This window comes from Strix aluco, chromosome 3 (genome assembly GCF_031877795.1).
Source record: "Strix aluco isolate bStrAlu1 chromosome 3, bStrAlu1.hap1, whole genome shotgun sequence".
In the NCBI taxonomy this organism is placed as follows: domain Eukaryota; kingdom Metazoa; phylum Chordata; class Aves; order Strigiformes; family Strigidae; genus Strix; species Strix aluco.
In genome coordinates this window covers 85,718,610-86,295,325 of record NC_133933.1, presented here as the reverse complement: position 1 = coordinate 86,295,325, position 576,716 = coordinate 85,718,610, and the positions used below count along the sequence as shown (strand labels likewise).

Sequence of the window (576,716 nt, the reverse complement as noted above, 5' to 3'; positions counted from 1 at the left end):
CTGTTCTGACTTACTCATGGACAGTATGGTACATGAAGTCTGGACAGAGTCCTGTGAACACATCACATTCTTACTATAGAGGAAATAAAATAATCTATAGATTTGGAAGGTCACCTCTGTCAATACAATGATTCTGTCAAGTGGTTCTATGCTAGCACCTATTCTCTGTGAAGGCTAAAATACTGTTACGGAAGTCAAGTGCTTGTGTTTGAATATGTTGTTGAAGGAAGAATATGACCGTGCACTGAAGTCATGCACAATGGCCAACATGTTACATGATACCCCTCTTCTTCACTCTTATTCTTAAAAAAAATAAAAATAAAAAAGAAAATGGGACAATGTGGAAATATTTTTCCTCTAATAAAACGAGCATAGCATGATTCTCTCAAATGAAAACAAGATGATTTTGCAAAAAATAAAGAGGCTATTTGTTATTCATAGATTGTTCCAAATTAATGTCTTCCGCATACTGTATAGTTTTGAGTTTCGTCATTGTGTGAATACCACTGATCATGTGGGCTGGATTATTTCTACCAAAGAAATTCTGAAATTTTGCCAAAATTGCCTCTACATTCTTATGAAGCTGACAAGATTTGGTTTGTGTTTATTCACACAAAGTTTATTCATTAAGGTCCAATCCATTAATGACAGCTGTGCTACTGGTTGTGCTTCAAGGAACAACAACTTTTCCTCAGAGATAATATACCTTCATTTCTGGAGTGCTATCAACAATTTCTTGTAGTCCATAACAAGTTGTTAGGAAAGAAGAAATACAAAAGTAAAATTAATTTTTGGTTGGGTAAAGGATTTAGATGTTCATCGTATAACCATCATTCAGCTCTCTGAAAATACAGTTTTGTCAGTCTTTCATTTGTTAATATTAAAGGGAATGAAGATAAGAGAGTGACAAACCTACAGTTTCCAAGGATTTCACTGACAAATATTATGTTTTCCTGGGTTACAACTACTGTTTATTAATAAAACAGATTAATGATATGATATGATCTTGGGAAAAAATAGTAGCCTTTGGTGTCAAAATAAGAACAATAAAAGAAGGCATATTGGATTTCCTCTATGCACTGTTAAATTGAGTACTAATTATAAAGAAGCAGCACATATTCCTCCTGGGTTTGGTCAATTATTAAAGACTTAATTGAAAACATGGAACCTCTTGGTAGCAGAAATTACATGCAAAAGTTACTTTCATTACATAGGCGCAGCAAAGGATTACAGTTGTTGATGTCATATCTGACCTTTACTATGGAGGTTCCTGGATGCTTGCTTGTTTTGATGGCAAAGTATCAGTGACTTAGCTTTTGCTCTTAGTCTGGGAAAATGCCTTTGCCACAGGCAAAGACAATACGTTTAAGCAGAGATTGTACAATATGATGGAATATTTTTTTTTAAGAGGAAAATATTTAACAAATATACTCTAGATGAAAATGAACACATTACATGCTGCATTTCACTTTATTTAGAGAAGAAATAAATCTCTGATATCTCCCTCTGTTCTTACTCTAGTCTCCTAGTGTTTTTATTATTTAGTGTCATTTATTACTTTCTTTGATGGCACAGTTAAAAGCATATTTTTTTATCCAAAAGAAAAATTAATTTCTGCATGTCCTGGGTTACATGCATTTACCATAGTCCATTATCACATTCACACCCCACAACATTGTAGACAATCAATCACCAAATATTACCAACTCTTCAAGTAGAAGAATCTCAGCTACATGTGAGGGATATCTTCTCGTCAAGGCACTGGTCTCAGTAATGAAAACATTACATGCAATGGAAAGGAGTGGGAATGGAAAGACAGATGCTGATGGGGAGCTTTTGCCACACACTCGGTCATCTTATAATTCTAACCATTCAGTATAAAACAGACAACAGGGATGATTGCTATTGTTTTAGTGATTAGCCATTCTCTCCCTTTTTTCCCAAAAGGCACCCTGGTCAAGTCTACTTAGTAAATATTGACACCTGTAAACCAAGCTGGCTGATGCCTTTGGCACTTCAGCTTTCTTCCCATCTGTTGCCTGGGAATTTTAAGTGAAGTATTTTGGGACACTTGCTCTCTTTTCATAGAAAATTGTAAAAAAAAAAATCACTACCCCAAAGCTAATCCTAGAGCCACATGGCTCTAGAGAGGCCTGTAGTAACTAAAGGGAAAACACAGCATATGTAAAATGCATATCCCACTGGCCTCTTCTGACTACTCTTCTTTAGTTAACAGCATGCCAGGGTAATCTGCTTAGTTACCAAGTGGAGCTTTCTTCCCTTTTCCCCATGAGATCACCCTGACCACGATCAAAGTCCAAACACATTCTCGGCTAACTCTATTGTTCCCAAGAGTGGGATTAATGACTAATTATGTCAGGTCACTCATCCAGATGGCCTCTCAGATGTTCCTTTGTCATTGCCTGACCTTCCATATGCCCCTTTGACCTTGAGGTTTATTTCCATGACAACATGAAGCCTCAGTTTCCTTGCTGAGATTGCCAAGAAGTGGCCAAAAGGGAGGATATGGGATAATCTACCCACACTTTGTATTCTGCTTCCATCTCATGCCTTGTTAAATCCAATGAATAGATAAAAAATGCTATCTGATCCCAGCTGAGTGATGACCATGGTCATGATTCTACGTTACATGCTATGTTTTTTAAATTAGCAGACAGCTTTGTACATGGAAACGTGCATTTAATTTGAAGAACATCAATCGCCATAATGTGATCTTTTTATCTCATTAATGTTAAGCAAGGGTAATAGAATGGAATTACAAAATATCACTGTGAAAGGAATACAATTCAGAGAATTATAGATATCCCCCATTAAAGCCCTAGAGATGTTTAGATAAGTCTACTTGTTCAGTTTCATAAATTAAAGATTCTTTTACCTTTCCTGAGGTTTAAATTTAGCCTTGGATGTTGATCTTATTCTGAAGAAGGATTTTAATGTGGTTAATGCAATGAAGAATTTTTCTAAAACAACAAAATAAGTAAATAAAAATATAAAAGGCCAATGACTGATGAACTAAATTTAAAATGTTGAATGGTATTTCCATGAGTTGAACTGTATTTTAGCATTTAAAAATGAATATTGGACAAGATCTGAATGTACTACTATGTGCTGTCAACTGTCGCAAAACTGGTTAACCCTCTTGCAACCTGGCCATAAAATGAAATTATAATCTGCTCCTTTTTTCAAATTTCTTTAAATGTTATTCATTAAAAATGGTTTAAAAACAATTATATGCTCGAGAGTCAACATCAGGTTTACTGCTCACCATCCTAAAACAGCATCTTAATGGAGCAGTATCACTACTTATGCCACATCCTTAATTTTCGTCACAGATTCTGTTTTTTTTTTAAAGGAGCCACTTATGTGAATTAAATAGGACATGGAATTTACCAGCCAGTTTGGAGGGTTATACCAGCCATATTTTTTCCAAGTTTTGAAGGATGTCAATGCATACTTTTTATAAATTGCTTTGCAAATGCATTCTAAAGATTCTACTTGGTCTTAGTACAAATTCTTGTTAGACTCAGAAGCATCTACAAAGCAAAACAGAACATAATGCAGTGCCCTTAAACTGCTTATTTGCCCTTCGTTCTTAGTCTTTTGCAATGGGCACTGAAAGTTCAGAAATAAAGGTGATATTTTCACACTTCTAGCTCTGCCCTCTGTATATATGTGCTATCAGCCAGTCTTCATCAGATTATAATTTCAGTTTTATAGTGGTATAGCTCCAATGTAGGGTCACCGTGTTTAACTGAATGAGATAGACATTATTTACGTAAAACAGTGCACGTGATTTCTGCCTCATGCCCTCCCAGTCTGGAAGAAGAGGGATGAAACAGTAATGCATCCTAATTTTTTCATTGTTCCATTCAAGAAATCTCTCATATTTTGTCCCCTGCACACAACTGGCCACTGAAGGAGGGAAGCAGAGGATCTCTGAGCTGCCACATTCTTTCATAATTTCCCCCGAATCTGTGAGCGGGATGAAACCAGGAGCCTGAACAGAGGTTGATACATCATCATAGCTTCAAAGTCTTTACAATGATATTTGTGTACAGAGGATAATGTTAAGATTGCATTCACTACATCCAGCTTGGTCCTTCCAAATTTTAATTTCTTCACTTTCCAACCATAACACTCTAACAGTTTTTAACTGAGTCTAAAAATTTCTAAGGAGAAAGATGAAAAATTAAAGGAAATTTTGTTACATGGTACAATTTTCTAAGTATCAGTAGCATTCCCTGTTCAGAAACAATCTTAGTGAAGCATAGACTGGATGTATAGTTCATTCAGTAGGCAAGAAGCTCATTCTCATAATTTGTAATACTGTGAATATTCTTTTACCTTGGGGTAATGTTCCACAAATACAAATTAGAAATTAAACACTACTTGATCATTGTATTTACAAATGCACAGACCCTCTACAATCACTAAAGTTTGTTCATTGACATACTTATGCATGAATAATGCAGGTAGTACAATGGCAATGTACAATACAAAGAACAAGTTAAAGTTTTCAGAAAGAACATTTTTAAATACTACAGCACTACCAAATCAACACGTGTATTTGCACACATTGAAAGGCATTGGATAAACAAATAAATAAATACATACTTACATTGTAAAAAGAGAGTAACATGGAATAATGTGATGCTTTTGGAGGCATTTCATAGTCCTGCCTAGGTGTTCTCAGAAGCCAAGTTTGACTTGAGAAGGAAAAAAAAACCCCATGTTTTCCAAAATGGCCTCTCATCATGGGTGTGAAAGCTATTTTCACATTTAAATGAGGTTTGATGTGTGCAAATTCTGTTGATTTTGCACAAAAGTGACAGGGTGCTGAAAGACCCATAAAAATGATTTGTGTATAAAACTTGCATTTGTACAAATGCACGCCTCACCAAAGACCAATGGAAAGTTTGCAGGATGACTGATAAGATCAGAATAAATTGTTTAATCAATTCATCTACTGGGAATAACAAGAATAGTTCAATGATTTACCATATTAAGCCAATATATACTAGTATTCAATTTTTTAAAACAAAAAGTTAGCATGAATGACATGCCTGAAAGATAGCAACTAGTTGTTTAGTGTTCAGAATATCAAATTCTTTGGAAGTGGCATGCACATAGAAATGCCTTAGCAAAGAAATTCAGGCATGATACATAGAGAAATCCATATAACATATGGGAGGGATAATTCCTTCTTTATAACATAATTAATTACTTATAAAGTAATGGTAATGGTCAATCATTAATATTTTTAAAGTGTCTATTTCATCAAAGTTTATTGGTGAGTGTTTTATCACGCTCCAAGAAGTGATTAAGTAGAACTCAATATGTCTTTTTAGGTCTGGCAGGATTGTCATGTGGTTAAGGATAGATCTGGATGTTCTTCATTGCTTTCCCGTTTAGCTGAGGTAAGTCTTTGAACAAATTGCACAGATGTTCAATGTCTGTTTTCCTGCATAAGAAATAGAGCTAATAATAACTGCTGACATTATAGATGTGCAGTGAGATTACATTAACTAGCAACAGTAAGGCACAGTGGAAAATAATGGCTCATATTGTAATATTCATAGGAATTAAAGACAGTTTGGGGTGTGCAAGGACTGTAGGACTTGGCTTCCCACTATTAAGTAACTACTTCCTTCACAATCATAACTAGTTTTTTTAGGATACTCCACACCATGTAGAGAGTAAGAAATAGATGTCTGAATGAAAGGCTTATATATGCAGTTGTACATCTAAGTTCATCAAGAAAACCTTGATGCAATGCTGACCACAATAACGAGCAACATAATTTCTAAATGTTAAATGTGAAAACGTTTCCTACAAATTTGCAAAGCAACTGAACTTTTGCCTTAGTACAATTCAATGGCAATGGAAAAAACAGAGGAAAGTTGTTTTATCTCAAAAAACCTGTATGTGATTTTGAATGTTAACTTTGCATTAGAATGAACAAAGCATGATTATTCCAGACTGTCAATGCATTAAGGCATATTTTCCAGGTATTTGATCAAAGGAATGGGGGATTTTAAGTGAGTTGTTTTGAAGTGTATAGAGTTGGTAAATCTCTGCAATGATTTTTCTTCAGTTAACAACATTGAAAAGTTGTTTGGTAAGTTGATATATGTGCAAGGATATTCTGCACGCTTTGATGTTTACTAATTCCATCAAATTCATTTTTTAATGAAGTACTAATAAGAGTAAGAAATGCCACTGACCCTCAGAAATACCCATGCTATAGCATTTTTGCAGATGTGCATCCTTCAAACTATGTATATAGAACCATAGAATCATTTAGGTTAGAAAAGACCTTTAAGATCATCGAGACCAACTGTAAACCTAACACTGCCAAGTCCACCACTAAACCATGTCCCTAAGTGCTACATCTCCACATCTTTTAAATACCTCCAGGGATGGTGACTCAACCACTTCCCTGGGCAGCCTGTTCCAAAGCTTGACAGCCCTTTTGGTGAAGAAATTTTTCCTAATATCCAATCTAAACATCCCCTGATGCAACTGGAGGCTGTTTCTTCTCATCCTATCACTTGTTACTTGGGAGAAGAGACTTACACCCAGCTCTCTGCAACCTCCTTTCAGGTGGTTGTAGAGGGCAATGAGGTCTTCCCGCAGCCTCCTCTTCTCCAGACTAAACAACCCCAGTTCTCTCAAGTGCTGCTCATAAGACTTGTTCTCTAGACCCTTCACCAGCTTTGTTGCCCTTCTTTGGACATGCTGCAGCACCTCAATGTGTTTCTTGCAATGAGGGGCCCAAAACTGAACACAGTATTCAAGGTGTGTCCTCACCAGTGCCGAGTACAGGGAGACAATCACTTCCCTAATCTTGCTGGCCACACTATTTCTGATACAAGCCAGGATACCATTGGCCTTCTTGGCCACTTGGGCACACTGCTGGCTCATGTTCAGCCAGCTGTCAACCAACACCCCCGGTCCTTTTCTGCCAGGCAGCTTTCCAACCACTCTTCCCCAAGCCTGTAGTGTTGCGTGGGGTTGTTGTGGCCCAAGCGCGGGGCCTGGCACTGAGCCTTACTGAAATTCATACAGTTGGCCTTAGCCCATCTATCCAGCCTGTCCAGATCCCTCTGTGGAGCCTTGCTACCCTCAAGCAGATCAACACTCCCACCCAACTTGGTGTTGCCTGCAAACTTACTGAGAGTGCACTCAATCCCCTCATCCAGATCATTGATAAAGATATTAACCAGAACTGGCCCCAGTACTGAGCCCTGGGGAACACCACTTGTGACCAGCCACCAACTGGATTTAACTCCGTTCACCACATCTCTTTGGGCCCGGCCATCTAGCCAGTTTTTTACCCAGTAAAGAATACACCTGTCCCAGCCATGAGCAGCCAGTTTATCCAGGAGAATGCTGTGGAAAACTGTGTCAAAGGCTTTACTAAAGTCTAGGTAGGCAACATCCACAGCCTTTCCCTTTTTCACTAAGCAGGTCACCTTGTCATAGAAGGAGATGAAGTTAGTCAAGCCAGACCTGCCTTTCATAAACACATGCTGACCGGGCACAGATACCTTGTATTGAATAGTTTTGTGATGACCAAGGGAGAAAAGAAAACAAAAAGTGCCAGGTCATCACTGTCACACACAGAATACCTGTTTTTCTACCTTTGGATATGTATAGAGTCAGTTTTACAAGTATTTTTGGAAGTTGCACACATCATGTTCCAGGCAGTAAAGAAAAAGAATAAAACCTGTTCTATGCTAACAGCTATTTATTTTTCCCTTTTTCCTACCCACAACATATGCAAAATATTTTTATAGAAATGTTTTTAATATTGTATAGTTACAACTCATTATTTGGACAATATAACAGCAATACAATCGATATCATCATTGCTTTACAACTCAGAGGTCCTGATCCAAAAAGATGTTGTAGTGTAGGAGAAGGTTGAAAACTAGGGAAAATTAGGGATATGGTGTAGTTGGGAACTGTCAGTGCTAGGTTAATGGTTGGACTAGATGATCTTCAAGGTCCTTTCCAACCTAGATGATTCTGTGATTCTGTGAAAACCATTTCACTTGGAAACACTGAAAAAAATATCAGAAGGACCTATGCTGTGAACTGGGACTGAGCAGAACAGTGTTCCAGATCCTGCACTAGTGAAATTGTATTTTTAATTAAAATGAATGGAGAGAGACCGTATCTGGACAACAATAGCACCCAGAGACTCATCTGGGCCATGGTTCATGCCTGTGAGCTGGATCACCGCATGTTAGAAATCCCTGGACAAGGGCTCTAACAAGAGCTACAAGAAAGGGAATACAATAAAAGACTGTTTTAGCAACTCAAAGGATTGACAAGGGAGTCAATCACATGGAGAAGATATTTGGGTTTGTTACCAAAATGCATTTGGGTTTGTTGCTAAAAAAAAGAAAAAAGAAGAGCACACAGAGAACTCTGATCCCATGTCTGTGTTGGTAAAGATTTTCTATAATCCTCACCTACGTACTCTTTGGATTCAGCCTGCAGCACCTCCTCCTTCCTTATCAATTTCCAAACCACTGGGAGAGTCAACCAAGGAAGAAAGAAGGGTCACTTCCCTACCATAATGTTGTGTCTCAGAGCTGCGCTGCTCACGTAAATCCCTTAGCCTGGTTAACTTGATCCCCTTTGGTTGTAGAGGGGTTTCCTTTTCTCTGATGGTCCTCTGCAGTAAAGGACCCAAGCAGCAGGGGTGCTCACTCCGCAGCAGGGGTGCTCACTCCTCCCTTTATGTACTTGGACAGGGAAAACTGGATGCCAGTGTTGCCGCTGTTCCTGTAAACCTGCCTGTCTGAGCCGTGCTGCTGAGTAAGGAAGGGTTGCAGGTAGAGCACACCTCTCAAAGCAGCAGAGTTACCATGCTGCCAGATGGTCAAACTGCCTTGTCTTTGGAGAAACCATTATTGCTTTCATGTGGGAAGAAAAGGGTATGGAAATGTTGAGTCTGTCCTCTCCCCTTTTCAGGAGGCCAAGCTATCAACCACATGAACAATCTACCAGCATGTGTAAATGAACTATCCATTCTTGTTCAGTCACAGCATTTCTGATTCTCAGTGCCAATGGTTAACTTCTCTAAGTGTAAATCAACACTTAATGTGAATGAAATGCTGAAATAGTCTCATGAAAGAACTAGGATGAAATGATCATAAAATGGGCTTAGGGATAGGCCTGATTAAAGCATAGGTACTTTATGCCTAGCCTACAGTCTAAATTCCTGGCTTTATATGGTTATGTCTCAATCTCAGTTTTCATTTCAAAAGAAATTTCATCTTCTCACTCCTGGCATTTTTTAAAGAAGGGTTGAAATTTGAGCCAACTATAACCAACTCAGAGATGCCTGTCTGGGTTTTGAAGCAATCCTAGAAAGAAACTCTATGAGAAGAAAGCTATCTCTTGCAGCTCACTAAGATTTTACTCTCAAGACCATTTTCTTCTGTAGCCCAGAAAGTAATACCATTGCAGCGAGAAATGACATGGTGTCAGGGGAGAAAGGAAGAAGGCTCTGAATGTTATCATCTAAGGTGTTCAGATAAACATGATATGAATCTTTTCCTTTCCCATCAGAAAAGGACAGAACTGCTTCCACAGTTTCCCAAGGCACAGTGGCTGTTTCTGCTCTTAGAAGAAAGAAGATATGCCCATCTTGAGACACACAGTTATTATAACCCTAGACACAGATGGCCATGATGCTAGAGTGGAGTTATGGATTTGAAAAGTATGTGCCTGGAACTCTACTGTTTTATCTAGCCAGTCGTCTGAAGCATAATAGATCGTGCTTCAAAGGCTGTCACTGTGTAAGTAAGTGTATAAACCAGTCAGAAGGTTCCAATTCAATTTCTCTTTTAACTTATCCGTTTAGTAGCATCACTGAAATGGCCTAGCAGTATATTATTAATCTTCCCAGCCTCTCATACAGTACTCCCAACCTGGCCTACAGTTAAGAAACTATCAAATTATTTTTTTTCTCTCCCTCCCTCTCTTTCTTATATGCAGCTGCCCACTCTTCTCTCTCTCTACTCAGACCCACCAACCAGCCATCACAAGGCACAGAGTAGGGGCAATAATTTTTCATTAAAAATTTCATCAGGTGGCCCTCACTGGAGAAGACTGGGTTCTTCTGGGAAGAAACATCTCTAGCAGTTATTTCTAGAAGTACAATTAACCACATACAGTGTGTAATGGAGGGGAGTATTAACTTACAGCTTCACAAGAAGAGCTAATAGCTTTATGGAACTTTGCTAAGATGTAGGATTTTCTTTAACGGCTCATTTTAAGCATTTGATAAACCTGTGGATGAGTTACGGAAGCTTAAGAATTAAATGGGATTTTACTGTTTAGTAAAGAAGCATTATTCTCCACTGAAGACATAATGATTAACTCCACTTTGTGGCTTTGTTTTATACTGCAGGTTTTGACATAACAGTATTGTTGGCAATGATTTATAAATTGATGTTAAAAATGCTCTCGATCCAATCTTGGCAAACCTTATCTTAGTCAGGAGCTACAATTTTCCTTATCACTGTTATTATTGGAAGGGAACCTGTTGCCTGTGAAGACTGGGAGAGAGAATTTTCTAGAGGGAAAAAAGTTAATATTTATTTTAAGCTGCTAGGATATGTTCAAGCTGCATAAAGTGAATAGCATTCCCAAATATCAGACTTCTTAGTCTATAATAACCTGTGGAAAACTTGAAATCTGAGAAGTAATTGATTTTATTAAGTGTAGTAATCAGAATGACTTTGAGAAAATACCCAGAAATGTTAATTTAAAGTGCATATAGCTATTTCCTAACAAAAAATTTCCCAAGAAGTTTTAGAGCCTAAGTTTAGGATGGATAGGGACTGGCTAAACTGCAAGCTAAATGTGATCACTTCCTTTCCCTCATAGTGCAGGTCATAAGAGTGTGTGTATCTTTTTGACTTATAGAGCAACGACCAATTAAAAGTGATAGCTAGTTCAGTGTCTCAACACTATTTTGAAATTGTGCCATTCTTTAACTTCATTGCTACCCTTGCTTCAAACTGGGGTCCAAAATTCCAAAGCAAGTTTTTAGATATACTTGGTTAGGGGAGTGGATGACAAAATATTTCTTTGAGTAATTTCCTCATGAAGGCATAATGTATAATGCATGTGCTGAAATGATGCTAAGTGACCTGATGACTCAAAGCCCCATTTGGCTGAGCTGGTCTGTCACAGACAATTAATTTTATTGTATTGTCTGGGGCCTATACATTTTTAAAACCTGTAGCTGAAATAAGAAGGTATATATAATTTTTAATTCCTCCAAGCCTGATTTAAAATAATGACTACAGATATTTTTTTCAAGTCCTAACATGTAGCTTTGAAAAGGAAATGGATTACTTTGAAGTAATTTGTAAAGGTGTTGGTTGCTGTGAAAACATTCACTTTCAGATAGTCACTCTGGAATTCTAAAACCAGAAAGAAAGGAGAAGTCAAATGAATCGCACATGGTTTGAAGTCATCATCATCAGAGAGCCCTGTTTCATCATCCGACATCTGTGGGAAGCTCCTTCCGTAAAATTAAAAGAAAAAGATACAGAGTGAAGTAAAATGGACAAGCACATTCCTTTTATCTGTGTGCGCACACGGACAGCCAGCCCACACTGATGCTGCAGGTAACTCGCGCGGCCATGCCTGCTCGCCTGAGAAGTCAGAAACAACTGACAAGCACCCATCAAAACCCAAAGTGGCTCCATCGGCGATCATGTTCCCTGCTGTACGTGTGTGTGCGTTGATTGACAGTACTTCCTCTTCTGCTGAGCGGGACCCCGAGGGTAGCAGCCTGGCAGCTTGTTTTGTCAGCTGCAGCCAGCCGCTGTCAACCCGTGGAGGGACCCTGCACACCGCGGGGAGCCTGGCCCAGGCCTTGCCCCTCGCTGGCGGCCACAGCCGCTGCGCCCCTCGGCCCCTGCACCACGGCAGAGCCCCCCGCTCGCCCCCAAATAACATCTCACTGCCATCATTTCAGCCTCCCCTCGGAAGGGAAGAAAGGCAGAGGGGAGGGAGAGGGCAATGGCAAAGCCTTGGAAATATGAATTTTCAGCTAAAATGTCTGTCCAAATGAATATGAAGTCTAGGACTTCATGACTGCTTATTTTTTTGAACACTTGTGTGCTTACGTGGCTTGTTCCTGCTGTATATCAACAATAATAATGCCTATAAAGAACAGAAATTAAACTAGCTGACATTTTGTACTATAAAATGGAAAGAGAATTAACTAGAAAGTGAATAGAAATGTTTGTGGTTTTTACAATTATTTTTCTTAAGTGTCCATTTAACTGTGACAACCAAATTCAGAAGACAATATTGTCCCCTTGTCTCAAGACCCACAGTGGTCTTGCTTTTAAACATGCTTATCTGCTCTTTATGGAAACCTAAAAGTTACAGTTCATGTGTTAAGAACCCAGGCAATGTAACTTCAAGCAACACATGCCTTATTCTTGTCTCATGTCAAATGAATCAACGACAAATGAAATCAACGTAGACTCTTTAAAAAGTGTGAAATTTCTGTTTTTACAATACCTTGGGTATTACCTCTAAATTTCATACAGAATTTTCAGATTTAAATTTAATTATTTGCACAGCCCTACTGCAAGCTTAGATGCCTTTAAACAATACCTTCAGCTGCTTGGCAGTCTTCTCACTCAGTCCCCCGGTGCTGCTTCATAATGCTCTCCTGCCCCCCCGGAGCCACCTCCTTCCCCACTGTCCTCTCCAGTTATTTCCCAACTCCTGTTGGAAGTGTTGCCACCTTCAACTGTCCACTGAAATAGTCACTCATTGACCCCCTTCCATCTCAGCAGTAGGGGTAAAACTGGTCTGAAAATTTTGGAAGAATGCAAATTACACATGCCTATTTTAACCACATGATTGAATGCTAGCTAATTGAAGGAAAGATTTTTTTCTGAAATAATGCAGCATCACTCAAAGTACTTTTAGGCCTTTGACTGTATAAATAACCTTTTGCACTTCAAGGGTCATTAGATCACGATAGTTTGTAATACAATTATAGTCAGCACTCTGCTCTTATGGGCTGCCTGGTAATTTGCTTGTTAATATATTAGCACAAAGCATTGATCAAGTAGATAATCCAATCACACGCTTGTTATTGATCTCTTATTGAGCATCCTGCCAGTGATCACTTTTCGCTCAGGCCAGGTCAATAGCAAATGCCAGATAGGCTCTCCCTCACCTAATGAGCTTACGAAATAAACCAAACATTTTCCTTTGCCCTCAAGGCTAGGATCAATTGAGAGCTTTTAGAGCAGAATTCAGATGATTTTTTCATCAGCTTTTCCCCTTTCTTTCTGCAAGCACACAGGTTTGCATTAGGAATTCTATCTAAGACTTTCGTTCTAATTTGAGGACATCTGAAAAGCAGCTGCCATGTCTGAAATACTCAAACAGCTGTAAACAATAAATCATGCGGGTGAGGAATTCTGGGCTGCACATTGGCATGTGGTCTGTCAAGCCAAAAAAATAGAGACATACAAAAGATCAAGAAGTCAGGGGTACCTGAAGTCTACAAAAAAATGAACTTGTCCCATATTTCATCCCAGTGAGCTGTATTCTGGAGGAAGGCCTACGCAACAGTCTTTTACAGGAGGATCGGGCCTTCATGCATCAGGGTGGGGGGAGGCTTGGGGGTGCTGCAATGAATTAGACATGAGCCTTTTCATACTGCTGCTATTGCACTAAGGCGATTCCAGTATCACCTAATGGAATTTCACACTACAGACACAGATTCTTACTGATGAAAAGCACACCCGAATTATGCAGGAAGAAACAGTATTTCAGTTACATGCATAAGTGCCAAGTACTATTTCTTTAACTTATAACAGTTCCCAGTTGTTTACCATGCAGTACGCGAATGTGACCATAATGGATTTACAGTTACTCAGGAAAGAAAAGAGTGAAAGAGGAGGGAGGAGTGAGATTTTCAGAAGACGTAACTTTTACTTATAGCAAGAATTTTGTAACTTTTATCAGATGTCTTTTCAGCTAAAACAGCTTATTAAGTCTCTGAAGAAAGTTCTTTGGAAAGAACATTTTTCCATTTAGTCAGAGGCCTTATAGCAAAACAATAGTGCTGTAATAGTAGCTTCTATTAGATCATAAAAAAAGAATGCAAGATCCTTAGATCTTAAATGTCCTTGCTTCAGCTATTACTATTAGCACTATTTTATATAGCTAGGTTGCATTTTCACTTTAATCACTTTTATTCCATGATCTTGTTTTGATTATTGTGCTTACTACTTTCCCCATTACCATACCAGATTTAAATTACAGAGAGAGACACAATCTGAATATAAACCAGGTACAGATTTAAAATCTTTAAAAGCGTTTGTAACATGTAAGCATTCAATTTAAAAGCATTACCAAAATCTGATTACTTGCCTGGGGAAAAAAACAGTTCAGTGAGAAACATTGACGATACTTTTTCAGAATTTTTCTTTTGAATTACTCACAATTATGCATTACAAAAATATTTGTTTGACAGACTTTTTTGATGTCAAATGAAAATGAGTGCATCTTGTGACTCTGTATTTTGCAAGTTTCCACAATGTATTTCTGTGCAATCCTCTTAATAACCAGCTGTACAAATCTTTACTGATGAGGCTGGACTTTATGCAACAGGACTTCCATTTGCATAACAAGACCTTGCTCTTGCCATTAGTAAGCCTTATGGGGTCAGTCTCCACTCTCAAATACTTTACCTCTGTGATTTGCCTTTATGTTTCACCCTCTTATTGTCTGTACTTATTCTCAGGCTTCTTCTTGGAGTGATCCAGACAATTCTTTCAGGATCAAGCTGCACATGCTTCCCGGGGTGGTTTAACCCTGACATCATTCCTGAAAAGACTGTGAGAAGACTGAACTGAGTATGGGCAGCATCCACCTTCAACCTGGACAGGGCTCACAGTCTCAAACACATACTTGTGACTTCATGCTGCAAAAACCACTGGTCTGGTGGCTGTGGCACACCTCATATTGTTTAAGACATATTTACTGGAAAAGACACACGTGTCAAAAATAGCATCTGAATCCATGGGAGTACCACAGTGGGCTGTGACGATAGTATATGCCATGTGCTCAGTATGTTATTCACTGTGCTCAAAACTAGCTGTGCACAGTTAGGAGTCACCTAACACCTTTTAGTTTGGAGGCAAGGGTTTGGCTCCCTGGGTAGGATGTCCCTGGCTACACAGGCAGCACCATCCAGCTGATTTGCATCTTTCCCATGCAACGTTAAACCAGGAGACACTCCACTAAGTCAATTGACTTAGAACACTACACATGCTGTTTGAGCTCACCCCAAGTGTGTAAGGACTGCTCAGATGAGTTGTCAAGAGTCAAGCCAGTAGCCTGCAAAATTGAGCATTTAAGTCTTTATGACAACAGTCATAACAATGAAAACAGTAATCTAGTGCTGCAGGTCTGTTTTCAGCTAAATCACTTAATGATCAGCTGACTGCATAACCGATTATGTTTATACAAATACTCTAATTTTGCAGGCAGCTAAAGGTAGCTGGCAAAGTTAGAGAGATACGACACAAAATGTGAGTGCACATCCTATCAAGGTACTCAAATGCATCCAGAGGAGGACAACAAAGCTGGTGACAGGGCTGGAAGGAATGTCCTATGAGGAGCTGCTAAGAACTTTGTGCTTGTCTAGTTTGGAGAAAAGGAGGCTGAGGAGTGACCTCATTGCTCTCTACAGCTTCCTGAGGAGGGCAAGTGGAGAGGAAGGTGCTGAGCTCTTCTCCCTGGTATCCAGTGACAGGATGGTGGGAATAGTTCGAAGATGTGTCAGGGGAGGTTCAGACTGGACATTAGGAAGCATTTCTTTGCCAAGAGGGTGGTCAAGCAGTGGAACAGACTTGGTAGTGTTTAAGAGGCATTTGGACAATGCCCTTAACAACATGCTTTAACTTGGTCAGCCCTGAAGTGGTCAGGCAGTTGGACTTCATTGATCGTTGTAGGTCCCTTCCAACTGAAATATTCTATTCTATTCTATTCTATTCTATTCTATTCTATTCTATTCTATTCTATTCTATTCTATTCTATTCTATTCTATTCTATTCACAATTTAATTGAAAACTTGGTCTCTAATATATAATTGGACTACTCAACTTGGATTGCTGTTTAAATGATTATTTAAACTTTTTTTGGAAATGTAAACTTTTTCTTCTTTTTAAAAATATTTTCTAACAGACACCTCTCAAAGAAAGAAAACAATACTGAAATTCTGTATCACATCGTGTCATTGCATTATTGAACCCTCAAGTCAGTAACTATTTAGGTTTTCAGAACTCCATATATATCCTTTATTTAACTCTAGAGGTGTAATCAGGCCCTTCAGACTAACTGCAAAAAAGACTCCACATTCCTTGTACATATAAGATTTATTTTGTAACATGCAGAACATCATTTACATAGTGGGGGCAAATATGGGAGGGATTTAGTAGTCTGGAGAGAGGAGAGTTTCTAAGTCCTAATTCCACATCTTTCTCAAAATCTAAAAAGAAAGACTTCTAAGGGTTTTTTTCCCACTACGTTCCTCATTAACCACCAGAATATCTTGATCAACAACTAACCAACTTGTTACACTTTTTGTTAACCACATTTTCCTGCTGTACAGCCCTCTGAAACAAGGATCAAAAAGTGGGAAGTGACCATTAATATTTTTCAATTTGAGATGAAACCCTGTAGGCATCTGGCAAAAATACTGTGAATTAACCATAAGAGTGTGCTTATGGCAGTAGTAGCTCTCAATCTTTTTCTTCTTACTCAGCCAGTCACGTCCTAAAGAGTTATTGGAATTAGTCATAGGAAATCATTGTTAAGGCATTGGGAAAGAAAGGTTTCATTGTTGTTGTTTTTTTGCAAGTTATGGCTTGTACCCCCATTCTTAGCAGCTTAATTTGAACAGCATTTTATGCTCTTATGAGCCTTTCTGTGCCTCTTGGGAAAATAATTTTTTAAAAGCATACATTTCATATTGCATCTCTTTATGAAAACTATACAGGCATGTATAACAAATAATAGCCAGTTTCCTGCAACTGGGGAAAGAAACATAAATCAGTTTGGTTTTCTCTTCTTGTGACCTGTTGTGAACAGTTGCTTTGTTCTCTAGCTGGTCTGTACTTCTAGGTGCGTGTCACTAGGCTATAGACTATATATAATCAGACGTTTTAAATTAGAGATGAAAATCAAATATTAGAAATGTGGCCTTTTACCATAATAATTTCCAAGAAAGAGACTGAATAGAAGAAATAACGATCCAACATCTAAAGGTGATGCTGTTCATATGGATTCACCCAATGCACTCCTTTAACCATGCTTGTCAGGGAGAGTTTTTTCTTGGCTTCCTGGCAAGTACCTGGTGCTACCTTCTTCGAAATACTGAAAGCTTTTTGATGAAAATTAGAGCCATTCTAAGATAGCTGGAATAAGATTTTAGCATAATATATTTAGCCATATATTTTATCATTACTTGAATTTGCATTGTTCTTGGTTATTTCCTCAGCATTGATGCAAGCTATTCTGAAGTTCTATAGTGGCAATACAGTAGCTTATGTCTATGAATACAAAGGCTAATTGGATACATATTGGAAGGCGAAGGATTGTGTAAAAATGCAGAAGAAAGAAAATCAGTATGTTAGCATTTTCATGGTGGAATGACACTGATAATGAAACTGGAATGACAAATTTAATTAAATAATATAAATATTATGTTAGACGCATAAGCATAACCATAAGTGGAAATATTTATTTTTCTCATTCACCTATGAAAACTGACAACAATGTTAAGCTTGATCAAATACAACAAGGCATGCATGTATAGCAAGAAGCTGTGAAAATGCCCTTTTTCCCGAAACCATTTAGATGAGTGTTTTTCTAATGCTGTGGATAAGAAAGCAATTCCCTGCTTTGATCTGAGTAGCCATCACCGTTTGGTATGGAACGCTGCATGTGATCATTATCTATTTCTTTATAGTGTTTCAAGAACAAAAAATCACAAAGCCATGCTCAGCTCAGTTCCCTTGTGAAACAAAGGCATTAGACAGACTATCAGAGACGTACTCCAGGGGAGGCTGATGTCTCTAGAATGTCAAAGAGGTTCAGAGAAATGATTCCAAACACAAAGCCTTCCCTTCATGTGATCTGATAGAAGTAAAAATTAAAGATGTGGAAATGTTAATATGAAGCACTGTAATTTTTTTTACATGTGCTGCTTTTGAAATGCATAGTTGAAAACACTTTGTGTAAGAAAGAACTTCCTAAAAAGAAATCTGTGCTTTAACAGCTAAAAATAGCCATTTAAATAGCTATGAAAATCCCTATCTTTTCAACATTTTGAAAGAAATCAGTAAAATGTGTAGAATTACTGCCTATTGTGTTTCTTATCCACAATATTTTAAAAGCATTAATGTCCTTTAAATAACTTTTAAATATTCTTTTGTAATTTTAGGTAATAGTTAATTTGCAAAATAACATGTTGTTTTAAAGCTATCATCCAAACACATTAAATCAACTACCAGAATTCTCTAATTAATAGATTTAGCAGACTGAAGGGAATGAGTGGGATACCTTCAGAAAACAGATTAACTAAATGTCACTGACAAATCCAAAAAGTCTACATTAGACACTTAATTTAGATTTTAAGACATCAAAAAAGACAGGCTTCAGACTTGCTAGACTCAGCTGCTACTGTGGTGCCTAGTCCAAGAAAAACAGCTCAAGAATGCCTGAAGTATATAAAACAATTTCACTGCCTTCTTAATAGCTATAACACAAAAAACATCTTTGAAAACTTCTGATGTGCCTTCCTTCACCTGTGCTTCTGGACCTGTGCAAAAGTACTCTGCCTCTCAAAAATATAAACCTGTATTTTCTATATGGAACTAATCTGAACTTAAGTGGAATTTGTATTTTAATCAATTATTCCCTACAGAAACAGTGCTCAGAATGCAAGTCAGGACTAAGACATCTGGCTAGTCTGAATATCCTAACCATCACACCACCACCAGTTACAAGTCTTGTCCCTCCTGGCTCATTCTTCTTCTGACTCCATGACTGATGCACACTGTGTGGTGGCCAGTGTCAATCACTGAACCACTGTCTGGATTCAGTGCAGTACATACTTGTCAAGTGGAGGATGTGAGAAATCTTTATTTTCTCAGGCTATGAAGGGAACTAACACCCAGTTTCTGACTTCATAGACAGTTGCTCAAACCACTAGGTCATTATATAAAAACAGATCCACTTTAACCCTTTCCTTTTCCCCTTCAGTAATATTCCCTTTGTTGTTAGTCTTTTGTAATCAAAATGTGGTTTGTGCTCTCTGTGCTAGACTCAGTGTTACCAGTGTAGAATCTAGCATTTCTCAGGGCCAAGGTATTCATGTGATTTTCTGCTTTCCAGATGGATCATGATGAAATTGAGGGGGAATTTGGTCACCCAGTTGCTCAAGTCAAAACATGTATGCATATGTACAAGATGTGAACTTAAGATATCTAGCAAAATTTCAAGACCACCAGCAAGACATCTAGAAAGCTGTAGGTGCCTCTAGAGGTATATAATGCTGGGGATAATCTCTCTAAATCACTTCCATGGTTTAGGTGTCAGCATTATACAAAAGCCCCAATCTAAGTTGATTTTGAAAGTTTTATCTCACCTTTTAAGTGTTTAAAGCCTGATCTGCAGGTTTTAATTTGGATCAGAAGATACTGTCTTTTCTTCATATTCTCATCAGTGGAGTAAGCCTTGAAGGAAGCTGACACCTGTCGTCCATTAAAAGGATGAACAGCTGGCTCTATCCAAAAGGTTTTGTTCACTCCTAATCACACAAACTCCCACAAAAGTCAATGGGAGCAACAAAGCCAAAATTTTAGAATTCATTCTGTACTGAACTTCAATGTCTGGAGTGGGGTTTTATGGGTTTTTTGTTTGTTTGTTTTTTTATTTAAAAAAGAAGAAGAAAACAAGCATGGATCTTTAATGTGGTCTCAAACTTTCCTGTGAACTCTTAAAAAGCATTTTCTTATTTCTACTCATAGATTCATCTGATGTAAGAACCATTAGATTATTGCGGTAGCAAGGGCTAAGTACATTTCAAGTTGTTGCTTCTCTTTAAGTGAAATGTATAAACATATATGTCTTCTTGAAGACTTTAAGTTCTAACTTGAAAGATGTCAGACTTGTGGTAAAGCATTAAAAAGCTATCTGAAAAACTAATTTCAGAATTATAAGTCTTCATGTTCCTTGTCCATAATATAGATCTACTATATAGTAATTTTAAACTATGTATTTTCTAAGTTAAAACCATTTGTGATTACATACACAAGGGAGGTTGTAGTCACATACTAATGCACAAATTTATGCCTCTATGTCATTGAGATTAATAACAACTTAAGAATTCGAAGGAACATCAAAAAGTCCCTGTCAGTCATTGACACAGGAGAGCTATTATGCTTCTTTGGGTATCTACTATTATTCTAAAATTAGGGTGCAGATACAGAAGCTAGCCAGCTGAGGTACCAGCAGTCATTTCACTGCAGTACCATACAGCTCTCTCTGGATCTAATATCACTACATTTTCCATGTCTCAACTTCATGGACACCTTATGCAGTGCAGTCCCATGGGTTTACTTCCTCTTAAATATGTCCACATTTGCTCTGCCTTGGGAGCATATGCAGTATATCATATAAATCACAGTTACACTGAAAAATAGATCTCTCTCCACCCAACATGGCATCAAAACAATAACTCCTGCACAAAAAGAGCAGGCAGGAGGAATCCTCAAACAGTCTCTTTGGTCATTAACCCTACTTAAGAATGACTAATCAGAAAACCCAGAGACCTTGGACCATGTCCATTTTACGCACTGAACCAAGCAGAAATGGAAATTCCAGAGTCAAACCTTTCACTGAAACTACCTTGCACTAAAATTCCCTGTTGAGCTCTACCAACGTGTCATCATCTGAAGAAAAATCTGTCAGAACCTAGAAATACAGAGAGCAAAATGCATATTTTCCAAACTAAATTCATGGCTGATAAAGGCTACAAATCGCTGTGCTAATGCGCTCACTGAAAGAAGTTCTGTTTAGTGAATTCTCACCACAGTCTGCACCACTTGAATGTCTAGTCGTCCATGAAGCAGAAACCCCAGAAATGCGCATTAGTGTAGTCTTGTCTCACAGGGTTCTCTGTAGGAAGATTAATATCTAATATTTTCAAATATGTCTTGGCAAGAACAGATGTGCATTAAGATTCCAGCAACATTTTCTGACTATGGCTCCAGACGGCAGAAAAGCAGAACTCCTTCTGCACACTGATACGTTAGCAGCTCCACAGATAGCATCCACAGTATTGATTGCCTTTGACACAGTCACAGTGAATCTTTTATTTAAGAAGGAGATATTCTTCAGTGAATCTCTGCAATAAGCAATAACAAATACTGCATGTTCTTGGTTTCCTGTTGGAGTGGTAATGGGCAGAAACTCAGAGCGTTATTGTTGCCATATGTCTCGACAGTCATATTGATTTAATTGGTTGTCATAAAAAATCCGACAAGAGGGAAGCCAGTTCATAGCTGGGTATGGGCCAGAGAGTACTGGTGAATGGACTACTTAGATCTCTCAAGAGCCTCTTTGTCTTCTACCAGTGTCATTGAACCAGTTGTCTTGTCTGTAATCTAGAAACAATCCATTTTATGGATGGAAATGCAGGCCGTTTACTTTTGGATCCAATTTGTCTTACAGAATGACAGAAAATCTTATACTGCATGGAAACTATCTGTATTAAAATATAAATTCCCTGAAACAGAAAATGTTTTCACTGAGGGCAGCAGATGGACTGCCTCATCATTTGTCTCCATATCACCCATCCATAAATCTGTGCTGTATTTAAACTACTTCAGTCTTTCCTTAACATCAAAAGACAACCACATGCAAGAACATTCATATTACATAACAGAATATTTAGCACTTGCATGAGAACTGTCATACAAGAAGCTTAATACACTCTTACATATCTGTGGTTTACTGTAGGGTAGTGTTGCTACCCACATTTTATGGAAAGGGAAGGAAAACACAGAAATTATGCGACTTGGCTACAGTGTGAGGTAAAACCAGGAGTGGAGCATGGGGGCTCCACTTTCAGGCTATGGGTTTTACTAACAGAACAGTCCTATTACTTTTTTTCAGCCACCCTGGCTGTGGAGTGATATGAAAATATTCACCCTGTTTGGAAGAAAAAAACAAAATTACAGTTGCCTTCCCTCCATGTTGCAAATACATCAGCCGATGGATACTTTTGCCTGTGTGTTCATTCTATAGCATGTATTTCGTATCAGTTAGGTTCCTTCATGAGGAAGTTAGGTGCCCAGTCTGTGTGAACCACCTGGGCTGCCTCTGTGTTCAGTGTCTTCTCTGGCAGCTCTTTCCACTGTAAGATAAATATGTCTAATAAGCAGAGAGAATCATCCTTATGCATTGAGAACATATAAGTATCACCTAAGAAAGGATTTTAAACAATTTTGAAGCAGACTGGTGTATCAACTTAATATACTACAGCTTTAGGAACGTTTTCAGATGCACCAGAACTACTGTAAATTCCATGCAGACTTGTTTTAGTGAAAATACAACTTTAAAGGTTCAATAGATTATATTATATTCAATATATTACATGAATCTATGAAAAAGAGAGGCTTGAACTTAAAGACAAAGTTCAGCTTAATTTTTTATTATCAGAGGTTTGTAATGATACTTATTTTGAAACTGAACTAAAAATGAATGTAAAAGTGATGTAAAAATGTTACACTAAAGAGTATGCTGTTGTGTTTGTTTTTGAGTTCAGTAAAAGATTCACCAGACTATATCCTTCAAGGCTGACTATCCAAAGCATTTACTGAATTTTTTTTGGCTCAGAAGTCTATCAGTATAGGTAATTTGTAAATGTAGACATTTATGCCCATAAAATTCTACTATACAATAAACACACTTGACAAGTTAATGTGAAAAAAAAATTAAATTCTAGATTTTCATGCCCTAGTAAATAGTTAGCTAGTTATGAATGAATTTAAATATATAAATTAGCATCAATCTACTCCTGAGAGATGATTACTGAAAACAGCATACCGCCATGGCAAGAACTGTACAGCAGAGGAACATTTCCATGCAGCAATTAAGTTGATACCCATTAGCTAAGGACAATGTATCCAAGCCATGAAATTGATTGAACAGATTCTGCACAGTAACTGACTTCAGGTTCAAAATACCTCAAGTGAACAATCATCTGTCCAAAACCAACATTATTTAATTGAAGAGACTGTAGCTGATTTTGGCTACCATGGCATAAACCTTGAGAAGAATCCGTGCTACTAATAAATTTAGTCAGTTTTCACCACTAAACTTGAGATTAAGTAATTTGCCCTAAGGAGTGTATTTGATGTGATAGGAAAAGAAAACCAGTTAGATCACACTCTTTGTTGAATAACACTTGTGCAATCCTACTTACTTTAGTTGGTTTATTTCAGATGAAAGCTGGTACAAGGCTGAGTGTTGAACATTTGTATGTTGAACACCTGATTCTTAAATTCTTAAGAGCTTACCACGCTCTAACACAAAACTCAGTTGCATTAAAGCAATACTAAGCAGTTTATTGAAGACCCTGTTTTTCCCTTGTGAAAGGTTTTTCTGAAATTGTTTTAGATTGTGGCAACAAATTATTTTCCATGAATCCAGATAAAGAACTTCAGATCACAACTATTTTATCCAATAATCAAGGTAGTTTATACACATTTTGCTAACCTATGTAGAAACAGAAATATCTTTAAATTTGCTAAAACTAAAAGAAAAGTTTGAGATATTTAAGCAGGAAAAATCAATGTTGTTTCACCTTGAAGATATTGCGTGAAATGCTGGGTTTGGACACACCAATTCAGAGCACCTCCAAAGAAGCAGATGAAGTTATTTACTTTCAACCAAATGCATGACAGCAGATTTTGGCCTTTCCTCTTCTAAGCTTACATCTCTACTTTTCTGATTTATGTGCTATTAGATTAAACACATGAATCTGAGGACCTACATGAAACTTTAGGGATTCAAGTCCATTACTAAATAACAGTGAGATGATCAAGACCAGCAAATGTAAGTTTAAAAATTGGAGCTGGTCAGAATTTTCCTTTTGAAACGCAATAAGCATTTCAACATCCACAAGCACTTTGGGGATTTAGGCTCATTTAGCCCACAGGTATTACAAGAGGCTGATTCAAACCTGGCTGCACCCAGTGCTTAGTGCTAGAGGGTAGTACAAGAATATGGTCCTAAACTTAGTGGGAGCTAGGAAACCTTGTGGGTGACCACTAGTTACAACACATCCAAGGCAGCGGCTGCCAGTGCCTGCTAACCTCAAGAATAAAGATTCATGTCAGCTATTCCCAGACTCACAAGCTCTCTCAGTTTCTGCTGAGCTCCTCTAAGCCATGTGATATCCCATGCAAGGCAGAAGCTGTCCCATTAGAGAATTTTCTGTGTTTTTTCCCTGTATGACTCAGTTCCTTGCAGTTACGTCCACTGCTGAGCTGAGGAGCTATGAAGTTCAGAGCTGGCCAGTTGCAGTTAACAGCTATTTCATATTCAAAAAAAGGCTAGTCAAACTGTTTCATGAACCCAGCTGGAAGATGAACCAAAGCTAATTATTAAACCAGCTATGACCAAATAAAATATTACCTTTTCACTTGTTTTGCTTCTTGCATTTTATCCTTTCTATAAACAGAGGCAAGTCATGTGACCATTAAAAAAAAAAAAAAAAGGCATTATCAATCAGAGTAGCCTTACAGATAACAGCAATTAGCCTTCTGCAGAACTTAACTTCCTCCAGTGGAGTAACCTTTCAGTTATGTTCTCTCTACTTGTCCTTCTCAGCAGTGCTGCTTTGTGCTGTCCAGGCTGACAGTATTGCTCAGCCACACTGCCTTTTGCATTGCTGTTCTGCAAAATGAAATCAGAAACTGTGTTCAGTCAAAACAATATATGAATATTTAAATTCTTAATATGTTTTATCTCTTCTAGATTTTACTCCTGTCCCTATATTTTCCTTTACTTTGATATTTTAAAAAGGGATAAATCAAGCCAGCAATCAAATAAAACCCCCCAAAAGTCATATTTTGCATTGTTGAGGCAAATCCAAAAGGACACAATAAATTTTGTGGTGTCTGGATTGGTTTCAAACCAATCTTTTTAAAAGGGAAAAAAATAACTGAAAAATGTCAAGTGCCTTTACAATTTACCAGGACTCATGATTTGATTTTGATTAATGCTCAACTTAACAATTCCACCAGCATTTAAAATCAGTTCATCAGCATTAAATCTTAGAAAAGTAGGTAAGTGCTACATTCAGCTGCAAAGTGCATATACTAATTAATAGTTCACAGCAAGAAAGCATACCACTCTAAGAGAAGAAGCTAAGCAGGGCGTCATCACTCTACATCAGAAACAGCCATCATTATCACTCTTCATAGTCTCATACCAGTGCACTCATAATACTACCAGCAGCCACACAGATTGGAGAGCTAAGTAAAAGAAAGTTTTGGAAAGTGGTACACAGGCAAAAGACCACAGTTGCTCTCCAAAGATTTCACTGTTTCTCTGCCTAGAGGAGGTCAGGGTGAGCCAGAGCAGGGCAAGGCAGAAACCTCCACAGGCATGTTTACCCACATAACTGGGAGTCCGGAGAATGTGGCTTCCTTCCTCCATTTTACAAGTAGCATGCAGTCTGGAAGCTTCAATAGAGGGAGATCTACATCTAACTAAAAGCCACAAACAGGTCATTCCTGCTTCATATAGAATAACCATTTGGAGAATTTAATTTTGAAAATTACAATTACTTGCATGGCACAATGGTCAACATCATTAGATTAACACACAAAGTGCTACAGGCCCTTTAGTTAACATTAGTGGTTAGTTCTGTACTTCAGCTGGAAGATGGCACCTCCAACAGTGAAGGGCCCACTAACTTTACAAGGAACCATTGATTCAGTGAGATACGTAAGCTTAAGTGCCACCTACCAAATGATCAGAATCGTTTCCTGCTCCTCCTACATCCTTCCCTCAGGTCCAGCATCCAGGCATTGATCCTGTTTGCTGCTAATTTGGAATCAAAATCAAGAGCCATAAAATACAGCAGTCCAGAGAGGTAGCCTTAAAGAACCTTAGAATTAAGTTGAAGAAACTAAAATTTGTTTGATTGGTTTTGTTTTTCAAAATTCAAGTAGTTCTTTCTTCTAAATATCACAAATACATATTTTAAATCCTTCCACAGTAAAGAAATTATATTTTTAGCACACAAAAAAGATTTTTATTTTAACTCTTTGTTACAATGTTAGTCTGCAGGTAGAGCAAAGTTTAGATGTCTTGTCTGCATTTGTCAAATTCAGAAGTAATTAGCAAATATCTCTAGTACATTGAAAAATGAGTCAGTCATGTAAGTAATGGGCAACACCGGACAAAGAAAATAGGAATTGTGCTTGTCAGCATGAGGGATTTCACTGCAGGAGAGTTGCTGTGGCTTTCATTATTTCAACGGTCAATGGATGTTGCTATAGAAACTACATAGTTAGCAAGCCATGTAAGCAAAAGAAATATGATAAAAACAAAACTCAAACAATTAAAGGATAAAAACCCAAGGATCTGTCCAACAACTTAAATTCATTTGTTGGTTTTATTTTTCAATCATATCAGCAATTGATGAGATTCCTAGTAACAATATCATATATTCACATATCACTTTTATAGTCCCATCATGTATTATAACACATAATAATCAAAATCAGCATCAAACCAAAACCCTTTCAATATCAATTTAAAAATGAAATAACATTGAATTATTTGAATATGTAAAAATATTACTTGGCTTCATAACAATATATTCAACCTCCATAAATACTAATGAATAATGATAACATCTCTTGTATGATGCACTTTCTTTGCTCATAGGAAAAATAATATTTTAATATTTGAACTAGTTTTTATATGTGCCAGAACGTACTTTCAAATACAGTTACCTGCTTGAAGTGTGCATGCGCTGATGATCACCTGCATAACAGGTTGGCTGCTACTCAGTGCATGTCACATATTATGTTGATTTGAATATTTGCACTTAATGAATATAGTCTGAGACTCTTCTTCCATTTTGAGTAATCAAGTAAATAGCGAAACTGAGATTTTAAAACAAGTGGGATTAAAGAGATTTAAAGATCTTATCATGCTAGAAAGAAGGATGTATGTGACAGCTGATCATATATCATTCTGAGTTTATTCGGAATCCATGGGCTGTATTCTGTGAATATATTTTTTGTTGATTTTTCCATAATCGCATTGTTCTCTAAATTGATTTCTGTTGTATACCCTTTCAGTAACAAGACAACATTATTTTTTTCCTTTTAGAGATGAATGCAATAATTATATACAGAAAAAGAGGTACACACCAGAACCTGCAAATCCTGTTATTTCTTTTCCTAGTCCTGTGATCAGGGTTGAGTGGCAGAGCCCTGAGCTTTTCATTCCAACTGCTGCCTGGTTGGAGGGTATTTTGATAGTGGAGTCCACAGCATTAATCACCCAAAGAGATACATTAAATAGGCAAAAGCCAAAAGAATGAGAAAATCTGATATATCAAGATGAGAACAGAGTCAAGTAACCAAAAATAATACAAGCATTAATGTATTCAGACAAAGAAAAGCAACTTGAGGAACAGAGCGAAACCACACAACATTTGCCCTCTATTCAACTGCAACTTGTTCATCTAGCCATCACAAATAAACCTTTCATTATCACATTGCTTTCCAGGTCTATGGATAAAAAAATGCCAACATATAGAAATGATTGCTTGCATTTCCACTGAAAGCCTTGGCGCTTTTAACTCCAAAGTCTCTTGGGAAATGTTGATAAGCTCTTGCCACTAGGTCACATTAAAAGAAAGAATACTAAGTGTTCCATAAATGTTTGCACGGGCACTATACAAAAACATGCAAGGATGATTAAACTGAAAGAGAGCATTCAAAAACTTTTTTTTTAATAGAGAAGAAAACAAGAAATAACAATTTAAATAGGACACTTCTGGTTTGCACTGGTTCATGATTTGGTCAGTTTGGTCATTTTAGCTGGACTATTAAAAGTAATTCTCAGAAAAGACACTGAGTCTTCAAGGGTCTCATTCCCTTATCATCCCAGAGGGCTGAGATTAATGTCTGCTATGGGACTGTGCCAGGAACATGGTCTTTTCTTGTTAATGCTGCTCCTGGAAAAAAGAGAACTATTGTAAACCTCTTAACGTACTTTCCCCTTGCCGTGTCTCTCAACCCTGTCACACAATTTGGAAGGATATTAGAACAGACAGAGAGTGCAGAGTTGAAATCAAGCATAAGTCCTTATTCCATGAAAGCTTTGCATATCACAGGGTCTGTGTTATGAAATGGTCAACCATTTGCCCCTGAGTCCTCATCCATTACATCCACATAAAAAAGACCATCTTGCAGTCGGAGCTGTGCAAACTGTTGGATGGTGCCTCAATCTGGCAGGAGGGAGGAAGTTCACTGCCCAAGCCCACTAGCTCAATATACCTGGGGGACTGAAGCTGAGCCAAGGCATCTGAAGCACAGACATAAAACCGATTTGTTTATTTGCAGAAGAAAACATCTGAGGCTGTTATTGGTGTGCCTAACCTTTGGATTAGGGGGTCTCTCAGGTAGAGACAGCTGAGAGTTATACTAGTGATTGGGGCAGAGCATACTACTGTGGCTGGTGAGGAAGATCACTTGCCAAGACAGAAATTCCTTAGGAATAGAGTAGAACTGACAGGATTTCTGTAAAAGGAAATTATCTGTATATGGCTTAAGCATCTTTGCTTGGTGTTAAAACTGCCTATACTTTATTAAGTATATTCATTTCATCAGAAAATAATTTGAATAGTTGACTGAAATCTAATACAAAATTGGTCTGCTGCAAAACCAGAAAGCACACTATCTAGCAAAGAAGACACATTCAGCTGCTGTACAAGATTTGTTCATAGAAAATCCTCTAAAACTGGAAAACAGTAATTAATTTTTCTCATCACCTCAGGAAGGTCACTCAGTGTCTTTTTTATGGATAAACAACCTACAGCACAAAGGTCTGGATCCATCCTACTCAGTTCACATCCTTCAGTGAGGAACCTCACCCAGGTTTGCTGTTTAGCCACTAGAGGAGCAGGATCATCCTGGGGAGAGCTATCACACTTCACGTCTAAATCAGGTAGGGAGAATCTGGTGAAACAGCTTAATTCAGTATTCCAAAGCCATGCACCAAGTTAATGACAAATCTCAGAGCAGAACACCATCCTTAACAATTTTGGTGGTGGTGTCAGTCAGCCATGAGGACAAGTGGGTTCTAAGTATAGGACAATCAATAATGAACACAGAAAAAAATTAAAGGAGAAGGGAGGCTAATTTTATGTGCCTGCATTGACTACCTCTGTCCCAGTAAACTTACCCAGGGTAGGACTTTTCCATGCTGTTTGTTATTGTGCTTCTTGGCACAGCTTTAGTCAGTGCTTCATAGGTTCAGGCAGTGCCCTAGCACATTCAGGAGAGGACACAAGCTGTGATCTGCTCCTGGTAGGCTTAACAGGGATTTATGGGCAGGGTGGTGTAGATGAGGTTAGCTTTATGGACATATCTGTCCTGTGCTACTTGTTGTTGGGGTCAGGGATTAGTCCTGGCCATGTTTGATCTCCAGGTAAAATTCTATTTGTCACTATTTCAAAGACAACATTTCAAGTCCTGTTAATGTATTTTCAGCTTTGTTGTGTTTGGGGGAATGTGAGATATCAAAAAAAAATGTGCCAAATTAAATAGCTGTCCAATCTCAGAATGTCTTCCTCTGGAAACTGATTATATTTTATTTATCCAAGGCCTAACCATAACCTGCATATTTCCAATGTTTCAGACTTCCAATAATTCTGGTGACTTTTCTAAGATTCTGTAGTTTTCCAGTTTGCTTTTTGTACAGTAGATTATACAACTTTAAATGGTGCTGCCCGTTGTGGTGTCTTCTAACCCTGAGCTGATATTCCTCATTCATACCTACACTCATTCATTACTGTGGCTCTGGATTCTTTTCCATGTCACCTAAATCCAGATCAATGCTACCCACCTGGTATGCATGACCTACTTTGTAGTCCTACATTAGCAGGACTAACTGGAGAAAAACTGATGGACTCATATTCCATCTTAATATGCATTTCTGTCAGAGTCATAAAGGTTTTCCTGGAGTTACATTCTGGAAAAAAGATGCTAGAGGCAATGATGAGATTTACAGTTTGAGAGCAAGATACTTGCTCTTCTGATTTGAAGGAGCGGTTTGAGTTGAACAAGCAACTAATATTAAAATGAGATATTAAATTAAAGCAAATATAGTAAAATACTTTTAAATTTTGTTTTTCTTTAATGCAGAATGTATATGTTCATAGTTAATAGTATAAGCTCATGAAGGCAAGTTCTGAGATCTTAGTTTGTTCCACACTCCATGCAAAGGAAGTTCATTGTTAGCAAATCTTTTCCTCGAAGTTTTATTGTCATTCAATTTTTTTTTTTAATCATCATCATCATTTCCTAAGACATTATTTTATACTTTCTTCTAGATCACAACAGAAAATGGGCATATATCGTTCATGAACAGGACCTGGCAGGACCTAACTAGACTTTTTGCCCCTTTTTGGACATAGATTTTTCATTTGAAATTAGTGTTTGCAGATCAGTTTAATTTCTTTCATATGGGCTACATGATATTTTTTATTAAGCTATTTTTAACCAGAACATAGTGTGGTACTGAGTCCTTATATTGTATATGATGTCAATACAGTTAACTTCATCAGCTGGCATTGATTATGTAAACGTGGTTTAATTTGTTACTTGACTGCGTGATATGAACTTTTCCACAGCTTTGATCAGAAGACCAGCCAGCTTGAATACTCAAAATACACTGTTTATCTTTTTTCATATCTGGACAGTATATCTATGTTCCTTACAAATCAAGAATAGTGACCAAGGAATTCATAAGCCAAATCTGATGTATGGTGGATGTAGGTTTTCCAGTCATGTTGATTCAAATTGTCACCTTATACTAGACTTGGTTTAACATTCTTGAGAGTTGACAGTAGCTTTTGCACTGTATTTGTTCTACCCTTATCACTTACTGGAACTATATGAACAGTAGGATTTTCCTTTTTTTTTCTCTTAGTTTGTAAGCATTAATTCTTAAATATCCGATAGCTTCCCTTGTCTATTATCAGCCACCAATGACATTTGTTGTTAATGGCATATATTGTTGATGATATCTACATATTCATGAACATGTTTCTATGGCTTGTCAACATACACATTATGCACGACATTCCCATGTCTTTTTCTAACTGGGATGACTTTCTAATGACAGAAGATATTTTTGTTTGTTTCGGAATTGCTACTCATTCCTCCAGAAAACATTGTTCAACAATTCTGAGCTAAACGTTTAAGCTAGTCCTGCTATAATGGATATGTAAACCAAAATACTGAAAACATTTATGAGAGCAGAGAATTAGGATTTTGCAGACCATCAGTGTTCAGTGCTTAGCTTGCAACACCTAGGGCCTGCATTTCAGAGATACTGCTGTCAATTTACAGTGACTTCAAGAGCAGTAGTAGTGCTGCACTTTTTTTTCCTTATTAAATATTAACACATTCATACATGAGAAACCACAAGGGTAGTCTAATATGTTGTATATTTATCAAATATTAAACATTCATTGTTTGGATTTTAAGAAATGGAACCAGAAAAGTATGTTTAACTTATTTCCACTTCTAGCAAGGCAGGCGCAAAATAGTGCAGACTAATGTTTAGGTTACTAGCAGTTTAGTAACACCGTGCTGTGGTTCCTAGATGAAAAACAGGATGTTAACAGAATGAACAAATCTTAAAGGAGAAAAATCTCTTCAGACATCACCCACTTAAACAGTTGCCGTTAAAGGAAGCTCTATTAAGCACAGATGTTAAGTGTCGGCAGGAGCTGCTGTGTGAAAACATCAGGGTCTTTCCAAGGCTCAGTGCCTAAACCCTACCTGCCAGTCAGACTGAACATCCCCTGTGAAAGGGACATTTGCATGGAGTTCTGACTCTGTCAATACATTACACACTCAGATCTTATTATTTTAACGAGGCTTCTTACTGTGCCAGTTCCAAATGGGCATTAAGGCTGAACACCAGAGTAAACAGTGGGGGCAATGAACTTCATCACCGCAAACACCTGATGACTATTTCTACCAGCCCTCTCTTTTCTCTTTCTCTTGCAGGCTGTCCATTATTTTGGTCCTCCTGGCAGCAATTAGCTGTCATCAGGCTCTCTCTCTCAGGCACCCTTTCTGCTAGAGACTAATCCCCCTCAACACAGTCCATTCTCTGTATGTTGCCATTCTTTGTTTGTTACACTGTGTGTGCAAATTAATTAGAGCTCGATTTAAGGGCTGATTCAACTGGTTCATAGCACAAATGAGCGCAGCTGTTTTTCTGCATAAGGTTTTCAGCTTTTTTTTGGCTTATTTTTCCTCTTGGTTTAGAAATATACTCTGTGTGTGTGTGTGTGCGTGCAAATTAAACATGAGATTTTTGGCAGATGCAACTGGCTAGGGAAGTTGACAACATGGATCTGTTTAGCCCATCTGCCCCTGAGGATCCAACTGAATTTCTTGCAGAGCTATCGGGTTAGGACTACTGAGTTTCCAGTGTCAAAGGGTGGCTTCTCTACCTAAGACATGCTGGCATTCTGATCCTGGGAGGTCCCCTGCCCCAAAAAACCCAGAAACATCTGGAATCACATGGGCAGCTTGTCTGCTGAGCTCAGCAACAAGGATTCCTGTAGCTACAGCTCCACCCCACTGTTAGGGGACCTAGAAGGCACTTAACAATTACTGTCTTTACTATAGGATTACAAGTGCATTTGATATCATATGTATAGTACAATCCTTCAGATTTTAGACAAAAATATTATTGGGGTATAGTTCACACTGAAATATATCCTCAGAGAGATAAGCATCATGATGTTTTAATTTAATTTAGTGAATATTCCTGAAATAAAAGGATATTTTATTTAAGTAACCATGTTATGTTTATATCCTCTTACATATGCTTGAATTTTAAAATTCTGAGCCATGATTCAACACCAGAGCTAATAAAGCACCTCAAGTGATTGGGAAAAGTACATTCTGAACATGCAGATATTATTCTTCACTCTTCATTTCAACTGAAGGAATTTAGACTTTGATCATGAAACTGGAGTGTTTGATTCTGTTCTCACTAAAGTCAAATGAGAGTGTTGCTGTTAACTTCTACAGATGCCTGTAAAATATTAGGATATATGTGTTTATGAGACTACACCAAACCATTTACGACTTTGGGCTTAGTTTCACTACCACTGAGCCTTAAAGATGGCAACAGTATACAAATGTTGCTCTAATTACCTGGTTCTTGAACAAAAGATACTCTCATTGACTTCATGGAGCTTTGCATTCCCTGCAGTCAATGAGGTTTTATTTTATTGGGATATATCATTATTTTAGAGTCTAATTGTGTAAATATTGCTGAAAAACAATCAAGTACAGGTATAAGCCTCAGATCCTCCAGAATTTTCCACAAGCTAGAACAATTAGGTTATATATTTGATCTCTACATGTATGTATATATGCATATATATACACACCTCTTCTTTTTTCCTTTCAGAAGATTTATATATCCATTGGGGTAAGCATTGTCCCTGACTAAAGTGTACATGCCATTCAACAGGGACTTAAGGATGGGCTCAGGGCCTCCATACCACCACAGTCCAAATAATGGCAAAGGCAACTTGGCATTTGGAATCAGAGGACTGCTTATATACTTACAATTAAACAGCTGCTGAAGTGCTTTATTAGGCTGGGTTAATCAGGTCCTCCCCAGAACATACTTTCATTTCAACAAATGAAGCTCTGTACTCATATTTACTGAAGCAAAAGTCTTCAGTTTCTTCCTATTTTAAACAGGAATGAAATAAATATATATTATTAAGTCTGTTCTATCTTCCTTTTTGTAAAAAAGTAGATACTGAGTTGTTGTCAGTTCAGATATGAACTACTACCTTGAATGTCGAATACAAATATTGCATAAATTATATGTTTGAATCACTCATGGAATAGATATGGAATTATTAGACATACAGTATGTAAACACTAGGGCAAAAGTCTCTGAATTGACCTTTGAAGGAAAGTTGTTTAAATCAGTAGAGTGAAAACAAGAGGTAAAAAAGGTGCAGTCCAGAAGAGAAACCTGGTTCATAATTTCCTAGAACAAACATGCAAATTTAAATTCAGCTGTGCTAAAAAAAAATAAATAAGAAAGGCAAATATTTATGTGAGCAGAATCTCACCCAGTCCAGTTCCAACACTTGTACACATGAATAACTTTACACACTTTAGCAGTAAGATTGTCTCGAATGGCATTCCTCAGGTAAGAAATGTCCTGTATTTGCAGTCTGTCCATCACCACATAATTGTTATGCACCATAAGAAAAGCTTGCCAGTCTAAAGAAAATACTTTGACAATCCAAAATAAACATTTTTTTTTAATATAAAAGAAGAATTACATTTACTGTTAGACTTTGCTATTAGCAGCCACTGATTTTTAGGCCAAACCTCATTAAGAGGTTCTGTACCAATGAAACCTCTTTCTAGATTGACAGGTGGCTGATTTAACAAAAAAAAAAATCTTATTTTGAAGGTTTTTATCATGAAAAACCCTCTCAAACGGCCCAGTGCATTGTGATTTCCGTGGTTCTTTTTCTTCTGAGCTGTTCAATTAGTTGGAAATCTCTCTCTGATGGACTGAAGCAGCTTGAGTGAACGCCTGAGCGCACAACCAATTAGGCTCATTTGAAGTTGCAGAATTGCCTTCTTTGGTGTTAAAACCCCATGTCAAACACTGGGTCTAAGATCATTTGTACTACAAAATGAGATTGACAGAGCAGCTGCAACAGGGGGCATGCCTGCTGGACGACTTAATTGTGGAGACTGAAGGGCCATCATGAACTGGCGTGTGGAGATTGTATCACCACTGCTGCATTACAAATGCTCTTTATTAACAGTGATCTGTAATCAATGAGCTCAGGCTTTTTGCCAGAGCTCCAAAATCAGATAGGCAGCTCTCCTCACAAGGAATAGGAGGAGCCACCGGAGCAGGGTGTTGTGCTGAGAAAGGGAGCAGGGATGCGCTTCCTGGCACCTCCTTGGGGTCGTGAAGCTGCAGAGAGGGAAAGAGCCATCCAATGACACACAGCTTTCCTCATTTAGTAGAATATGCATTAGCTGGGTTGAGCATATGGCAATGCACAGGAAATTGTGCTTATATTGGTATGAATGAAATATGGTTACTTTAACAAAGTGATATTTTATTAGTCACAGAGACTACACAAACTCACACTGGTCTGAACAAATAGATTTGATGGTGGGATAAGGTATATAGCTTAATGGTAATCTCATGATACAAATGAAGTAAATCTAATAGGCTTAGTTTCAGCAAATTAATGAAAAAAAACAGTATATTTTAATCTTTTGGGTAGAAAACCTTTAGCTTTTGTTAATAAGACATACTACTTTTGAAAAGAGTAGTTGCTTTTCACTGATGCTTTCAAGACAACGATTTTGTTTATTCCTTCATTATTAAAAAACAATGTCCTCTTACTGTAACCAACTGGGTCAGTTTCCTGGAAAGAAATCAATATATCTGCACAAGTATTCAAAGATTACTTTATGATGAGACAGATGTAAAACCAATGTTGAAGTCAACCTTAAAGTTAGCCAAAATCAGCAACAGCTGATTATAATTACCTACTCAATGCCTTTGCTACAAGAATAACTTCACTGCGTTTTTTTCAAAGGCATTTTTACTCTTGCCTACTTCCCTCTCTGAAAGAATCCCAGAGAAGGAAATAAGAAACTTGAGTGAACAGTACAGGAACAGCTCAACTAGTATGGCAAATCATATGCAGATGAGCTCTAGTATCATAAAATAGTGCCTCAAGTTTGTGCTCCTCAGTTATATGAGCAGTTCATGTTTAGATGCATAGTCTAAACTTCTGGCTCCTCATATGAGTGAGAGTGACAGGATTTACCTTTAATTACAGCTCATTTTCTTTTTTTTTTGGTTGTGTTCTTTAGTTTGTTTTTTTAATTTATACCACAAAGTATGATTATCTGTTCAGGTCTTCATTAAAGATTATTTTTTTTCTGGAAGATTCATTTTGCTAATACCAGTAATTCCCTCATGTTTGTAAAGTCTGTTCAAATTAAACAGATTTGCATTATGTCATTCTGCATCAATTGCAACATCAGCAGCAGGCAGCTGAAATCAAACCATTTTAGGAAAAGCTTCTGAAGTAAATACCTGCACACGCAATCATGTTTAAAATTATCTTTAGGAACTCTCTTTTATCACAATACATACAGGAAACTCAACTTGACATTGTTTAGACTGCAGATTGTCTCCCTGCTACCTTGTAGTCCCTGTATGACTCTTATCCATCTGCTGTCTCTTTCCTTACAACTAGAGAGTGAAGTCTGAGGGTGGGAATTGTGCTTCTGCTCTTTGTCTGTACAGTGTCTAGATCAAGATCATTGCCTATGACTAGTCCCCCAGGAAGCTACAGTGAATTCACTCACTGCTACCGTTACCAAAAATGATAAGAAAAATCCAAGTATCCTGCTAGTTTAGTGTTGGAAACAAAATGTCATTGTATTTCATTGTTTATCTGCTCCCAGGTTTTGTGAAATGTTTCTCATATGTCAGCAATTCCTGACAGTAGGATGGTGAAAGGTGAAGAAGGTGGATAGAGAGGTATGGAAGAGTTTTACCATAATCAAGATATTAAAAAAAAAAAAAAAAAGCAGAATCCTTTTTTAAGTGAAAGAGTTCTTATTCAGTGTATCCATCAGCTACACTTGACCATCCCATTCCATATTTGCTATAGTATTTTTGCAGTGGTGTTTAGACCAGTTCACTCCAACAAAAACAAGTGTCTAAACTGATATGCTACCTTAGTGTAAGGAAATCACTAATCAGTCAATATGTGACTGAAATTAAATGGCTGTTTGCTCATACGAATGCTGTTGCAACTAAACTTATACCTCACCCAGTCAATAAAAATATGAAATGTCAGTTCCTTTTTCCCTCACACTTACAGTTTCTGCATATTCACTTAACATAATCTTTTCCACATATCTCAGAGTATGGCCTTACATAAACTGACTGTTGGGCTGCTGAAATCTGGATGAATTGTCTTGCTGTTACTTTTTCTGTTCCACAATCTCCGATTCTTGTCTTGTTCACTAATTCTTACAAAACTTTACTACCAGCAAGGATCTGAAATTTAACACACTTTGGCTGTGGAAAAGACTGGATGGTTCAACCCAGGCACAATTATTCTGTAAATTTGCAAGCTATGAGCAGCCTGTGAAAGTTTCCTCCAGCTATGCTGGTGAATAGGTCTGTATCATGCTGTCAACATTGAGCAAAACTCTGTGGTTTCAAATATCAATGTATGGAGATTTCACAATGCTGAAATAAGACCACAGCCTTCCTGGATAGATGGTTGCCCTACCTCTGGAAGGATGATCTAATAATAAAGAAAGATTATGCTTCCTTTCTATTTCCCAGTTATTCTGGGAAACCAGAGAGAGACAGTATGGTGGAAAGACGTGTGTGTGTATATACACTAAAACTCATTGCTACATTTTGAAATTAGGAACTAGAATTTCACCAAAACCTTACATGGAAACTGTTTTTTTGTCACGTGTTGTTGAAATCACAGCACTTTCCCCTTCTCCCACTTACTTCTGTGAGAGATGTGACAATGAACTTATTATCAACCCATTGTTGTTTTGTTAAACACAGTAATGTTCCATGCATACATGACACAGCAACAAATTCAGTATGCATATAACAGATTAGTTTTGAATTATAAAATAAATGGAATATGATAAAATTAGAGGAACAAAATAAACAAAAATGCTCACATTTGAATCTGGAAAGCTATTGTGACTTCTAATATAATTCATTTTTATTTAAATGATCTATATGAAAAGCCACAAAAGCAAAAGTACAGAAGAAAAAATTGTATGATCACCATACAGTTCTTAAAAATAAAAAGAGGTAACCACTAGATTTATTTATAAAAACTTAAAGCAACTCACAGTTAGTTGTACAGGGCTGAATAATTACAATTTATCAAGATCCAAAGGTACAGCAGGACGTATTCTGCACTCAGAGAGTCAATACCATAATTTCTGACTGTCTGCAGTAAGAAGTGTCAAGGCCCAGCTCTTCAACCTTTTTCTTTTATTTGAACTAGTTTCATCTAAAGATACTATTGGGATTTATTTTCTTAAAAAAGTTACCTTGTTTCCTAAGAAGCTATCCCGTAAACTCAGATTATCCTTAAAATGTTATCCAAGCAATGCAGTCAACAAATAACAGGGTCTAAAATAAATCATGCTATTAGAACATGCTTTGAAAATATACCCCTTACATTCCACCTTCTGAAGACAACAGCTGCATCCTTTGTAATCTAGAGTGAACAGGGAAAAACCTGGCACTGTACAAACACTTTTTAAAAAATACATCTTGCTTCTTTAAATCTCTGCAAATTCTTCAACGATTATTGTCTTTAAATAATGTCACAGATATAAAAGGAATTAGTGTTGATGCTTTTAGATTTTCATGCTCATTTGTATGCTGTAGATTTTCATACAGAGAAATCAAATTGCTCACATCTGTGGAAATACCACATACTATATCTATTTGGACTTCCATTTAGTGAAGTCAAAGCTTTTTCTGCAAGCCACAGGTTTTTTTAAAACAGAAAGAAAATTAAAATACAATATACAAAATGTATTGGCATTGCTAATCAATAATCTGTGACTTTACACCTGGTTGTCAAAAGGAAGTTTCATGAAACCAGGAATTAAAGGATAGAATACTGTCACTGCTATTCTCAAGAAGAATCTTTTAAAGAGGAGCCAAATATCACAAGATAACAAGAATATCTAGCACCACACTACCAACAATTGTAGCTGGCACATACAAATGTATCTCAGATTTTAAAACCATCGCTAAAGATTAGGTCAATACAAGACTTCCTAGAAGAGGAATTATTATTTATCTAACAGGGATGGGTATTTTGTACCTTTCTCTCTAGCAGCCCTGTTAACTAAGCTTTAAATAAACAGACTGTGTTTAATTCTATCATTCAGAGAACAACAATAACTGATATTCAAAGACTAATAACAAGCTTCAATCTAGTTTTGAAATATTTATTGCATTTCTTTTCTCTGCCATCTTTTGTTATTTATCAGAATAAGGAATGTTTTAAATAAAAATATTCTGCTTCTGCAGTTATATAGAAAAATTCTAAACATGCAATATAAAACCAATATAATATTATCTTTTAATTCTGTTGCAAAGCTCTCTTTTTCCTCCCACCAAAATAGGGAAATAAAGCTGACAGACTGAAATACCAGTTGATTTGTAGCAATATACCCAGATAGTGATTCATCTCCAGTAATATAAGATTCCTCATTTTAGCAGTCCAAGTCACTCTGGTCTCCTTTATGGTCAATACAAGAAATCATGTAACTTCAGAAAACAATTCGTGTTGCCTATCTTAATACAACCAGTTTAAGATGAAATGAATTGCTTGTTTCTCTCTTTGACAATACATGGTCCCTAGGGAGACCAACCTGAATTTAAACAACTAATTTTTAACACCTAAATTAGGGAAGATGAATCTTCTCCCAGCCTCTAAAATTGCTTCATTTACAAGTAAGCCAGAAAATCAGCCATTATAGCAGGATTATACCCAGACTGCTGTGGTGTCCCTGAAAGTTTTTACCCTTTTAGTTTTGCTCCAGTCATTCTGTCATTAATATCTCCTTGATTTTCAATGATTGATTTCCTTTCTCATTGATTACCCTTTTCCATGGGTAAGGAAATGTTGACCGGCTTCTCTGAATAACATTTAACATTAGCAACAACTATTGTCTCTCTTTATGACCAAGCAGGATTTAAAACTTAAAGAAATCCTTCCTCATTTATGGTTTAGCAACTCTTTTTTCAGAAGCCAAGCTGCTAATCATATAAAAAAAGTTATAAAATGAAGAATGCAACCCAGGAATAAATAACATCCTAAAAGCAGTAGAATCTCTACAAAGAAGAGATGCAGAATCTGAACAGGCTACAGATGACCTTCAAAGTACCATTATCTGAGACTGTTTTGTGCATTTTATAGTTCTGTTATGGAGCCTATTTATAGACATTTGCAATGATAAAAAGGCCAAAAATAATTAGGAAGTCAGACTGTGACTTCATGAAAGAACATGAAAGAATTGTAATAGTACATATATTTTATGAGCAGTCTAAATTAGGTTGTCCTCAACTTTGGTGTGGTTACTTGCAAATCATTGTCCATTTGGGTTAAAAGTGAAGGTGATTTGGCATTGTTACTTGAATGAAAACTAGTCAGCTGACAAAGATTTTGTTGCTTACATAAAGATAGAACCTTTCCTCCAAGAGGAAAAATATCTAAGTAACTGATGATTCAGTTTATTGCCCCTATCAGGTGATTTACTTGCTGTTTGATCATTTAATCTGTTAAAAAATCAATTTTATTTTATTTGTCCAAGTGGAAACCTGATCTGTGTATATTATGCATCACTCACCTATGTCTTGTCACACATTAGAATCAAAACCTCTATGATATTTTTGTTGTATGCACTGGTCTTCTGTTTCTTGCTAAACTTGTAGTCATGAATAAATGCTCTGTATCAAACTCCAAATGCTTCTGAATAGATTTTTCAATGTCACTACACAAATTATCATAGGATATAATGGGCTGATATGGTAGCACATAAACTGCTGCTATAGTCTGGGAGCATCCAATTATCACTCCACAGTGCCAATGAGTCCTACCTCGTTTCTATCAGTGGATGTTTCCAGAGACTGTTCTTCACCACAGTCTTGGGTGATAATGCACTTAATGATACACAGATGGAGCTGCATACTTACAGGCTCTTCTTCATAGACCTTTTCCTGATAAATATAATGGAAAAGTCAGCTGCCAGGGAATGCATCTGGGTCTTTTCAGAGCCTGAAACTGTAGACTTCTGAGCTTAATATGCAGAGATATCAGCTAGGTTGTTTCCTCTTTTGTTTTTCATGTGACTAAGGATTAAATTTTTTCATATGTTCTACATCATTTATAATCTCTTACACTTCTTTCTCCTGGTTTATTCTTCTTTTTTTTCCCCTATCACCTTCCTTCACATTACCTTCTTTTCAGTTCCTTCATTTTTTTTCCTATCTTTTCAATACCCCTCTTCCTTTCAAATTTTGCTCATCCTAGTGAGTGGATTCATCTCATCTAACTACAGTCACAGAAATGTTAGGTATTTTGTCTAAGGCAGTTATCTCAACTCCCTTTATAGTCAACAGAGAATAAGTATATTGACCAGAGTTATTTATACCATGCACTTCATACATCAGCTTCAGATAGGGTCATGCAAGGCCTCCTGGCAACCTCCACAGGTGGAGACTGGACAACTAGTTTCGACAGGATGATGAACGTTAAGATAGTTATAGGCTGGCAGCATAAGTGCCGTCTAACTATCTTATCATCTTCTTCTGTCATAAGCTTTAAACTCTTTAGTTTCACTTCACTGACTCCAGCTATTGGTTCTTGCCCACTGAAGCCTCCCTTTGTCTTCTGCCCCTTCTGAAACTTCAAGAAAAAAAATGGTGACTAAGGGTCTCAAATCTTATTACTATTACTTTCCTTTATCCTTTATTTTTTTCCCCCTTCTACACGAATGCTCTCTGTGTGTGAGATGAGACTGTGAATGCTACAAGTATTTAGGGACCATATGTTTATTTTTCTGCAAGTCAGGTAGTACACTTTAGATACTCTCTCTCTTTAATATGCATCCTCCCAGGTTGCATGGAATGTGGACTAGAGACACAGATTTTCACGTGTAACATAAGACAGCCAACTTTTCCTGGGATGGCTGAGGAACAATCCATGGGTTGCTGGCCAAGTTCTGTAGGTGTTCATTCTGATTATGGAAACATGGGATAGCCTTCTAAGGGAATGCAAAGGACATTTCTTCTCCCCATGATTCTTTCACAGTTGTTCTTTTTTCCCCCAAAGAGAAAAGGAATCAGTTTGATCAAACATGCTGTGTTTAACTGGGAAAAAGCAAGGAAAAAAATCTCTGACAGCTTTACTTTACACCTGTTTTAATAAATTTCCTACACAGACAAGTAGTAAGTTAAATTCATTTTAGTCAACCACAAAATTATCAATTATTAAAAGAAATGATTTATTTAGAATTAACATAAATATTTCTGACAAGTCATACAGCTTTTCTAAGAATTTAAATCTGACATGCAACCTTGCTTATCTTTTAAATCACTTAAAATATAGCCTAAATGCATCCAAGAAATTTATAATTGCTTTTTTGAGGATGAAATAGAAAAATATTCATGCATATTAAACACCTTTATTTCAGTATTTCCCCAACACTTCAAGACACCGAGGTTCCAAAAGCCTAGTCAGGTGAGACACTTCAATATTAAATACCTCAGATATGGCTGTTAGACATCACATAGTCACACATTAAACAATCAGTTTTCAATTAGGTCTTCTTTCCTTGCCTAAATCAGAGCAAGAATCCAAAACTAGGTTGAGAAGTTCAAGAATTGTATCACATGCAGAGGCTGATGAAAGGAAAAGCAGAACATGCTGGCTAGGAGAGATGAGGGGGGAGAGCAGGTAAGCAGAAAACCCTCCTCATTCAAAATAGTTGGTACACCCTAACTTAAACCCTTGCAGCTGTGAAAAGTCTCGTTGGGGCTTTACTGATCTTAAGAGCTCAGTCTCAGTTTTGAAGGAGAGATAGATTTCCTATGTTTTCTGTCCTGAATTATACTGTCACAGCTGCACTGACAGTTCCACAGTATATTTTCTTCTAAAAATAAAATCATAACAAAAGAGATCTTGTTCATTATGTTTGAAACGCTTTCCTCTGAATGTTCTTCCAGCCAGGCAAAAGTTATTTCAGAATTTTATATCATCTTACAATGCAAGTATTAAAAAGTACGAAAGCACCCCTCCTGACTTTTCTATACTGCTCCACTTCCTCAAAAAAAATGAAACCAGATGACATTTCAGTTTATTTGTTATTAGGAGGAGTGGGAGGAATCTAATGTTGTGTACATCCTTAGTCCATTATTTGTGTGCCAGCTTGAGTTTCATAATTTAATTCAATTCCAGTAGGGCAGAGCACAGCAATACATTTCATAAAACAGTAAACTATGCAAACATGACATCGAAGTTATAATGCAGTATTCATATGCATGCTGAGTTGTCATTTTTATAACACAGCATTTTCACCAGAGGGACACTTAATTAAAACCAGATTCTTTGTATCTGGTATCGAACTAGTACCAACAATTAATTCATTCTAATGTTATTTTTCTACCAGGAGCTAGTCTTTAACTGTGCTGAAAAATGCAGCATGCACATTTGATTTGAATTAAAGAAACCATACTAAGGCTCAGCAAGAAGCAAAAAGTGGATAACCATTTTTTAACAGGGAAAAAAAAACTCCTACCATGTACAAACTACAGGAGACCACTGTTTTTTGAAGAGAAAGGACTGTCATCGTTATACAATATAAAAGATGGACAGGTGTAAAAGTGATCTCTTAACATTATTTCCTGTATGTTATTTAATAATAACAGTATCCTTACCTAATACAATACCCAAATAAAGATGTTCCCTGCCTTTGCTCTGTGACTCAGATACATGGGGTATTGTAGAATCCCTAAGTAAAAAACACTAAGGCTAGCAATGTTGGGTTTGAGGTTTTTCTTTTCTCACTCTTAAATTCACTTCTGTGTGTTTAAAGAGAAGAGGTGTTTTAGAAAGGATTTGAATGAGGACAAGGTGATGGGTTTGTAAATAAAGGTGCTAAAAATTACCTATGCATTGCAGGAAACCTGAAAATACACAGGGAACTATATGTGGCTGCTACTGGTGACAAAACTTGGATGAGTTAAGGTAGAAAGTGGATGTTTTTAGGCAAGAAGTTAAGTTCAGAAAAACTTTCACTGGCCTCAGTAAGCTTTGGACAAACACTTTCTTGTAGATTTCTGTGAACATGTGCTGCCAGATATAATTTGGGATTCCACAAGCAGATGGCTCCAAACAGGAGCCAGAGCTTTTTATCTGAGAAAGAGTCTCCCTTAGTGCTGATGCCTCCTGTCTCAGTGCTCTATGTCACATCCCTGGGGCAAGACACTGAGCAGAAAATGTTGGCCCCAGACTCAGGGAATTGCTCTTCCAGAACCTGAGCGTGGGCAGACCTATTCCATCTCACCTGCCTTATATTTCATTATGAAGGTTCTTAAGATGTTTAAATCATCTTGATTTTGCCTCCTTTGTCTGTACATAGCTCTTGTTTGAGTCAAAGGAAGACTAACAACTAAGTTGGCCTCATTAGCATTTCCCACAATCAATGTTATGGTCATTTCTCAACAGTCTGTGGCATGGTGTATATTCTCTCTCTTTCCAGCTCTCTTCTGCAAACTGTTACTTTCTTCCACAGTTTCATGTTTAAGACTTACTTGCTTTATGACCTGTTATTGTTACTGTTTTCCAAATATGTTGTCTTTGTGTTCCTACTTTGAGCTAATTGGAAATATTTTTCTGCCAAAAGCAGAGTAAGTTCATGGGTCCAGCATTTTTGCTACATCTAACATCTCAAATCGTGCTTTCAGCAAACCTGTGCTTTTGACAAACACCACAAAAAATATCAGGCTGAGTCAGGCTACACAGCCTATGTATCACTGTTCATACAATGATGTCTATCATTGTTCATATTATGTGGCCCTTGTTCAGTAAATGACCCATTCTTCATCTCGAGTTGGAAGTAATGCAATCAGGTTAAAACCCATAGTGCTATTTTAGCAAGAGGAACCTCAGTGTAAACCTGTTTATGTGCCAATAAACCTAAGCTTGAGTTTTTGTTTCTAAAGTCTCTTCTGAGCGTGCGTAAAATAAAAAGGGTTGAGTTCAGCAGGAAGGATAGGAGCTCATGGTGCTACCACACTCTTTAGTCAGCAGTTCTTTGAATACTACAGACGGTTGCAGTAAGATCTGTCTACCTAAATGTGAAAATTACCAAATATATAAATTTTGTCCTGGTTTGAGTGAGTGGCAGGGGTTTTTCTGATAGCAGTTGAGGGGGCTACAACCATGGCCCCTGTGAGAAGCTTCTTGAAACTCCCCTGGCTCCGAATTGGTCCCGCTTTTGCACTAAGGCTTGACCAATTAACTGTGTCTCTGCGATAACATGTTTAAGAAGGGGAACCTGAGAGAAGGGGCTGGAGTTTTGAGGAGGAGTTGCGAGGAGAACATCTGTGTGGACACCGAGGTTAGTGGAAGAAAGGAGGAGAAGGTGGAGAGCAGCGCCAGAGCAGAGACTCCCCTATATGCTGTGGTGAGACAGCAGAGCTGCCCCCCCCCGACACCCATGGGGGTCTATGGTGAAGCAGGTAATGATTTGAGGCATGTGGGGGGCCCCACACTGACCCAGGTGACTGTGCCCAAAGAAGGCCGGGACCCTGTGGGAAGAAGGCCCCACTGTTGTAGTTCGGCACTGGGAGGATTGCAACACGTGGGGGGGACCCACACACCCGTGGGAGTGACTCATGGTGGAGTTGGTTTGTGGAGGACTGTCTGCTGTGAGAGGGGGACCATGCTGGAACAGGGGAGGAATGACAGAAGTTCCCCCTCCCCAAGGTGGAAGAAGCAGGAGGACTGACTGCACCCCCCATTCCCTGACCCCTGCGCCAATTGGGAGAGGAGGTTGAGATATCGGGAGCAAAACTGAGCCTGGGAAGAAGGGAGGGATGGGGGAAGGTGTTTTCAAGATGTGGTAATGCTTCTCATGGTCCTACTCTGTCTGTTAAGTGTTGTTGTTGTTAGTGTCTGTATTAAATTTATGTTCTTTTTTTTCTTCCCCTAACAAGCCTGTCTTTTGCCTGTGCCAGTAACAGATGAGATCATCCTTCCTTGTCCTTATCTCAATTTTCTGGGCCTTTTGCTTCCCCCCTTTCCAGTGCTGTGGAGGAAGGGGGAAGTGAGCAGCGTCTGCTTATTTTCCTCTTCTCGGTGCTAGGGGGAAAAGGGGGGAGTGAGCGGCTGTGTGGTGCTCAGTTGCCCTCTGAGCTCAAACCACAACAATGTACATCTAAGAAAATAAAATATTATTTTCTTTAAGCCAGAAAATAAATTAGTCATTTTCTGACACTGATTCCAAGACTTCTAATTTGATATCTCAATTTTTATTTTATCTGTTTTATTAAAGACAGCAATAAATGGTCACAACCTATCTCCCTTCACTGATTATAAAGGGATCCTGGGGTTCATGTGTCCAGTCTCTTGTAAAGATAGACAAAATGAATGTAACTCGATTTCTGAAACTTAGGCATAGCACTACTAATAGTTGCCCCATGCAAATTCTGGCTATTAATTGGAACTTGTTAGAAAATTATAAGAAAATATTTTTCTGGACTAATGAAGAAAATAAAAGTAGAGCTACACCAATGTTTTTTTATCATCAAAAACTTTTTTGACAACCCACCTTCAAATCACTTTTGTAGGTTAAATGTGAAGAAGATATATAAGGCAAATAAGGGTTTTTCTATAGACGTGTTACACTTGAGCAGTTCTTTTAATTTATTTTTGGTTTCATTTTCATATATTTTCATTTTCAAGTTGCCCATAGCATTTTATTTATGCCCATGTTAAGTTCTGACCAATGCATTTGGACAGAAAGACATCTCAGAATAAGATTTCCAAATCTGCTATAGGTTGAACAGTAAACAAAAATATTTAGTTTCTCGCAGTGCTCTGGTAAACACTGGTGACTCACCAACTGGGAAACAGCTCTGCAGAGGACCTGGGAATCTAGTTCTGGGCTCTTTGGTACAAGACAACCATGAACTTACTGGAGGGCAACATAGACGATGAAGAGATGGAGCATATGTCATATGAGAAAAGGCTGAGATGGGGTTGTTCAGCCTGGAGAATGGAAGGCTCAGGGGTATCTGATCAATGTGTGCAAATATCTGACTGGAAATGGGAGATGAGAAAGACAGAGTTGGACTCTTCCCAGTGTAGCCCAGTGGCAGAGAGACAATGAGCACAAACTGAAATTCCATGTAAACATGAATAAGCTTTTCTATAGTGAAGGTGACCAAGCACTGGCCCAAAGAGGTTGTGGAGTCTCCATCCTTGGAAATATTCAAAACCCAACTGGACACAGCTCCTGACAATCTCCTGTAATTGACTCTGCTTTGAACAGGGGCTTGGACTAGAGATCTCCAGACGTACCTTCCAACCTCAGCCCTTCTGCGATTCTATGATTCTGTAATTTATTTTTTCAATTAAAAAGAAACATTTCTATAAATGCCAAACTTTTCAGTAAAAATTATAATAAAAATGACCAACTTCGCATAAAAGTTCAGATAGAAATTTCCAGTGCCTGGTTTTCAAGAAGACAGTACTTTTCGGAATTTTTGCGTTGCTTTGTAGAGGGAATAGATATAAATCTAATCTATTTTTGTTACCCAGAGAACTTAATACAACAAGGGTGAATTTATTATAAGGGAAGGCAGAGTAAATTTACTGTCTGTGTAGGCAAACATGCACAAAAGAGCATAAGAAAGTAATTATGTAATGCTCTGATTTGACATGCAAGTAAGTATAAACTAATACTGACTTGAGCCTCCTAATCATGTTCACACTGATTCAAATGAAAATGTGTGTTTTCTATTACAATGATTTTACCACTGATTTAATGGAATTTCTCTCCAGCTAAGAGTGATTATTAGTCACAGAAGTGCCGTAATGCTGTGACCCTTTCAAACTTTTGCTATGAAACAGTTGTTATTGCATTTCTAATGTCCAAATAGTTGCAGTTGGATTCACATAATTTGACAATTATCTTGCAACAGAATGTCTATATTCAATTTAGAGTTTTCTCATGATGTCCGTTTTCAGAAGTACAACAAATAGTACCTAGTCAATGGATTAGAGTAAGCAGTTAACTGGTTTAGAAGCATTCCTCTCCACAGATTTGACAGGATCATTTACAATAATATTCATGAAGACAAAACAAGCAAAGCTAAATCATTTAAAGACTGACTGCTATTCTTAAACATTTTTATACCTTTCATCCAACTGTAATGCTGATAATATGTATAACTGTTTCTTGACATTGCATTCCTAGCAAGTGGTTAAAGTGTTTCCTGTTCTCTTATTTTAAATTAATCTTGTTGGTTTAGGTTGTTTTGTATACTATGCTTTTTACACAGGTAAAGCTCTAAGGAAAACCCATGCTAGCAGACCTATGTATGATCTCTACTATTATGTATCTTTTCTATAAATGTCAGTGATAAAGGTCAGGTGCAAACAGATAATATGTAGTCTATTATTATGTCTGAAATAAATTGGGACAGATTATTAAGTATGCTAATAAATTTGCCTGAATGATCTTCCTTATATTCACAATGAAATATTATATATAGAAGAAACAAGAGATGTTTTCAAGGATGGCAATAGATAGGCCTAACTGATCTTCCTATTCCTGCTGCTTGAAAACACACTATTGCACATATTTAGATGTGCAGGGCTACAAAAATGCTGTAGATACTATTTCACTCACAAGGCTTTGCTTTACTGTAATTTTCTTCATCTTACTGTGTCAGACTCATCCTGGACAGCATAAATTCTAAGGACAGGTAAGTAGAGACAAATGTGCATTAAATATACAGCATTTTTGCTTATGTGAGCATTCACTGATGACTGAAACTAGGGGCAATGAGTACTAAGTGGATTAGAGACACTGGCCCATGAGTTATTTATTGGGTTGCTTTGCACACAGTGGACACAGAATAGCAGTAGTGAAGAAACTGCAGTCAAAGATTTGCCACAGCATATCCCTGTGTTTTCGGTGAGAAGAGATTTTCCACATTCCTGTAGACTTATACTGTGCTGTTAGCAAAGTGTGCATGATTAGCTTTGCCACATTCGGCACAGTGATGAAATGTGGAGGTAGAGTTGTACTCTGAAGTGACATAAGTGCTTTAATATTGTATGTCCAGTAGCAGCTGCTCTGGCACAAGGGTTGTTAATAGATCTTTGGGTTTTTTAGTACTTAGCAAATGATAATATTTAAATTCCTTGGACATAATGAAGATAAGTCTTCTTTTTCTTTTGGGTTGTTGGTTTGTTTTTTTTTTTGGTAGAAAGACACATTTAGGGAAGTTGGTCAGCTGCCAATTCAAGAGAAATACTAAATGTGAGAAGTACTTTAGACATACATTAGCTAGATAAATTAGATAGCTTGAAAGCTCCTTTCCTCACTGTAAGATAATCAAGGAACTTGGTCAACCTCCAATTCAAGATATTTATTTGACTTGCTGCAAGCTGCAAAGGGATATAAAATACTCCATAGCATTTGGGAATATAGAACTAAAGCAACCAAGCCTGAATCAAAAATAGACTTGTGAATACAAGCAGTCAGGAGCCATCCGTCACTGATGCAGAACACCAGAATCCTGACAGATGGTATTGATTTGGTTTGATATTTGTAGTCAGATCTTGCTCCCAAAAGCAGTGAAACAGTCCTCTGTGACGCTACAGTTGTGATAACAGACCAAATGACTTCATCTTCCAGAGGCAAGACTCTAACAGACTTGCCCAAACCTGGAAATACCCTTAAAAATGTATTTCTTTAAACCATGAAAAGGGTTTAAAATTCACTTAACCAAATATATGCAGGACTATACTTCCTGAATTCTGCATCCTTCATCATAAAGTTTCCCATAGTCATTGTTGTTTTAATTCTACACTGAGGCATTTGAGAGTAGACTGCTAAAGGACTGCAAGTGACCTGGCTATTATCCACACACAGGGCTGTAAAAAACATGACCATGAAATAGTAGTTGGTGCTAGTCTTTTGTTTTCTCATTTGTGTTTTGTGCCTGTTGTCTGTGCCAAACTTTATTTTCTGTGTCACAACACATATAATGCTTAGAAAGCCTTTTAAATCTTAAGTCATGTTGGTTCACGGATTTTATTAACTTGGTTCTAGATTAAATTTTATAAGCTATAATGAAAGACACACATCTAGTTGTAGGTTCACCAAACTATATTTTGTCTCTTTCAGTATCCTGACATGGTCTCAGAGAGTCAGGAGAATGTCCCAGTCTTTGTTCTCAACATATTTCCTCTTATTGAGAGGGAGACCTAGAAACACATCTCTCCCTATTCCCTAGGGAGGACCCACAAGGTAAACTACCACCTTCTTAGAGCTGAACATCTAGGGAACCAGGAGGGCACTCTGCACCACTGAATGCACCTGCTCCACAGTCTAGACATCCAGCCAGTCTTCCACTGAAAACATCTTTGGCTTAAGGGGAAACCCTCAGTAGGAGACTGAACTCAGGCCAAGTGTTATAGGACTTGATATGTAATGTTTAATTTTGGCTTCTTGGTCAGACAGAGTCAGAATATTTCACGGGACCTTCATAACAACTTTCTGTGGTTTCTCAACAGATATTTTCTGCTTTAAACCTCGGCTGAATTATGTAGTTGTAGGTTTTGTAACTCAAAAGGGCCTGACATGTAGGTGATTAAGGAGGCTAATCGTTTTGCTGTAAAGAAGAAAAATATATATATTTTCTCGTGCTTAGTAGAGTGTAATAGATACCCTAGACGATAGAGGCTCACAATCGTAGAGTAGTTAAACCAGGGCTGGTCAGTTTAAATGAATTAAAACCCCTTTAATTCCTCTGAGGCCTCTTGATTTCTGTTCAGATTTAAACTGTAGTCACAGCCTCTTGTTAACTAATACGCATGCTGTGGATTTTCCGTCCTATTCATCACAAATTCCTGCAGTAATGGGAATGGGGGAGGAAGGACTTCAGCTTGGTTATAAATTGCCAAGAAATGACTGACAAATACCAATGCAGACCTTTGCACAGCACTGTGCTGGAGATGGCATGTTGCCAGGCAGGCTGCAGATACACATGGTGTTATCTCTGAGCAATTTTAGGGAAATGATATGTTTATTTGAAAGTAAGGGGAGGATTATAATGGATCTCTTGCAGTTTCAGTTGTAAGACAACGGAAAAATTATTTGAATTGCCTTTTCCTGTTTTGTTTCATATGCAAATAAGGAAAGGGAATGGAAAAAAAACACACCAGGAAAATTCAATATCATACACTGTGAAAAATAAAAAAAGGTAATGAAATTTACTTAGTTTATTCTAAACATGTTGTGCATTTAGTGTTCCTTCTCCAGGCTTCGGTCATATTTTGAAATTTTTGTATGTAACACATTTGAATTCCAGAGTATTTTATATTTCTGACTCAAGCATTTTTGCTTGAAGTAAAAAAGTAATTTCCAAACCAATTCCATCTAATTCATTATATATGTTGTATATTCATTTAATAAGGTCTCTGTAAATTTGGTCATTTATCTGATTTATGTACACAGCTGTCTAATCACAGTTTGGTACTTTCTATATAGCTACAACTATACAACATGAAACTTAAATTATAATTCTTCAGGTCTGTGTCATTTTTGGTTGATATTTACAAGAGGACAGGATGATCATACTTTAGCATAGACACTAATATATATAGCCAGTGTGTGTACTTTGTGTTGATTTACTTAATTGGCAACAGTAATATATAAAATCTGAATACAGGAGGGAACAATTCAAGAAAAATTTAAGAAGAAGCAGAGTCTTGTTCTGCACACTGCTCTCCTAAGATACACGTGTAATATTATGGCACATAGGATATGCAGCTCACATTTTTACAGTCAAAATATCACACTTATTACACTTTTATGAAAATATTCATCTTGTTTTTTCCTGTCAATTGCTGTCAATTTTTTTTTAAATCACTAAAACAGTGATTGTTTTTTTGAAAGACAATTGCCATTTTTTGCAATCAGTTTTATTTATGCTGATAGCAGAAAAATGAATGAATGAAAACGAATACAGAACTATTTCCAGGGTTCAAAAAAATATAGAAAGGAAGCATTCAAGTCACAATCCCTTTCATCTCTCACAGCTTACTGATCACAGACAGAAGGGAAAAATGTGGAACATATTCCAGATTTCCTACTTAACTCTGTTGTTTCAGTGCCAAGAGGAAAATGAGTAAAATATTATGTAAAATATTAAACATTATGAGCCAAATATTCTTCAGGGGGGCTGGAGGAAAGACAGCCAAAAGAAAATGCTTTTCAACAGAGGTAATGATATTAACTTCCTTTCCAAAACACTTTGGAATACATAGCTCAAAAGTGACAAGTATCTTTAACAATAAAATTAAAAAAATCCACTCAACATTCCTACAAAACTGACTATTCAGCACAAATTACAAACATAAAGGGAGCCAATTGCAGTCAAATTTCCAAAGAATTAAAACCACTGAGTTTCAGAGGTGATGAAAGTGAAGTGTTACCAGATTGCTTAGTGTTCCTTCTCTTCATATCACAAATACAGCTCTTGGAGTTACACAAGCAGACACTTGCTCTCACTAGCGTTCAGAATAAGTCAAGCACTGGGATCTTGGTGGCAAGTTTAGTTTGTATGATGCCAATGCCATCATATAAATTTTCCTTGTCCCTGTGAACAGGCATCAGACAAGGATAGATAACTATTATTGGGATGAAAACATCTTGCATTTCAACAGTCAATAACAAATTTAAGAACTGAAGTATAAAAAGTCAGCAGGCAAAGTAAACCACAACTTAATATTTATTTTATTTATACGGTTGGTAAAGGTGATTTTTTGGGGGTTTATATCATAGAAATCAAATTCAAAATAGGCATTGTGAGGCCATTTTACTTGATGTCAGGAACACCTACAGGTTCAAGAAAAGAGAGGGAGGGTGCATCAGGTTATTTGTCTTCAAAAGGAAATGAAAAATTCACAACTGCAATTCTGCCTGTCTGTCATCCCTGGCTGATTACTTCTAGCATCCAGCACAGATCATCAGAAAGGGATTTGGATGAAAACAGGTTAGCAGCTTTGCAGATTTATTTATGGAGGAAAACTTGTGTGATCAGCACCATGATAGCAGCTGTGGAGATGATCAAGAGCGGAAGAGGATAAATTGATCTTCTATATTAGGAAGACTCATAGACAGATACTTAAACCCCAACATTGAGTAAGTTGCTTTGAAGAGGGATACAGAAAGTTTGGACTTGATACTATGGAAGCCTTTAGAAAGTTTATAAGACAGGCATGATCTCCTCAATGGAAAGGACAAGGAAAATCACTTAACATGCTCAGATTTACATGGATTATTTGGATCTGAGAGGAAGAGTGGCAGAAGAAAAGACTGACATCTCTACAACACAGGTCAGGTGAAGGCAATGTTCAAGGAACTAAATACCAGCCTCCAACGTCATTCAAGAGAAAGTGACTTTGCCACCTCCGTGAATATCCAGACAGACCCTTTTTTGTTTATTCCTTTTAGTCATGAACAGAGATGTGCAGATGCATCAGTCTTGGAAACTGGGGTGTGGTTTAAACCATACATATTGTTCAACACACATATATCACACAGACCTGCTGAAGAGTTTAACACAGTGTAGAAGGAGTCAAAGTTTTAATACACATTACCATAAATCATGCTTAATCTTGACAAGCAAAGTCCACTCTTTCCAAGGACTATCAAATTCTTTGAATATTTTTACTGTGTTTATTCAAATCAACAACTTAGAAAAATGACAGTAGTGTAGCTGTAGCCATTACATGGCAGAGCCAGGCGTAAGGCATGCAGGCAACACGAGAGCTCCCCATGTGTCTCTACCAATGTCTCTGCAAGGAGATTCTGTTAACTGGAAAATCCTTTGGCATTCAAGATCAGGTCAGCAAATGTATTGTCACTTATGACAAACAATGAGCCCTGATTTTGAGTCAGATCTCTTGAAACTGAAGTCTATGCAACACGACATGTTTATTCACTAAGGCTAACCCATAAAACATAGCCTTAAATATTTATTTCACTTTATGTTTAATTTACATTCGACAAAATGTATCACAGATGGTTGCTACTTGTCTTTGCATCAGTGCAGAGACCTAAATCAGCAGAATTTTATTCATATGTTACTATTATTTAAGCTTGTTTGGAAACAGAGGCAACTGTATCTTAATAATTTGTCAAGAGGACAATTTCCACTTAGGTTAATAAATGTTTCCGAAGTGACCTGATTGTCCCTGTGGTCTATTGACTACTTTTAAGACATGTGAGAAAAGAAATTAGGAAGACTGACTAACATCAGTCAGCTTCATTTTGCACATTGAAAAAAGGTGAATTCAGACACATCGTTTTCTAAAGGTGTCTCCAGATGAAAAATGTTTGAAAACTACCACTCTGTAGCAACATTCTTTCCAGAATAAATGATAAAATCTCACACATTTAACACTGGGTAACTGAAAAGACTAATCACTTTATAGAAGTATCATTCTCCATTGCTTGGATTTCTAAAAATGGCATTATAATTCAGCATATCAAGAATGTTTGCATGTGAAAATTAAAAATTGGACAAAGGAATAGGAGGTAGTACTTTTTATTTTATTTCTTCATTTTTTTCTGAAACAAATGTGGATTTTTAAGTGGTATTTAAAAAGATGTATTCTTCCATGAACACAATGAAGACCTAAATCAATGAAGAGAGATTTCAGGGCCTTGGGGAAACGGGTTAAGGAGTTGGGGGCACAAATAGTGTTCTCCTCCATCCCTTCAGTTGCAGAGATGGATGAGGAAGATTACAGGAGTAGTCAACAGATGAACATGTGGCTCAAGACTGGTGTTACCGGCAGGGCTTTGGATTTTTCAGTCACAGGTTAGTATACAGGACGCCAGACCTTTTGGCAACAGATAGGATGCACTTGTCCCAGAGGGGGAAAAGGATCTTGGGGCGGGAGTTAGCTGGGCTCATCGAGAGAGCTTTAAACTAGATTTGAAGGGGGAAGAGGGCAAAACTGGAAATCCCAGATATAAGCACCAGGGAAGATTACCAGAGTTTGTGGGCTGTTGTGCCAGCGATGACCCTCACCCTGCCATCTCAGTGGAGGCGAGGGATGGAGACATGCAGCACAACAAAGATGCAAGGGATGCTGATGGATCAGTAACACCTGTGAAAGGTCTGTCTGGAATTAGGACCTCTAAATGCAAAAAGGTGCTGGGGACATCAGCCCATCTGAAGTGCATCTATACCAATGCACACAGCATGGGTAACAAACAGAAGGAGCTTGAAGCCATGATGCAACAGGAAAATTATGATGTAGTGGCTATAACAGAAACATGGTAGGATGTCTCCCATGACTGGAGTGCATCATTTGATGGCTACAAGCTCTTTAGAAGGGATAGACAAGGAAGGAGAGGCGGTGGGGTGGCGCTGTATGTTAGGGACTGTTATGATTGCTTCAAGCACAAGTACAGTGAAGACAGGTTGGAGTGTCTTTGCATTAGAATTAGGGGGAAGGCCAACAGGGCAGATGTTGTAGTAGGAGTCTACTATAGGCCACCCACCCAGGACAGAGAGGTGGATTCTATAGGCACCTAGAAGAAATCTCACGATCGCTTGCCCTTGTTCTTGTGGGAGACTTTAACTTCCCAGACATCTGCTGGAAATACAACACAGCAGAGCGGGACCAGTCCCAGAGATTCCTGGAACGTGTGGCAGATAACTTCCTGACAGCTGGTGAGTGAACCGACCAGAGAAGTTGCCCTGTTGGATCTCCTCTTTGTGTACAGAGAAGGACTGGTGGATGATGTGGTGGTTGGAGGATGACTAGGGCACAGCGATCATGAAATAATAGAGTTCTCTATTCTTAGAGAGGCCAGGAGAGGGGGCAGCAAAACTGCCATCCTGGACTTCCAAAGAGCTGACTTTGACTTGTTTAGGCAACTGCTTGACAGAATTCCTTGGGAGATGGTCCTGAAGGGTATAGGGGTCCAGGAAGGCTGGGCACTCTTTAAGAAGGAAGTCTTAATGGCTCAGGAGCAGGCTGTCCCCAGGTGCTGTAAGAGAAGCCGGTGACAGAGAAAACCACCCTGGCTGAACAGGGAGCTTTGGCTGCAACTCAGGGAGAAAAGGAGAGTTTACGGCCTTTGGAGGAAGGGGCTAGCCACTCACAGTGATTACAAAGATACTGTGAGGCTATGCAGGGCAGAAATTAGAAGGTCTAAAGCCCAGCTAAAAATTAATCTGGCTTCAGCAGTCAAAGATAACAAGAAATGTTTCTATAAGTACGCCAACAGCAAAAGAAAGACCAGGGAGAGCCTCCATCCCCTGCTAGACACAGGAGGAAACATGGTAACAAGTGATGAGGAAAAGGCTGAGGTGCTTAATGCCTCCTCCGCGTCAGTCTTTAATAACAAGACTAGTTGTACTGAGGGAATCCAGCCTCCTCAGCCAGAAGACAGAGACTGGGAAAACGACTCCCCCACAATCCAGGAGGAGATAGTCAGTGACCTACTGCATCACACAGATATACACAAGTCTATGGGACCTGATGGGATACACCCGAGGGTGCTGAAGGAGCTGGCTGGGGTGCTTGCCAAGCCTCTTTCCATCATTTACCAGCAATCCTGGCTGACCGGGGAGGTCCCGACAGATTGGAAATCAGCCAATGTGACGCCCGTATATAAGAAGGGTCGGAAGGATGATCCTGGAAATTACAGGCCTGTCAGCTTGAATTCGGTGCCCAGGAAGCTGATATAGCAGCTCATCCTGAGTACCATCATACAACACATGTGGGACAACCAGATGATCAGGCCCAGTCAGCATGGGTTTATGAAAGGCAGGTCCTGCCTGACAAACCTGATCTCCTTCTACGACAGGGCGACCTGCTTATTGGATGAGGGAAAGGCTGTGGATGTTGTCTACCTTGACTTTAGTAAGGCCTTTGACACAGTTTCCCACAGCATCTGCCTGTTGAAACTGGCTGCTTGTGGCTTGGATGGGCATATGCTTTGCTGGGTAAAAAACTGGCTGGATGGCCGGGCCCAAAGAGTGGTGGTGAACAGAGTTAAATCTGGTTGGCGTCCGGTCATGAGTGGTGTCCCCCAGGGCTCGGTTTTGGGGCCACTCCTGTTTAACATCTTTATTGATGATCCAGACGAGGGGATCGAGTGCACCCTCAGTAAGTTTGCAGACGACACCAAGCTAGGTGGGAGTGTTGATCTGCTCGAGGGTAGGGAGGCTCTGCAGAGAGATCTGGACAGGCTGGAGCGATGGGCTAAGGCCAGCTGGATAAGTTTCAATAAGGCCAAATGCCAGGTGCTGCACTTTGGCCACAACAACCCCCAGAAGTGCTACAGGCTTGGGGAGGAGTGGCTGGAGAGCTGCCAGTCAGAGAGGGACCTGGGGGTGTTGATTGACAGCCAGATGAACATGAGCCAGCAGTGTGCCCAGGTGGCCAAGAAGGACAATGGTATCCTGGCTTGTATCAGAAATAGCGTGGCCAGCAGGGACAGGGAAGTGATCTTACCCCTGTACTCAGCACTGGTGAGGCCGCACCTCAATTACTGTGTTCAGTTTTGGGCCCCTCACTACAAAAAGGACATTGAATTACTCAAGCATGTCCAAAGAAGGGCAACAAAGCTGGTGTGGGGTCTGGAGCACATGTCGTACGAGGAGCGGCTGAGGGAACTGGGGTTGTTTAGTCTGGAGAAGAGGAGGCTGAGGGGAGACCTCATCGCCCTCTACAACTACCTGAAAGGAGGTTGCAGAGAGATGGGGATGAGTCTCTTTAATGAAGTAACAAGTGATAGAACAAGAGGGAATGGCCTCAAGTTGCACCAGGGAAGGTTTAAACTGGATATCAGGAAGTATTTCTTCACAGAATGGGTTGTTAGGCGTTAGAATGGGCTGCCCAGGGAGGTGGTGGAGTCCCCATCCCTGGAGGTGTTTTAAGAGTTGGACTGACATAGTGCTGAGGGATATGGTGTAGTTGGGAACTGTCAGCGTTAGGTTAATTGTTGGACTAGATGATCTTCAAGGTCTTTTCCAACCTAGTTGATTCTGTGATTCTATGATTCTATATTTTTGTATAAGGTAGTGAATATGACAGTGTTTCTGTATGTTTAAATACACTCAAGGCAAGACTACTTTCTCCTCATCAATGTTGTATGGTACGTAGATAGGTGAGAGAGAGAATGAGATGTATTCTGCTTGTAAGTGACTACATCATTTTCCAAAGAACTGCAAAAAAATATCCAGGTGAAAGACATTTTATGTGTTTTAGCAAAGGAAGGACAATCAGGAGGTATACAAAAACATTATAAACTAGCAAAGGAGGGTATCATTACTCATTTCCTTCAGAGTGCCTACAGCATACATATGTAATTTTATCTTGTTCATCTTTAGGTTTTGCGGTTCTAATCTGTGCTTTTTAACTTCAGAAGTGTTGTCTGGTTGCATCACAGCATGTTTGCTAATATACCAGTTCATCCTAGTTTAATGAGATAAGCAGTGTGATTTCATGTACCATATCTTCTTAGGATGCTCCACAACCCAGCCAACTTTTCTGATGGGCAGGGAAGAAATTCTTTTCTCTCTGTTGTGCCACTTGTTCATTTGAACCATAATTGCACTCTCAAAAACCTCAAAACTGCCCATACAAATTAAAAAAAAAAAAAAAAAAAAGGTGTCGACAATAATTTTTGATTCAACTACATGGAACTAAACACAACACCAGAAATGTAGCAACAAGCTTTATCAAAGAGACTGGAAACACCTGGAGACTTGTAAAGAAAATTAATAAATAGTGAACAGCAACAAAATGGGCCATCATGACCCCACATCCTAACTGCACTTGAGGCGATGCTCAGAAAGCATTACACAGTTGTATGTTTCCTACTGGCTCAACCAAGAATTCAGTCTTGTTCAGGTAAGTGGTTGATAAAGGTTCCATAATATGGAAAGCGTTATAAAAGTCCAGCCTTGGTGATACAACAAAACTGACCATGCCAGCTAATAGCCACCCATTTACTTCTCACTACAGCAGCACAAAACAGCTAAAGAGGAGCAGTGTGGGAAAGGGGTGTTTCTGGACTACATATGATGATTTATTTGCCATCAATAGCAAGCATCCCTCCAAAAGTGTTGACAGTCTCTGGAACTTCTTACCAATTTTGGAGTGACACAGTGGACAGTCTTTATATGAAGTCCTATTACAGAATTTAACAATATAAATGTATGCAAAATCAGTAGATATTCCCAGTGTCTTTACTTCCTTTCTTTAATTTAATGTTGCCTTGGTGAAACATGGAATATATTCTTAGAAAATCTCATAAATATGAAGACCAAAAAAAAAAAACGTGCAGGTAACTCTATGGAGTTACTGGTTGCTTTTCTTGCCTCCTAGTCATGTATTGGAAGCTAAATATGTAACTAATATTTCTATCCTCTATTTGCACTAAAATTACAGCACTGGGACAATTAAGGTTGGGGGTTTTTTTCCCTTCAACAAATCAAAACCTTTTGTTTTAATCACAAGAAATGGCAATGTGTCACACAGCAGGTAATAATTTAACTTGAGGGAAAATCAGATATTTAAAATGATGTGGGCAGCATTAAATATTTGCTCTAAATTAAGAGTGGAATTTAAAAAAAAAATTACCCCTGTTTTTCATTAGTTTTGTTCTCATCTTCTGTTGAACTTCTAGTCAAAAAAAGCCAAAAGAGACTGGCGCACAGAAGAAGGGCCAATAGCTCACTCTGGCTTCTTGCTCCTAGACTTCATGTAGAAATTTGAGAGAACTTTGGAGCCAGCTTTGTTCAAATGATGGGAAGACTGACAGCAGCTCCTTTCCCTTGTACAAACCCTCAGTCAGCATGAAGCCTACTTAGTACAATAAACAACACAGTGTGAACTATTTTTGCAGGTGAGATATCCTGCTGGTGGCCCACCCATAAATCAAGGACACTGCCTAACAGCAAGGGAAACAACCAGAGCTAAAAGAAGGGGAAATGAAGTGTTGCACATAACCCCCTACTGATTGAAGGTCACAGACCCGTTGAGACTGACAATTTATTATAATTTATTAGTGTTGCATTTCTTCTTTAAACCAGCAGGAGCATCAGAATCCAAGCATATGAATTCTGTAAACCAGAGGAAGAATATAAGGTCTTTAGATGATGTGCAGTGTGTGTATGAAGCAAAGGGAAAAAAGGTAAAGGTAGCTGATTCAGCCAATTTGTTTTTGACAAAAGTAAAGTTTGAATGATGGGTGAAAAGCAGAATTTGTAAACATCTTGAGATGGACATAAAATATGCCAGAAATTATTAATCATGCAGTCATTGATAGAAATGTGCCAAATTTTACTTTCCCCAGTGCCTGGTACTTAATATTTAGACCTGATATGAAAGATCTCCTGAAATTGTTACTGTAAACAGTAATTAAATGAACCCAATCTTTGGTTGTTACTAGGCAGAGATTAGCTCCATGTGAAGTCAGTAGCAACCTACATTTTTGAAAGACTCTTTGGACCCAATTTTGAAGTCTGTCAGCTGGAAAGGACTTAAAGTTCAGAAATGACTGAACTTCTCTGATCACATATTAGAAGATTTTAGCTGAATCCAGCTTGCATAGTTCCACAGAAACTGTTCATGTGTCATGTAAAGAGACAGCCCACGAGCTACAGAACATCAGCATTGTTTCTTTAACAAATGAGTGGGGGAAAACACACTAGCTTTTACATATTCCAAAAAAAAAAAAAGTTCCTAACAAAGGGAAAACTATTTTCCTACCTTTCTCAGATTTTTCCCACATTTAGGTATTACATTAGCTAGTAAGTACTGGTGCTCATGAAGTGTTTAAAAGTAGGAATCTCCACATTTCTGACCCCAAAATTGTGATTTTTGGAGTTAAGGTAGACTCTGTGTAGTCACAGAATTATTCAAAATAAAGTAACAAAACTAGCCAAGTGAAAATTCACTAGCTTCACACGGCTGGACTGATAAATCCTAAAGATTTCCTGGGAATTAAATATGAATATCAAAGTCATGTGTTGGGGAACATTTTTTTAATCAGTCATACCATTTTAAAAACTCCTAAACCAGAACAATACAGTACCCCTCAGGAAAAGGAATGATCAAAAGAACAAACCCCTCTGGCAGATATAAATCACCCCACTTAATGCATTACTGGAGGGTTCTTATATTCGGGTGATGAGGGCAGTTTAAAAATACAGTTTGACCATATGGTAAAACATCTAATAATTTGGATAGTAAGATGCCAGCCTTGCCTCTTTGCCTGCAGATCCCAAATTCAGCTTGTTCCCACTTCCACCAAGGTTCAAATGACCTTTTGTTGTAACTTAAATTACTTTGATAGTGAACTACCACTTTCTGTCTCTGTTCTGTCTTACTGAAATTTGGACGTTAACAGTTATTTCCCTGCTACATTCTTACTTATCAAGTGCTCTCTTACCCTACTTTTTTCCCACTTGAAGTGATCAGTTCTGAACTTGGAAATGCCATTTCTTACAGCACATGTGTGAAAGCATGTTCCTTTAAGAAGCAGGTACAGATGGCAAGTCCATCAGCTAAGTTCAAACCGGAGGTCAAGAGAGGAAAAGGAAATTACCCCTAGTACTCATCTCAGACTCTGCCCTCTTCCACTGTCTTCTCTGACTGCTGGTAAATTTAGCTCATCATTTCCCCAACCAGCACCCAACTTAGCCAGTGACAGTGGGAAATCAATATATCCACCACATTTGACCTTATCACCTTTAAACCAGTATCTTACAAATCACTCAGGATAAACAGTCATGATCACAGAGTTAGTAGGGAGGTCAACTAGTCTAAGGGTGGAATCAACTATACCTAAACCATTCCTGGCAGATGTTTGTCTGATCTTTTCTTAAAAACTTCCAGCAATTGAGACTCCTTAGCTCTCCTCAGAAATCTCTTCCACTGTGTAATTATCCTTACTGATAGAAAATCTTGTCTCATGTCTAACTTAAATCTTCCTAGCCGCATTCTAGCATGCTATTTCTCACCCTAAAGATCAATGGATCAATGTCCTAAACAATACCTGAAGAACATTTTGTAAATCTCACCTTTGCAGCAGCTTTTTACATATTTGAAGACTTACATCTACCCCTCAGTTTTCTGTTCCTTGTAATCCACCATCCCAATTCTTTCTTTAAAGTCACATTTTTTAGGTTTCTGATCAATCCTTTTGCTCTGCTTTGCCCTTCTTTTGGTCCACAAACTTCTGGAAATATGGTGCCTCTAATTGGATGCAGTAGTGCTCCAGCTGAGGCCAGTATTCAGCAGAGCAGCTGGTTTACATATAATACTCATGTTTATACATCCTGATACAGTGTTTGCTTTTTTAAAAATATTTTTGGCAGAAGTTTAACATTGAAAATACATGCTCGGTTTGGGGTGCCTTCTAGTTCCTCGGCTCTTTTCTGCAGAACTCCCAACCAGGTGGAGATCCATCTTCTGAAACAACACAGAACAAGGGGAGCCCTCGCTTCTACATCAGAGGACTCTGGTATGAGGAAATACTGGGCTGGTTTGACAATTATTTATGTTAGTTGTTACTTAACAGGCTATTATCTTCAAGGTGCTACACGCAATGTGTTTATTTGTTCCCTTGTTTCTCTGGGACTCTGGTTATACCAGCTCTTCAGTAACTCCTTCTTCTAGCAAAACAAAGACAGAATTATCTTCCTCGCCAGCCTTAGGCCATGACTGATGTGTGCCTTATATGGGCATGTCTCTTCAGAAAAGAAGATACCTTATGGATAAATGATGATTACCTCTCTCTCATAACTAAAGACAAAGGAAGATCTTTTCTAAAAGAGGTCTAGGTGTCCTAGGAACTCAGGTCCTACTAATTATATCTCAGGGTTCAGCAGTAAGTCCTTGTTCAAGTAACCCCACTGATTTAAACCAGTTGTAGTGTAGAACTGAAGGAAGAGGCCCAGAGACGTTTTATGTGCAAATAATAGTCTGCAGTAGCAGTCCAAAAACAAAAGAATTTACTCAGATATGTTCCCAAACAGAAATATATAAAGCTGTTTCTGAAGAATCAAGAAAAGTTTTAACTTTCAGATATTCCAGAGAATGCTGTTTGATTGCTTTTATTTTTTAGACTATGTTACCTTGTAGCAGTAGTCAGCACACAAGGAACAATAACAAACCCTACACACAGCATGCAGAGTACAGAAAACAAAGAAAAATTGTTTCAGAGCTCCCCTAAGAAGCACCTGCAGTTACAGAGCACACTGCTTTCAAAGGCTTTTCTACTTCATATTCTGCGTATTTGGATCCACATTCATCCTGCTCAGCTTTAATTAATTTGAACTGGTATGTTCAGGCGAGGCATGTGTACTCCTAACTTTCTTCTGAGGTCAATTAAGAAAGGGCAAAAAATTATTAAAATTCTCTAAGATCTGAATCGTGGCCTGGAGGTATTAATCTTTATTAATTATGCATCTGCCTTATAAATTAGTAGTCTTTGTGTTCTAAATCCCCCTTGTCTGATAATACTGTTTTCCTACTTTTTAGGCACCTCAGCTGTAGAGAAATTGGTGAACAACAAAATGATGCAAAAAGTGGGGGAAAAAAACTTACTGTGAACGAAAAAGCAAAGGACAACTTTTTTTTTTTCCCAAAAAATTCGACCCTATCAGCTAAATTTCTATCTCCACCAGAGCTGTGCTTCATAGCAGAAAACAAAATCTTGTCATCTAGCTACGTGGTTCTAATAACCGCTGTATTCTCCATGTGATGCACACCTACTAACTTGCGACACCGAGCTGTGCCCATAGAGCTGGTGGCTTATAGATCTCATGCTAGAGTGACTAGCAGAGTTAAAGACCTTTGCTCCAAGTCATCCTCTGTCCAAATACTTCTGTGTCACCTGGTCAATATTTGGGGGGATTAAAAATCATTAATCAAACTATTCTGATCAGAGGGGTAATTTTTTTGAACATGTTAGCTTGCAAAAAAGATGAGTTCAGAGTTGCCTAAAAGTTTCGTTTTATGAATATCATCAAAACAAGTTTTGTTTTTCACATGAAAACCCCTCCCATCTCAAAGTGCCAAGGTATTTTTAAAGGATTAAAATAATTACATTGATTGTATTTGATTTGTCTTTTTCTAATCAGTTCACAGAATTTTTACAGGTTAATATTTCATCAAGAGTCAGTCAGGAAGGTTTCACTGTTGCTGTAAGGATTAGAAAAATTCCCCAGACCTGCTTTTAAGCACTTCTGAATATTTTGTATTCTTTTGTCCATATGTATTTTTTTCCTGATGTGAACTTTTTTTTACAGAATTTATTTCCATTATTTATGTGCATTCATCATTTGAACATCTATAAGTATCTTCACTCCCCTCATCCTTAACTACTGCTTTGAAGTTACCATTAAATCATAGATGTGGCTTAATTCGGAATTGGAGAGATAATTCGTAGTGCAGTTAAACAGTCATCAGTGTTTAACACCTAAGGAACTCTTAGAATAAGCTTTTGAAGTATTATGGATTGGTCTGCTTTTTCTACCACTAATTCAAGGATGAGCATAGTCAGCACAGTACTGAGTGATTTTGAGAATTACTTTCACCAATATTTATTTTTCCAGTAAAATACATCAAACTTAAAGTCTTGCACAGCCACTGGAAATAGAAATGTGTTCATTTTTGCCTGGCCTCTGCTCAGGGAAGGGCAGTTATGATTAAATTACCCATATTCACTAGTGTATTGGTGAAGATATAAACTTACAAACCCACAAATATGGAGATACTTCCAAGCAAAATCAACCTCCCTGAAAATGTCACTCAGAAATATGAACAAGCCTGTTCAACTCTGTGTGTGAAAATCCAACCACCAAACATTCTGCACTGTAAACTTAGTTTTCATTCATACAACAGCAAACAAAGCATGTATTGTAATGACTTTTGATCCTATAATCCACACCAGAGCTCAAAGGTGAGCTAGCAATTTGCAGAGCTTTCTCCCTGAGCCTTGCTGGCACTTTTCTGCTATTCAAGTACACATTGTCCTGGTGGCTAATCCAAATTACAGATATGGTAGAAAGCAAGGGATCTTACAGACCATACTCTGAAAACGTCAACTGACAACATTTTTTACCAACTTTGTTAATTTTTTTTTTCTCCTAAGGAAAATTTCTCATCTTACTCTTAAAATTGCCATGTGATTCAGCATAACATTATGCCTGCCAACAAGTCAGCATAAAAGTGGAACAGTAATGAAAAAGCATCTTTTCCACATGCCTTTTTACTTTAATTCACAACAAATAGTTTCTTTTCTTCTGTTAGAATTTCCAGTTCCCAAAATCCCAGCATCTGCATTATAACACAAGACAAAACAAACTCTTAAGCTGCAGTAGATTTGAACTTGTGATCTACTGAGCAAATCTATTTTCAGGCATTTCACTGCAATATTCATTAAAAACTTGAGTAATGTTTGATTTTCGTATTTTACTGAGATTAAGGTAACTACAATGAGAAAGCATCTCTTATGGGAACTTTGGTTATCAAAGATGGCATTTTGCTCTGGTTGATTTTCTGGCTGTATTACCAAAGAAATCCCTAAAAAGTAAATTCAGATTTGGAAAAAGAAGAATATCCTGTCAAAAATGTGCTAAATGCCAGAGGGAAAGCTTGACCAGTCAGAAAGGATTAGAAAAACTTCTTATTAGGATTACCCAGAACTACCGAAAATAAAAATAAAAACTACTCGGAATAAGAAAAAGCAGAACAAAACAAAATAAAAAGGCTGAAATCATCCAGATTAATTAGCAATCAATTATGTTACATTAAAAGGCCAAACCAGAGCTACCTGCAGACCAGGCTAAACTTGTCCAGGACAGGGCAGCAGAGGAGAACACAGATGTCTGCTCAGTCACAGGGTTCCCACATAAAACAAGTAATTTTTCTGCTTTTGATCTCAGATCCTCATTAGTGAGAGAGAGAACAGCCACTGCTGTCTGTGCAATTTATGCTCATGCATTTTTCTTCTGTGCTGCATGTGTTTTATTTTCCATAAGAAGTTAGTCACAAATCAGGCATACATGGAAACTCCTCAAGGAGTATCAAAGTTTTACAATAACCTGTTGGGCAACACTATTAGAAGTATAATCCTCATTTAGAAATGTAGAAATTCTGACCAGGTTAAGTGGGAGGTCCTGTATCCTGATCCAACTGTGGTCAGTGCCAGATATTCCATGAAAGGGCACAAGATCCTCTGAAGTGTGCAAAAAAGGGTTAATAATGGGAGAAAATACCTCTTAACTTTTTAGGAAGTAATTGACTTTCATTCTGATGCAGAATCCTCAGGCTTGATCTTAGCCTCTTTTGTTTAATTCTATTTCTTATCATCCAAATAAATATAAACCTTTTAAAATTATGGTGGGATTTTGCAAGCAACAGTATTTTGTAGCAATTAATTCCAGAAAGAGATTATATATTGTACAATGTTTTTCTTTTCTTTTGAAATTTTTCATCTTTTAAATGATTTAAACAATCCCTTCTCTCATAATCAGAAGCATGTTAGCTTATGTTGTCTTTACTTTCTCATTCTTGTGTTCACCAACCTCTTCAAAGTCTCACCATTCCTTCAATAATTTTATTTTTCCAGCTGCAAAATTTCTGATATATGCATCAAAAATATTTTCTATATATCAGAAGTATTTGTAATAGGATCTCATTTTCAAAATGAAACACAAATGAAAGCATACTGCCAGTTATTACTGGCACTACAATAACATTATGGGTTTTCCCCTCTTTTTTGTAGCATTTTCTTCACTGGTTTCACTGTAGCCACAGACTGAGATGAGAGTGACACTGAGGCAAACTCAAGGATGCCAAGGTTTACTTTGCCTAATGCCAGCACTGAATTTAAAGTTGTCAGAATTCATTCAGATTGTTCCATCTCAGCATTTAGGAGCAGTTAAACTTGTATTGTGCTTACTCTTTCCTATGCTTTTTATGATTCTTATCAAATATTGATTAGTCTAAATACTGCTAGTCTAATTCAACTTTTGGTATTTGCCACTTCTCTAATTGTGCCTTTTTTCTATATTGTTAATAAATAAAAAACAATAGCTTTGGATATTCTACTCACAGAAGTGGTTACACAAATGTGGTACCATTTTTAGTCTCACAAGAGCAAAGATTGTGAGTAAACAATATAGCTGCTTATTTGGTGCCTTCTGTCACATGCGTCCTGATGTCACCTTCATGAAGGAAGAACTTATCAAAGATACATATCAAAACAGTGTACCTGAACCAAGAGCTTGCTTGCTTCTGGAGTCTGTGCCTGTGTCAGAAACAGAGAGCAGTGTTCAGCCAGTTTCATATATATGTGAACACTTTGCCCTTCAGTGAATTAATTACATTAATAATCCTACAGCAGAGCTTTAAAAATCAAGTGTTTTCAGGTATTTATTAGAACAAAGACTCCTCCAGCAAGCTGTCCTAACCACTAACCACAAGACAGGAGGGATCTGACAATCAGGGGTTATTTCTGCCACCACTGAGAAGGAGACAAGACACCATGAACCCCTTTATCTTTTCTCTTATTCTCTTATTCTCATCCATAAATGACACGGGAAAAGAACAGGCAAAATTCCTATGATGCAAAAGTGCTACAATCCTCTAGCAGCTACAGAAGGTGTTGGAAAAGAGGGATACTCTCTCCTGATCTTGAATATATGCACCAAAACAGCAACCAGCTCGACATGGTTAGGGCTCAGAGATGTGCAAAACAGATTGCACTGAGGTGAGCATCTTGAGGAATAGTTCTCCAGTTATCTATATCCCCTCACCAACAGTTTTGCCCTGAACCAACAATGAATCTCCAAGAAGTACACAATCCACTCTGTCCTTTCAGCCTGGCTAAAGGAGTCTGCTCAGAACAACTCACCCTCTAGTGGGAAAAATGTAGAGAAAAAAACATTCACCCAAATCTTTTCATAACCTGGGCTTCCACTTTTACCCACCAATCTTGTAGCTCATCTAGGGATGAGTCCATCTAAGAGCTGGCTTTGTAAATGGTCTTGGGCTGTACAAAGGGTCTTTTCTAAGACAAACATCGGCATCAAATACAAAAGATTAACCAGTTAAATTGTTCATGAGCACTTCAGGCAGAAGGAAGATACCATAAAACACCTTCAAGTACCAGTCCAAACCCAAATGATTACACCTGAAACCCTCATAGCATCTTAGTTATGTCCTGGATATAACAGTGTAATATGCAATATACAATGTCCCCAGGAGGGATTTGCACCTTTCAAGGTTCCCTGTGGACCCCTTTTTCCTGTGCTACCCCAACAGCCTCATCCCTCCTCGATCTCGACCCCAGTGAGCTGTGCTACGTGCAAAAGCCACAAGTGGGAGAAAATAACATGGAAAGAAACAAATACTTCAGCACAGTGGGGGCCACCAAAGTAAGTCACCAGGGAAAGACAGATTGATGAGTTTCCTGTCAGGTTTCTATCCCTAAGAAACAGCAATGGCTAGCTAGAATAACCCCCACTGCCCTGAACTGGTTCAAGGTGTGCGTTTCCAGACTAAACTATGTGAGCCCTGGATATCTCTGATATCAAGGTAGTTTTCCCCTCTGCCTCATGCTTGCATTACAACTGCAGAGCATGGGATGGGGAAATGGGCAAGCTGATATAGATTCTTGCAGCAAATGCTTTTTTCTTGTTTGTTTTTTTAAAAAAAGCCCAACATGCAAATAAAATTTATATCAGTTTTCCTGCCTGACTGCACAAATTGGAGATATGAGATGCTGGGACCTGCTGAAAATGGCTTTCCCAGGGGTGACAATCAAACAGTGACTAGGACTGTGTACAATAAGTGGTCAAGGCATATAGTCATCATTAAGTTGTGATTAGCTCATGTCATACAGATGTGATTAGCTCATGTCATCCAGATACATGATGCAGTAGGCAGATTTGGAAGATAAAAACTGTACAGACCAACTTTCCAGGCAGGGAGACTACCTGAGCAATGAAGGTTTTCAGGAGACCTGATAGTGTGTGGATTCCTGTGTGTGCTCAGTGGGGAGCCCAGATTTCTCATTCCTCAAATGGAAAATCTGGAGGAGAGGGGGATTTCCTCAGACAACATGAAGCTGGGTGTAGGAGGGTGCTGCAAGGCCAGATCTGAGGTTCCCACCTCCGCAGAGTTCCCAGCGCCACTTGTAATACACATGGGTCAAGGCCACAACAGAAAGCCAGGGAACCTACCCCCAAGGGAACCATGTGGGGCTCATTAATAGACAATGTAGATGCCGTCTAGAAGAAAAGAGCAAGAGGCATCACCGTTGCAATACTTTTGAGTGTTGGGGGGAGCACACACAACATATTGATCCCTTATGGATGGTTTGGGAATGCTTAGCTGACGAAGGCACTCAGGAATGAATCTTGTGAATCACCGAGGGGTTTGGCTAGGAACTAGGCTCCAAGCTGCTCAGTGCTATTAAGACTAAGACACTCCCAGGTCCACAGAGAAACAAAACTTGCTGGCCTATAAAACTCCAAAAGAATGGTCTCCTCTCGTTTTTACATTGCCTCCCACATCAGGCAGTGGTTGAATAGGATGTTTGCAGCTTTCCACAGTTGCAAGTAAGCAGCTAAACCTTACATCCTTTTGTAAGATTTTTTAATGCCATTTGGATAATATAATCTGATTCTGGTAATTTGCATGCATCCATGAAGCATGCAAATGTTCTAACACCTTTTTTATGTTTCAGCCTATGAAAAAGTTTCTACCTCTCTTTAATTATTCTTAAAAGAGTCATCTGATGTTCTTTGCACTCCTATACAATGAAAAGAAAAAAGGACCTGTGAGTGTCCTCTTGGTGGTTATGAGTTATGTCTATTCTTGTCCTCAATGGGAATGACCAATAATCAGATGAACCTGCAAGAAAGAAAGAGCCTTAAACAAGTTGCTGAAGAAACCAGTAACTCTCTGAAGCCAGTTTTAATTCTGAGCACTAAACATTTTCTCATGCTACACTCACATCCTTAAAACTAGAGCAAGAATTTTGCCAACTCTACAAGCATACTCTATGAAGCCAACCTTCTTACCCCAAATGTTGAAACATTTTATTTGGATTAAACACTGTTCTGTTAGCTAGAAGAAGTGATTTTGCTCAGACATACTGCTGCCTCATCAGTAATTGCCATGCTTATTTTGCCAGAGATCATCAGAAAGGTAAATGAGGGTTGTTAAACAAAATGTATTTTCATCTGAATTTCTGGACTTTGAATGTTCTCTCTTACTATTGTGTTTTGTATTGCTGGCCTGTGCTGTTAGATGGATGACATCATTCCTAATCTTAATTACTTATTACTTTATTTGAAGTATAATTTGCAACACCCTTTCTGAGTTTTGAATCAAACTGTCCTGGTACTTTCATTGTGTTTGGGATTTAGTTGAAATTCCCCTAACCTTTAGTTTAATCTACTACACTAACAGTTCATAAACTAAGTTTTTCTCTTTTAAAACTAAGTTTTTTCTCTTTTATTGAGAGCACACGATAAGTAGTGGTTTTAGTCCCTAGAGGATTTATATGTTGTGTATGCATCATATTTCCTATCTTAGGAATGCCAGATGAAATATTATAAAACTGATCCTGGTAACTGACATTTTGTTAATCTTATGTTGCTTTTAAAACAAAAATAAAGTAATACTATAAATGCTCTGTAATCAATGAATAAAGTATAAAAATATGTAACTAAATTTGCAGGCTGGATTTGCACTATTACAAATGGCAACAGCATGCTCCAATAATTTGTTATTCCAGTCAGGTCTTTTGTAATATTAATTGGTTACTTTTGTATAACTTTGAATCAATAAACTGATTAAAGTCAGCTGCATTAGCTTTCAAACTTTTATTCAGCCATTAACTTCTACTCCACAATATCACAGCTGACAGTATCAGTAAAGCTTTTAATAGAGACAAGCCCCAATTACAGAATGCTAAAGAAGTTTGGATATGAATACCACAATTGGACTCTCTTAAACCATAACCAGCCTTAGGATAATTATCATAATTTTTAACCTAAATTGCAGGCAATTCTTTTTCTTCAGACCTTGAAGTACATCAAGCTAATTCTCACTTAATGCTGGAGCAGTATAAAAATTTTTGAGCAGGAACAAGAGTCAGGTCCTTAGCTATTTCTGGTTGCTGTCTTATAGCTATACTTTCCTTAAAATAAGGTGAAATACAAAATCAAATTGCTGGTTTGGACTGTGGGGTTTTTTCCCATAACAAAGTGTTTATATGCCTACCATAAAAATCATTAACTCAGAGCATTAGTCCAGTTATAGTTCTAGCTAAACTTTGCAAGGAAATACATCTTTAATATTTTCTCAGGAAAAAAAAATCATATTCTCTTAACATACCACTGCTAGAATGAGTAATACATATTTTTATGTATTAAAGCTATCTTATCTTAATCCTTATGTATTAAGAGTATTTTATGTACTAAAAGTATCTCTATTGAAAAAAATCAGTCCTTTGTGTAGTATTAAACCAGTAAGAATCATATTGATTTTCATATTTTTCCTATGCTGTCAATATGCCATTCCCATTGTTCCTTGCAGTATTCTTATAATAGAAAATATCCAAGAGTTGCATAGCTGCGCTGAATCCATTTGTCTCAAGTACACTGGCAACTGCTGGTATTGCTCTTGTGTTTCTTTGCTAAAGCTCCCCTATCTATCACTACTTATATTAGAGCCAACATTCACTTAAGACAGCAGGAGAGGAAGTGGCAAATCTCTACCACAAACTAGATCTGTGCTCTAAATGTTTAAAAAGATAAGCAGTGTCATTCTGAAATGGGCATTACTTATAGGTTAGAGCCTTTTTTCCATTTAAATACTTTGCAAACTTTACCATTTAACCTAAGAGAGCCAGTTCATCGAATGGAGATCGGGTTTGTGTCTGACCCCCACTAATACACATTAGAAGACTTCTTGATGTGTCAAAATATATGGAGGTCAAACAGCAGTTGCACAACCTTCAATTTATTGTCCGCCTTTGCATACTTACCCACATCCTAAAGGAGCTCACAAGTTACAGCATGAGGTGAAATAAGCTTTGCTGCTTGCAATTCTACAGCCATTGAATTATTAATGCTTGAGCTGCTGCTCAGAAAGGTTCATTTCCACAGTTCACAAGATCACTGCCTGGTGAAATTGCTCTTTGCTGTGCTATACCAATAGCTCATACACTGGCCCTGATGGGGCAAAGTTAAAAAGTCATACAAGGCTTCCCCTTGTAAACACTTGTGCATGGGTACGTGAGTATGTGTAGGGAAGCGAGGGAGGGAGTGAGGGACGGAGAGTCATTCTGATTTTTATATACCCACATCTGTCTGCAAGGTGTGCAATTCCTCAGAGCGGAAGACCTGAGCCTGGCAATTGGTAAAAACTAAAGAAGCCACCCTAACTGCTAGGAAAAAATAGCTAGCAAGAAAACAGATGGTTATACATGTGGGGTTTCTCCCAGAATTTCTACTTAAGGCCTTTTTGTTTTGTTTTCACAGCAAAATGGAAAAATATGAATGCAGAAAAAGCCACAGATTTATTTTCTGATTTTGATCACAGTATTCTTATAAAAATGAAAAACTTACAGATCTGGAAACAATCTTACTGTCACATAGCTAATTTCAAAAAGAGTGTAGACTGTAAAATGAGTGTGCAATTCCCCACAAATGCTTCTATGTGCAAAAGCAGTAAGATTATATAGGAACTTTATTTACACATGTGAAATTATGTGGTTACCTAGAGATGCAAATTTGCTGGTATAAAATAAAATCACAACTCCTACACATAGAGAGCATTCACAGAATACTCCATGTAGATTGAAGCTACAGCATTCAGTTTCTAAAGCAGCTCAGGAATAAAAATAATTGTAATATTAATTTTTGTTTCAATCAAGTTAGTGCAAAAAATGGCTCAGTGCTCATTCACTGATATGTAACAGTTTGACTTACTGACCCTGAGTCATACAGGGTGTGTGGTTCAGGTGAATTACTTAAGTAATACATTAGTTCTGTATTGGTTTGTCTGTCTTCATTCCAATATCCTGTGCTGACATAAGACAAACACAGCACATGACAACTAGACTGAACGGGGGGAAGGGAGCAAGAAGAGAGCATAAAGCTGACATGATTAATAGGGCCGCCACAATTTGTTTACCAGAATGACTTTGATGAACATGTACTTTTTTCAAGACTGTTAGTTCACTGCCATTTGTCTGTTGATTCACATTAAGGGTAAAATCAGGCCATCAAACTGTCTGGAAAAAAAAAATCCCACCCTAGCAAGCTGGCTGAAGAAGCTGAAGGTATTACAGGAATGTTCAAATGCTCAGTGATCACTTCATGGTGCATTTGAGTCATCACTGTATGCATGAATGTAGATTAAAGACAATGTGGGACACTTTCTCTAAATTTAAATTTAGAAAAATCTAAATCTAAAAAGGGACACGTTCTCTAAAATTCCCTGTACATTCACAAATAATATTCCTCATTCATAAAAATGACATGGAATGAAATGAGTTGTTCAAATAAAGCAGAAACTGTCCTGTTCCAGCAAATAAAAAGGTTAACAGTAAAGTAAGTTTGAACCAAGCATTTGAGTCTGGGTACTCTAATTTTATTTACAGATTAGAAAAAGTCTAAATTAAGTTGCTTTTTCACTTATAGCCATACTGTTGCCTTTCTTTGATGTGAGTGATTAGCCAGATTTAACAGATATGCAACTTGCTGTGATAGAAGGAAACACTGATTCTATCAAGGTGTTTCTTAGACAAACATGGTTTACTTACAGAGCATATCTGAAGTCCCAGAACTCAGATAGGACACAGCTGATTTGCCTGCAGATACAAGCTTGTTTTCAGGCAACACTTGACCCAAAAATTACATCTCAGATTTTCTCAAGGTCATACTCTCAGAGCATCTCTGCTCCTTCCCTGTGTATGGTCATCTTGATTCTACCACTTCTCTGCAATCCCTGATCCGTCCATAACCTCTCTAGCCACTCAATTTATCTTACTGAGGAGTTTTACAGATAGGTCAGGTTTCAGATGAAACTACAGACCAACCAGCTAGCTCCACAGAGAGATTTGTTTCTTCCACCTGAATAAAAGAAATTAATATTCTTCCAGAATATTTCTCCCATTCCTATGCATAACAATGCATCACATGCCTTTTTTACTCATTTAAAACCTCCCATGTAACTAAAGTTACACCAAGTCCTCAGGTTTACAAAAAGGGGGAGAAGGATTGTTAGAGTTAACTGCTCAGTAAACCGAGTTTGTAACTCCCACTGTCTCCCAGGTGACAGATGCTTGGGTTTTTCATTAAATCATTGACTAGGAGAAATGCAGCTAAGTGACAAAGATTTTTCTCTTGTTGGCTTTTCTTCAACATCTCTCATCAAATCTGTGAACTTCATGGTGATCAAAATGGCCCTTGTGTGGCCCACAGATGTTGTCTCTCAAACTATGATTTTAAGTGCCCGGAATAAGGCATCTCAACTGGGAAAGTTCTCATCACACTTCTGAAATATTTGGCTTCTGTTTCTCTTGATAACATTGTTGACCACATTCTCCACACCTGCAAAAGTGCAAGTGAAGAAAAAATAAAGCGAAACCCCATAAACTGTTAAAATAGAAAAGATACAGAAAATCTGAATCACTTATGTTAAAGATCAAAGTGGTCAGTGCCTCTTAAAATGTTTAGAGACCAAAATTTTCAATTTATGGCTTCAGTCTTACAGCTTTCTCAGGTCTTGTATGCACCTGGACTTGTGGAGCCTTACTGACTCTTGCAGTCCCTGGGTGCTGTCACCCAGACAAGACAGACATATAAGCAGTTCAGCAGATTAATTTTTTGTAAGCGATTCTCTGAGAGTGAATCTTCATGCTAGCTACTAAAATATGGCTCACTGAATATTTTTAATTTATCACAGTCATTCAGTTACTACAATTAGATTCCAAACTCACATTGTATTTGAAAGGTTTTTTTCAAATCTAGTATTCCATTTTTTAGGAGGCAATTTATTCACAGGTGGACATGCTGCACTCTTAAATAAAATAAAGCTTTAAGAAATGTAAGGGCAAAACTCAAACCACTGCATAAATAGTAGAAATAGTACAATAATCAAACAAACTGGGTTTGTTCATAAAAAGTTATTTCAACAAATTTGTCCTGTGTGGTGGGATTTTTCTGGTGTAGTTGTGATCGCTACTGAGGATGGACTCCATACTGGTCGCTGGTTGGTGAGCCACTACCTGTTTTGGGTTTATTATTGTTACTGTTGGTTTTGTTACTAATTTTTTTTTATTCAACCTACGAATTTCTTCTTTTGTCCCTCCCCTATTTCACTGGGGGGGGGGGGAAGTATACAACTGGCCACGTGGCAATTGGCTACCTGCTGAGTTCAAACCACAACAAAGTTTCATTCAATTCACAACATAATAAAGTTGACAGAGATTATAGTCTGTAACATGCTACTCCTTCTCACAGGGGTCATTTTCGAATGTTTAATGTTTCATTTCTGGTAGCAAATAGGAAAATTGTTCATAACTTCATAGATAATTATTTTAAAAACCCTTGCTTGATATCAGAGTTCATCAAGCTAGAATCTTTCTCCCTTCACAAGCCTTGAAATGTAATTAACATTAAAATGTTTTCTTTAAAATACAGTTGAACTGAAGTGGCACTTCACCTCCTTTTACATACTCAAAATTAACATGGATGAACACAAAACTAAGTACTCCAGTTCAAAATTTTACAGAGCATCATTTTCATTAGACAGATGTGAAGGTTAGTTGTGGGGGTGGACATTTGTTTTTCTCCTTCAAGAAAAAGGAATTTTGATGTGATGCTGATTTGCCCTGTTTTAGCTGAGTGCTATTTGTCACAGGAATATACAGGTACATCTGAAAACAGAAAAGAAGTATAAGTCTTCTCTCAAACTGTAGTGTCAGAATGCCAGATCACCATATCACAGTGATATCAGTAGTTAGCTATATTTTTCTACTGTGCAATAGGCAGTATTCTTCTACAGAATCTTCACAAAAAGTTTATGTCAGTGAATATTTGGGATAAAAGAACAATCTGATAGCCACAGAAGAAATCTCACACTACAAACACATATTTTGTAGTGAGAAACCTATGCACAAAATACCATTTCAGAGAAAATTCAAAGTGCTCAAGGACCATCACACTTTCAGGAGCAACTGCAAACCTGAAATGAATAAACTGGCTTTTTCCAGTATGGATTTGAAGAGAAGAAAATGAGTCATCAGTCTCTCTTCATCTGGCTCTTTCTTGTCTTCATAGTACGAAATATAATCCTTACAAACAACCAGAGTATTTCATATGCACAGAAGCAGAACAAACCGTGCATTAGATACAGCAATATGAAAATCCATCAGAGCAATACATGAAATCCACTATTTTAAAATCCAGTCCAACCCAATCCATATTTTAAAACAGGATAGCTGAAGAAAAGTAAGCCATCAAAATATAATTTAAGTGAAAGTAAATAATATATAATATTAAAACTAAAAATAATTGTATATGAACACTTTACAAAGTACTGTCTAAAAAATATTGCCAGGGTCTATTAAGAGAATTGCTTTCAATTCTTTCTCTGCTTTTTAAAGTAAGTCATAATAAGCCTCTAAAAATAAGTTTAAAAGACACATGTAATGACCCTACAGATATATCACAGGGCTCTTTGCCAATATAGCATTTGGACTCCCTTCTTCTCAACCCCTTTATGAAATGCAGTACCTTCCATCACTTCTCCAGATAAAGACATATTTTCTTACTGTACATGGTAATATATATTATATCATCTTCACTCTAGATCTGAAAGATCTCCTTATAATTTTGTACTTATGAATTTTAATAAGAATTAATATGACAACTAGGTTAAAGTCAGAGACGATACTAGTGTAGTCACTGGTGGTATGTCATTTGGGATTGTCATACTGAGACCTTCCTATGTTATTTAGTTGGGACGGCATGGGTTAAGATACATTTTGTGGCACTGTATGTTGATCCCACATGGAATAAAGATCTGTTACTAGAGAAGTATGAATAAATCAGGCATTCTGTTAAATGTTTTTTTAAAAAACCCTGTTTCTACCTTTCAGTAATGCAATCTGTAAAAGATGCCGTAAATAACTAGATGATATAAAACTGGGGAGGGGGGGAAAGCAAGCAAGCTCTTTATTGTAGCTAATGATCTAATTGTTCTAATATTCTATGTCTCTCAAAAACTCTTGTAGCCAATGGTAAAGAAGCCCAAATGAAACACATCTGCAGAACAGACAGTGTTACCCACATCCTTCTTCTCTATGCAGCAGAACTTTAGTAGTTTTATTGCTTACAAAGTCTTTCAGAAACAGTAAGTCTGAATTACTTTTCCATTTTAATGTTTTGTTTCAGAGCAGAGGGCTGAGGGTCAAGTTAGGAACCATTTTCAAGCCATAGTACTTAAAAATCTTAGAGGTGGGTAAGAAACACAACAGAACTCTTACAAATTTATTCAAACTAGTCATGCTGGTTTTATTTTAATTTTCACGTCTTCAACACATGTCTCAAGAAAAATTCTATTTTAAAGAATGTTCACAAAAATAATTTCAGGCAAGAGGAGGAAAATTATTCAATAGACTTTTGGACTTTTTTTGTGACAAAAAGAGGAAAAAAAATGGTATTATGCCACTGAGAAATCAGTCATACAGACCAAGGTGTGACTAACTCAATTCTGTGTATCAAATAACTAAAGTAATGCTCAATTTTTACCTAGACAATACAATGAAATTTATACAAATAAAGTAGTATTCCACCAAATTATGATTAAACTATTTGTATTTTTTCCTGCATTGGAGAGCACTTCACCCAGAAATAGCCAGAGTTAATCAAGGAAGACGTTCACACTGAAAAGATAAATTGCCCCACACTGTATTAATTAGCAGGGCATTGTCTTTGAACTGACTTTCCTACACCTGAATAAAAACATGAATAACCCAGACTTTTTCTGAAAAACTCTAGGCTAAAAACAATGTAAGTGCCAAGATGTAGATGTGTGTTATAAGATCTTACGCATGCAATTTTATGCATGCAGTCCTATGCGTGCAATGGTATTGCAGAAAATGTCTAAGAGAAATTAGAAATATTTTGTTCTAAATATTTATGAACAGTATCTTTAACTCAGAGCGTATGAGACCAATACCACAAGATCATTTTTCCCTTCCTGAAATTACCGCAGCAAGTTTCTTCTGTTGCAAGATGAGTTATCAAAAACTGTTTATGTTAAATTTAATGGAGTAGTAAATTGGAAAACAGAACAATACTCTTTTCTCAAATCTACCTTTAGTTGAGTTCAGCTAGAGCTTCAGTTGCTCAACATAATTTTATTCCAAAAGAAACAAAAACAAACAAAACACACCTATCTGCCTGATGATGAGACCTAAGTATGGTTGCAGCAGTTTCCTTGGTAAGCTCCTCATCAACAGCTTTTCACAAACCTCTTTTTCTCTCTCTGGTCAGCTACCAGTACTATGTTCAGTTTATTTCTTCTCAGAGTTTTTTCTGTCTTTGTATCCAATTTACATTGCTTCTGCAATGTCACACCCTAAAAACTTCAATTTTCATTTGTTAGTGTCACTGCTTTCCCCAAATTTGCACCTATCCAATTTTACCCTCAATAAATCACAGGTCTTTAAAAAACAGCACAAAGAAAAGCTTGTGAATCTATGGAAAATGAAATAGAAAACATTTTTTCCTTATGAATCAACTTTTGTATTTGTATATTTTTTTAATTTTTTGAAGTTACAGAAGCTGTTGTGCAAGTTAGCATTGTAGCACACAGTGTCTCTGCTTCTTGCTCATTTATTCTCTATTTCTATTTTTAAAGTTTCAGATGCAATATTCAAGTTAGCAAAGGATTTTGTATTCATCTTCACGTTAATACTATGCTGTATCCAAATTGTAAGTAGTGTTGCTTTTAAGAATTCTAATAACATGATGCATACTTCATACATTACCTCTATTTTCCTCTTGCCCTTTCAACCTTGTTTATAGTTTTGCATAATTTGTAATCTACTCAGGAGGGTGAGATAATTGCCTGGTTAAAGTGGAGAATATTGAGGCAGGGCTTGAGCTTGAAAATCTTTTCTTGAGTAAGCAGTCCTTACTCAAATAGGTATTAGCCAATGAATTCAAGAGAGTTTACATAAATGCAGTTTGTAAGTGTCTAGTCTAGGAGGATATTGAACGCCGTGTCTGTAGTTTCCCTACAGAAATGGATATCAGCTATGCTTTCATTTTCAGCACAACCAGAAAAAAATTAGTTCATTAGACCATGATGGATCATCCTGCACTTAGCTTTCTAAGTTACTATAAATTTTAAGGCCAGATAAAATCAGTACATCTCCAGAGACTTCAGCAGAATTGTACTGTTACTCATGAACAAACTCCCACTCCCATTTTACAATAAATCTTATTATAATTTCCAAGTGATATTGTATTCCACAGAAAAGATGGGAACAGAAGGAAGCATAATACAGCTTTATAAATCACTGCAAAGACCCAAGAGTTCAAAAAGAAGGTACTGATTACTGTCATACAGTCTTAAAAATGGAAGCAAGCAAGAAGAGGATGTCTAGCAATTTACAATGTGAATAAGATAAATCAGCCACTTATTTTTCTTTGAGTCAATGGAAAATGTTTCCATTTCATTTCCAAAGGGAAAAGGGTAAAGAGGCTTTAATTAGTATTCCATAAACAACTCCAATACATTCATTAGAGGACAATAAACAAATGACAAAGAATGTAGACCTTCAAAAGTGGCAAAGTGTTTGGAGAAAATCGGTGGAAGCAGTGGGAACAAAAATAAAAAAGAACCTAATAGATGAGTTATAATCTCTGTAAGAAAGACAAGATGCACAGAGGATCAGCAAGAACATAGGTTAGTTGGGGTTGTTGGAACTGACACATCTAATCCTAAAAGTAAACTAAACACAGAACCTTTGTATTTCAAAACCATCTTAGGTAGCAGACTTTTGTGTGCCTTCTACCTTTTTAGTTTAGAAAGGAAAGTTAAAAAAACCCACAAACCTTTTGATGGAGAGTAAATGGCATACTTTAGAATCTCACTAAATCACAATTCCTTTGCTGTTTGATTAGGAATGCATCTGAGAGTCCGGGCATTTTCTTTGAAACTTGTTTGCTTTTCTTCCTCCCTGCTTCTCTTTACTCGACATTGTCTGTCTGTGGTGCCGAGATTTTAGAACGCTCTTTACCCTTTAAACAGTTGCTGTCAAAGACTACAATAAAAAGGAGATTCATAATAAGAAGCGCATTCTGCCAAGACGCTTCTCCAATATATATTACCATTATGTATCTCGACAGACCCTTGTGATTAATATTGCCATTCTAAGCCAGTGAAATTGATCCTGTCATCGCCTTTAGAAAAGTAGACAACCAAAAGAAAAAGTTTATTTCTAGGGTTTACACAGGAGATTAAAAAAACTTTTAAATGGTCATTATGCAAAAGGCAAATTCATTCCTTGTATGTGTTCACCACCGACAGCTGCCAACCATGCCATACACAACAAAACACCTTGGACTTTATCACTATCTAAATCTAGTGTCCCTGATACACTTTCATTAGCTGCATTCTCCAGCAGCACAGAGAGTATTTTTCACACAACATTGAATGGACCATGTGTTGTTAGCAATTTATCATCCTTGTCTTAAATTCTTCTGCTCCTATAGACACACAGTAAAATTCTCAGGCCAAATAAAATGTGTCAGGGAACAGCACAAATCAATCTTACAAACAGGTAATAGAACAATGTCATTGATCAAAAAGCATTTACAATAAAAGCGATAAAGACATAAACATTGTACTTTTATCAAATTCTTTTCTCTTTCTCTAGCTCACCTTTTTTTTTTCCCTTCCTTCTGCTGACAGTACATAAATGTCCAGAGAAACTATATCTTCTTTGGGTATGGGCGATCTTTCCAATAATAACTTGCTGCTTCCTTCCTTTTCCTTTTCACTGCTTGAATGAAAAATTCCTCTGCAAAACTGCATTTTTGACTGAATTGATTGCATGAACCTTTAATTCTAATGTTTCAATACATTGACTCCTAAAGATTATATATGTGTCTTGTATTTCATAGACTTTTAGTTGTGATAATTTAGACTTAGATTGTTGATAATGTTAGACCATTAGAGAATATATAGTCTGACAGCAGTCATAAAACAGGCATTTGTTACTGCATTGTGTTTTATGTTGGTTAATGGTGTGTCCACAAATGTTTGCAAAACATAAAAGATACCAATATTTTAATGATGCAATAAGACTGAATCAAATAAAAAGCCGTATCTTTGTGACAAGAAAATTTATTCCAAAACAATGGCACCAGAATTTAAATGAAAAGTTTTATAGTAAAGAATAGTATGCTTGTCAGAGGTTTATATATGTATGTATTTATTGGTGTGCTAAATTGATTATATACAGTAAATGGCATTGCTGCTATTACACCATATTCTGATCATTTCCATATGCTCTAGGCTTTTATTTTGACTTTGCAATTATGAATGTATAATCACAGTTATTTGAGTAGGTTATATTCTGCAGGGAGAAAAAGTGATTGACTGAGTAACAAAATAACACATGAACACAAGAAGGTTTAGTCACCATACTGGTCAGAGAGAAAACCAAAGTGCTGACCTCTTGCAGGCTTCAAAATATAGGCTACAAGGTTGCTAACTTGAATTTTACCAGGACTCAAGACCAGATAAACAGCCTACAGTAAGAAATGTGAAGCTGCTCAGATTTGAAAGTAGCATACATATACTGACAGCAACTTTTTTTTGTTATATCAGCATTTTACACATAAGAAACCGAGACAGGCAAGGGATTAAGCCACTTGAGCAGAGCAGAATTTTATACTTAAATTCTGCCTACGTCAAATGGTCTTCGCAATGAGAGGAGTATTGCTCTTCTTTTCTGTCCTAAACTGATGTAGAGGAGCAAAGAGCTGCTGAGTGCTGCCATAATAGCATTTGCCAGTCTGTGCTGAATAAAGTTATATCCTTCATCTCTTTGTGGTTTTTCTCCTTACGTGAGCCCTGAGGCTGTAGCTCTGGAGCAGGGACCTCATTACCCTGACCACAAGGTGCCTCCAGGCAGCAGAGCAGCTCAGTGGGGCGATTCAGAGCCCCAAACCAAGTATGAAGATGGAGATATGGAGCATGCAAGCAAGGGAAATTACTCTTATATTATGCAACAGCTGGACAGCATGCCGTTGAAACTGCAACTGCACTGCCACACAGGGTAATGGGATCCCCCACAAGGCAGAAGTGCCTGAAGTGAAGCACTACTCTCACCAGTTTTTACATCTGTTTCAAGCTCAGGCATAAGCCAAGAGGCAATATCATGGGGAGGCGAAGTGTTGAAGAGAGACAGAAAAATGGCTCCTGTTTCACAGAAAGATACTGTCCAAAATAACCCTCATCCTGCTCCAAAGACATGGGCAGCAGAGAAGCCAACCACATGGGTGACAAACTCCAGGGAAGCCTCCTCTCTTTTCATTCAGCCTGGTGTGGGAGAGACATCAGTTTCCCTTCCTCACTTTCTAGGAGGACTGAAGTTAGATAATTTGAGCCAGTGAAGGCTCATATGCAGCATCCCATGGGAGTTAGCATGAATATTCTGCAAGCAGAGGAGGGACCTGAAGGACTATGTCTGTTCCCTCTGCTGCGTGGCAGTAACTTCTTGCTGAAGAAGTCAGTGGGGTGAGACACAGGTGGTACCAGGGCTGTACCACAGGATCAAAGAAGAAAGATTGATGGAGATGCACAAGGCATATCAATGAAAAAGACAGCATAAGATAAAATGATGTAAGAGATAGGGCTGTTTGTTTTCTACCTAAATCCCATTCTCCAGACGCTTTTTCCTACATCAGCCTACTCTTTTGTCCCCTTTGTGGTAAATGCCTCCACAGAACACTGGTTACCATTTATGACAGTACTTTAGTCAGTGGTAAATTTGGCTTAGCAGTTTATAGAAAAATTGCAAGACTTTTAGAACAATAATTCCCCTGATATTTGACTATCCTTTGAAAACATTTTGTTGTATTATCAGCTTCAACAGCTCCTCAGAGAATCTTAATTTGTTATGAATAATTTCTTGAGGAAAGAGGCTGAGAAGACGTACAAGCACATTTTGATTTTCAGATTAAAGAGTGAATAACATATAAATGTATACAGCTTTCAAAGAGTGGAACCATTTCTGGTGAGCTTGATGGACAGTTGTCACTTTTTTTATTTAGTGATCATTTCAATGGCAAAACTGGCAATTTCCCAAGCAAGTTTTCTTTATTTTGTAGTTTATTTTCCCCAAAATACAATTGGTTTCTGTACACATTGTATCCTGGTTATAGCAGGTCAGCAAGGTCACAAAGAGGAGTTTCATTGGTGAGAAAATCTTTCAGACAGTATAGTTCATCTGCAGGGATGTGGACAGACTTTGAACATTTTGGTCACTGGTATTTCCCTGAGTCCAAACTATGTAACTCAAGAGGAATGCACGCGGTATGTAGAAATTAAGCCCTGTTGAGGGCTATTAGGTGCATTAAAATACTAAGCAACCAACTGCATACTTTAGGTTGTATATCCATAAAGCTGAAAACCATTCCTCTGTTTCTAACTAGAATTGCCTGCAGGGTGATAGTATTTGGCATTATGAAAAAGTAAAAACACTTTAGAAATTCATACATAAATTAGCACACAGAATTCTGGTTGTAACAGTAAATGTTATTTCAATTTTTGTAAAGGAACCTGAATAAAATGGCAAATGTTTCTAAATATTCATTCTAAAGGCAGCAATAGTATTCATATTTCATGGGGAGGATAAAGCACATCCTTTGTTCACAGACCAGTCCCAGTAACTTCCTGACAGTAGAGAGAGAAAAAGTTCTGAGACTCTGTTTTATGCTATGTGCCTCATAACTACTGGAAGTCAGACAGAGCACTGCAAGGAATTCACAGGCTGTATTTTGTATTACAAGTATGATCCTACGATTTTTAAAGAAATTGAAATTTTGATGAGACTGGGCCCTGAGAGACGTATGGTGAGTTCAGAAATTGATATGGTCTACATCAGTCTTTGAGAAAAGTTTTGAGAGGAACAGAGACCTACTTTGCCTAATTCAGAGATCCAGGAAGCTAACAGAAAATTACCTTTGCTTTTAATACTACTATCCCTCACAGGATAACAATGAGTGTGGCATAAATATTTCAAGATTAAAAAATTGTAGATTAAAATGTTTTAAATAGAAGAGATACCACAAAACTGTACTTATATGTTACTGCCAATAGAACAAACCAGATCTGCCTACAGCCAAATTAATAATAAAAAAAAATCATATGTTTTCATTCAAGAATCTACAGTCTTCATTCACGTAGGGTTGTTACAGATACCTGCAGCTTGTTTTCTAGTCTGTGGTTGTCAAGAGTAACGTGTTGGTAAATACATATTTAAAGCATGTTATCCAGTAAAGGAGGCATATTTTTTCCACTGAATTTGCATTAAATTTAACTTTATGTTGGGAAACAGCACACTATAAAGTAGGGGCCTCAGGTTCAGCAAAGCAGCTGCATAGGTCTACTAAAACAGCATCCATCAGACACCTCACTCATGCTGTAAGACTGCTACACGGGTAGTCGACTTGGCTGTAGACAGCAACACCATTGAGGACAATAACCCCCCAAAAGCACAGCTACAGCTCCGCGACTACTTGCAAAAATGTACAGTTCAATTTTAACGTCATCTTCTCTATTCAACAGCAGTTCTCCCCTCCCCAGTTTGAAAAAGCAGCTGTGGTGTCAACAGGCACATTATGTAAAAATAAACCATTTGATAAGTGGATAGAGAAGAACGCTCTTTGATCAGCAGAATATACAGACGTCCATGAGTGCAAGGGGCACTGGAGGAATGCCTAAGAAGTAAGTTCCAGCAAGGGTGAATTTGCTGGAAGGGTAATTGTGTGAGAATCTGTCAGGCAGCAAGAAAGAACTGCAAATTTCCAAACCATATGATACAAACTAAAGGAAAAAAAAAAGAAAAAAAAGCACTTTTGCTTTCAGAAGTCTCTCAAAAGCCTAAAAATAGATCATGGGGAGATGAATCAAATAATAATTTATTCAGAAAACTAACTCGCAGACAGAATACACAATCCTTTGATGTTTAAAAAGTATTGAAGAAGGTCAGTCTATTTCAAAATAGTGCTGCTTGAAAGTTTTCTTTCTTCCCTCTTATTTCAATGAAGTTTGCAATGTGGGTAAACTTTGCTGCTGCTGCTGCTACTGTATTTTCAGGCACCAAAAAAAATGGAAGAGTAGCCCATGGTTCTGGGTAGATAATAGATTTCTGTCTGCTGCAAAACCAACAGTAAGTCTTGCTTCAGCAGAATACACTCACGTTTAAACTATCACCCCTAGGATTCTCCAAGACTACATTTTGTTCAACCTCTAGATAAAGGTCAGCTCTGTAAGTGACTAATTTTTACTTTTTCTTTGGGTCATCAACTTACAAGTTTCCATGTACACTTCAGAAAAACAAGCACACAAGGGTTTATTTTGTAAGATGTCCTAACTGTAATGAAAAGTGAAGGCTTTAAAATGCTTTCCCCTGTATAAACTCTTCATGTTGAGGAGTCAGACTATGCTTAAAGTGATGAAATTTGATGATCCATATTTTTACGGTAACTTGAAGATAGAACCTTGGTCAGATGAATTTTACTCACTGGCAAAAACCTGGCAACTGACAACATATTTAAATCTCAAGGTGCTATATTGATTATTTCTTTTTGCATTTTAGGATTTGAAATGTGCAGTTGATTTAGCCAATCAAGCAGCAAAAAATTTAGTGAGCTATTTTTCCCCTCTTACTTTTTGGATATATTTTAATTCTGTAACAAGAATCCAGTTTATGAGGAGGTAAACTTTCTGGGAAAATCCCAGATTGCTGGTTTTAAAGACTATCAGCAATTACTGAGGATACCAAACTTTACTGAGACTGGCAAATCCAACACCTGCAGAAAGATAACAGAGGAACCGCGTGCCATTTCAGAAACACCAGCAGTATCACAGTCACAGCTAGATAAATATCACATGACAAGAAGCGATAACAAACATACTGCCATAACCTCAGGAAGATCTAAGTTTACAAAGCTTAAGGGGGAAAACACGAGGAAATGCAGTTAAACAAAGAGCCTAAAAGATACTTCTATTTCACATCAGTTGTGGAAAAATCAATAGAAAAATACAAAGAATGAACTCGGTGTGTTGAGATCCTTATAAAAATAACTCAGAGCAAATGCAAGCAAGCTGGAAAATCAGACCCACGCTGGCAGTTGTTAAAGTGCTACCAGGAGGATTTAAGCCCTGCTGCATTGGCTTTCAGATGCACGCAGTTTGCTTTACAAAGGCGGCGGGGAAGGGGGTCGGGGGGGGGGGGGGGGGGGGGGGGGGGGGAGGAATGGGAGGGATGTTGCAACTGAATGTGTCAGCTTCTATTACCTGGTGACAAAACGCGAGGCACACAAGGAGCTGCTCAGGTTAACCTGAAGGACTCCATCTCATACGACAGAAAGTGACATCACCTACCCCCTGCCCCTTATTCCTAACCAGTGCTGAGGTAAATGATGTTTCCTTTGCTGAATCGTGATGCCTTGGCTGTTCAGGAACCTTACCAGACTCTGCATTAATATTGACATGACCACTTCCCCCCAAACTGTATGCAATATATATTTAGAGAAAGAATTGATGGGGAAAAGTGTCATATATTTTTCAGTGACTTGACCCATGTTTTATGTCCTCAGTATATTAACTTCATACTATTCTGTTGGTGCCTATGTGAAAGAAATGAGACTAAACCATCCTTCTTAATTTGTTGGGATTATGACTAGAAGAACTTAATAACAGTAAAACTTTTGAAGTCTTTGAAGCAATGAATATAATTTACTTCACATTTTTATACAGACGTTCTATCTGAGTTGGGTTTTTACAATATGTCTTAGACTTAGATATATTTTTTCCCCCATGAAAAGCAATTCCAGTTTAGATGTCATAGTCATTGCTATCATTACTGGATGAAAAAGTTCTCAGTTATTTATTACACATGATGAAAAAGTTGTAGGGATGGGCCATCCTTCTGAAAATAATGGCATTTTATTTTAGACTGTATACAACAAAGGTGGGGAAAAAATAAAGTAATAGCCACTGTTTTATTTTGCTTAATAAATATGAGCCTGTAAAGCACTGACCATGTAAACCCACATTCATTTATCTGAGACAACAGGATGCTTTGCAGATCCTGACAAGTATGAACATGTAAGCAACCTGATAGCTCTTTAAGGTTTTTCCTGATTTCCTTCCAAACAAATAAAACAAAATCAGACTTTTGAATGAAAACTCTTTCACTGCTACTTGCAGTCATGGGCATATCGCACAGCAGAGGCAGGAGTGCAAATTTTTCCTTCTCACCTATGGTTGACAGAGTGGGCTTGGGACTTCCTACCTGACTCTACCCCAAGAGGAAAGTGTTGTGCCCTTTAGTACTACTGGCTGGACCTCAGCCTTAACATAAAGCTGAATACTACATGTCCTCAGCATTTCTTGCTCTCCCTCTTCAGACCGAGGATGTCTATTACAGGCCAAAGAAAGGCTGTTATGGACGTGTTCTAGCAGATTCAAAGGGCTACTGAATATGGTCTCATGTCTTGTACACAGCATTTCCCTTTCTCTTGTGTTTCAAAGGCCAGCCAAGAAGTAAAAAGGTGTTTTACTAACATTTTTCAAGATAGCTGTAGTTTCTAGGTATCAGCCATAACCTCTGGGACCATTTACTGCCAAACAGGGTTAGTGAAAGAGTTTTAAAGGTTTCTCTTAACAATGTTTTCAGTTGTGTGAATTAACTGACAAGCGATAAACATCTGCCCACAATCCTGATCAAGACAGGGAAGACATTGTGTACTACCCTACTAGAGTGATGTTTGGTTTATATGGTATCGGCTTCTGAAGATTACTGTTAACACAGACTCGGATGTCACTGAGACTGCAACCCAGTTAACAGTGCTAGGAACTGCTGGGATAAACAGCGTATGCAAGTACTTTTATTGTCTTATTGATGAAGCTGTTTTGAACACTACTCTTCTGCCTCCACATAGAATGTACCTCCTAATGCTCAGTGGTCCATTGCCCCCAAAGTCATTGAAGTACTCAGAAGTTTTATGACCAGTCTTCCGGCAGGAAGCTACACACTAACTGAACTTCAGGCATGTGAACCATCCCATTGAAGTTAGCTGCAGATTTCAAGTTCATATCCATGTGTCTGTAGGATGACAGTACCTCAGCATCTTCATGCCTCTTGATTAAAGGCTGGTAATTGGAGTCAGCTTCTGGTAGTACGGGCAACATTTCCTTCTGCAGCTCTGAGGACTCAGGATAAGGCTGCTCCTGTAATAAAAAGTGGAAAAAGGACAGACCTGGGAAGCCAGACTTGCTGTTTCTGGAAGGGACTAACTCCTGCACTTCGAATCACAGTGGTTTCTCCAGGACTCCAGCTCAGGCAAAGTGATGGCTATGGGCTCTTTGCTGTCCACATCTTGTCTTGCTGCTGCAGCAACTGCTAACATTTTGTGTGCCTGGAGATGGCTGCAATCACTGTCATTCTCAGCATTGTCATAGGGATGTTGTGAACCCAGAGGTGCAACTAAGAAGACAAAAGATAACTTGACAGCCTGCACAATAAAAGGAACCCAGATATATGGAGCCTCCCGCTGAAGAAGACATTTCTCTCTTTTGTTCTGGAGCCAAAGGTTGTTTAACATCTTTGAGGCCTCTTGAGAGTCCACTCTTTGGGGCCTCTTCCACACGTCTGTAGATGAGCCATAACTTCTAGCATATTTTTCTCTCAGTTCACACACAGAAAAACTAACAGAAGAGAACACCAAGGGAGAAAAAGATAATGGAAACACCTGACTACTTGGAAGACAAAATTAGAGAAGGTCCAGGTATTTGTCATAAATGAGCTTTGGGACCACAGGTTACCTCTATGAAGAGAAATGTCTTTGCTCCATTCTCAGTAGTGAAGACATTTGGACTGCATTAAACTGCAGAGTGGGAGGGGATTTAAAACAAAATTTCCCCTACCAAAGATTTTGTATAAAGAAAAGAGCATGATTGTCATAAAGCTTAATGTTACAATGTTTTCAATTAGTTTAAAAGCTTTTTTTATTGATAATTTTTATTATGGTTCTTCAGTTATTTTGTAACTTTTATTTGGAATAAGTCTGTTTATTTGAAACATTTTTTAAAACTACATTGCTTTTTCAAGTGTTATCAAGTATGAGAACTTTACAAGGCTGGGTTAGTGTATGTACTTTCAACTTTTAGAGACTATTTCTGATTTAATGTTTCAAAAAGTTCATGTTGTGTTTGTTTTTCATCTATTGATCTGATTTTTCAAGGCTTTTTGTGAGGCTTAGTTTTGGTTCATTTGAGGTGCTAAGCACCTTGCAGAATTTTAGCTATTGTTTTCTAATTGAGATTCAACAAATTCAGCTACTGATGATTTGTGTACAAGTCAGATCTGACCTGGAGATTTCTTTCATGAACAGATTAGTTTACATTACTATATTCTTGCTTTTCAAACTTATGCAATGCATTCTTTTTATTTCTATTTAACCGTTTCGGTTTTGGTTAAGTGGTTTTGTTCTGCATTGAGTTGTTCTGCACATTTTGTAACTTCCTTGTTAAAGGTTTTAAAATTCTGAAACCAACTGATATGTCAAGAAGCTCAGCAATACTTGGATGATATCCATGCTACATACACTTTTAATACACAAGCACTACAGATAAGTTCTAATACAAGACCTATGTTGAAGATTTGCTACAACTTAAAATTTAGTATTAACTGGATACAAATTGATATAACAGAATTATCCTAAGTACTTTCATCTATTAAATATAAGTAACTTGATCTATTTCTAAACTGATTAGAAGCTGCAGGGAGTTTGGGAGAGGGAGGAGATGTTGAAGGATAACTGGAGAAGGAGAGAGGAAATGGAGAAAAGGATGAATTGGACATGAGCAGATGGTTTGCATGAAGGGAAATGTATCTATAATGTTACCTATAAGACCTAAAGACCACATGACAGCCTACCTGCTATTTTTATAATGATTTATAGACTTAAGATTACTTGTAAATTTTGCCATACTGTACATGCAAGAACAGTGTAAGCAACACTTAAGAAGTTGCTTCAGTGATTCTGAATATCTGTGCTTCACAAAAAGAGTTGGGAAGAGGTAATAATGGGTATTAACGGGTTATTTCATTCCTAAAGCTGATACCATGGTTATTTTTTTGCCTTCTGCCACAACAATCATTCCCCTGCATAATCAACCCCAAACACTAACTGACATCTCTGACAGCTATAAACAAGGACCACACCATAGTAGAACTACATCACAGAGCAACTTCATAACACAGCTGGTGTTATTAGGTTGTTCTTAATCAATCTAGCAGAGAGAAGACACCATGAAGCTGAGATTAGTTTATGCAGGTGTTCAATAATTTGGCACTTATTTGGGTGTATGATTTTTCCTCTATAAAGGCTTTTTAATTTTATTTTCTTCTTTTTTTCCCACTTATTCTCTAACCCTATCTGGTGTTGGCTTCTTAATGTTATTCTTGTTCAGAATGTTTGGACAGATGGCAAGCCAGGGGCATATTTCCTTTTCCACACAAAATTCAGGAGAAAAAAGTAAAGGAAAAGGAAAAGGAAAAGGAAAAGGAAAAGGAAAGGAAAGGAAAGGAAAGGAAAGGAAAGGAAAGGAAAGGAAAGGAAAGGAAAGGAAAGGAAAGGAAAGGAAAGGAAAGGAAAGGAAAGGAAAGGAAAGGAAAGGAAAGGAAAGGAAAGGAAAGGAAAGGAAAGGAAAGGAAAGGAAAGAAAAGAAAAGAAAAGAAAAGAAAAGAAAAGAAAAGAAAAGAAAAGAAAAGAAAAGAAAAGAAAAGAAAAGAAAAGAAAAGAAAAGAAAAGAAAAGAAAAGAAAAGAAAAGAAAAGAAAAGAAAAGAGAAAAAGGTTGTCAATATTTTGGATAGCCTTTCTGAACAAATGGACTCATCTCAAATCACCAGAAAAGTAGAAGAGGAGAAACAGGACTGTTACAGGAAGTGAGGGTCAAATATTTGTGCAAAAGTGGCAGGTTTACTCTGAACCTGTTGCCAGAATCCAGCATAGAAGCAGGAGAAGGAGAAGGAGGCTGGAGTGAGAAAAGGTAAATTTCCTATGCCCATTTTTTGGCACCATTCTGTTATTATGGAAAATTTCTCACTACACAAAATGTTTGAAGACCTACATATGCAAGAGACATATTTAAAACTTTTGCAAGATGTTTCCCACAACTCAGTGTTTCTTTGTATGTAGGATAAAAAGGTGGAAAAACAATTCCACAAGTAGGATTGGTTTAAAAATACAAGTCTGTCAAATCTGAAAGGTAAAGATTTCAGCAGCACTCAATTTGAAGCAAGAAAGCTAAGCTTTTAACTTCAGAGAGTCCCCATTTCTGATTAAATTCTTTAGGACTCTGATTTCCTTTCCCAGAATATGAAATCAGATCACAGAAAGGCAAAAAAAAAGATCCCAGAGAGGAGACCATTACTGACGGAAGCCATGTGTCATTAATTCAGTTATAAATTATTAGCTGAAAGCAGCCTCTCAGCATTTGTATTTGATGAACAAAAATTGATTGCTTCAAGGGCATTTCAATCCTTTTGATGTTACCATCTTTTAGTCCACCACAAATCTGAATCCTTAACAGAATGATTATAGCATTATAGTAATCCTAAGAGCCAATACTAAAGGATTTGGAAGAGCAACAGAGATCAATAGTTTGAAAAAAGCACGTCTTTTTGAGTTGACAGAGCTGTCTAGCCTGATAGTGAACCTGAAAAAAATAAGTGGGGACTAAGTAAACAAGCAATCATGCAGACTGAGCTAAACTGAGATGATGAGCCATTTTCCTGAATTGTTGAATAAACCAGGAAGCTCTGAATATTTCCATGGGATTTAGGCAAAACTAATGGCAACCAAGGGATATTTTGCTCACAATAAAAAAAAAAAAAAAAAAAAGAAAAAAGTAGTTTCAGAAATATATTTGCAAGTGTTTTCAGAGCTTTGTGAACGATTCCGGAGGTTGGGAAGTTCTGTGAGGTCAACATTTGTGTTTTGCATAGACTTTGAGATTATTTGAACTGGGATTTGAGGGAACACTGTCTTAATGATTGTCTTCCTTTTAGCTGCTTTGAAATCCAAAATCTGGGCCGTATTCCAACATAGAAATGAAAGTTCAGTCCTCTCAGCAATTGGCTTGTGAGATACATAGTAGACAGAAGGACCATGCATCCTTATCATGTAATCTCTACCAAATTAAAAAAAAATGTTTAAACTATGGAAGCAATTGGTAATGTTTGTGGAAAATCCAGGTTGTGCCAGGTTGTAAGTAACAAAGTTTCCCTAGCACAACAAAACAGAAAATAAGCTGAAAGCTAATGCCCTCTTCAACAGATCGAGGATTAGCATAAAATTATACTTTTAAGGAGGAAAAAGAACAGCATTGCAACAGTGGGGTATTGTTAAAGATCACTGGAATGAGGAGAGAGAAGAAAGAGAAGAAAAAAAACCTTACACCAGAACACTGCAAACTGGTATAATGTTTAGCAGATATTTAACGATTCTTTTGGTGTGCTAAACAACAGATTAACTTCATAGTAGTCAAGTGAAAATTCAGAGAAATTCAGATGCAACACATCTGGAGAGCATCCCGTGGCAAATGGTGAATGGCTAAGTAATCTATTTCAATAGCAAGACATGTAGTGATAATTTATTGTTTGTAACAAGGGCTGTGAGCCTACCACTAATTCTAATTCAAAAACTTCAAAAATTATTTGAGGGATAAATGCAGGACTTCCAACAATCACATTTCTTTAGTGAGACATATGTCACTGATACATACTATTATTAAAAGATAAAGTCGTAAAAGTCATTTGAAAAAGGGTGTGTTTTTCAATTCTGTATGATCTTGCATATGAAGACTAGCGAAAAAAGTGGCGTGTACCTTTTACGCTACTGCAAATGATTTTCTTTATGGGCCATAGCTTTTTAGCTTGGTTCATGTTTTCACATTTCTTACAGCTGAAAGAGTGGCACAAATTAAATGCACATTAAAGACATGATTTCGGAACATTGTGCTGAAGCAGGTTTAACCCATTATTTTGAAGTTGTGCATGATAACATGTGATCTTTAAGCTTAACCTTTATCTCAAGCTGTTTAAAATATTTTGTAGCTGTTCTTGTCTAAATGAATAAAAAGGATGGTAAGCAGGGACTGGCATAAATAATAGCTGCTTTAAAATGGGCAAAGATATTGATAGCTCTGCAAATGGTAGCCACCTGTATCGGGAAACTAAAGAGTGAGTATTCAGTGAAGAAGAATGACTGGAAACTTGACAGCAAAAGATAGAAATGGCAAGGGGAGAGAAGTCTCTTTAAAATGCTCTGTTCTCTAATAGTGCAGTGCCAACTTCAAGCCATGAAAAAATGTTATAATATCACTGATTGCTGACTTTATCCAGCCACTCCTAACTTCAGTGAGTTACAAGATTTCATCAGTGTTGGAAGCTGGCTTATCTAATGAATGCACCAACCTTCAATTTTTGTTTTTATGGAAATGTTGTTTGGACCATGGTCTGTATTCCTTCCACTACATCACACACTCTCTTAGGCACAACTGGAGATTACGAGCATGAATGAGGACAAGACTGCCTATATCACGATAAGATCTCACGGAAAGCCTGCAAGCATTGATGACTTTCCACAGAGGTTCACAGAAGCAGAGATGATTAGCAAAGTACAGCTGGTTGACAAAAGACAAGGACATGATTTGTGAACAACAGCAGATGAGCAAACAAAAGGAGACAGCAGCATAACTGCTGTAAATCACAGGATGCTCTGACATGCAGGTAGTTTGGCAGGGGGAAAAAAGATGAATTTGTGAGGTCTGAGACAAAAGTTGAACCAGTGCTTCCAATAGTGAGCCATGTTACACTTTCTGGAAGACCATAATATTCTGTTCGGAAGGCTAAGTCCTTGACAATCATTACTTCTTTTTCCTTTTGAGACCCACATTCACACAAACACAAGTAAGCTTCTGCAACAGGACAGGGGTTTCAGCTCTCCTGAGAAGCCACAACATCTCTGTTTCTGGCTGCACAACATAAACCCCATACTTAGCTCCCAGGAAGGAAAAATTTTTATCTTCCTCAATAAAGCTCTTCTTTGTCTTGGCCCATAAAATTTTCTGCTTTTCTACAATGTAGAAAGAGTAGTAGTTCTTTGAACGTGAAGCTACTGTAGAACTGCTTACTAGTAATCAGCTGTTTTTGCATTTCCACCCCACATCAAGCTGGACAGGCGGAAAACATAAGTTACTAACTTTACGCTAATCTTTAGGGAAAAAAATAACACAGAACCATTGCAGAAAATTATCTGTACTTCCCCTTGTTAAGGTCTGACACATTTATCTCACCCTACACTTCTATAAGAAACTTGTGGAGATATTCCTAAAGATTATTGATGGTGTGGATTTGAAATTTGCATGTATGCTCCTCAAATTATTGATATAATTCTTGGCAGTTAGGTTGTCAAATTTATATGTTCGACAAGATTGGCATTCCAGCCAAAGTAGCTTCATTCCTTAAAAAACCATAATTATATTTTTTCTATCTACCTACACAATATTCCCCACAAATGTAAATCACTAAACAGAATGAAATTTATAAGGGTCCCACTGACATCTGTGGCAGTTTATACATATACAATTTGCTCTACATGTGAGCGAAAATTAACTAGAAATAAGAAAATTTTATTGCAAATATCAAAAGTTTTTGTAAAATTAAAAAAAAAGAAAATAATTGAGAAAATACTTAGACCTTACACAGGTACATATATCATATAGACAGATAGTGTATTATTAGTCAGTCATAGACTCTTAAAAAAATTTCAGCTGGAAAGGACCTCAGGAGGTGATCTGGTCCAAACCTGTCTATCCTTACCCAAGGCAATGCTACCTTTCATCAAGACCAACTTGATACTACCATGCTTACCAATAAATGACTCATTCAAGTTAATGTTCTTCACCTGTGATAAGAGAAGGCTCATAAACTATGTGAACTGTAAAAGGTATTGCTTCTTGAAGTGTCTGAAGAATTAACCTCCTCAGGATTACTCTCCTTGAAGTTGACCCATCACCTTCTCCATCCTTTATAACTCGCTATATCTCTCTTCCTAAGTTACAAGCCTTTACTAGTTGCCTATTTGTACACAAAGTCTTATTCAAAGTATATAACTTGCTCCATGTTCATACAACCAGATAACCAGTCTCCTACAGATGAAGATTGCTCTGTAATACTCACATCTACTTTTCACAGGTATTTTAGAGTTGTTATGTACACATTAATTTATTTATTAATGATGAGTATTGCTAGACAAAAGAGGTCAAAATTCATGTGGAAAAGTGTTAAACATTATTTTTAAATTTTCATTACACGGAAATTAAAGTTGCATAACATGGACTCCAAAAAGAGTATCTCATTTTAAGAACTATACATCAGGTCTCCTGAGGGCTTCCCATGTGGTTTTGGTGAATTGAAAGGTAATCACAAATATATATTTAGGGTTAGAAGGATGTTTAGCCGTTAAATTTATGATTAATAGGGGTGAAAAATATCCATTAAAATATCAACTAAAAGTATAGGGCCTGATCCACCAACAAACCAACCAAATGCTTTCAGGAAGATGGGAAAAGTTTTGAAGTCTGGAAAGGAAACAAATCATCACTATGAAAAATAAAATATTTCAGCTGTGTGATACTGAGAAACCATAGGGAGATGACTCATGATTCCTAAATCAAGGCTTAAAAATAAAACAGAATAATTCTATGTCATTTCCTTTTTTGTAATTTTGACAGGTTTTGAACGATTTTGGAGAATCTGTTCTGGCGTTGTTTTATTGTTTCAAATAAAGGTAAAATTCTGATCATAAAAGGTTGATCAATTGTTGTATATGTCTATCAATGTTTCTATTTTACCACTGCTGCAGCCCTTGCATCTGTTATTCAAGAAAAACTGAATCAATACCATAAGTATTTCATGACTATGTGTTGTGTATACAAACTACATTAAGAGGAGTATAGGTTGGGAAAATAGTTCAATCACTCAGCCTACTCAGCTGCAATTGCAGGCAATCATACTCACAAGCTGCCACATCTTTCAAATTTTTTTGTCTTAGTTTTTTTTGTTCTAGAACATTGCTGTGTTCTACACTCAAAAGTGTCCTTAGTTTTCACCCATTTTTTCAAGAGCATCTTCTACCCATTTATTCTTGGATCAAGATTGTCTTTTAGTTTAAATAATTCTTTTCCCGCCTTAGGGCTTGTTTCCATCATACATTTTGAGGCAGCAGTAAAATTTCTCCCAGATCTTGTTTTGCTATGCTACACAAAGCCTGCTCCTCTAGTCCGTTCTCACATGTTCGCTCTGCATCTTTTGATCACCCCATTCTCCTCACTTTGAATTTTTAGTTGAATTGTAGATGTCTAGAACATGGATAACCAGATGCATGCACAATATTCTGGAACAGTACCCTGGATAAGGGTAAAATTAATTCCTCACCTCTATTGGAAAAGCTTTGCATAATAAATCCAGTGGCTGAACTTGCCTTTCCCAGGGTTATATCCCACCTGAGGATTACAGCCATTTTACAATTAACTAATGCAAAATCTTTCTCCTCCTCTACTGATGACCTTTGAATTTTGTTATTAACCCCCAAAGGCATGAATTTGCAATTCTCTCTGTTCAGTGTCATTTCACTGCAATTATAATCCAGGTTGATTATGTAGTTATTTATATTTTAATGTATTTAGTTCATATCTTCAGAACTAGCACTAGCATCTTCCTTACACCCCAGCACCTCTCTTTCAGTACTCACTCAACATAGTCTCTGCTCAAACCAGTTCTTCTGCCTACACTAACCAGTAATTTCTCACAGAGCACAGGTTGAGATATAAAAAGCTACTGCATACATTCTTCAAACTTTTTAAAAATCACGGAGTATCTTTTATTCTTTATAAAAATACCTCTTACATTTGTTATTCTACAGTCATAGGGTAACAGTGGCTAAATTTATTTTTAAATATCTTGTCACCAATCTTGCGATTTCATATGCTAGTCTTCTCAGAACTCTGGAAAGGACATGAAATTCAGGGTTTATTCCTTCATAAACATAGTAACTTCAATCTTTTTAGTCCCTGTAGCTAGCTATCTTGCCCCTTTTCACCTGTATTTCATATCACATGTTACAAATTGAAGCAAAATATTATTTTAATGGTGGGACATCCTTCCATCCATTCCTACCCCTTCCAAATGCAGAGTAGCCTCCCTTCTTCCCTCACCCTCATTTTATTTGTAAGGCTAGATAACCTTTTGTTCTTTGTTTTGAAGCCTTTGTGATGTCTAACTTGGCTCAGCTTCTGCTATCTTACAAGGTTTAATTGCTCTCACTATACTTCATGTAGTCTAAAACGTCATTTTCTTTCCTTAAAAATCCTTATTTCCACCCATATTCTCTTACCTAAACGTTAAATCCAAAACCTTTTCTCACATTTTGCTCTTATTTTGAAGAAGGTTATTTTCAGCCAGGGTGAGAGTGTAGCTCTCAACTTTCGATAGAGTTCCAACGATTTTGCTCCTTTGATTTAAAGTAAATCCAAGTCTTGTCTACATTCTGTCCTTCTAGTTCCTTAGTCCAAACACAACTGCCTGAATTCACTTAGTTTAGCAAGCACGTTAAGGTTTCTAAGTTAAGCAATTAGAATTCAGTATACACACAGTATAAGAGAGTCTTTATCAACTACATTATTACTTTGTTCAGCCTCATGCATCATACAATATGGACAGTATTTATTGCGTACATAATCATTCACAGTCTTTTTTTTTAACCAATTTTTCATTGGGTTGTTTCCATCATCACTTGGTGTTCATCATCCAAATCCTTCACAGAATACAGACACATTTACTTGCATCTCTGCTTTTCTGCTGTGCTCATCACCTGATTTAGTGGAAATATCCACTGCCTTAATTTTTCATTTTCAGTAATAAGTGACAGATACTTTAGTAAATCAAATTCCAAGAGCTTCAGTGGCAATTGTCAAAAAAAAAAAAAATTTAAAAAAAGTTATTTATACTCAAATATGCTAAATGGGTTTAACTGATTGCCTAAGAAATTGCTCACGGGAATTGTCTCATAAGAGCATGGATAAGAAAGAGTTTTCTAAGACATCATTTAGCTCATGTAATTGCAGAACACTACATGCCTGTCTACATCTTTTTCCTTGTTCTGTCCACAAGAAATCTGGCTTCTGTGGCCGGTTCCAGGAGGAAGCTGGGTGTATTGGGGAGTAAATCCCAGATAGAAGAAAAAAGGTTAATTGCTAGAAATTATTTTAAATTAATGATTTGGCCTTTCTATTATGGAATGAGAAGATTCCCTCTTAGTTCACCAGGTCCTGTTCCCAGGTACCTGATTTCAGGTTTCCACTGGATCACAGAGTACCCAGCAGTTAGATGTAGCTGTGCTGAAGTGGAAGGCCCCATGTGGCTCTATTTCCCACTTTTTTTAAGCAAAGAACATCAGCTCATTCTAATACAAAAGAAGCAGAAATGTGGATTTAGTTGTCCAAAATTTAGTCTGATTTACACAGAGTTGTCAGTTATGCAGGAATCTACAGCAAGCCCGATCTTACTTACTTTTAAGTGGTAAAATCTGCAAGTTCCCAATTGCAACGTTTGCAACACATCATGCTATTGTGAGGACTAAGTTAACAGGACCCACCAACAGTTTAGAAGGACAAAACAATGTGATCAAATATTCCCAGAGGGAGCATAAGAAATCTATAGAATATATGGAGGCATAATATAGCCCTACAACTCCTCAGGCAGCTGGGGACTGACACCTATGCAAATACTGTCTAGCTTTGCAGACAGTGTGACAGCAGTTGGCACTATAGAGACTGAAGCTATAGAGCAACAGAAACATGGAAGGCCCAGGAATCTGCAAAAAAGTTAAGCTGGCATTTTTTAATGATTTACGCTAAAAAGCTGCAGGCAAAACTGCACAGAAGAAAGACACCGTGTCCCATTTGCTCTTTGTTGCCATTCAGCTACCCCTTAACTAATTTTGATGTGGAAGGGACTGTAATACAACACAGGTTTCCTGCTCTGACCAGGACATATCTTTATACCTGAAATCAAAACCAAGAAAGAATTACTTCTTGACAAGACAAATAAAACATTAGCAGACATCTCAATGAAACATTACAAAACTGAGAGCAAAATTGTATGTCCACTGAGCTTCTATGTTAACTGATGGACTTATTATTCTCTTCACAGGACTAAAAAGAGATACCCTTTCTTGAGTTTTCTTATTGGTGTTTCCCTTTCCTTCAGGGGAGTGGGACTAGTATTATGTAAGTCAAGCTAGTTATCATGGAAAAGAGGATCCACATGGAGCAGCTTTTTGGTATGTTTCAGATCACTCATTACTGACTTATACAATGTAGTCACCAGCTTTTTTTTTTTTTTTTTTTTTTTACATTAGTTGATCCAACCTTATTTCTATTTTGAAGACTTACTATCTCACTAGAAAAATATGAAGATCTGATAAGAATTGAGCACAGTATAGCCAGACAATTCCATGTAACACTAGGGCAGTATGCCATACATTTTTTTCATCAGAAACTGGCTTAGTCCCACAAATGGGAGGCAGGTCAGGGGAAAGATGCCAATACAGAAATGTAAGATCTTAGAAATACTGCCCATGGACTATGACTAAAAATGTTGTATAAAACAATAATGTTTCAGGGGACACTTTTAAAAAACAGTTTAAATGCAGTAGAGCAGCTACAGTAGGAACAATAAAGAAAGGACCACCTTAGACTTTCAATATCTTCTCTATTACTTGGTACACCCCATGGGATATTGGCCTTTTTCCACACCATTCATGAGGTTAAAATCCACTTTATGCTTACCCCTCAGGGGAAGCATCCTAACAAGTTGCCCATAGGGAACATTCATGTGAACCTCTCCCCTTTCTTGTTTTACATAGAGTAAACAGTTCCCAAGATAGAACAATTTGCTCTCCAGGCTGGTGGTTAAGACAATTCTTTCAGAGCCCTACAGCCTGCTGATTTCAGTATTCCCTTTGTTCATTGGGGTTCCCAGAGAGATGAGGGAATGAAAACATGAAGTCTGAATCTGGGTCTCCTGCCCTTTTTTGAGTGCTCTCTTAACCCATATATATGTGCTAAGAACTAATAGAGCTCAAGGAACTAAGTCCAGTTAAAGAAAGAAGGTTTTTAAAGCACTTTACTAAAAATAATTACAGAATTTTGCAAATAAGATTGTGTCATACAAAAATGTTATGAAAATATGCATACTAAGCTTAAAAAAAAAAAAAAAGACAATTCAGAAGTTATTATAAATTTTAAGATGTTAGAAAACACTAACAGGTGGCCAGTCTGTTAAGGATAAATCTTGCCTAAGTCTTAGATGTTAAGCTGCAAAGAAATGGAGTTCTCATTGCATTTGCAGATGGGAACTTTGGCAAGAATATGAGTTTAATGCCAGATGAAGGCTGCCTCGGGAAGAGTCTTCTTTTATTACCTAATCACCAACATTAAGCTGCACTAGTACAGATATGGCAAATTAATATACTTAATGTCCTTGGGTGGAGTAGAACTGACTTTTGTCCTAATGCATATACTTCATTGTTACCTAAATGAGTCTGATACTATTCTGTGGTCACTTTTGGTTCTGTGAATGTGAAAAATTCATTCAGTGACCAGATCAGATCATTCTTTTGATTCTTGCTCCCTGAAAATCTATTTTTGACACAAAGGCCAGAGTCTGACTAGAGGTCTTAACTTATAAACCTTAGACCTTTATTATTCTAGGTGTACTCTTGTTGCTTATTCCTGGAAGCAATCTTTCTACTCTATTTGCAACACCCTCACCCTTGGTCCTAGAACTCTTAAAAGGTTAGAGCTGAAAAATATTCCTAGAAGAGAATCTGAATCTAGTCCCCTGTTTTTTTACTCTAAGTACCCAAAGTTATCTTTTATTTGTTTTATGCCAAAGGACAGTAATTTCAAACAGTTCACTTTGGCAAGAAAATATTTTTTTTTCGTGGTGTTTTGTTTTACCCGCTCCACTGAAAAGAGAAGAAACGTTAACATTCAACTCTGAGAATTCATGTCATGACTTATACACACAGAAACCCTGTATACCAGGTGCTTCAAAACACAAAATATTAGCAAAGTTCCCTAGAGTTTCTGACTTTAGGTGGGCAATCAGAGGAAGTCAACAGAGTTTGGGAACTGTTGTCTCCATCAAAGAATGTGAAGAAACGAATACACAAACCTGTGGGGTCACAGGAAGTATTTGCTAAAAATCATCTGAGAGAGCACACACTGATGACGTATTCCCTAGGTGGTATTACTGTTCCCATATGAGAAATTATTTTTTTTAAATGGCATTTAAAAATTGTAACTTGTGCTTTCAAAGCTCATATTCTCTTGGACCACTCGAGGTCAGAATTCGTTGTGGATGAAATACTGACTTTTCTTTTTCCATATTTCTGATTCCAAAGAGATTGCATTAGGTGTAGTAACATCTTTATTATCTGCCACTAATTTAAGCCACTAGGAAGTTAAATTTCTTGCAGGATCATCCCACCCCATTATATTCCTAGTAGATGTGTGCACTCTACTATCCAGTGAAAAAAAGTAATTTTCATGGATACCATTATTTTAGAACCATATTTCAATAAAATTCTCTGGCACCAGTTCCCAGAATTTATCCTTAAAAGAACTGGTCTGCTCAGAAATTGCCTGTGCAAAAATTATTTTATACTTCACAAAGTGTTCCCTGTGTATGTCTAATCTGAAACTCATTCTTCACTCTACTACAAAACTCAGTGGTTAGCTCAACAGAACTAAGAGATGAAAGAAAGGACAATCTGTCCTTTCTCAAATGTACTGAAAGGACCATTTAAGTTATAGATATAAAATCATTACTGCTGAACATAGAAGATTTACAAAAAAATCCCACAACAAACCAACCTGCCTTAATGTCAAGAGTTTTAGATAAGTATGCAAAGTTAAATGTTTGGGAAACCCAAATCATCTAGATAAAATAGAACCCTGTAAATAGTATTTTAGACAATGATAAGACTGTCATTGTCATTTTAGTTATGGCCAGCTCGTACTAAATTATCTTATTACACTTTTCAGAAAAAACATTAGTGATGTTCTGATTTAATAAGAAACTATTCCTTTGTAGTAACATACTTTTAGGAATTTTACCACAGAAAAGAACTTAACTTTTCATCAGTTCTTGATGGCTGGAAACTATTTGACTTCTTCAAATCATCTTTATGGTTTCTTCAAAGGAATTATCTGGACAACAAATTCATTGAAATTGAAGGCTCTGCTGGCTGAGTCAGTTCATCCCAAACCCATTATCCCCACAAATATTTCTTTTGTCTCATACAAAGTCTAGAAGCACCTGCAGGCATCACAGTTTTGGTACAAGGGCAGCCATCAGTTTGCGGGTGTATGAAGAGGTTTTGTCCTGAAGCTGTGATTCATAAAGTGATTTATACAGAAACATACACTTCTTTAACAGCATTATTTCTCTAATAGCACTGCAAATTGTGGCAATCTCTGTCCAAGGTGCTTGCTCCTTGCACCACCATCCTCTCTCCCCGCCAGCAGCTGCACAGTGAACCAGACCAAGGAACTGATCCAGCAGAAATACAACTTTCTCACTCAGGTAATTTTCCAGCCATATCACAACTCTGACTCATGGTTTTCCAGCAGAGGGGTATCTATCAAATGATGGGAGCCGCTTACGCTGTTTTAAGCATTGCTGCTGCCAAATGCTAGCTTGAATATTTTTTTTACTAATTTCTTATCAGGGAAGATAAAGCATTTTCTTTCAGTATAGGTTGATGCTACTCTAAAAGCTTAGCCAAATAAATGTAGTACAAGTGTAGTAAGCTGTTTATCCTCTGGAGAGGTGACAACTGCATGAGGTTACTCTTAGGGACATCAACATTATGACTGGTTGAGTATGAAAAAGGTCAGGAAACAAAGGGAAAAGCCCCTTTCTTGTTAACCCAACTACTGAAATTTGAGGTGGGAGGAAGAGGAAAGGGAAAAATGGAGAGTTGGCTTAAATGTTTTTCCAAGGGAAGCTTGGACTATGAAAGCAGGGCTCCAGACTAGATCTTTCTTCATAAGTGCAAGATAAAAATAGAAGGAGGGGCTGTCATTAAAGAGGTTGTGATTGTCTAACATTTTGTCTGCAAGTGCATGAAGGGTGAAAGGAACCTTTGGTGATACGCTGCCAACTAGATCTACCAATGGATTTCCTTTCACATTTATTCACCTGTTTCCATGAAGTTTTCAAAATCACTAAAGGAATGAGTGATAGAGAGGATGAAAAGAACTTCTGTATTTGTTTTATGGAAATATTCTGCTCCTTACTACCAATGTGTTCAGTGAACTCAATAATGAGTCACTGAAACAAAGCAAAGCAAGCTTCAAGGAAAATGTGCAATTCCCACTTAGAGATTCCAGCTCCTTCTGTGTGAAGACCTTCTTGAACTGAAGTTAAAGATCTATAGCACAAGGGAATATAAGTGTTGAAGGCATGCATGAACAAATTGTCAACATTTTTAAACATTGAGTATAGGCAGAATATATAAAGTATTATCTTGAGATGTAAAAGAATAATTGATCTACATAAGGACACTATGAAAAGAAGCAGTATTCAATCAGTGAAACAGTATTGAAACATTCTGCACAAAAATATACTGTCAAGAGAAACATACATTTAAATCTTTGTTTTCCTCTAAGATCTAAGGGCTCTGAAATATTTGTCACACAAAGTTATTTCAGCTTTTTACAGAAAAGTTTACATGCAGTTATGAAAGGCATCTGCTAATTGCAGGCCCACCAAAAGGACCAGTTTTTAGACTTCTTAGAGTTTTTCTCACCATTATTTTTCAGAAGAGCTTTATCAGATTCTTCATTGTTTAGTATTTACACTGTACTTAGAGAGTACACAGTGAAAAGAAACTGTGGAACCATGGTGAGGTTTATGGCCTTATACAGAAGGCTGTACTAGATCACTACATGGTCCCTGGTCTTACAAGAGAAAAAAAAAACAACTGTTAGAATCTCATCCAAGCTGTTGGAATTCCCTTTTACACAGATGAGTTCAATACCCATGCACTGGTTCTCAAAACTATTATCCCTTACTTCAAGGAGGCAGGGAAATTTAAAACAAATGCGGAAACAGTAATTACAAAATATATATACTAGCCAGCTGGAAAGGAAATATGAAGCACGCTTATATACAGAACATGTTACTACTACTTCTTTCTCAGAATTAAACACAAAGCAAACAGAAAGAAGCATATTAGCAAAGTCAAATCTGTATTATCGAGCCCATGGGTGACAAAGGAAAACAGATCCTTGAAAGGGGGCTGAAAAAAGGCCATTTTGAGGATTACTACCCAGGATGTTTAATGAGTTCCTCTTTCAACCCTGCCAAATGGTCTCTATCACTTTCTGAACACAAATCTGTGCGCTACCTCAGTTCTAGATTGTGTCTCAGTTACTCAAATTGTGTTTTCCACAGAGGCACACAAGTCTCCCTGAAAGACTTAGATCTCCTTGCCAAAGACATGCAGAATTTTGCACAGCTATTTGAAAGTATGTGATATTTATCTCACGTATCTACTAATATATTTCATCATGGCTTGATAGGAAAGCCATGGGGGAGTTCTTCACTGGATATAAGTCAGAGTTAACTAATTTAGGAACGTGAACAAAGTACTCCAAGGCAGCTGCAAACTTACAGTACTCTCAGCCTACAGAAAATGCTCATCAAGAGCTCATTCAAAGCAGCTCATCCATTGCTGACCTCAAGTTAAGACCATTCCCACAGACAGTAAGTCCTGGCCTAAACACAGCTTGGCTAACCCAGGCAGCTGGTTCAAGGATCCAGTCTCATGAGGACCCCTGCACAACTGCAATAGTTTATCACAGCCAAAGGATCAGCTCTCAAGGTGGATTTTTTTCTTTAGAAAAGGAAAAATAAATATTGCACTCTGCAAATTGAGAGAATACAATGCTCAAAGAGTTTTGAGAGGAAAGTGTTGTGTTTTAAAACATGAAGAAAGGATGCCAGTTCAAAAACAGGAAACATACATTTTATTCTGGGCTTAAGCCTGAGGTCCACAAGTGCTAAGAACATTTTACAGTGAGAGCTGTCAAGAGAGGATGCTCTAGCTGCTAGCCAGCTTTTGGGGAACGTCAAACCAGTACTGTCCTAAATTTTCCTTATGTAGTCAGCTTTAAAAAGGGGGTTTCCTTCTCCTGCTTTTAGCCAGTGAGAATTTTCTTTTTCATAAGGGACATCAGGCCTGTTGGTGTGGAGAATCAGTTTGGGTAGTGTGAATGCTGCTCTTGCCAGAAGTCCATGGTGCTGATGGAGAGATTTATATTTGAATATGGTCAGTGTCCTCAGCCTGCAGCTGGAACGGATTATATCCAACATTTTTTGAAAGGTCAGTTGGTGCGTTTCTGTGTCAGTGTTGTCAAGGATTTATGGACAGCAAGAAAAGGTCAATAATGCACACAAAATGGCCTGCCAAAATGAGTTGTGATCTACTAGTGGGTTGTTGCCCTACAAAGTTCCGCTAAACTGGAGATAACATACAGAAAACCCACTTGTTAGTTTACCATGGTGTTTGGCAATTGCTCAGCATAGCTCAGGTCTCCTGCTGAGCTATGAAAAAAAGTGGTACTAAAAGTCACAATAGGAAAAATTTTAGTATATATCATCTTCATGGTCCATTTTTCTTTCATGTGCTTCCCCATAATAATGTAGTGTTCACTGGATTTTCATGGGTATCTAGGGTATGCATGTTAAAAAGAACTGATCATATTCAGCTATATATTTGCCATTTTATATTATTGTGCTATGGGATCCTTAACTGTGCAATATTTTCATTAAAAAGATGCTGCTGACTATCTTTTATTAAATTAAGAAAGGAAGAAATGTGGTGAGTTGATATTATGAGATTTTTTTTTTAATGACTAATGAAAAGGCTGGAGTATGTTGTCACGTTTTACAACAGTAACCAGCAATGGCTGCACATGAGAAACACAGCACACAGATAAACTTCTCCCCATCCCCACCATCCAGATTGCGTCCAGAACATCACATGTATTAGCAACTGACTGACCTATCCTTCATCAGTTTGGACCCATTTAGCTTTTGGCTCATAGTCAAAATCTATAGCTCTAGCAAATACAGAAGAGGAGGACTGTCTAAGCCTCCTGTCAACTCCCACAGTAACCCACTGAGCTCAGACCCAGCACAGCAGCCTTTGTCACACAATGCTCATTCTGCCATGGTAGTGATAGCACCATTCTCATGAGTACTGTTAAAATACATCAGCCCCCAAAGCAAAGATGTGTGATGAGCACCGAGTTACTCCCAGGACAGGGGCTCAACAAGTCTCAGCACAATTGTCTCCTCTCGAGTTGTCACTTCCCCTCATACAGAGAGACAAAACCCAGACTCCTCTTCTGTAACCCAGCCAAAAGATCCTGTGGAAAACAACAGAGTATTGTTCCTCCTAAAATCCTTCACTATTTCTGCAGGCATTTGATTGTCTTCCCCTTCAGATTTTTCCTGCCTCTCTCTGAGCCACCACAAAGGGCACCCTGCTCTGACACCTCATTTTGACCTTGGCTGAGATGGCTGAGCAGCTGCTTCTGCTTGGTGACTTGGTCACAGCTGCAAAAAGACACAGGCCACCAGCTAGAAAATCCTTTTGGGACACACTGAGTTGGGTGTCTGTACTCTCTCCCCCAGACAAACATGCAGAACTCAGCATAGCTATGATGTTTTGCATCAGACGAAGGTCCCTCCCTCAACCTGCTTCTATTTTATTGCTATTACTAAATAAATTGTGGAATTACATCAAAGAAGAAATGAAAACACAAAAGGCTTTTTTTCTTCTATATCAACTATTTACTATTACTCATTTCTGTGTCCTATAGCTTTTTCAAGGAAGTCAGACAAACTTTGGATAAGCAATCAGAAATCTCCTGTTATGGTTTCATACTTCAGCTATTGTTCATACTGTCCTTCTAGCATGCCCTAGTGTGACAAACCACTGTCCAATAACTAGTGTGTTCTACCTCATGTTAGAAATGTAGCAAGCAGGCTCACTGTGGTGTTCTCGCCATGGGCTCACATCAGGCAGCAGCAAAATGGAGAGAATAAACATGGAGAGAAGCTACTTTAAAATCTCAAAACAGTACTTCTTTTTGAGTTTTGTTCATTGCTGGGATTCATTCCAATTTTAATGAAACAGAATTTCTTGGTCATATTTCCACATTACGTTTCCATCTTTCATTAAAGTAGAGCCAGAAAAGCACTTAAGCACATGCTTAAAACTTCAAAATGCATTCTGAATGTATTGCCTAATTCCTGTGATATTTTTGTTCACTGGGGGTCTTCACAAGTTCAGACTAATACTAGAAATTGGCTTTGATTTAGATAAAAGCATTCTTGTCCTAAATGAGGTCAAATACAACAAGGCCAAAACCTGAAACCTTCACATATGCTGGGAAAGACAGACACTATCATTCTTCCCTACACTCGTGCAGTTAAAACATTGGCCAGTTGGACGCAATATCAAGAGAAATAACTAACTTCTCTAACTTCCTCACTGCAGACAGCTGTCCCACTTGCTGACCCGTGGGCTAGGTTGGCTCAGATGTTAGCACCAAGAGCAATGACTACTTTGAGCAGAGTGACTTGCTGAGTACAGTACTATCCAAAATGAACTTTAAAAGACTGTAAAAGTGGCAGCGTAGCAGTTGTCCTACCCAGTTTTTTAGGACATCCCTGAGACTTTGTTGTTATTACTGGCTTCCCTTTGCCAAAGAAAGGGCATTTTGTACTGGAAGATGTTCTCTCAGTCCTTTCCCCCCTTAGGGACCCTGTGTCTTCACATAAAAGTGCAGGATTTCCTAAGTGATTCACGAACAACAGGCCAAATTCTTAATCCAGTTTGAAAATAGTATTTTCTTCAGTAGGCTTCATGAGGAAGGTTTAGTTCCCAGAGAGCAGGAGCAGGCTATTTTAATACAAAGGAACTCAGACCTTTAAAGGGATTCAAGCTGCTCTTTATATCTTCCAGAAAGCCTTGCTCTGAATCACATGCTCCCAGCGTCTGCTCCATATTCTCACCTATTCTCCTTCTTTCACCTGGGGAGTTAGGTAATGTCTGGCCCAAGTACAAGAAGGGCCCCACCCCCTTTAAAGGCCATCTTATTCTAGAACAACATTGTTTATGGATTCCATATGCTCTATCATTAGTGTTATCCTTGATTCTCTGTCTCTCACTTTCCTCTTGTGCAGTAAAAGAGATGAAGTAACACATTGTAAAAGAATGTGTTTGCAAGATAGAATAGACATCTGCCTCTGTCCTTTGGAGGCTGTTGCAAGAATACAGTTACTACCTATTTTGCCAATTTGACCCCAACATGTCTAGGGCCTCTCAGAGCAATTGTGCGTGAACACATCAATCTGTTCATGAGCAATAGCTCTGTGTCTGAGATGGCCATCAATTTTTTTTTTTTGCACTGTTACTGACACTTTGTCCAAAAACTGCACAAGTTATTGTTGGTATTGTTACAAAAGATGTTAAGGATCATTCAGGGAAGATGTGACCTGATCTTTCTGGAAAATTTAAAAACCAATGTTGTCTTTCTTTTTTTAAAGCAAATATCATTCTTCCTTTTCTTCCTTTGAGCCAGCAAGCCCTGAATGCCCAGGCAAGGCCAGGAAGAAGACATGTTTCCACTTTCAGAATTGAAGAGAGAATCCTTTTTACATTTCTAAGAAAAAACTATCCACTCCCAACTCAACCACATAACTTGCCTTAGATCTATCTGTGACAGCTTAAAAATTAGTAAGGACAATTTCATCAATTAAAACCACCTGCTGCTTGATTTATGATGACTGTAAAACATCTAAGAATCAGTGAACACAGTGGATATTTTTGTCAAAAAGGCTCATTTTGCCCTGTCTTTCTCTTTTACACCATCTTAAGTCAGGAATACCTTTGGTCAATTTGCTGCAATTAGTCTGCTGTAAAACTGTACAAAGGTGGACAGTTTCTGACTGCATTGGAGGCAGCCCCCCCACCTTACACTGATGTGGCTGAGATGGAAATCAGGCAAAGGGGGCAAAACTGGTCTTTAACCACACACTTGGTGCCCTGTCAAGCTTAACAGCATTTGGAAATCTGTTTGTATGTCTCAATTAATTGTCTGCTAGCCATAAAGCCATTGTATTAAAAAAAAAAAAAAATGACAGTGTCTTCTCTTATCATCACATGGAAAAGGATATAAAAATATAAATAACCCAAAGGCATCTGTCTTTCTAGATTATTTGAGGATAACCCCATCTTAATGAAGATATAAATTATATGCTTTAACAGAACCTGCAATATAGATTCTGATTGAAAGAGAAATTATTATTTCTCTATTTCCTAAGTAATCAGACTTGAAGGCTTGTGTTAATTCCCAGACATAAGACAAAGACTATTCTAAAAACACTGAATCTATTCTTTCCTCTTCACTGAAGACCTGGTGTTTCACTGGTTACTCAGGGAAAACTATTACTGGAGTTGGTGAAACATTTTTGGGGAGAGGTATGTAGAGGTGGGCATACTTGTTATAGTGCTAAAACTCTTTTTCTCATGGAAAAGATAACCAATCAACCAATACAAATAAACAAAAGCATACTAGTTGACAGCAAGTCTGCTGAATCTTTTAAGTTAAAGAAAGTTTAAGTATCTGTCTTCCTGCCAACTTCATTTCATGGTCTTGTGTCTATCCTCCTTCTACACACATCCATCAATTTCCATCCAGAATTATAATTATTCTGTAGTTCTGTGTGCCACCTTTTTTCCTTGAAAGCACCTGAATGACTCTTGCCTTAGTAATTTTTTTCTCTGCCTTCTGAAATATCTACAATCTGATTTTACCTACAAAGTCAGAACCAAAGTAAATTCAAATCTGTGAAATCTATGGGAGAACTAAGAAGTCTCCTCAAATTGTCTTGTGATTTTGGGAGTAAGACTGGCCAAGACAGTGACTAGATCCTTCACAACTGCAGCAGCCAAGCAATAGACACCCACTTTCCAGGGAATGGAGGTGTAAAACTGGCAAAGCATTCTCCATTCACCAGAACAGGAAGCCCTTAAGAAGGACAAAAGACTGCATGTGGAATATGGTATAGTGGGAGAGACACTAAAGATCTTAACCTAGATGCACTCATATAAACATTGCAAAACCTCAGGTCACCTCAGGTGCTTGTTGTTTTAATATTATTGCCTCTGACTGACAGTAAAAGTGAATTGGAAGAGTGTGTGTGAAAACCCATATGTATAATGTACTTACATCAAAATGTAGTTGAGCCTCTATACTTGTAAGGGTCTGCTCATCATTAGTCTGGGACTGATTTTTGGACACTGCTTTTTACACTGCTTCATTTGAACTAGACACTGGTAAACTCTTCTTTTCTCTAGCATACTCAGTGCAGTGTAATTTATAGTGTTATGCAGATGCTGGATTATTTGAATCTCCATTCTGGTGCACATAATTTATATTGTCTGCGGCAAATAAAAAGATAAGTGCAATCCATATTGCAAATGCATCATACCATTGTGAATCTGCATGCTTCCTCCTGGTTCTTCTTCACCCCATGGAATTTATGTGGTCGTTGCAGCAATGTCTGATATCACAGTGAATATCCTCTTATCAGTTATGTTTAGATTTTAAAACTAGCTGTTTCTATATACATCATTATAGCAGTCTTTGCTATCACCCTAAATATTTCCCAAGCTATGGTAAAAAAAAATTGCTGAACTGAAATATTACAGTAAAAGTAAGGACGCTCCTTGAAAATACACATATAATGTTTTCTCTTATTTAATTCATATTCGAGCAAGCAGTTGTAAATCAGATATTTTTTTTTTTTTTTTTTGTAAATGAAATCACTTTACAGATTTAAATCCATTTGTTTTGGGACATTTTTTATCTCAGTGACACTTTTATGTGGACCATAGAGCTCTTTTGAAATAGTTTTCACTTGAGCATCGGTGTTTCACCATGTCAACAAATGTTTCCCCGACGCAGGAGACTATCTAGCCTTTTCAAGAATCAGACACAAAGTGATCTTCCAACTAGATTTGAATGAATAGTATCAAAGTAACTTTAAATACAATAAAACACACAGTTCTGTGAGAAGATAACCCACTGAACTTCACTCCCTAAGGTCTGGTGTCTTGTGTCTGAGTTTCCATGTTCTGATGTTGTGTAGGAGGAAAGCTTGTGTTTCATTTTACTTGAACTGCAGCACAGAAGGTCTCTTGCCTCTTTGTAGCATCTTATTTTTACAAAAATTGTGAGAATTTAGACTGACATCTCTTTTGAAAAATTAGTTCAATTAGGCTGAAGAGTTGTAAAGATATTAGGGATGAAGTAACTGACAGATGGACAAAGAGACAACGTAGTTGCATGAGCTTCATTCTCATAGGAAACCATGACAACTAGAAAGAGATTTGGAGCTCTTTAGCTGGAACAAGTTGGTACAGATTCACTTACCTCAGTGAGCTGGATGACCTGCTGCTAAAAATAGTAATTAAAATGGAAACACTGGGCTGGGCAAACTCTACCTGACTGCTCTCTCTCCTCTGCACCTCCTTGTAATACAAATACAGTACAACTGAATTTGAATGAATTCTTCATATATTCATAAAGTATCATGATTTTAAGTGAGCATCAAAAACAACACTTTAAAATAGCCATTGTAAAAGTACCCTCTAATCAAAATACAGTACATACTTTTTGGCATAAATGAAAAGTTCAATTCTTACTCTTGACTTCTTGATATTATTTTTATATGGTGCATGAAAAACAATGGCATGTAAAAAATGGAAATGCAGTTTCTCTGTTTATTTATTTTCTATTCACTCTTCCATCTCCTGATAAACTACCAGGAAACATCTACAGTAATTTCTAATGCTATAAAGTGTCTGTATTTTGCCCCTCCCTGTGAAGCCATTCCCTAATCAAGTGTTGCATAACAAAACAAATAAACAAGTACCAAAATATGATCCATCACTACTGTGTGAAAAATGAAAATATTAACCAAGGTCTGTTTAAGAAAGCCTCATGTGATAAATCACAACTTGTTAAAAAGTCAAATGAGTGAATTTTTTTAAAGAATAAAAGCAGTAAACAGAGAACTGCAATCCCTTTTAAATTCTCTCCGGAAAAAATAGCCTCTTTGATTCATTTGATGCAGTAGCTTAATCAAACATTATTGATTAATATACAGAATCTGTGACATACTGATGTGGGAGGTGAGGGAGTTGTTTAAACTACAGAAGTCTTTAAAAACTTCCCTTCCCCAGCAGAGCGATCTCAGGTGGGATGTTAAATGTATGCTCAGCCACCAGCTGCAAGAAGTCACTAAAGTAAACACTGAAGCACCTTGGTGAAGGCAATTGTAGCCTCAATACTATCAACCAACGCTTCTGCTCAGTGACCCTCTCAGGTCTTAGAAATGGACTTTTCGGATTCTGGGTCTTGCTGTATTGATTTCAATCAGCAGCTTTTCCTAAGAGCCCCCCTTTGAAATCGCCCTGCTAGAATTTCTACTCTCTAGCCCAACTTTTATCTCAGGGTTTTTATTCACATTTGACATCGTTCAGCTAAATGACAAGAGAGGATCTTGTGCGTGTACTTATTTCCTTACCCACATTTTTCTTTAATTATGTTTGTTTCAAACACAAGTAAATCTGTTTACTTAGTTTTCACTCGCTCTATTGAGGGAGGTACACTGAGCTGCCTCAAGTGCTGTTTTCAAAATGTTTTTACATTTTTGGCCACGCTTCAGTGGGACCAAAGTATTTCTGTCAACGACTTCATTAATGCCAGGATTTTACCCCTAGCTTTTGAATGGTGGAGGCACCCCGCAGGAGGCTCTCTCACCGCTCAAATCCCCATGCTTCCCTCTTACCCCTACCCAAGCAGCAGAGGTTTTGAGAGCCCACACACACCTGTGGCACAAGCTCGTGAGGGACCGGGCAGCCACTGCTCTGCACCAGGGCCCAGGAGCTGGGGCAGAAATGCAAAGAGTGGGCAGCAGCTGTGGCCCCCATCACGCTTCTTACTCGCGAGAGGCTGCACCCGCTGTACCACATCGCTGAAGGCACAGAGCAAAGCAAGCTGGGGGGAGGTAAAGTCGCTTAAGCCATACATGCACCTCCTAACTTCTATATCTCTTGGCATAAATTAGAGCAGCCTAAAGGGCTTTTTGATAGTTAAGATTCAGAAAGGGGGGAAAGGGATTTCAGGCAGTAAAAAAGTTTCAAAGTTTTTCTCTTTTTCTGTTGTTTTTTTGTTTCTTTTTTTAAATGAAGAAAGCTATCAGGAAATCCTCAGCAGAAACTGAGAATGGGTTCCTGATGGCTGGATGGATTTTGCCAAAATCCATTTTAAGGTTTACTTTGAGTAAGCTCAAATCAGGTTGCCATATGGAATTACTCCATGCAGCAGCCTGACTTAGAGCAAAACTGAACAAAGCTGAGATTATTTACTAAACTCCTAAAACGCTGGCTGTTTTGCATCTCTCCCACACTGGATCTAATTCTTTAAGTAAATAAGCACATATTAAGTTAAAAACCCAAGTTAATGAATAGGCCAAATACTTGTACACAAGGTAGGCTATTTGATGACACACAAAACACAACCATGGGTTAACATTCATGCTGCAGACTGTCTCAAAGCTTGCTGGCACCTGCAGTTTAGCATATTTACTGCTGTAGCCAAGAAGATTGATCACAGGAAGCCAAAGCTGTTCAGTTAAAAAAAAAAAAAAAAAAAAAAAAAAAAAAGAATCAGCTGTTTTCTATGAGCAGTCTGTCAGATAACCAGCCTAATGAAACTGTGGACATTTCTCTTGAGCTCAAGAAACATTCATGCTGGAGAGGATACTAGAGTCATTCTAATACTTTGCAGTTGTTTTGGAGGTTAAATAGAAAGCAGCACAGAAGAAAGGCTCTGCCTTTGTGATTAAAGAAAAGGCAGAAACATAACATCAAAATGCACAGTTTTGCCTGGACTAAAACAGACATAACACTAACACTGTATTTTTCACCTCACTGGTGCACTCCAAATTGAAAACACAAAAAATGCCTTTCACTAGTACTCTTAAAAAAAAAAAAAATTACAAAACTGTCCCACAGAGAAACTAGACAGACAAAACATGGTCCTGCTTTTGTAAAAATAATTCGTAACTTGATGAAATGTCTTGTGTCAGAATCAAAACCAAGAAGCTTCACATGGAAAATGGATCTGAGTCCTGTTAGAACTGTGTAAGCTACTCTGCAGTCTCAGTGCTCCCCATCCTGGGCTCTAAATGGATGCAAAGGTAAAAGGAAAGTAGTGAAAGGCTCAGCACACAGTGATCCTAGTGTTCTTTGACAGCACACATCACCAACATGGAAAACACTGTCATTCACACACGGGCTTTTAGCTAGCTTTACGTACAAACATGGTTTCACCAGCTGCCCCAGTCAGCACAAAAGGGCATTCCCACATAAGTTACCTTACTGGTTGCATACAGGCAGGACTCCACCAGGCAAGCATTTATTCTGCCATGATGAGAATAGTCTTCTGGGTGTTCACTCAGTTTTGCTCGACAGCATGGGAGAAAAGGCATAGCTTCACATCTTCTGATACCTTCTTCCTTTCATTTCTTAACTTTTGTGAAGTTAATAGCACAGGAGAAAGGTGGCAGCCTAACCTGCTTTACCTCACAAAACAGACGATACTGATGTAAAAAAGTGTTTTTAAATGGTGGTGAGATGCTTAAAGGTATTTCAGCCCTCTTGCACTTGTAAACTCTCTACAAGCCAGAGGGCCATTGTTTTTCGTATGTGACGGACATACAGACAATCATGGTAGGTGGCACAAATCAGTGTAGTCTCAAGGCTGCTCTAGCTGATCCTAAGAGGCTGACCAGTTCAGAACTACCTCAAGCTTCAAAGGAGATAGAAGGAGTCATAGAAAGATTTCAGTCTGCCCTTTGAAAGTGAATCAAATGATCTCTGGCACTACAACTTGAGGGGAAATTGAAAGCATCCAACTTAAAAAAGAACCTTAAGTTTTCTTCACCATTTTGTCATGCTTCTCCTTATTAAAAAAAAAAATCAGGTAAATATAGCACATTTGGTAATGTATAAGTTTATCTGTTTGCAACACAGCTTTGGTGTAATTTCCAAATACATCAATCATAATAACAATTCCTAGGAATATCATTGGAAGTGAAGGATGACTCCCATATGACATTTACCACCTGATACATTGGGTACCAAATAGTGGAGCTTATGGTCAGCTGAAAGCTTTGAATATGCGGATACTTTCTGGTTTTTATTTTCCAGGCTTTGGTTTATGGTCTGCCTTTTATATTAATATTATTTTTGCTATATAATATTTTTATTTATAGATGAAAAATAGTATAGATAACAGGTGACAAATATAGATAACATGATAAAAAGGACAAAGCTGATGACAGCTCAAGATAATAATGAACAAATGAATAATAATAATGAGAGGAACAGTAATAATGAACATTTAATTATTTGCATGTAATTTAATGCATGCTTAGACAAAGACAATTTTTAAGTTTCCTTCTCAGGTGCATCTGATAGTAGCTTTTGTTGTTATTTTCCGATACAGGCATATGTCCTCTGGTTTCAGTTTTCATCTTTATGTTCTGTTTGCAGGCCAAGACTGATGACATTTTGCAATGCAGCTATAGTATGTGTATTTGGTATGCTGTAGGCATCTATCGTCTTTTGTCTGTAGCTTTTCTGAAAAGTTCATCACCTCCATTCCCTCAACCAATAGCTTTCTTGTAGCAGAACTAATGCCTGTGAGAAAAAGGCTGCAGGGTCCTCAGTATGGCATTTACACCAGCTGTATACAGAAGGAAAAGGACAAGGGGAGTACAAGTGATAGAAACTGTTGCCAGATACACATTTTCCTCATGAAAAGGAAAACATGATTTTCAGGATCAACAGAGCACACTTGCTGGGCAAGCTAGATCACAGGATTTGCTAAATCACAGGCCAGGGCTTGGAGCAGAAGGAAAGAAAGGGAAATGGAAAGGGTAAGGCTTGAGGAAGCCGAAAATTAGAGGACTCTGGGAGGAAGGCAACGACAGAGTGTGAGCAGAGAGAGATGTCTGCAAGGATGAGCAGGCTTGATGATGGTGAGGCCCAGCTGTTTTGGTGTATACATAGCCTTGCACCTGGCCTCTGGACCATAATCCAGAGCGTTGTGTGCATGTTTAGTGAACCTCCTGTTAACATCCATGAAGAAACCATGTAGTCTGTCAGGCTTTGTGATATGGTGGATAACCCTTTTTATTCGCACAGGCACACCAGGCTGCATAGCAGCAGGCTATTTGTGACCTTCTGACAGTCAGAGAAGCTGTATCAGATGAAATTGCTGATGCTGAAGCCTCTGATGGCCACCATATGGGAATAGAGGAAGTTCCTGATGGTATCACACAATTTTATTACAATGGCAATGACAGCAGATTTCCTCAGTGCAGAGCAATTTGCCAATGAGTGCAGGAGCCAAGAGTGAATAAGACCAGTGGGCAATGGGTACTCTTTATGCACTAGAAGAGAGACTGAAGAGCAGGCATGGATGTGGCAGGACTTTCAGCACACAGCATCGAGAATGATACTCAGTTTTGTTACAGAGCTGAGCATGGAGAAACTAGGACTACTGCTGTCCTATGGAGGACAGTATGGTCCCATGAGTGCCTATTGATCTCAGTGTCTCTTTTTCAGCATGGGCTTCAAAGGTAAATAGGTAGGTCAATAACGAGCATTTCTGAAACCCCTCACCCATGCGTTAAAAAAAAAAAAAAGAAAGAAACCCAACACATGTTTTGCACATCTAAACAGCATTGTTTGGAGAAAAGATGACACCATTTCCTGCCTGCGTGGAGAACCAGGACCAAATTCAGGCCAAGGAGAGGGGAACTGCCTAAACTACCCCATAGGAAATGTTAAAATCATGAATGTAGTTTAAACATCTAACTCAATGTTGCAGAATATTCCCTAATCCCAGGAATGTCTTCAAGAACTAAGTGCCTATGTCCATGCAGGAGTGAAGAGCCAGTGACACAATTGCATCTGCATCTTGTGCAATTAACTTGACACTCAAAACTGACTCTTCTGCACATCTCACCCCCATACTGCTACTTATGCATTTTGCTCATGAATTTTGCTCATGAGTCTCGTGAATGGAAAATATATGAGAAGCCACTTTCTCTCATGAGAAAGCTGCTTTCTCACCCAACCATAGCATCAAGCTTCCACTACTCTCTGACACAATCAGTCTCACATTTGTTCATCTGCAGGGAAGAGCCTCAGTGAGAATGACTGTGAGAATGGGGTTGCTGGCTCAGAAACTGGACTAGAAAGTGAGAGCTGTGACCCTGAACCCTTGAGCTCAGAAAGACTTAAAGCCCAGACCAGGTACTGGTTGCAGTGGCTCAGCTGCTGCACGATGGCTCGTGTTATTATGAGTCTATTGAACTGTACAAGCACACAAGCCCAAGTCATAGCAAGCTCCCAGGTCTGAATGCAGCTTAGCATCAGTTCTGTCCTATTCCTTTGTGATAACACTACTTTTGTACACTCTGAGTATATTATTTTAAGCACCTAAAGGGCATCATGCTCCAAGTCAGCAAGCTGATTTAGCTGAGGCACAGGGGTGGTGGATGGCTTCAAGAAACATGGCAGACTATTCACAAAGTAGACAATAAATCTTAATTAAACCCCTGTGAGTCAGCACTTTCTGACAGAATACTATTTGAGCAGATTCAAACATCTTTCTTAAATGGGGTAGCAGTACATTATCAGTGTCCCTTCATACTTTGATAAACTTCATTCAAGATTCAGAGAGCACTTAAGATTCACAGGAATCAAAATAAATTACTTTTACCATGTCCCCTCCCAATTCTGATAAATATTCTCATTAATTAAAATGACTCCCTGAAAATGTCTCCTATATAGGACAATCCTTAATTTAAAAATGTAGAAAAACAGACAAAAATTGCATATTGGTAGCTATATTTTAAACAAAAAAAATCTTCACATAATAAATACATCTTATGCACATTAACTTCAAATTTACTTCAGAAAGCTATTTACAATATAAATAATTATAAATGGGAACACTTTGCAAGATATTGTTGACATAGCTAAACTGTGTTTCCTACATTACATTCCAAAGGAAAACTTCAAATTACAGATGTTATGCTACAATGTCACTAGACCCTATACATTGCAAGGCATGGTATTTGAAACGCTGGCGATCTCTGTCTTTTTTTCCATAAATATAACCCATTAGTTTAAAACAAACATGAAATGCTTCATTATGACTCAAGTGCTTTTTTTGCTAGATTAGTGTATTTTATGCATTGAAATATTTACCTTGGGAAAAAGATGCAGTGCCTTAAAACTACTTTTCCTAATAGACTTTAATTCCTTAGAAATGTAAAGGTGCCAATGTTTTATAATGTGTGAGCAAGATTATTTCTTGCATTTCTAAACTTCCTGTTGTATTGGTAGCTGAAAAGAAAAAGATGCATGCAGTCCAAATTGCAATAAATAAAAATGTTTTTAAATTGTATTTTGAATCCTAGAACAATAGTAAATCTTGAGAACTCTGAGAGGACAGTTAAATAGTGAATACAACCAGATAAAAAGCTTTTTTTCTTCCTGTATTTGATCTTTCCTTTCAGATACAGCTTCATAGATGGAGTCATAAATTACGTCTTTTCAGAAAGAGATGTATTCCTAACAACTTAGAGCCAGATTTATCCACAGAACTCTTGCATACATAAACTAAATGCCACAGTGAAGGTCAACCTCACATCATTTTTTTTTTTTTATTAATAAATGCTCTAAGGAAGTGTGAAATGGAGTCACACTACTGCTGTCATCATACCAAAGAGAAGACTATTTAATTTTTTGGTCTTCAGGATAACAGCTAAACCCTCAGCTACACCTCTAGCAGGGTTTACTAACACAAACTGAAGGATTACAGAAAAAATGTGTAGGGTTTTCCTGTTTTGTTTTTTCTGGTGTTGGTTTTGGTGGGTTTTTTACTTCTCAGTGCATACAACTGAAATATTTATCTGTCAATACTAACTGCAAATAAAATAAAATAAAATAGGTTCTCCTACACACTGTGGAGGTGTCTGGAGTTAATCCAGTATACCTACCGGAAAGCATGTTCATCCACCATTTTTCCTAATAACAAAGCCTGTATTGCCTTTAACCCTTAGGTGTTTTAAGTAAACTTGCAATTCATAGAAAGTCCAGAGCCTGAATCCATTTGCTGCCAGACATTAACTATAGCCACCTTAAAATAGACATAGCTAGGTCTAATCCTGGGACTGTGTGCTATAATCCCCATTATATACAACTTTGTATGCAGAAGGTCTGAAACCAATGCATATGCCACAGCTTTGTTCCTTGGCTGAAAGGTTAACTGACATTTGGAACAGCCAGCCTGATCTTCTGGGGTGGCTGTGCCTTTTCCAGAAATACTATGCGACCTTTTATTTTTTTTCCAACTCACTCAGGATGTTCACATAAATGAACATATGGTGGTTAACATATTTAGGGACATTAATGAATAAATGCTGCATGTCGGGAGATAAAAACAAAATTTAGATAGGAGTGATTAAAAGAGTTTAAAAGAGCAGAATTTCACTGTGTAACCTGTGGCAGTATTGCAGACACATCAACAAAAGTCGTTTAAAGCTTAAGAAATACTTCTGGGGCCCTTCAGTACAGAGAGATGCACTCATTTTTTCAAAGCATGTGTAAATAGAAACACAGCCATTACAGCTATTACCCTCCATATTTTCCATACATCTTGAGATTAAAAAAAAAAATCACAAAAAAACCCCAAACTTATTGCCACTTCACAAGTCAGCTTTTTTGCCCTTATACATACTAAGTAGTACCTTACTCCACAAATATTCCCATTTGAGTCAATGGGACAAATTGCTGAGTAAGGTTCTTCTTCTAATTTAAGAATTGCTTTGTGAATTCGTCCAAAATTACAAACTCCATGCCCCTGGGGAGCAATTTTTTATAAAGAAGAGAGGAGGTCTTTGCTTCTTTAAACAAAAGAGATATATCAAAATCATAATGCACAAAAAATCATAATGCACCATCCACTGATATCAATAAGAAATTGTTTGAAAGAACTGTGGTCACTTTGTATTTGGAGTAGCTACAAAATATTAATTTGGTGTTAATAGCAAAACAGTATTATGTTAGAGAAATGATGCAACACAACAATTTATATTGTTCCTGTTCCAAAACACAACCTCTACACCTTATTTAAAGTGATAACCCCTAGCTAATGTGATACATTTGAAATGTATTTGGTACAAATGCCTTGCATTTTTCAATTTTGCAGAATACCTCATCTCATCTGATTTAAAAAAGGAAGCAACCAACAAAGAGAAGATGATATTCTTGAAGGACACTAAATAAAAATTTGAATTAAATAAATATGCAGTGGAAAAAATAAGCTTTATACCATATTGAAAAGTACCTGTAATATGAGCTGCAGTGATATTATATGCTATAATTAATATTGCAAACTTGCTTGTATGTAGCATGTAGCATGCGGAGTCTATGTTTACAACATTCAATGCTTTCTGTCAATTAAGAAGAAATTCCTGGCTATCTGAAGAAGCAGGGTGGCAAGTTAGCTGACAAAAGACATCTGTCTCCGGCTGACTGTACTGAAGTGCTAAGGAGTGCCAGTTGCTGGCATCCCATGAGGGGAGTGAGCATCAGCCTCTGCTTGCAGCACAACATGGCTGCACGTACAGACCTCTCTACTGATATATTCCGTTCATTACAGTGCATTTTGCTGCATTTGTCATTGAAGTGGACTGGAACTATTGAAAACAGGATAAATAACTACAGTTTGGGAAGTTTTATTCTGGGATCACAGTAAATAAGATTGGGGAATTTTTATTGCATATCACACTGGCTTTTTTCCTAGGTGAAATCATATAGAGTACAAGCATCTTATATTGTGCCTGTTTGTTTTATAAGACTTCTATTTTTCAAAAGTGCCTGTCAGAATGCAAATACAGCAGTGCCCAAACTGTGATTTCCTTACTACTTGTGGTCATTAGACCATGGACATTAGACCATAGCCAGGGAACTGCCACTGGTCTGCAGAACTCTATTGTCTTCTGATTAAAAGCTTGATATCAAGAGTGCTTGGTGATCTCAAGAAACTTGGGTGCTGACAAAATCCCATTCACCCAAACAGTTTAGGAAACTCTTCTGTAATATGAAATAATATTGATGCTTAGACTTATTTTTATATGTACTAGTAGGGATAATACGATACCAGGTACCTCTACTCTAATTCGCTTTGCAAATTGTATTTTAATACTGTACAATGAGACTCCAAATACAAGTTTATCCATATTATTCATAGGAATAAGTGAAATAAATATGTATCCAGAACTAGATTTATCAAAAATACTTTCTCATTCCTATGCTTTAGGAATATATACAATTATTGGGCTGAAAGAAGTCCATTTTGGTCCATTCCTTCCTCTGAGTTAACAGTTGTCAGTGTTTTTCTTCCCCTCAATTATTTGCCTTGTTTTTATCTTAAAACAAACAAACAAACAAACAAAAATCTCTAGCTGCTTCTCTTTATGACCTTTGTTATTCATTTGGCAGTTAGTCAAATAAACTTCTTGCCAAATCATTTTGTTCTCATTTTGCCTTGGCTAACATTCAATGCCCTGTCTCTCATTTCTGCCGCTAGTTCAAATAGTTTTAGACAATTATTTATCTCTCCTCTGTGCAGAGCTCAGTGCACACCAGTGACATTCCCCCTTATTCTTTTCTGTTACAAAGATGACAGACCCAGTTTATTTAAAGTTTTATTAGATCTTTCAGTCTCTTTATCTTTTGCTGAGCTCTGCTCCACCTTTTCTATTATGAGGTTCAGATAATAAAGACCAGACTGTGTTGCTCTTCCTTGTGTTCAATGTACTTTTCACCAGGAGTGATCACACTGCAGTCAACAAAGATTGCTTATGGAGTAAGGTACTGCTCAATTCAAGATTCACAATCTGCCTTGGAGTGATCAGGACTATACACAATATTCCAAGTTCAGAGAGGTAATTTCCTCTGCTTTCAAGTACATCTCTACTTACGTGGCTTATAATGTTATTATTTAGCTTTTGCTTCTGATTAGTTTTATTTGAAAATAGATATTTTTAACCCACCCATAGCATGCTGGTTTATATTTAGTCCCATTGATGACTCAGTCCCATATGTCAAGCTTCTTAATGTTACAAATAAAGGTAGACTTAGTGCTAATCTCATTTTAGTAATCACCTAAAGTCACCTTACCTTCATATTGGTATGATAGGGAGCAGTCAACTTTGAGACTTCATATAAATGCCATACAAAGAAGGACAGGTCTAGAAATTGTGCCTACAAATGCCCTATTTTACTTTTTTTAGCATATGTTTTTGATTTACTCTTTTCCAATCAATTAGTATCTCTTTGTTCATGAGATTATTAAAAATTGCAGAAAGTTTCTCTGCTTCTTTTGATGTCTTCTATAACTCTAGGACAGGCCCTGATAATATCAGCATTCTTAATACAATTTAATTTCTTGGAACCCTGATTTCCCACAGTATTTTTTAATGTACATATGACTGATTTTGATATTCTTAATATTTTCTGATATCATTAGATTTTCTGCTGCAAGCAAGAAAAGAATGTATATATCTTTTTCAAAGTCATACCTATTACTTTACTGTATGTCAGACAGAGTAGTTACAATTTTCTATACTTTCTTAATTTACTCCAAAACTTTATCAGAAGTAGGTCCATACAGTTTTTGCCTATTCTCGCCTCTCATATTTTTACACTTATGCAATTGATTTTGTATTTTACAGCAAAATTTCTGTGATTCTACTGAGTTTCTTCTGTGTTTCAAATTAATTATTAATTATTCAGCAACTTAGAACCACTTTTCCTTATTTCAAAATTATTACTAAATGGCATACATAGCCATAGAGTTAAATGTGTTTATCTTGGACCACTCCTAATTCCAGCCTATTCTCCCTGTTTCTCCTGACATTTTTCTTCCATTTCACTCCACTACTCACCTTGTGCAACCTTTCAAAAATATGAGGACAATCTCCCATCTCTACATGAAGACAACCAAGCCCTATGTATTTCTCAAAACTACACTGAGAAAGGCCTCTTTCTTTTAAATACAGTAGAAGTAAATATTTGATCTTACTAATCATAAGGATACTGCTCATTTGACTCCTTTCAAATCAAGCGTATGTAAATAGCTATGCATATGAGTACACAAGGAAATAATAATTCGAGTTCTCTCTTCTTTCTCCCCTTTTTGATTTTGTATTGGTTAGCCATGGATGCTTTATACCATGGAGCAGCATAACACATCTGGCCATTAGGGAATAAACAGATCACCAGAGGTACCCATTTTGATGTGTATTTCAGAGGAACACATTCCAACTCTCTGCATAAAGAGCGCATAGCAGTTTTGCTGGCTGGGAACTGTGGGGCACATGCAATTCAGAAGGTCTGCCCTTGGCTGTATTTCCGAACAACCACCTCTTAACACAATGTGTGTAAATTGCTCTACTAGCCTGCCCCAAGCACTCCCTGCCTAGACCTCTTCCATCCTTCTTCACCTTGCATGGCACCAGCATTGAGTTTAGCCCCATTCACTCTAACCCTGCATGCCAGTGCATTTTTATTTTTTAAAAGTAATATGTTTTAACTAACTTATCCCCCCAAACCTTAGGTTATTCTTTCTAGTGCACTGTGGTATATCAAATGCTGGTAACGACAAGGGCATGAAAACATATAATATCTTCCAATTAGATCTCAAAGGTTATTTTTTAAAGCACAAAATTTTTTAGAAAAAAAGTGTCAGCTTCCATTGGTTATTATAACAGATGTTCCCTTGTGTCCTTGTGCTGGATCTTGCTGCATCCTTAAGTGAGAAGTCACATCAAAGTGTGATCCATTACAGCCTAGTGAATAGTTTCTAATGTTTTCAGTGTCATATAGATGCTCCAGGGCATATCCAGTTAATGTGTAAGCATGCTTATCAAAGTACTGCCTGTGGGAGCTGTAATAATTTGGAGAGGCTGCTGGGTGGTCCCCTGGGGTTTGATGTGGGGACATGTCTGAATGCAGGTAGTCTTTAGCTAGTACTAAACTAGATTTTGATATTCGGTCAGAATTGGGGCTGCTTATCCTAGACAGTGTTGTGGGGCTGTTGTCATAGTCATTTTCATGTGGGCTCATAATCTTTCCATCTCGTTGCTGGATGTGTTCACATGGAGGAGTGCTGGCAACTGTTGGGACACGGCAGACATCCCCTGCCAACTGCTGCTGTGGGTAGTTTGAAAAACAGAGAGCATGCTTCTTCCCTGTGCCATTAATGGAGACCAGCGGATCAGGGGTTGTTTTCCTCAGCTGTAGTCTGTTTTCTTCCTCTTTAATCATTTGCTGGGTGGCTCTTATTAGAGTTTCAATTTTGCTGGGCTCATGTGGACTGCTCTGATATTGCTCAGTACGGTATCGGTCGCCTGATTCACTGGCAGAGCCAGGATCAGGTGAACTAACGACACTGTCCTCATCCCAGTGTCCTCTCCCTAGGAAAGAGAGAAAGAGGACAAGCATTGAGGATGAAAGAGGCAAGCCATCTTGAAGAACAAGTACTCTGAACCTTATTTTACAGACAGAAAACCAAGACAGAGGCAAGTGACACAACAAAGTCACCAAAAATTACCATGGTAGACCCCTTGCTTTTCAGTGAGAGCCTCTGGTTTCCAGTGTCTGTGCACAGAACAAGTAACGCAACTGAAAATATAAAAAGAAGAGATCTAAGCACCTCAACACAGACATCCAGTGCCACCTGAGATGCTCTAGGGTAACCAAGAATCTGCATAGGCCCAGCAGATATGGTACCAACTCTACAGGAACAATGTGTCATCTCAAGCAGCTAGAGGCCAGGCAAGGTACCCTAGGGCATGTCAAAGTGCCCTCAATGCTGATGTTCAGGCCCCTGACCCCTCACTACCTATTTGCATCAATGAGTGACTTGGGACTCTGGTGAAAAAACTCAAGGAACTACAAATGTACATCATTCCAGCATGTCTTCTTAGACCTTTGCAGGAGCTAAAACATAGAGACAGCATTGTGGAATAGTTTGTGGCCCTGTAGTGACTCTACACAGGTTACACAACAATAAACACAAGTAATGAAGCCCTTCTTCTTTAGAAGCATAAGAATCCTTAGCTGTTAGACAGGGTTACTGTAAAAATGTGTCATATCCCAACGCATAAATATTTGCTGTATAAAACTTTTAGAATGGGAAAATACAACTATATTCTTACCTCTCTTTAAAAAATAAGGCCCATAGACATATCAGAGAAGGTGTTCAGCTTGCATGTAGCTGAAAGGACAGAATCAGACCTGTCAATCCTCACTAGGAAGAAAGTGAGCGACCCCCAAACCTGAACAGCCAACTAAGGTCACACTATAATAAAGGGCTTGATAAAGGATTCGCTGAGACACATGCTTGCAGGAGGGCACACGCTGGACTTGCACAAATTACTTAAAAATACCTTTGCCTCAGCACATACAAAGTCCTCTTGGGGATGAGGCCTGTTGGTTGGTTGACAGGAGTCCACAAAGGAAACCCATTTTCAGACTAGCACAAGTAGTTCCTTCTGCTCCGTGTTGGGTCAAGGTATACAGATCTGTTTGGGTGGCAGACCACTACCGCTGTGTGGCAGAGTTCATGACAAAAATCAGTGATGGGCTTTTATAATAAACATATCCTGCTATTCATTGGTGAAAATACTGCACTGTGGAGTACCTCATAGGCATAAATTTATCCTTCACATCCTCTTAAGATCTGGACCCAAAATGCCAGGACCTGGAGTTGGAAGGGAGCTCCAGCCACCAGAGCACACGGTATGTCCTGCACACCACAACACACTGGGGAGATGGTTGGCTGCAGCTCTAAACCACGTGCTCAGTTTGTCTCACTGCACAGACCATATCTGCAGTGTCATCAGAAATGCATGGGCTCACATGCAATATCCAGGGCCTGCCATACTGATCAGATAATTGTCATTATTGTAAGGTGACTCCAAGCCAGAACTACCAGAAGATACATTAAAACAACCAAAAAGGAAGAAAATATTTTCTGCCCAAAGAGACTTCTGACAGTAATGTTCACGTAGTATTGTCAAAAAGAGTTTCTTTTGTGAAAGGCCAAAGTTTGAAACTGCCTGAATCTAAATGAAAATGGCATATTTGCAAGGGAAGCTGAGATGTTTCTCTCCTCAGCTAAGACCAACATGTCAGGTTTTACCTCCAAAGCTACATACAGACTGAAGGCCTACTGAAACATGTAAGACTTGATACAATAAACAGAATAGCTGCAGCACCTGGAACTACATCAAGAGCAAGGAACAAACTAAAATCAAATTATATTCTCCATTTGCATTGATTATCCTTGATAAAGGTATGGAATAATATTTAACACTTTTGTATTTGTACTTCTGTATGATATTTCTACATTACTATCTTTTTATTCTCAGCAAGAATTATGCATAAAATTTGCCAGAAAAATTATCATACTTTGTTCAATTCTCTTTTCTGGAGAAGAAAAAGCTAGAGAAACACAAGTATGACAGAAGTACAAAACACACACAAGGAAGGAATTCTATACTTACAGGAAAAGTAGAGAACAGTCCTCATTAGCAAAATTTAGGGCTCCTTTTCTTTCCTCATTTTTCCTCTGACTGTATTTCCTAGAACTTGTTATTTAATCATCTTTCTAATCTCAACATAATTTCCCTCAGATTGGAGTAAAATAGTACAGTTTTTTATTTCCAAAGCCTCATTCTGCAAGAATGGTACTAATGTAATTAGCTTTTATGAGTTCTTTAGATACAACCTATGTTTTGACAGATTATTTTAGTAGAAAAGCATTGTCTTTTATGCTGTATCTATCCTTACAACCTTGAACTCTGACTTTTGGGTCAGTTGCAGTCTTTCAACTCTCAGCCTGCCCTTTTAAACCCAAGGACCTTCGGATTTTTCCAAACCCAAGATCAGCCTTTCACCGTGATTTTTTTATTAGCTTCAGCCTCTGAAGATGTGCTAATGCACTGAGTTTGCAACCTGCCACACACCAAGCAACACTTCAGGCTTGATGCTGAAAGGGTGGAGAGACTCAGACTGGCTAAAAATTATAGCTGGGGATAAATGTCTGGAACCAAAAGCAAATGTTAATTTGACTTGCCAATTTTAAATAAAAATAAACAGCAAATCTTACAGAATCTAGTAATAACCAGTGCAGAGAAAAAAGTCATTTGGAGAACAATCTTGGATTTAGCTCTAATTTTTTGCTAAATATATTCCATCAAAGTAGTTTGATCTTAAGTCAAATAAAGAATTCATTTCTATCAAGTGTATAATTTTGTTTTGATCATCCTTAAAATCTCACCAGTCAGATATTTTCACCTTAATTTCACAGATTAAAAAATATACAATAAAATTACATTTTGCCGCATATAAGCCAGACTGTCAAATTTAGCTTGAATTTTAAGCATTCCTCATCTCCATAGATGCAAGCTCTGAGACAAGGACATACATCAAGAGCCTCTCTCATTTTCTGTCTCTCACATAAACAGCTGCATGTTTATGTCGTGTTGCTTTATCTGAGATGGTGCCACTTCTGCAAACCCTGTTATCTCTTACCATGAATCCTGTGCACTGACGTTATGTGGGGCATACTGTTTTCATATGCTTCTCTGCTCTCGGGGGATGACTTGGTCAGAGGCAATGCTGGACGAGAACCCCACCAGCTCTCCCTTCCCGGCTGCGGTGTGCCAAGGAAATAACGGCCAGCTTCACATCTGCCTCCTTCACAGGCCTGAGTATGGAAGTGTCTGTCATCAGTCAGCCTGGAGTGGTCGAGTGCAAAACCATAGCAGAGAGCACTGCGGTCTGAGTACTGTCTGTAGGCACAGGAGACATCGTGGTGCTGGGAGCTCGGTCTGTCCGCGGGCTCCAGTAGCTGGGGAGAAGCTGTATCAGTCAGGGGACTCCCGCCCCACTGGCTTTCGTGGTCAGACTCGGATCTCTCAGTGTGAAATCCAGAATACTGCAAAACAGGAGAAGCAGTGGGGAAATTACTATGCCTAGGTGAAATCTGTAAGTAACTGAAAAAGACAGAGTATGTATATGATAGAGTGGTTTTTGTGAGCGTGCCCACATGTCTGCACCTTCTGATTGGACTCCTACTCCTTTCCTGTACAACACTCTGTAATGAGCTCACAGATGACAGAACAGACCTCATGAAAGTCTAAAACATCCCATGTCGACCTTTAATAGCCATCTCCTTTATGATGTGTAATATTAGGCTCAGCAACATCAATGTTGCAATTCAATATTTTTTTAATATGTCCAGGTTTTTCTTATTGCTTTGAAAGCTAGTGCTTATGCTCAGCAATGGTGCTCCAACGCTCCTCAGCAAAGTGCTTTCTAAAGGGACCGAAATAACACTGCTTCTGGAGCGTTCTCACATGTCAAATTGAAACTGAATGTATTTCAAGTTCTTTTTCTAAGGGTTTCCTCACTTTTCCTCAGATTTTGCTTGTTGGATTTTTTTTCTTACCTGGAGTGGTATCTTTGAACTTCTTTCCTCTTATTAATAGGGAAAAGAAAGCCTCCTGCAGATCCTGGAACCACCAACACTACTACAGAGTAAAGCTCTGAAGTCATGGCAGTTCGGTTTGAAGCTAAAAATCACAGGTCTGTTGCAATGTGGGAACAAGGAAAATACAGAAACTGTTTGCCAGAAAAGGTGATTGCTAGACAAAGCAGGCAGAGTGGGCATTTGACACCCTTGCTTAAGCAGGGCCCTCTCAACACAGAAACAGCAATTAGCAGGCAGTTGGAAAAGCAGACAAAAATAGGACTATGGGCATTTGTTTAGAGAGAAGTAAGGGTTAAGTTAAATGTCACAGATTTCTGGATATTCATAATGAATGTTTCAAACTTTTAGATACTTTTGGGGAAATAAAGGGAAAAAAAAAAAGAATCCTTATTAAACCTCCCAGGATTTAGTTATCTCATTTTAAAATCTTTTTATTTATTGGAACTGTCGAACTCCATGGAATATCTTTAAATCAATTCCACCCATGATTATGGATTGGGATGAGACTAAAGCTGTACATGCTCACCTCCTCAGTACTGCACACTCATGTCACAAATCAATGTATTACAACATGAAGCCTTGGAATTCTCCCATTCCATCACTCACCTTCCAGATGCCCACTCTGCCTTTTTTTTTTTAATAGGTATTAGGCCTCTCTCCTGAAAACATAAGCTTACTTTCCTTTTCATTAGATTGAGTTGCTATGAAACTCCTCATTATCAGCCAGGATCAAGGTTTTATGCACTTACCAATCGAAAGTACTGACCAGATGTTTGACTTACAGAAACTTAAACCATCTGTGCAACATCAGTAGTGCTTTTGGCATTTAATCGGGTATTTCTTCAGTATTCCAGTTTATATTTGTGAATACTGTTTGTTAACAGAATAGGTTATTTAAAGGAAAGAAAGAAAGGGTTGTGGCTTTGAGGAGCTCAATTATATTTTATTATTAGTTGTCAAAAGAATACCCGTAGGCAAAAAGCCTACCAGTAGATATGGAGGAGGTCAGCAGGTCAATACCACCATATTCATCGCAAGGTTTAGAGATGAAGGGATAAATTTGATTTTGCACAGAGGTAAGATAGTTACAGAGCCACAAAAGAATTCTTTTAAATGCCAGTAACTTGGCATACATTAACTAGGAACATTTTTCAGCCATCACAGTGTTACGTGGCCAGCTGGAATGTCTAATTCCTCTATTATCCTTTCAGATCTAATGTCTTCAAACTGCATTGTCACAAAGACATCTTCATAAATACTGACTAAATTATTGTAAACTTTTTGACAAAAATACATAGATAAACATAAGTTTCCAGTGAAAAAATTAGACATTATTAACAAGATTTTGACTATTAAATTTTAGTTAAAATGGAAATTCACAAAAGGAAAACTACTTTTGTACTTGTTCTTAATTTTAGAATTAATCTTAGGGCTCTTTTTGGATTTGACTTTTATAAACTAGTTTTTTTTAATTTAAAAAGTTAAGCTGAAATATAAGATAATGTAAGCATAAATCTAAGCATAAAAAAGTTTAAAATTCATTTATTTTTTTATTAAAACAAACCTCATAGTAGGTATTTCTTTCATGAAGAGGACAAGGAAAATTAATTTCTAATAATATTATAATGGACTATTTATGATGATAATAAATGCCAGACATTCTTTCAGACTGAACGTTCTTAATTTCATTTAGCCCTAATAGATATGCTTCTATTAGTTCTCTGTTTCTACGGACACCTCAGGGTCCAGCATAGCTTCTCTTCAAAGGAGTTTCTCCATTTAACTGAAAACTTGCTTTTTTTTTTAATCTTGAACCTAACCACAAAGGATTCAATTGCACAGCCCTTCGCGCACTTTTCTTAAAAGAAAGGGAAACCATTTCAAAGGGTACGTGTTCAGTATATCAGAAATGTACCATGTAATGTCATATAACCATGTAGTCAAGACCAACAATACTTCATGCATATTCTTTGTACTTGATGTAAATGATGATTATTTGAGATCTGACCCATAGCAGCTGCTAGGCCACAGACAGAATTAAATTAACACAGTGAATTGCTTGTGGCCCACATTGTCTACCAAGGTTTGATATGACTGCTTACTCTTAAGGTACAACGTAAGCCGACATAGGCCAAAAATATGTCTCATTCCTTTTAAAGCTAATCACATCTCTATTTGGCATCTACCGCTGCAGTCCTACCACTGTCTCTTCTGGGAATCTGATGTTGACAGGTGGAGACTCCAAATACAGGCATGTGTGACATGTTGACGGGGGCAGAAATGACAGGATGATCAAAGATACTGCTTTACTGAAATGGGAGTGGAAACACTATCTCTCAAGTCAGAATTAGGCTCCCATATGTCAAGTGATGAAAGACCATAAAAAATGGAATCAGATTTAATGAATATTATGGCCAATTAAAATCAGTGATTTTTTTTTTTCAGTCCCAGTCCTGCCTCACCAGAAATGTTTTCCTTTCTGCTAATTTTTGCCTTCTGACTCCTATCAGGCAGATTTTTTTTTTTATTATTTTTTGACAGAAGTTAACCAGCAGACAGAAGTTACACATGATAAAGAACTTCAGACAGGCAACAGGTGAAATCCCTTCAGGTGATTTCTGAATTGCCTTCTGGCATAAACAACAACAATAAATAAACCAAATGGTCCTCCAGCTGGTTCTTAGAAACTGAATTGCCACCTCTGGGTACTAGAAATGTCTTCCAGAGTGCTAATCCAGTGTACCATTTCAGTGAGAGCACACCAGAGGGATTAGCACTGACATAGAAAGGGGCTATAGGCCATCACTGATGCTATTTTCACTCCAAGAAAAACTTCAGGAGGGCTGAAGAGGGAAGGAAATAAAAAAATATAAATTCCATGTCTAAGAAAAGCTTACTTTATGAGAGCCCATGGAAGTGTATTAGGCCATTAGACGATATGTCTCGGGTGATTTTCTTTTGCCTGACCTTCCACTCCTACAGGTGTCTCATTGGACTGAGCACTCATCCTGTCATACGCAACAACATCGGCCTGCTCCACACACCGAGTCAGATGTTCAAACAATAGATGTTATAGATATCTAATTTTCTGGCAGCCTACTCAGGTTTTCATCATTATAAACATTAAATATATAGTGAAACCCTCTCAGAGTCCTCTTTTCCATGAAAAACTTTCACTACAACATTAGCAGCTTTCCTCTTGATTTGTGTCTTAACCATGAGAAAAAAACATCACAGATGCAGGCTGCATTGTACTAAGAACATATGCATGCTTTTAAATCACTTTTATCTTGCTTTTTACTAATGTAATCCTGAAATGTAAAATATGTTCTTTTTGCATTCACTATTATAGGCAGAACAGATGGTGAAAGGCTTAGATTAAAGTAATACAGCATGTCCATTAAAATAACCCCCACTGCTGGTGACTCTTCACCAGATCAGGAGTTATGTTTACTATAAAAAGAGGGTTTTGCTTTGCTTTTGAATACACTGGAAGTTGCCAAAGCTTTAGGCTACAGGAAGAAATGAATAAAACAACAACAAAAAAAGGCTGACTAGAATTCAGCCTGATTCTGTTATCTTTACCCATGGGGCAATATGCCCAAATAGAGGTGGATTGCAAAATTAATCCAGATTATCTGTTTAAAGAGCTATAAAATCAATTTACCTCCAAAATCAGGTGTATTAACATACACCTACTAGAGAAGACTTCTACTTCCAAAAATTCGTGCGTGCTGTAACACACACCAAAGCCTCCATCCAACAGCTCTTGGGTACATCCTTACATATATGCTTGTGTTCGTTCTACATATATGTATATAAAAAAAAAATCTTTATCCAAGAACTAACATGAGACATGAAGGAATAAACATTTATCCAGATCTGACCATAAAACATTTCCATTAGAGGCAGTCAACAGACAATTTAAAATATTTTCTTTAAACAATCATCATTAATGGGAGATTAAACTCCAGAGCAGTTGTTCAGATGATCATAATTAAAATGTTTTTCCAGTATCCTTGCTATTTCCTGTGTACAGAATAAATGAGGTCCAGGGCTAGATTTTGGGAACCACTCACAACGATTATTATTATGGGGGAAGACTACAGACATCTTTTAACCAACTCATGATTTCCTTTTCCTGCAAATCTCTATCAAGTCTTCATCTCTCCTGTTCTTTTCACCTCTTCGTTCAGCTCTCCAGCTCTCTGTTAGGACAGGACTAGAAGAGCACTGTTCAAAGTGTCTGGGAAAATCCTACAGCTGTGTTGAATTTTGGGTTACTCTCCTCTCTACTTGCCTTTCACCTGCCTGGGACTGGTTTCACAGAACCCACTAGCCCATGCTGCTAAAGTCAGTCAGTGTTAATCAGATTCTGACCAATGCTTCTAATTTGATGAACTCACTTTTTGCTTAAAGACTCTACCACCATCATATTACACTATGCCTGCTTTTGCATAAGATTTGAGGAAAAAAACATTAACACTGCCTTAGGTGACCACAACATCCACCTTTTGCCCTAGTAGTAAATATTCAGCTGAAATTTATTAACATAGTTTTCATACAGTTTACATCTCATGTAGCTATCCTAGGGACACACAGCTGGCAAGGGAGAGGATTCTCAGTTGTCACCCAGTAAAGCATATGATTCCCTTTTCCCTTCAAGAGTGAAACAAAGTAAGTGGTAAGAGGAAAAAAAAAAAAAAAAGAAAAGAAAAGGAAAGAAAGTATGTACATTTAAAATCTCCTAGGTGCCCTTAACTTTAAGAAATATTTTGCTCACTGACATTATTTTACTAATAAACTTCCTTCTTCCTTCCTCCACCAAAACCCAGGCTCCTGTGTAAGCCAAACCATGACCTCACTTTTCAGCCGTGGCTTTTGAGTTGCACTCTAATTCTTCACAACTGACTGGCAAATTACGTGGGCTGGAGACTGAGGGACACAGGCCATACCACCTGCTGCATGTTCTTCACAACAGCTTTTCTTAGTCTTTCAACAGTTTATTCAGTGATGGAGAAGGATGAGAGGGATACAAAGCCAAGCTGCCAGCATTGCTTGTGGTGATGTGCTACAATGAATGGTATGACCATTTTTCAAGATATTGGCAACTAGCACGGCTGCTTCTTTTTGAATTATGAAATCTGTGACTTTACTACCAGGCAACTAGTAATGAGGATGCAAAACAAAACTGCAGACTAAATATCCTGAGCTTTCAGACAACAATCCCCGATAAACCAACAGTCTCAATGCTGCACTGCTAGTTCAGGATTTTTTCTGGTGGCAGAGAGAGTAAGGAGGTGCTCATGAAAGTCACACTTTCAGAAAGTGAATTGATGTGGGAGGATAACACGTCTTCAGTTGGGATTGTCCTGCTAGCAGATGAGGACTTCTGAAAGGACTGTGTAAGGGAAGATGAAGAGCAATTTCAGTAAATCAAAGATGGTCAACTTAAAAATCTAATTTAGAACTAATTGTAGGTCTTTCCTGATTCTTTAAAACAGTTTTATTACAATTGTTTGGTGTAGCGCATTCAAGAGAAAGACTCTTCTTTAACAACCCACAGAAATGCACATGAACAAATGATTAAATGGCAAGAGCCATAACAACCTCTGGCATATTCTTAAAATGAAGAATCTGAGTTCATATCTAAGTGCTTGGTTAAACATTCCCTGTGTCAAAAGAAGATTTCATTTAACTGAAATTCTCACCCTTGGTACTTTTGAAGGGAAAAAGAAAGAAAACAACTGATGTAGACACTTGGGCTCACATTCTACACTCTTAGAGGTCAGTTTAGAAACCATTGTGCCTGCAGAGAAACTGTAGTTATCAAGGTCATTATCAGTTAAATATTGAGCTGGACTCTTTAAAAATATATAGCTCTTCAAAGTTACATCATAAATACATACATTTATACCCACTGTGTGGTGGCATAAGGGTAGTAAGATTTACAACACTATTTAGTAAACATAATGGTTATTTTGACAAACTATTTATTTGATCTAAATGGTTGACAATATGCAAGTGCTGTGGCGTTGTCTGCAGAAATCGGTTGCATAAATGTATTAGATAAACTCCAGTTCAGAGACCAAATCAAGTCTGGTCCATTCTCCAAGCAGGGCTATGTTCCTCACACATTAGGCCTGAAAATAAAAGCTGGGAAATTAAAGACTATCGACGTCAATGGCCACTTTCTAGTGCTTTGTCCCTTTCAAAGCTTTGTATATAGAAAAGCTTTCTTCTTCCAGTTCAGCAAGTTAGCTTGTTGCTTTCCCTCACCAAAACTCACTCCTTCTGACTAAAATAATTGCCGTCAAACATCTGGCAGCTTTCTAGATATGTTGGCATTATTAAAGAGTAAGTAAGAAAAAGCAAGCTTTCTCAAATGGCAAAACTCACAATCCTCTCAAACCAAGTATTTCAAAACCAACGTTTTCACTTGTCCTTCTGTCCGCTCCTCATTAACTCTGAGCCCTGCGCTGTTATTGTTGTTGATGATGATTTATTATGCATGCTGAGACATAAATGTTTCCAGCTTTTTAGAAACAGTTTAAAGAAACATATTCCTTTCTCAAGATCTTATAACCTGTTGTCCTTTATTCCCTTTGAGCTCTTTGACCCCTTCTAATTACTTTGGTAAAATAGCAGTCGAAATCAAGATATTAAAAAAGATTTAATTTTGTTTTTCAAAGACAGCTACCTGTGGGTATGGTGATGTCCTTGATTTTGACTTTGTGCTTGAGAGGCGAGATTTGCTTCCCTTTCTATTATCCGTTATGGTCGGAGTTGAATTTGCATATGAGAATGCCGGCTTGGTAGCAGTGACCTGATCCAGGGAGAGCTGTAGTCCTTTATATTCAGTGTCCCTATATAAAAGAAAAAAGTGGAAAACAAACTCCCTTCATATCTTAATAAGAAACATTCCTTTCTTCTTAGTGGGGGGTGGAAACAAAAGATATTTTTAAGGAAAAAGAATAAAACCATCCGGGGCAAGTCAGTACATCCCCCTAATATGTTTATGTAGCATAGCTTACTAAACAATGACACTATTTTTATACTGAAAATATGATTGCTTTTTGCATCCAACTGTTATCATCCTGATCTACTTTCTTCCGTAATAAAAAACAATGGGATGGAAATTTCTGAGATTAATATTAAAGTCCTGCATTGGTCACATAGCTAAGCAGTAAATAGAATACATTTACCTCAAAATTCTTTTAACTGTACTACAAACTTACCACTCATGTATGTGTGTGTGTTCATGCATGTGTAGGGTTGCACATAACAGCCTACATAGATGACTAAATAAATTGAACAAATTTTTTTTTTTCATGGAAAACACTTCATCTTTAAAGTTACATTTTTCATTGTTTACAAGGTTTCAGGCAAGTGATGCAAATTTTTGAATTTTTCTTCTTCTATGAGTCTTGTGAGTGTTTATTCCTTTGTTTGAAGTTTCTTATACTGAAAGAGTTTACCTGTCATAGAAAACAGCTAAATAAATACAAATCTTGTGATTTAAATGGTCTGTCCCCCACTCACAAAATACTAGAGGTTTTCTATGGAGAGCTAGATGTAATGGCAGTTTGTGAAGTTCAGTATTAGTTTCTTCAAACTTTCTAATGAATACATAAAAGTAAGGAAAACTGGCATTATTCACAATGTCTCACTAAGCATAACGAGGGCATATGCATTGGACTGCACCCCTCTGCACACATCTGCACGTCTGCTGATACCCGGGGGAGTAAGAAATGAGCTCTCCAGCTTTCATGTAGTCATACGGAACCTATTCTGACAATGATTTATTAAAAGAGAGCAAAGCAAGAGTTTCTTCCTGTCCTACCTACCTGGAGGAAAAGAGGGAGGATTCATGGCTTTTCTCTTCCTTTGTGTTAATCAGCAGAGAAGTGGGAGAACAAGGGAAGAATAATGCTTCTCTTATGCAGTCAAGGAGGCAACATACTCATTCACACATTACCCCATACTCCATCTAAACCTAAAGACTCATCCTTAATGAATTATATTAATAATAAATTGTTCACCCAGCTTTAGCAACAATATCTTGCTCTATAATCACACATATATCAATGTAAGCTGTGACAGTCTAACATCTTTTTAGAAAGGAACTGCACCACCTGAGCATATCACAGCTTAGTACACTGAGATGCTTTCAGATAAAAGTCAGGAGCAGAAGGATAAATGATAAATCACAAATATAAGTGAAATAATAGGATAAATCTTTGAACAGCCGCAGGTAAACCTGCAAAACAGACAAATTAATTCATGCCAGTTCTACACTAAACTTTTTTGGTACCTGATAACAAACTTGTTGGTTGAAAAGGCTTAGTTTTTTTGGCAATGCAGAGCATGTGTATGTATCCATGTATATATAACACACGAGAATGAATCATTGACATTAGAACTGTGCTGACTACACTCTCCAGTCCATAGCAGACAGAGAGTGGCCAAGTTTAATTAATGTTTTCTAACGCAAAATTACTTCTTAATGAGGTAATTTCTTCAAATTTTGGCTTTAATAAACATAGGCCTCTGCTATAATATTTGCATTTCAAATATCCTGCCTGCAGTGAAAGCATCTGAGTATAAGGATTTGCTTTGGCCTATTTGACAGGTAAGGCTCATCCACATATTTTGAAACCATTAATCTTACCCATGGTTACCCTCAGAATTTCCATCCAGACACCTTGTCTTGACATGCAAAACATCTGCCTCCATAATTAAGCCCTAACAAATTATCTTTATGTTATGTAAAACATTAGAAACAAAGGATGTCAATTAATCTTCATATTTAACTACTACAGTAGCATGAGATATTATCAATAGTACTGAAAAAACTATCAGTCTCACCCTGATATACACAGTCCCCCTGACTATTTGATTATAAGAAAAGGAAGGGTCCTGTGCTCTCAGTGTCAAATGCAGAAAGATTTGCCTCCAGAAATTAAAATTAATCAAAACTAAGTAGGTAAGTTGTTCACAGCCTCAGGAACATGAGGAGGTTCTGTTTCCTTTTTGAACCTACCAACCCTTTAGCCTCCCTTTTTGCTGGAGAACCCATAGCTCTGCACTCCTGCCATTACCTCCCCATCTCTGGTGTATGCCACCCTGTAACAGTCAACTGTTTTCTTATGTCAGTGGAAGATTTTTTTAAAAATTGGACAAAACACCACCCCAGTATTCAGACCACAGACTGTCACTCCAACACTACTTGCCTGCTGTTATGATCTCTATAAGGGCCAAGCATTCAAATCATAGAGACTACACTGTACAATGCTTCTAGGTCATGGGAACCTAAAAAAACCCAGGCAAACCAGGCTGCCCAAATCATGCATGTGTTACTTTTCTAAGTCCTTGGAATCGTTATGGTGAGGATTCATCTTCCCAGAATACCACACATTAGAATAAACACCACAAGCTGGTATTTGCAGCCAATTGTTTAGACAGTAACATCATTAAACAAATGATAAGAAGAAAACTATCTGAAGTTCTTGCTGCCAAAGTTTCCCCTTAGAAAAAGAACATATCTGCGCTGTCCTTCCAGATGAAACACCTGGACGTTTTTGCATCGCTGAGGTATGATTCAATATCATCTCAACCCTATCCTAGCACAACTACCCTTCAGAAGATCCAAGATAGGCACCACAACACCAATAGTAACAGGCCAAAACAAATACCAGAAGTTAAAAAAAAAAAAAAAAAAGGCAAAGAAAATATGGAGAAAGGGTCCTGTGGTCTCAATGTCAGATGCAGAAGATGTTCCACCAAGAAATGAAAACATGTGAGTATATCCATATGCACTGTGAGGCAAAGGACTAGAGGAACCAGGGCTCCTAGTGGTACACAAGCTACAGATGGAAATTCTGACAACTTCCTGGAGGAATTTATAAAACTTTCGCCAACTGTGGAACTGTAATCTCCAGATTCCTGTTTTCAGACACCTGAATCCTCTATTACACAGTCCCAGCAATACAGTAGTACTGCATCTTGTGTTCTACATGTAAATTTAAAAAAAAAAAGTGGTGGATATGAGCTTCTTCCTCCAAGGTCCTCACCTTCAGGATCCCACAGGGATCCATACAATCTACATCTATCTACATGAGACTGCTGAGAGAGAGAGTGATATGGCATGTGTTCAATTGCTAACAGTATGTTGCTGACAATCTACTATTTATCTCATTTTCTGATGCAACTATCATCACTATAAAACATCAGAATAACTACAGGAAATTAGCTCTTAAATGAAGAACAGATGGACCAAACTGAATCCAGACAAGACCAAAGTGATGCTTCTTTGCAAAGGGAAACATATTGAAGACCTCCACCTTTTCTTGATGGGAAACAGCCATTCTTTCCACAGTTGGATGGAAATTCTAGGTCCTCTTTGACTCCTCAAAAAACTTGGATGCATATGCTTTTGGTAGCATATGCTTCCAAAAAATGTATTATTTCTCTATCTTGTCCCTCCCCCCCATATGAGAATCTGGCCAGTATGGTCAATGTATCAGGCACCTACAGACTGCATTACCATGCTTCACCGTAAGCAAAGAGAAATCAGAAGACAAAGCATAAAATCTTCTTTCTACAATATGCTGCTTCCCATTTTCTTCTCATATCTAACTCCTAGAAGCATTTCCACTCTGTGCCATGTGTCTGGCTGTTCCAATGTCCATTATAAAGCTTGAGCCTAGTTTTGAAAGCACTTACTGATGTACTAGAGCTAGCATCATGAAAAAACAAGGATTGATAGCTGTACCAACTGCACTTCTCTGCAATAAAGCATCTGAAAGTTGAGTACAAAGCATTCTTTACTAAAGAGATCTAGCTATAGAAAGCTGCATAGATGGAGCAGAGGCTAAAGCAGAGAAGTGTTTGGAAGAGGAAGCCAACCTGTTTGCACATGACTTGGATGTCAGCTGGATTGTAACACTTCTGTGAAGAGTTCTCACCATTTAGCTTTAGAAGACACTTTCTGCCTACTACTCTTGCCAAAATGTAAGCCCTGAAAAATACTGTCAAATAGAAAGAGGAGCTCAACAGGATGTATCTAGAAGAAGGAATAAAATAATTACATCCATTAGTGAAGAATAAATATCCAGATTCAACCAAAACAACTAAAGAAGGACAGACTCAAGAATAGAGATCTTATATATCTACAGTCATAAGCAGCGTAACCTTCAAAACAAGAAGAAAACCTGCAAAAAAGAAGAAAAAATGCTCAGCCCATAGAAAACTCTGCAAAAGCCATAAGAAAGAGCATCTTTTTACATTAATGACACAACATGCCAGAAAGGAAGAATAAGTCATACATGCAGTGACTGAGAATACACAGACAACCAACAAAGAGGCAGATATTTACGCTGTACTTAATTCCATCAAAAGACACTTAATGAAGATTCACAGAAATTCAGTTTCCATATGTGGAGCTACAGCTTTGGATTAGAAATGCATTTCAGTTCATTTTCTCCAGCAGCAATCAAAATATCAGTATACAACTGGAAACAGGTATTACTCTTAATCTTAGGTATCTTTCAATTGATAGTCTGAACAATATGCAATAATCATACTGTGACTGGAAATCACAGCAAATTAAGAATAAAAAGGTGCCATGTGACCACCTAAACCTGACAAACAGTGGATAACCTACGTCCATGTCATTCCTTACATATATTAATCAATGAATTACAAGCTGAAAGTAAAAACATTAGATGATGTTAATGCAGCAGATTTCTACATCATGGGTACAATCATTCACATAACTGAAGCAAAGTGGAAGGCATTGTTCATGCAAAAGAAAACAAGGTGCAATTTTCATTGGCTGCACTATCATTTCTGTTGAATGCATAATATATGTTCATCATTTCCTCTAGTTTTACATGAAAAATCTATGAGAAGGGTCATATACACTCTGCATTTCTTTTAGTTAAAAATCAGAAAAGTTATATTTTCTGCCAGTCTAACAGAACACAGAATAGAAATTGTGAGATTAAACTAAAGGTGTTATTGTCATTAATGTTTGCTGTATTTTGCTGAGTTGTCACAATTCAGTTAAAATCAACCATGAAGGTGGTAAAAGTCTGGCACTTCCTCATGCATGTCTGACCACAATACTGTAATATATCGTTCTTCTACTTTTAAACAATGCCTGCAACTTTTAACATTTCCACACTCCAGCTCATGCAATGCTAACAGAGCACCATTCAGCAGATGAGTGAAAAGAGAACAGATTCTGGTTGTTTGTCATCTTCATGGCTTTCTAAATCAGCAGATGGTACAACAAAACAGACAATTTCCTCATCTGTTGTGTCCTCTGTTCATATACAATGTGTCTCAGAAATGTTTACAAAGGCCTCAGTCTGCTCACGTGACTTGTCAGGAGGAGCATATGCAATCCCTTTAGCATCTTCCAGAACCAGTCAAAATAAGGAGGTTTCACTTAGCTCATACAGGAAGCCAAATTTCGGGACAAAGTGGGAAAAAAGCTGTTGAACCTCACTGCCTGTTATGAAACTACACTGACATTCCGTTGTGCAATCTCAGAGATACTCCCTGCCTCAGTTTTTCCATCAGTTATTGGGATGATGTTAGCAATCCTCCTTTCTAAAACTTCAAGTGAAAAGTCCCATATAGGCCTGACCTACTGCTCACAAAAGTAATTGGAAAGACCCTCCAGAAATCTTGCAAGTGGTTGTTTATCACTAGTATGCTTAACAGTTAAGCAATGCATCTAGTTGAAGGAGCATGAGATTTGTATATTGGATCCCTTTATTAAGTTCCAGGCACCCATTTATCTCAATAAATAGCATAAGCAATGGTAGCTCTTTACATCTCATTGAGCCAAAGTTTACAGCTTCTCCAGCCATGAGATTCACATGCACAATATCATGTTTCTGTATGTGCTTTTAAAGATAGAGCAATCCAAACCAGGAAGTTTAATTAAATGATTTGATACATTCAGGAAAATTGAAGCACGAAGTTTCCTATACGGATCATTTAACACAAATGTCTGAGGATATCCTCTAGATAACTACTGGCAGAGAAATTTTATATATTCCCTGATTGGTTTCTCATCTCAGAATGCAGTCATTTAACTGTCATTTGGAGTTAAATAAAACATCCTGGCCTCTAGATAATCATGGTGTTGCAGAGTTTTCAGCAGTCTGAAGGTACAGTTTGTCATTCCCAACCACATGTCTAGCCATCTCTGCCTCCAAAAAGAGCCCTTTGTACACTGTATTTGCCTTTATTTACTAGATTTGCTAGATGAAAATATGCACCACAGATTTATTATTGTTTGTGAATAAAATGCTGAAGATATCTTAGGCTAATTATATATAAATATAATTACCATTTTTAGTTATAGATAACACTGAAAAATTATGCTTTAAATAAATAAAATATGATGACCTGAGTTTAATTCTGTAACATTTATTTATCCTGGGAATGCTTTCTTTCAAATGTGAGGTGCCTAGGAGCACAACTGGCTAAAAGTCATGTTTGATGTATATTTAGTGCTTGCCAAGTTAAATGGAGAAATATATTTGACAGCAGTTTATAAATGTTTGTATATGTTAGAATCTGCCTGCTAATGAGAAATTTGGATTAGAGGGACATAGCCTGCAATGCTTCTCTCTTTTTTTGGATGGTCACCAAATAGTTAAGAATACTTTATCTGAAGGCATGTTAAACCTTGCAGAACTCCATGACACGTCCACACTGTCAGCCTTTATTAAATTACTGTGGTGACTTCTTTGTAATCATTTGAGGTTTTCCATTACTTTAAATTCACCTGCACATTCAAAATAGTATTTCTGAATAAACAAAAGGCCCATTACATAAGACTTTAAAAAGTCTAATTTTTTTTCTTCCAACTACTCCCTTTCAACTACTCCATAAAAGCCAATGTCACCTCAGTGCATTGGCAAGTGCACATACGCAGAACCCCTTTAGGAATTAATGCCACATAAACTTAAGTTCTCACACATCCCTGTAAGACGGCTTCTTATGCCAGACTGACAACAGTGCAACAGACTGCTTTTATACAGGGTACATTTTCCCATCTCAGACTTATTAATATTTTTATGTGTTAAAAAATATACCTTGAATACCTCTGACACCTTTGAGACAGCAATCTAGTAGCCAAGTGATCTGGATTCAATTCTCAATCCTCACAGAGACTACTGGTGCCACACTGGACAAACCATGTATCATGGGATTTCAGCAAGCACTTGGCATTTGCCTGAACTTCCCTTCAAGGCAGCCAGTGGGGCTTTTAGTTTTAGTAGGGTCAAATTTAGTCCAGCACTGATCGCTTCTGAGAATCCCTACCTTAACTTTGCTGAATATTCACTCTGAAAGGGCGGATAACAATATATTCTTGTAGGAAACACTTCTTTTGTGGAATATCTTTGTCTGACTCACCTATTAAGCTTTTTCTTGGAAGGAACAAACTCCCACTATCAATGCATGATAGCTAATGTTACTAAGTTAACTCTCAGCTGCAGCCCCAGGCTGCATGTCTACCACAGATAACAAAAAATACATTCCTTGAGACCAGTACTCATGTCACTATTAATGCAAAGCATGTTTTTGTTATTTCAGAATCTCCATATATTCAATGCAAATGTTCTTAACTATGTCCTATACCGCTTGTCCTTGATTAAACCTCTTCTAGATAGTTAATCATTAATGATTTCTTTACAGTTGCTGTGCAAACAGTTCATTCATGCCTATGACATATCAAATTTCACAGATGTGTTCTTTAATTGGATTCATTTATTTCTAATCTACCTAAGCCCTCACTACTGTAATGCTTGACTAAATATACATTAAACTCACTTATTTAAACTGCTAAAATAAATTTGAGATGTATTCTATGAATAAAAATACTTGATTGAATACATGTAATACCATTGTTATTGTGTACCTAACTGAGCAGAAATTATTGGAAATAGCACTCTATATAGCTATACGATATGCTTGGACAAAAGGATTTGAAAGGATGCTGAAGGTTTTTTAGCAGAGATTATAAGTTAACAGGTTTCTAAATCCTAAGGATTCCTATAGCACATTAAGATATATGCTAAAGAGAAACAAAAGAAGCTCCTCATGTTTTTCATGACTGAGGTTGAGTGTTTTCATTTTAAAATCCAGCCACTTTTTTTAGAGATAAGAGCTTCATACAAGTTCTGTCCCCTCATGGCAAGGGAAAGGGCTAAAACAACTGAGATACTTTCAATAGATCTGACTATTCTATGTTTTGTAAGTATCAGTAACTGAAAAGTTGGCACAAAATTGGTTAAAAGTCCTGTTTCTGAGTGTTTAGAAGCCACAAAAGACAATTATGTAGCTATGGACTCCAAGTTATCAGGGGTATTACCATGCTCTCCTCTATGGGGCTTAAATATGGTGTTTGAAACCTAGTTTCAGATTTTGGTGAAGACTCCTCTAATTGATATGCTTCACAACTTACACTGAGAAGTTTCACAAAAGAAAAATGCATCACATTGTAGAGAGGTCACCGATAACACAGACTGCCTTGTGTGTAAGAAAATGCACATCATTGTATAATTATACAGTAAATGAAGATTATAAAAATTAGGATTACACCTCATACCATGCACAAATCCCTCATGCACTGACACCTCAAATATTGTATACTCTGACCTTTCCATCTGACAACCTGAAAAAGCTCAGAGTGGGTCAGCAAGGGTGGTGGGCTTGGAAGAGCCTCACTATGAGGAACAATTAAGGAGACTCCTCAGGCTGAAAAAGAGATGGCTGGGACAACAAAATAAAATCTGTAAATTATGAGCAACATAGAGAAAATGAGTAGGAAGCAGTTTTTCGCTTTTTATTCTAACACAAGAAGTATGAGCTATGAAAGGAATGAAAAGGTAACACTTTCACAACAAAAGGAGGCCTTTCTTACCACATTTACTTGAACTTGGCAAAAGTTCACATGGTTTAAAAAAGTAAACAGATAAATTTGTGGAGGAAAAAAACCACTAACACACTCAAACATCTCACTTCTTAGGAAGTCATCTGAACTTCTTGAAGACTGGGAAAAAATGTTAGGGAAGCATTACTGCATGTTTGTCCTATTTTTAAACTCTTTCCAAAGCATTTGCCGCAGTCACTATCAGTATGTGTCTGATCCTGTATAGCTGTTCTTATGTTACACTCTATACTACAGTAGTTAAGCAATTTCATACTTCAGCTCCTTTGAAACTGTGCAGTGAAGAGTGGTCCTGACAATTTGTTGTTATTACTTTTAATAATTTACTGTAAAAGTTAATTTATTCATATTTCAGATTTTATCAACTCCTCTACGTTCCCCATAATTAAAGCCTCTGTTGTGACAACCTTCCTAAGATCCTTAAAATCAGTTAGTTTTTCTGTGATGACTTTCTGGACAAGCTTCTGTGATCTGAGAATAGTTTATTCGAGAAAAATTTTGTTCTTGAAAAATTGTTTACTGATTATTCTCTTTGTTCCTCCTTGGAAAATTTCCTATCTGCACACCTCATAACATACTTGTCCATCATTCCAGCCTGCTTTTTCTGATCAGCTGTGCCCCATAATGAAGAGGTATGTTGAGTCCAAAGGGATTCATGAAGTCCATGTGGTGAGGAGTTCCCATTTACAGTAGGTCACTTTCTCTTTCATCAGATTAGTCCTTTCCTGTCCTAAAACTTTCACCTTCCTCAGAAGCAGCAAGATTTTTCTACAATGAAAGCCTTTTCAATTCACTTGCCCAGAGTTCCTTAGCTTTGACCAAGGGACAGCACTTTGCCACTGAGGGCTGTTGTGTGCCATTATCTGCCCACAAAGCAAGAAACCATGATATGATACTCAATAAATGTTTTTCAACTGTACCTTGTTGCACTTAAATTTTAGAGGAGCTAAGGGAAGGAACACAGGCAAGGACTTGCATGTGTTTTTTGGCATTTGGGGAGAATGGTTTTTTGGTTTTTTTACAAATTAATGTACTTGTTTTCTCGTTTCATTATTTGTACCTGATTTAGACTGCCTTTTGTCTCCTTCCCACGCACAACCAAATCTCTACTGCAGCCAAATCCCACTCACCGTACTTGCCGCTTGAGTCTAAGGCTCTGTTTATATATGGCTCAGCCTTGGTCATCCAGCTTCGATAGACATACAACGTATAAAGCATTTATGTTGACAAACAGCAAGAAAAGCCAATAGCACAATGCTTTATATAACACATAATTCTCCATTTTATTTGACACTTTCCTGGTAATCACTGCTTCTAGCTCCTCAAAGTATACATTATACGTGGTTATATTTGTTAAGTGGGTTCATTATATGTAAAAATTGATACAAGATAACCTGCCTGACTATCTAGGCCCTCTGGGCCACAGAGTAAGTTAAACTACCATACATTGAACCACCATACTACTGCTGACTGCTCATCTTCTATCAAATTCAGAAAAGAGACTTTTTTAATGGTAGTTAATGATTTTCAACAATAGTCCTTACAACAAGCCATGATTAACATACACAGTTCCAGAAATGCATGCCAATGTCAAAATCCAGCTTCTGAAACTGAAGAATAAGTTTCCAGTGGGTTGAATGGTTATAGGTAGTGAAATACTTACTAGGCATATATAAAATTTCTCAACAAATACATAAATAAAAAAATCATTTAATAAAACACAAGAACATCTAGCTACAATCTTCTTAGAAATTTAAATCTATCATCTGACTAATACCTTTTCTCTCTTGGTCCTTGCTTTGACTAGGACAGTCAGGGGCCTTATCTGGCTTCAGCCACTCTGTTGTCACTGCTTCACATGCACATTTATTAAGGGTTTCTGGATGCCTGGAAGTGTCTCTGTCCAGGCCACTGCATGTTCCCATAAAAATGTCCAGAGCATACATGCAGACTGACTCCACTGCCATCCTACAACTGTCCTTGGACCAACACTACAGCTAATCTGCAACTGGAATAAATGAACATTTGATTTGGGTTTGTACAACAACTCCAATATATCATAATGGATATACTGGATTTACCATACATATGGATTTACCATATTTCTGGTGACCACTTCTGTAGCACATATGCAACAACTCCAGAGTATCACACCTGTGCAAATGCTGCTGTGCACCTTGTCTCTTACTGCTTTCTTGAACTCACTAGATATCACCATGGAAGCCTTAATTGCGTATTCCCATGTTAAGTTACACGGTTGTAGTCACACAGATATGAAGTTTTCTTTGGACTGAAGCCACATCCCCACTCACATTACTGGTTTTCACAGACTAGGAAGCACTAAGGAGGCTGATCATCTTTCAGAAGATTACACTTTTGCTTTAACTCTCTTACTCACAGCTTAAGATCAACAGAGTTATGTTGGGGAACATTGTTCAGTAGTTTGGCTGCAAATGGGAGGATACTATCAGGCTATTTATCCCCAAAATCTAGCCTTTATTTGAGCAAATACTCTACTGGGATATGCTTCGTGAAGCAGTCATTAAAGGTTATTATTTTGTTCTGGTACAAAATAGTCTTTGGAAACAGCAAGAGAAAAATAGTGCGCAATGCCTTTGCGTGGATTTCAGTTAACCAGGACCTAAGTCAGAGGGAGAGAGTTTTCTATAGCAACAGCCCAGGCTACCAGCTGCCAAACATAGTACAGAGATGATCGAAAGCCACAGGGTACTTGGGAACAGGCTGCCTTTAGGGCAGACTGTGCATGTTCACTTCCTAACCGACAGCACAGATGTAAGAACGTTGAATATTGGATGAGTTTAAAGATCTTCTATGTCAAAATATCCACACAATGCTAGGGATATAGCCAAACTTTAGTTAGCCAGGCATTTGAGTTTCCATAGCTGCACTGAAACTTCAGCAGATAATAGCTGTTATTTTCAACATTGCTGCCCCCAAGATTTATACACAGTGGTTTGTAGCTGAAAAACTACGTCTGTTCTTTATTAGATTCCAATTCAACACAGTAACAAATGCGTCCTTCAAGCCATCTCTCTTTGGCAAAGCCAAGGAATATTCTTATTTCTAAGCGTGTGCCTAAGGGTTTTTTTTATTTCAAAACTGAATTCACTAGTATATAATCATGTACTGAAAGTTATGTCTAAGCACTTTTAGAGCCTACCATGTGCTCAAGTGTTTTAGTAAATCAGGACTTCTGCGATTTAATTGCACTAAGTGGATGATAACAAAAGACAACAACAGGAATAAATTGTCTAACTGTGTTAAAGATCATGTGATTGACTCCAGACTTCAGTCGTCCCAAGCCTTCAGAAGGGTCAGATGCTGTACCCTTGTTCACACAGAGTGATGCCTGCCTCCATAAATAGTGTCATCAAAGTGAAAGGGGCTGCCTCTGAAGCAACCTACTGAGTACGAACATGTGTGCTGGAGCCTGGCCCATGCTGTAAAGTACAAAAGAGAGGTGAGAGAAGGAGAATTAGATTTTAAACAGATACTTGCCACTGTTGAACGGACAAAGGAGATTTATTTGTTAACACTTAATTTAGGCCATGTCGAAATGCCACGTTTGTGTGTGTACATATAAAAACTAGCAAGAACACCATAACATAGAGGGAAGAGCTTACTTCAGAAGCAGTTTAGTAACTTATCACACCTGTCGTATCTCATTATAATTACAGTGAAACAACATGGGAATCCCAGCAGTACTGAGATGCAGCACAGAACAATGAGAGCAAGCATGCAACAGATTAAGGAAACAGAAGCAGAGCTAGTAAAATTGTAAGCCTGCTTAAGGAACACACTGTTGCTGTTATGAAAGCAGGAGCCCGTTCTGCATCCAGTTTTGTGCAGAGTATTGAGATGGTGATAGTGTGGTGGGGAATCCTTTGGTAGCAGTTCAACTGCCTGGCCTGCCTCTTCTGCACAGCCACTAACACAATTCATAGATGAGATATAACTGTCATGTGGTAAAACTAGCAGATGCTCTTCCAACTGCCTCACTTGTCTTCAGATCTCTCAACTATTACAGAGCAGTAAACATAATCCTAAACTCCATGGCCTGTGGTCTCCCCCTCCTCTGCCATGTAGGAGGACCACTGGAGTTAATCCCCAAAGGGCCTGAAGCACCCAGCTGCTGTAGTAGTGTTCACAAGCCTCGTTTATGCCATTCAGAGTGCGGAAGGGCAGAGTAAGGATAAAGTGTGAACAACCTCTCTAGCAGGAACAGCTGTGCTACAGTGTACAGTCCAATGCTTCCATGTAATGTGAAATCTGTGGCAGTTTACCTTAAACCATAAACTGTGGCATTTTAGGAGTAAGAGTCCCTGGAGCGGGCCCTGTACCTTTCATCAGTGGAGTGAGGCAGACAGCTGGAGATAGTAATTACTTCAGCCATTGCCCCTGCTGAATGTGTCTCAACCCCAGACAATCATTTTACAAGATCTGTAACTCAGTGTTTGGGAGGAGGGGGTTTCCAAAGGCCTGGAACAGTTGACACACCGAATGGGAAAAGGATGAAGCATTTGAGGTCACTTTTCTTTCCTGGAATAGAGACACTTATTTGCAATCCTGATTTCATGCCGTGTGAGACTATCAGTATGTATGCATTTAAACTAACGACTGTTTTCTCTTCCTGTGGATCTGAGCTGCAGTCCTTTAATCCTTACGCTAGCAAATAAAACTTTCTTCATACGAGCAGTGACTGTAGACTCTGGCCCACAGTTTTAGTGCCTTGGCCATTACAGTCACCTGGTTTAAATACAAGCATAGAAATTTGGAGTGAATTAAACAAATGGTAGCTAGGAAAGCCCCTACATGAACAAAGAAGAACTGCAGAAACGTATTGTGGACACCTGGAAAAGCCTGTCTCCTATTTGCAAGAAATATATAAACAATGTTCCAGGGAGACAAGTCTGTAATAAAAACTAATGGTGAACAAACAGAATACCGCACTGAGTAGTTCAAGAGGAATCCTTTTATACTTTTTTCTTTGAGGCATATGCTTCCCAAGCATTTTGATTTATTAAAACAATTCCTCTATATATTTACATTGCTAATCAAATCATGTGAATGATGGTAGGTTTTTCAGTCTTAGGAAAAAGTATTGTAGATTGAACAGATAAACTGTGCACAATTAAGTGGCAAAATTCCCATTAATACAGAGAAATATAAAGGGAAAGCAGCAAGTCAAATTTGTTTCTACAAACAGTAGAACTACTTAACTACTTAAGAAAAAATATGTTATCCAGTTAAAGTCACTAAGCCTTATATCAAGTATTAAAGTTAGATGGCTAAGCTTACTCATACAACTAGTTCCACTAATGATATGAGAAAGGGTGTGCAGGATTACTTCTGCAAGTAATAACTTTCCCAGTGTATTCACTATCCTACACACTCCATCACACACTTGAGAGATACAAGAGAACATGTATCCACCTTTGACTGAGGAAAAGACTCCATGGCAATTCCAAATAGGTCAATTTTAAAGAAGCACTTAAGAAAGGTAGGCCTGTAGGTATGGAAATATAGTTTGTGGATTCTCCCATTGACTAGGAAGAGAAGGTGAGACCTGATGTCCCAGAGACAGGCCAAAAAGAGGATTCTTATGAAAAGCTATGAAAATATTTCATTGTAACTGTTCAAAATATGGGGAGAGCTTTGTTTCCACCTGAATCACAAATTTCCCTAAAGCCTGCTTAATATGCCAGGGAGGATCGTTTTCAAAGTCTGAGCCATCATGTGTAATGATACCACATTGCTTATACAATCATTTTAAATCTGGTAGTACCCAAAGCTATAAACAGCAATAACAACTTAAAGATTAAGTGTGTAGATACAATTAATAGTTAATTTATTCTAAATTGCATTTACCACATCATTAAGTAAAACATTCATCAATAGGGCAGTTATTTGTGAAACAATTTTTCAAACGAATTGCATTCAATTTGTGCTTCTAATTGGCCAGTTACATAATGCAATGTGAAGAGGTCAGCTGGAACTATATCATATATGTACTATATCATCAGAACAGAGATTAGTCACAATTAGGTACCTAATCCATGTCATCCGTATATGTTATGGCTATTGCTATTCTTTTCAATGCTAAAGGACAATGAAATGTATACAGGAAAGCTTCCTTAGCTTTCTCTGGGGACAAATTATTATAATATTTGCTCGTGCTCAAAAAGTCAAAGGATTTGCACTTTGCATTATCCATTTGTTTGAAGGGAGGTTGTTTGCGATCTAAATATAAACTTAACTTCAGCATTTGCGTTCTCTATTAATTGACTCATACTCGAGTCCCTTTATGTGATAAACATGCACAGCTAATAATCAATGATATAGCAACTGTGTGTACAGAACAAATAAGAAAAGAAACAAATATTCTGTGTCTGTAGGCACATATGTCAAGCAGAATACAAAGAAGAGCAGATACGTGTGCTTTAAAGCTGGAATCCTTAAAGGTCATTTATATTAGGTTTTGACACACTGCTATTACACCAAAAAATAACCTTTCTTCTTGTTGCTAAAATGCCCTTGCCACCGTACCTGTTTAGTTCAGCATATATACTTGCAAACACTCGTTCACAAGCTTACAATTCACTTTCTTGGGATTTATAGAAGATGGAAATGACCCCTTTATTTTCTTAACTGGGGAGTCCCTTTTGCACAAACCCTTTCTCATTCTTGCTGTTTTCATCATCTATGTCGCCCGGGGGAGTTGGGAAGGCACAAGGTAAGAGAGTCTCTCTCTGCCTGCTCAGCCTGCACTGAAACTGGTCCTCCAGACCAGTTTGGCACTTATGCCACTCAGTACTTGCTTCTTTCCAAAACGTCAGAGCACTCCGGTTCCTCTCAAGAGTAAGAAAAATCTCCTTACCCCACGAGCAAACCGAAAAAACTCCTGGGGCTTTCCCTGAGTGAAGAAGTACTGTGCGAGGAGACCAGGGATCTAGCAGGTCAAAACCCTGCACCTTATCTTCCAAAACTTATGATCCCTTTTGCTATTTTCACGCCAATTCAGTGAAAAAGACCGACATTTCCTATTTTCAAAGGCGAGAGGCTTCCCACCTTTCAAGCTCCACCCTGCAGTCCCAAAGGCGACTCTCTGTTATTTCAAAACACAAACCCGTTAGTTCGCACCTCTTCTGCTTTCTCCTCGGCTTCCACACAGGAGGTGTCGATATGCAAAGGTTTGTCTTTCTCTTTTGGAAGCACGTTTTGCCTCGCTGGGTTTATAACACGACTAGGCTGCAGCGGACAAACCTGTGCCTCTGCCAGGAGCCTGCATCGGCACAAGTGGCTCTGCCACGCACCCGATGCCGGGTGGGTGAAGCGCGGGAGGGACCCACGGCATACACACATGCATCCGAGCTGTTCCTGCTTTACTGGAATAATCCAATGTCAGCCGTAAGGAACTGCAGTAGCTATAGGATTTATACCGGAACAAAGTATATCAAACACTTGCAAATTCTGAGTGCTGCGGAACCTTTACTCGGCCCTCCTGGAGTGGATCCTACCTCATACCAGGGAAAAACGTCAAGTACCCGTAACCTCTCATTTTCCCCTGTACTTTCACCACCTACCATCCTCGTTTGAGGGATAACATGTTGACTCTGAATAGCTCGTTAAGACAATTAAACCGACTCTAGGTACGAGGAGCTCAGCATCCTCCCGCCCGACTATCCCGCCATGAACCTTTCCCCAGCAGCTCTCCTCCACCCCAGGGTACCCATTTCAGAGGCTGGCGACATCTCAGTTTTTTAAAAAACAGCCCTTTCACTGCTTGCAGGCACACGGCAGGGCCCGTTCTTCTCATTTGTTTTTCTGAACGGCAGGCTAGCCGTAGGAGGATGATGATGATAATAATAATAGTAGTAGCAGTAATAATAATAATAATGATGATGATGATGCAGTGGAAGCTAAGCCTGTCCCCTGGGCCCAGGGCAGCGATTTCAGCAGCGGCAGCCCTGCTGCAGGGGCAAGCAGAACGCGATTTCTACTTCTGCAGTGCCCTAATGAAAAGCCAGGCAGGCTTGATGAGACCTCAAGGACCTGAGCACACCAAAACTAGATTTTAATGCAGTCGCGCTGCCTGCATTGCAGCCCCCGGCGGCACATGAGGGTTGCCGCAGCCAGTGATGGACCTCCCGGCATTTAGCACCCTCATTTTAGCTAGCCTGGTTCCCCCGCTGTCCTCTCGCCGTCCTCCGCACTCGAGGCAATTAAGCAGAGAGCGCAAGGGGAGCCTTACACCGAGGGGCAACGAAGTTGTGCTGCAGTGTAACCTCATTCTCCAAGGGAAATCTTGAATGAACAACTGTAGTCCTCCTACATGTCAGCCTGGCTGAAAACAGGTCAGCATATAACCTTGTTCTTAAAATCCATATACATGCACGAAAATATACAAGACGCTGCCTCCAGCGAAAAACCAGCTGAGGCGGAGGAATGGGACGGCTCCCGAGGGGAAAGCCGGCTCCCCTGCAGCGCCGTTGGGGGGAGGGGGGACGGTGCGAACCGGGGCTCCCCAAGCCCAGCTTCCAGGCGGGGAAATCCTGCCGGGGCGCGGAGCCCGGGGCGCGCAGGGGCTGGTCGCCCGCCGCCGCCGCGGAAGGGCGCGGAGGGCGGATCGAGGCGCACCCGAGCAGCCGGCTTTGGAGCTGCAAACGGACTGCGAACAAGCTGGCCGCGGAGCCCCCCGCCCCCCCCCGGCCGCCGGTAGCCACCCTGGGCTGGGTTGCACTGGTGGTGCCGGCGGCACTGGTGCACAGGCGAGGGGGGACAGGGCGGCACTGGGTATAACCGGTCCCGCTGCTGAAAAACAGCTCCGAGGGATTTGTCCGACCGGCCCCCGCGGGACCAGGGTACTCCCTGCTCGCTTTGCTGTGCCGGCCTGAAATGCTGGTGCCGTGGTGGTGGCCACCCCGGCAAGCAGGGGACAGATCGAGCCGGATCCCCAGCTGACTTTAAGCAGATCCGCTGGGATCTTTCATTTCCACTCGGGTCATTTGAGGTAGAGTCCCGTGATTGATGTTCACGCTTTTGGGATTAAAGGAAAGGGAAACGACCGATAACTTCAGGTGCTCATAGAAAAACATGTCGCGTTTCTGGTGCAAAACCACTCTAGCATGCTGGTTGCCTTCGGGTCCCTCGTTTCTTGGCGTTACCAGACAGTGACTTCTGTCTCTGCAGTTCCCCCTGCACGTAAGGCAAGCGCTTGGCCTTAACCGAGAAGCATAAAACGCGAAAAATACAGAGAGGGGCTGGTGTGGGGGAAATGAACATACAAATGGGCGTACAAATGTAGGGAACAGCTAGAACAGAGGCGATGATGCCTCTGCTGATCCGCATCCTTGCTGGGTGAATGCCAGCCTAGTACGCCGCCGCGCTCCGCATCCCCTTTTAAAGCGAATGAAAGGGATTTTCTTTAAAGGGGAACCGCAGTTTACTCCCTACACCAGAGTGCTGACCCAGACGCACGCTTCCTCATGCAGGCGCCTGAACCCCTGCCTGCCCAGCTAGGAGCACGATGCCCGTTATCACTTCACGTACCAAAGCGATTCCGTCCGAGCAGTGCAGGAGCCGTGGTCCGCGGCCCCTCCCCCCCCCGCCGCGCCTTGCACGCGTGACCAGAGCCCTCGCTCCCTGCCGAGCCACTTCGTTTTGGGGAGCGCGTCTTAAACTCGGCTACCAAACCGCTCGCCACCTGCGCACTCACGAAACCCGCCACGGCAAGATCGTGATGCTGCCGTCGCCGCCGTTTTAGGAGAGGGGATGGTTGTGCCTCTCAGACGTTTCCAGCACTTACATTTGCCTCCATAGCAATGACAACTGAGCAGCGGAGCGGAGGAACACGCAGCCCATAGGATCAGGGAGGTACCGCCGACCTGTCCGGCCCTACGAGCCTAACGGAGCGTCAGTGCTGCCGCCAGCAGCTACTGCCGTGTCCGGAGGCGACGCTAACAATCGCAGTGATAAACACTTCAAAACAGTCCCACCGAGCTTCTCCTCCCTCACGGGGCCCCTGTGTTTCAGGTTAAGCAGCACAGCTAGAGCACAACCCAGCAATCCCCAAATACAAGGAGATGCGTTGAGACATACGGTGTCTCAGCAGTCACTTTGATTTTATTTATTTTTTAAATTCTATTTTATTTTACTTTTTTAAAAGTTTAACTGACCCTTCTGGTCACCAACTTTCTTTGTGGTTCACTGTAAGGATCGCTCTCCAAGAACAAAAAAGAAATCTCAGAGCTTTGATAGAGACTCTGGATGAAATTAAGAACTTCAAACCCCAGATTTTTGAAAAGAAAAACAGATGTCCTGTTTGTTGAGTATAAATAACTCCGTACGTGGAAACCTTTTTTTTACGCTGCATTAAATTTTATTTAATGCTGGGTGCATTTAAACTGTAAAAAAAAAAAAAAGAAAAAAAAAAAAAGGAGGGGGGGAGCCAAATATGTGGGTGACAAACCTCTAAATCTTTTCCCCTCTCGAAAGAAAAAGAAACAGGCAGACGGGAAACCCTTCATCTAGATGAAAGTGTTCAATGTGTTTCCTTGCAGACCTGGCGAGCCTGCCCTGGTCAGTGCGGCAGCGCGGGGGCTCAGCAGCCGTGATGGGGGGAAGCGGGGAGAGGAGGGAGGGAGGGAGGGAGGAGCGGCCGCCAGGCCCGGCCGCAGCGCGGCCCTTGCGCGGGGCCCGCGGGCAGGTGCCCGCCGCGGGCCCTCGGCCCCTCTCAGCCCCTCTCAGCCCCGCTCGGCCCCGCGCAACTCGTAGCGGCCCCAGGCTGACTTACGTGAGGACGTAGTTGACGCTGACGATGCAGTGCGGGCGGGAGGAGCGGCTGTTGTGCACGATGGTGGCGTAGCTCTGTACCCACACCCAGCCGCCGTGCTTGGCCAGGAAGCGGTAGTACTTGGTGGTCACTTGCCCTTTCACCAGCACTGCGGGGACAAAGCGGGGAGAGCCTCAGCGCGGATCCCGCCTCTGTTTTGCTCGGCCCTGGGAAAGGGGGTGTACCACCATCACCACCACCCCCCAGGGCCCCGTGGGCGAGGAGAGGGGCTGGGAACCCCTTAGCATCACATGGGGAAACGGCGTGGACCGAAACCCCCGTGGGCAAGAGTGACGGAGAGCCCCCGGGGTGTCCCCAAACCAGAGCTGATCTCTCCCACTCAAAACACGCAAAGCCTGGTTGGGGAGGTTGGTGGGACAGGGTGAGTACACCGGGGGGTTGAACCCGCACCCCGACATATCGTCATCGAGAATTAATTCTATATATCTGACTTTGGGTTTTATCTCTTCGTGTTACGTTCTCTGTAAGGAAACTTACCGGAAATTCATATCCTTTTTATTCATCTATCCATGTATTAATGTCATCATGATATCAAAATAGAATAAAGAACAGCTCTCCGAATCGGGCTCACTACCGCAGTCAAAATTACATACACAGATAAGATTTGTGTGACTTGGTGGAAGTGGAACGAAAGTATTTGAATTTCACTGGCATGACTTTTTGGAGCAAGAAAAAAGGGTTTTTCCTAACCGGAATTTGAAGCGAACTGAGCGCCTGAGGTTTGTGCAGGGGAGTTCTTGTCCTACAACCGGGAGCTGAGGAGGGAAAAACAGCCTTTCATTGCCGATCCCCTCCGTCTTCCTCCTGCCTCCTGCTCGGAGCTCAGTCTCTGACGACTTGTTTCATTAAAACCTGCTGCAGATTTTCCTTATTCTCCCCTCCCGTGAACTGGCTTCCCCCGTTCAGACCTAGACGTAAATCCTAGCTAACCCAAAGTCCATTTGCAGAGGGAGGGGGGCAGGGTCTCTACAAGGACATCGTCTCCTTACACAAGTGATGGGCGCATCGCAGGTGGAAGGTGTCACAGCCATGGACGTGGTGGTAAAGAGTCTTCTCTATCAAGTCCTGGGGCTCGTAACCTGTTAGCTCAGCTACCCTGCAAGAGACACAAGCAGCAAATACCGGTGGGTGAGAGGACAGGAGAGGAGGCCAGGGGGAGAAGAAAGGAGGGGCTAGGGGAATAGATTTGGAAATAACCCCAGCTCTACCTGGAATCTAAGAATATGAGCTTCATGTCTAGGCTGGCTCGGAACATGAACATATTGCTGTGGAGCTTGATCTCCGTCACGGCGCTGGGCGGCAGCGAGTGGCCCACGGCGACCAAGCCAACGTTTTGGTAGCAGCCGTCGAAGGGGGACATGTCCAGGCTGTACTGGCGGATCTTCAGGTACCCGCTGCAATGAATGACCTGCCGGAGACACAGGAGAGCTCGGGGGCTGCCTAGCAGGGGAGAGGGTGTGCTGTGACAGGCGTCCCTCCCCGCCGAGGGGACCGGAACAGACCCGCCCGCCGGCCCGGCTGGTGCCGATGCGGCCGCCGGGTGCCCGGGAGCCGCCGCCCCGGCAAAGCGGCACCGTCTGCGGGTTTTCTGCTTTTCTGTTTGGGTTTGGGTTGTTTTAGGAGTTGTGGGGTTTTTTTGTTTTGTTTTGGTGTTTGGGGTTGGTTTTTTTTTTTTTTCCCGTACGAGAGTTCAGCACTGATCTGAAGCCCATTAAAGTCAACGAGATTTTTTTTTTTTTTCCACTGACTTAAGTGGTTTTTGGACCACCTCCTAACTACGCTTTTTATTATTCTTCTAAAAAGGAAAGACGCGGAAGTGCCAAGCCAGTTACAACTTTGTAATGAAGAGTGTATGCGTGTGAGAGAAAGAGTTTACATGTGTGCATATGTCACATGTGTAAGATATGTCTATTATACAGATAGAGCAGGCGCAATCCGTAGCCAGAATGTGTCTTTGGATGTAACTTTAGGTACGTCTCCTAAACGTATCCTTGCACGCGACTGCTGTGTGCTTCAGTCTTACTTGTCTATTTTTAGGGTGTTTCTTCCTGGAGTAATTTCAAGGGATGTTTTTGTCCTACGGCCCGTCGTGGCACAACATCTCCTTACGTTACAGGTACCCACCGCTCTTTGGCGTTGTGCAGCTGACACGAAAGCGGGGAGAAGGTCGGAGAGTGGGGGCTGTCCTCACCGAGGAGCAGAAACCGGGCAAAACCCTGGACTTGGAGAGCTGCCCCTGAAGCTGACGAGTTACCCAATAAAGAAAGAAATTAACCCAGGGCTCTCATTGTGTCACCTGACAGCTTCCACAGACACATCGGGAACGTGGTTGTGTGACGTTCAGTTTAAAAAGAAAAATAAAACAAAAAGTACCCACGGGGAGCTCGATTACTTGGTTTTGTGGTTTGAGCTCTTTAACCTGCAACTCCGAGAGAAATTCTGGCTCTGAACCACATGAAAGAGTACCGGGCTGGGACAGCCCCCGCGGGCAGCGGGCTCGTCTCCACTCCTGTCTTCTCTTTCACCGCCCGCCCTGCGTGCTCGGCGCTGCCGGAGCAGGGGTGCGGGAAGGCGGGGGGGGTGGGTGGGGGGCGGGTCCTGGCCTTGGGCACTCACCTTGTAGCCCCCACAGGTCAGACCCGCGTTCCTCTTGGCCAGGACGCACTTCATCCTCAGGAAAAAGGACCTCTCGATCTCGTATTCTGAGAGGGGGGAAAGAAAGGCAGAGGTGGGGTGAGCCGCGAGCTCCGCCCCCCCTGCGCGGTCCCCTCCGCGGTCCCCTCCGCGGTCCCCTCCGCGGCCGCGCAGGCCAAGCGGGGGCGCAGGGCTGTGTGCTTTACCCTGCACAAAGTGCGAGTGGTAGGGCTGGTGGGCCGTGAGCACCGCCGTCATCTCATCGTGGTCGGCTGGGTGGATGTACTCGTAAATGCTATTGCCGGTCAGCTCTACCTGTGAGAGAGGAGGAGGAGGAGGGGAAGGAAGGGGTTCATCGCCGGCACCGCTCACCCTCCCCGTACGCACCTCCCCTGTCAGCTGGGGGGCACAGGCAGGCCCGGGGGCTAGCGCCCCCCCCCCCCCCAGCGTACCTGCGACAAGCCCAGGTGCACCGAGGCGGTCTCCGAGATGTACATGATCTTGCCATCAGGAGCCACTACAAATATGAAACCGTCCAACGTCTGCAAAAAAGGGTTGAGGGGTGAGAAGTATAAATATATCAATAGATAGACAGATCCACCCATGACGGCAGATAGATCCATGAAGTACCTGTCTCTCGGATTTATTTTAGCAAACAAGCAACCCTGTTTATGCTGTGGTTATCCAAAAAGTTGGGAGGAAATGGGCAAGTCCCCGACAGGAATCCCTCTAAAGCTCCTGGACCCCCGAGATACAACCCGCTTCTCAGAGGGGCCGAGCTCAGAAGTAATACAAAGTGCCGGGGCAGTATCTAAGAACAGGTCCTGGCTAGTCGGGGATTAATATGTCGGTCCCAGAAACCCTGAATACTTCTATCCCATATCAAATGTCACTGGGGATTTAGTGCTTGGATATTTGCTAAGGAGACTTTAAGCGAGCGAGGAGGACCTGAAACTCTCCGCAATGTAAATAAGGGACGAGACAATTTGTCAGGCACGTTTCAGCAGACATAGATGGGACTTGTGGGTGTGACGAGGGCTGAATAGGCCCCCAAAAGGCCACACAACCCCACCAAAAATGCGTGGTGATGGTAACCGCTAATATTCCTTAATATTTCAGAACGCAGTGAGTTCTCAAATGATCATCACCTGATTTTGTGTCTCTGCTAATTTCTGTGCCTGATGAGCCCTTCCATCCAGGACAGCCTCCACCAACCTGTCTCCAGAGCCTCTCCCTGTCTCTACACCACCCTGAGCTTCAGCACGTTGGCGGGACTTGTCACCTTGTTCATAATTTGGGGAAAAATCATCACGCTCCTGGCACACCGGGATACACTGTGAATCCCTCGCTGCGGACCCTGCGTTGGACGATACTGGGGCAAAGGACCCGGGGGGACCAAACCACAGCCCCGTTAAAACGCGCGACATTCAACTGCGACGGTTCGTATTTCTGAAGTTGTTCCCCTCCCCGCCTCCCTTTTTATTAAACACGTGAACAGTTAAAAATTAGTCAAGGTGGCAATTAAAAGCTCAGAAGAGGGAATGATTTCTTTAATCATTAATACCACATGGCTGTCGTTTCCAGACCAGTACCTGCAAAAGATGGGATCCCAGTTCCCGTCCAACATTATCCAGCGGGCTGGTTCGGCTAGAGTGGCCCCAGGCTTCTCCAAGTCCTGTTTATTTAAGAAACACAAAAAAAGGCGAGGAGATGAAAAATTGACTCGTGATGGCCTGCTGGAGAGGAACTTTTTTTTTCTTTGTTTTTTTTTTTTGCTTGTATTCGCTCTAAAACACGCATACATATATTTGGGAAACTAGACACTATTTCGTGGCACAGAGAAGCCTCTTTTGTGGATTTTTTTTTTTTAAAGACAACTCCCGTGAGAGAAAAATACCAAAATACCTATTTTGAGTTAACGGTGAAGTTCATTCCTAAAACCTAAGTGAATTAGCGTGCCGGATAAAAGGGCTTTTTAGTGCTGCCCTCGACTACTGGCAACTGGCTCCTTGAACTTCAGGGAAAGCGGTTTCCTCCTGACGTCACGGAAGGGATCCTGGACAACACCGGGAGCGATTTAAAATGAAAGGAAGAGGTGTGCTGGGGGAAGCCTTTGATGTGGAGAGAAGGATGCGGTTAACATGGCACGACGGTGTCTGGGAAGAGAAACCTCTTGGCGGCAGCCAGGCCCGCGCTGCGGATCGGTCCTGCCAGCGCCCGAGCGCTGCCCGCGGGGGGTCCCCCCCCACAGAGGGCAGAGCTCGGCCGGGTCCCCCCCCTGCAGAAGGCAGAGCTCGGCCACAACCTGCCGGGTAATTAGCCAGCAGGCTTTGGACGGGGAGGGGTAAGGATGGGCTTAGACCCCCTGCTCGCCAGAGATCACTTTTCAGTTTGATCTGTGACCTTCTGCCTCTTTCTCTCTTCGGGGCTACCGCCCCCTCACCTGGAAGGTTTGCAATTACATATTTGGGGAGGGAAAGAGGAGCGACGGGATGCGACTCATCCAGCTCTCCCCGAGCCCCCTGTGAAAACGCTTCCCCTTTCAGCGATCCCCACTCAAGCCCACGAAAAACAAACTACCTGCCGCTCAGCCGAGCGCAGTTTTACGGCTGCGGCAAGGCACCTCGGGGCGGCCCAGCCTAGTCACTGTCCGACGGCAGGGCCCGTCCTCTCTCCTGCCCCACGAAGCCGGGTCCCGGGGTTCACCCCCTTCCCACCATCCCTCCTCCCCGCTGCTCGGGCGGGCGGGATGGGTCTCGCTGCAGGGAGGGATGATCTGCCTCCAAACAGCCCCCTCCAGAAATGAATCTCTTCCGACCTGTCTAATGTTTCAGATGCCGCTTGTTTTCTACTATGCAAAGTGAGGAGGAATAAAAGCCAGATGGAAAGTACTCCACCGGAGTAGAACTATTTATGGGCGATGCCTTTGCACAGCGTTGTTGCTGAAATAATTTAAACGGGGCAGTTAAAACCTTTTACGCTTATGCCATGAAACAAGGCTCAGCCTGACACGCACAGCCACTAAGATAGAGTAAAAAGGAGAATAAAAGTACAAATCCTGATTGATGGCTGGGGTGCGGATCGCCCGGGGGAGGCGAGAGCCGAGCCGGAGAGGTCTCCGTCCCGCAGGGCGGGCTCGGGGAAGGCAAGACCCCGTTTTCCGGCTATTTCGAGGCAAACAGGCGAGGTGGCGACAGCAGGCAGCCGCGGGCATCCCTCGCTATTGACCGGCTTCACCTGCGTGTTTGCCGGTCTAAACAAAGCTAACGATTTCCTCCGCGCTGTTTGAACGGGGCATCCCACGGCGGACCTCGCCCGCCCCCGCCGGAGCGACGCGCCCCTCTCGTCCCCGCCTTTCCCTCTCCTCTCCCCCCTTCCTCGTCCACCTCTTCACGCCGACTTGTTTCTTCACCGCTCCTACACTCCTCTCCTTCCTCCTTAACGTCACAGCCCTACAAAGGCGGGGGGGACGGACCTCTCTGGCCTGGCCCCCGTCCCGCAGCCCCAGCGTGTACCGGGGTGCCAGCCAGGAACAGGCTCATTCCCATTAATTCCTCCACGCCAATTAACGGGGACCCAGTGACTTTTTCCTGAGTCCTTGAGTTTCACTCCTCCCTGTGCCCTCCGGAGCGGGTGGACTCGCGGGGAGTGCACCGGCGGCTCCGCAGGCACCTCTGCCTTCCCCCCTTCCCAGTTCCCCGGGGACCCAGCCGCCCGGACGGAGGGTCACCTCCGTCCCCCGAAATCAGCAAGGAGCTGGCAAATCTTGCACAGCTTCCAGGGAGAGAGAGAAAAATAGCGCTGTATATTAATTTTTCCCGAGCTCCCCCGAGGTTTCTCTGTCGAGGAGCAAGGGACGGCCCGTTAGAGCAGAGGCGGACAAGGCGGCTCCTTGCGACACCCCCCCTCCCCCCCCCCCCCCGAAGGAAATCTGAATGGCACGTTTCTGTATTCAGGACTAAATCTGCTCTCCCCGCCTATGATTTAAGTTGCTTATTAATCGAAGTTTACGGCTCTAATTATTCTTCTTCTAAAAGGGAAAATAACGCGACGCCGGCGGGTTAATGAACAGCTCATGGGCATTCCAGGTTAACCTCCCCCCGGGAAGGCGGCTGTTCACGGGGCGCTGAGCTCCTCGCTGTGTTTCAGGTGGAAACCCCGCGCTGCTGGGCTGTGTCTGTTAATGGTTTATAATTAAACGTTTTCACTTGTCTACCTGAACCGGCTTTTTGAAATCCTATCACATGAGACCATTCTTTGTACTTCCCAGATGTTTCAGAACTTTCAAGTTGGAGGCTATTTCTATTCATTGCCAAACCGAGCCTATCCCAAATCGACGGGCTCTCCTGATGTCTTTTAAATACTGTTTTAAAGATTATACGAGAAAACCTCTCCGTTAATATTCCCTTTTATTCCTGCCCCCCCCCCCCCCCCCATCTATTCGCTTTAACATCCAATTTCCTTTTATCGAGGGGGCAAACTGTGATTTCTTGCACTTGACCTACCGCAGAAAATTCTGCAAATCCTTTGATTGTCTATTTAAAACAAAACAAGGAAATCAGCTCTCCCTTTTGCTTCAGGATTACGCTTGGAAACAAGATCTAAAGATTCTCTTGTAATTTGGAGAGGCAACAGCATAATAGGTTTGGAATAGAAACAAGCAGCTTTGTGAGGGGAAGGATAACTAAATCGTTTTTAGGCAAAGGATTTTCCCAGCTAAAGTGGCCGAAGACAAAGCAAAACATAATCTATTTTGGAAGATTTCCAAGATATGCCACATTAACCTCAGTAGGTAAAATTTGCTTTCTTCCCTGCGTCCCCTCCCCCACCAAGGTCTGGTTTATCATATTTACATAAGTAGCCTTAGAAGGGATGTATCTATTATGGATCTAAGGAGCTAGCGAGCTCACATTTCATTTGGAAATAGAGGCGAAGTTTTACTGTTGCTTAATACTTGATGCATTGTAGAACCATTTCCATTTAAATACCCCCGACCCGCGGATTACCTCAATGGACTGGCTGCATGGGTTTTGTAATTTCCTGAAAATGAGATTTCGATTTATAAAACAAGAAACCAATTAGTAACCAAATGAGGCGAAGTAGATCCACTAAAATTGACCTAATCCCACAGGCACCATTTAGGCCAGTTCTTGGCGAATGAATGATGAACAACCGTCTAGCGTGAGCTCAAGGCATCATCCAGCTGTGTTATTCAAGCAGCAAAAATAAACGGATCGAGCTTTTCTTTCGGAATGAATTTGATTTTTGTCAAAATATAGATTATAGGCTCCTACCTAACAATCTCCTCCACTCGAGGATTTTTTTTTTTTTTTTTTCCTAGGAAGATAGACAATTTGGACCACAAGAAAGGGTCCACTGTCAGGAGGAAAAAAAAAGAATAAAAAGGGCATTTTAGCCAGGCTCTTGCTTAGTTTGGGAACAACAGCCTCGTTACCTAACAGCGTGCGCCGAGACTGCGCGGATCCTGCTCGGAGCGAGCGTGCTGACTCATCGTTTGTCCCAGCATTTCCCAATGGGAAACCCCTGCGCTTCCCACACCAAAAAGTATCTCCGTCGGTTTCATGGGGTAGCCACACCGGCGCGTCCATGTGGAATGCCTTGTCCCCAGCCGTGCCCACCCCCGGCACTCGGCAAGCCGGTCCCCACCGGCAGCCTGCCCCCCAGGTCAGGCGCATGGCCAGCGCTCAGCTGCGGTGGCCCTGTCCTTCCCCTCATCTTTTTATTGATGCAAGCCTTGATGCCGGCAGCCAATGGAGGGGTTGGGTGGATATCGTCCCTACCCAGTGGCGATATTGTCGCAAGAAGCTCCTCTGTCCCACGGAAGGGGGAAGAGATTCCTCAATCATTTCTAATTTGATCTGGGCAAAGACGGAGGAAGGCAGGCGCAGGGAAATGAGACTCCGGGGGGCCCGGGCAGCTCCTTGGCCCTGGTTGATCTCCGGGTTACTTGTCCCTCCGTGAGCATCTGCAGCGCAGAACCCACCCCGACCCCCTCCTTTGTCTGGCACTAGCAAAGGGGGGCGGGGGTGGAAGGTGGGGGTGGGGTGGCCAGAAGATGCAAGCCCTTATCTACTTTGTGTTGATTTGCCGGCTTTTAAAAGCGGTTACTACGATTTCTCCAACGGACTATCCGTCTTGAAATCTCAGCACAATCCGGATTCACGTTGACGAAAACAACGGCAGAGCGGGTGGTTTGACGTCCCCGTTTAAAACTCACTTAGGGGAGAGCCCAGCCTGAGCTCCAGATCCGCTTCTTTGGGGAGCTACCTTCGGGGGGTGGGAAGCCTCTGGGGACCCCCCCGGGGACTTACCCCCGCGCTCTGCCTGGCCGCACTGCCCCGCACGGCCCACGGGAGACGGCAGGGGTGCGAGGCCCACGGAAGCCGTGCACGCCTGCAGATGCTGGCTTAGAGGCGGCCCCGTAGGCAGAGAGTTCCCTCCTGTTGCTGACCGTGGGAAGAGGGAGAGGCGCAGGGGGCTCGTCCGGGGGCAGCCCCGCTTCTGCGGGGCCGCGCTGGGCGCCGGCCCGCCGGGGCGGCAGCGGGGACTCTTGCTTAAGCCGAGTCCAAGGAGCTCCACCGCGCGTCTCGCTTCCAGGCGCTCCTTAAAACTCCCTCTTCGGGCAGCGGCCCCCGCCGCCCCGCTCACGGGCTCTCCCCGCCGCCTCCCGGGGGCCGCGGCCGGGCCACGTCTCCGCTCGCTTTTGTTTCGCTGCCTTTCTTTTGCCCTTTTAACGCCCGCTCTCGGCTTGGTGAAGATGGAGGGGAGGTAGCTCGCCCGCCGCCCGCGCCGCTGGTGATGCCGGCCCCGCCGGAGGCCGAGGGACCCGGGACCCCCACCCGCTCTGGGCTCGACCCGTCCCGGCGGCACCGAGGCAGGCCGGGTCCCGCCAGCCTCCCCCCGCGGCGCTGGGGAGGCCGAGGAGGGGCGGCCCGGGCCCCGCTCCCCTCCCGTCTCCGCACGGCGGCTTCGTGCAACCTGCCGGCTTCTCCGGCGGGCGGGGGCCCTGCCCCTCCCCGGGTCAAACAGCAGCTCCCCGACCCCCCCCTCCCCGCGGCTGCTCCGGGGAGAAGCGGGGCACGGGCGATTGTTTGGGGGGAAGGAGGCAGGACAGCTCGGTCCCCATCTTCGGGCCGGTGGTTTTCCCTCGCTGCCCGGGGAAAATGACAAATAACAGCGCCGGGAGCCGCGGGGACAGAAGCGGTACGTCCTAGTCACCGCTAAGCGAAAAGGCAACTGGATGTTGTATCGAGGAATTAGCTTGATTCGATTAACCATTTAATTAAGTAGTCTACCTCCCGCGCTCCGTTTTGCCATCGCCTAACGCCCGACAGGGCTGATTTCTCAGTTAATTTAACAGGCAGTGGTTAATGATAACTCAAAATCTGGCCAAATGAGGCTTCTGTGAAGGAATGGGTCACTGTCGGAGAGTTCAGATGAAATGGAATAAGCTATGTTAAAAAAAAAAAAAAAAAATGCTGCTCATTTCCAACTGCCTGCGGAGGCCATTAGCAAGGTTTTGTAAAGATTTATTATCTCGGTAAATCACATGTGTTCATTTGAAGCAGAGATAAGTTAGCATCCCGCTTTCTTTATAAAAATAATAATAAGAGGGAGGAAAAGTCCTGTTGACTAAACAAACAACCCTATTAAGAAAACAGTAGTGGAAATAATGCCGAGACTGATTCACTCTAGAAAGAAATACCAGCATTTTGGCACACCCAGAGTAACGGAATTGCGCTCTGAAATGCAAACAAACGGAACCATGCCCGAATTGGAGAGAGGGGGAAAAAAAATCAGGGACATTTTCGAGGGCCAACTATTTATTCGCTTCTGCAGATGATGCAAATTCAAATAGCCCTTATTCCGAAGAAACTGGGGAGGGAAGGGTTTGCACCAATGCACTTGCGGACACACGCTATTTATATGCAAGTTGAAAAATACCCTCCAACATTAAAACGGTCGTATGTTACTAAGAAGTGAGAGGATGTTTCTAAAAAAACATTTTTTCCACTCATCTCACTTAGTATTCTTACTAACACATAAAGCTGCTTTTTTTTTTCAACCATCATGCTAGTAGTTTAGTTCTGCACTTCACGTTTTAAGTTCACATCAAAACTGGAATTAAACAGAGAAGCAGCGTGGAGAGTAAACTGCAGCTTAAATGAGAAAAACTTCTGTAAGAAAATAAACACTGAAACCTAATGCTCAATCATTTCCCTTAGCAGTAAGAAAAACAGCATTAAATCACCTATCCACGTGGGAAACGGATTTTTTTTTTTTTTTCTGCTGATCTCTTCCCCCTTTAAAATAAAACAAGGTTAAGGGTTTCAATATTGAAATGTTAACCATCCTGATTCGGCGAAAGTTTATGTAAACGGAGCCTCTGCTTTTGTCTCGAAAATCAAACGCCTCTCCGCGCAGAAACGATCCATCCTCACTAGGACAGAGACTACGAACCCTCCTTTTTCCTCCGTGTTCGCATAAGGCGAATAGGACCCTTAAAATATTCCTAACTGAAAAGCAAAAAACCCAAACAAAACCAACCAACCAAAAACCTATTTATTGCGCCACTTTTGTTTGTGTGGTTTGTTTGGGTTGGTTTTTTTTTTTTTTTCCTTCCTTCACTTTTCGATACTGGCGAGGGTCAGTGAAGAATTACCCCACTAGTTATAGCGACCGGATCTTTTTCGAAGGAAAACTCTTTTAGTCCTTCGACATCCGGGAGATTTTTTTCCAGACATTTTTTGAGGCTACGTTAGTTGCCAATAACTGTTTAATGCTAAATTTCAATTTTAGGACTTTTTTTTTTTTTTTTTAAAAAATGAACGTCAATTCACGAGTGAATTTATTAGGAAATTCTGCTTTTAGAAAGTCTTCCTTGCTGTCCTCAGCGATTTAGCAGGTCTCTTCAGCCCTTCCGAAAGCTGTCTGATCACCGAAAACTACTATATGTCTTATAGGCTTTCTCTTCCTGAGACAGAAAAATTTAAGCACTGAAACGATGGAAGCTTCCTAAGCCGCTGAACACTTTCCGCCCTTGACAGTTTTAATCTGCTGGAGACCTAGTAAAGTGAAATCAGGGGTAGAGAGAACAACCCAGGCGTTTTAATAGCTTGGGAGAATTACACAGCCATTACGAGAAGGAGCTCGCTGGGAAATCTCTGCTGGGTTTATCAAGTTTATTCGGTGCCACCGACTTGTGTTCAGATTTCTGGAGGTGAGACGGAAACGGTACCGCGATTACTCTGCGTGTGACCCTCCTGGCATTTTGCTCCCAGAAAACTCTCTCGTTTCCAAACTGACCCCCAAATCGACCCACCTTCTCTCTCTCTAGGAACCTTTCAGACGTAAAAATATGCAGACAAATGCACACCGGTTGTTTCTGCCCGTGCCCCTGTCCGCAGCCCCGCGTGTGCGCGGCGATGAGGAGCGTATATCTTTCTGTACGTGACTATTTACAACCAGCCCCTATGCAAGCACTCTCCGGGCAGATGGAAATTCGCTCTCGTACCGGGGAGAGGGGGTGGGAGTCACACTGGAAGCGAAGCTCACTCCTACGGAGACGACGCTTCTCTCTCCTGACTCCTCCAAGATCTCTTGAAGTGTATGACACGACGCTTTCCCGTGCTCCCGAGCCTCCTGCTACCCATCTCCAGCCCTTTCGCCAGCTCATCGGGACTGTCCCGATGCTCGTATCGCTTTCCTCCCCGGGGACAAACAAGCAAACGGACCCCCCTTTAACTCCATCCCCACCCTGCCTCCTTCTCTTGGAAAGGCTTTTCCTTTGGGTGCGTCATTTCCCTGGCTGCTACTACCTGTCCTCCCTTCCCGGCGAAGCAGTGACTCCTTTTTCTGGCTGGGGACACCGGGAGACCGGGATCGCCCCCCTCTTCCTCGCCTCTCCCCCCTCTGCAGCCGGACGAGCCCAAAGCGCCGGTGCACGGGCCCACCCGCACCGGCAGCCCCAGCGCCCGCTCCGGCCGCTCCCGCCTCGTTTCCCGGGGAAAAATCAGCCGGCCCCGGGCTCGGCTCCCGCACGGCCACACACGGGCGCAGCGCCGGCAGGCCGCTCGTGGGCGAGTCACGCGTGATTAATCGCGGTACCGGCGAGTGCGAGGAAACCCGCCGCTTCGGTGCCGGGCCGGAGTGAGCTCCCCGCTCCCCCTCCACCCGCCTCCTCGGAAGTACGTGGGAGGCAGAGGGAGCCCGCGTGGGGCCGCGGAGAAACAGCCCGGCTCCGCGCCACGCCGCAGCCCCCGCTCTGGGGCCTTTGTGCCCAGCCCGCCGTGTCCCCCTGCCCGCGGCCCTGCGCGGGGATGCGCGGCTTCGCGGGGAGGTGGGCTTGGCGGTCCCGCGTGGATCTGCCGCCGGCTCGGCGCCGGGCCTCCCACGGCAGCGCGCCCCGGAGGGGCGAGCCCTTTCGTGCCTGCTCGCTGCCTTTCGTTTTAATTTGCAGCTTGCCTTTAATTAGGCGGCGAAGGTTCCGCTGCCTCCAAAGCCCCGCTCAGCCGCCCCCTCTGGCTCCGCGCTCGGATTAGCATCTGCCGCCGCCCGCCCCGGCCCCGGCCCCGGCGCACTTCGCCGCACGGTTCCCCAGGGCATTCAAACATCCTGCGCTGCCACCGAGGGACGGGGATCAGCTATTCTTCCCGTCCCGTGATTACTCACAGCCTACAAGCAACACCATATGCTTCTTCTGATCAAACAACCCGCTACATAGGCACCAGTAATTGACGAGACCTGCTCGGAATCACGCAGAAAGGTGGCCTACTGAGACCGCGGGAGTTGACAGATCATTGCTAATAATCCTTTTAGGAACATCATGGGCATCGGAGTTCGCAAGAGCTTTATTTTCATAAAGTATGCGCTGACAGTATAAAGGACGACTCGGTCTCCTTTGAAACAGAGGACTGCCCCGCATAATGATCTTCAAGGTGCCAGATCACATGGAAGAGGAAAGTGGCTTGATGAAGCCTTAAAATTTTTTTTTATTATTTTTTTTTTAAAGGCTTCAGGCATTACAGCTTTCGTTTATCCCTTGTTTCACTCCGAGTGACTCGGAGATATGGCACGTTGTTTAAAGAAACTACTACAAGATGCACTGGATTGCAAATTAGTGCCGTGGACTTTAGGTATACGCGTTCATACATAACTGTGTTCATACGTCCCCCAGTCCAAAGGACTTCCCGACTGCATATTTACTTTTTAAAAGTAGAATTAGGACCCGTAGTTCACAGACTTAATCAGGTTAAAAAAAACCCCAAACCCACCACCCAAAACAAAGCAAAACAAAGCCAGGCCGTATACCCATTCTTGGTTTGTAAAACACAGTAGACAGACAGACCGACTCGAGGCACAGCTAGAGAAAACCAGAGGGACATATCCATATTACCTTGTTTCTTATGTACACAAACACCTTTTCAACGAAAAAATGCAGCAAATTTTGTTATTACATCGGGGAAAACAAAAAAACCTCTTAATACTTTTTCTTTCATGCAGACTATCTCTGAATCGAGTTGATCTAAATAAAAGATTTGTAAAGTATTTTTGATTTTTTCCTCCATCTTATAAAAGCAATAGTGAGAACACAGGATAACTTTATTCCAACTCTCTTAACTTTCTGTGCTGTTTGTTTTTCTTGGCAGCCGATCTAGAAGCCCCAAGACGGTCACTTTAAATCCTAATTCTACTCAAAAGGAAGACATACTTTAGGACGCTGAAGTCTGCTTTTGCTAGACTGGCAGGACTGTTGCTGCTGCCGTGGAAGTCAACGTGAAGTTCACCGTTGCCTGACCGTGGAGGAGAGTCAGGCCCAGACCCGGAGGCTGGGCGGGCAGGGGGACTGAATATGTCTGAGTACAAAACGCCTGTTAAAAATTTCCGAAGTCCATTAACGCCCTCAAACTGCCCCAATGATCCTCAGAGCGAGACACATCACAGTCGTGATGCGATTCGGTGTGCTTGGCTTATTTATTTAGGCTGCGTGCGTGTGTGCAAGCACGCCTGTACGCGGGTGCTGTACCTGTAAACCGCACCTTTGCTCGATACTTGAACCAAGGCTTTAGGACTTTGCATAGACTTATGTAAATATTTACCCATATATTAACTCCCCCCATGGCATAGCTATAAATAGGGGTGAATCGTCCCCTCTTTCGCCACGCACGTGCTTGGCGGGAGATGCACATCTTACTGGGAGACTGGGAGAAAAGAAAACCCGTGTTTGCTTTAGCAGGACACGCAGCAGCGCTCAGTGCCTTCAAGTGTTGACAAAAGCACCGTAAGTCCCCAACCAAACCTGTCATAGGAACTGAAGGGAAAGTACGACAAAGTGACAGCGGAGAGCACCCTGCCTCCGAGCACACCACCCCACGCGAATTACTTAAAAAAAAAAAAAAAAAAGTAAAAGCGACAAGCGATACCTGGATCGGAATGGAAATTGAGGCGAATAGGCTTTCCCACCTACCTTCTGGAAAAACCACCCTCATTTTTAAATAGCTGGTGGTGAGCCTGATTATGGATGCTTTGTCCAGCTGAGAGGTGATAGCGGAGGGCAGGGGTAGTAATTTCGCCAGTTCATAAAATTCACTGTTTTCTTTCTCCCGTCTAGTCCGGGCAGCATTTTTGGACTTCTCTTTCATCGTGTTTTTTTCCCCCTTCCTTCCTACAATTTAAACTCCAGAGATTCATCCAAAGGTGGAAGGGAAACTTTCAGCTGCAATTCATCTCTCCGGAGCATCAGGCAGTGATACTGAGCGCGGCCATTACTCTGAGAAACCGTTCAGTTGCGTAAAATGCAAACAAGTATTGAAGACCAGAGTTGCTCTTAAAAAAAAAAAAAAATTATCTGAAAAGCAGAGTCAGTCGGATGGGAAAGGCATTTATCCAATGCAGCTCAGAAACTCCAAGCAACTGGAGGAAAAATAAAATAAGAAAGCTAGAAGCTTGCAGCACTACACAGCAACCAAATGAGGTATTTCTGGCCTTTTTTTCTACTCGTGGCGGGCAGCATAGCTCCTCGGAAGAGGGTCATAATAATCCCGTTTCTTCCCGTGATCCGCTGTCAATCCGAGGCCCGAAACGCCCGGCCGTGGGCTGCCTCCCAGGGCGCTGGGTGACTTCCCGGGAGTCTCTGTGAAGACAACAGCAGTCCTGGGGTGAGAGAGCCGGTACACAACGCCGCAGCGGAGCCGCGAGAAATAATAATCAACAACCAGCCTCCGGTGGGTGTAGTATTTTCTCCCACCAGAGGGGAAAGAAAGAAAGAAAGAAAAATAAAAGTATATTTTCGCATCTAGCGCGCCCGTAGAGGAGCCTGCCCCGCACTCTCCTCCCACAGCCCTCGCACTCCCCAGCCCAGGTGTGCACTGCATGGCCAGAACGAAACCAAGGCAGGAACCGGCCCCCGGCAAAGGCGGAGGAGTTACCGGCTGGTTTCGGTGCACGCAGTGCTGCGCCGTCCCCTCCGCGCTCCCCCGGGCTGGCACCGCGGCGGCGGCCGGACCTCCCCGCGCACCGCGCTGCCAGCCCCGCAGCGGGGCAAGCGTTTCCAGTCCCCGAGGATTTCTGCCTTTCCCCCCCCCTTTTTTTTTTTTTTTCAATTTTCTCCACGTCTCGGCTGCTCTCCTCATTCCCCGGATAGAATCGGGGTTGGGGGGGGCGGGGGGGGGGGGGCTGGTGTCTATCCCAGCTGCACCCCAGCCAGGGGAGACACGCTCTGCCCAACCTTAGCCCGAGACGGACCCCCCCCCCAAACATCACATTTTTTCAAACAAGTTTTTTTTTTTTCCTCATTTTCCACCGAGGGGAAGCGACCCACAGCCTAGCCCCGCACATCCCTGCGGCTCCGCGCTGAGGCTGGTTGGTGGGTTGTGATTTTCTTTTTACCTACCTGGAGTCCCTGAGCCCGGCAGCCTGCAGAGAGCTCTCCCGGGGTGAGGAGCCCAACTCTTTAATTGGTTCATTAATGGCACGGGGAAAAGTTTGCGCCTGTCACTGCTCCTCACACCGATGGGCAGACAGACATTGCCGCCTCCCCATCCCCTTTATCGGCTCCCAGGCTCTCCCTCTCACATAACGGCGGGGGGGGGTAGGGTAGGGTGGGGTGGGGTGGGGTGGGGGGCGAGGTTGGTATTAATGAAGAATCCCTAATTTGCGGCTGAGAAATGCCTAATAACTTCTTGATGGCTAAAAGCCTTTTAGCACAACTTCATTTCTCTCACAGACACCCCCCAACCAACCTCTTCCCCCCCTCCCGTCCACCAAGGCCGAACCCTCCCTTAATGCCACTCACGGACCCACCTCGCTTCCCATTGGCCGCCGCCACCCCGTGCCCGGCCTCCCAATGGTGGAGGGGCGGTGACGTCACCGCGCCCCGGGCACCCCCCCCTCCCTCTCCCTGCGCCCGCCCTCTGACCTGGCGGCGCCGCGGTGGGGGGGAATGGGGGGGGGGGGCGGCGCGCGTGGACGCGCGCGGAGGGGGGCCTCCTTCCGCGCGCGTCCACGCGCGCCGCCCCCCCCCCCCCCCCCCCCCCCTCCCGCCTACCTGCCCGCTTCTCTCTGTTGGGGTTTATTTTTGTTTCTTTGAGGGGTGTTAAGTGGGTTGTGGGTCGGTTTTTTTTTTTTTTTTTGCGATCGCGATCCAGGCGACGCTCCGGTCTCCTCGCTGGGCACCAGAGAGGAGCGTCCGAGGTCTCTCGGGACTGTGGGTTGTGAGGATCCGCCGTTTTAGCTCCCCCCCCCCCCCCGCAAATGGTCGTGCTTGGGAGAAATAAGCTGCAGCCACATCCCCTGTCTGTCCGTCCATCCGTCCGTCCGTCCGTCCCTTTTACGGGATACGGTTCAGCCCCAGGCTGATGCGCTGTGGGACAGCGTGAACCGAGTCGCGGTGGGGAGGAGGATGGAGAATGATTTTAACAAATCTTCTTGATACACGCTGGAAAAAAACCCAAACAATCCCACAAGCAGACCAAAAAAAGAGCAGAAAAAAACCCAGACCCCCAATCCTCTTACATCAGGAGACAGAGGCACTTAAAAACCGCCCGCAAAGTGGATGTGGAGCGACGGGGTTTATTTCTTTCCCAGGGAGCGGGACTATTCCTAATCTCGCTAGTTCCCTGAAAAAAAAAAAAAAAAAGAAAAAAGAAAAAACAAAACAAAACAAAACAGACGCGGCTCCTAAAACTGCTGGCTCCTAAAAAGAGTAGATATAGCAGAGAGCGCCTGGCGGGGGGCGAGAAGGGTTGTAGAGTCTTTCCTAAAACCATAAGGGACGCTCAAAAGCCTGAAATAATTGCCAAACCAGTCGGTGCGAGAGTTCGGCTACAATAGTTGTTTAAAATGAGATTGCACTGGCAAGGCAACCGTCGGAATATTTCGAGGAAGAAGAAACGGTCTCGGTTTTCGAAAAAAGAAAAATGTCAACAATAACAACAACAACCCAAAAAAGCGCCTTTGAAACACCCCATCCCTTTTGCTCCACGGAGGGCTGCAGCTCGAAGCGCAGCTTCGCTGCTTATCACCTTAAATCTCCCTTCGGTTAAAAGCTTTCCCTGTGTTCATTTGAGTAAATAAAGGAAGGATGGAAGGAGAGGCATTCAACAACTCCTCTGGGTGTCCAGGCGTCTACAAGCAGCAGAGAAATGGATCCACGTAGTCTCAAATGTTCTTTTGATTGTCTTGTTTACCGAAGCGACCCGTTGTTAAACAAACACGAACGCAAGTCATTTAGTGAAGGTATGGATTAAAAAAAAAAAAAGGAAAAAAATTAAAAAGCACGGCTCCCCGCCCCCCGTCATGTTGTAAAGCGATCGCTGGTATGGGGGAAGGTGATACTGAATTTTCAAAAATCTTCCCTGCGCGTTACTGCCATCAGGTGTAAAGTGGGTTTGGGGGGAGAAGAAAAAAACCCAACATCTTCCTTCTGGTTTTCATTTGAGGTAATTCTCTTGTTAAATGGCACTGACGTCTCTTGGAGGGTATTTAGACATATGGGCAACAACTGGACTAACACTGTCAGGTAGCTCACGAGTTATTTGTCAACATGAGCCGCAGAGAATGTCTTTTATAACACCCTTGGTTTGGGAAAAACAAATAAACCAGTAGGATACACTTCTGCTAATTTATACCAGGGAACACGAGCATCCACCTTACCAACCCCAGGCGAAGCGGCGAGGACAGCCGCTCACCAAGGATCCGCTGTCCCGGTGTACCGGGACGGGGTTTCTTCCCCGCGGCGGCAGCCCGGGCGGGTGTCAGCAGCCGCCCCCGTTCCCCTCGGGGCCGGAGCCCGGGGGCTTGGACTCGACGAGCCCTTACGTAGATTTTTAATGTATAAATGCGACGGTAGATAAAGTACAAGACGGGGAAGGACCAGCGTACGAAAGGCAGTTATTCAGCTTTCGAAGTCACGCCAACAGTGGGCAAAGTCACGGCGTTACAGAGTCACTCGCGCGGGGTCAGCACGCTAGGGACATTGCCCGGCGGATTTCAGGAGGCAGTTCCCGAATCATGGGAGAATTTGGCCGTTTCAGAGTCATTAGCCTTGTTTTCCATCGCCCAAAATACGCGACTTCTGAAAGCGGCAATCGGGGCTGGCACTGCCCTGCTCAGGTACACGGAGCCAGGCAGCCCACGGTAGCTGAATTCGCAGTCTTCGTTCCCAGCCAGGAGCCCCATGTCCCTCGTGGGGGGCTCGGCGGGGCCACGGCCGCGCCCCGCTGAGGCTCCTCTGTCCCGGAGGGGAGTACGTGATGCGGCTCAGCCAACAGCGGGAATGGACCGCCACGGGATGACGGTGCCGCCGCCGCTCCTCGGCGAACCCGCCGTCGGAGCGGAGTTTACAACAGCGAGCGCGCTGACGGCGCGGAGGGGACACCTGCGAGCGGCGGAGCTGAGCCCCGGGGGGGGGCACAGAGGCTCCGGCCCCCCGCCGCCCCGTGTCCCCTCCCGTCCCCCCTCCCCGCCGCCCCCGGAGCGGGGACGGGAGCGGCTCGGCGGCGGCGTCCCGCTGCCCGCACCACGGGTCCGGGGTACCGGGCAGGGGGCCGAGAGAGCCCCTCCGGCTGCCCGGAGCCCGCAGGGAGCTGCTCTCGGTTCAGAGGCGTTCATTCTCGGGTGGGAATGCTCTGGAAAACGGATAATATTGGAAAATTGAATAAACAGGTACTGCAGCGCAATTTGATTTAAAAAGACACCTAATGAAATGGGATGTCCGAAGAAAGGCTGGGTGAAAACGGAGCGTTTCCCAGACAGGTTTTCAACTATATGTAGTGCAGAACTTGTGTAGCCAGGCGCAATATGCAGCGTATACTGCAGCATGTGTTCGTACGTGTGTGCGGAGACAGACTGGGGGGAGAGAGAACTGTGCAAAGCAAAGCGGGGAGAAAAAAAAAAAAAAAGAAAAACCCTACTGGGTCACTTCCCTACAGGACACGTCTAATGCAGTTTCTTCTCCAGCACATTCTGGCATACTCCGATATATTTATTGGTTTATGAATCTGGATGCGTTTACTAATCCCCCCCTAAAGAATAAGGTGGCCATTTCTTACGCAGAGAAAAATGTTTTCAAGCATAAGACATCGCTTACACACTGCTTTCCCGATAGCGTTTGAAAAAGGTAAGGATTAGCGAATTAATCATGCGGGTCGCTCTCCCGATTGCCTAAAAAACCAGCCTTTCGGCCTGGCAGCGGTAAGGGACAGCTTCCGACAGCCCCAAACCTCCCTCCGCTCCGCAGGGCCGAGCGGGCGGGATCCGGCCCCGCCCGGCCCCAGGGAGAGAGCGGCGGGGCGCCTGCCCCCCGCCCCGGGGGTGCCACCGCCGTGCGGGCGCCGGCAGAGCCGGGGAGGGGGCTGGGGGGGGGGGGGGGGGGCGGGGGTGGCTTTTTAAGAGACCGGTAACTTCAGACACACGCACTTGGGTACCCTGGTGAATTGGAGTGTGATGTGAATTTCCATCCGTGCCCTAATCAAGGCTTTATTGACATAAATATACACGGTAAATGCTCTTTGAGACCATTCAGAAGCAATTAATATGTTTTAACTGATCTAGATCTTAACCTCCAAGATTCAAGCCATGCTCTAGGTACTTTACTCCTGCTCTTTCGCTAATGTTATTACGATGTTCAGGGGAGCAGGACAACGAGAAAGCCGATTCTCTGACGAAACACAGGAAATAGTGAACAGACCCTCGGATACCAGCTCTCAGATATAAGCGGTTCCGAATGCATCTCTTAGAAATAATTACAGAAACATTCCAAAATTAGAGTACCCGACCACCAGCATGACTGTTAGCTTATTTCGGCAATTCTTTTAAACAATTTTGGCGATACATCCGCGGATTTTTTAAGGGATGCTTTGGAGGCCACTTCTCTTGACCACGCACTCCTTTCAATTTTATTGTTTTTGGCATAAATGTAACGAGATGATTTATATTAATTTTCCCAGTGGAGTCAAAGGTCAGCAACTTCTAGCCCTTATCTTATTGAATACACTCTTGCTAATGATCGGAAGTCAAGCTGCCTTACCGTTACGCGAAGCAGCGAGTGAAAACAAAAACTAAATATAAAGAAACGTTTAAAAATCTACTTTACTGTGAGCAACAACCACCCCCAGGCACATTTTTCTTGCCTTCTGTACTTCCAAGGGAGCCTGGTACACTGAACATCCCAGCCGAGCTGAAACGCCCTCGTAAGGGATGAGGGGTTCGGGAAGGATACGGGACTGGAAACTAACTCTGAAGAAAATACAAACTTTAAAAAGTGTTTCCTGCCCTCCCTATGTCTTCCCAGACATCTTGCTGAGCTCCCCTATTCCCTTCTCTGCACGACTGGTTGTTTTCTCCCTCCCGCCCCCGGACGGTACCAGCGGCCCCGGCCCCCTGGGCGGTGGTGAGGCGGCTCCGAGACCCGCCCCCGGCGCCCTCGCTGCCTCCCGCGGGGCCTGCCGCGCCCTCCCCGCGCCGTGTGGAGCCTACCCCCACGCAGGACGCGCCCCCCCTCGTTTCGGTCGCGAGTGACCCCTCTCCCCTGGGGGTGGCCGCGCCGCTGTTTCTCTCCCTCCTCCCGGCGGAGGCGGCGGGCGCCCCCGGGGTCTACCGCCTCTCCCTCACGGCTCTCCTTCGCGGGAGGGCAGAGCCGGGCTGCCGGTGCGCTCCCGCCCCGCCGAGCTCCTGGAGCGTTTCAGGGGAGGCTTCCCCGCGGCTCGAGGCTTTGTTCGGCTGTTCCCGCCGGGCTCTGGGGTGACTTCGGCAGCGGCCCGCGCAGCCCCGCGCCGCCTCCCGCCCCGTCCCGTCCTTCTCCGCGCCGCCGCCAACGGCCGCGGGACCCGCAGCGCCCCACGCGCCGCGCCGGCCCCTGGCACGAGCGCGCCTGTGCGCGCCAGCGCGGGAAACGGCGCCTCACCACAGCGCGCCCCGCCCCCACCCCATCCCCGCGGCGCCGCCGCCCCGGACGGACGGACACGGGCGGACACACGTCGCGCCGTGTTGGTCCTGCTCTCCCAATTAGCGTCCCCTCACCTGCAGTGCGGCCCCGGGGGGGCTAACGAGGCAGGGAGGGGTGCCCGAACGACGCGGGCCGCCGGTGCTCGCCCCTCCTCTCCTCCCCCCACTCCATCTTGTGCGTTCATCTGCCTGGGGCCGGACCTGCTCTCCTCACCCCTAAACGAGAGCGGGTCTGAGCAGTGCGAGGGGCGATGGCGAGGAAACGTCCCTTTTACGTTATTTTATTCGCCTCGGGTTGCTAGGTTGGATTTCGCTCTCCCTGTCTCAAGCCGAGAGCGGCCTTGCGGGGGCTGCGCCCTGGTACAGGCCGGCTGCAGGCCGAGGGGCAGCCTCCTCGGGAGGGGGGTCTGCGCCAGGCCGCAGGTACAGCCTGAGCGCCGCCGTGCTCACGGGTGCTAGTGGAGCTGGAGCTGCGTCAGGCTTCCCCCAGCCCCTCACTATCGCTGAAATCTCCTTTCCCAAGGCCTGGCTTTCATTAGCAAAGAAGTTATTTCATTAGTCGGGAGAAAATCTGTCAGCAGAAGCCTGTTTAAATTTCAGCACCCCAAAGAATAATGCTTAAAATAGTGGGATCTGTTCCACAGTCTGTTCTTACTATCAACCTGATAATTAAGAGGTCATAAATAGACTTGTATCACTGCTTTGTTTCAGTGCAGGAAAGCAGCTTAACCTGTGTCGAGGACACATTTCCCTTCAAAATAACACATGCCATTTCAGATGTAATCAATAGCAAGAGGAACCGTCCCCTCTGTTGCTCTGAAACTCTGCCTTCGGCCTCCCATCACCTCAGAGAATAGGCTTGATCAGACCAAAAAGGAGGAACATAAGGTGTGAGGCTGCCTGACAGCTCTGGAGCTGGTGCCCCTTGCACTTGGTGTGTGTATCATAATCAGCAGGATGCTTATAGTTTCGTTGTAAGGCAAGGTGAGAAGTGTTCCCTGCATGGATTTTAATAGGAGCTTTACTTGTTTTAGTCTCATACCTGTTTGTGGTTACAAGTCTAATTATGTTTATGAGTGTTTTGCGCTAAGCTAGGAGCAACCCCTCTGTTGCTTAACAGCTTCTAGGTGCTCTGCAAGCCCCTCATTACTCTCCTCTGTATTCCCCATGTGGTGAATAGATGCCTTATTGCAACTGCAGTATGAACTGAATTTGTAACTTTTTCTACAGAAGTGATGTGGAGCAGATAATGTCTCTGAGGAAAACGCTGTGGGATCAGTTGCTTACTCTGGAATGAAACACAGGAAAACAGCACCAGATTTGTAAGCTTGAATCCAGTTTTAACCTATTTCAGATTATGCTAAATCTGTCGCTGAGGTGTGAGGGTGTTTCCTAAAGCTTGGCATATGCCCGCAATTAATATTTTTTTATTTAGGTTTTGCCTCACTGTTGAACTATGTTGTCTAAACCCAGAATTCTGACTATTATTCTTTGATGGTGGGATGCTATTTACATAATGCGATGGCTGGATGTAACTAGCTGAAGCTGGAGCCTATTAAGAGGACAGTTTCCCCACAGTGCCTTTCCTGAGGAGTGTCCACTACTTGCAGCTGGAGGGAGGAAGCTCCGGGGCTTGCTTGCTCTGTGTAATTCCTGTCAGATTTAGCTGGTAAATGAACAAGGAATTGTAATTTCTTTAGTCTGGCAATAGCTTGGTGATGTTAATGCCACATTTTTGAAATGTGCCAAATACCTTAGGATGTATTGGCATCTGGTTTTAATTTTGGCTTCAGCACAAAATGCTTCTGGTGTATGGCTCAATGCAACCACTTGTCAGAGCAGCCATACCGGGGAGAGAGAAGACTGTGGGTGTTGGGTCCCTGAGTGCCCTAATAAGCCTTAGTTACCCTGAGCAGCCTCACCTGGCAGCTTCAGCCACACCCTCTGCCCTCAGTGCTTGCCTGAGCCAGAGCCACAGGCTCCACCGGTGCTGTAGCTGTGCCTGTACCTCACTAGGGGCCCTATTGATCTGGACCCTGACCCATGGACTGGCTTCCCAGCTTGACCTTGGACTCACCTTGCCACTATGGACTTGCCTGATGACCTGAGCCTAGTTGCCATCCCTGTGCCAGCCCTGCTCTCCTTGCTCATGTAGTGTAGGTTGGCCCCTGGCTAGCGAGGCCCCTGCCTTAATGTCCTGGCCGTCACGCTTGGCTTGTGGCTTCCTGTCCTGTCCCCACAGCCCAGCCCTCATTCTTTACTGACTCTGGGCTGCTTCTGTTCATTGTAGGGCTCTGGTGACCCTTCTGCTTTCCCTCCAGGGCAAGGATTGTCTGCCTCTAGCCTGCTTGTCTATGCTCTTTTGATTTTTCAAGAGCAATGCCTGTCCCAGAAGCTGTCGCACTTTTGGGAGCTTCCTGAGAGGCACCACAGACCTCTCCATGGGTGCAGGAGTCTACCTGCGGTTACAGGATTTAGGAAACACAGGGCTGGAGAGGGAAGGGTGTTGCATAGCACAGAGCTTCCTCCGATTTCCTGGCAGGAGCAAAACTTTTGAGCTGGAGAGATGTAAATAAGGTCAGAAGTTTGGTAAAATGGTGCACTCAGCTAAGATAGGGCATGGTTCAACTGCTAGAGGGTGGGAGAGGAATGGGTTAGAAAGGCCTAGGCTCCCTGCACCCGAAGCTTGCTTGCCACTTCTCCACATAGGAGGGTTACGCAGGAAGCTTTGACCGCCTTGGAGGGCTGGGGGACTCCACAGGGGCACAAGAATCTCTCTACCCGGATCAGTTTACAAGGCTAGGACCATACAATACAAGCTCTTGGAGGCAAGGGCTGTGTTTATCTCCATACAGTGTTGATCACAATAGGATCCTATTTTTGTTTAGGGCTTCCAGATGCAATGCTAGTCAATGTCTATAATAAACAATAATATTAATAATAAGTATTAACATGCCAAGCTGCAAATCACTGACATAGTTTTCTAATATTGCTGGTTACTTTCCAGTATTGTCCTCCAGTCTTACTGCAGTACATTGTATACAAAAGAATTGAAACCCAATAATTGGCGTGTCAAGAGTTTGAAGGCATGATCGCATTTTTTCTTCTAAAATCCATCTGTTGAAACTGACATCACAACAAGTGAGTTCATTGGCCTAATAAAGCCAGCATCCAGCATGCACACACTGTTCTGTATACCAGAACGCTAGTAATTAGGCTGGTAACGAGTCTGATGCTGCATAGAATAACTAGTATGAAAATGTTAAAAGTTAAGCATAATGGGAGAATAATGTAGCGAAAATGTAAACAGTAGACATCAGATATGACATTTTCACTCATTGGAAGACAGCTGAAAGGAAGACTTTAGCTGTAATTTGTTTTCTCTGCTTTACTGAATCTATAAAAAGTCTACAATGATTTCCTTCTTCTGACCACAGTAATGTAGCTTTACATTTGAGCAGAAATATAGCTTTAAATTTAGATTTTAATTTCATGTCTGATTGCAGACATAGTAGAAACTTTACCCTAAAATAACATTTCTTCTATAGCCAGCTCCTTTTGTGCTACTGAAAGAAATAATAATGAGAAAGTATTCCAGCAGGAGGAGCTGGTTTAGAAGCAAATGGATTCCATGGCAACTCCTGACTCTACATGACACCTAATAACTAGCATTTATGTTGGAAATTGTCTGTGTTATCTTGTACCCCAGATCTGATCTTCTTATAGGGTTTTCCCCTCATTTTAAAGCAAAAAAAACATAGGGTGGGTGTATTTTTTTTTTTTTTTTATAAATATAGATCCCAGAATTAGCATGAAGTGAAATAAGTTTGTCTGCCTCAAACATGTGCTTAGGCAAGCTGTTTTCAAGTGAATGTAATTATTTTTTAAAAAATTATTTCAGAAATAAAATTTTCTGAGAAATGTATTGTCTGTCAAGGGGAGAGTTGTATAGGATCAGAACACTGGAACTGCATGTTTTTTTTAACATCATGAAGTATCCATATTCAACAGGTTGAAACATAACACAAGAAGACCCAACCCAGTCAGACCAGTATCTTCGTTCTCACGGTGCTGAATGCACCAGTGGAATCTCGTCATGGGCAGCTGGAGAATAACCCAGTCCTATGGGCATCCTCTCTGCAGTCAGTCAGGCAGTTTGACTGATTTATGATCTGAAGAATGTGGATCCTTCTGTGTGGATCCAATCTAGTGCATGTATGAGGCCTGACAACTGTTGCTGTTTGAGTGTGGAATATTTGAACTTGCTATTTTATACCTAAATTGAAAGGAATCTTCTTCAACTGTTATGTGATAAGCAACTTTTGCCTATGACAGTTTTGGTAGTGCTTTGTGACAAAGAGAGCATTAGCTGAAATCAACCCTGGAGATGATGTTTTCTGTAGACACTTTGTGGCCTCGCTGGTTTCTCAGTCAACTGTTGTTCAACTGGGTGCTTGAGGGCCTCAGATGGTAGGAGAGCATAGTCTAGGCTTGGAAAAAAATATATATCTCCAGTGGTCAAATGACAGCTGATTCAGGTTTGTGTTGCTCATCCTTCTTCAATATGAGTGAAAGAACGAAGAGAGTGTGGCTGAAAAAAACCTCCTGCTTTTGTGATTGTTTGGCCAGGGACAAATGCAATCACAGACGGTGTTCTAAGGTACAAATGAAGGGTGGCCAAAATGGGAAAGATGGAAGACTCTGGGGCACTCTAATCTTATTGCCAGGTGTTACTGATAGCATCGGTATTTACATGCTGATACCTCTTGAAGATGCCAAACACCATTTAACTTTTCACCCAAGGGAAGAAGTGCTTTTTTTCCTCTTCCTGTCCATACAGACAAGATAGGCCTTGTTTATTACCTATCACTCAAACTGTGGAACATGTGGAATGAGTGGTGGAAAATATGAAAATGAGTCTTGGTTTAGCTCATCTTTTACTGTAGCTCACAATTAGGTGCTGACATGGAGTTCCTTCAGTGGAGAGCCTGATCTGCCACAAAGATATTTGTGACTAGTGCTTGGGATCAAAACCAAGCTACTTTAAGAAGGGTTATAACAGATCACGTAACAAAGGTGATAGGATAAAAAAAAAAAAAAAGGGCAAGGCCGCAATCGGACTTCGGAGCACAGTTTGAACATAGAGGCATAGAAATGGAAAAGGCAATGGAAAATACAGAAGGCCCAGAGAAAGGTACTCTGGGTAGCAGCAGCAGTAAGAAAATAATCTTTTAACTTCTTTAGGTGAATGTGTTTATTTTTATCTATAAGAGGAAAGAAGGTACACTACAGAAAAGAGAAAGAAGGGTATAAATAAAATAGAAGCATTGCTAGACAGATTGGGAAATTGAAATGGAGATGAGGTGAGGGCTGAAATGGAAGAGTGAGTGAAGTTATGGAAAAGGAAGAAGAACTAGGAAAACCAGAAATTTCAAACAGGGAATTGCTTGATTTATCCTTATTCCTGCATCTTGTTACATTGCTATTTCTCATAGCCTGAAGTTTTGTGCTTTAGAGAAGAGATGGCAGAATGGTGTTGCACTGGTGATCTGAACTGGGATTCTTACATGGAAAGATAAGTGGCAGATAAAAGAATGAAATTATGGTTGTGGACAAATTTTTTTCTTTTTTTTTTTTTTTTAAAATCCTCTTTTGTAATTGCAGGAGAATAAAGGGGCGTAAGTAAAGAAATGGAGCAGTGGAAGTTAATTTTAAAGGAGATTGTCTTCTCCAGTTACGCATAAACCTAACGCATAGACAAGGATCTGATTCCAGTCACTAATCTCTTCCCTCTTCCAAAAGATCAAAGTGACATTTCTCTTCTGAATGTTAGTTTTGGTGGGATCTTGCCTTCCTTCAGTAGTAGTGGCAACAGTAACTGCTAACTTCAATGGCTTGTTATGTTCATGTAATAAATAACATGTTCATGTTACTATAATATTTATGTATATGATTATATATATATACACACATATAACATTCTAACATGAATCTACTTATCCTTCTTTCCCTGAGAAATGCTGACATAGACTATATTTTATTAATGTCACATACTGTACTTCCAAATGTAAGGACATGGACCAATTTTTAATGCAGACTACTTATTCTTAACATCAAGTCACATCTCATGTAATGGGAGAGCTACAAGCATAGGTGTGTAAAATGGAAAGAAGAGCATATGAAGTTTATAAAATGAAGAGTAGCAACTTCTTTAGGGATATAGCTAAGAAGAGATTTTTAAATAGCAGGAATGTCAGCCCTAAATGCACTCAGAGTGGAATTCATGATGTGAGGTGCTGAAATTCCTCTATCTGGTGAATATGGAAAATTAGGTATCTCAGATGAGACTGGATAACTGCATATGAAGAGGGAAGCCTGGCACAAAGATGGAACACAGAAATGTAACTTACATTTGGTACCCTGCCTAAGACTACAGGAGAAGTGCTTGTTCATTTAGGATACATTACTTGGAACCTTTCTCTGAAAATAGAGACTTTCAGAATCAGAGATAGGACTTGTGCTTTCTTACTTAAAAATTAACTGCATTCCACTACCCCATCTGCTGCCATATAAAATTCCCTCCTTCAGTTCTTTCTTCCCTTTTCTGACCACGTCTTCCCCTAATGTGTCCTAATTACCAGGTAGATGGTAGAGGTATGCTTTTGTGGAAGCTGTGCCATTATGCCAAAATAACTTGATGTAATGAAAGCGGATGAGATTGTATAATAAAACCAATAATAAACCTTGCAGTAGCCCTGTCTCCATGACTCAAAGCTCTTTCCCTCCTTGGAGATGGGAATCTTATCCTGTTTTTCTCATTAGGGGTATTTTTTTCACCTAATTTCATCCAATTAGCAATTTTTCATGGTCATGAGTTCTTAGTCTGTTCTTGTGAAGCCAACGGTTCCTAAGAATTAAATAACAGTAGGACATTACCTACCCATCCAATTCAAGAAAATACAATTTATCCCTGAACTAGGAATGTTACAAAATCTGCAGCTGTTAATCTTTGAGTCCTAGGTCTGAGTGAAGGATTAGATAATACTAATGCTACTGTCTATTCACCAAATCCTTTGAAAGTAATAGCAGAAACTAAATTTATCTGCTGATAATATATGTTGGGAATGCATTTCATCCTCTAGTCTCTGAAGCAAAAGGGCAGTGCATCTACAGAAAAGAAACTTCAGCGTATTTTTTTGTCACTTAATGTTGGGATTTCTTTCCAGGTTCTGTTCGTTTCCTTAGCAGCATCCATATTTCCCAAAAGATTTTCACTGATTCTATTAAAATAATCCAGCTCTTCCCCAAGACTTTCAGACAAATAGGTAGCTACTAGATGTTTTTAAAATGAGGAAACAAAGTGTTTCGCCTTCCTGTCAATATCCTTTTGGTGAGTTTTTTTTCCTTTTTTATTTCACGTTTACAAAGAATAGAATACCCTAGCAATCCATCTGGACCATTTATTTCTAAAATAACCCCTATTTCTTAAAGATTTTGGTCCTTTAAGGTCAGTATTCCCTGAGGACCCTGGTCCTGGGAAAATTTTGGACAATCTTCAGTTTAGTTGAGGTGCATTTAAGTTTGGAATAGAAATTCAGTCTCCTGTTGCCAAAACAGTGCATCAGGGCACCTCTCTGAGCACACTCTCTTGCCAGTGAAGGAAGCTGAAGCATGACCTCGAAGGCTGACATGCTCATCCCCTACTATAGGATGTGTAGGGCAGAGGAGTGGGTGTAAACTTTCACATCCTCTAGTGAAGCAGGGGTGCCTCTGTCTACTTAGGAGCCACAGCACAATAACTGAGAGCTGACACCTGACAGCACCACCTACAAACCAGACAGAAAATGAACTAAATGTCTAGTGTCAATCTTTCTTGGAGTGATCCTGGTCTCAGAGTACAGAGTAACACTGACACAGGTATTTTGGTTTCGGCAACAAAAAGGAAGAGCTGTTATTGCACTTTCTGTGACAATTTTCCAGGGAGGTCCAGATCGTATCTATGTGCCAAAGATGATGCACAACAACCTGCTTTTCTGTTCCAAAAAAGCTAAACAGAAAAAAAAAATCATCACTTTCCACACATCAACAAAATGAAAGTAATGAGATAATGTTTTTTATATTGCAACAGTATGATCATGCTTCATTCAGCTTGCATAACCCAAATGTCAATTTCCTACTCTTAAGCACCTAAGGAGTTTGAATGTCATTCCTTTATGTCTCACGGCTTTATGAGTGGACATAATTCTAGGAGCCTGGTAGCATTTCTTGGGTCTATAGACCTGGACTAAATTAATTAATTGATTAAGTCAATTCCTTTTACCATTACAACTACTTTCATTCATAACTTCATTATGTTTTTTAAAAAAATGATTTAGCAGTCTTTTACCCAACTACCACTTTAAAAAAACCACAACAAATTTGTGTATTCATTTAGAATTATGTGATATGGATAGTTTAGAGCTTAGATGATTAATTTTAAATCTAGATATGCTTAGAACAGGTAAAATCAAATAATTTCATCTAGACAGGATGATGATTTTACTCTGAGCTACTTTCTCCCAAAGGATACACAGTCCTTATCCTTAGAAAGACTTTGTTTCAGCTTAAACTCTTATCTTGGAGTACAAGCCAGAGTATTTCATTCTCATTTTTTTTCCCTGACTTTCATTATGTTTTTGGTTTTTTTTTCCCCCCGACTTTACCAATTCCCTCCGTTGGCAGTCATTTTCCAGTGAAACTCACTGAAAAATTAAGTGTTCTGCAAATTTGATGTCTAAGTCAAGTCTTCAGGGTTACAGTGGTATTTCCTCTTTTTTTGTGCTTCCAGCTTGAAGTGTCAAACAGTTTTAGGACTAAAAAAGTATTGTTGAGTCAGCTGTTACCAGTTCTCGTAGGTCTTGTAGGTTTATGGGATGAGAATGCAGTAATCGGATGATGAATATAGCTGCAAGGAAAAAAACACCTGTTGAGCATGTTTGTTTCTGTTTTCTCCAAATTTTAAGTTCGTGGCCAGACTGTTGATAAGACTGAACAGGATGAAAAAGCTATTGCAGCACTCCTTGGGTATGTTTAAATAGTCAATTCCATGTATGTCACATGCTGTGAAGCTGTGGACCATCAGCTGTGTTAGGGCAAAAGTCCTCTACTGTTACAGTCTAGCTCTAAGATACTGACATGGACCAAAAAAAAAAAGTTTTATGTAAGATAATTATTTGTAGGTGTCCATGTCTGTGTTTGGTTTATCAACAGGAGGCAAAAATTTTTAGCAAAAGTTTCAGAAACTTTACCAAGCTGAGTTACTGGGTAGCATTGCAGAAGATGGCACTGTAACATATATAACTGGGTGAAAGCAGTCTTAATCCTTTGTGAATGTGTTTTGCAATTTCTAACCCTTTTGCTTGTGAAGTTGCGGAAAGCATTTGCCTTCTGATGCACAAGCTATTGTATGTAAATTGTGGAGGCTTTGTGCTCTTGAGAAGAGCAGAGCATGTATTTTCCTAATATCTGCAAGGATGAGGCTGAAAGATGGTGTCAGTGTTCGCACATAGGAGTCAAGTAAAAATGTGTGAGATGCACAAAGGCAGAACTCGTACTCGAATGGATGAGTGTCATAGTGTGGATATGGCCTGTAACTAGTTCACTTTGGTCGGTCCTGAGCATTTCATTACCAAGGAGAACCGAGAAATCTCCACATCCCTCTTTTCCCAGATTAGCTCATTCCCTCTTTGAATCAAGTCACTTAGAATTAAAATCTAAAATTAAACTGGCATTTGCCTTAATCATACAGTTAACTGTGCTGCATATTTTGCACCTGTCTTATTTGCTTAATATATTCTTGGAGTAACATTGCATCATATTTTGAGTTTAGCACAGTAGGGCCTTATGAGGTTATTTGTAGATCTCAACTTGCAGGAACCTAATCATGGACCAGGACTTCCTCTGTGCTACGTGTCCTATAAACAGAGAATGAAATTCCCCTAAAGGCCCTATCCAAGAAAGTTTAGTCCAAGTATAACATGAGACTCAGTGGGAGTGGCATGGGGAGTGGCATGGGATGGGACAGGGCAGAACTGTGCCAAAGAAACAGCAAGATTCTGTAACTGGGGTAAACTGCTAAATAGTCATGTAGCCTCTCTTGGTACGAGTTGAACTATTTTATGTTGTATTTTAGATAGGGCAAAATAGCAAAAAAAAAAAAAAAAATTAGGATAAATCTTGCATTGGCGAGGGTGAATGAAGGGACCTTTTTATGGAGATGGCAGAATCCTCTTGGTGTTTTTTCCAGTTCTCCCTTTAGTCAGTGCAATTGTTTGAGAAAAGTAAGTCTTAATTGCAGAATCTTCACAGCTACAAAGATGACAGTTTATCAGAACCTGATATTACTGTGCTACTACGATGAGTAATTAGTGCCTAATTAGTTGGATTTGCTGACAAATAGATGATGGGAACTCACCATGTGTTATTGGCATCTGAAACAATTTTATCCTGTTAGCTAGAAGAAACTACTGCTGTCAAGTACGTAAGCCTAATTTTCCCACATTAGCACTACACAGTAGAAACTGAGTTATTTCCATTCCAAGGTGCAAATTTGCTACTGTGTGAAGAATGCTGTTTATCACATTTATGTAGAGATTTAGAGGGTGGTTAGAAAAAGACGGTGATATATATTCTCGACTCCCTTTTCTACTGTTCTTGCCAGTAATTAATAGCATAGCCCTATAACTATTCGTACATGTATCACGTTATCAGGAGCGTGATTTTTCAAAAATGTCCCGTTCGCCTCTGCTGTTGTTACCGTTAGTGGGAATCTTATTATTGGGAATGATAATATTCAGCAGAGAACATTTTTCATTCTTTATTCCATTGGTTTTCTAGCACACGAACAATAGCCAATATCTTTATTTACTTTCTTTTCCCTGCACCATGTTCTCATTTCTAGTCTAAAACCTAGATGTAGACACCCCCCCTTCCCCCCCCCCCGCCCGCCAGCCCCCACAGTGGTCACTTACGATATTTTCAATGAGATCTCCATCTTGTCCTCTCACCCGTGTGATCTTTGTCATTGTGCAATGAGATGTCACCAATTCTGCTGTGTACGGATCTTCTGCAAGGAGAGATAGAAGCATTCTATCTTGGGTGCATGTTTTTATTGAGAGCCTTGGTAGGACAAGACTAAGTGGGAGGAAAAAAGCAGCAGTGAAGCCTAATGCGTAGGCTTAGTGAAGCTTTTATGTTCTTTATTTCTGAGGAGAGATTTGAGCGGAGAAGGTGGTTGTGATTTTCTAAGAACAGAGATGCAGAAGAAAGGCTTACTACTGGCTTGGAGAGTCCCGGATTCAAATCACATTATGCAGTATGGAGCTCATTAGAAGATCTGAGTACAAGACATATTGTAAACATATTTAATTGCAGGATGGCGTAATCACTGTGGAGAATCCTTTTCTACAGAGCTTGTTTCTTCTGTCTAGATTGAACCCTGTGTAGGAATTATTTACACAGAGACTCATTTAGTACAAGCAGTATAATTGCTTTCCAGAGAAGTTCCTTTAATATAGAAGTGTTAATTCCCAAGCTTTTGCAAATCACTTCAGAAAAATGTGCGTCAAAATTTCTGCGGATTTAAGTCTTGGCATGGCTGCCTGAAGAGCAGCGTGCTCTGAGAAGACGTCATTTAACAAGGTATGTCTTTAAAAAGACAGGTGGGAATCAAACATAGCAGGTAGAATAGGCATGGTGTGTAAGTAGAAATGGAGTGACCATTCTCAGCAGCAGCCCTGCTCACCTTTTTGTAGCTCTCATATCTGTCTGGGCATCCTGTGGCATCCGAACCTTTTGTCAGAAAATATTTATTCTCGTGAAGCAGGAGAATTCTCCCTTCTCATAAAAAGATTGGAAGAGAGAATTTGGAACACTTATGGTTCTTCTGACTTACAAAATAGCATGGGCTTGATTAGCTAATTAAGCTTGAATATGTAAGTACCCACCCCATGGTACTGGCATACCTGCATGGGCATAGCAGAAGTGACACAGGACCTATGGAAGACTTGCTGTCTTCTGCAGTGGCAACTGAAATATCTTTGGTGATTTTAAAGTGCATTAGATGCAGTTAAGCAACTGAATTGATTACCTATGGCTAAACAAGTAATAAGGGCTCAATTTCGTTACCTGAATGTAGATACCTAGTGCTGTTTCAGATGCCTCAGGTTACTTGAGGCATCCACAGAGAGTGACAGATACAAGAACAACATGTTTCTCATCTTGTAGCCCTCTGCAGATGGCCCACGTTCTTCTGGAGCTGAATGCAGAGGCCAGGTGAGATATTGCATATTAAATGCCACTAGATACCTGCATGTAAGCAACTACAAGGCCAAAGTTGTGCAATTTAGTTGGAAGAAAGGATACCTAAAACTAAAAGTTTATATAGCAATCACACAAGCTTAACATTTCATATGGGGTGTAAAGCACACTTGGATGGATGGGTGGCTTCTTTTTACACCCGTGGCTTGGCTTTCTGGTTACAGAATTATCATACGGATTTTTTTTCTACTCTCAGCATTAGTTCAGACTTTTTTATGGAGACCTTTAGGATGTGGAAAAAATATATATGGCTGCTTCAGTACATACTACTTAGGCTTAGAATAGTGTCCACATCACAGAGAGATGAGCTTAAAAAATTCCTTCTGTGGTAATTTACTGCCACTAATATGGATAACTGTCTCTGAACAAGGGTGACTGTAGGGTTTACGGAAGGAACTAAAGGGAAGTCTACCTTAAATGGGAGGGGTGGAGATAAGACAATAGAGTGAAGATTTAAGAACCGTCTGCAGTAAATAAGCATAGAGAAGCAATGCCTGTTGGACTAGTTCATCAAACTGTCTTAAAGATATCACAGCCTCTTTTTCTTGAGTGGGGCAGGAACATAGGAATTTGGATTCAGCCTGTGATGTGCAAGAGCAGATGCACAGGGGATACCTTCCCTTTTTAAGTACCCCCAGAACTAGAAAATTGGAATTACAGAATTTACCTTTCTTTAAATGCAGCCTGTTCAGTGAATGTTCAAGTCTTACACTAGGCTCTAGGATGGAGGTTGATGAGGGACTTCCTGAAGCTTCCTTCAGGATGACCATCTAGAGATGGTCTCTAGAAGCAAAGTAACGATGAAGAAGAGGAATTTTGGGTCAGCAGCATAAGCGCCTGAATTAATCTGGGTGAAGTGAGGGCCTCCAAATATTCAATTTACAACAAAAGAAAGACCTGCAGTAGTGAAGATTGCTTCATGGTCCCACTGTGATACATTCAGTACTTGGACTAGAACTGAAATCTTAAGTTCTAAACAGCAGATTGTATTGTAAGACCCTCTTAAGAAGAGATGGGGGATGGTTGTACATACCCAAAACTCCTCTAGCTCCTGCTAAGTACTGCTGTGATGCCAGTATCAGATTAGGACAGGGTAAAATAGAAAGGGCAAAGTCACATAGGCAGACTTAGATATGTGTGTGTTTTATTGCTCTTTCCAAGTTTTGGAAGAAGTATCATACCTGAGCAGGCAGGCACGAACTGTAGCTGCTCCCAGAAGGGGCAGGGGGAAGAAAAATAAAAACCTGCTTGCGAACTGGAATGAGAAACTTCACATTAAAAATTTCTGTATGTGTTGTTAATTTGCTTATTTATCCATAATGGTGATAATTTCAATGCCAAAGTATTTATCTCTATTTTTTTTTTTTTTTAAATTCTGTGATCTGATTTTCATACTTTCGTTAGACAGCTATTCTCAGTTTCCACCATTAGATATCACTGGATTGAACATACTGACTGTTCCTTCTAAGCACTGATTCAAATGCATCAGAATTCCTTCTCTTGGATTTTTCAGATAAATACTGATTCTAATCAATCTGCTTAAATTCATTCTATACTACCTCAGACTTTGTCTTAATGAATCCAGTATTTTTTTTTTAAAAAAATTTCAAATATGTTATTTAGAAATTTCACCTATTTCTAAAAACAATTAACATGCTAGGAAATGAAATAAAATCTTTCCAAACCAAAATACAGATGGTACAAATGACATTACAGAAACTCTTTAATTGATTAATACAGAATACTGAAGCTATTGTCTGCTACTCTGCAGTTAGACTATTTGGTGATGTGCATTTACAAAGCAACAAGAGCTAGCGTCACTATGTTGGTATGTTGTTTGACTGTGGCATAGCTCTTTTTCCTAATTAGTTAAAATTGTTGAGGGACAATATATTGCTTTAGCCAAGAATTTTCCCAAAGAAAGGACTTTTTTTCTATTTTTTTTTTCTATTTTCTATTTTTTCTGTGAAAATTTACTTGCAGATTAAAGAAAATGATTCTCTTTAAAATGGATGTAGGACTAAGTAAACATGTGTATAACCAAACTTTTGCCTATCAATTTGAAAAAATAACGTTTCCTGTGTGACACACCATATTGTATTGATGTAGTCTAAATGGCAAAGGTGGTAGTTGTATCATCTAGCAGGCTGTAAATATAGCGACAACTTTTTCTACTATTATTCCATTTTCTTAGGCAATAAAGTCAAAATATAATAATGAAATATAAAATTTGTAACATCAGGGGATGTGAAAATCTCTGAAAACTCTTAACTACAGAATAGATTATTTTTAAAACTTTTCTCACAATTTAGAGGTGCCAGATATATATGAAATAAATTAAAGTTTAACTATTGACCCTTTGAAATCAGCCAGCCTTCTCTTTACTGCAGTGGAGTGTTGCCAGCAGGTCAAGGGAGGCGATCAGCACTGGTGAGGCCACACCTGGAGTACTGTGTCCAGTTTGGGGCTTCCCAGTACAAGAGAGACATGGACATACTGGAGAGAGTCCAGTGAAGGGCCACAAAGGAGATGAAGGGACTGGAGCATCTCTCACATGAGGAAACACTTTTTTGCTGCGAGGGTGACCAAATGCTGGCACAGGCTGCCCAGGGAGGGTGTGGAGTCTCTGTCCTTTGGAGATACTCAAAAACCATCTGGACATGGCCCTGGGCAGCTGGCTGTAGCTGCTTGAGGAGGGGGCTTTGACCAGATGAGCTCCAGAGGCCCCTTCCAACCTCAACCATTCTGTGATTCTATGTGGGTGCAGCACCACCAGTGTCATTTTTTTAATGGGAAGCTTCCAGGCAACAACTCTGTTGTATTCTTTCGCCTGGTGAAACACGATGGAAATGACAACAAAAGGAACCCTCGGAGCAGTAATGCTTATCAGCTAAACGCAAAGCTGAACAAGTTCAAATATTAATATTCAGCTTAAGGTGCATGATGTTTTTGCAGTATGTTGCCTCCAAGTACTTGCTCAGCATCTTGAATCCCCTTAAGGCTGAGAAGAGGACTGACCTCAGGACGTGTAGCACTAGGTAAGCACTCTCATCACTGTATCATGCAGAAGGATGCTGCTACAGATTTATGTCTTGCAGGTGGAAATGCCTCCATGGCACTGTCACTGAGCTGGGCGTCTCTTAGACACACCCTGTCACCTGGCAGAACTCTTCCTCGCTCATCAAGCTGTCTGCTGTAAACCCCATTTTTGGAGCCTCACTCTCCCTTATTTATGGAATGTAGTTGCCCACTTCAGCACTGAACAGGACACCTGATTTTATTTGCTTTAGTCCTTCAAAATTCAGGAAAAAACACTAAAGAAAGTGTAAATATGTAATCTTATGTATGGGGGGTGTGTGTGTACATGTATGTACATACATGTAAAGGGTAAACTTTAATTATGATCTATATAAATTGTGTCATTGCTATACTGGAAATATATTATACTATTTAGTATGCCTTTATAACCAGATTTACTGCATATATAATTAATACAAATTTGTGAATTTTTTTCTTTAGATTATCACCTTCAAAATGTAGTATGCATAAGAGAGGGATTTTGTTACTATATATCTCATTTTACACTGAAAAATCTAATCCAAAACAGTCTTATGGACATATTTTTATTAAACATGAAATATAACACATCCATCAATATTTGCAGCAGTTTTCAAGATCAAATTTTGTATTTTTCCCTATAAATTAAAAAAGTTGACTATTTAAACTACATTAATACATAGGCTACAGAACACTTTTCAAAATGAGGACTATAGCCCTAAATTTGCGCAAATCTTTTAGTCTTTTATTTTGATGTGTCAAAATTCAATTAACAATATGACTTCTGAAAGAAGAAAGATGCAACAAGAAAAGACAAATCTTCATAAAGGAGTAAGGCCACTGTGGCTAACTCTGTGTTACCAGAGTCAATACAGTAGTCACTTTCAATTTCCTGGTTGTCTTGAGGTTTGAAGTTGGTTCCACTAAGGCAAATGCATTTTTGGATGTCCAGAATGACCAGATGTCTTAGCTGCAAGACCAGTTCTTTTGAGTGGACTTTTCAGATCACCTTATTTCAGAGCCAGGTGACTCATAGCATCAGAGACCTCTGTTGTGACTTGTGCTGAAGTACTAGCGGGTATAATGTTCAGGTAAATATCGTACTGTTGGTCCATGCCAAGGTAACTGTCACTCATGAGATACAAGGTGTAGATACACCTAAAATGTAAAAAGCAGAATCATTAGTTTGGAAATTAGGTCTTGACTACTTGGAAATGATCATCATTAAGAGAACCGAATTTGTAAATTTGTCATACTTTCCAGGAGTTTCTGGAGTATAAAAAGCAACAGAAACAGTATTTCGATTTCTGACATATCCAGTTCTTTTCAGGGCGATGAGTTCTTTTTTATCGACTTCTCCCAATATCAAAAACCATCCTTCATCTTTGACTTTGGGGAATCGAGGAGCCACTGCTTTACTGTCTTGCTTTCCCTGTTGGGGAAAAGAAACAGCTTAGTAAAACTAGAAATTACCTTTCCAAAATGCCATTCTTCCTTGAATGAAAAACACCTCAAAACCACATTGTCGTGAGTTGTTATGTAAGACTATAATTTAGCCAGACTAAAATATTTTTGTTATTTCTTTCCAGAGGAAGGGTTTTTAAAAAAAATAAAATCACAGTCCACAGAGAAAAACCCAGGATACGAGATACTATTCCACTTACTTTGTAAGTTATTAAAACTCGAATGGAAATACTGTTCCCTTTTTGTAATTTCATCTAATATATTCCAAATGCTACTCTCTGCAGAAGTGTTAATTGTAAACCTAGTGTCTTTAAATAAAGCTAAACAATATTGTTCAAGATTAATATAAAGACAAAACAGCACTTGAAGTCTTTATTTGAGGTTGATATAGCAAAAGGAAAGATTATTTCAGTGATTCTTTAAGACAGTGACTTTACTGCTGAAAGCTGAAGATATAATGATGCACACTCCATCAGCATTCATTTCGTGTTCTGTAGATGGAAAGGTTTTACTGAAGATTTATACAGAAGAAAAAAGCACTACCACAGCCATGAAGCTTCAGAAACAGTTTGATCCAGCTGTTTCTTACAAAGGAGGGATCAAATTCTAGGAGAGGTTTATAAAACAGCGATCACTGCATGAAATGCTCCTGCTCCCTCCTCTTCCATGGCTTCTGGTTAGGAACAGCCTCTGTCAGTAACTGGCACAGCAAACGACTTATGGAGGAGCTTTGACCCTTTTTCCTTCCTACAAATGAGACAGTCTCCCCTTGAAGCTACGATGAACCTGCTGCTGTAGTCAGGACAAGAAGTCTTTTGGGAAAAAATACTTTTCAAATAGAATTCTTTAACTAATGTAAGTTAACTTCAGGATTTACAACAGAACATATGTATCTCCATTGTTATTTTTATCAAAATGAAGTTGTCTTAAGAGTCTCAGAACTAATGTCTAAAACTGTTCTCTGCTCATATCTTGAATTCTTCTTCATATCTTAACAAAAATGCTGGTAATTATCATTCTTAGTTGTTTGAAATGTTAGAGAAATTCATTATCAAAATTATAATCATGGTGGTCCAAATGCCACTCATGGTATGCAAATGACAAAAAATGCCTCTACAAGTAAGTGATAGCTACAGTGTCAGCAGTGCCTGATTGGAATGCAGGAGGCAGGGTCTTAACTCTTCCAAGAGCCGACAAGCAGCTACAGTGAGTTACTGCTGCTACGGGCAGAGCAGCTGGAAACCTGTGCAGCTCCTGGTGTTTCCGGCTTGGCACACGAAGACTTGCTGAGGGCCCAGTGAGGTGACCAGCCCAAGAGGAAATGGGATGGGTTTTAACTGGGCAAAGGGGTGGCACTGAAATTTAGGTAGGGAAAGGACTTGTATGTAGAAATTGTTCTAGGAGCTGCTTAAAAAAGCATCACATGTAAAATACTAGGAGGGTATCCTCAGTGAAGGCCTGAGGATGTGTTACGAGTAGAAATATATTTATGGGTATGGGTCTGGTATGCACTTTGGAGGTACATAGGAATATAATAGGGAAGCTTATAAACTTGTTTGGGGAAGCACAATATGCAAGTGTATGAGTGGTATGAGTTTGGGGCTGGCAAGTACTTAAATATTGCCTGGGAAGTTATCATCTCTACTGTCACTGCTTATAGTACCCAAACAAATGAACTTTATGAGTTTCTGGTTTGTAAAAAAGAATGAGAGAATGTTTTCACTGACTTGAATTGGTCTAGAATTTTACCTTAAGAGTCTATTTACTATCCTATTGCAACCTGAAAAACCATTTGCTTCATTACTAACACAGAAAAGGCTTTGGAAGTGTTTATAATTTACATAATACTTAAACCATAAAAACCCCTGTTACGCTGTATAACATGCATTATTGATAGCATAAATGGATTATTGGAAACTTGTGCACCTGGGAAGGAAATGATAAATTAATCTACCTGATACCCCATCTGGGTTCTCTGCAGATTTATTTGGAGCACATACTCTTGATCAGCATGTAATTTGATCCATCTTTTGTCATCTCGTATGTCTGTTGTCAAAGAAGGAACAGGCACTTCGTTCTGTGGCTGAACTGGGTCATCCCAACAGCCCTTAATGCTCAGGCTGACATTTAGAATTGGCAAACGGCACAAGAAATTCCAAGCCTGTAGAAAAAAACAGATCCCTGTGGATTACAAGACAATCTATACAATCATTGTCACTGTAACAATAACAATTCAATGTGCAGTCTACATATTTATTCGATATTTTATTATGTATTAGAATATCATATATAATTGTATGACTCTCAATCATAAGCACAAAATACTTTTCATTAACCTCTTACTCTACTTTCTTCTAAGCAAATAAAACAAATGTGAAACTCCTCAAGCATGTTACACATGCCTCACTAAGATTACTGATGTCTGAACACAGGAAAAATTCCTTACCACTCCCGATTAAAGTATTTTTTCCCTGTAAGCCACTTAAAAACTAGTATAATTAAGTTTTAAATTAAACTTCCTTAGCATAATCCATAAAGAACAAGTCACTGCAGTGCTAATTAGCAATGGGCAAACCTCAGAGAGTTCAGAGGATCAGTTCAGATAATTAACCAAAAGTTCAACTGCATATCCAAAGTTATCCCTAGTTTTTTTTTTAAGGTTTTCTTGCATCGATCTTCACAGACCCTCCTTCTTACAGTCCTCCTGAGGAATCTTAAGTCTCTGTGGTTTCTCATGAACTGCAACAGGCCCTCAGTTTTCTCTCATCCTCGTACAGAGACCTGTTGTTAGAGGCATACAATTTGTGCAGCTGAACACGGCACTCTCTTCAACCTTAAAGAGGCATCCTGGAAATGCAGCCCTATCTATCTCTCATTTTAGTCTCTATCAGACAAGGAAAAGAAGATCTGAGAAGCTATGACAAAAATGGAAGGGAAGTAATGCAGACTTTCATCTACTCAAAAGAAAATCAGCGTGTTCAACGCAATGAAATTTGTTAGGAAGAAGAAGTGGAAAAACGGCCTGTGGAATGGAGGCAGTCATTTGTGGCCTCACTATGGCTGAAAAAGATAGACAAGGCATGACAGCCTTTGTCTTTTCTCAGCAGAAAAAATCAAAAGACCAAGAACCACCTTCTGCCCTGCCCTCCCTTCCCTCCACCCCCAAAACAAAACAGGAATCACCACTTCACCCATGTTTTCAAACAACACGTGAAAAGCTAGAGGGTGGGAAGGAGAAGAAGGAAAGAAGAATACTGATCTTGGTAAAGAGCCAGCAGATGTCAAAATGGGAACTTGTGGGAATGAAGAGGGTAGGCATAGTCACATGGGCAATACTGGTATGGAACAGAAATGTTTTATCTGAAAAAAGACTATATTTTATTTTTCATGTATTGGTTTGACCATCTTGTGTTTCAGCAAAATCTATTTTGACTTAGATTGTGCTTGATGTGCCTCTGATTACTTTATCTGTGCTAGAAGATCTAGAGCCCTAATTAAAGCTCAGTTTGCTTTTTGGAGACATCATTGCCATGATTCACGCTGCCAATGGCGTATGTTAATATGTAACCAGGGATTCAGCAGCCAGGGTCAGCAGACCTAAGATCGCACTGCCGTAGGAAGAGGTGGTGCTGTCCCTCTCTCCAAGATCCTCTCCACCAGGTAGCTGTCTCCCTTGGCATCCCCGACATGCTGGCACTGCCATGCTGTGACTGTGCAGCTGATAGATCAGCTCACTAATCATTTTGGGGACAGCACGAACTTAGATCAGATTAAAGCTGATTGTGGAAGCATATTCTCTAATCCTGCGAGTATTCTGAATAAGCATAAACCTTCAGTGCCACTGAAAGCAGTGGCCCAGCCTCCTCCCCTGCTGGCACAAGCATTTATGTAGTCACTTGGCTACAGGCCCTTTTGACTGCCAGTGAGAGGGTTGATATGATCCCTCCTCCCCTGGTCCCCAGATGCTTGTTCCCACCTCCTCACCCAAACCAGCCTCGGCGTTTGTGCAGCTGTGCAGTGAGCCAGGTCAGGAGAGGTGAAAATGGCACGGGGAGGGCAGGACTGCCCATTTTGGCTGCAGTGCAGACTTATGTCGGATTAAAATGGCTGCATTACCAGAGCCTGGCTGAACTGAATGAGAAAACTGATTTAGGCTAAAACCTAATCTCTCTCTCTCTTCCCTCTTCTGTGTGCTGCATGAACAGCTGTGTCTGTTCAATGGAGAAGGTGGGGAGGGCCAGCTGTGAGCGCTCAGAAACTGCAGTGTAAAAGCAGGGGACACCGATGAATTGCACTGATGTTCTTAATATGCCTTAGCTAAGAAAGGACAGGAAAATTGTAACAGAAAATAAACAGCTAGAACCTTAAGGGAAAAGATATCCCTCTTTGTCCCAGCTCTGAAAGGGAAGAGGGCGAAAAAAAGGCAGCACCTTGAAGAAGGAGAAAAAACACCACAGACATTCTTAATTCATGTGCTGCCAGGATTTTACTACATTTTACACAGAAGACCCTATAAAATCATCTCCAACAGATCCCATTGGATGAGACAACTTGAGTAGTAACACCTTAACTGGCAAATGATTTTGTTTGTTGTAAAGGTTTTTAAGATGAAGCTTACTGTAGGAACTGTACAGACCTACTGTGTGAGACTGTCTGTGCACCAAAGCAGTGTACTTCTGCTGTGTTCAGTAGAGGCACCCTAATATGTACCAACCCAGTGATCACCCCTTCGGTTATACTTTAAGACATCATTTACCTGGAAAACTTTTATCTGTACCATCTCAGAGGACAAGACCTGTTACAATTATGTTAGAATAAGTTTAGTTTCAGCAGAGATCACAACGTATTAACTCCTTTAGTGGTGTTACCTGTTGCTCTGTTGAAGACTATGATTTGGTCTGGTTTATACCATACAACCCCAACATATTCTATTCGTCAAAGGCTATCATGTTCTCATCTAGCTTTTACAGTGCAAACAAACCAAAGTAACTCCAAGTAACTTTCTAATTAGATAAGAAAGTAGTTATAATATGTCATTCTCCAGGCCTTGTGTATTTCAAAATTAAAGGCAAAGTTAGTACTGGTTGATCACTGATACAATATGGACAGCGAGCTGCCTTTTTATCATCCATGCAACATGGAGAAAATGAAGAAATGTTTTTCTAACTGAGGAAAAAAAGGCAAGCAGTAGCAGCTGAAAATGAAGAAGAAGATTACAGGAACACAGATACTTCCAGAGTAAAAGCAGCTAATACTACAGCAGGGATATTTTTTTCAATCTTGAAGTTTATTTTTTCTCTTTCAATAATATAAATATCAGCTTAGTATTTTAAAAGGTGCCTACTGCCTAAGTGACTTAGTGAAAAAGATTTGTTAAAGAAATATGATTCAGAATGAATCACTGAAACAAACATAAAGCTTAGGCTAAAGATCAGAGTTACAGTCTAAATAGTTTTGAATTTAGGCTGTCAACTTTTAAAGCCCTGCTGACTTTCAGTATTTAGGATTATAACTAACTTTTTGAAAATTAAACTCAGACTCCCATGTCACTTTGGTATTTCTTGACAATTTACTTTTTTGCTGTATAGGATGACAAAAGCACATATTATCTCCTTTCAAATATATCAACATGCCCAATGTGTGCATGTACATATATACACTATATATATATTTACCTACCAAACCCATAGCTTCAAATCATAATCACATGAGAAATTCTTCATGAACCTTTGATAACATCATTAGCATTTTTGCCAATAATCTGTCTCCCCAGGACTTAGCCTAATATTGCAAATCCATGAACAGCTTCAAGAGCTGCTATTTAAAAATTAATTACCAATCTGCTTAAAAGACATTTTCTTCTTTTTAGATGTGAAATTTCTTTCTTTTCCTGTGTGCCTCAAATTTATGTAAAGCTCAAGCTGTTTTTACCAGTTTCATGCTAGTAACAGGTTTAAGATATAGGTTCAATATCCTGTGAGGGAGAAGTAAAAGGTTTGTTAGGAAAATAATGCTTTTGGCATTTTAGTGGTGTACTTACCACTTCATTTGACTTTGTTTGGGTCTGGTACCAGAATGTTAGGCTTAAACTCTGTAATCTTATATTCTTTCTTTATAGAAAATTTATTGAAGAATTTTACTTTTGGTTGGCCCCTAAGTGTCCACTGAAAGACTACATATGAAGACACTCAACAGGCAGTCTCAATATGAATTTTAATTCTGTGCAAGGCACTACAATAGTTTTGTTTTCTGAAAAAAATGCTGTAAAGAATATAAAATGTTGGTATAAAGGTTTCACTTTTGCAGTGACCTGGCTAATACAGTCATGGCTTTGCTATATCCAGTACAGCCCTTCCCAACTCATGCAAATGAAACTTTCTCCTTATACCATGCTAAGACACTATGTTTTTTCCTCATATACATCTGTATTTACAAACATAGATATATAGAGGCATAGAGTCATTCACAGCGTGAACATACACACCACATACACACAAGCTATTTTTGAAGAAACTGCTAAGACATTTCAATACCAGCCAAACATATTTATCTGAGGATTAATCTTCATCTATTGAATCAGACGAGAACACTGCCATGCATACAATTATTTAATTAGCAGCCAAATCCTCTGCCAGTCAGCAGCCGTTCCAGGCATACTGATGGGGCAGTAGATGCAAATCTCACAGTAGTACTGCTTTTTCTCATTACTACTGCAATTAGCACTTAAATTGATGCTTTAAACATACTAATTTCTGGAATAATTCAGGATTTGTATGTTACCTGGGATCGCCTCACTGCAGAGACGACACCAGATTGCTACGCAAATTGAAGCACTTTTGAGCCAAATAACCATCATCATATCAGACAGAGCCAATTTGCATTTGCTTTTAAAGATAACAGAATGGCAATTTATGCAAATAAATTAAGTAAGTTTACTTCTGAGTTCTCCCTGAACTAATTATAACAATGTTCTAATTTTTTATCACATCTAAAAGTTGGACTGAAATCAATGTGTATTATGTTAGAAATCTGTTGTTAAAGGAAGCCTTGTTTTGATGTCAATACATTTTCTTAATTCAAAATTCTGATGTTAATTTAGTTAGAAATGCAGATGTCTGTTATAGACATTTAAGTACTTTTCTTCTTGTTTGCGTACCAGTAAAAGGTTTAACTGGAGCTGAACAGTCAAACACAGGACATATTGCTGTCCTTTTAAATATTCAAATAAAAAACATTTGAAGTATAGCTTTTGAAGTTTTCATCTTTCGTACATTTATTTGAAATCAATAGGCTTAGCATGAGATGAATACTATGGAATTTATCTGTCCTTTGCTGGGAATGGCTTGAAAATCAAACTGAAAATAAGACTCTAGCAGCCTCAACATTTTGGAATGGTATTTTTTTCTTCCCCCTTGGAAGTGTGAAATTTCCATCTGCTTTTTTTGTTTCAAATATAAAATGAGTGCTGGATCTTTTACTAAGGGTATTCTCAGAAAAAATGGTGTTTGACAGACCACTTCAGGAACCAGCTACGATGACATTTGCAATGCATGTATTCCTAGTGCATAGCTGGCTATGAAAAGGTGGATAACACTCAGCAGATTGAATGACCTAGAGAAGCATCTTTAGAGCAGAGAGATGTGGTAATATCAGCCATAAACTAGACTCTGTTACTGGTTAGCCAGGAATAAGTGAAAATAATATTAAGAAAACAGGCAGAGAAGAACCTTTGTAAAGCTAGCAGTACCTTGAAATTAGAGCAATGAATGTGTTGCACTTTATACAGAACATTACATGATATTTGCTGAAGGGAAGTGAAGAGAGTATTTCTTTTCCCAGCTACTCTTCCTTTCCAATCACATAGATAATGACCATGGATAGAAAGTATTACCTGTGAAATGTGTGCTGTTTGCAATTCACTGTCCACAATGGAAGCAAAAACGTTCTCTTTTCCTTCGCAGGCAGCCATCAGTTCGGGAAGACACTCGATAGGTCCTTGGTAACCTCCATGCACACTCTTCCTTTTGCCTTGGCTCCACTTCCTGATACAGACAGCAAAACATATGCCCAGGGAGGGAAAGCAAACATTTGTTTTCAGTTGTTTTGGTGGTAAAACTTGATACTGGTTTCTGTTACTAAATGCTGGTTATTTATCTCTGGGTAGCATTAATTATTGCATCATCTAGGCATCTATAGAGCTTAGCATTATCTATGATATTAAGATGGATACTAATGTATTTTTATAATGGATTAAAATAAAGAGATAATTAATATAGAGAGTTAGATTTGTTAGGACTTGGAACCGTTGCAGTGATCTCTTGTTAATTTGTCTGGAATCATAGTTCTCAAAATAACCTGTGGGGGTTAATTAATCAATGAATATTGAAAACAGGAACAGAAACTCCATTTGGGAAAGCATCACTGTGAAAGGAGTTCTGCTTCTGATGCATTAATGAACATTCTCGGGCACAACAATGACATTCAAACAGAATAAGCAGTCAGAAGTGGAATGAAATTGCAAACCTGCCGATGCTTAGAAGAATCACATACCGAAAAAGGTAAAGGTGTTGTGGCTCTATATTGGGCAAAGTAAGCAGGGAAGAGTCATGTATCCATCTACCCTGAACCACCATCTGCACCAGACTGGTTATATTCAGAGCAGTCACCAGCCAGCCGTGATGTGCTGCAACATCCAGCATTGCCTAATCAAAGGAGACACATATAAAAAAAAGAGAATGCAAGTATAATTGTGTACCTGGTTCATACAAGTAAGAGCATTTATTTAATGTTTAATGTACAGGAATTTCTAGGCCTTCAACAGAGGAATTTACTTCAACCTCTACTGATGGCAGCAGGCACCTTTTGAATTGACCTTGAAAAAAGATGGATTAAATCCTGCATCATGATCATCATCAACTCTCACCCTTGAAAAGGTAATTTCTATCATGTTTTTGGGGGTGAGAGCAGAAGGTGGGATCTTTTCCTTACAAATAACCTCTCTTTTACATAATCCAACTCAGAATGAAAGGAATAAATCTCAAAGTTTACTCTAGTAAACTGAAGTATTGGTTTATAATTTGACATGAGAGGTTTGCCGGAATGACACAATTATTAAAAAAATCTTTAAACTATTTAAGAACAACAACATATTCACGTTTGTTCAATTATCAAGTTATTACTCCTATTTTAACCTAAGGACTTAAAAAATCTCTTGAACTGGACTAGATAAAACCACTAAAATTTAGTTTAATGAGCATTTTTGAAGGTTTGTGCACTGACACCTAACCTGAAATCTTGAAGAAAGATTACAGAATAGCTAATAGTTTACCTAGGGTGAGTAAGAGCAGTCAGAAATAACATGAATTTCACCCTTTGCATTGTAAATGACTGCCTTGAGAATGAGGGATGCTTGGCTGTTTCTCCTTTGGCATCTTTATCCTGAATCTGAAAAGCTTTCCCAAAGTACATAAAACTCCCAAGCAAATAAAAATCCCTATCCAGCTACACATCACACTTTAAAGTGTTAATCATCATCCTGCCTTCCATGTCTCATGAGTTTCTGTTCTGTTTCTACTTACTGTGTTTTTGACAATACAAGTAGAAGGTATACTATAAGTACCACCAGCATAAGGATCTAAATTGTCAAAATTCATTATGGATTGTGCATTGCGAGTGGCCCTATTGACATGAAAAAATTGCTTTTTTCCTGACTGGACTTAAATTCTGTTTGGTTAGTCTGAAAGAGAATTTAAAGAGTTCTTCCAAAGGAGAAAGGACCAAACATGAGCTTTTGTTTCCAACATAAACTTTTTTTATTAGTAAATGCAGTTATTTGAATATATAGTATACTTTTCACCCTGTCTAGAGTACATTAAAACAATTATTATGATTTATAGAAACATTTCAGCTGGTGAAGAAAATGATGCTATAATATATTAGTTGTCTTGCTTATTTTGTTGTTTAATACCATTATGATCACAATAAAGTGTGGGTCCTCATATTACAACACTCTAATTCAGTAGGAAGCCATGTATTTAAAAGTGGTTTGCCATGTAGGAAATCTGGAGTTTGATTAAAATACTAGAAAATGTTTTTTAGGAAAGCAAGAAAAGAGTCTGGTATACTGAACAGTTTCAACACTTCTTTAAATACCATCTTCTTCATATTAGGAGAGTTGTAGTTTGATTTTAGGACTAGGCTTAAGATGTTTCCATGGGTTTTTCTTTTAAAGACAAATGATATTGTTTGATACTTCCTTAGACAGCAGATACCTGCATCATTTTAACTTATTTTCCAGCCACTAGTGTAATGAGGAGAAGCTGTCTATGTAAGTCTTTACATTTAATCAAATGTTTTACAGACAAACAAAAGGCAGCATTTACTTAAGGCAAACTAAACAGTGAAATCTTCTTTAAACAAAGGAGTTGTTTACACATGCAGAGCTATTTCAATTAAATTACACTGAATCTGGAGAAATACTGAGTTTAAAGACAGAAGTTAGTTTCAGTCCTGGCCAGTCACACAGTTTATTTTAGCAGTTTACAATGCAATTTCAACAGGTTTTATTCCAGATCGGGGTGATAAGATCAGTGACACTTAAAAAAATATTTAAAGTGTTACCTTGTATTACACAAATGCTGTCTCATTTCTCATAAATTGTGGATAAAGTGCCTTTCAGCTAATAAAGACCTAGATTTAACATTTGACTTGCCTTTTTTAAAGGAAGAGCAATACCACCCTGAAACACACTAATAACATTCCTAGTGACCCTAGAAATAGTACCTCACAGCACAACATTAATGGTTTTCTTCTTCTGTCTTTTCACTTGGCTTGACAGGGTGATTTCCAGATATGATTATTTTTAGCGAATAGAAAATAAAATTATGTTAGAAATCACATTTGAAAGGAGCAGCTTTATGGCCTGTAGATTTATGTGCTGATTCACATGATTTTATTCAGATAAAAAGAGAATTGTTCTCAGCATGTATCAGAGTGAGGTCTGTTCTTTAAACTTAGAGGATGAGTCGCTCTTTACCCACTTCCACATTTTTTAATATATTGAAGCCTACACATACGGTACAGTTCGTGTCTCTGAGCATGTTGCTGAGACAGGATGGTATCTCTCTGCTATTCTCCACTACCTGATTCTTCTTTCCTTTCTGCTGTTCTGACATAGCCTGAAACAGCATGTTTCTCAGTGATGAAACTGCTGTATATATGTGAAGAATAATGGGTGCAAAGATATCCTGTCCTTTCCATGAGCAGCAAGAAGAATACAGTAAGTTGTATTTTTAGTCAGCATGAAGCAGTGGTATTTTCATAAAATGCTTCTGAGGATACATGCATAACACTGTTTTCATTGTTTTCTTTTTTCTCCTTAAAATCTATTCCCCTACCCCCATTCCTTTTAACAGAGGTTTGAAAGAGGAAAGGAAGAGAGAAGACGTAAGAGAAAGATAAATCTAAACCAAGCTATACACTGAAATTAACTGGAGGATCCTTTCACATAGAAAATCTCCTAGAAATTGATAGAGGCCTACAGATAGATATCCCGTAGGGAGTAAGGAAAGCCTGTGTGTGTGAGACTCTGTGTTCCACATTGTTATAATGAATCCACATGGCAAATCCTCTTTTCCTCCTTATTTTCTGCTTCTTCACCCATAGAATTTATTCACAGCATCTCTATCTGGATGTGAAATCCAAGACAGTGACATTGTGAAAAAGTCAGAACAATGGTAAAGTTGGCTTGTTTCATCTGCTGCCTTGGAAACCCGCGCATGTTTCATTTTCCACTAGGTGTAAAACACACAGATGCTTGATACTTAAATGCTTATTGAAATTCCTATAAATACTCATGATAACCAATTGAGTCATTCCCCTATCTCCATATTAGTTATATATAATGTAGCAACTAAGTAAAGAAAATAATATAAAAGACAAAAGAAAAATTATAAATATTTAATACTTATGTTAGCTGATGAGTATTTAGTCTCTCCATTTTCTCCAGTTGCTACTTGTTTAGTTTGTTGCTGTTGTTTTTAAGTACAAACCAGTATAACTTTCTAGAAATTTGTGGCTTCTTAACTTTAACTCTTATTTGGCAACTAAGTAAGTAATTTCAAGTATCTTACAGTTGATAAGATTGCAACAGATTAAGAATAGTATTCTAAAACTGAGAAATGGCACAAATTGGTTATCTGCCTTTCTAGCCTCAGAATTTCATGCCAACACAGGATAATTTCATCATAGAGAAAAAATTAAGAGGACAGTGAGTGCAAAAAGTGAAACAACAAAACTATAAAGATGCTTTTACTTATAGAAAAAACATAAAAGTATTTTTTGGTTTGCCAACAAGTTAAAAAAACAACCACCCTAAGCCCACCACTTTTTAATCTGAAGTGGAAAAGATGGGGTAAATAGTGGAGTCAAGGGAAATATTGCTTGTTATAATGAAAAATACGTTTACCATCATCTTATTTGGGTCTCTTCCTACACTTAGGAGAACAAAAGCCTATACTGAGATGGGTTTTAATGAAAGAATCAGGTGTTAGCTTTTAAGCCTTTTAAGTGTCATACTTGGACAACCACAAAGTAATAATAGCAATTAGTGACACATCCTTTAACATTCTGTCTGTCATTATCAAAAATATACTTGCTTGTACCAACAAGACAAGCAACAAGCTATAAACCATGGCAAGGGTAGGACAAAAAGGCTGATGCTCAATAACTGATTGATGTAGCTATACCTGTTAGGTACAGCAAATATTTTCATTTTGATGATCTTTAGAACTGAATGTCAAAATGTTTGGATCAAAATCTTGCTATTTCTTTCTTCATTCCAGGAGTGCATTAATACAAAACCCTCATCAGCATCTATTACCAGGTTTCAATCATCTTATTTTCAGGAGCAGTGGTTGATTGTCCTTAAGTACTGAATTATTTAAACTGATCAAATTGTACCCTTCTGGTCTAAAATGAAGTTGAGATTTATCAGTCTGTCTCTTTTTAGCCAAAGTTACTACTGATGCTTTGAATTTATGGTTTATAATTCCCTAGCTTGAGGGGAAGCAAAGATGGAGGCAGGATGTGGGAAGAGGTGAGTGTGTAGCACACTCACTGATAGCAAAACATTGATAGCAAAACACACTGATAGCAAAACATTGCTTTTCTCTGGTGTTTTTAAGAACTCTGAATATGTACTCAAAATAACAGATACTAAATTGTTCCATAATGAACATATCCACCCCTCTCACCACCTACCCATTTAGGAGATTTCTCGAGCAACTGAAATATCCTGATTGCAAAATCTTTTATTTTAGAAATTTTTTCAAAGTTTTAACACTGTTTTTGGTATTACTTTCACATCCTTCATTTGAAAGCCAAAATATTCTTGATCACTCTTGTACAACTGGGTAGGTGCCAGGGGAACAGAGACTGCACAACTAGCAGGATTTCTGATCTACTCAAGTGACTTAAATAGTTTTTTTCTTTAAGATAAGTTATTGAAGTGTTAAAACGAAACAGCTTGCATCTCATTAACAGAGATGGCATACTGCTTGGAGTAATTTCTTCTTCTGTTTGAAGCCACCTGTCAAATAACTCTGAATATACTGAATATTTCTACTTAAATACTGTAAATATAAATGTAATTGTAAACATTGTAAATATAAATGTCAATATTTTGTGGCTAATTTATATTTAAGAAAAATGGCAATGAAGTTAAATGAACAATGATAACTGCTCTGGATGCAGAGGCTAGCTAAGGAGGCTAAGGTAATGTAAGAAGTGCCATTCCAGCTGTTTCACATCTGTGATTACTCAGCTAAGAGTCGACTGCATACAGTAATGCCATTGGTGGTAATGACTTGGTGGATGGGGGTGAAACTTCAGGAGTACTCAGGGTGAGTTACATGGCTCAACTTTATCCACTCTTAAAAGATTTATTTTTTGTATCAGTGCTTCACAGACTATGATGCTTCCTTGAGCGCCTTCATTCGGGAAATTGAATGTTGGTACACTAATGTATACAGCCCTCTATGCAGAATGACATTCACCTTAGACTCGAAAATTTATGTAATGTAAATCCAACACATTCCCAGCCAAATAAATAGAAGTCTTATTCTGCAGTGCTGCTTTGAGGAAGGAAACAGGTATTTAAAAGAAATAAACTGTGTAAGACTAAAACACTTCAAACTGTTATTGCATAGTTACATCAAAAAGCTTGGTTAAGGCTGGTTGAGTTTTGTACCTGAATTTATTGTGTATAGTATTCCAGTATGAAATAATCAAAATATCCTCACTCTTGTCTTCGCTATGTGCTAATATAAGTTCTGTTGTCTGAGACTAGACTTCAGTTAGAAATATGAGTTTAAATCCATAGATCTATTAAAATAATTAGAATGGTGCCTAATTACAGCTGTTTAGGACTACAGAGTTTATATGACAAATATTTATAGACAATAGTATGCAAAAGTGTATGCATTTTACCCATTTTCCTGAAAACTACGAATTCAGAATAATAATAAATCTTTTTTGCACATGCTTCAAATGTAGGACGCCTTCCAATATGTAATATTATATTATGATCCACATGTGACTTGAGATCATTCTAATACAAGGAAAATATTTTTCCAGATGTTAAAGCATGCCATGTACTGTAAGTTTCATGTTTTTCTATAAATCATGATTATGATGCTTCAATTATATACCCCAGAAAAAACGACTGGCTTGAAAAGTTGGAATTTATTTGAAGAAGTCTTACAGAGGGTTTTAAGGTTACTACATTTTGTGTGTTATATATTGGTAAAACAGGTATCTACAGAACCTTTGCACTTCAGAGATCTAGTCCAAGATTACTTTTTAGAAATGTATTAATCTGGGGAGAGGAGTTCTTTCAGATCAATTAAATCAGACTCATACAGCTGTATAGTTTCAGCCTACAAATCACCCCCGCCCCTTGTACTTTATCAGAGATATAGTGAATAAGATATAATTAATCCTATTCAGGAGGCACTCCTTTTATACTGCCCTCTGCATCCCCTTCCCTTCACTTTTTTTTACAAGCATATTCAGCTCCCTCCTCCATATGCTCTGCTACCCCCTACGAGAGACTGACTCTTCATTCTCCCATCATCATAAAGGTCTCACTGATGTATGCAAATTACGACCTTCCTAGCTGCTTTGTAAGATTCCTATCCTTGTATTCATCCTTTAGCCTCCATAGTAACATTATTAGTACAATCAGAACCAGGGAAAGGACAAATCACTTACTGTCTACATTTAGTGGAGTGCAACCCTTGGATTCTTACTGACTTATTTTTTGGATAGTATTTCAGAGATAAAAGCAGTTGTGGAATGTGATACCAGCAATGTAAACTTGGTAGGGCATAACCCAACATGTTCAAAACTTGTTGAGCCCCAATATCCAATGTATTTTTAAATTATTAATTAATAAAATGATATTTTCTACTATGCTGTGAACTGTAAATAGAATAAAATGTTTTTGATAAAAACCTCTTGCAAGAAATCCCAGTTTCCTAACATAAACAATGTCTTAAAGATGGCACTTGTTCCAAATCTTACACAAATCTACCAAACCCATGAAAAATATACAGCATCTTTCTCATAATAAATCTGCCCTCTTTAGAGTTTAAAGTCAGTTTCAAAGTAGCAATGTAATGTTTTGTCAATAATTAAAAATTTTTGAGTGCATTCACAAGAATCCTTTTCAACAGCAACAGTTATTCCCAGTAACTTTCTCCTGAACTTTTAGCCCCATAAGGTTAGCATTCAGGAAGCTCAGCTGCTGTCTAACAAACTTAATTAATCAAAAAGTCATTTCCGAGCTGTAACTATGAGTAAAAGTGCTTCAAGTGTGCTAGCAAGCCTACAAGTTAATCAAAATGCTAATGCAGTACAAATTAAAGTTGTGATTAACATTTCACAGTAGCTGCTTAAGTGAATTGATCACACAAATGGGTTAAGCATTACTCATTTCCTCCAGCCCCAACTGGGAAAAGGTTTGTTATGGGTGGGGGAGGGATTATACATAAGCAGCACCAAATCATCATTAAACTGTCACCAAGATGCTTCCATACGCCAGTTCACCAATTATCCATAGCAAGCAAAAACCCCAACACCACTGCCACAAAGGTACCCCTCCCTTCTCCCACATATATACCTATAAACTGCAAACAGGCAGCAAGTAATTGCACCCCAACATGTCCAGGTACTCTCACTACAAAGCTACCCACTGCTGGTTAGGATCTATAAATGAGCATTACTGTTCAGTACATGCGCTACAGGTTTTTTGATTATTCTATTGTTTCCACCCTCCTAATGAGGAATGATAGCCATCCAACCATGAAAGCAGCCAGTGTTTAAGTAAAATTGCAAACGTGGTGCTGTCGCTGGAATATTACCGCATGCACAAAGAATATGTGTAGTAGCTAAAGAGATATGGCCTCTGCTCTTCACTCGTTTCTGAATAATCCTCTGCATTCTCAAGTTAATTTGATTCTCTTCCCTTCCTTCAATAAAGCTGCACATTTATTTATAGTGGCCAATGCACCCATTAAACAAAGCAATTATCTCTTTCCCTGGGCACTTCTGGACAAATCTTACATACACAACTGTAAAACAGGCCATTCCTGTAACTCCTGCCACCTTGCAGCCAGTAATCTGCACACCTGCACTAACAGCAGACAACATCTGAGCTCAAACCACACTTAGGGTCTGTAAGAACTTCTCCATTTCGTCATAGTCAGGAAAACAAATGATCCAAGGGATACAGCTCCCCAAGTCAATAGTTTAGTGGCTGTTACGAACTGAGGAGGTATGGGGAAGATGGGAAGTCCAGAGCTGAGGGACATTCATTCTTTTAGTCCAGGAACTGCAGCTCGGGCACCTCTGCTGTTTGCAGCTCTGCTGATATGGTCAGAAAGTACCTTTTGTGTGAGAAGCAGTAGATACAGCTCCCACCATCAGCCAGAACAGTCTGCAGTTTAGTAGCGAAAGCATTTCGTACGTAAGCTAGCTCTTAAAAGACAGCTGAATTGGGCAGCATATTTGTGCAATATTTGATGACTCTGAACATGTACCACAAAGATGATTCTCATAAGCAGAACTGTAGCAAAAGCTTCTATTTAAATGACTAGAAACAACTTATTTACTTTAACTATTTTAGAATGGGTAAAGTGGTGATACGCACATCACCGTCCAGCTAAGGAAAGACTTTTTTCTTTCCTGTCAAAATTAGATTCTCTGGAACATGATGGGGAAAGGCAGGCCATCAGTGATAGCATTACAAGGTCCTTGTTTCAGGGATGTGCATGTTTCCCATGCAAACTAGTCTTTATTCTGCAGTTTGGAATCTGACTTCATGTCCATCTTCTCTCAGTGCACAGCTACCCTACTGAGATGAGTTTAACACATCCATAGGTAAACACTTCTCAAAGGTTAAGGCTGAGCTCCATGACAGTTCTACTCCTGGCAATATTAAAATATTTTATCAACGATTATACTACAAGTGGAGGCTTGTGGCCAATCCCAATTCAAAGCCAGCAACTGTCACATTATTTCCAAGAAGAGACTGCCCTGCTGAATCTGAGACCAACAGTATTACTGCCTCAATTATCCATTTCTATTAATGCAAATATAGGCGATAGTCTTAGAACAGCAGAGTAAGAACTGATCGCTGAATACACAGTCACAAAATATAAGGCTTGACAGAAGAAGTAAAAAAGAGATTAGATTTAGTCTGTTTCACATATTTTTAAATCAGAGATGTGAAAAAAGGTAGGGTATTGTCTTTACAGTAATATATTCTATAAAAATATTAGACAAATAATTAAATTAATTTTTATTCTTCGATGTTCTTCTGCAAGAAGTGAAGAAGTGTTTGATTTTTGAGCAGCTACTGGAGTGCTCAGCACCATCTCTGTCTTCTCAGTAAAAATAATGCAGAGTGCTAGGCTTGAAGAGAATATGCAGTCTACTGTAGTTGTATTAAACGTAACAAAGGCAAATAAAAACTAAATGACTTGGCCAAGGTCACATAGGAAGTCATGGCAGATTTTCTGAGCCATGGGAACCTTCTGTGCTTTATCTATGAGAGCCTGTCACTGATAACAAACTTGTTAGTTTTTGACTTGAGCTTTTCAATGTAGAGCAGGGACATTCTTTCAGTCTAGTCAATGCCTCAGTGGCCATTCATTACAGAGATGGGTGTGGGAGCAGATAGGCACTCACCTTCCAGAAGGTTACATATTGCTATTCCCCGTATTTCTGCAGTAAAAGGGAAAGAATTCTGTATTTCATCCTGGGTATATAGATACTATATCTTGCTGTAATGAACTCCATCTAGAGTTAACAAATGCTAACTATTGGAAAACAGTAACAGTATATATTTCTTCCATTTTCTGTGTTAACAATTACATTCCTCTATTAAACCAGCACCACGACTCCTCAAATTCTGTTAAATGCTTATGACTTCTATCTTTCATCATGAGTATGAATGAACAGAATTCTAACATTAAACCAAAACTTCTAAGACATCTCCGGAAAATTAATTTAAGAGCGGTTGCATGATTTTTTTTTATCAGAAGAGAGTAGAATCTTACCTGAAATCCATCAGCTACATTTACCTATCTGATGCTGTTAACACAGTTTTCTGACTGACCATTAACACTACTCAGCCTAAAGCCACTAGCGATGAAAAAGGCCCAGAGGACATTGGAGGAATGGAAGGGAAGACACAGTGGGTGGGATGTGAAAGGAACCATGGGAGAGAAGGCTGATTCAGGTGAAAAACAGCACAGAAAAGAGGAGAAGTTTTAATAGTCTGCAATGGAAAGAGGTTGCTTACATATCATGGTTAGAGGTAGCAAATCTGCTCTGCAGGGGACCTGGGATGGAGGCCTGCTGTACACACTGAGATACAACCACTTGCAAAAGCTCTTTGAAAGATCTTGCTTTCTTGTAACAGAAAAGCAGTGCTGAAATGGAAAGTGTCATTCACATACCCGCCAGCAAAAATATGTTTATGTTTAGGTCACAATTTGAAGATTAGCTATACAACCTTAACAGCTAAAGTACTTTGTAAATAAATAAACAAAACTTAAGATAACTCAAAACCCAATTCCTATCTCACTGCTGAATTTTACATTTGGTGGTGCGTGAGCACATCTTCACACATCTTCACACACACAGAGAACATCACCCACTGAATATGTTTATCAATGGATCCTTCTATGGTTCAGTTCCTTTTCTCACAACTAACATCTCTTTTTCCACCTCTGTTGACCCAGAGTTCATCAGCAGGTCAGTGCTAAGGAAAAAGGTAACAACCAGTATTGAAAGTGTAACCCTGTCTATTGCTTAGATTCTGAGAACTTTAACCTCCGTTTGGAAGGCGTGACTAATAAGATGGAACAAACATTCTCCCAAGAGATGTAAACCATGCGCCAACTTCAAAATACAAAAATGCCTGCATGTTTTTTCTTCTTTTTTTCTTTTTTTTTTTTTTTTAAAGAGGAACTTTGTTTTTTAAGATGACTGTATATGTAACATTATGTAGTAGTTAACTGAAGGCTGGAGTGCCAAGGCACAGTACAGAATGGTATTTTTCTGAACTTTACTTCAGTTTAAAGAAACTGCTGAGTATTTTAGGGTTTTTTCTTCTGAGTAATTACTGTTTCTGAAATACCTATTATGCAGTAACTGGATTAAAAAAAATACATTTCTTAGCAAAGCAGGATAAATATTGAGCAAAATAATTACTGAAAAGAATCTTTATTTTATATTTTTTTCCAAATATGTAATCACCCCCCTAAACGCTAATTCCACAAATGTCTAAATGAACTTTAAGTATGTGATTTCTTTGAAACAAAGGCAAACTTTCTCACCTGAGTAAGTGATGTTTTCTCTTAATAACTGAGTATTACGAATAATAACTGTTCATACATGGAAGCTTTCAGCACCATGATTTTATTGATTTGAAATATTTGGAGTAGACTTGCATTCAAGAACTGCTGGTTGCCAAGTTTAAGACTGCACAGCAATAACATCTGTGATGTTATTTGCTTCTTACTTTCCTTTTCTTAATTTTAGTTTTGCTTGGTTTGTTATTAGTATTACAAGCTTGCAGTTTTTGCTAGTGTAAGGTTGAGACTCACCCAAATCACCGGACACTGAATTGCTCATGGTATTTTGTCTGTCTAGAGTATGGATTAATAATTTCTCATAGAGTGGTTTTACAAACTGGTAGGCTTGACACAATGATGTTTGCAGTTACCATATTGCCAACGGGCTCCAAACAAGAGCAAAGCCTCATTCTGATAGTTGACATGTAGATCACTGAGGATATTAAAATCTGAGCAAACAAAAACTGTAGGAAGAAAGAATTACTGTCCCTATTTCACAGATACTGAACCAAGGAAGATAAAAAGAATAGTTTGTTGAAGGCTACATGATTTTCAAGAACCTGTGATTGAGTACTTGTCCAGTTTGGCTAAAGAGAATATTATTCCTTTCCAGCAGAATCAGAGGGGATGCTGCTCTCTGTGTCATCTAGAGCTCACCCTTCCTGCTGTAACTGTACTTTTCAGATATGGCAGCACTCTATTCCAAACTCAAATTGCTGCTTTAAAATTCTTTTGAGGTGTGCAGCTGTGCATGTGATCACTTGTTACCAGTACTCTCCATGGTCAGTTTAGTTTCTGTGGGTTGCAGCTGCAGTACAACTGCAAAAGTCGCAAGCCTCCAGATTGAGCTTAAAATCTGTGTTTTAAAGTGTATTCTTTGACTCTGTGATAACTGGGAAATAGAAGACCTATCTTTTCACAAGCTAGAGAAAAACCTCTATCTTCTCCTGAATCACATTTCAAAACATGTTTTATTTATGCTTGGCAGTGACTACAGCACTTTTGGGTGCTATAAAAATAAAAGTACCCACGGGAGACAGGTTCTTGGGGGTCAGCATAACAATCTGCAGGGAGCACACCCATGCAGGAATGACTTATGTACAACATTCCACGATACAGAGATAGAAAGCTGTTGCATGTGAAAGAAGAGGTGAGCCCTATGGCAACAGATGTCTCCAACCAGAGTACTACAGTCTTTTTTCGTAAGTTTGTTTACCTCCAGTTCTCTAAAGTGGGCATCTTTATGGACATCTAGTTCCTCCCTATACCAAATGGTATCATACTGTGTGGTACCAGTTCTCCACAAGATTGCAAGAAATCTTCAGATTTTTCCATATTCAAAATATCACAACACACTAACAATAAATAGTAAACCAACAAGATTTAAATATTGAATTACTATACCTGACATATTCTAATTGCTTGGTCCAGCACTGTCTTTGTATCAGTTGCATAGTCTGGACAAGGCAGCATGGCATGACTGAAGTGGGCTTGCAGTAGGAGGTGTGTTTTTGTGTGTGAACTGTCAAATGAATGGGGATTGACTTCAATTGGAAGATGTTTTGCCAGTTCACTGTTCATCTGATCTTCATTGTGTCTCACAGGCAGATCTGTGTACTCATCAGCATTCTTTAAAAAAAAAAAAAAGAAAATTAACCATTGTAATTAACTGCAGAATAATTATTATTCCTTACTGAGACATTTAAGTTACTACAGTTAGGTTTCATTGTTAAAATAGCAGCGTTTTAGTGTTTAGAAAGCATACTTATTTATCAAAATCACATGTGTGGGAAAACAATAGCTAGTAAAATATTCACAAAAATTCACACAATTATAGGTTTTAAAATTTTTTCACATAGCTGATTTTAACATTAGAGAAGAAAATAAAACCAGTGATGTAAATACATTAATTGGATGGACTCAGTATTTGAGATGACCTGCTACAGATATCCTACCCTGGTTGGCTCACAAAAACATTGTAAGGCCAACTATAAAGAAGTCAATAAATCACATTTTCAGTTTTCAGGGTTTCTACTTTTCTCTTTGTATTCACAATGCAGTGGGTTTGAAATAGCTCTGGCAAGGTTCTTTTAAAATATATTTTCAATATTTTGAGCAGTCAGTGTCTAAGCAACAGATGATCAGTGATCAAAGCAAAGAACAAAATTTTAAGTAGGTGCTGAAAAGTATCCTCTGTGCTCCAGGCTGGGAGGAATACCATTCATGTCAAAATGAAAACTGTCTAAGGACTTTCTCACTGTTGCAAAGAGCTGCTGCACACTAACAGGTAATCTAAATGTAGTTATGAGTAGCCACATCCTTGGGGCTGAGAGGAACAAGTATGACTGTAGTAGCCAGAGCAGAGATGTCTGTTCTCCTGCTAGGGAAATCCACTGTCTCTGAAAGAAAAAAAATTCAACAGAAGCATCCTAAGAACTATAATTCAGGCTGAAGAGTCAGTTCTGTGACTTAATTGGTAATTTTTTTTTCTCCATAAAATCATCTTCTGTGTGTATGTGTACATATTATTTAGAATGAGAATGATCTTTCTAAAGTATACAACTTGTAAGTGAAGTAAGAGTTTTACAATATGTGATATCTTTTCCATCTGTAATTTAAGAGAGTGTATTTCTTTTGTCATAAAATAAAAAGTCATTTGGGTAGCCTGAAGGGCAATGTCTTCTGAGCTATGGGCTTAACAGAGACCATTAAATTAAAGTGTTCAGGGTTTTATATTCCTCTTAAACTATAGATTCGGTATTATGCATTTTAGTCTTCAATCTCCAGTCAGACTTCCTGAAAATCCATATTAATGAAATATTCACAACAGTAACCAGTGCAGAGTGAGGTAAAGAAAAATGGCAATTTTAGAACACCTAATAGAACTACCTAATTGACTTGCAAAGTACCATATCCACTCATTAATATCCTAACACATAGAACCTTTTTTGACAATTCCTAAAACCAGTTATACAGCTGTTTTTCACCTACTTGAAAACTGACAGCACAAAATTTTCTATTTTCTTTAATGGCGCAATGAAATGACACCTAAACTGTGATATGAATGTAAAAGGAAAGGCAAGTATTAGACAATTTAAGATTTGGAAAGAAAATCAGAATGTCATTAATTTATTTAATATCTTGACTGCAGATTAGAAGTGAAGACTGACTAAAGACAACTGCTGCTTAATCCTGGATGTCTCTGCTAGATCTCTTGTGAAAACTGTGGTCATTTATTCTCTGAACCTAAGGTCACAATCTTTTTAAGCCCTATAGAAGGCTGCATGTTTGCTTCACTCTTTTTATTTAACTGGCTTCTCCTTCAAAGATATTTTAAAGAATATTTACCAAGGAGATTTTTTACTTAGTTTTGCTTTGCAGTTTAAAGTAGCAGAAAGAAGAAGGATCAGTCAAGTCACTCCAGACCAATTGGTACTCCTGAAAATGCATTTTCCCTAATTCTTCCCCAGCACATGTTTTATTTACCTCCAAAACACTCCTCTTATTTTAAACAACTTGCCTACTTAATTTCCTGTTTGTGATCATTCACTGTAAGTAAGTGAGGTTCATTTTCTTATCTGCATCATGTAGGTAATTAAAGGAAATTGAGAATGGGTAGTGAAGCTTTTATACAACTGAGAATGAAGCTGAATGGAGGGCACTGAGGTCAGCAGAGTCCATTATATTTTTATGTGAGAGGCCAGTATGTCTGCCCTGTCCTTGTTTGCTTAGTGTAGGCTGGACAGACTACTAACTGCAAATCTGTTTCTCTGATTTGCCCAGCTGTCCTTGAATAAAGACATCTTCCATTGCAAAATGTTAAATGACAGTGATTGACAACTCTGTGATGAACTCTGCTTGTAACCCCCTGCTACTGTTTTCAGGTTGCACAAGAAAAGACAGAATAAAGAAACATCCTTTGTAATCACCTCAAATGGGCCCTGCTGTTCACTCAATATTTCTTCATCTTAGTTTTACTTTTCAATGTGAATCTCAATCTGTTCTGCAAAGGCTATAGCTTCAACTATTCCACACAATATATAATATATATTATTTTAGTACATTGTATCTGAATACCGTTCTTCCATGGGTGAGGAAACAGATTAAATTACGTATCAATCATTAATCTTTATTCTGAAGTCAAGAAACTTAATACAAACTTTATTTGCTAAACCACAAAGCACTGCTGTGCATTTCTCACTTTCCATTTTTCTTCTGTTAAATCAGGAATATTGCAGCCCATGTGCATATAATATACTTACAAGCACCTACAGAGTTAAGCATAACTCGGAGTATACCAAGAGATAACTAGGAATTTTAGCGATGGGTTCTGCGATCATGCATTTGGTAGTCATGTCACATCTCTCTTTTCTATAGGTCTGTGATGGACTTTCCCAGTAATGTCTTCTTTTGGGCATTAGAGACTGCTGCATCATTTCGAGGCTGTAAAAGTCCTCTCAGACCTACATTTCAACCTGTATGCGATGCAGGGTCATACAGGAGACAGTAACCTGCTTTGCCAGTAAGAAATGTCACACATAGACCTGCATAAACTCGATAGTTACATTTTACAAGGCCAAAGGGCTATTCTGATAATTGAATTCTGTTTCCTCCATAACACCAGCCAGGGAATCATCTTAAGAGTCCGGTCTGCAACATCATGTTCCAGATATGCAGCTTATCATCACCCTTTATTTAAATTGTTAGAACTGTTCTAAAAGTAAACAATTCATCCCATTTTAAAATACATCATTTGCATTTTTCTGGTACTATGAGGCATTTGAGGAGTCAGACTGAACTAAAATTTAAATAAGGCATCCAACATGGTGAGTACTATGCTTTGCTGTGTCCATAGGGTTAAGGAAAAAAAATCAGATTTTCTTTCTACCCACAAAATGTGTAAGTTTGGCTGAAATTACTGATTTATAGTGAGAGTTGAACTATAAACTTATACCACATGTAAACCTTTTGAGATATTTTAAATCTCAAGTAACTACATCTTGCCATCTGTCTACAAGAGAGAAGAGGGCACTTGTGGTCCATAGACAGAAATGGAATCAAGGTGAGCAAGTAAACTTGAATATTTTAAGTTAAGTTCAGTCATGGGAACAGTAAAACTTATAAAGTTAATGAGTTCTAGACTTTAAAGAGCAGTTGATTAATTTGTAACAATGAGGGTCTAAAACAAACCAAAAATAGTTTCGTACATTCCAGAGTTGAACCAGTAGTCTTTTCTTTAGCAATGCTGTTATAGAAACTACCTTAGAACTGTCTGACTGCCTGCATGTTCCTTTTCTTTATATAGATACAGTGAACCCAAACACACCATATTTTCAACTTTAGTAACCTTGCAACACGTTTTGCTCTCTTTCAAGTTTTTGAGGTAGAAAGAAACAAGGGAAAAGCATTCCTAGAAAATTTGATACCAAAAGTAACAGTTGTTAAGCTAAAGTATTAAGAAGTCTTGCAGTAAACTACTACTAAAAGTAACTACCAGAATAATAAAAAAGGAGAAAAGATGAGGATCATTTCTAGCTAATACAGTAATCACCTCCTCCTCACCTGAACCTTGGTTTAAATTAGAACTTCTGGTAGTCTGACTACATACTGAAGGACTGCAAAAATCATTCATTTGTGCATAGAATGAAAATAAAGAATAAGCTGCAATAAATAAATGAGGGGTTTTTTTTACAGCTGTTCTGCAATTAACACTAATATGTCATGAAGTACATTTTAGTTCTCTGCTATCAGAAGTTCAAAGGTATGCCAATATGCAATTTATTTTTCCAAGTGAAAACAGCGTATTTTGATCTTTAAGTAACTGGATAGGAAAATATAAGCTCAACAATAATATTATGATATAATTGGCTTTTGTCTTTTGTTCCACTGTACAAAGCACTACAGAGTATTTTAGTGCAACATCCTGACCTGTCACTTGCACACAGTGCTACAGTGTATTATAGGAAGTAGCTGGACTCCAGTCTTTAAAGCAGTCTCTAACTGTCCTCACTTGGGTGATACCTATGGGACACCCTTAGTAGAGGACAGAGAAAAGTAGCATGGTCAAAACAGAGAAATAACAAGCACTGATAGTTTGTGAGTAGCTAGGTAACTGGATAATAATGTCTGGTAATAGATTCACAAATTCTAAATTTTTCTTTGAGGACAACTTCTGTACTTAAAAACATTTGAAATGATTTCTCTTTTTATATATACATAAATATATCTCCATTCATGTGCTCACAAAAGTCTCATTTGACCCTGTTAACTCTATTATTAGGGAAATAAAAAAATTGCTTAACTAAAGATCCCAAGTTAATCTTTCTTTGCCCATGGTCTTCCCAAGAAGACCATATTATGTGACACAATAATGACACAAGTATATATTATGAAAATTATTTAAAATAACCAACATATTTATACTATATTTTATTGTCAAATTTTCAAGTGTGAGTTTGATTTATAACAAAAGACATTAAAATTACACAGATGTATCCTGGCAGGCAGCTGGAACACAAGCTTACATTTATATTCAGAAAATGAATAAATGTGAGAAAACATGTGCTTAAAACAAAAAAAGGAAAAAAGAAAAAAGGCCAAACTGACCACATACTTAAAAATTGTTTTTCAGCTCATACCAGAAAGTAAAGTAGATCGAAAAAAATGGAACTGGAGAAGTACTTGCTAGATTACTGCTTGAAAATTGTATCTGTGATAGTGATTCCATTATAAACTCCTACTTTAAGGAGTTTATTGGTAGCCTATAAATATATATGCTTTGGTTTCAGTTTTATGGAACATAATTCAAACTTTCAAAGTTTAAAATGTCTGGGTGGTTTTTTACTCTTAGATATAAAAGGTCTAGGAAAATATCCCAGTTAAAGACAGTTATAAACATAAATTAGTAGTTACAAGTTTTAAGAACAAAAATGATCCATGTTTTCAAGATTCATATTATAGACAAAAAGAAAATAAAAGTAATTTCTACTAGCTTATTGAAGCTGCTACATAACACAGGGATATTTAGATGGGAAGCCCACTTTTAGACAGCAGACCCTCACACAAAGAGCTTCGTCACTCTGTTTGACACATGTAAAAATATACTTTTAAGACAAACTTTGCAGAAGTGACATTCCAGATTTTTAGGGCAGCCTGTCAGGCTCTGCTAAGCAACAGAGCAGGCTGAAGTTCTGTACAGATTTTGAAGAGTGGCTAACATGATACAAAAGAAGTAAACAAAAATTATCAGGCAATACTGGAATATATGTACTACATGATACTGTAATTCATCACAGAGACCATTTCTAAGTAAGCTTCTTGCCTTCATATACCACATAACATCTTTTCCTGTCAACTGCACGTGTGTGCGTCAGTGCAATCAAATGGCATCCAGCATGTTAGAGCCAACCCTGCAGTTCCTTTCCCATGGAGGCTTTCTCATCTCTTCCTTCCAAGGTCGGTGGCTGGCAGGGAGGAGAGGCGGAAAGCAAAGTCCTGTTCCAGCCCCTGCACCACAGGGCACAGAGGAGCCTGAGCCACGGCCCCTGGGCCACAGCTGGCCTTGGCTGTGGAAAGGGGACTCTCTCTCTGGCATTGGTGCCTCCCACTGGGGACTCTGCCTACCCTCACTCTCCACTCCAGCTTGGGAACGGGAAAATGATCTTGCCACTTCTCTGGTACTCCGTTGGAGTACTCTCTCTGCTTTTGGAAAAATGACAGGAGGAAAACAGATACGCGTAGGATTGAGAGCAACATCCAAGGGATAAGGGCTGCTCAGTATCTTTTTGAAACAAATACTAACTTTTTTATTTATTATGTAATTAGTGGTTAATGCATGTTTACAGATAAAACATATGTGTCAAAAAAAAAAAAAAAAAAAAGAATCCAAATTGTAAAATTAACCCAATTACCTAGGTAGGAGCAAAATAGTAAGGCTGGGCTACCCTGGGCTCTGTCTCTAGATTTAAGACTTAACCAGAGTGGGCACTGGAAATTTCCAGTTGAGCATGCGAAGTTGAAGAGATGAAGTTGTAAAACCCATCAACATGCAATTACGTAAATCTATTACTTTAAAAAAATTAATTTATAACTGTCTTTCAGGATTAAAATGGGCACATTTCAGTAATGGGAACAACAAACATAGTGTATAAGCACATAAAAGTTCTCACAATTATAACAAAGTTCTCATGTTAGTGATCAAAGAAATCATACATAATTCTATTCTCAGACTTCTTACTTTAAACAGACAAGTGTTTGATTTTTGCTTTTAAATAGCTGCATATGATAAACACCACAAATTTTACAATCACAGACATCATAAAAAGTACAAGCTAGGGTAATGAAACAGTTGAGTGATCACTTAAAAACACCCTGAAGGGTTTAGATTTCACAAGTTCACCTCTTACTTAAAACATCCAAACTACAAACTACTGATGACATTCCTGATGGCCAGAGGTCAGGAGTCTGAAAGACCTTTGCCACTGCGCACAGAGCAATAGGAGGTCAGCAATATTAGCTACCAGTAGCAGAGAGTGACCTGGCAAATCTGGGAACTTCTGAAGTACAAAGTTAAATTACAGACCTCTGCTTCAGTATGGAGTTGCTAAAAGAAAATGGAAGCATGTAGCACATGTGAGAGGGAGGATTATATAAAATAACAATAATTTGACATGGGAAAAAAGTTCTTAGGACTTCTATACTAACATGAAAGTTGGTTTCCCTTTTTTTTCTAAAGTTTCCTAAGCATATCAGAGAAGCTAGGTTTCAGTGTACAGGAAGATACAGTAATAGATAATACAATCATTGGTTTACCAAATGGTAAAAAACATAGAAACATTCTGTTTCAGAATTTCCTTTTTAAATTGCATACTTTACTAAAACATATTAAAATGAGATATGAATTCATGATTTTAAGTCTTAAGTGTCACAATCCATATTTCATAACGTTTAAGATCACAATCATAATTCAGTGCTACTTTTTTGGCCAGTCCTAATAAAAAGCCTGTACAACTTTCACAGAGGTGGCTTTAGTTCACTCTCAGGTTTTTAAGCTAAATTATTGATTGTAAGTAAGCCTGTAACACTTGCACAGTTTAAAGAAAAGAAATCCAAAAGAAGACTAAAGTAGGACAAAAATAAGAGCAAACATCTGAAACTGGTATTGCATGCACATTATTCACCTAGAAAAAGTTACTTTGACCATAGCAAATAAATATAAATGGAATGGCATAAATTCCATTTATAAAGTGAATTATAGTGATGTGAGAGAATTATTACATTTTATCACTGGTAATGGTATATTTGAGATTTTCACCTCTCCAAGATGCCTGACTTTTCCTATTACTTTTCATGAGAATGCTTTGAACCTGCACATTCTGAATGCATTATCATCACCCCATTTTTAAGAATCTTAATACCTAGATGGGGCAGTGACCCACAACTTTCTTCCCCAGTAATCTCAAGTCACATTGTAGGAAAGATTTCAAACCAACTGGTTTTGGCTGTACTGAAATTAATTGTATTGCACTAATACAGAAAAGCTTTTCAGTGCATGAACTCAGTAATGTGCTAACACAAAACTGGGAAAATTTCTCTGAGTATACATTCAAAAGCTGACTGTCATGAGAAATCTACATCAGTTCCATTTGGACCTTTGTCCACATTTTGAAGTTGAGCTTGGCTGAATCAGCTGGCTCAACTACTGATTGAGATGATGATAGCAATAAAAATTGTAACAGCAAATCTTGGCACACAGCTTTCCCTGGGAAAATGATCAGTCATTTTCCATCTTTGGCTTTGATCCTCCATTGGGATCTTCCAGTGCAGAGCCCAGATCCAGGGAAAAAGTTAATAGATCTCTGCATTAAGTTAATGCTACCCTGCATGGAGACTGGCGTAAGCACTACTAATTCTTTATGTGAAATGGGGCCCGTACGTACTGTATATGTTAATGGCAAGCTGTAAAAGCTCTGAGTGTTGAAAACCGAATTTCAGATCTGCTGACCTGTGGCAGCTCCCCTAGTGGGAAGCCACAAATGCACACTGCCGCATTTTTGTACTGGATTAAATTCTGGATCTAGACTACTATGTGACCAGAGACAAAAGGGAATAAAAAGTTCACAGGCGTGAATACCTGTCATCATGTGGTGAAATGACTAGCAGCCTCTGTTCAAGAGAGGCTCAAGCCCAGAATAATAGAAGAACAATATGAATTGGCAGAAATGTATGGGAAACTTGGAAGGTGCCTACACGCACAATGTCTTTTCAGCAAGCCAATGCTACTGGTCTCACTCTGAGCACTTTTAAATGAAAATACTTTATATAATAATAAACAAACACAACTGTAAGAGGAAGTGACAGCTGCTACAAGTAAATTTCAGTAAGGGTAGTTCCCTGCTGATAAAAACTGACACATCTCCCCTCATTTCTGCATAACTATGTAGATGTAACTATGTATCTGACCCAAAGTTTCAAAGAACTCAAGAGCTACAAGGTAGTGCAGAGATGGAAGATGCTGATAATTACAAGGGTGGGGAAGAGGGATAATCACTGAGGAAACCAAAAAGTCAGTAAAAAGTCTGTTAAACAAATAGACAATCTGTCAGTATTTTGGTATGCTTGATTTGAAGAAGTTCTGTCAACACTTCTGTCATGAATGACCAGAGGTCTGATACAGTGACTGACATGGCAAAAATGCCCTTGTACCACACTTGATAACAAAACAGCCTATTACCTGAATAGGACATACCATACATTACTAGGGCAGATCTAACCCTTTTTGGATGGCAAGTGATAATTTTCCTTGGTGATGTTCATTGCACACAAATTTGTAAGAATACTGTAAACTCAGTGTTCCTACACAGATTTACACCATGTCTTTTTCTACCTGTAAATAAAGGCATTCATTAACAAAAACAAAACTAAAATGGAAAGATAACTGATGATTAAGGGAGTTGCAGATATTTTGCCTCTCGTGTAAAGTTTTAAGAACTTCTTTTAACAGACAAAGAAAACAGAGATTTTCAGTACCAGATGTCTAGGAAGATCCCATTTGGATTTGAGCTACTTAAATTTGCAATCATGTATTTATACATCTAACAGAGCTTCTGTTTCCCCTAGAATCTGAAAATTAACTAGCTTTGTAGCATCTTCCTTGATCTGCCACCCGTGCCCTGAGGATTAGAGACTCCACCTGAGCTTGTTTTACAAGCATAACAGAAAAAATTAATCTCTGCTGGCAGCGATCCCACTGGGATACTGATGAATAATGATATCCCTCTCTTGCTGCCCTCTCAGTCCACTAGAAAAGCCACTCTAACCCAGCAACGTGGAAACCGCTGAAACCATTCCAGCTGTGGATTAGCAGGCAGTCAAGCATCCATCTGTTCTGTGTGAATCAAGAGACAGCAAACACGCATTCTTATAGCTAAAGAAGTATTAAAAATTAGCATCTTATATGACTGCATATAGTAAATATTAAGACAATCATATAAAAAAAAATTTATTATTTACACCTCATGTTCACATTTGCTTGCTGCCTTAGGTAAATGATAAAATAGTTGGAATTCATCTCATTAACCTACAGAATATTGTGCATTCAATTATTTAATGTTTAAGATAAAATTTCTTAATATTGTATGCATCAGCTGTACCTAGAAATATTTTGTAAGTAGACATGCATACACACACTAAATAAATATAAGCAAACATAGTACCATGCCTTCACCTTGACAGGAGAAGGATTTAAGAGACCTGTTGTGAGAGGGATTTTACTCCCTTTCTCACCCTCTGAGGTGAGAGGAATAGACTTGAGATATTTCATCTTTCTGAAAACTAGTAGTTTGAATAATCTCTGCTGGCTTGCTAGTCTTTTCCACTGGAAGACAGAAAGGAAAGGCAGTGGGAAGTAGGCATGTGGGCAACCCAATCAAATTGGTGATGTCTGATTTGACCCTTCCACAGAAATATGGTGATCTACTATAAATTAAGGAAAGCTGTATTCGAGCATCATCCCACATAAAATTACTTAGAAAAGTGCATAATTTGACAGTTTCCACATACCACAATTCCAACATTTTGCCAGATGCCTAGCCCACATTCATTAAGCTGCAGAGGTGAAGAAAATTTGCAACTGTTTGTTCTCTAAAAGCAAGTTTACTATGCTATACCAAATTTACAAATATATATATTAACTTTTTCAAATGCTGAGAAAAGTTTTGGCCTTTTGGTAGTAAAAATCATTCTGTAATTTCTTTTAACATTATAGGTAGCATGAGCTACTACCTATGTAACTGTGAAATAAAGCACCTTGTAAATACTAGGCAAATAATAGGAGAGGCTGATTTCTTAAAAGTTAATCTGTGATAATACATAACATCAACATTTAAAATAAAATTCAACCTTCTGAAGCTAGCCAGGTTCCATCAGGAAAAAAAAAAAAAAGAATGAGACAAAGAAAGAATCTAAATGTAAATAGGAAAATACAAGTGTCAGATACTTCATTAAGGATTGATCAGTAATCCTCTTATGTCCTTTTTTTTTTAAAAACTACTATGCTAAAGGAACAATATATGCTGGATACCAATCCTGTATGATGCAATTATTTCAGCCAAACCAATCCTTATCCTAAAATTTGTGTTCCAATCAGAGAACAAGCTACAAAATGCCATCTTCTTTCTTAACAGTTTTACAAGTCTGAGCAATAACTTTTTTGCTGACAGAGAAAAACATTTGTGTGCCTTTAAACAGCAGTCAGTAAGGCTGAGTTGGTGTCACTAAGTGAACTGAATTCTGTGAAAACAAATTCATCAGCAATATAATTGTAACTGCTATAATTCATAGTACAATAGGATAATTCTATAAAAAGCAAAGGCAATAACTAGAAATCAGTGAAGACAAAAGAACTGCAGGCTGCAGAGGGCCTAAATTTGCCTGTTGATCTTTAATTGCATATTGGGAGGCACAAAGTAGGTTGAACTTCTACTGACTTGCTAAAGGCACATGGAGCTTGTAAGACTGCCTCCTGGAGTACCTGGGGCATGAGAACCCACAGCCATTTAGCACAGCAGCATTGCCTATTACAAAATGTTCTGCTTTACCTTAATAAAGATGCCATTTAGAACTTTAGTTTCGTTTCAACAGACACAAACATTATTTCAACAAATATATTGTATATTTGAAAACAGATCCATATGACATGACCGCTGAAAAAAAGACATTTCATTTTCAATATGAATACTTTGCAAAGTACTGGCTGCACGTACACGACTATGCATAGCTTGAAAACTTGCATAATGATGATTCTAACTGTCAAGTGGTAAGTAAAAGACTTTTGTGCTTAAATAAAAAATAAATAAATGGTGTGTGGTTGAATTGCCTGCAGCTTTAAGCAGTCAGCTAAACCAAGCTTGCTATCGCTGAACTTGCTTCTAGCATATATACCAAGGACAAGCACTGATTTGCCACAGATGGCAGCCAATGTTCACATTTGGAAGTACAAGACCAGGACAGTACTCCTATCGACCCTAGCAGATACAAGTGTAATAGCTTTCTGGCTCATCAGAATAGTTTCATCGGTATACATGAGTGTTTTGCTGCTATAACTGCATCTATAGCTCCTGTTAAAGGACTTTATTTCTTCATTTTTCTGACAGAAACAGTTACTAAAGCAGCTGTTTGAAATGGGGATATAGCCTGAGGCTACTGGATTCCACTTCCACAGCTATATACACTTTCACAGGTTTTTCCATTGGATGCTGCACTGCAATCAAAACAAATTAAAAAAGAAAAAGAAAAAAGAAAGAAATTAAAGATAATGTATTATTTCCAAGATAACAGTTCTTGTCTTACGGTCTACCTCATGGTAGTATGTCAGAAACCTTTAACTTCAACTTTAAAGTAGGTTTTATTTTCAATTTCCTGAGTATTGATTCCGTTTTTTATAAACTGGCAAGTAATGACAGAAGTTGAGTAAGAAGGTTGGAGGGAAAAAAAAGAAGATCTGTTAATTGGAGATTAGAAAGTCATGTGTATTGGAGATGGGAAGGTTTTGTATTTTCTGGTTTTGAATGTAATTCTTTCTTTTTGATGCCATAAAAATGAAAGGCTTATGCCATGTTCAGTTAGCTGTCAGTAGCGGGCATTGTCATCTGATTTACCAACTGATTGTGCTTTTTTGGAAAGGCAGGCAACATATGATGCTTTCAAACTAAAAATCAAACAATCATTTGGAAAAAGAAAAATAAGAAACTATTGTGTCATGATGTTAGAAAAAAAATCACTATATGCAAGTACTACAGCAACGTTCAAAACTGCTCCCTCTACTGGGACTAGAGAAAAATCAAGACAAATTTAATGTGTGAGTATTCATGTGTGTAAGTACTCTTTCTGCTAAGTACAAGATATTTTGAATATACTGGATATAAATGATGAAATATGGATGCTATTAAAATTCAGTGTAGCATTTTGCTTTATTTTCATGAAGACAAATACAATTTTCAAATTTAAACTATTTTATTAAACACACTGTGATACTATCTAGATGTTCCAAGTGGGAACTGAAGCACAAATGTCTTAAAATATTAAAATCCAGAGAATATAAACTGTATAAAAGTTAAGTAAATGATCCTGGAAAGGCCCGTGTTTAGGATGAAATTTATGCATTGAACAGTCCTAGGTATGGATTTATTGTGAAGAAAAGATTTAATGGTAAGAGGTAACAGTTTTCTCCTATTATAAAGGGTCACTAAAACGTGCATAAAACGTGTTTCTATTTGTAGAGTGGCCACAGCAGTCACGTTCACATTGTTGAGAATGCAAAGACAATATATGTGAAATGAAATATGTAAATTCTTTAAAGGTTAGCATGTAACATAATTGCTTTTCATTTGATATAAAGTTTATGTAATAAAGTATTTCTATTCTTGACACTGAAATGCCATATGTAAAAAGAATAACAGAATTAATACAGTCTTGCTGTACTTTTATGCCTTGAAGAAAACCACAGTAGCACCTTTATTTCCTTCTAAATTAAATGTAAATTTCATAGAATGGTTTGGGTTGGAAGGAATCTTAAAAATCATCTAGTTCCAACCCCCCTGCCATGGGCAGGGACACCTTCCACTAGACCAGGTTGCTCAAAGCCTCATCCAACCTGGCCTTGAACACTTCCATGGAGGGGGAATCCCCAGCTTCTCTGGGCAACCTGTTCCAGTGTCTCACCACCCTCACAGTAAAGAATTTCTTCCTTCTATCTAATTTAAATCTACCCTCTTTCAGTTTAAAACCATTACCCTCATCCTATCCCTACACCCCCTGAAAAAGAGTCCCTTCCCATCTTTCCTGTAGGCCCCCTTTATGCACTGAAAGGCCACTATAAGGTCTCCCCAGAGCCTTCTCTTCTCCAGGCTCAACAGCCCCAACTCTCTCAGCCTGTCCTCATAAGGGAGGTGCTCCAGCCCCCGATCATCTTTGTGGCCTCCTCTGGACCCACTCAAGCAGGTCCATGTCTTTCTTACATTGGGGGCCCCAGAGCTGGACACAGGACTCCAGGCGGGGTCTCACCAGAGCAGAGTAGAGGGGGAGAATCACCTCCCTTGACCTGCTGGCCACACTTTTCTTGATGCAGCCCAGGATATGGTTGGCTTTCTGGACTGTGAGTGCACATTGCTGGCTCGTAGTTGGTTTTCCGTCCACTAGTACTCCCAAGTCCTTCTCTGCAGGGCTGCTCTCAATCCACTCATTGCCCAGCCTGTATTTGTGCTTGGGATTGCCTCAACCCATGTGCAGGACCTTGCACTTGGCCTTGTTGGACTTCATGAGGTTTGCACGGGCCCACCTCTCCAGCCTGTCCAGGTCCCTCTGGATGGCACCCCTTCCCTCCAGTGTGTCGACAGCACCACACAGCTTGGTGTCATCAGCAAATTTACTGAGGGTGCACTCAATCCCACTGTCCATGTCACCAACAAAGATGTTAAACAGCGCCGGTCCCAATACCAACTCCTGAGGAACGCCACTCATCACTGGTCTCCACTTGGACATTGAGCCCTTGACCACAACTCTTTGAGTGTGACCATTGAGCTAATTCCTTATCCACCAAGTGGTCCATCTGTCAAATCCATGTCTCTCCAATTTAGAGACGAGGATGTTGTGTGGGACAGTGTCAAAACTAGAAAATTACTTACTTAGAAAGAGTGATCTGATTTTTTTCTGAAATGTCTGACAGAAAACTACTTTAATATAATACATTTATAAAAACAAAAGCAATGTTTCTGCTATGGCTTGCAGAGAAAATATTAAAGAAAACAGCTCACATAAGCTTTTTCTTGGTAAATATTTTTGTAACTTATTAATTCCTCCTTCCCTGGCATCTAACGAGATCAGTGGAAAAGATGGTTTATCACTGAGTCAAAAACCTTTGTGGCCCTTTCATGGGAGACTGAACAAACAGCTTTAAGATAGAATCCTGCTAAGGAAATAAAATTATTTTAGATTGAGAGTGTAAATATTCACAGACTCGCATATTTCCCTGGTTAGAATAGGATGTGCCAATGATGATGAACAGAAAATAAAGCTATAGGTTAACTGAGTTACCTAGAATCTCATAGTACAGATACCTGACAGGTAATGAAGCACAGATAAGGTGTTAATAACTTTACTCTTTTGTTATCTATATATTTGGAATGGAGAGCTCCTGTTTCATGAACCTTCTCCTTCTGCCTTCCAAATCTGCTACTCCAGTAACGCCAGATTTTTGTTGAGTTCCAAAATACTTAATCTAATACAAGCCAGTGTAAAAAAACCATGTCAATTATCAGACAGAAATATAGGGAAGAGGTATGTGGATACTAAACTTAGAAGTCCACGTTTATATCACAGAAAGATGGATGTGTATGCCCCAGTGTAACACAGATACCATGCTGTTCTGTCCCTAAGCTCCCCAGTTAGAAAGAAACACATCTCTCATAACCAGTTTACATGAAAGACAGCAGTAGGCACAAGAAAACCAACTAGTTCTCTCTTGTAGGTAGAATTCAAAGAAATGAGGGACAACATGCAGATAAAAAAGGGCTGAAAACCCTTCACTCTCTGGTATGAGCAGATATAATGAACGCTCTGTAAATAATAATATTAAATAGATAGGTGTAGTAACAAATCACCAAAAGTCAATAAGCTAGTGGATCTAGTCATCACAGTCCTGATCCATCATCAAGACAGACCTCCTTTCCTCAAGGTACAACAAACCTACATTTGTTTTTAAAAATATTTGTGGTGACTGCTGATTTAGTACAGAAAATGACAAAAATTACCCCAAAGTATCTCTCACTGTTTTTTAACCAGACCTCTGTTCTAATCTCTGCACCTAACTTTCAGAATAAAAGGAAACCGTCTTTAGGTACCTCAGGGAAAGCCAGCCTGTCAGTAATAATTCATGAACACCTTTTCATCAATAATATTTAATGCAAGAAGCACCATAACTCAACAGTGATTAAGCTCATTTGGATTACTGCTGTCTGAAGCACGGTTAGGAAGGTTTTAAAGAAAGCTCTACGGAAAAGCATCAAACATTTTTTCTCAGAAAAATTATAGGTCCACTAGCACAAGTCAGTTACAAAAGTAACTGAATCTGAACTTTGCCTGCTAACTGCAAACCCAAGACAGATTAAACATCTCGAGTACAGATTTACTGAAATGAGAAGGGAAAGCATGAGGGGATTGTACCCCACCTATTTGTATCACTTATTACTTTATACTTCCAACATGACTGCAGGGCTGTTCCCACGTGCCGTGTTTCTTTTCATGTTATGGATACTTCAATCCCCAAACGATACTGAAAAAAAATCATGTGGTCTTGCACAATGCTAGCAGATGATCAAATGAAAAGATAAAAACAGAGAAAAGAAGATACTGGAGAAGACTATGAATGGTCTTGACTACTAAATGGAAACAAATCTTGCTGTCAAGTGACTTTTTTGAGAGACCCATCAGCAGTAAAAACAGGATGACTCCAATTACTTTTTCATGTGAGTTGCAAAGATTCATTGATAATTAATTGGCAAATAAACCTGAATCCTGAACACAGCATGGCAAAATATCAATCTGGAACACAAAATCCCTTACCTTTAATACTATAATAAATTTCTGAATTCTTGAATGCAATTTTGCTTTTTTCCTGGTTTTGTTTTAAACACACTTTTGCTCCTTTTGAAGTTACACATTGACAATTTGGTAAAAACCTGTATATATCCCATTTCAAACCCACAACATCAGTATTTTCTTTGTTACAGTTGTATACTTCTGCCTTCCTTATATACATCAGACAACTTCTAAATGTCTAACAGTTTGCAAGATTATAAACAATGCAAATGCAAAAAAGACCCACATGTCACATCTACAAAATCCTGCAACTGCACTGAGAAATGTTTTGGACAGTTATTCTTAAATAACACGTTCCAAAATGAAAAACTTTAAAAATGAGTGATCAGCAGAATAATCACCATTATAATTATGTTTTGTAATGATAACAGGCCTTTTTGTACTATAGCTACAGCTTTCAGTTCCAGCATCATTAAGAGATTCTTCAAATTACTTTTTAAATATCCTTTTCCCTCAGGATTTTCACTTATACCTAATTAGACTACTTACCCCATGCCATGTAATTCCCCATTGCCAAAACTGCTAAATGCTTCAATAAGAAGGAGGAGGGCACCAGTGGAGCAAGGCAGATGTAATGTCATTGGTTAACAATAGAGGTGTGAAGCAACTGCCGTAATTATAAAACTCATTAATTCACAGTGTTTAGGGGAAAAAAAATCCTTGGCAATAACTCTGTTGAAACGGCAATTCTTTTCAACACTACATCAGATTGAAAAAAAACTTTCAATTTACACCTTCAGCAAGACAGAACAGTAATTCCACTAGTAATTATGAAAATCAACATCTGCATAAAAAGGAAAAATTGTCAGCTATAATGGCATCCAGCATTCATATGTCTTTTCATCTTTCAAATTGACTCGTGGCATATTTTGACCACTAAGCAATTTTAGTTTTAGTCTCATTCTTCTTAAGACTGTAAATGGATAACTTCCAAGACTATATTTCCAGAAAAAAATTCAGAAAGATTTAAAGCAAGATTAATGAATTTTAAATTTTACAATCTCTGCCCAACAGTAGAGTCCTAGGTTTTGTCTACAACATAAATATTTGCCATTTACCTTTGTGCTTCATGGATGCAAGCTGTTTAAATGGATTAGGAGCCCTGACATGAGAGACAGTACTGGGTTCTGCTTCCATCATTCATCTTCCGTATGCTGATCACTAGTTTAGGCAGTGTCATGCAATGTCCCCCATCTCTGCTAATGCTATTCTCAAACTTTCCCTGTCCAAATTTTCTGAAAAAAATTTCTGAAGTTTCTAGGTGGAGAAAATTTTCTTTAGAGAGAAGAGATTTTAAAGAGACAGTAGCTGGAGTAAAGCTTTCACCTTGAATACTCAACATTATATTATTTAACTTCTGTTCACTAGTGGGTATTTATTTTTAAAATTTCAGTTATTTTACACACATCATATATAGGAATTGTGGTTGATTACTGTTTTGAATTCATATATTGAATTTAATTTCCTATAATTTTCAATGTTTTCTGACAACAGAACAACAGATATTGCAGGGTCAGTGATAGCAATTCTCACATTTAGGCTGTCTAACACTTTCCATTATAAAAAAATACTGTGGCCTTTATTTCTGAGCTGTAACTCTCTGAATGTTTGCAGTAGGTGATTTAAATTTAGCAGAATGAAAGTCTCTGTACTAGAAAAGTGGCTTTCCTAGTGTCATAAAATGCTGATCAGGTTTTGCTGAGATGCAAACTGTTGAATAGCACTATTTTTATTTTTCTTCTTGTGTTTCTCCTCAGAGAAGTTTTGGCAGCATGTCAGAATCACAGAATCATTCAGGTTGGAAAAGACCCTTGGGGTCATTGAGTCCAACCATCAGCTCTACTCTACAAAGTTCTCCCCTACACCATATCCCCCATCATCTCATCTAAACGACCCTTAAACACATCCAGTGATGGTGACTCCACCACCTCCCTGGGCAGCCTATTCCACTGTCTGACCACTCTTTCTGGGAAAAATTTTTTCCTTATGTCCAGTCTGAACCTCCCCTGTTGCAGTTTAAAGCCATTCCCTCTTGTTCTATCGCTAATTACCTGTGAGAAGAGACCAGCACCAACCTCTCTACAATGTCCTTTCAGGTAGCTCTAGAGAGTGATGAGGTCTTCCCTCAGCCTTCTACTTCTCAAACTAAACAGTCCCAGCTCCTTCCATCGCTCCTCACAGGATTTATTCTCCAGGTCCTTCACCAGCTTTGTTGCCCTCCTCTGCACTCGCTCCAGCACCTCGATATCTCTCTTATATTGAGGTGCCCAAAACTGGACACAATACTCCAGGTGTGGCCTCACCAGTGCAGAGTACAGGGGGACTATCACCTCCCTACTTCTGCTGGTCACACTATTTCTAATACAAGCCAGGATGCCGTTGGCTTTCTTGGCCACCTGGGCACACTGCTGATTCATGTTCAGTTGCTTGTCAGAACCCCCAGATCCTTTTCTTCCACACAGCTCTCCAGCCACACCTCCCCAAGCCTGTAGCGATGCATGGGGTTGTTGTGGCCCAAGTGCAGGACCTGGCACTTGGCCTTGTTGAAGCTCATCCCGTTAACATTGGCCCACTGATCCAATCTATCCAAATCTATGTTAAAACAATAATGAATATAAAGTATCATAGCTAAATGTTATAAGATGGGACTCTAGATCTTGAAGTTAACACTTGGAAATCAGAATATTAAAGAATTTGGGCCACTTGAATAACAGAGACTATAATCATAATTGGGCAGAACTAAGTCTTCCTGGATAATATTCAGGCACTTCTTTTCAAATATGTGTGTGTGTGTACAAGTGGAGTTATACCATTATGAAAAAGATTTTGTGGATATAGCTACTTAAGAACTCAAAAAGGAAAATGGAGTAAAACCGGATTCTTTTATGATGAGAATGTAATACTATCATGCTGGATTGTACACTGTGTCCCCAGATTTGTACCCTAAAATCTTTTGCCTTGCATTGCACTTCTCTACTAGACTAACTATATGGTCTGGCATTATTGCAGGTTATGACCTCAGGGACTATAAGGTGGTTGGGAGAAGGAAAAAAAGGCATTTTAGGAAACAGGTCTTCCCCATATGTCTCCCCCACTTCTTAAAGCTGCTGTATCTTCCAGATTGTCCCAGTGCAAAGTTATGGCCCTGGTACAGATTTAGGATGTTGATGCAGTTAGTATTCTGGCATTTTAGTATTATATCTAACATACTTATTAAAAACCAAGTATCAGATTTGTATAGATCCTGAACATTATAAAGGGACATAAGAAGAGAAACAGGTGTATACAGTAATTTTGATGTACTGATTAGATGAAACACTTAAAATAACAAAAATGATTCAGGTACATTACTCAAAACAACAAAAAATTAAATTACAGATCAGGGAAGAAAGACTTCTTAATTTGGGGGTGGTTTTTCATATACTTGTGTCTTTAAGAGTGTCGAGTTACCTATGTTTAAGTTAAGAAAATATCAACACTTACTGTCAGAATTAAGAGCAATTCTTCAACGTTGCTTTCAGGTTTCAACTGATCTTTGAACATTCCAATAGTTGGATGCTTCAAATAGTAATAGGAAGCAATGCGGCCGTATGTCAGAGGTTCAATGCTACGATTATCCTGTTAGAAGAGGAATCAAATATACGTGGTTCCTACAAAACTGTAAAGTATTTTAAGACTACTTTATAAGAGAGAACAGCAAAAATGATTTAGCATCATAATTCAGTTGCAACCCCAATTAAGCTCACTTTTCAACCTAAGTCTTACAAATAGCTCCCTAGTAATATCTCAAATCAGGAGCATGTATGTATCTTGCTGTTTCCAACTTTTAGGAGCATGTATCTTACTGAATCTTGTAAGGCACAGATTAGTCTTACCTCCCCAATTTCAATACAGTAGGAGCATTCCAAATCAAAGAGAGATTTCTCAACAAGGCTTGAGAGGTACTTATTCATAGTGTCATGGCTCACATCATCCAAGTTATAGTAACTAGATAAATTGAAAACAGATGCATTGCATGAATACTTTTTACACTGAAGATTTTTAACAATAACATCTCGTAGGAAAACTTACAAGGCTGCTATAATACACACACATACTTGGAACAGCAAACATCCACATTAAACAATTAAACACAGAAATTTTCCCTTATATAGTCTAACAAGAAATTAATGATTCTTAAATGGTTTGTGGGAGTAACCAACATAATACAAGCATGTACATATGGAAAGATGGTAATTTATCTGTCTATTAATAGAAAATTTGATACAAACAGAACTGGACTGGCTGCATTTTGTTAGTGGGAAAATTTTCCCAATTGCATAAGTATATTTTCCTGATCACATAAGTATGAAAGTGAACAAGCAATATTAACACAAGTAACAGTATTTTAATCTCAACAGAAAGGAAGAAAACCCACCAAGGATAGCAACTGTTCTTAAATCCTGGAACTCTGAAAATAAAAACTAGGCATATAGTGACATCTCTTGAAAAAGTAACCTTATACCAACCCAAATGTTGGTGCTTGTTGTTATATTTCCCTGTAATGTTATTCTCAAAGTTAAAATTGCTAAAAAAAGGAATAGGGTATTTGTCAATGTAGTTGCTTCACATGTTCATTTTCAGACAAAATTGTTTAGGTAAACTATATCTAGTAACAATGATTCTTAGTTATCTGTTTAAAGGAAAAATGTTTATAAAGTGTGCCAAAACATAGTTATGCCAGCATATGAAAAAGACTCAGTGACTGAAGTTTGTGCTCCTTAACTGTAGAAGTCACTTAAGCTGTATTGTAAGACCCTTATTCACACAGACTAACATAATTTTAGAGAGAGTTTTTACTTAGAAAACTCTCTATAAAAATGTATTAAAAACTTGTGTCCTAGATTCAACAAAGGTCTCAATTCAGAAAGTAACGATTAAGTTCAATGAGCAATAAAGAAAAACTGAGCATGTCAGAAAGTTTTAAAATTCTGAATTTAAGCAGAGCAATTAAATCATACAATTTCAACGTGGAATTCAAACAAACAAAAAATTTGATCATTTATTGAAATGTTAAAAAGCACAGTAAAAAAGGTTGTCCCTGCTCATTTAATTCTGTAAAATGCTGTTGCACAAATAACTACTGAGGTTACTGCAAGGATGAAAGATGCTCCTTTGTTCATACCAGCTGTTTTACTACAATTTCCTACTGTTACGATGTACTTGGCATCTCCACTGGAAACCATACCGCACGCTGTAATGAAGAGTAGGTTCTTTCAGTGTTATTTTGTGCGGTGAACATCAGGCTGAAAAACAGTGTGCTGAGATTCATTTTAGCTGATTTTACATAGCTACAGCTACACCCGAGTTACTCTTTTTAACTCCCTTTACTGCCAATGGAGAGAAACCTGTGCTTGTAGAATGCTGAAGTATTTTATGTATCTGCTTTAGGATGAGGTGAAATGTAATCACTGACTAAAAAAAAGAACTTTAGACAATCACTTCAGTTGTTGAAGCTATATTTGGTCATATGAATCCGATTCTCATTTAAGCTCTATTTTGTTTACTGTAATGCTGCTGTTAGTGAATTTCAAAAGATGGAATTGCATTTTTATATACTAAAAGCATCCTTCCATGACTGTTTTCTTAACAGAATCTGATTTTCATTATTATTTTCTTAAACAGAGTTTTTAACATTTATCTTTTTGAATAGCAACAGTGTAACTGAAGAAAGCCTCCACGCTAAATAGCAGTACAGTCATTTCTACATTTTTTCCCTTGTTATTAATCCCAAATCATGGAGTTAAGTCTCTAATGCTTTGAATGTTCACTTATAATTGGGTAAAGTTGGAGTATAGCACTACTACCAAAAGAAAAAGATTTAAAAAAATCTGTTCTGATAGCAGGAAACAGCTACATTACACAACAACAAAGTGTATATATATGGCAGTGGCGTATTCAACTCCGTGATATATGGGTTTATGATGAGATGATCTTAAATATTTAAAACACAGGTAGTGTCCAAAAACAAAACAGAAGAAATATTTATATTGACTAAAAAGTTTTATATTGTAGACAGCCATACATTATCACTTATGCAAAGAAAACTTATTTGCAGCAAAAGTACTCTAACATTGTTTTCAATGCAACTTAATTTTCATGGGTCCCCTTTTAAATTTACGGAAGTAATACAGTAATGATAAAAAATGGTCAATATTTCCATCTGCACCTTTCATCTGCCTGACATCTTATCACCAAACACATTTTGATTCTGTTTATTAGCAGAAATTACTTTGTAACACTATGTTTACCTTCTGAAAATAATTGAGCAAATTAACTACATAAGTTGTTTAAGGATGTGAAAAGATTTTCTGTTTTATACATCTAACCCACTAATGATTCATTACTATTTTTCTCTAAATTGAATATAACAATACCGAAATGATTATAATTAAGGCACTTTGCTGTCATGGTATTCAGACTTTCACCAGATCATTTCAGCACTGTTATTTGCAGGACCACAACACTGATGATGAATACTGATAAAATAACGGAAGAAATACGGGCGATACTCTGAAATTATTTTTTGAGACTGTAATATAAGACACTAATTCAAACAGATTTTATCTTGTGCTCTGTCCAATTCGCAGTATTTCACACTGAAATTAGAGTCATAAAAGGCATTACAATGCCTTTTAAAAATTATGGGAATTTGAAAATTTCTGATTTTGGTATTTTTTTGTCGTATGAGTAAATATCTAGCTGCCTAGTGCAAATAAAACAACATAAAGAAAAATCTTAAATGGTTTGTAATCTTGAGTGAAGTGGTACCAGTGTGTTTTAACTACTATCTATAATGGGGTAAATATAATTTTGAGGACACCCTCAGGAGCTTCTTGGTCACTCAGCACATTTTCCCCTAATAAAAAGCAAAGCCATTCATCTAGAAAGACTATGTTAAAATCATTAGCAAAAACAGAGGTATCATGACATTAGACAGTATTTTGAATGCGTAGGCATAAATGCAAGTTGAATTTTGCATGTTGATATGCTCCAAGTATAAAAACTGCATCATATGTGAGTTCTTCTATGAAGCTATATTACCTAACTATTTAATTACAGATAAAGAATAAAAACAGTGCAGTTTCATGCTCACTGCATTGAATCATCTAGTCATTATTTTCCCTTTGCTATAAACAGACAGCCTACCTTTTTATCAGCACACCATTTCATTTATTTCACAGTGAAGCCCAGTTTCACAATAATTGACTTGTCAGAAGCTCTAATTTATGAGTCTGGGCTCTGTAAGCCTTCTCCTATATTGGACTCAACCTGCACACAAGCAGGGTTGAATATTTACAATGCTGTTAACAGGTGCTGAGTTGTTTAATGATTCTAATAGCCAGAAGCGTACTGAGAAAGCCAGCGGGATCACAATTACAGGCTGTTTGAACACAACAATTACTCGTCCCCTGAGAGGTGTGAAAGTCAAAGGCAGTTTTATCCTAACAGCATCTAGCACATGGGCTAGACAGGCTAACTTCCATTAGTAGTCCGTTGGGAAAAAGCAATAACAAACCCCTAGGTATCATAAAAATTTACAAAGTATGTAAAATTTAAACAATCAAAAACTGAAGGAACTTTTTATTGTCTTTTAAATAATATATTTAAAATCCCAAACCTTGTAGAGCTTAGCAAGAACAACAAAACATGAAACATGAACTTATTTCTCTAATCTAAGGAAGTGTGGAATTTCATCAGCTGAGAAAGACAGAGAGACGTGCAGGAACATAAAATGTAGATGAAGTTACACAAAACATTTAGGATTTAATGTGAATGGTGGCAATCATTTCCTGTTTAGCTTATGTAAACCTGACCTGAGATCTCTCTGGGAAATTTTTCATCAGCCTTGAAATGATCCTGCTATAACTGTCAATGCTGTGAAGTCATTTGTTACAGCACCATGTTTTTTATGTTCAGATTATGCGGTAGTAATAGTGACACACATAATGAAAATCGGTGGCAGAGTCAGCCAAAAATATTAAAAGAGAAAACTTGCTAGTCAGAAGGCCTTTTGAAACAAATGCACAAAAAAGACGAATCTACAGCATTCACTTGATAGCAAGAAAGTGTATTTTCTGAGATTTTACAGTCCTGAAAGCAGAATTTTGTTATGAACAAGTATGGGGGAGGCACAGATAGTAATTTTTGTAAATCACTTTACTGCAGTCATCAACTGTGTTTACTTTCATCAGCTTGTGGCCTTCAGCAGCTGCCATCTTCAAAAGATACCATGGAAATGGTACTGAGTATATGGCACAACTGATGGACCTTCACAGCCAGAGAGCTATGAACCAATGTACCAACTCACTTCTGTAGTTAAGGCATCACTGACTGACTCTGGAGTCTGTGACTGGCTTGCTAAAATGCATTATGGCATGCACAAATGCAGCGGACAGTAATCTCTATCTGTTTTTTACTTGTGTCGTATTTCCTTTCATTCGTATATTTGCTTATGCCAGGTATGAGAGAGATACATTGCTATCTCTAATCAGTTTTTAGTATATTATACACTGTGGTTATTGAAGATCAAAAAAGAGTCCAGTTTCTCTGACACCAACGAGGAATTTGCCTCCACATCAGTGCTTCTAATTAAAATATTTACAAGAAAGTTTGCCTCCTAAGATGCATGCGCAAGATGAGAAATCAGAGGTAATAGGCACATGTAAATTTGCTTACATATCAATTGGACATTTCTTTTTGCTGTGATATAGTCCAACAGATAATTTGTACAGGTAAATCATACCCAAGAGTAGGACGACAATAATGTGAATTGGCTTTCTGAATGGAGAGATGCAGGGTCTTCAGCTTTGCATTCTCACTTAAGACTGCAGCAGACTGGGGAACAGGCGGTGGTTCAAAGACTCGGCAGCCTGGGGCTTCCCAGTCTGGGAGAATCAGAAAAACTTCATCCATGTGACTAGTTTGGTAAAAGCATGCCATGAACTACATTCCTGTACTTTTCACATCACTGTGACCCTAATAATTTAAAAGGTCAAGCTCTTGTTATGAAATTCATAAGAATACCTATAGCTATTATTTGTGAATATATATATACATGCATGCAGATCTAAGTGTGACTGTAAAAGAAAGAATCCCCCCTCAGAAATATCTGTTTACCAACTCAAAATATGGATATTGGTAATTACTGCAGTGTAATATACCTGCACTTTCTTAGCTTCTGTTTTTAGTAGCTACTGCCAAACTTTTCAGTTTTATTAATTAACAATTTTTTCAGGTATTCGCAAGGAATTTACACAGAAAACTGATTTTGTAAGTGTACATACACACACACACACTCTCTCAAATATATTTATAAATACATAAAACCACACACATTTCAACAGTGATGTGATGTGTGCTTTCAGAATATCTAAAAATTAACTTTCCAAATGAAAGCTGATTCTGCTTAACTTTTACATATGTTGCAATTTTCTATTTATCTTTTACTGCACATGTATTTGGAAAATGTCATAAGGATTTACAGAAAGTGTTTCCCATAGCCCTTTCTCTTTTGTAGAAAGTTGCGGATTATACCTTTTATAAGGGTAAAAGAATGAAATAGTCAAGGAATTTCAGCCAAGGAAAGAAGATAGATGAGCCTTTCAAAATAGCCCCTGTCAATGAACTGGGCACTTTGCTGATCTGTCTTGTATGATCTTGACTAAGTAAAGAACATATCAACTAAAGTTGTATGTGGAAAGAAGAACATGTTGTAGTACTTGATTGAAGTAGCACAGAAACTTTGACTTAACGTGCAAATTCAAATCCTCTACATTTAGGAATGATTGCTTTGGTGGAGGGAAAGAACAGGGAAGAAACTCTGGTTATTAAGGCTGATACACTGATAAACATTTTTATTTGGACCACTCTTCTCATTTGCACATCACCTCTTGAACAGCATGCACATGACTAGTCAGTATGCCTCTGAACGAAACTAGCGCTTAGCTGCTTCACTCCTCCAAATCAACAGCTCAATTACTTCTCTTAATTAGACAGTTAAACCCCATTTCACAGATTTCAAGATACAGGGGTTCATCAAACAAGTAAATTAAAATGGTTTGATGAAAAGAATGACTGTAAAATGCTGTGCTGATTTTGGCTGGGAGAGAGTTAATTTTCTTCATAGTAACTACTATGGGACTATGTTTTGGATTTGTGCTGAAAACAGTGTTGATAAGACAGGGATGTTTTCGTTATAGCTGAGCAGTACTTGCACAGAGTCAAGGTCTTTGCTGCTTCTCACACCACCCCACCAGCGAGTGGGCTGGGGGTGCACTAGAATTTGTGAGGGGACACAGCTGGGACAGCTGACCACAACTGACCAAAGGGATATTCCATACCATGTGACATCATGCTCAGCATATAAAGCTGGGAGAAGAAGAAGGAAGGGGGGGATGTTCAGAGAGATGGTGTTTGTCTTCACAAGTAACTGTTATGTGTGATGGAGCCCTGCTTTCCTGGAGATGGCTGAACACCTGCCTGCAATGGGAAGTACTGAATGAATTCCTTGTCTTGCTTTGCTTGCGTGCGTGGCTTTTCCTTTACCTATTAAACTGTCTTTATCTCAACTCATGAGTTTTCTCTTTTACTCTTCAGATTCTTTCCCCCATCCCTCCAGGGGGGAGTGATTGGCTGTGTGGTGCTTAGTTGCCAGCTGGGGTTAAACCATGATGCAAAGATTTTCAGCACCAGCATTAGAAAAGACATTATTACAAGTCTAAGAAATTATCTCAAGTGTGCCAGAAAAAACTTTTGTAATGACTGCATGTTTAGAAGAAATATGGATACTTAGAGCAAAAGGATACTTTGATCTCTATCTCACAACAAAGGTAGATTAACATTACTTAAATAGTACAAATTGTAGGCAATCAGTAAGGTATTTTATGATACTGTATTGGAATAGAACGATCCTAGATTTGTTTATGCAGCTTTAATATACAAGTAGCTAAAACTGGCAATAAATGAGAATATAAATCTTCTGCATATTATCTAAGCCCATTATTTTGGGGATTTACAGCATCACATGCAATGACTTTTATGCCAATGAATCCCAAGGCGATTTACCAATCATGCATATGGGAATTACTTATTCACCACTAAGGTACAATCACCTGCTGGCTGGAAAACAGCTCTTGTTTCACAGTGGAGAGAAAGTCAACAAAATTGCTTCGGAGCAGGACATGATAAAGAACACTGTATCAAGTGACAATGAGCGGGTATTGTGTAACTACCCAAATCAAAATTCAGCCATTGTGTTACTACTCTTTTGAAAAAAAAAAAACCCCAACCCTAAAACCTTTGGATTATTAAGGGCCACAAATAGTTCTTGTTTGGTAGTATCAACCACTTGATATGATCATCTATGGCACAGTAAACTGCATTACCATATTGCAATTTATTCAAAGTTATCTCAACTATCAGACTTCTGTTCATAAAACTCTTCAGTTTTCCTTTGATGTATCTCATTCAAACACTGACCATGCTGGAACTGCTTGGCTTGTAGGTCTGAAAATACCACAGAACGTAGGTCCAGGAACTCTACTAACTGCCTAGTTTAGTAACTTAATAGAATTATTATAATGTCAAAGAATGGAAAGCGTGCACATCCACTGCATTTGTACTTGGTATCTAGAAGTAACCTCTCTAACACAGTCAATAATATCCTTCATTTTTTTCCCTGCATGACTGAGTACAGAAGGAATGCTGAGTACCTCTGTGTGGATGAGACAGGGGGTAAAGCAGCACAACTTGTGAACCGTTCCAACCTGCATGTGTGGCATTCCAGTGAAAGAGTCCAATTTCTTTAGAAACTTTAATATGCATTCCTATCCTGCTGTTATGGGCATGACTAGTTAAGATCTGTTCATCTTGTTTCTCACTACAAAGGCTCTGCATCTCACTATGAAATATAGTGGGGTTTTTTTCTTCCCCCCCCCCCCCCCCCACTTTCTTCCTACAATCCTCTCAGAATAGCAGAACATTTGCTTAAAAGTTGATATTGTGATAACTTCAGATTAAGCTTTCCATGACACAGCACAGTAAAGAAACTGCTGAGAAAAAAGGACTATGAGTCAACATGCCAACCTCATACTCTAGTGGGAACCTTCTTTTATATTGGGAAGAGCTTGCCTATTAAATCAAATGACTACATTTCTATATTCTACACTTACCTTTGAGCTATATGTTGTGTTTTAAAGATCTACCTACCACAGATAGCACGTGACCAGAGCTTGCCAAAGACAAATCAACAAAATCAATTTAACACAGCAATTCAAGAGGAAGATGTTTAAAAATAACATTACTTATTCTTTATACTAAAAAAGAATAGTGTCTTCGGTGGCATAGTTTTAACATTAGTTGTAGTATGGATCATGTCTAAATTCCAAAGTCATACAAATAAACACAGCCTTACCCACATGTAAGCTACAGAAAACCAGAATTTAGCTGTCACTCTCAGGGGAGAAATACCTTCCACATAAACGTATTCATTTTGTTATGAAGTGAGAGAATTTAATATGTTTTCCTTTGTTTACAGTTCTAACACTGCATTTTTTATTTCCAAAGATTAGATGGAAATTCTCTTTTGTGGGAGATTCTCAGCATAGGACTAGATGCAGAATTCAAAACTAATGAAGAGTAAAAAAGAATTAAAGAAAATTATTTTATCACCTGCAGGCTCCCACCTGCCGCTGCCCATAAAGAACCCAGCTGAAAATTTGGTCAAATGTTATGGACATTAACATGATTTCAGAAATACTACACTCTAGAGTATATAAAGAAATATTTAGTGCTATAAATGCCTAATTCTTTATTTGCCACATTATTTTGTTGGGTGAATGATCACATCATAGGTAACATACCCTTTACCCAAAACAGTGCTGTGGCAAAGGCAGGCTACATTGCTGGAACAGCTCAGAATGATCTGCATACCAGCTGGAGCTAGGCAGGATGATAACAATCATTCAAAATATTGCACACATGGTTTCACCAGGCTACCCTAATGAAAGTAAACTTTATCACAGAGAAACAGCTGATAGCTATTCTCTCATTTATTAGGAAAATCCAGGTCTTAATAGATTTTCTTTATAAAACTGGGCAGAACATACCAATGTGGTAGTTAAAAAAAAAGTAACACATAGATACAATATCTAAAGGAATGTGATAATCTGGAGTTTTATTTTAGGGATGCTGACGTAGCCCTCTCAATAAGGCTATTTTATAGTTGTCGCTAAATTGTAAAGTTATCTGCCAAGCAATGCATTTATATTTAGAAAAAAAATTATTAAAAAAATGTGCATGCAAGTTTTATTCCATGTGTGGGCCAATAATACTCCTACATTGGAGACTGCTAAGTATTCTAGGCTCCAACAGCAGCAGGACCACCTTTGGATCAACTCTGCCCTCAAGTTACCTTTAGATTAAATTGCATTTGTATTTTATACGCACGTTGGGTTCATTATAAGTCGACGGAAGAAATAAGTCCAGGTGATGTAATCCATTGCATCCTGCTTAGAAGTAATAGTTCCAGCAGCAATTTCAGCATTCAAGTGGTCAGCCAGCACTTCTAACAAGCTGAAGAACAGGAAACAAGAGGACTTAGCTGACTTTACAGTCTCAAAGACGGGTAATAGATTTTGTAGAGTTGTGCATTAAAAGGTTTATTACTTTTAATCTGAAAATATTATATGTTTATCTTCTGGTAAAAGAGAAGAAGAGAAGAAGGGGGAATGTAATTGCAAAGTCAGTCACCTTCTTTACATGATAGTGGAATGAAGCTCAAATTATTTTTTGATTGGACCAAGAATGCACAAGTTTAAGTCATTCATGGGATGTATTCAGATGGAGCTACTCAGTGGTAACTTCTGAATACTGTATGTTGACCATATGATCATGCTGGTTTAATCCAACAGAGAATCAAATGGAAAGACAAACAGGAAATGAAACAGTGGCAATAGTTTAGCTAATACTTGACAAATATTTGAGAGCTATTAAAATTACATCAAAATTGCTTCCCCCAGATTTTGCCTCATCTTCATCGAATGTAAAAAAGAAAAAAAGAGCAGCTATTTTACCCAGAAAAATTTAAACCCAGAGAAGAACAAAAGCAGTTAAAAATGATTCTTACAAAGTAAAATACTGTTACATGTCATTTAATGGAACAAAGATCTGCATTAGGGTATGTAATGAGATCATGCCTGGCTAGAGTTCAATCAGGGAAGGGCAAATATCCTTAAGGATCAACCTAATTTTTCTTGTATTATAATCCCTTTTCTCTTCCTACTGTTCTTTCCCTATTGCTAAAAGTAAAGAATAATGTGGTATGAGTAGCTGTTTTACTGATATATACCACTGAATGCATCTTCTGAAGGTAAGAACTGCAGATGTTCTACCCAGATTGTCCAACAGAAACTGGACAGATGATTCAATAGCTGTTCCATAATAAAGAGTGCTTTCTCTTTTGCTTCTGATGTGCTATATTTCAGACCCACGATCAGTGAGTGCACAAGGCCTGTCATATGAGTTGTGTACTCAAGTCCTACAACTAACACATAGACAATGGCTTTTAGAAAAAACTTTAATTAAAAAAATATGAAGTTTAATTGTACAAAATTGGAAATACTACACGAAGCTGATAAATCTGCTCCTTGGTAGAACAGATGGGAAAGCATTCTAAAACTAAACATCCTGCAAAAAACCCCCAAAGTTTCTCTTTGAAGCTATAAAGCCTCTTACCTCAAATACTTGATCATAAAAGAGACCAAGACAACTCTAAGTTAATCAGCTCACAACCTACATAGAACTTAAAGAGATTGCTATTAATATGTGAGTCTTCGTCTGAAAATTTATCAAATATTCCTTGTTTATAGTAAAAGATGGAATATATCAAACTACAAAGTAAATATATACACACAAAATGAGCTACTAGAAACACAGAATATTTATAGTATTCCAAACAGAATCAAGGTGTCATTACTACTGTTATATTAAAGATACGATTTCTTTATTTAGAAACACCACTTACCAATGAATAGAGAGATTTCCTAGTTTATGCTAGTGCCATACAGTCTGGATATATCATCACCATTTTAATCACACTCCTTTTTTGACATATTAGCTATCATTTTGAAGAAGTTCAACTCCTAGCCTTTTGTGCTAAGTGCACTTTATATGTTAAAAAAAGAAAAGTGTGGTTTCCTAAGGAAATGAAGCTCATGTCTCCACATTCTTTCTTTGCAAAAATTATATGTCTGTCTGTGCACCGCAGAAATTAACCTTCAAATACACCAGCCCATTTCAACTACATTTCGCAGGTGGATAGCACTCTCAAGCTCCTACAAATTTCCTGACCAGATAGAGGTCCCATTATCACTTATGTTGAGCGATGAAGTTTCCTTAGGAGAACAGTACTGTGAATTCTTCATCACTGAGAAAAGCTTTCAGTAATGCTCATGCTTTATTAGATGTCTGAGAATTCCTCCATGAAACATGCACCTATAGGAGACCGATGTAACTAGTTCTGCTTCTCGCTGAACAACTAACTATATTATAAATATCAAAACCAAGGCACAAGTTACACTATGCTAGACAGCAAACTTTGTATCAACTAAATTCAGAGAGGCTGCAAAAAGGTGGATTTTCTACATTTCTGATAAAAACATCGCAATTTTGAAGTGAAAGATGTGTTGAAAGTGTATTAGTTTACACCATGAAGATTTCGTTTTGAACTTCTGAGATTTTGAAGAATGTGATTTCTATAATGGAACAAGTGTTCTAGGTAGAAAGCACTAGAAAGTCACCTATTTTTTTCCTAATAAGAATTTGTTACAGAATTTCAGAGAGGATTCTGAGGATCATGTATAGTTGTCCTGCACACTGGCCTTGAAGAACAGTTTGTGCTCTCATTCAAATGTCTGAGACAACACTCAGAACCAGACAAACATCTGCAGTATTATCTGGGAATGGACTAAAGAGCTGAACAGTGCTTCAAAACTCATGGAAGAGAGGATTTTTCTGCATAAAGATGGATAATATTTTCTGGAAAGTGAATTTTCCTCTAGGACCCCAATATTTAGGAAATACTTGGCACAGGAATTTTGTTTCACTTTTCTATATCTCCCATTTGTAGTACTGTTTATAGTTTATTCAGCTTTTCTGATTGCTTTATCTTTACCTTGATTCCACTGGGAAAGGTTCATAAAGGAATTTTTTGTAGAAGTCTTTCTTAATATCATGAACTAGAATTACAGCTTTTCCTTGGTCATCAAATTGTGGTCTGCCAGCACGTCCCATCATCTGAAGTACATCTGCCAAAGAGACAATAATGTATAAACCAAATGTATTTATTTGAATGTATAAATACATGTATTTATGTCTGTATAATGTGCAATACAGGATTTTTTGATTTCTGGCCTCATATGCCCTATTGGTTTTGACACATCTAATTTCTTTTTCCATCTCAGATAAATTTACGATGAGCTTCTTTCTGGCAGAGACTATCGTCCTGCATACTTGAAGACCACCCACTGCAATTGAATCCAAGCTTACATCTAATATAAATTTCCTCTACTCTCCCCTTCCATTCCACATCCATCCCTCGTTTGATCATATGCAATTAAAGATGACGAGTAAGAGAACTCATGAAGGCTACAAGGGCAACTATCTAATTTCCTAGTTTTCAAGTATTTGACTTCACAATAATAAAATTCCCTTGTATAAGCTTTTTTGCTGTATATGATTTCCTAGGTTTTGAATATTTTAGAGATAAAATGGCAAAGGAAAATTCTAATTACTGACAGCTATGATCTTTACCACTGAAACTTCAGGACAAATTATATTAGTTATTAGCGCTGGAGATGGTTTTGTATCATATGTTGTCCCTATATCAGATCACGATATACAAATTTAAAAGCAGATACAGTTAAAGCTTACCTCTACTACTCTGCCATACACTATTACATGCAAATACACGTTAATGATGTCTATAAACACAGAAAATACTAGTTTACACAAAACATGCTCAACTTGCTATCTGGCCACCAAGATAAGTATGCTTATCATCTATTTGTTTGTGTCTTCTCATAAGCCGAGAAGTGCATCTGTATAGGTTGTTTTGCGTCTCGTTCAACAGAGCTCTGATTCCTTTTTGGTACCTCCAACTGCTATTTAACTTTGAAGAAACAATGGAAAGCAATTCATAAGTAAGTTTTACATCTTAATTTTAAAACTTTTTATGTCTTCTTTATTCTCTATGAGCTCTATCATACCTGCACAACATGTGGCTTGCAGTACCTGGCATTTTGAAAAGTGATTTCTTGGCTTCAGAATCAATAAACGTTTGGCCCAATGGTCAATTGGGCAAGGAAATGCCAGAGGGTATAGAATGGGATACAGCAATGGACCATGACAGGAGGAGCAGCTCGATGACAATAAACAGCTTTTAGTAACACATTTTCACTTGCATACCCATGTGCTATATAGACAACTATGTTTTTTATCAGTTTGTTCCTTTTGTTAATTTAGGGGTGACATGAAAAAATGTAAAATGAAGCTAGTTTGAAAAGGATGTTTCTGAATGGGTACCTCTACAGGAGATCACCTGCACAGGAGGGTGATGAAACAACTTCTTGCTATTCTTATGTGGTGAATTAAATTGTGCTTAATACCATATAGGAATGGATTTACCAAAAAGTGTCAGGAAATTAGTTTTGCCAATATCCACTATGTAATAATCCAAACCCAATATTTTCTTTACTGACTATATGTTGCTTGGCTGCTTTTGACTTAACTCCTGAAATGTTAAATATGATCCAACTGGCTGACTAAATGTCTGGTAACTGAGAAAAGGCCTTCCCCAAAACCTCTGACTTCACTCAAAGAAACATTTTTACTTATTTTGAAATTACTAAACACTCCAGAATGATTTATTCTGCCCTCAGCTGCTTCCTTGGAGCCAAATGCATCCCTGATACAGAAAGGTAACTTCAGCAGAGAGAAACCAAGTTATACCATGATGGAACAGTTAAGGCATAACTTGAGGGCAGCATTAAAGACAGTATTGTGAAATTTTGGAAGTATTTCAGAAAGAAATTAATTACATCTTCATTTTATTGCTGCTGCAAAACTGTATTACCTATCCACAGAAATTCCAGATGCATAAATATTCTCTAGAAAGTTAAAAATAAAAATGCTCTAAGCAAACCACACCACATGTTTCTTCATAAAGTAAGGAATCTGCATTTTCTGTTGCAGTGCAGACAACAAAATCTAAATGCTTCCATCACAGATGGTGGTATTCAATCCCCACTCCCCCACTCCCCATCCCCTTTATTGAAAATTTGAGAATTGAACAACCCCCAATGTCCAAATCACCTGAATTCAAAATGTCAATAAACAGTATGAGCATTACCTAAAGTCTTTGTGAGTACTTGTACAACAGATTTCTAAAATGGCATAGTTAGTCTTCAATGCTTATTGAATTTCTGATTTTGTTTGAATATATTATTTTCTCTATTACTGATCTTTGAGAGTCCCACAGGTTCAACGTAAAATTTAAAACTTCATCTGATTTGTTTCCTCATCACTTTTCCCCATTCAGTAATGAAGTCAGTTGTCACTATTCTTCCAGTCGGGATGAGCGAGATACTACTCTGCAGAGACTGTTTGTACTAAGTTTACATCAGCCAAAGTCTGTCACAAAATGCAAGTGTGCACGGCTAAGATCCCAGGTCATACCAGAATCTTTGAACAAGAGAGTTGGTCTGGAAATTGATCCCAAGTTTCCTGCAGAGCACTAACCACTAAATTAAACTCTATTATGGGTTACTTGGAGAAGTAACCCCTGTAGTATTTTCAGTTTGAACTTTTTTTCATTAGTAAGCTTCTCTTTTTGAAAAGACAGTGCGTGGTTAAAAAGATGCAAGCTCTATATTTACATTACAAATAACATTTAGATTGTCCTTAGGTTTACATATCTCTGGTGTAGTATAGCATTATTTAATAATAAACTTTCTCTTTCGAAAAGAGAATTGGAAAACAGAACAGGAAACCTGGAATAAATTTAGCTTGTCCTCATTCTTCAAGCTTAGTACCATCCAGACAAATATTCTCCCTGTCTAAACTCTGAAAGAAGTTGTTCCATGGTTCACTTTCCTAAGCTTGTTGAAAACAGTGCAGAACATTTTATGAGAAGTGGAGTTTACTGGAGCCAGAAAGCAATAAAAGTCTATACCAAACCAGAAATTCAAATATTTAATTTAGCTACTTATTTCTGAAGTATCACTTACTTGAAGTATCTCTTATATTACTGAAGATACTAGACTAGTTAAGGTTTTTCATTTACTGTCAAGTGACTACGTATAAATTTTATGTTCTCATACACGTGCGATTCAACTGCTGCATTTCAAACCATGGCTAAGTTTACTGTTAAAAATCTGTTTCTGCTTAAAAAATGAAAAAAACCTATTTGCATGCATGAAAAACTCCTTTTATACAATTAACTAGGTAGCTAAATATGACTTTATATTGTCCCTTTAATTGTTTAATGTCTATTTTGGATGATAGACGTTAAGGGAATTTAGCATAAAAAAAAAGATTGCAAAACAGAAACATTTTCATTATTACCTAAATTTTTAAGGGTTCTCTTACAACTTGTATTAAACAAAGAAATCCTTTCCTCAGCACTTCTAGTCTCTACCTAGATTAGGTATTTTCAGTGACAAGTTACTAAATAATTCAGATCATTTGCATATGCTTGAAATACATTTCAGCATACGAGTATTTTGATAATTTATGTGAGTACCTGTAATGGGATAATCCACGTAACGCCTTGTTTTTCCATCATAGTATTCTGTTCCTTTAACAATTACTAAATGAGCTGGAAAATTTACACCCCAAGCTAATGTGCTTGTGGCAATAAGAACCTGAAACAGAAAGAAGGATTAATGAGGTATATGTAACAAAAAGCCAACTTTTAAAATTCCACATAAAACTCATTACAGCAGGATTCAAAGAACAAATGTACCTGGATTTTGCAGTTCACAAATAATTCTTCCACAGTTTTCCTGTCTCTTTCATGGAGACCTGCATGGTGCATGCCTATTCCAAAAGCAAGTGTCAGCTTCAGATTTGACTCTCTAACTGTCACTATAATGTCATTCATCTGTAACAGAAAGTATAGTTGCATGTTTTAAAACAGATTACTCAGAAATTTTAAACTTTGAGGCTTGTTACCTTTTTTTTTTTTTTATAGCAAGAATAATTTGCTTAACACTGTTTAAACAAACAGGAAAATACAGTCTTCAGTCTCTGAACAGTCTGGTTTTAGTCTAAAAATAATCAAATATTATATTTATGATGGAGGAAAATACAAAATGTACATGACTTTATTGACACACTAAGTAGTGCAGATAAGGAAATGAAAATGCTGAAAATATCTTGACAGGTCTGGCAAATGCTATGCATTCTGCTCTGTGTTTGTTTAATGCAATCCCTAGTATCAAAGGAGTTAGAACTGGTATAAAAACATAGCAAATCCCTGCAACCAGTAACATAATAACAGTCATGAAAAATAAATTTGGCGCTCTCTAACGTCTATGAAAAACAGACACAGTTTTTCAGTTTGATAATTCTGCAATTATTCATCAAAAAAGTTTCCTATTCACATGATGAAATGCAAATTAATTTGAAATTTTTTTTGAGTGAGTTTGTAATTCATAGACTCAAACCCTGTAGTGAATCCCAACATACAATAAGTGTCTTCATTTAAAACTTTTAGAAGTCCAGATGAAAAGTTATTTTTTATTACTATTACTATTTTTTTCAAATATCATGTCAACGACTACTTGGAATCATTTTAATTATTATAATTTTAACTATATTTCTTGCCTATGTTTTCAAGTAGTAAATTCCATAGGCTTATTTATGTAGATGACCTCTGTGAAAAGCCCCTCACTAATTATGAACAAGAGCTTTGTAACTTCTGTCTTGTTTAGTGATTTTACCCCTCTATATTCCTTCTGTTTTATTTCTAAGACCATTTATTGTTTTATGTGATTTTAATATAATTATAGCCAGGAACTTTCAAACCTCATCTCTTATTAGTGGTTTCCTGGTGCCACCAGCAGTGGCATGATGATACTGCATACTTATGGGCAGCAACATTCACAGTTAACCCAGGAGGTATAGCCAAGGTTAGAGAAAAAAACAGTAGTGCAGAACAAATTACTCAGGGTAACTGAAGAATCTGGACTGAGTATTCAGTCTCATCTCAGACTGAGTATCTCGATGTACTGAGATATGATACCTGCCCGACTGAACTGATATCTTCATTTCCACTTAGGACTCTGAGGTGTTGCACTTCTGATGTTCAGCATTGTAACCTTCTCTGAATGTTTCCTGGGTTTTATAATTAATTTTTATAAAATTATTCACATATCTAAACCCAAGTAACATATGTCACTACTATTACCAAAAAAATCCTTAAAAGGTACAAAAAAGCCCGAGAATATAATAGTCCATATTCAGGATATAAAAACCAAACAAACAATATAGATTTTGTAAATCAATCAATTTTGTCATGAAGCTCAAATTACAAAGCATTTTAAAAAGTCTATTTGTTGAAGTAGTATTGACTAACAGAGCCAGAACCGGTGGAAGTAACAGACAACCCAATTTAAAAAAAAATATTGTTCAAATTTTGGCTTGGTCCAATCAATTTGATCTGTCAATGGAAGCTCCTAAACTATTTTCCCTCACAATGCAGCTACCTGAATGTTCCTGAGAGTTCCCTATATTATAAGACATGGAAGATTTGTTGTACAAACTGAGCTGGCATGTATAGAAGAAAAGGATGCTTACTGAAGAAAAGAGTGAAAGGGACTATAAAACACTGAAAGGAAAGGAAGCAGAAAGAAAAAAGCAGTGAATTGAGAAGCGAAGCGGGGATAAGTCTATTTAGGAAAGGGAAACAAGAAGAGGGGTAGATAAGTCGAAGAGTAAAGAACTGAATGAAAGGAGGATATGTTAAAGGATAAAGTTTATCTATCTAGATACAATCAGCAAACCTTTGATTTCTCTAGTCAACATGTAGACATGTGACTGCAGTGTAGACAACATGAATTATGACCCATCTTAAAGATTTTTTCTTAGACAAAAAAATAGCTTGATAAAATGAGAACCTGTATACTGTTTTCACTACAATTATGACCATCAACATACATTACTAAATATATTTTTGAACCTATTAATGCTTTTTGTGCTATGAATGTATGAAGTGGTACTAGCACTGCACAGGCTCCTTATGCTTAGATGGACACTTTGAGAAATAATAGTTATATGTATACATTTCACGGGGAATGAAGATGAAAAAGTAGAAAATGACACTGGCAAATGTCAGAAAAATAAATGAAAAAATGAATGCATTTACATTTTACTCAATTTCTGCATTCAAAAATTGACAAAATATATTATATTGCTGAATTAATTTTTCTCCTCCCCACCAAGAACCATCACCTTATGACAGTTATGTCTTTAATGTAAGGGAAGAAGCCAGTTTCAATGAGATTTATTTCATTATTCACATGAGCAGAATTTGGTATTGGGAAAATAATGAACCTAAATTCCCTTTTCCTCCAGAAGAGTACAAGGATCAAATTAGCTGATTTGGATTAGTCTATAGCGATTAGACTGCTCCTTCAGCACATGCAGTTTTACAATGTTAGTTATTTTCAGTATAGAACCTGAGCTAAACCTTTTGCCATGTACTTGCCAGCATAAAACATCCTAAATTCACACTGCTGGGAATTTATTCAAAGATGTTCTTCTTGCTTTTACAATCAGTGGTGGTTATTTTTTTTTTCCCCCTCTGACTTGTATTACAGCGGTGGCCTGTGGTGCTGTTAGTCATACCTGCAAAGCAGTGTAATTTACCACAGGAAAACTAAAGAACCCTTAGCAGGAGAGCTGGCGCATGTACTACTATCCTGTCATTTTAGCAGCAGGGAATCCTAGTCATTTTTAGCTGACCCCTTACTTTCACATAAATCGATGTAATAAACATAACTATTTTACCCATAGGCACAATCCAGGGCTTAAAATTCTCATGACAATTTATTTAAAAATATAACTGTCTTATGTCGGTGTAGTGTTAAGAATATTATCACTTTCTATTAAGAAATAACGGCACAATTAATAGGTTCATTAACCATAAACAGATGCAGCATCGTGACTATAAAACAAATCTAACATTTCTGCATAGTTATAACTTCATTACTATTTATCTTTCTGAAAACAACTGTAATGTTAACTCATAAAAGGATAAAGAAAATATATTTTATCTGAAGAATAGTAAAAGTATATTAAAAATAATACAAGGAAATATACATGACATACTGACATAAAAAAACGCTTGTACAACACCGATGCAGGGAACTTAATGCAGGGAGGGATTTCTCCCTGGACTCCAAGACAGGCAGGATTGGGCTCTTGTGGAAAAGGTTTTGCTATCCTTCACAGATTTTTTTGATGAAGAAACAAAAATATCTCCGGTGCTTTCCTAATATTAGGTTGATTAGGAATCCACTTTTTAGTAAAAAACTTTTGAAAACCAATTTGGGACTCTCGTACCATTGCAAAATATTTATTATAAAAAATAAAGTTTATTTCTACCTTTTATATTCTAATGTCTGAACAAGCTAGATTTTTCTCAAACTAGTAAGTAGTCATTTTCTTTGTTCCTGCACATATGTAAACTGTTGAACCATTTACTTTAAGCTAATAGAACTTTTTTATATTTTAAATTTATTATACTTAAAAAGCTTTTGTAGAAAGATAGGATTCCATTTAAGTAGATACATTACCCTGTGCCTGAAATACATTCCAGTCAGAGTATAATTCAGCAAGTTGATGACAATGCTGGCTCCAAAAGAAAGGAGGAGACCAGATTGGACAAGAATGAGCTAACAGATTGTGCAGCCCAATTCTGTCCCTTTGAGTGTGATATATTGTTTCAAGATGCTAAAAACCCATACTTTCTCAAAGCATATCTGTTGTGCTGGTTTTCCCATTTTCACAGAATCCTCATTATTAGTACTCTCTACTCTTTTCAAAGCACGTCAGACTCAGACCATATGCCACTGAATAATGCTTATCAATTGTCTAAAATGCCCAATAGAAGAAAGATGTGCCAAACAAAAGAATCGTGAAAGTTATGAAGTCTTTTACAAAAATAATTACATATTTCACATCTGCTACAGATGTTAAGTGAAATAAAAACATCTCCTTGTTATAACTAAATGTTAATTTTTTATGACACACTTCTGTGTCATAAAAACAACATCTTGTAGAAGGAAGTTGAAATTCTATAATGAGTGAAACACTTAGAAATCATTCTTGGGTACCCTCCTGATCTTTAAAGGCAGAAAAAAAAGTAATATTATAAAATTATTTTTGATGAAGAGTTGACTTATACTCCAGAACTCTCTTACACAAAACAAGATGCCTAAAACACCTCAAATAAGATTATTCAAGAAACCTTTTAAAATATGGTTTAAACAGTTGAGAGATATTATTAAAACATATACATTTAACACTAAAACTCTCATCTAAAAGACAGCAATATACCTATCATGACACAGACCAGATTCTTCTATTCCTGTTTTATAGCATAGCATTACCTCAGAACATTAACATGGAGATAATATGTTATTTGATTTAAAGGTTAGAGAAGGAAAGTCCTCTTTTGTTTTTCCAACAATTTTGGGGATTTTTTTTTTTTGGGGGGGGGAGGTTTGTTTGGGTTTTTTTTAGCAATGCAAAACACATCTATATGGTAAAATTTAATTCACTTTCATGCATATGTCTATGCATATTTCCACATAGTGTATGAACACATATACAAATATACAAATTAGTGCACACATGTTCATACACTCACATCTCTAAAACTGCAAAATCAGTATGGGCCTGATTCATTCTTTTGGAGTCAATGAATGTCCTTCTGTCAAGTGCCCTTGAATTCAGTGGAAGCTGGCTATTGTCTGGTATGGATGCGATTGAATATTACAGTAGGTATGTTTGTGCTAAAGGATTTTAGTTATTTCTAGAGGTTTCATAAAGAACGGTCTTAACAAGATGCAGATGGTAAAATGATGCACAAAGCAGAATGCAAAAACCATTGTGGTTTAACATTGTAAGTTAAAACTGTACATGGGTACATTTCTTCTCTGTCCTTGCACTGTAAATAAATAAAAAAAAATTCCTTCTCTAACCTTTAGAGAAGTATCTGGCCAGGGAATAAATTTCTTAAAAATACCCAACAAAACAAATAAGAAAACACTCCGCTTGTTTGCTGGTGAGAACTGCATTCTAACTTCAAACAATAAAAAATAAATACTGCTTTGTACTTTTGTTTTAGGTTAAAAACAAAAAGCAGTAAAAACATTAGAGAAAAATAAATAAACTGAAAACTTGATTCTAATAAATTATGTTGTAAAAAGATTGCAACATCTGCTGCCACCACAGATGTAGATGCAATTTCTGAAAAAATAACTTGTTCCTCTTTAGTCAGCTCCTAATGTAGAACAGTATAACTGATCTTACCCAAGCTTACCATCACAAACTGGTGGCACTGTCTGTTTCTAAAAGGATAATCTGAGCTGTCGTCCCTTTTAACAAGATAAGTAATGAGTCACAAGCTTCAAGGTGACAGTCCTGGCTGACAGATCCAAATTAGAATTTTGGCTAGAAAGCATATATTTTAAAATCATTTCATGATTATACTAAAAAGCAGGGTAAGCATAAGGTTTTCTTTTTTCATTGGCACGTTGGCATCAATGAACAACAAAAAGAAATGAAGAATTACTCAATTTAGAGGGGCAGTCCTCTCTTTGAGATGCACTGCCTATTCACATTTCTGTCATGATGCACCTGTGCCTCGTAAGTATAAATATGATGATCTTTACAAAGTGATGTCTACTGAAGAGTCCTTGCAACTACTGCAAATGGCAAGGAAGGCAGTTTTAGCTGCTCCTTCACTCTTTGGTGAAAAATGAACCCTGTGTTGGGACTGCAAATTATAAGAGGGATAGAGAGCTAATTTTGGAATGTTTATGGACAATGCACCCTACAGAAAAAGAAAAAAACCCAGCTCTAAGGCTCTAAGATAGGTAACTATTCTTTCTTTGTCAAGAGACTGTCCACTCATACTCTACTTTGTGCAAACTGTGGCAGTCCTGCTTAAATCCTGAAGAATGTCTGCATGTGCTATGCATAGCAACTGGCAAATGTAGGGATGAGCTTTGAAGTATCAGCTACAAATCTCAGTAAGTAGGGTATTTCAACATCACTGGAGGGTTCCTTGCCCAGACTAAACTAGACAGTGGACATTTTTTCATAAAAAGCATGCACATAGCCTGAAAGTTAGTTGGATAGAATCTATTAAACAGATCTAACTATTTTTGTGCAACAACAGGTCCAGTAGAACTGGAAAACTTATCACTACTAGAAACCGCAATTTTCATCAAGTACTGTTCAGTCTTATGAAGACTGACTGCTGTCTCAACTTTCTGAATACCTTTCAACTTTCTGAATACTGTAGGAACCTGGTTATGAGCAGGAAACTGTACATCAGACATGAAATTCAAGGAAATCATCCAGGAAGAACCACCTCCAAAACTGAATGGAGCCACCTGTAATATATATTTTCAGTAGACAGATGTAGAACAAAATTCCTGCTTGACTATAATTCAGTTGCACCTGTTAGACTACTGACTCCTTTGAGGGAAAGAACATCTTGTATGATTCCTCCATGATCCAGGTATGCTGTTGTCTACTTTGGTGGCAACAGTTGAAGGATTGTTTCTGTACATCATTTATACATACAAATATGTATTCCAGAAGCTTCATACAAGTTCATGTCCTTTGAAATATAACTGATTGAAATATTGTCTGAATTTGATATTGGAGCTGGGTGGCAGAGATGGGGGTGGATTTGCCTGTTATCTGAGAGCACTGTGAAGAGCAGCAGTCCGGAGTTTTGTGAACAGAACTCTTCACATGCTGCAAATCAGAGCCTGATTTGGCACTACCACTACAGGGAGAATATCTACAGACAAGATGAAGGAAGCTAAGATGATGGCATAGCTGATAAACAGGTAACAAAGATCCAGTATTGGTCTCTCCCCCACTCCAATCCCTCTCCCCTAAGGCCTGAATCTCTCTGTTACTGTCACAGAAAAGCTGCCATGCAGGGTAATAGAGAAAAATCACTTTTAATGGCTGTAAGAATCTGTGTCTACCTCAATATCAGTCTTCCAGACGTTACTATAGATCGCATTGTTTACAGCATTTTAAGAAGCCTTATGAAGTCTACCCACTGGGAAGCTAACATAACATAGGCTAACATTTGGCCATCGTGTAGCAAAACCAATTACACCATTGAATAAAACTAACCAATGAGTTCTCAAAGGGATCTTATGTCATCCAGAATTAGTATCATACAAATAAAGCTGAATGAAGAAAAATGCCAAGGCCTGTTGTAAAAAGCTTGTAAACTTTGTATACATCCATTTATGAAAAATCTCTTATATCTCAACATACTTCACAATTAACAGTTACAAATATTTTGAAAATAAAGTCATTTGCCTGTAAATTCCCCTAAATGAACACTGGTTGGCAAAAAAAACAAATGTGAAAAACTGACAGGCAACAAAAAAGGTTGTTTAAAGACAACAATAATTTATTTCTTCTAATTGGTCCATTTTTATCCCATATGAAATTGAGAAACACTTGAAATATTAGGGCAAGTGTTTAAGACAGGGAATTCCTACTATAAAGCAGGAAATACCTACTATAAAGTAAGTATTCACTAGCACTACTTTTAATACTTAAAAGTGCTATAGCGATATGGAGAGAATTTTGTCTATTTCACCTAGTCCAAGCCTGACTTCAATATAACTTGAAGTTAGAATTTTTAAACAAAAAAAAATATGGATAAAGAATTAAGCAATACATACACTATGTATATAGCACTACTATAGCTTTGTCCTTTGCTTCAATGTCAAATGAAACTCAGGCTAATCATGCTCATTTAAAACACAAACCTACAAACTGGTCTCATAATTACCTAAAGAAATGTCCACTTGAAATTGTGGGTAGTTCAAACACAATTGTGTTCTGCATAATAGTGGCAAGATATAACAATTTAGGATTTAATCATCAGTCTTTTACACTTACGTAATCAGAACTGAGTAACTCGGTAGGTATCTTATGCTCCAAACATTCAGCCTATTAATTCTAACACAAATCATATGCAAATGTCATTAAACTAATAAATGCAAAGTCTGTTTGTCCTTGTTGGCTCCTCTTTCAAAACCTTCAGAGGTTTATTCTGAAACATACAAAATTCAAAGACTCCTAATAGAAAACTCTTTTCCAGCAAGTGAAGAAGCTTCAGTTACAGTTCTTTTCAGGATAGTAGTGGCTCACAGGACATGAGGAAGCTATTCATATTAATGCAAGTCATTTAGGGCAAGTTGCATGTTGCACATTCTAATTGTAGGTGAGATTACTGCAGTAAACCAGCACAAGGTACTAGAGTACTATGCAGTAATAATTTTGATATGAAATGTTTCTGTTACGCTCAAGGAAACGTTAAATAGAGGTTACACACTTCGAAAAGCAGCACTGAATTGAGACGTGCTTTAGTACTAGTAGTTTATCAGCCAAGACATCCATTTTCTCTTTTAAAATCCATCCAAAAGAGCAAAGATACAGATGTTATGCTTTATCTCAGAAAAATCACACTTTATTTTTTTTTCAAAGAGCAAACAAAATCAAATAACCTTATCTAGAAACCTATACTTTTTGGCACATAATTTTTGGTATACAATTGTATAACTATTCACATAACTGTTGATATATAAATATTCATACAATATTCAGTTTGGATCTTGTATTTGTAAGTCATGCATTTTGCTGTGTTTTGGCCCTATATTGTCACAGAAATTCCTATGCAGGTCTGCATCCATTAGAAAAACTAACTTCTAAAGTCTAGGAAATCTGAATATTAACCAAAAAATTGTTTTGAAGCAATGATATATTATAATCAGGACCATTAGTCCAGAAGGAAATAAATAATTCTGTATTCAGAGCAGGTGCCAAACAAAGCGCAGTAAATAAAATCTAGTACACATTTTGAAGAATGCAGATAAAAAGGAATATTGAATGGTTGTTTATTATTTGACCATCATTCATGTTTTGCAATAAATGAAAGAGGATTTTTTTGAGAAACAATACAAGAAACTGTAACTAAAGATTATATTGCTTGAAAAAGTATAAAAAATTAAACCTTTACTCCAGCATTGCTTAACACCTGAATGTTTCACTTTATGTTCTTTTAACAAAGACATCAGCAGAAGCTGTCATTTTTTTGGATAACATTCATTTATTTCATTGATATGCAAGACTGAACCATTCCTAAACAGTTGGTTCTGCAGTATATCTATATACCTATATATGTATGAATATAGATGAATATATATGTATGAATATAGATGAATATACATATATACACACAGATACATATGCATATACATAACCCTCTACACGTAAGAGTTATCTTATGAGATGGATGATTTTTCTCCTAAAACACTGAAAGAGATTTGGTTTAAATTCCAGCTCAACATCTATATGTCACAGATTTCAAGCTGTAAACTTTGGAGAACACTATTACTCTTTCTTTTACTCTTTGTATTATTTTTGTATCAAAGACTTGTACCATGTGATGTATGTTATCTGGGACAATGGATCTAGCATTAATAATAGATATGCAGAAAAAACAAATCTAAAAGATTTTGCATTCTAAAGTTCAGATCTTGCAAATATGCTTATAAAGTCTTAATGCTGACACTATTTTTAATACATATTGAAATGTAGCATATGCATAGCTGTTTCAAGATCTACCCTCAAATGACTTTCTTCTTTCTTTTCAAGCAAACATCAATAAAATAGAAGCAAAGCACAAGTAATGCAGGTAAAATGATTCTACCTCTCTTTCATCCATCTTCAGCCATTGTTTGGGATCATCCTCGGTGGCTAGGAAAGCTATCAGATCTAAGGCAGTAAGCCTTGTCTGACGTCTGGATGACACAAAAATAAGAACAGGCTTGGCTGGAGAATGACTGCGGATTGCTGTTGAGGAAAACAGAACTTGAGAATTAGGCCCGTTAATGACAAAAATTAGTTTCTCTTTGCAATACCTAGACAGCTGATATACCTCTCTGCAGATGATATACAGGTATGTATACTTAGTCTCTATTCTGCCAGATAGGTACAACTGAGGTGAGCATATACCATCTCTGAATCAAAGATCATATAACTATGCTTAGCTGAGTTTGGGTTAATTTGCCGTGCTACTTCAGTGATCACTGTGGGCTAATTAAGAGAAGCGGTTTAGGAAAAAAAACCCACCAAACCTGGACAAGCTTTCTAGACTTCAAAGCCTGTGAATTTCTCTATCTCAGCCTAATAAGTATGTTATGTTTTTTCTGCCCTATTGGGATATGTTGTCTTAGGCTACGTGCCATCAAGGTCCAAAACTTGCTTTCTGCCTGACCCAGAGCTCAGACTGCATGAACTCACGTCTGCCTGCAAAGGATCACTTCTATCTACCCAAACCAGAAAAGGTAAAAAAAGGTAGAAAGTGACTTTTCAATAGCTGCTGTGAAAGTGGGCGTTATGGTACAAAAGAACTTTGTTTCTGTTGTTTACTAAGTAGTCTGACATATTTAAACCAGTTATGTTTTAAGACTTTTTAAAAAAGCATTTCTTGCTCAGCCCATGTTTGAAAAGTTTCAGGTTGCAGTGAGATTTTTATGGTCTCAGGAATAAGTATTGCCATGGAAATGCTAAAATAACCTTGACCATATCATGTCAAACAAGTGGGGAAAAAAGCCCTCAACAAATCATACATCTACAGATTTTGTAACATCAACAAGCACTAGAAGGATAAACAGGTGTATGTAGAATTTCAAATACTCTCTCTCAATCTCTTATAAATCCATTTGTGTGTTTTCTCATGTAATTCTCATTCTAGAAATTAAACTTATGTATTGTTAATTTCTGAGAACTATTTCATACTATCCACCATCACATATTGTTTCCCAGTTCACGAATACTACCCAGCATGTGTTCCTGCACATACACACACTATATAGTTGTGAAATTACTGAAATAGGATAATTCATGTGTATTTATACCTTACAACTATATATGCCAATATATCTATATATTTTAAAGGCCCAGCATCTAATGGATTTTTGTTGCTTCAGGAACAGGTGTGGCAGAGCAGCCCAAGACAGATTTATTGTTCATTAGTGTTTTTGTACAATGCTCTTGTGGAGGTGTAAATAATCTGAGCTGTCAAGATTGGTCTCTAGTCCACAATCAATACTTTGCTTCTGTCATAAGGCTAATTAAAGCAGCTAAAAAGTCACCTCACAAATGTCACCTCACAATCAACAGCAGTTCACATTACAAAATTTATTTTGGAGGTTATTTTTAATTGATATAATAAATATTCCTTATGTAACCAAAACAAAACATGTTCAAATAAAATACGAGAGTTTTTCTTAAGTCTATCCTGCTTGCCAGCTTTGTTAAGAATAAAAAATTGAAAACAGAAGCATATCTGGATGCACTACAAATTTTGAATTTTATGGTTATTGCTTTGAAACTAGAATTATAGGAGGTTAGCCTGACTTGCAACTTCTGTTCACAATTTTTTTAATGCTTACTACAGTGGTCCATATGAAAATACCTCAGCAGATTAATATGAATAGTTTTATTGCTTTCTAAATTTCAAATATTTTTTACACAAATGTTTCTTTATGGTGTCAAACACTAAGAGAAAACACATTTTATTTCCCCTTCATTAGCACTAATTTTATTCTTCTGTTCTAAATACATTACATTCCTCTGTTATATGTTGCATTTGCAGCACACTTTATGTTTCAGACAAATAGCTTTGGGCCATTAGCAGAGCAGATTCCCCCTATACATGCCAAGAGTACATACAATAACACATGCTGTAAATGTGCTGCAAATGAACTGTGTAAAATGCTCAAAGTCTTTTTTCTTTTGCAGAAAGAAGGAAAAGGTCTAGGACTTCTTGCTTACCCTGAAATGCAGGTTTGTTCATGCTAGCCATGCGAGGACAGTAATGCTGGCCTGGGAAGCCCTGAATGTGCACCTCCAGAGGAACTGGGCGTACTGATGGTCGGAAGTTGAACAGACCCATCTACAAGAAAACATTTTTTTCAAGTTTAATCTTGAATTATCTTATAAATTGCTATTTTGTTTTTCTGCAGCACAAATACATACACATCTTCTGAAACATTTTTCATACCTGATTAATATTTAGCCAGTCAGCAAGGTCTCTGGCATTTGCTAAAGCAGTGGATAAACCAACTACTCTTACAGGCTTCTCTGTGTAAGATGAGATGAAGTTTGTTCGAGACACAATGACTTCCAATACTGGGCCTCTCTCATCCCCTAGAAAATGAAAAGCCCATTGAAAAACAGAAAAAATAAAAGGTTCAAATGTCAAAAGGCATATTCACATCATAAGTACCAGCACACTTCTGCAAGTTTAGCAATGATTCTGATTAAAAACAATAAAACGTACTCACCTAGCAGATGGATCTCATCTATGATAAGAATGGAAACTTTCTGAACATAGCTTCTGTTCTGCCAGCTTCTGCTGACACCATCCCACTTCTCTGGGGTAGTAACAATCAGGTCAGCTTGGGCAATGGCTCTCATATCAGGAGTCACATCTCCTGTCAACTCTACAACCCTGTAATCAAGGAAGACAGTGGCTTGGCTTTACAAAGCTTTAGAGCATCTTAATGTTCAAGCATTAACTCTTAAAAGTCAAATACTTCTAACAGGATTTCCACAATTCTTTTAAGTAAACAAACCTGTCTGTTTTCCTAGCAAATACCATTCCTTAGCAAAACCATATAAAATGAAGAGGGTGAATAATAGTCCCAAACCATCTATGGTTATTTTTTTCAAAATGGAGATAATTTGAGAACATTAGTATGATATAATGTGAATCATAACATCCTGTCACAGCCAGGATGAAAGCTTCCTAGAAAGCTGCCAAGTTGCTACCTGCTGTTCTGTATAGATCTCTGGTTTGAATAACGAGGCAAGATTGCAGTTTATCTGCTTTTGTTGGTGAAGTTCCATTAAGACTAGAAGATAAATTATCCTGAGGTCATTTTTTGGGAAGATTAGCAGAATTTTTCCAGTTTGCCACTTTATCCTTCCAAGTTCTACAAACAGCATTTGAGATGATCGAATCATTTTAGACTGATTATGAAGAATTTTTGACATTTTTGTGACACATTCTACATCCAGTTGAACATCTAATAAAAATTCCTTGAAATAACGTTATCTTCTGATCAAAATTTCAGTCACAAGGAATTTCAAAAAGGAAATATTACTTGAAAATAAAATTATGAGGCAAGTAATTTCTCCTCACAGGCCATTAAAATAGCAAAAAAAAATATTGCCAATTAATAAGTCACTGCTATGATAATAGCGGGAATCTTACTGGTAATTTCATGTACACAGAGTAGCACCTCTTTCTGTTGAAACCTGTGATGTGCTTGAGCTTTAACTTACAAAAAAGCTACATATAGGAAAGGAAAAGGCCCTAATGCATCCTACGGATATAATTTTTAATTCAAGAAAGGATAATTTTGGAAAGCATCAACATGATTGATATAACTTATATGTTATAAAGTAATGGCTGAACTCCAACACCTGAGAAGATCCACAAGAAATTAATGTTACCAAGGAATAAAATTATATCTAATTTATATATGAAGGACAATATATGAATACTACTATACAGTTCATGCAACTCCTATGAGTTCCTTCTACCTTTCTAAAGAAATCTTATTTTGGATTGCAATTTCAATTATCAAGGATACTGCAGAGAGAAACCTGAGCTTCACATCTGGCAAGCAATGAGAATGAAAATAGCTGGGTATCAAAGTGTATCCCTTTTTTAGTTTTGATTTTGCTATCACTACAATGACTATTGATAGCATTTTTTATTTAAGTACTAGAAATGTGAAGGATAGCATACAATCAAAACCTATTTTGAAATACTCAAAAGCATTCTGTAGATTTTATTCATACTTGATGGACTGTTCTTTTGCTTCTCATTTCTCTGATTAGGTAAGGAGAAACATACTTTTTACCAAGTTTTTCTTCAATCCTAACTTTCCAGTCCTCAATTCTTTCACGAACGAGTGCTTTTAAGGGCGCAATATACACTGCCTGCAAAAGAAAAGTCACAAAAGCAGAAGTGAAACAAGAAACCTTAAAGTGTACCTACAAGGAAAAAAATTATTTAATACTTGTGAGATTTGAACATACTCATTATCTATAAAATGATTAAGGCCTGAGTTCCTTAAATGACCTACCACAGGATTATATTTTAAAATGACTTAACACTTGAAAATACTGCTGTGTCTCCTGAGCCATTAACAAGAAAATAAATTACGAAAGAGAAAGAATAATTCTTGAAATAGAAGTATTTATCACACTATTTAATATCAAAACCCACTTATATGAATAATGCCATTTTTTGCCAGGACTATAAAATCTGCAAGCTAGCATTCTAGAACAGAAATAATCAGAATTTTCAGCAAGTAATATCCTACCTGATTTCTAGTTATGTTGTTAAATTATTAAGACATTAACAATTAAATTAAAAAGCTAATTATTTTAAGCAAAATGTCACAATATTTGCCTCAGAGAAGCCTGCTGTGCAGGGGGGAATACTCTGACATGTAGAAACAGTATTTATTTACAGATTTACGGTTAAATATTCCGAAGCTTTTGAACATGAAGAAACCGCTACATGAAGAATTCACATACAGTCTAAAATCTTTAGCCAGGTGTTCAGATTTATTAAAACCTAAAAGATATATTCGTTAGAGAATTGGCTGTTTTGTAAGTCTAACAGATAAGCTGAAAATGTATGAGTGTTTTTTACCCCGCTTGGACTAACAAATTACATGAAGATATTGAAATTTCAGAGATGAATAAGGGATTTATGTACCTGATTTCTGTTAATTTCTTTGGTTAAATCTCACAGTCAGATACAAATACATTTTCCAAAGACTTTAAAGCTAAAATGTGGTTAACTAAGACAAGATGGCTAAGTCAAGATACAGATATATATTCACTTTGAAAACACAACCCCAAAAGCTGAGTTGCTCAGCTTTTAGGCTATTTAAGAAATAAAACACAGGGGCAAGTTGGAACAGAAAATTGGTTTGTAGTAATTAGTTGCAACTTATTTGTTTAAATAAGAGAGAGACAGGGCTAGTTGTATTCATGTGGAGGGGAACTAATAGCTATAAAACAGTACTGCTGCTAGCAGAAGGAGATTAAAGCAGGAAATGCAGGTAAGTACAGAAAAGAAAATCCAGCAAGCCTGTCATGTTTTTAGATTTAACTCTAGTTGTACACTGATTAATATATAAAGTTGAAATAAAAGCATAATGTACACAATGCAGTACCATTTTGTATCCAGACAGGTATAAATTGGAGAAAGCAAAATTCAGTTTGCCTGAATTCAGGCTTTTGTATTGCTGAAAACATGCCTACACAAAATGATTCTAGTAAACCTATTTTACAAACCTTTGATGTGGGATACTTGTTAAAAACTCTAAAGATGGCTAATTCAGCTGCAACAGTTTTCCCAGAACCTGTAGGTGCTCCAAGAAGAACATTACAGTCTGTGTGATAAAGTGTATGGAATATCTGGGTCTGGATAGGGTTGAAGTGTGTGAATTTGTACAGGACTTCATATTCCCGATGTCCCAAGGCTGTGATAGGCAAAGGCTGAAGATCTAGAAGCTCTAAAAACACAAAATAATCATAAGTGCATGACAAGGTATGCCATGAAACAACATAGTTTATTATGAAGATAAAGTTATTAACCAGTACTTTAGTGGAAAACAACTTACATTGGAAATTGTTTTGCTTAATATCTCATATGACACAGAGTTCACATTTGGGTCATTGTTAACTTCTGTGAGGAATAATGAAAAGTTGCTTTTATAGCTCTGAAGTATTTCTGCAAGTACTGTTGTTAGTACATAAATTAATTTTTCTTAAAGTTGTCTTATAGCTGTTTGCTTTTCGCCCAGTTGTAGTAAATTCACAACTCACTGTATTAGATTATAGGTACGTCCAGCTTCTTATAACAGAATGTGGAGCTGGAGGACGGCATAATCTGTGTATTTCAGATTCAAGGACAAAATCTATTTAAGAAGGAAGGATTCTCTGGAGATTCTAAGTTGATGGAGTAATACAAATCAGATGAGTACAACTAAATTTTGCATCTAATCCTTTAAACATGTAATTAAAGACATGATCTTAATAAATAAACAAACAGCCTTTCAATATATGATTCTCAATATATCTTGAGGGCATCTGCTATCCAAACAAATAGAGATTGTGGAATTTGGAAGATGACATATATAACCAGATTGGATTTGGAATCCTACCAAATTAAGGAGACTGCAGTGATTCTGCTATGCAGATGCTTGCTTTGAAGTTTGGTTGTTTTTTTTTTTTTGTGGCTGGAGGTCTCATTGTCTTTTCAGGGTGCTTCACATTAAGGTATGATATGGGAATCATAAAATCTACTGAGGCAATGATGCCTAATATTCTTCACATGCTTTTCACTGATACCTTATGGCTGTTTTATCATTCCCACTGAAACTGTGATTTCTTGGGCTCTGTTGAGGAGAAAGAAGGTTTTTTGCCTAGCAGGGCCTCTATGTACTTCATTGTTGAGTGGGAACCAGATGGGAATTGAAATCAATTACCATAAATCCTAGAGGCTCCATAACTGGTGATGTGTAAATATCTTTCTGTTTCTTCTGAATAGTAGTCAGTGATCAGTCAATTAGATAAAAAGGTTACACATGCTTTTCCAGACAGCGTAGGTACAGTATAACAATAGCTAAACACTTCACAAACACATGTGAATTTATGCATGCCAAAGGACAACACCGTATGAGAACTGAGTATTTCTGAAAGCACTCACTTCACAGACTGCTAGATGAGCCAAATGCAATTACAGTGGAAAGGTTTTACAATGACATCAGGCACAATGAATGTATAAAGCAATTTATATATCCAGAAAAAAGAAGCAAAACACAAACATATGCTTCTGTGCCAAGTGTTAAAAAAGGAGGGGGAGGGGAAAGCCGTGGCTTGATCAGCAGTGCTGAGTTGAAATGCGATGTTTGGTACCGTAACAGTGCTTGCTATGATGAATTTATTTTAGTAAAAATAGTAAAATGTTTCCTATTTTCAAAATTTTAATTGTGTTTGTTTTTTTCTTTGCTGAATGCCATTTATAATACAACCATGCAATCTAAGATTATTTTTAACCAGTCCAGAAGAAATGTAACACTTACAAGCACTAAGATAAGACGTAGTGTAACACAGAGATTTGCTTAGTTTTATATGAGTTTCAATTTTCCTATGTTTATAGAGAACTTGGGGTAACTAAAAGGCTGGTATTATGTTGAGGTGAGATGAGCTGCTTTTTATTCGGAATTTAAAATTTTAAAGAGCTTTAAAGTTAGTAAAGAAATGGTCTCAATAATACAAATATATCACAAAATGAAATTCCATATACTTTTCTATGATGAAGCAGAAGTTAAAAGATTTATTGCACTATCATAAGGAAAATCAATATCAGCAAGATGAATTGAAACAAAATGATCAAATTTGAAGTTACCTGTGTGGGGTGGATGTCTCTCTGGAAGAATCAAATGTTGAAAATTTATGATACATACAGCCTCTGCTCCTAACCATCTATCGGACACAGCTCGAATGTAATATTGAGAAGGAAGAGGTTCAAAAATTGGGATTGTGAACACCAGCAGTTGAGGTTCTTTAGTAATGACCTAATGCAAATGTGTAGAGAATAATTACTGCACACACAAATCAGTAACTTGAAAAATCAGTTTGCCTCACTTCCGTAAGTATTACCAACACAAAGCAATAAAGTATGTGTGCAACTCCATGTGCAAAATGTTCACATCTTTATAAAATATTTCACCACTAGGAATGGATTGTGTTTCCATGGACTTCAAAAGACAAAAATAAGGCTGGCACTTCATCTTTTTCTTTAAAAGACAAAACCATTATTGTCTGTCTTTCTTCACCTGGAAATAAGTGTCCCACCAAAGGAGGAGGAGAAAAAGGGGCAGATGAGATTTGAAAACATCTTTGTGGAAGTGCAAGCTTATCATGTACATTTGAAACTGAAAGCTGTGCTACTGATTTGAAAATCTGCTTAGGTCAAAATACTGTTTTCTCTTACAAATCTGCATCTGACTAACTTTATTTTTGTCTTGCTATAAGATTCTGAATAAAATCCATTACCTGTTTTTTTTGAATGATGAAGTACTCTGAATGATAAATGTGATCATTAGTAGGGTCTTCTACCCAAATCCACCAGGGCTCTCCAACAGTGCCATGTACCTTTAACAGTGGGAAAAGTAGCTTTGTTATAGTTGTAATGAGGTTCTCTAGATTCGCTGGGTATATTGGATATATTTCTAAATGATGTAGACTTACAAAGGAATAGAGGAATACAGAAATCAGACATAAGAGCAATATAACACTTAAAATTATATCAGTCCGCTTAAAGATTATGTTTCAATAAGAGTTTGCTTAAGGTACATATAATATAAATGGACATGACATAAATGCAACTGAAGCTTGTGCCTCAGTTGTTATAAATAGACTGAACTCCCAGGGTTTCCTCTAGGCTCCTAAAAAAAGACTCCTTCTCCTTTTTCCTCCTTGTACTTCTGTCTTTGGATTCTGTATAGAGGATTGTCTTTTGATATCCACTGTTCATTTTTCAGTCAAAAACATTCTCTCAGGAAAAACTAGACACTGAATTGTGACATTCCTCTCTTCTCCTCTCCCTCTTCCCCTCTCCTCTAGAAAGCTAGAGTAAGTGGATTCAGAAGGCTGTAGATTTAGTCATTGCTACAGGTGAAGTGAGAAGAACATAAATAGAGCTGTTTCTTGATGCCATCTGGCAACACTTTATTCCATCCTAGATTTTTGTTTGCTTTGTTGTGTACCTTATTTTGCAACACCAGCCACAAATCATAGCTAGGTGAGATGCTCAGTTAAGAATTTTTGTTTCTTTGTCAGAATAAATGACTTGTGCCAATGTGCAAGTATTTTACTTAAATACCTAGGAAAAGAAAAAAAAGGCATAGTACAGGAGTATGGAAGACATACTATTAAATGAACATAGACTTCTGATGTTTCTGATGAGGACTGTGATAAGGTACAAAACCAGTATGAATATGAAAAAAAAGTTGGAATTATTTCTAAACTTTAGTTAACAGGAAAAAACAAGTGCATAGTTGCTTCTAATGGCAATTTTAATGCTACAGGAATCTGGTATTGATTCACACAGCACTCATTATTTTCAGTATAATTGATTATTGTGTGTGTGTTGGAAAATAGTCTGTACTGATGACAAAAATGTGTACTAAGAATAGAACTAAGATGCTTTTGTTTCTTTTTTAACATGGTTCCACAATAGATAAGTAGATGGACAGTAAAGACACTGTCATTAATTTTCATTACATTTGAATTTCACTACCAGCTTCACTGGGAACTGAAGCAGTGAAACTGAAAGCACACAGGTCACTGCAGGTGACATTTTGAAAAATTACAGTGAGACTATTACTTCATCACAGTTTAGGAGAATTTAAGAGAGGAAAGAAGAATTAAGGAAGGTGATAAAGTTCAAAGCTTAGAAATATTATTATCAACTGTAACAGCATCTTAGTGTGACAAAGCTGCACAGGGAAATAAGGGCAATGTGGGAACAGGCAATGCAACACACTCTCCAGTAACAATTCTCAAGAACACTGGGGAGCTCCTAAGAACTGTATTTTGGGCAACCACTGCCCTAAAACTGCATGTCTGATATATGACTTGACTAATTAATACTAGTTGCATTATTCTATATTTCTGCTGGACTCCTCCTGTCTGCAGTAAGGCTTACTTGCTCTGTCTGGGTATGTTTATAGTCATTTGCTTCTAACAATATAATGAGAATTTTCCACTGGGGTATGGCTTGCATGTTTTTTACTGAACTTGAGCGCTCCCAGCACTGAAAAATGCAACCATTAAAGATCATGACATCATCGTATCTCATGACTACCAAAACTTGTCTTTTTTCTCTTGTAAAGGCAAGTGCAAAACTTGTGATGGGATCATCCTAGAATTACGTATCCAGGTAGAGGAACAGGATTAAAACCATGAAATGTTAGCCGTGCAAGGTATTTCAGTTAAGTACGGTATTTAAATTTTTAATATTCTGATTTTATTTGACCACTCTCATTCTTTGAATGGAATTTTTTGGCAGCTATTTTTTGTATCAATTACAGCTATACCTATAAGTTTATATAGTCTTGTTCTGAATAGCTTGCTAAAATACTGTGTGATGATGGAGAAGCAGTTTCAGAGTGTCAATGGTTGAATTTCAAAGACAGTTATTAATTTTTAGAGACTATTACAATTTAACAGTATTTTCTTTATTTACAGTTGTAGAAGTTTCATTTACTGAAGAAACAAGAAAATTAACAGCTACCTTACAAAAATAAAAGAACAAAGAAGTTTTCCAAGTTTTCATGAGTAGCAATATAGAAATTGACACAAAAAGAGCTCCATAAACTGAATTGATAAAATGTTCATAATATTTCCAAAGCAACCATTAGGAAAACTGTGTCAAGGGGTCATAGCAGAAAATAAATTTTTGCTGCAGTTTTGCTACAACTTTAGAAGTTCAGAATCAAAGCAAGAGAGTATAATTCTGTGGGGACCCATTTTCAATTTGTAAAAATATAGAAGAACCTAGATTTTGTAGAAAAATCTAAAAATGGATTGAGAAACGGCTTAGTATTAAGATACAGTTTAAGATGAAGAACAGTTGTGGGGTTTTTTGTCTTTAAGTTTACAGGTAAAGCGGATGGAAGGCTGAATAATAAAAACTTGTTTCAATCTTAAAAAGTAATGCTTGTTTGCCTTCTGAAGTACTGCACATAAATAAGGCAGTAAAAAATAATTCATGTAATTCATGTTAGGAATCCATTCAAATATTTCAGTAATGAATCCAGGTAGCAAATAAAATCTAATTTTCTATATTTTGATCATTAATCTCCAATTCATAAACTAACTTGGTGAAAATTCCAGAAGAAAAAAAAAGCCTTTAGGCAGGGAAAATAAATTCTAAAATCATCTAAATGTTTGTGGAATAAAACTCTAATTTACTTGTGATTAAGGTAAATTTGTAATTTAAGGCATTTAAAAATTATTTTTAAAGAAAAGAACAGATAGTTATTATCCACCTTTCAGAATAATTTATCTTAAGCACAAATCTCCTAAGTGTAAAAAAAAGAAAAATATGCTTGCCCACTGAGGTATCTGCCTTGTTTCTGTAGAAAGTTTCAGAAGTACCAGCAACAATACAATGCCCCCATGTGGGCATTTGTATTTCATTTAGATTTATCTTAAATCTATTTCTAATGAACAGATTCTGAATCAAAGGATGTGGGTATATATAAATGTGCAACTAGTACAAGTCCTTTCATATAAATTTGCACCATAAAGTATAGATGAATATAATTCCAAACATATCTCAGTTTTAATGTTCAGACAAGTCCCAACAGAAAAGGCGGCACTGGTGTTGTGAATGTACGTTTGTAAAGCCATAAAGAGCAGCAGAACCTGGCATACATGAACTGTATTTCAATGCTTTATTTTCTGTATTTGACATTCATTCACAGTTCAGAGAGCCATCCATGTCTCCCTTTTTCTTGCCTCTCCTTGTTGGGCATATAACTCAAATCTGTGTGTGACTACTATTAATATTCAGTATAAGCACTTGCTTCAACATGTTATAAACAGCACAAACCTGTTAACAATTAATGGAAATAAAACGATGATCTTTGGGTGCCGCCTTCTACAAAAGTCTTAAAGGTCATTCCATTCCTGTTATCAAATTTGCTTTTTAGCTAATTTTTTTTTTTCCTTATCTAAACAGCTATGGATTCCCTGTGATCATCTCCCTTACTGAAGAACCTCATTTTTTTTACCTGATCATTCCATGTGAAGTCAGGAGCGATGTTCAGCCGAACTCGGAGCACTGTGCGGGTAATTGGCTGAATTGTTGCTTCCATTATGATGGAGGGGATTTGATGGACACACTGTTTTACCTTTAACCCAATCTTCACATGATGCAGCATATGACCTGCCAAGAAAACATTAGGTGTAACTACTTTGCATTTCCAGGAAAAGAATAAAACTCCGACTTTCAAATAGGCTTTTACAGAGAAGTATTATTGCTTGCTTGTTTTGCTCTTAGGTGCATAAATGTCTGACTCTCTTGACCTGGCATGTCAGAATATTTTGTAATACTTAACTTGAATTAGCAATTTACAGCCTAGAAAAACCAGTATTAACCCTCCTGTTGGCTATAACTAAGGGGTTAAAATAACTATTAAGAATTCAAACTGAAAACATTTTATGTCAAGCTAGTTCCCTTTCCTTTACTGACTTTTTGACCAGGCTCTTGCCAAGCCATACAGTTCTTTTTTAAAGCATGAATACTGACCTTTTACTTCATGAAGGGCACACATTTGACTACAATTCGTGTAGTGATTCAAAGCAGACAAAATGCTTTTCATAAAACTGAATAAAAGTGGTTAATAGCTTAAAAATGCAAGCAACTAGTAAACATCTCACAGCAGCTCTGATCTTTCAGAATACACCAGTGTGTAACTGAAACAAAGGAAAAACTAAATGTTGCAATGCTTTTTATCTTCTATCACAGTCATGGTAACTAAGGCAATAAAGCGATTATATTAATTAAAAAAAATTCCTACTTGTATTTTACAGCTGAATTCCCTGTTCCCTTGCTCTTCATTTTAAAGTACATAGAAGGGATTTCTTTTTTTCTGCAAAAATATTGCAACTTCTAACTTATTTAGGAAAAGGTTGATGTATCACATTTTCAGTGAAATTGCTTATATAATTATGTGATGTGTCTTTTAGATTTTAATTGCAATGATCATAAGTACACACTGTTAAAAGCTACCTTACAAATGGCTACTGATATTTCCTGATACTGTTATGTAGTTTCTGTGACTTTCCCATTGAAAAAAAAAAGAAAAAAAGAGACGAAATCCGATTATTTGCATTATGCATGAAGTGAAAAGGTGATACATGAAATTTAGGAGCATAGTATATTGCAATTGTTATTTTTTTTATACTTATCCTGGCTTTCCCTCTTCTGTTTTTCTTATCTAACAAACTGGCACATTTTGCCTCACACAGGTGTTTATCTGTATTCTGAAGTAATGAATGGTGATCTTGCTTGCGAAGCAAATCCCTAATGCAAAAGTTTTAACACATCTTTAACACATATTTAATCAGTTTAATTTGCGGTGCACCTCCTGCAAGTGGATAATTAAAAACCAAAACAATTATATTGGTACAACTTGGTGATATATGCTGTATTACCGCATACTTGCACAGTGACTAGCTTTTGCAATTAAGAGGTAAAACCAGAAATTATGTTAAGTAAAGGTGGATGCCAAATATTCAAAGATGTGACTTGATAAGCAGGCAAGTACACTTTTTCGTGCCAAAAATCACTTTCTGTATCATGATATGTGAGGTGAACTTCTGTGTTTGTACAGGACAGCACTGAGGTTTTGTACACTTATCTACTAGGGGAAAATAAGGCTTCTCTCCCAACTTCTATAAGCTGTTATAAAATTCTTTCTCTCTCCCCCCCCCCTTTGCTTTTTTAAATAGTCACATTATGAGAAACTATCAATGGCATTTAAGAAATACTAAAACCTTCTGAACAAAAGCTGACTATTCGAGAAAGTAGGTATGTTTAACAAAAGAAGACTAAATTTTGCTTACTCCACAATTGTCATCTGTATTCTGAAAAACCAGGACTGTTTATCTCAGATAACACAGTGATGTCCTGGCTTTCTGGAAACTCCATGGTTACATTGCAATAGGGCATAGATTGGTGTTGACCAATTTGTGGTACACTGGAATCCAGGATCTGTGCACACAACACGCTCTTCATTCACTGGGAGAGCTGGCACACATCTGATGCTTTTATCTTTCCCTAGGCCATGGGCTGAGTTAGCCAGATAGCTCCTGTCTTTTTTATTCTATCTCCAAGGCCACAATAACATTTAAAGAGGAAGAAACGCTAAGACTGACACTAGTCCTATGGAAACAGAGAACAAGGCAGCACCTGGAAGCTGTGCCTTTTCTTATTTCAAGACGGCTTTGAATTCAAATAATAATAAGGTGGCTGCCAGGCAAGTGTTTCCTTCACATCCTTGGTGTCAGAAAGAGAGGCTAGACAGGAAGAAGTATGCCACGTAACAGTATTTCACAGAGATGCACAGATCAACTTGCGTTGATGTTTATAAGGCTGAAGAACATGAAATATCATAACATATAGTCAGCAATGACCTATTTTCATAGTCAAATCCCAAGTCTCATCTACTTTCCAACTAAGTTAATCTAAACCAAAACTAGACATTTTATAGGTATATATTGATACATTCCATCTTGTCAATACTACTTCCACTACGTTGAAGGAAGCAAAACTGGTTTTATATTTTAACACAAAATTTCTTGTTGCTTCAAGGGCAGGTATGGGGAGAAAGAAGCATAAAAATAGAAAAGAAAAAAAGCACTAATATGATTAATGGAAAAGAGTAAGTACTAAAAAGACTGCACAAATACAACAAAAAATTAACTGAATAAAAAAGTGCTATAAAGCTTCTGAATAGAAAAGCACATTAATGCTAGCACTTTGAATAAAATGTTATATTTTTAATACATTTAAAATTACTATATATTATAATGCACAGTTAAAGTAAGCTTCTAAAAGTTTCTCATAGTCCTTTGGCTTAACTTATTAAATAACAATATGGCCTCCAATTCTGCAAACTTTTACATATTTATTCAATCTTTTCCAACCTGAATTAGGCATGTAAGGAAGCTTCATAAGTTAGGAATGTAGTTCTCTTGTCAAGTGAGAGAAATATCAAGTCAGAGATCATAACTTCTAAAAAGCAGTGACTATGAATTGTATTTTCATTGTAAATTTAATTTTCTAAAAAACAGGCAGTTTGTTTTTCAACAACTTGGCAATATCAGGTGCAAAGAAACCCAAGTAAGAAAAAATATACTAAGATAGGAAAACAAAATACATTACAAGCAAATTTTTCTTTCAACTTCAACCAGCTGGTGGACAGTTTATGCACAACAGTTTATACACACATACTAGAAATTTCATTATGTCTATCAGTAGGCTTGTGGATTTTCTCATTATCAAAGTGTCAAACCCTTTAAAAAATTCCATTAAGGTTTTGCTGCAGTGACACCAGTGACAATGAATTCTCCATGTTCAATGAAAATTAATGCAGTGTTTCAGAAGCAGGCCATTTACTGATAGTATACCAGGACATAATAATCTGCTTTTATTCTTTTTCACGTTAATAGTATTTCAATAAAAAAAAAAGGCCACATTTTTCAACTGGCAAAAATATACAGGTGCCTTTTATAGCAGTAGAGTACATTACGTGAGTAAGAAAGGAAGCACGGCTCAACATAAATATGTATATATACACATATACGCAAATACATATCAACATACATCTCCATTCCACATGTTCTGGGGTTGGCAGGACATGGGCTAGCCTTACCCTCAAAGCTGTGCCATATTCCAAGCTGTGGAGACTGAATAAACCTTCCTTATTGGACAGACCATAATACCATATTAATGTGTCAACATGGCTTCCAGACCAGAGTGAGTATATTGATGAATGGCTTAGTTTTAGTTCTAACTTGCCCATTGATTATTAACAGTTTAAGCAGATCAGCATTGCTGATTTCTCACCTATTTCATCTTTTCTCATGTCCTTCATCTTGTCTATAGTGAGATTCTTCTCCTCCAACTTTGATAGGACTGATGGTGGTAACACTGAGAACTGTCTCAAAGGGCTAACCCAGCCCCACAGCCGCTTGTCAATGACTTTGCTGAGATTCAGTAGTCGATATGTCATTGCAGGCCAACGTTTCCTAAGGGCAATCTCAAAAAGAGCTCGAACAATACGAGCTGCATTCTGGGGAGTGAAAAAAAAGAAAAAAATGTTGTAATTCTCTCAAGTATTCTTTATAAAATGAAAAGGATCCCATAGGCTCATCTTTGACAAACCATAACAATAGATTTTCCTTTTCAAGCTTATTTCAAACATTCTTGAAAACTATTTTTTCCATCACTGTCTAGTGGCAGAGCTACCTCATGATTGCCTATGGAAATTATGAAAAGAAACATGTGCAGCTAATTAAAGTTGTAGTGGCAGGTCTGCCATAGAATTCTGATCACAGTTATGCTAACATTAGGGAGTTCTAAATTTATTGCATCTCCATGACTTCTGAAACAAATTCACTTACCATACTTAATATCTTCTTCTTACTCCCCCCCATATAGTATACACCTGCAATCTCAGTTTATGGAAATTCAAGTCTTAATTTTTCACCACAGTTGTGCTTCCATAATAGCATCCCATTTCACACTGAATTTCACAACATTTGCACAGAAGTTTAACAATAGTGACTTTCTTTTAACATGTTACTATCTTCTGAGACTACTGTATAAGCAAACTGTATAAATGTGCTTTGGACTTGGAAAATTAATTATTAACATAAGCTTGAATGAAGTCAGTTTTATCCTGAAAACGTAACTTATGATATTCCTTTCATAAACTTATCAAGCTGTATTATGAAGTTGTGGGTTTTTTTGGCGTATTTTATTTTTTTTTACTATGCCTGGATTAGCAATTCTGTTCTTGATTCATTGAATAGAATAGAATCATTCTCTACTGGCTCTGTAATGCCAACAGGACTAAAAAATAGAAAATTATTTGGTCATGATAGGAAGCATATGTTACTAAAGAGGCACATTTCTTTTACTTAGAAAGGATGAATTATTTTCTTAATAGCCCAGTTAAAAAAAATCACAGTTTGTAGCACTGGTTCCACATGTACAATTTATGAAGATCTGAGAAGACCATGTTGCCTCACTAAAAACACTATAATTGAGACAGACGAATAAAAGCAATTGTCTTGAAAGCAAAGATTAAAAGAATCATACTGAAAATGATCTTGCTGTGCAAGTACCACAATTTTTATGATGTGCATAATGATTTCAGAATTTCCTCATTTATACCCTTACATGCTATGAAATGTAAACACTTCTGAAGAAGGTAATGTTAGTATGAAGATCTTGATGAAGAATATTTAACTCTCATCTCTAGCACCAACTAAATGCAATTTTACAATCAATTCTTTCCAAAAAGGATTTTTGGAATTAAGTATGAGACAAAAGTAATTCAATACCACATGTTGCTAACCGTTTAAAAAAAACAAAAAAAAAAAAAAAGGAAAAAAAAAAAGACATAGGACAGGCTAAAAGGTAGAATTTTATAATCTGTTTTATACATTCGTTACTGTTGCACACCTGGGATTGTCTATGAACACTTTGTCATTTTGAGTTCTTTGGGATCCATAATTCTAAACTTTTAAGCAAACATCCCTTTCTTTCTAAGATGGGCTCTAGTTTTGTAAGCAAGCAGTTCTGAGTCACAGATTCGCAGTTCTCTTATTATTCTTTGTAATAACTAAGCATCCTTTATAACTATCAACCATTCAGGTGCCGCATCCAGCCCACAAACAAATATATAGACTGATATGCAAATCTGCACGATTACATCTAGCAATAAAATGGTAATAGCATATCTTGTATAAACCAAGGTATGTGAATAAAACACAAATTATGTTTTGCAGAACAAAGTATAAAAGTACACAAAACATAAAAATAGAGTGCAATGGTTTTCCAGATTTAGAAGAAAACCCAGTAAGTTAAAAATAACATTTCTGTGCAATCACAGTTAGAACTACTAAATGTAATAAGACCACAGGGATAATACGAACAAAAAGGACATCCATAATTAACAAAAAATGCAATAGTCTCCCAAGGTAGGCTTTTGCAAATCTTTTCCACTTAAATATTATACCACACATGCGCATACACACAAGGTTCTGATTTTCAAATCAATTTGCATAAAAATGTACCCAAAAGTTGCAGATCAAGGCCTACTTACATAACTGTAAACATCTGGGAGAATGAAAACAGCAGAAGACAGAAAAAGATACGTAAAAAATACTATTTTTACCTGTGCAACATATGCAGAATCTGAAATAAGGGAGAAACTGTCCATCTCCCCTCTGCTAATATATGTTTGAAGGAGGATATTAATTTTTCCATAATTGTTTTCCACACCTCCTGGAGCAGGAAGTTCACAGAAATCATTCAGTAAGGTATCCAGCTCTTCTATTTCTTCTTCTCTTACCTAAAATGCAATTATACATTATGAAGAGGCTAGAGCAATTTGATAAAAATTTTTACACTGAAATCAAATTTTCCTTATAACATAGTTACATTATTTTTAAACGAAGTCTCTAGTTTTAAGAAAAAAAAAACCCAAACAAAAAAAAAGCAGCAAACCCACATCTTCCACAATGTAGCTAATAGACCATAATTGAAACTATCTTAATAGTGACACAATTACATTTTATTATTCATCACCATCTATTAAGGTTGCCATTGACATACAAAAATTTGATATGCCACAAAAATTGAATCTTCTGACCCTACCATCCTTCAGCTGATGAGATTTCATTTTTTATTTGACCAGAGTAAAACCTCTGTCCATCTGGATTAGGGCAATCTTGAATTAACATTAAATGTTCTCATTATAGTTACATAGTTTGCATGTGGCATAATACATTTTTAACTCAAAACTGTGAAGTACTATGATTCATGATATTAAAATTTTAACTGTTAATAAGATTAAGTCTTAATATGAGTAAAGAAATATTCATATCTATGGTTTGAATAATGCATAACATTTCACATTCTAACTGATGACCCTTACATGGCAAAACCAGCATAAATCTACATATTCTTTGATTTACTGATAGTCTGTTGGTGTAAAACTTATTTAAAGAGAGTAAATGTTTGGTCCCTGCAGGGAACCAGCTGAAAGTAATTTTCATTTGGACCTGACTAGCTGACATACAAAAGACTGTAAAACAATTGGGTTAAAATCCCCAACCATCCAGCCACTGGTCCTACAGGAAAGAAAAAGATGAAGGACACAACCATCACAGATAACTCCAGTGTCAGGGGGATATTATGCTTTTCTTACAACACCATTTTTGATAATTTTTTCTGCTTTTGCACAGCACAGTACAGGTCAAATCCAGATCTATATTTCAGCTACTGGTGACTTACTGATATCAAAATACAGAATTTTTAAAGGTATTATGGAGACATGATTAATATTAACAAAAGTCACAATTTGTATCACACAGAGGGGCAAATCCTGAGTTATTCTTGTGAAAATCAGTTACTAGTTTTAACATTCAGAGCTGCACAGCAAACAAAGCACGAAAAAATGGAAATGCCATACCATACAAATCTGAGAAAGCAAACTAGAATAACTATGCTTTAGTCAAGAGGCATCACTACTAACTTTATTGTAAATATAGAACATATCACATCATATTTTCCATATGCTTTCCATTTAAATATTCAATTATGCTAAATTTAGACCTAGCAAAGCAATACCACTATCATAAAAAATCCCTTCTAGCTTGGAAAATGTTGTGTGTATCCCTGTGAAACCTCACTGCTTATTATCTTCTATAATAGAAGAGATTACAGCAAAACAGAATTTCTCCATTAGATAAAGAGATGGTAATACTCAGACAATGTGTGCAAATATGTAAGTATGTAGACGGTGAGGGATTCACACTGCCAGTTTGCAGAGCCAGGTGAATTAGAGCCAACTCTGACTTGAAAGTTATGTAATTGTGGTAAAATGGCAAACAGCCCAAGCTAATAAACCCTGTGGAGTCTGGCGTGCACCTCTGTGAGATGGAAGCATGGGCAAACAAACTCATGCTGGCTTGCAATGTATTGTCTTGTGTCCTACCCACACAGGAGGCAAAAAGAGAGGTTGAGGTTAAACCGAGTATGACAGTACAGTAATCTAGTTTATTTTATAGTATCTTCTATTTATGAAAATGGCTGAAGATATACCTTGCCTGGGTATGTGACATGAGGATGGCTTTAATTGTTTCCCAAATAGAACAAGCTTCAAATCTGTTACAACTTTCTAGATTCAAATACGAAAATAATTTATCAGAATTTATCAATCTGCTAATCTAATATTGTTTCCTGCATGAAGTATATCACAGAGCTAACTTCAGTGAGTGCCGTCTCATTTCTGATAAAGCACATTCTTCAGGGAGACATCTAATAATAGTTTAAACTTCAAACAGAAAAACTACCTCATCCCTGGGATGTTCAATGGACACTTATCTTCACCTGTTAATAACTGAGGAGCTGAAAAGTTCTTAAAAGCATTTAAAAGGAATTTTCAGAGATCCATAACTAGTTATTAAATGTGCACTATAGTTCAAGCTGTACTACATATAAATATGAGTGAGAGCATACATAGTTCTTGGCAACTGTCCCTACTCAGAAAACATTTTATAATGGTGCTTAATATTTTACAAAACTTGCATCTGTAGACACCTACTAATTATGGAGTGAGTACTACAGAAGTGTCTAGTTCTAAGACATATTCTTTTTATGAAAGGATACAACTTTACCTTTATCTGTTCAAATTCTTCAGCTTTTGATACTATAGCAAGAATATCACCTTCTGTTTTATGAGCATCAAACAATTCATTGAAAGTCTATTAAAAATAAAATGAATTAACACTGAAAATAAAAATACACATGTAGCACAAAAGAAAGAAACATTAACCAAGATTTTAAAAGGCATGTAAGATTAAAATGTAAGTTACTGGAAGACCAGAGTGATGCAATTTAAACAGGAACAATTTCCAGGATGACTTCTCAGCACTTTCAGAAAAACAGTCCCTTGAAACTTGGGACACCCCAAAAATCGAGAGACATGCCATCTATGGCAATTTAAAAAAAGTCTAGGACATATTTGAGTGAATAAACTAATTATACATAGTCATAGTAAACAGTTAAAAATTATTAATGACAAGTCTTCAGCTTTTATTCAAGAAAAAGACTTATTTCCTACAGAAGAAAGGTTTTAAGATTAATGTGTACATCAAATCAACCTTCCAATACTACAAAGTTTTGCACAAATGCATCTAATGTTTACAACACAATCTGATTACAGTGACAAAAGTTGTTTAAGATTGGCAACCTGATAGGATTTTCATGCAGAAAAACTTTGCTGTTATCAGACTCTATACTTGAATCTGCTATCACGTACCAATGGTTGCACACACTGTTGATATCAAAATATTATAATGTGCCTAAAAGAACGCAGAGACTATAGAAATTGCAAATCTCACTTCACACCAAGTCTAAGTTTTCAGTATTGCTTTACACTTAGTTTCTTTCTTTTTCCTCTCTACTTCCTCGCTCCCCATTTCAGTAAATACGATTTGAAAATATATTGAACAAATCAGCTACATATTCTGTAATATCTTACAACCCCAGAAATAGAACATCATATTTTACCTCTATAGTATTGTATTTAATATAGTAGTGGCTGGCAGTTCTGCCTAGATCTGTTGAAGAAAAAAAGCCAGTTCGTTCTTCAAAGCGGATCATGCGGGCTTTGTCCAGTTTTCTGCTGACTTCAATTACCAATTGTTCTCTGTGCTTTTCTAGACCTGGATCCATCTAGACATGAAACACACACATTTATTTGTATAAAAGAAAAAAAAAAGTGTTAAATAAATAATTTTATTGAAATAGTCCAGTCACACAAAGCCAGAAATCAAATAAAAGGAAGGTACAGTTATTAAATTAAGATATTCTTGAGATCTCACTAACAACTGTTACAGTAACATTAATGACCAAAAACTGTCTGTTCAGGACAAAATAACCAGAATAATATTTCTTTTATAATGCTTCGAGACTATCAATACAATGTAGACTAATATTACTTATGAAACAGTAGCATGATTATGAAATAAATTTACATTGATGTTTACATGATTTTACATGATTTACAAAGAAGTTTGAATGCTAAGATTTTTAAATGAAATTATCATTACTGTATCACTTCATGAAAACATGTTATCTTATAGTATCTTCTATTTATGGAAATGGCTGAAGATATACCTTGCCTGGGTATCTGAGATGAGGATGGCTTTAATTGTATCCCAAATAGAACAAGCTTCAAATTGGATGGCTGAAGTGTTTACTAGCAAAAAAACTCTAACATCCCCAAAAGCTTTGGCTATATCAGCTGGGATATTGTACCGTCTATAGCAAGGAGCTTGCTGCGCCCAACACCACTTCTATTCATATCAAAGTTCAGAAACCTGGAGAGTTTGTCCAAGTAATAATGCACATTATCTCATTAGTACATACAAGGCTGGGCAGAACTCCCATCTGAGTGGGACTGCTGTATAATTGTGTGTTTCCCCATCACGCATCTGGGATACCCAGACTGACAGGGTTGGGTGAAAAGGGATTCATAGTCAAGTTAACCCTCTGGTATATATGCACCTGAGATATGGCTCTAATTACACAAGCAATGATTAGTCACCAAATTTGAAAAGACTGAAGCTCTGTTCTAGTTCACAGGCAGCATTCTCACTTCAGGGCTGGTATAATTCAGATTTCCTACACAGTAAGTCATACCAGCCCTTCTGGTAAATCTGCAACAGAGCTATTTGACCAAGACTGAAGAAAGGAGCAGGCTTTAAGAATTGCTATGCCTTGGTTTGCTCTGGTTTCCCCTGGGCCAGGATTCAGTTTCATCTTTGTGCTGAAGTGCTTCATCTCACGTTCAGTGAAGCTGCAGACGAACAAAGCATCTCCACAAAGCAGCTGCTAGACTAGTTCCTAATATTCCCTGTCTTTGCGAGTTACTCTGAAGCTGTTTCTCCTTAGTTATGGCTTGCCTTAGTTTCGAGTGAAAACCTAAGATGGCAAAGGTCTAGAGTGCTTTTCTCAATAGTAAGTCATGCATTGAGGTCAGATTTCAGAGCAGAGGTGGTCAAAAAGAAAAAAAATTATCAGAATGCCAGATGTTTAACATCTCTTATAACTAAAGAGAAGGAAAAAAAAAGAAGTAAAAAATATCAAAACACTTTCCTACTCCTTTGGCAGTCCAAATTACCTGCCAATCTTTTGCTTTACATATAAAAAAGTTAAAGCTGTAACAGTAGACCAACATTTTTCACAAATACAAAGGTTTTCACTTTAAAGGAAAGGTCAACAACTTGAAAAGGCTGTGAAACAATATTCCAGTCTAGAGAATCCACGGTTAACACCCTTCTTGTTGAACTTGCTTAATTAGAAATCCCACAGAATAAAAGATCCAGCCTAGAACAGCTTCAAGCCGTACTCTTAAAAACAAGGCTTGGCATGTCCACAGCAAGAAACTGAGCAGGTCTGGAGTGGAAATTTAAGAATGTATGGTAAAGTACATTATTACTCACATTACTTTCTCTAGCTAACTAAGAGAAGTGTTGGGGACAAGTTCCTCTAACTCTTACAGATGTTCTAAACATAAACATACAATTTATGGGGATAAAAAGCTTTGCTTAACTATGGGAACACCAAAGAGTGGAACCAAAAAGAGGAGAAAACAAAGGGGTTACCTTAAAAAAAACCACCAGCAACCTTTCCTTTGGAACCCTAAAAGGATGAGAAAATGCCTGTAATTCATACCACAGGCTTCACTAATACAACACATTTGCTCCACTTTTTCCTTCCACTCTTTGTCTCTTCTTGCCGCTCATCATAAATTTTGTCCATTTTCCCAACTCAATAATAGGCATTACTGGCACTTCTGGCAAACAACTTGAAAAGTCACAAATCAAAGCAGTGGGCCTGGAGTAGCCTACTCCTGGGCACAGCCCAGAAACGGGCTAGGTGGGGAACAGTAATATCCTGGAGGCAACATGTGGGGTGCAGAATGTGCTGGTGCACGGCAGGCGCACAGTTGCCCTGGTCTCCCTGTGCAGTACAACACAACCCTTTTGTGTGGACAGGCTGGACCTATTGTGCCCTAAAATAATTACTGGATGTGGTGAGCACCTGTGGAAAAGGAAAGGAGAACGAGTTTGCATCTTCTCAGCCCCACCGAACAGCTGGCAAGCATGACCCATGATGCTTATGCAGATATATGGATTCTGAATGGGTAACATTGACTGTCAGCCAAAACAGAGATAGAAATTGGCACACTGCGACATTACTAAGAAACAATAAGATACTAATTATGAAAATTGGATACCTATAACCAGAACAGAAGGAATAGAATGGTCTAAGTGAACAAATCTGTGGTTATGCCCACATCTGGCACTATAGCATCCGTATACTTTCTATAACACATTAGCTTTGAAATTTAAAACTGGTTTATTTAGAAAATAAGGGGATTGGCATTGGTTTTGCTCCTACGTGAATGGATAACACTTCAAATTGATATAATTTGTTACTGTCTTAACACAAAAATAGGAATGTCTATTATTAGCACATCAAATCAGAAGGGGTAGAAAGGAGGTTAGTGGCAGGAAAAGACAAGTGCTGGCAACCTCCACTTTCTCAGCAGTGGAATAAAACCACAAAAGCAAGGGGAGGGAGAGCAACTTTTGTTCATTATTTTTGAAATTTATAAAAAATATTCCTGTTAGTGTTTTATTACTTTTTTTCACCAGTTGTTACCACCACAGTTGCATTTCTTTTAATCTAACTGGTCAAAAATACCTGATTTAAAAAAAAAAAAAAAAGTAATTTATAGGAATGGGACAACAACATTCTTCTCACTAGCAAAGTAATTTTTGTTATATTATCACGTGGTAATGTATTGTAAGGTTTTTTTATAGAAAACAGATTTGAGATGACCAGAGATCTAAAGGTGTCTGCAGAAGCTTGCTTAAACAATAGCCTACCTACTTCTACTGCAGATTCCACCATCAGACACAAAAGCTATCAAAAACATAACTCCCGACATACATCTCTACACGTTGCAATGCTGAATCAATTGCTGCTCACAATATCATGACAAATTATGAAGTCACGAAACAGATTTAGGACATGTGAAATAGACTGCAGTTACCATACACTTGTGAGAGTTTCACCTGCATTAGGCTCAATTACCTGTGTCCAAACTATGTTAACATTAAATGCTCATAAACAGCTGTACAGAAAAAAAAGTAACAATATTTAGATAATCTGTAAACTATTAAAACTTCCTAAAAATTACAGATAATAAAAAAAAACTTGGAAAAAACCTCATGTAACTGTTCTCTGGTTTATATCACTGCATGGAGCACTTCTAAATGAACAAAAAAAATCAAAATAAATGAATTAAAAAATCTTATAATTACTAAACTACAAGGAAGAAAAAAATAACCAAAATAAAACCATCATTTTATTATTTATAAGATGTCATGGGATGAAACATTATAAACCAAAAGCTGACGGGGGCAGGGGTGAAACCAAACAACTCAAGAATGCCTCGTTTTATCATTTATATCTAGCCTACAAAACTGAAACACTGACAATAAGCTTAGTTACAGTATCTGTCTGGTAAGAATGAATGTTGTCCTTTGGAGCATAACTTGGCCAGTTAAAATGTATTTTTATGTGAACAGAAGGGGCCTCTTAATTTAGTGTTAAAAATACTCTGCTACAGAAAATATCTTCCTTTTTCTAAGCACTTTAAAAGAATTGCTGATGTCAGGTTAAGTAGAAATAGCAAATATTTATCCTCACATCAGGGAAGGATTAGAGACCCAGAACAGGTTACAGATTTTTTTAAAATGCATTTTATACCTGATAAGCTTTGTGACTGATGCCATATACTAATGGATTTGCTCTCATCCGTACATAAAGATAAGTGTAACTTATCCACTTTACTGCTTCTTCCACATTAGTTACTGTTCCAAGAGCAATCTGGAAATAGGAAAAGAGACAAAATTAAATGTATATGTTACAGCTGAACATAAGTATTTGGCTGAAAACATATGGAATTCAGAGCATTAGCACTAGATTAAAGAAAGTGTCAGTATGTTTCTAACTTAAATTATTTTAACATAATCATAGAGCAGTAACTTGAACCATTTACACATCTTCAACTTATAAACATCTAGTAACATGGTATGTTCTGTGACATAATATTATACAGTGACCCACATGATCTTTCCTATACCACTTATGATTTTTACAATTAAAAGATGATACTGAGCAAACTTGTTATAAAAAAAAGACAAACAAAACAACGTAATTCTTTAGTAAATATGCTCAGGATAATTTAAAGAAGATTACCCTTAAAAAAAAAAATCTCTAATTTTCCTTACCAATATAAAAGCACTTTCTGGTTCAGGTCCTAAACCAAATGATACCAACAATCTTAATGATTTTCTTCATCATGCCCTCATATTTGGCAATCTGTTTATACACAGTTTTTACAAATAGTTTTCTCCTTTTGTATGTGGCACAGGTACCTGCTACATTTTTGTTATACCAAAATGTAACAAAACTGAACAGGTAATACACACATATATACATATATTTATTTATTTTCCAAGGCTAAATCAGGTATACCAAAACAATTTTCTTACTAAGTGACTTTTTTTGCTAATTCAGCAGTTTTATCACCAGATTATTTACCACACACACATTTTTACTCGATAACTTCAGCTCTATTTTGTATTCATTACATTCATGAGAAGCATTTTACCATTTAATTGCAGTTAACCTGATTTTACCAGGAGAATTTAGTATTTCCTACATGTCCCATGAACAAACATTTTTTGCTTGTTGCTGGTTGTTTAGAAGAAGCAAAAGGCCCTCTCACTGAATTTTTGTGATCCATTACTACATTTTTAAGTTATTTTTGTTTTACTGGTGTTTGGATTTCATATAAACATTCCACATGACTTGGCAAAAATTAAAAAAAATTCTCTACAACTGTAAGTGATTTCATATGCACGTTCAGATCTAATAATAATATTCTTTTTGAAATAACATAAATATCTAGTCAAAAATAATAATGCAAGCCGTATCTGCCTTGAGTTAAAATAACTTAAATCTGGCAAAACCTTGTTGATAGCAATGACTAATAGCATGGAGTAACTCTGAGCTTTGTCTCACACGTTTTTCAAGTGATATTTTGTTCTTCAACAGCATAAGGAGGTTGGGGGAAGCCCCATTGTGTTGTTTTTCAAAGTATGTATCTACATAATGCAGTGAAGTAGCTACAAAAACATTCAGTTCTTCATAGACTACTACAGGGTAAACATCTAAAACAGCCCTAAGGTTATTAGTACTCAATTTGCTACTCAGCTTAATTTCAGCATTTGGTTTCCATGATTCAAATATCTTTCAGTACACAACTTGAAGTAGCATAACAACACAGTTCAATAGTAACATTTTCCCCCAAACAACTACTTTCACAGTCACGAAAAGGTAAAATTCTCATTACCAAGCACAGTGAAATCTGATAATTAAAAGAAAAAAACACCCACATTTTTTTTGCATTTGTTCAAATATCTGATTTTATTACTTACAAATTAATTATTTTTGTAAGTTAAAAGTAAAACTGAGGGGGAAAAAAGTGATTATGAAATACAGTTGGGCTTCAGATATGGTTGTGAAATCTAATACTGTGCTTTTCTTCCTCCCCCAACTTCAATGAATATTCACTGAATAATATGCAGAGACAAAAAAAAAAAAAGGCAACTTCTAAATATTTGCTGCCATCTAGTGTTCAAGTAAAGTTCTTATGGACCGTTTGAAAATTTATACCTCTGTTAAAACAAAATGAATGATGAAAGTTATCTTATTAATACAAGATTAATTATGGAATAAATTATTTACAAAGTTAGAAAAGGACCTCTGTTAAGACCTAGGATATGTAGTAGTCATAAATCAACAAATAGACAAGATGATACTTTATTAAAATAAAACTTCTAAATTTTCCAGCATTTCCTCAACCACGTATTAGATATTTAGTTGCAGAAGGAATAATCAATGAGTAGTAATATTTACTATGCTGACATTGTATTGTCTGATTGCACCAGTCGTCACAAAACACCTTTTTTTTTCTTAACTGTTGAAATACAAATAATTGTGCTGCACTCACAAAATGAAAACTTGAGTACTATATTAATCCAACTCACTGTGTCATTTTAAATGAGAAAAATAATGAGCATCAGAAATTTTCAACTAATTGTTCAATGGCTGATGTCACCATCACCAAGTGATGTGCTTAGTAATATTCTGCATTTTCATTAAATATTTTTTTATTACAGAATCACAGAATTGTCTAGGTTGGAAAAGACCTTGAAGATCATCTAGTCCAACTATTAATCTAACACTGCCAGTTCCCAACTACACCATGTCCCTAAGCGCTATGTCAACCCGACTCTTGAACACCTCCAGGGATGGGGAATCCACCACCTCCCTGGGCAGCCCATTCCAACGCCTAACAACCTGTTCTGTAAAGAAATACTTCCTAATATCTAGTCTAAACCTTCCCTGGCGCAACTTGAGGCCATTACCTCTTGTCCTATCACTTATTACTTGGTTAAAGAGACTCATCCCCAGCTCTCTGCAACCTCCTTTCAGGTAGTTGTAGAGGGCGATGAGGTCTCCCCTCAGCCTCCTCTTCTCCAGACTAAACAACCCCAGTTCCCTCAGCCACTCCTCGTACGACATGTGCTCCAGACCCTTCACCAGCTTTGTTGCCCTTCTTTGGACACGCTCGAGTCATTCAATGTCCTTTTTGTAGTGAGGGGCCCAAAACTGAACACAGCAATCCAGGTGTGGCCTCACCAGTGCCGAGTACAGGGGTAAGATCACTTCCCTGTCCCTGCTGGCCACGCTATTTCTGATACAGGCCAGGATGTCATTGGCCTTCTTGGCCACCTGGGCACACTGCTGGCTCATGTTCAGCCGGCTGTCAATCAACACCCCCAGGTCCCTCTCTGACTGGCAGCTCTCCAGCCACTCCTCCCCAAGCCTGTAGCCCTGCTGGGGGTTGTTGTGGCCAAAGTGCAGCACCCAGCATTTGGCCTTATTGAAACTCATCCAGTTGGCCTTAGCCCATCGCTCCAGCCTGTCCAGATCTCTCTGCAGAGCCCCCCTACCCTCGAGCAGATCAACACTCCCACCCAACTTGGTGTCATCTGCAAACTTACTGAGGGTGCACTCAATCCCCTCGTCTAGATCATTAATAAAGATGTTAAACAGGAGTGGCCCCAAAACCAAGCCCTGGGGGACACCACTCGTGACCGGCCGCCTGGATTTAACTCTGTTCACCATCACTCTTTGGGCCCAGCCATCCAGGCAGTTTTTTACCCAGCAAAGCGTGTGCCCATCCAAGCCTCGAGCAGCCAGTTTCGTCAGGAGAATGCTGTGGGAAACTGTGTCAAAGGCCTTACTGAAGTTAAGGTAAACAACATCCACAGCATGCTATCCCACAGACTTTATCAAGTTGCACAGTATTTCAGAGGAGGTGTTTTTGGTTTTCAAAGATGTGTAAACAGATATAAGTAGCATGGCTTTTCGGGGGTAGTTTTTGAAAAATTAAGTTTTTTTTCTCTGATATTTCTATACATATTAGAAAAGGGCATAAAAATATTACTGTTAATATACAATGTATGCATTATATAACATATAACATAATATACTGTATTTTTTCACAAGAATGTTTAATTGCAAATATATTTGTATAATTGAGTCAGATTACATGGATGAAAAATTTCTATATATGAATCAAATATTTGTTGTTAAGGTTAAGAGACCAAGGTATCTTTTTAACAAACTGTTTGCTTTGGAAACTAGGGTACTTTGAATTACCATTTCAGCATCTGAAGTGATTATGGTGTTAGTCCTGTATGGGTTTTGAAATAATTTCTTAATGCTACTAGAATTGTCCCAAGTGGGACAGAATCTCCTCCAGTCACACATGACCAAAGGACTATTTACACGTACAACTGAACTACATTGTCATTCTCTGTTAACGCCAAATAACTTGTCTACTATCTGGACACAGCACAAAAAAGTGAGGGGAGAACGGATGAGGTTGCTGGTCTCATGCAGGTCAGGGCCCTGGACACCCAGGGAGAAAACTTCCACTTCCTCCCAGCCTGCGCTTTGCCCCATACCCAGATAAGCTGTTCAGTCACCCAGCTCTTGAGTAATTTTTTCGGAAAGGCGTTGAAGGAATTCTGTATCTCTTCTGAGAACCGCAATAGTTGCCACTCTTTCAAGGCAAAAACTAGATCAAGAGATTTGTCCAAGCTAAACAAGTCCCCACCTTTTACATTCCTTGCTTCACCACAAAATCAAAAGTAAATGCAAGGAAAGGCACATCCCTTGGGGAACATATACCTACCGTCCAGCACTGCAAATTCTCTCAGTTTTTAAGCACTCTGGGGAAAGAAGTCATCCCAGCAACAAGCTGGGGTCCAGCTGTGGATGTCAGGGAGGGCTCTATCAGGTGGAAACAATTAGGGAAGGAATGGTGACCTGCATTGTATGAGCTATTGATGATAGTTCCCAGATAAGTTAAAGTTTATAGTCTAATTAAACCACATCCCCTGCATCTTATCTTTCTTCCTGTATTTCCAGAAAATACAGCCACAGGTATTTTCTGTTTGCCAGCTGGTCAACTGACCCAGGACTTGCTCCTCTCAACTAAGCACCCTAACCAGCTGTTTATTTTATTCCTTTTACATTCCAATATGCCCAGTGGCACATCTTCAGCAGAAAAGGAAAAGGGCATCTCCATGCCTATGTTGATCATCACTGACCATTTACTCTTCTTCTGCTCATTTTTAATAAAAAAAAAACAACCCACCCAAAACTAAATGAAAACTCAAACCAAATCTGCAGGAGAGAATTCTCAGTGGACTGAGGTGCTGAAATACATGTTTAAAGTCTTAATTTGGTGTTAGCTCAATGAAGTTGGGTGTATTTCAGCTTTTCCCACTCTGTAGCTTTCCTAAGAATGAATGTGGTAGGACATCAAGGCCAGCATGCTGTTTCTGTCATTAGATAACAGCAAATGCTGAAGGGCAGAAGGTGGCAATGAGAAGCAAGCACCATAAAAATTTCTCGCAAATTCTTAAACTATTGCATCTCAAGGTCTTTAGTTAAAGGTATTGCCTTTGCATTTGGTATCTTTCAATGGATTTTTATTCCATTTTTGTATGGTTTTTGAACTACTCTACCTTTTAGATACAACTCCATGCAGCAGAGGTCCATAGTCTAATCACCCAGCTGGCATCCCTTTGTGTTTTCTGAACGTGCTACTGACTCATCTCAGCCAGTATTTCCTGGTTCTTCTCCCAGGAGAGAGGCAATCTTTTGCCATGTCACCCATTAGTTCATAAAACTATGTCATATAATCTCACATTTGTCTTTTTTCTTGTCTGAAGCATGCAGGTAAACTACTGGGCTCCTTTCACAGAAGCTCATCTATTCCTTTGCCCATCCTCTCTGAAAATTTTCTGCTTCTAGAAAGTTAATTTTGAAATGGGAATTAGAAATACCCTATTTTTTTTGCATCATTGCTCAAATTTTCCCTCCTGTATCACATAAGCCTAGGTACAAAATTCAAGGCTCTGGTCTCCACTCAGTGATTGTATGGCTAGGATTACATATGGTATTACTCCAAATATTTGAATCATTGCCTCATTCTTACCACCTACCTATTTCTGCCAAGAGACTCTGTCTAGATAAAAGCAACTTCATATTCTTGTGGAAACATGGAGTTTTCCCATATTTCCAACTGCTGCCTTCCTTTTACTAGTTCTTCTTTCAGCTACTGATCTGCCTATAATAAATTAATAATTCAAACAATTCAGAAGTGCTTCTGGCCTTTAATTGGTTTCTCTTTACAACTACAGCATAAGCATTTGGATTTCCTGAATGACTTGTAACAAAAGCAGACTCTGTTCCTAAAATACATCATTTTATTATATATCAGTGCAGATTTCCCAGTGCTAACAACAGGCTCTGTTATGACAAATATGATAGTGGTCATCAGCATACTGTCTAGATTTCTGTAACAAACCAGTCAATAAACAAGTATTTTGTGTCCATATTGTGCTATTGTTACTGTCAAAGGGAGTTTCTATAAAAGATGACCAAAACTAAATATGCTTCCTAAGACTATCTACTGATCAGTATGATGGCCTCTAATTTGAAATGTATTTAGTTTTTTCAGAATGCTCCAGTCTATGAAATAGTCATCTCCAGAAAAACATAATTTCTGAAACACCTGTATCCTTCTCAGAGGATTCCACTAATTTAGATCAAATCAGCATATATAGAAGTTTAGACTGACTCCAATTATAAAGAAATTACGAAGTTACTTTCTAGAAAAACCTAACACATTAGCTCCTTGTAACTGCTCAGTATTGATTTCCTGTAATCTGGTAGGCACTAATTTTTCATGCATGTCATGACAGAAGGATAAGTAACATCACAAATATCAGATAACAAAAAAATGGTGGTTTCATGCCCTTGTTATTCTGTTGCTTTTCAGCATTTTCCATTGCTATTTCTACTAACAACCATTTATCACAATGATTAACAAAATTCTGACTGCATCTTCAGCTGCTGTAACTGTACTGCAGCCACAGAATCTTCAGTAATTTAAAGCCTGTTCTTTCAGATAACACTACCATTACATAAAATCTGAAAAGAAACAGTTGTCTAAACTAGTTTGCCAGTTTTCTGCACTCTTCCCCAAACCCCAAGTCCTGCAGTAGAAGTGCTGAACTTAGAAGTAGTTTTTATTATACTGCACATCACATACTTCCTATGTATCTTTGATTAGATAAGTTTAGATGACTACCTCCTATGAAACAGAATTCTTGTTCTATTTCATTATTTTTTTCTTCTTTAGTTATACTATTTTAACAGGGCAGAAGGATTAACTTCTTAGTTTTACACCTTCAATGTAGCCAGTGTCTACTAGCAATATTTTTCAAAGAACTACTTGGATACTCAATTACTGTTAAAAATTACTAAATTTCTATTGAAATTTCCTCTACTTCTGGAAAGAATTTCAGTAATGTGTACACATCTGAAAAGAAACTACTTAGCAAAAATACATACTTCCCTGGACAAACAAATCTTTTTAGGTAAAAAACTAAATAAAGCTTAATGAGTAGGATTGTTTTTATTGTTGTCAGCCTTATCTAAAATTGCTGCAACTCACTCTTTTTCTTTTGGATAATTTTTAGTGTTTCATAATTACTGTAGATATTATTCTAAGCTCACAGAGCCCCGTCTCCCTTGAATGTCTCGCTTTTTGATACTTTTTTTTCCCCTCTGTTAAGTATCTATTTGGATACTCAATTGGTGCTAGACAATGGTATTTACCTTTCCAAGTCTTCAGTGAATTTTTTTTTTAACAGCTTTTACTCTAGGAGAGTGCTTACTGTTAAATGCAGGGAAAAGGGTGAAAAAAAAAAAAAAAAAAAGAGAAAATATTACTACCTTTAAAAACTGCTGTTAAAATCACGGGCCTGGGAGAAATTAAAATTGCTTTGTATTTTAACAGTCAACTTCAATGTTTTGCTTTGGTGCTAACTGCACCAAAGTCAATGCTAGCAGCAGTTTGGTACCTTAATTTACTATCTAGTACAGTAACATACGGAAACATAAAAGCAGACATTTGCTACACTATAAATAACTTGTTAAGCCATTCCAAACACTTCCTGTGAGATAAATACCTATGAATTTGTAACCTGTACAGTGAAAAAGAAGGAAGGGGAGAAGAATCCTAAAGTGTAACTATAACCAAATACATCTTTTCTTTTGATACTGAAAATAGAATTACTTTTGAATTTTTGAAAATATTTTTCCTCTGCATAAAAAGTTCAGTGAATGTAAATTCACTTGTCCCCTCAGAAAAAACCCACAAAGAAACAAAACCGAAAAAAGCTTCCTTTAAGCTTGCATATAACAATCACCTCTGCTTTCTGGACTTGCTGGAAAATTTGTGCATTTTGGAACTACAGCTCAGATCTGAGGAACAACACACTGCCTACTAAAACCTCTCTGTCTCTGCAGAATATTACACTTTGAAAATTAATAGCTTACATCTCATACTTTCTAAACTAAGCATTCGCAGCCAAGGTGAAAGATAAAGGACTGGAACTCCTGTTTCATCAAGTCAAATCTTCTATTCCTCATATGCAACCACATCTTCCATACAAATACTATCTCTTATTACAAAACCTTCACCATAGAAAAAAATAGACTTCTTTTATCTCCGCTACTGCTAAAAGACAGACTGTTACAGATCTTATATTTCAGGCAACCTTATTTATGAGCAGGGTGATTAATTCTTGTACTGGCATTGGTCAAAATTATTTTTTCTTTTTCTTATTCACTTCTAGTTCCAGCTAGTTACAGAGAGCTGTTTTACCTCCTTTGAATCTTTCTTTAGCCAAGTTAACCAACAAGACTTTTTAGGGTATGTCGGTACCCCACAAAAGCTAAGATTTTCTGCTGGAGCTCGGTGGAAGGAATACTTAAGATTCCTGGTATAAATCAGGTGAGCACATCAGCACATCCAGACACCTTCTAAACAATCTGGAGCAATACAGACCAAGCCTGAAAAAACAGTAGCATATAGCCATGCCACTTGTTTTTCCCAGTACATCAATCATAAAGATCTTCTTTGACCCGATTCACAACAGGTGCTTATTATTCCACTGTCTTTGTAATTCTTCCCTGACCTGAGGGCCTTCTGCGAGATGGGAGGACTAGATTTCTAATATTAAAATAATAAAAGGAGAAAAACAAATCCTTTGCTGTGAAGGAAAGAATATCTAACTCTTTTCTCCTTGTCTACTTCATGTATCTCAAGAAAAAGAACAGAGCTTTTCTATGAAATCTGTCTGGAATCTTTCCTAGGCAAAAGGTACACAGTATCCCAGGACCAGATCTCTCTTTTCTAACTTCTTGGGGTGCTGAACAATAGCTACAGTTAACCTTGGCCTTCACAACCAACTTTAGGATTTAAATTATTACTACTAATGTGTAAGCTGCTACAATCCAATTTTAAAGAACTGAATATCCACCCAGTTCCACTTAGAGAACATTCACAGGTGTCTACCTCCAGGAATATAAGTGTGTTGTCAAAAGGAAATGGTTGAGGGCTCTACACCTGCCCACTTCAAGCATGTCTTCTGTTTATTTTTTCTCTCTTTGTGGTAGAAAGAGGGATAGAAAAATTGAAAATGGCTCCTTTTCCTCACATTTGTCTCTCACGTTCTGGGGGAGTCCAATTTCTCTCTCCCTCCTTGTTCTCGGACCACTCCAGAGGCTAGAGGTAAAGAGGAATAGCTGTGTGTGCAGACAGGTATTAATATCTTCATTCCCCCACATCTGTGTGTGGAAATACTTAGAATACAGTTCAACCTTATTCTGCTTTTGATGTGTGACTGCACTTGGGCAGAGATTTTTCCTGTTAACAGGAACCAAAGAAATAACTTATGAAACCCCTTTAAAAGAAAAAAACCCCAAACAACCAAAATCGTGAATGATCAAACTCAGTCATTTGTAAAGAATCAAGGAATAAATCTTAACATTTTAAAAGGTGACTGTATCAATTTCTTCTCCTTCCCAGAATCTCCTTTTAAAATTATTATTTAGGATTGAATAATGCAAAGACTTTAAAGTGATGAAAAGGTAAAAAATAAACAGAAATATGTAGAGAATTATATAGCACCTATGTAACAAGCACCTTAAAAAACCAAGACTATTCCTAATAGACCAAGTAAATCACAACTTTCAAAGGAATAATGAGTTTTAAGATGTCACTGGAAATTTCAGTTTAGATGAGCTTCTGTACTTATATTGAAAAAATGTCCAGTGCCTTTGAAAAACAGCTTCATTTAAGCATGTTTAAATTTCTGAGGTTTCCTTGTACAAAGTGTCTGTGTGTGCATATAAATATTTTTAATTGGTTACTACAATAGATAGCTTTTGAATCGTTATATTTCAATATGACAGAGGTCAGTACTTTCAATATAACCACAGCATTTTAAGATTTAAACTGAAGCAAACGGGGAACTTTATAATAAACCAGTTCTGATTATCACTGTAAAAGAGAACAAAGAGAAGTACATTATTCTTCCTGTATTGCAGTCAACCATGTGAAGTAAGCTTGTTTATATACAGACAGACATGCTTTAATTTTTTTTGTGGATTTTAATTTGCAGTTATGCAGAACATTTACTAAATTCTAATAAAGCACTTCTGATTAAAAGGTAAATGCTGTGTTTCTACATTTTTATCTTAACGGTATTTTGATCCTCTGTACTACTTCTAATACCTACTACCTTTTGTAAAAGGCCCCCAACATTTTCACGTGTAACAGTTCACTCTTCTTAAACATACACACCTACAGAGAGTAGTCTACAGTAATAATAAAATTTCTGTTTTAGATATTTTAAGTGTGACAATATTGCATTTTTGTTTCAAATAATATTAATCATTTAAAGTTTGCTTGGTTCTCTAAATGAATCAAACGTTACCTCTGCATTTAGGTTATCTGCAAGGCTTTCAAGAAACTGACTTTCAATTGGATTCTGCTGAGTAAGAAGAGTCAGGTAATGACTGAGTTTATCATGAGTTGTAATAATGACGCCTTCTCCGAATTTGTCAAACTGAGGCCGTCCAGCTCGTCCAAATATCTGCATGACATCTAAAATTCCAAGGTCAACAAAGGACCCTCTTTTTGCAGCATATATTTGTGTTCCCTGGTTGAGGAAAAGTTAATAAAAATTAACATAAATACACATGAATATAATCCTGATGAGCTGAATACTGAAATTAGGCAAATATAGCATGATTTCAGAAGTGTACTTTAACTAATCCTTTCATAATCTTTGATATATTTAAATCTTTACTATCCAAACTAGACTCCCAGAGGAGAGAATCAGTTTAATGAGATATAAATAACATTTCAAGTCAACCAGACATTTCCCCTCCAGGCCCAAAACCCACAATAAAGATCTTTCTATCTATGCTTCTTCCAGGTTTCTTTTAAGACAGAATACTCATGTGCAGAGTAATGGAAGCTCTTACCTTAATAACAACAGCATGAGCAGGAAGATTGACACCCCAGGCGAGCGTAGCTGTACAAACTAGGACTTTGATATGTCCATTAGAAAACAAGTTCTCCACCAAACTTCTGTCTTGCCGCAACATTCCTGCATGATGAATACTAAATCCATCTGGAAACAGCTCACGTACCTGCTTATTTCTGGATCTCTGTACCTAGAATGGACAAGCATAAAAATTGAATTCATTTCTAATTATAGTACAAGAAGCACTGTGTTAAAAAAAATTAGGGGAAAAAAATTGAGTATTATTATGAATATATATATGAAGAAGTATTTCTATTAACATCAAACTTTTTATCAACCCCAATGTCATGATTTTCTATAAATGAATTTGACTTCTAGTCTTACTTTCCAAAGAATACAGTTAATTGTTTAAAAGAATACTTTTATAAAAATATTCCTTCACTTAAACAGAGATCCAAATTTACTGATAACCAACATGAACGCTGAAACCAAGAACTCACATATTGCTTTGACTTAAAAGCAACTCTCTCAGGCTATGCAGGCAGCTAGAACAGGCTTAAGGCAGCAGGCCACACACTATACTTAACATTAAGGAGGGGATACCTTTTTCCCACCACCAGCCATTAACATTAAGGAGGGGATACCCTTTCTCACCACCATCAGCTCAGCACAGGTGGATTAATAAATTCACAGTACGGAATCAAATTGTTCATCTACCTCTCATTTTGACCTTCCCCATGTGTATGAGGCTGGGATCTCAGTTTGCAAAACCTCAGGTTCTCCAGCCTCCCACTGTGTACTAGGTCCATAAGTATGTCTAAAGCTAGTGGGTACTAGCTTTACCATGCCTCACCTAAACTGAATATCGACTCAAAGTTAAGAAAAACTAATGAATTTCCCTTCCAAACACTAAACTCTGAAACTCCAATTGCTTTGGAGTGTGTCTTCCAGAAGCAACAGGAAAGGAAAAAAGAAACCCAACCACTTAAAGAGGAAACCCAAACCACCAGAGTTCATGCCATTTTAGCCCAATGGGAACAGTTGTCTTTGTGTTCAGAAACAAGGCTTTGGGCTAAAGCTCAAGTATCACAAAAAGTACAGCTCTTTCATTACAGTTAAGATGACAGGAGGAAAGGCACAGTAACCCTGTTGTAAACTGGAATAAAGGACCTTCAACTAAGCTTATATGAGCTTAAATATAAGGTCAGAAAGCATGCCATATACAATCTCTTTACCCTTGCCCCTGGCTACTGGTTTCTCAGATCTTCATGTTTCAATGTCCCTGATTTGCCACGAACACCTCTGATTTTCCTCTCATCTCTTCTATATTCCTAACTGCTGCACTCACTGCCTTCCAAAATCGATTGCTGCGGAATATGACACCAGGAGGGTTGTGGTAATGACTCTAATCTTTCCCTAAAACAGATTTCTTTATTATCTTTGTCAGCAGAGAATCTATATTTTTCCATAGACCACAAGAGAGTTAAGTATTTTTTTACTATCACTGTATTTTCAGCCCTGTATATTATAATGAACTAATTCTACATCAAATTATTATTTTTTAAAATCTTCACATTTACTAGTATCTGACACACAGCCACTGCAAGTTGACTTAAGGGATACAGAGTGGGTAAAGCAAAGCAGAATGTGGTTCACAGTACTGGCATACTGCCAAACATTAACAATAAATCTCTGCAAACACAGAAATAAATAGGAAGATGGGAATGCAATTATAAAGGAGAACATCAAAAGAAAAATATTGTAGGAAAAACACATTTCTCAGCTTCACAATTATCCAGCTTCTCAGTGTCTGATCTTTCCTGCTTTAGCAGTAATTATTTACTATTCATTTAAAGGGAATCAAACTCAGCTTTTAACTACACATGATTTTTTTGGCAAATTTAATTAACTGCTGTGGTGCTTAAAAATGAATAAGTAAGAAATTGAGAAAGTGGCAGTGCAGTTCATAAAGCTTATTCTTTATGAGCTAGCAAATGGAAACAAGTATTTCATAAAGAACACAAATGCACCAAGGTTTGCATTTATAGTTTATCAACAACAAATCTCACAGAAGACAGGCATAGGGAAAATTCACTTCAGCTGCAAATCTGAGAATAATTGTGACACAGAAATTTGGATTGATCTTGATTACATTCAGAACATGGTGTAAGCATTTAACAGTGTAATTAGCTTTTGTCTTAAAGCAAATCTTCCCATGTGATAAGACAACCACCAGAAATGTCACTCTTTTAGTAGAGCTTGTTGTATTGGTGTTACATGACTATTTTACAGGTATTAACTACTTTTCAAAAAGCACAATTATTCAATATCAAAAAATATACTTTAAATATTATAATCTGTAGGTGGAAAAGCCAAATCTTGTTCTCAAATCTCCACAGTTTAAGAATTACATACCTTCGCTTGTAGCCTGCTTATGTCGTCTAATATGATTGGAAGACAGGGCAACTTACTAATTGGAAACTCAGAAGAGTAAAATCTTGTACTACATATGGAAGGAAACTGTATTTGTTCACAGTTTTAGGAACTACAGTTTCACCCATTAGAGAAAGGAACTTGTGAATATAGGAAAAAGGAGGAGGAAGGGGAACAGTTTGTGACAGAAAACACATTAAGATATGGCAGTGCTAGTCTGACTATAATTAATCTTAAACTTACAAGTTTAAGATTAATCAACCGTTTAAAAATACATAGGTAAACCTAAATGTATCCATATAGTTGCATTTAGAAAGAATATCCACACACTTCTAAAATCTACCACACTCTAAAAATCTTTGAAATATTTAATATTCACAGGTTTTGTCTGTTCTTTTACTGAATCCCTGAAGTGCTAGACTTTCAGGTTACACAGTAACAAGTTTAGAGACGCATTAAATACATTTTTTCCAACACAGAAGATGATGAACTTTTAAAATGAAAAACTCACAGCCCACTTTGACATAGGAAAAAAGCAAATGCTAAGCAAATCAAATCACTAACTATCCTGGATGATTCCATTAACTGCACAGAAATTGAATTAATTTTCTTTCCATAAATTTGTGGGCATTTTAAATTACAAAGATACATGTCAAGTTAGTTCAAGAACAATGAAGTAACCCAATTTTATAAAGTTACACTTGAGACGATAAAATAAAAAAATAAATCCCATATCTCAGTGATGGCTTGGAAGACTGCTCACACAGCATATCCTTTAATGGCAACATATTTGCAAGCAAACGCTCTAAGCTGTTGTGCCAATGAATTGCATGGTTATTCTATTAAATCTGGATTTTAATGGTTGCAAAGACAAAACCAACAACTACTAAATAAGGGAAGAGAAACTATAAAAAGTTATACTACTCCCATCTTGTTCTATTACAGACTAAAAGGTTTTGCTTAAAATTTATACGAAATGTTACTAAGTGCCTCAGGTGTACGGAGAAGTTGTTATTATGAGGTCTGGCACTGGTCTCCTGATTAGAATTGATTTTCTTTCCCCTCCCTTATTGCTCAAGAGGGCTGTAGATTTATGACCTTTGCTTAAATGTGTGTGTGCATCTAAACCAGTATGTATTAAATAAATTCCTAGTTTAGCTTGCTGCCACCTGTATTTCTCCTTTAAATGTCTTGAATTTCATGCAGTTCTTGATTAAGACACATTAAAAACATCACAGACATAGAAAAATGTCCTGCTTAATTTTAATGAGAAGTGAGGCATACATAGCAGAAAAAAAGTTTTAATCAAGCTTTAGGGTATTTCAGCTAAATCCTTAAAAAAGGTAATGCCCTTCCTTACCCTTTTCTTGTATCTGCTATCACAAAGGTATCATCATTCATAAAGACCATAAGCTTCATGCTTTTTGTCTGAACTACCAATACTATGTGAATCAAAGCATGAAATTTTTAATAGGCTTTTAGATACTTTTTTCTTATTTTATCTAAAAACAAAGTAAAAAAGAGTAATAAAGCTCGATTATGAGAAGCAGCTGTCAATAAATTACTTCTTTATAAGTGAAACACCAATTTATGTCTTTTCTTTAATCTCCAATTGCTATACTCATCTAGGACAGACTAAGTAGATGACCACTACTTGGTAAGATCAGACTTTTTTTTCTTTCTGTAAATCACTTATTTTTCCTTTCTGCTTTCTCATTTTGAAGATAGTTTGCAACTTTGAATTTTGGTGTTTTTTCCCGCTAATAACACAGTTTTTACTACAGTGCATTTCCTTCCAGAAATGGCACAGGCTATTCTAGTATTTTTCTCACTATCACCTTACTATAGCAAAACTTCATGCTTGTGACCATAAGACTCAATCATTGTAATTTCCTTTCTGTGGAGTTCACAACAGGGCAGCACTTGCAGTTTGTTCAGAATGGACCATCATATTTGTTCACTGGTTTGAGCAATTCTGAGCAATTTATTCCCATCCTTCATTCTCTGCACTGTCCTGACACCCTGCAAAGTACTGGTTCTTAATTCTGAGGCTTCATTAGCTTCACTTGATAAGTGTCAGTGCTCAGATAGCACAGATATCACAGACACCTAAACCAAGCAAAGGTATCTTTTGCTGCAGCCTTCAATGAAGGGCAGTTTTAATTAGTACTGCTACTGTGTGATGAACACAATTCAATTATTTTAAAATTTTTAACTTTCCTGAAGACATCCAAAAGTGTAATTCTTAGGTTGACCTTCTGAATTGTTTTAAGTTCCAACAAGACAAAAGCCTCCCCTGCCTCATTCATATTAATGATACTGCTGAATCTGCTCTGCTGGCTCATTTAAAGAATACTGATTGTCTTTCAAAACTTATGAGATCAAGGTAAGATGGGAGAAGTCTTCATCCATTCAGGAAGTAAAGGGCAGCTGAGAATGCAGAATGAAAAAAAGGAAGTTGAAGAGTCCATCAGTGGGCTTATTCCTGCTCCTTAAATACAAAAAATTAACATGATTTCAGTATGTATGAGGACCAAGAGAAATAGAAAGAAATGATCAAAAGATTTCACGATCATTCACCATTTTTTCTCTTCAGAATTTACTACATACATATTGCATATTAATTAATCTATAACATAAGTTTTATTCTTTTATTCACAACTGCTGTTTACAAGGAGAGATCAAAACTTAGATAGTGCCAATAAAACCATGAGAAGGGATTTTTAAATATGAAGTCAAAATATAGTAATCTCTTGTTACAGAAAAAAAACCTCATGAGACTCCTTAATATGCACAGTTAGAGCAAACATATGAAATCTGGAGAAAATATTAAACCATGAAGATGAGCAGTAACACTACCTGACAGTTTAGGAAAGTGAACATGAAGAAATACAGATTGGAGTCTAAAGGGAGAAAAAAGGAATGCATTTGAGCTACATTGATTTTACCTGAGAACTCTCCTTTTATGAATTAGAACTTTTATTTGTATTATTCAGCTTGTACTGTCTGCATAATAACAAAGGTATCAGCAGCTGTTTCTAGGACAAGGATGAAGTGGCATGTTACGTGGTAACAGTAAGATTAAATTATTATTTTATTATAGAAGCAAAGAATTAGAAAGAAATTTTCCCTGAAGGGTTTAAAAGTTGACTACATTTCTGTGATAAATATATATTAAACACTTGGTCCTTATCTTGTATTGCCTTTCATGCTGCTTGAGAAACATCATGAAATGGAAAATTATTAGTATTTACTAAACACGTAATAATACACTAAATCATATATAAACAACTTGTCATGAAGCTCTTCTGTAAAGTTATAAATCAGTCACTTTCTAAAAGATACTCAGCAGTTCAATACATTGGATTCAGGTAGTGCTTCTGTGTTGATATGCACTCACATTACTACCCTCGCTCCTTCCTGGGAACAGTAGCATTAGCTTCACTGTCTGTTCACCCTACAGCTGGTTCCTGCGAAGAACCCAAAGACTACCAAGAGCTCTCCTCAACCAAGATGCATGACCTAGCAGATTATTTCTGTATGGATGCAGGCTGACCAATATGCTATTTTACTTAATAAGTATGCATGCTCATTCTCTACCTCTTCACTTTTTTAAGGTATCTAGCTATTAACTTTGTATAGCTATCCTGAAGTAATATCTCTGTCCAACACTTATTCTTTTACTGGGTTATAATTAGTGGGTACCTGGCAAGACAGTATTTGAAGAAGGTAATTCTAGCAAACAAATGTGAATCAGTTTGAATTTCTCCTGGAAGAGTCAATAACCTAATTGTCTCCCTCTGGAGATTTAAGTTCACTGTATTAAAGTTAGAATTGTTTAAACCTATGAGTTACTGATCTGATCAATTTACTGAAATCACCTCAGTAAGTTCTGTAAAGTGCTCCAAAAATACCTCTGAAGGAGAAAGAAAGGAGACTAGTGTGCTTTGCTTAAATGTCTTCCTGTATCAGTGTAAAGATAACAATTCTTTGAGTGCAATCACATCAGGAGCACATAATTAAAGACTAAATTTCTGTACTACAGTATTATAACTGTTTTTCTTCCTCTGTGTGTGTATGCAGACTTCTATTGATTTAGAGTTGTTTCCTGTTAATTTGTAATTTAGAAATACTCATTTAGAATAGGAATCTATCTGTCCTTAGTCCTCAGTAGTCCACAGACAATTTTTTCAGTTGTTGCACTAAAAGCAATTCTCTTTACATGCACACATAATTTTCTGCAGGGCAGAGCTAGCTTCAGTGAAAGTTTAAAAAATATTTCAGGTCTATATAACATACTGGGTTTCTGTAGTTGCTAAAACACAGAGTCACTGCAGAGTGAAATATCAGAGAATACAGTTTTAATGTATTTAAACCACAATTATAAAAACTGTATGAAAAGAAGGGAGGAGAATTTTAGACAATTAGGAACAACTACCAAGCAGCCTATCCAAGTTATGACTGTCTTGTTCTAACATAGTTGTACTTTTTTATTCAAGTGAAATAATGGCCTCTTCAAAGCCATACAATTTTCTTTGTGTATGACTAGCAGTCTTGAGATACGGTTAGATGATTCTTATATTTTAGTACATTCTTTTACTTATCTTTATTATTTAGACTTAGTCGTTTACTTTTCAGCCCAGGTTGCTAACTATTCTACTTTTTATAGGATCAGTGCTTGTAGATGTTCTTTGAAGAAAAAACTTGGGAAGCTGTTGCTCCCTTTAAAGGAAAATGAATTCTGTAAATATGGACCAAAAAGACTTGTCTGCTCTCAAAAGTGAAGAGTGAAAACTTTTAATTTTTCTGCTAATAAAGAAAATACGAATTATTGCTGGAACACTGCTTACACAGTAGTGGTAACTGTTGGGAATTTGAAATCTGGCAATTCAATGATACCCTGATGTACTCTGCATATGACAGATAATACTGTGATTTTTCAAAATAATGCAGGTTTAAAACGTACTTTGCAATTGTGCAAACAGGAACATTATTCCTTATGTCTTTGTGCTCCAATCAGAGAATAGTTTTAAAAAAAATTCTACGAATTATCCTTTTCTTCTCTTTTTGATTCACAGGGAAAGGAGGTGTAAGGCAGAATTTCTGGCACATGTTTCTATTGCCCTGGCCTTACCACACATCATAACCTATTTATTGCACAAGACTGTGTTTCATCCAGTTGGCACATTAGGGAGTGATGACTACCAGTTAAAGAATGGATTGGTATGGTGTCCAGAAATGTCTTGCCTTATTCAGTGTGCTCTTTTTACAGTACACTATGTTACATCATAACAGTCCCATTTTTTTTTTACCTGGAAAGTTACATGGTACATAGAGAATGAAATAGATTCTATGTGAGGAGGAAGAATAGTAATCAGATTAAAAACCTTGAGCAATAGGTAAACATTTAATTTAATCTTTGATTCCTCGGTTCTATAGTCTATAATGCAAAAGATAAAAGTGTTTAGACCTCACTAATGATAGAAACGAAGAAAATTTAGTATTGCTAAAATGTTACATTTTTGAGCCAGCCAGGTAAGCCAAGAATGAAAGAATCACGAATGAAAGTCTGACCATGCACAAATGATGGATTTGCAACAAGTCACTATGGATTTAGCCATAGTTTCAAATTACCTCACTTAATGCCTAGCTGTTATAAAGCGAAAAAAGGAACTATTTGTATAGATAATACACTACCTCAACTTGAGCCAGAATTTTATAACATGGGCCAAAGTAACCTAACATTTCACTTCAAGACAGACTGCGGTGCCTGTCTTACAACTTGAATGAATTACTGATTCTCAGATAAAAGAGTTTAAGAACTTTGAAAAATATTTCTTCTGCGAAAACACACATGGAAAACAGCACTAGGTTTAGACAGAAAGGAAGCGTTTGCTCTAATGACCCAGTTTAAGCTGCACCACTGAGTGAAAACGCAGTAAAAATAATAATTTTCATATATTGTACAATGATAAGCATCTTTCTATTGTTTATAACAAATGCAGTAAAAATTATATATAGAGACATTTTTGTACTGCTTCACTATGATGAAAATCTGGACTTCACAGTGAACAGAAATCTGTGCCTAAATAATCTCAAATCTTAATAAAAGAAGTGTCAAAGCATTTAAGTTTAGCAATAACATGAAAATGCACATCAATTAAGATTGAATTAATTGCATAACATCACAATTTTCAAATGCATGCAAAATCATGTAAAGCTCTTTTTCTTTCTCATCAATTTAAACCATTCTCTCTCTGGGAACAGATATATGAAACATGTAAAGTACAGCAAGGTATCTGTTCTTCTCCAGCGCTTCAGACAGGAAGTCCTGTCATCATATTTGTTAACCACTTGGAGTACACAGATGAAAAAGTCATCAATCTCAGTCTGTTTTGCTGACAGCAGAAGTTTTCAGTATGCTGTTAGAAAACTAGCCAGTAGGGAAGATATACAGCACAAAAAGAAATTGAAGGAGACAGTTTGATGATATGCGAGGGTAGCACTGCAACAGCAAGGATGAATTTGTCACCTGGGATATGGAGAAGGCTGAGGTACTCAAAGACTTTTTTATCTCAGTCTTCACCAGCAAGGGAACCAGCCGCTCTGCCCAAGACGCAGAAGGCAAAGGTGGGGACCGGGAAAATGAAGAACTGCCCACTGTAGTAGATCAGGTTTGAGAACATCTAAGGAACCTGAAGGTGCACAAGTCCATGGGACTTGATGAGATGTATCCGTGGGTCCTGAGGGAACTGGCGGCTGAAGTGGCCACTATCTATCGTATTTGGGAAGTCATGGCAATCCAATGCAGTTCCTGCTAAACTGGAAAAGGGAAACATAACCTCAATTTTTTAAAAGGGAAATAAGGAGGACCTGGGGAAGTACAGGCCAGTCAGTCTCACCTCTGGGCCCAGCAAGATCATGGAGTGGATCCTCCTGGAAAATATACTAGGACACATGGAAAATAAGGAGGTGACTGGTGACAGCCAACATGTCTTTGCTAAGGGCAAATCATGCCCGATGAATCTGATGGCTGTCTATGACTGGGTTAAAGTGCTGGTAGATAAGGGAAGAGCAACTGACGTCATCTACCTGGACTTGTGCAAAGCATCTGACGTGGTCCCACATGACATCCTTGTCTCTAAACTGGAGAGACATGGATTTGATGAATGGACCACTCAGTGGATAAGGAATTGGCTGGATGGTCGCACTCAAACAGCTGTGGTCAATGGCTTGATATCCAAGGGGAGAGCGGTGACGAGTAACGTTCCTCTGGGGTCGGTGTTGGGACCAGTGCTGTTTAACATCTTTGTTGGTGACATGGACAGTGGGATTGAGTGCACCCTCTACAAGTTTGCCAACAACACCAAGCTGTGTGGTGCGGTCGACACACTGGAGGGAAGGGATGTCATCCAGAGGGACCTGGACAGGCTTCAGAGCTGGGCCCATGCAAACTTCATGAAGTTCAACTAAGCCAAGTGCAAGGTCCTGCACATGGGTTGAGGCAATCCCAAGCACAAATACAGGCTGGGCAATGAGTGGATTGAGAGCAGCCCTGCCAAAAAGGACTTGGGGGTACTAGTGGATGGAAAACCATGAGCCAGCAATCTGCGCTCACAGTCCAGAAAGCCAACCATATCCTGGGCTGCATCAAGAGAAGTGTGACCAGCAGGTCAAGGGAGGTGATTCTCCCCCTCTACTCTGCTCTGGTGAGACCCCGCCTGGAGTCCTGTGTCCAGCTCTGGGGCCCCCAATGTAAGAAAGACATGGACCTGCTTGAGTGGGTCCAGAGGAGGCCACAAAGATGATCGGGGGCTGGAGCACCTCCCTTATGAAGACTGGCTGAGAGAGTTGGGGTTGTTGAGCCTGGAGAAGAGAAGGCTCCGGGGAGACCTTATAGCAGCCTTTCAGTGCATAAAGGGGGCCTACAGGAAAGATGGGAAGGGACTCTTTATCAGGGGTTGTAGTGATAGGATGAGGGGTAACGGTTTTAAACTGAAAGAGGGTAGATTTAAATTAGATAGAAGGAAGAAATTCTTTACTGTGAGGGTGGTGAGACACTGGAACAGGTTGCCCAGAGAAGTGGTGCACGCCCCCTCCCTGAAAGTGTTCAAGACCAAGTTGCATGGGGCGCTGAGCAACCTGATCTAGCAAAGGTGTCCCTGCCCATGGCAGGAGGGTTGGAACTAGACGATCTTTAAGATCCCTTCCAAACCAAACCATTCCATGATTCTATGATAATTTGTACTGGTTTCAGTTTGAATACTGACATCCTCTGGAGACCTGTTGCTGTGATTAACTGTGCAAAGATTTCACTATTTCTGCTTCAACGGGAAACTGGTTTCTATAAAACCATTTGTTATATTTGAGAACTCCTCCTTTGCTTTGCAATTCTCAAAACTGCCACTCTGCTGAGCTGTGACAACACTGGAAGCCTTTTTACTCCTAGACAATGAAAGCAGAAAGTGTTTTCAAGATATTTTGAATACAGCTGCACCTTACTATACACATATCACCATGATTTTTAGTGCAACATCGCCTCAAATGCTATGCTGAGACATTAACCCTGTAAGAAAAAAATTCACTTGTGAATATTAGACGTATTTCTCATTTGATAATTAACCCATAACAGTCCACTACAACTGCACAACTATGCAAAGTGACAGACTGAGGATTCTTCAGAAGAATGGAATTTCTCTTACAAGTTTTATAGGTAATTGGAAATGTGTAGTATGAATTAAGTTTATAGGGTTTTTCAAACAGTTTTAGACTGGCATCAGTATGTAGGACCATGAAAAGCTGAAACTTATCTTAAAACAGGAAAATAATTAGGTATTAAATGTCTTTTGATTTTGTATTGTGGCTTCATTTCTTCACTTTGCTAGCTTCTGCCCTATAGCATGGAAGAAATAAACAACAATACTAAGCAGACATGATAAAACAAATTGCAAGTGACTAAAAGCGGTACAAATTCCTATACTAAAACCCATCAAAATTATACTCACCACTCAATAAGTAACTTGAACTATGTAACCCAAACTTTAACAAGAAAAAAAGATACCCAAACTAGAACATCAGACCATGTGCAGCACCATAAAAATCAGTTCTTTCACTCATACCGGTGTAATACAAAGACCCAGAAGAAAATTCATGATGTAATTAGGGTCACATAAAGTTTTCTTTAATTTGTATGCTAATAATATTAAATAAATCTCAGAACTAAAGACATTGTATTTCTCCTGTGTCTGCTATTTTAAAAGAATTTCAAGGATTTCTTAGTAACACTTTGTAGTTCAGTGTCACCAAATGTTAAACTTTACAAGACAAGCACTTAGAGAAATCTCCAAAGGATATGAAAAATTATAGATGTTTATATACTTTCATATTGCAATGTTCATATAGGATCATACGATTCATTATAATAAGTGATAATTATTTACTTTATCTGATAAAGTAATAACACAAAAAAACCTCTTAAGAAACCAATAGACCTTTAAGTGGTGGGACAAGTGAAACCTGGTTTCCTATGAATTTTATATTCCTTGTGCCCCTGTCCCAACTGAAATGCATGCCCCGTCAGATTTCCATAACCTCATCTCTCCCAGAATTATCTCCTTGCCTTACTGTTTCATAAATTTTTCTACTGTACCCTCAGAACAAAAAAAGAAATCTTAGAAATTACATCTGTAAGACGCTGATTATTAGCACTGCCATCTGATTATTACCAACACCTTTGACAACTGTGTTGTCTTTTTTGTTAGTCTTATCCTAAATTACTAGCAGGTTGCTCTCAAGTTCTGCAACCTCAGTGCAGAACTGTGAAGCCTGTGGACTATTAAACATCGTTCAAAGTCAGTGTCAAAGGTAGAATGATGTCTTCACACACGTAAAAGGGCACAAAAGTAGCAACTAATAAGTGATGAAACAAGAAGGTTTATATTACTATGCTCTTTTGGCCAGTAGGCCTGGGAATTTAGAGATGATTGTCAGTTAAACTCAGGCAACTATTAGGCTTGCTGCCAGTGGAAACCACCTGATGCAAGAAAGCAGCATGGTGCAGTCACCTCCATAAAGCTCAATTTTACAGCCAGATCCTGTTCAAATGTAGGGTATTTTCCCACAGATCTCTCCTAAATTATGAGATCCCTTCTAGTTTTAAACTCTATCTACTGAAAAAAAAAAGTTTTATTACTCCCCTCTCTTCCAAAAAAAAAAAAAAATCCCCTCAAATCCGGCTTTTATAATCCCAATATTTTATGTCACTTACTAACATTATGTTTTGTACTTCATGGAGCCTGCAAGATAATTGCTTTATAAAGTTGAAAAATCACATAGAGATGAAGACAATTATGTATAATTAAATTTGGCTTTGAAAGACTGTTTTCTACATCTACAGTTCTTTAAGCACATACCTAGCACATATACCTTTTCTCCAAGGCTGGTATTTTGAGCAAAGGATGACTTCTTTTCTTGTGCAAGTAGTTTTTATAATACATTTACAGAGATTTGAGAAAAAAAATATTGCATTGATGTTAATTCATCAATCTGCTTTGTCTGGGGTTTGTAAACTAGATTAGAAAACCTCTGACAAAACTGAGGAGCTTGCTATTAAGATATTGTAATTCATATACCGGTATTTTAAAGCAGGCTAAACAGTTTCTTCAGCAGTCTAACTTTAAATGTCTTAGTCACATAGCAGATATATCTCAGAAAAAATTTAAAAAAATATCTCACATATCAAAGATGCCACGGAGACTAAATTACCTTGGTACAGGAAGAAGTAAGGAGATTGTTACTTTCTCACCCAATGCAGCACATAGCAGCACAAAACAGTGAGAGATGCTGTGCTGCTTCCACAGTCCCTCTCCAACCCTGATTAATTTCCATTTTTCATAGTCTGTTTACTTATCATGCATACATTAGTGCTAATGACTGTTCAAAAATGTTAGATGCCGTACTGTGAGCTTCATTTTCTTTAATCTTTTAATTATAATAACAGTCTTTCTTCTGTACAATTAACAGTCATATCTGTTCAAATCGTTACATTCTTCATGCCTTTCCTCTCCATAAAAATGTTTTTAATCTCACAACTCTGCCTTCTTTTAAGAGCAGCCTAATCTCAAAAGGCTTTGCAAAATTCTTTACTTAAAAGCTGAACCTATATCTGTAATGCTGCACTTGTTGGGGTGTTAGGACTCTAGGAGGAAAGCAAATAGTAAACAATGCCAACACTTGCCTTAAAATTAGTATGTCTATATAATTCACCACTTGAAGTAATAGCATTTTAAAACCAAGGAGCTTTATACTGTTTTAAATGACAAAAATAACTGTAGTTGAAGTAAAAACATATAAAAATAAAAAAAGCTTTTTCTCTAAGACTGAAAGCTAATACTATCTATGTAAAATAGTTTTATAACTAACACCGCAATCACTTTCAAGACATATTAATAGCTCTTCTATATAAAGCGAAACTTCATGTGACTGTACAGAACTGAACCACATACCATGGTTCAGTGCTAAGGCAAGTATCCTGGTTGGGGAGTTTTGTAACATCCACATATTACAGTGTTATCACCAGGGTATCAGTTTTCAGTTGTTTCAAGATGGTAATACTGAATTATGAATTAAAATCAGAATAAAAGGAGTCTTTGACTCTCGCAATCTGTACAAACTTTAAATTAGATTCAGTGTGACAGATATTTTAATAACTTTTACTGTTTTGCTTGATTTTCTCACTATGCACTTTGAAAGCTAACATCAGATATATTGTATATAAAAGTAATGTAAACAACATAATGTATAAATAATAAATAATATAAAATATATTGCAAAGCAAACTTGATCATATCATCACTCATCTTCAGAAACTGGTTTACACTTCTAAGAATATTTTACTTTGCAAATTCCAATCTAAACATCTGAAGGTATTCAACAAAAATATTTCCTTCTGTTAATTTTGTATTTGGATTTCAGCTAATTTTTAAATTGATTTTTTGAGCTCCAAATATGGAATTGCCAATTATCTTGTCACAGAAATTTTGCACAGAATGGAAACACAGAGGCTATGCTTACCTATAACACTGGTGTTATCTCTACTTATCCCCAGTGACCACTCACTACAGGAAAACCTACTGAGCCTATTTTCTGTGATAATATCAGACAGCCTTTCTGATCAGATTTCTGGAAACAGACTGATGACTTATAATTCTTGGCATAGCCTTTTCAATCTTGAGATCAACCTAGAAGAGATTTTCTTTTATATTTCTTTTTTGAGAAGGCATCACTTCAGATAACTAGATAGTTCCATCACACTTGTTTAATCTGCACACTGCTAAAACTGGTAAGAGGGCCAGCTAATGCTGTCTGATGCACCAAAATATCCCTAGAAAGCAAAGTAACTACCTGACCATTTGAGACTGGCCATTTTGCCAGCAGCTTGATATGGCTGCATTTGGTTTGAGATTAAAACACTGCAGATGTCTACGTGCAGATCTGCACAACTGCAGTAGGAGTCTGAGCATCCTTCCCAGTCAATGGGCACCAGGCATCAGGGCTTCTGCAGCGTTCCTGCACCTTGACCGCCCCATGTCTGCTCATGGTTGAGCTCGGGCATCCTCTTGGCTCCATTGCCTGAAATGCACTGAACTCCACAAACTACAACAGGAGCTCAGACACATCATGCATTTGTAGTTACGATGTGCAGTCTTCTCAAATCTGTGTGCTATAATCTCAGCCTGAAAAGTATTCCACTGGCAATTTTCAGAGTTAGACTAATGAACAAGAATTATCCTGGAAAGAATTAAAGACAAAACAGACCCTCAAATACTTTCCGTTGCAACAGATTTCTATTGTAACTGACTCAGGTGGCATTGTCTCATCACTCCCAGATGGTACATATCAATAATAACTCTTAATTATCACTCACTATTCCTAGTAAATTGGAATTTGCATTATCTGTCTTCACACTAATCCCTACTTATTCTGACACTGAATACCTCCTATCACAGAGAAACTGAAGAAACAATTGAAAAGTTAATGGCCCTATAAAGGAAAATTAATCAGATCATCCAATGGTTTTAAATGCCTGAACATAACAGAACTAAAGAACATCATAGTAAAAATAGGAATGGAGACTTTACATCCTTTCTATTGGTGACAATGACAATCAGGGGACATTACTTATCATAAATTCATTCTGTAGTTATTAGAAACCCTAAATGTAATTATGCACCTTTCTGTAAAATATTCCATTCCCTTAGCCCTTTCTTTGCCACGGTCATCACCACACTTAGTACAGGTCATAGTGCTGCAAGTATGACAAGAAACAGTTTTCTCCAATGTGACAAAGTTGATAAGAACATACTATAACTGAAGTGTTCCCGAATTTGTTGTCAGACAAAGAATGGGATTAAATACGTAGTTAATCGCAATTTTCCCCTAACAAGAAAAAGGATAGCAGATGTTAACTGATTTTTTTTTATTTGTGCAAATTTCTACAGTTATTGGTTTATTTTTCAGTTTGAGAGTAAAATTCAAGAATTTTGTTTGATGGAATGAGTTGCTTGTGAAACCCCGAAGTTGTCTGAGAGTCCTCACTACAAATTCAGCCATAGAGAAAAAAACTTTTCCACTAATATCAGATGCAAGTATGAACTTTATGGGAACTCCCACCCCTACCCCCTCAAAATCCCAAAAGAAAATGCTTGTTAGAGTACTGGTACTGCTTAAACCTCCGTCTTTACACACAGCATATACTTTTGTGGTGGTTTGACCCTGGCTAAACGCCAGGTACCCACCAAGCCGCTCTATCACTTCCCCCCCCTTCTCTTTTTTTCTCCACAGGGCAAAGAGGGGAAAGAAAATAAAATAGGAAAAAAATAAAAACAACCCTTGTGGGTAAAACAAAAGCAGTTTTGATATAAGCAAAGCGAAGCAAAAGTCCGCGCGCGGAAGTAAAAAAAAGAAAACAGATTTATTCTCCACTTCCCATGAACAGGCGATGTCGGGCCTTCTCAGGAAGCAGGGCTCCAATACACGTAGTGGTTGCCTCGGAGGACCAAGGGTGACCCCACCCCCTTCCTCCTTTCTCCCAGCTTTATACTGAGCAGACGTCATATGGTATGGAATATCCCTTTGGTCAGTTTGGGTCAGCTGTCCTGGTTGTGTCCCCTCCTAAGATCTTGCCCACCCCGTCCCACTGAGGGGGGGGAAATGTCAGAAAGAGCCTTGGTGCTGTGTAAGCACTACTCAGCAGTAGCCACAACACCAGTGTGCTATCAACACCCTGCCAGCTCCCAACATAAAACACAGCACCATGAGGGCTGCTATAGGGGAAAACCAATTCCGGCGCAGCCAGACCCGGTACAACTTTATATTACAGAGCTGAAAATTGAATTCAGGAAAATCTAGATTGCTACTTTAATTGATGACTTCCTGTATTTACATCAGCCCTTTTATAGTCACAATAAATTTTGACGTCTCTCCTCCATAAAAAGACAGACATTCATAAAGCTATTTTGCGAAGCTGTGTTCAAGAGTAATCAATTCATCCTCATGCATTTTCTCCAACTAATTCCAGTTCTGACGCCCAAAACTAATTTCATACACGTATTTCATAAGAGTAAATACAAACTTGAAAAATATAAATATTAACTGTTATTCCAGTAATCAAAACAATTATTGACATAGAAAAATATGTGCTTTAAACTGTCAAATTTTGTTAGCTTCCTAAAACATGCACTGTTCAAAAATTTATATTTTTTTTAGCAACAGTGAACTTAGTCCATATTGTATTACAATACATGTACTTTGTACATATATATAGTTATACATTATAATTATTATACACGTCACTTACCTATCTTATGTTTTATACTATTACATTAATGTATGTAGGAAGAGAAAAGGAAAGGAAGAAACGGAATAAGAAAAAAGTATCTCTGAAATTTCGTATGAATGTAAAGAACCCATCTTTCAGGTCAAGCAGAGAGACGCACTTCAGGCTAGACGCCTGGAAGTAGAATGTATTTATGTATTTATTTTTAATTCCGAATCTTCAAAATGCTCTGAAGTGAAACAATGAACAAGGGCCTTTCACCTACCATAAAATCAGCATCACAGATGTGCATTAAAAAGTATGGCCACAAGGTGGCACTCAATACTCAGCAGTGAAAACTATAAATCTGAAAATGAAGTAAAAAAGAATCTCGATTAGCCTTGTTTTCTTAAAATTGTAAGTGATATGTTTTACCTCGCTTATTCTTAGAAACATTTGTTTCCACACCAGGCAAATACTTTGAAGATATTTTAAAATTACTTTGTTCCTCAACATCATGAACCCTTATATAAAGAATTCCAATGAGAGATTTCCAGACTCAATCTGTAACAGCATCATTTCCTGCAGTCACATACTTCCCCAAAATTCTGAGCCCTTTTGGTAGTGGAATTCATACATACATAACTGAAATAATTTATTCACTGTTTTTTGATTAAGTTAGTTTTCAACTATTTACCAGTACTAGTTCTGTTTCGTGATGAAAACCGTATGAAACTTTTATATAGAACATGAATTTGTATGTGGATAGCATCTTATACATCTTGCTTTTTTCCAATATGCTCTAGGTATATTCTTTATATTCTTAATTACCACTTTATTTTTCCTTTTGCAGGTTTATTATTATTGTGGGTTTTGTTGGCAACCTTCCACCCATTTCTGTAGTCATTTTAGTTTCAAAAATATCTCAGTTTTCATTTAATGTTTATTTTTCCCTACAAGTGTGGAAATCTGAAATTTAAAGTAACTGGAACAGGTAGGAAAAACTAATAAATAGGCCTATGATTATCAAAACAGTAAAGAATTATTACTTGATTCTGAACCAATGAATTGTAGACCTGTACAGTACTCCAAAAGGATAGAAGTCTATTAGAACCATCATCTTTGATGTATTCCTTAGACAAGAGATCTTGGTGATTACTTCAAGGAATATGCTCCCTCACAGGAACAAAATGTAAGAGAATACCTGAAAATAACTGTTACAGCTGTGTTGAAATGACAGGCCCATGAGCAAGAAACCGGGTATGTTTTCAATGTTACACTGCAGTACAAACACTTTTTTACTATGCTATAACTACTAAATGAAGAGCCCAGAAAATAATTTCTGGGTGTAAGGGATCATTAAAAGCATTATAAATAATACTGGTGAACTTATATGAGTGTTTTTAACCCATGAATCACTGGGACAAATTCACATTTTCTTATTCCTTTCAGTTCCAGAAGATTGCAGAAAATCCACATCTGCAAAAAGTTAAACACTGTGCTGTGTTTCCTCTATGAAACACTATTTTGTGCTGTATTAAGTTGTGTCCTTAGGGCTTACTCTAAAGCCAACAGTCTCTTTCCCATTAGCTTCAATATGTTTTTCAATGAGATACTTCAACTGCAAACCAACTAGGTCTCTGTTCAATTATTCAGCAATACTACAGTTTAAATGAAAACATGGCAATACGATACTAAAGGTTTCAAACTCTTCAGATTGCTGATTGTTGTCCTTGATAAACACACATAGCACAATGCTTGGAAAAAATGGTCTCTAGAATACAAGACTTTGCACTGAAATTCTACATTTGATTACAAAGTTCATGTATATCAAAGCCAGACACACCCTCACAGACAGAAAATGTGCAGGATTTTTCATCCTTGATGGAACGGCTTTTGATTCCTGAGCCTACAGCTTTTATTATTACAAAGAGTCTAGAACAGCTTTTGAAAAGCTTTTGGTACTCTGAATTCTAGAACCTAAGGGCTTGCCATCCACTACTAGGGTTTTAGCATTCTGTCAACAGTTCTCAATATTTTAGAACTTCCAAATTTATAAAGCCAATGTTGAACTACTTTCCCAGTTTTTGACTATCTTAAAAAAAAAAAGAAAAGACAGAGAAGAATCCCTAGGACACCAATTACTAAACCAGAGGTCATAACCCTAAACACAGAAATAATGACAGTTTTGCACAAGGCAAATTCAAATTTCATCTCATAGTGTTAATATTAAAAATCAAAATTAATCATACAGTGTCACCTACAGAAAATGACAGATCCTCATATTAGTTAGCAGAAAGCAACACGGCTTCTTCAAAAATGCCACTCAAGGTCATTATTCAAGTAGATAACATTTTTTTAGAAAAGCTCTTACAAGCCCTTATTTGGAAACAAAAATTTAATTCAAAAGAAAACCACATCAGAAACCTTGATGCTTTCAAGGTTGATGAATAAGATTTCCAAAGCAGAGGTCGAATCTGCCAGTGAACTGGGCGGCAACCAGTAAATACTGTCTCTCAAAGAACTAAGATGCTGCAAACTTCTTTGGACACAAGTACTTTGTTGGTGTGCAGCGTAGACTATCTCAGGTCTTGCTGAGTTCAGGTGATCAGTAGCTGTACACATAACATTTTTCCCCAGGTAACAACAACTACATTACACAGTTATATAACAAATAACCCTATTTATTTTTCTTATCTGAAGATATTTTTTGATTGTTAGGAAAAAGTAACTTAATATACATGTTTTTACTTATCTTTACCTACATTAACTTCATTTTTGTCTTAGTTCTCTCGTATCTATTGGGAAACATAGACAATTGGCTAATTTTTTTAGAACCTTTGCTAAGCTTCATCAAAATCTTCCAGTATTTAGGGAAGTTGCTGGCCTATGTTCACATCTGTTTCAGCAATTCACATTTTCACAATTTCTACCTTCTGTCACTGAAAAGATTCACCAGAGAAGCTGTGCATACACTTTTGAAATCACATACGTCGTTTTCTTACAGAGGTGATAAACAATCACAACACAGCAAAATTTATGTACAGAAATATTTTCAGTAAAGCTTCAAATATGTTTCATTAGACATTTTAAAATGGCTGGGCAGACGAGATACCTGAAGGTGGGATACATGAAAGCTATATTAGCATTTTGATTTCTGTTGCAACAGGCACAAAACATAAATGTAAGAAACTTACTCGTGAGGCACTGGGCAGGATAGAGGTATGGGGTACCCTGGCTGCACAAGCACCGTCAGAAACATGACAATTCCACTATATGATGACACTATTCTTTATTAAAGAGGTAACAAAGAACTATATATTTTATTAGAATTAAAATGGACCAATAGCTGATTAACTGATTGTCAATAGATAAAACAAGATACCATAATGCTTATAATCACATACTAGTTTTAATATATATATGATCTATAATATATAAAAGTAATCACAGTTTAAGTTCCACTGCTTTTGACTTAAGAAAATTAAATATTCAAAATCTTTGCTAAGATCCCCTAACCATTACTGATTATCAAAAGAACAAAATATTCTTTCACAAAGCAGGATGATGCTGAAAAGTTTTACTTGTCTAATTAGAACTGTTTTAAATGTGAACTGTACCAAGAAATATACATTCTAAGCCAACAAACTTTCAGATCTGAAAGTCTTGTATAAATTTTTTGGAAAGGTTTTCAGGCCATATGCACATCATCTGCAAATATGTCAAAACAGGATCTGTCCTGCTTGTCTATTGTTGTTTTTCTAGTTTTCCTTACAGGTTAGGAAAGATTTTACCCAACAAAAGTCTGAAGCTGAATAAACCACTCCCTGAAATGCATTCCAATACATCCCACACATTTGGTGTCCAAATGCTCTAGAAATACCACCCTAGTTTTTAATATTCTCTTAATAACCCATTCTAGAGAATGCATTAGAGGTGTTGACAGTATTCATCTCAAATGGCTTTTTCATTTGGAGTACAGCAAATACTAGGACATGGCACTTCTGGGTTTTTATAATTTCTTAAAATATTTAGTGTATATATTATATATAACTGTTGCTTGGAGAAGAAACAGATTCTACTGGTTCCACAGCAGCTGGCAACATAATAGTCATGCTGGAGATTATTAATCAAATCACACTTCTTAGTAAAGTTGGTTGACCTAATAAATAAAGTTAGTGTTTGACAGGAGGGAAGTATCCTAGTAAAAAAAGTTACTCCAGTGTCAGTGTTTTTCAGTATGCTTTATCCGAGTACTGAAAATGAATTAGTTTAAGACCTTGTTCTACCAAAAGCCTAACAATTTTCTTGTAATTTAATGTAAATAAAATTTTAAGTCCTAGAAGTTTACACATTTTCCATTTTTTAGCTATATTGACTAAAATTAATTCTGTATCTACTTGTACTGATATTGTCCAAAGATGAAAGTCTGTTTGGTGGGATGGAAATTGGTGAACATGGTCTTCTAATATTGCTGTCTTCCTATCTGCACTCTTCCAGCAGCTTTTCACAAGCCATATACTTCCAAATCTGCCTCCATTTTTTTAGCAATTTTATTTTCATTCCATAATACAGAGTAAGACCCATTTTTGTTACCTACCATTTTTCATTATAGTTCATGCACAGCTTGTGTATACTCTAGCCTTGTCAAAAACATGATGCTGTTAATCTAGTTACTTCTCACTAGCATCATACATAACTTTTAGTTCTAGTTCTGTCTTTTGGTCCAATGAACCAAAAATTACTAACATGGTACATGTACAAAGATGTATCCGAATACACATCTATATGATGCTCATTCAAAATCTCAGTAGTGGGATGAAAGGAATGTTGTTCTTTAGCTTTTAATGTTTTTTGGAAATCTGCAATCAGTCTCTGGTGTTTTTGATGTAGTAATCTGCTAGCAACAAAAAGAGGTTTCTGAAACAATTAGGTTGTTCAAAAGAGAATTGGCAAATTTAGGCAAAATTATAATTTTACTTTGATAAAGGTGATATGCAATGGTATCTGTACATCCTAAAGCATAGCTGTTTGTGGTTTTATACAATACAGTGCTTTTCTCTGTGACAATGCTTTCCAATAAGCAGGGATTCTTCTGAATCTTGGTTGATTTGAAATTCCAGTTCAAAGGAGGTTAAGATGAATTCAAAACAATCATAAGATAAAACTAAATGTTGTAGATATCAAAGTTTCTGTATCTTCTGGTCTCCTACTGTGGAGAAATGTTGATATAAAACATATAGAGGATATGCTAAAAACCAGAGACAACTTAAACCAGAAAAAGAAATTTGCAGCAATAAATATTTGGCAGTTCTCTGGGAAAAAAAATCTGCACAACTTTCTGGAAGTATGCTTAATTACTTTTTAACCTATTTTGTTTTCTCCAAAGCACTTCCGGCTCTCAGCATGTGGTCCTAACAGACTGTGAATCAAATTCATGTCACTCACTCTTAATGGTTGCTTCTAATTGCTCTTTTATTTTACTTCTATTTATTTTATTCATTATTTCACAATTAATTTTAAGTAGATGATACTGCAAGCTTCAGCGCAAAAATGCTTCTTGTCCAGTTCTGATCTACTCTACATATTGTGCGAATAAACTAAAGAATAGTTAAAAAGCCCAATGAAACTTGCCTAAATTATGGTATTTAGGGGAGTTGGAAGTGGAAAGTGCATGACAACTGAAACAGTGAGCATACATAGCTAAACAAATCCATAATCAAACTAAAGTGTATTTGGAAAGCTTTCTTATTTTAAAAATAAATGAAATTAAGAACATGAACTGAAATGGAATTTAATATTTTTCTCTTGTTAAGAAAATAATATTTTCTAAATGAAAAACTGAATCAAGTATCTAAAGGTACCTTGGGGTACAGTCTGAGTTCAACAGGAGGAAATCTATCCATAGGTAAGTGAACAGAATATTTCATGCAATGGGTGAATTTATTTAATTGAACTTATTCTAATCATGTTTTTAAAGAGACAGTTGAGATAGAAAACATCACTGCAATATGGGAAATTATCAAATTAGGTGTTTATAAACATGTATTTTTCAATTATGACAGGTCAAAATCTTCAATTTAAAGTATTTCACAATCTAAAAGATATCCTATACATTTATTGTTTTACAATATAAATAAATAAATTCACATGAATCCTCTGAAAGCAGAAGAAACGTGGTCGCTTAATGGTGATATTCTGAAGGAAAAACATTAAGCAACCCTAGAAGAAAGCACATAGATTTGTTCTACAGGACAACTGTGAACTACAGGTTTTGTTCTGAATTTTACTTCAGGAAAAGCAACTACAAAGGGTGTTCTGTGATGGCCTGCACCTTTATAGCAATGACCAACCCCTTAAAAAAAACCCCCACTATCTCCTTCATTTACAACTGTGAAGAATAGTACTTGAGACTTTTGCAATGATCCTTTCTAAGTCAACTGTGATGCTGGAGAAAAAACTATAATTGAATACTATTCACTGGACCTTGGAAAATTTACTCTGTTTAGTTCTGGTAAAAGAAATGTGATATAGTTTCTAACAGAATGTCAATCACCGAACACTGTCAAGTCTGTTTGAGAATAATGTGATTACCATGAAATACAAAGTACAACTGATCAACAAGCAGCATTTACTGTCAGTGTACAATGCAGAAAACCCACAAATTCCTATTAACTTTTCAATCATTTCTCTTCATTACTAATAACTACTGTAGCTACACTATTTTCTGACAAATTCCTAAGTAGATAGGATCTCTTTATATACTATTTTCTAGTCAGCATATGGTTTCCAGACTAAGTTACTTAAATTGCATATGACCAGAACCATTTGCCAGTATGGTTAGGTGCATCCTGTAAAGAAAGGGTGCCTGAAAAATATGGCTATTGTCTACAGTCTCTGTGGACATATTGCACAAGATTATGCATTGCAGCCAAGAATTAAGCGGCACATCTTGGAAAAGGAATGCAAGACCTATGGGTCATTAGTCAATTAAGCACTTCTTTTTAGATTTCTTGCCTGGAACAATCCCTAGGTATTGAAAGCAGCTGAAAACAGCTGAGCAAACCAAGCTCTCTGAGGGAGGGCTGAAGATGAGCTAGTGCAGAGAGCACCTACGCTGACTTTAATATTATCATATAATTTCTTCTTGCTGGAGTGTTCACAAGTGACCAGATATTGCCAGAGTTTGAACCTGTTAAATGACAGAAGAAAACATGAAGAAAAGGGAGCTTTATCTTCTCAAGAAATCTTATGTATTTTTAATATATACCTGAATTTGATTACACATGTTGAAAGCAAGCACTGGCAAAAATCAGAAGTAGGCTGTGTTGCTAAAGTTAAGAGTGTAGCCCTGTTTCCCAAACTTGTGAACACAAAACCAATCACACCGGGGTTTTTTTGGGTTTTGTTTTTCCCTCCCAAACAGCTTTGAATTTTTTCTTTCAAAATTTACTGTTAGCATAGCTATTTGATATCCATATATACTTTGTGTAACAATGAGATTTCACGTTGAAATCATCTTACCCAGGGAAGCTGTCAATTAATAACTACTGTGAAAAGACACAGAAAACTTTCTTTTTGACCTGGATTACATGTTAAAACATTCTAGCAGCTAACTGAAGATTTTCACAAAGGAAAAAAGAATGTTGTGTGGCTTTTCTCTCTGCCAGTGCCCCAGAGTGCGGTTAAAACTTCAGGAAAGACAAGGAGATCACAAATTCTCATGTAAGAAATAGCTAAGAATGCATAGGGAAATGGTTAAATATCTTATACTTTTAGTATATTCACTTATTTATATTAAAATAAGTTAGTTCTACAGTAATATCAACATTTATGCCAATTTTAAAGGAAAAAAACCCCATATGCTGCTACTGGCTGTGCAAACTTCTGTGACTGCAGAATCAACCAAATAACTTGCTAGAGCTACTCACTACAGTAAGCAATGTCACAGCCTGACATCAAGGAACCGCTATTAGCCTAATATTGTTCCCATATCCCAGAGAGAAAGAAGTTTCAGTGTATTTTAATCAAAGACATAAAAAAATCTTAGATTGAGATCAAATTAACAATTAAAATAATTCCTTTAAACAATACAAATTTGAATGGCAGTTGCTATATTTACAAGCACAAGTGAAGACCACATTTTAAAAAATGTATTTACCTTAAGATCTGAATTGACTGAATGCAAATACTGCACTACCTTTCAGGAGGCTGCAATAGACTTCATTTAAGGAAAGAAGCTTAATCATATTATAAACATGACAACAGTTTCAAATGATCTTACTAAGCGCATTTAGTATTTAATAGGAAATTTCATCAACAATGAAAGGGGATGCTATAGGCAACACATTATCCTACAGTTTATCAGAGCATTTCCATGGAGGATTAGTAAGAAAAGGCATTTAATCTTACATTTACAGTGATGAAATCCGTTACTGATTTTAACCTGAATAACTCTGAAATTGCTGAAAAGTTGTGTACAAAAGCATAAAATGTCTTTTTGTAGTTCCTTGAACAAAAACATCAGCACCCGTCAGCTGTATTTGCAACCTCAAAGATCATTCTAGAAAAAGGTTTGCTAACCCATTTTGCTTCTAGGAGTCCCATTACTAACACAGCACAGCTTGTGAAAGTAGAACAAATATTCATGAGGCATCTTTCCAGTGATGAACAGGATAAAACTAAGCATTGTGCATATCAAGTTGATGCTCATGATAGATAAAACAGAATATATGATCAAGCCCACAGATTAGGGAAAGAAAAGTCCATTATATTTTTCACAGGATAGCAGAAGATTGTTACTTGTTACCTCAGTGCTGTAACTATCAGAGTTCAAGAGACAAGCCAACAAATCTGAAATCCTTGGATCAGAGACGGGTTTTCAGAAATCCAATCTGTACCATATATTTTATACTTTCTGATTCATAATAAAACCACTACAAAATTCCAGTAGACTGTACACAATGTACTGGAGTACATAGAACTACAAATAGAAAATAGAACTACAAATCTAAAGCTGTGCAAATACAATTTCTAGAGTGACACTTACAAAAGTAACTATCATAATAACAAAAACATACATCAAACTTCAAATGTTTTTCCTTTTCAAAGGTCAGGAAAAGCAAAAGCAAAAAGAAATTGTTTACTGTTTCTGTCAACTTTTTATTTCAGTTTACAACAGTTAACACCTAAGTTAACTCTAATATATAGGAATACTGCTAAAACCCTTGAAGGTAACATTTTTCTATTTTCACAATATATCTCTCCATAAATAGGCCTCTCCAAACCTAAATGTCCATCTAAATAACTCTTAATAATAAATTCCACAGCTTAGGGTTCATTAAAACAGTAGAATCTCTCTATACAGAACATACTTTTCTTTAACCTGTCAATTGTTTGGCCCACACCACCTCATGAATTTTGTCTCTGACCTTTAAGCAGGACTACTGCATAAAATAGCCCATGAAAGAAATATAAAGAGATTCATTCCATTCTCCAAGAGATAATTAGCAAATATTTTTCAAAAGTAAAAAAACATAGTAATTATAAAACAAATAGGAAACTTCAATATATGTTTGACATTTAATATAGCCTAATGTATTTGAATACATATCCTCATTTTATTTTTATAGTTTTTTTAATGGCACATCAAATATTAGATATGTTATTAGTAAAACAAAAATAAAATGAGGATTTGCTCTGAAATAATTAAATGTCAAACAAATGATTACATATCAAATATTTGATGAATGTTCTCTAAAAATTAATTTCTATTAATTTAAAAACATTTGACAGATAATTAAGAGGATTAGTAAAATTGCTTTCAAATTTTAAAGGCCAGCAAAGAATACAATGCTTTTAACTATTCTATTTTTCAGTTTCTCCTGTGTGTTCAAGTAGCCATCCCTATGCTTGCTTTGTCTAGACTAGAACATTCATGATTTGGGCATTACTTATTTTTGTAAGTAATTGGATTTTTGTAAGTAACAGTGGATTTCAGATGTTTCTTCTTCATCCATTACAGTGAACACGGTATACAGAATACAAAATAAGGATTGTATTACATTATCAAGATTATTCTCTGCCAGGTATTGCTAAATTTCATGTCAAATGAAATGGTAAGACTGAATGGCTTGCAGTCTGATAATTTTGGGAACTGTGCCAATAAACATCCTTTTATACAAGATAGCTCTTGTCAGACAAACATGATATTATCATTATGAAGCTTAAATTAATCACTCTGTATCACACATCATTGATATAATCCAGTTAGACTTCTGTCAGAAAATTCATTTATATAGTATGGCGCTGGGAATTTAGTACTACATAAAATGAATTTCACTTATTAAGGAGATTAAAATTAGGCAATGATTAGCAAAGAAATTAGTTGTATATAGAAACTTTGACGTGACAGAATGTAATGAAGTTCTTCAGAGATCCAATTTGACCCACGGATATTTCATATTTGTACTGGTGATCAAAAATTTAAAATGTGGGCATGCTGATTAAAGGTACAGTTTGGAAATCAGAAGCACTCTGAAGGAATGGTAAATGCTTGGAAGGACAGATCAGTTCCACAGTGCCATATAGCTCAATTACTGGTTGAGCTTTGAGATATCTGGGAACAAAGAACCTAGGTTATGTTTTGAGAATGGATTTTAAAAAGATCCCTGTAAAGCTCTTACAAGTCATGTGTTTTATCACATTAATAAGCAATTTATTGCATAGGATGTATGTGATTTATAGCATAAGGCATAAGCACTGCTGTGTCCGGTCAGACTGAAAGTCTGTCTAGAGCAGTAGTCTCTGAACAGCCAATGCTCCTCCAAGTATATTCTGGTCATCAGAAATTTGTCATTAAGAGACCTACTGAGTAGCTTGATCTATTCCTAATAACAATTCACTATTATTTGAATGAATAAGAACTTTCACAGTGAAAAAATTTAAATTAGTGAAGAGAACCAGCATGAGATCCTGAGGTCTAGAGCAGAGGCAGGCCAATTCAGACATGAAGAATGACATACATCAAGGCCGTATACATGTTAGAAATCATTGCTGGAGTTCAAACAGAAATTCAGGCCTTGCTCAATTCTCTACATCACAATATAAACATTTCACAACAGCTGGTCCTTCTTGTCCACAAAAACTATGAATCTATTACTGTGTCTCTGCAGTATTTCTACAACTCTGTTCAGAGCCACACTTGGACACAGTAACTTTTTTTTCTGACAGTTTTAATGGTAGAAAACCAAACAGTTATAACTCCAGACGACAGTCACTTACGCCTATATATATGTAGGCTCTGTCTGTACACCTATGTGGTACTGAAGTTCTTACCTTAGCCAGTAAATCTCTCCAGTATTAGAACTGCCAGTGAAGGAGAAAACTTCTATACTTTCAGGTTACCTGAACATAGATGTGTATTGTACGTGCTTCACATAGTCCTATTCCAGCCTTAGGTGTTTAATTAGAAGATGGGTTTATTGGAGGGGGAGCAGAAAGTGAAGGGGAGAAAAACCCTCTCTATACCCAGCTTGACTTCGCTGTGCCTTGTGTCTTTATCTGAAGTCTTTAGAAATTTTAGTGCAGAAAGTGCCTATGACAAAACACGTGATTATAAAACCCTTTGGTAAGATGCACGTATGTTACTGCTGTTACTCATCACTTCCGTTAGACATATTTACTGCTAAGAAATTAAATGAAAATTTAGACTGAACAGTAACAGTTTTAATAACACACCCCCCCCCCCCCCCCTCTATTCACTGAAATCTTTGGTGTACTCAGAAGTCTTAATATGTTAGGCTTAATTGCCCAGCAAAATGTTACTAGGATATTACTCATTTTATGATTATTGATGGTTGTTTATGCAGAGTTGCTGCCTTGGCAGAGTATATATCATATTTGATTAGTACCCTTATTGTGATAACTGTATATAAATAAAAATACACCTCAAAGATACATGCTGTGACATAATCATTTCAATACATGATACGCATTTTTGTTTTAAACAGCAACAAGTTTTCTATGAACAGAGAGCAAGTATTAAATTTCCTTTATGTCTAAAAACTCCTTTTGCAGATAATATTTATTAGGTAACAGAGACAAAATCAACAAAATATCTAGTTTTGATGGTAAGTAAAAATAAATTCATTTAACTTTGTTTGTTGAATGGATCCTGAAAGAGGACTAATGGAAGTACGTAGGGAGAAGTTGTAAGTGATGTTTTGCCATGGACTTCAGTATGACTAGGCCTTCACTCTATTTTTATTATTCCCAGTAGTAATTTATTTATGTGTGTCAATGAAGAAGCCCTTAAGTATACTGGAATATACAATTTGTACAATAATAATAACAACAATAATAACAATCACATTTTTCCCCAAGATCTAGGTCATATTTACATGCATAAGAAGTAAAATAATGTGAATTGTCATTAATGTAAAATGTGCATATCATATGTACTGATCACTGGAAAAATTTAATGAATTATTCTGTCTCTTGATAGTCATTGTAAGACTCAGGGCAGCCACAAGAATATTATGTGAACTCTACTGGAGAGCACAATTCTCTCTCATTCACTGCTATGGTCTTCACACCTCTTCCTTCTTATCGGTCACTAGTTATAAATTTGTTCTGTTATTAAGAGTCATATTTCTTGGTCTTGCTTTCCAAGATAATCATCACCAGTTTCGTTTGTAACTGTATTTGACCTTATCTTTCACACTCTTCCTAGCTACTAATTCACACTGAGCTTAATCACTGCAACCATCACTGCCATTCATGACAACAGTTGCCTCCAGTTCTTCCCTGCTTGAGCAGTAAGCCAAGTAAGGGTCTGGCTGGATTGAAAAGCCATGTCTAAACACAGCCTATGAACCTCATGAGTTGCCTGAATAATGCTTACCATACCAGAAGATGGTTGAAATCTCCCATGAAAACAAAGGCCTGCCAGCAGGAGGCTTCTGCCAGTAGCTCCTAGTAAGTCACATCTACTACCCCTCCATGGACAGGTGGTCCATAACAGACCTCCAAACACAACCTCCCTGTCTGTTCCCTCCTGCTCCAATCTTGAACCAGACAGGAGCTGCACAGGTCTGGTTTCATTGTGGAGCTCTGCACAGCCAAAGATCTAACTGACAGAGCACAACTTCCTCTCCTTGTCTTCCCTGTCTGTCCTTTCGAATATGGTACACAAGATGCATTGCCTCAAAGATGTAATCTGCCTGCTATATCCACAAATAGTAAGTATTATATCACATCAAAACACATTCATATGACACATTACTTTCTGAAGCAGTCAGAAATGCTATAAACACAGCTGATTCTTCCTTTTGATGTAGACTAGTATACCTTTTAAAATACCTTTTATAGTACTGTGACTCTAGGATTTCCTGCTCAAGCAGAACAGCAACCAGGAAAGAGGCTAGCCAAAACCAGGATACCCTAGCAGGGCAAATTCTGGTAATCAACAGTTCACTCCCTCATGGAAAAGGGTTACTGGGAACAGACAGCTGACTGAATGTGTTATTTTGGCAGGTAGCATATGATCTAAAGGTGATAAGACAAATACTTTAAGGAATAGACAATAAGTTTATTAAAAACATACCCTGATTTCAAATGTGCTTTTCATAATTAAAATATAAATCAAAAGAGAATCTCTTCTTATTGGTATCACAAATGTGATACCAGTACCAGATACTTAACGTAAAAGACACTGACATCTTCAGGAAAAAAAGGCAGCCAACACTGCTACATGCTTTGTATTATTCTATGTTTAAAGACTTCTTAGTCATAATGTCTACTCATTACATTTAAAAATAAAATATTGAAATAAAAGGTTCAGGCATTTCCAATGGAGAATAATCATATCTTTCATACAATGACTACACTTACTGTGGTGACAGTTTTTAAATATTTCAGGGAATTTCCAGTGAAATTTATTGAGCATCAAAATAACCACTTAATTTAGTGGACTTTTGTGAATATTTCAGTTATTTTAATTATTATTTATTAGTTTACCTAAGATTCTGAGGTAGTATAATGAGAACTATAGTCTCTGGCTGTATTATAGTATGTGAAATAGTTCTTCACAATACCATGCATGCTTCTTCAATTACGTTTTATAACATACAAGTCCCTAAGCCTTCTGGGCAAAAGAAGCATTTTTGCTATTGTAATAATACAGAAAGTAGTCAAAACGATCAAAGATTACAATGAAATATATGAGAAGAATTCATTTGCTTTTAATTACAATGAAGGTCAGTTTGCTTTATTACAAAAGTTAAAAATCTTCTGGAAGTATCTTCTAAAGCAAAGTCATCTTTTCTATAATCTTTTGCATAGATCAACATTTGGAACTACAACCCTCAATTCAAAATTTGATTTAGAACAGATGCTGGGATTCATCACAAATCTATGTGTGCTGGGGTGGGGATGTAGGGGACAGAAGAGTGAGCAGGGAAAATTGCTATTTTACTCAGTATACCCTAGATTTCAGTGTGAGGCATAAATACCCTTAGAAAAAATAAGTTATTTCAGATATGTGGTCAACTAACCTATAGGCCATCTTATCTACCACTCTTAATTTGTACTATAAATGATACCTTAAATCACTATTCAAGCACAGGTAGCAATAATCTGTATTCCAAATAGGTGTAGAACTTTTCTCTGTGACATTCCTGTGGTTTCATTCAACATAAGAATATGTTTTCTAATTAATTTAATCCCAGAATGAAGAGAATTCAACATACAGCAGTAGTTTTCACTGAAATACAGAGTGAGTTGAAAAAATACTTCTTTGGCAGATATCTCACATAATATGCACTGCTGAAATGAGCACATCATTTTTCTTAACTTCTTTAGGAATAATTTTTAGTGTCTAATTAAACAGTGGTACTTTCAATAGCTTAAAATATTTTTTTCTGTATTAGCATTAAAAACCTAATATTTTTAATAAACTAAGAGTTTCAGATTATGTTCTAAGAAATCTAATGAGAAAAAGTTCAGTGTTAATTACCAGTTTTACAGTAGAAACATGGGATCTCAAGGTTCAGATTTGATGTTATTTTTATAATGCAGAAGATACTAACCCACTAGAAAGGACTTTTTTAATATGCTTTTTTACAAAATAGACATCAATTTATAACTCAGCATAGTTTTTAAAATATTTATTACAGCTCTCAGAAACATCTCAACAGAAAGAACTTGATCCCAATTTTAAAAAAAATCTTCTTTAAAATAGAATTTTCTCTACATTTCAGAAATGTGAATTTACCAGCTGTAACATCTATGTTCCATTCATAATTAGTAATTCTGAACAAATCCTTTCACATTCTCTTCAGAGGTATAAAATAAGGTAATGTATTTATTGCATCTAAAGACCGACACAGAAACTAAAACCCTCACAAATTTCCTAATTCACAGGGGCCCAAAATATTTAAGAGTTTATTGATGTATTTACTATTAAGAGAATGTATCTTATACATACATTAAACTTTCTACAATGAATAAGTATCTCCTCTATATTCTGCTATTTAGTTGGGGAGAAAGAACATTATTTTTCAAGGAATATTAAGAAGACGCTTTGACTCTAGACCTCAACATCACCAAATATAAATGTCACATATAACGTTGAATTAAGAATTGTTTGGGAAATATTCTCTCAGCAGAAATACTGGCATATTGCTTGAATAGATGAAAAAAAGTTATTGCAGACCAAGTTACTTCTGCATGTTATATATTAGAAAAAAATTTGGAAGGTCAGCTAACACAATTCATGCAAAGACAGAACTGTTAGAATGCATAAAAATGTACAGTTTCATCTGGCAAGTACTTGGCCACTGGTCAAAATGCCAGTAATTTATGATCCACATAAACATTTTTAAAAAAGATCAGATTAAGGGGGCTAAACCCTTTTGAGATTCAAATGCCTTTCCCTCTTTTGACTCTCAAATAGATTACTTTTTGACTGCCCACCATTAGTTGATTCATGAGGAAAGTGAGAAGGTTTTGGAAATGTGGTAAATTTACAGGCTAGGTCAGATTAATACTTTAAGACAGTTTTCTGCCTTAAAGTGAGCACAGTAGCAGATGCTTAGGGAAAGAGTGCAAAAAGCAGGAGATAGGTACTCTCCCAAATTGTGACAATTGGTGGTTTAGGGACTTCCTGAGCTGCAGATTATATGAAGACTACTGTCAAGTAGTAGAGGTTGCATAAAACACAACCTATTATCAACTTTTGTTTAAAAAACTAAAAGTAACAGCACTTTTCTCTTCCTCCACCTTTACTCTTTCCTTTCCTCTATTCAATTCAGCAATTTCACACATCCCTTCAGAGCAAAATATATCTTCCCAAAATCTCAAAAATGCTTCATCTATTCTCATATTGGACTGTCTCGTAAAAACATCATTCTAGGATTGTAAAGACTACCAACGTAATTTCTTCACTTACCTGTTTTTCAGCTTGTCCATAATCCGATCCTTGAGGTGACAAAAAGTGGCAAATATGACCATTGTTTTTCGCTTTTTCTCGAAGACCCATAGCAGTTCGTACTGTGGCATTTCTAGCATGAACAAACACCATCACCTTAAGATAGAAAGAAACAGGGCTGATGAGAAATAGCAGAGGTCTTAATCAAGTAATGAAAACACTTTAATTACAAAATATTCCCTAGAGGAACAAAAAAAAAGTTAATACATGACATGCTAATGAAAATTAATGTTGCTTTAGGGAAATGAAAGGGTAATCCTGCCTATATTGTATTTAATATTTTCAAATAGCTTTTGAGAAGGTTCTCCTTTTTAATTCTTTAGTCTTTAAAAGAATAGGGTACAATTGTTGGCAATAAATAGTTTGTTTTCACAAAGTAGAGAGATTACCATTGATTTAAAGAGTTGTGTTATCTGACATATCCTAAATGATCTGGAAAGGAAATAGTGAGGTGATAAGTTTCCTGATGGTACAACTTGACTATGTGAGACAGCTGAAACAAAAACTGACTATAAAGAACCTCAGGATACTGCAGTCCTAAACCACTGGACAATCGAAGAATGAAATGAAGCACCAACAAATGCAAACATATAATGGGGATACAATTTTAAAACTGAGAGATATTGTTATGGGTTTTAAACCACATACTATCACTCAGTAAGATACCTTAGAAACACTGTGGATATTTCCCTGAAAATATCAAATAAAAGTTGAGTGGTAATCAAAAATTATTTGTACCCATGTCTGCAGTAGGCTTTGGAATTACAGTTGGGTATCATCGAACCAATCCCTCTGTCAATTTATTATGCTTATTACCATCACATATGGTATCTGAACCAAGAGACAGCAATGAGATGTTAATACCTATTCCTTTAGATATGTATATGAAGCAATTTAAACTGATATTAAATTAGGATTCACTGCAAGGCACATTTAAGATGAATCACATCAGTAAGCCCCCGGACTGATGTAGAAAGGGAAAAGTATTTAAATACCACTTAATTGCACTGTAATAACAGTTCTGAATGTCTGTTAACCACATACTGCTCGGGAAATGTACACTGGAAAACACTCTATACTGTCCCACTAAGCACTTTATATTGCCCTGGGTTTGCTTAAGTTGACTCCACACACTTGGTCAGACAGCTCTTCAGTTTGATCAAGTATGACAATTTCTGTGTTCTTGAAACTAACACATGGAAAAGGTTGAGTGCCTGGCTCCTGAGTAAATGGCAAACACTGTTTTGTAAGTCCACCTGATTTTAATTAAAAATATACCCACGGAGTTACAGTTCTGTTTTAAGGTAGTTTCAGTTGAATTTTAAGATTGATATGTCAAATTCCAGAGAATTGCAGGTTAATTTTGGCCTTCTGGCACAATCATGCTTGCATCAACTTGCCGTGTATAATTGAATTATTTTAAATGAAACACTATTAAGAAAGTAGCACTATTTAGGGTATAATTAAACAAGTTATTGCCTCTGGAAATCCATAATTTAATTATAAATGTATAATGTACATATAATTTTTTATAAAAGTAGACATAATAGTTGTGAATGTATATAAATTATAAATTTATAATTAAAACCAAGCAAATCAATTCAGGTAACAATAGAGAGAAGACATAATAAGATAAACAATGTGTGCATAAATATTTGCTTACTGGGTGCAATTACTCCTTACCTGTTTATCTGATGTATCTTCCCATCACCAATTTGGTAACACTGTGACTCCTATAATTATTAACTTTCATCTGAGTAGAAATACTCTCAGATACATGTCACAGTTAGCAACATATCAATTTTCTCTAACTTAAAAACAACATAAGGGCAAAATATTTTTAAAATTTATTCAAAAAGTAAGAGAACCACAACATAACAAAAGTGCATGTCTTCATTAACTTCATTAACTGTTTAAGGATTACTTGTCTATTTAACTTTTGTAATTTTTTCTATAGAAAGCCTGAATAAGAATACATAACTATGCAAACCAGCAATTTCCTTTTATTAACAGATCCACTATGTCTTCTTTAGTGAATTCACACTTATTATAAACTCTGTATCAACAGGTTTCACTGAAAAAAAACCTTCACCTTTAAAATCAACTTGATTTTATAGTTTACTAATTTGTTTCTTTTTTTTTTTTAAAATGGGGTCATATTAACATTTGATTCTTTGCTGAATAAATTAAAATTAATCTTGAAAAAAATAGCTAAATTCTGAGTTGTGAAACTGAGGAAATACAATATTGGGCATCAAGGTGAAATGGTCTTTTTTATCCAAGCAATTTTGAAACTCCTGAATTAGGAAGCGTAAAAACATTTGATATGTTGATTCCTTGAAAATAAAAAGAAAAAAAGAAAGAAAAAAAGCGTCTTACATGCACTAAGGGGTTTTATAGGTTTGTTGATTGGTTTTACACTGTATTTTAATCTTTTAGATTTTATTTTTAGTCTTGCATATTAATTTTGAAATCAGTACTTATATCTTAAATCTAAAATGACAACTTTAAGAATGGTGTTTATACAGCATTAATATTAATTAAGTTCAAACATATTACACTAATACATTTCTCCATGCTTTGACATAATATTGACAAATATCTTACCGGTTCTCCTGACCGTTTTAAAACTCCTAATCAAAGACCAAATAAGTGCAGTCTGACTGAATTTTTTGAAGTGGGTGGGAGTTATATGGCTAGAAGGACAAAGCTAAAAGAGCAGCTGCAAGCAGGAATGCTTTTCAAGTTTGAAAGGAACTAATAAGAACAGTCAAATAAAATAGTAAGGAAATCTGCACACAAGTGTGTATCTATATCAAATAAACCTCTTAAATAACCAGGGTATAATTCTTTATGGATTTTTTAAACAAGATACGGAGTAGTATCAGGAGGTAATTTCAAACTAAACAAGCTACAGTAAAAAAAAAAAAAAAGGTGTAACATTTTGGTGGCCTACACCTATTTAAAAGAAACCAGATAAAAAAGTTGTTCTGAGAAATGAGAACAGGTAAAACTGTAAGTCACTGCAGTTACACAAAGCAGAGCACAGACCACTTGTCACAGAGAAGATAGTAGAAAATAGGCCCTAGATTGAAGAATCTTCCTTTCAATTATTATATAAACGAACAGCAACTGCAATGCTTGTATAGAGCCCATTCCTGAAACTAAGTGTGAAGAAAATACCTCTTAGTTCCAGTTATAATCACACAGAGCCTTTAGGAACTGACGCTCCGAAGTCAACTGTAACTATGATCTCCTGGTCCTGCTAAGACAATGCTAAGCAACATCAAAAAGATAAGGAAATATTATTTTATTATTTTGAAGACTCAGAAGAAAATCCATTGTTATTTTTCAGGATTCTTCTCCACCCTTAATTGTACCTCACCTTGAGAGCAGATGTGATCCTGAGAGCCCATGACTCTTGAGAAGTGGGCCTGCGCAAACCTCATGAAATTCAACACGGCCAAATGCAAGGTCCTGCACATGGGTTGAGGCAATCCCAAGCACAAATACAGGCTGGGCAATGAGTGGATTGAGAGCAGCCCTGCCAAAAAGGACTTGGAGGTACTAGTGGATGAAAAGCTGAATGTGAGCCAGCAATGTGCACTTGCAGCCCAGAAAGCCAACTGTATCTGGGGCTGCATCAAGAGAAACGTGGACAGCAGGTCAAGAGTGGTGATCCTCCCCCTCTACTCTGCTCTTGTGAGACCCCATCTGGAGTCCTGTGTCCAGCTCTGGGGCCCCCAACATAAGAAGGACACGGACCTCCTTGAGTGGGTCCAGAGGAGGCCACAAAGATGATCAGGGGCTGGAGCACCTTCCCTATGAGGACAGGCTGAGAGAGTTGGGGTTGTTGAGCCTGGAGAAGAGAAGGCTCCAGGGAGACCTTATAGCAGCCTTTCAGTACTTCAAGGGGGCCCACAGGAAAGATGGGGAGGGACTCTTTATCAGTGATAGGATGAGGGTAATGGTTTTAAACTGAAAGAGGGTAGATTTAAATTAGATATAAGGAAAAAATTTTTTACTATGAGGGTGGTGAGACATTGGAACAGGTTGACCGGAGAAGTTGTGGATTCCCCCTCCCTGGAAGTGTTCAAGGCCAGGCTGGATGAGGCTTTGAGCAGCCTGATCTAGTAGAAAGTTGTCCCTGCCCATGGCAGGGGGGTTGGAACTAGGTGATCTTTAAGTTAAGATCCTTTCCAACCCAAACCATTCTATGATTCTATAAAATATTAGAAACTCAACTTAATACGAACTTCTGTAAGAAAATAAAATCTAATAGCTGACACTTTGCTATAGAATATTATTCAAGTATATTGTGTAACTGAATCTTGGCCACTGAACACTTCTAAAATGACAACATAGCATTACTTTTGCAATACTTTCCTTTCAATTAACATACTTTAAAACACATCACTCAATAATCAGTTTGTCTCAGTAGAAAATAATCTGAAACCTTTTACAAAGTCTGGTGCCTTGATTTTATTTGAAATGATGACAGACTTGAGGATTAATCTAAAAAATGACAAAAAATATTATGTTGCGCTATGGAAGATTTACCAATGTAACAGTTGTACAGAATTAGGCACACCTGCAGTCATCTACTTGAGATGCTAGGTAAGATACATATGAGCTCAAGAAATGCAGATATTAAAAGCACAACTATGAGGGCTACTAGTAAAGACCAAAATGCCTTAAGAAATAAGACCATAAAATAAATTAAATTTAATTTTTCAACAAAAATGGAATTATTGGAAGAAATATAATTATACAGTCCAGGGTACTGGGTGGGGAATTGAAGAAGGAAGTTAAAAGCCCACAAGAATATTACCACTGTAACAGCAGGTTCACTGATACAATATTCAAAATCCATGAAAATACTAATCGAAATTTTTATGAGAAACATTTTCACATTTTTTTCATGCTGCTGAGAATGTCAACAGTGATGGAAAAAGAGTTGGAGTATTTTACCTAAAAACAAATAAAATGTTCCTTTCTCATCACTGCCTGCCATAGTATATGTTCAGAAACAATCCTGGGAGCTTTAGGAACCTTGATACTACGAGGCACTCAGTTTAGATGCTTCAAGAGCTGAAGACAGATGGATTGGGACCACATTGCACTTTAGACTCCAAGGTCCCTTTATGTTTTAACCATTATACTAAATAAATTTCAATAAATTAATAATATTGAAAACTTTCTGATATTCAATACTATACATAGAAGTAAACTGTAGCTATAAAAAGCATTAACATTCTTTTTTACTCCATTTTCCCAGTGAACTGAGGAGTTAATATTTAAAGAGCATATGTTTTTGCTTTCAGCTGCAGAGGCTTGGTACAGACTTGATAAAACTTGAGGTATGATTTCTAAAGCTTCTGCCTACATGCATCTGAAACTAAACAGGACAAGTGCAATTCCATGCTGGGTTTTCCACAAGAATCGAAAAACAAGCAGCCTGTTTATCTGTCAGGGGACTGGAACATGTTTCAAGTGCATCATTAGGAATAGTAGCCAGGCAGAAGAAATGAATTGCCAACCCTGACCTGAAGGAGTTGGCTGGGCTACCATGGAAAATATGTAGAAAATAGGATGGTGCTAAATTGGGAAGCCAGTCTTTAACAAACAGAGTCTGTATTTAATCTTCCTTATTAAATTGAAACATTACCTGCCATGTTCTATATGTGTAACAGACAACGCTCAATTAATGAATCAAGATCCATTTTTACCTTGTTTTATCTAGCATACTCTGATCAAACCCTGCTCTCAAGAATTAACAATTCCATACTGGAGTTTGCTGCGACGTTAATCATTACAAATCAGGATTACATAAGACCAAGAAAAAATGTATACAACATTGTATCCTCACTCCCATTTTACAAGTGAAACTAAGGTTAAGTGTATATCTGAGTGTGAAACTTAAGATGTGAGATCATACTGCTTACTATATATGACTTGATAAACTCAAAGCAGAACTCCTATTAACTCCACTGAAGCCATGAGCACCCAATACTCTTAATCATCAGATCAATGCTTCCTATGTCATAATCCTCAAAATCTAGAAGCCCTGATTAGTATGTACTTCTAGAGATTTTTATTTCATCAGTTTCAGCTTCTGTAACATCAGACATAAACTGTCAGAGGCAGGGACAAAATCTAAATTTTCAGTGATGTGTTTCTTTGTCCTACATAACAGACCATCTCTTCTTTTTCTATTATTCTCTATTGCATCCACCACACAATTTTAATCCTCTGGAATGAAGATGTGTCCTAAAACAGAACTATTTCTTTAACATATTAAATCTCTTCCATGAAATGAACAGAAAGAAATAAAGGTCTAATGCATACAGACCTTCAGAATATTCACTGATCAAAGAACATATTTCATTTTCTCTTAATGCTTTCTATATGTCGCCTTCTTACTCCTCTTCCTCCAGAATCATTGTATGACAATGTCTGACATCATAGCAATCATTCAGAAAGACATAGGATCTTATTATGCAAGCAATAACTAAGAAACCAGCATTGTATAACTGTCCCCTACCCATAAGCCTTTCTACAGTTCTTACAGAAAGATACCTAATTTTCAGATGTGTAGCATGTTTTCTTTATGAAATTTACCTTCCACTGGCTTTAAACTAATAATGCACATTTGAATTAATTGACTTTTATGTATTTCATGATCACATATCAACACCTGATCAAATTTTAAAATTATTGCACAAATTGCTGACAACAAAAAGAACTTCTCAGTGACAGGTAGACAGACACCAAGACTGATTAAAAAAAATAGACTGCTTTATTAGCTGATTAGAGGTGCCCAGTCTTAAGGTTAATGTTTACTTGTAATCTCTGTACATCACCAAATAGGTTTATAAAGAACCAGCTCTAGCTAAAAGTTGACATATAACACCTTGCTGAATGTTTTTACCCAAATGCAGTTGGTAAGCATTTACCAAATACGTTGTGAGACAGCAATACAGTCTTAAGAGGGTTAATTTAGCCTGTCCTAACTGTGTCAGAGAATATTATATTTCAGTTGCAAAATCTCTGTGCATTAAATTATGCAAATAAGTTAGGAAAAGTAATTTGGAATACAGAGAAGTGGTTCCACAGCTACAAACTGTGTAATTAGATCTGTACTCTGCAGTTCAAAGCTAGCTCTGGTGTATATAGCCCTAGTGCTGAAAGCGTCTGCTGCTGCTCTCCTGAAACCAAAGCTTTTAAATAATAAAAAATATACAAGAAAGGAGAAAGCAAATGTCTCTAGCTAGGTTAACCTCCCCAGAATTTTCTTAAAGTATGAAACAAATCAAACATTTTCACCAAAGACTTTGTTTAAAATTCACAACAGGAAGTGCTTGCATTCCCCAAGTATTGCATATTCCAGGTTGTAATCTTTCTGAAGTGTGTTAGTGCATCACCAAAGCACTGAAAAGCATGCTATTATTCAAAATACCTGAGAACTAGTACTTTTCTGTTATCAGAGACATGTAACTATATGCTAGTAGAACTTATATTTTCACTTAGAGGAGAAAGAAAAAACACACCACATATACACATAAAAGTGTCTAAAATAATTCATGAAAATTTTATAATCAGGTACTTGAAATTCCTTGAAACACCTTTCTTCTGCCTTTGACACTAAAGATGCTTGCGTTAACTTTTGCTACTGAAAAATATATCTTTTAAACTAACATTCTCTATGATAACACCAAAACAGTGCATTCATTTTTTCTGGGAAAGCACGTGGACTCTTTCAGGTATCTTTGTCTTGTTATGATGAGTGCTGGTCATGTGAATGCTTGAGTTCAGCATCTCTGTTTTACTTAACACCTCTCCTCACAGACTGAAGGCCTAGGTTTTGCCACCCACTTTGCATTACATCTTTCAAAGAATTTAAGATGAAAGAATGAATTTATTTAATGCAATGTGGATACTAATTATGCAATTTAGAGACAAGTATATATACTTCATTTTAGCTTCAAGACATTGTTTGGCTTCACCCAGCTAAATCCTTATAACATGTTTTTTTATGTGGTATCCAGTTCTTGACCTGGGTATTACTTCTACTGAAAATGAACAGTTAGGGTATATGGATCAACAGATCAATCTAGCCAACCATTTTCTCCCTTAAGGTCAGTATGAAATCTCTTCCAAGTATTTTACAAAACTCAATTCCTAATGAGGTTTCAACACTCCTCCCCAAGCAGCGCTGACTGCACCTATTTATGTTAAAAAACATCATCTTTTGCACCTCATTAAATAAAACCATCTACTAGACCAAATACAACTCACTAATGTCTAGCCCTATTCTAAGGAATAACAAAATTGTTTCTCTCTCGTGATTTCTCCCCAACTGCCAAGATACAGTTCAAAATTCCAGTGCCTAATTCCATTTACAGAATGAAAAGTATATTCCACGCGAAATATAAATGTAAACAACACACATGGCTCACTAATAGCTCTTGATCAAACTCACTGCAAAATCAGAATGTCTTGATTACCGAATCTAAATGATAGCATGACAGTGTATAAATGTGATTTCCCCTTCCTCTCACTAATATCACAATAACTTATAAAGATCACTACCCAGAACTAGTAACTCAAAGAACAGCAATAAAGTATATGATATAAGAAATTTTATAAGCGACCTATAATAAAGCTTGAAAAGTTTAATGTAGAAATCTTGCTATTATTTTAGCAGATTTTTGTATTTTGCATATTAAAGTCTTTTCACACATTAAACAACACCACGGGAATGAAAAAAGCTGAACGGACAGTGTCATTTACCAAGGCAACAGGAGAATTTGAATTTATTTTCTAATTATTTTAATTAATTTTTAGTACATCTTTATTTTAAAGAAATATTGATATAATCTGCATGTGTATTAAGATCTTTTACACTACAAAAAATTGAAAGATTCTAAACTACTTACAAACTAATTCTAATGCGACATTTTATATATATCCTTCCTTTTGTATAGAAAATTTTTCACAAGTTAAAAGTAGACTGCATTTACTCACCATATAAAATTAAATACTGTGCATTAGAATACAGGAATTTTCATTCAAGCTTGAAGAGTCAAAAATGCCAAAAAAATTCAGCAAGAGCCACCATTAAAATATCCATACAATATTTTATCAGAAAATATTAACTAATAACAACAAAGAAATCTATAATGTTGCATCAGCTAATCAGTACTGTAACATGATATATTTTGGGCTTTTGATAGATTACTATTAATAGCTGTCTCTGCTAAGTTTTGATTTAATTATTCACTCAAATAAATTACTTCTGATCATTTTTGTTTAAACACAGACTAGGATTTTTGAAAAAACCTCTACAGAATCTAATGTAAAAAAATCTATTTAACATAGCTATTTAATTATATTTCTATTTAGAGATACCAGCTTTTAAGGGTAGTAACTCCTATTTAGTTTTCAGATATTTTTACTATCGTAATGTGCATTTACATGTAATGCACATTAGTAGTAATAATACCACTTTTTAAAGACATCTGTCCTATAATTTCAATTTTTTGCATTTCTTTTAATGTGGAAATGTATTTTTTACTTAAGATGTGCCCACCCTAATGAATATTATATTGTATAGTTCCATCTCATTTTTATTATTGCTCATGAAATTCTATGTAAAAAGCTATGGTAAGGCCATTATATTGGAAGTACTTTCTTAATTTTCTTCCTATCTTCCCTTCCTTCATTTAGCCTTTTGTGTTCTAAATCTATCCATAAAAAAAGGCTCTACTATCACACACATTCTGAAATACCGCCATCTTTCTTATTAATTTTAATTTCTCTTACAGTTTCCTTCTTGATGCACCTCCTGCTCCATCTTCTCTGACTTGTTACAATCTCTATTGTTATAACTCTGTTCTAATTGTCAGCATAAACTTAGTTGGTCCTGGTTTAATTTCTTCATTTTTCCTCATCTTTCCTCTATCTTCGTTGTATCATCTCTAGCAAAAGATCTTCCCACTTAACCAGACTTTTAAACACAGAAATTGTGGAACTATTACCTTTTAAAAATTTTTTTTGTAGGTGTCATAAGTATGTAACTTCTTTGTCTTTGGTGCAAAAGAAATACATTTATAATAGTCCCAAATAGTTCCAACAATACCCCTCTATATATTTTAGCATATCTTTTTCCTGTTTCTATATAATTTACAGACATTCTGAAAACTTACTGTCTCACTGATTTCCAAGTGGCAGGAGATGATTTAAAAGGTGCACAGAATCCCCTATGAAAGGCAGATTCCACCACAAAAAATGCCCTTAATTCTTTTAGTTATTAAATTGACTTTTTAGGATTATATCTAATGACATTTTAGTCTGGGGTGACCAAGGAATTTTTCTTTAACTAGAAGTTGATAAATTTTCTTCCTCACCTTGACTTTTTTCCCTTAATTTTAACATCGTAACCTCAATTGAGCTTGTGATAGTCAGGTTACAGACACGAATTTCTTGTCCTTTTTGAAGACAGGGATCACATGTGCTGTCTTTCACTTCTCAGAAATTTCCCCTGATCACCATGTTCTCTCTCAAGGATTATCACAAGTGATTCTGCAATGACATCAGCCAGCTCCTTCAGCGTGGGTGTCTCCAATCAGGTTGCATAGATTTATGTAAGGGTAAGCGTAAAAATAAGTCTTTGCTCTGATCCTTCACATTTGTCTCAGGGAACTTGGGATTCCTGTAGGCAAATCTTACCAGCAAAGACCAAGGCGAAGAGGACACCAAGTAGCTCAATCTTCTGCATATCCTTCGTCACCAGGTTTCCTGCCCCATTCAGAAAAAAGCCATCATTTTCCCTAGTCTTCTTGCTGCTGCTGTATTTGTGGAAGCCCTTCTTGTTGCTCTTTACACCCTTGCCAGATTCACCTCCAGATGGGGTTTGGCTTTCTTAGTCCTACTGCATGCTTGGACAGTGTCTTTACATTCCTCCTGGGTCTCCTGTCCCTGCTTTACCTTCCTGCACACTTCCTTTCCATGTTTGAGTTTTGTTATGAGTTCCTTTCTCATTCACACTGGCCTTAGGTCACCTTTGCTTGATTTCCTGCACATCAGGATGGACCATTCTTGAGCTTAGCAGATTGATCCCTGAAAACCAACCAGCTCACCTGGACCACCTGCCATAGGATTCTTCCAAGCAGATCCCTGAAGAAGCCAAGTGCTCTCCTGAAGCCCAGGGCTCTGGTCTAGCTTTTTGCCTTGTTCCCTCCACCAGAATCCTGAACTCCACAATCTCATGGTCACTGCAGCCAAGGCTTCTCCCAGCATTCACATCCCCAACCTGTCCTTCCCTTTTTCTAAGTTCAAGGTCAAGCACAGCATCAACCCTCACCAGCTCCTCAATCACCTGTGCTAGGAAGTTGTCACCAATGCACTCCAGAAACTTCCTGGATTGCTTTTGCCCTGCTGTATTGTCCCTGCAGCAGATATAGGGGTGGTAAAGTCCCCCAGGAAGATCATGGACACTGAACATGAGCCTTGTTCCAGCTGTCTGAAGAAAGCCTCATCTACTTTATTCCTGATCAGTAGGTCTGTAGCAAACTCCAACAATGTTGGTCATGTCTGTCTGCTGGCTAATTCTCTTCCTAAACTCTCAGTCGGCTCATCATCCATCCCTAGGCAGAACTCCAGGTATCCCTGCTGTGCTCTCACATACAAGCAAGTTTCTTGCTGTCCTGGCCTGACCTTGCCTGTTTCCACCCACTGCAGCCCTCAGTCACATGAGCTATGGCATCACATCTCTGATCTCAATACGATCTTAGCTCAGCAACTGGACGCAGACCCCTAATGTCTCCTTTTAGTTCCCTATACTGCATGTAGTAGAGCACAGGCATTTCAGAGAGGCACTCAGTTATGCTCATGTAAAATATGACATTGTGTCTTCTGCTACTATGTAAAAAGGAAACATATAGGGGTTCAGCTTCATTTCCATTCAAAGCTATGGATAAAACAGTTCTGGACCCGTTAGTTTGACATTAAAATAGGATACTCTGATTATATCAAACCTTTACACTGAAGTACAGTCAGTGTGTATGCAGCAGCACTAATGGGAGGATGCTTCTGAGTAAAAAGTACTTGCCCATATGAAACTTCATGACTCTTATACCTATACAAGTTATGCACATTTTCCACTAATGTACGCTGATTGGCTTGTCTGATTTAATTTACATTAGGAAGTTCTAAATTTTTAATTACTTTAAAAATTGCAAGCACTTGTGTTTATGATCTTGTTTTATTGTATTTTGAATTATATTAGATGGCCTATAAAATAATTGCTTAGTTATGGAATCAGTGCTTAAATATGGATTCTGGACACTAGAGGAAACCTGTTTCAGAACAGTATAATGGGATCTATGCTATCTTCGATTTGTAGCATTAGCCAAATATAAGACAAAATGCAGAGGAAAAATGAATAGAGTGAAAATTAAAGTAGAGGGCAAATTATTCAATAAGACAAACAAACAATACTTTACTGACTCTTACAGGTAGTAGAAATTATTCTGAATTTTAATTGACAGGCTAGAAATAGAAATAGCAATATCTAGTCTTGCATAGAAAATTAAGCAAGAATAGCTAGTCTATTACTATGCAAATATATGTCATTAGGCAGTTAACAATTGCATTTTTGCAGATGCCAATGGACTTGAACGAGTTATTATTCAAAATTATAAGCAGCTTTTCACTGCATCTTTTTTTAGAAAAACAAGTTCATGCAGTAATTTGTTTCAAGCATTTCCCTTTGTCCTGTTCTAACATTAACTATTTTCACTTTGTACAATAAAATGTTTCTATATTATCATAAATTATATTTTTGTCAAGTATCACTCCAGAATAAGCGTTGTCATGTCTACTGTATTTCTTCTTATGTTTCCAAAACTATTTATACCTACATGTATACCATGCATAATATGAAAAAATAACCCAGGAGCCAGTAGTGATAAGCACATTCTATTCAGCTTTACTGAAGGAAAGGAACATAGAGGATACTAGAGAAATCTTCATATCTATTCCCATTCCTTTTACTTAAGTAAAAAGATTAAGAAAATTGCCATGTCAACCTCTATATGTTCTGGTTTTGTAAGACCCAGCAACATAAATAAACCTACTGAACAACTGAAGAACAGAACAGTCAGGTTTTCTAGCTTATTTCTTATCAGTACTGATTTAAAAACACAGACCTTTATCCAGAAGCTTTTTTTGATCCTGATCAACAGGTTTTCAACATCAAAGTGAAGAACAGCCCTCAAGTGTAAGAAATTTTTAAAATAAGAAACTTAATAAAGTTATGAAGAATTTAATTGATGCAATAGTTTGCAAACAATAGTAAACTGTGCTAGCACAATCAGAATGTCCCTCGTAAAGCCGTATCTTATATACCTAGCCCTTCTCAAGATATTGTCTCCTAAATAAGAATATTATAAATATGTCATGATTAATACATGACAGTATACAAATGTAACATATTCTGGAGTCATCTCTTCAGTAACCACAAAGAAAACTATCAACACCACAGAACCATGTATGTGAGAAATCTCAAACTCTGGAAAGTGAATAGAAGTATAAAGTCAAAAGGAATTTCCTGATGCATCTTAGTGTCTTAATAAAGAATATTTATTTCCCATCCTCATGTATTACTCAAAATCACTTATTTTCTATAGCATCCTATATTACTGAGTATTTCAAATCAAAACCCACTAATGATATTACTTCTGGGTTCTCTGGTAACATGTCAAAAAGTCTGTGATAGGCATAAGGTTTTGGTGGACAGTAGTTATCTTGACACAGAAGTTTTGGCAATAATAAGGAGTTTATTAGTTTATACTATCTATTAGGTTAAACTAAGCACACAGATCCATTTTTTTCTGGGCTACAGAGCAAGAATTTTCAAAAGCTTTGGACCACTGACAATCCTCAACATGTCTTCTGGACTATCATTTATCCTTGCCATTAAATTCTTATTGAAGAACAATATGAAGCTGACAGGAATCCACAGACTTTAACTTCCCACAATCTTCTAGACCATTAATGGTCTGCAGTCCATGTTTGAAAAACAGCTTTTAACAGAGAGGTAGTAAAACTCATGGCATTAGGCTGCAAGACTGGTCAAGCTGCCTTTACACACTTCTAAGGCATACATGTGTAACTTAACACTTAGGTCATCCACAAAAGACCAACTGGCTCAAGATATAAGTATTTATTATTTCATTTAAATATAATTTTAGGCTATGAGAAGTTACTCATTGGGAATTAAATCTGATTTTTTGTTTTAATGATTCAATGTACATTCATAATATCAGAAGAATAATTCTAAACAGTAGCACTTGCTACCTTAAACAGTTGTATTACCAATGCCAACATTATTGTGTAGCTGTGCAAGACTACAGACATAAACTGAGCACCTTGTGATCTAATGAACAGAAGGATATTAAATTGGTGCTTCTGGTCTACATAAATTCATCATGAACACCTGAGTACACAGATAAAGACAAGCGACTATGTAAATACAAACACATATGCAAGAATTAGCATAAGGCACAGAAATATAACACATGAACATTTAGAAGGCTACCTAACTGAAGAATAATGGGTTATTATATACGTAAATTGTTATGGCATCCATTTCCAGCAATTTCCTCAGCTGTTCATATAGGCAGCTGACAAGGTATTAAATGTTTAAAGCCAAACAGATTTGACCAGAAAATATAGAGGAAAACTATATACATTTGACAATAACATGAAACATCTGGTATATAACATTTTTTGAAGTGTATCTTCTACACAGCACATCAATAGAGTATTTTTAATTAAAGTAAGATACAAAGTTTCATTTACTCAGGCATAAGATTATTTTAACTATTATATCCTTAAAAAGGCAGCTGTTGTGGAAATGGAGTGCAGAAATAAATTAAGATACAGAACATAAAAATAGTGCACCATGACTGAATTAGTTTGTGATTTTGTTAAAGAAACCATACATACAAATGGGCCCTAACTGTGCAAAAACTGCAAAAGAAATTCTACAGAAAACTATCCAAAGAATCCAAATCTTCACTGAATCAGCGACACAGAAATAACATCTAGCATCATCAGCCATAATTCAGTTATCCTGCTGGACCACTTTACCTTCTGTAGTTGTCTATTATTATGTACCTACATACATGTGTGTGTATATAAATATAGAAGCAATATATGCACATATATATGTAAATAAGCTATACAAGGTGATGAAGTAGAAGCAAAATGTATAGATAGTTACAAAAACTCAGACCGAAATAAACTCTAGGCTGTAAGATGGAAGTTTAGCAAAAAAAGCAATCTAGATAAAGAATACATTTTAACAAATCCAGTAACTTTCCAGAGTTATTTGTCCAGAGTATGCTATAAACACTATTTCACCCAGGAAAAATACTAGGACAAGCTTAATTCTCAAGGTACCAAGTTCTAGAGAGACCTCTGAAGAAAGTACTGTTTTATTAAATCTTATCTTATGACACAGCTACAAAAGCACTGTCAACAGTTGCAGTAACTAAGCTTATTAAACTTTTATCTTCACATGGCTTCTGCAACCAAATAACAGCTGGAAGACTGATAATAAAGAAATTTAATCCATCATTTTTACAGATGAAATTAATACCTGTCAAAATAACTTCTGACAATGTAATATAATAGATTTAAAATAACTACTCAGTGTTTCTTTTTTGGTTTAAGATAGCATTTTAAGAAAAACAAGATGACACTTCTTAGTACTGCAAAGTTCAAGTCAATTATTGTAAACAGAGAGCAATTACAAAGTGAATGCTTTATGTGCAATATATAGCACAGAACCAGCTTTGACTGTATAAATTCAAGTGTAATCTGCTTCTGATTCGTGACATCAAAAATCTTGATCTGAAGGACTGAAGTATTAAAAACTGTGCAAGGTGATACTTAGAAATTATTCCAAGATTTTAAAAAAATATATAGCATCTCAATATTACTTCTAATGAACTAAATTCAGAACAGTGGTATAGAACAACATTTTAATTAAGTACATACATTCTAATTAATAAAGCAAACTTGATCTCCAGAAAACTGCATATTAACCACCCAATGCATGCACTAATTAAAAATTTAACAAGTATACATGGCTTTATTCTGCACTTTAAAAAAAAAAAATTTAATTTTAAAAGATAAAAGGTAAAGCTTGTCATAGGTATATCACATGCGGTTGAGATAATACCACAAAAGCAAAATGGTGAGACAGAAGCAGGCAGATAAACCTAAGAAACTAGTTCAAATCAGGAGAGTGAAAGCTCAGAAACTAACAAGGTACTTGAAAAAAATCACTTTTCTTCAAGAGGTTGTTAAAAAAACTGAACTGAAAAAAGCACAAAATGGGCAGTCTGAAATCACCACTCATAGCACATCATCGAGAACAGATGGTTTGTGTAAGGCTGTTCATTGTTTTAAGTAGTTCTCTACATTTTTAGTCCCAGTAGTAAGATTACTAGCATGTTAATTCTAAAAAGGTTGCCATATCTCCACTGGTTTACAGTTCCTAAAGCCTGTCCACTCAAATTAACTGGATTTGTTGCTAAATATGTAGGAATACTACTACTGCATTTGCTTTTGGATGTTGTGGGGAAGCTTTCGATAGCTATACACTGTTTCAAAAACCCAGGTTCTTTGCAACAGAAAGCCTGGCATCTTTGGCCACTGGAAAAGCTCTTCCTTGCATATTGAAGCCACTTCCTGTAAAGTATTGATGTCTCCTCAGTATTTATGTACTGATACCTTGAGTCTCAATGCCTGCACAGACAGCAAGGGCAATGAGAACCACAGAAAGATGTCGGAACTTCCACTGAACAGTCAGTTTTTGCTATGAACTGAAAATACCAAGCTCAGTGAGAAAATGAACTTTCAAGGAGTTTCACCAAGTACCAGAACTAGTAGAAGAAAAGTTAAAACACAATCTGTCATCTCAGAGTTACACAGAAAACTCTTAAAAGCAGTGGGAAAACAGAGACATACACTGTCTTTAAAAGGAAAAGAGGTTTCAGAAGACAGGAGAATGCCAAAGGCACTCCAAGCTGACAACTGTAATAAACAGCCAAAATGGCAAACGAGCAAAGTGCACTGTGTAAGGAACCAGGACTGAAACTTAGATATCTGTGGCTGAAGACGAGTAACAGAGTATTGAAGGTCAGAGAAAACACATACAGGAAAGCAAGGTGCAGAGAGTAAATATAGAACTGTTGAAACAACACCAAGGGCGAAGAGAACACAGGACTTTTGAAGATTTAAGTAATATCAAAGAGAATCACGTATGAGAAAAAAAAATAAGGAAAGGTTGCAGAACAGAAGAGATGAGTAGTCTGGGGAATGTGGCAAAATGCAGAGTCTTATGAGTGCGGTTTGAGGAAGACCTTCCTCTGAAAGCTTTCAAAGGACTTCAGCAACTCCCCTTCTAATTCACAATGCAATAAATTAACAACAAGATCCCAACAAAGCTTATGCAATTTCAGGTTTCTACTTTTTTTCTTTGATCCAGAGAGAATGTTCAGACCACAAAAACAAAAAAAGAAAAAAAAAAAAAGAAAAAAAAAAGATAGCAAACAGTAAGGTTTTGACAGACTCATAACAGCAAAAGTATTTAAGAGGTGACGGGGACAATGAGAGAATCATATGATCATCTCTTGGTAACCAAGGTAATGGGATAAAACAGCAAAAGGTCAGCAACAGCAGGAGATATAATGGATGTGAATCTATACAACAGCAGCAATGGTCAGAGTCAAAAAGAGTTAATTCCCTAGGGTACTAACTTAAGCTACTGAAACTTGGCAAAGAGCAACAGCTCTGTATTTTTTAGATAAAGGAATTTAACATAAAGTTAAAATTTACATATGGTATGTTTCAGAGGAAAAAAACCCAACTTAAAAATAGTATGTTACTTCTCAAAACTCTGCAAAATACTCTGTTATTTCTCAAAGCATAACATGACAAGGGTGTCTTCCCCTTAAAATACATTGTGAAGATAAAGACAGTATGATATGCATTGTCCTAAACTGGCTAGTTGACGTTGATAAGTATGGTCTTCAGTCACTATCTTTGCTGATCTCACGAGGTTCTTTACAGGCTGCTTCAGAAAGGTGCTACCCACTCCCTAGAACTCATTGTCATCAGATGCCCTTCTCACACAGCTGTAAAACGTGAAGAAGCTTTTTCAGGTCTGTAGCTGAATTAATGCTGTTTATGCATGTGGCCCATGTACTGGTGACTGCTGACAAGAGACAGCTGTAATCAATTGGAGGGAATGATAATTTTCAGTGACTGAGCCTTTACTCAGTCTGCAAAGGAACAGTATCCCAGAAGATAAGTACTGGCAAAAATACTCTACCTGTAACTGAGCATGGAGTCATGTTCTCTGATGAACAGTGTGTAATTTCAGGTGTTGTTTTTTTTTTTTTTCCCTTTAAGGAAACTTTGGTAGAAATAAAACTCCAAAAGTACAAACGAGTCCCAGAGGATATAACATCTTTCCAGGTATCAGAACATAGTAAATTCAAAGTACAACATGAAAACAAATATTCATCAGATAATATCAAGCACAGAAGGACAGTCCCAAAAAAGCAGAGTTAAGAGCACTACAGGTTCTCACCTAAAGCAGTCTTAAGAGGTAGGATCTGCTAGAGAAACCTCCTAATGAAGATCTACATTGTTAGTAATTCTACAAAAAGAGCACACTGACTTAAAAAGCACCTGGAACCTTTGGGACATTTTCTGATCTTACTTCTTTAGTCATGATAAAAAGTTTCTATAATAAAAACCCTAGAAAACTCAGTAGGGTGAGCCATCTATCATTATATCTGTCCTCAAGTTAAACAAGAGGACAATTGTGCTATACGACAAATGTTATACTTTCAGTTGCATTTGGTAATTCAAAGTGAAGCCTACAAATGAGATATCTCATTAGTTTGAGCAGATGGATCAAAATTAAAGGCTGAATCACCAACTCTTAATTTCCCAGTAGCCAGGAAGAGCTTGAAGTCTTGCAGAGGATGACTGTTGAAAAATCAACATAAAAAGCTTCTCTCCATCTGTCAAAACACATGCCTGTAGAATGCAGCTACCTCCTACCAGACCTAATCTTAAAAAAAATGAAAACACATGTACATCTATTAAAACACATGAACATATAACTTCAGTCCAGCATCACAATGTAACCTATAATATGACAGGGACACATCCGCATGACTTCCATAAGAGTCAATTATTTGGTTATGGCATGGTAGAATTCTTTGAAAATGAGTTAACAAAACAGTAGATAAACAAACAATGTTGAATTTAATTTACTAAGACATTCCAAAAACTTTGGTAAAGAATTTTAAAAGAGACAACACTGTGAAAGTTTAATGGCCACAGGAAGGTGTACATTAACTCATGGAACTTTAGAAGAGGGAAAGTATTTTTCTCTGACTCTGGTATTTCTTTCTTGCATTTCAGTATAAAAGAGAACAGGTATGTTTTTGGCTCCCTGGAGCACTGCTAATGAAATCTGTGTCTGTCACATATTACTTCCTGAATAGTTATAAAATTCCAATGATGTCCTGAATTCCATACAGATATAAACTGCTGTGGAAATTTTTTCTAAAGTATTGCAAGGGAAGATGTGAATACATCTTTCTAAGTATATTTAGAAGTAACCACAGCTTTGTTAAAAGCAAGCAAACTTTGCACACATAGAAAATAAATAAACACAAGTTTCAAGTATAACACAAGCTAAGAAAGGTAACAGAGCATGACGGTAACAGACTATGGTGAACGTGGACACAAGGTAATGGATTTCTAAAAACTAAGAAAATCAGAAGAAGGTGACAATTTTAGAAGATCAAAGGCTATTCTCAAAATTGTGAAAAGACACTAAAGAAAACCTTCCTAGAGTAATTCATATCATCTTCAGTCATAATCATATTCAGTCATAATATTAATCTTCCACTATGGTGCAGGCATTTCAATGTTGGTATATCTATGTGACCTTTTGTTTTTTGCACTTTTTTTAACATCTCTGATTGGTTTAATGATGAGACAGATCATTTGTCATAGAATACTCATTAAAAGGAAAAATCCCTAATTTTTAATATGTGGTACAATACTACATACTATAATTAACTGTATTATATGCAAATATACAGTCAAAGACTGTATAGCAGTGTTTGCATATCATTGATTTCAGGATATGAATTTTTGTTTCATAATTATCAAGACCAATATGTTTTAAATACTCTGAAGAAAAGTCCAGTGTAACTGGTTGGTATTTAGACATGTATTTAAGAGAGTTCTGCAACACAGCAGAACAAACATTTTCAAGCAAAGACAATGCTTAACATTTACAATCAATTGAATCAAATTAACCAAAGTGTTCTGAAATCAAATCAACATCTATATAGCAAGGGAAACCACATTCTGCTTTGTCTGAAAATATACTCCTTAATTGGTTGTTGGTTTGAAATACAATTTTCAGAAATGGAGATCAGCAGTAGTGTCCGCTGCTGAAACTGTAACATTAAGTAGACTACACTTCTTCACTTGACCCCTTTCAGCTGTAGCTCATGTCTTAAAACAAAACACTCATGCAATCAGTTGCTAGTACAGAAACTAAAGCTATTCTCAAGGAAAGCTACAAAACCATCTCCTACTAGAATTAAACAACTTACTGTACTTGAATTTTTTCAAGTAATATTATACATTTTTGTAGACAGTTTTGTCCTCACTGTGAAGAAAAGAGAGGGGAAGACAGGTGCAATTAATATGCCAGAACAGCATGCAACTTCCTGCCAGGAATCCAACATAAGTTACTTATTTCTACTTCCTGATTTAAAGAATCTGCTACTTGTAGGTTTATCTACAGCAAGTGAAAATACATGAAATCTTAACAAGAAATGAAAGAGAAGAAATTAAATGTACCTTAGTGTTCAGAATTTGGTAAGGTATGTACATAACTGACAATGAAGAGAAAATAAACCACAGTTCCCTTGGTACTGCCAACAAATTTTGTTAACAGTCTTCACCCAGGAAAATATCAGCATTTCCATGTGTAATCTTCATGAAAGTTTTCTGAATGTAACAACAGTGATATCAACAAGAGAAGATCAGTGGAAGAAGGGTGTTAAAGCAGGGGGAGCAGGAGGACTAAGAAGCTGTTGCTGAAGTATTTTTCCACCCAAGTCATAAACCAACTGTTCATCTTTCAAAAAACACCATAATTTGAATTTTATGTGAAAAGGGGAAAACATGCAATTCTTAGTGTGATTGTGTGAGAAATAATTTCCCTCTTTTATAGACAGGTTATTTAGTGAAAAGCTTCTTGGAAGGATTATAGTGCACTAGCACTTGTTCCTGCTTCTAACAGGTGCCACACCTGCTACAGTTACTGCTGCTCACACTGCTGTACGTACAAAGCTCTAACAAAAATGAGACATTGTGTGGGGGTGATGCAGGATCACAATAATAACAGAATGATAAACTATTCAGGCACATGAATTAAGCCCACAATCTTAGCAGAGGGGAATATCAGACTTGAAAATTCACTGCAAAAACCTCTATTGTAAAGCAAAATGAAGGATTACTTCCTTTAAAAAGAAAACAAAACACAAACCCCAGGATATTTCAAATGACAGATGCTCAGCCCTTGCGCAACCATGTCTTGAACACTCTGCCTAATTCTCATCCTGCATCTCTGACAGGAGACACTAGAACTCATAAGATATGGGAAAAGCTAAGAATGATAATTAAGTGCTGTATTTTTTCTTTTTTTAATCATTAAATGTACCTAAGTGTAAGGTCTCTAAAGCACTGACCTACTTTGCCTTGTCATTTTAAAAAAGTTACATAAATATACATTAATTACTTTAAGGGATATATAAAGTACCAGGAATTTTCACCTTAGCTAGAAGCTAACATTATTTAGTCTGTTTAGATTTTCTTTCATGCTTTTTCTATAAAGTATTTTCAAGATTAGAGATGACCTCTGAAGTGACATATCTCAAAGTAATAATAATAACAGCAACAATAATAATAATATTGTCTTAATACCTAGTTATGATGATCAAGACTAATTTCTTTACATGTGTTCTGAATGCATACCAAAGCAAAAAATAAATACCTGGTGTCCAGCCATTATTTGCTTCAGTACATTTTCATAACATACTTCATCCATATGATTCAGCTGCTGCACCTAAAAAACAAACATCATGTTTCATAATAAAAGCATTTCTATCTTTATGTATTTTCTACTACATATCAAGCAATTTACAGTGATCCATGAAAGCGATATGTGATTATGCAATTAATTTACAATATACTGATTCCCATTCCTAACAATATCATTTTGGTATTCTTAAATTCACAAATAGAACATACAAATAAGTAGACAAAATATGAGTAAGGGCAGTGGATAGAAAATGTATTATGTGACTTTCACTTTTTTAATGACCAAAGAGACATAACCCAGTTCTGTTCTTTAATTTATATGTTTCTTATTAAGGAATCTTACTTCTGCAGGATACTGATGAAATATCCATTTAACACAGCATCTTACCTAACATTAAGTCCTTCCACTTGGTAAAAATAGTTCTTACATTGCAGATATACGTAGTTAGGAAATTGCTGATTGTCAGCTTTTTTGTCATAGAGAACAGACATTTCTTCATAGTCGGGTCATGCATGGGGAACAGTGGGAGTACCATGTACAGAGTTTCCAATTATGGATAAATAAAATGTTTCAAGAAGGTTCCAAAATAAAGACTTCAGTTTAAATAAAAAGTATTCTTCAAGCTACTCTAAAGATTTATTTTCCTACTTCTGTAATGCATCACAATATAAATAGCATTTATCTACTCAAATGCACCTCAGTATTAAGGTTGTAACAAATCAAAATAAATAAATTTGAGTTCAAAATCAGAGCAATCACTCCATTCTTCATTTGTGCATTCATGTTTTATAACCTAATTTTTTTGACACAAAGAAATGTTTTACAAGAGCAAAGCATGTAAAAATTCAAAAATGGAAATTTAGTATGTGGAGTTATCTAGAATAGCAGAAAGTTGAAAAATCGCAGCTTTAAAACAGCTTTAGAGGAAGGAAGAGAACTCATATTTGGAATTGTACAAGTAGAGTAATAAAAAGATAAGACAATATGGACATGTGGGCAAGAGACAAGTAGCCAGTCCAATTATTCTGAAAATGAGAGGTTAGTGTTTTAATTAAATATTTTTTCAAATAATAGCAAGTGAAAATCATTAAGGAGAAACATACACAGGCAGTGCACAAATACACATGTGGACATATATATATACACATACATACAAATGTAACTTTATGTATTCTTTGCATTTATACCTAAAGAGGAAAATATAAACATGCATAAAGAAAAATAACTGGCATGAATGAAAAATATCTGAGATTAACAGCCCTCCGACTGAAGAAGCCAAACTTTAGTCTTGGTCCCACATGCTCTAAGAGTTTCAACATAGAGAGTTTTAAGAGCTTTCCTGGCTAACTTCTATGCATAATAAATACAGCACGGTGTCATTGCCTTTGAAATCTTGCCTACAGTTTGCACATGATTCTGCAAATCACTAACCAGCTCTGATTTTTTTGGGAGGTTTCTGGGCTGAAGGATGTCAGAAAGCTGTGGCAAACTATCTACCTAAAGTAATTAACAGGCTTCTATCTTCCTGCAACACATCAGTGTGGGTACAGACATAGCACTGATTGTATTTGCTGATGTTCTGCAAGAACAGCTTTTGATTCTGCGGGTTCTTACATTGCTTTCCTCCTAGATCAGAAGGATGTTGATACTGGCAATAATTTTGCAGCTTTATTATTAGTATTATCCTGAAGAGAATCCTTTTTCAAAGGGGCTTAATACTTTTAGTTTGCAATAAAGTGTATTATCTTGACTGAAAAATGTATTTAACTCTATGAAATCTGTAATGACATTTTTCTGAAAAGCAAAACCAAAAACTCCTGGCTGTGGTATTACCAAAACAGTCTGCCAGGTACTTACCTTTCAAAATAACTACTACCTCCTAATATTTCCTCATCTCCTCATGTTTTTTTAGAAAACTTACTGTTTTTTTTAATAATTCCAAATTGTATAGTATTATTTGTATATTTCTTTGATTTTTAAATAAATGCATTCTAAAGAGAGAATGAAGAAATGGAATCTTTCTTTTTTTCTTACTGTACAGTGGAAAGAAACTAAATATTCAAATCAAGTATCATGAAAGGATTAAAGAAAACCAACAGCAAATAACAGCAAAAGTACTTGAAACAATTAATGAAGGTTAAAATATGCAAATCATGGTAAGCACCATATGGTAAACTATTCTTGTGTGTATAGACTTGAAATGGCTCCCTACAGTTGTGAAATAAGTTTCTTTCCTGCACTGCAGATGAAATGAACTACTTAACCTAGTAAGAAAGGCAGTGTCCATTTTTACAAAAAAGAACAAAAATGCTTTTACTGATTAAGCTATGAAATTAACTTCTGATTGAAAATGTTTTGCTTTCTATTAAATTAAATCATAGCAAAATAAGATTTTCTAAAAGTTAAGCTAGATAAACTTTAATTATCAGCTAGTGAGATGCATAGGAAATCTTATGGAAAAGTGTCCTGCATTTAAAGAAAAATTACATGTCAAGTGGCACTGCACTTATGATTTTTAGTAAGAGTATTATACCTGAACATGGCCTTAATGCTTCCCAAAATGAGCAAGAGCAGAAACAGTAAAGAATCTTATTTAGGGACTACTTTAATATTAGTGTTTTTTATCAAATGTGCACATATGCTAGTTAATGGCTTAGCATGCTAAGATTTTCATCAATAACGTATATCCAACTAGTATTAATGCCTGCCGTGATAATTTATCTATGTATCTATCTCCATATTTCATAAATGAGTATTTTTATTGTAACATTCCTCAAGGATCGTTACAGCCAAACAAGAAGCACCACTGTTTCTAGCAAAATGGAAAACTGAAATGAGAAAGGCAGAATAATCAGCTGCTACAATGACTCTGCAGTTGAAGGTGATGATTTCTCCTTCATCAAGCAAAATTTAGTAGTGAAGTAGAGGCAACGCAAAGCTAAATACCATTGTATTCAACTGCAACAAGGTCTATTTACAAGTATTGTAAACTGAGGAAATACGATTCTTAAAGCGCCTTTCAATTGTGTATATTTTTATACAGAAGAAAATATGCTTCATGGAACACGTGTAGCATAATCAACTTGTACCCCCTACACATACATACATGAAGCATGATCAAAACAAACAGCAATCCTTTCTTTGACATTCATGACTCTTTACCTTATTGGTTGTCTTAATTCCTATAAAGGTTTGGCCCAGTGGTACAGGTCGGAAACGGCCATCAAAGTAGAACAGTCCAATGCAGGGATTGACATGCAGAAACGTAGCAACATCAAGATAATTGGGTAATGTAGCTGAAAGGCCCAAAATCCTAATCATACTTTGTGTAGACTCAACCTATTAAGAAACAGAAAACCTGTAAATTATCCAAGTGTTATAAGCCAAGAAGTCAAGCACAGTTTTAAAACACCCCTTATAAAACAGTAATGTGAAAGCAGCAGTTAATACTTTCTACAAAAGGTGAACAAGACGTGAGTTAGCAATTATCCTATATTGAAGAAATGAGAGCACTCTGCAATTCCATCAAATCTTGCTTATTCGTCCTTCTGTTTTATTGTACTTTTGTCCTCCAAAAGGTTAGCAATCATTAACTGACATGGAGGAACAACAGCAGTAAAACTGGCTTTGTTAAGAAGGGATAGTCCAATTTATAGGCAAAACTAGGACAGATAATTTGGCATCATTTCTTAGTCCAAATCACACCACACTTCTGAAAAGAAAGAATGTAATTTATGTCATTCCTCAGTCTTGGCTTTTGCTTAGACCTTTCAACAACTGTCTTAGGTAATCTATTCTAGTTCTCTGTAACAGACATTTTTTTCTATGTTTTTTTAAATTCCCCAAATGTTTGCATTACATGCCTTCCCATTTGATAAGGGACAGAAATGGCGCTTTACAATGAAATACTCTGTTCCATATAAAAACCTGCATACATATTACATGTATTTCCAGATAATTTTCAAAAAGAATGAAACCAGCCAAAAGACTTGAATGAGGAAAGTACGCAGGAGTTTTACCATTTCCTTCTGGGTTATTAAAAGCCATGCAGGCTGGCTCACAACTTTCTTACTAGCATAATTATTTAGAAGCAAAGTTCATGGTAATTTTCATCAAAAGGCTTTTTAGACACTAAAACTGAAGTCACATACAAGTTCTGAACTTGTCTCAAATGCGTGAATGTCTCATGATGAGTAAGCCTGGTAACTTCTACCTGGCTAAGTCCTATTCAAAACAATATGAGGCTTTACTTAGAATACAGATTTTGAATCACTCAGGTGTTTGAGTTAAAGTGAAAGCAAGTGCCGTGTAATTAAAACAGATGAAATAAAAGCTTTCAAAAAAGATGATGAAAAAATATACGGAGGTCATTGTCAAGGAAACTAAAATACACCCTACCATAACATACACCTGGCAAATAACAAGTGCACCAAAATATTAAACAAAATTCCAAAAGAACACACTCCCCCACAACTCCACAGACATCAAGCAGATGAAGTAAACCACTATGTTGCCTGGTAATGGACATGTCCCATGGCAAAAGTCTTGATGCTTAAAATGTGGATGCAGTCAACCAAACAACACAGAAAACCTGCTGATTTACCCTTTTGCACTTATACAAAGAGCACCTTTGCAAAGGACAGCCATGTACAACAAAACCTTATATGTAAATGCAAATTCTGAGATGGCTGGGACAAATGAGATGTTTCATTTTCAAAAGTCGACCATCTGCAGGGAACAAAAGCAGCATTCACCTTTAAGAGTACAAAGCAGTATTATTTCTTACATCACTTTCTATAGCTGGATTATGTGATGACCTAAAGGACTATAGTCAACCTCAACTACACAGTTTTGAGGTGTTTGAGGTCTGGTTTTGGTTTCTGTCTTTTATTTTTTCAGGGGGGTGGAGGGTGGGGCTTGGGAGTGGGGAGGGGCAGGGAAATGGATGCTTTTATTTTTTTGGGTTTTTTTTGGTTTGGTTTGGTTTTGGCTCGGTCCCCTGGAGCACCAGCTCCTTCTGCACTGACCTTGGTGTCTGCAGGGTTGTTTCTGACACTTCTTTCCTCATTCCTCTCTTTCTCTCTCTCAACTGCTACACAGTGTTTTTACCCTTTCTTATATATGGTTTCCCAGAGGCGCCACCATCTTGGCCGCTGGGCTCAGCCGTGGCCTGCAGTGGGTCACTGGAGCCAGCTGGAATCAGCTGTGCCCAGCATGGGGCAGCCCCGGACTCTCCTCATAGAGGCCACACTGCAGCCCCCCACTGCCAGCACCTGGGCACCTGCACCCTGTAGTAAAGTTTAATTTACTTAATGTTTATACACTCTTTTTTTTTTTTTTTTTTTTTAGAAACTTGAATCTGTAAGAACAGTAACCACTTGCTGATATATTTACTCTGTACTTTGTTCACAATCACCTGATAATAAGTACAACAACCTGAAAGTGTAACTGAGCTCCAATTTGGAAAACATTATTTGATTTTGCTAAATTCAATAACCATTTTTTTTCAAATCTCCTAAGAGCCTTAAAGCACTAGTTTGAAAATGTGCTCAGTTCCATCTGAAGGTAGGAAAGCATTTCAAGTATTTAAACAATTAACAAGAACTCTGCTTAATAACCGTGGAAGTATGAATTTTTACAGCAATTAACCGTAAGCTGTTTGTTCAGAGTTTTCTTTCAAAATATAAACAATGCCTAAAGAACAGTTACAGTTTACTGAAATCACCATTTTCAAAACCTTTGTAAAAAGAAGCCATTTAACTTCACTTATCTGGCAGTTGGCCCTGGAGTTAAGGAGCTGACTGAAAACCCTGAATTACAATTCCACATGAAAATGGCAGCAGAGAGTTAAGACAAGCAAGTAATTAAAATTACTAACATGCATAGTACATTTTAAAACAAAATACATTTTTTCATATTTTATATTATACTTTACATATATTTGTGCATATGTGTATAGTTCCTACAAATTTTTTTCAGTTTATAAATCTAAAATTTACAAATTATTTGGACAATTAGTTTCCTATTTATATTAAGCCACAAAACCCAAGTCAGAGTGCTATAAGAAATCAGGCAGTAGTATCTTTTGCTCTTTAGTAACATTTTGTTAGTCTTCATAATTAAATAAGGACTACTAAGACTCTGAATCATTCTACCAATTTCTTTAACTTCTTTCAAGGCCATCCAAACAAAAAATATTTATGTTTTACCATCTACTTTTATATGCACTTAACAGCACAAAATATCAATAACTAATATATATAGAAAAATAATGAAGAAGCAAAAAGAGGTACATTTACTCTAAAACCCAAAATGTATCATGACAATTCTTCCAATTATTTTATGCTCACATCAAATTCAAGCTGTAAAATAAAATGCTATGTGCCTGCACATCATCACATACATATACAGAATGAGTTTTATTCTTTTAATTATACACAGCAACATACAAACAGCAGTGACTAAAACTGTGCTAAACTTAGAAGTTAGAAAAACAAAATTACCTGAATATGCAACCATAACACATGATTTATTTTTGCATTTTCTCTGTGATTATAATTCAGTTTCAATTATTTATCTATTATTCATCTATCCAAGCACTATAGAGACTTTATTTTTCATAATGGCTTTTAGAATTCTAACACATTTTTAGAACAGAGTTCTCTGCATGCATTTTTCAGCTACTTTTCCGAGTTTCCCTTGAAGAGCAAGCATTAATGTGTTTTGCTCTCAGATGCTTCTAAAGAAAAGTAAATCTTGAAAGTGTGCAGATGCCCTTTGTAAATACAGTCCATTCAGTCATTAATATTCTTCATGTGCTGGATCACTTATTATTTGGTCCTAGGAGTCCCAATTAGAGACTATGCCTTCATATGTAAGACACTATGAACACATAGTCTTTTCCTGAAATTGCAGTAAAAATTACTGAAAGGACATTTTGGATGACAAAGTTTTCTGTTTACATTCCCTATCACTGGCTGGTGGTATGCAGCTAAGTGCGTTTCTTCACTACTGGCATGCAATCTCAATCATTTTAATCTTCAGATATGTTTAATTACCTCAGTAAAAATATAAGCACCATTTGGAACTCAGAAGGCTTTCTTTGGAAAACTGAACTGTCACAGTATTTGCACATCATGTTCTTTGAAAGCTTTATTATATTTTATTGATTTGATGTTACACTGGAAGAAATAAAATTGCCATAACTATATTTAATTGACATATCTAATTAGTATATCTAATTCAGATGTATTCATGATGGCATGTGGAGAATTGACAGCATGTTCACCATACACATTCGCAGAACATGATTATCACACCATGAAATTTCATGTATACAGAAAGTATAAACAGAATATAGATATCCGGTACTGATTTCCCACACTCAAGCATCATCTGCATTTACACTGTAAATGATAAAGGATCAGGTATGGGAAGTGCCTCTCTGGATTGTAAATTGATCACAGCAGGATCATTTTCTTCCTAATAGGTTTTAAGATTTGCATATCTTCTCATTACATTACAGCCGCCACTTGAGAGCATACAGAGTATGCATAGAGATATTCTTTTATCTGACTTCTAAAGTTCTTCCTGAACTTTGTGATCTTGGCAGTCTTCCCATTACCATGTATTAAAATATCATTCACAGAATGAATTACAATCAAGCTGGAAAGCATATCCCTGATTGTTCAACTCAAGCACAGAATTAAGTGAAGCAGACAAGTTTACATATTCTAATCTTTGAAAAATTGTCCACTGGTTAGAAATTAATCTGATACTCAGATGACCCAGGATCACTTCAACACACCCTCTGGAGTCAGTCTGTGTGCCCTTCAGATGTACAATAAAGACTAGATACAAGCGTTTCTTAGTTTTTAGTCTAAATGTGCAAGAAGATGAATTCTTAACTTAGGTTCCTGAGTTCCCTCTCAACAGTGGTAATGATGAAGTACTGCATACAGGGATTCACATTAGTTATTAATCAGATACCACCCTGCCCACAGAATGGCTCTAAGTCTCAGCCTCTCACAAGATCCATGTTTTTCCCATTATCAAAAAAAAAAAAAAAAAAAAAAGAGAAAAAGAAAGGAAAGGAGGAATTATTAGAAATTTTTTTTAAAAAAAGAGTTAAAGGTGTTTCGAAATTACTAAGAAGGAAGTTAATCAGAATGTTTCACCAGTGTTTACTTGTTTATTGGTATCTTGTTTACTGTCTAATGAAAGAATTAAGAAATTGTTAATCAGTCCACATAGGTGGTAATTTCCTAGTTTTAGGAACAAAAATGGAAAAACCCATAAAATTGCAAAATCAAAAGTACATAGTAAAAATGCAATTACTAATACTGTTTTGAAGATTCTACATAGGACGTTACCTACAACTCAAACACTCTGCACAGAATGCATTTGTTACCAGGCAACCATCAAGTAATTTTATAAATGAGTTTTACTCTGCTTCCAATGAACCCTGAAAATACTGTGATCTCAGTCCTCCATTTAGAACATATTTAAAAATCTAGAGGCACCGAAAAAATGTAACCATGCAGAAAGCACTACTAGAAGCCATATTATTTTCCCTCAGCTAAATATTAAATATGCAATACTTTGCCTTAAGAAATGACATTTTGAATATACCTATTAAGAGATTTCTATGTCCTGCACAGTGCCCTGTCAGTTTTTCTTGAATGACAGAATGCCTTTTCATGCTATGCTGACTGCTTTGTTCTCAAACTAAGAAACAAAAAGAAATATGAACTCTTCTACAAATCAGTTTGACTGCTTTACCATATGACAATCACTATTACCTCTTAAACTCCATGGATATATCACAGAAAAGGAAAAATGTTCACATATCAATACTAAAAAATGACGTGCAGAATGACTTCCTGACATCAGAATTCTGAAGATTAATTCAAGTATCTGATACATAACATTTTCCAAACAAATGGTGATTAGGTTTTGTTTTAAAAAAGTATTTTGTTTTAAAAAAGTCATTTTTACACAACTACAAGGTTGCCAGAAAAGATAACAAGATAGATCTAGACTCATGTAAGGCATTACACAGACAGCTGCACACCACACTGTTTAAAAATAACATCAGAGAATAGCAAGAAAACATGTATTAAATTTATCACAAGCTGGTGAACTGACAGATTTTAAAGAGAATGTATAATTGAAAAACAGCGATTAAAAAGGGATGCCTCGAATTGCTTCCTAAGTCTGACTCTATTCAATAGTTTTATCCATGATATGTAGTAAATAAAAAAATAACTGGTGACAAGAGCAGGTGATTGGCAGAATTTATATAACTTATGTGTGCGTCAGCCATACAGATAAATCTAGGTTGATGGTCCCATTCAAACTAAGTATCTTTTAATTTAGCTCATTCTAAAACAGGCCACAGCTGCAAAACAAGACACTATTCTCAGGAAACGTTCTTATAGCAACAAGTGAATCCTGCAGCAATTATAAAGAGGTTTGTCTGAGGACTTAATGAACGAGCATCTGAACGCAAACTCCAAAAATGAAGTGTTAGCAAATTAAGTACATGAAATTCTTAGAGGTATAAAAGGATAGAACTGAGTAATAGGAGGAAAAAACGCTTTACCTCTGTGTATGCCACAACCAAAACTAACACAAAAGTTCTATACTCAGTTTTGTTGACATATTTAAAAAATACAATCATAAATATAAGTTCAGCGAAAAAAGCCTTACAACACTATAGTTAGAAATCAAAAAATTATTGCAGAACGTTTTAGTAAGCTTGTTTGGTTTATCCTGTAATAGAAGATGCTGAGAAACTTGATTAGCCTATATAACGAACATCAAAGAGAGAAAAGACTAACAGCAGTCACTCAAGATGAGAAATGAAGAACCAGATGAAATGTCAATGCCATTCTAGTCCCAAAAGACACATACAGGAGCTACAGTGGGCTATAATTAGACACAATATATATATAGATCCAATCAGCTGGTTTTAGGTCATTAGCTATCAGCCTTAACTTTCTTTTTTTAATTGCTCAGATTTTCTTAAGAATGGGATTCCAAGCACATAAAATTCCTAGTTTGATAACAATTATGCATTTGGATTTCAGTGAGAAACCTCTGAACTTGTTTGCTTCTGATTTCTAGAAACGTGGTAAAAGAGGGAACCAAAGAGACAGAAAAAAAGAGGTAGAGGAGATAATAAGGAACTAGAGATATTGAAAATGCATCCAGAGCAAGGAAAACTACATGACAGTCGAGAGGGAAAGTTTCTTAGATAAGCTGTCATGAGGAAAGAAAGCTCAAGAAAGGAAACAGCCATCTCATGGTCACTGCAGCCAAGGCTGCCTTTGATCTTCACATTCCCAAGGAGCCCCTCCCTTGTTGGTGAGTATGAGGTACAGCTGAGCACCTCTCCTCATTGACTCCTCTATCACCTGGAGAAGGAAGTTCCAATCAGTGCACTCTGGCAATCTCCTGGACTGCTTATCCTGCTGTGTTGTCCCACCTATTATTTATCTAGCAACTTTGTTGATATAATACAAAAACATAAAGCAATTGAAATTTAAATTTGAAGAATGACACTGTGATGAGAACAATATTTGCGTGTCTAAGACAGGAGCTTCAGTTCTCCAAAATCTGAGAAATCCTTTACTATGGATTTTCTTTTATTCAATTTATCATTCACATAGTTGAGAGAAGGTATCAAAGCTCATACATCACTCAAGTATAATATTCAGTATGTTTTTTGTGAAAAAATACCCGTAAGCAGCAAAGAAGTCATCAAAATCTCTGAATAATTATGACAAAATAATTCAGTGTCCTTTAAAAGCAGTCATTTTTTTTCTTTCAAGCTAATAAGCTTAGTAGATATTACAGAAGTGTGAAAAGTTTGATTAAAAAGTTTAAGCATTTCAGTTTTACATCTGCATTATGCTCTAGACTAAAACTTTAAACATCAAAGCTATAAATTGGATTCAAAGAAGTTGTTTGATGTTATACCTACAGTATATAACAGAGCTTAAAGCAATTTTCCCACCAAAATGTTTAGCAAAGTCAATTTAAATCACTTGCAAAAACATTCTCTAAAATTCAAAAAGTGCAAACACACACGAATATGCTGTTCACTCTGCTGTGAGTAAAACTGTCAGCAATTCCAATATATATGCTCCTTCCAGGTTTAAAAAACTGATTCTAAAAAGAGCCATAAGTTAAAATGAACATGTTAAAGTCTTACAGTAAGTGGTGTGACTCAGTGTTCATCTGAGTCAAAGTACAACAATAATTCAAGTATTCTGACGTACAAATTAGGAGAGACCTGTTAAGGCATAAGGATTTTCCTGTTTTGAGAATGTATTTGTATAGCTGTATTTGTACAGCATATGACTACAGATCTGAAAACATTCATTTCTGGCACAGTTCTAGGCCCAAGTAGCTAGCTGAACACTAATTATTAAAAAGTGTCGTGTCCTGTCTTCCCCCCCCCCCAATAAAATCCATTGTCTTTCTATTATTCCACCTAAGCAGAACAACCCTCACACACTCTAACAAAACAAGAGAGATGCTCTTTCTATAAGACAGGATAACGAGCCCTGAAAAATGTAAAAGGTGCTACATTTTACATCCTGACCTGCACAGGAGTCATGACATTGTCTCCTAAGATAAGTCTCATATACATGCTAGGGAAGTACGATCCACATGAAACTACAGGTACACACCATTATCAGAGCAGCTATTAGTGATTTATTGAAAAGGCTGAAGTAGTATTCACAGGAATCTATCACAGTTCTGTCCCAGAAGTGATACAAGAAATGACTGTTCCAGGTCAGACCAAAACTCCAACTGTCTCCCACAGTGCCCAAAAGGGACAGTATGGAAACTGGGAAAATGTCAATGATATTTGCCAGCACAGTCCCCGATTACTACAGCCCCCAGTCTGATCTAGTGACTGTTAATCTGCAATGGATTTTTCTTTGAATTACTTGTCTAATCACTTTCTGAATCCCTCCACTACAAATTAGGAAAAAACAGTCAATATTTGTGATGTTTTAAACCAGTATACAAATCAAGTAATTGTTTTCAGCAATTACTGCAGTGGTGTAATTGACAGAAGGATATTTTAGATTGATATTGTCAATGAGTTTTTTGGTTGTTTTTTTGTTGTTTCTCTGTTTTCTAAGAACTGAACAATTATTCTTACCTCCCGTGTGCATGAATATTGAATGAGTATGATGTTTCTATAGATATCAGTGAAAATATGTTCTAGAACTACTTTCAGAAGGGCTAGAGAGGAACTTAATGTTTCGTACAGAATCACTGAAGTCGGAAGGACATTCTCCAGGGATGGGCTGAATATCCTGGGTTTAGTTCCCGCTCCAGGGACATTTATGAATTTGTATCAAAATGCATAAAACAGAACTATGAGCAGAGAACAGAACCACAGAAATGTAACCAAATATTTTTTTCTTTGCAAAATATCATTAAAACATTAGATGTGATATTTTTACACTTAAAACATCTGTAATAGTATTTTCACTAAACTCCAGTGAAATATTCTGAAATCGGAAAATGTATGTTATCTTTTTTAGTCATCAAAGTTCCAATAATTTCATAATTAGTTATGGATGCATACTACAAACTTCATAGAGCTATGCTTGCAGGCTCAGATGCTGCAGTATAACATTTCAGTGTAATTTTTAAAACTAACTCTTTTATTATTTGTTTCCATATTAAAAAGATAAAAAAGTCATACAAAACATCTCCTGTTTCTTTGTCCCTCTCTGGGAGGCTTGCAATTCAAAATATTTTTGTCTGGAATTGTTTGCTACTGCATAATTCTATACATTTCTACAAGTAATTTTGTTTTCTGTTTAATTGTGGGGTTCTTTTAGTGTACTTTCACACTGTAAATTTCCTCTCTCTTCAGCTACCTTCTTGTGAGGATTCATAGGGGTCTCCATTACTGCCTTTCTTATCAACTTAGAATAAATAAGGTCTTCAGAAAGGTGGTTAGAGAGTTAATTTAAAGATTTGTGTTTTGTTTTTCTTCCCAACTGTTTCACTTAAGGAATGGTACAAATGAGTAGCTTCAATTACAGATGAATTAAACTCCAACTTGGTAGGTAAAACAAAAACAAACCTTGAAATCCTAGAAGATTAAAGTACCCTAGATAGATATTTTTTAAATGAGTGTTGAAGCAAGATACTGCCATATTACAATAAACACACTAAGGCTAGGATTCCGTACCCAAGACATAATTGCCTCAGATTTTATATTCCTTAAGTTACCTGCACAGGCTTGACAGACACAAAAGGAAAGGAACTATGGGAGATTTGTGTCCAAATGAAGCAGAAACAGGATGCCAAGCTGAATAATGTAGGGCAGATAAAATGGCTCTAGACATCTATTTTGGACAGCTGAACCCTACCTTACAAGTCTCACAAAATTTCGCAGTAACAAATGAATGAGTCTTGCAATCTGACATGAAGACAATGACCATCATGGTCACTGCTAAAAGCTGAGATGCTTTACTTTAAAGACACCTAAGGAAAACAAGGGTATCAAAACCATTTAAGAAAGAAAATATAATATCAAACAGGTTAAGCTTTAGTGCCCTAGAGGTAGTCTAAACTCTACAAAGCCCTACTCTCCATAAAAAAAATATTTTTCCAGTATAGCTTCTTCTAAGGAATTAGATGTTCTTTATACAGGAACTTTACACTTTCTGTACTGGATTACAGCAGACATCCATTTTATTCCCTTCTTAGAGGAGCTGGAATCAGGTGATTCAGACAGCCTTAATACGGTTAGTGTAGCCTTACCAAGAAGAAAGCATCTTGAAAGCTAAAAGGCTTTATACATTTAACACGCTACAAACAGAGCAAAACCAATACCAATTGTCTTTATTTTTAACTTGTTACAGATTATTTGTATTGACATACTTTTGCTCTGCATAACAAAAAAGAAGAATGGCACTCTATCCTCTCCTTACCATTATTTATTTATCCATCCTAATTCCATCCTTTTTATTCATCCCTATATTCCACATTTTATTTTTACTGCAAATGCACATCTCACCATTGAGACTAATCTTATTTATTGCCTAACTCTGAATCCTTCTTTTGTACAAGATTTAAGAAAAAAACCCTATACATTCATCCCTCTCTCCTTTTGCCAAATCTTGGTATTTAAAAAGTACCACTAAAGCATGGGAAAAAAGCCAGGACCAATTATACTAAAGTAAAAATTATGTAGTATTTTTCTAGCAGTGCTGAAAGCCTTACCTAGATTTAAGACACTACTCTTAATTTAAAAAAAAATTATCCTAGGAAAACTACTGATTAAAACTCATCATTCCTGGTAAGAAAATACTTTCAATTTTGGTTACATTAAGACATTAACCTGATTATTATGTTTTAAAAATGTTTAATTTTGCTGTTACTAGTACAGTAAGTACATTAAGTAAATAAATCATAAGTTAAGAAATAGCTCTGTAGTAAATTATGCATCCTAGGAATCTGGTAGTTGATACAATACAGAACAGAGGTAGAAGACAAAAATTTTTCTTCATTCTTAGTACAGAATAGCTATAAAATAAATTGTAAGCTATCTAAGCATTTTGATTTCATTGTCTAAGCATTTATCCTTTTACACTGAAATCTATCTGTTCTTGACCAAAATGAAATTATTTCAAAAATTTTTTAGCTCTTACCTGACGTAAAGTACGTGCCACTATACTTTCAAGTACTGGTCCTCTGTCTTCATGCAACAGATGAACTTCATCAAGAATCAAGAGTTTTACTAGTTGAGAGAGGGCTACATCACCAACACTTTTTCTTGTCACTACATCCCACTTCTCTGGAGTAGTCACAAGCATCTAGTACAGCAGAAAAAAAGAAATATTAAGCATTTACAAAGAAAAATCCAGATTCAAATTTATAAAAACCCAGTATTTTAATATACAGCAGAGTAAATGCAATGTAGAACTTAGCAAAGCTATCTTAAGTTTTACCTACTTACATATGAAGCAGACACAGTTTGCTGCATCTACACATGTTGGATGGCCATTAGTAGGATTTAGTATGGAAAACCGTATGGAAATATCAACCAATACCTTCAAGGTACTGTGCACCATTTGTATACATTTTCCACATTAAAACAATTAAGCAGATATCCAGAATCAACTCTCCTTATATAATTGTGAGTCATTTAGTGTATGTGTCCCACTAAAAATTATCTGTGATAAAATATTTCTAATATTTTAGCACATAAACACCTAAGACCCACTTCATACCTAAGCTTGATCTGATAGTTCCAAGTTCCCTATGAAATGCTTTCTCCCTAAGGCATACTTTCAAGTTGTACATTTTGATATCTTGATCCTTGCACTGGCAAAAGAGATTACGCAACTTCCACCAGTCCCAGACAAAGTAACTTCCAAACTTTATGGTTTCATGTAGATATGTCTGTGGTAATTCTCTGTTATGGTGCCATTTCTTGCATGCTCTTGCAATGGCTTCTCTTTCTGCATAAATCCCTAAGTAATAGACTGTCCAACAGATAAAACCAAGGTAGATTCAATCTCCAATTGCTGAACAATTGTAGTACCCTCCATTCCCCACAATGACAATACACTCACGAGTCATTTTATGTGATCTTAACACAAGAATTCAAGAAAGTAGCATTTTAAAATTTAAAATCAGACACAAAGTGGTCACTCTAAAGAAAGCATCTCACTCCTCTCCCCAAAAAGTTCTCAGCAGCTGTTCTGAATAGAAATAGAAATACAGATTTTTCATCTACTCTACAACAAAAATAATTTCTATTTAAGTGCCAACTGCTATGTATAAAACCCCCACAGAACTGAATCTCATCCACTGAAATTCAGTAGTAACTTGCCTGCAAGTTATGACTATGATTTAAGGGCAATTATTTATTGCCTATTCACCACAAATCTAATGAATCACTGTCTATCAAAGCTTGAGGTTTCTGGGACAGGCACAAAGCTTACCTTACAGTCTCACTTATTTCACAGAAAAAGAACTTAGATCTATTAAAATAAAGGTTACTCTGTAACTTTGCAGTTGAAAATCAGTCAGAAAATAAAAAGGAAGATTCAGATTCTGTTGTTTTGTAGGCTCCAATATAAATTTAGAAATCAGGAAAATCTTGTCCAGATGCTATCTAGAGGTGATTAATACTTACCAATCATTGAAAGATATTAAGAATTGACAAAACGCAGAAAATTCTAACAGCTCTAATAAATAGGCATGATACTAAAAGAAAACACAGTCCAGGGATTATGAACCTGTAAGTGGTTCATGTTTATAAATAAGTTTATCAACTTGTGACAGGATCTAGAGAATACGACACTTGTTTTCTAAAATTCTACTGACATTTACCAAATTCCAGTCAATAATCTCGAATTACCTTATTCTATAAGAGAATACATATAAAAATGTTAAATAGATGACCAAACTAGGTTTATGATAGAGTGTTTAAAATAGGAATTTCTAAATTGCAAGAACTTCCTACTTCTACCAGTATAACTTTATTTGACAAAGTATTTTTAACTAAATTGCCATCTTTTCCCCCCAAACGTGAATTAGTTTCTTCTGACAGATTTTGATTCCAAGGTTATTTTAATACAAATTATTGTATCAAGTCCTTTGATGCTTAAAGCAACATTACATCCATATTTTTCCTCTCAATAATATTTTTCTGCAACTCTACTTAAAGAAAAAAAGAACAAACAGTAATAAATAAATTTTTACATTTGGTATTTGATGAACCCATGCTCCACATCACAAATAAGAACTGAGTCTACAGTCAGACAGGAAAACATGCATCTGATCCCTACCAGTTCTTTCATAATAAACATATTTTATGATTGGGCTTTCTCTTAACTTTAGATGTTCAGAAATAAAACACTAAGATGATGCACAGTTCAGCCTTATACATGATAATGCTTCTGCAGCAAATATAATACTAGTAAATCCCTACAAAAGCTTACACACTTCTGTACACACAATTGTTTTCATCTAGTCAGCATTTGCAACATTCTAAGCTGCCATGGCAGAATACTAAAAAACCCCCATAAATTAAAAGAGTTGATCAGATACTATCAGTATCCAATCTCAAATTTGACCAGATAATGTAAAACCAACAGATTATGTGATTCATGACATTTTCTTCTCAGACAAAATCTTATTATCTGTGACAACACAATGTACAAATAAGAAAAATGAAGATTGCTGCACTAGATCCAGCCTGACCAAAAAAGAAAACATCAAGACAGGTTAGGTGGCCTTCAAAAGTAGTGCTGGTAGGTATACAAATGGTATGCATTAATGTTAGTACCAAAACCAGTTTCTTATCACAAAAATTATAAATGGAAGGGGTAAGAGAACTGGGTAATTATGAATAATGCTTCAAGGCCCTGGCTAAGAAAAGCAGATACAGAAAGCTAGCAGAGACTTATAAAAACTTTATGAAAACTGTTAGTCCAAATTTGAGCAAAACATTTCTTCCCAACAGAACATTCAATCACCTCAAGTACCATCAGCATAATATTAACAGCTTTTAGAAAGCTATTGATTTGCTGCTTCAATGTTTTGGAAACCCAGTTTGACAAACTTCATAGTTACAGAATCAAAGAATGGCTGAGGTTGGAAGGGACCTCTGGAGGTCATCTTGCCCAAGCCCCCTGTTCAAGCAGGGCCACCTAGAGCTAGTTGTCCAGGCACATATCAAGACAGCTTTGAGTGTCTCCATGGACGAGGACTCTGCAACCTCCCTGGGCTACCTGTGCCAGTGCTCAGTCACCCTCACAGCAAAAAAGTGTCTCCGGATGTTCAGACACAACCTCCTGTGTTTTATTTTGTGCCCATTTGCCTCCGGTTCTGTCACTAGGCACCACTGAAAATAGCCTGGCTCTGTCTTCTTTGCACCTTCCCTTCAGGTATTTATACACATTGGTAAGATCCCCCCGAGCCTTCTCTTCCCCAGTCTGAACAGTCCCAGCTCTCTTAGCCTTTCCCCATGTGAGAGATGATCCAGTCCCTTCATCATCTTCGTGGCCCTTCACTGGACTCTATCCAGTATGTCCATGTCTCTCTTCTACTGGGGAGCCTAGAACTGGACACACTACTTCTGCTGCGGCCTCAGCAGTGCTGAGTAGAGGGGAAGGATCACCAGATTCAGTTCCACTTGGATTTCAGCTTTCCTAACTTCATCCCCAGATACTCAGACAATGTCTCTGCATTCCTCCTAGGTTACGTATCTTTGCTTCCACCCTCTGTATGCCTCTTTTTTGTGTTTGAGTTTGACCAGGAGCAACTTGTTCATCCATGCAGGCCTTCTGGCATTTTTGCCTGACTTCCTATTTGTTGGGATGGACCGCTCTTGAGCTTGGAAGAGGTGATCCTTGCATATTAACCAGCTTTCTTGGTCCTCTCTTCCCTTCAGGGCTTTATCTCATGGGACTTTTCCAAACAGATCTCCGAGGAGGCCAAAGTCTGTTCTCACGAAGTCCAGGGTTGTGAGCTTGCTTTTTGCTCTGTTCCTTCCCTCCAGGATCCTGAACTCCACCATCTCATGGCCACTGCAGTCAAGTCTGCTGTTGACCTTCACATCTCCAATGAGCCCCTCCTTGTTGGTGAGTATGAGGTACAGCAGAGCACCTCTCCTCATTGGCTCCTCTATCACCAGAGGAGGAAGTTCTCATCAATGCACTCCAGGAATCTCCTGGATTTTTTACATCCTGCTGTGTTTCTTTCAACATATTAGAAAAAAATGCATCTTACAAAACATATGCATTTATGAATACTTCTTCTTCACTTGATTTCCACAAGATATAACTTGATAATATTTATTTATTCTCCTCAGAGAAATATTTTTCCCTGCACTGCCTCACAATATTGTTCCAGTCCAGTTATTTTACCATCAGAATATACCAGTCTTTACTAATTACCAAGAATTAGTCCTGAAGACACTTTGTGATATTACAGAAAAAGATGTTCCTGTCCTGCAATATTTAAAACTTAACACATGAAAGACTCACTGAGTCACTAATATCACTGAGAGTGGTGCTGTGTTGAGGTGTTTCTATGTTTTGTTAAAATATTACTGGGTGCATTTTGGTAGCAAATACAGATTTTTTCAAATGCTTGTACTCCTACAAAATAGTAGGTGTAAAAAAGTATGACCATAATTTATGAACTGAATTGTAACACTACTACAGATGCAACTGTTAACACTTTAAGTGAGCCATGTCAACCACAAAAAATTAGCAGCTGTACTTCCACGGAACTTTAATTAGCAAACAGTGAGGAAATATATTTAGCAATGCATATTAAGACTTTAAGGTGTGAAATACTACAAATGCAAGCTACTTAGCTAATTTGCTAAATCTAAATTGGCAATGTTCAGATCGCAGGGGGTTTTTTTATGTCAGTCATGTATCAGGATGTATATGTAAGATGGTATCACTAATTCTTCTGTTTCTAAGTGATGACTAAATATTCATTATAATGGTCTTTGATTTTATTTTAAAACAGCAATGTCACTCAATGTAATGACCTGAATTAAAAGCTATACTTGATATACTGTCTCACTTAGTAAGACCAGAGTTCTCCAGAGAATGTCTTGCCAGAAAATATTGGTTCTTATATTTATTTTGCAGATAGAAATTACAGTTGAGAAAAAAATTCCTCCAAAAAAACCCCAAACAAAACAGTTTTATGTCTCAAACTATAAATTGAATTCAAATATATAAAGTGTTAAATAAAAATAGCAGCTAAAAGAAAATGTTGACTATCAGCAAATGTTAAGAAAGCTACAGATTATTTTTTCAATTATAATAATAAGCAAAGCAGTATTATGATCCATCTCATAATTAGTTTTAAATGTGGTAGCAGCATTTCTTTGTATAATTAATTTTCAGAGACAACGTATTTCATCCACAAAGTTATAAACTCAAAACTCTGATTCAGCAAAAGGATTCTGTTTTCTGTTTGGGGGCAAGGGAAGGACACAGTAACCAAGTCTTGAAAGACCTTTTTAATAATTTTTTTTTTTTATTTTGACTTCAGTTATCAGCACACTGAGAAGCATGTTCATTTATATTGCTATCTCACCACTTCATCTCTTTCAGTATTGAAATAGCTAGAAAGTGTCACGTTTGCTTAATGAGCTGCAACTCATGCAAGACATTTCAATCTGTTTTTTGTATTAGGGTATGGCTGAATAGAAATGGGTTAACTGTCAATATTTTTACTGTCAACTTAAATTTCTCTCTGTACATATAATTCTCCTTTTTCAATGCTTTTTGGATTATCATTAGTAATTATTCCACACTGACTTTTTCTACTAGAGAAAACATGGGTTTATCACAAAGTCTTCTGTCTTAGGTGAGGAATGTCACTCAATTTCACTTATATACCAAAAAACATAACAGTTTTAAAAAAATAAATCTTTCAACCCCAAATTATTTTATTTAGTTTTAGGGTTATTTATATATCCTTACATTACTTTACATAATGTTCAGGTAAGAACTCAAACAAAATAGTCTAATTAGTTTACTTTGAAAAATTAAGTCAAAAGGAGCGACATTAGCTGATAATTTCAACATCAGTTGACAACACTTTGAGTGACGGTGAAAATGCTTTTTTCTATAATTGCATGACTGGCTAATGATTTTTGTAGTTTCTCCTCAGTCTCTTTAGAAGCCAGACTTCACAGTAAGAGGAAGTTATATTTTCACGGTAGTTTCAGAAGATCAACATCTTGAAAAATGGTGGGGTTTGTTGCGTTGTTTGGGGTTTTTCTTAGTCTCAAAAGGCTTATGGTCTCACTGAAATCAAATGATCTTCCATTAATTTCTTAGAGTCAAACATTAATTTCTAGCAGTTGGCACAGCCTGCTGGTTTACCTTTTCAATAGCTCACTTGCAGTCCTTTGAAACTTTGCTGCTTTAAGTTCTCCCAAACACATCATGCACAAGACTAGTATCCGATTGCTGCATGAATAATTTGTGCACACACTCTGAGGCTAGTAAAACTATGGTAATCTCCTGAAATTCGCACTCCCACAGGTCCAATCCACAAATGAAAATATTTTAGAACAGTTATATAAAATATTTAGTTATAATGTCCTTACTACAAAATTCACTGCTTTTAAGTTCTTCAAGACCACTTTCGAGAACAGTTTTCCCCTCTAGTCACTTCAGCCTTCAAGTATGTCTGCCACTTACCTGACCTTTTGTCCCTTTCATACATACTACAATAAACCAAAACTCAGAAAAAAATGCCACAGATAACTTCCTAATTGCTATGATTTCCAGAACACAATTAGAAAAGACTCAGGTCATTCTTCCTACGTGCCAGACACTGTCAAACCAAAATGTATAAAGAACTGGTTGACTCGAATCTCAGGTTAAACATCAACTGGGATGATGGGAGAAAGGGACTGGTGTTCCATTTTTGTTTTAGACAGCATACCATTCTGATTACAAAACAAAGAGAGAACCATTGGTTGTGAATCATCAGGTTAGAAAATGAAATTCTTCATGCCCTGTTATCTTAGAAGTGGACTCTCAAAATAGTCTACCTTACATCTGTTCAAACCTTGATGGAAGGTAAGGCATCGTTAGTAAAGTAGGCATGTATTTTAAATTTTAAACATGTTCTCGCTTTAGGTTTTTGCTTTATCAGACCTGATAACAGCCTAAATTTTGGGACTGACAATGGATTTATATAAGTTTGCGTATTGTGATTGAGTTAACAACCTACAAGCCAAGTCCTTTCTTTGGCAATTTCTCTTCAGGCAGATTTTTATAAGTTTTTATTCCAGATGCACACGATAAACAGAATTCAACTAGTATTTAAATACAAGACTTTTGAATGAATTGATGTAATGATTACAAAGGAAAGATGTTATATTTCTTATAGCAGAGATTTTATGGACATTCCTGAGAATAAAAATGAAACATTCCCAACAAACAGCAGGAACAGAAGATTGCAAACTAGTCTGCAGTAATCAGGCCCATTCAGAAAGCAGATCTTGCTGCCAGTGAGCAGCATTGATTATTATATCAATAAAGTCATTTTTACAAAATGAATATGAGTAAAGGCTTTTGCAGAACTACAAAATTGGTATCAACCATTAGATTTTTAAGTCCAAATAAAGAACTGCCAATCTTACAGGCACTAGAATTAGCCAGCAGAGGACTAACCTGAATTGAACTGATGAATTAAAAGCTCTGAATAGAAAAGTATCAAAGATAGCAAAAGGTGTACAAAATTCTGAAGGACCAAAACAGAGGATGCACGAAACAAAATTTTTTGAGAAAATCTCTTACAACTGCACAAATAAAGCAGTTGCTGTACCTCCCAAACACTTCACTCATCTTCAGCTTAGCATTCAGTTCCATGTTTTAATTTTCTTGCTACTATGTTCACAAGTGAGTTATGAGCAGTAATTCTTTATGTAGAATGTTTCCCAGAATAATGGTGACTTAAAATATTTGATTTTTAAAATATTTTTTAGTAGGCTCATGCAAACATTAGGCCAAGAACTGATAGAGATGGCAAGCTGGTGTGCAACTACATGTAGAAGTTTTCATAGAAGGTGGTGAAAACATCTTTTTGGGGAATTTTTCAGAAAAGCAGCAAATATCTGTCATCAAGAGTAACAGCCACTACCAACAGTGGTCAATTTTAACATTTAGTCATGACCATTAATTAAAAGAACCAACCACAGCAACAGACTTCATTTTAATTTAGGCAGGAACAGGTAAGTACTCTGCTATGGTGCACAGAATTTTTCTACTACAACACACCTACAGATCACCATAGATTCCATAAAATCATCCTCCTGTAACTCTGTAAGAACCTTACTACACAGATTCTTATACTGCACTGATAAATGCAGTATGCAAGTCCTTTCTAGTAAAGTACTGTATTAACATTCTCTGGCATTTGTTTACGCCCATGCCCTGTGCATGAGCACACAGTATTTTAATATGTGGTTACGTAGCTTTCTATAACATAAAAGGTAGAAAAGTTTTGTTGATAGCATAAAAATGTCTGATTGAAGATACCACAGCCAAAACTTAGAAGAGGTAAAGAGACTGAAACAGCTAAAATACAGCTTGTAAATAACTGAAATAGATATTTTTCACTGGAAAATGCATGTTAGGTATTTCAGAAATTTGCCTTTTAACAACATAAAACAATGATTAGATATGACTAGAAATTATTTCATCATTTGCAGATTAAAAAGAACTCTTTTACTGAAATGTGATGAAATAAAGCATCATTCCAGATATGGGAATTCAGTAAGCTTAGAAAAAGTAGTATTTTCTGAAGTGCCTTGCTTATGCTGGAGAAGAAACAATTTTAAGGCCTATTTCATTTGCACACACAGTTAAGGAAAAAACATAGTTCATGTACGAAACACAAGCTTTAAGGATCTAAAAGCTTTGGAAAGCATGGAACCAGCCTCTTTCTATGTCAGTGCCTGTAGTAAGTTTGTCTCCACCACAGTGATTCATTACGGATGGACAGCAATAAAGAATGGTCTAGTCACTGCTGCTTTCTTGGCAACATTCAAAGACACTCTCTCAAAGATCTACTTCTGTAGATTTCAATTAATATAACTTCCTCGTCTTTACTGTTTTCACCTTGCTACTGGTCTCTCTTCTTCTCCCACTCCTTTACACACACCTATAATTTCCCCATACCACACTTTGAAAACAGCATTTAAGAATACGTGGCTGATCCTAGAGAAACTTCGCTCAGTCACAGCCAGCACTCCGCATCTTCTGACAGCTGTTTGGCAAAGGGCAATGGGCAATCTACGCAGTTTACTCTATTCATGCTATAACTATTGTTCTGGCAGCAAATTCACTGCAAGACTTTACTTGTGCAGAAATGGAGACACAGAAAACTGCACACAACTACACACATCCACCCAGAGCAACCTCTCATTAGAATGCAGCATATTCTGCAGTTCTGTAGGGAGAGCTGCTATGTTGAACTATGATCAGTGATGCTTTGGAGCTTCTCACAAATTTTAATATTAGATACCTGATATCACACCCCATGAGGGACACTTTACCACTTTGGCACTCTCTGAGGTAAAACTTCATCAAAACATGTGACAAGAGCAGCAGCCTGCAAGTCACTTTCATAATACTGTTTTTATTCCTCTTTTTATTGCACTCTTATTCGGTATGATTTATTCAAGCATTTCACAAAACCTCATGTGAGCTGGAGCTCAGGCAGGGAGTGGAATAAACATAGAAAGTAAAACAGAGGGCAGCAATTCAAAACAAGAATTTGAGGTAGGATGGTAGGAAGTAATAAATAATGAATACAAATATTTTGTTTGTCATAAATCAGAGACAACCATCTGATGTTGTGTTTTACACAGTTAAAACAGAATTATCTCCAGTAAAGCAGATTCCTTATAATAGAAAGATATGCAGATAAGCAGTATGCCCATTTGGGTGAATAGATGATCTTATATCAAATCTTAACATGTATTTGTGGTCTAAAATAATGGCAGTACAGGATCACACACACACATATATATATATAAAAAAGCATCTTGGAAACATTTAATAATAAGACTAACAAAAAGTATCTACATAAAAGATTGAGTTTTTCATGTTAGAAAGACTCACAGAGGTGCATTATATTGATGCCTATTAGCAGCAATTAGTAAGCCAACAAAGCTAACACCAATAGTCAATCAACAATAGGTCCAGAACTCAAGGGAACAACAAAAATTGTAACAGTTGCCACTCAGAACTCATTAAAATGGCAAATGAATTTTTAACTGGAGAAACATAACTTTGTTCAGTATGTTTTATTTTATAACTTAATTCTAGGAACTCATGATGATTTAGTTTTTAGTTCCTTTACAGAACCCAGCTAGTCCACCTAATGAAAAGGTAACTGAATCATAAAGGATCAGCACACCGCCTTAGCAGAGCAAGATACTTATGACACATCTGACATGTACTGTTGAACTGTTCTTTTTCAATATTGTTTGATTTGTTGTATACTCAGTTTCACAGTTACAATTAACAGATTTAACTTTGTACGTTAAGATGTAAAATGTTATGCTTTCAGCACAATTCTAGATGTCCCAGTCATGACAAAATTAATTTATAAGTTCCAACACTACTTTTAAACCTCAATAAAATGGACTCTGACAGAGTCAAAATAAACAGGAATCCCAGTACAACCAGTCAGGCTGATGAACCAGATGGAATTCCTTTCTGTTGCTGCTGTAAAAGCACTGAAGTTTTTTATATTCTTACTAAAAAAATATAAAGCTTTACATGTGAAGTAGTTACATTAATCTGAAGAGAAACTATGGAAAACAGTATACACTAGGATCACAATAGCTGTACTGAGAAGTAATATAAAGAGCACCTGCTCTCTGTATTTTTTTTCCAGGAAAAAACAGTCTGTTTAGAGTCAGTATAAACCTTACTGTAACAACCACAGTGAGGAAGAACAGCTTGCATGCCTTGGAAATTTAGCTCTTATACTGTAAAATATATAATTAGCCACTCAGCCTTCAAGTTTAAATAATGATCTAAATGTTTTAAAGGAATTTGATCCAAAACATTACCCTCTTTTCCTCTTTGCTGTTAATCAGTTTGCTAATTATAGTTACACTAACCTCTGATATACTACTGTCAGGTCTGATTGATGCCAATAGCTCCCTTAATCAGATCTGACAACTTTCAGCGTCTGTCTCTTGAGACACTGCATCCAGCCTGCTTGTTTTCAGATCCTCCCAGTATTATTTTTCATTTTCTTCTCCCCTAGCTCCTTTTTCACACAGAACAGAGATACAGTAAAATAACAACAAAATATGAGTATAGAGTATATTTGTGTATGTTTTTAAACATCAGGATAGCAATATTTGGGCTAAAGTTGATAGTTTGTTTACTGGATAAGAATTCACAAGGAAAAAGTACAAAAATACTTTTGGGGAATATATTGACAGTTCTGAGAAATGCAATAATGCTTGATTGGTGGTTTGTTTGTTTGTTTTTTCCTTTTTTGTCTCAAAGCTGCAAGGAAAAGGGTTTAAAAATCATTTCTCTGTTCTACAGCAAAACTTTAGGCTTGGGTTGTACAATTTCAGGAGACAAAGATAAAAGACTACCTCAGATACCAGTTTTTCCAATGTATTTATACTGGCACACTTCTAAGGCTCATCACAATGGTCCTACATATCTCAACTGTAAATATAAAAAGTTCAGAATAACTTTTGTTGGCATAATTATAACCATGTATTTATTTATTTTTATTTTAAGATTAGCCAGAGTAGGGGGAGATAGTCTGTGTTCCTCTTGTTAGTACTTGAAAAAAATTAGTGATCAAATACCTATTCCATGGAACACAGTGATAACTTTTTCTCTAAAAGTGAGGACCTGTTCAAGAGGCAGTTGTTCTTGATCATTTTTTTTCCCCCTCTCTTCTGCTCCTGTAAAATATTACTCCAGGACATGGATTAACCCAATATTATGTGAAAAAAAACAGATTGCAACAGTGACATTTTGTTCCAATATCCTTTTTAACACACCTTTACTGAACAGTTTTATTTTCTTTCACAGATTTGTATGCAAGAAGCAGCAAGTTGTGGGTTTTTTGTCTCAAACCAATTTTTTTTGAGAATCAATGCAAATCACTGACTCAGAGACATACTAAATGTAAGATGAAGAAAGGTTTCCTGGTTCAGCTGAGATGCTGATCTTAAAACAGATATTGCATTAAAAGCCAATTTTGTGACACCTGTTCACAAAATAACCACCCAAACACCAATTCATTTGCTTTCATGCAAATGTGATTTAATGAAATTTGCTTTCAAGTCTACACTCCAGAGAAAATTACGTATGTGAATATTAACGATAACCAGTGTTGAAGGCAATTGCAACAGACCTACAGCATGAATGCCAGATTTATATCCTCCATTGATATTAACTAAGAACTAGCACATCCTTTGGATTTCAGCAGGATCCTTTAAGCACTCAGAGGAAATACCAACAGTCTGTTGTTCTAATGAAAGGATCAAATCAAATGGAGTTCCACAGGAGTCTGTCCACCTTAATACTATTTCATATTTTCATGAGTAATGCTAATGATAGACTAAAGATTATACTCACTAAACATTCAATTGATATTATGCTGCACAGAGCTGTAAATCCATTGGAGGATGGAGTAAGAATTTAAAAATGCCTTAATAAGTTAAAGAACAGATGAAAATCAGTAATATGACTTCAAGATTCTATACTGAGGATGAGATTTATCTTGCCTATCTCACCTGCTAATTTAGAAATTCACCATCTAAACTCACTGTCTAGGTTCCCTCTAGCTGGTTCATTTAATCCGTTTTAGTATGAATCAGCCTTACAAGTCTTTTCTCTATAGTGTTTTCCTTACAAGACTGTTCAACCAGTTTAGACAAGTTGCCTAACTTTTACATGGCTAAAGCCAAAATAGATTAATCTGACCCTTAGGAATAAAACAACTGGCAAGACAGTAGTTGGACAGGGAAAAGAGAAAGGGCAGATCAGTCTGCACATGAACCAGAAGTGCTATGCTGTTGCAAAAACTGAAACCTTGGAACAGAAATGCTGTTATTTGGACATGCTAAATAAACCTTCCACTCTGCTCAGCAGCAGTATGACCTTGGGGCAATACATTATGTTTTGGGCAACTTAATTCAAGAAGTGCAAATCAACTGAGAGTCCAGAAGTGAAAAATGAGAATGACTAAACATAAATGAAGCATGACCTTTACAAAAAGTTTAAATGAATTGATGCTTAGGCTAAATAAATGTGACTGAACAGAGATAAATACAACTATGAGAGTCTTCAAAAAGCAAACAGCAGTGGCTGGGGAAGAAAGACATTCAGATAAGGAAAGTGGTAATAAAATTTGAGTAGGTTTTACGTTGAAAATAGATTTCTGTTAAAAGTAATAATAATAATAAAATCTTCTAACAGCGAAGACAGATAACCCCTGAAGGAGATTCACCAGAAAGTTTAGGAAAGCTCAATGATCGGGGTATTGTAAGATCAAATTAGACCAATATTTATCAATAGTGGAACATATGTATTACATCTGTTTTTGCAGAAGGACAAATTAGATTAATTCTCATACTATTTTGTACAGTTTTAAGATCAGCTTAGTGTACATAACTGCACTTAATGTTGCACTCACACCAAAGTAAACATCTTCAAAGCTTCAATTAATAAACATCTTTCAAATTTCAATTCTAAACAAATACATATAACATATATCCTAAATAATATATTATAATTATATTCTATATTCAAAATTTAATATGCTACTAATATATAATCTGCTAATACTATATACTATTATACTCTTTATGCTAATAAAAAACTTATTGTTGATAATACTTTATACTATTATATATACTCTAATTCTATTATAAATTAGAGTATATTTCAGTATAGTTACTGCATGAGAAGTGGTTCTTAAGTATCAAAGATTCTTTAAAAAAATTTTGTAATGTAGTATAGAAAAAGCTGTACTTTTAAATGCAATCAAATTTAGCAAGATTATCTGCAATATTTGTTAAGTATTAATTTCAAGTCTGTGGTTTTTTGTTCCACACATAGTCACAATAAATGCTAAACAACCTAAAATATTCTGTAACATGCAAAAATAACAATCTAGAGGATATAAATTCTAAATTTCTCTGATGCTATTTTGTAATTTACTTGCATTTTCAACTGACCAGAAGCAGTTAACTTTGAAAATGAGCCAAAAGAGGCAAACATTCCTTGAGCAACCTGTCCTCAATTCTACTCAAATAAGCTATCTTTTTGCAGAGGAATATTCACTCAGCAGGCACAGCTGTTATTCTGCAATTTTTACATCTAAATCAAAGATAATTGGACTTCTGAGTACCTTTAAATTGTACTCTAGGAGAAGGGTCTAACTTAATGCATCATTTGCATTAACTATAAAAGACTGCTTTTTTATCCTGTAAAATTTACACTGCTTAAAAAAGTATCTGGAAGTACAAAACAGCTACTCAGTAATTTTATAGTCACGTGGATTCCTTTTGCACAGAACCTTTTCAGCTATAAAAGACCATTAAAACCAACAAAAGTAAATAATTCTTCAAGTTCTTCATAGATAAAATATTAATGATAACAGACACTCCTGAAAATTACATTCCTACAAGTTTTACTGAAGATTACATCCCTGGCACCAAAAAAAGCCTCAGAGACAAAACCCTATAATAATATTTTATTTGGTGTTTTTAATAAATTCATTAATTATTCATATGCAGATGAGCAGTTAGTTCATACCATGAAGTACTTCAATTTCAGATTATTTGCTATTAATTTAACAACTTCAATTGAGGCATTCTCATTGTACTTCAGAATTTAACATTCAGACAATGTATTCTAAAGATTTTTAGTCTTAATTTTACATATAAAAATATGAAAAGCATACTGCTTATTAGCATTCCATCACTGGAAAAGAAAATCTGAAATTTGTTTGACAAAATGTTATCTTTAATCATTATACAGGAACATTGTAAAAGGCAAAATGGTGTCTAAAATGGTTCCTTGCTCATCTTTATTGATACATGCAGTAAATATCACATAGGCAATTCCATCAAAATCGACTAATGTTGATTTTCACAGAAAGGATAAGGTTGGAAGGCACCTTTGGAGATCTTCCAGTCTAACCACTGCTCAAAACAGGGTCACCTAGAGGAGTCTGGTCAAGACCAGGCCCAGTCAGGTTTTGAGTATCTCTAAGGTGAAGACTCCACAACTTCTCTAAAGAAACTTCCAGTGTGTGACCACTCTCACAGGAAAGAAAAATAATCTTATGTTTACAAAAAAATTTCCTGTATTGCAGTTTGTACTTATTATCTCTTGCCCTCTCACTGGACACTGCTGAGGTCTGGCTCAGTCTTCTTTATGCATGAATACACAATGCACTCATACACATTGATCACATCTATCTGAGCCTTCTCTCATACCTGAGCTGAATGACACCAGCTTGCTTTGCCCCTCCTTATGTGTCAGATGTTCCTATCACTTAATTACCACTCGTGGCTCTTTGCTTGACTTGCTCTAGTATGTCCCTGTTCCTCTCATAACAGGGAATGTAGAACTGGACCCAGCACTCCAGATGTGTCTCACCAGGGCTGAGCAGAGGGGAAGGATCACCTCCTTCAAGCTGCTGGCAACACTCTTCTGAATGCAGCCCAGACTGATGGGGAGATTGCTGGCTCATGTTCAATTTGTTGTGCACCAGAACATCCGTATCTTTTCTGGGAAGCTGCTTTCTAGCTGACTGGCCATCAGCCTGGACTGGTTCATAGGATTATTCCCCCACTCCTGTGCAGGACATGGCATTTAACCCTGGAACTTCACGAGATCTCTGTTGACCTCTGTTGTCCAGCCTGTCAAGGTCCCTCTGAATGACTGTACAACCATCTGATCCGTCAACCAGTCCTCCCAGTTTTGTACCATCTGCGAAATTGCTGAGGGTGCACTCTGTCCCGTGACAGAAGGTCACCATGACCTTTGAAAGGTAATCGAGAATGACCTCACGGTGACTTTGACCAGCTCCCTCAGGACATGTGGGTGAAGCTCATCAGATTGCATTGACTTGTATTATGCTCAGTTTGATTGCATGTTCCCTAACCTGACTTTCTTCCACCAAGTGGTAAGTTTTCCCACTCTGGACTTCCCCATTTCTCTCAGGGCCCAGGGATTGCTGAAAGCCAGTCCTCACAATAAAAGCTGAAGCAAAAAAGGCATTAAGTACCTCAGCCTTTTACATATCCTTTGTGATCAGGTCCCCTGCCCCATTTAGCAGCAGTTTTCCCCAGTCTTTCTTTTGCTATACACCCATGGAGCCTTTCTTGTTGCCCTTCACATACACTTCTGGGCTTTGGCTTACCTAACCCTGTCCCTTCATTCTCAAACAGCAACCACAATCCTTCCAGGTCACCTGTTCCTGCACCCACCTCTTGCATACTTCCTTTTTATGTTTGCTTTTCATCTTGCAGGCCTCCTGCCACTCATTTGACTTCCTGCTCATCAGGATGAACCACTCTTGATCTTAGAAGCATCAACTAGGAATAGCAAGTTCACAGGATTGCTAGAGACTCCTAAAGTCTGAAAGCTTTTGAATTTTCCATCTAGATTAAAAAATACTGGAGTAGCTTACTGAACTCATTCGTATCATATCCTCATTAAGTGATTTACAAAGGAGTGTGGAAAATATTGCAGTAATATGTTATTTGATCAGTTTTCAACACCATTTTATTTAATAATCCCACATATAAAAACTCTTACACACAATGCACTTTCTGAAGCACATTACGTGAAGATTAACTTCTGCATAGAAGATTAAAACACGTTAAGCTAACCGAACTTATTACAGCTATAATACTGGATCTACAATATTTGCATATTAGCAGACAACTGAATTAAAAATCTGTGAAACTTTCTACTACATTAGGAACTCTCCTCTCTCCCCCCTGCCCCAATACCAAGGTTACCAAATCAATGTAACATTTATGTGTTTTGAGAGATATAGCAGTGAATACAACTCGGCAAGTACACAACTAAGTAAGATGGACTGTCTGAAACACAGTAAAGCAAGATCAAATAAATGAGCAGCAAAGAAAGGTTGTCCTTAGCACTGTCTTTGACATGAAGAAGTAACATTTTGTTTTCGATGTCACTGTCTACAGTATTCTCTCAAAAGGCAAAACCACTCTAAAAACAGCACAAACCAAAACTGGTGTCTGTGAAGACCTGCTGGATCTTATGTAAGGTAACCACTTACCACTGAAGTCTCTAAGTACTACAGCTGACTAGCCAACACATGTAGTCTACACAAAGATATTCAAATCTTTCTATGTTCAGAATTCACAAGACTGATAGATATATATTCCTCCTGAGTGACATAAAAGGAATAGAAAGCTCAAAGGCAGCTTCCCCATAGGTACCTCAGCACTCTATTGCAGAAGTGGGAGAGCAACTCTGCAGCTCCAACCAGGCTTCCTTCTTCCCACAATCATGTATCTATATTGCACAGAAGCCTCTCTGACAATGCCACTAGTATTCACAATGTAGCTTAAAACATTACAAATATTTTGCAACTCACATGTGATTCAGTAGCCACCGGATGATCACATCATTGTAATAATACAACTAAAAATCCTTCATGTAAAGGTCAAGACAGAATTTGATTCAGCCGGTCCCAGTCATGCAAAGTGAAGAAATAACTGTCTTTTTAAAAAGATTTATTTAATTAATTGCAAATCTGGCAACAGAGAAAGGAAGATGCTGAAGCCTCAAAAAATAACTGAAGAACAGCAGTCCTCTCTCTTAATGCAAATTAAATTTGTATGTTATTCTACTTTCGGAAAAACTTTGGCATTGTTAGTATCTGTTGTATTGAAGTAACAGATGCAATAGTCTAAGAGCAATATTTTACATATACAATTTAAAGAAGTGTTTATTAATTTCTTTTTTTTTTAACCCAAATGCAATACTTCTGACATTTTACTTCATATTCACTTCTGCAATATTCTACCACAATGAACTCAATCATCAATAAACAATGAATCTTCATTTCTACAAAAACATACACAGTAAACAAATTCTGTAGTCATAAACCACATGCATTTTCAGTGTAATTTGGTTTTAAATAGTAAATGAGTAGAATATTCTCAATAAACATCTTTTATACACATTAAAGAATGATTTAAAATTTTTTTAGCAAGCGCTTCTTAAAAAACATATTTTGAATGACATATTTGCAGTTAATTTCACAACAAGAATAAGCAGCAAATTGATTTAAGATACTCACTGGAAAGTCATTAAACCAGATCTTCCCATTTTCAGTAAGTAACATGTGTGTCTGAAATTTCCACTTAAAAAATTACAAAATCTACTTGATTCACCTGCAGGTGACACTGTTGGTCTTAGCTATGCAACCAAAGAGCAACAGCATTTCTCTCAATATATTCAGTTGCAGTCTGGATCAATGATGTATCCAAAACACAATTATTTTTCTTATTTGTACACTAGTACTTTTAAAGTTCCACTGTAATATCAAACCTCTGCAGAGACAGTGATTAATGCAAGTGCTTCAAGTACAGATATATTAAAACTGAATTTATTCTGATAAAGCTTAAAGTAAATGAAAAAGTGTGTGCGCTAGAGGGAAAAAAAAAAAAAGAGTATATACTTATAGCAAGGGCTCTTCATCCAAATTGGATATTTGTATATTTTTATATAAGTGCTGAAGTACAATACCAAGAGTATTATATAAGTTCATTTGGAAAAAAAAAAGGAAAGGGGGAAAAAACCCCCAAAACCCCCCACACTCAAAACTTTGGTTTCAACAGTTTAGAAAAACTTGTAGGAAATGGAGCTAAGTCAGGCATGAACATAATTATTTCCAATAAAAGGGAACACACAACCAAGAATGCAATTACAAAAAAAACCCTATATCCTTTAACTACAGAACACATAGATCACCTTTTTGCCTGTTATTCAAAATTACTGTAATCTTATCTGGCAATGTTTCAACTAGATTTTACTGCTAAAACAAAAATTAACTCCCCTCTTCCAACCCAATCTAAATAGTGATTCTACCCAAGAGTCATGCCAAAGAATACCAGTCAATTACAGATTTTATCAGAGTATGTGGCATTTGATTATTAAACATAAAGTAGCTTACTCAAAGGCAGTACTAAAATTCTACAGATTATGCAATAACAGCAAGCAAGTAGGCATGCAGTATAATAAACCACTATATCTGTCTATTTGAAAAATAAATTATTTCAAATAAAATGTAAATGAATGTCTTAGAGTAGCGATTCTAATTTCTGAAGCATGGAAGTCTGATTTTAGTAAAATCAAGATGGATTCTGTCATAAATCTAGAAATTAATTTAGGTCACAGGCAGAACCTCCAGTTCCTTATAAAGGACTCTACTATTTTTTATTCAAACTGCTACTGTTTGATGATGTATAAGTACTTTTTTTCCCCTGGCAAAATCTTAGCTGTCATAGGCACATATATTAATGGGAGAGCAGTAAATCAGAAGGGCTTCCAACAATCCCACTAGGGTATTGGAAGACTGATGCCAGAAAAGGGAAGTACAATGCTGAAGGCACAGATCGATAACATCAGCCTGAGAAAGCAGTGCAGTTGTCCCAGCAACAAAAACAATAGAAAGAATGCAGGCAACAGTTCAGCTAAGCAACAAGCTTATTAGCTGAACCCACAGAAAAGTTATCCAGAAATCTCTTATACAAGCAAAACTTAGTTTCTTAATCATTTTCATCATCAGAAACAACCAGGAGTCCTACATGTGAAGTCACATAATCTACTGCCTTTATTTCTGAGGGTTAAAGAATTCAGTCAAAGAATTAACATTACAGGCCCTAAGTTGTCTCTCTGCTGTTTAACATTAATTTTTTTCACCTACTTTACTACATCCCCAAGCTGGTGTAAGGAAGGACGGAAGAAAACTGTGGGAAAACCATATACTTCATAAAAATGGCACCCATGGAAAAACTCCATCCTTGACTTTAAAGGGTCAAGAAATAGCACTACAATATTAACTAATTGAAAACTTGTTCCTGAGGTGAGCTAGAAGGGCATAGTGACATTACAGAAATGCGCCCAACTTGGAAAGGAGAGGGTCCAAGTATTTTCTCCAGTTTCAGATTCTAGTCAATTTGGGCGCACTTTATCCAGATTATGTCTTCATTTCCCTTTTGTTATTCCTTATTTTAGATCCCTGAAGAGGATACTCTTAGGAAAATGACTAGCTTTTCTTCCTTCTGCTCATCCATCAAAATGCTTTCAGTATTCCACTTTCTCCCTCCAAAAGCCAAGGAGAATGAATTCAGCCCAGCTGAGGACCTAGGCGTTACTGGTCACCAGACTGCTAGCAACTGGGAGTGTACACTGCTTATTGGTGACCAGACTGACAAGATCAGAACCTTAAAAAACAGTATTTCAAATCTTTAAACACAATATGGTAGGTATTTGCATGCATACAAAGACACATCCCTTCCGATTTTACTTTAATAGTCTTGCTTTCAGAACTAAACACTAATTAAGAAATACACTTATGATTTACAGAAAAAATGTTTAAAAAGTAAGACAGAAAAAGATATGTAACAGTCTGTAACAGTCTGTGGAGTCCCATCAAGCCTCACTGCCTCAAAGAGATCCTGGATAGTTTTTTTTCTTAAACACAGTTTGTCCTGAAGATTTCATGGACAATGAAGCAGGAAGCAAGATTTTATTTTTCAGACTGTGAAGACTTCTAAAACGAAGGAAATCCTTACGGAGACAACAGTGTGAAATGGAGATGACTTTGGGATACAGAAATCCTATTGTATAGAAAGATTTTGATCTTTCTTGACTCAGCCATACACTTCAGCAAGCATTTCTGTTCTAAACATTTTAATATATTTCTCTCATTTGAAAGGTAAGGTTTTTACCTTATTTAAAAGGAAGAAAGAGTCTCATTTTAAATAGTGCATAACTTTGAAAGTTCAGAAGAAAGGAAATTTTCTTTCAGCAAGATTGCACTACTGAGAAATACTCTGGAAGTTTTCTCACAAAGAGAGAGGCACGTCCCTTCCTCTTTCTTTTTTGTATTATATTTTTATGTCCTCTTGATAAATTATATCTCCCCGTCCACATGCTGATCAAAAAAAGATATTCTGCTCCTGAAGCCATGGGTGTGCATAGAATTCAGGACCACTTTTCATTCTAGGCATACTGGAAGAGGGAATATTAACCTAGCTCAACTCCTTTTGAAATGAACAACTTGAAAAGAGGAGGGCTTTTCTGTATCTGTGAGCCTTATAATCTCTGAATCACTTCTGATGTCCATTTCATGACAGTTTATCTTCTCATACCAAAAAAGATTTGTAGATTTTATTGCATCTAATGTATCCAAAGTTTCTAGAGCAAAGAACCACACTGTTCTTGGAAGGAAACAGACTGGCATCTGAAGTCAGCAGTAATATAGGTGTTTTCAACAACTGCAAGTAAAAAACCAATGGCATGTAATTGGAGATGAAGGCTACTTACAAAAGACTAACATCAGAGTAAATGCCTACAGGGACGGACAAAATATACCAGAGGAGAAAGAGATTAGACAGTGACAAAGCACCAAGAGATAGGAAAATAAAATCGTATTACGTTGCTTCAAAGGCACTTTAGATTGTATATTCTGTGTAATTTTTCAGTGTAAGCACTTCATACAGTTTTCAGAAAATGCTATGGTAATATGAATGGGATAACAATTGACAATGTGAATCTAAAAAAAAAGTGTTATCCTACATTTAATTTCTGTTAAAATGTAATACAATATGATAGAGTGAGAATTGCAATTAAGGGAAAAGAGCTGTTAATATTCGGAATTAAAAAAATTCAGAATTCTTGGTTACCTTATTGAAACATTTTTGTATGAGTATGGTGACATGCATGGTAAGATGACATCCCTGCATTCAATAAAGGAAAGTGAGAAATAAAGTTCCTATAGATTCTGTTTGATAGATAACTTCCTAAATCAATAATTTTTGAAGATTATGTTATCAACACAGACAGTTTAGAAATAGAAACATATTTCTGGAAAATAAGGCTTTGGGAGGAATAAGAAATGCAATAGTTTTCCATGTTCTAATTTTACAATGCCATGTAATTTCATACATTTTAGCATTATACATGTAACCAAAAGGTCAACCTACTTGCAATTAAGGGCATGCCTCAAAGCCCACAAAATCAGGGAGTCATTTCAATTCTTCTCTGGTTTGGGGGTAACTGAAATGTGAACTAGTAAATTATTTTTCCTGTGCTGATCAAGTACATCTGTCAAATTCTTAGCCATATATTTGTTTTACTACATTTTTGCATATAGAGATTTAATAGCCAGTTACCAGTCTCTTCATGTGTATCAAGCCAGGCTAGGAGGTCTTTTTAGCACACCATTTAATAAAATTTCATAGTAATAATGCTTAAGAGTGTTTCTTTGTAACTGCTCCCTGAAAGACCACCTCCACAGAACTCATTAATTCTTATCAAAACCTATTAAATGGACAGAGAGAATGTTAACAAAAATAGTGGTAAAAAAATAAACCCACACCACCAAATCCTGTTTGTCAAGATTTATCTTTTATACAAAAATCCTTTTTATTGGAAGAATTGGACATTGAAAGCACTGCTTACATAGATTTATGACATTTATCACAATTCAATCTACTTATATGGCTTCAGAGTTAAATAGGTCCGGCAGTCAGAAAGAAACCCTTAATGTCTAACATGATGTAGTGATAATCCTGTCATCACTAACTTTTTTGCCAATTCCTGAGTGAAAAAAAAGCCCTTTGATTTCAAATACTCTCTCATCCTTTGTCCCCTTTTCCTAATCTAAAGATGTCCTAATTTCTGGCTACACATAAACATCAAAGTGCATGCAATGGGTGGGTAATGTTTATTCAAAAGAAGTATGGAAATGAGTAACTACTGTAAAGAATCACTATCTCATGTACTTACTACACGCATAAGGTAAATTATATGTATATTCAGCTTCTAACAGTAGGCTTTGCATAGGCGTTAAATGGGAAACACATATATAGCAGAATATTACAGAATAAAATACACTAAAAATTAACAAAATTTATGTATTTCCATTTCCATAGGAACAGAAAAGTAACATGAGTCAAGTTCAGCACCTGCTTTTACCTAGAAGAATCTCTATACCTTATTACAGTGCAGGAAACGAGAGTCTATTAGAAAAAGAAAGCCATAGATGAAACAGAAGGCACCTCAAGTTTATAGCCCTCTTTTGCTTCAAATAGTTTCAGACTTGATTAGTTTTATATTGCAGATAAGAACTTAAGAAAAAAGCATTATTCCATTTTATTAGTATCTGATTCCAATAGGGAATAAAGCCTTCATGACTTAATATCTGAGTCTATCAGCTGACAGAATCTATCACAGTGATCATCCATATTACTCAAAGGTCCTGATGCCATTTGATGTTCTCAGAACTACTTGCCCTATTCAGCTCTGATGCTTTTGTGGTCTCTGCTTCACTTCTCACTTCTGCCTTGCCATCACAAGTACAATTAATCAGCTAATCTTCGAGATGTCAAAATACATTCAGTCCTTCAGGCTATTTCCTCTCTTCCAGAAAAGCATTCTGTTCAGTAATCGGACAAATATATTTGCCAATAGAAATGCAGCTTACACAAATTCTCTTTTCATTTGCAACACTGGTGTTTTCAAAAACACTGTCAGTACTGTTGTATTACTCATGTTTTTCAATAAGAATTGTCCTTTTGTTCTAAACTACTCTTATTTCCAGTATAAATAGCTAGCTAAAGTTAAAAAGAAAAATAACTAGCTAATAAAATTTGCAATAAGCTAACAAAATATTTCACTTGGATTTAAAATACCAAAAGTAAAATTTCAATGAAAACAGTAACTTATTTAAAAAAAAATCCAAACCTAAAACTAGCTATGTTGTGTTGACCTTGGTGGCTGACAGATTCCCACCCAGTCACTCTCTCACTTCCCCTCCTCAACTGGATAGAGGGAGAAAATAAGATGGAAAAGCTTATGTCACAAGCAGAACAGACTTGACATGGGGAAAATTAATTTGATGTATTGCAAATTAAAACCAGAGTTCAATAGGGAAGAAACAAAGACAAAACCTAAAAAACCCTTCCTCCTAGTCCACCTTCTTCCCAGGCTCAACTTCACTTCTTTGTTCCTAACTCCTCTACCTCCTAGGGGATATGAGTTGCAGTCAGTCCATAACCCTTCGTCTCTGCTGTTCCTTCCTCACACTTTTCCTCTGCTCCAATGTGGGGTCCCTCCCATAGCATAGTCCTTCACAAACTGCTTCAACATGGGTCCTTTTCATGGGCTGCAGTTCCTGCCACGATAAACCTGCTCCTGCATGGGCTCCTCTCCACAGACCACAGTTTCCTTTAGGGCACCATCCACCTGCTGTGGTGTGGGGTCCTCCCAGGCCTGCAGTGCGGATATCAGCTCCACCGTGCCACCGTGGCCTCTTCCATGGACTGCAGGGGAATCTCTGCTCTGGCACCCTCCTTCTGCACTGACCTTGGTGTCTGCAGGGCTGCTTTTCACACTTTTTTCCTCAATACTCTTTCAACTGCTGCACAGTGGTTTTGCCATTTCTTAATGCCAAAGTTTCTTAAATATGCTCTTAGAGAGGTGCCACCAGCCTGGCTGAGGGGCTTGGCCACACCCTGTGGTAGGTCTGTTGGAGACAGCTGGAATTGGCCATGTCTAGCACCTGCAGCCCCACGCTGCCAGTGCCTGGCCATGGACACCCCAAAACTGAGTGCTTCTAAGGTGATGAAAAGACACTCTGCATAGTTATTGGTGGGGTTTTTTCCTTAATTGAGGTCTTGGAAAGCATTTACGTTTTTAAGCTGCTGAACATGTTCGGCACTTGGCAAATGGAAGTGATATCAATTCTCGAATCTAAAGCTTTGAAGGATGGTTTCTTAGCAAAATGTTAAGATCGTTTTTACATAAACTGTGAGAAATGTTAAGAATCAACTCAGAAAGCAACATGATTGTAGCTCACACAAGCTAATAAGCAGTGAACAAATATGACAGTTAGCTGCCCGCCTTCTAATTGACAGTGCAAGTCAGGTTTAGCAGGCCTTTCTTCACCACAACCACTCTTCTTTTTTTTGCTTGTTTTTAAACTGAGATGCATGGATAAAAATTCTCATCTTTCACTTCATGCCTCTGCATATCTCATTGATGCAGGACACTACAGCAAACAAATTTAAGCTTTGAATTTGATTTACTTGAACATTTTGGAATTTTTCAGAGTTGTGAAATTACAAAAGTTTATGAAGGCGGCAGGTTTTTTTTTTAAAAAAATGGGTGAATGTTACTCTAGGTTTCCCATTTCCTATCTGCATTCAGAAGAAATGTTTAGAAGCACTTTAGGTTGAAAGCAGACTAAGGTCAGATATACGGTTTGCTTCTGATACCCCTTTCATTAATCAGACACACAATTAATTTTTATCAAATCCATGACAGAAAAAAGACAGAGATATTTGGAGGCCTGCAGAAACCTAAAAGTTTTAGAAATGTCTGTTTCTGTGAAGGCTGGCAGGCCCATGTTGACAAGCACACCCTTGCAGTTCAGTAAATGTATAAAACTCTTTTTGTGGGTCTTGAAGTATTTTAGTACTATGTAAACATTACAGAAAATCCAATATTATATTTTATATTAATAACCCTGCTTTCTGTATAATCAGTTTCTTGATCAATAAGAACAATAACAAAAAAGGAAATACTTTATTTAAAAAAATAAATCTATATTCCAAGAGAGTTACAAAAAAAAGTATTCAGTAGTTCAGAAGTGGCAGGAACAGGACTATTCAAACAATAACAGTTTGATTCATTTTCCCATAATATTTATTTAAAAGACAATAAATTTTCTTCTCCTGCTCTCTGAATCCCTTTAACTCCAAGAATATGAGAAACAAAGAACAGAGATATACAGAGGTTTATAGGCTGGGGAAATTAGCCTTCTTTCAAAATTTGACCAGATTTGTTTTCAACTAATACATAATTTTAGCAACACAGGAAGCACTGATAATCTGGCCTTAGCACCAAGACTTATCTGTAGCGAGCAAGGGTCATGACAGTCTGGCAATCTTCAAGGCAAAGCAAGAGACACAGGACCAATAAAAGAAGTTTGGCTTATATTTGCGGGTCTGAGGCTCAAAATAAAGCAGAAACATGATAGAAAATTTATTTCAACTTTAAAATGTCAGTCTCACTTATATGTACTTATTTGAATTAGTACGCTAGCTGTTGACAAGGATTGTAGTGTAAAACATCTTGTACAACACTGCTGAGGTACTAGTTTAAATGTAGAGGAATAGTCACAGTTAACTGAAGATGCAAAAGAACAGTAAAATAACTTTCCTTGAAAAGAAAATAACTTTAACAAAATTATTTTTTAAATTATTTTTAAAGTTTATACAGGGGCAAGAAATTTTGATACATTTTCACTGTGCTATGCCAAGGATCTTAATTTTGTTTCATGTTATGTACATATAAAATATTAAAAGGAAATTATCTCCTACATATTTTTTGATGTCCGCTATCTTTAAAAGTTACTAATTGTTAAGGCCAGAAGGCATTTCTGCAACTCCCTAGAGGCTACCACTGTTTTGTACAAGTCAAGGCATCATGCTACTCATTAACTTACAACACACTATGGCCCAGTGCTGGGCAGTGCCTTCAGACTTGGTGATTACAAGTCTATACTGCTCCAATCCCAGTTGTATTCTCCAAACTTTCAAAAGTCACTATTATTACTATATTTGTTGGAAATGCAAGATCAAAGATAACTGATCTGAAAGCCCACAAGTTGATTTTGAAGTTGTATTATATTGTTCTTCTAGACTGTATAAAGCAAAGACTGAGTACCTGTATATATGCACACTCAAAAAAGTCCATGAGACAATCACCCAAATAATCCATTGTCTTCTAACAAAATGCTTCATGTTATTTCAAATGCCACCCAGCAAAATACAGGATTTATTATTTATGAATATTTCCCATTAAAACATTAACATACCAAAATCAACTTACTAAGCGATACATTATGGCTAAAGTATGCTTAATATCATTGTGGTTTAAGTGATGTCTAAGTATCAGTCTCCTAGATAACAGTATGTCAGAATACGAACCTGCTTAGATAACAGCAGGTCAGTACATAAACATGCTTAGAATAGAGCTGATAGGAAAAATATCAATTAGGGAAATAAACTTTCTCAGAGTGTTTTTTTAATGAGGAAAAGAAAGCGAAAACTTAATTACAAAATACATAATAAATACAAAAAAGCTTTAATAATGTAAGATAAACTCTCTACAAGAACTAGTATAATATCTAGGGGTATTTATTTTTGTAACAAGTTCATTTTCTTCCGTTCCCAGGTTCAGTGAAACACTTATTTACCTACAAATTATTTGGTAATGGTCCCTGGATCTATTCTGTCTGAAACATTAAAGCAACATGTCAAATATTTACACTTACTCCTTTTCACAAAAACACAAAGGGAAATTGTGTCTTACAGTTTTAACACACATTCCACATCTTAAACTTAGATAAATAGTAGCTGTGGCTTTCACTGCACAAGATGTGGGGAGCAGGTTAGAAGAGTAACCAAAGAGTCAATAAAACAATTATTTTGATTTTCTTTTTAAGGCAATTTCATTATTGGTAAATTAGAAATAACTTTTTTTTAAAGCTTGGCTTCTGACATATGTGTTGGAACCACAGTACTGTTAAAGAATACTCAAAGTATAGTATGGAGTAACAGGGAAGTAAAATCATCTCATGTATAATACCATAAAAGTATGGAGCAGCAACAGACAGGGATGCCTTTTGGATGAATATAAATGACAGCGTGAAAAGCACAGAGAAAGTTACGGCTGAAAAATTGTGCTACAGACCTTTTTAATGGGCATATCTTTCAAAAACATTTGAAAGATTTTATTCCATCATAAAAGGAATAAAAATTTAAATTACTCATTACTTTTTTTTGGCTAGAATTTTCATCTTTTAAAAATATTTGTAGAAAAAGTAATAAAGGCAGACCCCACTGCACATTAAGGGTGGATTCCTGAGAAGTGAGACGGTTAGCAATTTGTCAGATAAAGCAATTTTTCCTCATCAGAATAAGCACAGCAGATGCATGTAATGACTTAGAAAATACAGATATTTAAACACACACAGGCAAAGTATGAAGGATGAAGCATGCAGCATGGAAAGGAAGGAGAAAATTATCAGGATTGTCACTGAAGTGATACTTCTAATACCTAACAATCACCTCATTTTTACACCTTTCATTGTGGCTGATTTGATTCACCTGAGGATGAAAATGAAGATGGTGAAAATGTAACTGCTCAGAAAAGAGGCAGAAGACAACTGTCACAGAAGATTTATATCAGGCCTTCAGTTTCCTAGAAGAATCAGCTGAGATCTTTTGAAACAGTGGTCCAACCTGAAATGCATGCATCTGCTTCAGTTGATAATCCTACCCTGCCTTTTATCTCCCACACTATATATATTATCCCTGTGTATTTAAATTGTATACTTGCATCCACCTGCTATATTGTTGATTCTTATGGGAAAACCTGCTTTACTGTTAAAAACTGGCACTTCATCTATTACACTAGTAAAGGCTAGAAATCTGAGTAATAATTGGCAAAACAACTCTGAAATTATAAATAAAGCAGCAACACATATCAGCGTACTTCTGAGTGAGAAATGTATACATTAGAGAGGCTGACAAGTAAAATAAAGTTTTGAAGCAAGAATCAATTTAATATAGGGTAAAATGCAATGAAAGAAACCTGCTTGGACGAGGTGGTTTAAGTGCATAGTTGATGAAAGAAAGCACACGAGTTTTCATTGCAAACAATATATGCAAAGAGCAATAAGCAACATCCAGCACAACTAAGTGCCCTTTCCTCAGTTTACAATAAGGCTACATATTCTTCTGTGCACTTTTAAAACAAAGCCCACCACTGGGCTCCGGAGTCTGCAAGAACAGCAGCAGTAATTACATCAGTAACTCCAGGATTGGTGTTCTCTCTCCTCTGCACCGCCTACAATTCTGACTAATCATTAGGAAAGACTGACTAGCTACAACAAACAAAAGAAAACAAAATAATATTTCACAGGCCCAGAATTTTGGACTTTATATATTTGTCTTTTTAACCTTTCCAATGTTTTGAAGAGCAAAGTAGTAAACCTCTTTTTGATGTAAATGCAAAACTGAAATTAATGCTTTAATTATAGTTCCTTTGAAGATCTAGGAATTAAATTTGGGGTCACAAATAACATAATGGTTTCCAAATTTTTCCTCTTCTGGAGACTACTTTTCTTTCACCTCCACTCCCCCAAAAACTTTAGCAACTACAAATATACAACACTTCAGATCAGTGTTTCTAACCTATGAAGTACACAAAAAACTACAGAAATCCTCTGAAGATGAGCAAGTTTCAGATAAAAAAAAAATTCAAAGCAATAAGATGAGTCCATAGCAGGAAAAAAAATTATTTTTACCTAGGTCCTCCCCTTGCCATTTCTTCTTGATTTTTATACATGTCTAGCCTCTTCCGCAAAAGAAAATGAAGAATTATGCTACTACTGGCATTTTGGACTGATATAGGAGAGCATGATGAAGCAGACAGTCTTTCCACACTCAAGTTACTATGTTGCTCTAAATTCTTTGTATATATTAATATTTTCCCATTACTACAGTAATAAAAGTTGTAAACTATTTTCCATACACACTTCTTAATAATGCCTGAAATTTTTGTGGGGTTTTTCTTTCCTTACTTTTTTACTGGATGTAAGCAGAGTTTTAGTGGTGAGATTTTATGAATTAGGTTGCAAACTAGTAAAGCAAGAGAAAATATCACTTTTCCATTCTACATTAATTCTGTTCATCAAGCTTTGTAGTTACACTCAGAGCAAGCTTTTCCACTATCACTTCAGTTTTGGCATGCGCTCTCACTATTAAAACTCTGACCTACTTGATTATGTGCCCTAGCTGAAAAGTATTGTGAAAACAGGAAGTAATTTAAAATTATAATTTGATGTATGTAAATAATTTCAATTATTAAAAGTCCCTGTTGAAAAGTTTTTTATTTTGTAAACCCAAATTTTAGGCAGATGGTGTTGCAAAGTAATTCTGATACAGTGCCAGTGATATTGCTGTTACTTATTGATATTGCTTTGTTATTTATTTGTTACCACAGCATTGTGTCTGTTTGTATCAATGTGTACATATACGTCTTCTAATAAAGACGACTTCATACTAGATTACTGCAGTGGTCCTCTTTATTATTATTTACATATAGACACCTTTTCTTGTCATGTGAGGAGTTCTCTCTAGTCTTATCATAAAAAAATGTAAAATACATCAAAGCTAAGACTGGCAAAATATAACTCACCTGAATCAATAATTACTACAAGTTACATTTATAAATGTTCATATCGATAATACAACCAATTCTTATTCTGTCTCTTGGACCAGGCAGGAGGAGAAAGAGTAATTACAAGGAACTTTATGTAAGAACAGATATAAAAGTATCTCAATATTTAGGAAAAATTATATTTCACTGACACAAACAGCATTTGCCTGAAATAAATGTGACAAGAAGTATCTGCTAAAACAGAAAAATCTCCATCTATGCAATACTATTTATGAGGCTAACCCCACATTTTATTAATTTATATGAATGTTTAACCTAGTGGTATCTTATACTTTTCCTCATTTGTCCTTAAAAAGGAAAAGTAAGATCAGCCACTAACAGGAACCTACAGCTTTATTAACTTCTTTTTTAATAAAAAAGAAGGTAAGTATTATTTTGACATATTTGCAACAACGTTACAACATTTCAAATTTATGTAGAATTTACCATTTGCAGACCAGACCTTCAACTTTTCAAAGATGGCTATTATCGAAGAACGCCAAGTCTGAAATTATGAATGCTAGGTTCATGCAAACACATACATACACCACTTGGTTTATAATCCTGAAGGGGTAGGGGCACAACCCACTGAAGTTCACAAGCTGGAAATCAGGTAAGATTTTATACAAAGGTTATATAGAAGTGGGCCACCACAGTAGTAATTCTAAATGGGAGAAACCAAAAAGTTTACTGAGCCCATTGCTTAAGATATTTCATATATATTAGTATTTTAATCACTTTGAATTGAAAGTCACATTTTGGAACACAACCAGTGTAATTACAGACTCAGTAATAACATTTCAGCTGCTTCACCAATACTTTTATAAGGTGTTTGAAGAAAAGACCACTGTACTTATGAAGAGGTATGAATACACACAAAGAACAATATTTTAAAATATTAAGCATACCTGTGTTCGCAGAATTTCACCTTTTGACAGTTGCATATCACCAGTCAACTCTTTCACAGTAATGCCTAGTGGTTCCAGACGTTTGCTGAAGTAATTTGTCATTTCAGCTGCCAAAGCCTTCATAGGAGCAACATACACAATCTGCACCAAAAGGACATTCACTTGATAAATGAGCAAACCCCACAATGTCGTTTGTTTCATGGCAACCATTACAAATCACAATTTATTGTGAAATATGATGCCAGGCGCTTACAGTGAAAAAATCTTAATAGTGATATATGAAAAGTAGTTATCTTTGTTGGGTAAGTGTGCAGCTGTTTAAAGGACAATGGATTTTGTTTATACAGCCTCATCACTTTGAAAATCGGTTCTGCATCAAAGCTAAATGCATTTTCATAGCTTTTTACTTGCATAATAAGATTTTTAGAACACAAATAACAATATCTTTAACAATAATGAAATAAATCAAAACTGGCCTTATCTTTGACTTGGAAAAGCGTAATACCCTTGAAAACTTCCTGATTTTATATTCCATGTATAACATATAATGGGTTTTACCTTAGAAGTTGAAAAGCTGTTACTTGGTTCATTAAACTCCTACCTTAAACTCATCCTTTTTGATAACACCATGCTGGACATGCTGGCGAATTTCATGAAGGACTGTCAGCATGGCAATGTTAGTCTTCCCAGCTCCAGTGGGGGCGCAGATTAGCATGTTCTCATTTGTGTTGTAGGCAGTTTCAAAAACTATAGACTGGATTCGGTTTAGTCTTTTCATGCCTTTAAAAGCAAGTTGTCCAATCTGTTAAAACAAATAACATGCATCTTTTTGATTTTTCATATATATATATATGTGTGTGTGTGTATACTTATATTAATCATAAGAGAAAGAACACATGGTAACAAAACTTAGGATAACTGTTGAAATATATTTATTATTCCAAGGTTTTTATTCTGAGGCCACCACTCCCACCCAACCTTCAAATACCAAATCCATAAGGAAAACAAAATATAGCAGGATAACATCTGTTAAAATTAATCAAAATCTTTAGCCACATGCTATTTCTGCATTTAATTTCAGCATTTATTTTTAATTGAGCGTGACCAAAACAAATATACAATAAAATAATGACCTACTAATAATTAGACATCAGTAAACCAGCAATAGTCTGATTAGATGAATATGCATCTTTAAATCTAAGATGACAAACTACGACTACTCTAATGGAAGAAGAGGCAGCAATACAGAGGAACCTACTGAAGAAACAGAAGATTAAAAAAATTATTTATGATTAATTTTGCCTAATAAAATTTAATTATGCAAACACACACACATAAATTCAGTAGCAGTTCTCTTTCATTCTGAGGAAATCTTCATCTTGCAATTGTTAATGTTCAGGCCTTTCTCCAACAACACTTAGAACAAACTGCAGCCTCCAAAAGGAACATAAAACTTGTATATGTAGTCCCAAATAAACTTTGAGAGTGTTTTCAAAAATGAAATTATATAGTTAATACAAGCAATTATGGTTATTATAGTTTAATTCATGTTTAAATCTTATAAGATACAAATCAGTAAATAAAAAAGACTTTGTTGCTCTTGGTCTCTCTGAAAAATAAGATTTTCGCCAAGAAAGAACTGCTGTTGACAGTTACAATTTCTGCATTTGAAGATTCTAAAGCTTTCGCAACTGAAGAACAGACCCTTAAGATATAAATTTCATTTTCTAATAAACCTGCTTTTTCTTAGTTACTTTTCACAGACACTTAAAAGAGACTGCAAAACACAGAATTATTTCCTTTCTACAGATTTAATTACCTGCACTACTTCTACAAATAATCATAAAAAGTATCTTACTGATATTTTTGATGATTATAATTTTTATTTTATTTGTAGGAAACGACAGAAGTACAAATTTACTGTAAAGAACAGTCCTGAAAGTACCTTCTGAAGATCTCCCTTTCCATTATTCTGGGTGCTTTAGTTAATTTACAGTCATTTGCTATAGTAATAGCCTCTCCAATACTAATAACCAATTCTTTCCAATTCTTTCCAATACTAAGCAAATTATTTGTGCAGGACCCAATTTATTACTATGTCAAGTAATGCAAGTTTAGGAATGAGGGCTTCATTGGCTATTCAAATCAACTATTTTATTTAACTTTGTGAATAACAGCACTAGGTCTACCATTTTGCTGCAGCTTCTTGGCAGTAGCCTCATGTTAGAGGCTGAGATGCAAATTACAAATTTACATTAATACACCATTTTCACAATATATGACAATGCTCTACTCTTAAATGTAGAGAAATGATGTACTTAATGACTGGTTAACTGTAGTTTTATTTTAGAGGATTAGACGTACTGAAAAACGGCATTCATTGAGATAAAAGTCAATGAAAATGTTACACAATCAACACGCTATTTTGTTTTGAAATATGTGCTTTTCAATTTAGCAGTACCTTTGTCTTAGTAAACCTTTCAGGTTGAAAATTTCTTGTGCAACATAGAAAAAACAAGGTCCATTCAAATCATGGATTGCATTTGTATTTAGAGGGTTGACACATCTCAAATATATTCAAATATCTAAACTGTTAAGTGTCTTTGGTGAAGGAAAAATCTAATGTAAGTACTTCCAGTGCTTTTCATCAAGTTTCTTCAATTTAAGTGGCTGACTTTCAGGATTACAACAGTTTTCACTCTTAATGTTCTTTCACAGTTTATTCCGCTTGCAAGATTGCAAAAGTTTATTTGTTTTGCACCAAGTTTTGTATACCTAATGTTTACTTGGTTATTTGTCTTCAAAATTCATTTAATCTTCATGAATGAGACTATTATAAAGTGTTAATGGGTTTCCTGGAGACCTGCTGTTTACATTAATGATATCAGGGTTCAATCAGCTATTTTTGTGGTCTACTTAGTAATTTTAGGTTTCTAATTTTCCTTTTATTTCATTTTGAGATTTTTTGACAGGTCTTTGAAAATGGTTATATTTTCCCTTTTACCTTCCATTCCATCTAATTGGACTTAGAAGGTATTATAAACACCATAAAGTTCACACTGATAAACACTGTTTACGGTGTTTATAACAAAGGATCTATGGAGAGAAACTCACAAACATAACTGGTGATTACAGAATTGAACTAACAAGCGCTGCACAATATGTATATTATTTAAAGAAGCAGTTTTAAAACAAAAGCAGAAACATAGTTGTCTAAGTGAAGTCTAATGTAAGTATCTTCAGAAAAGAATAACAGGAATTTTTCAGTCTCATAGTTGAACACGCATGGCTTTACACATACAGGTCTCCTTACAGTTGTGTGATTGTTAATACCCTTAAATAAAGTATGTCTTTAAGTGTTTTCTTAAAGTACTGCCTGTAGGAATATATTGTTCCAGCTTCTCTTAATCTTTAAGTGGGCAGTGTTTTTCCCCTTCTTTTTCCTCTACATTTGGAAGAAATATACTATAATCCTGGGACATATACATATTAGCAAAAATAAATATTTCCATAAATAAAAATAATTTCCTGTTTTTTTTCCTACTGGAAAATACTAACACCATGGATTAAGGCTGACTTTGGTAACCAGCAATAAATAAACAGATGTTCCAGAAGCACCAGAGGAAGCTGTGTAATACATTAGGAAAACTAACCTCAGCTTCTTTTCTGGAAAGATGCTAAGCCTACTGAAACAGGAACATTACGAGTAGAATAAAGATTAATAAAAAAAACCCCAAAACATAAAAGCCTGGTTAAGAATTAGAAGTGGGTTTTTTTAATAATGGTATTCTGACCAGAATCTAGACCTTCACTCAACACAATTTTCAAACAACATAAAAGAAAAATGAGGGCACTGAAAACCACAATCACATTACATGGTTAATGCATAATATTCTTTGAAAGGTGGCTCTGCAGAAACATATTAAGGATTAAAAAAAACAAGAGAAAGGAAGTCCAGAGAAAAACAGTGTCTTAAGACTTCTTCAAACCAACTCCCCATTTGGTTGAAAAAATGTTAGAGGTTACCCTTTCCCAAAACTTAATTTTATTCTAAACAGTAAGTACAAGTGCATAATCCAAAACCAGTAGTTCTGACCTGAAAAATCAGTAAGAAAAAAATGGGACAGTAGACAGGAATGCAACAGTATGCACAGAGGTCCACAGTTTGACAAATGTACTAGAAGATTAGCTTTTTTAATTTGTCATTTGCACAAGCTACCTAGTTTGAAAGCTGAAACCAATTTTTTTCCCTCTGGCATACTAACATCAGTCAAGACTTCTACAGACCAATTCTTTCTCAGATAAATCGGTAAAATCCCTTCTTGCTTAAAGGACTGTTAGCCACTGGATGGCAGAATGTGTTTTTACTGAAGGTGAATGAGATGCAACATTCTTCAGCTTTCTATTCCACTGTTGATTTATCCCTAGAATTCTACACAAACCAAAGGAAATTTAAGCAGAATACAATCTGAGTGCCATTCTCAACAAACACAGTTTCATGCCTAAAATGGTGCCATTTTTACGTAAGCATGAATCAATGAGAAAGACCACTGAGAAACAACTCTTTCCACAAACCAGATGATATTCAAAGGCGGCTCTGATATGAATGTATAAAACCTTTATTTTTATTTCAGTAAGGAATTTACTATTACAATTAATGCTTTCATGAGTAAATGAGATTACACCTAATGAAGATATTCTAAATTAGTCATTTCATTAAAAAGATATTTGTGTGTTGGTGCTCTAACAGCAATTTAAAAATAGGACAAAACATTAAAGTAATATTCATGAATGAGTCATTTTTCTAGTTTTCATGTAATACTAGACAAATTTTCTCATGGTCTGAAATAAAGAAATGTTAGTAATCTGTACTAATTTCCATAGCATAAAACCACCTAAAATAAATGTTCTATAATGATGACTTCTTCTGTTGTACAATAAACAAAATACTATGATTGCTACCCATTTATCATAACCCATGGCACTCATAAACCAAGTTTAAACTTCTAGCATTTTCCCTACTCATTGACTTAATTTTATGTAGATCTATTTTAATCAGAGTACCTTATATATTTCAGGCACAACAAATCCCATTCTGCAGTCACTTGTTCTGTTGCACTTTCAGTTAAAAAGATAATTGATCTAACTGGTAATAGCATGACTACTTAACTAATTTACAGAAAATCCATGAAATTCAGGAAATGAAGTTCAGATATCCCTCGTCCTGACATATAAATAATCTGTAGGTCATCTTTCCTGTTTGCTGTATGTTGTTTTAACCAATGTATGTGTTTTAACCAACAGCATTGGTTAAAACACATATCTATGCATACACACTCATACACACATTTATTTATATACACACATGTATTTATATGTATATACACATACACATTTTAATAAATAGATTCCCACTATCCCTCCAAATTACGAATATTTAGTAGCCTCCCTGCTTTCTAATTATGCATGTATACACTTAAAGCACTTTTGTGCCAGTGTAAATCCTATTTTATTATTGAAGGTACACTTAGAAATAAAAAATGTTGTACCTGGGGACTTCCACAGCCTCCCTCTCCTGATGATACTTTCCATATTCTGCTACTTTCATGGGGGTTTTAGCTCATGAGATTTAGGAGCAATAATAAATAAAAATATAACTACATAAATACTATAAAGGTAAAATTAATTTTACATGATCTTAGGAGTACTATTTGAGGATATAATTTCCTACCTGCCCCAAAGACTGAAATGTTGGCTTTCAAAGTGCGTACATACCTTTTAAGCAAAGGCTCATAACATGTAAAAGAAAAACTGCATGATGTTTGGATCTGCTCCATTTAGCACCAAATCATATCAGTGAGATTTCATTGGACTTAGGGGGACAATTTTTGTAGGAACAAGTAGCCTACACAAAGATATGAAAACTATACAAGCGTACCAAATAGAATTTAGGATTGGCTTTGGGCCATAATCAGCATTACAATTTCTTGAAGTAAGTGTAAATTATGTCTCATCCAAAGTGTAGTACCTGAAGAGTTATGTGCTATAAAGGAAGCTTAGAGTAAAACACGTTAGACAAATGCAAGTAACAACAGGCACCAGAGAAGCAGCAGCAGGTTTCAAACCTGTACGTACTACAAGTGACTAGACTAGAACTAAAAGCAATTCTTGTATGGTATGGCAATCCATGTCACTATCAGTGGTAATTACAGAATCATTTAGACTGGAGGTCATCTAGTCCAACCTCCCTGCTCAAAGCAGGATCACCTACATCAGGTGGACCAGGATTGTGTAGCTGGGTTTTAAATATCGCCATGGATGAAAACTCCACAACCTCTCTGGGCAAGGTGTACCAGCCTTTAACCACCTCACAGTAAAAAATTACCTTCCTGTGTTCAGATGAAATTTCATGTGTTTTAATTTGTGCCCATTGCCTCTGTTGTTGTCACTGGGCACCACTGAGGAAATTCTGGCTTCTCCTTTGTTAATCATTCGCACATCAGGAATTTATATACACTTGTAAGATTCCCCCTGGGCCCCCTCTTCTTCAGCTCTGTCAGCCTTTCCTCACATGAAAGATGTGAGGTCCCTTAATTAGATTAAGAAGCCAGAAGAAATTCCTAGAAATGACAGATAATGAACCATAAGGGTAAAATTATACTCTGACATCCTATAGAACACAGAATCACAGCCCATGAGACTTTCCTGAATATGTTTTTGATTTAAATTAAATATCATCTTTTAGAAAACTATGGAGTCTTAATTTTTAAAATTATCAGCACATTCACTGGTTAATGCAATGGGTATTCAAGTAGCAATAGCCATCAGAAACCAGGGAAATTTTCCTAATTTCAAGTTATATTAGTGTAATTAAACTCAAAACAAACACTGCAAAATTTTCCTAGATTCTGACAAAGAGTTCACAGGAATAAAAAAGTATCCTCAGGGAAAAGAAAAAATTAAAAAAAATCTTTATTGTATGTGAAAGGATTACCTCTGCTTAAAACTATCACAGCACACAAACTATGAAAATTATTATGGCTTTACTTTATTTGGAAAGCTGCTTTTAAATCCTGATTAAACATTTCCCCTCCAGACTTTCAGACTTCATTTTTTACAAGATACTGAAACTGTTAGTTTTCTGACAGTTATTCAGTTCTCGGAAATGTGAAAATTCTGGACAGCTCATAACAGTGAGTGTTCTTCAACAAACAAATTTTCATTAGAGAAGAACCAGTCTCCATCCAGAGGAAGTCCAGAACAGTTCCATTAAAAAATGAATTGCAGCAAAGTCTAGTACTATATTAGTTTCCTACTAACTATGGTAACATAAGAACTCCTTGAAAAAAACAGCCAGTAAGAATAAAAATAAATCAAAGAATAAAAAAACTCTGTGTCTGATGTTTTGTTATTTTTTGTTTTTTAAAATCATCAGTCCTACCGTCTGCTCTCGTGAACAAAGAAGAGAGATCTATTCAAAAGCAAGCATTTTTAGGGAAAATATTTAAGTTCATATATGACAGCTAAGAGCTAATATTGCCTGAAGTAATTTCAACAAAATTCCTTTTAAGTCTATAGACACATTGCCACCAACATTATCTTAACTATTCTCTTGATGAGCTACACTATACAAACAACTGCAGCAGTCAGACTTTTTCTATAGATTTCTGAATTATTCAACCACTTATGGTTGCATTAAAGATACAATATTGAGAAATATTCTTTGGTTCAACGTATAGATTAAAACCAAAGACTTCTGCATGTATAGACCCAAAATCAGTTTGATGGAAATGATGAGGGGAAAAAGTTAATAACTAATGCGTACCTTGAAGACTGAGCCTTTTGCCCACCTAGCTGCAGAAAACTAATAGAAACAGCAGGTCCTCAAAGATAAGGGAGATACAGCCTCCCTAGAAGACAATGGGATTATACAGAGACCATTTCTGACCTGAAGCACACAGCTCAGCAGAAACTAGCAAAAGGTCAGAAGTTTACCAGCAAGGAAGACTTCGAGCCTTCATCAAACGATCACCAGAGAACACCCAACGACCACCACCACATTTTACAGAGCATGTGCGGTTGGGGCAGGAACCACGTAAACGATTTCTGGGAAATTATTTGAATGCTCCGGCCTTTTCTTGGAAAACTTATGCATATGTATGTATTCTGCCTATATAGCCTGAGGACTTTTAATTCTTGTGTGTGTGTGCATTAGGAGGAGAGATCCCACACACACAGGGTGCCATAATAAAGGAATACCTGCTTAATAACTCCGGTTATTGAGTTTTCACTACATCAGAAGTGACAGGAAAGCATCATAGTTCCAAGGCTTTCACTGCTCTGAGCTAAAACACTTAAAAAGCTTGGGGAATCTCCTCCCCTCACTGGGAGAACTGTTGTGTTCCTCAGCCTAGTTATAATATGACAAAAGATTATAGACAGAATGATTATACCCTCTGGTGATTTGAGGAAATGGATAACAAAGTGTTTCAGATTTTTCCATAAAAGCAACTATTTCTACAGTACAGCAAATGTACATAAATTTTGGCATCCAAACAGACACAAAGGTGATATTCTGATTTCAGTGACACTATTGTAAACTCAAAAATATCTGATGTCAAGAGAATTATTCCAGATTATATCAATGAAATGGATATCAGAACACAGCCTCCTCTTAGAGCTTTCTGATGCCATTTGTGAATTACACACAAAAATTACCTTGAAGTAATGCAGCTAGTAGGAAAATAGCAAAAGGAAAACTGGCAACAGTTGTGGCATTTTCGAGTATCGGACATTAAAATTTTATGAGGATAGAAGGATTTGAGTTTAATTTATTCACATTTCATCCATATTAACAGTATCAAATAAAGAGGGTTTCTTTCCTTTAAAATTTTAAAATAACTTATGCTATACAAAGCTAAGAGCATGGAAGAGTGAAATACAAAAATATCCATGAAGTTTAAAACATTTAAAATGTTGTTACCCTTAACAGCAAGGTTCCTCCTGTACTGCTGCACATTGACTACCACCATCTCACTGATGGAACAATGAGGAATCTGAGGTTTATATGCCACAGCCTATTCTACAGGTTTGGGGTTTTTTCCATTCAGAGAATACCCTCATAATTCCTTACACTTATATACAACTAAAACAGACTCCTAGTTCTGCTGATGGAATATTGCTCTGTTAATTTATTCCCCTGGGAAAACACAGTGTGCCTCTAAAAGGAAAGAGCTAAAAAAAAAAAAAAAATCACTGTTAGAGGCACACTGTCTCAAAAGTAACTGCAATCAAAGAGTTAATACAGAAAACCCTTTTCTAGAATACAGACACTGCAAGACAAAGGGAGAAACCCAACAAATAAGAAAGAAAGATAACAACTGCATCATGAAAGGAATTACATAAATTCTAGCCATTGGTGAGAATAAAGTTACTCTACTAACACGCAACATAAAAACCGAAGCCCTTTTATGAAACCGATATATAAGTTTTAGCTAACTTTTCCCAAATAAAGAGGTTATGACATGATACGAAAGTACACACAAAGTAATTTTTGAAAGCTGAATTATTGCATGAATTGCCATTTCTGAACTAGCTCTCATAATTTTGAAACAACCGTACCATATCAACAGATATCTAATATTAATCTCAAAAAAGGTGTGGTTACTGCAACTAGCCTAGACAGCTAATTGGAAAATCTAGTAGGGATTGAGAGTACTGACAGAAAATAGTAGATAGTTTTTGGCCAAACCTGAAAAATTATGACCATGAGGAAGAAACAGACATCAGACAAAAGGGATCAAAGTCTAGGCCCTCCCATAGCACACAGACTTATGTGAATGATTGAGGTATGGGTCAAGATAAAGAGAAAACGTTCTACAGGGCTGCATCTGGCCATTTCCATTCAGCAATTCTCAGGATTTAGATTAATGGAAAATTAAGACACTGAAAACTACAGAATCACAAAAACTGAAAAGCTGATGAAGAAGATAGTTCTTGCTTAGCAAATAGCACTACAGATTTATCAGAGCTTTCACACCTACTTTGGAAAGGATACATGCTGCAAGTTACAACTGGACCAGACTTTTTGTTTTGCTACTATAGTAGCTATTGATATGCAAAACAGTCTTTATTTGTTCTGATGTAGGCAAATTACTGATGCAAAACCTGAGAGAGGCATCCTTATTTAGCTTAAAGATACATCTGACAACAAGCCAAGAAGTCTCCATCTAAGGAGTAAGCATGGCAGAGAGACAGTCTCATGCTTAGAGGTCCAGAAGGACAAACGTCCATATGTATCAAAAGCAAGGGTAAGAAGAATTAGGAACACAGGAAATTAACTCTTACATAGTCTCAGATGACTCAAAAAATCCCCATCCTTTTCAGATTCAGGGAACAAAAGCAGAGAAGAGGGAATATTTGCACAGAAGTTTCCTTCATTATATGTTCAGTGATAAGTAATTCCTATGAATGGCTAAATATAATCTTCTTCCTCTGTACGTTGTTTCCTGCCAATGAAAAGTTCCTATTCCCCTTCTCCAGATTAATTTCCTATGCACTACAGATGAAAGAAATGGTTTCTACTATTATTATTATTATACAAAGCACACCTATTTGTTCATATGAAAAGAAAAAATAACTCCACTCTTACCTGATGTGTTCAGTTCCAATATTCTAACTGAAAAATTAAGTGGTAGGATAATTCCAATTTTCCAATTAGAATTCAGAAAAAGTATTTTGTTAGAATAAGATACAAAACACACACACAAAATCTATTTCCCGCTTTAAAAGACTTCATGTTACTTGTTGCTCCCTGTTCTACAGACTCAAACAACTACCTCTCTGAGAATTTTAAAACTTGCACTATATTAGCAGTTACTGTGTGATCTTGAAGTTAATGGAAACTCCAAGTCTAAAATGAATAGCCTCTCAGATATAAAGTCAATCTTTTAGTCACGTACTTCATCTATCTGAAAACCTTTTAAAAACATTTAAAACTATTTGGTGATTTCTAACTGAATCCCTTGATGGACAATGTCAGTCCCATTTCTATTACTGAAAGACCTAGGACATTCTTATCCTACATAAGATATTCATGTCTCAAGGAGAGTACTGAAACTTGTGCTAATTAAAGACAAACATTAAAATCAGACAAAGTATAACTTGTTTAAAAATTTTCAGTGAGAGTTAATCTTTTAAATGTTACAGCGTATCAGAATTCCCTCATCTTTGAAAATTCTCACTTTGAGATTAATTTCTTAAAAATAAAAACCAATTTGGGTCTTGAGTATAATTTTAATTAGAATTTAAACTACTATCCTGTATTTTTCTTTAAATTGAAGACCAATTACTCCTAAGAACGAAAGCTTGCCTTCAGGTATGCTATCAAAGTGAAGCAGACTGCTGCATTCTTCTTCCACACTCGTACTATGAAATTCCATTGAGAAATGGCTATTCTCTAAATAGGACGCAGCAGATGCACATTATTCAGTCTCCTGTCTTAATTATCAAAATGACTAAAACGACTTTTGAGTTGCTTTCATTAAAAACTTTACAGATCTCTGCATGTGCTTTATATGAAAAATTATCTATATTCAGTCAATGACACAGAGGTACCTCCCTAAAGAATGAAAAATGAACATTTAACAAGTTGCTTCCTCAATTTAAATATTTCACTTATTATGATCATTTAAAGAGGTCAGCAAACATAACAGCTGCAAAGTCACCAGGTAAATATAATTGAATTTCAAATATTACAGTGATTAAGTACAAGAGGAAAAAAAAGCTGGATTTCTTTGAGCTACATGCAGCTGCACTGTGGCAGAACATGTCTACCTGAAATACTTCTTGGATTTTTACTGACCATTGGTTTTACTCTACAAAATTTAATACATAAATAAAAGTCACTCAATTTACAGTCAGTTGAACATCACAATTTGGAGCCTAAATATTGACTTCCCTTGAAAGCAAATTTAAACCTGTCTTTCAGAGCAGGGTAACAGCACTTCATATTATGTAATTTTAAAATATCTTTCAGTATTTTTATTTTTAAATAAACCCTAATTAATTTGATACTATTTTATGCACCCAAAGGCATCAGTTCTAACTATTCATGTAGACACAAATACTTAATTTGTTAACACAGAAGCCACTTCAGGATAATGTTTTCAAACTATTTACTTTAGCTTGCCCTTAACATATGACATAAACTATTTCTTCCTTATAATACCTAACAAAACCCAGAAAAACTAACAGAGTACTCTGAAGGGTAATTATAGTTGAAACTATTAATAATTTTAACACATCAAGTAAAAATGAAAGGATGGCAAACAGATGAATATTCCCAGAGGAATAACAATTGCTGTCATAATCCTTCTACAACTCAATTTTCTTCTCTATTTCAGTTAATTTCTATTTCAGTTAATTTCACACTACCGCTAACCAAGAAGGCAGTACTGTTTTACAATACAGATGTTAAATGACTTTTTCCTAAATTTTACAAGGGAAGAAAACAAGAACAATTAGTCTTTTTTTTCTACACGAACACAGCTACTTCATTCTCCCAAATCCCAACTAAACCAGCAGCATTCACAGAAGTTTTTTCTACCTGATCTACCATAGGAAAATAAAAGGTAGCTGAGGGATGATAACTTTGTGTGGTAAGGTCACCAATGTCTGGGAACAACATGTATCAAAAGACAAAAAGTACAACAGTTTTAAAAAATATTTGGGAAATATGTCTAATGACTTCTGATTGTAAAATGTATTTTTGTGTGCGTAACAAATCAAATGCGCTGCAATGAAAAAACAAACATAATCTCACAAAACCCCGAGATATCTCTCAAACTAAGTCAAACAAAAACTGTAAACCTGGTCTTCAGGAGCATAATCTCTCCCATACTGACTGCATCTTTTAGTAAGACACTATGCACAGTGTAGCCGAGATTTTTGGCTGCCATATCTGGGTTTGTTTTTATTAAAACAAAAATATATAAAATAGTTACGAGAATGAGAAACTTTCACAGATTCCTACTGCTCAGAAGTGGTGCTCTTTTGCACAAGAAAACACCCCAGATTTTTTTTTTCTTTTCTTTAAGTATTTGGAATTAGTTTCACTGGTTGAATCTTTACACAAATTAAAATCCTGACAGGTAAAAGCAGGTACTTTGTTAGATTACTTCTAGCTACAGGCAGATGCATCTACTCCCACAGTGGCTCAGCAGGTGCTTTTCAGCAGCTGGTGCCCTTTACTGGTTTGCCTTTGTAAGTGTTCCCATCAGATTTTCAACCATTTCAGAGGCAGCACTACACAATATACACACACTTGGCAGCTGTGTATAAAATGAAACAGCCTTAACGTTTTATTCAAATCAGATGCAGTCAATGTTACCTCATGTTAATATTAAAAAATGCATTTCCCTATTCATATTTACTATTTGCATGAAAAGGAGCGAACAAAATCCCAAATAACTGTAAGAATATGCAAATCTCCCATGACAGTATCTACTAAATATTTTTCAGCAATTTTTGCTTAGTATATCATCACAGCCATGCTAGTTTAAATAACAGACTAAAAAAAATTAAGTTCTCTATATTCACCAGTACAGATATTCTATTAGACTTTGACCCATATTGTCAATTAATTTTTCTTGTCTTCAAACTTATACTGCCCAAGAAGAGGTAACTCAGATTTTACAGGTCTCTTCAATAAAAAAAGTTGCCCATTACTAGTACTTAGAATAAGCAGAGTACTTATAAATGAGAAGATCTGTTTAAGTTTCAATTACAACTTCACTAATGAAAGGACATTTGAAAATATTATTTTATCTTCACAATAATTTTTGCTTGCTGTATCTACATTTATCAGTGGTTTTTGTGAATGTTTTCATTAATATCAAGCTTTTGAAAATAAAAATGTGTGTAAAAACACAACCCAGACTGACACAACAAAGAGCATATTTATCAGTTTTTCATAGCATCCTTGACACCCTCAACATCTCCAGTGTCTTAAAAGTGGCTTGTTCATGTAACTGTCAAACTTCTAAGATGTTAAAAGGATCTTATATGAGTATGTTAAGATAAGCCAACACCAAAAATAAAGCTATAATATATTATACAATATACTATCCTAATAGTGTTTAGAAACTGATGTTTAAAGAAAAAAAGACAAAAGCCTCGATAATCTTAAAAAGAATAAAAGCACAAGACTACAAAATGTCTTCAACTAAACTTCACATGACACTAGGACAAAGGCAGTGTAAGGCACAAATAATCAGGTCATATTTTAAGCAGCCAATTTTGAGACACTATAAGACAGGGAAAGGCATTAGGTTATAGCTGAATAGCAAGGAGAAACCAACTGGCCAAAAAGAAAAGGATAATTTTTCACCTTTGAGAAAAGTCGTCTGAAAAATCTGTGTAGATGAGCTAAAACAGCACATACTGCAAAGGAAACCTTTATTCCATCTGATTCTAAAAGAATCAAAGTTGCCCAGTGTCAAACCAAAACAAACAAACCTGCTGTGACCCCTACCAAAAGATGAGTTTATGACAGAGGTAGACAGAGAACACTATTCTGGAGTAAGAAAAAGGATACATTACAAGTTGTTGTGTTGGTTGTTTTTTTAAATCAGGGAAACGTACAATCTGAAAACGTGGGTGCAAGTGGTTATCTATGAATTTCTCCAATAATCCTGGTAACCCAAAATTTTAAGAAAGTATCTGCATTACTTCCCCATTCTTACGGGACAATAATGAAAGCCTGTTTTCATTATACTTCTCTGGTGAATATTTTTCCAATTTCTATAAAAATAATCTGCTTTTAAAAGATCACATTACAGTGACTCGATCCATAACATCATACCAAAAATGAAAGTCACATATGAATAGGCCAAGGAGGACATAGTTTGAGCAAATACAGGCTTAGATGTGAGCAGTTATATAATGCCTAGCTCTAAAACTCATGAGCAGCATGATGTATTTGCTTCCTCTACCTTCATTCCTCTCCATCCCAAAAGAGGTGAACTATAGCATTACTTCTACAACGGTGGATTGACACAGATTGTTTCAGTACGTATGGGCTGCTGCTCAGTGAAAGCTGCTTTTTGCTTTTCATAAAATCTGACATGAGATTTGGTTCTTGTCTCTCTCCAATTATTCATCAACTTCCTCTCCTTTTTGCATCCTACATACATTTGTATAAGGGACATAGATCGGCTTGACTATCATTTTTGCATACAGATCTTTTTTTCTTTTTAAAAATAAAGAAGCAAAAATCTGTCAAGCTGAGGGAGGCTTAGGGGAGGTTATATAAAACAGTGGTGATAAGTCTGTTAAAAATCATCTGTTACTTTCAAAATCAACTCTGCATTAGTAGGAAACATATATATACACACACCCCCCCCATAAATGTGTTGTATACTTGTGTGTATATATATATTTTATAAATATATTTAAGATATAAAATTTATGTATTACTGTCTTTTTTATGTCTTTGAGAATGGAAGAAGCATCATGGATTAAGGCAAAGACTTATGTCATACCTGCCTAATGCAGAGATGTTTCAGGGAAAATAGTTTCAATTCCTCTTCCTGTGGTAAAAGACAGGTCCTCTCAAAGACTATAATAGTGCCAAATGCATGTTTTTGCTGAGTCAGAAATCACAGTTTTCAAATGCTGAGGGTTTACCACAATCCTTATTGCCAGGTCACTGCATTTCAAAATGTTATTTTAAAATAACTGTACCAGTTACAAAATAAAATGCTCTGGAGGAAACCCATGAAATGGCTAAGAGATGAACATATCCAATATTGTCTTCAGCTCTTAAGAGCTAGCACACACCTGGGATGTGTATCTTGGGAAAAAAAGCTGTATTATGGGTTTTGTCAGAAAACAAAATGTCAGTCTCTATTTTTTGCTTACTTATTTTTAGAACAGCCTTGATATCACTATCCCTGATGCACTACCCTTTCTTTTTGCATTTTACTATTGCTACTTTAAAAAATAAAATCTTTAGCCTCAGTATATCTCTTCTGAGATAGTTAATTCTTTTCTCTTTCATTTCAGCACTAGCATAAACTCTGATGCTCTAGGAAATGTACTTTATATATTTTGATACAGACTTCAGAGATGCAAAACCACTCTAACTTCAGCAGAAAGTAGATACAGGTGAAACTGTGTTTAGAATTATAATCTCAGATTATTGGACATAATTATCCATCTGTAAAGTATTTCCTGATTACATATATATTTTTTTATTATTTGCCTACTTCATTCCAAATCTTCCCTTTTGGTGTTAGTTTTCAACTTCTCAAACTCATGGCTATTGGAGGGTAGTTGAAATCCCTGATCCTCTCAAGCTTTGCTCCTAAAAACTCTGCCTCACTGGAGGTGGGACATCCATGTGCCATGTTAAATCAAGGAATTCAGACTTTCACATTTCATTCTGGAATTAATTTGAAGTTGTACTACAACATTCGTAAAGCCATGCTATCTGTGCAGTGTACCTGTATTTCAATTACCATATCAAGTCTATTTGATATTACCATATCGAGTCTCTTTCTCTCTTTAAATCATTTAGATACTTTGTTATAAAGGTGTTACCCAAAATAAATCAGGTTAATAATCTGCCATGCAATAAAACCAGTGATTCTGTTGAACAAAAGAACTTTTTACTGGCAAAAGAATATTAGCATTTAAACTAACAGAAAGGTTTTATGAATCCAGAAAAATGCTATGGTATCATCTGTAGCATTAAAGGCTATATCAATAAAGTAAGAATATTTTTCAAAATACTTTCCAAAGATTTATCACAATAGGAATATATTTTCTATTGCTGAAAGGAAAAGACCTATTGAGTATTCCGGAAATCATATAGTGATATCTAAAAACTGGAAAGCCGCAGTCAAGTGAGGCACTTGTTTTAAAAATATTACATTCAGTGAGTTATATTCAAGTACAGCAAGTGTCTTCCAACAGTGAATTAGTAGCCAGCAACAGAGCACATGTTTGCATTTCTCCAACATCAGATTACAGGTAAATTTTAAGACCAGAGTACCGCTTTACAGGTTGCACATCATAGCAACAGACCTTCCTGATGAAGAGTTAATAAACTATTTCTAATAAAAATTTCTTAATGGAAAAGATGATAAATTTACACAAGATCGATAATAAACTACTGTTTTGTCATGAAGCACATCTTTTTATGTGTTTTCAGCCAAAGCAACGGTATTTATTCAGACAATTTAAACAAAACAATGCACAAAAGCCTCAGCTGAGGCTAAGTTAGATATTCAAACAATTTGATGCAGAAATTGTAAATATTGCACCTGGAATTCGAAAATAATGATAAAATACTCATTGACTCACATACTTAAGAAAATTAAGCCAGAACTCATAGGTTTTATCAGCGTAGAGTCTTAACTCCAATATTCTTGTTAACCTGTTACTGCACATATTCTACCTTCTTTGGACCCTCACTCATGAAGTATGAAGACAGACCGCAATTCCTAATATACATTACCAGCTATTAAAAACATTGTGTCTTGACCTACATGGTTTTTTTTCCTTAAGTTGGGACTAATGATTACAGGACTTGTAAATTTTCCTCAGAGAAGTTTTCTAGTATACTTCACTGGCTAAATTACAAGATATCAATAAAATTTAAAATATTTTTCAAAATTATCCAATTCAGTCCAAATATCAATTGCTGTTTGGAAAATATGCAACTGAAGTATACACTAAGATCAAGTTTGGAATAAATGGTCCAACATTCTGGATGTGAAAAATGTAATTTATGCAAAAACATCCATACTTTATTCAGTAGACTTACCTTTTTACGATTCTAAAAACAAGAAAACATTACAGGAAAAAAAGGAATATTGATTTTGTAATAATTCCTTCACATAATGCAGAGAGAAAGAAACCATTTCTTATTTAGACTATTAAGCAGTGCTAGTAAAAGGAAATTGAAATAACGTGAAACAAAGAAATAAATCCTACCCTGAACACCCACTTTAGGTAAAAAGATGAAGTAATTTTTCACCAACAGCAATTTGTTAGATAAAACCTGTTTTCAGAGCCTTGAAGAAGAACTTTCCCTGACCTGAGTTTATGACTTTAAAGGTACATTTATTTGGCAAAAAGGCTGGCGCAAAACTACCTTTATACTAAGTACAAAAATATATTTCACTAATGGTCAAGCTGCATGTCAAGTAGCCAAAGTTATTAAATCTAAGCTTGTGCCTACTCCATTTTTAAAATTCTCATTATTGAAACAAACTAGCTAGCATGCCACTTTTGCAAGTAGTGGTACCATATACTTCTGACTAAACTGGCGTGACCAACCAGCTGCTTATAAGCCATGTGTGCTTGTACTGTGGTGAAAACACAGCTCTCCAAATAATAATAAATGCCAAGAATAACAATTATCTACAAATTGAGTTGGGGGTGGGATTTGCTGCCTTGCAGCACGGCAAGAACCCTTCCCTTTGTGAATCCTTCTGTGGGATGCAGTGCACCCTTCTGCCACTGAATGCCAGAGATGTTCCCGAGCAGCAGCACAGCACCTTCCATTCAAACCACTAGCTCCTGCTCCCAACTCAGCAGGGGTAGGAAATAAAGAGTATGAGATAATCCAGCTGGGTTGGGCTGTGGCAGGAGGTGAAGCAGTTCAGATCATAGTGCAGAAAGGTAAGGGTGACAAAGAAAAAAAGGAACACGAGATAGTAGGAGAGCGCCAATGCCAGCAGTTTTATGACAGATTGTACGGTATGCTTTTACGGCTGATAAATTGTGAAAGGTTGGCCACTCCTGATCTCATATTTGCAGTGCATAATGGGATTAGGTAGGAATGGTAGCTACAAAAATTTGGATCTTTGTCATGAGTTTCATCTTAGCATCTGTATTCTTCCAGGCACTGATTCCATGACACTAGAAAAATCTGCCCGTGGAATAATTTACTTAATCACAAAGTTAAACTCTTTAGAAAAGCTCTGACCCTTTGCAAGGAGGCTCTAACTAAACTAAATACTTACCTTGAAAATACTAGCCATAAGATTTCAGATAATATAGTGCCAGACCTAGCTGAAATGTGTTATTTCTTCATTCTGAAGTGCAACGGAAGATGCATCCTGACTACATTGCCAATCCTATAAATAAGAACCTCATTTTAATGCTTGTGCTAATTTAAGGCATTGCTGCTACCTTTGGTGTTGGTTCATATAACACAAAATGACAAAACTGCTGTCTGTACAAAAGAAACGAATAAAACAATTAGTCTATACATGTTTAAAATGTGGTTAAAATGTGGTTCTTTAGAGGAATACATTTCTCTCATCTCTTCTCAACCTATGTTTACATCAATTTAAGGAAATGAGAAAAATGTAAGTAATCTGAACTAATACTTAAAAACATTTAAAATGAAAGATTACTTCAGTTTACATGATCCAGAGGTTTAACTTTTGGCTAACAGTTCAAAATATATATGAACTCCTTATCATTAACTCAGTTCTGACCTTAAGAGCTTTGAAGATTAAATTTAATAGGGTATTCTGCAATACGCATGTTATACGGCCAAATACTCCACCCAAACTGCTGACAATATGATCAAAATCACATAACTCATGAGAAATAGTCCTTAAAATTAGTTTTTGGCAAATGAAAACATACAGACTAAGAAGAGAATATCCTATGATATTTAAAACACTCTCACATTAATACTCAGTTGGAAGTGAAACATTTCTTGAAAGAATACAAACTAGCCTATTTTCCTCTTTTAAAAGGAAAATTAAAGGTAAATTAAACTTTTTGACAATTTGGTTTCATTACCAGTACTATGTTATGTCTATACCTCACAGATTCCCTTGTAAAGCTCCTTTGTCTGTTAGAAGATAGAGGTGACACAAATGCAAACTAGTAGCTGAATAACAGAATTTTTACCTGCTAGGTAATGTGAATATTAAGTTAAATTATGAAGACTTCTTTTCTTCAGCCTCTGCACTACCACTGATTGCCACCTCTGCTGCCTATTTGAATACTTATGCTACTACCAGCTCCGTTTTCTAAACATGCTTCGTCTGTGAAATGCACGCCATTATATAGCACAGCTTCTCGCTCTGTACATTCCCAGGCCCACGCTTGTCAACGTAACCAATACAAATAATTAGTGAAGATATAACTTTATTTTGTATTTGTACTGGGTCTGGCTGAGCCAGAATTGGTTTTCCTCTGTAGCAGCCCTCATGGTGCTGTGTTTTATGTTGGGAGCTGGCAGGGTGTTGATAGCACACTGGTGTTGTGGCTACTGCTGAGTAGTGCTTACACAGCACCAAGGCTCTTTCTGACATTTTCCCCCCCCACAGGGGGACGGGGTGGGCAAGATCTTGGGAGGGGACACAACCAGGACAGCTGACCCCAACTGACCAAAGGGATATTCCATACCATATGACATCTGCTCAACTATAAAGCTGGGAGAAAGGAGGAAGGGGGTGGGGTCACCCTGGGTCCTCCGAGGCAACCACTACGCATATTGGAGCCCTGCTTCCTGAGAAGGCCCGACATCACCTGTTCATGGGAAGTAGAGAATAAATCTGTTTTCTTTTTTGGTTCTGCGTGTGGACCTTTGCTTCGCTTTGCTTATATTAAAACTGCTTTTGTTTTACCCACAAGGGTTGGTTTTTTTTTTTCCTATTTTCTTTCCCCTCTTTGCCCTGTTGAGAAAAAAAAGGGGAAGGGGGGGGAAGTGATAGAGCGACTTGGTGCGTACCTGGCGTTTAGCCAAGGTCAAACCACCACAGTATTGCTACTATTCTTCTCATGCTCCTTCTTATTGGTCACACTTCATAGTGAGGTTTATTTCCTTTCAGCCTTTGGGAAAAGTGATGCAGTCCAGGTTTTTAACCTTGAATGAGCAAAGGTACCACCGGAAATCTTCAAATCAAGATGTAGGATTCTTTATATTATCAATGGCATATAAATTTCTTTCCCCTAAAAACATATCTACACCAGTCATTAAAAAACTTTCCATACATCAAATCTAAGTAGAAGACCACTTCCCTCTACAAAACAAGAAACTAGGATGTCAGCTGTACAATACTTCTGACTACCTAGCCTCTTCACACTTGGGCAAGGTAATTACCAAGCGAAGAAGAGTCCAGAAGACCTAGGAAATCTTCTAATTGTACAAAAATTGCTGTACTCTGTTCCTAAAGCAATGATCTGTATGTCCCACAGCTGTCCCTCAAGTTTCAAAGAGGGCAGGTGTTTAGAAAAGGTCAACATCTTCTATAGTGCGAACCCATTTTTACTTCTGCCATCTAGCCACAGCTTCTCTCAGCAAGCAAAAGAAAGCTAGACCTTACAGAACTGAGCCTGTTATCCCCAAAAAAGTATATCGCAAATAAAGGGGATCACTGTCTTTTATCATTATTATGTAGGCAAAGTAGCTCTGGAGAGGTTACCAGCAGTTTGTAACAGCTGACCTCTCCCCAGCAGGCTGACACCCTACAGCTGTAGGAGTTGAGGGAGGACACCCATCCCCACTGAACTGAGCACCCGGGGCTCCTAACCTGCCTCACCTTCTCCTCCTCACAGTGGCTCTGTGGCAAATGAGAATTTAAGAACTTAGGCCTGAAAGTAAGTCAGTAAAACTATTCTTATTAAGTACAAAAGTGATCTATTTCCTGGATGTAAAAAGATAATTTTACAAGGAGAAACACCTTAGAAAATCCAAAGTATTTGTTTCTTTGAATACTGGGACTAACAAATGTTAGTACCTGAGGCAGGGAAACACAGCCAGAGCTGGCTCTCGGCAAAGCAAGAAACCCACCAAAGTGTAACAGAAATGGAACTGCTTAAATGAAGAACAGATGAAAACTAAACGAATAAACTAAAAGGAAGAAGAATATTTATAATTTTGAAAACCATCAGGATTTTCTCCATAAAACAGCAAGCACTTGGAGAGCTATGATAAATACCCTTGTAACAGCAACAACAGACGGTTTGGTTGTTCTGTGCTTTTTTCCCCTGGGGATCTTTATTATTATGGGTTGCATGCATACTGACTTGTTAAACAGAATGGGTTCTTTAATCTAGATGTTTAGACTAACTCAATGTCTTACATCAAAACCCTACCACTAATGGCATCTCATAATAGTCAATAGTAGCAAAACTCTCAACTTCCTCATGTGCCTTTAGATGCTGCTATGAACCATCTACAGCTACGTTTACTGTCAGCTCTCCTCTTGTCCATCTGTTTATATTTTTGATAATCCTGCAAACATCTTACAGAGATATGAGAGCTATCTTAAAAGCACCTAGATATGATAGGTAGAAAGCTAAAAAAAATTTGCTGCTTTTGCTTACACTAGTTCACCAAAAAGAATAAAACATATTGACAGAAAAACTTCGTGCCCTCTAAATTGACTAAAGTTAATTGGCAAAAATTTTAAGCACCAACCAAGATTTTATGAGCTTAAGAGATCTAGAACAGCCATAAAGAGAAAGCAAAACAAAATTCTGCCCTAACCAAGATACTTATGTCTTGACCAGGTATGTCTTGAACACCACATACACTGGCAATTTCAGCCTCTTTACCTCATTGTGAAAAAGGTGCTATTCAACAAGATTCGAATCTATAAGTGTCGCTAATGGAAATGGGAATCTGACAAGTCCTGCAGGTGTTCAAACTATTCATAAATTTGTCATCTTTTGTTGCAAAGTGATATGAAAGCTGGGGGTGGGAATTAAATACATAGGTGTTCAAACATTCAAAATTGTATTTGCTATCAACACTCCTAGTTGATATCCTGTAATAAAAAACATATGGAAGAGTAAAGTTCTGAAGAAGATTGCTTCTATTTCAGAATTTCACTGTAAAACTGAAAAGTGTACCTCTTGACGATACACAATCTATAAAGGAGACAAATTATTTGTGAAATTTGTATAACCGATACATTTTGTAATATTTATTTTAAACATTACATGTATAAAAATCTGCAAACCATTTTTTTTAGATATTTATTTTTCTCTCTGAACTATATTTTTTCTGAAACAAGTTATATCTATTGAAATATTGGTACTTCTTGCAAAAAGTTTACAGATTAGTAGGTGGTATTCAGCTTAGTAGAAAGACATTTCATTGCAAAAAGCTGTCATGCTGAAAATTGTCATATAAAGTGTTGCATTTTATAGCTGCAGTGGCTCAACTTTTCTATCTAGTTAAGCTGTCACTCACTTTGTAAACATGATATTACGTACTGTCACCCAAGCATAAAAGAACAGATTCAGATTCTAAAATTAAACCGTCTTCTGTTTTAAAAGAGCTAAATCTTTATGTAAGACATAATCTCTACTCAGAACCCCAATAAAGTGTTCTGGGTAACTGTATTAGATTTATATTCTCATTTCCTGTTTTCCCACAGGGAAAAAAGTGGGAAATATTTTTCCATGTTGTATGCTGCTGAAGAGCTAAGAAACATAAAACCTTCATCAAATGTACATACAGTTTGTTCTTTATGTCCCTGTTCAAATCAGTAGCAAACTTTCCATTCATCAACAGATTTGACATATACAATGAGGAGTGAGCAGGTACACGTGATAAGAGTACTGCAAGTTCTAGACTGTAAATACCAACAACAAACTTAGTTCCCTTACCTCAGCTTCACCATTTTAAATCAGTAAAGGTTAAAATGTTTGCTTTACTTGCATTTTTCCTCTCTGCCCTCTATTTTCTATCATCAAAGTTTTGCTAATAATAATTTTCTGCCTTCTGCCTAACGAAGCACTATTTCAGGTTTTACACCCATACAGTCTATAACACCATAACTCAATACCGCCACAACTGCATTGTACTTACTCTAAGACTAGGCTGATGGATTGCAAAATATTGCTGTGCAGTCACAAGCCAACCTCCTGTACAAGTCAAGATACAGAAGCTAGGGTTCACTTCTCCATGTTGTCTCCAGAAACAGAACAGAATCACCATAATATTTTATTTTCATTTTAGTGATTCAGATCACAGCTCAAAACCATAAACAACTGAACAGGTAATGCCAAAGGAATTGAGAATTGCAGCTCATGAACAAGAAGTTTAGAGCAGGAATTTCTTGAATCTGAGTCATCATGAAAGGAATACTCTTCCAAATCAGTAGCGAAGAAACTAACTGGCTGCATTTACACATCACATATCACAGTATTAATTGGTAACCTTTTTCAGTTAGATTTTTGTAATACAAAGTAAAAACTAATTTGATATCTCTAAAATGGTTTACTCACCTCATCTAAGTCTTTAATATAAACAATTTTCTCTTCAATACCAATAGGCATTGGTTCACTATGGGGGATCTTCACCTCTTCATACATTTTGTTGTTTTCTCTCTGAACTGCCTCTGGTAAGAACACCTAAAACAGTATTACAGGATAATTAATTGAAAGTATGAAACCAGAAAGTGTCATTACATATAACCCACTTTGAAAAATGGTTTGTCACTTTTCTTCAAAAAATAAATGAAAAACAAAAGCAATTCTCACTGATTCATTTTATAGATAGCACTGAACTCCTAAAATGGAAAATAATCAGTTTTACTAGTCAGAAAATAGTCCCAAAAAGACAAAAAAGATAACTTCATTTTATTGAATTTCAAAAGCCATTAAGTCTAGAATTTCATAAAGGATTCATTTTGTTAAAGTCAATTCAATGGTTTCCAAAAGATAGAAAGAGAAAAAATAGTATTTTAATGATTTAAGTGACCCTAGAAATTAAAAAAAATGTATTAGTTGAGAATGAGATTATTTCTTCTAGAGTCAAAATAAAAACAGAATACATGAAAGTGTTTAAAACCCTCTGCAAAGAAGCACTGCTTCATACATTAGCCTCTGATAAGGAGGAGAATCCGTAATGGAACACAGAACCCCGCTGCACATTACTCACTGGGAAAGATGTACTGTTCAAGAAGGGTCATGCACAAACACGTACCTTTGCACCCCCAATGAATGCTGATGTTTTCATAGCTTCAGCTCGGGAATCATAAACATGCGGATAATGAATTTTTTCGAAGTCCATCTCTCTCTGTCTGCCTAGGACTGGCATACTTCTAGCATTCAAAAGTGCTAGTTCTCTGTGAGCAGAAAAATAACTGCAATAATTCTGCCCATTTTAGGCAGCCATCACAAAACTGAATGTGGTATATTAAAATCAGAGCAAGAGTTGTGGAAATTTAAGGAAAAAAACACCTCATAAAATAATCAACAAAGGAATTTTACAGCGTTATTCTCTGGCATCAGTTAAACCAAGTCCTTACAACACACTGTTTAGATAAAAATCAGAAGTGCAATCCAGTAAGTGCAAGGATTTCCTAAATGCAGTTTTGCCTCTTTTTGAGCAATACAACAACATGTATTCACAGTTAGATACCAGTCCCACTATATTTTTCTCAATACGAAATACAGCAGCTTATTTGCTCCTTACCCTCCCCTACTACTCCCACTACCTTTAGCTGACAACATGGAAAATATTACCCATTAACCTTGAGAAGAAATAAAGAAAGATAGTTCTGATAGATGTAGTACAGACTTAATAAATCTTAAGCAAGTAGTGTGCGTACAGGAACTAAGAAAGATAGTCTACCCCTCTAATATGCATCTCCAGCCCACATAGAGGTGACCAAGATGATTCTCATTAAGCAGATCACTGCTTTCTTTCCCTGAAAATTAGGTTTTCATATTAAAAAGAATTCTACACTTTTATTGAAACGTGACTTGAAGTCAGAATCACCTAAGCACCAAAGCAAAGTAAGAGAGAATAAGCTATTATGATATGTTGAAGTAGTAATTACAACATCAGCATTTCTCAACTCTTGGTATTTATTACCTTTGCATCCGCAGCTCTTTGGGATCAAAGCACATTAGTCCTTCTCCAGAAACTTCTCCATCTTCCCCAGCTTGTTTTTCTTTTCTGGCATGTCGCTTTTCTTCACGACGATATTGTTTCATTAACAGCTTTTCTTGTTCAGACTGAATTGTAACTTGACAACCATAATTGGGCTTAGTGTTTTCTCCTATAAACTTCTTGCACTGTTCTGCAATATGATAACAGGTATGTATCTCTAAGTACTGGATTCCATCTCTGTTTTCCCCAGTTTTCTTCTAAAGGTTTGTTTTCTGAGGTTTGGGTTTTGGGGTTTTTTTGGGGGGGTGGCATGTGTGTTTAAAGATAGTTTAGCTTTATGTAGATGACTGTGCAGCAGTTGGTTTCAAGAAATCTAAAAGAAGTACCAGCTCATGTCCCAAATTTAGGACGTTTAAAGTTACCATTATTAAGCAAACAAAATTCTTCATCCCAAAGCAAGAGGATGGGCTAGCAGCAAGAGGAAGGACTTTCTTACTTTTCCATATTTATAACTTCATCAACAGTGGAAATGCCATTTATCTCTCCTCTTACATATACACACTGATGAACAGAATGGTGTGAAAACAGACTAAACGGGCTATTTTTTTTAAACAGCCTCTTCACCTAAGAATCAGTGTATGTTTACTAGATAACATGATTGTATTGAAAGCATACTCATAATGTAATTTCCCTAAACAAGTGAGAATGAAATCCTATTCTATACAACCACAAGGACTCCTTCCCTTTATGTGAATAACCAGCAGGATTGAATCAAGGTGAATTAGAACCACAGAGCAATTACAGTAAACAATTAATCTAGGGGAGCAGGGAACCTGAAAAAGCCCAGTCACATTTGCCCTTCCAAGGCCATTACTGACCAAAACCGAAGACCAAACCAAGTTGTTTATATGTAATGCAGATTTGTTTCGGTTTTAACTATATCAGTGCTTTTAAACTTCTATTTTCAAAGTTCTGCAAACATTATTAGTTTACGTATGTTTGACTTTTATATACTTAATTCAATTATGTTTCATATGTACTTTTGCAGTTAAACTCTGAAGCTGAAAACTTGAAAACTTCTTTTCATCAAATAACCCACTTGACTGATGTTTTGAACATTTTGTGTCGCTTAGTTTTCACCTACAGTAAGAGTGAAACTCCTACATCTCATACCATGCATACTGGATTAGGTGACTATAACTTGTTAAATAGCATTGAAAAAAATCTAATAAACTGTCAAAATGTCCCCATTAATACCATCATGTGTGTAGCCTTAACCCTCTCTTTCTTGTATTGAAAGGGGGCGACAATGGATGCAATTTCCTGACTAAATTTAATTCAGACTGAACACACCAGAGCAAAGAACTGTTACTTGATTTGTCTGATAAGCACAACAATCACCTTTACTGCCATGGAAGTAAATTACATAAGAAATAGTCGAATAGTACAGCATGCTACAAAAATGCAGTATATGTACAGTTCCTTGACTTGTGCTTACTTTCTCAAGACAAAAATTACTCAAAGTTGACTCAATTCCTGCAGACACAAATTATTCCCTTCCGCAAATGCAATTCTGGAAAGATAAAACTTCAAACCCCATTAGAAATACCACTTTGATCAACTTAAAGAAAAAAGACTTATTAAAATTAATAAACTGAACTTGGGACAGAGCATCTTCAATCTCATATCAAATATCATTGATGACTTTACCACAGTCAAAGAAGGGTTCTCTCATCACTGAAAAAAGCATACAGTCAGTAATGCCTTCCTATTGTTTCAAAAGCACAACACTGAAAATATTCTTCCTCCACATTCTAGCAGAAATTACCCAGATAGCTTTTACTGATGCCATAATGAAGAATAAATTCATAAAAGCTTCCAAAATACTGCTTCTGCTAAGTGAAAAGAAAGTATTTGTGTAACTAAGATCTGCCCATAGGACAAAAACTATAATAGTTCAGTTTTGACTGAATGGTTTGGGGTTTTTTTATTTGATTATTTGACAAGGGAAAAAGCACCAAGAGACAAAACCTTGTTATACTGATAGCAAGACATTCCACTTTGAAATCATGAACAGATAAAACTAACAGTTGTTCTGATGAGTTTAGACTAACCATCAGCACAATAGGAGGGGAACTTCTAAACACTTGCTTATATAACATTTAAGATAAACATAATAAAAAAGGGTTATTTGCGTTTTAAAATTATCATGAGGATATGTAAGTCCACCATTACTAGTTTTATTCACATTTTTCTAACTCTGTATGCTCTGAACATGCAGTGGGCTGCATGGTGCTATGTACATGTAAGATTTATCCCAAATCACAACCTATTCACAATCAGATTTACTTTTGTCAGAGAAGAAAGTCAGACTTGTTTTTCAACAGCAATTTTTAAAACAGATTTTAAAAGAATTACTCTGTGCATGCAATTTATCTCATAAAAACAAAAACCCCAGTATAAAACCTGGCCTCCACTTTTTCCTGTTGCTTATCCATCCTTAAGCTTAACTTTATTTTCTTCAAAAGTGGTTGTTACTGTGCTTTTTTCTCCCCAAGACCTACGTTTGATGATAGTACTGAAGTAGAGAGTAAGCAGGAAAGCAGATGAGGAATAACCAATGATCAATTTATTTCCAGAGTAATCCATTAAAATTGAAAAAGAGCAACAGTTAATACATTTAAAAATTACACATGCCCATAGTCAGTTGAAAAGTAAATAAATATATGCAATCTATATTTGTTTCCTCTGTATAACCAGACCACGGTCCACTCCACTCCTATTTTTTTTTTGCTTGCTTATTAAATACACATAGACAGTAGAGTTGTTTGAAATGTAACTGAACAGTTAGGAAACTTTTTATCTGGTTGCTTACCTTGCAGAGTCTGGAACCTGTTATCATTTGGACAAGTCAAAGATCTTTCCAGAATCAGAGATCTGTTCTGCAGGAGTTTCTCTATGAGTTCAAAACCTTCAGGGCCTAGCAGTTCAAATAACTACAAAGAAAACAAAGTCAAAAGTCATTATCCAAATTAATGTAAATTTATGAATAGGACTGCAATATTTCCATCCCTAGCAACAGCATATCTGTTGACAATAGATTTAAACAAATTAATGAACTTCGACTCCAAGTAATTCAACCCAAAAGGTATCATTGCTAGTATTCAAACAGATTCTCTATTACAAAAAGGGAAAATTACAGGAAGTTTTCAGCTAGAAATACACAATATCTATGAATTTTTGTCTATTAAGTAAAACTCCATTTCTCTTAGAGATTCTTGCACAGAATTTAACTGTTTTCGAGACTAAACTTTGTGTTTCTTTCTTTATGGTTATTTACATAATCTATGCTGCAAAATTATTCCTCCACAATCTAAGCAGATAAATCAAGAGAATGAATGCTTTCTCATAAAAGTCAGATAAATAGGAAGTTATTCTTGTTACAGTGAACAAGAGATATAGCCTACTGCATTTTCACAGTCACGTCCTACCAAAAAAAAAAAAAATAATCAGATGTAGAGTACAGCAGTAATTTGAAGAAACAATTAAGTTGATTAATATCAACTTCAGTCTATACTACTTGCACATATAATGTTGTGTGTGTGTGAGCGTGTGCAATTCAAACACATGATGTAGGTGATGTACACCAGAACAGAATTCCATACAAATAAGCACTATTTTGGCCCAATGATTCTCTTACTCAGATGATTCTCTTGCAGCAGGTTAGATAAACACAATTGCCTATTTAAATTTCCCTTTTCCACGTAATACTGTTTTTTAATGGAAAAAACCCCACCCAAAAAATAAAAGCACTTCCCTGCCCATCTTATCTATAATTATTTTCTCAAAAATCAAAGCATTACAGTAGAGCAGTAAGTTAATCAGAAGCCATTCTTGATTTCTAATACTGCTTAAAACAATTTTTCTCCATTTTTTTCAATTTCCAAAAAAGGAAAACAGGGCAGTTTCTCCTTAGTGTTCTTTAACTTTGCTGCTAATATTATTCATAAAACTTCAGGAATCAGGTAAGAATAAAAGTTTTGATGCACTTTGATATGATGTTCTACAAAAGAGTAAGACTTCAGCACTGTAGGATCCAAGTATTTCTGTTCTGACTATAAAAAGGAAAGAGAGGTCTCTTACTGTCCTGTATTTAATTTGCCAACTCCTTAACAGAGTTTTTCTGTGGCTGTCTGTGACTACTGCCCTCTGGGAACACCTTGAAATAACTTTATGCTGCCTCTTTATCTATTTGCAAAATTTTGAACAGTGCCAAGGGCATCAGATCAATGACCTCTTTTCAGGCCAACCTGTACTTCATAATATAAGATGTCATTTAAAAATTAAAAAAAGAAAAAAAAAAGTGTTACTCCCGGCCCTCTGGATTTCTATGAAAAACACAACGTTTGTGCAAATTAGTAGTGATGGCAGATTTTGCAAAGACCATGAAATAACAGCTCTGAAATGTTTAAAGTGTTGTATTTCTTTCATTAGAGTAACCAGTGATGGCAAATTGGAGAAGCAGTCTGACAAAAAAAAAAAAAAGCAGCAATAAATGTGGACAAATAGAAAATTCTATACTTGGATAGAAGGAATTACGAAAGTACAGGACAGGGAACTGCTGGCTAGACATCAGTTCTGCTGTGAAGGATCTCAAGCTATGATGGATTTCTTTTTATCCAGCCTTCACTAACAATGATCATTAATTCTTGTCTTTTACATAGCTATTCACTGTCACTTTACTGTCACATTTTAGCCAATATTATCTAAAGATATAAGAACCTCATTTTTATATTTCAAAAGAAAGTGGCAAATTAGTACTGGTAAATTTGAGGAGTAGGTATTTTCCAAGGGTAAATGCTTAAGGCAGGGAGGGAAAAATACAACAAGAAGTATTTGTAATAGCTTAATTGTATAAAGAACTGAATACAAGCTTGTCTCAACTTTGCTAATGTCCTGTTGACTGTGGAATACCAGCAAGACAGAGAAATAAAATGCTTTCAATTCAACCAGATCTGGGCTTAAACACTAGCTTTTCATCAAGGCATCACACACAATGTAAGCATATTCAGACTTACCATGTTGCCCTCCAAAAACCCCCAAATCAAAACAAACACATACCAACATGCCATCACCCCCAGAAGGCGAACAACATGTTAGCCTTAAAACATCCAATGTAGACCTTCAGCTCTGCATAGGACTCCAAAGCATCTCTATCACTGGAAGCTGTTAAGAACGAGCTAGAAAAGCATCAATCAGAAAAGATGGGTTTTGCCAGAGAAACAGATGACACTGCTTTTCTGGAACAAGAAGATATTTTTCTATTTCTAATTTCCCAGTATATTCTGAAACAAAAATCATACGCATCAAAACTATTTCAACCAATTAGAACAGCAGAGCCATACAAACAGCAGTACGTTATGCATTTTACTTCATGGTCAGAGATCATGAAGTAAAAACAGTATCACTTACACCATCCCCAGTGAGCTAGGGGTTCAAAAGAAGAATACCAAGGTGAAACTGCATATTCTACTCTCCAAGGTAAAACCATGTATCCTATTCTCCAGACAGCCTACCAGTCAAAGATAACTGAACTCATACAGTATTACATGACAGAGTCTGCAATGCTCATGAGGTAAAAGTCACTCCATTTTGCCTTCTTGATCAGTGGACAGCATGGTATTCATTTGCTACCATCAGTTTGAGAACTGTCTGTATCACCTAAATAATCTTACTGCTGTCTGAAAAGGAAAGAGGCTTTCAGAACATTTTAAACAGCTAAGACAGACTAAGTTCATTGTTCAAGAAAGAGAGGAAAAAGCTAAAGAATACAGAAGACCAGAAGCAATGACCTGTTCTTATTGACATCCCCCACGAGAAGCCTGCCAGAGATCATGGGTGGAAAACAACCACTGAGAGCTAAACCAAGACAGAATGAGAAGTGCTGACAGATGGAGAATAAGTTAAAAAGCAAAATCTGTCACCACCTACCACTGATGGTAGAAATGGTGACAATGGTAGAAAAAGTTTGCAAAGAGCTGAAATAACTAAACTTAAGGACTTGTAAGACCATTATGTTATTAATAATCAGATTTGTTCATACTACAGAAGTAAACCACTGCTTCCTAATTAAGGTATTAAGAACTACCACAGAATGCTGTTGTTTCAAAGTGCAATTCTTTATCTTCTCATTTGTTTAGACTTCCAAAAATATACCAGGGTCCATTCAGAAGGCCGCCTACCATTTCAGAAAAACTTTGACATTCGTTGGGAGTTTTAAGCCTGATTTTCAAAATAACAAATTAAACAACCTAAACTTCTATAACAATAGACACCCTATGGTAACTTATGAAAACCAGTATGAGTTGGAGAGAAAACCACTTGCTGGTATCCAACTTCAATAAAGTGAATGCTGAGTCTGACATCTTCAGAAATAACATAAAATTTGCTTTCTTAAAAAAACTTTCCACTGTAAGAATTACATTTTTAATATTAATAATCACACTACCCAAATAATCCTGATCAAAATTTAGAGTAAACATGAGTTAAAACAAAACGCCACACAGTTTATCTTATTCAAAAGAGGTGCCAAAGTTTGTACAAAGTAACGACTTCACTACTGCTATCAATCTTACACTGGGAAGCACTTACACATTATAGTGATGGCTTGACTGTATAAATCAAAGAGCAGGAAAAAGAAAATTAGGAGCTGTGTTGAACTGCCTTATGCCTACTAGGAGAAATGAAGCCCTAAGGCACAGTAAACATCTGATCAAGAAATAAAGCGGTTTTCTTTTGCCAGGACTTATCTTTCCTATAGTAATTTTATTTTTTGATAGCATAAGTTTAAGTTACCAACATAGGCTGGAGTGGCTGAACCAGCTGTAAAAGAGCAAAATCCACAACACCTTCCAATACCTACTAAATGCTGATGCAGTCCTGACTACTGCAGTTCAGCCTCATGCCTGGATGTTCAGCTGGAGGCACAATGCTGAAGTGACTGCTTACTAAAGTTGCTTTGCCTGTTGATTTACAAATTACAAACATATTGTCACAGGAGGCTGTGTCATTTTCTAATGCACAGAACAGGATTCCTCATGATGATGTTGAAGGTGATTGGTATTGAAGGTATGTCCATAAAGAATCAAACTCCACAAACAGTAGTGAAGGAAAAACAAAGTAACAATTTATGTAAAATGGAAAGCTTAAGAAAGTTATAAGACAAGTGTCAATCCTATCTACCCTTAAGCCTCTCCAAGTGATGAAGCACTAACCTCCAGTGAGCTACATTGCTCCTTTGAACAAGTATCAAGTGTAAGATGCACAGAAACTCCTAATATTCACTACAGAACAGGAGAAGTTCTCCAGAAGTTTTACACTGTTGAGAAAATAATTTCAGATATTACATTTTGCTTCTAAACATTTTGCTTCCTGTTCTAGAGAAGAAAAGGCAAATTGAAAAACTGTGATGCACTCCTAGCAATTTACGTATCTTAAGAGGCTAATTATTATGTTTCATTCCAAATGAAATGCTTTACATTAATCAAACCCAGGAGTTAGCAGGGTCATATCCAATCCAACAGTCCGCGGGATGAAATTTCTAGCATTCAAATGCCAACTAGAAGCAAAGAATTTTAGAAGGACAGCAAGGCTGGGGACCATGTTGATGACTGTCTAATGGTAACTTTTAATGAAGAAACTACCAGAGGAACAGAAGTTCTTGGAAATATTCTCAACACTTTCCTAGCATCATACTTATTTCTAACATACTGAGCTTCTGTCACTCATCTCAAGTGCTCATTCCAACAAGGGGATAACATGGAAATTTATGCCTGAAATAAAGATGGTGCAGGTTTGAATGGCACACACATGTTCCTGGCACTTGAGCCTGTAACTGGAATGCTGGTAATGACTTCAGGTGGCTGGTGGAAAAACATTACTGTGTAACATTGCATGTAAAAATTTGTCCTGGGTTTGGCTAGGATAGGGTTAATTTTCATAAATCTATTTCACAGGTGACCTGAACTTGTCAAGGGGATAGCAAGGGGATATTCAACACCTGCTGACCTTATGCTCAGTATATAACTGGAGGTGCTGGCCAGGGGTGGGGGGGTGATTGTGGCTTGGAAAGGGGCTGAGCATGGTGTACCAAGTGATGAGAAATTGCATTGTGCATCACTTGCTTTATATATTACTTCATTAGTATTATTGTTGTTGTTACAGTTTTCTTCTCTCCTTGTGCTGTTTTGTTAAACTGTCCTAATCTCAACCCATTAGGTTTTACCTTTTTCTCTTTTGATTCTCCTTCCCCATCCCACCATGGAGGGGAGGAGTGAGTGAGCAGCTGTGTGGTGCTTTGTTGCAGGCTGGGGCTAAACCATGACAAAAACAGAATAACCCACCTGTTTCTCAGACCAACAGGTAACCAGATCATGACCCTTTCAGGACAGCCTGGCAGAAAAAAACACCTGTGCAATCTTGTTTGCTAAAATCTGTGAGGGTTCTGACACAGAAAGGGGCACAGAGGCATAATTCTGTGTTCAGCGTATGTGCTAGCATTTCAGATTTGATACATTATTATATATTCTGGCCTGAAAAGTCAATGTCTAAGACCCTGAGAGCAGGAAAAGGAATCTGGTGAATGTTCATAGCTGCCTTTTTATTAAGTAATAATGAGATAAACTAGACAGTGGGCAACAGTGGGAGAGTCTGTGTGTCAGTCAGCAGTTTCTTGAATACCAGCCAAACTATTACGTTCCTTGAAGTCAGTAACAGATTGTGCCCAAAAGGCAACCCTGACTGACTTCAATAACAAAGGTCCCAGATGATTTCAGCTACTATTCAGTGACCATAAAGTCATAGATGAGTGTGATATATAGTCACTCATATTTGTTTGAATGATTTTTACGTTTCATTTTATGTGCACAGCCTTAATATCTGGAAGAAAGCATAATGAGTAATCAATCTAGGAACAAAAGGACAAGATGTGTCATACTGCATTATAAAGGTGAGGCAAGGTTCCCATGCTAATGATTTCTACTGAGTATATGCTAGCTATATGGAAAAAGCAAGGAGACACAGACAGCAGTCTTGCAGACAGACAGCAGTCTATCTGCCAGAGCAGGTAACAAGAAGCTGAACCCCAATGAGATGCATGACACAGTAAATTTTTTCAAGTAAGGCTCAGCCATAAAAAGTACATCTTTATTGTTGAACTCACAGTTCAGGACTGAAAGAAGATTTTACTCTAAATGTTAAATAGCTAATATTCACTTTTCAGTTCTATAAGGCACAATCAGTCCTTAGTGTGACCTCAAATATTAAGTACAGAACTGTGAGCATTACTTTGACATCATAAGCTATCTGCCATCACAAGGGCATTTTCTTGATTTCTGCATCTTCTATGACGTGGGAAGGGATCCTATAAATCTCAGAAAATATTTTGTTTTTCAAATGCGAACAAAAATAGATTAGAAACAGTCCTTGTACCTTGCTTGAGCTTTAGTACTAAGTACTGCTCTGCAGCAATAAATGAAACAGAAAACCAAATTCAGCTCAACCAGTGGTTGTCCTCTGTATCTCTCTACCTTTATAGCCTAACAGCTGGTCTAGGTTACAGAGTACCACCTACACAACTAATTGCTATGCCTGCACTTACTGGCTTGTTTGCAGATGATACCGCTTTACAAGGAACAGTTTTCAAACAGCTGTGGAAGAATTGTCTCCATAGCACAATCTCAAGTTTCTCCTGTTTCATCCTAAAAACTATAGGGAAAATATGACCTTTTTCTTGGGCTACAGGCTTACTGCAAAAGCTGTCTGGATATAGTAACCCAAAGAGTACCAGAAGAAAAATTCTTATTAACTATTGCTTAAAATATTCAGTAAAAAAAGACATTGGAGATAGGGTTTTTTTTTTTTAAATAAGAAAATTCAACACAAACTTCATGAATATATACACTGATTGCTAATTACTACTATGTTAAAAAGTAATGGACTAATGGACTATCACCACCTCTAACATCTACAGATTACAGAAGAACAATTGGTTTAAAAACAAATCTCAGATGTTCTGTATTTTCATCTTATTTTAATCAACCTATAAGACAAGCCAGACAAAGCACAGTTTCTTACCACTGTTATTAAAATCAGGTATTAGGTATGTGAGAAGGTCATTCAGCTCTCAGATCTGCTTATCTTTTTTCAAGCCTGGCATTTTTGAATACACAGCCCATCACATTAAGTCCACCTATAAATGATCTTTCACTCCTAGGAACCATTTCCACCTAGGAGACTTGTACAGTTTTAGGAAGCTCAGCTTAACTGCACCTGCCTCACAACAGAACAGTGGCCAGGCACTTCAAGCACTTTGAAGGCAAGTTGCCGATAAACTGTATGCAGAATGCATTTCTGATGGACGTGCCTCCATACAGGGGCTGGAGGACTCTCATATCACAACCTCATTGATCACTGGGATCACATATGAGAGAATAACACGCCTACGGGCAAGCATTCTAAGGGTACAAGGAGCACCTGGCTCTCAGGCAGCCTCCAGTGGAATCAAGTGCTAGCTTCCTGAGGATGAATGAGAAGTTACTAATTGTCATCAGAGAGGTCTTAAAGGTCTGTCTGTGAAATCAGACAGCTTTGAATTTTTGGATTTTACTTTTAGTCGGCAATCAGAAGAAAATAATGAACTAAATACAAAGTTAGAAACAGGCAGAGTAAAGAAAAGGAGCAGAATTCTAGGAATTCCCCCAACAAAAACTTTCAATTTAACTTAGAAGATAGGCTGAATAAGGAAATTGATGGAAAAGTTTTCATATATCTATTTAGGATAGATACTTGCATAAAGACAATGTATTCATAACAAATTCTTACTCAACATTCACATTTTGGTTGCTTTTCTCATTACTACATTTGCAGTGCAACAAAAAATGCTGGAAATCTGGTCTTCAGCATGCGACACATTTTTATTCCAGGAGGACAAATACAGCGTGCAAATAAAGACACAGTCATTTATTCTTTTTAATACCATCTCTCCTCAGCACATATACATTACCCTCTATTTTTATGTATTGCTGTATCCACAGATCACTACACAACTTTACTTCAACTACACACAAGTAGAAATGTACGAACCACAGCAAGAAAAAAATCCAAAATTAGTAATAAAACATGAAAACTAATTTCTTAGAAGATTCAGCCTACAGGTACCAGGCAAGAATTCTAAATCAAACTGAAATCTAAAATTAAAACACTGAAACTGATCAGTTAAAGGAAAAAAAGAAAACATAATTATTTTTCTTATAACAAGACTCAAAAACCAGGCTATCGGATTGAAAGTATATGTAAATGTTGGTTAATAGGCCTAAAACAGTCATCTTACCTATTTAATTTCCTATCATTTTTGATTATAAATACCTCTTTAGTATCCTTCTATATTAAAAAAATAGCATAATCTGTCACAGCATAATTCTAAAATATTTGCTGGAAAGCTTTCTCCAGCTCCTTGTGCAAATCCATACTAAAACTGCCCACCATACTTGACAGAGAGACAAGCACAAAAACACAAAGCACCCTAGTAAATTTTCTTAATATTTTAAGTGAAATTAAGTAGACTTGAGAGATCACCACAATCATCATTGTTTTAACACTGACTAATTAGAAACTTACACAGATACACTAATTTTGAAAATTTCAAACACAGAGCTACAAGGCAGCTTCCACCATTTTAGCAGCTACAAACAGCAGACTACTCATTTGCCTTATAAAAAAGAAGCCCTGAAGACCAATTTAAACGTAGAAAAACTTGCTCTTACATGATTCCTCAAACTAGTATTTATCTTCAGAAGTATTCTGGGATCAGCTGTTAATGGATTTTGAAGAAAAAAAAATCCTAAAATTAGCTAATTGCTGCACTTGCTGCTTTTCTCACCCACAGATGCAAGGGTAAGAAATTCTGACTTTACCCAGAAAACAATTTATAGAATTAGTTTCTGTATCAGAATCTAACTATATTTTTGAGGGCTGTGGATTTACAATACTTATAAAATGGCAGTGGTTGGCACAAAACTCTTTCCTGCAAAAGAGAAGAACCTGCAGGTTTTCTTAAAGGACTGCAATTCCCAAACCTGACTATTCCAGGAAAAGGACTTGGCTGAGCATATTGCTGTTCACCTCTAGTCCAACACTTTCGCTATCCCAATGTGTATTGACATCATAAAAGAAAATACCAGCAAGCCAAGGAGTTAGTTCATGTTTCTTCACAGAGGGACACTAATACTGAAAGCTAGCTTTATCCCAATTAGGATAGTAAAGTCAGAATTTTAATATCCTCCGTGAAAGGGTGCCAGGCCCAACAGGCTTTCCCTGGGAAACAGGCCAAAAGGCCTCATGCCTTTGCTCATGTCAACCAGCCCCAGGCTGTGCACTCCCAACACCCTGGGTTGCCATATGATGCTCAAGTGGGTGAGAAGGAAACAAGGCAAGTTTTTGCACAAAACATAGCCTTTTTTATTATTTTAGGAGTGTGTAGAAAAGAAAAAAGGCTTCAGCACAGGGAAGAATAAGTTTTAGCCTAGCTTTCCAAGGAAACAAGGCCTACCAAGTCACTCTGTGCATTTACATGTGTGTGAACTAACAAACAAGTTTTAAGCCTCAGTAACTTCCAGATTTGACAGAGACACAGAAATGTTCAGGGCCAGTAGAGGAGACCAGCCAAATGATTGCTCTTTGTGCCTCCTGCTCTTATTGTCTGCGCAGCTGCAGCATGAGCACAGCAGCATTAGCACGCACCAGTAAGCCCACCAGTAAAGCACCAGCACAAACTCTTCTTTAGATGGCAAAGCCTCAGCACTCATGCTGCAGCGGACAGAAACAACGCAACACCAAGAGCTGCAGGAAACCCGGCCCTGTGACTTCTGTGGCTCAAACAGCTATGGGTTTGGGGTTTTTTTGTGGGGTTTTCCCCCTTCCCACCTTCCATAAAATGATTTGGAGGAAGGCAATTTTGTGTCTAGTTAATGAGTGAGCCTCAAACTTTCGGGTGTCATCTGACTGCATTTCTTGCAGAACTTGTAGTTCCTTATGTATCCATGTGGATGTGAAAAGAACTTCTCAGCATCAAAGAAAATAAAAAGGAAAAGTTCTTTCAGCTACAGAATAGCTTACTCTAGAAAAAAGAACTTATTAAGTTTAATGATATATTGAAGCTGATTCAGAAGCTTTAATGAATAGATCAAACCCTATACCATCTCAAAGATACAAGCTTTCTCTCAGTACAAAATTGAAGGAGTTGACAGGAAAGAGGAAATGTTACTGACAGGAAGGAGAGTGACCAGCTTTTAGCACCAGGATGAAGCCTAGCATCTCTTGGCTCTCACTGTGGCCCTTTCATAATTTCTTAAGTTCTGTGCTCAAAAATCAGCACTCAAACACCATTCAATTTGGTTTCTTATGAAGGCAGACAGCACGGCTCTGTTTTCACAAAAAGACAAAGTCTCCTATCATCCAGCGGGGTTTCAACAGTCCTTGGACATCAACAGAGCTGTATACTTCTGATTTAAAAAAAGAAGGCCACAACTAAAAACCGAGAAAACTGCATCAAAAATAACTGGATTATTTTCCATATATGAAAGGGGAGCAGATAAGCTCCACGGTCAAGAATAATGAGACCCAAGCTTTGTATTGTCTGAATATAAAATTCTTGGTAATTTTAATAAAATTACAAAGAGAAGAATATGAGCTTGAAAAGCCAGTCTCATGCCAAGTTAGAAGCTTTGATGATAACATAGAGATAAAACACCACAGGGGTGGATCCACATATGGCTGTACCTTCCCAAAATGGGAACTGCTTTTATGAACTAGCTAATGGGGAATAAGCTTTGTGATATGTTAATTTGTTAGGGCTAGAAAGTCCTTTTACTGAACAAAAGGAAGAGCCACTTTGACACTTCAAACATGTTTTATGAGACAAGTTGCTATGACATGAAAATATCAGTGATGCAAGAGTACTCACAGAACTAAAAGCTAACATTGTAATAATGATACATTAAGAAAAATGCAGATTAAGTTACATCAACATAGTATCATATCCAAAGTTTTCATATGGTGTTGCATATACATAGCAAGGAACGTTTAAATTAGCTGGGTTTAAGTCAAAATGGATGCTAAGGAGTAGCTTTTTGAACTGTTCTCTCAGAGAAGGCTCACAACAAGAGCTACCCCACTTCATTGATTTTAACCAAGAAGTACTTTCTAAGGACAGCTTGAATTTTGTTTATTTCCTACTATGCAAACAGCTTCCTATAGTAAACTTGTGTGTGACAGTTATTAAGAAACAAACCTAACAAATTAAATTTTACTAAACATTTACACAAAAGTAATACAATGGCAACAGAAATTCAGTCTGTCCTCACAGAAGTTCCCTGGCAAAGTTCTCTAAATTATCCAAAGACGAAAGAGGAGCCATACTGCATTCAGAGAGGTCTGGAGATGAAATCTGAGTGACATCAGGGGGGACATAAGCAAATAATGACAGAATAGAAAGTAGGAAGAATGTGAACTATTAAGAAATTGGTCTCGCTATAAGTACTTCCTCTCCTTTATTATGTCCCAGATACTTGGAAAAACTACTAGATACTGCTCTTCATTGTTTTCTAACAAACCCCTCTAACTAACTATGATACTGAAGCTTGGGATTCATAACCACTTGTAAACTTTCAGACAAGGATCCTAGATAGGTTTCCTAAACTTCTAGTTAACTTTACGATCACTAGTAGATTAGTAACAATCATGAGTAGGGCTGGTTGAATTCTCCGGAGCAAAAGATGAATGTTTCTGGAAATCAGATAAGTACATCCATTTCCTTCTGTCACCAAAAATAAGCCTTTTATACCTTTTGAAGTGCCTTATACGTTTTTTAGATAACATTTTAACTATCACTTCAGACTTTGTTCAATATTGCAAAAAAAAGATACCAAATGAACAGTGGTTCAGTAATAATGAAAAACTAGTGCCAATACTAGAAGGTGTAACAGGTACAGGGACATACCGATACAATCTGTAACAATTCAAATTAATAAAAAGCACTGTTAGTCTAACTATGCCCTATACAAAAATGGATATTGAATATTTATTGACATAATAATAAGCTACTCCTGATTCTCAGTGTCTGCTTAAAGGCCTTACAGGCAGCTGAATTTCCATGTCCAAATGGAGCAATTAGGCAACTTACAGCATCCTGAAGAACGTCTTACAAGAAGTAGACAATTGCTCCGTGTGTAACAGTTCTGAGAGTTGATGCTCGTGCACATTTCTTTTAACAATGAAAACTGGTTACTGCCAAAAGCTATGCTAGCACTGTGTCCTGGTTTCATCTGGAATAGAGTTAATTTTCATTCTTAGCAGCTAGAATAGTGCTGTGTTTTGGATTCAGTATGGGATTTGGTATGAGAAGAATGTTGATAATACACTGATGTTTATGGTTGTTGCTAAGAGATCAAGGACTCTCCAACTTCCCATGTCCTGCCCGTGTGCAGGTGTAGAAGCAGCTGGGAGGTGGTACAGCCAGAGCACTGGACCCAAATGAGGCAGTGGAATATTCCATATCGTGTAATGTCATGCTCAGTATATAAAGGAGGGGCATCCAGGAAGGAGGGGGTTCTCTCTCGCTTCCAGGATTGCGATTGCAGGATCCTGGTATTTTGGGATTGCTAGCTGGGAACAGGCTGGGTATCAGTTGGCAGGTGGTGAGCTGTTGCATTGTGCATTACCTGTTTCTACTTTCTATTATTGTTGTTTTATTTTATTACAACTACTAAACTTTTTTAATCTCAACCTATCAGTCTCCTTTTATCCCTCCAATTTGCTTCCCTATCCTCTGGGCAGGGGGGGGGTGAGCAAGCGGCTGTGTGGTGTTTGGCTGGTGGCTGAGTTCAAACCATGACACACTGGAAACAAATTTGCCTAGAATCTGAAAGTTAACCGAAACACTTGGTGAGATTTTTCCTCAACAAGAAGAACAGCCAATATTTACAAAATGTCTGTTTTATGCTGCCAGTCTATCGCTATCCCCTCCCTTTCTCTGAGTGCCTTTTCCTGCAAGCCACAGTCCGTTGATGCATTACTCCCACACTAAATATGTTTGTACTACTGCTACATCTTCACATCAAGCCAGACTGGCAATTATTTTTTTCATATTTCATTTTCTCAGTTTTCCATTCTTTATTTCACATGCTACCTTCTATATGATGGACCTCCTGTGAATTCTTTTCCAATTATTTTTTAGCACCTCCTATATATAGTAATGATGAAATCATCTTCTGAAACTGCTTTCCCCATCAGTAGGCAGTCTATATTAACACATTCTCCACTTGACTATGAAATATAGATTTAACACTGAAAGTATATGGCAGCGCTTACAATTAAGTTCTTTAAGGTCTTTACAATGGAATATAAATGTACAGATGTTGATGTCTTTGAAATATTTTAAGTCAAAATAAAATTTTCTGGTTATGTTTTTTTTGTTTCTCATTTAAATATCTACATACGTAGATTTTTATGTTTTCAGCATCTGCATTTTTTAAAAGAATGCCAGTTTAAGTACTATGTCAAGATATTTAACATTTAATTTGATTACTTTGAGTAAGGAGAGTCAGTAGACTCCTTATTCCAAAATTCCACTTGCAAATTCCTTCACTCACCTAACTTTCACAGTTTTGTTTTGTTCTTCAAAGAACTTAACAAAGAAAGGTTTAATAAGGACTTCCACATAACAAAGTACTGCGATTTTTTGCTATTCTTAAACGTTGCCTCCACAAACCTGATCTCCATAAACCTAGGGCTTCAGTAAATGTTGCCGAGTAATACAAGATAGTAATATATAACTATCTATATAATATACTATATTTATACTGTATATAATATATAGTAATACAGGATGCTAAAGCACAGAATGCTTTTGTTGCTTTTCTGCAGAGTCCATGCCTAGCTCCAGCATGCCGTTAATACGCCAAGTTTAGAGGCCTGGAGAACTTCTACAGCATGACAGAAATATATTGCTGAGACACTCAGTTTTGGCATCAAATACCCAAGATTTTCCCTGTATTAACATTTTTTTGAAAGCTGTTTCACAAAATCTTTTGTCTCTTACGATAAATAAAGTAATAAATACGATAGCTCATAAAAAAGCAGTTCATGCTCCTAAACAATCTGTCAAGTTTTTAATGACAAAAACACCCATAATGTAATCTATTTTCCATTTTGAACAAAAAAATTTCAGTATGACTACCCTCTGTTCACACAAGCATTTAATTTTTGCTAAAGGTTTTATGCAGTTATTACTACATCTGCTTGTATCAGTTGTTCAAGACTATTTTATTAACACTGTAAAACTCATTGGATTAAACTAGTTAAAATCAGTAAAGAGTAGTTAACCACTGAGTGTGTAACCAGATACCCAGCTCCTCTGTGGGAAAGTCTGATAAAAACGCAACAGCATTGCAACATTTAAGCTCTTTTAAGTGGCAGAAATTTCCCAAGCCACGTAGAAATACATATTAGTGCAATCCTATGTCGTAATGGTGCTATTTTGACAGCTGTGCGTGTAAAATACCAGCTATACATACACACAGTTCAGAAACCACCTCTGTAAAATAAGTTAAAAACATAAGCACAAAGACTAGTACTAAAAACAAAACAATTTTGAAATCAAGGACAAATCTCCAACTGATTTTAATGATGCTAGTATTTTATCCTAGAGGTTTTGTCTTTGTACTTACACATGTTTAATTATTATTTCAAAATATATTCAATTTTCCTATTCCTTTCACTTTAGAAAATCACATCAGCCATTTCACCACTAACTTCAGTTTCTGGCCAATTTAATTTTGTCATTCACTAACAAGCTGTACTGTTTACTTATGCCTTGGTACATTATGCTATTTACTATATTTCAAACATGTTTCCCACTATGTTTTCTAAAGATTATATGCTAAAACTACTTCTATTGGCCTCAAGTTCTGCCAAATTGCATTTTGACACTGAAGTTGTCTTTCTCCACCTAACAATGGCTTGACGAAAACCATGCTGTCTTGTGCTGGGGCTCTCAGAGCACCTTCAGTTCTGCTTCAGAGAGTTAGAAAAGCTGCAGCTGGGAGTCCTGTAAGCAGCAGCTTACACAGAAAAGCCAAGCTTTGGCTTTGACAGGGAACAGAGAACCTTCTGAGAGCAATGAAACACATGCAGTTAGACTGATGTGCCGAGCTAGTGACATGTAAAACTGAGTTTCCAATAGCAGAACATTTATGTTTGATATTCGGAGGAGCTAAGCATCTGCAAAGTCCAATATCCAGTATTCATGACGCTTCACGTCATATTTTGCTTAAGGAAAGAAAAGTACACATCTATTTTCACACCTGCACACTGCGGACTTTTCTGATGAAGAAGGTCAGCTTGTAACTAGGGTAATGGCTACACAGCATATGCAAACAAGCTCCACTTGCCCTCTGAGCCAAGCAAAAGTATTAGTCAAATATTGAGTCAGAGCCAATTGCACTGTGCACAGATAATGCAGCCTGTTTCTCTAAAGCATCTCTGTTGGAGCCTGCACAGTATGTCAGACAAATGATCTCAGAACTAGCACCTGAGCGCCACACAAGTCTGCAAAAAATGAAATGCTGAAGCACTTTTCACAGTCAGTATTATAATGTGAACTGTGAAGAGTTCAGAGCTCTTAATATAAATCACATACTCACTCTGCTCAGGGAATCACTCTCAATACAGACCTGAGAATTATTATACTGAATTCAGGTTTAGAAATGCGAGCTAAGTGTTTCTCAGGTCATCAAATTTTTGGATACTAATAGCTAGAACATATAGTTTTTATTTGTAAAATGTAACTCTAAAGTTCTGACTACTCTTGAAAGCAATGAGCAAGTAAGGAAATACAGAGAACAAACAGTGTCTGCAGTGTGTGCTACTGACAAACAGCTCACTAAGTCACTCATAGGAAACAAAATTTACACACACTTGCTTAGTCGTATTCTGAAATAATGTGATATTGTGCAATGCTGTATATGCTTTTCCATTTGCTTACCTGAAGAGGTGCATAAATGAGTGCAGTCTGCAGGAATTCAAAAATCCTTTTGTAGCCGGTTTGCCTTATAAGTTCTAACTATGCTCTTTCTTGTCAAACTGTATTTCAATGTAATTTCACAATGTTACATTCATCTTCGCTTACACATTGAAAAATGTAAATGTTCACATAAACAATGGTAGGCTTTTAAAGGATATTAGGAATTGGGTCATGTAAATTAAGACTTAGTGTATTTTCTCTTAAAAGAATAATGACCATTACAGATTTCTGTTTAATGCAGGAAGCCAAATGATTTCTCTGAGCAAGTGTCCATTATTTATAGATACTTAATTTAGGAGACCAATTTAACACCTGTAAAATCAAGGTCACTTTAAAACCTAATTGAGATTACTTGCAATACAAGGACAATTTATTTCCTGCATACTACAATTCATTCATTAAGTTACACATAAAGTTAAAATATAAGTACTTAAAAGGCCCACTCCACCTTGTTACAAAACAAGAAGTTTTTTAATTTAAAAAAAGAACATATTAGGGTAAGAATAGTTCATACTTGATTTTAATGCAAGAAATCCATCAGGAAAAATGAAGACTTAATATGGAATTAGGAGTAAATATAACAGAAGGATTTTCTCCAATTAATTCTATTTATTCAGCTGAAATGACAGAAGAATCACAGAATGGTTGAGATTGGAAGAAACTTCTCGAGATGATCTATTCTCCAGGGCTAAAGATTCAAACAACCTCTTAAGCAAACTGCTTCTGTGTCCAATCACCCTCACAGTGACAAAAATTTTTATGTCTACATGGAACATTCTATATTTCAGTTTATGCCCGTTGCCTCTAGTCCTGCCATTGGATACCACCAACAGGAGTCTGACTCCATCTTCTTCACCCCCTCACCATCAGATCAGATCCCCTGAGTTTTCCCTTCTCCAGGCTGAACAACCCCAGCTCTCCGAGTCTCTTTTTGTATGTCAGACACTCCAGTCCCTTCATCATCCCTGCGGCCCTTTGCTAGACTCAGTCCAGTATGCCCATACTGGACACCACCTTACACCTTTCAGATTTTATTTGTTCATCTTACTGCTCAAAACAGGGCAAGAAAATGCATAAGAGCATGATATTAATTAAGAAAGCCAAACATTTAGATAATAACTACAGATAGTTTTCATAGCTCTTCTCCGTGCTTCTTGGCTTCCTCTCCATTTTATAAGCAAAATGATACTGTTCCCCACAGCCTCCTCCTAGAGAAACAGATGAGTTATGGTCTAGACAAGTGGTCTGTGCGGTGGGTGGGGAACTGGCTGACAGGCTGCACCCAGAGGGTGATAGTAAATAGCTCCTTTTCAAACTCGCAACCTGACACAAGTGGGGTTCTCAGGGATCGACGTTGGGCCTAAAGCTGTTTAATATCTTCATAAGTGATCTGGATGATGAGATCAAGTGTACCCTGATGAAGTTCCCTGATGATACCAAACTGAGTGGGGAAGTGGACACTTCAGAAGGGAGACCCACCCTGCAGGAAGCCCTGGATAGGCTGGAAGAATGGGCTAACAAGAACTTCATGAAGAAGTCCAACAAGGCCAAGTGTAAGGTCTTGCACCTAGGAGATACATAATCCAGGAGTTCAGCACAGGCTGGGATCTACCTGGCTGGGGAGCAGGTCTGTGGAAAGGGACCTGGGGGTCCTGGTGGACATCAAGCTCAATATGACTAAACAGTGTGCTGCAGTGGCAAAGAAAGCCAACAGAACGCTGGGTTGCGTCAACAAGGGCATCACCAGCAGAGATACAGAAGTCATTACCAGACTCTACTTGGCACTTGTCGGGCCACACCTGGACTAATGTGTTCAGTTTTGGTCCCTGATATACAAAAAAAGATGTGGACAGGCTGGAGAGGGTCAGGTTGGAGAGGGTCCAGTGAAGGGCCACAAAGATGATCAAGGGACTGGGAAGCCGGTCAGATGAGGAAAGGCTGAGAGGATCAGGTTTGTTCAGCCTTGAGAAGTGAAGGCTTAGGGGAGACCTTATCACCATGTTCCAGTATTTGAAGGGTGGCTACAAAGAACACAGACACTCCCTTTTTACAAGGAGTCACATGGAAAAGATGAGGTATCATGATACAAGTTAACTCCTGGGGAGATTCTGATGGGAAACAAGAGGAAAAATTTTCACAATGAGAACAATCAGCTGCTGGAATAATCTCCCCAGGGAAGTGGTGGATTCCCCAACACTAGACACTTTTAAGATTCAGCTGGACAGGGTGCTGGGCCATCTTGTCTATACTGTGCTTTTGCCAGAAAGGTTGGACTGGACGATCCTTGGGGTTCCTTCCAAACTGGTATTGTATGATTCTACTTATTGGCTCATATCCCTACATCAGGGAATAATTTTAGTGTCTTTTGCTTTGAAAGTATCCAGACGTGTTTTCCATTCTGAGTTCCATGCCCCAGCTGACTTCACTATCTAGATCCCTTACTGTAGCACAGATTTCCCTTCTGAAAGGGAAATTTTGACTCTTCATTATTTAGTCTTAAGTACTGTCCTTTTACTTTAATTCATTTCAAAATTAAAATTCAAATTTGTCTATGGTTAAAGAAAAAAAATATTTTGGATATTAGGATAAGGTGATTAAAGAGAAAGATCATGGATATAAAAATGATCATATCAAAGATAGGAACAAAATTCAGAGCTCCCTGTTCTCACAGCTTGAGTGCAAGATAATCTTTCATAAAGCTTAAAGAACTAACACATGAAATTGTAGGTCAGGGAGCACACATCTACAAGTGCAATAACACTGTGGATAAGAAAAATATAAATATGATTGGAGAAGAATTAGAAGAATATATTTTGGAAAAAAATGAAAGAGACATGCAGGTAACTGGAAAATGGCATAAACAGCATGGGCTTACTAATGATACATCTCTTGGTCTAAAACTTCATTATCCTAGAAAATTAATAAATAGCGGTTATCTCACAACTGGACTTCATTTAAAACATTGCAATTTTCCATATGAAAACTTGTTAAACTTGTGAAAATGAGCATTAATAGAAGAATTAAAAGTTGGCAAGGAACTGCCTAAAGGGTAAATGAAAAGAAAGGCAGTGTTGAAAAGGTGTAGCATCATCTGGAAAAAAGTTACAAGCACAGTTCTTTGATGCTAATTTTTTAAGTCAGTTTAAAAAAAAGGACAACTGTAGCACAGGAGAAGTGACCATAAAACCAGACCAGAATAAGGCCAGAAAGCAGATAACAAGGGTTTGTTTTAACCACGCAGGAAACAAGACTCTGGAGCAGTCTTCAAGGGAGAAGTTGGGACAAACTTTCCCACATTCTTTTACTAATGAGTCTTCCTTAGTTTAAGATATTATATCATTGACAGAAAAGGTCCCTTCCAGATTCTGTGAAAGTTTAAATAGATTTTGCTTTCCTTTACTCTTCTGTACTTTTTTTGCAGAAAGGCTGGTTGCAGACACAGAGGAGCTTCCTGCCAGTTAGTTGAATTGATAAATTATTAACTTTCTCTTGTTCTTGATCCCAAGAGCTTTTTCAGGTTTGACCAACAAAGGATATTGGCAGACATTTGTGGTGGGATTAGAATAGGGCAACAGAAACAATGTAGATGAACCCAAGTGGGGGAAAAAAAAAAAAAAATCATTATATTGCCACCAGTGACAAAAGACGCTAAACAATAGTTACAGGTAGAAGCCTGAGAGACAACAAAGCTCCACGTTGCAGAGCCTGGGGAAAACTGTCTAAAAGCCTGTTGCTACATCAAGCATTCAGAGACACACAAACACCACACTGAAAAAAAAAATCCTACTTAACACAACAACAAAATAATCTATTAACTTCCATTCTGAAACAAGCATAAAAAGAACTGAATTTCAGCAATAAAGCTGTAAACTTCTGGCTCTAATGATGAGTATATTACTGAATGGATCTATTAAGGAATACATACAGGAAGAGGTGTTGCCCAACTCTTGACCTCTTTTTTTTCCATCATCCTGTATTCCACAACTTGTACTTTACTGATTTCAGGTCTAGTTTGATTTGAAAGGAATGTTTTTGAACCTTGAAGGAAGGATTCAGCACCTTCAAACTCCGTATTACTACCCTTCAGTCTCTTACTGTAGTTTTCATTACCTGAATATTCTCAGGTGCTTATGACAACAAGAAAGAAGCCATATCTTACTTTTTCGGTAGGAATGATGAATAATGAACTAATCTTAGAAACGAAACAAAAATGTATGTTTCCCACTATGACATTTTGCAATACAGCTGGATTGTATATAACTGATGGAAGCCCTGGATGCTATAGTTCAAGTATGTGTATATGTTACCTTTTAATGCAGAGAGCTGGAGACAGTCACAACTATAAAGCAGACAAAAGAAGCATAAGCATTCTTGTGTCTTATTTTATAGGCAAATAAATGTATCATATATAGAGATAAGTAAACATATATATCATTCACATAATATGCAAACTACTACTTACAATGTAATTTTCTTGAAACTGTTTTACATCATAGTCTAGTGTTCTTGTCATTTATACAGCATTTAGCATGATATTGTTTGGGAAACACCATTTAATCTAATATGCTGAATGACATTAATGTTTATTGATTTTACTTGGGCAAAGTTCTTTCCTTGGCCCAAGATGAATAACCTGCACAATTTTTCACAATCCATGCAGTATAAACTAGATCTTAACACAATTTCCTTTTTTTCCCTCATTATTTATCTCTACAGGAAATTTCTTCCTGTTTTGTTATGATAAAGGAATAACGTACCTCTGCATTAGTGTAAAAATAGAGATTGGTATCTCCAAAATAAAATTCAGAAAAATGTTGCAGATAAATCAGGACAAGAGTTCACAGAGGAAAAAGACACACCCATTGAGAACGTCATGGTGTAACCAAAGAGGGACTAAACTCCTCCGTTTTTTCCCTAGTTATCCTGGGAGGGGTTAGGTGGCAAAGTTGCTAAAGTTCTCTCAGATGCCTCGAGTCTTCATTCCAAAAGCATCGCGAGTACTCAAATTGAGGAACTGAGGAATGCACTGCACACTAAGTTTTAATAAAAAATAATAAAAAACCACAATGGTTACTGAGCAAAACTCTGTAGTTTGTCATCATTTTCTTCTTGTTTTTAAGTAATGGTCTTGTTACCACATCATTACCATTTCACACTCATCAACAAAATCTGACATACAGTGAAAAGCATGCTCCAGTAGCTGTCATTTAGCTTTACCAGACTTTATGTCCCCAGTGAAAAGCACGTGTCCTAAACACTTAGAAAAAAAGTTATAACTCCCACATCACTCCAAGCATAAGAATCAATTTTCCTCTAATTAAGAGTCGCCAGTGATGTGCCAGATAAACAAACTGTCCCAAAGGAAGTGTGGAATGTTCTTAAATAGTGAAAGCAAAAAACAAGGTATTTCTTCTACTGCAGCAACCACTTTAAACATAAGCTACACAGTGCTGGAGAAAGAAACTAATTTCAATTCCTTGTAGAGTTCATTAAGGAGATAAAAACCTAAATAGGATACATGTGTGTGCCTATACATACCCTACAAAAAAACCCAGGATGTTGCCCCTGAAATAATCTAAAATTGTTCATATTCTTCATGTGATCTGGAATCTTAATAAACTTTGCTTAAGGATCAAATGCAATTGTCTTGGAGAAGTCCACTTGCTAATATCCTCACCACTAGCATGTTCTTTTCTTGTTTAATAATAAACAGGTAGTGATATCCGCCTAAGCAGAAGAATAGACATGGTCACTATTTTAAAATATGAAAATGTATTTTACAGATCTGGATTTTTATTTACAAGGAATTATCCTTTCATATCAATAGTGGGGTTTTTTGTGGTTTATTAAGAAAAAAAGTAATTTTGTAGAGCATAGAGACTTTAGCATGTGTGCATCACCCCAGTTAATGGAAGATTTTCAGAATGCATGATCAATCACATACTTGTTATACCATCTCATATGGCAAATCTATGACCTAGTTCTAGAAATGGGTTATCCTCAGGTTTAAAAGCACCATCTGCTCTTAATGATGCTACCAGCAAAATTGCTGTAATAAAAAAAAAATAGAAATCCCTAAGTGATGGTAAAATCCAAAGCCCAGAAGAAATTTTCAAGTTATCACTGCTCTCACAGAGAGCAGAATACAAATGCCAACTAGCTTTTAACAAAAAGTGATGAGGTTCAAAGTAGACTTATCCCCTCCTTGACCCCCACATTGTGCAATGAACAATGAATTAATAAGATTGTTGCAAGAAAAGGCAACATGAGGGACAAAGTAAGGAGAATGGGGAGAAAAATTATTTTTTTTATTATGAAGAGTTCTTAAAAATCCAAAATAAGGTACAAGTTTCAGACACTCAAGGGAAAGAATCCTTCTTCTCTCTGGTAACACAAAGAAAAGGACTTACTTTTGCTAAATAATCTTCAGAAAGATGTGTGTACATTTGCAGAGTAAACAATTTTTTCATATTATCAAATTAAAACTCCTGTAAAGCCATCAAAACAGAAATTTTGCCAGAAACATTCTGTTCCAAAAACCAAAGGAAGTCTTTACTGATGATCTACATCAGAAATGATAGCTTGAACCTTCTCCCAATTGACTTAGTCATCCATTATGATCATAAAGTTGCAAAATAAAAATAAAGTTATTTCTTCTTGCTTCAATTTAAAGGTTTCAAGAATTTCCTTTAACATTTTACAAATTAAACTTAGGCATTAAGTAGGCATTATACAGAAGTATGGAATTTTTTCTGCGTATCCTGTGACTATATCTGAAAAGTCTTTTGCTGATCTAGAAAAAAAATAAATTGAAATATTTCTCTGTGTACAATTAATAAATTTCAGGTGCCTATGGCAAATGAAGATTCTTTTTTTATGTTTCATTTGACATGCAAGTTTCTTTATCCAATCTCCTTCTCCAAAACCTGTTCAATCTTCTTCTTTCATGTGTCATCCTTCAATACAACAACCCAAAATATGAAACTGTTTGCAGACACGCATGTAAGTGTCATTTTTCAAATATACTTTAATGCAGTATAAATTAGATCAGTTTCATATTTAGTCTCTCAAGTTAGAAGTTTATAAAAAAATATTCATATACAGAAAATAGCTCAAAGGACAGCCAAAATGTGGTCTACTGAATACCAAACAAAACAAGAATATGGCTTCAGCAACTATATCATTATGCAATAGATATCAATACATAGTTATCTAAACCTACAATGAAATAGAGGTCTTCACTATCACTTAGTGTTTTTGTTAAGAAGAATAAAATCTGCAACTGTAATGGCAAAATTCCAGAAAATTTTCATAATACTGTATATCACAGGATTGTCTATTCCTACCAACAGTTGTACTTCTGTAGCAAAATTTCAACATTTAAAGCCCTTCCGTAAAGTCAGTTTTAGAATTTTAGTTTTAGAAGCACTGGATGTTTTCAGGGGAGGAAAGCAGTGCAAGTCAGGAAAAATAAAGCAAACATAACAGAAAAGTGCACAGGAAGAAGCAGTTAGCAAGCTGCAGGCATTCTTTCCCAACTCCATCCAAAACCAGTTTTCTCTTGCCTAGATTAATCCAATCATCGCTCCTGAACATACCTTGAAAGCCTCTTCACCAGCCTTTAATCAGGCTCTTTCCCCTTTCTACCACTATGCTTATCCTTCAACTCCAGCCTCACAGCAACCGCTCGCTCTCCCTCAAGCTTTCTCTGCCCTTCTCATAATAAACCCACCCTCCTTCCTTTCCAAAAGAAATAGAAGCAATACAAAGTTTTGAAGAGGCACCACCTGCACAGTCCTCCAACCTTCCTTCCAGCAACAGGAAGGCTCTGAAACTGGAGATGGAACCTGCCCAAGAAAACCAACTTCAGTTTGGCTTTGTGAGTTCTCACACTTTTCTATCGTAGTTTAAATTGGCTACTGCTTAAAAAGCATGGAGAAGCTGAGCAAATGGCCCCCCCAAAAAAGGTTGGTCTGTTATGTGGGAAAGGAGACTATTCACATAAAATTCATGCTGCACTCATCTCATCCATCTTTTGCCTCAAGACAAAAAAAAAAAAAAAAGGGAAAAGCACAGATGACACTTGGATAAACTATACTGACATAATCCAATATGAAATAATTGTATATTTCTGCAACATTCAAATGCATGCAGTACTGTTAATACACTACTGTACCTCATTTTGAAGTTCATCACCACTTTTGGTAGAAGCAAGCATCTCGTACAAAGTACAGCAGAGGTCTTCCGTTGTTGGCCCTCCAGGGGTACCCCCTTGAGATTCATTCAGATACTTTCCAACTTCACACCATAAAAAAGAATCATCTACTTTTTCCAAAGACTTGAGATCAGATTTCTCATCGCAGTAATTCTCTAAGTGATTCAGCTGGTTATTCAGAAATTTGTTATAATCTAAGCTTATAATTTTCTGCGCATCGACCTCACCATTCACAGGCAGCTCCTCAGAGTGATCCAAATCATGCATGTCAAATGAAAACACTATATTTTTACCGAAGAACACTCTGTTATCACCATTTTGCTCTTCAGCCATCTGTATGAGGGCTGTAAGCTGTTCTTCAGTGAAGTGAGAAGCAATCCGACATGTGGCATTACAAGCTGCAGTAGCAGATGATGATGGAAATGGCCCAAACATCTGCTTGATCGCCTTTGTCTCATCATGGCCAACACATTCTTTCCTGTGAAATGTCTTAAAGAGAAAAACAGCTCCGCTTTCAATTGCTTCTTGTCCATTTTCAGCTCCAACTGTTAACAAAACCAAAAACAAATGTAACTTTATACACTTCAAACTAATTCTCTTTCATTGCCTATAAAATAACTGTATTCAATTTCTTGCTGCAAGTCTCATCAACAGGGCTATGAAATGAAGACCATAACAGCAAGCAGCAACTGTTGCAAGGTACTGAATTATAAAAGGTATAAGATAAGAAAGCATCTGTCTTCATTATCCTTCTACTTACTAGAAATTCATATTAAGGATTAACTCAGAAAAATAGGAGAGCATTGGTAGAGAAAAAACTTGCCTGAGGTCTTAAACTCACAATAGGATATTTATGAGCTTTTTAAAGGTAACAAATTTCCACTTTATCTTACTGTTTATTCACTGCCTAATCTGAATATTCATAACAGACTAAACAACAGAAGTCAGCTGGGAATTACTACATTCTTGTAGTAATTCCAGTGGAATTACTACAGCATGTGTGTTAGAAAAATTGCCCAAAGAAATTAAAGCAAATAAAGGCATGAATTTAGTTTTATATCTAAAAAATACCCTATTATGCAAATAAAAAAATATTATTAGAGAAAAACATGAATTTACCTCTTACACAAATGTTCACAAAGGTACTCAAGGAAAACATAAGCAAAAACACCATATGATGAACCAAAATGTCACTTCTAAACAAAATTTTAAGTCATCAAGCATAAACTAAACAAAACCAGCCAGCATACTGGGGTTTTTTTGTTTGTTTGTTTTATATGAGGACAACATGCAGAATTTTTTTTGAAGCTAAAAAAAAAAGTGTTCTAAAAAGCTGGGTTGGTTACTCCAACATTTTTAGTAAAATTAGCATTTTTTACAAGATTACATAGTTTTTAAAACATCTTAAAGCTTACTGTGGAGATTTACAAGCTGCTATTGTGAAGACGTCTTTATCTGGTCAATTCTTTAGTTATATCAAGATCAACCGGCAGAAACTCCAGCAGAGAACAGTTTGATTTAAGTGGTAACATGCATGATTAAGCCAAGGTATGGCTAAATCAAAAGAACTATTAAAACAAACTATTTTAAAAGGAACAATATTATTCATTTTTCAAACCCCCCAAATGGCACTTCTGCCATAGCAAACGTGGCTGTTCTCTTTTCAGTAATCAAAACTGTCTTATGCCTGCTTCTGTATACCTCTGCTATTCAGTTATGGGCCTCTATTTACTCTACTATGTCCCAGATTTCTGCCTGTTAAAGAACTTACTGGAATCAGTGGGAAGATTCTTAATTACTCTGACATTCTTACTTATGACTTGATTCAACTTAAGGTTGGGTTTATCTCCAGCAAAAGCAAGGGGTTTTTTACCCACAATGTAACAGGAAAAAGGAAAAGAAATCCAGCATAAGCAGATAGAACAAGGCTGAGTAACTAGAAACATAACATAAATGAAGGCACCTAAAAACTCAGTATTTCTCTTGAATTTCCCTATGGTACACTTTGAAAATGGAGAGGATTGGAATTGATATTTACAGGATAATTAGATATCTACCTATAGATATATAACAAAGATACACACATATACTGTATATGTAAATACATCTCAAAGGAAAAAGGTGTTTCAGCCTTCCTCTCAGCATTAGCTACATAGGAATCACAGGAAAAAAAACAACCAACATCTAAAAACTTATAGACCTAAGTTTGGCTGCATGAACCTCACTCTTACATTCCTAACATACAAATACATCATTAAAGTCAAAACAGAATTGTACTGAAGGATTTGAGAAAAGGCTCTTAGGTTTATTATGTGCTACTTCTCCTTTATGATCAACATCTCCTATTCATGGAAGCATCTCTTCAGAAAAAACTACCCTCTCCCCTGTAAATATAATGAGCCGGCCAAGATGTCAAGAGATGCACTACTTGAAGCTACTCTTTCCTTTTTGTTTTTAAGCCAATCAAATCATTTCAGTAAGTGACATTTTCCCTGTAAAGTAAATCAATATTACTGTATACGTTGCCTAGGGTGAGATTTCATTTCCTTCAAATTAAAGTAAAAAGGCATACAAGCAATTCCCTTTCCCTACTACACAGTTCTGATGATGATCGTTGGAACATTACTGTCAGTTCAAGTCTGTGCCTCAGTCGCTGTAATCTGTTCTGGTTTGTGTCTCCATAACATTACACATCTTTATTCAAAAGTGTCAAAGCTGATTGTTTCTTTCTAACTTGATCTAACTAAATAATCATGCATTTGTTTTAATTTGTTTTGTTCTCTCCACTTCATCAAACAACAATTTATCACTATTACTTTCAAGTCTTTCAATTTGCTCTACTTACCCACCATAGTGCTATTAAAATTTGTGAAAAAAACCCAAACAAATAGAAAGCTTTTAAGGACATCTTTGGCAAAAAGTGAAAATTTAAAAAAATTAAAAAAAAAATAATCATGCAGCTAATACTAATTTCTGTCAGTAATATAGAAAAAAAACCCTGCCAAATTATTGTCATAGGTAACATTTACAACTAAGAATGGCAAATACTTATTTTGCTTATAATCTTTTTTCCCTATCATCAGCCATTTTTTCCTACTTGCTATACTACACACAGTCTTACCTTTTATATTGCAAACTTTATAGTCATTATATATTTGTCAGACCTAATTTAGCCACCACTTTACTCCAGTACCTCTTATGATTTAAACTATACCCAGTGGATATCTAAAACAACTATGTGGATCTTCTCAATCAATACAGATCTATTATCAGTGCAGACTGCACCTTCTCCATATTAACTTCAGGCCCTGACAGCTGATGCAAACTCCCTCCCCATCTTGCATGACCTTCCCTGAAACCTTGTGTATCGTTAAGTGCCAGCTCAAATCTGTGCACTGAAGCAGAGATACCTGTGTTGTGGCAGGGAGGTGGCCCTTTCTAGAGGCCTGTCTCAAAGACAGGCAGCCACATGCTTAACTTCTGGCCTGAAGAGATTAAAGCCTGCTAACAGCACAAGCTCTACTACTTGCATTAGAAAAAACAGGATTAAAGAAAGTTAGGACCAAATTTGTAAAAATAACAGAGTTATGTCACTAACATGGAAGGAATGAATCACAGAACAAAGTTTAGAACACGTGTATTGTCAGATGAGTTTAAAACTTTTGTCAGTGATTTGAGAAATCACAATTTTTCTTCTGATGACTCACTAAAGCAATAGCCATTACAACCATTAATAGCTTTAACAGACATCTTCTGTGCAACTGTACAGCACAGCTGATTATTACATGATGGACATGAATAACTTGTCTAGCCTTTTCTGAAAGTCTGTGTTTAGATATTTGTTTCTTTCTCAATTTGCTAGTTATTTCCAAAAGAACCGTCAAGAAACATAAACACAAGTGAGGCAGGTTAACATTTGTACTGTGATAAAAAACTTTGGTCTATAATGCCAAAAAAAAGGCAAATATATTTATATATATTAATTGTCTTGGTCTTTTTACTTAGGGTTCCATTCAAGATATTTGAAACACAATCAGAAAAGGAGAAAATATACCTATTAGGTTGAAATGAAAAATTCTTAAATATGTGACAGCTAGAGCTTGAGCCATGTGTTCAGTTTATGAGCTGATGAAGTTAAATTCTGCTAACAGCACAAGCTGAATTAGTTTTAGTCTGTCAATCAAAAACTAAGTTTCCAATCAAAACTAAGTTTTCACCCTTTTTTTGGCATAATGTATTTCAGTTTTAACAGCTTAATTCCAGATGAGTGAAATTTATTATTATCTCAACGCCAAACGCTTCAAGTAGAAAACATTTTACATTTTTATCTGCCTATGTAGCAGTCCAATATTTCATTATGCCAATCACGTGAAATCAAAGCAGATAACACCAAAATTGTTCTTTTCTCAGAATACTGCCATTCCAAGAGAAGCTGTTGCTTTTGCTTATTAAAGGTGGATCACAAACCATATTACAACTACACAACAATACTATCAAAAAGCAAGAATATCAACATAACAATGGAATCATATTTTAAAATAAAACAGAAGACCAAATTATGCATGCACATATCAGATTAACAGGAGTTTCAAAGATATTTCAGGGCAAGCCTGGCATCAAGGTAGAACTAAAATTGTACCAGTATGCAAAGTATGCAGGCAGAAAGCAGTTTGAAACTCTGTCGTCCCCCCCCCGTCCCCTCCCCCAACAGTTTATTATTAGACTACTAGAGAATGAAAACATACCTATTTGTTTTGCAGCTTGTAATATAGTTTTTAAATCACCATTTACAGTTTGGTGTTCTTTTTTGTCCAAATTGTCATCAACAAACTTTATTATCTTCTTCCAAGTAAGATCAGACTTCAGCAATTGTTCATGTAGTTTTGATCTTTTAGTCTGAAAATGCAAAAATTTTTTTTTTACTTATTTCAAATTACTATATGGATGTTCCTTTAAAATTAAACATCAGATAAAAACACCTCTTTCCAATTGCATTCAGTTAGTAAGTAGTAATGATTGCAAGCAGTTTCCTTATTACTTGTTCTTTACACTCTTTCCTGAGTGTAAGGAAGAAGGATACACACACACGTGCTCTCTCACTACTTTACTTTTTCTGAGGCAGAATTCTCTGTAAAGCCAAACTCTTGCAACTTCAGGAGATTCACAGCTCCCAAGATTCCAAATCCATTTCACATTACAGGTTCCCACAACACATCTATTGCTTTAATGTATTATTTCTTGGAGGGGTGTGTGTGTGTGTGTGTGTATTTAAATTCAGTATCACTAAATTTATTTTAAACATCACCCAGCAAGAGTCTGATGTGAACTTAATATTCAAAGGGAAATGTTTGGCTCCCTAGCTCTGCATAAGCTTTGCGCTAAAAACATACCAGCCCAGCCCAACTTAACTTCCTGAAGGATGAAATAACAGGGCTGTACTAACACAGCCAAGCAACCCTATCTATATAGCACATCATGATTGTAAGGGCCTAGCACAAATCACAAAGTTACAGCAAATTTGACTTTGAGTGAGGACACTATGAAGGAATGCACAGGAAACTATACACACTCTGCCTAGGCTTGCTTGCCTACTCTTATAAAATAGCAATACAAATGAAGAAAGCAAACAATTCTTACTATATACACACTAATACTTTACAATTATGCTTTGGAAAAGAAAAAAAATCTTTACCGTTAAGTCAGCTAATTCTTCACTGTAATCCTCATGTTTAGTGACATTTGAAAAGGAGCGTAAAGCGCCTGTAAGACGAGGCAAGGCCATCTGTTACTCATTCAGTGATCCATAGGATGAGAAATCAAATCCCAGTTCAAGCACCTAGATGAGAACAAAATAAATAACATGGCTTTGTTAATGCTATAAATACAGACTCGCATCACAAACTTGAAAGACCTTTTTGAGCAAGCAGAACTTGGCTGGCACTTCAATTAAACAAGTTAAAAAAATCTCTCTCAAAAAATGCTGATCTTCAAAATCAATAGAAGGGAGGTGAAAGGCACAGAGCGTAGGGAAGACATGGTAACATGCAGAGGTCACTCAGCAGGTGGTTCTTCTCTCTCCTGCCTAAAGAAGAGTTACCAGCAATGAGGCAAAGTGGCTGTTATTCCTTTAGCACCACTAACACAAGAGTATTACAGTGAAATCTATGTAACTGAACTTAAGCTCCCAAGGGCAATAAGTGATTACAACCTACGAGAAAGATTTGAACGCTCCACACTGGGAGCTCTCAGGTCATTAACAGCCTCCGGCGTTGATGCAGGGGCATCCTTCTTGACAACTGCTTAACCATTTTTAACCAGCAAAACAGGCAAAGAAAATTACGACAGGAAAAAAAGATCATAAATCGTATAGCACTGAACTATTATAAGAGATAAAGGGAATAAAAAGGCTACCGGAAAACTGAGAAAAAGTATGCCTCAGGATGTTTTCATCTCACGAGTGGGAGCATACACACACTTAGAGCACAGGACTCTCTCCAGGACTACAGCCTATTTCTGCACAGTCTTATTTCCTCTGTGAAACAGGCTCATATCTGTACAGCAAAACACAGCTGTTCTCCATCTCAACTTGTACCCGTTCCAAGCCTTTTACTGAAACATTTCTCAAAGTTGTTTCATTTCAAAAGGTGCCCACAGCTGAATTGTTTAATGAACTCTAATGTACAGCAACAGTTTCTGATGGTGGCAGATAGATACAGATTCAGATTTAGATTATTTTTGAAACAACTAATGATACCATTACAAACTTAATGATCTGCATCATTCTTAGCATGCCTGAAGATCATCGACCATCCAGAATTTAAATAACTTAGAGTTAATAAAATTACTTTCCACCGTCATATACTGTACAGAACTCCCTTCTTTAATCCAATTATTCTTACAGTTTTTCTGCATTTAATGACTGCATTTGTATTTTAGCTCTCAACTTTCCAATACAGCAAAAAAGGAAATCCAGATGCAGCACTCCAATCACAGACAGTGAAATATCACTCATTTGACAGGTCTGCTTGTTTTCCCACCTTGCATTAAGATGCTTTTAGAGAAAAGCTATCACAACAGCTGATATTTTGGGGACAAATGTTATACCGATGAAGGTACAAAATGCAGAAATATAAAATCTTTAACTGTGAAAGGGAGAGAGAGGACATGTTCAAATTCAAGCCTAGAAGCTGACAGAGCCAAGCAACACTGCAGCTTTTGAGATGTTCAGCGCATATACGACACGTAATTCATACCAGCGTAGCTCCTAGTGAAAACAGCCTGTGAACATTATAGCCACCATTACAGAAGGGAAGTAATGTGTCCAAAATTTGAAGGAATCTAGCCTGTCCTTTTTTGTTTGAACCTCATACTGTTCCAATGACATCACTGTCATTAGCTATTAAAGATCATTCCATTTTGACTGTTTATTTTATGCCTACACTCAAATACCTTTTTCTATAGAATTATGGTCCTTTACAATAACATGTAACAACATCACTGTAATATTATTTTAATTGTCTTTTCTGAAATAACATGCACAATAATTTATGAAAGTTCGAACCCACTTTTAAAAAGTTCACTTTTCTCACACACCTTTAGGAGATTTTAAAGCATCTCCAAGTCCTCCAGTTTGTTATGAAATTTTAAAGGAGTGTTTCTTCCTCGTTTACTCATTGAGTTATTAATACTTTCTGAAATAAAAAACCTGAATCCCCAGAGGACAAGTAAGGGCACACCTCCCTGACTGCAGACTTGGCCAGAGTCACATCCAGCCCCAAAGCTCTACAGTTGAGCTCATGCTAATAAATGCTGCTCCATGTGTGCCTATGTGCTTTCCAAACTTGCTGGTCCCTGAGGGGGCTGGTTTGGCAGAGCAGCCACCCAAGGCTTCTGCATCTCATTTATAGGCAGACACGTGCCCTTTATTTCTGGTCCATGACACCCACCATAGCACCACAAGAAAACAAAAATAGCCATTGATTAAGAAGTGAGGCACAGGTGCAATTACTCTGCTGTTAACATGAAAAACAAGGTAAAGTTTATGAACTTACACTATTATTCCACAACATAGTAGCGCCAGCTCTAAACACTGAGTCAAAAGTGCTGTGGCCCTATCAGATGCAGTGTAAATTTACATTTGTTTTAAAAAAAAAAAAAAGTTACTTGCTTTCACATAAAGCGGGCTGATGTAGATACCTGCCTGCATCACGCTGCCTCTAGAGGGGATCAGCCACTGCTTTTTTTCCTGCAGCCACCATAAGGGTAACTAATTCCTTCTGATTTGACAGAAATATATCTCTTCACCCACAGTTTGATCTGAAACATCTGTACTACCAAATGATCCTGCTAAAATCTTCTGGTTTTGGAACAAGGACCTGAAAGGCAGCAGTGATTAAATCCTATTTACCAGGGTCCCCACATAGTGATGCAAGATGAACTTTTGCCGTTCTTCTGCCCATTCCCTCTCGAGAAAAAGGTGTAAGAATAGGTACCATCTTATTTCATGCTTGTAGAGGGCCAAGTGGAATGGGAATTCAACCGTGAGATCTGTGCAAGTTTATATGGTAAAAATATCTCCTGCCTGCTCTGCATCAATCAAATAAGGGCAATTTGGGCCCATTCTGCTAATGATTTCTAGGAAAAGGAACTGAAGTTTGATGATTCCTAGAACTATCTTGGATTTCATGCCTCTTTAAAAAAACAAAAAACAAACTTTCCACCAAGCTCCTGTTTGTAAAGCAGAAAGAACACCATCTAAGTTTCTAAAGCTTTGTGAAGATGAGACGCAGTAACTTTTAAAGCCCATTTTACTTCTTTTAAAAGCAAGTGTGATTTTAATGTTGAAACTTTTTATGAAAGTAAAACATAAAACCAGATTATATTCAGGTATGAAACCATTCAAACTTTATTGTTTGAAAGTAAACCTAACAGTAAACATGGATCATAATCTCATAGGTTTTTATTCATCAAACTGAAACATTTAAAAAAAAAATGCTAGCAATATTACAAAGGTTACAGACATTACTAGAGAAGTTTTCCACTTTGTATTTCCACCAACTACTTCAGTCTTCCTCCCACTCTTGGCCTTCCTATATTTTTTCTATAAACAAGTAACAAAACCATCTTTTCTCCACTGAAATGTTATAGAGATTATGGTCAGAGAGATGCCATTTTAAAATTTACTTAATTCCTACACTCTCTAACAAAACAAGCCAGCTGCCCAGTAGGGCTAAGAGAAGGGGACTGCTCAAATCTGGTACACCTCAATTTTCAAGTTGAACACAAATCTTTCTTTACTTACAAATGATGGAATAACAGCATTAACTGAATCTGAGGTAAAATCTGCAGTTACGCTATCCTAAAGTACCAGCTTCTGTAGCCTCTAATATTTGACTTGTTATAGCTCCCTTAAAACCTTACAGCAGTCATTTTGTTTAAGCTATTTAAGGAATATTATGTTACCAGGTTTTTCCTATACTGCCTATAATTCTTTAAACTATTAACAAGCTTCTTGCTCTCTATGTAAACTTTTCATTTATAAAACCTGAAGAAGTTTTTACTTATTACTAATCTAATCAAAGAATGTTATAAAGAAAAAGAGGCTTTAGACATTGGCAATTAATAGCAGGTTGCTGTTGATCACATAGTATTTGGATCAAATGGCATTTTCACTTTCACTTGTGAAAGTGGAAACATTTCAAATGAAAAAGCAGCAAAAAAGGCGAAAGATATCCCAGCCATAAGACAATACAAAAAATAAAGGGACAGTTCGGTAACCTTTTGCACATTAAATATATTTAAAAAACATTAAAATAAATGTTAGCCCAGGATTATGTAAATCAAACACAAAAGCAGCAAGACCATGAGGACACATTAAGTCATTTTAAATATATCCACATACAGTATATTTTACTTCTACTATGCAAGAGGAACAAAAATAAATAAATCCCAAAGCATTAAATTTTAGTGACATGAACACATTTTAGAATTGCAAAATTAACCTTAGCAGCTTCATTAACACAAAGGTAAACTTCATATTTTATTTATAAATAAGTCTCAATATTTAAAAAAAAACCCCACATTCTATTTGGTGTGTATTGCTCACTGCCATTTTAAAGAAACAAATAAAAGCATTAGGTGAAAAAGCTATTTTACAGCAATGAGAACATTTTTATTAGATTTACTTAAACTTCTTATCCAAGCATTTTTGATGCAAACAGTACAAATACAGCACCTAGCATCAAAATCAACTGCCAGGGATAATAGTGGTTTACTAATGTCTGGGATATTAATCATAAACAACAGGCCAAAGCAAGATATTACAATACTTATATTTTCCAACTTCATATTTTGCACCTTTATAAACAGTGCTATATGATGTCGGAACAACTGTACACTTTCAGACATCTAATTTTCTGCAGAAGAATCAGATATCACACTGGAATTCTTTCAAGTTGTCTGGGTTGAATATTGCTATCTCCAGTCAAGCCCGGGTCAATCTTTGAAAGGGAGATGTCAAGATTAAGGAATATGTACTCAGGAAGAAATAGCGGCTGCCTGATACATGGTATTCATCCCAGTGAATGCCAGAATTCAAACAAATGCTTCAGCATAATGAGGAGGCATAACAGTGCCTGTGTGTGCCATCCTTCATGTAAGAGACAATTTCAGGATCTTAATTATGTAAGTCACTAAACCAAAAAAACCCCTAAAAACAAAAAATGGAATTGCAAGCCATGCATTCAATAGAGTATTAACCCTTTCCAGAATCTCTCACAATTTTAGCCATGCACATGGGATTACACAGCAGCTGCCTAACACTGTTCCTGCTAGCATCGGCGGGAGAGGCGTTTCCTGTGATTATGCCCAACACTGTTTTGGTGTGATGCCAAACATGTGGCTTGGCCCAATAACATGTTCATTTTAGATGTGCTTTGAGATCATTACTAAGAATAGCTGTCGTTTCTAAAAAAAAAGTATTTAAAACAACCCTTTTTTCAGAATAACTCATCTTTCTTTTCCAACAATATAAGATGTAGTTCAATTTTTAGACTCAGAAACATCTGCATTTTTATACCCCATCACCTTAACTTTTTCATTCCCTGCAGCAAGAGACAAACTGCATCCCAAGCAACAGAGTCTTAAAGACTTGCCTTACATGTGGACATGTACTATAAGCAACTATCCAACTTCAACATACATAACATGTATGTTCATTTAAACACTAGGCATGAGCCACAAATACAAAATGGGGAGTGTGGGGGTTTGTTTTTGCTTTAGCTTAACAGGAGTCTCTCTATGCCTCTCACACTGTGCCATCAAGAGAGGCTGAAGACAATCCCAGGGGGTTCATCTGACTCCATTCCAGAAGTTTGTCACTAAAGGAAAAGGAGGAAGTGTATGGAAGGTAAATACAGATGTACATATCCAAAGGAAGTAAATGGAGGATGAAAAACAATAGATAAGTGAGAGAAAGAAAAAACCTTTGAGCTAATGGCAGCTAACTAACACATGTTGCATCTCACCAAGGATGGCTGAGAGGACATGGGATGCACTTCAGAAGAAATAACTGCTGTAATAATACATAAATAACAAATAATTGCATAACCGCTGTGATAAGAACATGCTAGAGCACCTGTTCAGATGGTAGTAAGAAAGTCTCCGTAACACATTCCTGTAGTGAAGAGCAAGCACACACACGGATAAGGCCTCCCACGCTAATGACTACTCACAGAGATGACATTGCCAAGTTCTTTGCAACTCAGTTTCAGGAGGTAAAAGAACTGCTTATAAGAGTTGCTAAAGATGCATAATAAAATTTCAATGGAATAAACAACTTCAGAATGCTGCACAGAGGTACAACTGGGTGACTACCTGTGAATGAAAATTTGTACAGATAATAAACAGCAAACATAGTAGGCTTACTGTAGCAGAAAACCACAAATAAAAGATTTTACCTTTCTTCTGAGCTCTAATGAGAAGGCAGGAACAGAAAAAAAAAATCTATATTTGTGCGGTGCATAGTATGCTTTAAAAATAACATTCTGTGCAAATCAAGTCACATCTTTAAAGATTACACAACCTGTGATAGCAAGGACTCTTCATAGAATCACAGAATACCAGGTTGGAAAGGACCTCAAGGATCATCTGGTCCAACCTTTCATGGTAAAAACCATGGTGTAGAAAAGATGGCCCAGCACCCCGTCCAGCTGAATCTTAAAAGTTTCCAAAATTGGAGAATCCACCACTTCCCAGGGGAGATTATTCCAGCAGCTGATTGTTCTCATTGTGAAAATTTTTCCTCTTGTTTCCCATCAGAATCTCCCCAGGAGTTAACTTGTATCATGATACCTCATCTTTTCCATGTGACTCCTTGTAAAAAGGGAGTCTCCATATTCTTTATATCCACCCTTCAAATACTGGAACATGGTGATAAGGTCTCCCCTAAGCCTTCACTTCTCAAGGCTGAACAAACCTGATCCTCTCAGCCTTTCCTCATCTGACCGGCTTCCCAGTCCCTTGATCATCTTTGTGGCCCTTCACTGGACCCTCTCCAACCTGACCCTCTCCAGCCCGTCCACATCTTTTTTTGTATATCAGGGACCAAAACTGAACACAGTAGTCCAGGTGTGGCCTGACAAGTGCCGAGTAGAGTCTGGTAATGACTTCTGTATCTCTGCTGGTGATGCCCTTGTTGACGCAACCCAGCGTTCTGTTGGCTTTCTTTGCCACTGCAGCACACTGTTTAGTCATATTGAGCTTGATGTCCACCAGGACCCCCAGGTCCCTTTCCACAGACCTGCTCCCCAGCCAGGTAGATCCCAGCCTGTGCTGAACTCCTGGATTATGTATCTCCTAGGTGCAAGACCTTACACTTGGCCTTGTTGGACTTCTTCATGAAGTTCTTGTTAGCCCATTCTTCCAGCCTATCCAGGGCTTCCTGCAGGGTGGGTCTCCCTTCTGAAGTGTCCACTTCCCCACTCAGTTTGGTATCATCAGGGAACTTCATCAGGGTACACTTGATCTCATCATCCAGATCACTTATGAAGATATTAAACAGCTTTAGGCCCAACGTCGATCCCTGAGGACCCCACTTGTGTCAGGTTGCGAGTTTGAAAAGGAGCTATTTACTATCACCCTCTGGGTGCAGCCTGTCAGCCAGTTCCCCACCCACCGCACAGACCACTTGTCTAGACCATAACTCATCTGTTTCTCTAGGAGGAGGCTGTGGGGAACCGTTTCAAAAGCCTTGGAGAAATCCAATGTCCGCTACTCACCCCACATCAACCAAGCACGTTACTTCATTGTAGAAGGTGGTCAGGTTTGTCAAGCACAATTCGCACCTGGTGAATCCATGCTGGCTTTTCCCAATCATGCACTTCATTTGACTTGGGATAATCCTCAGGAGGATGCATTCCACAACTTTCCCAGGGACTGACTGATGAGCCTGTAATTTCCTGAATCCTCCTTTAAACCCTTCTTGTATATGGGGGATGAGATTAGCCTTCTCCCAGTCTTCTGGGACATCCCCCAATCTCCATGACTTCTCAAAGATTACAGAGAGTGGCCTCACAACAACATCAGCCAGCTCACTTAACACCCTCTGGTGGATAACGTCAGGGTCCATTGATCTGCAGAGGTGAAGTTCCTGTAACAGTTCACATACCAGTGCTTCCTTCACTGACTGGGTTTGTGTTTGCATCGACCTGAATTTTTGTTCCCAAGGCCTGGGGCCCAACAGTGCTGGTAAAGACAGAGGTGAAGAAAGTGTTGAGAATCTCTGCCTTTTCAGCATTGTAGGTGACCAGTTCACCTCTCCTGTTTAACAGTGGGCCAGTATTTTCCTTCTGTTTCTGCTTGTTGTTTATGTACCTGAAGAATCCCTTCTTGTAGTTTGACATCTGTGGCCAATTTCAATTGGAGCTGAGCTTTTGCCTTTCCGACTGCATCTTTGCACACCCTGGCAATGCCCTTGTAGTTCTCGATGGGTATTCACCCACTCTTCCATCTCTAGTGTGCTTCTCTTTTGGTTTTGAGCAGACTCAGAATCTTGCCACCAATGGGGCTTAATTGTACTTTGATTGCCATACCAAAGACCACAAAAGGTCTGAGGTTGGCCACCAAAATAAACTTTCTCATTCTAACACTGACTCTAAACCATGCCGGGGAGTTGTTTCTTGGTTGTCCACCCCCTCGCCTTCTCCCAGAACAGTTTACAGGTACATCAGCCCTTTCAGAACATCAGAAGGTGGTCTCCCATAACACTTCACTTCAAAACACTAGTGAAAATGATCTGGGAGGGTGAACTGACCTTGCATAAAGGGAGAGAATGGATGCGTCTACATGTCTATATTCAAATATGTTCTTGCAAAGATATAGTTAATGGTATTATACAAGGAGCTTTTAAGCGTAACGTAATTGTGCAAGAGGTAAAAATCATCACATTACAGCTCTTCTAGAAAGACTTGTTATATACCGTCTATACAAACCTTTGCGAGCACCTTTATGCAACTGAGGCAGAGTAACATGAAGAATTATCAAGAATAGTAGCAGCTTCAGGGTGCAGTCAGGCACATCTCTCATGGATAACACACAGCTATTCCTGGACATAGACAACTATGACTTATGGTGAAAATCCAAACGTATTTTTGGAATTAGCTAGTAACATCCCATGAGCAGAAAAAACAATGACTCGGATTAATACCACTGAAGTTAATAAACTGGACCTCTACTTTGGCAGGGCAACAGTATTACTTATTAACTTTTTTTAATAATAAAGCTATAATGAGAAAGTCACTTTTGAATTATACAAAATATCTTTAATTAACTGAAAAACCAGTGCATATTATAGAAGCTTACTGTTGGTATATCCAAAGCTCAGGAAGCAGTGAAGTTAACTGAATAATTAGCTTTCAAAAGACAAGATAAATTATGCCTGGCTCACAAACTTGGTGTGCAAGATCAGGTTCTGCTTACTTTCTTTTGAGAAATGTTTCGTATGCAGAAGAAAAGCAGGTCCAAATGACTCTTCAAGGCAAACAGGACTACCAGAAGGAAAGCAATTCTACTTCACCTTTCAGCTTCTTCAGCAGCATAAAATGAGTAAAATCGAAAGGAGACATTTATTTAACAGATGCATACCTGAAAGTGCAACATAGCAAACTGTGTATCCAAGTACTACTATTAGGATACCTAAGCCATACTGTTCATGGTAGGTACATGTTATTCATAATTTAGTGAATTCTGCTTTGGAATTCTCCATAGAAGAAAATAACTAACTACGTTTCTTTATATTTCAAATCAAGCTTGACTAGCATGGGTTTGTTTAAGAGAAGGGTCAAATGTAACTTCATTTAAATAATAAACCTTCAGCAGATGCTACAGACGTAGTAAAGATACCACAGAGCTTCTGTTCATTATCAGTGAATGTGATTGAAAACTGTGCTCAAGAAACAGAATATGCTTTTCTCTTCTCCCACACTCCCTCCTTTCCATCTGCACTCTTACAACACTAAAATATCCAGTCCTACAAATATACCTTGGGATAGTCTGGATCATTTGACCATTTCAAACTGAGGAATGTCTTTTTGCCACCGCTTCTTGTGAAAATGGCATCAGCCCATGCCTGACGGAGGAAACTATTCCCAGAAACTCAGCACTCACACCTTGAGCCTTAGGAGGCAGTGGGGGAAACCACCTGTTTCTAACCCTGGCCCTGTCGTGATTTAAACCTGGCTAGCAGCCAAACATCACGCAGCCACTCGCTGAGACTCCCTGACCCTGGGGAATGGGAGAAAGAACTGGAGGAGTAAGCGTAAGGAGACTCATAGGTTGAGATAAAAACAATTTAATAATTGAAATTAGATAAAATTAAAATAATAATTATAATAATAGAAAATACAAAAGAGTAATGCACAATGTGATTGCTCACCACCCACTGACTGATGCCCAGCCTTTTCCTGGCTAGTGATCCTAAAGAAAGAATCCTGAAACCAGAATCCTAGAAGCCAGAGTGAGCTTCCCGATCCACCCTCCTCTATATACCAAGCATGATGTTACATGATATGAACTATTCCATTGGCCAATTTGGGTCCGTTGCTGCCTATGCTCCCTCCCAGCTTCTTGTGTACCTGTGCCCTATCAGGACACGGGGAGTTGAAAAGTCCTTGATTTCTTAGCAACAACTAAAACCATCAGTGTATTATCAACATTCTTCTCATACCAAATCCCATACTGAATCCAAAACACAGCACTATTCTAGCTATTAAGGAGGGAAAAAAAATGAGCTCTATCCAAGCCAAAACCAGGACAGGTCCCTAAAACTGGAGATACAAACCCTACACATACTCTTGAAGTTCGCCTACCTTGCCTAGATTAATCTTAAAAAGTAATGAATGTAAAGGCTGCTTTTAGTCAGGTCTAAGGTCGAGCTCCTAAATAATTGGAAACAAGACTGGAAAGCAGAAACAAAGTCTTCAGCTCCATTACAGAATAAATTTGACAAATTGTTTGTTAGAAGGTCTACTAGTCTCATCTCCATCTCCAACACACATCCCAGTCATGTTACCAGGGAAACTGTACAGGAGAAATCAGATTCCAAATACTGCCCCCAAGATCTGTACAGACTCATACCTATGTACCTCGCCTGTCTACTGTGGTTATGTTTACAACACACACGTAAGCAGACACTACTATGCTTATACACAGAGAAGTACCACACAAAGCCTAGAGCCCATTTCCTTCATGGCATTTAGGCACATGCACTGACATTTTTCTCTCCAAAACCAGCTGTGATTTTGGATAGAAAACCAACAATGTGAAAACATTTCTGAAGGCCTGTGACTGAATCAGGCAGGAAAATTGAAGTTTCCCTTATGACAGGCACCTGCGATTTAGTCTCTAAGCACAGTGTCTAATGGCATTTGAGACCCTTTAAAATATCAAAAGATATTTGCATGGACCAGTAGATGTGACATAAGTCCTATGAAACATCCACATCCTCTGAAACAGAAGCTGGATACAAGGTGTAATTCTGTGAGGTTTTTAAACTGGCAACAGGTGTGTGTTCAAGCACCTGAATCACCAGATTTACAGACAACTAAACAAATGCCTCAAATACTGTATTATCTCCAATTTCTAAATAACTGGATGCTAATTATCCACTCAATACCATTATTATCCTTCATAATTAACTCTGATTTCCTTCAAATTATGGTTTCATTAGGCCTCAAGGTTGGAACTGAATCATTCTGAATCTGGAGCATCTCCACAAATGTTTTTGAAGGAAGCATGAGCCATCCCTTTGAGAAAAACATAACCTATTTTAGCATTTAAGAAGGATCTCTCGAATGCAATAAAACAAAAGACTAAGCCAGGTAACCCCACTAATCCTGAAAACCCTGCCTGTACACTATTACTCAAGTCACAAAGGAGGGGTCATACGAGTACAATTGCTCTCTTACTTCTCATTAACCCATCCTGTAAGATTCCTGAAATAACTGTGGGAAAGTTTTTCAAACAGGGTAGAGCTAAAATAAAGAAGTATTATGGTAAAGTCTAGAAAATAGTTTTAAAGAAGCATATAACCATCCATTATATATCAGTTGCCATTGTTTTTGAGACTACTGCCTTCATAAGAGATGATAAACAGGACATCTAACGTAAGTGTCCCTGAAGCATGAAGCTTCCTCCCAGGCCTAGGGTCATGCAGCTAATGCACCCCTGTACAAACACGGAGGCAGTACCAGTACCCTTAGGAACCCAAAGCAGCAAACATGCTATAACACCTCTAGTCATTGTTGCATATATATATATGTGCAGTATCACAAGTGATTTTTACAAACTGATCTGAAAGAAAATAAAATGAAATTTTTTTGTGTATGTGGACAAGTCCAACTATATCACTGGTGAAACTCATAGACTTGGAAAATATATTTGAGATCCATTTGACAATAGCCAAGTTAACGACGGGAGAATGTCTTTTTGACGCTATAATACATACTGGATGAGTTGTGTTGCTATTAGCACTGCCAAAATCAGAATCAAGGATTCATTAATTGGTTAAATAACACTGTCTCTGGTACTTCATGACATTTCTATTTGATCTCTGCTGAATTCATCATCAAAAACTATGTCCAAGAATTGCACTGACTTGTAAATATGACTTGTATGACATAATCGTCATCAAAAGTGGATCACAAAATTCATGCTTTATTCAGCATGGTGTAAAATGAACTCTTCACAGAAGAGTCATTGGCAACGTTCATGTCACTGGGAAAGACAGGGTGTCAGTTCTGAATTAACTGTCTTACCAAACATCCTGAGTCCTTCTCAAGAACTTACTTCTTTAGTAACGAGTTACAGTTAATAAATTCATTACATCTAGCAGACAGTGCACAGTAGCTGTATAAGCACAGTACAATCTAGGCCAACATTCACATTTAATCTTAAAGAACATTTGTTCTATGAAAGCACTGAGGCAGGATTTCTCATTTAGAGAAAATATTAAATATTTTTTTGCATTCAGCAATTTCATCAATAAAACTGGTAATAATACAGATAATGCTGGCGATCTGAAACAAAAAAATCTGCAAGTGCTTAAAAATAAACCACAGAATTATTTTTCAGAACAGAAATATGCAGGAAGAAGCTGTAGATTCTACAGTGCTTCTAGTAACATACAAGAAAACTAATTTAATTGTCATGTACTAAAAATAGGGAACTGCCCTTCGAAAGAAACAAGGGTACTGGAGAACTCTGGCTATTGCTAAATAAAAAGTTTCCAAAACTATCAGCTATAAATAAGCTCATCCTAGTTCCAGAAACTTTTGTGAGAGTCAGAATTTTATTAATGGTTGCAATAAATAATACAGAAATATGTAGAAAATGACCCATTACATAGAAATAATAATCAGTTGTCATTATCCACACAAATGCATCAATTTCATTAAAATAATTCAAGTGTATTGTGTAATTTTAAGTGTTTGCTATATTTAGCAACACTTGGATTGACTGCATTCATTTAATTTTCATATTGATGTTTTTTAATATTTTCTAAAAAAATGTCCTTACCCTTTTTCTACCATTCAGTACCTTGTTTGAAACCTGTCATAGTTTTTGAGTAGGGAAGGAGTCAGAAAGTCATGACTAGAGAGTTCGAGGAAAACTCTCTAGTTAGTAACATCCATGAACACTCAAGACAATCAAGATTATTTAAGTAGGGCAAGCCTTCTGACTAACATCAGTGAAAACTCTCATCAGGACATGGTGATCATGTGCACACTCCATTGCAAAGATATAGTAAACATCTTCCTAATAATACACAGCAATTGGGAGCTGAAAGCTGTAACTTTTATCCAAAATTCATCTTTCTGAAAAGTGTTTTAATTCTGAATATACTAAGATGATACTAATAAAATGTCACAGGTAAGAATCTCCTGAATATTAGTTACTAGGCTGCTGCATTTAAGTCCTGTATCAATACATTAAATACACGTATTTAAACTTGGCTAAGTTTGAGTAGATTTTAGCATTATGCTATTCCTCAGTCTTTCTAGCATTACTCCTAAAAGTCTCCATCAGCTTTTCTTACCATTGTGGTGGTACCAAATTGCCAAAGACTCTCAGTCCCTAGTAACTCCTAATTTTCTGAGATACATCATGATTTAAGAATACACAGAACTTAATGCTTTTTAACAAAACTCTCTAGGAACACAAAATAACCAAGATAACTTTGCCCAAAATCCCAAACTCTAGGCACACACAAGACATATAGATCTACACAATGCATTACAGGCAAATTCTACCAATTTTTTTTCTGACCACACCAGCGTTTTGAGTGGGTATCGATTACTGGATAGCTAATTCCTGCTTTCTGCTTAAAACAGCTAACAAGAAATCCTGACATGCCTTCCTTTTCAAACTGATTTCTAGCTAGTCTTCTAAGTCAGATGACTTACTGATCATATCTGCCTATGACCAATGTCTTCCATAAGACAACTATTTATTTGTTAGCACTATGCTATCCCTCAGTCTTTCTAACATTCCTCCTAAAAGTCTCTGTCAGCTTATTTGAATATTTTTCCAAAGGTAGATCCACATGAATGAACCCCTCATGGTCTAGCAGCCCTCTCTTATTGGATCCATGTCACGGCATGCTGAAGGTTCAGTCTGGCTCAGGGGTTAAAAAAGTGAATTTGTATTTCATATCAGGAAAGCAAACAGAGGCATATTCAAAACAGAGCTCGCTGTTTGACATAACATGGTCAAACACTGAAGTGCAGGGAAGATGCATACAGATTCCCCAAAATCAATCCATCAAGACAAGCTCTTCCAGTTGAAGAGCTGAAAGCACAGTCCAAACCACCCCGGGCCTTCCAGGTACCTTTGGGGGTACCTCCCTCTTCAGACCTTTCTCCTATGCCTGGAGGCAATACTACTTCCTCCCCTGCAAAGAGCTGTAAAGAAACCCAAGGTTGTAACAGAAATACCAGAAGCTGTCCCACAGCAGACAACTGTCCACTCTCAATTTGGCTTAAATATAAATTATTCTAATCTGTTATTTAATGTTGGTAGGATGTAGGGAAAAAAATGGCCAAAATTTCACCCTAAAAATTTATGAAAAAAAAAGTGAGAAGCATCATTTTAAATATACCCCTATAGCCTGAAAACACACATGCTTCCTTTTAAAGTAGGCCCTTCTACCAAGAAAAAAAAAAGTTAATTAAAAATACATTTAAACAACACTCAACTACTGAATAGACACATAGCGCCATAAAGGAGTATTATTAGAGACAGAGTCCCTTGTCATCTCTTCAGAGCTCATATGCCCCACAGGCACTTCAAACAGAACGTCAGCTATTTGAGGACCAGCAAATAACAGCTTCCTAATTGATAATTTATTATTATTACACTTTAGAATTAGAACTTTAAAAAAAAAAAAAAAAAGTAGTGCTACATTCCTGTAATATTACAATGCATGCAAACTAGAATCAAAACAGCTGCTGCCCACCCTTCCTGGGCTGACTGCCTGTAGTGTTGGCAATACATGCAAGAGGGTACTTTGAGAAAGGCACCTGTATGGTTTCCTACAGTGAGGATACCCCTAACCATCTTTTCACAAAGCTTGTAAACATCAGAAATGCATGCTTGTTCCATGAGAAAATGGGGAGAGGAACAAAAATTGGGGCATAATGTTACTATTCTTGGCTGATATAATGAAAAGGAAAATAGCCCCATTATGTCTCTAGTAATCTGAGGATGTTAAAGCAGGATTTTTCCAGTTGTGCAGTTTTTCAAATGGTTACATTTCTAGAAATGTAGTCATATTCTGTTACAATGCACGTAAAATGTCTTAAAACATGTTTTAGAAAAATTGTACTGTAAGCTAAGAAATATGCACATATTAGTCAAGATTCTCCTACTTAACCATTAAAAGCCTTTGAACAAGTATCATGAGTATTCAGCACAGCAGATATACAAACTGTTCAGGTTTATAGAATTTATTTATATTGATACTTCAGAGGCAACACAGCTCTATACCATATGATGTCATGCTGAGCAATAAAAACTCAAGGAAAGAAGCAAGGGGGGGATGACATCCATGCTTATGGTGGTTGTCTTTCCAAGCAACTGTTATATGTCTCCTATTTTCTCCCTGTCTTGCAGCAGAAAGGAGTGAGAGAGAGGTTGGGTGGGTATTTGGCTGCTGGCCAGGGTCAACTCACGACAAATAATAAATTTCTTGAAAGAAACAGGAGAGGACTTTCAGAGATCCTCTTTACTCTTTCCTAATCTTTCAAGTAGAGGACAAATTGTACTCCCTTAGAGTAGCAGCTAAGAATAATGCCTTCACATTTCTTGAACAAATTAATCAGAATCCAGTTTCCAAATACAGACTCACTAAGCAACTCGGTTCAACAGTTTCACCCGTTTCAAAGAAAGGAGTGGTTGATATAGATATAAATGTTTCTGTCTATGTTTTAAGAAATATTTGCAAGTAAGTCACTACTGTACACACGCATCTACTTATTCTCACAACTTCCTCAGAATGCAATTTACAACTGGAAAACTGAAATTTACTCCCCAAATCACCCAACAAATGCTTCAGTCACCAACCCATTATTCCATGATCATCTATTCTTACTGTATGACCACTTACGATTAAGTTTCAGCCCTATAATATCAGATTCAGTTTATTTTTCAGGCCAAAATTCCAACATGCCTTTGGGCAAGCAAGGGAAACAGATGGCTCAGAGTAAATACATGCCATAGAACAAATGATGGGAAGGTCTAGGGAGGTGTGTAATCCATATCCCTAAGCTACAATCCTAAACTCCGCATACAATGAAAGGGGAGAACTAGCAACTTTTCCCTCCCTAAAATATCAGTTAGGTAAAACATTCTCCACCTTCCTGTTAAAGATATTCTTCTCTAGCATCAACAAGATTTAACAAGCCAGAAAAAGAACATGCGTTTTAATTTGCATCTCAGAGAGTTGTGCTCAGCTAGAGGCTGGCCACCAAACTCTAGTCCATATATTAATAATGTACTGAATAAAACACAGAAAACACCAACTGCCCTTTCAGCAAGGACAAAGTGGTAAATGCCCAAGCAGTCCAGCACAGCCACTGTAGCCTAATTAAGTCTTTCTTGGTTTCTCCCTAGCCTAATGGATTTTCAGTAAGCTACACAGAGTTGTGTACAACTACAAGAGGAATATTCCATATCAAGTGAGTAGAATAACCTCAAGGAACCAGGGCACAGGGATCTTTCATGCCACTGGTTAATTCAGTGACCACTGCTACTACAGAGCCAGAGTGCACTGCTACTTCTTCCTTCAATCATGTTTTTAGGTGTCTGCACAAAGTGTTGGGGTGGGTTGACCCTGGCCAGCATCCAAGCAGCCACAGAGCTGCTTGCTCACCCCCCACCACAGTGGGACAGGGGAGAAAATAGGAAGAACAAAAATAAGAAAACTTACAGGTTGAGATATACAGTTTAATAGAGGAAGGAAAGAAAAAAGCAAAGGAAATCACATCCCGTAGGCTGATCAATGCCCCACGAATCTCCAAACAGCAGACACCTTGGAAGCAAAAAAACCCCTTTCTTCTTCCTCGACCTCGGTTTTTATTTATGAGCATGACAACACACAGTATGGAATACCTCTTTGGCCAATTCAGGTTGGCTGTCCCAGCTGTGTCCGTACCCAACCTCTCATCCACCCCCAGCATACTCCCCGGGCAGGCAGGGTGGGAAAAAGAAAGCCTCAATGCTATGCAAGCACTGCTCAGCAATGGCCAAAACACTGGTTTCAATACTGTTTTAACCACAAATCTAAAGCACTACGGCTGTGGTGAAAATTAACTCCTAAATGCAGTACAAGAACATACTCGCATTGCTTTGTGCAAACAGAGGCAATCAAATTCCTCAGAGAGATGAGCATAAAGAATGCCCTGACTGTAGATCCCTGTAGGGAGTGTGCTTACAATAAACATGAAATTGCTCATTTCTGTGATGTGATGAGGTGTTTGAAAAGCAAGAACGGGTAAATACAGAATGACTGACTATTGCTCGCAATGTAAGAATAAGGAGGTACATGATAAAACTGAATATTAGGGTGAAAACAATACCAAATGGAATGCCTTTCCTATGTAGAATGTAATTAAATCTGGGAATTCATTGTCACAAGATGCCAAGACTAGAAGTTCAAGCATGCTCAAAAAAGAATTAAATGAATTAATGGAAGTCAGATACCTTGGTAGTTACTGAATTCAACAGCTTAGAGGCAGATCATCAGTTATTTAAATCACTGACTATTGAAAGGTAATACAAAAGCGAAGGCATCACTGTATTTGTTTTTCAATTTTTTTTTTCAGTATATCGCATAAGCACCTGCTACTGGCCACTACAGGAGAGAAACACTAGACACAACATTTTGTTTGAGAACAGAGCTACAGGGTGAGATGACAACAGATATTCTGAGAATTACAATTTGGGATTTAGAATGTCTCTAAATCTGTTAGTGGGTCCAACCTTTGTTTCCTTCTATTCTTAGTTCAGACATCAGCTATCGTATTTCTAAAAACTTCCAACTACACATTATAGGTCACTTGTTAAACTGCCTTTAGTAGATTTTGTTTTTTCTTCTTTCTCCAAACATTAAATTATAAATTGGATTTTAAAAATGTGTAGGATGGAAAGTGCTCAACACCAGCTTCAATCGTTACTAAAATCAATTTACCAGAAAAACATTAAGCTGTTATTTGTAGTAATAAGGATGTCCGGAAAGTTTTGTAGGGGGAAAAAGAAACCTGTTCAGTACTCAAAACACTAATATGAGCTAGAATTAATCACACATTTAACAGCTTCCAAATAAACTTTACATTTTAACTATCCAGCAGAAGACAACATGAGCCTTTCCTTCCCTTTACCACCTCCCTACCCCAATAGCATCTCCTACGACTAAGTAAGAGAAGAGAAATGAAACACACAGGAAGAACATGAACCAGCCTGAGCTCAGTTCAGTATTTATAAAGGATAACTTTTTTCAGAGAAAGAGTTGTAGTTTAACAAGAACCTGAAGAAATATACACTGGTACTTTAAGAAGGACGAATTTTCTATTAACTCTGTAAAAAAAGATTTTTCAGCTCTAGATGTTCTTCCTGACAACAGAATTAAGACTGCACTTACTAAATCTGTAAATGATACCAAGATGCAAGGGCCTGCGACTATTTTAGGTGCCAAATTACAAATTAAAATTACCTTGAAAGAACCATATCCAACATGGATAGTAAAACATGTTACATTAAAGCAAGATTGAGAAACTGCAAAAACAGATAATGCCAAGAAACAACACATTACTTGCAATTTTGCAGAAACACATCTACAGACTACAGCAAGTGACAATCATCATGTCATTTGTCATGCTGGAAACACGGAAAGAGAGGAAACATTAGTATTTAAAGACAAGAGCAAGGCCTTAAAATATACCAAGTTGTCCTTCCACTGGTCAGCATTAAAAGACTCCATTAGAGTACTGTTGTCTTTGTTGCACACCCTGTCCCTAGAAAGACACACACCAGTTTAGAAGGATGCAGTGGAGGATAACAAGAATGACCAGCAATGTAGAAGACACTGCCTACTAGGAAAGATTCAACAAACTCAGGTTAGATAGGTTATTGGGAGGAGAAACAAGCTGATGTATTTCAAATACAGGTTATGTCAGCTGCAGAAAGGAACAAGAAGAAAACAAAGGGGTGAAAAAGAGCCGTGTGAGCTTCTCTTAATTTTAAAAACAGAAAGCCTGAGTATCACTTCAAGTTCAGTTTCAAAGAAAGCTCCATAAACACAGAGCTGCCAGAACAAAATATTGTCATTTGACAATTTCTTACCTTCCGATTCAATATATCTAGTGATCTCACCTCTTCCAAAGGCCAAGCTAGCTTTTAGAGAAAACTGAGCAGGTCTAACATTTAAACTAATTTATACAATGCATAAAGGCCCTAGGTGGGAGTTGGTCAGTGCTTCCATATAAATAGGAGGAGAGTTCCTCCAAATATTTGCACACCTAATTCCAGGATGAGGCAAATTTACTGTCATGGCCAGAAGCAAGTCAGATCCAAAGAAATTTATTTTATTATGGCCTCTGCTGAAAAGCAGTGTGTGTCTACCTGGACTCAGCACCTCAGTGATATAATTAACGTGGTCTTCAGAGGAAAGCCAGTTTGCACCTGAACTGATGGTTAGTTTGGTTTTCTTCCTCCTAAAAATTTATCTCTGCAACCAACCATATGGGCATACATAACTCTTGTTGCACCCTCTCTGGAATTTCTAGTATTTTTTCTAGTCACTGACTAGGCTCAAGTCAAGTCTATCCTCAGGAAAATAACTAAGCTTAACTACTAGATCTCTGCAGAAGCGAACATTTCAGTTTCCATTTCCAAAGTACAGTTTCACAGCCAATTCTTTAAAAAGCCTGAAGATCGAAAAGACTCTACACAAACGTTAGTACATTAAAATCAACAACAAAACCTAAATCCAGAACTCATAAAAGCTTTTATTTAAAGTTATTATTTGAATTCCAACACGATACAGTCTCCTGAAAGCTAAGCCTTAGGACACTTGAGATTGCCATTCATTTTAGAAGCAAAGCTGTCAGTTTACCATTACCCACCAAAATGAAGCAAGTAGTACTCAAAAGCGCAAAACACTCTGTGTGGTCACGTGCTGGTTTTTCATTGTCCGTTTCAAGTTATCTACATTTATTAATACCAGTAGTAAGCCCTGGAAGTATTCAGGCCCGTTCCCCACTCGGCGTTGCTCACGTTATCCCTGTTTCGCACACACACCGAGGCCCCGACCTGAGACAGAACGAGAGAACGGGGCTGGCCTTTACTAGCCACCGTCCATCACCCGCCGAGGTGCGCACTGGGGCTCGGGCACACGCACGCAGGCGGCAGGCCCCAGCCCCGCTGCCGGGCCAGGGCAGCCAGCCCGCCCCCCGCGGCTGGCCCTGCCGCCGGGCCCCCGCCAGGAGGCGGGCCGGGGGGATGCAGGGGCTGGCACCGGCCAGCAGCCTCGCTGCCCCGATACAGCCGGGCCCCGCCGGCAGCCCAGCGCCGCCCCCCTCCCCAGGGGCGGCGGGCAGAGACCTGCGCACGGCCGCCGGGACAGGCTGGCCCGGGCGGTCCCACTCCTCACCGAGGGAACCAGACCGCGGCTCCGCACCAGCCGCGGCGGAAACCAACGTTTGCCCCGTCTGCCGCAGCGCGGCGAGCCCCGGCCGCCGCCGAGGCCGCCGGCCGCCGCCGAGGCCGCCGCCGGAGCCCGGCGAGCCCCGGCCGCCCGCCCGCTCGCCCCGCGCAGCCGCCCGACCCCCGCCCGCCCGAGCCCGCCGCGCACCTGCCTTCCGGCCTGCCGGTTCCGCTGCCGCGAAGAGCCGGCGAGGCGCGACACTGCCGTAAAGTGAGCAGGCGGGGCGCGGCGAGGCGAGGCGCGGTGCGGGCTGTGCGTGGCCGTGCTTATCGCTCTGCCCCGGCCCGGCCCGGCCCCGCCCCGCTTGTCTGCCTCGCCGGGCTCTCCACCGCCAGCGCCCGGGACATCCCTCTGCCCCCCGCCCTCCTCTCTGCCTCTCCGCGCCGCGGAAAGCCGGCGCCGTGCACAGGCCTACCCCGGCTACAGGCCGCACCTCCGCCTTCTTCCCGCGCTAGCGCCGTCCGCTGCCTTTTCCATGTAGAAAAACGCGTCCCGCCGAGGTACCGCGGCTGCTGTGCCGGCAGCTGCGCCCGCCCACACCAGTTGAGCCCTGCGTGATCAAAGACACCGTGGGGGCAGCTCCCGGCAGGTTTCTGCTCCCGCGTTAGCGCCTCCGGCTTTCCCGGACGTGGGTTTCCGTGGCTCTCAGCCCTCTGTGCTGTTTACCGGCTCGTCCATCACTGCGCACTTGCTGCTTCCCACACCACGTCTGTACACCAGTGTGTACTTTGCGTGCTCTTGCACGTTTGTTTGTTCAGTCTCGTGTGTTCCTGAGCAATGGGGTTTCTAATCCAAAGACACCGCAGTGGAATGACGCTAAAGACCAAGCTGTGCAGAGGAAGGGGGAAAGAAGAATGAACAGTGTCAGACAATTTTAGGACAAAACCAAGTTGCAAGGGAAAAAATGCTCACTCTGGAGTGGTTGGGTGTCTGTACGTAAATACATCTGGACTCTTAAGAGGCCTGCAACTGGATAACTTAGCATTCAGCTGATTTGTTTCTGACTTCTGTCTTCTCAAGTGTCTTGTGTTCTGTTTTGTGAAGCATGTAACAGCACTATCTTCTCAGATCACTGAACTGCTTTCATCTCTGCAATTCTAGCAAATATTCTGCTCATATAAAGGAAGGCAAGCACTCATGCACATATGTGCCTCTGTGTATTTGTAGAGATGTTCAAAAACAAACTCCTAGGAAAATAGTAACATACTCCATCCCTTGCTAAAAAGAAGGAAACATACACGGTTTAGAGGAATCATAAAGCGTGTGTATCTTAAGTTTGATAGGTAGTCATGTGGAACTGATTAGAATTGTTCTAGACCACTTATTGTTAGAGAGTTTGACTAGTCTAAACACCGGAAATCCTGAATTTTTACCACTTCTATTCAGCTGTCGTGTTATTAAAAATCTTCAGAGTGGACTAGCAAAGAGTAAGCACTGTAATTAAGCTCCTGTAACTTAATACTAGATGCCTCAGGATTTCAGTTTTTTGTAGCATAATTTTACAACCATATTCTCAAAGCAAATGTGAATGTTTTAAAAATACAGTATTTTATATTTCTAATGCATGGATCTGTCAGGGAAATTTAAACGTAATTAAAAAAGAGAGCAATCCTCTTGCGGATTGTGCTAGTACTCTTCACTTTTTAAGGAATGTTTTACATTCTTTCTGAGCACAAATTTTTAATGGTGAGTAAGGACTAGTTTACTGGCATATTGCTTTCCTTAAGGTAGGAGGAAATTCAAGTTCAGACTTGTGAGTCAAAGCTGTCACTTAACAAATGTTACGGTTCTCCCCTTCTGTCCTGACTTCTTGAAACGTGTGCGTCACATAAAAGCAAGTTTCCAACCTAACCAAGCCAAGACTTTTTCTTATCATAGAGGAGAGATTGAGGCAATACCGAGGCAACGTGTATACTTCATTTGTAGGCAAAAACTAGTATAATATGAATGTGGGTTTTTTTAGCAGACATTAGATATAAATTGACTTTCGGCCCAATTAATGTTTTAACAGACTAACAGTTACTTTAAATGGTAAAATTATCTCCCAGAGAAAATTCTCTCTTTCATAATGCAGCTAAAACACTTTCGTGTCATAGTCACCTTTCAAATGTTCCTCTGGATCCTAAGGGACCTATCTGTCCCTCTCAAGGAGAATGCAGGAGGGGCTTACAAGATGTCAGCATCACAAGGTCTTCCCTCATGGTAATGTTCCCATTGGGTGTCTCTTATTTTGCCAGGAGGAGCAAAATGTTCCTGCTTCCTTCTTCCTATCTTGTAACCTGACTCTTTATTTTTTTGTGTTTTCTTAACACAATCTGCTTCCTTCTCATTGTCTCCCAGCTCAAGTCTGAGAGTTGCCCCACAGCCTTCCCAGCCTCAGCTGACAAAAATGGCTATCATTTTGTACAAACTGACTGCCTGTTTGTCAGACTGCTCCCATGTGTGGTATTGACTGAGCTTAAGATAAAACACATCAAACCGTAGTCACTTGACCACTACACAACTGTTAAAGCAAGCTAAAACCAACTCAGCCTGAGACAAGCCCAGACAAATCCTGAGACCCTTCACTGTCAGGTCAATACAAAGCCTGAGATCTTCTACTAACGTAAAAAAATAAACAACATTTACTGGGTTACATTTGTTTCCTTGTCTTGGAACATGTTGAAACTTCACATTTTGTAGCTCTTCAGTTTTTCTTAACGTTCATTTCCGAGCAGGTACTAGGAATATACCACAGCCTTACTATCACCTGGCTTTCAAAGACCTTAAATGTACAAACAATTGTACATACTAACCTGCTACTGTTCCAACTTTTACATTTTTGAAGCAGGTTTTTTAAATAGCCTAGTCCTCAGTTGTATTAATACTGGATGTATGTGTGAGGTGATGTTTTACAATAAAGATATTATCTGCTAGATTTTATTGGACTAGAAGTGCCAGACATTGCATGGAATTAATTTTACCAAGTGCAGATGACTTAACAAAGACTTACTAAGCACCTCAGGGAAAAATATTCAGATTTTCTTCAGTATGTACTAATTTTTTTTGAACACATATGATGTATAACAGTAATAAAAAAATTACTCATAGAGAGGACTTAATCTTAAAAATTTTACATTCCTGCTATACAGAAATCTGTGTCTGCGCTTGTGTTCTGCAGTGGCTTAAGAATCAGCGGAAGCACACAGGTTCTGTCCATCTCATCCTAAAATCAGGTGAATCATACTGTAAGAGTGCCAGTGCTTCTCAATTATCAGTAAAGGGAACATAAAATGACCAGCTCAGCTGTAGATGTATATATATTAATGTCTAAAGTTAGCTAAAGGGAGATACACAAGGTGAGTACAACTTCAGCTTATTTATGGGCTAGGATGGACAGAAATGCAAATTATGAGATGAACACAAGAGGAATTTGCTCCTCAGGAAAAATAAAATAAATTTCTTATTTCTTCTTACATCATTTGGTGTCCACACCTTAAATAATGATTTATTTATTCTCTTTTGTATAGTACCATATCTTTGGTAGCATTTCAATATTCTTTAGTGTCTAAATCTGCAGTTCACAATGTCTTGTCCTTTGTTTGACTGTTATGCCTCTTGCAGGTCCAATAAAAGGTGTAAGAAAGTCTGTCTGTCTTTTGCATTAAACCCTACCAACACAGCCATGTGAGAAGTTCTAACTTGAATTTTAGAAAAAGGTTTCAGTGAAGTGGTCCCAAAATTGAGGAATCTGGGAAGCAAGATATGTATCTGATTTTAAGTTTGTGAAATACCATGCAAATTTCCATGACTGACTTCACTACTTATTTCTCACTTTATGTTTGTTAACCAAGCAATATTGCATTCAGAGTTAAACAAGGGGTTTTCACATGGAGAACAATAGGTACTTACAAGACCAAATCCCTAGTTTATGGTCACTGTTGAGTACTGCCAGCTGATGACACAAATTATTATCTGCAGATGCATTGTAATTTATGGGTTATTGAATTGTTTCTTTTTAACAACTAAAAACTAATACTAATATGTGAACCATGAATTTTACAGTTACTTGAAGTGTACTTCAGATTCAGAAAAGAAATGGACTAGTAATTAGAATGACCTTGTCTTTAGTTTGACAACAGAAAACTTATTAAATCACTGTGTTCCAAAAAACTCAACCAATTCAGTCTCTGTTGAAGTTGTAAGATGAACCTGACAGACATCCTTGACTCACTGTTGATCTCTGCTGTGATGAGAGTATCAAGCATTCAAAAGTAAACTCTCTCCAGATGCCACTGTTGCTAACGCTGGGAGAATTTTAAATCAGTGTTGTTATGTGAGGATAATGCGGCTCATTCAAAATCTCTATTGCCCATAATTGCAAAGTAATCATATTGTGCATGGCCACAACCGCAGTGCTATGAAAAGTCGGTGCATTGGAGATGCTGTCATTCAAATCAGCTATAATAATTCTTTACAGTCATCTTGTTCCCATGGCTTTTAATACTTTCCTTAAAAGTCACTGTGGTGGGTTGACCCTGGCTGGGCACCAGGTGGCCACCAAAGCCACTCTATCACTCCCATCCTCAACTGGACAGGAGAGAGAAAATACAACAAAAGGCTGGTGGGTTGACATAAGGACAGGGAGATCATGCAGCAATGACCGTCACAAGCGAAACAGACTCAACTTGAGGAAATTAGTTTCATTTATTAACAATGAAATCAGAGTAGGATAATGAGAAATAAACCCAAATCTTAAAAACTCCTTCCCTCTCTTCTTAGAATTATAGAATCATAGAATTTTTTAGGTTGGAAAAGACCGTTAAGATCAAGTTCAACTGTTAACCTAACAGTACCAAGTCCACCACTAAACCATGTCCCTAAGTGCTACATCTCCACATCTTTTAAATACCTCCAGGGATGGTGACTCAACCACTCCCCTGGGCAGCCTGTTCCAATGCTTGACAGTCCTTTTGGTGAAGAAATTTTTCCTAATATCCAATCTAAACCTCCCCTGGCACAACTGGGGGCTGTTTCTTCTTGTCCTATAGGTTGTTACCTGGGAGAAGAGACTGACACCCACCTCACTACAACCTTCTTTCAGGTATTTGAGAGCGATAACATCTACCCTGAGCCTCCTTTTTTCCAGGCTAAACAACCCCAGTTCCCTCAGCTGCTCCTCATAAGACTTGTGCTCTAGACCATTCAGCAGCTTTGTTGCCCTTCTCTGGACACGCTCCAGCACCTCAATGTCTTTCTTGTAGTGAGGGCCCCAAAACTGAACACAGTATTTGAGGTGTGGCCTCACCAGTGCTGAGTACAGGCGTAAGATCCCTTCCCTGTCCCTGCTGGCCACACTATTTCTGATATAAGCCAGGATGATATTGGCCTTCTTGGCCACCTGGGCACACTGCTGGCTCATGTTCAGCCGGCTGTTGAGAAACACTCCCAGATCCTTTTCTGCCAGGCAGCTTTCCAGCCATTCTTCCCCAAGCCTGTAGCGTTGCGTGGGGTTATTGTGACCCAAGGGCAGAATCCGGCACTGAGCCTTGTTGAAGCTCATCCAGTTGGCCTTAGCCCATCGATCCAGCCTGTCCAGATCCCTCTGTAGAGCCTTCCTAACCTGAAGCAGGTCAGCACTCCCACCCAACTTGATGTCATCTGCAAACTTACTGAGGGTGCACTCGATCCCCTAGTCTAGATCATCAATAAAGACGTTAAACAGGAGTGGCCCCAAAACCGAGCCCTGGGGGCATCACTTGTGACTGTCCTCCAACTGGATTTAACTTCATTAACCACCACTCTTTGGGCCCGGCCATCCAGCTGTTTTTTTTACCCAATAAAGAGTACACCCATCCAAGCCATGAGCAGCCAGTTTTGCCAGGAGAATGCTGTGGGAAATGGTGTCAAAGGCCTTACTAAAGTCTAGGTAGGCAGCATCCACAGCCTTTCCCTTTTCCACTAAGTGGGTCACCTTGTCATAGAAGGCGATCAGGTTAGTCAAGCTATGCCTTTCATAAACCCATGCTGACTGGGCCTGATCACCTGCTTGTCCTGTACATGCTGCATGATGGCACTCAAGATGATCTGCTCCATAACCTTCCCTGGCACCGAGACCAGACTGACAGGCCTGTAGTTCCCCGGATCCTCCTTTCAGCCCTTCTTGTAGATGGATGTCACATTTGCTGACCTCCAGTCAACTGGGACCTCTCAGGTTAGCCAGGCCTGCTGATAAATGATTGAAAGTGTCTCTGGTGAGCACTTCTGCCAGCTCCCTCAGTACCCTTGGGTGGATCCCATCTGGGCCCAGAGACTTGTTTGTGTCTAAGTGCTGTAGCAGGTCACCAACCATTTCCCCGTGGATTATGAGGGCTTCACTCTGCTCTCTGTCCCTGTCTTCCAGCTCAAGGGGCTGAGTACCCAGAGAACAACTGGTCTTACTGTTAAAGGCTGAGGCAAAGAATATGTTAAGTACCTCAGCCTTTTCCCCAGCCTTTGTCACTATGTTTCCCCCCTGCACCCAATAAGGGATGGAAATTTGCCTTAGCCCTTGTTTTGTTGTTAATGTATATACAGAAACATTTTTTACTGTCTTTTATGGCAGTAGCCAGATTAAGTTCTAGTTGGGCTTTGGCCCTTCTAATTTTCTCCCTGCATAACCTCACAACCTTGTAGTCGTCCTGAGTTGCTTGCCCTTTCTTCCAATAAACTCTTCTTTTTTTATCCTGAGTTCCTGCCAAAGCTCTCTGTTCAGCCAGGCTGGTCGTCTTCCCCGCCAGCTCATCTCTCGGCACATGGGGACGGCCTGCTCCTGTGCCTTTTAAGATTTCCTTCTTGAAGAATGTCCAGCCTTCCTGGATCCTTTGCCCTTCAGGACTGACTCCCAACAGACTCTGTCAACCAGGTACCTAAACAGGCCAAAGTCTGCCTTCCAGAAGTCCAAGGTGGCAGTTCTGCTGAACCCCCTCCTTACTTCTCCAAGAATTGAAAACTATCATTTCATGATCACTCTGCCCAAGACAGCCTCCAACCATCACATCACCCACAAGTCACCCACAAGTCCTGCTCTGTTCACAAGCAACAGGTCCAGCGGGGCGCCTTCCCTAGCTGGCTCACTCATCAGCTGTGTCAGGTTATCTTCCACACACTGCAGGAGCCTCCTAGACTGTTTCTTCTCTGCTGTATTGTATTTCCAGCAGACATCTGGTAAGTTGAAATGTCCCACGAGAACAAGGGCTATCGATTGTGAAGCTTTTCCCAGCTGCTTATAGAATATTTTGTCTGCCTCTTCATCCTGGTTGGGTGGTCTATAACAGACTCCCAGCATATCTGCCTTGTTGGCCTTCCCCCTGATTCTTACCCATAAACCTCCTCCCCACCAAGCAGTGCAGGGGGATGGACAATGGGGGTTGTGGTCAGTTCGTCACCCTTTGTTTCTGCTGCTCCTCCCTCCTCAGGGGGAGGACTCCTCACACTCTTCCCCTGCTCCACCGTGGGGTCCCTCTCACGGGAGACAGTCGTCCATAGACTTCTCCAATGTGAGTCCTCTCCGTGGGCTGCAGTTCTTCACAAACTGCTCCAGGGTGGGTTCCTTCCATGGGGTGCAGTCCTTCTAGAACAGACTGCTCCAGTGCGCGTCCCCCACGGGGTCACAAGTCCTGTCAACAAACCTGCTCCAGCACAGGCTCCTCTCTCTCCATGGTCCACAGGTCCTGCCAGGAGCCTGCTCCAGCGGAGGCTTCCCATGGAGTCACAGCCTCCTTCAAGTGCATCCAGCTGCTCCAGTGTGGGGTCCTCCCGGGCTGCAGGTGGATCTCTGTTCCACCATTAACCTCCATGGGCTGCAGGGGCACAGCCTGCCTCACCATGGGCTTCACTACTGGCTGCAGGGGAATCTCTGCTCCAGTGCCTGGAGCACCTCCTCCCCCTCCTTCTTCACTGACCTTGGTGTTTGTAGAGTTGTTTCTGCCACTCTCTCTCCTCTTTCTCCACTGCCATTGTTCTACACAGGTTTTTTTTCTCCCCTTCTTAAATATGTTATCCCAGAGGCGCTACCACTGTTGCTGATGGGCTCAGCCTTGGCCAGTGGTGGGTCCATCTTGGAGCCAACTGACATTGGGTCTGTTGGACACAAGGGAAGCTTCCAGAAGCTTCTCACAGAAGCTACCCATGTAGCCCCCGCCCACCCTACTAAAACCTTGCCATGCAAACACAATACAGTCACACAGATAGTGTAAGTGGTCTACAAGTTCTTGAAACTTCATACACAGTGTATATAAGAAAATACTGCTGAAGAAGATATGCATAAGAAAATATGTAGCTACTGCTGCATAAAAATTCATAATTCAAATTTGTTCTTTGAGACCTGAGCCTTTTTTAACGTAATGCAGGCTACATAAAGGGGATATATAATTTCTATTATTACTGGTTCTTCTGCATTGCTCTCTGACTTCAATCTCTTCATATTTTCCTCTACTGGATAAGAATGTACGTAGGTTTAATGCCTGGTTGCTCTTCTTTAACACAGTGATTTTTCAGAGCAATCTTATATTTGTCCAGGGTTTTTCAGGTTAATTAAGCAGCATGATTTTCCTTCTGTGCTGGTGAATATCAATGTAGCTAGAATGGAATATATGTTTCTTATTAAGTCTCCATTTATGATTATCTGTAATTTCTTAAATTTATTTAAAAGTGCAACAGTATTAATTGCTTCATGGGTATGGATAAAGAGTACAGAAACATCATATATATTCTCATAATTTAACAGGATTCTGGAGTGGTAGTGGACAAGTTTTCTTTCAGTTGTTGAGCCTAAGTTTAAACAGTTCCAAACTTCCTAGTAATCCCCACTAGTACAATTTTTTTCATGTTAATAGAGTTAATCTTGTCACCATGAATGACTTTCCATATATAACAGTTGAATAAGGAATGTATTATTATTTTCCTTTTTCTTTCAGAAAACTATGACCTTTTATTTGCTTTTTAAAATAAATACATCAGAATCTAATAGAAATTTTATATTTTTATATCGAATAAGGAGCCTGAACTTAGAAAACATCAAACATATTTTAAAAGGTTTACCAGTATTGATTTAGAGAAATTTTTTTAAGGGTCTTCTTTACCCATAGTGTTTCTGTACCTTGGTCACGTGTCTAGTCTGATCCATGCTTGCATAATTTCAAGATGACTGCACTATATGTCATGTTTTGTGAATTTGCATAAGTAACATTTCTTTTGTGAAAATTACCATATGCAACTGTTTAAAGATAGAATAGAGTAGAAATAGAATAGAATAGAATAGAATAGAATAGAATAGAATAGAATAGAATAGAATAGAATAGAATAGACTATTTCAGTTGGAAGGGACCTACAATGACCGTCTAGTCCAACTGCCTGACCAATTCAGGGCTGACCAAAAGTTAAAGCATGTTGTTAAGGGCATTGTCCAAATGCCTCTTAACCACTGGCAGGCTTGGGGCATCGACCACCTCTCTAGGAAGTGTTCCAGTGTTTGACCACCCTCTCAGTAAAGAAATGCTTCCTAATGTCCAGTCTAAACCTCTCTTGGTGCAGCTTTGAACCATTCTCATGCGTCCTGTCACTGGATACCAGGGAGAAGAGCTCAACACCTCCGTCTCCACTTCCCCTCCTCAGGAAGCTGTAGAGAGCAATGAGGTTGCCCCTCAGCCTCCTGTTCTCCAAACTAGACAAACTTTGTGTTCTCATCTGCTCCTCATAGGACATTCCTTCCAGCACTGTCACCAGCTTTGTTTCCCTCTTCTGGACTCATTCAAGGACCTTCACATCCTTCTTGAACTGTGAGGCCCAGAACTGCACACAGTATTCAAGGTGAGGCGACACCAATGCTGAATACAGCAGGATAATCACTTCTGACTGGCTGGTTATGCTGTTTGATGCACCCCAGATGTGGCTTGCCCCCTTGGATGCCTGGGCACACTGCTGACTCTCATTGAGCCTGCAGCTGACCAGCACCCTCAGATCCCGTTCTGCAGGGCTGCTCTCCAGCCACTCCTCTTCCAGTTTATACTTATATTAATGGATAGAGTGAAACTTTGTAAGAAAATGACAACTGATGTTTGAAGCAGCCACATTGTTGCTAGGTTTTAGTCTTGGTGAGAGATATTCACAGGTTTGAGAACTTGTAACTTACCTAAGTGTTAATATGACAGTATCTTGCCAGAGAGAGATGATCTGTTGGATAATGTTTAGGGGAAACAGTCATGAAATATAGAACTATTAAAAGCAGTTAAGGCCAGGGAGAAGGCTAGAACTGAATCCTGTGTTTCATAATTTGTTAATTTATTTTAAAAAATTATTTATAATGTAAGAACTATGTGTGTGGTCAGGAATGGGACCTGCTCTGAAATACAAACCAGACAGAAACTATGTTGATCTGAGGTATATATATGGTATACGTATATTCTTTTGTTAGTGATTTTGAAAGACTGCACATTAAATTAATTCTTTTATATACATAATTTCATTGTGGTGTTGAAGTGAACTGAGCTAAAATGTTGAATCATCATGGTCAACAGGCTGCACTTCACATCCATTTAGGCTGATACTGATTGCTAATACGGTAGAACCAAATCTGGAACCTGGTATGCAGACCTTACCTGTCATCTTATGTTTTCTTTGATCTTTCTTCATATTTCTATATGCCCTGGTGGCACATACAAAAAGTGGTGGAACTGGTTCTCCATCTCAAGTACACTACTGCAATGATTCATACTATTTATATTTCCTTTAATAAGCTTGTCAAAGAACAACAGCTGTAGAAAGCAGTTTGTTGAAGAAAGTGTTGATATCTCAAAATACTGGATAATGCTGAAGAAGGCATAAGTGATTGATTCACATGAGTTTTGGAAAAAAATTACTGGAAAAAGCAACATCATTACATCCCCCCATTATATCAGTGAAACCTCCTAGTTTCAAGTCGAGAAGGCTGAGATCCAGTCTTCAGTATTACTTATCTCAGAACATAAGCACTCTATGTTTCCAATACAATGCATTCCTCAAACACAAGGTATATTGTAGTTTATGTGGTCTGAAGGTGATACTTACTTAGACCAGATGATATTCACTTAGAGTCACCTCAGAATACCAGCAAAATTTTCACAAGAAAGAAAGAAAAGGTTGCTCTTCAGGCCAGGCATGGACAGAAAAATAATTTTCTCATTTTAACTGATAATCGATGCTTTAAAGCAAGATTTGAGTGATCAAATGGCAAGAAGAACAACAGTATTATCACCAGATTCTGAAACTGGGACATAGTCAGAATTCACTCAGTCAACTACAGTTGCAAATGTCATCTCATCTCTGTTTTCTGCTTGCTTCTTCCAAGTCCCACAGCCTCACAGCAGGATGCTGGATATCCCTGTGAGCTCTGCTGAAAGTGGAACATCTTTTTCAATGCCAGGTGCTAGGCTGTTGTCAGTTATGCTGTTAGATGTTTGCCATTCTGGCTCATGTCACTGAGTGTAGCCCTGTAAAAAAAAGAGGTTAGATTTTGATCACAGGGTTTGTTTCAGAAATGAATATGTGAAAGGGGTCGGTAGCTGTGAGAAACTGGCAAGGATCTGCTGTAGCTTAACGGTTCACTGCTTACACAAACTGCTGATATGTGTGTGTGTATATCTATATCTAGACAAAGAGAGAAAAAGAAACTCTCATGATTTTATACAAGATTTTATTTAAAAACCAATTTTGTCTTATATCTAGATTATTGTTGTGTATTTTTTTATATTATGAGGTTTCTCAGAGGCCTATGAGGCACCTGAAGAAACACAAAACGTTATTGAAAGCTCTGCTGACACAAGATGGGATAGCACTATAGGGATTCATGTCACATATACGGCAGGGGAGGAGGAGGCTGTTCCTACCAGCAGCAAAACAGAAGCACCAGAGACATGATAGAGTAATATCTAGCTAAGTCTTTTTCAGTCCTGCTTAGTCACTCACTTGGAGAATGACTTCAGGCAAATAATATCAAAAGCTATTAAAAAAAAGAGAATATTCCAATATATCTAATCAGACACAGACATCATCATTGGCCGTTTGGAAAGGAAATTGTCAATGAAAAGGAAAAACAGAGCGAAGTTGGGAGACACTTAGAAGAATGCTGCCTGAGGACACTGAAGAACAGAGCTGTCCCAGTACGAGATGAGTAATATCTTGTACTTTGTAAATTGCTGGTGTGCTCACTTCTGACTCAGGATGGTTGGCATACAGTAATCAATAAATAGCGTTTTGAATAGTAAGTCTTTTGTTATGGACACCACAGTTTTTTACCTATTTATTCAGGGGAATTGTATCAGCCACAAGACTTTTTAAAGTACTTCTATTGAAAAAGATGTTGAGATGTTCCTGCTGAGATTATTTCTTTGTGCCTCATAAAGGATTTGTAAGAATTGTCCAGGTATCCTTTAACACACATAATAAGTATGATTATCCTTTTGATGTGATCGTTGTGCCCTGTCTGCCTTTTGAAGACTATTCAGGGAACCAATTACTTGTATTGGAGACAATTGTTGTGTGAACTGAACAGAAAGACCCTTTGACAGAGTGGTCTTATTTAAAATGTTAATACTTAGTTTGACTGGAGGGATATGATGCTTTTTTGTCACATGGCTCACATGTTTGTTAGGTTATGTGGTAAAAAGCTTGTCTGCACACACAGAAGGGGACATGGAGAGACAGTGGCTGGCAGGGGTACCTGAACTATGGACTTGGAGGACGACACCCTGACCAGGAGCTGCCAGGGTATCCCAGAAGAGCCTCAGCCATCGGCCAGGGTGACACCCATCAAAATGAGTCTCCAGAGCAACTTTCAGATGGAGGGGGTCATTGCATAGCATATGTGACATGTTATGGATTACATGAGATTTATAATGGGATGTTTAGGGAAGGAAAGTAGGCAGGGAAGGAGATGAATCTAGGTGATTTGGGGAAGAACAATCATGGGAAAATAGAAGGATAAGGGAATTGAAGAGGACAGTTGCAGGTAAGCAAGGCTATACACTTGTCTGGCCAAGCCTTGTGCCTGATCAGTGCAGTCTGTCCTATCTTCTTACCGAAATTCATTTTCTAACCCTTTTCCGGGGTGAGGGGCTTGATGTTATGTATGGATGTGTCTGTGGTGCCAGTGAGTGTGTGAACACTAGTGAAGAGCAAGCTGGACTATCCAGCAAGTAGGTGCAATAGCTGGGGAACCAGGTGTGTTTTCCATTCATCATTTATTCTGTCATCTGATAAAATGTTTTTTATATTTTAATCACAGAACAGTGAGCAATCACAGATCACACTGGTGACAAATCTGCTTCAGGGACTGTGATGCCAAATTTACCCTTTGCACTCTGGCATAGGGGCACTGTATTATACATTACTTACATGAGAATTACACGGGTAAAAAGAGTTGAAAACATGCTCTATAAATTGCTAAGAATTCTGTTTACTACTTTCTATGCCTAACAAGCTATACTTTCAGTCTTACCACCTTCTGCTGTTATCACATCAGGCTTTACAAACTAACTCAGGGTAAGGCAGGGTAGACCTAGAGGGCTGTCCATTAATTTGTTACATTTGACTACCATTTACTTTAAACTGTGTGGTCTGTCTGCTGGAAAACTGCAATAATAGTCTGACCCTATTTAATTCTAGTTAGTACCATGCCATAAATGTTTATCAGCCAAAGATCAGTTAGGTGGTATTTAAGATACTAGAAGAGGTATGCTTTCTTATGCCTTCAGAAGATAAACTTTTGTTGCCTTAATCTCCCTAACATTACAGTGCAATTCCTTAACTATAATCTTACACTTCTCCACAAATAAAACAACAAATAAACTACTTCACATTTTTATAAGAATGCATATACTGGTGATGAATAACACTTCTGAAGTCATGATTATCATCTGCATTACAATATAAGAGGTGTTAATGTTGTACATATTGTGCTTCCTTACTTCGAAGAACATTCACTTCTACAAGTGTCAGATCATCAGATGATCAGCAACTCATCCTTGTTTCTGGAAGAATAGAACAAAAGCCTGTTGAATATTTTGACTCATTCTTTTACAGGAAGCAAGCAGCCACAAAAGAGTTCAGACAGATACCCCAGGACAGCAAGTAGTCATCACTGATGACTGTTGAAAAGAGAGGACAGAGAATCCACCAGATATATTAGTAAGGGTTGATGCACGCTGAAATTAGTTACATGACATTCACGTGGAACTATGCACTTTAGGAAGCTTCAGTTATCTTGAAGGGAGGCAGAAGACAAAAGCCCACATAATCTTCTTAGAGTCATTCTAATAGTACTGAAAAGGGAGAAGATACCAAAGGGGACCACTGTTTTCATGGTATGAAAGGTAAGGTTTCAGTTTGTTGAATGTTTATTCTAAGAGGTGGTTGGATTTATAAATACTGCAGCTTACTTCTCACAGAAAAAAACGTGATTATCTTCTCAACTGGAGATTAGCTGGAGCAACTACAAGGCTATTAACACAAAAAAAAGAGAAAGGAAACTTAATAAGAATGCAAATGTGGCATAAACACAAACTCAGGATGTTGTGATCGAGGTCAACAGATGTGGAAAGAATATATTTTTCAATTGCTATATGCTACTGCTTGAAGGCAATAAGCAAGAGGAATTGGAAATTCTCATTGATTAGAAGAAATTTGATATAACTGGTATTCCTGAAAGCTGATGAGTTGATTTGCATGATTAGAACATTAAAATCAGTGGTTATTACCCACTTTAGGAGAACAAAACAGGCAAAGGAGGTAATAGGGTATTCTGAAGAAACATCACTGTGCTAACTAGCATAGCCCAGAAGATTGAAGAACAGCATAAATGAAAAGAAAGGTTATTGTCAGTAATGCTGTAATCTTTGGAGACATATAGGAAGTCTCATGCAGCCCCTAAAAAAGCATCCTTTATTTCTTTTAAACGTTATAGATGACTGTTTTCTAACACAAAAGATTCTGCTGCCAGTATGCTGTTTCTCTATTTTGGTCATCATTATAGCAGATAATGATGAATTCATCACCTGGGCTGAATCAAGACTAGTCCTTATGATTATATACAGTCTGGCAAACAAATGAGCATTTTCCATTAATCAGAAATAACTGATGAAAATTTACTAGAGGACCAAAATTATTTGATCCCACAGTCAAGGCGAGCCCCCTCTGCCTCACTGGTAAAGTGAAAGTTAGAAAAAAAATATAACACATTACATAATAAATGGATACCAAAAAATACCTGCTAGAATTATTGGAAAAAAGGAAGCTGAAGGAAACTAACAGGAAAAGATCCATGATGGCTGTGCTAACAATAATAATTTTTTAAGGATATGAAAAAATGTTCAAGCAATATGAATACACCACATTGCTCATTGGTGAGTGTCACTGAATATTTCTCCTCTGAGTTTTGAAAGAAGTGCAATAAAGGGCTTATTTCACAGGAGGATGATAAAGTATTTTCCATTAGTAACCAAAAAGGTTAAAAACATCTGCTGTGATAGATGATTCTGAATTCACCAGGTCTGGATAGAATTCCAGAAGACATGATTGAAAGAATGTCTGACCAGTGGATGTGCATTCTTAAGAAATCTTGGAATAGTGGATAAATTCCAGAAGACTAAACAAAAGGATACCTTGTGACATCACTAAATAAGAGACTTTATCCTTAAAAGAAAAATTAATAAACAGCTGCTTTAATAGTGAATTATTTAAAAATTAAGTAATGTGTGTCACTATGGATTTATAGAAAATAGGTCATGTCAAACAAACTTGATTTCGTTCCTTAAGATTACGAATTTGATTGCTAAAAGGAACTGCTTGGATGTAACATACTTTCATTTTTATAAGTCATTTGACTGTGTCTCACATGATATCTTGATTACAAAATTGGCACTACACAATATTGACTAAGCATGCATTTAGTGAACTAATGAACTGGCTAATGAATAACCTATGAATACATAATTATCAGCAGAAAATGACCCCCCTGTGAGGGACTGTGCAAGGGTTGGGCCTGGCACTATGGGACATTTTCATCACTGCTCTAAAACTGAAAATTTTTCAGTGTTAAATAATGAGAGCTTAGAATCATACTGTATGACATAAATTTCTTGGTAAGATACATTCCATCAAACAAAATTGTGGAGGTTTGAACTCAGCCGGCAGCCAGACGCCACGTGGCTGGCCGTTCACCTCCCCCTCCCCCCTCTGGTAAGATAGGGGAGGAACAAAAGAATTCATGGGTTGAATAAAAAGAAAGAATTCACTAAATATAACAAGAGAACAACAGTAACAATAGTAAGTTCATGGTATGAAATGCTCCAATGAAAATTAACTCCATCCTGGTCGAAACAAGGACAAAAATATATTTAAATTCAACCAAGTGTGAAAGCTATAAATGTGTAAGACACTTATAATTCAAATTACATATAGTTAATACACACACAAATTTTCAAGTATCTACCCCTTTCTGTGATGTTATGCTCAACCTTCTACTGTCCCTCTGGGTCTTGCAGCAAGTCATCAGCTTCACAAGTCCCTCACTGGGAAGACTGTGATGATGCTGAAGTCTTCTGCCTCACTCTAGGATCCACTTGGTGTCATTTTTACGTGTTTGCTAAAACAGTCTGCACCTGGCTCTTTCTCCATTGGTCTTCAAGTCAATGTTACATCCAGAGTTACAGCATTTGATGTAATTTACATGTCTTAGATACTTGTTCTTTGCTCTGTCACCCCTAAAACTAGTTTTGCCCAGCTCTGAAGGCTGCATTACTTTGATGACCAGTAATTGATAACTATTGCTACTTACTGCCAAGTGGCCTCTGGTGTCTCCTGTGCCTGTACTTTCAAGGCTTCTGTTATCATCACATGTCCATGCTCCTCTACGCACCATTTCACACAAGGGTTATAAGTAAGTTGTTGCACATAACATCGCTTCATGTTTTGACTATTTATGAGTTAGAAAATATGTATAACAATAGGAGCTATTTGTACTACTGTATGAAACTCAGCAAAAAATAAAACAGAGTAGGTACAGTGACCTGGTCATCAGGTAATTTCTGTTACATGTTAAAACAGATCTCCAGGCAGACCAAGACTAGTACAGACAAAGTTTAACCCATCCTGATGCCTGTGTTACTAACTTAACGCTAAGCCTGTGGTCTGTTACAAGCAATGGTAACTCCATATTTGTTGGGCTACAAGGCTGCAATATTGTGCTAGAAATTACAAGGGAAAATTACTTAAAATTCAATAATAGGGTTTATATTCAGTATGATTTCCATATTTCACATTAGGTTCTGTTTGACTGAGTCTAATAATGTTTATTTTTAAAGTAAATTACATAGCTTGTTTCTTCAATAGGAAGAGCAAATTTAATGGAAAGGTTTTGCTTCTCGATAAATTGAGATACTGTTGCCTTTTGTCTTGAATGCTTTCTTCTGCAAAAAACGAGCGAGCAAGCAAACAAAAAAATGCTAAAAGATTTTGTGAATGTATTGTCTAATAATGCCATGGCAACATTAAAAACTCCTCATTAAGTTTAGTTCTGTGAAAACAGGAAAAAGCAATATTGTTACTTAATGACTTGACTCAAGTCAATATACCATGATTTTAAATAATCTAAAGAGAAAATTACAATGAAATGTCTTAAAGTCAGTTGTCTGTGATTCTCTGTGATTACAGGGGTGTTAACTGAAACGGAGAAGTTCCAAACACAGAGAAGTTTCAACACAGAGGCAACACATTGTAACGGTATATTCTTTGGTTTGTGCCTGGGTGCACTCAAGGTGTTGGGTTTGACCATTACTTCTCTAGTTCTTTGGAATGCGGTAGCCTCAGCTGTCACAGCTTTTATTCTGCAATATCTTGGTAGATGAGCAACAGTTAAATACTCTCAGCTTTGAGTGGTGGAAGAACAGTGTCTGAAAATGTTCCTTAATTCTGCATGTCATTTTCCCTTCTGGTGTCAGTTGCCTGAACTTGACTTATTTCAAGCATTGCTGCATGAAAAGGCAGTATGTCAGTTATTGTTTTTAAACCATATACCTGATACATTCTACTTCTAAAAGCTGATTTAGTACCAGCATCTTTTGAAGGATCAGGGACAGCTGCTTATCTCTGAGTAGTAACAAACCAAGCTTTCGGCATCAATTCTAAGAATGAAATGACCATTAAGGACCATACTTAAACATTACCCAACAATGTAAAACAAATGATAAAACTAGCCAAATTTAAAAAAAAACAAAACAAAACAAACCAGAAAAACTCAACAAGATTTTATTAAAGTATGCATTGAGAAATGAAAGAAAACCAAAAAAAAAAAAAATCAACATAGAATTAGCATTCTTTTTCTGTTCATCTGCCTGTCTTGAAAGCAGAAAAATCCTTTTGGTTTTATTATGCATTCAGATTCTATGCACCTAATTTTTTTACATCTTGCTTTATTCACCACAGTATAGGATAAAACACATAAGAATTCCATTTTCATGCAGTTTTTACTGAAGAATAAGGTCATTAAGCTGAGATGCCCTCCCTATCATTCTTTAAATGCCTCTGAATATTCTGTTAGGAGGTTTTAACCGGTTTATTTATCCTAAACCCCTGTCTTATGATAAATCAGACCATGTCATTTTGTCTTGTCATTCGGAAATCTTTCTTTGGTGTATGTATAAAATGCTCATCCATCATTACTTTTCATTCTTTCCTTTTTTCTGTTGGTGAACCTCTTTTTTTCTACAGCTCACATTCTTTTTCCTTGGTAATATTCATCAGAGATACTCAGGGACATAGTTCTCTCTACCTGTTGCAGTAGTCATGGGGATTAAATGACTCTATACATTTTCATGTTCAATAGCAGCATTGCTATCATTAGAATCCCAGATCTTCATCATGATGCTTTTGGTTTAACTGATACAGACGTTCATTATTCTTGCATTGTTTCTGCCATAGCATGCCATCTCATTTTCCTGTACAACAACCGAGCTGTCAGCATAAACTTTTAAACATGACAGAACTCAGCATAGCAATATCCTTTAAAATGCTTGTTGACATCTAAGTTAGAAAACTCCTTACTGTAGGCTGGTGCTTGTCAGTCAGAAGTGCTGGAAGTATTATCATCGTCTTCATTTCATGTATTCTTGCTGCTGACTCCACACAGTCATTTGTGAAACCCAGCATAACTTCAAAAATCAACAAATTCTAACTTTTGCTGTCACTGGTGCAGTAGATCAGTTTAACTAATGTAATTGACTTTAACCAAATGACCACCTACTGCCACTTAGGAATAGAGGTGCAAATTTAGCAGTATCGATTTTTGCCAGGTCGTATCAGTGACTGTTCAACTCAGCTTTTCCAGCTTCCCAAATACAAACTGCGTTATTTGATTTGCTTCATTATAAATGTAACAAGCACTCCTGAGGTGATCCACTAATCAGTGCTGGTATCTGTGCTCATCAGGTCATAAAACTAATTAATGGATACATTTAGCTTTCTACTGCTGTTGACAGGATTGACTGTTTCTTTTTGGTGCCTCATTTAGCCAAACACTGAAAAGAGAGGATTTTACAGATCACATACAGAAATTAAAATAAATGTGTTGCTTCATGTTTAAGAATAGGGCTACAGGTAATTAATTTACTCTTAAGTGCTGTAAAATAAATTCCAATTTCTGTAGTCAAAGAAAGTGTTTTCATTATTTTAAATAGCCTTTTATTTTAACATCCAGAAAATAAATGGGGTGATGCTGTCATGTTTTTTATACATCTTCTAGTATAAGATGGAGTTATTGTTCACTGCACTGCAGTTTGTCCTTCTGACACTCATTTGCTGAAGTGCCTACTCATTTGCTGTTTCTCAGACTAAGGAACGTGTTAAGACCTGGCAGTATTACTGAAAGACTGGCAAAATGAGTAGGACTTTGGTGACAGTTAAAGGTGGCAATACCCTGAGTTGAGTATACCTGGCACCTTCTTGCAAAGGGCAAAATTCTCCCCCTCCCACTCTTATCTCAGGAGCCCAAGCAGCCCATTTGCAATTGTCCCATTTCAAATTTCTACTTAAGTAAAGTCATTGCATTCTAGCATGAATGGATCTTTACTACTGCTTGAAAAAAGCAAGGACACTGAACTCACTCTTTGTGGTAGGAATATTAAAAGCACAAGGTGATAGATAAGTATGCTCCCAAGTTTTCAAACCTACCCAGGCTGGATATTTTTAAGCAATTGAGTATGACCATGTGCATATAGGAAAGTCAGTTTTCCTTTCTGATATGGCACAAGTTTCTTGGAACAATGGGGGCACTTTTCTTTTTAGAACAAGAAATACAGTGACTTTAATTACTTTCTGAATGTCTGAACAAACCAAGGAAAAAAATTGATTCAATTACCAGTGGTCCAGTATGTTTCTTGCTTACAGAGCATAATATTGTTTGTGTTGTTGTTTTCACTGAAATAAAAGTTAGCCTATGGATTGCGTACAAAGGTGTAACTGCTGTGCAATTAGTAGTGGCTGCATCTGTACTATCTTCATTAGGCTCACCAGGTATCCCACTGTTTTTTACTTCAATGAAATAATCTCTTCTGGCAAGCCTCCTTTGCCTGCACCACTCCTGCTTGCTTTGACCTCTCAGCATCTACTCTTCCATCCTGGGCACTGCCTTAAGAGGTGGCCTCATATTGTGGCTTTCAGGTTGTACCCTTGCAAGCTTGTACTTTAGAGCATACTCTTACAGATAGCAATGAAGACTCTCAGTACCTGGTGTAGCTCTGGATGCTTTTGTGGCCCAGGCTTTGCATGCGGCTTATATGCTTTTCTGCTGTTGAACTGGACTCACCAAGAACAGAGGTGATCGGAGATTGTTTAGCATAGGAAGCCCTTACATAGATTTTATAAGACTATGATTTTTATCCTTCCTGCATTAGGATTTCTTCTTTGTTTGGATACAGGGACATAGCACTTTCCACAGTTTAGTACTTCAGCCTAAATGGGCTAGGATTTTAAAGACTGTCTGAACAGATCATAGCCTTAAAAGCAAACTGCATTATGGCATTTTAGTTTTCTTTCTTGGATTACTTGTGTCAGGCTTTATGGATCATCAGTGTTACAAATAAATTCTCAATGGATTTTTGTGTGCATTCCTCACTCAAAGTTTTATTTTTATATATATATATATATATATATATATTTTTTAGCTATGATGTCTCAGTCTTTGCTTTTAGAGATCTTAAAATGCAGAAGTTTACAAAAGGTTATGGAAAACTTGGGGGGCACTATGGCATTTCTGCCACCATCTTGTATTACCCAATACAAGGGGTCCAGGAAGGCTGGGCGCTCTTTAAGAAGGAAGTCTTAATGGCTCAGGAACAGGCGGTCCCCAGGTGCTGTAAGAGAAGCTGGCGACAGAGAAGACCACCCTGGCTAAACAGGGAGATTTGGCTGCAACTCAGGGAGAAAAGGAAAGTTTACAGCCTTTGGAAGAAGGGGCTAGCCACTCACAGTGATTACAATGAGGCTGTGAGGCTATGCAGGGCGGAGATCAGGAGGTCTAAAGCCCAGCTGGAAATTACTCTGGCTTCAGCAATCAAGGACAACAAGAAATGTTTCTATATCAGTAGCAAAAGAAAGACCAGGGAGAGTCTCCATCCCCTGCTAGACACAGGAGGAAACATGGTAACAAGTGGTGAGGGGAAGGCTGAGGTACTTAATGCCTTCTTTGCCTCAGTCTTTAATAACAAGACCAGTTGTATTGAGGGAATCCAGCCTCCTCAGCCAGATGATAGAGACTGGGAGAATGACCCCCCTGCAATCCAGGAGAGAGTCAGTGACCTGCTACATCACATAGACACACACAAGTCTATGGGACCAGACGGGATACACCCGAGGGTGCTGAAGGACCTGTCTGGGGTGCTCACCAAGCTGCTTTCCATCATTTACCAGCAGTCCTGGCTGACGGGGAGGTCCTGACAGATTGGAAATCGGCCAGTGTGACGCCCGTATATAAGAAGGGTCAGAAGGATGATCCGGGAAATTACAGGCCTGTCAGCTTGACTTCGGTACCCGGGAAGCTGATGGAGCAGCTCATCCTGAGTACCATCATACAACACATGCGGGACAACCAGATGATCAGGCCCAGTCAGCATGGGTTTATGAAAGGCAGGTCCTGCTTGACAAACCTGATCTCCTTCTACGACAGGGCGACCTGCTTATTGGATGAGGGAAAGGCTGTGGATATTGTTTACCTTGACTTTAGCAAGGCCTTTGACACCGTTTCCCACAGCATTTGCCTGGTGAAACTGGCTGCTCGAGGCTTGGATGATCACACGCTTTGCTGGGTAAAAAACTGGCTGGATGGCCGGGTCCAAAGGGTTGTGGTGAATGGAGTTAAATCCAGTTGGTGGCCGGTCACGAGTGGTGTCCCCCAGGGCTTGGTTTTGGGGCCACTCCTGTTTAACATCTTTATTGATGATCTAGATGAGGGGATCGAGTGCACCCTCAGTAAGTTTGCAGATGACACCATGTTAGGTGGGAGTGTTGATCTGCTCGAGGGTAGGGAGGCTCTTCAGAGAGATCTGGACAGGCTGGAGCGATGGGCTAAGGCCAGCTGGATAAGTTTCCATAAAGCCAAATGCCGGGTGCTGCACTTCGGCCACAACAACCCCCAGCAGGGCTACAGGCTTGGGGAGGAGTGGCTGGAGAGCTGCCAGTCAGAGAGGCACCTGGGGGTGTTGATTGACAGCCAGCTGAACATGAGCCAGCAGTGTGCCCAGGTGGTCAAGAAGGCCAATGGCATCCTGGCTTGTATCAGAAATAGTGTGGCCAGCAGGGACAGGGAAGTCATCTTCCCCTGTAGTCGGCACTGGTGAGGCTGCACCTCGATTACTGTGTTCAGTTTTGGGCCCCTCACTACAAAAAGGACATTGAATTACTCGAGCGTTTCCAAAGAAGGGTAACAAAGCTGGTGAAGGGTCTAGAGCACATGTCGTACGAGGAGCAGCTGAGGGAACTGGGGTTGTTTAGTCTGGAGAAGAGGAGGCTGAGGGGAGACCTCATTGTCCTCTACAAGTACCTGAAAGGAGGTTGCAGAGAGCTGGGGATGAGTCTCTTTAATGAAGTAACAAGCGATAGGACAAGAGGGAATGGCCTCAAGTTGCATCAGGGAAGGTTTAGACTGGATATTAGGAAGTATTTCTTTACAGAACAGGTTGTTAGGCATTGGAATGGGCTGCCCAGGGAGGTGGTGGAGTCCCCATCCCTGGAGGTGTTTAAGAGTCGGGTTGACATAGTGCTGAGGGATATGGTGTAGTTGGGAACTGTCAGCGTTAGGTTAATGGTTGGACTAGATGATCTTCAAGGTCTTTTCCAACCTAGATGATTCTGTGATTCTGTGATTCTGTGAAGTCTGAGCCTGAAAACCAACAGCAGTGCAATTCTCTGATATTGCCAGAGGAACTACAACTTTTTCAAATTGCCTAAAGGTGACAATTATCATTGTCCTATCCTTTTCCAAACTACAAATACAAATGTCTTCTGTATCTTTTATATGCAAAAAGCCATTGTAGATATGGACATAGACAAAATCCCTAGGTACCATAGCAAGCTAGACAGACACTTTGCAGCAGAAATCTGGTTCTTGGCTCTCTAGACAGCATTCTGCTGATTCTGAAGCAACTTCAAAACAGTAAATTAAAATTTATATATTCATTTAGCTAATATATAAATAATAGCTTATGTTGAACTGTTACACAACTTACTGATAAATTTACTTTAAATACTTTTCACTGTTGAACATGTAGTATTCAAGTTCTTTACTTTTATTATTATGACATTTGTGTACATGTTCTTTTAATTTTAGAGAGTTTTTTTGTAAGGAAAATGTTAAAAATAATTTCCAGCTTCTCTGTAAGAGGCTTTGGGGCAATGTGATCACAGCCTTGCAGATTTAAATTAGGATTGAAGGGTAAAACCAAGAATTTGTTTACCCTCTTAAAATACTACTACTACTACTACTACTACTACTAGCATATGGTGGTTCCTATTCCTCCTTTACTGTCTGTTGTTTCTTGCCTCCCCCCACTTCTCCCACAAGAAATTTACTTTTCTTCAAATGCATGGAAAGCAAAATCAGATGTCTGAGCACCTGCCTTCCAACTGAGGGAGCAGAAGTCTCTCTTGGAGAAAGAAGGGAAAAGAGGAGAGAAAACCAACCAATTTTATCTTTTTTTTTTTTTTTTTTTTTTTAGATTGATTACTATTTTTGCATGGCAAACATAACAATCTTAGTTTAAACTTTGATTCTTCTGGCCAGAGTATTTTATTATCTTCACATCATTTTGCCATTGCTGTTGTGATCCCAGCTCTCCCAGGTTTTAAGGGATCGAAGAGTTATAGTCAATACAATTTACATAACAAAAAACTACTTTTAGAAATGGTTTGAACTAATTTTCTTTCCATAGTAATATCTCCATTTCAAGCACAATAGTGGAGACTAGAGGCAAGACCAGGGGCACATGGCTCTGCATGTCACTGGAATGTGAAGATTTTCCTTTTCCAGTGGAATAAATTTGATGATGTAAGATACAAGACATTAAAAAGAAAGTGTTTAAAGATGAAAGCTTCTGGCAAATGTAAAACTAAACTGGGACATGGGACTGTTTACTTAGGAAGCAGAATTTTTATACTTGGGTAAAGGGAAAAGTAGTTTGGTCATAGCTGAATTAATGAGTGAACGTAAAGGACAAAGCGATGCAGTTTTATCCATACCTTTTTTGTAGACATCATCAGCATACACAGAAAAGACAACAGGTGCTGAAAATATTTTCCATATTTACTTTTTTGGTGAAGAGTGAACAATAAAATTGAATATGAAATGAAAGATTCATCCAGTTATTTTCAGAAATATCTATGTATTCCTGTATCTCCCTGGAGTAGCAAGGAACTTGCTCAAAAATCAGTGATATTGAACAGTGCAGAATAACTATGAATGTTTACCTCTGTTTCTGACTTGGAGGAGATGAGCTATCAAAGTGAAGAGTGCTGCTCCTGTGCTGTCTCTGGCCTGCAGCATTCCTGATGTCTGTCCAGAATACTGACAGCTGACAGGAGACACTGATTGCTTGTTTCTTGATTAGCTTGCTTACAGAAGATTAGGTGCTGGCAGTAGTTGATGAAGTTGCTAGTGTCTGCTAAAGATTTATTTAGTCCTAGACAGACTCCTGCATGTTTTAGGATGAGTGATCAATGTTCTGTCAAAGGAGGTGTTGGTCATCTGCCTAGTGGGAGGCTCAGCTCTTCATTCTCATATTGCCCTGGAAGATGACTAGGGTCCTAAGGGCTACTGTTGGCAATTTCTGTGATTGTCAATTTGAATGAGCTGAATATTTGGAAAGAAGATACAGGTCATCATCCCACACTCAATTTTTTTTTTTTTTATTGGACACTCATAAAGCTGTACTATTAATTTCAATTTGTTAATCTCAGGATGAGATTTAACAATGCATGAATATAATTGAAGAACACTGATAGTGTTTCACTGAAATGTTCACTGTTTCAGTATTCCTTCCTCATTTTGATGCAGAATTGATCATTATTTCCAGACAATAATGTATTCTGAGTATATCAATGTTAATAGAAATAATAGTTTAATGAGAATATGCATACTGAAGATACAGACTATTTTCCAGTAGTATAAACTCTCTACCATTTAATTGTTATCAGCTTCTTCAGCAATGTTATGTGACAATATATTGCTTGAAAGGTGATTTAGTATTAACTTGAAATTCTACATATTGCTGGTAACATATCTAGTATTTTGTGTGCAGGGTGGACTTGTGTAAACCTCAGGTTTAAAAACACCAGGTTGGCTCTATAGATGACAAGCGTACAGAAAAACCCATGTTAGCTCAGTTTGAGACTGATCAGGCCTACAGCAGGATATACATGTGTTCAGTACACTGTAATTGATCTCTGCTTTCAGAAGTTAGCTGGGGTACTGATGGTTCCTGCATTGCAGTGTGTCCTAAATATGATTGCAAGTTTTGATAGAAGCAGCAGCTGAGGACTGTCATGTGACTGGTACTCAAACTACACGGGACAATGTGTCCACATAATGCATTTGACATTACAAGCAATAGAGCTTGGAGTTAAAAAATGTCTTAGGTATGTTTTTGACTGCAGAGCTAGCCAAATGAGTCTTTTTCATCATTTTATCATTTCATCATGTGGACTTTCATGTTTTCCTTATTAGAGAGGACAGTCAGAGCACTAGCTCTATGATTTAGCTGAAATTCACTGAATTTTTCTTTCATTGCTGATGAATTCTACACAATTTTTGTACTCTCTGTTATCTTCATGATAATGGAAAGGAAAGCTTCTCTTTCTCTCAGTATATAACTTTCATGGACTGTATATGTCACTATAATTACAGAACTTTCAAGCTGCTGGTTTAGATCTAATGGGTAATGACAGCTGCGGATCTGACAAAACACTGACACATTAGATTGGGTCACACTGGTTCAAGGTCTGGCAGAGCTTTTCTGTCTAGACAGGGGAGAACCTTTTCTGGATATTTTTTGGCTGTTATTGAGACCATGGAGGATGTGTGATGGGATCAAGAAACTTGGGCTCACAGAGATTCAAAGAATTATTATCTAAAATTGTAGAATTGCCAAATTCCTAAATGCCCTGATTTCCATTGCTGTTGTTCTTATGTAAAAATTTACATAAGTAAGCCATTCCGGTTTTTCCTTTTCCTCTCAAAAAAAGGAGCTATCTGTAATTGTGTAGGGAAATTGAATCTATACTACATGGCATAAATGTCTGACAAAAAGGCTATCACTGGAGTGGGATTTGGTTTGTGTTTAAAATGTATATGTCTACTGGTGGCCATATTCTAGTAAGTCAATGAAGATATATTCAATATCATTAATGAAATGTGGAGAATAATTTGGCCCTGTACAGGGCAGTTGCCTAGTGGCTTATCACCTGAATCACACTACTATCCATATTTTCTCAATATATATTAATTGTAACAGGGTCTTAGACAGCTCACGTGCCTTCAGAAAATTCAATGGAATTGTTTAAATTGTGAACTGAATCTTATCCAGTATGTTGAGGGCCTGTTATCTTTACTAGAAGTCATCAGAACAGAAAAGCATACTTAACTCATACAATTACTCCTGTATAGATGCTGTGGTCAGCTCTTACACATTCCTTGAAAGGTAATCCTCTTAAATATATGTTTCCTTCTAAGTATATTTCTTTTCCTGGAGAGGGACTCCAGATTGCCTCAGCTCCTGTTTTCAGCAGTCAGATGTGGTACTGGCTTAGTGCATTCCTATATAGGGAGTATCAGATCCTCAACTTCCACTTTCCAGCCTCTGGAAACTGAGCATTCATACATAGATTGTTTCATACTGATAACTTACAGAAGGACTGTGTGGTTGCATCCTGGGGACAAGATGAAGTGAACAGCTTCATCCCATATGATTTAAGGCAGTGCTACTTTATTCCATGTTACTGGAAGATATTCTGTTAGTGAGTGGGTTATCAGCTATGGGTTGCAGATGTTATTTTTCCCGCTTCCACCTCGACCAACGTCAACTACCTCTACCTACTTTTCATTTACAGCTTTGCCAGAATAATAATTGGGAAGTGATGCAGGATCAGTTAGGGGGCATTTGAAAATTTTCCAAGTGCTTGAGCCACTTTTGCTTATACCCTGCAGCTGAATCTCTAATACCTCCAGGTATGTCTATTTATTTCACTCAGTGATGGAATCAAGTGTGTCACCTTGCCCTCCTGGTCTCTTTGCACTGCAGCACTGCAGTGAGCTGGCAGACAGTACAGTGTTAAGATTTGCAGAGCTGCCTTAATGGGAAGCTCTGATTTAACTGTAGACTTGTGCTCCAGTAACTGTGTGGCACACGCCTGCAGCAGCCATACAGCCCAGAGGCAATTCAAATGGAAGATAAATGTGGAGGCCAGAAATGCTCATAACTCTGTATTTCAATTCACAGAAACATTGCAAATGCAAAATTAAGTCTCTGAACAGATGATCACTGGAGATTTCTTTGAGTTTGTACTTTTCATGTTCAAGAGCAAGTAGCTGGTGTAACTAGTATAAAAGCCACTCCCCAAGTTGCCTTTGGAATTAATCAGTTCTGTTTCAGTTCAGATAACATTTACTCATTCAAAATTTATATTGCACCACCTACCATTTTTATCAGGAATTTTATTTTAGATCAGAGGATCTTATGTTCACATGATTTATGCCTGCTTTAATTTTTCCAAAGAACCTCTTTCAACAAAAATTATGAATGTAGAGAGACTGACATTATTCCTGTGAAAATGATAAAATTATCTATTCAGCATGTGAGACAAATGCTCTGGCCACCTCTTTTATTTATTTATATGCTATTTAAATCTTGCTCATTTCAATCATGTGATGGCAATCATCTATCTATAAAAAAGTGTTAGCACTATTTCACTGTAAATATGTTCTCCATCAGGCCTTTCAATGAAACTTCTTTAATTATTCTCTCTGTAGACTTCTATTTCCATTTAGTTTATGACTTTAATGTGGAAATTCACTGTGTTTTTTTCCCCACTTCCTTTGTCCGGGTAATACATAATTCTAATTCACTTTGTCTGATCTTGACTTCAGTATATCTGTCTGTGCAGGGAAAAGATGTCATAATACTCCTGTCAATATTTCCTTCTTGCAGGTGAAATGATGTGGTTGCTATCCCTGCTGAGTCAGTGCCCCTGCAGTGCCAAGACATTGGATTTGAGAGTCACTGACTAATTGGATAGTCATGTAAATAATTGATGTTCTTTGTTCTATAGCTGAGCCCCCCCTTCCAAAAAGCACTTTTAAAAGTGTAAACTAGAGGGGCAATATGTTAAATTTAAATCATCACATTATTTGGCTAAGAAAGTGGGGTTTACATGAAAACCTAGAACTTTATAGTCAGTTTCTGGACACTGGTTCTGGAAAGCTGCTGGCTAACAGAGGAAATGTGCTCAAGCAAAGAGCAGTAAAACTGAGAAGACAAGGGCAACTGACATGAGCAATGGCTAACAATTTGCATATTTATATTAGGAGTGCCGCTTTCAAAACCTACTTCTTAAACTCAGGTTCCTGAAAGAACTAAGCCCTCTAAATCTGTTCTGTACAGAGTATTCTTTTGACCCAGTGGAAGCTCTGCATGTCGAGGATCTCCAGAAGTAGGTTCCAAGTTTATCCCTTTCTTTTCAAATGTTGGTAATATCAATTTACTTTTGTCTGTATGTCACAGGGAAATAGATCTGTTCAGATGCTGAGCAGCTAAAATAAAAATGCCCTCTAGTTTTGCTGTGACCAATGAATTCTGTGTAAGCTGTACACTAAAGAGCTATACTTTAGCAGTTCAATAACAAGTTTTTCATATGTATAACGGTTGCTTTATGCTTTAAATTATAACTGTTTCAATAAAGAGGATTTTTTTTTTTTTTTGCATTCAGTGGAATTTGTATATTGGAAGTACAATGAAAGATTATGGGAAACTTCCTTTATGGTTAAAAAAGAAGCTAATTTTTTGTTACCTATTTATGTATAATAATATATAACATATTATATATATTATATAATATGATATAATATATAATAATATATAATATATAATAATATATATACCTATAATAATATATATTATTATATATACCTAATAATAATATATATATACCTATTAAGTACATGTACTTACATATGAAATATAACCCCACATTTCAGACCTCTAAAGCACTAGGATAGAAACAAATGTAGTTGTAGATTTGGATATATGATCTTCTAGTCAGTTTAGTTGTATACAAGTTAAAGGGCTTTGTCATTTGGTCATTGTCTACAAAGTTTTACGTCCTGTGAAGAAATCTTGTTGGCCTGGTCTGCATAATTAACTTTTTGTGGAAAAAGTAGTGAAAGAAATATAGAGGATAAAAACATATGGTTTCTTTAGAAACACAATGTATGTTTAGAGAAAATTCTATAGGAAAGTGGATTGCACAAATAGATCCTTAGTAGCCAAGACAGATGATATGTACTGAGTGAAATGCATCTTTACTGGCTTTAACTCTGCTTTATTTACTGCATACTGTCTGATCGATGTATGATGGAGATATTAAACCTGTAGGAAGAAAACATGTTTTCACATCTGAAAGGTTACATCTGAATGCAAATGTCCCACAGGAAAAAATATAGATTAACTTTAGCCTTTCTGACCAAAGCAATTAATTTTGTAACTTGAAAATGTAATGTAACTTTTGTTTATGTTGTTTCCCTATAATTTACTCTAAAATGTAGATGGAATAAGATGAACAAATATTCTTGCAAGAAATTTTCATAAAATCACAGAATGTTTGAGACTGGAAGGAACCTCTGGAGATCATCTGGTCCAACACCCCCATCAAGAAGGGTCACCTAGAACCTGTTGCTCAGGACTTGCGAGCCACATGTCCAGGCAGCTTTTGAATATCTGCAAGGATGGAGACTCCACCACCTCTCTGGGCAACCTGTGCCAGTGCTTGGTCACCCTCACAGTAAAAAAGTGTTTCCTGATGTTCAGGCACGACCTCCTGTGTTTCGATTTGTGCCCATTGCTTCTGGTCCTGTCGCTGGGCACCACTGAAAAGAGCCTGTCTCTTCTCTTCTTTACATCTTCCGTTCAGGTATTTATAAGATCACCCCTAAACCTTCTCTTCTCTAGGCTGAACACTCCCAGCTGTCAGCATTTCCTTGTATGAGAGATGCTCCAGTCCCTTCATCATCTTCTTGACCCTTTGCTGGACCCTCTCCAGTAGCTCCATAGCTCTTAAATATCTATCCATTTATATCTAGCACTGTATCTATCAAATTTTGTCATTTTATTCAGGGTATGTTTCTTGTGTGCTGCAGAAGGTTGCAATGAGCTTTTTTATGTATTTTTTTTTTACATTTACATACAGAAAGAAGCAAGCTGTAACTAGAAATTATTTTTCTGGTGCTCCTATCTTGATAGTTCTGGCATGTTTTTTCTGCTTCTCTGTCACCTTACATACCAGTTTGGTCTGTATCCTGTTATGCTTGAGTACAGGGTGTGCCAGCAGATGGGAAGCTGAAACTATCCTTGCACTCTTCTCTCAAATATACCAGTGTGAACCCTAGACTAATATGGGATCTGTGGGACTACAGCAGTCCCCTACTGTTTGTACTTTACATAGCAATTGGTATAAGTTTGCATTGTCTATGTATTTATCTTATACAGGACTCCATAATGTTTTATCTGTAATCACTGTTATTAAAAAACCTGCACATAATGTTTAAAGATATATAATATTTTTATATGGGGATATTTTTACAAGTGATTTGGACAAATCAAAATCAATCCACTAGCCTGTTTCACTCATTTGCTCTAAAAATGCTAATTAAATAGCTCTACAAGTACAGAGATTTCTGGGAATGGATGACTAAGGAGAATCTTCCAGGAAGGTAAGTTATTTTTAAAGGATCAAGGCAGCATGAGTAAATATTTTTCTAAAATAAAATATAAAACTTGAGATTGTTATAGGATCTGGCAAGCAAATACGCTTATGGTTTTGGTTAGCAGTCTCTTCTCTGCTGCTACTATAATTTCCAAAAGTTTTTGCTGCTAACAAAAGAATTATGAGACTGCTGTCCATTCACCACAGAAATGATCATAATTTTGGGCAAGAAATGAACATGTGCCACATGAAGAAGTTTGTCCTTCCTAGATATCTTTATCAGAGCATGCACATGGCTTCGCCCTCCCTTCCCTGTGTTGAAACCAGCTACAGTTTTGACAGGGAAATGATACACTGCGTACAATGAATGCATTCCACACCCTGGGTATTATCTGAAACAGCTCTGGCAGGACTGCAGTTCATCATTCTTCCATGTCGTGAAGCTGGTAAAATACCAGCTGCAGATTCCCCTTTCTTTTCTTTACCCTCCGCACCAATAGCACATCCTCTGTGTGGCTTTCTCTTGACCTTGCAGTACACTTAAGGTGTGGGATACATCCAAGGCCCACCTGCACTGGAAAACAGTAAATTTCTGACCATGGTTCTGGACTTCTCCCACCCACAGACAGTCCACTCACCAAGCAGAGCCTGCATGGGCTCAGGCAGGAAGAAGAGCTGGCAGTACACTAAGGTGCAGCTGGTGTACCTGGCTACCCTTCAGAAAAAAGCAGGACACTGGATTCTTTAAACTGTGTGGCAGATTCTGGATCAGGAAGGAGCAGGACAATTTGCAGGGTCAGGTGAAGAACCTTTTATAAAAGTTCCCTAGGACTTTGGACTGAGCAGTGCCTTACATGCCTACCACCTGCAGATCCAGCCACACAGAATTGGAGGAGTATCCCACAGTTGGCAGTCTGGGCAGGATTCACTTCTGCAAACCTAGGCTTCTAGCATCATTCAGCATGCCTTCAGATATTCTGCAGCTACCAGTACAAAAGATGCAAGTCTTCTCCAAGTCCCATGAATATCTTCCAGTGTTGTATTTTGGATCTGCTGCTAGAACACTTCAGATGACCATAGGCACAGGTGTTTAGGAAACTGGATTCTGCCCTTGGGTCCTCCCGAGGCTGAAATGACTGCACAGTCTAGATCTGCATTCACTATAATAGAGGCATAGGCACTTAATTCACGTGTCAACACCTACATTCAAGACACCTAAAGTTAGATATCTGAAGCTGGAACTGAATATTATTGCAAGAATCCTATAATATTTGCAATATAAAATGTGTAATTTTGTAATAATTTTGTTGTTTTGAGTAGTTGACTTTGGAAGCAGCTCCACTGAATCATGTACATTTTATATTGCAAGGAACTTGGTTCCTTTTTGCCCTATGTTCAGCCTGACCCCAGATTTGCCAGGCTTATTTGTATCATATGAACTCTGCAATTTAAACCTTATTTTTTTGCCAGTTACTCAGTACTCTTTTTCAAAAGTCAGTTTTCTTCTGTGTAAAAATTCATAGATGATGCACTTACTAAGTAAAATTAATAACCTTGGAGGAAAAAAACACATCCCTTTTTTCAGAGGAAAGAAACTATATAGTGAGGCTCACGTAGGTTTATCATGGAACAATGCTTCTTTCTTGTATTGTCCATTTGTAAGTGTATCAAGTTATGGTTACCACCTTGGAAGGAAAGTTTTGAATTTTATCAGTCCTAACTAGCTGAAAAGAACTTGAAGAATTACAGTAATGATTCCCTCATTTAACAGTTTAAAATAAATACTGTATCAGTAATGTGAAAAATTTTGACACAATTAGAAATTCCTAATCCTAATTCAGTATTTTTAGGAACTACTAAGTGTGATTTTCTTATCTCATATGGAGGTCTAGCCTTAAGAAAACATTGATTAGAATGTATAGCATCACTTCAATAACAAAAAATCTTATTTTTAATCAGTTTTTCTACCTGTCAATAATAGTTTACCTTTTTTTTTCTGAATAGAAATTTCTGCAGTGCAAGATCATCATCATTAACAATAAAAGCTCAGCTTACAAAAATAAATGCAGCAGGAATTTTTGTCTTTATCCTGTCTACATTAGTCACCAAGACTTCCTCCATAATCTTACAATAGGAAACCTCTAATGTTCCCTGATTTCATCTCCCTTTCCTGTATAGATCTCTGGTTTTGAGGGACCAGGAGAACACATCATTAAATTCTGGTAATGCATCCCATCCAGGGCATGCTCCCCTCCATCACCTTAAAGGTGATGTTCCTAGGGCATCTTTCAGTGGAATTACCACAGCCTTGAAGTGCAAAATATAGAAAACATTAAGTCCAGCACAGAATGGGGAAAGTGAACAGGCTTCCAACCAATAACTTCAGAAAAAAATGTCAGAATAAATCTTTGTTCACTCCTTTGCAGAGTAATGTTTCAGTAATATGACAATTTCTTGTCTTCTGATTACTGCTGGGCATCCTTTCCAACAAGAGACAACTTGAATTTAGATAAAAAAAGTTGGACAGCTCTGTTTTTTACAGGTAGAGTACTGGGAAAAAAAAAAGCCCACAGCAGCTACAAAGGACATCTGTGGTTATTGAGTCCTCTTCCCAATGCCTAAATGTCCTTTCTGGGGCATCTGCTACTAATGATCAGAAAATGTCATCAGGTTCTCAAATTGTCTGTTTCATGGGATTCCAGGAGTGGTTTTCAGACTTAGAATTAGGATTTTTATTTGATCAATTTGTTTAGGGGGCTTTTTACTCTGTAAACATATTTAGAAGTCCACACTTGTATTAATATTACTTATATACTGTGTGAGCAGCTAATGTAACCACCAGATCTGTCATTTTTCATTCTCTGCTTGAATTGCTTTGAGATTTGTAGCCTTTACCACACCTTTTTTTAATGTTTAGCTTCTGAGTTTATGTTGAATATCTGTCTGATCACTACCATTTAATAAAAATCAGGCATAAAAGAGCCATCTCGGTAAAGAAAAAACAGCTTCAGGGTTAGGTAGCTGTTTTTCACAAATGAATGTGTATGTAATACAATTACTTTTAGACGGTTTTTCCTAAATATTATGAAATGATCTGAAATAATTACAAAATCAGCGATGGCAAACCAGTGGCATTTCAAAGCCATGGGATTGCTTTTTAAATGGATGTTCAATGTAGTACCTTTGTTGCTACAGGCTATGAGCACTGAGCTGAAACTAATGACAGTGAGTTACCAAATGGCTTTACCTGCCAAGTGAAGATTTACTTAATAGTGTAATAGAATTGGAACCAGCGATATTTATCATTTTATCTGTTCCTTTGCAATCAGCAGTGTTTTTTCAGTCTAGACAGCAGTATGTTCAAAGAGGGAAGATAACTGACTTATTTCCAGTTTTACCAATGGCTTCTGCTTGGTAAGTCACTTAACCTCTGTGTCTGAGTCTCACTAGCTGTTAAACAAAGATAATGATATTATTCTTCTTTTGTAAATGACCCTTTTGGGCATATGACAGAGCAAAATAGCACTCCCATAAACATGGGTACAAGGTATAAAAATTACAGAAAACAATGGCTGTCAAATGAAAAGCAGCTCTGGGAATAAATCCAAATGGATGACAAAGGCATGAATGCACAGAAGCACATAGAAAATGCAAGTAACCATTTCTAGGAGAAGAATGAGTGTGATATTGTCTTATTAAAAATGGTCTGAACAAGGTGCGTAGTTATAGGAAGGGAAAATTCAGAGCTCACGGGTGGCTTAAGGAAATTTGGCTGCTGGCTAGGGTGGCAATATGCAGAGAGTAGCAGACTGCCTATCCTTCAGATGGGGGTTGGAAGAGCTGGTCCATCCCCATCTGCTACCTTCACAGGCTGCAGCCCCTGCTGAGGGGTGGGGATGCAAAGTATGGGAAGGGACTGCTGCTGCCACAGCAATAACTTGTTTTTACCTCCTTCATAAGGGTAAAGTCATGCCATCCAGTGTATTCCACAGCCTCTGGCCTGGCTCTACAGGGTGTCTGGAAGGCTTAGTGTGGTATAAGGGGTGGATGTGAATTGGTCAGGGGAAGTGTCTGTATGAGGAAGGGAGTGGCTGAGGAGGTGAAGGAATCCTGCAGGGTGGTCTTGGTTGCCCCTTTCCTGCTTCCTTCCTTTCTTCTATTTACCCCCACGTGACTTAACCTGTTATTGTAGGATTTTGTTGGCTGGGTGAAAAGCCTTGAGACATCTCCAAGATACTTAATGTGGGGATTAGAAATTAGAATGTAGAAATTAAAAATAGATCTTAGAAAAGTATGTACTAGGTGGTGGAACAGACAGATCAAGGATTATATTGTTCCTTAGAAACTGAGTATACGCTGCTGTTGTCTCAGTATAAACTCTTTCTTTACAAATATTAGTCAGACTTTGGAGTATTTTGCTTTACTGATTGTAGTTGTCTGATGAGTAATGAACAGTAATTCACAGAGTTTTACGTGTTGCACATTGGTGAGATTCAACAGGAATTTTATTATTTAAGTTAAGCTGGAGAGCATCTGCACTGTTCCCATCTGTGCTCTGAATGAATGACTTACCAGCTGGGTTAGGTACGTTTATGGAGAAAGATGGAGCCTGTCCTCAAGGACTATTTGAATTTCACAAGATGAAATAACACTAGCACATATGTAAGAGAAACAGAATATATATTAACATCACTGCTGAATATGCCTTTTCTCCAGCCTGTCAGAGCTTGCCAGCTGAAATGAATTACCTTAATAGATTTTAAGGACAATAATGGTTTGTGATTACTGGTCTGCCCTCCTGAATAACATAGCCTATAGAATCTCCCCCAAGTGATTTCTGCATCAAGCTCTTAGCTATATACTACAGCATAAAGAAAAATAAGACACCTCCCAAACACTCCCCCAGTTCAAAGATACAGGTGGGGGATTTCCCATAAATTCAACAAAGACCTACAGAGTATGGTAATAGTGACTCACTAGGTGGCACTCTTACTTCTGAATCCATACTAAATTAAATCCCAGGCATCTGTTTTAGGGGTTTTGTATTAAGTAAAACTGTTTTTTGGGGAAGATATTATTCATAATCCTCAACCTCCTTACTGCTTAGAATTTCAAAGTATTATTTAGAAGAACTTGGTAATCTGGAAGTCTATTATCCTTTCACTCTTACACCTTTTTTTTTTCAACAATCTGTGGCATTTTTCAAACCTTTAATAATTATCAAGGATTTTAAAGTGTAGAACTCAGCTAGATAAAATTTGCTGCATTTGGGCTGGGTAGTAGGCTTAAAAGAAAGGAAACCTGATTACTAAAGGGTGCATAAACTGTCTTTGAATGGAAGCATTTTGCATGTGGGAAGTCTGGCCTCCTTGTGAAAATGAATTAGATATGACCTAGATAATTACTTTCTGTACTGTTCAAGAATAGGGAACCTTCTCTGTTACTGTGTGGGTTAAAATCTCTGCTGAGCCAAAGTCTTGATCAAGGAATTCAGTTTTGACCAAGTGTATACTGTCTCTCTGGGAGAAGACCGTAACACTTAAAGTGGAGGGATAACTCCTACCTCTAGTGAACCCTGCGAGGAAACTGAGGCAGGATGATAGCATTGCAGGATAAGAATGTCCTCCAGAGCATGTGCATTTAAATGGTGTTTGTATATAAAAATCTTCCCTGGTTTTTCTTTGTACGGAAGCAAACCAATTTCTTCTTCTCAGTTTGTAACTTAGTCTGTAAAATAATTTAGCATGTCTAAGGTATGGAAAATACTCCAATTCCAACTTTGTAAAGAGATGATTATATTAAATAGGTCGTTCCAATAGTATCATTAGCACTATTTGCAAAAGTGAGCACAATAGGAGATAGGCTTTCTATCCTATCATGTTGTTAATGTGCTTGGTTTTTAAATTTGCAGTGTACTGGTATTCCTTACAGAACTCTTTAAATGTACAGGTAAGGGGTTGCACTTGTGACATTATTTTAGGACCATGCAAGGGTATAAGAAAAGAAATATGTAATTCTGTGTAGCTCCATTTTGGCTGAGAGCACATCCACATGAGCAGATCAGAAATGGGTGATGATAAGGACCCAATGTCCACATCATATTCATCTGCAGGGCGTTCGTTGTGTTACTTCAGAATAGCTCTGCACTGCACTGAATGCCAGTTGGTTTGAATGCACAAGGTGTATGTCACTCTGGGGCACAGCTTCTGTTTTAGTTTCATCTGAAAACCAATTTGTGTGCTCCAAGACTTCTCCACAATATGAATGTAAGTAGGGATGATCAGGAATTCACAACAAAAGGCACTCATGTTCTGAACTAAAATGGTGATGGACAAGCACCCTGATATCTTCATTTTTAATCCGGTTGTAGCATTCCCAGGATTGTACTATGCACAATGGAAGAGTGGGTAGCCAACTGCTTTAGACTGATGTGATTTTTTTTTTTTTTTCTGGAAAAATCCTTTTCTGCAGGAATAACCTGGTGGACTTCTGAAATTTAGAGGATTTGTTTTCCATTTCTCACTAATTTACCTTAAAAGAAAACTTTTGATGATGAAACCACACCTTGTGATTCCACCATTTAAAAAGACTGTTTCCCATTAGAGGGGAATGTTGCATCATCTTCCTTAAGTTGTAGTAGGTAATGAGATCCCAGGTCACACTGTGTTTTCTATTTTGATATATATGTCTTTTTTAATAACTAAATAGTTGCATATTCCCAATGACTGGCATCAGCTTCATGATTTTTGCTGCCAGTTTTTTGCTTAATAAATGTCAGTAGGTGACAACCATGTTTGTAGATGCTCTTGTGTATTACAGTGATTTATTTGTTCAGATATATCTGAACCCACAATATGGTAGGGCAGGAGCTTTGTTTTAACATGTCTGATGCTGCAGGGATTCAAGGTGGCAGATACAACTCAATACCACATACCCTGGATTTTCCTAGAAGCCTCTAAAACTTGTACCTGTTCAGTTGTAGCCCACCAATCACTGTTGACACATTGGAAATATCATTTTTCTTTTTGCACAAAAGTAGATTTGATATAGTATACTTGAGTAGAGCTGCAGTATCTTCTAGAAAAGCCACCTAAGAGAAGCAAAACCACTAATATAGGAGAAATATGTTCTTCCAATTAGAGAAACCGAATACATACTACACCCCCTTTATAGATAAGCTGTTGTCATTGGCATGTGACTTTTCTCCTTTCCTTAAAGGTAACTGACAGAATCCACTGATACACTAAAGAGGAACAAACTTTTTTTTTTTCTCCAAGTTTTGTGGTTGGTAATATAGTGGCTTTAGTTTACTGTTTTCCTTCATTGGAAAGAGCATAAGAGGACACACTTGGGTGCTATATTCCCTGGCAAAACTTGTGCACTTCTGATCTTTTTCACCTTAACTGTTGTGACATTTTGTTAATAAAATGATAGTGAAAAGCTTGCAGGAGCCTGACCTGTTTTATGCAAATGTGCCTGTTTCCGTCATTGTCACGTTCAGTTCATAGATTCTTGTGGATGATTTTGCCCCAAGGTTGGCGCCTCACAGTCTGCCCTCTTCTATTTTCTTTTTATCAAGTTCTTTTCATAACAAAATTCTGCTTAAAAGAAGAAAAAAAATAATGAAAACAGGAACCTATATAGTGAAACAAAAACATTCAGCTGGTACCATTTAAGTCATTTCACTGGAATACTGAAACTGAATGAAACCTTCTTTCTTCTTTGCTCTATGCCTGCCTTCAAAATAATATTAGATATTATACTAGATTAAATTCTCCTGGGCAGCCATTGTTTTATTCTATTGCAGAGTTCCTTGCATAACTAGGCCATAGGGACTTCTCTAGTGAATGTTACTAGGATAGTAGGTCTTGAACTCAAGGAAACTCTAGGAATTGTAAATTAGGTTTCACACATATGAGACACCAAAATGAGAAACTGTTCAGAGCCCTGAACAAGATTTTATCTTGTGCGTTTTGACTCCTTGGGCTCAGCAGTGAGTTTTAAATGCAGCATGGGCTCAGACTGGTTCCCTGCTTGGTATGGTGTTCTATGACTGATTTTGTGCTATTGTCTCGCCCTAGTTTTCTTAATTGTTTTTTTTTTCCTCAGTAACCTATTAGGGAGTAACAATATTCATGTGCCCAAGTGAAATCCCCTCAGAAGATTATTCTGACCTTCGTATTATCTCCCTCATCCTCTTATAGTGCTTTGATCAGTGGCCAAATAAGTAATGTTGACAAGTAGATCTTTCAGTTATTATCAATGCACATCTGAGTTAACAACCCATTAAGCAATTCACACATCCCAGAGCCCTGAGTGCTAACTCATGCAGATGTTACAATTGTCCATGTTCTGACCTTGTTTTATCTGCAAGGATTAGAGAGGCGTTCTTCTTCTAATAAAAGTTTATAATATTGAAGAACATAACAATAGTACCCAGGAAACAAAAGAAACAGACCTTACTTAATTAAAGCTTTTGTTATTAGTAACTAGTTCCTTCTTTACCTGGATCTCAAAGTGTCCCTTGAGCCATCCTACTGTGAAAAAAAGATTTTGCTTCTTTATGAGGAGTGCTTTAAGCCATGTTTTGAACTCAGTTGGGGAACAAGAGAAAAATTATCTAAGAGTTGTAATGAAATGTGGTAATTGAGATGTCATTTGTGCTAGAATTTATTAGGAATAAAGAACTAAGCAGAGATCATTATTATATTATGTCAAGGTGTAAAACTGCAATTTGCTTGTAAATGTTGTGTACAGGTCTGCTAAAAATAGTAATCACTTTGTGTAAGGCTGGCCTCACCTGTCCTGTCTCCAGCAGTGGTCAACAGTGGCTGTCCACAGCAGGGGAGAAAAGGGAAAGCATATGTGATTTTTCTCTGGAGTTCTCTTCCATCCTCCAGCAATTTCTGCCACAAAAAAATGGTTGGTAGTTATTTAGAAGCCTCTGGTGGCTTCCTCCTGAATTTGTCCAGCCCAGGTGTGACTCCCATGACACTAGCGTTTACAGCATACTGTGACATAGATTTTGCATACTATACTGTACTGGGTTTGGTTGGGATAGAGTTAATTTTTTTCATAGCAGATCATATGATGCTCTGTTTTACATTTGTGGCCAAAACAGTGTGGATCAGCATCAAGGCCTTTTCTGCTTCTCACATCACCTAGGCTGCAGGTGGGCAAGAGGTTGGGAGGGTACACAGCTGGGACAGCTGACCCCAACTGACTAAAGGGATATCCCAGACCATACAATATGCTGCTCAGCAATAAAAGCTGGGGGAAGAAGGAGGAAGAGGGAGATGTTTGGAGTTATGGCATTTCTCTTCCCAGGTAACCATTACATGTGATGAAACCCTGCATTCCTGGAGGTGGCTGAACACCTGCCTGCCAATGGGTGGTAGTCAATGAATTCTTAATTTTTCTTTGCTTGCACATGCAACTTTTGCTTTCTTTATTAATCTGTCTTTACCTCAACCCTTGAGTTTTCTCACTTTTACCCTTTTGATTCTCTTCCCCATTCCGTTGTGGGAGAGTGAGCGAGCAGATGTGTGGGGCTTAGCTGCCTACTGGAGTTTAACCATGACATATACTATATAACTATACATTTTGTGAAGAAACACTGCTTTTTGATTGGTTTTACCCTACTGATAGATTCATTTGTTGCCCCTTAGTCCTTAAATGGGAAGAAATAGTGAATAATTGATTAAAATCATTGTGGTTTTTGGAAGCTGAGTGTTTGCATCATAAGCCTTTATGGAAACCTTTTTAGGCCTTAGATCATCTTTGCTCCCTTGAAACTTCTGCAGATCTACTAAGTCCTTTTGACCGTGAGAGACTTTCACACAATGTTCCAGATATGGGTGCCCTGTGAAGTTTGTAATGGCATAATGTTATTCTTTCTCTTCTCAACATTCTCAATCCTTTCCCCATCTCTTCTCTCTCCAGCAAAACTCCCTCAACAGACAAAGCAGTGTCTGAAGTCTTAATGCGGCCATTCTTAGAACAGTGGAACAGAAGACTGGAAGGGATGTCTGTTTGGGTGGTTGAGTCTAGGATGTTGTCAGAATAATCAATTATGCAGTTTTGTAAAATTCTACAGATCACCTGTTTTACTTGGTGCCAGCCTGCCAAGGCCATGTAAACCTCCCCAGCAATATTTAACAAACAGGACTGATAAAAACAAAAATCCATAACCATGTTGTGCTACTGAAAGAAAAACAGAAAATAAAAAAATTGGTATGTCCTATTACTACACGTTTTGATAAAGGTTATGGGTGAGCCTGGTCAGGCTGAACCAATGCATAAACATAATTACTTAACTAATTAGCTCAATTTTCTGTTTCTTGTAATTCCAATTTTGTCATGCAATCCTTTCTATATTTCACCCAAACACAGTTCTAAAGCATTTCTGCTCATTTTCTTATTGGAAACTGCCCTAGAAATTAATTTTTCAGTGGCCAGAAGCTTTATTCCAATTTCCTGTCTTAGATATATTTTCTGCTAATTATTATTATTGCTTAAACTTAATTTAATCTGGGAGACATTTAATTATTTTTTCAATTTACTGGCCTGAACATATGGTGAAAATTTACCTACAGACAATTTAAAATGTTAAAAATGCTCTATATGTTTTCTCCATTTCACGTTGTTTTTCTGGTCAGATAAGTATTTCAACAATTTGGTTAGCTCTGAAGTTTCTAGTTTCCTTAGTAGGTTCAATAGGAACATACTAAGGAAGAATAGTATCTATGCCTTTCTTTGGTACATCTGCACAATGGAAAATGTGTTTTGTGGAAAAATTCCCAAACTCAAATCAATTTGACCAAAACATAAGACCAAGCGTATGGAAAATTCTGCTCCTAAAAGGCTTTCAGAAAATTAATAGAAAATTGAGATTTTAGACCTCTCAAATGATTTAGTAGCTATTGCCAAACCTTATAATATGGATAATATTACAATTTTTCTATTTCAATCTTTTTGTGCTTGCTATAGCTATGATTTCTCAAAGAAAAAAAAAGTTTTAATCAACAGGATGCTTAAAAGAAGTCTAAAATTCAAACACTGCTAGCAGACTATTTCATGAATGCACTGCAGAAACAAAAAGATTGAATATTTTACAAGCGTATATTGTGCCATTCTTTGATCAAAGACTCAACTATGTCATAGCATTAAGTCAAACTTTCTGAAGTGCTACATGAATCTAAGGAATTTCCATTGTTTTCAAAGGATATTTTTTGCAGGCTGGCTTTGAAGTGAGGAAAACAAAATGAGGCCTATAAGTAGGTAATCTGTAGAAAACACAGCAGTGTTATAAAATCACATAAAGACACTTTTGTTCACTGATAAGCATGTGAATATAGGGTTTTACACTGAAAAGGAGTATTTGTATATCAAAATAAATGCACAAGTTTGTAGTTTCACAGCCATAATCAGGAAGTAAATGAAAATACAGTGCTTCAAAACAGAAATCAGTTTTGCCTTTTCCTTGTGTAGACAGCTGCTGGTAATGGCCGGTCCAGTGTCAATACAACCTGATACAGCATCAAATAAGTGATGTTGTTTCAGTGAATAATCAAATTTAACAATCTGTTCAGAGATTTTCAGGTTTGGTTTGAATATGTTCCAGAATACTTCTGGCTGACCAAAATATGCTGTATTCCAGATCTTACTCTTAAATATATAATATTGAAATCACTGTACAAAGAATTCTTTTGATTACCAGATGGTACTAGATAAGGCAGCTACAGGTATGAACTACATTAGTAGATGTACACAAATTAGTAAAGGCTAATAGAGATTCGTTCTAGGATAAGTATAATGAATTGTTGTGGAATTGTTGCGATCATTGTACTACAACTTTTTCTGTCACTTACTGGAAGTTAGTTATTGCTTGGACTTCACCTAAATTTCAAACAGTTTATTCTATGATACTGTCTTACTAAGGCAGAAAGTTTGCTTGATGGAAGTGAATTTAACTGTATGTACACTGAAACACAGATTTTAATGTTTTACCTCTTAATCTGTTGAAGTAATCCCATTTCACTGGTTAGCAGGAAAGAAAAAAGATGGTACTTCTGTTAAGCTAAAATGTTTGGTCTGCTTTTCAGGATAGTTCTTTCTTCTTCTTGGAGTAACAAAAAAACTCTCCAGAACTAGATGTTCCTAAGTTAGTACAAAATGTTATAAAAAATAAGGTGTGATAGATCCATTTCAGGAATTGGATTCTAGCTTCTGAAAACAGGCATTTGCAATATGTGTCCCATTTGACCAGATAATGTTAGTGGTAAACTGATGCTTCGATATAAAATAGTTTTGAGTCTTGAAGTAAGAGCACGTTAAGCATGCTCCCATATTTCTGTTGAAATAAATCCCTCACTGTTTATAGCTTTAACATGAAAGAACAAATGTTCCATGTTATCAGCTTTCCTGCAATTTTACCGCTGTGATACTTGGAGCTCTTCTTCCTAAACTCTACCCCTCTGAAGCCCTGCCATATGACCTCCTTGCACTAGAAGTCTCTCCCTTCTTCCAGTCATGTGGTTTCTTTACTCCATCTCTTTCTGGCCCTGTGGGGTCTCCATTTTGTAAAATGTGTCATACCCCACATGTTGACAGAGTGCCCTGTGATTGCCTGGCACCCAGAAGTACCTCACAACAGGAATCCCCTTCCCACTACATACACAGGAGCCCCCATTTGTTCAGCCACAATTTTATGGTAGAGAGCTGGCATTTTGTAAGATGTTGTGATACACATGTCTTCATACTGCTCTGTGCTTGGCTGATGACTTTTTGTGACACTATCATGCCCCATGTGTTCTCAGGTATCCCTGTGATTTGCTGTCAGGACAAGCTTCCCCTTTCTGTCTACACTGGAAGAGCATCATCACAGCAATTCTCCTTTTATTAAATGCACTGGGGTTGCAATGTTGTTTCAGCTGCTGTTTTATGGTGGGGAGCTGCCATTTCTGACAAGGTCATGACATGATTGGCTTCCCATTTGGACCACAAAATGCTAATATAGAGAAAAAGATAAGTTTATAAAAAAATTTGTATTTCTAGATATAAATTTACATATAAAAGAGTGTAGAAATATGCATAAATATGGATGTTATTTATACACGAATCTCATATGTATATATTTGTGTGTGTGTATATATAGCATATAATTATATATACACATGAAGGTACATACATTAAAATTTATATATAACTAAAAGTGTAGGTATCTAATGTACAAAATTTTTAATAATGGCTAATGAAACTAAGTAAAGTTTTAATGTGAATAGAAAGAAAACAGATAAAAGGCATAGGGCAAGTTTGCAGCCCCTTATTTTACAATGCTGCTGAACAAGCCCTTGCATGTTGGGCTGGGGAGAATTTCATGAGGGTGGGGGGACACCAGAAGACTGGAAGGCCACAGACACTTTGGAACATGCCCAAAGGCTATGGACCCATCCAAGCAGGCCAGCGAGAAGCCCCTGCACGATGCCTGCCACATGCAAAGCAGGGACCTGTGCAGTGAGCTGCTCCAAGGGGCCCTGGATCCAGCCCCAGACCACTAGGATGACTGTGCACTAGGGTAGACTTTGGGGCTTTGCACTGTGCTGGAAGACACAGGCAACACTACCTGCAAAAATGCAAAATCCCAACTTCAGAAGAACAGGTATGTGGGGACAATAAGGAAAAACTCCAAAGTCATTCCTGAAATTTGCATGTGAACCATAAAAAAACAGCCAATGGGCCTGTGAATCGGAAACTAATATTCTGAGGTAAGTTTCACACAGAGAGGGTGGGTGGTGGTGGGGTGAGCTCCCTTTCCCCATGGCTGTGGGGGAGCTTACAGCTACCTTTAGGACCATTACAGGGTGCAGGTTGGTGCTATATGTGTTTGTGTTTCCTTATCCTTAAGTCAATTAACTTATAGACAGTTTCAAAAACTACAGCTAAGTGACCGAGGTGTGCCATGGTCTATTTACCTTCCTGTCTGAGTCTGCAGCAATCACAGGAAGGAGAATGGGCATAGAAGAGACAGCGGTGTTTGAGGGGAAAAAAAAGAAAAAAGCTGGAGGAGCCTGACAGGCAATGACCTCCCCTCATACCCTGTTAATAAAGTTTCTTTGTGCATGACTTAAATTGATGGTCTAGTGTTTCCTCTCTTACGTGTGTGTAGTAGCTGCCAGTTGGTAAACATGTCTATGCCATCACTTCTGTTAAAAGTTAAGTATGCTTCTGGGGAGGTGGGAAGCTTTGGGGGTATAAATCCTCTGTTAGAAACTGCTAAAAGGCAAAAAGAAATGGTCTGAACAGAACCCAAGTGGCAAGCTCACTTACAAATCAGAATGCTTACAGCTTACACAAGGCAGCAAGAAAGTACTTTAAAAGAAACAAGGGCTAGAGTTGAATAAAACATTGAATTCTTGTAAATATTGTTTTTCATATATTTAGAACTACTGAAACTGTTTGTTTAAATGATATGCTTATTTTTCATTTTGTTTCTTCACATCTTAATGTCTTTAAAGTCTTCACATAAAAGTGTCACTTTATGTGGCTAACCATTATGAGTGAATATTTTTATCGTATTATAAGATTTATTTGAAGGGATTTTGGTCTGGAGGACTTATGATGAAACCTAAACATGATTATAACTTCACTATTCTGTTGAAAATAGTTATTAGAACATGTTCTCAAACACATACAGATTATTCTCTACTGTTATACCATTGACTTCAGAAGAAGTATATATGAATAAACTTCTAAACTATTCAACAGTTTAAACTTCCTATGTGAGATTTTGGTTGCTATGCAGTTTACCATTAAGTGTTTTTTCCCTCCTTAGAATTTTGTGTTCTATAGCAAGTAATGAAATACTAATTTCTTCCTCAGTGAACAAGGAAATTGTCTCTGGCAGAAGAGAAGGCTGGGACCAAAGACATGATGGAAATTAGAAGCTCTACATTAATTCTGTCACATTGGTGTGCCTGCCTTGGAATGATACTTTCCTTTACTTGGCTACCTAATTCATAAGATTCTATTAAGATACAACAATTCTGCAAAATAGAATTTCCTTTTGTCTAACAAATATCTCTGTTCTTAAGCTGTGCTGGGTCTGGCTGAGCCAGAATTGGTTTTCCTCTGTAGCAGCCCTCATGGTGCTGTGTTTTATGTTGGGAGCTGGCAGGGTGTTGATAGCACACTGGTGTTGTGGCTACTGCTGAGTAGTGCTTACACAGCACCAAGGCTCTTTCTGACATTTTCCCCCCCCACAGGGGGACGGGGTGGGCAAGATCTTGGGAGGGGACACAACCAGGACAGCTGACCCGAACTGACCAAAGGGATATTCCATACCATATGACGTCTGCTTGAGTATAAAGCTGGGAGAAAGGAGGAAGGGGGTGGGGTCACCCTTGGTCCTCCGAGGCAACCACTACGTGTATTGGAGCCCTGCTTCCTGAGAAGGCCCGACATCGCCTGTTAATGGGAAGTAGAGAATAAATCTGTTTTCTTTTTGCTTCCGCGCGCGGACCTTTGCTTCGCTTTCCTTATATTAAAACTGCTGTTGTTTTACCCACAAGGGTTGTTTTTTTTTCCTATCTTATTTTCTTTCCCCTCTTTGCCCTGTTGAGGAAAAAAGGGGAAGGGGGGGGAAGTGATAGAGCGGCTTGGTGCGTACCTGGCATTTAGCCAAGGTCAAACCACCACATAAGCTTTCTTCTATGTTGTAAAGGTACAAGAGATGTACTGGGGACATGCAGAAGCCTGTGGAACATGTTTATTTATTTTACCTTTGTGTGAACTATAGTATCTGGAATTGGCTGACATTTCAGGACTGCTGTGGAAGACAACAGTCCTAACCAATACAAAGGCATGGAGCGGCTGCTCGATCTCTCTTTAGTGATTAAATTTATCTGTCTTTCAAGGCTTATATTCTTACACTTTTATCAGTAGATTTTTATGATCATACTAATGGTTCTGAAACAACTTTCCAAATTTTCTTAACTGTCTGATGATTATTTAAATATTTTTTCTACAGCTGAACAGTACTAACAATGTAAAGATACAAACCTTGTGTACTTTTTGAAGTTACGTTTCAATGCTTACTATGGTATGAAACATGCTCTGTGGTAGAATCATGTGCAGAAAGTAAGCTGCTTCTTATTAATATGAATTCATTAGAAATGTCTTCCTGATTCTTGCGAAGCTGTTTTCCCTTCAAAATCCTGACTTTCTCATTAAAGGGATCTGTGAACTAAACTTTGCATTTACTATCTGCCAGTGATCACTATGCTGCTAATCTGAGGAGAGAGCCAGCTGCTACTCCTAACTATAAATGCTGCATATAGAACTTGGTCAAGATCTTTATCTGATGTCAAGTGACTTCTCTATTATAACCAATAAGGTTCTGATTAGCAAATAAGGTGGACCTTGACAAATATATATCAGGACTGTCAGTGAAAGTGTATTATGACAACTCACAGAAGGAGTACTTAGAATATTATTTTAGAATGAAAGAAATACTTTTTTGCTACTCAACAGACTTCTTTCTGTCTGTTCTATCAATGGCAAACGTTTTTCCAATTTGTCTTGTGGTAAAAGGGATAATGTAATGTGGGTAATGATGATAAGGGAAGGACCACCATAAAACTTACCAGAATCGTATAAAATAAGAGATAGAATATGAACACTGGATCAGATTAGAATATATAGACAAAATGACTGCATAGAAAAAAGTGAATTGTTATCTTCTTTTGTGATTCTGAGACAGGAAGGTGGAAAGTTTAATATCATACTGAAATACTGAGGGGCAGTATCAGATGCTTTGGAGACTTCAGAGGAAAACTTATGAATCATAAAAGGCAACTCTCATTTTGTTGCTATCAGGCACCGAAGTGCTTAAAATGTATTAAAAAATAGAAACACAGGAATCTTCTTGGCCTATAGAAAAACATTAAAAACATTTATATTGTTATGAAAGGAGAGCAAATGTGAACACATGGGTGAAAATGCTCCTGCATCTGCCCCTCTCCAGACCATGAGGGAGACATTGGGACTGAGACAATGTCAATCACATGAAAACACAATGGGATATCACAGTTTACAAAATGGTGGCTCCCAACCATAAATTAGCATCTGAAACAAAACAGTAGCCCTGTGTGCATAGTGGGAAGGAACTTCCCATACCGACATACTTCTGGGTAAATGGGAAGGGGCAGCTGGTCCTGCTGACCACTCACAGGGTGCTCTGCAATCATGTGGGGTATGACATTTTACAAAATGGCAAGCCCCAAAGGCAGAAAGGGGTGGAGTAAATAGGCCATCTAACTGGAAGAGGAATGGGACTTCTGGGGTAAGGGGGTCATGTGATAGCCAGAAGAGATGGAGCTTCCCCAGGAAGTTGGCAGTGGGGACACCCATCACTTCTTTTGGAACACCCTTGTCCTTACAAAGCTGCCCATGTGCCATTTGGCAAGTCTTTGGGAAATAATTGCCAGTAGCTGGCTACCAGATAGAAGAAACAGAGTGAGTTTTCCTTCCCTTTGGTACATGTAAGTTTTGGTCTCTTTAGCTATAGAGTGTCATAAACCTTGTAGTAATTATCTGGCTTCTCTTAAAATTCAACCTTCAGATTTGACTGAAATTGGCAAATGTACTCAAACCCTTTACTGTCAAATGGACAGAGTAAAGACAGAATGACTGTCTGTTTTGTTTGGCATTGAGGCTACTAGAGGTTAAGTTAAGATATGAAGAGACAGAGGTGAGCAGCTTCTGAATGTCACCTAATTGTTTGTGTGAATGTGCCAGATATAACCTAATGTGGGAAACAAGGCAGAGACAGTGAAAATGGACAAGAGCACATAGCTGAACTGAATTAAATTTTTAATTTCTGTTAACATTGGATAACGGCAATTTGCAGAAGTTAGCTAGGCTATATCCTTCTCTAGCTCTAGATCCAGCAAAAGTTGGTTCCTGAAGGGGAGTAGATGTTCAATACCTGTTTGCTATGGATCTCCAGAGAGGTTACAAACTGCAGTAAGTATGTTTTTATATAAAGATGCCTTCTTTCATGATAGATTTAGGGAAGATAAGCAGATCACTAACATGTAGTAAGGAAAAACTACAGTAGTGAAACTTGTTCATCCTTGGAGTCTTCCTTCAACAAAGTATAAAGAATGTCAGAAATGGGAAAGAAGCTGAGGACCTCCTGATTGCCAGCCCTTTGCATGTTCCCTTGAGTGGAGTAGAGGATTTCTTCTATGTTCAGGGACACATTAAATGATGTATTGCACTATGTTTTAACACAGCTCATGGATTCACATTTTTTTCATTTCATATTGGAAGTAAATATTGTGACAGTCAAGTTATTTCTGTCAGTATTGCACATTTGCAAGCAGAATGAACAGACGTATATGTCACAGATGACTGAATGGATAACTGTCCTGGAGGATTCTAATAAGAGTTTAGGAACAGAGTAGCAGAAAAGGCATTGAAGGTGGCTGAGATGTAGGATGCAGTCCCTGCTTTTTGCTCTCCATATCCATGTACCTTGTACCAGCTACTTGAAGTATATTTAGGGTATGTCATATGTACCTGCTCTCCACCAGGACTGCCTTGGGTTTTTGTTTCTTGCTTTCAGGAATTCCCATTTTATCTGTCTCATAGACTGGAGACAGTGGTAGAATAGTGAAGTCATCATGCTAGAGAATGAAAACACAGTTCTCAGCTTTGCTCCAAGACTTTTGAAAAGAGCTGTTTGCTCTAAAGTGGCATACTGCTGTTATCCACTGGGTTGCTAAGGCCAAGAAGTAATCACATTTTAATGTGAAACCTGTGATTGAGGTGGATTTTCAACACTCTTCCTTTCTTGTGAAACCATTCAGAGGCAATAGAGTCTTCTCTGGCCTGTTTGATTCAAGAGGGAGACATGCATATTACTATTTTAGAAATAATAGGGGATAGATGAAATCCTTCTAACCTTTTGGGCTTCTTTTGCACCACTGGTGCAGTTGCAGTAGAAAAGACTTGGCTTTGTGCTGCTAACTTCTCAAGTTCTCCAGAGAGATGAAGACAAGAGTCAAGAGAAGTTCCGGCCACCAGCAGCAAGCTACAGGCAGCCAAATGCCTGCAGCTGTTCAGCTGCTGCTCCACCTGTCAGTCTCTTTGTGGATGGAGTAAAAGTTGTCAGTTCAGCATGAAAAGAAAAAGAAAGGGCAGAACTGGCAGTATACTAAAATGATTGCTTTTGAACACTGATGAGCTGTGCTGGAATCACGTTTTTGTTTCTAATGAGACACAGAGGTTCCCTGTTTGCCTTTTCTTACTCCCCTTGACTGAAAACTAGGGCTTCATTAAGATAGAAGATCCACTGAATCTTTGTAGGTGTGAGAACACATTTCTGATTAATTTTCTATGTTGCTGCACCAATTCAATTTGTCTTTAATTTGCCTGGATACTTAAGTGTTACCAGGTTTGTTATTACAGTCTGAACAAACCCCACGAAAAAAGCAATCAAAGTAAAGGCTTAAGAATAGTAGGAAGAGAGAGAAAGGAAAAGGTCTCTTTTTCAGGCAGATGTTAGTATACCAACAGTAACAGTTTTGTAATCTTCTGTGAAACCATTGCCATCTGGCATTTATTATTTTCTTTACAATCCCTGATTATTGTGACATAAGGATATCTATGCTGTGGACAGCTGTGTAGTGAAGAGATGTGTAACATAAGCCTATTAGGATACTTGAAGAGTTGTGTCTGTATAAAGCTCTCCAGATCATGGAGAACTGTGCTACCAAGGTTAGATGTCTTTCAGTAAGTTGTCTTTTCCTTGAAATTTGCTAAGATTTGGATTTCAACTTTTTTTAAAGCCTTCATTTCTGTGGGAAAAAGCTTAAATAGAAATGCTACAGAACATCTCAGAAAAAAAAGAACAAAAGCAAAAACCATCAGAAGAACCTTACATTTTTAAGGCAGTCCTGTAGGGTTCATTGAGATCAAATTCAAGTTTCCTGGCTGAAGTTCATAATTATTGAACATAAAGCTAGGCAAGCTCAAAGTTGATCCTATATGTATGCAATATGTGTAAATACGATACTCAGAAATGCAATAATGTGTGACTGTAGGTGAGATTACCCAGTATGTGGAGTATGTATGTACATATAGTATGTAGTAGTATGTATATTGTATGGTTGTGTTAGGGCTCTGGTGTACTGCGGCTTTAAGTGGACAGATGTACAACATGCTGTTGCCTTCTGCCAAGCAGATGTTGGTGACATGGTACACGTGGTAATAAATGTAGGATTCTTTGTCACTTGAACAAAAACCAAGGGCTATGGGAAGGAATGATGAAGAGAGGGAATCTAAGAGTTAATTAATCCTGTCTTAATTTGATAGGATGGCACAACTGAAATGGGAAGTACTGTCTCTGCTCTGGATAGCTGTGAAATTCTGCATTACTAAGTTGTGGAAGACAGAATAAACTAAAATTATTAAACAGGTTCCAGGTTTGAACTCTTTCAGGGTTTCAATCCCATCTTTCCTACCAAGAAGGGATAACATCAAGTGAGCATCGTATCTACGTCAAACTGGTCCTTGTGACTCTTACTAAACAGAAACAATTCTGCAAGGGCAATAATAATATTAGTTGCCAAGTTCTTTGCCTCAAATAACTTATGTGAAAAGAGATAAAAAAGTAGAGAAATGTGGTTGTCATCCTCTATGATAACACCATATGCTAACAAACAGCATACTACCTTTAAACAATGCTATAGGGTTACTCTTAGCCTGCTTAGCTTAAAAATTCAATACACTTTCAAAGGATAGAGTCAGTGTAGAGAGAAATAATGAAAATAAATGACACAGTTCATAACTACTCAATGTGGAGGGACTGTTGACAAAAAACAATCTCTCTGGATTAACACCCAGTAATGAAGCAAGTGCTATTGGAGTGCCTGAGACAATTATGGACATTGATATGTGTGAAATTATTCAAAATGGCTCAACGTACTATGAATAAATATGATGTGGTAGAGGATACTGGAAGTTGTGCAAGTGTTATGAACAGTGTTGCTGTTCAAAACTGTAAAAGACATTTTGAAAAGTTACTAGTAAGCATGTTCCTGTTCAGCCCTATTGCGTATTGATTCACCTGTAAATCACAGGCACTGGAACAAAGACAAATATCTCCTATTTTTTTATGCATAGTATTATCTTTATCCTGTGGAAATAAATAGAACTCATGGTGACTGAAATAAAACCAAAGGCAGATGCGTATATGAAAAATGACATTTTTTAGAGGGTATTCATTACCTACACACCTCCCCATCAGAAGTGTCCCCTACCCCTGCCTCCCCAAGTCTCTGTACCATATTTCAGTCCTTGTAAGAAATTTCTCTGAAATTGCAGTCAGCTATTCCTGTAAAAACTGTACCGGGAAGAAAGCTCTTGGTACAGTTCAAAATAAAATGCTATTATTGCTCAACGTCTCTTTCTAAATAAATGATATTGGCTGGACACGTGTTCTTTTGTATCAGATGCTTTGTGTGAGTCAGAACAAAAGTCCTCTAGCTCTCAGAAATTGTGGTCATTTGAAGCATCAGCGTAAAATCAATTGCCAGTACTTCACAGCTTCTCTGTGGACCCCATTAGGATAGTGATATGTTTGGAGTTCTGACTTTCGAAGCTGGGTTCCATTTCTCACTGCCTCCTTGAATTTTGCTTTGGTTTTATACATCTCTGTTCAAGCAGTTTACTTTTTCTGCCCTTTATTTTCTGGGGCTGACACTCTCTTCTGAAACTTGAAACCAAATGACTGAACTTCTTATCATTGCCTCTGGAAACCCAGTTCACCAGTTTAGGCTTGGCGCTGTAGATCACTGACCTCAGCCGGTGTTCCCAGTGCTGACCTTATGACTCTACACAGTCATTCAGTGGCCTTGGATGTTTTACTGCTGGCCTCCACACTTGTCAGTGGTCCTGACACATTCCTTGAAAATGTTTTATGTGTTCCCGATTCCTTCAAACAGAACATAGTGTGTGTTCTCCCTACAGCTTGTATCTCTGGACTTCTAACAAAACCTGATTCTAGGAAAAGAAGGGATTACTTCACTGTGTTACTCTGTGCTGGTGGCTTCACCTCAGGTTACCTGAGGGAAGAGGTTCACTTTATAAATCCCAAGATCTCTGAACAAAATTTTCCTGAGGTTGGGCTATTCTCTGTCTGGGGTGTCTGCAAGGAGCATTTTCAAAGCAGATCCTGATGTCAATATAAAATTGCAGTCTCACAACTCTACCTGGAAAAGTGACTTGAAAAAAAAGAAGACTTCATGACATGAATGATGACACATCTGTCCCTCAGACTAGTTGTCTATCAGCTGACATAAAAGCAGCCCATTAACACTGCTCTTAAAACTGATTTCAGAGCAGGGTTGCAAAATCACAATGTCAATTTAATTAATGTTATGGAAATAGTTGATAAAACATCTGTGAATTTTTTAATTGCTTCTGAAATAGAAACAGTCTGGCATCATAACTAAATTTGTAGCTGATACACAGATTTAGTGCAACAGCTGTACAGGTGAAAATCATTTTAATAAAAATGGAGGGAGGGAAAATAGGGATGAGCTTTCTAGGGGTAAGTGACACAACTTCATTAGTAAAGCTGCAGCTTTTGCATTGCTGCAGGAAACATTTTAGGGCATGAGTTATAAATTATGGTATAATCTACAAATTATACTCTCTATAAACACATACTATAAACTATAGTGTGTAGAACTATTAGAGAACTTTTTCTGGAGCTAAAATGGATCCATTCTCCACTTCATTTTGTGGAGTATAATTTTTTGCTGATGTCCAAGAATAGGAAAGATGTTTAGAAATCATGGAGGGAATCAATAAGAGTTACATAGTTACCTACAATAATGCCAGAATTTGCCCCTAGATTACCTTGTTTGTGTTTGCTGTGTAGTGCAAATAGGGAAAACAAAAGATTATCCAGATGCAATTTTTCCTAAGTATTACTTTGTAATAATATTTAAGTCCTAAATCTCCAATCATTATCGCGTATGACTTCTTGTGAAGAACAGATATTAAGCTTCTGCCTTAAAAAGAGAAGGAAAGATGTGCCTGTGAAAACCATTCAGTGTGTAAAAAGGAAACTTTATAATTAGCTCTGGTTGTATTCTAGACACTAAGTGATTTGGCCCCATTATTAATTTACTTACCTATTCAAACTCCAGCTTTTATTTGCTTTGATAGAATTCTTTAGCTGAGATTTATAATTGGAGAGATAGATGATTCCTTAGACTAAATAAGGATTGATTATTATTGGTGGTTAATTTGATTTAGCACCAATTCAATACTGAGAGTCACTGCTCTGATGTATTTCTAGTTTAATTTAATATTTATAGAGAGTAAGACTGGAAGAGACTTCAAAAGGTCATCTAGTTCATCACCCTGTACCAAGGCAGGTACACTATACCCATGTCATCAGTATTAATAGTAACTTAGCTTTGATGTAATATTTTCTTTTTCAGTGTTGTGTTAAAATTTGTATAGTTTACATTAAATCACAGTACTTGCAATAAACCACGTTGATTCAACCTTTTGTATTTCAAGCATTCAGTCTAAAACCTAAACTTGCCCTCCTGTCTTTCTGATCGTCACGTGGAGTCCTGGCTTCTGCTAATCATAGGAGTGTTTTTAGAAAAAAAAAAGGATAAATAACTGCTTATAATTCTGCCTCTCTTCAGTAAAACAGAATCAGCATAATAGATCAGATATCCTGTCACCTAATCTCGTCAACCTTTAAAACACAGATGTGGATAGCTTCCTTGTTCAAATAGGCTGATGGGGTATTTTTACTCAAATCATCCCATTTTGTTCTCAAGACCAATTTTTATGCATCCTTTTCTCTCATTTTTTTCCTATTTAAATTTTGTTGGGGGTGGAGGGGTGGGTGGGTGTCACTGAGGCTGGTGCTAATGTAGTGCCTTATACAGTGTTCAGTAACTGTGCAGACCTGGGGGACTGCAGGGTTTTTTGCAGGTAGTTTAGAGGGAGTGTCTTGCAGATGTGCATGTTAGAAGCTTATGCACAAAAAGGTTTATATGCTATGCTACAGGTGTTTTAGAAGAAGAGGATGTAGAATCCAGTCTGGAATAATCTTGAAGCTTGAACACAAATTCCTTTGGAGACCTTTGAACTGCAGTTCATCAAGGTGAAACACAAGGTGTTTGAGGTTTTCAGTGTGTGTATCTCTTAATTTTATATCAAGAATGAAATTTGGTTTAGACTACGAGATAAAAAACAGCAAGGATTTATGCAGCTCATGAAAATCACTAAACGGATAATCTTTAGCTACCACAGAGAATTACTACCACAAAGAATTCCAGTGGACAGTATTTTGTCACGGCAATGGCTGTAGTTGTACTGCCTATTTTGTTTTGGATACACTTAGTACAATATTCTCTTTGTGTCAATAAGGTTTTTCAAGAGTGACTTTTCTGGGAAAGCCTTATTTTACAAATATTAATTGGGTAACAATTAAAGTTTGAGGAACTTTGCTTCTTGCTCATTGAGGCACTTGGAGAGAGAGAGAACTGCATTGTTGCTTGTCTTTTCATGAAATAGAGTTGACGTACAAGGTGTTAGAGGACCAAATTTTTCAAACTCTGTCCTGTCTTATGTTATGCATGTTCTCCATCCCAGATTAGGAATCCAGTGAATCTGGTATTTACAGAGGAGTTACAGATTTATAAAGAGGATTCTTTTTAATAAATTTGAAATAAAAATGTACATAATCAGATGTTATATTAGGTTCATTATTTAATAGTTTCTGTGTTAGCAGCTAACTAAGGCACCTTGCTAATGAAGCCAAAATCATATTTGAAGCCAAACTCAATGTGTACTTTAAAAACATAGCAACAAAAATTAAAAACATCGTCAGTTACCCCAGTTTCTTTTTTTAAGAGTCTGTTTAAAACAACTCCTTCTGTTCTGTGTTTCTTTATTACAGATCTAGAGATAATCAAACAGAAGAGTTTTAGTTCTATTCCACCTTTATTACACATGTGGGGACGATTAGACTTTGCTGGCAATAGAAGGACTTTGTGACACTTGTGGGTGGTGGGTTTGTGTCTGATTGGAGTACATTAATAGACTTATGTTACTCATGGAACTCATTGGATATATAATCTTTGGTTACTACAAGGAATTACTGCATTTCAGCTGATGATGCAGAGACTCAGCTAGCACAAGCTGTAGTGAAAAATGTCTGGGTTGTCAATTGTGTTTTGGTGTGTATTCAGTGTACTGAGTAAGGTTTCCTACCAGATTTGTAATCTGTGTAGGTTGATGCATCTCAGTTGCATAATGCATAAGTCCTGTTATTCTCATTAATTTCATATATCTGATTTAACCTACGGTGTGCTACAAACCTTGTGATGCCACTGCTTTAACCTTGTAAATATTACATTGCCCCCAAAAGTTTCTGTTGTGTGGATTTTGAGGATTGAAACTCAGGGTATATAGTCTGACAGGGAGAGAAGGTTTTGGTTGCTGTCTCTGAAGATGTAAGGAGAGCTGTTATTACCATTGTTTTGGTTATTAATTAAAAAAATTCATATGAGGGGTTTCTTCCTGCCATTGTTTTATAGAAACATTTGGCTTATGAAAAGAAATAAGGAAGTGACCCAGGGCATCCTCAAGAAAATGAAGACTGGAAAGGCTTCCTTGTGAAGTCTGCTTAATTCCTATTTCTGTAGACTAAGAGCATTAGAGGTTTATACTTTCCAAGTTATTGGAAACTGTGTGTGGATATCTAATTTTCTAAGATCTGTCATGAAGATACAGGTATTATTTGTTAACTGGGACCATCAAACTTGGTGTTTCTTACTAATTCTAACTCAAAATGAGAAGACTTACAGAATGTAAGGCAAAAGGGAAGAGAGAACCTCTCTTTTCATGACCAATACTAACATCACTGCATGCAAAATTTAAACTGAGATTAAGCATATATTAAGTTAGGAAAGATGTTTTGATCAGGAACCCATCAAGTATTTTCGGGAGATTCGAATGTGAATTTGGTCCTTTCTACAGCCCATATTAGGGCTTCACCAGACTGAGTGTTGAACTTGAAGCTGTCCCTGGTACCTGCATCCCTAAAGTACAGGAATATTTGAGACCTGAATTTGAAACCAAACCTGAGGCATAACCAAAGGCAGAACTTCTTTTGAATTGTGGAGTATGAGGCACTTTCCTTAGAAGTGGTGAAACATGGAAAGTCCTTTCCTTCTGTTGCAGCTGTAAAGAAAAACTCCTCAACTCTGCTTTTGTCAATAACTCTATCACTGCACATCATAAATAAGTTAAACAACAACAAGAATTCCATATGAGGGAAGAAATGAGAGAACAAGTAACACCTGACAACTACAGTCATCTGCTCATTGAACTTCAGAAAAATGTTTCTATTAGAGTGGTGGGAACCTGCATGAGATAGAATTGAACTCTTCTGTTGATCTAATTAAAGAACAGTCTAAACAAATAATGATTAATTATATACTTCACTGAGAGGGGCTAAGGAGCATACTGATATTATCTGAAGTTTGTTAGAGTGTTCTCAAACCTTTATGGTTGAGGAGGGGTAAAGAATTCTCATAATAGGCTTGGACATATTTTGAGGAATTTAACGTACTCAAACAGAGCATTTAATCTTCATTTTTTGAAGGCTGATTGACTTCTTTGATTCTTTCTATAGAGGAGCAGCTACAGTCTTTAAAGAATATTTTTGACATGCTCTATTTTTAAGGACCTTAGCAGTAATGAAAAATATGTTTCTTATGAAAAAGATAAACATGTATTTATGTATTTATTGTATTTATCACAATTTACAAATATGAAAAACAACCCAGTTTCTTAAATCTGATATGCTCTGCATTGTACACCCAATTACTAAGTTTTATTATTTTTCAGTGTAATCACTTACATGTTGTTAACTGGCTCTGAATATTCCTGCTGATGATAATGTAAATTCATGAGCTGTAATCAGCTATAGGGTAATTTTGTTCAGATCATTCTCAATGAATTTTTATAAAGAAAAATCCTAATTACAGTAATGAGCATTTTAATGTTGAGCCAAATTTATCTGGTGTGATAACTTGTGACGAGTTCTGTGACAGTGATGTTGTTATGCTGGGGATGAATTTATTCTTTAGTGATTAGCAGCCTGGTCAATCTTTTCTGGGTATTCTTTGAATGGAAGGAGTTAGCAGTGTAGTAGTTTCTTAACATGGTAGCGTTTTTATTGTTCTCTGCATAGATCAAGATATAGGTGTACTAGTATTACTGGGTAGGTACAACCAGTTCACCAGCTGCCCTATCCCCAAAGCTAGTAACCAAACTTGTAAATTCTTTAGGTAGATAAACTGTATGCTATGCATATTGTCCTTACCTGATGGCTAAGCCTTTGAAGGATGAACATCTGATATATATCTGTTCAGTAGTGCTTGTAACATAACATCTGTTTACGAACTTACTATGTATGTGTTTATTAATAGTTACATTGCTTGTGCCTTATGTTGCCTTCAGGTAGGAAGATTGAAGATGCCTGTATTGGAGTTGGAGGTGGCTAGTTGCAGGAAATGGTAAAGTCTGTATATTCTTTTCCTCTGAGCAAATGTAATGCAGCTGATACAGTAATGCAGAAGATTTCACTGCCATATGAGAAGTGTCTGCATGATGTTTCTTTGATAAAGAATGATCATATCTAAAGCTTGGTAACTTTTGCATTTTGCTCTGCTGCACTTTATTTGGTGGTATTTATTTCTGTTCATATCAATGCTTCAGGCAGGGAACATAGCTTACTCTATAAAATGCCTGTCACTCCCTAATGCTATTGAGGGTCAAGTCTGCTTTCCCTCATTTCACAAGTATTTGTGGAAGTTAATAATGAAGATTCAGCAAAATCAAAAATACAACACAACATGGAACATACATAGGGACATAGTTATATAGAAAGTGTATGTTCTGACAGATGAAGTTATTGTAGGTGATTGCAAAAGAAAGGCTTTGTTTGCCTGTTTCGTTTACCACTGCCTGATTAACCTTTTAATCTATTCCTGAATAACAGCTGACTGTAAAGGCTGTATCAGAAGGGCAGTTTCTGATTGTCCTGATCAAAGGTAGAAGTTTGCTATTCAGAAAGGGAAGTCCAGCAAGTCATCTATATTCCTAGCTTGCCAGTAAACTGCTAATTTCTGTTTACATTTGTGCTGACTATGATCTGTGTTTGGTTAGAAATGTTTGTTTCATTTATTCTAATTTTCCCTCTTCATCTTGTGGGAAGCGATCTTTGAAATGGAGACTTCAAACAGAGGATTTCAATACTTTTTTTTTTTTCCAGAAAATGTTGTCAGATTTATCCACTCTTCTTTACGTCTGCTTTGAACCAGTCATTGCTATTCTTGAATGTTTACATCTTTTGTCTGTTCTTCCACAGAGTCTAAGCCTGTAGGCCTGTAATATGCTGGATGAAAAACTGGCTGGATGGCCGGGCCCAAAGAGTGGTGGTGAATGGAGTTAAATCCAGTTGGCGGCCGGTCACGAGTGGTGTCCCCCAGGGCTTGGTTTTGGGGCCACTCCTGTTTAACATCTTTATTGATGATCTAGACGAGGGGATCAAGTGCACCCTTAGTAAGTTTGCAGATGACACCAAGTTGGGTGGGAGTGTTGATCTGTTCGAGGGTAGGGAGGCTCTGCAGAGAGATCTGGACAGACTGGAGCGATGGGCTAAGGCCAGCTGGATGAGTTTCCATAAAGCCAAATGCCGGGTGCTGCACTTGAGGCACAACAACCCCCAGCAGCACTACAGGCTTGGGGAGGAGTGGCTGGAGAGCTGCCAGTCAGAGAGGGACCTGGGGGTGTTGATTGACAGCCAGCTGAACATGAGCCAGCAGTGTGCCCAGGTGGCCAAGAAAGCCAATGGCATCCTGGCTTGTATCAGAAATAGCGTGGCCAGCAGGGACAGGGAAGTGATCTTACCCCTGTACTCGGCACTGGTGAGGCCGCACCTCGATTACTGTGTTCAGTTTTGGGCCCCTCACTACAAAAAGGACATTGAATTACTCGAGCGTGTCCAAAGAAGGGCAACGAAGCTGGTGAAGGGTCTAGAGCACATGTCGTACGAGGAAAGGCTGAAGGAACTGGGGTTGTTTAGTCTGGAGAAGAGGAGTCTGAGGGGAGACCTCATTGTCCTCTACAACTACCTGAAAGGAGGTTGCAGAGAGCTGGGAATGAGTCTCTTCAACGAAGTAACAAGCGACAGGACAAGAGGTAATGGCCTCAAGTTGTACCAGGGAAGGTTTAGACTGGATATTAGGAAGCATTTCTTTACAGAACAGGTTGTTAGGCATTGGAATGGGCTGCCCAGGGAGGTGGTGGAGTCCCCATCCCTGGAGGTGTTTAAGAGTAGTTTGACATAGTGCTTAAGGATATGGTGTAGTTGGGAACTGTCAATGTTAGGTTAATGGTTGGACTAGGTGATCTTCAAGGTCTTTTCCAACCTAGATGATTCTGTGATTCTGTGACTACGATATTACCATTGCTCGTAAGAGACCACATACTGTACTAAGTTTGGAAGGTCTCAGGACTGAGGCTTGTCAGGCTTGCTCTGTCTGATCTGCTCTTGAGATATCTGGAGTTGTGTTTTACATGGCCTAGGTCTAGCAGCAATTTTTGGTTTTTTTGGTTATGCCTACTTCATTTCACTTCTACTTATTTTTGTATGATACACCCATAGGTTTGTCTAGGTAAGAGTAACAAGCAGTTATTCTGTGTAGAGTGAGATGTTCACAGCTTTAACATAATGTATTATAGAGTAATGCTGGTCTGGTGTGACAGCAAGAGGCCTTGGGAAGTGGAGGCACAGGATAAAGCATAGAGGATTACAGGCACAGAGTGCCAAGAGATGGGGCACAGGCTTGATACTGGAGACCCCACTTCTTCAGACCCATACTTTCTTCAGTATGTCCCTGCCTTTCTTGTGCTGGGGAGCCCAGAATTGGACCCAGCCCTGACATGTCTCACACGGGCTGAGTGGAGAGGAAGGATCACTTGCCTTGATCTGCTGGCCACAGCCTTCCTAACACAGCCCAAGAAACTGTTCACCTTCTTAAATGAGGAATGTGCAAGACATAAAGGCATGTTAGCAAACATATAAAAATGATCCCAAGTGAATCCTAGAAGGAGGAGAATGAAGCCATCAGCATGAACATTATACTCTTCCCAGTGAAGAACTTGCATATATTGACAGTTTGTGTACCAGCCTCTCCATCTCCCCTAATACTAGATTGAAACCACTGACCTAATTAGGGCCCAGAGGAGCCGGGAAAGGTTGAGCATAACACCAGGAGAAGGGATAGAAATGAGGAAATTTTAATGTATTATTAAGACTTTTTCTGTATAGAACTATTCTTCTTCTGTAATAATTAGATCTGGACTAATAATTATTCTTTGAATAGATTGTTAAAATTTTGACAGTACTAACAATAAATTCTTGGCTTTATATGTAAAGAACGTTTCTTCTTTTCTTGTAAACAAAATTTTGAGTGTAGAAAGGCCACAAGAAAGATTAATTGTATAGTTATGATTTGTCCACTACTTTTAGTATTGTGGAAGGAGGTGTTCTTTTTTCTATGGAAACTAGCTGAGCAATTTGGGATTTGGACTGAAATTTCACAGCAGTGAGAATGAGGGTAATCCTGAAATGAGAAATATGATGTACAGTGTTTTTCAGGGTTAGGCTGACTGCAGCACTAAAGGATGTCAACTTGACTTTTTTATGCAGTTATGAGCAACTTGCAAAGCTCCTCTTTCTCCAGTCAACATTTTGCTTTGGAAATTTTTGAGGGCAGATACAGGTCCCACCTGAAGTTGGAGTTCTGGTGTGTTAGCTGTCATACACACACACACTGCATAATGTACATAATGATCATGCACTAAGATAGGTTTTTAATAAGATGCAATCAAGTCTTGTTTAAACAATGGCGTGCTAAGTAGACCTGTTAAGATTTCTGTGTGGCCATAGGACTGTGCCAGATTCCATTACATGCTATAGTATATTTACTGTAAGTATAGCATATTTATTACTATAGTCATCCTTCACCCTTTTGCTATTTTGAGATCAAAGCAGGAGGGAAAAAAGTACAGAATATCCATATTTGCTAAAAATAAATCCTGATTCCTTTCATGAAACTTGTTGACGGAAAGTGGGTTTTTTGCAGCTACTGTAAACAATATTTATGAACTAAATGGCTCTGATGCACTCCATCACTGTCCTGATGAAGATCTTTGTGGAGGGAAAAAAGATTTCATACTCTGCTGAGATTAACACATGGACATCCCACATTCTTACTGGTGTTACAAAATTATTTTTTAAATATGAATATGAATAAAGAAAAATCCAAATGAATATCTGCACAGGTGAGAAAAAATCTTTTAATATTGTAGATCATCATACACTGTGGTTTGAGAAAATCTTGTTAATGGCATATAAAGAGCTGGCCAATCAAGAGTTTCTGCACTCTTAATTGTGAAAGTACATTAATGTATGCATTATTTTTATACATTCTTCTGAAAGTATAACATAAATCCCTGTCTACTTCAGTTTGTTCCATGAAGTTACATTAGTCTGCTCCATTTAATAATTTGTCTTAAATGAACATTTACATGGCAATATACAGTCTACTTTATCCCGCATTTAATATTCTAGTCTTACTCAGAATGTATTGTAAGCATTATGTTTCTATATTGGGGTTGTTACCCCTTAATGGTGTTTGGTTTTTTAGACTGGAACTATGAAAATAAATTTGGGAAGCTTTATGAATCTCACAAATAGACTTATTTATTATCCTGTAATATTATTAATTAGTGACTCAAAAGCACTGTAAGGCATGTCATAGCTACACTTAATTTGTAATCATTAAAATATCATCCCTACAAATAGCAAACATTTAAACGATTACTGAAACTTGAATGAATAATACAAGTCGAAATCATGGTCTGCTCTTAATGATATAATCTGCAACATTTATGAATGGCATGATTAAAACTTCTCAGATGTAACACTTTAAACCAAACAATTACTGTTGAATGTGACAATTTAGAAGGTTGAATAATGTAGATATTCTGAAATTATGATCAACTGTAAACATACTACATGTGAATGAGTTTTCATGAAAAGCTTACTGTAGTATGACAAATTAGACAGTAGTATTTTTTCCACATATAATGAGTAAATGTACTTAGTTAACGCTAGAAAACAAGCATTAAGAAAGTCAATTTGCTTTTCATATGGAATATATTATTTTTATGTCAGTCTTGCTACACTTAATAAGGAAGCGTTCTGGTTTTTTTGGTTCTTCTGATTTTCACATACTGGTTATGGGTGTAAACTGATGTTTATTAAATTATTTTTTCTCTTTCAGAAGTTTATATTTTGCCTAGGAAAGACCCCATGTATAATGAATTACACAAAATTACAAGTAAATAAGAGATGACAGCAGTCTGCCTGCTCAGTGTATGCACAGATAACAGAAAATAGATAGCCCTAATATGCTTCTCTTGCAAGCACAATCCAGGTCATAGTCCTGTTTTTTTGTGTGGTTGATCCATACCTGTTTGAAAATCACCTTTTTCCTTCCATGAAAGTTTCATTCATAGGTAAAACATGGCATTTAAAGATAAATAAAGAACTACTATCCAAGAATAAGTAACAACACAATGTTTATGATCTGTGTCAGTAAAATAACTACTGGAATGTTACATCCATTTTTTTCTATCGGGAAAGAAATACAATATCCACTAACTCGTACAAAGTGATTGGCTATGGAATTACAGTATACCTAATTATGGTCTCAATAATTTGCATTTCTGTAAAATATTATAGCCTCAAAATATCACATAAACAATTGATCAAATAATTCACTTGATTTTTCAACCTTGTTGCTATTCTAACTTTTAACTGATTTCTTTGAAGTATCATATTTTATTTTTAATAAATTATTTCTCTTGTTCAATATGCATTTACAAAAGTAGTTTTGTGTTATAATTTCCTCACATTCTTTAAGAAGTATAAAACTAGGGGTTTTACCTTGTACTGTAATTTTCATAGCAAGTAATATTGCTGATTTGATATGGGACACATCTATGATTGAAGCTTGCAACTACTTAAGCAAGTGAAAATCCAAGTGTGGACTCTTGTTCATGCTTACACCTATGTGGATTTTACTGTTATAACTCCAGTAACAGTATACTGGACTGTAACTGTATACTGTTAAATACAGTTATTATCACTGTAAGTGTATATAATTTTTATAGACTCCACATCTGTTTCAAGGTCCCTTTATGCTACTGGTACAGAGTAATGAAAAACAGTTTCCAAGTATAGGCATGGGGGTAAAGTTTTGGCAGTTTCAAGGAACTCCCAAACACTTTGTTTATAATTGATAATACAGAATTTTTAGGCATCAGGCTACACCTACTTGTCATCTTTTCACCACATTGGTCTCGTTTACTATTTGAGTTAATAGACATACTTTTAGAAAGACTCCAGCATTATAGAAATGAGTGGGAGCCTTGAAATTGCAGAATCAAGCCCCAGATCTATATAATCTGCCAAGATTTACTGGAACACTGTTTGATATGATATTTCATAAGTTTATGTCAATATTATTTTAAAACTGCTTCTGGTTTATCTGAAGGAAAATGTATTTACAGAAATTGAACAAGCATGTAGGAATAGTATTTTAAATTAACATATATAAAAAGATTAGTTTTGCTTAGATGACACAGCTATAGCATTGCCTGTAATATATGACATGATTGTTGTTTGTGATCTATTGAAAAATTTTCCTTTCAATGTACTAAGATTATGAGGTGGAGGTGGACACTCATAATATTAAATGTGTATAGTATTTGCTCAATTTGCATCCTTTTGGAATAAATCACATCTGAAGTTAGTATCTAGGGTACTAGGTTAATAAACCAAATTTAAGTATTGCAGCAGTAGTAAACCCAAGTTAAGTATTGCAGAAGATGACTAGTGAAGTGGCGAATCTCCCCGTTTTTTTAAATCCAACTATCCCTTGGTTAGGACACCATAGATACTGTGAGTCTAAGCTGAGATCTGGCTTTAGAAGGCCTAGGTTATTAACAAGGCTTAAAGGGCACTTTTTCAAACTTGCACCTACATTAGTGTTTTAGTTCAGAACAGAAGTTTACTTTCATAGAGAATTTCCAGATAGCCCCCACTTGGATACATGCTGCCCCATGGCCCCAGGGAACATAGATGCAATTCTTCTGGGGTGAAATGTAACTGGACTCTGGCTGAAACAACCCTGAGCCACTTCTGGAGTGAACTGTCACCACCAGCCGTTCTTTGCAGATCCACCCCCATAGCTCTGCACTATTTGCTAACGTAATGGCACATCCTAACTGGGCAAAATGAGAGTAAGATAGGCTAAATCCTAGTTGATATGTTAAAATTCCATTGTATAATTAGAGGTATGAAATTCTTTATTAGGTATTTTTAGATAACTTCAGGTTTTTAGTAAGAATTTAGCCCTTTCACTGTTAAAGTTCATATGGGGAAAATTAGAGCCTGTCACTTAATCTCATTTTATGCTAATGTTTTCTTGTCTTCCTTCTTCTCATTTATGGAAAATTTGAGATAATAGCAGAATGACATCTAATTTGGTTTTCTCAGTTTTCACAAATGGGAAACAAAGTTCCTTGCTTTCACCACCTAGTAAATCTAAAATTCTTATATGAAGGAAAATACTATTGAGATAAAATAACTGTTTGATATTGTTTCTCTGTATTTTCAGTGATGCGGATTAGGAGATGTATACAATCGTGTTGTGACACTTTTGCAACACCATTTTATGCCTGTATGCACTGGTCTGATCCTCTAAGATGGTATAAAGTAATGTAAGTGCAAAAGCCATTAGATTCATTGCCTCACAATAAGTACATCCTCTTAAGCTACCTTCAGTAATAACCTCTTGTGATACATTAGTTAAAGCTGACTCTTTACATATTTTGTTTGTGTGTGAAGGCATGACATTAAAGAAAGTAGGTGGTAAAATAACAGTCAATGCTCGCTGTAATTGACTTCTATTTGGGCTATATAAAGAGGTGTTTTATGTCAGGCAGTGTTTTGTAAACCTCAGTATGCATTTATGCAAATGTACTCCAAAGAATATAAATACGGAAAAAAAAAAAGTTTAATTGTTTAGGATGATATGAAAATGTACGGATAGATATAATGAAATATGTTAAGTAGCCTGTGACATATGCCACTGGTTACATGCTTTTAAAGATTATTTGAAATTGCAGATGCTGTAGATTTGATCTACGTAGTAACTGAAATTATCAGTCCCTCCCTGACTGTTATGGAGATAGGCTGTTTCAAGAAAGAGAAACAAAATTATTCTTGGTAAGCAGACTGCTTGAAACTACTTATCAATTTTTTCATAAAAATTACTGTAATTTAGGAAGATTTTTTTAAAGAACATTTTAAATTATATTTATTTGTGTAGACTGAAGTATTAAAGGTTAAATACTTACTGCTTTTTGGCCATAGAGTAGATTCCAAAGGAAGCCACATATATTGGATGCTTAAAACTAGATGAGAGAAGAGGAGATGAAACTCTGGGGTGTTAAAATATTCATTAGTGATACAAAAATGCATATGTAGAATAGAATTATGCTGGATTTCAAATGTAGTTTTTGTAATTATTACTTCCATAGGACAGGCTTCTTTATACACAGCAAGGAGCAATGTAGAATGACAAATATTCAGTAGGTGATGCTGTATTCTTCAGGTTAATTCCTTTCACTCCCAGCAGTTGTGCTGTTCTCAGGACAGCAAGATAATTTTTTTTTTTTTTTGTGTCAAAAAAATAGAGGTAACAATGTCATCCTTAAATAGCATAGTCAAAGCATGGTGCTGGTCTGACTAAATGTATATCAGTAATTAGCATATTCAGTGGTGTTTTGACCTTGAGGGGATGGTTGGTATTTTCTATAAGTAGCTGCATAACTGAGCTCTTATCTTTTTGTTAAAGGTAATTTATAGTGCCAAAATAACCTTTTAAAAAGAAATACTAACTTGTCTACCACATGGTGAGAAAATGGGCGCTTTGGAAAATCTTCTCAATTTTGAAGCATCGCATTCCCTTTAACTGGTACATTTGTACATACTGTTAGTAATACAGAGATTTACCAAGTTCCAGCCAATAAGGAGAGACTAAATTTTTTCACTATTTACAGCTTAAGATAATCACTGTTGGGAATAAAAATTATAACCAGAACTGCGTGTGTCTTTCTGCTACATTAGTGACTTAGTCACCTGCAATGTCTCCGACACTATTTGTGTCAAGTTAGGGAGGTTATAAAATGTACTCTGTTCTGTTTAGTGGACTATAAATCTGCTGACGTCAGTGCATATTCATGTATTTTCTTTCAAAACACTTTTGACAATAATATAAGACCTGTAAAATTTTATATCGTAATTTTAGAAGATCAGCCACACAATTCTTTAGTTGTTGTTAATGGTAATTCTGATAGGGTGATCTAGCTAAGCCATATCTATTAAGAATATAAGATCTAATTCATTTGAAATGTTTATATACATACCTTCTGCTGAAAATTTCTTTTTCCAGTGGAAGCTAAATATCTAAAAACTTTTGCTATTATCAACCCAGATATCTATTAATACTGTGTATCTCTGATTGGAGTATGATGAACCCTTCTTGCAATGGAACACTTGATTGAGATCTTATGAGTCTAATCTAAGAATCCTAATTAATATGGAAAAACAGAATAAAATCAAACACTTCTATATTGAAAAAGTCTCAATAATGTGGTTAAAATTTCTGTACATGCACTTCTGGATTTCTACCCCTTTTACTTGTGTTATGCACACAATTTGAATGTGGTCATGGAATATTGTATCATTCAGGACAGAGTAAACTGCTACAGGTGCTTGGCTTTTGTACATTTACGTCCTGCTCAACCAATAAGATGGTGGGCTCTAGGCTTTCATGTGCAGCCTAAGGGTACTTACCCTGTTTCTGTGGTGGAGAGTCAGGAACCATCCTCTGCACTTGACCCAGATACACTCACATTCTTATTTTTGGGGGGAATATATTTGGGGAAGAGTTTCTATCCATTTGTAGCCCTTGAGTGACTCAAGGAACTCAGCACCTTTAAGTCTGCACAGAGATGTACTGCTCGGATAATTTTCACTTGTTCTCATGATAACCTTCGCCAGCTTCAGAGACATTGGTTTGTTAAATCCAATATCAATCCATTTTCTTGCAAAAGGGGTAGAAGCAATCCTTGCTCTTTCTTTTCTGGCAGACTGTTAACATTAGTCTGTACACAAAATGTTCCAGTTCCTCTTGCAACCTCCCTATTCTGTAACTCACATGATGGGGGCACTGGACCCACCTCCCCATTTTATTATGCTGATCTATGTCAAGTGATCTACCAGGACAAACTTGTTGGAACCTTGTCCCAGCACCTCAGCTGAACACCAGTGTCCTCTCGTGAAACAGTACTAGTGAACTACTCTAGTGAACTGCTACTACAGCTACTTACTGTCTTTGGTCACATTTAGTCATCAGGAACTCTTTACCATCTTTACCTTTTTTTTTTTAGAAGATATATGTAATCTGACTGTGCAATTAATGAACAATGCTATGACCATTGCTTACCGAGCACGCTTTTAATAGAGGTTTTCATCCTCAAAATGTTTCCCTAGAATTAAAAAAGTCATTCATAGTTCTTGCTTTAGGGCAAGCACAAATACATTTTGTTGAGATAAAAACCCCACAGAAACAATATTCTTAGTGCTTGGCAACAATTACAGTCATACTCTGATCTTGGATCTCGGAACTAAATATTAAGATGTGAAGGATCATAACAACGTATCTTTATTTAAGCAATAGCTGACATGCTTACATGGTTAACCCATAGCCTTTTACCACTGACTTCTTTATATCTGATCAATTTACTGAGAACACTTGTCATACTTCTTTCATTTGAGCTATCATAAGACTGCTATACTTTCCTGTTTGTTTTACTCTGCTCTTTTACTTTGTGTAATCAGTTTTCACATTTTTATTAAGAATCTACAAAATCAGTATGGCTTTAGATTATCATACTATACAGTTGTGTCTTACCAGTGGTATAAGTTTTTCTAAAAATATCTATATTCTATAATTTAAAGAAATTTCCAGTGTGAAGTACATGCTTCACCATTATTATAAATTTTGTAAGCATGATATAAAATTTGTGTAACCATGTTTTAATCTAAACCGTTTATGGTTTTGGTTTCTTACAAACTTAAGAGAACTGGTTTGGAGATATGGAGAAAATGGCAAGATCATTGCTTTTTGTGAAGTTTCACACGTCATTTCCTTGCATTTTATGCTATTCTGGCTAATAAAGGCTGAAAACTGAAACTGTGTTAAAAAGAAGTAAAAAGGTACTGCTCTGATCATAAGCAAATAAAATTGTGTGGTATATGGTACAGAAACTGTAGTTGTCAACACAAAGTCATGAAAATCTGCAACAAATATTAGACTATTGGCTACTTAAACCAATAAACCATTAATTCATTTACAACAGAGGTAATGTGGTGGCTTAATATGAAAAGACTATTCACATATTGTTTAGATATCATATTAACATAAACTAGGTATATTTGGGAATCTTTAAATACACTTACATTTCTCAACTATTCCTCTCTTCTATGAGCAATTTCTTCCAATATATTCTGTTACTTGCATGTACATGTGTCATGGAAAAGGCAAAGTTTTCTAAAATTCTGAGTGATCTGTTGGAAGAACAAATTTGAACGCAGTCAGTAAATTAAAAGTGTATTTAAATAGACAGTTAATGTTACAGGAAGGAAATTGTTCAGATCTGGATATATGATGAGAAAAAGACTTTACCTTTCCAAGAAAAGAAATGTGCTATTGAAAATACAATTGCGTTCAGTTGTCTACCTTCAACAGACTTTTCAAGGGTTGACCAGATTGGAAATTCAAGCTCCTTCATGCATACATGATTGATTATTGTTTTTTTCTGAATGATGCCATTGAATCTTATGGACTATTTAATCCAAAACATACCCGGAAATTTACATTCACTACAAGGACAACATTCTTACATTAGCATTTCCAGAGATCCAATGCACACAGAGGATCAAATTCAATCAGGATGTAGAACACCTCAAACTGTGTCCCATTTAAATTTGTCTGTTTACACAGAGACTGAATTTGATCAAGCCTCTAACAAACAACTAAATAATTCAGTCCAGTGGCAGCCTTATTTCACATGACTTGTACATCTGTCTTGATTGTGAATATGTTTTCCCAGGAATGGAGCTTTGCTTTGATGAAATGTGTCTGGAAAAACAATTTTTAATACATTCAGTAAATAATACTTTGTTTGTCATTCAACCCACATGTTTTTCCATCTCTATAGAACCTCTTTGTTTTAGATTCTGATGACTAAATAATTCAGTCCAGTAGAACCAGGACTATTTCACTTTGAAATTACAGCTGCTTGGGGCAGGAGAAGAGCGTCTTGTCTTCTCCTCCTGGTGTTGTGGAGGGTCTCTCTCTCTGATGGATGGCACTGGAAAAAAACAAACAAAAGGGATATATGGATACTTTGGGAGTCTTACAACCCCACTTTTGAAAAATACTATAGAACTTCTTTGTACGGCACACAGTGTAGAATTGTTTAGGCTTCATTACATCATGCTGTGTTGCATTGTAAAATGAAGTGATTACAATGTGATTGGAGCAGCTGATTTATTTCAAATCACTTGACAAACGGGGAAGTGTAGTGGAAAATCAAATGGATATATATGGGTAGCAGAAGTGATCAGAAGAAATTGCTAACATAATTCTCTTTGATTGCTATCACTTTTTAAAATGTAACTGCTTTGTAACAGCAGTTTGGTTTGGGTTCATGATGGTATAGAACTTCTTTCAATTTTAATTTCTCAGAAACCATATAGCAAACAATATTGAATAGCATGGTGATATCAAATCATGCGTAGATTATCTTTAGTCGCATGAATTTGAAGCCCTTTTTGCTGTTTCGACTCATTTAATTGATTGTAACTGTTTCTAATCAACTGGGATAATAAAGCTAGCACCAATAGAGGTTTTTCATCCCTATTTTGATAGAGGATGAATCTCTTCTACCCTTATTCTCCAGCTCCTCTGGGGCAAATGCAACTGCTCCTAACACATTACAAAGTCTTGGATCTCTTCCAGTCTTAATGTAAGCAGCATAGATATGATGGCATTTATTTTGATGGATAGTGTCTTCAGGGATATAGTCAAGGATGAAATGTCAGTGCTAGTATTTTTCAGTCTGCTAAATCTCTGAAGTTCCTACGCAAACCGATCTGCTGATTTGTTGGTGTGACTTAGCACAGGTATCTGGAGTTAGGTAAAGTAAAATCACTCACTGTTATCCAATAAAACTTGCTGGAGCATAATGAGAATCTCTTCTTTCACACTGAGTGTTTCTATCTTTAAGGCTAATTCTGTCTCCTCTCTGACTGAACATGTACCTAAGGGCACTGGGAAAGCTTTAATGATCAAAGTGTAAAAAAAGACTAAGGTGACCAGTCAATGAGTTGACAGCTGGAGAATGTACTTTGTAAATCAGGATTACAGATAGTCTGTTTTCTGGCTTTCTAAATAATTGCTGAAGCTATGCACAGATGCATAAATGCAGGTAGCAGGGGAGAGGTAACAACATACTGATAAAGAAAAGGCTACTATATGTTTTCAAGCAAGTCCTCCATGAAAGAATGAAGACAGCTAAGTAAAAATGTGAATGATGAATTTGTTTGTTTGGTTGGTTTTTTTTAAAAATAAAAATCCGTAATGCTGGAACTAAGTAGGCACCTGAAATGTTGTCTGCTTTGATGATATGCCATTGAGAATCGACTTTATTGATCTTCTCCAAATCATGACAGCCAGTGATGTTGTCAGTGGAATTCTGGGACTTTTTCACATTAACAGTGGGCTCAAACTCTTTTGAATATCATCTCAGAGATATTTGTTTACCCTCCCTAGCACCTGTAACTTCAGCTCTAGAAGGAGCCCCTTTTTTTGGATCTCTCTTTTGTACCTAATTGATATGAATGGAGCACTGTCAAGATGAATTTCTATGTCTTGGCTATTATAAGAGCAGTTTGTGTAACACATTTAATTCTACTGGTGCTCTAATATACTTTTGAGATATACATTTTTAGCATATCACATATATTGCATTTTATAGAATAGTGTGGAACACTGATTTCTATCATTCATCCATTAGACCTACCACCAGGCTTTCAGGTTTGTCATCTACCCAATAACCTTTGTTCACTTTGATTGACCCAGGTCACAATCCAAGACCCTGTTTGGTCTTGTTTTTCAAATGCATTTTTCTGTTTGACCTGTGTCATGGTTTAACCCCAGACAGCAACTAAGCACCATGCAGCTGCTTATTCACTCCTTCCCACTCCCAGGTATATATACACACATATATATCTCCCAGGAGAATTGTTAAAAAAAATAAACCTTGTGGGTTGAGATAAGAACAGTTTAATTAATAAATAAAATAAAATAAAACCAACAATAATAAAGTATAATGATATTTGTAATGAAAAAGAATATAACAAAGAGAGATAAATAAAAGCCAAGAAAAGACAAGTGATACACAATGAAATTTCTCACCACCCACTGACCGATGCCTGAGCAGTGATCTGCCCCTCCCGGCTAACTCCCCCCAGTTTATATACCGGGCATGATGCTCTATGGTATGGAATATCCCTTTGGCTAGTTCACGTCAGCTGTTCTGGCCATGCTCCCTCCCAGCTTCTTGTGCACTTCCTCGCTGGCAGAACATGGGAAACTGAAAAAATCCTTAGGATAGCGCTATTTAGCAACAACTAAAACATCAGTGTCTTATCAACATTATTCTCACACTAAATCCAAAACACAGCACTGAACCAGCTACTAGGAAGAAAATTAACTCTATCCCAGCTGAAACCAGGACAACTGAGAACATTTCCTCTCAGGAGTGCATTCACCCTCAACATCTTTGTGTTTGTTTACTGTAGGCTTTGGCCTTTCTCTCCAAGACTACAGGTTAGGCTATAGATCTTTCTTTGCATATGGAATTTATCCCATTCCCCAGATTCTGGGGTTTGGGCCCAAAAATATGAAATGTCTTCTATTTGTCTAAGAAAATGTCTTATATTTGACTCAAGGAGGCATTATACATTTATGGTGCTGTATAAGGCTTCATTTTTTAATGAGCTAGTAGTATATCATTACTAGGTCAATTTTATGTATTTCACATTAGATGGATTTCCTCTTGTAGTTTAGTACCAGTTTGCAGTTGTATACATAGCTGTCTGAAATTACAAAGAGCATTATATATGGGAATATCTTTTTTTTACACTCATGTAGCTAGTAATATCTTTAATTCCCCCACTCCACTTTGTTTCCCATTTTTCCGTCTGGAGATATCTTTTCATGTTATTCATTATACGACCTATGAAATGATATAATTTTTTCTTTTTCTGAATCGTGCACGGTTCATCAGCACAGACTTTTCAGCAGAACCTTGGAAAGCTCAAAACAAAGGAAATTTGTAAAAGGAATATCTGCAAGTAGCAAACTGAACAAAGTTAGCAGAACAAAACTGAGGTGCCATTTCAGTATTTAACATTATGACTCATTGTGACAAATTTGTCAGTGCTATCAGTTTCAGTCTTATCAGTGACTCAAACTAGCTGTGGTGGATGTACATTTCCATATTATGATTTTGTCATGCTTCAGGGTGACACCTTGGAATAATTATTCCAAGGCATGTTGCTGATAGAGCAAATTTTGCAAAGCAGCAAGTAGAAAGCATTTCCCAGTCTGTATTACACGTCTCTCTGAAACCTTCCTTTCTAGTACTTCGCTGTAGGCAAGCTAAATGGTAGCCAGAAACTTCAGGGCATATTTGTTTACAAAAGATTGTAAATACATAGAAGGCAAAAATATAAGTGTTAAAAATATGTATTAAAAAAAAAGTTTCTTATACAATATTGTCAAGGTCAGAAAATAAATAATGTAATAGTTTCTTTGCAATATGGGGTTTTGTGTCTGATTTTCAGAAAATCAATGCCCTCTGCCTATTGCTGTTTTATACTTAATGAATACTTAAGGAAGTGCTGTGCAGATAGTGTAAGATCTTTTTTACAAATTGCAAAACCTTAACCATCAACACCAAAACCTCAGATAAAAACAATAAATATAAGGTAACTGAACTCCTAAGCTAAATGATTTTGCTTCCTTGCTTAGTAACCATCTTATGTCAAGGATGGCAAATTCATGTAGATCCTTTGTGGCTTAATTTCCTATTTAACAGAGTGTTAGCTCTTACTTTCCTACTCACAACAGTGTTTGCAGATAAACACATTTAAAAAGTATGACTTCCTCAGGAAGATGTCTTGAAAGTGCCTGGGATTAGTCTTTTCTAACTTGTGGGGTTAAATGGGGGCAACAATGTAATCAAAGGAGAGAAGAAAAGGATGGTTGTTATAGAAAGAATATAAAAATACAAGATCCTTGTTCTGCTCCTTCAATCTTTAATGAAGGACGTAGAAATTCAATGAAATCAGAATCTGAGTTTTCTTGCTCTGGAAACTCACAAAGTTTAGGGGTGACTCCTAGTTTTTGTACCAGACATGATTTCTTCCGATGACCTTTGTGTTAGCTGTTAGGGATCTGGCCTGAGCCTCACGAGCACTTACTGAGAATGCTTGGGAGAGGGCATGCTGAGTTCCTGGCATAAAAAATTTAGGCATCAAAATGTAAAAATTTCCTAGAGATACATTTATTGTGGGATGAAGAGAGAGAAGACACGAGTACAGAAGCAGTTTCAGGCAACAAACTTGAAACAAAACAAACAATCCCCTCATCAAAAAAAGGCAAAAGAGGACACTTACTCATAAATTCCTCTAATCTGACCAGCAAAAGCTGTCTTTTCATCCTGTATGTGTAACTAGATGTTTCGCAGGGAGGTTGTGAAGTCTTTCTTTTACACAGAATGCATCTGGCAGAAGGAGACTGAGGACCATTGTGGTTTAAACTGTCCACTGAAGTGAAACTGAAGAGAGTGGGAGAGGAGGATGTTTAAATACAAAGTTATTCCCAAAAGTGTAATGACAGTGCTTTTTCCTGTTGAAGAGACCTTTCTGATAGTTCCTTCAGGAACAGTTGGCAGAAGCAGCAGTAGCTATCATGATCTTAATTATAGGTCTTCTTTCAGTCTGAGGGAAGAAAGTTTCCTGGGGAGATCCCTAGTAAGTAATATGAGTAACATGGCTTTGCTCACTGAAAGGAGGAAAAGGAAAACCTAAAGCCTGAAGGTTCTTCCAGGTCAAAATATCTTCCAGGTCAAGATATTTTTACATCTACAAATATGTGCCATGAGGAGCTGAAGATCAAGCTGTTTACATTTATATGGTAATGAAGATTAGTCTGACTTCCAAATGCCTGCTTCTTCATGATTATTTCTGACACATGTTGCTCACCATGGTTAAAAATCCTGGGTGGAAACAGTATCAGAAACTGAATGTAATTACAGACACACTGTTGAGGAAACCTGTTAGCCTTCAAGGTGGCTGAAGGAGGGAAGAAGTATGGGCACTGAGAATTGCTGTCATGTGTTAGGAGTGTTAAGAGGAAGGCACAACTGGTTCTGGCTCTACTGTGAAATGCTGGCATATGATAAATATGCTAAATAGGAAATAGGAAGCTTTGTTTCAGCAAATAAGTGGACATATTCATCTGTGAAAGGCAGTGTGTGATGAACTGCTATCAACATCTAGTAGAACCTAAAGAAAATGGCCTAATTTCACAATGAGTAGTCATCCAAGTATTCAAAAGCTAAAATGTCACTGTTGTCCAAGAGCTGTTTGTATGGCCTCCCCTAAACTCTTTTTCTACATCCATTCATGTCAAGAGCCAAAATCTGACTGACTTTAATGGGAGCAGAATTAGGCTCATATTGAATTTTTGGAACAATGTTAACATTGCTGTCAGCAAGATTATGAGTTCTACCCTCATGCTTTCCCCTGACATCTGCCTGTTTCAAGGTATAAATGAACACACAAGGCACACTTGAGGAAATTTTTACATCTGCCTGTAGTGGCAGCCAGGAGAGACGTAAAATACTGGAAGTTTGACAAACCCTGCAGCTTTCAAAAGTTAGATTGCAAATGTTTTCAGTTTAGCCTCATTAAAATAGGAATAATAGTAAAGGGAAGACCAGAATTTAGATTTCTATTTGATCTAAGATTGTGCAAGAAGACAGAGCAAGTAATTCCTCCGAGGACCTATAAACAATTTGAAGTAGTTTATCTGTATTTGCGCAGTGAAACTAAGGGCAAAAAGAGATTAAATGATCTATGTGATGCCTTGGTAAAACTGTCTTTCTTTTAAAACAATAGGTTAAATTGTGTGTGAAAATTTATTTTCCACTTTACAATCCTTCTGCAATTGATATGTTACCATTACTTCATACTTTTTACTCTTCTGAAACTTTAATTTTTGCATCTGCTTGTAGTATTTTGTATGCAGACATAATAATTCTGTGGCTTGCATTGTTTGAATAATATGTAGCAGATGTCTGTTCTGTTTTTGCCATTGTACAAATCAATATATTTTCTTAAGTGGAAAGGAGAAAAGAAAAAAAAAGGTCATCCTAGATGTTGTAGACAAACTGAGTTTGTCTAGTCTGAAATACAAATGTAAAACCCACAAGCTCTTTCCACTGAATGATCAGAAAAGGCTTCCTTTTTAAAAATACAGAGATATTTAACTCCCGCTACTTTATGGCTCATGAAATTACTTCAGCAACTTGTTTCAGACTTTCCAAAGGTACTCCATCTTGACCACAACCAAGAATAAGCTATTTTTTTAATTGGATTGAGCTTTTGTTTTATTGTCATCAACATTAACAACTGCATGTCCATAACATGCAACCTACTTTTACAAGAAGGAAACAAAAGCTGATTCTTAGCTATTGCTTTAAGATGTAACAATGCAAAGATACTGAGTGCTTCCTGTAAAGTGACAGACTTCTTCAGCTTCTTCTGAATTTTCAGTGAGCAGGAACAGAGAGCATTAATTATCTCACAGGATGTGCTGAACAGCTCTCAGGTCATGGGATGAAGTTCTTCCAAAATCTCTACTGCTACAGACTGTACTTTGGCTGAAGTCTTAGTAGATACAATGTAGCATTTTCTTACCAAGATAATTTTTTATTTCCATGGTAGCAGACAGTTTGGACAGAATTCAAGCGTGTGGTTTTTTCTTTGTAGCAAAAGGACTAATGAGAGCAGTGGGATTAAACTGCAGCATCTCTATTCTGTTTGTTATACAAAGCTGAGGTATGTGGCCATTCTGGTCAAGATCAAAAATGGATGAGATAGATATGCAGTAGAAAGGAACTAGAGCTAAAGCCATGAAGTACCTTGCCAGGGATCTTTCAGTCACAGGATCTCTGGGCAATAACTAGTGTTTGTCCACTTCTTGCAGCTTTATTCTATGTTTTGATTTTTTTTTTTTTATTTTTATTTTTTTTAATTTATTTTATAATTCCTGTTGACTTAAAGTGTTAGGTCTATAAACATGGTACAACGTACGTATTACATTTAATGGTGTTCTCCACACTTTTGTTTCTTTGGTTTTCTTCCCTCTCCACATTTCATATTGGACCTGAGTTTGGAAGATGGTAATGCGCAAAGCAGATTGGTTGCTGCTAGTCCTATTGCTTAATTTTCAACTGGAATTTCAGTTACTGTCATGATATGGGTAGGACAGAGCCTGAACTAATGTTAGATATAATACTCTTAAGATCAACTGAAGTTACTTTAAAGAGTGAAGGTGGCCATATATGCCACGGCCCTTGACTGTATGATTTTATGATGTATTTTTTTAAATGTACTTCTACCTCCATTTCAAAATGTGCATGTAGACCATTTTGTGGAACAGAAATGAGAGTATTTGAAAAGAAAATTTTGGATAGGTATCATAATGGTCCATATCTAAATACTGAGGATATGAGTGCTTAAGAAGGAAGTAGGATAATGTAAGGAAAGGTTACAGAGCCAACTAATGATATAACAAAAAAGTAGTCCTTCATTCTTGTTTTCATGGCTGTTATGTGTGTTAATCCTCTTGCTATATAGCCTTTCTGATTGACATCTCAGAAATGGCTCCTAATCAAGTTTAAGTGAAAGACTTAACTGCAGCAAAAATGGCAGTGAGTGAAATTTTACAGCTGTAGCTACATGCATTTTGCTTCAGGGAAGGCAAGAAGGGGAATGAGCGGAGGCATTTTAGGAGATGCTAATAAGGAATTGTCAAAAAACCATGGAGTACTTCAACCCTTTGTTGTCTGTCAAAGATACTTCAGATGGCTATTATCCAAATGATTAACTACAGTACCACAGATCAACATAGTTCTGCAAGAAAAACTGTTGCAGTATGGTAGTGTTTTCAATAAATATCTTCAGAAATACTGTGGTACCAGCACAGTGGCATTTGCATATTGCTAGAGCTAATGGCCACAAAAACATCTGAGATGGAAAATTGAGTTAATAAGATTGTTAATATTCCCTCTCGGCTTTTCAAATTCCCACTTTCATCTTAGTGCAAACCAACTAGGATCTATTTAGGTATATTTCCATTTCAGTCTTTTTATCAAGCTTCCTCAGACCAAGCAATGCAAGCCAGAACAGGTCCAGGAGTAAATACTGGGAACCCAGACATGAAATAGTCACTGGTCCTGTGGTTAAGATGGTCACTTTTAGACGCAGGTTGAAATCCTTCCCTGTATCTTACAGAACTGGACAATGCATCATTTCTTACATCCCTCAGAACTACTCTAATGATTCAGTTATTAATGATCCTGGGATAAGTGAGGATCTGTTTTTAAAACAGAAGGTCTTTTTACATTATTGTGCAAAACAGTAAATTTCAAACTTCCATTCTGTGGGGAAGCTGTTTCTTCTCTACTCCAACTATAAATACATCTGTAGTTTTGAGATCAGAATATGATAGTCATTCTGACATAGATACAAAAGATGTAGATAACTAGCATTCACAGATCATATTGCTTGTAGCACAAGCATGAAATCTTACTGCTACCTGAGCAAAGCTAGGAGACTGAGCAGTTAGTAGAAGACGTTGGACCTTCAGTGTGCTCAGTGGATTTGGATGTAGCACAGCAGTGAGCACAGAGGATAACAGTGCAATGGAGTTAAAATCAATCAGTTTAAAAGTCTGACAGAAAAGTGGGCAGAAAATAACTTTGTATCAAAAAGACAGCTTCATGTTAAGGCAAGTATGTGCCAGTTTAGGCTGCTGGCAAGGATGACAAACAGCTGCCTCAGTCACTAAGAATAATTGTAACTTGACATAGTTAAAGCCAGCCGTGTCACTCACTACAAGCTCATGATTGCAAAGTTAAGTCAAGTCACAGATTCTGCTATGTGATTACCCCTGTCTTCTACTGTGAGTAATAGCCAAAGATCTTATTTAAGTCTGTCTGTGTTAATTATTGGCAGATGTTGCTTAATATGACTACATAAATGCTTTTCCATTGAAAATTCTTAGAGAATTGTAACCATGTCAAGTTAGAGTCTCCTTTTCATGGAAGACTTCTGCTCATAGATCATGAAATGTAACACAAGACATAATTTTTGAATATTCTTTTTTTATCCTAAATGCAAGGCTTTGGATTTTACACTTCTAAATTTTGAACTTTAAATCAGATTTTAATCTTCTCACATGGTTTTAAACCTTTCATAAGGTAAAGAGCCACAGTGATGGAGATAGAGAGTGCCTCTAAGATTTTCCAGTGCCTTTTTGCTGAATTTAATACAGTAGTTGAATCTGGATGAAAGTAACACTTGAAAATTCATAGTGCTCTGAACGCTGGGTTAACTAGTGTTTACAGTATTGTTATCTTACATTTATTTTAAATGTAAATGCTTAGTCTCATGCTAAATAAGTATGTAATAAAGGTCTGAGGCTTGTTGAAAATCTGTATTAATGATCCAGAAAACTCCTTCATAACATCTTTTGTAATGCTCAGGTAAAAAAAATATCTGAACCACAATTTTCAAACTACTAAATTAAGGAAATGCAGTGTCCTCTGAAATTATTGATGAAGTGGAAACTAATTCTTATTCTATGTAATGCGTTTATCACAATATCTTTCCCAAATACTGATGAGCGATGCTTATTACGTACTTCTATGCGCTTTGTGTTGCTGTTGACAGCTTTACCATTTACCGTTATTAGAATATATTTTCTTACATCTTCCAAAATTAATAGTCAGATATTTTATGTCTTGACCTTCTGTTCCCATAGTTTTTAGTTTGTGGTCACTGATATAAAATTCCAGTCTTCATTTGCTATATGCTACTTTTTATTATTTTTAATGTCAGTTTTTAATAATCCTCTAAGCCAATGCAGTAATTAATATTTCTTAATTACAGATTTTTGAAATATGTAGTGTAATTATTTTAATTGGAATTCACATTTTTCTGTTTATAAAATTAGTTGATTTAACTCATGATTTACTTCGAGCATTGTGAAAATGCTCTTTTTTAAGCACCAAACGGACATAAATCCTTTTTCTGTCTTATTCCACTTGCATATAGTAAATATATTCAAAACAAGAGCACTTGCTACAAAGTAGTTTTGGTTCTGTGATCATAACTAAATGAATTTGGAATTTGTCTTAAATGGGTGAAAATGTTCCTAATTTAGGAGACTGACATATATGCTATAAATTCTGATGAAATCAGTTGAATCAGGAGAGTGAAACGTCTGGCATGTTTCACTGAGAGTAAAGGTTCCTGTGATACCACTTTTTTTACTTCTTATGTAGGTGACTGATAAGAGTTGGTATCAATATTCTCTGAAGCCTAGTTATGCATTTGAATAATGATCTGTAATCTTTTCACAGATCATTTGCTTGTCAGTTATGGGTAACTGTCGTGGTTTAACCCCAGCTAGCAACTAAGTCCCACACAGCTGCTCACTTACTCCCCGCACAGTGGAATGGGGGAGAGAATTGGAAGGGTAAAAATGAAAAAAATCATGAGTTGAGATAAAGACAGATTAATAGGTAAAGAAAAAGCAGCATGCACAAGCAAAGCAGAATAAAGAATTCATTCCCTGCTTCCCATTGGCAGACAGGTGTTCAGCCATCTCCAGGAAAGCAAGGCTCCATCATGTGTAACAGTTACTTGGGAAGACAAATGCCATAACTCTGAACGTCTTCTGCTTCCTTCTTCTTCCCACAGATTTATATGCTGAGCATGATGTCACATGGTATGGAGTATCCCTCTGGTCAGTTAGGGTCAGCTGTCCCAGCTGTGTCCACTCCCAAACTCTTACCCACTCCCAGCCTCTTTGCTGGTGGGACAGTGTGAGAAACAGAAAAGGCCTTGATGCTGTGTAAGCACTGCTCAGGAGTAACTAAGACATCCCTGTGTTATCAACACTGTTTTCAGCACAGATCTAAAACAGACCACCATATGACTTGCTATGTAGAAAATTAACTCTATCCCAACCAAACCCAGTACAGTAACTTAGTAACAGCTAACACTATTTTGATAGAGTGCTGCTTCAATACCCGCTTTGCTTTCCCTGTCCTTTTAAAATAAGTTATATCTTATTCTTCAAGCTATGCAATTAATTTCACAACGGTGCTGCAGTGCCAATTCTATTAAGTTTGGGCACGTAAACAAACAATTCTGGTTTATCTTATTTATCACTCAAGCCCCTAGCTCAATATCTTCATAGGCTTTTGTTTTTGGATACCTTTTTTAAAACACAACTTGATTTAGTTCTAAGCAAGTGCTTTGGTCTTTATTTTTGTTAATAGTTTTAACAACCTAGTAACTAGTCTAGCAAGCTTTATCTGAGAGGGAAGATGATTACTAAGCATTGTACATACCATTATTGATAGAAGCAAGAGATGCAGGGGACAGCAGTATTATTCAGCCACATACCCAAAAAACATCTGGGAAATATTTGCATATCGATATTAAATTTTTTTTTTTTTTTTTTTTTTTTACATACCACAGTTTGTAATCCTTATCCTAGAAGACTGCCTCTACTGTCTCTTAAATGGTACCTAGGGGAAAAAAATCCCCAACTTGTTAGAGGTTATAAATAAGTTTATAATTAATATGAATCATTCTTCAAATGTATTGCAGCTCACTTCTTCTTATATATTAAAGAATTAGTGATGCAATAAAAAGAGAAATCTTGGTAAGTTGCAGTTTTATGTGTCAGTCTTGATGCCAAAATTGACTGTACCCCTTTCTGCAAGAGGTGTTCAGCAAGCTATCAAACAATATTACATGTTTCTCTTATATATAATATATTTTTAAATGGCAAAAGCACTCAAACAGCCAATGAGAGAAATTGTAGTTATCCCATGTGGAGACATTCAGGGCTGGAGAGACTTGAGGCAGAACTGAGCTTGCTTATTCCAGTATATCTAAAAAGGCTGATCATTCTGTCATGCTTAATCATATCAGTAATGATGAGTCCTCAGATGAATAGTACTGCCATAATTTATTGTAGATACATGCAGTACTATCATGTCATATATACCATCCAAAAGGGTTGTCCAGAGTTGTTTCAGGTCTGGGAAAAATATTCCAGGCTCTCATGACTCCTGCTGCTTCTGTAGTATCACCTGGTAAACAAACCATCAGGTAGCAGTGGCAGTTTTACTGAACTAGGAGAGAAAGGAGAGGAGAGAGGCAGAGAAGGTAATTTCTTAATTTCTTTCATCCTTCTGAAGTACTTACTGTTACAGGACTCTGGGGAAAATACTCTGACTAATATCTGAATGGCTTTACCTAGAGAAAAGGAATTTTCCAGAGAGAAACCTTCATAGCCATAAACACTTTTATTTTAATATTTACCAAAGCTTATACTTTTAAGCAGTGACCACATTCTCTTCATGCAGCTTGAGGGAAAAATGAGGAAATTCACTTACTACCTCAAGATCAGCAATTCTGTATCAGCTCATGATTTTTAGTGGTACAATTATTAACAAGAACTTATAAAATGATTTCCAGTCTCTTTATTTATGTACATTATCTTGAAGTCAAGAGAACCTTAGGGTACAAATAAATCAACTGTTTAAGGAGGTCTAACTACTGAGTATATATTGTAAGTGAAAAAAAATATTTTAATGTAAATACAGTGGAATTAGCAATTGCATATTATGTAAACAATAGATGGTTGAAAGTGATTTGTACTGTCTTGTTTAGGCTTAACTGTTGGAAGTAATGTACTTTTTAGATAAAAGAACATAGCTTTCTGGTTCAGAATTTTAGAAAAATGAATAAAAGGACAGGACAATTTATTTCACTTTCAAAAGTGACAGACATACAATAGCTTCTCTTTAGGCATCTGAAGATATGTACTGTATATCTGGCAGCACTGTACTTCTCATCACAAATGATCTTATACCAGTGACCAGATGATCTACTTTTATAAGAAGTTATTTCAAGTCAGTGCTCCTTCTTGTCAGCTAAAGACTTGAGTGTCTTCTTTTATCAATCCATCAACTTTAAAAGCTTTTCTTTCCTCATCAATTATCCTGAATTCACAATTCACGTTTTTTCTACGATGGACATAAACTCCATTTGAGGACTTGAATGCTATCTAAATACAAATTAGTGCTACAGAAGTATTTTCCATGGTATTTCTGCTCCTTTTGCTATAATTTAAATAAACTTATAAATAAATATAAGTTTTATATTAAATTTTATATAAATAAAAATAAACTTATTTTTCTGTTCTAAATCCATTTCCTAATTTAAATATATCTCTACACTTGCTCCTGGCAAACCTCTCTTCCTCACTCAGTTAGAAACACTTCTTCAAAGTAAGGTCAGCAGCAACAAAAAATATGTAACATTTCCTCATCTTTTATTTTTATGTTCTGGAAGTAGATCTTGTTCACTGTTTAACAAATACCAGGATTAAAATTGGTCAGGATTTTTCTTCTTTTGTTAAGCATGAAAAACCTAACAAAAATGTCCGGGTCTCAGTAGACTTTCTTTAGCATTCAGCATGGTGGTTCTGAATGAAATCTAATGCAGTCTCCAGCTTCATCCCTGAGGTCCCTATCCTTTTCAGAGTCTATATAATAAAAATGCAGCACATAGGAGGCACTGTTTGAGATCAATATACTTATGTCACAGAAAACTGAAGAAACTTCAAAGAAAATGAGTGCCCACTTACCCAAAATACTTTATGAAAAATCATTCTGAATGATTCACTTCTGCTTTCATAGGGTCCATCACATATTTCTTAAGTATTGCAGCCACTATATAGTTCAGATACTGACCAATAACAAATTGTTACAGGAAGATTTTTTTGGTAATATTTTTCATGTGAAAGTTGCCTACATTTACCACGGTCTTAGATTTTCATGCTTTAAAATTCAAGGTGTAAGTATTTATCTTAGCAAGGGAATTTCAAGCAGAGAAGTCTGTAAAAGATTTTCTATCTCTCTTGTGAAAAATTTTGAAGCCTAAAAATGCTATTCTATACCAGCATGAGGTCAAGGTATTTTGGGAGAGACAAACCAGGTTAGTCAAGGCATTCACTTGTAACACAGAATCTCATTTCCTTCTGTTTCTGACTGAGATCCTGAGAGCCTGAAGTTGCTAAGACTATTGATGTGGGGCAAAGTCATTTCTTCTGTTAAAAATTGAATCATGGACCACGTTATCCAGTGATTTTTTTTCTGGATGAAAATCTTACTGAAAATGTTTCAACCTAAAATTTTAGTTACATAAACTGACTGATGTAAAATCATTCTGTTGAGGTTTCTCAATCAGCTTCAACTCTGATGTTATTATAACTTCAATGTATTATTTATTAATTATTTTGCTTCTCCCCATCTGTTTGTCTTTGTGTTCTCCAGAATTATTTCTATTTGACAACAGTAAGGGAAAAACTGTTGTTGAAGTATCTAGTTGCACAATACAATGTTTCCACAGTTAATAGAAGAGTTAAGAAAACAAAATTCAAGAGACTGACAAGACTTTAAAAGATTAGAGAAATCTGGGAGATCTTTTCATCCAGTTGAAATGAAATTTAACATGCTTCTTCCTTGCAAGAGAAGTTGTCATTTACAGTCTAAAACAATAATAAATATGCTATTTTATTATTTTCAGATTTGTGTGTATATATATATCTGTTTTCTGAAGACTAACAACAAATGAATGTGTAGAATGTATGCTATATGTATTATGCTGCAATGCAAAGGAGTTGTACATGTGTCATACAAATTTGCTTATAAAAGAGCTGCTTTGACGTGGTGATGCTTATGAATTAAGCCTTTACAAGCATGCGTTTTGTACATTTCAGATCAAACACATTTATTTCTGGTATAATCGAGCAGATCCTATCATTTAAGGCATCACCTTTAAAAGGTTTAAGATGGTCATTGAACGAAGATTCAACATTTCCAATACTCAGACAGGGATCAGTAAGGTTTGACTAGAAGGCTCACAGTTGCAAAACATACACTTTAAAAACAAGGTAATAGTATTCTCTCTGAACAAATATTTTCTTGCCACCTGGGTCTCTATAGGCAAGATGAAACAAATTCAGTAAACCTATAGCTTTTTGGAGACAAGATTGTCTCCAATCTTTTGGTTGCTCTCAGTTTTTGTGGAGGCTGACTAGCAAAGTTATGGTTGACTTCAAACTTCCTCTTCAATATTTTAAGCAAAATATTTGCTATATTCTTTTAAGGCATTTTAAAAAAGATTAGTATTATCGTTTCTAAGCCTTAGCTTCTTGCTAATAAGTCCATTGCCCAAGGAATTCTCTTGTGTATCCAAGAATGCTTCCATGTTCTCTAGTAAAGCTTACTGCTGTTTAAAGATAGGAGGTGTCTCAGAAGAATAGCCTTTATCCTTAAAATACTGGTCTCTATTTTGTGTTTTGTTCTGATCCTTCAGGAATGGATTTTCTTTTCTAATCAAATCATGGTAAAATATGGTAAATCAAATCATGGTAGAGTAGGAGCTGGTGCATAAAGCCAAAGTTAAAAACTGCATATCATCTTAGCTACAAAAGAATTATTTGCAAACACAAGGAAATATTTAAAAAATGTTATACCTTCTGAAGTACTGTGTATTGATTACAATTTTTTGTAGCATTTCAGAATTCTAATGAGATGATTACCTAATCCAGCACACCAAACCATGTTCCAGTGCCTCAGGACAAATGATAGGTATGTTACAATCACACCTAATATGTAGTTAAATTGAAAAACGCTTGTGATCAAAAAAATATTCTTTACCCAATATATTATCATAAATGGATTTAAAAAGTGCCTTCATATGTTAGTCAATGATGGTGTATGTGCTGTCTAGCCTGCTTCCCACAAGTATTTCATGTACTAAAGCCTAATTGCAGCATCTGTATTAGTGGCAAGTGTGATATAAACATCTGGAAGATTGTGATGTGATTTTTTTCCTCAACCTTCATAACCAATCAGAACTACTTTAGTCAGTTTAAAAATGAACCTGAATAAACTGGATACAGAAATTATTGATATAAAAGAAATAAGGACCACTACAATGTTATTTATCTCATTGCTCTTCTGAGTGCCTTTAAAATGGTTTGCTTTGATTTAAAATGTGTGTATTGGATTATAAAACACCTCTGTACAAGTAGAGCTGAATGCATTGGGTAGTATATTATAAAACTTATTTCTATATTTTTGTTTGTAAGACAACGTTTGCATTCATTATAGAAGCAAAGATTGAGCACAATAAATTTAAAGCCTATTAAGTCACCATATGCAATATGCATCTACTGATGATAATAAGAAAAAATAGCTAGTGAAGTTCTGTTTATTTTATTTTACTGTATTTACATATTTAAAATTCCTTGCCTTATGGAGCATTAATAAGATCATATGTGCAGTCTTCCTGGACCATTGTATTTGTATTTACGGAAGGCAGCTGATGGCACCTGACATGAATTAGGATTTTACAGTTATAGAATGAATTGGAGGCTCTAGGCAGATAAACCAGGCAAAACTTCTGTAAATTTGTGGCAAATATGGGAAGAAGGATGGAGGGTAAACAAACTCGACAACAGAAATATTCTTGGGAATGGTTTCAAATCAACTGACCTACCTTGCTCTTTTGCATACCATTGTGGAAGGGAGAAGGGTTGTTAGACATCTAATATGAATGAATGGATTTTTGGCTACTTTTGCAGTTATCTAAAGGCACTTGAACCTGGTTGAAGATTTGCATTGGCAGAACGTCTCTTGAGTGTAGGTTTGCATTCATGTAGCAATGTTAATTATTAATAATCTACCTGATGTTCCTTAAACTTGCAATCTTTTTGTTACAGTAAATTTTCCAAATAACTCACTTGTATATTGATAGGCTTTTATAGAAGTTTACTCTTTTTTTTTTCTTTTTTTTTTTTTTTCTTTCAGAATCCTAATTCTGCAGCTGGATTGTTTCCTTACTCTTTAATCTCTTGGTGGTATAAAAGTATACCTCCACAAAAGAATGAAATAAGTTTTGAGGTTCTGTGTTTCTTCAACAGTGATAAGAACAGTTCCTTTATCTTCTTGACTGACTGAAATTTCTGTTGTTTTATTATTACATTTCTATCCTTTGTGTGCTTTAGCAGATTATGCATAATAACTGCAAGAACTGTGAGCATCCATGATTATTGCCTGTTACATTATACGGCGATAGAATAATCTCTGCAGAGTTGTTTGTTATTTCATTTGCAACAAAAATCTGTTGTAATAGAAATTTTGTCTTTTTTTTCATGCTGTATATTCTTGCAATGATATTTTCCCCTGTTTATCTTTTTTTTCTGGTTAGTGTTTGGTCTAGTTGTCAGCAGTCTCATTTAAATTAGTTAACTTTTTTCAGTAGCTTGTGAAAATTTTTGAATTAACTTTGATTCACTTCTTGTGATGCTTTCTATATTGTTTTTTCATTATTCACTTTGCATGCAATCATATATGATGTGGATATTTGATAATTCAATTCACAAGGCACGGTCACATAAATAATGTATTTCTAGACTTCTGCACATGCCTATTAACCTGATTGACCTCAGCCCCCTTTCCAATTTGTAAGAAGTTTTCTTCTGTAGCAGTACTTTATACTTTGCACCTGATCCAGTCTTTTTATCCAGTAGCCCATTTTAACCCTTATTCTTTACCCCAACCACTAATCTCCAGTTTGGAACCTTGTCACATACTTTTGAAAATCTGAGTATATTACATCCACTGAATTCCCCTTATCTCTTGCAGCAGCAATATCTTCAAAGAACTCCAACAGGCTAGATAAGCACGACAGTTCCCTGCCAGAGTCCTTGCTAGTTATCCTTAATCAAACTATGCTTCTCCAGGTATTCTCCCTACTGCAAAAGCCTGTGTGAAACAGTTTAAATTATTTTTTTCATGAAGTACTATCTCCAGTTTACTATTAGGCCATTTGTGATTACTTCAAATTTGAATCTACAGTTTTCCTTGGCTTTAGCTAATGCTGTTTTCCTTCTAACTGGCATATATGCTATGCCAATGTTTTTTGCTCACGTTTTAAATATTATTATGAATAGATGATTACTGTTTGATTTGTATCTGGTCTAACCAGATCTGTTACTGTGAGCTGTTGTTGTCACTTAGAGAGAAACTTGCAAAGTAGTTCTGCTGTCTGCTAAGAAGATTAATTGCTGCTTTAACCAATTGCAAAGAGAATCTTATTATATTGCCCTAGAAATTTTAGACCAAATTTGTATTCATTTTTGCTCAGTTTTGGACCATGACTAAATTAATACCAAATGATATCATGAGTGTTCTCTTTTGAAAAGTATTTACCATTTATGTGAGGGATAACTCTTCTTCTTCTTCAACATATGTTTATAAAAATCAAGACTCCAGTTACCATGATCTTTAGCTTTTGCCTCTTATTCCTGCACATACTGTCCTGACAACTCTAATAACCAAGTGTAAAAATCGTCCATAAATTTGGTTCTTCTTCAGCAGTACCCGTCAAGACATCAGAAATGAATGGCCTAAGAGATTCATTCCCTCCTCAGAGCAGTCTGAGGTACAAGGGGATGTCCATGATACATAATATGATTTGCCTGTCCTATTGATGCACTATTCCTCCATTACTGACTGTGTTGAGGTGAGGTTGTCAATACAATCCCACTATAAATAGTCTCACAGGACACGTCAGATTGCTCTTTGTAACTAACTTGCCTTTCTGCAAGGTTGTTAGTCACAGTTCCATAATAGACTGGCATTAGATAAAGCTTAGATAATTAGATAATGGAAATGGCAAGTACTTCATCCTTCTTTCCATCCATCTGTCTTTCCTTCCTTCTGTCTGTCCTTCCTTCCTTTGTTCTGTACGGTATCTCTGGAAGTTTTCTCCTTAAGCACTTGCCAGAGACTTCAGTAGACCTATCACTTGAGCGATTGCAGCTAAAGTACATTGTGGGCTTGTTTCTCAAACAACCCATATAACTTTCATCAAGCCTATAGCTCTGAAGCATTCCCTTTTCTGCCACTCCACAGAGATGGAGTCTCCCATGCATAAAAGAGCCACATAAGTGATCTGTCTGAAATGGAAGATTTCCTTTTCCTCCTGCTGCCTCATGTTCTGCACTGCTGTGACTCAATCTGGCTACAGCTGTTTGATGGTTCTTTTTGCATCTGACATGCTTTATTGTTGCTCTTGATTGAGATAACACTAAGTGCCTCCGCTATCAGGAGAAGCCTGGAAATCAACAAGTGGGGTGCAATTTCTCTTGCTTAACAGTGATGCCTAAATTGCTATTTGCTTTCAGCAGCACTGAGCTGATGATTTGATAGTGGGAATATATTTTTTTTATGATTCATTTTCACCACACTTATAGCTAAAAAATTTGCAGTCATGTAATAATTGCTCTGACTTTGGAAACTGGTTACTGGGAATGATTTATATTTGCAGCTCTCTGATGGACCTGTAAGAAGTTATTTAACAGCAAATTGTCCTGACAATTGATGCTATACTGTCTATGACAAAGTTACAGTAGATAACTTTTTAAGAAAAAAAAACATTCCTTATTTTGATGAGGTTGTAAGAGTATGGCTTCATTCATTTGAATTGAATGCAACAAAATATTTTAAACATAATAATTAGAAAAGAATATTGAAGGTTTGAGGAATAAATCTGTAAAATTATCTATTCATTTTTCTTGTAATTTTCTCTGTAACTCATGTTTATGACTGTAACTTTTACCACGAGGAAAACATCCATTTCTTGTAGCAGAGGTTTGCCACCTCTTGAACATGTTATTGGCTTGCTCTTCTCATGCCTCAAGATGGATGCCTCAGGTCCTTACCATGTGCCTTAACTCTGCGCTCTGTTGACTTCAACTGAAAAAGTTTGGACTGCCTCAGAGCTGTCTGCTTGGAGCACAGGCAGGACCTGACAAAGTTGTCCACAGTATGTCCACAAGGTTTGTCAATATGTAAGCAAGGGCAGATCATGGATTTCTAGTACTTCATAGACATATCATGTAGTTGAGAAACAGGACTGAGCACTGAGGGAATCAACCTGCAGTGTAAATATGCTGTGGAGCATATTCTGTCATGGAGAAATATACTTGCTAAACTGTGTTGTGTATTCTCTGCCATTTTCTTTGGTGGTTATAACTAAAATGTAGTGATGTAGCCTTAGTGAAGGTTTTTGAGCAATCGGCTGTTAAAGGTGCTACATAGCATTTAGTTCTGAATGTAGGCTGGCAGATTTCAGAGTCAAGCACGTTCTGTTAAAGAGTATCTGTATTCAAAATCTGTCCAGATTTTTTACAGAGAAATCCTTTATAATAATTACCCAGTTGACAGCTATTTTTAATTCCTGTGAATTAAAGTGAATGTTGGGTCAATTAAAGTTTTGACAAACATCACAAATTCAGGATATCTTCTGAAAATAAAGGTATCGGTCTTTATTTATACCATAAAATTATGCTTAAGGGAAAATTATATTGCAAGGTTGAGGATTATTTTGGAAGAATTCTCTCCTTAGCATCAACCTCCATTAACTAGACTGGGCGGAGCAGGAGTCTGTGACAGAGAAGTATCTCTGTCCTAGGCATGGCTTCATTGGCCTCACAGCACATGCACACACTGTTAGATTCTTCCTCCTCTTTCCAGCTGGTAAGCATTTTACTCATCATTTTGAAAGCATTTTCTCTGAAAAGAAGCACGAGGATAGGATGACCTCCAAAGAGGAGGATTCTTCAGTACATTCACTTTCGTAAAGTATCATCTCCCTTTCTTAAGCTAGCACTTAATAGAGGCAAGTTCTGCATCATGCTGAGAATGCTTGTTCCATGAAATTCATAAAACAGTAAATGCCTACGTGACTTAAAAATACCCTTACAGTGTTGTCTCAAAAAATTAAATTTCTAATTTGATCAATACAGCAGAATATATTTATATTACCTTCTTCTCATCATACACATACACTTTATTTGTGATTTTTTTTACAGTATTGTCCTTCTTGTTATCCTGCCTGTAGCACTTCTCTACATCCTTACTGTCTTTGAACTGGATCATGAACAAAAATTCCTCATCCAACCCTCAACTGCATTGTATTTTCAGTATGGTTATTTTGGATCAATTTGCCAATCGAGTTCACTCTGTGGCCCTATAGATATATTTACAAAAGCAAGTGAGCAGCACAGATGTGGAAACAAGCATAAGGCAGAGAGAGGAGAATAACTGCTTAAACTTGTACTGCTGCAGAGAGAAACATCTGTGCACCTACAGCCTCGGTTAAACATTTATGAGGGGATGTGTGGATGTACTGTGCACATATCTAGGATCAGTGCAATTTTTCTTTCTTTCATAAAGCACTTGTCATCAATCTTCCGCAAACAGTAAGTGAAAACAGAAGCTGTCATCTATGCCATGGTATTTGCCTTACACCCTCCAGGCAGCAAATATCAGCTCAGTTCTCTTAAACACCAGACCTTTCTACTTTGCTTTTTGATAGCCAGAAGATTTGCTTTGTCTGTCATACAGTCTAGCATACAGATGTGTTTGTTAGACTTTTTTCCTTTCTTCATTTTAAGGAACCAAAGAATGATTAAGAGTTTCTCTCTCACAGACTGCCCCTCTCTCATCCCAGCTGTACGTAGTACCTGCTAGGCATAGAAAGACAACTGTAGCTGGAGAGCAGTCAGGAAAACTACATTCAGAACATAAAGATCTGATTTAACCCTAATATACAAAACAAAATACAATAGAACTACAGAAGAAAATGTCAGTGAAACATATGGTTTGACTTTGCAGTCTTTCAGAGAATAAAAGTTTTGCCTTGAGAATTACAGGCTCAGGCTTTCAATCTTCATTGCCTGAGATACTGCATGATATTAAGCATTGTGTTCTTCAACATCTAGATGTAATGAGATGCATTAAGGAGAGTGTCATTCTTGATATTCTTCCATAGCTCTAAATTGCTTATTCTCTACCAGTTTGCATTACAAATGTGTTTCTTTGCCTAAAGTAACATTAAAAAAATATATATTCCTTTTTGTTAGAAAACTGTCTATTAATATGTGTGGTTTACAGACTTATGCTCCAAATTATGAAATGAGTATATAACAATCTTCATGGGTTATTGAGAAAATAATAAAGTTTGTGTCATTTTTGCCAGATAAACACAAAAGGAGAGATTTTACAAAAGAGCTTTTTCTGTACTGAATTCTAACAGCCCCAAAGGAATCAGGACCTGATAAATCATAACAGCTATTTTTAGTCTCTTGTGTAACAACCTACTTTGTAGCTTTTAGAAACTTCTATCTCATAAATTGCCTTGGTGATCTGCACTACCTTTTGTGGAGTTGTTAAAATCAAGTTGGTATGTACCTTTAAAAAGTAGTAGTAGATATGCTTGCTAATTGTTAATCTCTTTAAATATTTTTCCAGTTTTCAAAAGGCTTCAGCACAAAAAAATAAAATGTGAATGTTAAGAAATTAAGACTGAGATCACAGTTTTGGACTAATATGAATGTTATACTAAATATAGAGTACAGAAGAAACATAGGTATTGATTTGGATAAAAATGGCAATCCATATTTTCCAGCATTC

General features: G+C 37.5%; 2 protein-coding genes and 1 long non-coding RNA gene across 15 annotated transcripts; 1 reads left to right on the top strand and 2 right to left on the bottom strand.

Moving 5' to 3' along the window:
• Positions 1–118,853: 118,853 nt before the first annotated feature.
• SIM1 (SIM bHLH transcription factor 1) lies at positions 118,854–173,191 on the bottom strand. Of its 3 annotated transcripts, XM_074819470.1 has the most exons (12): positions 172,992–173,191; positions 171,567–172,232; positions 160,672–160,754; positions 159,532–159,621; positions 159,286–159,394; positions 159,062–159,147; positions 157,654–157,853; positions 157,435–157,541; positions 156,386–156,533; positions 136,297–136,462; positions 128,636–129,041; positions 118,854–125,511 (listed from the first exon to the last, which is right to left on the bottom strand). In XM_074819470.1, exons 2-12 carry the CDS (start codon positions 171,739–171,741, stop codon positions 124,781–124,783), a joined length of 2,301 nt encoding a protein of 766 aa, XP_074675571.1. In that variant the 5' UTR covers positions 171,742–172,232; positions 172,992–173,191; the 3' UTR covers positions 118,854–124,780. The 3 variants fall into 3 exon arrangements, with proteins under 3 accessions (XP_074675571.1, XP_074675572.1, XP_074675573.1); XM_074819471.1 differs by having other exon boundaries at positions 171,567–173,191; XM_074819472.1 differs by lacking the exons at positions 160,672–160,754; positions 171,567–172,232; positions 172,992–173,191 and adding an exon at positions 160,362–160,555.
• Positions 156,460–158,724, top strand: LOC141921214 (uncharacterized). Its single transcript, XR_012622585.1, has 3 exons — positions 156,460–156,806; positions 157,686–157,832; positions 158,562–158,724. It is a non-coding gene; the product is annotated as an uncharacterized LOC141921214 (long non-coding RNA).
• A 21,313-nt stretch (positions 173,192–194,504) lies between the features above and the next one.
• On the bottom strand, positions 194,505–483,271 carry ASCC3 (activating signal cointegrator 1 complex subunit 3). 11 transcript variants are annotated; one of them, XM_074819459.1, is made up of 43 exons: positions 483,039–483,075; positions 471,113–471,219; positions 461,829–461,972; positions 460,882–461,032; positions 456,098–456,681; positions 431,659–431,779; positions 428,766–428,973; positions 427,872–428,013; positions 427,172–427,297; positions 403,500–403,700; positions 402,899–403,039; positions 371,571–371,735; positions 360,040–360,216; positions 356,830–356,901; positions 334,617–334,751; positions 300,917–301,108; positions 300,364–300,588; positions 289,631–289,750; positions 285,356–285,520; positions 284,461–284,547; positions 281,955–282,131; positions 279,617–279,842; positions 275,775–275,929; positions 272,029–272,127; positions 271,379–271,547; positions 269,260–269,480; positions 267,803–267,888; positions 266,223–266,389; positions 265,940–266,085; positions 265,711–265,831; positions 263,582–263,724; positions 253,559–253,696; positions 253,337–253,457; positions 249,710–249,842; positions 246,985–247,110; positions 237,372–237,483; positions 236,980–237,114; positions 216,748–216,972; positions 203,972–204,123; positions 203,313–203,463; positions 197,376–197,582; positions 195,214–195,389; positions 194,505–195,115 (listed from the first exon to the last, which is right to left on the bottom strand). In XM_074819459.1, exons 3-43 carry the CDS (start codon positions 461,916–461,918, stop codon positions 194,968–194,970), a joined length of 6,636 nt encoding a protein of 2,211 aa, XP_074675560.1. In that variant the 5' UTR covers positions 461,919–461,972; positions 471,113–471,219; positions 483,039–483,075; the 3' UTR covers positions 194,505–194,967. The 11 variants fall into 11 exon arrangements, with proteins under 11 accessions (XP_074675560.1, XP_074675559.1, XP_074675561.1 ...); XM_074819458.1 differs by lacking the exon at positions 471,113–471,219 and having other exon boundaries at positions 483,039–483,234; XM_074819460.1 differs by lacking the exons at positions 471,113–471,219; positions 483,039–483,075 and adding an exon at positions 482,311–482,886.
• Positions 483,272–576,716: the final 93,445 nt, after the last annotated feature.

Bases quoted from the DNA above. Each gene is read 5' to 3' on its own strand.
- SIM1 (XM_074819471.1), bottom strand. From the start codon at position 171,741: ATGAAAGAGAAGTCCAAAAATGCTGCCCGGACTAGACGGGAGAAAGAA. The intron at 157,854-159,061 runs GTGAGTGCCCAA...TGTCTCCGGCAG, and splicing joins TGACCTGTGGGGGCTACAAG to GTCATTCATTGCAGCGGGTA. The intron at 156,534-157,434 runs GTAAGGAGACGA...TTGTCCCCGCAG, and splicing joins GCGATGCGCCCATCACTTGT to TGCTGGTGAAAGGGCAAGTG.
- ASCC3 (XM_074819458.1), bottom strand. From the start codon at position 461,918: ATGGCCTTGCCTCGTCTTACAGGCGCTTTACGCTCCTTTTCAAATGTC. The intron at 301,109-334,616 runs GTAAGTGAAGAA...TGTCCATTCTAG, and splicing joins ATGGACAAGCTGAAAAACAG to GTACAGAGATCCAGAAATAA. The intron at 237,115-237,371 runs GTAAGACTAATC...CTCTTCTAACAG, and splicing joins ACTGTATTGAAATTGGGGAG to GATAATCGTAGCATTGAACC.